We start from the raw sequence: 576,716 nt of genomic DNA, 5'->3' as shown, positions 1-576,716 counted from the left end.
ACTCATGATTTGGCTCTCTGTTTGTCTGTTATTGATGTATAAGAATGCTTGTGATTTTTGCACATTGATTTTGTATCCTGAGACTTTGCTGAAGTTGCTTATGAGTTTAAGGAGATTTTGGGCTGAGACACTGGGGTTTTCTAGATATACTATCATGTCATCTGCAAACAGGGACAATTTGACTTCCTCTTTTCCTAATTGAATACCCTTGATTTCCTTCTCCTGCCTAATTGCCCTGGCCAGAACTTCCAACACTATGTTGAATAGAAGTGGCGAGAGAGGGCATCCCTGTCTTGTGCCAGTTATCAAAGGGAATGCTTTCAGTTTTTGCCCATTCAGTATGATATTGGCTGTGGGTTTGTCATAAATAGCTCTTATTATTTTGAGATACGTCCCATCAATTCCTAATTTATTGAGAGTTTTTAGCATGAAGGGTTGTTGAATTTTGTCAAAGGCCTTTTCTGCATCTATTGAGATAATCATGTGGTTTTTGTCTTTGGTTCTGTTTATATGCTGGATTACATTTATTGATTTGCGTATATTGAACCAGCCTTGCATCCCAGGGATGAAGCCCACTTGATCATGGTGGATAAGCTTTTTGATGTGCTGCTGGATTCTGTTTGCCAGTATTTTATTGAGGATTTTTGCATCAATGTTCATCAAGGATATTGGTCTAAAATTCTCTTTTTTTGTTGTGTCTCTGCCAGGCTTTGGTATCAGGATGATGCTGGCCTCATAAAATGAGTTAGGGAGGATTCCCTCTTTTTCTATTGATTGGAATAGTTTCAGAAGGAATGGTACCAGCTCCTCCTTGTACCTCTGGTAGAATTCGGCTGTGAACCCATCTGGTCCTGGACTTTTTTTGGTTGGTAAGCTATTGATTATTGCCATAATTTCAGCTCCTGTTATTGGTCTATTCAGAGATTGAACTTCTTCTTGGTTTAGTCTTGGGAGGGTGTATGTGTTGAGGAATTTATCCATTTCTTCTAGATTTTCTAGTTTATTTGCATAGAGGTGTTTGTAATATTCTCTGATGGTAGTTTGTATTTCTGTGGGATCGGTGGTGATATCCCCTTTATCATTTTTTATTGCATCTATTTGATTCTTCTCTCTCTTTTTCTTTATTAATCTTGCTAGCGGTCTATCAATTTTGTTGATCCTTTCAAAAAGCCAGCTCCTGGATTCATTTATTTTTTGAAGGGTTTTTTGTGTCTCTATTTCCTTCAGTTCTGCTCTGATTTTAGTTATTTCTTGCCTTCTGCTAGCTTTTGAATGTGTTTGCTCTTGCTTTTCTAGTTCTTTTAATTGTGATGTTAGGGTGTCAATTTTGGATCTTTCCTGCTTTCTCTTGTGGGCATTTAGTGCTATAAATTTCCCTCTACACACTGCTTTGAATGCATCCCAGAGATTCTGGTATGTTGTGTCTTGGTTCTTGTTGGTTTCAAAGAACATCTTTATTTCTGCCTTCATTTCGTTATGTACCCAGTAGTCATTCAGGAGCAGGTTGTTCAGTTTCCACGTAGTTGAGCGGTTTTGAGTGAGATTCTTAATCCTGAGTTCTAGCTTGATTGCACTGTGATCTGAGAGACAGTTTGTTACAATTTCTGTTCTTTTACATTTATTGAGGAGAGCTTTACTTCCAAGGATATGGTCAATTTTGGAATAGGTGTGGTGTGGTGCTGAAAAAAATGTATATTCTGTTGATTTGGGGTGGAGAGTTCTGTAGATGTCTATTAGGTCTGCTTGGTGCAGAGCTGAGTTCAATTCCTGGGTATCCTTGTTGACTTTCTGTCTCGTTGATCTGTCTAATGTTGACAGTGGGGTGTTAAAGTCTCCCATTATTAATGTGTGGGAGTCTAAGTCTCTTTGTAGGTCACTCAGGACTTGCTTTATGAATCTGGGTGCTCCTGTATTGGGTGCATATATATTTAGGATAGTTAGCTCTTCTTGTTGAATTAATCCCTTTACCATTATGTAATGGCCTTCTTTGTCTCTTTTGATCTTTGTTGGTTTAAAGTCTGTTTTATCAGAGACTAGGATTGCAACCCCTGCCTTTTTTTGTTTTCCATTTGCTTGGTAGATCTTCCTCCATCCTTTTATTTTGAACCTATGTGTGTCTCTGCACGTGAGATGGGTTTCCTGAATACAGCACACTGATGGGTCTTGAGTCTTTATCCAATTTGCCAGTCTGTGTCTTTTAATTGGACCATTTAGTCCATTTACATTTAAAGTTAATATTGTTATGTGTGAATGTGATCCTGTCATTATGATGTTAGCTCGATGTTTTGCTCATTAGTTGATGCAGTCTCTTCCTAGTCTCAATGGTCTTTACATTTCGGTATGATTTTGCAGTGGCTGGTACCGGTTGTGCCTTTCCATGTTTAGCGCTTCCTTCAAGAGCTCTTTTAGGGCAGGCCTGGTGGTGACAAAATCTCTCAGCATTTGCTTGTCTGTAAAGTATTTTATTTCTCCTTCACTTATGAAGCTTAGTTTGGCAGGATATGAAATTCTGGGTTGAAAATTCTTTTCTTTAAGAATGTTGAATATTGGCCCCCACTCTCTTCTGGCTTGTAGGGTTTCTGCCGAGAGATCCGCTGTTAGTCTGATGGGCTTCCCTTTGATGGTAACCCGTCTTTTCTCTCTGGCTGCCCTTAACATTTTTTCCTTCATTTCAACTTTGGTGAATCTGACAATTATGTGTCTTGGAGTTGCTCTTCTCGAGGAGTATCTTTGTGGCGTTCTCTGTATTTCCTGAATCTGAATGTTGGCCTGCCTTGCTAGATTGGGGAAGTTCTCCTTCATAATATCCTGCAGAGTGTTTTCCAACTTGTTTCCATTCTCCCCATCACTTTCAGGTACACCAATCAGACGTAGATTTGGTCTTTTCACATAGTCCCACATTTCTTGGAGGCTTTGCTTGTTTCTTTTTATTCTTTTTTCTCTAAACTTCCCTTCTCACTTCATTTCATTCATTTCATCTTCCAGGGCTGATACCCTTTCTTCCATTTGATCGCATCGGCTCCTGAGGCTTCTGCATTCTTCACGTAGTTCTCGAGCCTTGGTTTTCAGCTCCATCAGCTCCTTTAAGCACTTCTCTGTATTGGTTATTCTAGTTATACATTCTTCTAAATTTTTTTCAAAGTTTTCAACTTCTTTGCCTTTGGATTGAATATCCTCCCGTAGCTCGGAGTAATTTGATCGTCTGAAGCCTTCTTCTCTCAGCTCGTCAAAGTCATTCTCCGTCCAGCTTTGTTCCGTTGCTGGTGAGGAACTGCGTTCCTTTGGAGGAGGAGAGGTACTCTGGTTTTTAGAGTTTCCAGTTTTTCTGCTCTGTTTTTTCCCCATCTTTGTGGTTTTATCTACTTTTGGTCTTTGATGATGGTGATGTACAGATGGGTTTTTGGTGTGGATGTCCTTTCTGTTAGTTTTCCTTCTAACAGACAGAACCCTCAGCTGCAGGTCTGTTGGAGTACCTGGCCGGCCTTGTGAGGTGTCAGTCTGCCCCTGCTGGGGGGTGCCTCCCAGTTAGGCTGCTCAGGGGTCAGGGGTCAGGGACCCACTTGAGGAGGCAGTCAGCCCGTTCTCAGATCTCCAGCTGCGTGCTGGGAGAACCACTGCTCTCCTCACAGCTGTCAGACAGGGACATTTAAGTCTGCAGAGGTTACTGCTGTCTTTTTGTTTGTCTGTGCCCTGCCCCCAGAGGTGGAGCCTACAGAGGCAGGCAGGCCTCCTTGAGCTGTGGTGGGCTCCACCCAGTTCAAGCTTCCAGGCTGCTTTGTTTACCTAAGTGAGCCTGGGCAATTGCGGGCGCCCCTCCCCCAGCCTCGCTGCCGAGTTGCTGTTTGATCTCAGACTGCTGTGCTAGCAATCAGCGAGACTCCGTGGGCATAGGACCCTCTGAGCCAGGTGCGGGCTATACTCTACTGGGGCACCGTTTCCTAAGCCCGTCGGAAAAGCACAGTATTCGGGTGGGAGTGGCCCGATTTTCCAGGTGCCGTCTGTCACCTCTGGAAGGGGAACTCCCTGACCCCTTGCGCTTCCCGAGTGAGGCAATGCCTCGCCCCTGCTTCGGCTGGCGCACGGTGCGCTCACCCACTGACCTGTGCCCACTGTCTGGCACTCCCTAGTGAGATGAACACGGTACCTCAGATGGAAATGCAGAAATCACCCGTCTTCTGCGTCGCTCGCGCTGGGAGCTGTAGACCGGAGCTGTTCCTATTCGGCCATCTTGGCTCCTCCCCCCTAATCCTGATATCTCTTTAAATAAACTTTCTACCCCTTTCTCTTTCTCTACCTCCTCTTTAAGGCCAATAACTCTTACCTTTGTCCTTTGCAGGATATTTTCTTCACCCTTTTTTATGCCTTTTTCTTTTGTCTCCATGTATTTTCAAATAGCCTGTCTTCTCAAATAGCTGGTGAAGCCAGGTAGGTTTGTGTGCTTCCCTTCAGAGCCATGTTTGTGCACTTCCCTTCAGAGCTGCATGTACCCCCAGGCCCCAAGTGTGTCCAGAGATACTCACTAATTATTTCTTTGCTTGACCAGTTCTGCTATTAAGAGATTCTGATGCATTCTTCAGTATGTCAATTGCATTTTTAACTCTAGAATTTCTGCTTGATTCTTTTTAATTATTTCCATATCATTGTTAAATTTATGTGATAGAATTCTGAATTCCTTCTCTGTGTTATTTTGAATTTCCTTGAGTTTCCTCAAAACAGCTATTTTGAATTCTCTGTCTGAAAGGTCACATATCTCTGTTTCTCTAGGATTGGTCTCTGGTGACTCATTTAATTTGCTTATTGAGGTCATGTTTTCCTGGATAGTCTTGATGCTTTTAGATATTTGTCAGTATTTGGGCATTGAAGAGTTAGGTATTTATTGTAGTCTTCAAAGTCCAGGCTTCTTTGTGCCCATCCCTCTTGGGAAGGCTTTCCAGGTACTCAAAGGGACTTGGGCCCCAAGTCCAATAGCAATGTGGTTTTGCAGACTCATAGAGGTACTGCTTTGGTGGTCCTGGATAAGTTGCAAAATTCTCTAAATTACCAAGCAGAGACTCTTGTCTTTTTCTTACTTTCTCCCAAAGGGAGTCTCTCCCTCTATGCTAAGTTGCCTGGAACTAGGAGTGTGGTGATGCAAGCACCCCTATGGCCAGCACCACTGGAACTGTGCTGGATCAGACCTGAAGCCAGCATAGAATTGTGTCTTGCCCAAGGCTCACTGTAATCACTACTTGGTTACTATCTATGTTCACTCAAGGACCTATGGCTCTATGATCAGCAGGAGGTGGTAAAGCCAGCCAGGTTTGTGTCCTTCCCTTTAGGGCTGTAAGTTCCCCCAGGTCACAGGTGGGTTCAGAGATCCTATCTGAGAGCCATAGATTGCAGTCAAAAACCTTAGAAATTTGCCTGACATTCTATTCTATTACAATTAAGCTGGTACTCAACCACAATACAAAGTCCTGCCTGCCCTTCCCATCCCTTTCCGCAGGCAGAGAAGACTCTCCCTGTGGCCTCCACCACCACTTGCCCATGGAGGGTTCTGCCAGGCCACCACTGATGTTCACTTTAAAGCCCAAGGGCTCTTCAGTCAGCTGTGGTGAATGTTATGAGGCCTGGGACTCACTCTTTAGGGTAGTGGACTCCCCTCTGCCCCAGGGCAGGTCCAAGAGCCTAGGCTTGGACTTGGGGACCCCAAGAGCCTGATTGTTGCTCTACCCCACTGTGGCCAAGCTGGTACCTAAGGTGCAAGACAAAGTCTCCTTTACTTTTCCCTCTGCTTTTCTCCAACAGAAAGAGTGTCTCCCTGTAGCCACAACAGCTGGGAATGTGCTGGTCACTCCCAAAGTCAGCATGTCTCAGAGCCCAAGGCCCACAGCATATTCCCTGGGTATTGCTGCTGGTTATTCAGGGACCAAGGACTCTTTAGTCAGCAGGTGATGAATCCTGCCAGAACTGGGTCTCTCCCTTCAAGGCAGCAAGTTTTCTTTTCATCCAGAGTGTGTCTAGAAATGTCATCCATGAGTGAGGGCCTGGAATGGGGACCTCAAAACTCTGCCCAGTGACCTATCCTACTGTGGCTAAGCTGGTGTCCAAGATGCAAGACAAAGTCCTCTTTAGTTTTCGCTCTGCCCTCCTTAAGCAGAAGGAAAGAGTTACTTTAGTTGCTGCAAGGTGTACTGCCTGGGTTGGGAGAGGGATGGCATAATCACTCCCTTAGTTGCCTTAGCTAGTATCCCTCTAGGTCACATGCCAGCCTAGTCCACTGGCTCGAAGCCCAGACTAGCACTAGGAGTTGCCTAGGAATTGCAGTCCTTGTGTCCTAGGCTGCCTTTCAAGTTTACCTAGGACCACAGAGTCCTTTGGCCTGTAGTGGCGAGGCTTGTGGAGAAACTCAAATTATGACCATTGGGATGAGCAATTCCCTTCTGGCTAGGGCTGGTCCAAGTGCTCTCTCTATGAGCAGGTGCTGGCTAAGCCCAGCATGGCTTTATTCTCCATTGTGACAAGGCAGCACTGAGTTCAATGTAAAATCCCCCAGTCATTGTTCTCTCCCTCTCCTAAGAGGATAGATTCTCTCTCTACAGAGTGCAGCCACTGCTGGGGGATAAGGAAGTAGCGTTGGTGATTCAAGACTCTCTCTCATACCTACGCTCTTCAATGTCTTTTTCAGTGACATGAAGTTAAAACCACATACTTTTGATTTCAGATGATTTCTCACCTGATTTTTGATTCTTGTGATAGTGCTTTTCTGTGTGCAGACAGTTATTAAAATGTGGTGTTCCTGTGGGGGAGACTAACAGTGCAGGCTTCTATTCTACCATCTTGATCCACTCCCAGAAATGTCTAATTTTAAATGTCTTAGTAGCCACATTTTTTCAAAGTAAAAAATACATGAAGCTAATAATAAAACTATATTTTGTTTGAACCAATGTATCAAAGGTATTATCCTTTCAACTGGTAAAAACTATTTGAGAAATTATTAATAGCATATTTTGCATTTTTTTACTAAGCTTTGAGTTCTATCGTGTGTGTGTGTATATCTATATATATGTGTATATATAGATATACACATACACATCTCATTTGCACCAGCCTTCTTCCAAATGCTCAATAGCCATATGTGGTTAGTAGCTACCATATTGGACAGCAAAGCAGTAGATTAGGTTGGCCTTTTAGGTCATTGTAAAGTTTGGAATTTAAATAGAATGAGAATCTATTGAGTGAGTTTCAGTTAAAGGTAATAATATATAAATTATCTACTGGTAATTTTATAGATTCTTTTTTATACATTTCAAGTACAAGAAAACTAGAAAATGTTTGGTATGATATATGAACCTAACATTTTTGCCCCTATATATAATCAATTATGCTGTACCACTGATTAGAAATAATAGAATATATGTGGAAACTAACCAATTGTCACCATCTCACCACTGGCATCCTGGTCGAATCTATCATCACCTCTAGTCTAAATCATAGATGTGCCTCACCACTGCCCTCTTACCCCTCTACAGTCTATTCTCAATACAGCAGTCAGAATGATGTTATTAAGATCTAAAAAGGATAATAAAAACCATCAATGGCTTCCCACCTACCTCTCTGTGTGTTCCACTAAGGTCCTACCTGTCCTGGCCTCCTGTTACATCCTTGACTTCAGCTCATACTGGCTGCACACTTGCTTATTCTTCCTCAGCCTTTCTGGTCTTGTTCTGAGAACACGCTCTGTATTCTTCTGTCTGAGAGCTTTGCCCTTGTTCTCTTCCCCTAGATACCCATGAGACTCTTGCCCTCACCTCGTTTTGTTCTTTGCTACAATGTCACATTTTTCAATGGTGCCTTGCTGACCACCTTATTTAAAATTGTACCCATATATCTCACCCCACTCCTGCTTTATTTTTCTGCATATAATTTATTATCATCTGAAATATTATATATTTTTAGTTTTTTATTTTGTTTAAGACTCTGTCCTCTCATAGGAATATAAACTCAGCCAGGGATATTTTCGAGTTCTTTATATCTATATAGAAATATTTAATAAATATTTTAATGAGGTATTATTTTATCAATGTCTCTCTTCCCCACTATGTTCTAAACCTCCATGAGGAAAGGGCCATGTACTGTTTTTGCTCACAAATGTATTTCCAAGGACTAGTGCTAAAAAAGTATGAGTTTATTTTGTGAAAACTCAATAAATATTTATTAAATAAATACACTCATCCCTCTGTAGTAGGTAACACAGAGAAAAGAATCAGTATTTTATGATAGTTGAAAAGATTGCACTATAAGAGCAATAGTATTATAAATGGGAATTAAAGAGGCTCTAGCACCTAAAAGGTGATGGTGGTTCATTTATGTCAGCTGTTCATTGCTTTGATTAGAAAGGAAGAGAAAGAATCTGAGAAATATTAAGTTGGATTTTCTATATTTTTCTACAATTTTGGAAGGCCTATTTCAAGCCTATGAAAATGAAGGTGGTATCATGGATCACCGTCATTCACTCAGATGAAAAGAATTTATTATGAAACAGAAAAAAGTGAATACCCCAGGTAAAAGTGCTCAGGTGACTAGTAACTATTCCTATCTAGATAAGTGAATGTTTTTCTTAAAACTGAGGGTATCATTATACTTTCTTTTCTATTTGTACCTAAATCTGTTGTATCTCCATGTTTAACTTGTTTAAAATGCAGTCAAAGTAATCTTCTAAGCAGATTCAAATTTATTTATGATTCATGACACTTTGTCACATAATGAATTTTTCAGGAGAACTAAAAACAATCAAAGATTTAATAATGTGCCCTGTTTCTCTGCCAGTGGTATTAGGACATACATATTGTGTAATTTTTTCCAAGTGTGGGAAGGGATTTGCACTTTTCCACTCACATTGCACTGTGCTTTCAGCTAATAATATGCATTAGTAAGGAGGTTGGCTGAGGTTAAGAGTGCAAGCATGACTAAATAATGTGGCCCACACAGGAACTGAATTCATGAACGTGATTTCATTCATATGGTGTGTGAATCACCCAAATTAAACAACCACAGTTAATTAAAGATCTACCTCTCTCTAACACTCAGGCACCTCTAACTTACAAATCAATCCATTCATTGTCTGTCTGCATCATTGAAACGTTTTTGATTATGGATAGGTTTAATTAAGAGACAATACCATAAAATAGACATAAAAATAATATCATGTAGTTTTTCAATTTACTCAGCAGAACAAAAGCACGCAAAGAAAAACAGTTGCCTTCCCAAACTGACAATTTCATGAATGACCAGAACAGCAAAATCAACACAAAGAGCAGCATGATCTGATTGGCTTGAAGAAGAAGCATAGTGTAATAGAAATGCAAACTGGGTTTCAGACCTTGAGGGTTCAACTCCTGGCTCTGCCTCTTACTGCCGTGTGACACCTGGGCCACTTGGCTTCTGTCAGCCATAATTTCCTTATCAAACAAAGTAAAGTAATGATCTTACCATGAGAATTAAATGGCCTTATCAATGTTAAGTGCCTGGTATATAGTAGTCACTCAATACATTTTATTATTATACACATATTACTCTGGTAGCTGTTTTAAATACAGATTTAAAAAGATCAAGAATGGAGGAAGAGGAACTAGTAAGTGGGTCATTGTAGTAATCCTGGTCTGAAAAGATGACATACCCCACACCCCCCAAAGAAAACAGATTTGAGAGACATTGAAGAGATAGAGTTGACTGGCATGTGGTGGTGGCAGGAGTGCTGGGGGTAGTGAAATGCAGGGAAAAACCTAAAGTGGCTTTCATGATGAGGATATTCTACAGATTTCTGGAAGATAAGGTGACAAAGCCAGTGAAGAGTACATAAAGTACTGTATTTCTTTTTTAAGTGTTAAATTTTTTTATTATTATTATGCTTTAAGTTTCAGGGTACATGTGCACAACGTGCAGGTTTGATACATAGGTATATATGTGCCATGTTGGTTTACTGCACCCATCAACTCATCATTTACATTAGGTATTTCTCCTAATGCTATCCCTCCCCCAGCCACCCACCCCCCAACAGGCCCTGGTGTGTGATGTTCCCCACCCTGTGTCCAAGTAATCTCATTGTTCAATTCCCACCTATGAGTGAGAACATGCAGTGTTTGGTTTTCTGTCCTTGTGATAGTTTGCTAAGAATGAGGGTTTCCAGCTTCATCCATGTTCCTGCAAAGGACATGAACTCATCCTTTTTTATGGCTGCATAGTATTCCATGGTGTAAATGTGCCACATTTTCTTAATCCAATCTCTCATTGATGGATATTTGGATTGGTTCCAAGTCTTTGCTATTGTGAATAGTGCCACAATAAACATACATGTACATTCATCTTTATATTAGCATGATTTATAATCCTTTGGGTATATACCCAGTAATGGGATTGCTAGGTCAAATGGTAATTCTAGTTCTAGATCCTTGAGGAATTGTCACACTGTCTTCCACAATGGTTGAATCAATTTACACTCCCACCAACAGTGTAAAAGCATTCCTATTTCTCCACATCCTCTCCAGCATCTGTTGTTTCCTGACTTTTTAATGATTGCCATTCTAACTGGCATGAGATGGTGTCTCATTGTGGTTTTGATTTGCATTTCTCTGATGACCAGTGATGAGGAGCATTTTTTCATGTGTCTGTTGGCTGCACAGATGTCTTCTTTAGAGAAGTGTCTGTTCATATCCTTTACCCACTTTTTGATGGGGTTGTTTGTTTTTTTCTTGTAAATTTCTTTAAGTTCTTTGTAGATTCTGGATATTAGCCCTTTGTCAGATGGGTGGCTTGCAAAAATTTTCTCCCATTCTGTAGGTTGCCTGTTCACTCTGATGATAGTTTATTTTGCTGTGCAGAAGCTCTTTAGTTTTATTAAATCCCATTTTTCTATTTTGGCTTTTGTTGCCATTGCTTTTGGTGTTTTAGTCATGAAGTCTGCCTATGCCTGTGTCCTGAATGGTATTGCCCAGGTTTTCTTCTAGGATTTTTATGGTCCTAGGTCTTACATTTAAGTTTTTGATCCATCTTAAATTGATTTTTGTATGAGGTGTAAGGAAGGAGTGCAGTTTCAATTTTCTGCAATTGCTACCCAGTTTTCCCAACAGCATTTATTAAATAGGGAATCTTTTTCCCATTGCTTGTGTGTGTCAGGTTTGTCAAAGATCAGATGGTTGTAGATGTGTAGTGTTATTTCTGAGGCTTCCATTCTGTTCCATTGGTCTATATATCTGTTTTGGTAGCAGTACCATGCTGTTTTGGTTACTGTAGCCTTGTAGTAAAGTCTGAAGTAAGGTAGTGTGATGCCTCCAGCTTTGTTCTTCTTGCCCAGGATTGTCTTAACTACATGGGCTATTTTTTGGTTCCATATGAAGTTTAAAGTAGTTTTTCCAATTCTGTGAAGAAAGTCAGTGGTAGCTTGATGGGGATAGCATTGAATCTATAAATTACTTTGGGCAGTAAGGCCATTTTCACGATATTGATTCTTCCTATCCATGAGCATGGAATGTTTATCCATTTGTTTGTGTCCTCTCTTATTTCCTTGAGCAGGGCTTTGTAATTCTCCTTGAAGAGATCCTTCACAAACCTTGTAAGTTGGATTCCTAGGTATTTTATTCTCTTTGTAGCAATTGTGAATGGGAATTCACTCATGATTTGGCTCTCTGTTTGTCTCTTATTGGTGTATAGGAATGCTTGTGATTTTTGCACGTTGATTTTGTATCCTGAGACTTTGCTGAAGTTGCTTGTCAGCTTAAGGAGATTTTGGCTGAGATGATGGGGTTTCCTAAATGTACAATCATGTCATCCTCAGAGACAATTTGACTTCCTCTTTTCCTAATTATATACCCTTTATTTCCTTCTCCTGCCTGATTGCTCTGGCAAGGACTTCCAATACTATGTTGAATAGGAGTGATGTGAGAGGGCATACTTGTGTTGTGCTGGTTCTCAAAGAGAATGCTTCCAGTTTTTGCCCATTCCGTATGATATTGGCTGTGGGTTTGTCATAAATAGCTCTTATTATATTGAGATACGTTCCATCGTTACCTAGTTTATTGAGAGTTTTTAGCATGAAGGGCTGTTGAATTTTGTCAAAGGCCTTTTCTGCTTCTGTTGAGATAATCGTGTGGTTTTTGTCATTGGTTCTGTTTATGTGATAGACTACGTTTATTGATTTGTGTATGTTGAACCAGCCTTGCATCGCAGGGATGAAGCCCACTTGATCATGGTGGAAAAGCTTTTTAATGTACTGCTGGATTCAGTTTGCCAGTATTTTATTGAGGATTTTTGCATCAATGTTCATCAGGGATATTGGCCTAGAATTTTCTTTTTTTGTTGTGTCTCTGCCAGGCTTTGGTATCAGGATGATACTGGCCTCATAAAATGAGTTAGGGAGGATTTCCTCTTTTTCTATTGATCGGAATAGTTTCAGAAGGAATAGTACCAACTCCTCTTTGTACCTCTGGTAGAATTCAGCTGTGTATCCGTCTGGTGCTGGACTTTTTTTGGTTGTTAGGCTATTAATTATTGTCTCAATTTCAGAACCTGTTTTTAATCTATTCGGAGATTCAACTTCTTCCTGGTTTAGTCTTGGGAGGGTGTATGTGTTGAGGAATTTATCCATTTCTTCTAGATTTTCTGGTTTATTTGCGTAGAGGTGTTTATGGTATTCTCTGATGGTAGTTCGTATTTCTGTGGGATTCGTGGTGATATCCCCTTTATCATTTTTTATTGCATCTATTTGATTCTCCTCTCTTTTCTTCTTTATTAGTCTTGCTAGTGGCCTATCAATTTTGTTGATCTTTTCAAAAAACCAGCTCCTGGATTCACGCATTTTTTGAAGGGTTTTTTATGGCTGTATCTCCTTCAGTTCTGCTCTGATTTTAGTTATTTCTGGCCTTCTGCTAGAATGTGTTTGCTCTTGCTTCTCTAGTTTTTTAATTGTGATGTTAGGGTGTCAATTTTAGATCTCTCCTATTTTCTCTTGTGGGAATTTAGTGCTATAAATTTCCCTCTACGCACTGCTTTAAATGTGTCCCAGAGATTCTGGTACATTGTGTCTTTGTTTTCATTGGTTTCAAAGAACATCTTTATTTCTGCCTTCATTTCTTTATTTACCCAGTAGTCATTCAGGAGCAGGTTGTTCAGTTTCCATGTAGTTGTGCAGTTTTGAGTGAGATTCTTAATCCTGAGTTCTAATTTGATTACACTGTGGTCTGAGAGACAGTTTGTTGTGATTTCTGTTCTTTTATATTTGCTGAGGAGTGCTTTACTTCCAATTATGTGGTCAATTTTAGAATAGGTGTGATGTGGTGCTGAGAAGAATGTATATTCTATTGATTTGGGGTGGAGAGTTCTATAAATATCTATTAGGTCTGCTTGGTCCAGAACTGAGTTCACTGAGGTGTCTCTCAGTTGGGTTACACGGGGTCAGGAACCCACTTGAGGAGGCAGTCTGTCCTTTATCAGAGTCCAAACGCCATGCTGGGAGAACCACAGCTCTCTTCAGAACTGTCAGGCAGGGATGTTTAAATCTGGAGATGCTGTCTGCTGCCTTTTGTTGATATGTGCCCTGCCCCCAGAGGTGGAATCTAGTGAGGCAGTAGATCTTGCTGAGCTGTGGTGGGCTCCACCTAGTTCAAGCTTCCCTGCTACTTTGTTTACACTGTGAGCATAGAACCACCTGCTCAAGCCTCAGCAGTGGCAGACGCCCCTCACCTGCTAAGCTCCCACATCCCAGGTCGATCTCAGACTGCTGCACTAGCAGTGAGCAAGGCTCCATGGGCATATGACCCACCGAGCCAGGCATGGGAGGGGATCTCCTGGTCTGGCAGTTGCAAAGACTGTGGGAAAAGCACAGTATTTGGGCAGGAGTGTACCACTCCTCCAGGTACAGTCACTCACAGCTTCCCTTGGCTAGGAAAGGGAAATCCCCTGACCCCTTGCGCTTCCCAGGTGAGGCAATGCCCCGCCCTCTGTGGGCTGGACCCACTGTCCAACCAGTCCCAATGAGATGAACCAGGTACCTCAGCTGGAAATGCAGAAATCACCCATCTTCTGTGTCAATCTCGCTGGCAGCTGTAGACTGGAGCTGTTCCTGGGGACTCTTCTGTTCCTCAACAGGCTCTGAAAGCTTCCTGGTCATTTTGAAGTTGGAAGACTCAATTTTGAACCACTCTCAGGCAGAAGAGAAGAGTCACTATCCATTGTGATCAAAAGAATACCTGCCGGCAGACAAGCCACATGCCTCAGCGGTCCAGACTTCCGTGGCGACCTCCACGGGCGAGCCTATGCACTGGGTGCCCAGCATGCCCTCAGGAGTGGCTGAGGCTACTGGCTGTCACAGGGCAGGGTGGTGGGAAGCCTGGAGCTGGCAGGAGGGGCACACCCAGGTGGGTCTGCACTGAGCCTGAGTGAGCACTACATGAAGTATTGTATTTATGTTAAAACCCACTGTTCTTAGACATTGGGCTCCAAGTCTCTCAGAAGTAGATTTATCCTAAGAGATATGTAAATCTATATGAACTCCAACCTATATTTTTAAATAAAATCAATATGATTTCCCTTGTATATTTTACTACTTTCTTTCTAATTTGTGTCAATGCTGCACTGATCAATAAATTACAAATTCTTACACAGAAATTTCTGAAATGTAGCCTTTTATTATTACTTATATTTTTAATTGCCAAGTATTCTAAGTCATGTTTTGGTACATGGGCTAGAATACAACCCTTTCTTTATATTTTCTTTAATTAATGTCCTTATTCTAGAAAATGATGATAATTAGTGCCTACCCAGTTCTTGACAACTACTTTCTAATTTCAGAAATTTTTCTAATTATTTGAGATTTAATAAATACAGCCATAATGGAGAATTGAGAGGGATGCCATGGAATATTCTGCTGCATCTAAACAATGTCATGTTTGTTTGGTAATTGTTTTTCTTTGTACCGATTATTTTAGTTGCTGTGGCTGTTCCCATAAATATTTGTACACAGCTGGACATAATTTTGCAGTGCTTATTTCCCTGCTAAAACCCCTACTCCGCCCAAAGAACTTCCAACAAGTACTTGAGTAGAGATTCTTCCAGGTAATTGCAATAGAATCTGTATTCCCCTGTGAAAGGACTTAGCTTGATGAGTTAAGAGGAAACTAACATTAATCTGGAAACAGAGAGAAATGCTAAATAGAGAGATGAGTTGTAAACACTGCCTGCATGCCATTTTGACACGCCCGAGACATTAGTCATTGGGTCTGCATTTTCAGTTAGGTTGTACATAGCAAAGCAAAGTTGGTATTATTCAAGTCAACAAGGACATGGGGAAATAATTGCTACTGGCTCATTTTTTACCACCAACTCATGTCACAGCCTATTTAATAACTCTTCAAAAAATAAATTAAGAAAAAATATTCAACAATTACTTTAATGGGATGACAGTTTTACTTTTGTTTTTTCCTGAAACCCCAAGACAATAATTTTTTTCTAGCCTAGGTAAGCCAAGTAGATTGTGCATTTCCCTTCCCCACCCACACCATCACCACCACCACCATCACCCTACACACACACACACACACACACACACACACACAGAGGCACCACACTCACTTTTTTACTTACAAATATATTGATGCAGTTTAATATTTTCAGGCATTTTTTCCACATGGTATACATTGTCAGCTCTATAGCTGTGCTTTTCAAAACCAAGGTCAATGTTTTCAATGCTGTGGCTTTGTGCTCTTGGTGAAAATAGTAGAGATGAAGTTGAGGCAAGGTCTGACTATTCCACCAGAGTCATAAGAAATAGCAGAAGCCCTAAGTATAGCAGAAATCTTAGAGGACTAAGAGTTATAAGGCCAGATTTAAATGCAACTATACCACAACTGCTGCCTAATCTGAGGCCAGTCATATTGGTAATCTGGGCCTCTGATTACTAACACAAAATGAATGAAAGGCTAACACTACATGATATCTATGGTCTCTTGCAGCTATTGAATTGATTGCATTTCTGAGCTGCCTGCCCATTCACTGAACGTCCTGCCCATTTGGTATTTTCCCAAACAGGAGACAGCTAGGCTCAGAACCATCCTGGTCCTAAGAAACTGCCTAGACCTTACTTTAAAAATACATGCTTAGGGTGGGCTCCAGGCAAAAGATAAAAATTTAAAAATAAAAAATAAAATAAAATAAAAATACATGTTTAGATCCTCTTGCATTTGCCTTACCATATGATGAGAACCTAATGCAAACATTTATTTTGGCAAACAAGTATGCTCAAAAAATGCATATAAAATTGTGAGTAGAATAAAGCTATATATGTATGCCATACCAAAAACCCTCATTGACTCAACAAAACCAGTGCAATACCTGAAATATTTATTGAGGGGAAAATTGGAATAAATTACTCATTAAGTCAAAAGTACTGGAGAGTTTAAACCAGGGCAGTTATCAAAGTGTTTTCCACAAGAGTTAAATGTGTTCCTGTGTCCCTGTTTGAAACAAAAGGGAAAGGGTAGTTATTTTGGTCAATTTAGTTTGGAAATGGATCAGTTAAATAAGTTAAGCAAAAATTTTTTGCTGCAGGGCCTCTGAGAACAAGGTATAAAGCCAAACTCACTCACCATGGAAATTTTCTTCCCCAGAATACTTTATGGGGATCACTGTTAAAAAAACAAACAAAAAAACCCTATACTGTTTACTGCCTGAGATAAATTAGAGAAATGAATATATTGAAAAAACATGTCAACTTGCTCTTTGATATGCACTAATAAATTGACATATCATCTTTAATAGCATATATATTCATAGCATTATTGTTATTTTCACTTATTGTAGCTACTGTTCCTTTATGTAACTCTCTTTTATTAATTGCCCACTAGACTTAGACTCTCCTTCTATAAGGTAGGGACTATTTAAGTTGCTTTTAGGTCAACATTATACTTATTGTCTAACTAATTATACGGTAAGGATCCCTTCAGTAAGTTAAAAGGATGGGTTTCATTTTTTGATTTCCAAGCCTAAAGCTTATCAGAGCATGTGGTAGTGGAAGTTGTCATAGTTTTAATGGTGAGAAAAGATGGCTGATGGAAATGAAAAGCACAAACTACCCAGGAAAAACAAACCAAAACCAAAACAAACAAACAAAAAAACCCAAAACAAACACAAAAACTAACATCAAGGCACCAAAACAACAAAAAGAGAACTCAAACAGGGATGTTGGGATAAAACCTCGAGCCATTTGTTTAAAAGAATAAACTGTATTATATCATTCAACTGTCCTCTCTTCATCCATTTCAGTGTATCACTATTTGTGGCAGATGAATAAACTATGAGGAGGAATAGTTGAGGCTTTTGTAAAAACTGCATTTTTTACAATGGTTGTAGTTGTGTGTACACACACATACACAGAGAGAGAGAGAGAGAGAGAAATAAATAATTGTTTTTTCAACCACTGTTGGGGAGGAAAAAAAAGTAACAAATGTACAATAACTATAACTAGTCTCTTTTTCAAAGATGAGACAAAGTCATATTATCCTTTAGAGGGGGATTTGAGCTGTTTCCTTTTGCATACAAACCTCAAATCTTTCCTAAACAATTAGTTTTGGTTGCACTCCACAGTGCTCAAACTAATTCAATAACATTCCCTCTGGATTTCATCCCTCAGCTACTGTTGGCATCATCATTTTTCCCCACAAAGACTTGCATTGGAAGACGATGTTAATTAGCAAAAGGATAATAAAGCCTCAGTGAAAAGATCATATTCAATTTGCTGTACTAAATGCCATGTTGGATCTTTCTTTTAAGAGAAACATAATTTACATTAGCACTAAAATTACAATCACAGCTTAACAAACATAGTGATGGCAATAAAAGTATAATGTTTTTAATAATTCCAAAATATGTAATTTTGTTTTTAATGGTAAAATCAACACCAGGGCACTCTCCTTGTGAATTTCTCTTATCTAAGATACAAATAAAAATCATCCTGGAAAAAGAAAAAAAAATAGATACAATCAAATGTGACATCTGCTTTAGATTTTATTCAGCCAATAATGAAATTTTTTTCAAAATGACATTTGTCAAATGTCTAAATGGCTCTCAAAATCCCTCCAATTATATTCCAACACAAATATGTTATGTGTACCTTTTGAAAGTGGGCTTTAATATTTATGAACTGATGAGGGGAATAGAAATGGAAGAAAATGATTTTTTTAAAGTGATCTATGTTTGTCTTCCATGGAACCTTTTTCCATCTTTTCAAAAAGAATTCCCTTGGCCAATTCTGGCATCTCTCAGGAAACTACAAGCCAGGGTAAAGCAGGAGCCTGCTGTAACACTTCATTCTTATGCATCATTTAAAAGGCATGCACTCTTTGTGTGATTCCAATAACACTGGACATACTGAGAATGGGGGTTATGTTAGGACCCCATAAATGATGCTTCATCTCATCATTTAGGCTTGATAAACAAAGGAACGCTGTGAAAGAGAGAAGTTATATTTTAGAATGAGGTATCCCAGTTTTTCAATAAGTTGAAGAAAACTTCAAGCCTACAATCAAAAAGACAAGAAAAAGTCTGTAAAATAACACCCTTACTTTAAAAAAATTGAGGTTCTTTTTGCAGAAGTGATATTTGGGAAGGCTGTCTATGATCTGTTAGTATATGAAGTACTTCTATAAAAATAAGAGAGCCCTCTAAGACCCCAACTAGAGGAAAAGCCTCGAAGTTATCATAATATAGATTTTATTAGGGGGTATTTTGGGGTATAGTATCTCAGTTTAAGCCTAAAGAACTACCTGTGATTGGTAGGGCTATAAGGTTTGCCTGCCTGGGAGTATTAGAGTAGAGACTGAAACTCCTCCTGGGTAAAACTACAGCAAAATTGAATTGAGACACACAGGTTTGGTTCAAGGACTACAAAATCAAAGGCAAGACAAAATTATTGGGCAGTACAATGTCAGTCACTCATATTCCCCTTACTTCAGAGCTTGCAGATTCATGGCCAAATACCAGAATGGTATTGACTAAATACCAGAATGGCATTGACTGAAGAACAAGTAAAACCAAGAGTGACCAGGACAGATATACAGAACACAAGACAACTACAGCGCTGGGGTTAATCTCAGCCCCCACAGCAGGAGATACTGGTGACTAATGCTAAGACTTCGTTGACACATTTGGCAGTCAGCACTAGCAGCCTGGGAACAGACACTGTTCCTTCTAGAATCATCTCCATAGGGTGGCATTAGCAGCAAAGCTGCTGTTTTTTATACCAGAAGGCAGGAGACATATTACACTGGCATATGATAAAAGAGAGAGAAAATCAAGCATAGGATGCTGCTGGGTAGTTAAAAGACTAAATTTTCTGATTGTAGATGACATACATCTTAAGAATGCTATAATTATTTAATAAAAATGTAAGGGTAATCCAGAGTTCTCACATGGTGAATAGGAGCATGGCCAGAGAAATACCAGTTTGCAGCAATCATAATGTTCTATTTTTATCCCCGTGCTGGTATGGCCTGAGAATCAAGAATTACATAAGAAAGGATTGCATAATATTGAAACTGCTTGTATTGGAATGAAGTGCTGGCTGGCATGGTAGTCTTTATAAACAATGGAAAATCTCTTTTAATCAAACTGGCTTAGGTTTGGTCCACTGTAAGAGGTTGTGAATTTGATAACCGGTCAAGGTCATCTCCCTAATCACCATGAATGGCCTCAAGAATACTGCATTATTTTCATCTGATTTCCAAAGATCAGGGCACTTTGGCTTATTCGTAGTTAAGATTTATTATTTCCAAGCTGTGTATTCTAGAGTATAATTTTAAAAATCATTCGAAACTACCATAATGATCATCTACTTGAGTATTTTTAATACCAACAAATAATTTTCATAAAGATAGTCCATATTTTTATAACATGCCAGGCTTTTTCAGTTTCTCCATTTGATTATGGGACCCTATAAGAAGAGCAGATGAGAAAAAATTTGCTGAACTGGCCAAGGATAAGCAATCACTGAATGATAAAGTTGGGTCTACACAACTGACATGTCTGGGCTGCTAATTCAAGCCAGCTCACTGAACCACACCACTCCACCTTCTCTTCAGCACTTTCTCCCAATCCATGAATCACTTCAACAAACTCAAACATTATCCATATTCACACAACCAAAAAATCTAAAACAATGGACTTCTTTAAACTGTATTACCAAGAAGCACCAGACAGTTAAATCTTCCTAAAGGTTTAATTCTTTTAAAATAAAAGGTGCTTTTAGACTTTGAGTTTTCAAACTTTACTTTTTTAGTGTCTTTCATGAAATGAATGCCAACATTGGTTTATTTGTTTCTCTTCTGGATGTTCTTACAAAACACTTGGTGGAGCGTTTTCTTCTCCAAGCTGTAATGCTGTTCTTTCCACAGCATAATCCAACCACCCAGCCAGAGGACAGAAAAGGTGTCCCACACAGAGTTCCAGTTACTCTGTGAATTTATGCCTCTGGCACAAGGAATAACCACATTATGCTAAAAATTTTCTACAGAGTAGAAATAGATAATAGAAGAAACGACTTTTATGACAGATAGAAAGATTGTTTCTTCCTAGGGAAGGCAAATATTATATTGTTGATCAGTCATACAGACACACACAATGTTTCCAATCTACTTCCTCATAAAATAATTTTAATAGTCTCAATCAAAGGACTCTTCATATGTTTTTAATGATCAATTGAAACAACTAAATCTAATATAATTCTACCTAATATTAGAAATTACAAGTGATGAGAATGCCCGCCATGCTATGATATCTGGAAATTCCCAGAGTTTGTGTTATATTTCATTAGTGTAACAATTCATACAACCCCAACACAAAAGAAACAAAATTGTCTTCTCTTTAAAAATGAAATATGCTATAAATGCTTCTTTTTCTTGATATCCTTTAGCAGAGGAATAAAATGATTCATATTAAACTCATAGTAGCTTTGCATCATCACATATTTTTGTTATTTTTTGCTTCTTTACTTCCCTTGTGGCAATACTTTAATATAACTTTATTGAATTTAGGGGACACTTTTGGAAACAAGATATGATACATCCAAGAAAATTTTATACTGAATTCATCTGAAGAATGCAAGAAATGACATTCTTAAAGCTTTGCAAAGGGTGCTGTAAATCATACATGAGTCTTTGGCAATCATCATGATTATATTTGACAAAATTGTCTAAGCCCAAATACCCAGGATAACGAGAAGCTCCTTTGACCTGTAATCTTTAAAAGACATTTCATATGAAAATATGAACACATATTATGTATAGTATATGTGTTAAATGTGTATACATAGATACTTGCATGTATATATATTTTTAAAACATTATTTTCAGAGTGACCATCTCTGTGATATTCCTTATCGTACAGAAAATATACATTGATTCTGAATGTAGTAAAAACTCCATTATAGCGTGAAAAATCTCTTGAAAGATTTCAGATAACACCAAACATAGCAGAAATTTATTAATATCATTTACCTAAGCAACAGTTAGAAAGCTAAATTTTTTATTCATTCAAAATCCCTTTGCCTTACTTCCTAAGCCACGTAGAAGCCTAGAATTTTAGTCCTAGATTTTAAACAGCAGATTTTAAGGTTTCCACTCAAAATTGGGGAAAGAAGTCCTGCAGGTAGAATCTTTTAGAACTGGTTTTACAGACACATGGTAATTATATGGCAGAATTTCTACCTTGAGATTAAAGGAATATATTTTTAAAATATAGCCTAGCTTTAGACAGCAACCATCAAGGAAGGTCCGCAAGCAGAAACAGAAAAACTTTAATATCTCTTTTGCTCCCTCTGCTGGTTGGTTTCATAGAATGAAGAGTGGGTGCTTTGAACTCTCCTTTTTGCCAGCCTCATTATCAGCCTCAAAAATGCCAATATATTTTAATTTTTCCCAGACTTTAAGGATTTGGGTATCAGGACTTGTCTAGTTGATTAATGCTGTAATTGAGTTGTTGGATCTCTACTTGTTTGAAGTATAAATGACTAGATAGGAGACCATGCATATGGAAGTTCCATTAGATTAACAGTACAGCAGTTATTGAGCATGACTCAAAAGGGATCATATGACATCCTAGTCTTAAAGTAATATGATCTCAAGGAAGAAAAAGACACATGTATATAATGTTACCCAACAATGAGGCAGTATATAATTGAGGACTAAATTGTATGGTATCAACTACATGTTCAAAGATTTGAAAAAGTTCATAAACAAGAGGCAGGAGTTGGGCTGAAACTCAAAAATGACTGTTATAGAACACAAACTCAAAAGCAATAGGAGTAGTTGCTGAAGGAGCAACATACAGTGTCATCAATAATATGCTGATTTAAAATACAGAATATTGTGTTTTAAAAAACCCTGTAATTAAACAAATAAAAAATAAAAAACACTGTAACTGCGGAGTGTAAATGACTTGTATCTTGAGCAGAAAGACTAAAAGATGAGCCAATCAAAAATAATAACTACAACAGCTTTTCAAGACCAGGGACAGCACAATCAGATGTAAATAGAAAGATCAAAAAGTTAAAAGGCAGATGGACAAAATTAAAGTGTGGCATTGTTATTAGTTTTGTCTTTGCTTTTTGTTAGTATGCTTGTTTCTTTATGCAATCAGTGTTAAGTTGTCATCAGTTTCAAATAATGGGTTATAAGATATTATTTTCAAGCCTCAGGATAATCTCAAATAAAAAACATACAACAGATACACACACAAAAAAAGCAAGAAATTAAAACATAACACCAGAGAAAACCACCTTCACTAAAAGGAAGACAGGAAGGAAAGAAAGAAGAAAGAGAAAGTCCACAAAACAACCAGGAAACAACAAATAACAAAAGTCCTGACTTACCAATAATAACATTGAAAGTAAATCAACTAAACTATCCAATAAAGAGATCAAGTGGCTAAATTGATTTTTTAACAAAGACCTAGTGATCTGTTGATTGCAAGAAACACACTTCACCTACAAATACAGACTGAAAATAAATGGATAGAAAAAGAGATTCCACTCCAATGAAAAGCAAAAAAGCATAGGAGTAGCTATGCTTATATCAGACAAAATTGATTTTAAGGCCAAAACTCCAAAAAAAGAAAACAAAGGTCATTATGTAATGATAAAGTGATCAATTCAGCAAGAGGATATAACAATTTTAAACATTTATTCACCCAACACTGGAGCACCCAGATATATAAGGCAAATGTTATAAAAGATAGAGTGAGAGATAGACCTAAATACAGTAATAGCTAGAGACTTCAACAGTCCTCTTTCAGCATTGGACAGACCTCCCAGACAGAAAATCACAAAGAAACGTGGGACTTAATCTGCACCTAGACCAAATGAACCTAATAGATATTTACAGAACATTTCATCCAACAGCTGCAGAATACATATTCATCTCCTCAGCACATGGGTCATTCTCAAGGATAGACCATAAGTTAGGTCACAAAATAAGTCTTAAATCATTCCAAAAAATTGAAATTACATCAAGTATCTTCTTTCCACAACGGAATAAAACTAGAAATGAGTAACAAGAGGAATTTTGGAAGCTACACAAACACATGGAAATTAAACAACATGCTCCTGAATGACCAGTGGGTCAATGAAGAAATTCAGAAGGAAGTTGAAAAATGTCTTGGAACAAATGAAAATAGGAACACGACATATTGAAACCTGTGAGATACAGCAGAAGGAGTACTAAGGGGGAGTTTATAGCTGTAAGCACCTTCATCAAAAAAGTAGAAAAATAGCAAATAACCTAATGATTCATGTTAACCAGAAAAGCAAGAACAAACTGAAGCCAAAATTAGTAAAAGAAAAGAAATAATAAAGATCACAGAATAAATAAATGATATTGAAATGAAGAAAACAATACAAACATAAAAGAAACAAAAAAATGTTTTTTGCAAAATTAAAGTCAACAAAACTTTCGTTAGACCAATGAAGAAAAAAGGGAGAATATCTGATGAAATCAGAGATGAATAAGGAAACATTACAAATGACACCACAGAAATTCAAAGGATCATTAGTGGCAACTATGAGCAACTATATCCCAATGAACTTGAAAGCTTAGCAGAAATAGACAAATTCCTAGACACATACAACCTGCCAAGACTGAACCATGAAGAAATCCCAAACCTGAAGAGATCAATAACAAGTAATGAGATTGAAGTCATAGTAAGAAGTATCCCAGCAGAGAAAAGCCCGGGACTCAAGGGTTTCACTGCTGAATTTTACCAAACATTTAAAAAAGAATTAATACCAGTACTACTGAAATTATTTCAAAAAATAGAAGAGGAGGGAATATTTTCAAACTCATTCTATGAGGCCAGTATTACCCTGATAGCAAAACCGACAAAGACAAATTTTAAAAAGACAACTACAGGCAAGTATTCTTGATAAATATTGAAGCAAAAATCCTCGACAAAATACTAGCAAACCTAATTTAACAACACATTTATAAGATGGTTCATTGTGATCAAGTAGGATTTATCTCAGGGATGCAAGGATGGTACACCATATGCAAGTCAATCAATGTGATACATTGTATCAACAGAATGAAGGACAAAACCCATATGATCATTTCAATTAATGCTGAAAAAGAATTTGATAAAGTTCAACATGGATTCATGATCAAAACCATCAAACAAGTGGGTATAAAAAAATATGCCTCAACACAATAGAAGCCATATTTAACAGGCCCAGTATCATACTGAATGGAAAAAAAAAAACTGAAAGCCTTTCCTCTAATATCTGGAACATGAAAAGAATGCCCATTTTCACCACTGTTATTCGACATAGTACTGGAAGCCCTAGCTTGAGCAATTAGACAAGAGAAAGAAACAAAAGACAATCAAGTTGAAAAGGAAGAAATCAAATTATCCTTATTTGCAGATGATATGATCTTATATTTGGAAAAACCTAAAGACTCCACCAAAAAAACTATTAGAACTAATAAACAAACTCAGTAAGTTGAAGGATACAAAATCAATATCTAAAAATCAGTAGCATTTCTATGTGATAACAGCAAACAATCTAAAAAAGAAATAAAAAAGTAATCCCAATTACAATAGCTACAAATAAAATAAAATATTAACGAATTAATTTAATTAAAGAAATAAAAGATTTCTATAATGAAAACTATAAAACACTGATGAAATAAATTGAAGACACACCAAAAAATGGAAAGATATTCATTCCATGTTCATGAATTGGAAGGATCAATATTGTTAAAATGTCCACACTACCTAAAACAATCCACAGATTATATACAATCTCTACCAAAATATCAATGACATTCTTCACAGAAATAGAAAAACAAATCTTAAATTTATATGGAGCCACAAAAGACCCACAATAACCAAAGCTCTCCTGAGCAGAAAAAAACAACACTGGGGGTATATTACCTGACTTCAAATTATACCACAGAGGTATAGTAACCAAAACAGCATGATACTCACATGAAAACAGACACATAAACCAATGGAACAAAATAGAGAACCCAGAAGCAAATCCATACATCTACAGTGAACTCATTTCCAACAAAGATGCCAAGAACATTGGGGAAAGGTCAGTGTCTTCAATAAATGGTGCCGATGGTGCTGGGAAAACTGGATATCCATATGCAGAATAATGAAACTGGACTCCTATCTCTTGTCATATACAAAGATCAAATCCAAATGGATTAAAGACATGTCTAACACCTTAGCCTATGAAACTCTCCAAAAAAAAAAAATTGGGGAAATTCTACAGGGCATTGGACTTGGCAAAGATTTCTTCAGACCCCACAAGGACAAGCAATCAAAGCAAAAATAGACAAATGGGATCACATCAAGTTAAAAACCTTCTTCACAGCAAAGGATACAATCAACTAAGTGAAGAGACAACCCACAGAATGGGAGAAAATATTTGCAAACTACCCATCTGACAGGGCTTAATAACCAGAATATATAAAGAGCTCAAATAACTGTTTAGGAAAATAATCTAATAATCTGATTAAAATGGGCAAAAGATTTGAACAGACATCTCTCAAAGAAGGCAGGCAAATAGTAAGAAGTTGTATGAAAATGTGCTCAGCATCTTTGGTCATCAGAGAAATGCACATCAAAACTACAATGTGACATCTCACCCCAGTTAAAATGACTTTTATCCAAAACACAGGTAACAACAAATCCTGGCAAGGATGTGGAGAAAAGAGAACCCTCTTACACTGTTTGTGGGACTATAAATTGGTACAACCACATGAAGAACAGTTTGAAGGTTCTTCAAAAAACTAAAAATAGAGCTACTATATAATTCAGCAATCTCACTGCTAGGTATATACCCAAAGAAGAGAAAACAGTATATCAAAATGATACCTGCACTCTTGTGTTAATTGCAGCACTATTCACAATTCCCAAGATTTAAAAGCAACTTAAGTGTCCATGAACAGGCGAATGGATAAATAAAATGTGGCACATTTACACAATGGAGTACTATTCAAACATAAAAAGAATGAGATCCTGTCATTTGCAACAACACGGGTGGAACTGGAGGTCTTTAAATTAAGTAAAATAAGCAAGGCACAGAAAGGCAAACTTTGCATGTTCTCACTCATGTGTGGGAACTGAAAATTAAAACAAGTGAACTTATGGAGACAGAGAGTAGAAGGATTGTTGCCAGAGGCTGGGAAGAGTCCTAGGGTAGTGGGGAAGGTAGGATGGTTAATGGGTACCGGAATATATTTAGCTAGAATGAATAAAATCTGGTATTTGATAGCACAACAGGGTGACTACAGTCAACAATAATTTATTGTACATTGTAAAATACTAAAAGAGTATAATTGTATTGTTCTTAACACAAATAAGGGATAAATGCTTGAGATGATTAATACCCATTTACTTTTATGTGATTATTACACACTGTATGCCTGTATCAAAATATCTCATGTACCTAATATATACTCCTACTATGTACTCACAAAAATTAAAAATAAATAAAAATAAAAGAGAAGTCAGCCAACTATTTTAAAATAAAATAAAGAATCTGCCTTTTGACTTCTCCCCACAACACCACCTTCTTCTCATACATATAACTTCAAAACAAAGCAATAGCAATGACAGCATACTCAAACTTGACATAATGAAATTATCTATATTCCAAATGAAAATGTATGCATCCTCTTCCTCAAAGTGAATATCCACATTCGGTCACCATAATTATCTCTGAGAGATATTCAGTCCTTTTATATTTAGTGCCATCACAAGCTAGTTTTGATATCCTGCTATTTATGGATTTCATAAAGTTAATAACCAGTAATACACACTCTCTAAAACACTAGAGGAAGACTAGAAGACAGACATACTAGAGATTACTATGGGGCCCGTCTCAGTGATGTAAATCTTTCCCTTTATTTAAGGAGCTCTGAGTCTATTATTTGATTAGGTCAGGCAGGCAAGTTGGGAGGGACCATGAATTTCCAATGTGGTGCATCACCCAAGTCACTGCCAAACCTAGAAAGTTTTTAAGTGGGACCTTAATGGGCTATTATCAGTTTCAGTTCTAGGATCCTCATGATCAGTTAGTCATTTCCAAAAGTTTTCTCAATGTCAAATTTTATTATCATCACTCTCACCCAGTTGATTATAATGAAAACCACATCACCTAGCTTGACAAATTAAGTGTTGCTGTGTGGCGTCAGTCAATATGGGATGCCACTGTATATGGTGGTATCATCCCAGCAAAGATATAACAAACACTGCAGTCTTTTTCAAGAATGTTGCACTCCCCTTCTCAATGAATTTCTTAATATCTAATGAAGAAAGTGTTTCCTTTTTATTTTTATTTTTTAAATTTTACTCTAAGTTCCAGGATATATATGCACAACATGCAAGTTTGTTACATAGGTAAATATGTGCAATGGTGGTTTGCTGCTCCTATCAACCCATCACCTAAGTATTAAGCCCTGCATGCATTAGCTATTTGTCCTGATGCTCTCCCTCCCCACCCACCGACAGGCCCCAGTGTGTGTTGTTCCCCTCCCTGTGTCCATGTATTCTCATTGTTCAGCTCCCACTCATGAGTGAGAACATGTGGTGTTTGGTTTTCTGTTCCTGTGTTAGTTTGCTGAGGATGATGGCTTCCAGCTTCACCATGTCCCTGCAAAGGACATTATCTCATTCCTTTTTATGGCTGCATAGTATTCCGTGGTGTATATGCACCACATTTTCCTTCTTCAGTCTATCACTGATGGGCATTTGGGTTGGTTCCATGTTTTTGCTATTGTGAATAGTACTTCAATAAACATACGTGTACATGTATCTTTATAATAGAATGATTTATATTCCTTATAATACCCAATAATGGGATTGCTGGGTAAAAGGTATTTCTAGTTCTAGATCCTTGAGTAATTGCCACACTGTCTTCCACAATAGTTGAACTAATTTACATTCCCACCAACAGTGTAAAAGTGTTCCTATTTCTCCACAGCCTCACCAGAATTTGTTGTTCTTGACTTTTTAATAATCTATTCTGACTGTCACGAGATAGCATCTTGTTGTGGTTTTCATTTGCATTTCTCTAATGATGAGTGATATTGAGCTTTTCTTCATGTTTTTTGGCCACATAAATGTCTTCTTTTGAGAAGAGTCTGTTCATATCCTTTGCACAGTTTTTGATGGGATTGCTTTTTTCTTAAACAGAACTTAAATTTTTTTAGGTTCCCTGTAAATTCTGGATACTAGACCTTTGTCAGATGGGTAGATTGCAAAAATTTTCTCTCATTCTTTAAGTTGCCTGTTTGCTCTGATGACAGTTTCTTTTGCTGTGCAGAAGCTCTTTAGTTTAATTAGATCTCATTTGTCAATTTTAGCTTTTGTTGTAATTGCTTTTGGCAATTTCAACCTAAAATCTTTGTCCATGCCTACGTCCTGAATGATATTGCTTATATTTTCTTCCAAGGTTTTTATGGTTTTGGGTTTTATGTTTAAGTCTTTAATCCATCTTGAGTTAATTTTTGTATAAAGTGTAAGGAAGGGGTCCAGTTTCAGTTTTCTTCATATGGTTAGCCAGTTTTCTCAGCACCATTTATTAAATAGTGAATCCTTTCCCCCTTGCTTGTTTTGGTCAGGTTTGTCAAAGATCACATGGTTGTAGATATGTGGTCTTATTTCTGAGGTCTCTATTCTGTTCCATTGTTCTATATGTCCATTTTGGTACCAGTACCATGCTGTTTTGGTTACTGTAGACTTGTAGAATATTTTTTATTTATTTATTTATTTTTTTATTATTATTATTATTATACTTTAGGTTTTATGGTAAGCCTTGTATAATATAACCACTGACCCCACAGGAATAGAAACTACCATTAGACAATACTATAAACATCTCTACACAAATAAACTAGAAAATCTAGAAGAAATTGATAAATTCCTGAACACATACACCCTCCCAAGACTAAACCAGGAAGAAGTCAAATCCTTGAATAGACCAATAACAAGTTCTGAAACTGAGGCAGAATAAATAGCCTACCAACCAAAAAAAAAAAAAAAAAAGCCCAAGACCAGACAGATTCACAGCCAAATTCTACCAGAGGTACAAAGAGGAACTGGTACCATTCCTTCTCAAACTATTCCAAATAATTAAAAAGGAGGAACTCCTCCCTAACTCACTTTATGAAGTGAGCATCGTCCTGACACCAAAACCTGGCACAGACAAAACAAAAAAAAGAAGAAAACTTCAGGCCAATAACCCTGATGAACATCCATGCAAAAATCCTCACTAAAATACTGGCAAACTGAATCCAGCAGCATATCAAAAAGCTTATCCACCACAATCAAATCTGTTTCATCCCTGGGATGCAGGGCTGGTTCAACATACACAAATCTATAAATGTAATCCGTCACATAAACAGAGCCAATGACAAAAACCACATGATTATCTCAGTAGATGCAGAAAAAGTCTTCAATAAAATTCAACATCTCTTCATGTTAAAAACTCTCAATAAACCACGTATTGATGGAACATATCTCAAAAATAATAGCTATTTATGACAAACCCACAGCCAATATCATACTGAATGGGCAAAAGCTGGAAGCATTCCCTTTTAAAACCAGCAAAAGACAAGGATGCCCTCTCTCACCACTCCTATTCAACATAGTATTGGAAGTTCTGCCCAGGGCAATCAGGCAAGAGAAAGACAGCAAGGGTATTCCAATAGGAAGAGAGGAAGTCAAATTGTCTCTGTTTGCAGATGACATGATCCTATATTTAGAAAACCCCAACATCTCAGTCCAAAAGTTCCTTAAGCTGATAAGTAACTTAGGCAAAGTCTCAGGATACAAAATCGATGTGCAAAAATCACAAGCATTCCTGTACACCAGAAATAGACAAGCAGAGAGCCAATCCATGAATGAACTCTCATTCACAATTGCTACAAACAGAATAAAATACCTACAGTAAAATAACTAGAAATACAGCTAAAAAGGTACATGAAGGATCTCTTCAAGGAGAACTGCAAACCACTGCTCAAGGAAATAAGAGAGGACACTAACAAATGGAAAAACATCCTATCCTCATGGATAGAAAGAATCAATATTGTGAAAATGGCCATACTAACCAAAGTAATTTATAGATTCAATGCTATTCCCATTCAAACTACCATTGACATTATTCACAGAATTAGAAAAAACTACTTTAAAATTCATATGGAACCATAAAGAGCCAATCAATAGCCACGTCAATCCTAAGCAAAATAATAAAATAATAAATAGCCGAGTCAATCCTAAGCAAAAAGAACAAAACTGGAGGCATCACGCTACCTGAAGGAAGTGTTTTCAGTATCCTCTTGAGGAATAAACTTAGAGGATACCCAGTCTCCCTAAATTCTTTAGATTTATCTTTCTACAAGATACAAATTTATTTCTGTTATTTCAACTTCATTTGATACATTCCACTGATGAGTGCAGGCTTCAGACAAACAACCAAATGATCAATTAGAACCACTTTCAGGTGCACAAGCTGATGCAGTGCATTGAATCTATTTATCTATTTCTGCAGATATTGATGCTTTTATGCATTCATTCAATGAGGATTTATTCAGCATTTGCAGGCTATCAGACAATATTGCAAGCATTAATAATGCAAACAAAACTTCTGACTTTATGAAGTTTACAGTTGATGGGAGAAGAGTGAAGAAAATAAAACAAATAAATTTTAAAATATGTAGTGCATTTGAAGGTAATTAGCACTCCAAAAGGAAACAGCATGACAAGGAAAGTTAGAAGCATTGGGGTGTGTAATTTTACATGGGGGGAGATCAGATTAGGCACTTTGAATAAAATGACATTAAGTAAGCAGATAAAAGAATAATTGTTAGTGCTGTGCTTTAGAAAACTCATAGCTTTAGAAATATCTCATTTTCCTCATTTACATCCTTTGTTAATAAAATTTGCTAAAACTTACCAACATTTTACATTAACAAATACTACATAGCAACCAGTTTTTCACTGGCCCTCTAAAGTTCATGGAATACAAAAATTCAAACATGTTCTTTCCATCTTAGTCAACTCATAACAAGCTTATTCATTGTCTGACAAAATTCTTCCTAATCACCACAAACTATGGTAGAATTATCACTGGGAGCTAGATGTGTATTATGAAATAGAAATATAATGTTAAGACTTTAGCACCCTGATGAAGGATAGTTGAGATTTCTTTTCAAATAAAGCATTAATCTTCAGAGAACACATGAAACAGCCTAGCAACACCTTCCAACTTGTCAGAAAATATAAATGTATTGGCTTTTCTATTTTAACTGGCATACTTTAAAGGAAACATCCAAGTCATAGCTTTTGAATGGGGGAATTAATTATTGATTTGCCTCTGAGCAAATAATTCAATTAAAGCTATATTCTTAGAGAATGGTTAGTTTAAGAAATTTAATATAGAAACTCATTTTTTTGTTTAAAATTTTTGTGGATCACCTCAAATACCAAAACAGGTAATTTTATGGAAACTATAAATAGGTTGTAATGTAGAATAAGCACACTAATAATAAGCAACTCCAATGAACCCTTTTTACATAGCAAATCCTTATTGCAACTGCCAGAGCCACAACCTCATGTTAATGAATGATATGACAGAGAAATGATTGTTTCAATAAAGTTATTCCTAAGGCAATTGACTTTTTCTAGGACTAATTATTTACCTATAAAGATTAAGTAAATCAAGATGGAGATGATATAACTTCTTATGGCCCACTTCAGTGGAAAAATTTATTTTCAATGTATTGGTTGAAACTAGTGTTTGTTTGCTACCTAACTGTCCCTTACATTGTGTTATTTTAAAACATAATCTGATGTCATCATCACAGAATTCCTATTGAGCAGGTATAATTACACCCCTTTTAAAGATGGGGAAACTACGGCTCCCAGGTAGATGGACCGCCCTGAGATCATATATACAAGTGATTAAGTGGCAGAACTAGAGCTAGAATTCAAACCCTTTGATCCCACTTTACCACACTCTACACTGCCCCGTGGTTCTCTGCCAGCCTGGCACTAGGACAATCCATTGTAATACCTTCTTTCTTTATGACCTGCCTACATTTACTACATTTTTTTTCAGTTTACTATTGATTAGGAAATCACATCCATAACAGAAAACTTACTTATCTGTCATGTTTCAAGCACCAAATTTGCCTATAGTATATTAAGGAAGTTAACAAACAAATAAAATAGCCACACTTTTTTAAAGAGTGAAACATTTTTCACAGTGGTGTTTGGTTTTAATAGAACACGAAATATACACTGATTCATAGAGAAATATGGGAAGAAGTATTTTGCTTCAAATACTGAATAAAATTTTTCTCTATATATGTTCAGATACAAAGTCTCATAAACAAAATATTAATGTCTTGGCCACAACAAATAAGAAATTCTATATAATTTTCTTGTGCTTATATGCCACCATATCATTAATTATATTGCAATTAGTGCTATTCCTGAAAAGAATATCAATTCCTTGGTCTCCAATACTGTAATTATGAAGTTCCCTAATAAAACTTACACACAACTTAGATATATTGCTTATGTTGTTTTTAGATGACTAAATCACTGCTAAATAACACTCATGGTGCTTAATTATTTTTAAAAGGCCCACCTTAATTAGCAAGTCCTTAACATATAATACCAATACATTATGTAATTTCAGACATCTCTAAATCTCAAAACTGTAATTTCACATAGTTCTATAATTTTCTCACGTGTTAAAAATGCCTGTTCTAGTAACATCGCCTCATTCCAGAGAAATTTCCTCACTAAACAATAAACTTTTTAAAAAGACAAACCACACAAAGAGAGTTCTATCAGCTTTGTATAAGAAAACCAGTTTCTCTCCAAAAACAAAATCAAATGGAAAACCCCTTTTTAGGTGAAAGATATTACATTTTGAAAAATTCAATTTGGTCAAGAATTTTAATTTTTAAACTAAATATTTTCCATTTCTTCTTTATTAAATGTTAAAGCATATCTCAGAGTAGAAATTGCATCCTGATACAATTATCATGTTTGAAATCCTCAAATTATCCTACGGAGGATATAAGAGGCCCAAAATTAAGGGTATGGCTCTTTGAGTTTCCTCATAGGAGTTTCTCCTTGAGCCCTGTCTGTAAAAGATTCAGGATAAAAAAATACCAGATTGATGAATAAGTAAAAAGTATCTGAGGGCCACTAAGTGTACATGAGCCAGGATTACACAGGTGTTAAAAAGCAAGTTCACAATTGTGCTCACAACAATGTCTCACATCTATCCACACTGCACAGGTTACCCCAGTTAAGCTCCCTAAGCAGCCTAAACATTAAGTAGAGCAAGTATTTTTATCCCCATTTCCCTGTTAGAAAACTGAGGCTCAGAAAGATTCAAACGATTTGACCGATGTTACTGGCAGTATCAAGGCTTGAATCTAGGTCTCTGATTCCTGGTAGATGTTATGCCACTGCACTGAGTCAGATTTTGAACTGAACATGTCTGATACCAAAGTATGTGCTTTTACCACTATATTGTATTTCATTACCAAAATATTAATAAACCCTTATAGATATTCTTAGTTCTAGCACTTATAATCTGTGATGTAAATTTAGAAGGCAATATTACAAATGATACCATTTCAGTAAAATCAAAGATCACAAATGATATCTGGGTTATATTAAACATCTATTTATATTACCTCTATAATATTACACTTTCATATTTTATAAAAACTATCCTCCTAAGACTTAAAACAGTTTGTCTCATTACTTATTTTTGTATTAATGTCTAACTTATGAAAGGAAATGTTATTTCCAATGATTTAGAGCCTTTATGAAGAAAACACATCCTAGTCATGAATTTTACATGAACATAGAAGATAAATAAAAAGACCAGAAAAAAATAGATTGTAGAGTCTAAACATCACTCACACCAAAAAAAAAAAAAAAATCCCTTAGGAAGTAAACCTTCACTATTAAATAAGACCAAGGACCAGTTTAGGCCAAGGACAGGCAGCTCAGGTAAGAAAAACCACTTTTTCTCTCATCTTTCACCTATATCCATACATGTATAATAATACACTTGCATCTCAATTCCCTTAGTTTTTTCATTCTCTCTTCTTGGTAACAATATTTCTTCAATCTAATGCTTTTGTCTTTCTTTCTATTCTTCATTTCAAGTTCATTATTTTTGCATGACTTTATTGTTTCCCAGGCCTTCTGAAGTCATCCTCACTCCTTGTTTAGACCCTTCATCTTTGAAATGTCCGTCAATCCTTGACCATGTTTGGAAATATGCTTTAAGATCAAACATGATTTAGTAACCACACACCCTTTGACACCTGTGCATGGGATCAAATAAACTGGAGAGAGAACGAAACAGATGTGTAGAAATCTGGGAGGAGGCACAACCCTTGGGAACATAAAATTTTTACATGTCAATCTGTTACTCATAGTGAGGTCTCAACAAAACCAGCAAAGTATTGTCAAATAATTTTACCTTATTTTCCTTGGAGATAACACTTTCTAAATTTTTCAGATGTGATTTATTTAGGGTAATCATAATTTTTATCTGAATTCAAGAAAAAAAGAATGAATTAGTCAAATCAGTCATTATCATTTCTTTTTATCAAAGTAAAAGTAGTTTCCTGGATAAGAGAATAAGAGATAGAAACAAAGTACCAGCCAGTATTAGCCTGACAATAGTGTAGGATAAAACAAGATAGCTTTACTACAAATAATGATAATTAAAATTTTTCTTTAAATCAATTATTAGCACCTTTTTTTTTCCTTTCAAAACAAACGGACTTCCTCAAAACTGACATTATAGATATCATACACTATCCATAGCAAAGATAACCAAGATGAGCAGTTGTACTTATATAAATTAATGGTTTACATCTGCGTGGGAGAAGATAAAAGGTGTTTGTACTCTATTTCAATATGGTAGTTATAAGTGCAGAGATAAGAAGCACATTACTCTAAAGTCCAGAGGTAGCATTTCTGACAACTCAGATGCATCTCTTCAGGGCAGGTGGTTAAAAGATGAGGACAGCCCTTCTATTAGATCTGGCAAGCGTGCTGTTAATTTAAGAGTGCAATCCAAGGTCTATAATTGCTTCTGAAAAGAACAGGTAGCAACAAAGTATAGTACATTAACTGTCAACAAACATCTGCTGAAGGAAACAGTTAACACACGAGGCCAATGAAACACAGAGTAGATGTTAAGATCAGCCATGTTGCAGCACAATAAATGCTTTGCTGGGACATTAGACCAACTTAGGCTTGTCTGAAAGTTTGCATAGTTAAACTCTGCTGTTTTAGAATCTAAATTGACTGCTTCATAAAAGTGTTAAGCGTCAAAAGTTCACACAATTTGGATGTTTCAAAAAACTGAGGTCATTGAATATTTGCCATCAAATACCAGATATCACATAATGCAAAAGTAATCAAGTAACAGAAAGGGAAAAATAACCAAACAGACAAAACAGCCATCACATAATCTATCTCCTAACGCCCTGAAGTTATCTTATAGAGGAAACAACTCAGCATCTGCTTACTATTATTTAAACACCCTTTCAACAGATTTGTAGAATATAGCTTCAGAGTCCACATGTGAAATTGGAGTTACACTCAGAACAGAAAAAAAAAAAAAGTCAGGTGGCAGACGATGACCAGTCAGAAATAAAGGAATGACAGAAAAGCCATAAAAATAACACAAAGAATACAAGCATGAGAGATGGAGTCCACTCGGTTCAAGCAGCAAACTAAACTATTTCATTAACCTTGACTTTCTTGTTCTTGTTGCAATTGTAACACATTGAATTACATTCACACTTACGTGTAGCTAGTAGCAATAGGATATTTTTAAGAGAGTAAGTTCAGAAAGGAAAAAGCCAGAAAAGCCAGGGACACACTATGCTTGAGGATCTCAAGAAAAGAGGGAGAAATGGGATGCTACAGAAGATAAAAATGGTTCATGATTTTTAGGTTGAAGTTATTGAAGGCAACTGTCCATTTTACTTTTTATACCTAGGACACCTTAATATTCAGATATAATAACAATCTTTGAAGGATCAATTTCTTCTCATCAAAAAAGTCTCAAGAAGGTTCTGTCTCATGGTCAACTGAATTTCCTATTAGACTATTTTCACATGTTCCTATACATCTGTGTGATTGAAGGTCTATAGAAAATATGTACATGAATTTGACAGATTAGAAATTGCCACACATTGACATGATGGTTAATTTATATATACTGCTTGAGTTTTTGAGCAATTATTTGTTGCTGTTCTTCTTTTGATAGAATGATATAGGTTGAAAATTAATGTATATCCAACATTATTGTTATTAGGGGAAATACAAATTGAAACCACAATAGCATACTACTTCATATCCTCCAGAATAACTATAATGATTACAAGATTTAAAAATAAAAAATAAATGTTGGTGAGATCATGAAGAAATTGGAACCCTCATACATTGCTAATGGGAATTTAAAATAGTGCAGCCACTGTGGAATTTAGCAGTTCCTCCAAAAGTTAAAAACAAGGTTTCCATATGATCCAGCAATTCCACTCCTAAGTATATACCCAAGAGAACAGAAAACATATGTTTACACAACAACCCATGCACTAATGTTCGTAGCAACATTTCTCATAATAGTAAAACGTGGCTGATACAGTTTGGCTCTGTGTCTCCACCCAAATCTCATCTCAAATTGTAATCCCCATGTGTCGAGGGAGAGGGATGGTGGGAGGTAATTGGATTATGGGGACAGATCCCCCATGCTGATCTTGTGGTAACGAGTGAGTTCTCATGAGATGTGATGATTTAAAAGTCTGTGGCTTCCTTCGCTCTTGCTCTCTCCTGCCACCATGTAAGATGTGCCTTGTTTCCCCTTTGCCTTCCACCATGATAAGTTCCCTGAGGCCTCCAGCCATGTGGAACTGTGAGTCAATTAAACCTCTTCTCTTTATAAATTATCCATTTTCAAGTAGTTCTTTATAGCAGTGTGAAAACAGACTAATACAGTGGCAATAACCCAAATGTCCATCAACTGATGAATGAGAAAACAAAATGTGATACATAAAATGAAATATTATTCAGCCATAAAAAAGAATGAAATATTGATACATGCTACAACATGGATAAACCTTAAAAATATTTTGCTAATTGAAAAAATCCAGACCAAAGGGCTGCTTATTATATTTTTTATTATTCCATTACCATATTTATATGAAATTTTCAGAGTAGGCACATGTATAGAGACAGAAAGTTGATTTGTGGTTGCCAGGAAATAGAGGATGAGAGAATTGGGTATAGAGTTTCTTTGGCGGGGGTGGTGATAGAACTGTTCTGGAATTAGTGGTAATGATTGCATAACATTGTGAACATAAGAAAGCCATGAAATGTACACTTTAAAATGGTTAAAATGGTGACTTTTATGTCATGTGAATTTTATCTTTATAAAAAAGAAGAAATCAGTATATGTGCATTTTGTTGCCATGCTTTATTTTATAAGTCTCCTGTGTAATGAATGCCCCCACAGATAATTAATTGCATTCAAAAAGTGAATAAATGTTCAACTGTTCAATCTGACCAACAGGATTTCTTCTGAATACTTGAAAATGCTTCAATTCCCAAATGAATACATTTTATTTGACACAACCTTATAAAGTATTTAAAGGAATTTTAGACTAAGTTGAACATTTTACTTACATGATAATATTCTTCCCCCATTGGTTTTTAGATTCTTTTTAGCAGAGAGAAAACTTTTCCTCTAATATTACATACTGTCTCAGAAAACAGAGATTAGAGAGGTGAAAAGTTACAGCCTAATTTTATATCGATCTAATATATTTGGTCACTATTGTCCCTATAGTTGAGTATTTTCTAAGTAGGACCCTCCAGTTTCCTCCTTTATTTTATTTTTATAAAGGACTCTTTTATTAAATTTTTCTTAATCTTACTAAGATAAAGAATTCAACATTAAAAGACATTATCTTATGGTCACTGTATATAGTATTTTAGTAAAACAATAATAGTGATTACTCAACAATTCAATAGTAAAGGCCAAAACATCCCTCTGGTTTACTTTTAATAGTTATAGATTAATAGAATTATTCATTTTTTTCTAATGAATAGAAATCCAGTGTTACAATTTTATTTACATGTCTGTAGCATTTCTTTGGTTTCTTCAGGATTATCGAGCTAAGTACAGCATTTTTTCCTCTCCTTTGAGCATCAGGCATCAGGCTAAAGAACCCCACCCCATCCCTTTTCTGGGCAAACTGATTCTCCCTTATTTCATGTGGTTCTGGTAGAGCTGTCAATAATAATAAGCAAGTTCTCACTCTATCAGTTCCTGTGAGATCTGATTGTTTCAAGAGCCTGGTACCTCTCTTGCTACTGTTCTCACCATGTGACACACCTGCTCCCCCTTCAACTTCTATCATGATTGTAAGCTTCCTGAGGCCTCCCCAGAAGTAGATGTTGGTGTCATGCCTGTACAGCCAACAGAGAGGATGCTTACATGGGCAGGAAGCAGCACCTAGAAATTTGTATCCCAATTTTCTGGGGTTGGAGTGCTTGCAGCTTTCCAGGTTTTATCTCTACTAGGGTTGATTTTTCCAAGCTTCCTTTAATTCTCTGGGCATCTCATTATATCTCTAGTGTATACCTTTTCCATTAGCTTAAGTTGGAGTCAGCTTCCTTTGCTTTGAGCCAAGAAACTCACTTGATGTGGCAGGGCTCACATTCAGAACATTTTGAGACCAGTATAACTTGTAAGAATAGCCTTGGACTTGGTCAGGGGATGGTATAAACTTCTTCCAATCTTGGTGTAACCCTGATTTTTTTACGCAGAATTAGACAATCAGAGCACCTCTCTGAGGCCAATATTTCAGAAGTATAAAATAAGAGGTTGAGCTCAGAGATGGTTTTTCTAACTCAAAAGTTCTACTGTTTTATGAATGAAAAGGAATTGAGTTGGAGAATAGGAGTGTAGTGTTTAGTAAAGACTTGTTTTGCCAATATAATTATCAGAGCTCTTGAAGGAACTTTTGTGAAAGAATTGGTAGGCACTTTGATCTATGGCCACTGAGAGGACTTGGCTATTAGCTGACCTGCTGAAAGCTGCTACCCAAAAGGGCTTTTATCCCCAGGACCAGCTGCCACAGTCCAAGTCCACATCTATGCTGGCTGAAGTGGCTTCCCAGAGGGACTCCTGCTTGGAACCTGTGCTGGATCCTGCTAACAACTGCTATTTCTAGAAAGGTGTTAGCCTATGGTGACCTTATGGCTCTGTGGCATCCAGATTTTGTCACCTTAATGTGAATTACTCTTAAACTCTGTGGAAGAAAACACATTGTCAGCTCTGGCAAATATTTTTTGAGGAAAATAAACAGAAATTTCCTGTGAGTAAACATGAGTTTCACTCCCAGGAGATATGTGCAGGGGAAAACAGATGAATTGGTGAAAATCTCTCTGGGATCCCAGGATGCTGTGCCCAGGTGTCACTGAGCTCTCTTCACAATGGGGGATCACTGGACAACCATGGCACAGTACTGCCAGACAAATCAGGGGTGGTAGAAGCTGTCATATTTCCTAAAGAAGGGCCTGGGGAAAAAAAGTAGGAGTTTCCCTTGCTTGTTCCAACAAATGGTATTAATTTCCGGGAGCTCTTTTTAACTTCTAGACAATATGTAACAGAATGAAAATAAATGGAGAAATGATTCAAGGCAACATCTTATGTTCTGCTGCTGACCTTGTGGTTGAAGAAACTCTGCAGAATGAAAAGATGTTCTTGAAACTAAGACTTCCCAAGATAATTGGTACCTCCAGAAAGTAGAAGCCCAAGGTCAGGATGTAGCTGAATTTTGGAAATTTCACCTGTGTGTTCCTTTTTGTCATTGATAAATTACATCAAAATGAGCTACTCCTCAAAGCCCCAACTAGGTGCCACTAATGAACAGAAGTCTCATTTACAAGCCAAATATAAAATGACAGCATTTGTTCTCAGAGTAAAGTGTGACATGTTACATGTGGGATTAAAATAGCCCTACTTGAAGCTGGCTAAAGACTATTGGATCAGGTGGAGAAGACCTAAACTGCACACAAATAGGCAAGAAACAGTTAAACAGCAACCTATAAAAAAGGATAAAGTGGACAGATCTTTATCTCCTCTTTATTCCAAACAACTGAAAATGGGTAGGAAAGAATTAAAGAAATGGGTATTTCTAAATGTAACCTACAAATCAGTGCTAAAGGGGGGAAAGCTTCTAGATGATACTCATCTTTGATGTAATTATTTTACCATCTAAATTCAAGTTATAGGAGCTCTTCCAAATTAAGGAAGGGCAAGAAAGTTTTTTTTATATAAGCAATAGCTAGAATGCATTCTGACTGAAGAATAGTGTGTTCTTCCATTTTTATACTACTAGGAAGAAATACCTGAGACTGGGTAATTTATACAGAAAAAGAGGATTAATGGGCTCACACTTTCACATGGCTGGGGAGCCCTCACAATCATGGCAGAAGGTGAAGGAGGAGCAAAGGCACATTTTACATGGTGGCAGGCAAAAGAGCATGAGCAAGGGAACTGCCCTTTATAAAACTGTCAGATCTCATGCGACATATTCACTATCACAAGAACAGCGTGGCAAAAACTCACTCTGTGATTCAATTACCTTCCACCAGAACTCACCTACAACACAAGGGGATTATGGGAGCTACAATTCAAGATGAGATTTGGGTAGGGACACAGCCAAACCATATCATTATGCCCCTGGCCCTTCCCAGATCTCATGTCCTCACATTTCAAAACCAAGCATGGCTTCTCAACAGTCCCCCAAAGTCTTAATTCATTCCAACATTAACTCAAAAGTCCATAGTTCAAAGTCTCATCTGAGACAAGGCAAGTCCCTTCCACCTAATACCCTGTAAAATCAAAAGCAAGTTAGTTACTTCCTTCATACAATGGGATTACAGGCATTGGAAAAATACACCTGTTCCAAATGGGAGAAATCAGCCAAAACGAGGGAGCTGCAGGCCCCATGCAAGTCTGAAATCCAGTGAGGCAGTCAAAACTTAAAGCTCCAATATAATCTCCTTTGGCTCCATGTCTCACATCCAGGTCACACTGATGCAAGAAGTGGGCTCCAATGGCCTTGGGCACCTCTACCTCTATGGCTTTGCAGAGTACAGATCACCTCCCAGCTGCTTTCACAGCCTAGCGTTGAGTGTCTGAGCTTTTCCTGGCCCACAGTGCAAATTGTCAGTGGATCTACCATTCTGGGGTCTGGAGGACAGTGGCCTTCTTCTCACAGCTCCTCTAGGCAGTGCCCAAGTGAGGACTCTGTGTGGAGGTTTCAACCCCACATTTCCCTTCCACACTGCCCTAGCAGAGTTTCTCTATGAGGGCCCTGCCCCTGCAACAAACTTCTGCCTGGACATCAGGCATTTCCCTGCATCCTCTGAAATCTAGGTGGAGGTTCTCAAACCTCAATTCTTAACTTCTATGCATCCTCAGATTCAACATCACAACAAAGCTGCCAAGACTTGGGGCTTTCACCCTCTGAGGCCACAGCCCAAGCTGTACCTTAGCCCCTTTTAGCCATGGCTGAAGCAGCTGGGATGCAGGGCACCAAGTCCCTAAGCTGCACACAGTACGGGGGCCCTGAGCCCAGCCCACATAACCATTTTTTCCTCCTAGGCCTCCAGGTCTGTGATGGCTGCTGTGAAGATCTCTGACATGCTCTGGAGACATTTTCCCCATTGTTTTAGTGATTAACATTTGGCTCCTTGTTACTTATACAAATTTCAGCAGTTGGCTTGAATTTCTCTCCAGAAAATTGGTTTTCCTGTTTTAATGCATCATCAGGCTGCAGAGTTTTGCGGTGAGCTGAGATTGTGCCATTGCACTCCAGCCTGGGCAACAAGAGTAAAACTCTGTCTCACAGAAAAAAAGAAAAATTCAAACTTTTATGCTCTGCCTCCTCTTGAATACTATGCTATTTAGAAATTTCTTCTGCCAGATACCCTAAATAATCTCTCTCAATTTCAAAGTTCCACAGATCTCTAGGGAAGAGACAAAATGCCTTCAGTCTCTTTGCATAGCAAGAGTGACCTTTACTCCATTTCCCAACAAGTTACTCATCTCTATCTGAGACCACCTCAGCCTGGATTTTATTGTCCATATCACATCAGCATTTTGGTCAAAGCAAATCAATAGGTCTCTAGGAAGTTCCAAACTTTCCCACATTTTTATATGTTCTTCTGAGCCCTCTAAACCCTTTCAACCTCTGCCTGTTACCCAGTTCCAAAGTGGCTTCCATATTTTGGGGCATCTTTTAGAGCAGCACCCCATTATTCTGGTACCAATTTACTTTATTAGTCCATTTTCATACTGCTATGAAGAAATACTTGAGACTGGGTAATTTATAGAGAAAAAGAGGTTTAAAGGACTCACATTCCACCTAGCTGGGGAGGCCTCACAGTCATGGCAGAAGGCAAAGGAGAAGGAAAGGCATGTCTTACATGGCAGCAGGCAAGAAAGCATGTGCAGGGAACTGCCCTTTATAAAACCAACCACTATCACAAGAACAGCACAGGAAAATCCCATCCCCATGATTCAACTATCACCCAGTGAGTCCCTCTCAGGACACATGAGAATTATGGGAGCTACAATTCAAGATGAGATTTGGGTGGGGACCCAGCCAAACCATATCACATAGTAAACCTCCTGCATTGAATGGACTTGAATAGTATCTGATAGAAACTGACATAACCAAAGTATGATTTCAAGAACTGTGTATCACATCAACTAGTTCATTCAGACACTTAGAGGTCTTTCATAAACAGCCCTTCCATAATCAAATAATTTGAAGATGTTCATTTCATGCAGCATTCATATCACTAGCATTGCAAAGGCTTTGGGAAGCCCTATATTCAAGTAGCCTGTTTACCTTTCTATAATCTGGTGTTCTTAAAAAATTATTTGACCATGGAACTACTTTTTCATATAAAAAGTATTAATACCTTTTGCAATAGTGCTCCAAGGAATATAATTTTAAAATCATATACCTAGAGAAATTAATGTTTACCTAAATTCTAAATATTTAACAGCTACAGACATTTTTCAATTTGCATGTGATACAAAGTACAAGAAAATTATAAGTTCATTCTGAGCTTTAGTGAATTAGTTTGAAATGAAATGTGGTATCATTTAAGAACAAAGTTCTAATTCTGTTTTAGCCACTCATTGGCTTTGAAATTGGAAAAGTTAATCTTGATGCATCTCAGTCTGTAAGACTGAGAAAATTATTAAGATTTGTGTCTTAACCATTTTACACTCTATCCAACACACAGTAAGTACTCAAAATAGTAACTGTTATGATAAGAAAACCAGTAGGTAACAAAGAATTGGGTCTACAGACAAAGAAAATGACCTAGATTGAATAAGGACAGACTTTCCCTTAAAAATTCCACTTCAAACTGTGGTACATATATGCCATGAAATACTATGCAGCCATAAAAAAAACACAACCATGTTCTTTGCAGCAACATGGATGTAGCTGGAAACCATTATCCTAAGTGAATTCATACTGAAAGCAGAAAACCAAATATTACATATTCTCACTTGTAAGTGGGAGCTAAACACTGGGTACACATGGATGAAAAGATAGGAACAATAAACACTGAAGATTCCTAAAGAGGAGAGAAAAGGGAGCAGGGAAATGGGTTGGAAAACCACCTATCAGGTACTATATTAATTACTCAGGCAACAGGATCTTTTAGAAGCCCAAACCTCAGCATCATGCAATTTATCCACGTAATAAACCTACACAAAAATCTCTTGAATCTAAAAAAAAACTTTAAAAAAAAATTCATTTCACCAGTGCCCTTATAATGAAGAACTGGTGTTTAACAACAGACCAACAGGCAAGCATACCTAAGTGTTGTTTATATATGCTCACTCATTTACATAACACTCCATTCAGCAAAGTTTTTGAAGTTACTATGTATTCCTGTGTGTTAAAAAGGCCAAGTTGTCTCTTGACTTCTGTCTTTGTCACTTCTCTTTGTTCCCGTGTTCCCTCACTTCCTTCAGAATATTTATCTGTGAGGAATCTCACCTATGAGCCCTTTTATGATCACCTTGTATAAAATAGCAACAGTCCTCACACACCCACCCACCCAAAACAGCATTCTCTGCTATTTTTTTTCACAAGCACCTAACATCACCTGACATACTGTGTATTTACTTGTCTGTTTATTGTCTGTTTCACCTACAGAATACAAGGTCTATGAAATCTTACCTGTTTTGTTCATTCCAATTTCTTCATTTCCTTGAACAGTTCCTGAATTAATTAATTCATTATTTATTATATTATTTTTATATATATTAATATTATTTTTATATATATTAATATTATTTTTATATATTTTACATATATTACTGCAATAGCTATTTTTATTAATAGAACATTTTTGTTTCTACATTAATCAAGTGTAGACTTTAATTTTTGCTGTAATTGTAGCAATGAACATTTATGCAGTGATATTCAGAGAAATTCTAGTGTTGGATCTAATTTTTTAAAATATTTATCCAGCACACATTATGTATATGTGAGATACAGCAAAACACCCATTTCTAGTACATGAAAATTTATGTTTATCCACATAACTGTGCAATTAAGAATTGTTATTGTTCTTTATGACAGTTTAGAAATGAATAGAGAACAGAGGCATGGGTATATGTGGCTCTAGTGATATTAAAAGATATTAGAAGTGTCCTGCTGTGGCAGAAAGGGGGACATTTATGTACAACAGGAAATTAAAGCACAATTATTGTAATTGACATAAATCTTTTTTTTTTTAGCTTTTTTATTTCTTTGAGAGATGAGTTTTTGCCATGTTGGCCAGGCTGCTCTCAAAATCCTGGCCTCAAGTGATTCGCCCACCTTGGCTTCACAAACTGCTAGGATTACAGGCGTTGGCCACTGCGCCTGGCCTGTAATTGATATGAATCCTTAGTTACCCATTCAATAGCCTAAACCTGCTCTTAGTTCAGGGAGTCTAGAAATAATAGAAATTTTTTTTCCAGCCATTTTTGTAGCTCAGGGGGCCATGAGACATAATTCTGGAAATTACTATGTAGAAAATATCTGATTGCTTCTGGAAAATATTCCAGCCTTAAAAAAAAGAGATATACATGTTGAGTGATCCCATTTAACCCCTGCTCTTTCTTTTTTCTCTAGATGCCATCACATTGGGACTAGTGTCAGGAGCTGCAGCAGTCCTCTATGACTGCACTTGAGCCAAAGGACAAGGCCAGCATCCTGACAGAGGCCGAAGATGTCTGGATTCTTTGCTGGCATCACCAAGCTAGTTAACTATTCCCATACAGCCTACTTCTGGGCTTCCTATTTATCAACTTAAACATCCTAATGGTTTCAGACATCCTTAGTTTTCTGTTACCTGTAGTCAAAGCAGTCTTTTTTATTTATTGAGCATCCATTTTCTGCATGGATCTCAAACACAAATCACTTTCCCGCTAAAGAAAATGAATTATAAACCCTACCTTCACATAGTGAACCAGAGAAAGTAGACAGCAGAAAATATGTTGACATAGATACATAGATAAAAAATTGTTCAGAGAGCTACCAGGTCAAGTAAACACACTAAAATGATTTATCAGGTTGAGCAGTCAGGATTTCTGTAGAGTATATAAGGGTGAAGCAAAGTGTTTGTATAAATTAATTGATAAAGACTATAATTTGATCAAGTGCATTAAAAAATTAGAATAAAGACCTGAAACTGAAAAGAGACAATTCCAAGATTTCCATGGGACTGCCAGGGAAAATAAAAAGGAAGAACTGTAATAACACAAAAAATGAGAGTCCCAACCGATCAGAAAAGCCTCCTTCTTGGCCCCTCTAGTCTTATCTCCAGTCCCTAGCAATATCATTAGTCCATGAAGAAGTATCTATTTTTTTAAAAATGTGTGTTTAAATTAATTTATAATGAAACTAACATAGGTATTAGTCTGTTTTAAGATTTAGGCATATTAAATAAATCACTTCATTAATCCCAAATTCAAAGACCGCTGTTTATTGTTTTACACTGGTGTATCTTGATGGATTGAATTCTACCTAATAAAAATTTCCCTAATTTTGTTGCATATAGTAAATATCTCCTCCCTCCCCAAATTCTGTATCTAGATAAAGCTATTTCTCTTATACATGTCCATTCACCATATCTCTACCTGGACCAAGAAGTAGATTTTGGGTCTTATGATAACTAGTTAGGCACTTCATGAAACATCTGTGAAATGAGGTGTGAGCTCTCAGCACATAAAACAATAATTCCAATTCTTTACCACTAGATTCAGAAAACATGGACTCATTTTTGAAACATTTCATGAGGTAGAGGAAGAACTCCTAACATGTGATATAGTATATCTAGCTCCTTGGTGTGCTGAAGCCAAGATAGATTTCAGAGTTTGTTAAACAAAAGTATAATAGCTGTACTGAGGTATCATCCTGTGTCCCAAACATTCTCTCACTTTCTTTCTCACTTTCTTTCTCACTGTATCTCAGAGCTTGAATTTTCACATGGCAAAATCAAGCACAGAGAATTATTGGATGCACAGTGGAGAACACTGGAGAAAGGGATGACTTCTTGTCTAAGAAGATGTATTATTGCTGTTTTCCTCACTACATCAAGACTATTCAATATCTTTTCCTGGGCATAAAAGGATCATTTACAACACATATCAGCCTGGACCACTAGTAGAGAAGAGAGAGTAATGACAAAATTTCATTATTTCAGAGGTCTCAATGATTTTTTTCATGCCAAATGCAAAATATCTCAAGTTCCAAGCATTTTGCATGATGTTTCTATTATTATATGCCCAATTTTAATATGTAATTTAGAAATCTGAAGCTAAAGCTAAGGTCTTTTGTTCTCAATCTTTTGTGTCCAAAGTAATTCTTGTTATTCACATCAAATTTTCCATAACGTGGTAAATTTTTCTACTGCTAAAGGGAACTTTATTTTTCCTATCTCTAGGATCTCTTGGACTACAATTAAGGCATTAAAAAAATAAAATATCAGTACTTTTACTAGAAAATCTGCTCAAATCTGAGTTCTGGATATGTAAAATCAAAAGTATGACATTCAATGACAAACCATTGTCCATGAAGCCTAAGAATATCGATAATAAATAGAATGTATTGTAAACTGACTGTGTGCCAGGCACTTGCCAAGCCATTTCACTTAGCAATGTAAATTAACACTTATACAAGGCCTTTATTTCCAAGTATTTCCACTAATACTCCATTGTATTTTCATGTGATAACTCAAAGGCAAGTATCATCTTTCTTTCTTTTATGTATGAAAAAGCTGTGACAAAGTCCATGCCTCTGTTTATGCAAAAATGAAAGCAACAGCTTAATGTTGGAAGGAAGTCAGGATGCAGAACAAAGTCTGATATCATTATATGCTTCTAATTTTTGCTTAATAAAATATTTTCTCTGAAATTACAATACATTATATATAACTGTGCATTAGCATTCTCAAAATGCATTTTCATACAGTATCACATTTGAACTTCACAATCACCCTTTAATGGATGTGTGTGCATATGTTTTTCAAATGGGACAATAATATTTTGGTCATTGTCCAAAAGTAAAAATAATCCAATTTTTAAGACAAAAGCAGATACTAAAAGATGTCAAAGTGACTTACCCAAGTTCACATAGCTTCACTTCTGGACTTCCGGTAGGTACCATGCTCTTCTCACCACAGCAAACCACAACAAAAATTTGGCTTTTCCCTTTTCTATAAAAACGTTAAAATATATTGCTTTCATTTCTTAAAATCACCAAGGAATTTTTACTAGACATCAATATATTTCTACTTCTCTCTCTTTATAAGTTAAAACACCATGAGATTGGCTTTCTAATCAGCATACCAGCTACCAATTCTAAAACTGTCCTTCAAAGCAGTCACCTTGAAAATCTTTAGTACCATTACAAGTATAACTGACTGATCAAAACATGTTTAAAATGTTTTAGGAGTTACTTTGAAAATCAGGTTACAAGCCACAAAAGAATATCACTTTCTTTACTTAATAGTTACACCTCATTTTTTAAAAAAATTAATAACGGTTTAATCACTCACTTTCTTTACCAGATGAGCCTCTGATTTCTTTGGACCTTTCCCAAATATAATATTTTTGCTCAAAGCATGAAAAATTTTTACTGTGAAATACAATTTTCAAAGTTTGCATGGTCTTGTGGGACAATTCCACAAGAGAAATTCCAACAATGAGTTGTCCAAAGGCAGCATCCCCGAAATAAGTATGAAGCCTGCCAAGTTGATGACTTTGATGGAACTAACTTTTCCTTAGTGTGTAAGTTTTTAAGTTTTATTTCAAAATAAGTTTTATTAAAAAATAATTTTGTCACACCTCATGTACTATATGACTTTTTATGCACACAGTGCCTAAGGGGAGATTTCACATAGATTTTGTCTAAAAAGAGGAAGCTATCCGCATGGCTGCCAAAATTAAGTCCTCTGGAGGGTGATTTTCTGAACTAGCAATGATTCAATTGCCAAATAACTTCTGTTTCTTACAATTTAGCAAGTTTCAATTCAATCTACCAATTTTCCCATTATGCCACTTTTAAGAGAGGAGATCGTTTTAACCCCAGTGGAGCATTTCAGTAAATTGCCCACTATAGAAATGCTAAGGATATGTTACAACACCTCTTTTCTTCCGCAGAAATAATACCTTTCTGACATTTTGACAAGTTAATGAAGCATTTCTCTCTCATCTGAAAAAATCAGTTGGCATTCCTTCATCAAGCTCCAAGTGTTTCTTCATTTGACCCTCAAAACACCTTTTAGCACTTTTCTTATGAGTGATGTCAACTGGCATGCAAGTCACTTGGTACATTCCCAGACCTTTTAAAAATAATTCCATCACATTGGCTAATCCTAGGGGGTCTCTCTAGAACTAAGTGCACTTGTAAAACTATTCATAAAAAGGTCTCCTATTTCTGTCTCTACTTCCTTTAACACCCTAGTTATATTTTACTTGGACCAAGAAACACATCAAATTGCAACGCTTAGAATATTGGTCCATTTTTTAACTGCTTCAAGGAGCCTGTTCCCTGAACCTTCATCCCTCTTACTAATAAATTTGATTAAGGTAAATCCTCTTTTGTGAAACCAGAAACCAAATTTTTCTGCTGTTCTCCCAATGCTTGCATTTGGCTTCAGTCTCCATTAATTAGCCACTTGGATCTTTAAAAGTCCTCACCTCTTTTTCCTTGTCTATGTATATACTCTTTAAAAGCCTGTCAGCAGTCAGTTGAAATGTTTAGTCTTGCTTGAAATTAATTTTCCACTTTTATTGTTCCAATTATTTGGCAGGTTATATGGCTTTATAATAATTCCCTGGAGCCCTTTGAACCTGTTATGCCTTTTATGTTTATGCTAGATGTGTTTCCTTAGCAACACATTGATTCTGCTGACTGTCTGTTACACGAGATGTAAGTAGCAAACATGTCCAAGCTGTGAAGATAATTGTCATAGATTGTGATGTTTTGAATCTCCAAAATAGTTTGTAAATTGTGGTTGCAATCAGAAGAAGATATTTCTTAATTCAACTTTTTATTTCTTCAACCAGTTTGCTTTCTCTGTATCTTTGATTCAGTTCTACTTCCTTTGCTAAAACAAGTTTGCAAGACTTGGTTAATTAATAAGGTCATGGAAATGTTGCAATAGGAAGATTTTATCAATTTCAGAAAAATAACAGTTTCTATAAATCCCACTACTTTGGTCCACATGCTTTTTAAACTGGTGAATTAACAACACTAAAACCTCATGATATTATAATTTGACTGCAGAAATATATCTATCCATTCAGTCATTTGACAAATATTAATGTAGCAGTGCTGTATATAGATTTGTGAAATTACAGCGTATACATTACTGCAAATTTTGCATGGTTTCTTATCGGCCTTTAGACTATACTAGTATGTGTGGCTCCGATAGAAGGGAGTCTCTACCTAAACTAACTGCAATTATGTTTAGTAGTTCTCTAGAACAAAAGCAGTTAACCAACAAACGGCATTCCCTTCTTTTCCAATCTCTTTGATGATTCAGGGAATGACTGTCACTTACGTTCACACCCAAATTCCAGTTCAAGTTTTTTTTATTTTATTTCAAGTCATTGTGTATTTTCGAGAGAAAGAATGTGATATGGTAGGAAGATCACAGACTCAACAACAAACAGATCTGGGTTCAAATCTCAGCTCTGCCCTTTCCTGTGTGACCTTGAGCAAGTACACAATCTCATTACAGCCCAGTTTCCTTATGTGCAATATAGGTTATTGTGTGAATTATATAACATATACAAAGTACTTGGTATGTAGTTGGTGGGTTTTTGAATAAACATTTTAATTAATACGCTTAAGGTGCCCATGTTGGAGTTAGAATTTTTTCTTCACAAAAACGGTGTTTATATTAATTGTTTAGATGTCATACATTAATTCCTTCTTATCCATCTGAGCTGAAGGCAAAAATAGAGATTAGTTTATCTAGGAAGGACCTGTAGAACTAATACAGATTTTGGTAATTGGTAGTAGGATGCTGCTGTATCAAACATCTAAAAATCTCATCCATGGGATTTAGATTCTTAAAAATTCCAATAGTTAATAGAATTGCTATTGAGGAGCCTAAAAGTTTCTAACAAAGAAAAGGATTCAGTTGTATCAGTTTTTCCTCAAGTATTTTGAAGCTGAGATGTTAGTTGTATAAACATTTAGAACTGTTTATATCCTCATAGTAGATTGATCCTATTATTAATATGTGATGTCTTTATTCCTGGTAATATTCTTTGTTCTAAAGTCCAGTTTGACACTAATATAGCATCTTCTGGCTTCTTTTGACTAGTGTTTGCTTAATATTGTGTTTTCCATTCTTTTACTTTAACTCACCTGTGACTTTATATTCAAAGTGGATCTCTTATAAACAGGACAAAGATGGGTCTCACTTTTCATTTAGTCTAACAATTTGCATTTTATGTGTAATATAATTGCCTATTTATGTATTTATCAACATATAATTATTAATATGGTATGGTTGAAAATCTGTCATCTTTCTAATAGTGCTCAATGCTCCATCTGTTCTTTGTACCTTGTTCCTCTTTTCCTGGCTAGTTTTGGATTAAGTAATTTTGTATCCCATTTTATCTTCACTATCGTCTTATTTGCCATACTTCTTTGTTTTACCTTTTTAGTGATTGCTCAGGGTTTACAACATACGTCTTTAACCTATCTCATGCTAACTTCAAGTGATATATCATTACACAAGCTATAAAAAAATTTACAACAGCACACCTCCATTTCCCCCTCCTATCCTTTATACTTATTGTCATGCATTTTACTTCTACACATGTTATAAACCCCACAATCAATTCTAATTATTTTGGCCTTAAGCAATGAAGTATCTTTTAAAGAAGTTTTTTAATTCTTTTAGTCAAAAGAATGAAGAGTGCCAGAAATGATAAAAGATTGGTAAAGGTAAGAAGGGTCTAAATTTTACCTGGTATCACTTCCCTTCTGCCTGAAGAACTCTCTTCTTTTAATGCAGTTCTGAAAGCAATGAATTCTCTTGGCATCTTTTGGCAGAAATTTTTCTTAATTTTTGGAATATAATTTCATTGGATAGACAAGTCTAAAGAATTAGACTCTAGTTAAAAATTCTCGTTATTTCAAATGTGGATTAAAATAATCTACCTTGATGAGAAAACCTTTTAACTAACAAAAAAATTCCAAGTCAAGTTTTCTGGATAATTTTCAAACTAAGAATTGACTTTCGATTTTTTTCCCATTCTCAAAAAAAAAAAAAAATTTTTTTTTTTTTTTTTTTTGCTATTTAGTCACTTTCAGAATCCATGTGGATTTTGTTTTATCAAATACTTTAACAAGAAGGCAGATTATTTTTCTTTTTTCTTTTTCTTTTTTTAGACAGAGTCTTGCTCTGTTACCCAGGCTGGAGTGCAGTGGCACAATCTCAGCTCACCTCACCGCGACCTCCGCCTCACAGGTTCAAGCAATTCTCTTGCCTCAGCCTCCCAAGTAGCTCCCAAGTAGCTGGGATTACAGGCACCTGCCACCATACCCAGTTAAATTTTTTTGTATTTTTAGTACAGACAGGGTTTTACCATGTTGGTCAGGCTAGTCTTGAACTCCTGACCTCAGGTAATCCACCCACCTCAGCCTCCGAAAGTGCTGGGATTATGGTCGTGAACCACTGCGCCTGGCCCAGATTATTTTTTCTAATAAAGGAATCTAAGCATTACTTATGGAAACATGCTTGGCTGGATTTCACAATTGCTTAGAACCAGTGACTTTTTTCCGTTCCTATCTTCTACTCTCCTTTGAACCAGAATGCCTATAACTATTATATTCTGAAGATATTCCAAGGCAAATGATATTAATGCAGAATTGCTCTGCCTATCATAGCACAGTCAAAAGTATGCTATGCTAATTATGCTATTAAATGAAATAAACACAGAAACCCCAGTATTTTCAACTATAAAGTGGAGTTAATAAAACAACATGTAAAATTGTCTAGCACAATGTTTGTCATATGGCAGCCTCTCAGTAAAAGTTATTTGAAAAAGTGCCAAATGAGGAAGGCATTAATTTACTATACTTTGAAGTTTTAATTATTATTAGCTTGAAATAGAATACATCAAAAATGAAAAACCCCAATTTTTATTGGAACTGTTAACTTTATCTGAATTATTACTCTGAAATAGAAAGAAAAGATAAATACTCTGTTATAGAACTCAATGACACCTGGTTTCGGAATAAAGAGGTTAACAAATGTGCATGTCATATTATTTGTTCTCTATTCTAACTAAGCATCACTTAGGAGCTATGCAAACTATCAAGAAGGAAAGTATAATATTGTGAGTTCAACAGATAGATACCCAAAAGAACTAGCTGGCTACTTCTTGTTTTTGTTTTTGTTTCTTTTTACTCTGGCTTTTTGAAACAGCTGTGTTGAGATACAATGTATATATAATAAAATTCACCTATTTAAAGTATGCAAATAAATCATTTTTAGTATATCTACAGAGTTGTATAACCATTACCACAATTTAATTTTAGAACATTTTCATCACTCCAAAAGGAAACCTTTCAACCATTAGTGGTAATTCTCCATTCCTCCCCTTCCAAAGCCGTAAGTAACCAATAATCTCTGTCTCCATGGATTTGCTATTCCAAACATTTTATATCAATGAAATTACATAACATGTAGCTTTTTGTAACTGGATTTTTTCTTAATTCTCATGTCACTAGCTCAAACTTATTTCCTAAAATGGAAGTTGATGGGGATGCATCATGAATTTAGAGTTAAAATTGTAACATTTTAGACATTTCTCCAAATAAGATATTAAAATGGCCAATATGCACTTGAAAACTGTTCAACATCATTAGCCATCAGGGAGATGCAAACAAAAACCATGACAAGATACCACTTTATCCCCATTAGAATGGCTATAATTAAAAAAAGACAGAGACTAACAAGTGTTGATGAGAATATGGAGAAATTGAAACCCTCATAGATTGCTGGTGAGAATGTAAAATGGTAAAACCACTTTGGAAAACAATCTGTAAGTTCCTTAAATGGTTAAATATTCAGTTACCATGCCATTCCATTTCTAGGTATATTCCATTCCTGGGTACTTAAACCCAAGAGAAATGGAAGCATACACCAAAAAATTGTGCATAAATATTCATAACAGCATTATTTATAATAACCAAAAAGTGTAAAAAACTCAAATGTCCATCAACCGATGGATAGGTAAATAAAATGTGGTATATTCATGCCATGGAATATTATTGGGCAATAAAATGAAATGAAGTACTGATACATGCTATCACACGGATGAACCTTGGACACATTATGCTAAAGGAAAGTGGCCAGTTACAAATGACCATAATGTATGATCCCATTTATATGAAATGTTCAGAACAGGCAAGTCTATAGAGACAGAAAATAGATTAGCGGTTGCCTAGGGTCAGGGAGATTCGACCTAAAGGAGATGACAGTTAAGAGGTATGGGGGCATGAGGTTCCTTTTGGAGTAATGAAAATCTTCTAAAATTGTGATGATGAATGTGCAACTCTGAGACTATACTAAAAGCCATTAAATTATACACTTTAAAAGGGTGAATTATATGACATATAAATTAAATCTCATGAAACTATTTTTTAAAAGAAAAAAAGACAACAGTAAAAAGTCAATTTGCCTTTCCTTCAATAAATATACAATACTGATGAACCAAAATTAAAATTATGACATTTGTATTCAGACTTATAATATGTTGAAATCTTATTGAATAATTGGATGTCCAATGTATGACAAGATATACATTAATCATTGCTTCAAAATTTCAGGATATTTCTAACCTTTAAAATAAAATCAGACTGAGACCAGAAGTATGCTCACTTCAGGTCTAAATTAGTTCAAAACAAGAGGACATATATTAGGGAATATTTGCTCAAATCTGGTAAAGTATTACAAAATCACTGGTTATTTTATTTCTAAAAGAACAACTGGAAGTAGGTTCCCTTTTATCTCCAAGTAAACACAATTATTTTGTCAGTTTCCACTGTTCAGGCAGCAATATTTTCCATAATTTCTGTTATTAAACTCATGTTTAGCTGATTGATAACTTTTTTCACTATCCTCATAAAGGGATATAGGTAAGTCTGACTTCCTATGTCCACCTTCATTTTTAAAGCTTAAAAAGTCAAAAGTAAAAGAAAAATCTTTTTGTTGTTTGATTAGCCAAACTATAAAATGGAAGTAGAGCTTTCTGGGTAAAAATATATACTGATCTGCCAAGCAAATTCACAAAATTGGCATATGCTGAGACATTGAGCAGAGATAATGTACACTATACATTCTCCACTTAAGTCCAGATATTATTTAAAGCATTCAGTGCCAATATTAATTTTGTTTTCCACCCAGAACTTACTGGGTATTTAAAAACAGCTTTATATAGATTTTGCTAAATAATCAATGGAAATAATAGTCACTGAATTATATCTGGTCAATTTCGGTAATGTTATAGTAGAAAATAAATTGGGGGTTGGGGTGAGGGAAATCAGTTGACAAGACCAGAAAAAGGGCACAATATTTCCAGGGCTTGATTCTACTGCAAAGATCAGTACATATGATAAGGCTAATGTTTTTCAGTCAACAGTTATTAACAGTGTTCTGGGTGCTGACACACTGGTGAACAAGACCGACAAAATCCCTGTCCTTAAGGAGATTTTAATTCTAATGTTTATAAAACACAAACACAAATCCATCTATCTTTGCAGTCTGAAAACATAAAATGGAATGTAACCAGGGTAACCATGTCCCAGTTTGAAATTTCATTGGGTGCCACTTAGGAATCTTGACAGCATGAAAATAGTAATAAATCACTTTAGACCAGTACTTAGATATGTAGACAAACTAGATGTACTCAACACGGTAACCACCTCTCTATACCAAGTGCAAATCATAGGCCTAATAACAGTGTAAGGGAAAATAGTAGCAAAGCTGTTTCCATCACTGACCGTTCAGGCGTAGGAACTGGTCTTAGAACCAATAAGAGTGTACATGTGTGTGTGGATATACTGGGGGGGTTGGTACACACACAGGTGGGCACTCAGTATTTTGATGTAGTGGAATGGAAATTTCATGGTACTGGGAATCAGAAGACCTGCCATATCTTGTGAAATTCTCAAATATTTGGGGATGCATTAAATTGTCCCTTTAAGAAAAAGATCTGAAATACAGTCAAACTTAGCTCTAAAACTGTGAGTCTATGATTTCCTATGCAAAACATAAGGCTTCAACTCCTGAACTTTATCTGCAGAGAGTCATAGAAGGCAGTCTTCCACACTACAGGAAGAAGTAAACAATTAGGTTTAAAAAATCAGTAATCTCAGATTTACTTTTCTTTCCACCTTTCAGTTCCTTCCCATAGCTTGTGTATTTTGAAAGTCAGATCAAAAAACAGGTGATAGGGAATAGAGTTCAACATTAGTATGTGCAGAGGATGAGGAAATTAATTAATGGGAGTGGGGAGTGGGCATGTCAAGGAATCCTTAGATCTTTCCTGAGGTAAAGGAAAGGCTGCAGGGTACAAAGGGGCAGTAGGGGAAGTGGAACTATGATAAAAAACAGACACAAGAAATGACATGAAATGAAAAGCTCCAATCGTGCCTTCCTCATCTCACTCTGTTCTCATTATTCTCCACTACGGGCCACTTGTTGAGAATCTGTAGGACCCTCTCAAGGATGTAAAGCACCCTCTTGATGCTGCCAGCTCCACAGGACTTCCTCCTGTGGCCATTCGCTTTTCCCTCTACCCACCTCCAACTACCATTAACCCTAATGCAAGCCCTTCCCTAGTATATCTACCTGAGAATAATCTAATTAATTAATTCTCACTAGGTATTACTGATTAGGTCGATCCTATGAGGCTGTGCAGTTTAACAGGCATGACCATCACCCAAAGGATTGTTAAACGTGGAAAGGGCCTTAAAAGTACCAGAAACCAAAGCCAGGCCCGTCCTCTGCCCTCTGAACCTCACTGGCCTGCTGTACCAGCCACACCAGCCCTGATGTTGTGTGCACTAGTTCTTCTCTGTACCATTCTTCCTCAAATGGAGGAGTTCCCAGAACCAGAAGAGATGTGTTATGAAGGCTTTTGAAGCAAAACAGCCTATCCAACACCCTTAAACATTCCCTATAGGCACTCCTCTTTTTGACACATGCATTAAACTTCCTGGAGAAAGTAAACAGTAATGTCTTTAGCCCTGGATTTAAACACCTGTGTGTAAAGTCAAGCAAGCTCACCATGGTTTTAAAAATGTTAAAAACTTTTTCAATAAAAGGTTTTGGTTAAATAATTCATCCTTGTGTTATCTATTATATTCTGAGTTTTAAAAGTGCTTCCCATTCACCAATCCTTTTTGTCTCTGAAGACAATCATGTGAGGTGGTTAGAGAGTTTATAATATTAGATTATCATTTAGAACATTAGATTACATAACATTGTCACTTTTGCATATTTAAAAAATAGCGGTTTAGAGTACAGTATCAGGACTAAACTGCCTAGGGATGAATCCTGCCTCTACCACTACTAGTGTGTGACTTTGAACAACTTACTTAACCTGTCTGTTCTTCAATCTACTTGTCTGTAAAAATGAGGGTAAGAATAAGACTTCCTTCTTAGAGTTATTTGATAACTAAATGAATTAATGCAAGAATGGTGCTGAGAACATTGCCTGACACCTGATAAGTACTCAAAAAGTGGTAGTTTGGGTTAGTATCTTCACCACAACCACCACCACTACCATCATCATCAACATTATCATCAGAAATGACTATTTACTCAGAACAAATTAATCCTTTGATTACCAGATCCTTACTTCACTTTGTGCCAATATAGACATGGTCTTGATGTTGCTGCTCACTGCTAACATCAACTCTTTGTCTTTGAAAATTGTTTTCCTCTACTTTTGCCACAGTTGATCTCAAGAAGCATGAAGTAGTTTAATGAAACTAAATGAATTCGATGAGTCATCTTTGTCTCCATTAAAAAGACGAAAGTAATATTTGAAATGGCAACATACTAAATAGATGTATGGAGAATCTCTCCATATCTGGAATGTAATATCAAAATATTTCAGGGCTCTGATTAGTGTTGTATTAGTAGAAGACCTGAAAGTTTTTAAATATCTTTACATGGCTTTCTGCTCCTTAGGCACTAAGCATATCAATAACTCACAATTAGCACAATAATAATTATGGCACTGATAGAAATTATATTCATTTAACAAAGTTAGCATTCAATAAATAAGGTTACCTCAACGAATGTTTTGCATCAGGGGTGAGAAGCTTTATAGGAATTGTTTGTTTGATTTTTAACACAATTCCAAAAGATACAGATAACAAAATCCATATCTCTCATGAAGGTAAAATTAGCAAATTTACGTTTGATAACTTGACCTAAAAAAATTTAGCAGCATAATCAAACTACAGGTGACAGCCCATAAACTAAATATCTACTATTTTCATCAAAGACAAATTTCAATTAGTCCCTTTATCCATTTTTAACTAACTACCTTTACTGTAACTTTACCTTTAATATAAATTCACATCCTCTCACTACGGAGGGGTGACCGTGACTAGACAACTGTCTTTCTCGACTGCATTCATTTTCACATAATAATATAAATTCAAAGCCAGTGCCTCTCACCTATTAACAAGAACATATCTGATACCTATTCTTCAAGTACTTTTCAGGAAGCCTAATCTTGAACCTAGTGGAAAGGCTTTACATGGCTATCAAAAAACAAATTAAGAAAAGCAACAGTTATACAATGTTGCCTGAAGGATTCCAGTAGTCAGTTCCACCACATACTCTAAAACCTGTCCTTGGATTAAGATAGACCAGTAGAAAATTGCCCACCTGGATTGAATTATTAATTTACACACATCCTCATTCTCCTTCATACCCTGGCTTGCACTGAGGAACATTCTGCAAAAAGAAAAACAGCCTCATGGGAAGTACTTTTTACCACCAGACTGTTGGGGAGGTCATTGTTTATTATATGACAAGAAGCTTTCATGGGTAAAGAGGGTGGGACATAGAATTTAAGACAAGCAGTTTAATAAGAACTAATCAAAATAAGCTCAAGAGGGCAACACTGCTTGATGTAGAAAGATTCATGTCCCCAAAGGTACCCATCTAGCCTCCCAGAGGGAGCATGGCATGTTCATCCCAAAGATTTCTTTTCTGGGATTGAGGTACTACCAGAGAGGTAACCCCCTTCCATTGAATTCATTCCTTAACTCGCCTCCAACATGTCCCCTGGGCTTCAGGTCATGCTGAAGAACAATCTGGAAGAAAGTTTTATGTTTTTATAAATCTCATCCTATTCTCAGCCTCACTTTCCAATCAGATCAAGCAATTTCTATCTTTGGGTGAAACTGGATTCCTTACCATATTATTATAAATTACATCTGACTCAAATCCCAGCAGCTATGGCACCAAGGCAAATACCACATTCCTAGACGTTGTGCTTCCCTGTATCTTATGCTATTTACTTTTTCCAACATAATGACTTTTTCTGGTTTACCATATTCTCACTTCTTCTTGATATCCCACAATAATAAGATTATTTTGGTGAAAATAAAATTGTGTGTGTGTGTGTGTGTGTGTGTGTGTGTAGAGAGAGAGAGAGAGAGAACGTAGCATTTTGGGGGTTACTATCTTTAGATGAGTCTGCTTGCAGAATTGGCCTTTGGCTGGCATCTGAGGACTTGGCTTACAGAATAGTCTCTATGTTAATAAGCCTGTTTTGTCTACATGAGTTACTGTACTGTTGTTGTACCAGCTTGCCTACACTGATTGTATAAGAAAATGTGGTTGATGGTGAATACTTGCTTCCCTTCTGGAAATTTGCTACGTGTGGCTGGCCATACCAGCAAAGGGTAGTTATATAACCAGCCCCAAATAAAAACTCTGGACTCTGAGTCTCAAACAAGTTTTCCTGGGCCAAAACACTGCGCATATATTGGGGCATTTCACTGGTGGAGAAGGAGCATTTCTGTGTGATCCCTCTTGAGAGAGAAAATGTTGGAAGTCTGTGCAGGGATTCCTCCAGACTACCTGATGTATCTTTTCCCATTGCTGATCACTAAAAAAATATAGTCAGGAATACTGCTGCTTCTGAGTCCTGTGAGTATTTCTAATGAATAACCAAATGTACGAATGGGCTTGGAATCTCTGAGTTATATATATAAAAATTTAAAAATAGGCAAAATAGTTCAACAAATACTTTATAAAAGAAGATACCTGCATGTCAAAGAAGCACAGGAAAAGTGTTTCAATGTCATTAAACATTAAGGAAGTATAAATTAAAATCACAATGAGATACCACTACATAGCTAAAACTAAAAAGACTTACCATACCAAGTGAGTGATTGTCAACAATATGGAGTAATTACAACTCTCATGCACTGCTTATAGAATGTAAAATGCCACAACCACTTTAGAAAACAGTTTGGCCATTTCTTAAGAAGTGAAACCTACACCTACTGTAAGATCCAGCCATTCCACTTTAAGGTATTTACAAAGGAAAATAAAAGCATATGTCCATATGATGACTTAATAGCAGCTTTATTAGTAAAAGCCACAAAATGGAAATAATTCCAATAACCACCAACAGATGAGTGGATAAACACATTGTCATATAGCCATACAATGGGGAAAAAGCAATGAAAAGAAATGAACTATCAATACATGCAACAAATCTCAAAATATTTATGCTCAATGAAAGAATTAAGATGAAAACTTCAGTACATACAGTACAATCCCATTTGTATTAAACCCTAGAAAATGTAATCTATAGTCACAGAAAACAGATCAGTTGTTGCGTGGGGATGAAAAGAGGGACAGGGAAAGGCAGGAAGGAGGTATTCCATGGCACAGGAAACTTTGGGACATAATGAATATGTTCATTATCTTCATTATAGTGATGGGTTCACAGGTATGTATCTATTGCAAAGCATATCAAATTGTACAGATTGTACACTTTAAATGTTTGCAGTTTATTATACGTCAAAAATACATAACCTTTTCTTAAAACTTTCCATAACAAGTCTTTTCAGGCTTAGGTTACAGCCTGTTAGAAACACCACCCATCCTAGGTTTCCTATAACATTGCATGCAAATTTATTAATAATAATTGAAAAGAAATAGGAAGTAATCTTTAGGAATTTCAGCAATGAGCATAATATAATACCTACCAAGAAAGAACGTATCTGAAAATCAACTCAGATAAAAGGAGATAAACGTAAGAAAGATAATGACTGGACATGTAACAAATTCCTAATAAAAATTATGCAGCACAATCATTAGTTACTTTAGGCTACATAAATCCAAAACAACCTTCTAAATCACTGAGGTCTCAGAGTGAAGAACTTGTCTAGACATAAACCTAGATCTATGATATGCATTATAGTGAACACAGGGAGTTCTGTGATTGGGTAAAACCACCCAAATCTTAGCCATACTCAGAACGTTGATGTCTCCAAAACCCTTGGAGAAATGGTTGATTACCAGGTATGTAAAAAAATACATCTGTAAGGGAAATCCTTACAAATTACTTGAGCCATACTTTTAGAGAAATAAAAGATTAAGTTCAACTGCCTTAAAAAGAAAAGCAAAAAAAAAAAAAGTATTTAATTCAAAAATGTAATTCAATGGTTCTCTCAATGGTCTTACAATTATGAAAAAAGTTAGGATGTCATAAAATCAGCTCCAAACACTCTCAATGCATTCACAGAATAGAATTTGCTCCCTTAAGTGAGCATTTCTAGAAACTGACAGGCAAAATCCTGAAGGTTTTTGTAATTGATATGTTGAACTTCTGCTATTGGTGATTTCTTACTTGAAACATAATTATTTTAAAATTTCCAATCAACTAATAGGTTACATACACATTTCTGAGCATATCAACATATGGTAATTAATTTTTCCTTATTAATCCATTAAAGGGACTTTATAAAATAGTTTACAATCCTATCTATGAAGCTGATCCTAGTATCAAATAAATGCTCCAAAATCATTTTATACATCCGCATAGGAAATAGAGCACATTTACTGAAATTACAGCAATCTTTGTCAGCACAATATTTTTAGCTGAGAAAAATCAGATGTGTAAAATAATATTTGTCTTTATAATTAAGCTTAGTTGCTGGATGGCAGAAACTTAATTAAGTCAATTCCACATATTTTTTTTTCTTCCTCAGCCACTTCAGAGTTTTTCGGTCAAGTGAGGCATAAACTCAGTTAGTTCTGAATTGGCCTTTTCCCTCCCCTAGGTTGTCTAGTCATGAGAAGTGGGTGGAGGTGACTGGTGTTAAGTTGGTGGTTGACCTCCGGCAGGACCATCCCTCCACTAGGGGTAACACAGGCAGACACTGTGTCCACCTGTTCTGCAGCCACTAGCCCAACCCACTTTCTAGCATCCCCTTATCACAATGGGGAGAACACTTCAGGGACAACTGGCTTCTAAATAAACTATTCTCCCTTTTGAGAGCCAAATATATTGGTGCCTTACAACGTGCTCAGGCACAGTGGTGCCTTACAATGTAGTCAGGCAGTATTCATACTCATTTTTTCAGGCCCTAGGAAAGAGACAAGTCCTCCAGGATCTCATGTTCCAAACGTCTCTTTATCTGGTAGGAGTGGAGCCAAAGTAGGGGTGGATTTTATTGTTCCCCTAAGATGCCTCGCTCACAAGAACTTCCAAGTCTTACCCTCTTGCGTTGATTGAAACTCCATCTTGGAACCCCCTCCTCTGGAACTAAGCCTTACCATCTAATCCATCAGCTATGGTTTATAACAAAAGTTATTTCCCTGATATCATCTGTAGGCAATGTATTCAATAAACAATACTTTCAAACAAAATGGAAACAGTTTGAATGATTTATACCATAATCAAAGTGCATTCAGTGTAAGTGCCTGATGCAGACTGCCATAAGCCTTGAAAACTGCTACGTAAATGGCGAATTGCCTTTATATTTTTCTAAAAGCAAAAGTTGTCACCTCTCAGTAAATTCCATCAATTTAACTTTCCAAGATAACATGTAAACACTATTTTTCTCTATTTTAGCACACAGTGCTTCATACATGGTAACTCTCTGATAGATGATTCCTAGACGAATACCTTTCTCTTGAAGAAATTTTTTCCAAATAATTTATCTTAGTGTTCTAATCAGAACCTGAACAACAACAACAACAACAACAAAATATATATATATATATATATATATATATATATACACATATATATCCATTTTTATAATTCTAGTTCAGGGTCCTATGAGATCCGAAACAGCCTGGTCTTCCAGATAAACAGTACCATTGGTGATTAGGTGTGTGCTCATTTTGTTTAGAACTAAAGCATCAAAATGAAAGACTAGGCATTTCCAAAAAATCCCAGGTGTTTCCAAAAGAGAGGAAACGGAAGAGTGAAGATTCTTTGTGATTCTAAAAATAGAAGATCTTTAAGAGGCACTTAAAAAAATTCACTACAATACAATCTATTTTGCCATGTTACTCACATAACCAGAAATTATAGGCACCATGAATTGGAATAAAGTGGGTGCCCAATGAGGTAATTATGCCCACTTTCCTATTCATGGTGGCCTTAGGAACTGCAATCCTTTCATTAATGGCCCTGGGAATATCCCAAGTCAATATTTTTATTTCCTGTTTTCACCTGCCAGTGGTGAGTACTTTTCTCCATTTTCTGAATATATGACTAAATTTAACATGGGAGTTATGACAAGACATGCAGGAAGCTGCCCAGGCCAAACGAACTGAAAAACTCAGAACAATCTTAAATATGATTTTTGTTTTGAAAGAAGACTTGAAGTTCTGCAGATCTTCATCATAGTTTAATTTTACGTTGATGCTACAATTAGATTTGAAAGAATTTACATACTCCTACAAAAAACTAAAGCATTTCAGTTCTATGAGAACAAGGTAAAACTTTTTATGAATTTATTTTGATAAATGAACTATAAAATATCGGTGATATCAACCACTTTTTACTTTAGCTTACTGAAACAAAAAGCAACATCTTTCAGCTAAACTTCAAATGAAATCTTTTTGAGTTTTACACTCCTTAAATATATTTTTATACAAATAATCTTTAAAATATTTGCAGTTCATTTTAGCATTTGTTTATAACCTAAACCCAATTAAACTCAGGAAGGAATATTAAGCCATCATATGTGTATTTTCTCAGTAAATCATTTTTAATCAATTCAACAATATGTAGCTTTTTTATCTGAAATGAAACTTTGGTAGCATACAGATATGAAGTGTATTGGTTTTCATAATCATTTTTGCATTTCTGTTTTTTCATTTTTTCAAACAAATAGATTTCGTAAGATACATGTAAAAATACAAGCCAGCAATCCGTTCCTTTTGTTTAATCTGTCAGAATATGAACCAGAAAATGTCCTGCTGTGGACTGAACAACCAAATGGTAGAATTGAGTCTATTGTAAGAGTAAATAGATCTTCCTTTTGGTGCTTTTTAAAATATGCATTATGTAAATGTGCTTAATGTCTCTGCCAGAGTAATCCAGAAAAGAATTAGAAATGAACAGCTGGGTCAAGGCGAGAAAAAGAGTTGGGAGGGATGATACATGGGGGTTCCTCCTGGGATAGACAAATACAATGGCAACAGAGAAAAAAATGTCAGTGTAAGTTGCCAATTGTATAGCAGATGATTTGCAGTCATGTGGCAAACAGACCTTCAATTTCCAGGCACACCTACAGCCAAGGGTTTCTAATAGTCCTGAGTTGTGATGGCCTTTCTTCAATTGCTGCATTCATCAAACTTAATTTCCATCTACTTCTATCATAAGGTGCCTGTGTGTATTTGTGCTTTTCTCAAACTTTAGTCACATTTATTTATTTATTTATTTATTTATTTATTTATTTATTTATTTATTTTTTGAGACAGAGTCTCACTCTGTCACCTAGGCTGGAATACAGTGGCACGAGAGGCTCACTGCAACCTCTGCCTCCTGGGTTCAAGCGATTCTCCTGCCTCAGCCTCCTGAGTAGCTGGGATTACAGATGCCTGCCACCACGCCCAGCTAATTTTGTGTATGTTTAGTAGAGATAGGGTTTCACTGTATTGGCCAGACTGGTCTCGAACTCTTTACCTCTGGTGATCCAACCCCCTTGGGCTCCCAAAGTGCTGGGATTACAGGCATGAGCCTCGTTTTAAAGAACAAGAACCTTTTCTACCCATTGGCATGGCCTCTGGTGCAGCAACATAGGCTCCTGTTCCTGCCGCAGCTCTCTCCTTCCTTCTCTGCCCATCAGAACCCAGAGTTGGCCCACCATGGCTTTACTCACTACTGTCACCCAGTTCTTGGGAACGAAGGACGTATCTTGTCTCGTTCTTGCTGCCTGGCATGCCAGTACCTCTTCCAGGAATTTGGAAGACATATCAGCTTACCTCATTCCCAAGGAGCAGGCCAGAATTAAGATCTTCCGACAGCAACGTGGCAAGAGGGTAGTGGGCCAAAACACTGTGGGCATGATGTGTGGTGACCTGAGAGGCAAGAAGGGACTGGTATATGAAACATCAGTTCTTGATCCTAATGAAAGCATCCATTTCTGAGGCTTTAGTGTCCCTGGGTGCCAAAAACCGCCACCTAAGGCTAAAGGTAAGAAAGAACCACTGCTGGAGGGTTTATTTCAGCTGCTGGTGGCTGAACAGATCCCAACAGAGGACAAAGGCATCTTGGCTTTCAAAAAAGTGGGCAAAAAGGACAGCTCTACCCTCCCTTGTGGTCATCATGCTGGACAACTTTCCCACCAATATACTTCCCATGTCTCAGCTCAGTGCAGCTTTTACAGCCCTCAACAGTGAAAGTAATACTGCCTGAGCATATGCAGAGGGTATCAAGTACCGGGAGCTGATTTATGAAGACTGTGTGGATCTGATCACAACGCTACCTGTGTTGCAGCAAAGATCTACCAATATCTCTACTAAAAGGGCAAAAATGTTGGGGGCATTGACTCCAAGCTGCACTGGCCCCACAATTTCACCAACATGTTAGGCTATACTGATGCTCAGCTCACTGAGCTCATGCATCTGTACCACACCATCCACAGTGACCATAAGAGCAGCAATGTAAGTGCCTATATCAGCAACTTGTTGGGCAGTGCCCCTTCGAGCCCTTATCTGTCCTTTGCAACAGCCATGAATGGATTGACAGGCCCTCTATGTGTACTAACAAATCAGGTGGTGCTTGTCTGGCTAACTTAACTACAGAAGGAAGTTGGCAAAGATGTGGCAGAAGAGAAGTTATGAGACTACACCTGGAACACACTCAACCCAAGATGAAGTTATTCCAGACTATGGCCATGTAGTGCTAAAGAAGATTGATCCACGAGGTACTTGCTGTGAGAGTTTGCTCTGAAACACCACATAATGACCGCATGTTAACTTGGTTGCTCAACTACACAAGATTGTGCCCAATATCCTCTTAGAGAATGGCAAGGCCAAGAATCCTTGGTCCAATGTAGATACACCCTGGGGTACTGCTCCAGTACTATGGCATGATGGAAATGAATTACTACACTGTTCTGTTCAGAGTGTCTCAGGCACTGGGTGTACTGGCACAACCCATCTGAAGTCATGCACCAGGATTCCCTCTAGAAAGGCCCAAGTCCAAGACATAGATGGTCTGATAAGTTTGTGGACTCTAAGTTGGGATAAAACGAGACTGGGGGAAAAGTGACTACCAGAAAGTGAGGACACTTAAAAAAAAAAAAAGTCTACTTTGGTTTTAAGGAGTCTTTAAAGACTTAAGATTAAATTGTATCTGAGGCACTGATAATAGATTTGAGGTTAAAATGTAAATTAAAAGTTTAAAAGATGAAAAACCTAACCAACTCCCTTCACTTGCCTGATATGAGTTGCCCATCAACTGCAGAATGACCATGACTAATGCATGTGTAATGGGTTAAGTTTGGCCCCCGCACCATCTCAGAGTGAGAATCTGGCTCCTCTTCCCCTGGGTCAAAGCTGGTTGCAGAGAATGTGCAGTCACTTCTGAGATTTTGCTTCTACTCTGCCAAGTGCACAATAAGCCAGCAAGCCAGGACTCGTCCCTTTCTGTTTCCATAGGAATGATGTTGGATAATCAGCTGTACCAAGTCCCTCAGCCCTCTCCTCTGCACACTAACACCTCCTAGCAAGACCTACTTGTTAGCTGGACATGCTTTGGCAATTTTTTATGCTACCAGGTGAGCATAAAGGAATGACATTTGTTGTAACTGGCACCCAGTGTTTGATTTGATTTCTCTTTTCAAAACCATCCCATTAAAATTAAGGTCTCAGAGTGTTCTATTTCCCATTACTTTAATACTCACCCCCATTCAGAATTTCTACACCTGTTGCACCTCAAGGTGAGGATGTTTGGGACCTCCCCATCTTGGTCCTCACCAGAGATCTCTTTCAACAGATCTGTCTGATCTGTGGTCCCAGTCATTAGGTTTTTATCAGTGCTTAATGTGAACTAAATATTTTACTTCCACAGAACACAAGCCACTACCCTCTGACCTTCCCCTGCCCTTCTAAGGTGCTGTGGGGCATAAACAGGGACTCAGGAACGATAGCATGATAGCTTCAGGGTCTGGTCCCAGGAGTATTAGCACCTCTTTTGGAACAAGAAAATGATTCAAGATTGGACATGGTCTCCTCTGATTATTGGCTCCTGGAGTTGAGAGGATTAAAAATAGTAAGCCTTCCTCTTCATCCTCTGCCTCAAGAAAATGCTCCCTTATTTATCAACATCGTTTTCCTGTCCTGCCTCAAGTGCTCACAGTACAGTGTTTGTCTTAGAAGCCCCATTTGCACAGGTTTTCAGAAACTCAGAATGCTCTACTGCCTTTTCTTTAAGAAAGGATTAAGATACATTCCTTTTGTGCCCCTTTCTTCCCTCCAAATTCCTGCCTGTGTTTCTGTGGATCTACCATCTCCAGAACTACACTGTTGTGATGAACACAGTGTAAGCCCCTGATAACTGTCAGGTCATGATGCAGACTTCAGGTTGCTCTGTGTAAAATGCAAAGTAAATGTTTTTAATAACAGTGAAAAAAAGAACAATACCAGACACTCTGATCTGGCTTTCCAAGTGGCCATATATATCTGAAATAACTTTCCGTTATAGTAGAAGACTGAGAAATTATCCAGATAATGCAATTGTTTAGGGCATTAAAAAGAGTTTCTATGTAATACACCTATAAATGTTATGCATGTATGTAATAAATACATACTCACAAAAGGGTTTCTCTGCTACTGAGAAAAGTATTTTCACCTACACAATAATAATTAGCTAGCGTTTCTTAAGCACTACAAGACGCCTGACATTGTTCTAAGTGTTCTACATATGTAGTCTCTTAATCCTAATAGGAGCCATCTTACTTTATCCTATTATTATGTCCACAGAGCACAGAAGACTGAAGCATATGTCCAAGGTCAGCCAGCATTCAATCCCAAGCAGTCTGACTCTGTAGTGTATAGTCTTACCACAACAAAATATAACATCTCATTTGACCTAGTTATATAGGTACTATTATATCCATTTGTCAGATGAGAAAATTGAGGCTCAGTGGGATTATATAACTTTCAAGCTTCCTCTGCTAACATATGGTAGATACCATGAATCAACACTAATCTTTCTGATTCCGAAGTCTGGCTTACAGCCAATTATAAGCTTATAAAACCACTACAGCCTCCTAAATGCAGGACCACTGTGTAAGATGTGAAAGTTATCATGACCCTTAAAAACAATACAAGCAAAAGGGAACAAATTATATTAGTGACCTGACCCACACCATCTCACTGAGGTGGCTCAGCCCTAGATAGGACCAGGATTTTTTTCAACACTAATCACAAGGCAATGGTCCTAGGCCCAACCTCCCATCTGGCTCAGAGCTACTATTGTCAACATGAAAGATGGCCTTTGTTTTCTGGTCTTTACAAATCCTTGTAGCAGTTTCTCTATCTGTCTCCAGGAGTGGTCACAAGGCTAGCCAGAAGGAAATTCAACCCAGACACCCAAACCTGGATTCAAAACAGAAACTGCTCGAAGGGTTGAGTCAGGAGTTGTGTCCCTACAGAGCTCTTTGATCCTGACAGAGGAAATCATTGGCACAAAGGAAAAGAGAAGCAGATTATAGATGAGAGGGCTTTTGTTGCTGAAGGTCTTTTCCTTCTAGATGAGCATTCTGGATTTCAGAGTGGTTGTTTCCTGCTGAGCTTCAATGGGCCAGGCCTCTGCCCCTGCACAAAAGAGTAGGAGAATTTTGAACTCAAACATAAAAGCAGAGCAGCAGGCCACAGCGTCTACAGCTCAGTCCTGCTGGGAGCTCCAGCCAGTTCAGACACCATATGTGTCTTGCTTATCCATCTGGTTCTTTGGACAAGGCCAAACAAAACAGTGGAAATAAATGGCAGAGTAAAGTCTTTTGCCCTGGCCCTGAAGCATATACTGACCTCACCTTGCAGAGTTTTTCTGTAAATCATTTGGATTATAAGTAGTTTGATTTAAAGTATAAGAGTCCAATCTATACAAAACTTTAAAAGGGGAGAAAAAAGTTCCAACATTACATCTGATTAGCAGGCTAATCACCTTATACCTATCCCTCCATTTACCAATATTTCTTTGTAAAGTAAAACCTGAAATCCAGCGAAACCATACAAACATGTAGCTTAACCACATGTGTATCCAAACCAAAACAACCACAGTTTATACAACCACTACAAAAGCTTCTGCATTATTAAACTATATTTTATGGAGAATTGGACTCACTTATTTAAGCAAAAGTCAACACAGTAAATTTTTATGTAATAAGAAGACTCTGTAATCTCTGAAAGATTATTCTACGTCTTAATTGTCTACGTAATTTCAACTTTGATTAACTTTAGACTATTCATGGAAGCTAACATATCTCTGTGGCTAATACTTTCAATGAACTTAGCTTGTATATATAGTTATGAGTTGCTTAATCACAAGGATACATTCTGAGAAATTTATCTTTAGGATAATTCTTTGTTGTGGGATCATGGGGTATACTTACACAAACCTGTCTGTGGTCCCCAAAATTTTGGGCACCAGGGACTGGTTTCGTGGAAGATAATTTTTCCACAAACCTGGAAGGGGAGGAACAGGGATAGTTTGGGGATGAAACTGTTCCACCTGCCTGATTCTCATAAGGAGCAGCAACCTAGATCCCTTGCATGCTCTGTTCACAATAGGGTTTGCGCTCCTATGAGAATCTAATGCTTCTGCTGATCTGACAGGAGGCAGAGCTCAGGCAGTAATGCTTGCTCGCTGGCCCACTGACCTCCTGTTTCCTGCTTTGTGGCCTGGTTCCTAACAGGCCACAGACCACTACTGGTCTTGACAGAATGGGGGCATGGAGGTCGGGGACCCCTACCCTACTACACACCTAGGCTACATGATAGAGCCTATTGTTTCTGGGCTACACACCTGTACAGCATGTTACTGTAGTGAATACTGCAGGCAACTGTAACAATGGTAAGTATTTGTGTATCTAAACATAGAAAAAGCAATGCATTGTGTTATGACTTCATGATGGCTTCATCACTAGGGGAGAGGAATTTTTTCAGCTCCATTATAATCTTATGGGACCACTGTTATTTATGTGGTCTATTGTTTACCAAAACGTCATTATGTGGTACACGGCTGTATTTCAGTTACTTTCAATAGACCAAACATTAGCCTTGTACTATACCCAGTTTCTCAGTCTCAGCACTATTGACATTTTAGACCAGATAAGTCTGTTGTGGGGGATTATCCTGTGCATTGCAGGACTTTTATCACCACACTCAGTCTCTCACTTAAATGCCACTAGCACTGCCCCTCATTTGTGAAAACACCAAAGGTCTCTATATATTGTCACATGTCCCTGAGGAGTGAGTAGTGAGTTGTGAGGATTATAATCACTGGATTATAGAGAATAACTTTTGAATGCTGATCTACTCCTTCTCATTTATACATAATCATTCAGTAACAGCTAATACTCAATATTAAAAGTACAAGACAATGACTAGACCCATTGGATTTTTTAATCTAAGTTATAAACTTATCTTCTGAACTCATAAAAATAATGTTATAATAGTTTCTGAATATCATGAAAATTCAATCATACACAAAAGTCTATGTATTATATAATGGTGGGGTTTATTCCAGGCCCACTGACAAGTCTGTCTTACTTCACTGAAGTTAACCCTCCATACACAGATATGACAGATGACTGGGCAGGTGGGAAAGATGGATGGGAAGAAAGAAAAAGCAGCAAGAATGTGGAGTCCTGATAAATAAGCAATAACAAGGAAGGGGACCCAGGTGGCGGAGGTCCCCAAGTGGGGAAGAACAATGAACAATTGTTTTGAGAGATGGCTAATCACAAATAACCTGAGGGCACAAGGACCTCATTCTGAGGGCACAACAACCTTGCATGTAGCCCTCCTCCAGCAGGACCTTATTAAACTTCCCTCCAGCCCTTGCCTCTTTGCAGGCAGCCTCTTCTCTGCTGTCCCACCTGTTGCAATCTTGCCACATATTTTCATACTTTCTCTAATAAATCTGCTCTTCTTTACCTACAACGGTCTTGGTAAATTCCTTTACTGTCTGCACCACTTGCCCCAGATAGTTACTACCCATGACAAAAAAGACTAGAGAGCAGTTTATGAACAGTACTGAAGGTGGCTTAAATCATATGAGTGACGTTCCTTAAGAAAACTAGAAAAATACGTTTTCATGCAAATGCAAACTATTTTATTAATGTACTTAGTTTGAAAATACTCTTTTCATAATTAAATATAATACATAAAATCCCCATTTAAATGTTCTAAACTTACTATTTTAACTTAGGACCATTTTTTAGTAAACCTCTTTTAATGTTGCTTCACTTAAATCATTTGTTTCTTTTTCTCCAGATGTTATGCTTCCTTTAAGTAATTGCAAAGATGTCATATTAAATTAGCTCCCTGTTTCAAACGTGAAAAGCTCCAGTGAGCAAAGACAAATGTTTATGGCAAATTGGTTAGTAAAATGCTGTCTCATGAGAACTGGACATTAAGCTGGAAATGTTTAACATCTCCTTGGTCAATCTCAATTCTTCCTTCAGTCACTGAAAATTATTTTTAGTTTAATCACAACTCATCGCACTGTACACATTGAGACTGCTACTTTACTCCTTTAATTAAAAGCAAAAACAAGTAAATATATTTGTATTTGGCTTTGCTAAAAGAAACTGGTTTAGTTCCATCACTGTGTATCAGAATTCTACTTCAATCTCAGTGATTATAGTTTCTTGTCATTTAATCAGACTGTAGTGATTCTCAACCATAGATTTCAAAAAAATGCTTATAAATTAATGTAAATAAAGTGCTTAAAATAGTGTCAGAAATAATGCCTTATATAGTAAGAGCTATATAAGTACTTACTATTATTACTGCAGACCCCCTGGGCTCCACTGAAGACTAACTAAATCCAAATCTATGTGATTGCAGTGAGCAATCAGCATTGAGAAACATTGATCATACCATGTGCCAATGAAGCAAATTTAATAGCTTAAATGTCAGAAAACCTGACCAGCATCAATCTATGTACCACTGATTTTAAAAAAAAAAAAAAACTACCATTTTCTAGGCACTGTGCATGTCAAAGACATTGAAAATGAGTAAGACAATCTTTACCCTCAAGCAAGTAGCAATCAGTTAGATTAAATAGACCATGGCCCAATAAATACAGAGTAATTCTTTAAGGGTAAGAATAGTGATATTAACTAAGGGTGTGGGCCAAAGAAAGCATCAGTCAATTCTACTTGATAAAGTAAGGAACGCTCCCAGGGAGAGAGAAATTTTAAGTGACCCTTAAAGGATTAATGAAGTTGTGTTGGGTGGAAAATGAAGGGAAAGACACAGAAAGAAAGGGAAATCACATAGTGTTTAAGAGTTATTAAGTAAAAGTTTAAGCAGAAGATGTGATGAGGGTGAAGCTGCATAGATTAGAAGGGCTTGAAAACCGGGCCAAGAAATTGTGACGTTTTTCTGTAGGCAAAGGGGAACCAAAGACACATTTTAAGAAGAGTAGTAATATGATCATATCTGCAACTTATATCTCTCTGTCTTCATGTATCAAGAGCAGCAATAAACACACCCATACAGACTTAGGCCCTCATACTATTGTGCTAGATAGACAGAACCTGGGTTTGAACCTCAGCCCATCTCATTTACATGACAGAGCTCTAGCCTAAAATATAAGAAAGCAAAGCAAGTCGGATGTTCTTAGTTTTGTGGAACTTGAAAATCTAGATCTTCCAGTCATTTAAGAAGAGGATGAACCAAAAAGCCTTCCAAGGACCCTTAACTGTCAACATTGGCTAAAAATTTCTCCTTTCTAAAGGGAAAATAATGAAAACTGTATTCTCCAGAAAATCATAGATCTCTTTATGCTGTGAGGAAAGTTTTAAAGACATAGCAAGCATAATATTGCCAGGAAAAAAATAATCTAGGATATTCTTGGATGTTGTCTCCAGATGTTGAGTTTTAATTCTACCCTGATTTAAACAGTGAACTATTAAAATACGGAAAATATGATTATAATTTATGTTCTTCCATCTAACGACTCAGGGGATTTCTTATTTTGTTATTAGAGGGGAGCAAAGCTATTGTTTTAAGTATGACAAAAGCCTACATCTGCTCTTGTGCAAGTTACTCCTGGCTGCATCAGGCTTTCTAAGCATTGACTGTGGATGTGCGTGCAGCCCCACCCTCTCCTGGAATTCCTATTGGTCTCCTCCTTGTCCTAAGCTGCTGCTCAGAAGCTCACCATAAAGGAAACTATGTTGCTGCCATTTGACATCAAAGCGAATTGATAACTGACTCAGTAATTGGCAACTACTCCTCTATCAATGTGTATGCACATGGAGACTTGGACTGTCAGATAAGGGTAAGTGGCTAAATTTTTTATCATAGCAATGTGCACTGCTAAAGATAATAGTGTTTACTGGCCCCCTAAAAGAGTAGTCTTGACTTGGAAAAGGAAAATGGTTGCATCTGATCTTAACATGTAAACACTCAGAATAAACCTCAGTAGAAATTCTCACTTTCAGAGTTTTAGACAAGGCTATTCCAAGGCCAAAGATTTATTTCTTCATACTGCAAAGGCCAATTTCCTGTTTCGTGCTCTATATACAGACATCCTCAACAAATAATACCTGATGGAGATCCCTGTCTGTTTCTGAGAAACAACGTGTTAAGGCTGACATGGGTCAGTGAAATCATTTTTTGCTCTAGATCATGCCCAAGAAGAAGAGGATATTAAGTCTCTCTTCCAGGATTTGAAATCTGTCCTGAATCCGTGGCCCATGCAGATGCTGGTATGCTGCTTGGTATTTGGGGATTTCTTGCTGATGAATATGATATTTGCTTGGCTGCAAAGAGAAACCAGAGAAAAATAAAGAAGTGCTTTTGTTGGTAACATATTGTGGGGTCAGAATGTTGTTTTAGTGACTCACTTGAAAAAAAATGTGGTAGGAAACTAAATTCAATCCCATGACAGAGTGCTATGGCTTTTGTTTAACAATAACTCCAGCCAACTCACTGATGAAGATGCTTTTTATATAGGCTGGTTTTACATGATTCCAAAATATCTAGTAAATTTAATTCTAAAATTTAGTTCAATAATCTGGCTATTTTGCTTGAGAAATGTTACACCTGAAGTAAACTGCTTTGGACAAATAATATATAAAACAAACATTCTGAGTAACAGACTAATTGATTAATGAATAGTGGCCTGAAATTTTGGGATGCTTTGGTGTTGTATTAGTCTGTTCTCACATTGCTGTGAAAAAATACTCAAAACTGGGTAATTTATAAAGGAAAGAAGTTTAATTGACTCACAGTTCTGCATTGCTGGGGAGGCCTCAGAAAACTTATAACCATGGCGGAAGGCAAAGAGAAAGCACCTTCTTCACAGGGAAGCAGGGCAGAGTGAGTGCAAGCAAGAGAAATGCCAGACGCTTATAAAACCATCAGATCTTATGAGACTCACTCACTATCACGAGAACAGCATGGGGGAAACTACCCCTATTATCTAATTACCTATGCCTCATCCTGCCCTTGACACACGAAGATTATGGGGAGTATAAGGATTACAATTCAAGATGAGATTTTGGGTGAGGACACAGCCAAACCATGTCAGGTTTTTTATAAACAGATTTATACAGCTCACGTTCCTGGAACCCACCATCTTATTATCATCTCTGCTTCTTGGCCTCTAGGTTAGACAATATATTTCTCAACCAGAATAGCCCCATTGTCACTGGAATGGAGGAGGAGCTGGGTAGGAGGGTATAAGTGACCATCTCAGAGCCATGTCCTCCCTCATTGAGGCATTCTGTCACTCACTTAGTTTGTTTTTGGTTTTGTTAAAATCCCTTTATTAGAGTCTTCATTATGGTCTGACTTTTTTCTTTATATTAATGCATCTTCCACAGACGCAATTCATGACATCTGCATTTCTATCTGCACACTTACCCACCTCTGTTACCTTCATCTGATAGAGCATTTTATTCTATCTTCATCTTTCAAACATTATTCAGATTTTAAGGTCAAGCTGAAAGCTATTTCTTCTATAAAGAAATGAATGCATTCCCTCTTGTTTCATACAATGGCTCCATTAAAACTATATTTATAGTTTTATTATAGCACATTCTGACTGTGTTATGATTCTTTGTGTCCATGTCTGTGCCACCACTAAATTGTTGGCTCCTTGAGCACTGCACTTCTGTTTACTCATAGGGACCCATTCCTCTTCAATTGCATATTTCTATACCAAGCTCAGTTATTCAGCTAGTAGGTGAGTAACACATTTTTTAATTTGATGATGCCCACATCCTTCAAATAAATGTATCAAATGACAAAATGGTGTGGGGGTAGTGGGAAAGAAAGAAGGAAATAAGGGAAAACAAAGAAAGAGACAATGTCAAATTGGAAATTCAACCTGATTTAACATCTAATACATAATTACTCATGTTGGCAAACACCACAAGGAAAAACTCAAACATGATCACTCCACATGTTTTCCTTTAATGTATTTATTCATGCACAAACAATATCAAGGTTTCCCATGATTAAAACATGGATGTTTCTACTTGGCTTCTTTTTGGACACACTGCTTCAGAACAAACCAATTCTGATTAATAAAGTAAATCTTCTCACTATGCCTTAACAATAACCCCCATCCCTTGTTTTAAAACAATAATTTGCTGTCTAAATACTATACTTCCCTCAAGGAAATGAAAGGAGAAGACAGAGCCAGTGCACACTAATATAAAACAGCACCACAAGTTAAAATACAATTCACATCAGCATGGAAATTACTGAGTGGGTGGTTACTGCTACAAAATAAAAGGACATAGTAATCAGAAATGAACTACCTATACCATAGGAGTGAAACTTTTTCATAATGAACCTATAAAAAAGGAGTGAGATTTTTGCCTAATACATTTACAGAGGTAGTATTCTACTAAATGCATTTTTTTTCCAATAAGATTCAGTATTCTTGGGGAATTGAGGAGCAGATTTGTTTCGGAGGCCATAACTGATCCACTGGGAATTTTATTTTCAATTTTGGGAATGTTCAGGATTTGTGTTTTACTATCTATATAGATAGTTGACCCTGCTTTTTTTTTTTCAAATGTATGACACTGGAGGTTTAAAGGTCTTGGCTTTTTAACAGAGATTTAACTGGCCTCATCATTTTGATTTGGTTTGACTATTAAAAATAGAATCTAAAGATTTTACACTATGCATCCCAAATTGTGAAACTTTGTTCTCCGCCAATACTATACTTAAGATTTCTAACACTTCGCAATTTTCTAACATTATGGTTGAGATCATCTTTGAAAGACCTACATTTATATTTTCCCCTTGTGGTGCAGAATCAATACTTTACTGGCTGAGAAAAAGTGAAACACTCCATTCATGTTAGACTGTTGAGTGAAAATGTAAATGAGCAGGCAGCAAATCTTGCATGTTATGCAAACACAGAAGCTAAAAAAAGTATTGCTGATCACTGACTCTCTTGTTGGAAATATTAAATTTGTCCAGGTTTCAGATTTTTTAAGTCTCAACTTTCTGCACTTTTTAAAAGAAGAGTTTCATAAAGAGCATGCATAATTACCAGAAGAAAACCTGTAGTAATCATGCAACACTTCATTTAAGAATTTCCATCTAACTTTCCACATGCTTTCTACAAAGCCAAGTCTTTCTTTTCTTCTTCTTCTTCTTCTTTTTTTTTTTTGAGGCCAATAAGACAATCAAATAATATCCACCATATATAGCCATGAAAATACACATGACATAATGGAAAATCAATTGAAACAACACTGCAAAGAGGACTAAAAGTAAAATGAAATCTCTAGATTTTAGGATTTTCTTGAAAAGTTACCCACAATGTCAAAACATTTAAATTTGATTTAGATGTGGAGAGAATTGGTTGGAATTTATAAAAGAGAGCTTGAAAATTTAATAATGGACATCAGTGTATTTGTTTTTTATAAAGGACAGCAGCACTCCTCACAAGACACTTTTGTTTACTTCTGCGGGAGCCTTTCTTGCTGCCTGTCACAGGATGCTACATTCTTAATGTTTCCTTTCAGAACAGGAATTCTCAAACATAAGCAAGCCTCCAAGTCCCCTGGCGGGCTGGGTTCCAGCTGCAGATTTCTGATTCAGTAGGTCTGGAGCTGGGTCTGGAAATTGCATGTCTAACAAGACTCCAGGATTACTGAGCTGCTGGCCTGGGGACTGCACTTTGGACTTCTCTGGTTTAAGAGGGAGCAGCGTGGAGAAGCTTGGAAGCATGAGGGAGAAGGAGTACAGGAGCCAGGAGAGAGATCTGTGGAAAGGTGCTGAGCCTGTGAGGCTGTAGAAACAAAGGGCTGCCTCCGTAGCTAATCTATGGAGAGTATGGTCTTGAAAATACTCCATGCGTTCAGATTGAACCAAGAGATATGAGAATGAAGGAGCCTACAGAATAAGAAAAAAGTGCCAGAAAAATTTAAAAGGGAAAGATAGATCACAGACCAAGCCCTTTAAAAAATGACAACAACTAAGACAGATAGATTACAAGGAAAAATCATCCTGCATCTCAAAATATGATCATTTCCCTCTACCCTAATGGAAAGTGGTAGAAGCTTCCCCTACAAGCTAGCAAAACAGGCGTAAATTTCATTCCACTGACTGTAGCGTACAGGAAGCACCATTCTCCTGATTATTCAGTACTTAACTTTATTGCTGAATCCAAGCGTTATCCCAGCTGGGAAAGTGCAACCTCAGTTATTTGAGAAGTGTCCGCCCTCCCCCAGGGTTGGGATATGGCTCAGAAATCTTAGACTAGTCCCAGGCACAGTGTGGAGTTCAATGTTCTGTGTTCATCAAGTGTCAATCCTCAACCCAATGGGTCATCCTCAGTATGACTTTGGGCTCTGTCCCTATCAGCTGCTTCCTCACACTGTTACTATGAGACTTTCTTATGAAGCATCTATGGCTCAGTCTGACTAAACGCACTGCAGAGCAACTCCCTGCTAGATTCTTCTGGGTTCTCCATCCCAGGAAGCAGAGTTGCCACTGCTCCAGCGCTCACCGACTATTTGCTCCTCTCCCCCTATAGGCTGGAGGGGAATCTCATTTCAGTTTGTGACTGGGGTTCCCCAAACTCCCCGGCTTCTACACATAATTCTCTGGGACTTAAAAATGTTTGTCTCACTTTTACCTATTTCACAGTTCCCCAATTTTTAGGATTTAGGCCCAAATCCTAAGAGTCTGACACTTACAGGAGCCATAGGAACAGAATAAATAGGAGAAGCAAGACAGTTGTAATAGAATAAAGACTGATAGAGAGTGCTGTACACTGGGAAGGGAAAGAACCTCAAAAAGCATTAATATTAAACATTTTTTAACTGTGGCAGCCAAACAACACACTTATTTGGGTCAATGGTACAGCAGGCTTCGCATTTGTGAGCATAGTTGAGGTTAATGGAAAACAAAGATGTTTTCTGCTTTCCTCTTGGCTATTCATGAGGAATTGAGTAGAGTGCATGCTCTATTTTCATGAAGACAAGAATTGTTTTGCTAGTCTTGTTCACTGTGGTATCCTTAGCAGGTAAAACAGTGCTTGGCACACTATAGATGCACTCAGTAAGTATCTGCTGAATGGCTGAATGAATAAATAACTGAATACATAACAGAAACAAGTACATTATTATCTTAAAATATTATCCAGCCCTACTATCTTTAGTCTGTGCAAATCACACTGATGATTAAATGCCACATTGCATAGAAGAGTAAATGGCACAGTGACCAAATATAAAGCTCTCACAAGTCTATATATATATCCATAAAGGCCCAGCCCTCTTCCTTGCTGATATGGTTTGACTCTATGTCCCCACCCAAATCTCATGTCGAATTGTAATCCCTAGTATTGGGGCAGGGATCTAGTGGGAGGTGATTGAATCATGGGGGAGGACTTGCCCCTTGCTGTTCCCATAATAGAGTTCTCAAGAGATCTGGTTGTTTAAAAGTGTGTGGCACCTTCCCCTTTATTCTCTCTCTTCCACCTGTTTCAGCCATGTAGAACATGCCAGCTTCTCCTTTGCCTTCCACCATGATTGTAAGTTTCCTGAGGCCTCCCAGCCATGCTTCCTGTATAGCCTGTGGAAACATGAGCCAATTAAACCTCTTTTCTTTATAAATTACTCAGCCTCAGGTAGTTCTTTATAGCAGTGTGTGAATTGACTAATACACTTGCACTACCCTCCATACCACTCCCTGGACACAGCAGTAAAATTGTAACTTCCTCATAAAATGTTGAATGTACTGGGCTGAGGCTAAATTAGACAAATATGTTTACATCTGAGTATAGCCTATGTGGTGGCTAAAATAAAACAGAAGCTTAGGGTATTATTACAGATTTCAGTGGTTTCAAAGAAAGTCAAGAAATAGCCTGAGGAACCCAAGCTTAGAAGCTGAGAACTTGATCTGAACTAATTTGTGCTGTGCTTCTCTCATTCACTAAAAAGCTGTCTAACTCCCTTGGGAAAAATTATCACTGTATTTCTACCACCTATTCGCCTGTCTTCTACAGTCAGGCTCAGGAGTTCATGGCTTTCTGCCTGCAGCTTCGTCTTTTATCTGAGGCTATTCTATGAGGTCCCAAACCACTGGAAAGAAAGAAAACTAATCTCTGATCTGCACGGTTGCTTCCACCCATGAATCGCTTCCCTTGGTGAAGCATTAAGCATTAAGCCAGGAGCACACGAGCTCTGATAAAACACTCTGGAGGAAGAGAGATTTGCTATTGCAGCTGTTCATTATTTGTGAACTTCTCCAGTGTTTGTCCTATTAATATTGTCCAGTTCCAGGAACATTTTGGTAAGAGAAAAGAATATTTTGAAGTCCATGTGTCCTTAAGCACGAATAGTCACTGCTCATTCCTACTTTGTAGCAAGGACCATCTCCAACTATTTGGGCCTCATGGCCTCCATTTCAATTTAGTGCACTTTGTAACCTTCCTTCTCATGTACCCACTAATCCAGGACTTTTTATCATTTGTACTGCTGCTGTTGGGAGACAATATACAAGAGGTGTGGCTTGCAGCATAGTGTGATAGAAATAGCATGAGATGTGAGGTTAGGAGATCTGGGTTGGACTTACATCTCTACCCGTTACTCACATGAATTTGTTTAGTTGCCAACCTTCTGAAATACATGCCTTCTGAAAACAGCAGGATGGCTGTGAGGTGCACATGAGATAAAAATTAAAATATGAGAAGGAACTTTGTAAGAAGTAAAGAACAATAAAAATGCTAGTCATTGCTGTTGATAGTATTAACACTATAAGTAGGAACAGAATGGGAGGCAAGAAGCAAGATGGTGAGTGGGAAATTAAGTGTGCTGGTAACAGAAAAGACAAAAGTGGGAGTCCCAGGACTCTTTGATACATGGTAGTTGGTTGGGGAGGATGTGGCATCAGGGAACAAGGGCTGACTAATTGTCATATGAGTAATCTGCTAGGTATTGCCCCAAAAGAAGAGAACAAACAACTTGGCCTGCAAAAGGGAGGGTGTGGAAAGGTGAGGCATGCAATTTCAGACTTTAACAATATGTGGTCTCTTTTCAACATAGCAGCCACCCTAACATTGCTGGAGGAGGAGGAAGAAATTTGAACATAATATAAGGAATATAATAAGAAAGCCTGAGATAAAATGATGACTGAGATCATGCTGGTCCTTCCTGTAGTTTATGGTTAATAACAGAAAATACTTTTTAATCCCTTCTGCTGTCAGCCCCGACTCACTGAGACCTAGGTTATGACAAAGATAGACAGTTGCCTACAGAAAGACCTGTTCTCTCTCATCCTTCTCAGTACCCTTATTTTTCCCTGGGTATATTGCCACCCAGAACAAAAGGCTACATACCCAGACACTCTTACACTTGGGAGTGGGGACAGGGCTAATTTCTTTTCATGACATATGGTGAAAATGTTTGTCAGACTTTAAGTAGGTCCCTTGGAATGGACTCAGCTGGGAGTGTTTCTTTCATGGCCTTCTGCCATTCTTCCTTTCTCTGGCCAGCTACATGGACATGATATCAGGGCATCCAATCCTCTACCACCACTGTGCTGTTTCTTATATCAGACATAGTTGAGCTCCCATCAATCAATCTACATTTGCTCAGACACCATCCCCAGAAAACAATGATGTGTTATTACGCTCTTCTTTTCTGGGGATGGTGTTTGAGCAAATGTAGACTGATTGATGGGAGCTCAACTATGTGTGAGCGTAATGACCATCACACCACTCCAAGCAAAACCAAGGCAAAGGGAAAAAGATCCTTGATGGCAGTATGTATCTTACAATTGTAGGTTCTTTCCAAAGTATGTATGTATCTCACATACTTTGTAAGTATGTATGTATCTTACATACTTTGTAAGTATGTATGTATCTTACATACTTTTCCAAAGTATGTGTCTTACAATTGTAGGTTCTTTCCAAAAAGATTCAGGTTGTGAGGATAAGAGAAGATGGAATCTACAGAAGATAATTACCCTAGTTAGGTGAAGGCTTTCTACAGTCTAGAGATTAAGATGTGTACCAGGTCCAGCAAACAACCTTATAGTCTTATAAAGCAATGCATGAGATAAGAAAGAAATAGAACTTTGAGTCTGTGATGGTTAATATTGAGTGTCAACTTGATTGGATTGAAGGATGCAAAGTATTGTTCCTGGGTATGTCAGTGAGGGTATTTCCAAAGGAGATTAACATTTGTGTCAGTGGACTGGGAGAGGCACGCCCACCCTCAATCTGGGTGGGCACCATCTAATCAGCTGCCAGAGCAGCTAGAATAAAGCAGGCAGAGGAAGGTGGTAGGAGCTGACTTGCTAAGTCTTCCAGACTTTCTCCCATGCAGGATGCTTCCTGCCCTTGAACATCAGCCTCCAAATTCTTCAGCTTTTGGACTCTTGAACTTACACTAGTGGTTTTCTGGGGCTCTCGGGCCTTTGGCCATATACTGAAGGCTGCACCTTTGGCTTCCCTGTTTTTGAGGTTTTAAGGATTTGGACTGGCTTCCTTGCTCCTCAACTTGCAGACAGCCTATTATGGGACTTCACTTCGTGACTGTGTAGGTCAATTCTCCTTAATAAAGTCCCATTCATATATACATCTATCCTATTAGTTCCAACACTCTAGAGAACCCTTATTAATACAGAGTCTGAAGACAGGAAAGAAAAGTTCACCTCTGACAACTACTTACTATAATGCACAGAAAAATATCTGAAAAATTAACCAAATTTTTTTCTTTCTTTGCTGGGTTTTTTGTTGTTGTGGGGGTTTTTTGTGTTAGTTTTATTGTTGTTGCTACTGTTGTTGTTTTTGTTCTTGTTGTGATACTATTGTTTTTCTGACTGTCATCCCCCAAAAGATACAAAGAAGGTAGTCTCTGACACAGGAGCAGAAAGCTATAAAAAGTGCAAAAGTTAAGCTGTAAAAACTTTAGAATGAGATTTAAAATAAATACAATATGAGAGTTTCAAAAAACTTTAAAACAGTAGGGTTCACAAAACTTTAAAAATAGTAGAAAACTGTCAGCCACATTGATAGTGGCAAATAGTAAAATATATGTTGGAAATTGAAAATAATGATATAATAATAATGTAATAATAACACATTTAAGAAGCACTCTTAATATGTAGAATATGAGGAAAAAAGAGGAAAATGATGGAGGAAAAAGAATTGATATGGCAGACAGAGACTATGGAACCAACATTCAAATAATTGTTACTCAGAGAAAAATAAATTGGACAAAAACAATAATCAAAGATATTATAAAAGAAAAGTTTCCTGAATTTAAAAAATGGGCCATCAAAAAGAGAGAATTAATGATATATCATACCTATTTTTATTTTTAAAAAAAGCAATGTATAAAAGTCTAGGTACAAAATATATATACATAATACACACAAGCACAAAAATGATACTTGCCTCAAATTTCCCCTCTAAAATACAAAAAGCTAAAAAACTATGGTGAAAATGTAGTTTTCTAAAGGCTATAAAGATATAATCAAATACAACATTTACCCAGCTAAAAATATGGGGAAAAGTATTCTGATATGCACTCATGGAAATCAAATAATAAAAAAGAAAATTACTATAAAGGAAATAGGTAATTACTGTGATGGAAATAAGATTACTACAGTGGAAAAACGGAAAAATCTAGGTTAAATATAAGATTATCTAAGACATTATCAAAATTATTTCAAGGAGCAAAAATATGCTAATAACCATGAAAAATAATGAAACAGTTATCAAAATATACCTCTGAAATAACCACTGAGACCAGTAAATTCAATATAAAATTTAATAAATAAATATCATGCTGTTTAAATATTTTCAGAATACATAAAGTTATTTCAACTTCCCACATCTTTATATAAAACTAGCATAACTCTGGTGGCAAAATTGTTATAAGTAGTTCAAATAGAAATTATAATATAATGTGTTATAAACATACTTATATAAACCTAAATGATATAAAATTTTAAAGGAGTTACACAAGTCTAAATAAATGATATAAAAACTATTTCAAGATAGATTAATGTTTTAAATTTTTAAACAATTTAACCAAAGCAGTATATATCCACAGTAGAAAAAAGTTTTAAACAAATAAACACGTATCTGCCTGTCTCATAAAAAAAGATAAAAAGAAAAACAAACAGAAAGATAGTTTAGACTTCCAAGGTGAGACAGTAGAGATAAGCCCGATAAGAGAATGTTCCTACCCCAACACTTGATGAAAGGAACAAGAAACACAAAACACAAATTTTGAAAAGAAGTGCCAAACAAATGAATAAAAATTGCTTTTTTGGTTCAGGAAGTTTTTAAACTTATCTGCATCTTTCAGAAGACATGATAGGAAAAGCAGATGATTAATTAACACCTCAAAAGTCTTAATGGTATTCCTAAAAATGAGGAGAAGCTGAAGAAGTAGGTTGTTGGAGAAAGAGTCAGGAAAACAGCTATGCAAGCACCTCTACCAAAGGTACTCAATAGAGGAAGAGAAAAATTTCAGTGAGTGTCATTCTACACTCTACTAGCAAGGGAGAGGAAAAGAAAGGGTTCTAAAAAACACCAGCAGTACAAAAGAGTAGATAAATAAGAACAAACAAACAAAAAACCTGTGAGCACCAAAAGCTGACAAATTAAACAGAAAGTGATGTCACCTCTACCCCAATTAACTGTAATGGGGGTAAACCCCATAGGAATCATTATCTTTTCCTGTTCTGACTGGGGAGTAAGGAGCATACACAAAAGGCTGCTGGAAGAATGTGTAAGTAAAACAAGGAAAATGAATAACCTAAACAAACTCTCCTTGCTGGAAGCATACGCTTCAGGGCATCACACACAAATCAGAAGATTGAACTGAAGTGAGTAGGAAGAGAACACATTCCTAGTTTGGTGGAGTTGATTGTAATACAGAAAATTTACTCAACTCAAAGAAGAAAAACTGGAGCTTAAGCTTTCTGCCTTCTTCACTCTCATGACTTGAGGCTAGAGAAAAATTGAGTAACAGCAACACTCAGGCATCAGAATACAGCTCTGAGACAGGCCAAACTGGAGAGACCTAGTGGCAAAAGTATCCTAGAGAATTCACTCAGACACACATTCAGAGCAAAGAGAGGGTTTGGGAGCTGCCCACGGTAAGCATGAGCAAGACTAAAAGAAATGGCATTGCAGTTATGCATAACTACAACAAAAATGCAGAGAGGAAAAGTGACATGGCATACAAAAGAGACAGCAAAATTCTAGATGGAAAGAAACCGTATTTAAGAGCAGAATAAACTCCTCGAACTTGCTTCACAGTGTGCAAGAACTTAGAATAGGAAGCCAAAAATATGAAAGCTCATAAAACAACAGGAGTAGATACAAAGGAAGATGACAGAGATAAATTGAGAGTCCAACAACATCATTAGACCCATTACATGTCTATTTGATAAATTAGAAATAGCTCAAAAAAAGACAAGCTGAATGTCATATTAATGGGATTGAGGAAAGGCCTGAGATAATATTAACAAATTAGAACTAAGCTTATAGAGGGCAAAGTAACAGGATATTTTATGTCCTTATCATTGTAACCCAAGAAAATGAAACAAGAAATAAAAATATTAAAAAGAAAAGTCTCTGAAATTAAAGAGAAGCACAGTAGAGGACGGACCTTGTCACCTAGGAAAAAAATATATACAGAAGGAAGCATCAACACTGCAGACTATCCTGATTAAGTTATTAAGATTCAAGGACAAGGAAATATTTTTTTCAGCCATCCAGACAGAAAGAACAAGTCAAATAAAAGGGAGGAAACCAGGTTGGTTGCTGACCTCCCCACAGCAAGAAATTAACCCAGAAAATAGTAGAACAAATATATAGAATATGTAGAAAGTAGAAAAGTTCCTCTTCAAAGCTCATCTTGGTTTAAAAATAAAATAATAGACACTAGAAAAAATAGCTTCTTACTCTAAAGCCTCCTATCAACTATTAGTTCTTACACTTTAGCCCAGTTAGTTGCTTTGCCTCACTCAGGAATGTCTGGACAGGCCCAGGCAAGTCCTAGCTCATAGCTTATGTCCCTTCCTTTTTTGGAAATGTTATTGCTTCCTTAAACCTTTCATAAGCAACTTCTTCTCCTTCCTTGTTCTCCCTTGCACTTACCTATTTAGGAAAGTTTTAGGTTATTAGAAAATTGGGTATCAGCTTAAGACTGTGAGGTCCAGCTCCAGCCAATGGATGCAGGACACAGCAGTAAGGATGACCCAAATGTGTAAGGGATACACATTTGTGTCCCTTTGTTGAAGTGTGCTCTTGCCATTGTTCAATCTGCGAGGAGCACACTTTCTGCAGAAAGTAAAAATGGCCTTGCTGAGAGATCCTTTGTCTCCATGCTGACTTTTCTTAACAGCACCAATTATCTATTTCTAACAGAATATACTGAAGGAAAAAAAAATTTTTCAAGACATATTGTAGCCAGACATATTAGTTTAGGAATAAGGGCAACACTCAGACATTCTGAAATATAAGAGAACTTAGGAAACATTATGCATGAGAACTTCCTGAGAGAAAAAAAAATGCAAACAAATAAAGCCCACCAAGAAATGACTGGAAAAGCCACAGTAAAATGACTAGTTCAGTACTCAGTGCCATGAAATGATAGTGCAATGTAAAAAAAATTCTAAGGCTGGAGTTGCCAACTCTAATGCCTATAAGGATGAGACAAGATATAAAAGTAATTGAAACAGGTTGGATTCAGTGAAGTGGAGAGCATACATGTGCTATCAAAACAAGGTAGCCACAGCCAATTTTCTGTTAAGAAAATGAAAAATGTAGTTAACAGGATGTCATATTACTACATCATTGATTTTTTCAAGAAAATTCAGAAATCCAAACTTTTGTATTAATTCTCCCAACTTTTGAATTCCAGCAACAAAATTAACTTTATTCAATTTTATTGAGGAAAAAATTTCTCTGTTGGCTGGACAAACTGGTAAGTAACCAGTTTGTCACCTGTGGAAAATAAAATAAGATCCCAAAATGGTACTCCCAGTCAGTCTAACTTTGGAGAGAGACAGTAGACCCATAGCCACCAATGTGAAATAATTCAAAAGATAGCAGTACTTATGGACCTGCCTTGAAAATTCTACTTGATGATAGAAAGTGGGCAATAAATGAAATGGAGAAACTATGATAAGACTGTTGGTGAGCACTAAATCAATCCAAATATAGAACTAAACTTAAATGACTATAGGAATTATACTTACTGCAAAACAACATAAATATTGACAGTGTAAAAGCAATATATATATATATATATATATATATATATATATATATACACACACATATATATGACTAACAGGTGGTAGGAAGAAGTGTAAGCATACAAGACTAATCTATAATTTTTAGAAAGATATTCCAACATCCTAATGTTTACACAATCACTTTTCCTTAACCCTTGAAAGAAACTCAAAGGTTAAGGAATTATAATATATTTTGGTAAAGAACCTGTTATGGGCTGAATTGTGTATCCTTCCCCTCCACCTAATCTCAGGATGTGACTGTTTTGATGGTAGGGTCTTTAGATAAGTAATTAAGTTACAATGGAGTCATTAGGGTAGGCCCCAGTACAGTATGACTGGTGTCCTTATAAGAAGAGAAGATTAGGGCACATAGAACACAGAGAGATGACCACGTGAGAACACAATAAGAAGGCAGCCATCTGCAAACCAAGGACAGAGGCCTCAGGAGAAACTAAAGCTGCCAACATTTTGAGCTTAGACTTCCAGCCTCCAGAACTGTGGGAAAGTAAATTAAATTTCTGTTGTTTAAGCCACCCAGTCCATGGATTTTTTCCTGGAAGTCCTAATGCAGAACCACAGTCTGATATTGAGCAATCCATTCAATTTTACTTAATTTATCATCATTTCTTAAATGCAAAGAACAAAGAAAATTAAATAGCATATAGAATATGATTAAAATTTTAAAGGTATTTCTACTCTCTTACTCTATTCCTGATACTATTACAGAACACTTCAGACTGAGTGATTTATAAACAAATTTATTGCTCCACAGTTGTGGAGGCTGGGAAGTCCAAGATCAAGCCACCAGCAAATTCAGTATCTGGTGAAGGAACAGTCTCTGCTTCCAAGGCAGCACCTTGAGCAAGGGGCCAAAAGCTTTGTCTTCACATGGTAGAAGGGATGGAAGGTGATAGGTGGCTCCCTCAAGCCTCTTTTATAAGGGCATTAATTCCATCCATGAGGCTCCACATAATCACCTCCCAGGGCCTCACCTCTTAATAATACAGCTTTGGAGATTAAGTTCCAATGTATGAATTTTGGAGGGACATATAAAATATAACCGTAGTATCTGCTAATATATCTTTCTAATTATATGTTTATTATACAGAAGAGATATATGGAATGATGTTAACTTATTGTTAGCAACATTCACTTCTAGGTTGAGATATTAGAAGAACTTCTCATATTGAGTATATGGAATTTTTAGCAAAAAATCTATAACATCATTTTTCTAAAAAATAATATGAAAACATAATATGATCTTTATTTATCTGGAGAAACCTCATGCTGTAGTTATAGCATAGATCTTTCCAAATGTATGTATACACATGCATACACACACACACAGACCCACTTATTCACACACAAATGTGTTCACAGACCTCGAACACTTACATACACACATACAAATGTGCTTTTAATGAGTTCATTCAATATTTACCACTCTTTTACCAAATAATATAAACATATTAGGAAATACAGCTTTATAACATCATTTTGTCTGCTTATTCTCCATTGGGGATATGTGCCTTAATTTATTTAAGTAATATCTAGTTTGGGACATTCAAATTGTTCATAAATCTTTGCTTTCATAAACACTTCTGCAATAAACAAACATTTTTGTAGCTACATCCTGCCTACATTATATTTAGGAGCTAGTTCAGCAGAATATTAAACAAATAAAAAACTAGGGCCAAAAAAGATTTATTAAGAAATGTAATAATGACTTAATATGAATATAATTTATCATATAATTTATCTTATATAATTTATCTTATATAATTTATCATATAAGAGATTTAAAGAATAATCATATTACAATTCTATAAGCTAAAAAAGCTTTGGTTAAGCTTAATATCCAAAAGCCCTTAACCAAAAGAATAATCTTTTCCTGGAATAATATCTCTTTTTTTTTTTTCTTTTTATTATTATTATTATTATTATTATTATTATTATACTTTAGGCTCTATGGTACATGTGTGCAACGTGCAGGTAAGTTACATATGTATACATGTGCCATGCTGGTGTGCTGCACCCACCAACTCGTCATCTAGCATTAGGTATATCTCCCAATGCTATCCCTCCCCCCTCCCCCCACCCCACAACAGTCCCCGAAGTGTGATGTTCCCCTTCCTGTGTCCATGTGTTCTCATTGTTCAATTCCCACCTATCAGTGAGAATATGCGGTGTTTGGTTTTTTGTTCTTGCGATAGTTTACTGAGAATGATGATTTCCAGTTTCATCCATGTCCCTACAAAGGACGTGAACTCATCATTTTTTATGGCTGCATAGTATTCCATGGTGTATATGTGCCACATTTTCTTAATCCAGTCTATCATTGTTGGACATTTGGGTTGGTTCCAAGTCCTTGCTATTGTGAATAATGCCGCAATAAGCATACATGTGCATGTGTCTTTATAGCAGCATGATTTATAGTCCTTTGGGTATATACCCAGTAATGGGATGGCTGGGTCAAATGGTATTTCTAGTTCTAGATCCCTGAGGAATCGCCACACTGACTTCCACAAGGGTTGAACTAGTTTACAGTCCCACCAACAGTGTAAAAGTGTTCCTATTTCTCCACATCCTCTCCAGCACCTGTTGTTTCCTGACTTTTTAATGATTGCCATTCTAACTGGTGTGAGATGGTATCTCCTTGTGGTTTTGATTTGCATTTCTCTGATGGCCAGTGATGGTGAGCATTTTTTCATGTGTTTTTTGGCTGCATAAATGTCTTCTTTTGAGAAGTGTCTGTTCATGTCCTTCACCCACTTTTTGATGGGGTTGTTTGTTTTTTTCTTGTAAATTTGTTGGAGTTCATTGTAGATTCTGGATATTAGCCCTTTGTCAGATGAGTAGGTTGCAAAAATTTTCTCCCATTTTGTAGGTGGCCTGTTCACTCTGATGGTAGTTTCCTTTGCTGTGCAGAAGCTCTTTAGTTTAATTAGATCCCATTTGTCAATTTTGGCTTTTGTTGCCATTGCTTTTGGTGTTTTAGACATGAAGTCCTTGCCCATGCCTATGTCCTGAATGGTATTGCCTAGGTTTTCTTCTAGGGTTTTTATGGTTTTAGGTCTAACATTTAAGTCTTTAATCCATCTTGAATTGATTTTTGTATAAGGTGTAAGGAAGGGATCCAGTTTCAGCTTTCTACATATGGCTAGCCAGTTTTCCCAGCACCATTTATTAAATAGGGAATCCTTTCCCCATTTCTTGTTTTTGTCAGGTTTGTCAAAGATCAGATAGTTGTACATATGTGGCATTATTTCTGATGGCTCTGTTCTGTTCCATTGATCTATATCTCTGTTTTGGTACCAGTACCATGCTGTTTTGGTTACTGTAGCCTTGTAGTATAGTTTGAAGTCAGGTAGCGTGATGCCTCCAGCTTTGTTCTTTCGGCTTAGGATTGACTTGGCAATGCGGGCTCTGTTTTGGTTCCATATGAACTTTAAAGTAGTTTTTTCCAATTCTGTGAAGAAAGTCAGTGGTAACTTGATGGGGATGGCATTGAATCTGTAAATTACCTTGGGAAGGATGGCCATTTTCATGATATTGATTCTTCCTACCCATGAGCATGGAATGTTCTTCCATTTGTTTGTATCCTCTTTTATTTCCTTGAGCAGTGGTTTGTAGTTCTCCTTAAAGAGGTCCTTCACATCCCTTGTAAGTTGGATTCCTAGGTATTTTATTCTCTTTGAAGCAATTGTGAATGGGAGTTCACTCATGATTTGGCTCTCTGTTTGTCTGTTATTGATGTATAAGAATGCTTGTGATTTTTGTACATTGATTTTGTATCCTGAGACTTTGCTGAAGTTGCTTATCAGCTTAAGGAGATTTTGGGCTGAGACAATGGGGTTTTCTAGATATACTATCATGTCGTCTGCAAACAGGGACAATTTGACTTCCTCTTTTCCTAATTGAATACCCTTGATTTCCTTCTCTTGCCTAATTGCCCTGGCCAGAACTTCCAACACTATGTTGAATAGAAGTGGTGAGAGAGGGCATCCCTGTCTTGTGCCAGTTTTCAAAGGGAATGCTTCCAGTTTTTGCCCATTCAGTATGATATTGGCTGTGGGTTTGTCATAAATAGCTCTTATTATTTTGAGATACGTCCCATCAATACCTAATTTATTGAGAGTTTTTAGCATGAAGGGTTGTTGAATTTTGTCAAAGGCCTTTTCTGCATCTATTGAGATAATCATGTGGTTTTTGACTTTGGTTCTGTTTATATGCTGGATTACATTTATTGATTTGCATACATTGAACCAGCCTTGCATCCCAGGGATGAAGCCTACTTGATCATGGTGGATAAGCTTTTTGATGTGCTGCTGGATTCTGTTTGCCAGTATTTTATTGAGGATTTTTGCATCAATGTTCATCAAGGATATTGGTCTAAAATTCTCTTTTTTGGTTGTGTCTCTGCCCGGCTTTGGTATCAGGATGATGCTGGCCTCATAAAATGAGTTAGGGAGGATTCCCTCTTTTTCTATTGATTGGAATAGTTTCAGAAGGAATGGTACCAGCTCCTCCTTGTACCTCTGGTAGAATTCGGCTGTGAACCCATCTGGTCCTGGACTTTTTTTGGTTGGTAAGCTATTAATTATTGCCACAATTTCAGCTCCTGTTATTGGTCTATTCAGAGATTCAACTTCTTCCTGGTTTAGTCTTGGGAGGGTGTATGTGTTGAGGAATTTATCCATTTCTTCTAGATTTTCTAGTTTATTTGCGTAGAGGTGTTTGTAATATTCTCTGATGGTAGTTTGTATTTCTGTGGGATCGGTGGTGATATCCCCTTTATCATTTTTTATTGCATCTATTTGATTCTTCTCTCTTTTTTTCTTTATTAATCTTGCTAGCGGTCTATCAATTTTGTTGATCCTTTCAAAAAACCAGCTCCTGGATTCATTTATTTTTTGAAGGGTTTTTTGTGTCTCTATTTCCTTCAGTTCTGCTCTGATTTTAGTTATTTCTTGCCTTCTGCTAGCTTTTGAATGTGTTTGCTCTTGCTTTTCTAGTTCTTTTAATTGTGATGTTAGGGTGTCAATTTTGGATCTTTCCTGCTTTCTCTTGTGGGCATTTAGTGCTATAAATTTCCCTCTACACACTGCTTTGAATGCATCCCAGAGATTCTGGTATGTTGTGTCTTGGTTCTCGTTGGTTTCAAAGAACATCTTTATTTCTGCCTTCATTTCGTTATGTACCCAGTAGTCATTCAGGAGCAGGTTGTTCAGTTTCCACGTAGTTGAGCGGTTTTGAGTGAGGTTCTTAATCCTGAGTTCTAGCTTGATTGCACTGTGATCTGAGAGATAGTTTGTTATAATTTCTGTTCTTTTACATTTATTGAGGAGAGCTTTACTTCCAAGTATATGGTCAATTTTGGAATAGGTGTGGTGTGGTGCTGAAAAAAATGTATATTCTGTTGATTTGGGGTGGAGAGTTCTGTAGATGTCTATTAGGTCTGCTTGGTGCAGAGCTGAGTTCAATTCCTGGGTATCCTTGTTGATTTTCTGTTTCGTTGATCTGTCTAATGTTGACAGTGGGGTGTTAAAGTCTCCCATTATTAATGTGTGGGAGTCTAAGTCTCTTTGTAGGTCACTCAGGACTTGCTTTATGAATCTGGGTGCTCCTGTATTGGGTGCATATATATTTAGGATAGTTAGCTCTTCTTGTTGAATTAATCCCTTTACCATTATGTAATGGCCTTCTTTGTCTCTTTTGATCTTTGTTGGTTTAAAGTCTGTTTTATCAGAGACTAGGATTGCAACCCCTGCCTTTTTTTGTTTTCCATTTGCTTGGTAGATCTTCCTCCATCCTTTTATTTTGAGCCTATGTGTGTCTCTGCACGTGAGATGGGTTTCCTGAATACAGCACACTGATGGGTCTTGAGTCTTTATCCAATTTGCCAGTCTGTGTCTTTTAATTGGAGCATTTAGTCCATTTACATTTAAAGTTAATATTGTTATGTGTGAATCTGATCCTGTCATTATGATGTTAGCTGGTTATTTTGCTCGTTAGTTGATGCAGTCTCTTCCTAGTCTCGATGGTCTTTACATTTTGGTATGATTTTGCAGTGGCTGGTACCGGTTGTGCCTTTCCATGTTTAGCACTTCCTTCAGGAGATCTTTTAGGGCAGGCCTGGTGGTGACAAAATCTCTCAGCATTTGCTTGTCTGTAAAGTATTTTATTTCTCCTTCACTTATGAAGCTTAGTTTGGCAGGATATGAAATTCTGGGTTGAAAATTCTTTTCTTTAAGAATGTTGAATATTGGCACTCTCTTCTGGCTTGTAGGGTTTCTGCCAAGAGATCCGCTGTTAGTCTGATGGGCTTCCCTTTGAGGGTAACCCGACCTTTCTCTCTGGCTGCCCTTAACATTTTTTCCTTCATTTCAACTTTGGTGAATCTGACAATTAGGTGTCTTGGAGTTGCTCTTCTCGAGGAGTATCTTTGTGGCGTTCTCTGTATTTCCTGAATCTGAATGTTGGCCTGCCTTGCTAGATTGGGGAAGTTCTCCTGGATAATATCCTGCAGAGTGTTTTCCAACTTGGTTCCATTCTCCCCGTCACTTTCAGCTACTCCAATCAGACGTAGATTTGGTCTTTTCACATAGTCCCACATTTCTTGGAGGCTTTGCTCGTTTCTTTTTATTCTTTTTTCTCTAAACTTCCCTTCTCGCTTCATTTCATTCATTTCATCTTCCAGGGCTGATACCCTTTCTTCCATTTGATCACATCGGCTCCTGAGGCTTCTGCATTCTTCACGTAGTTCTCGAGCCTTGGTTTTCAGCTCCATCAGCTCCTTTAGCACTTCTCTGTATTGGTTATTCTAATTATACATTCTTCTAAATTTTTTTCAAAGTTTTCAACTTCTTTGCCTTTGGTTTGAATATCCTCCTGTAGCTCGGAGTAATTTGATCGTCTGAAGCCTTCTTCTCTCAGCTCGTCAAAGTCATCCTCCGTCCAGCTTTGTTCTGTTGCTGGTGAGGAACTGCATTCCTTTGGAGGAGGAGAGGTACTCTGCTTTTTAGAGTTTCCAGTTTTTCTGCTCTGTTTTTTCCCCATCTTTGTGGTTTTATCTACTTTTGGTCTTTGATGATGGTGATGTACAGATGGGTTTTTGGTGTGGATGTCCTTTCTGTTAGTTTTCCTTCTAACAGACAGGACCCTCAGCTGCAGGTCTGTTGGAGTACCTGGCCGGCCTTGTGAGGTGTCAGTCTGCCCCTGCTGGGGGGTGCCTCCCAGTTAGGCTGCTCGGGGGTCAGGGGTCAGGGACCCACTTGAGGAGGCAGTCAGCCAGTTCTCAGATCTCCAGTTGCGTGCTGGGAGAACCACTGCTCTCCTCAAAGCTGTCAGACAGGGACATTTAAGTCTGCAGAGGTTACTGCTGTCTTTTTGTTTGTCTGTGCCCTGACCCCAGAGGTGGAGCCTACAGAGGCAGGCAGGCCTCCTTGAGCTGTGGTGGGCTCCACCCAGTTCAAGCTTCCCGGCTGCTTTGTTTACCTAAGCGAGCCTGGGCAATGGCGGGCGCCCCTCCCCCAGCCTCGCTGCCGACTTGCTGTTTGATCTCAGACTGCTGTGCTAGCAATCAGCAAGACTCCGTGGGCGTAGGACCCTCTGAGCCAGGTGCAGGCTATACTCTCCTGGGGCACCGTTTCCTAAGCCCGTCGGAAAAGCACAGTATTCGGGTGGGAGTGGCCCGATTTTCCAGGTGCCGTCTGTCACCCCTGGAAAGGGAACTCCCTGACCCCTTGTGCTTCCCGAGTGAGGCAATGCCTCGCCCCTGCTTTGGCTGGCACGCGGCGCACTCACCCACTGACCTGCACCCACTGTCTGGCACTCCCTAGTGAGATGAACACGGTACCTCAGATGGAAATGCAGAAATCACCCGTCTTCTGCATCGCTCGCGCCGGGAGCTGTAGACCGGAGCTGTTCCTATTCGGCCATCTTGGCTCTTCCCTCCGGAATAATATCTCTTAACTGAGTAACTATTACAGTTAACAAGTGAAAATAACTAATAGGTAACTACTAAGTAAATACACAAAATTAATAGTTTTTTATATGTCCTCAATGTTGATATAAAAAATTCAAGAGAAAAAAGATGTTTTTCACAATAGCAGCAAAATATAAAATAGCCAGAAAATTTTAATAAGAATGTGGAAAACATAAATAAATAAAACTATTAAACTTCCCTGAGAGATGTAAAGATTACTTAAGTCATAAAAAATGTAGCATGATGCCAAATAGCAAAATTCAGTGTAGCAAAAATAAAAATTATCCCAAATAAATGTATACAATGGGGTTATTTCGGAACCTAAGTAATATCAATCATTTTGTAGAATGTGGTTAAACAATAATTCTTATACACCACTGGTAAAAGTGTACATAGAAATAATCTTTTTGGAAGATGATAGTGAAATTTATATCAAAAGGCCTTTTTAAATGTCCATGTCTTTGCCCATCAATGATGGATAAATTTATATGTATGAAGAAAGATTTATTCAAAAAGCCTACTGTTGCATAGAATGCAAAAATAAGCATTTCACAGTAGCTATGCTCAAAAATCTCAGATCAATACTAGAAAAGGAGGTATATGCATAGTTAATTGATGTATATATGTATGTGTGTATGTATAGTCACACACTTAAGTATTATAAAGAAAGCAGTGTAAGTTAATTTCCTCTGTAAGACAGGTGCAAACAACATACTACGAAGGTCTTTATGGAGAAAAAAGACCACATCATTATAGAAAAGGGTGGGTCTGGGAGTAGAGAAGTGGATTTACTGTGAAGCTAATGAAACCAAAACCTCAGGGTTCCTCACACACACAGAGGATCCCTCCAAGGCCCTGGCAGGGGGGATTAACAGTGTGTTCACATAGTCATATTTTTTAATAAAATTTGCAAACATGGCATATTTTAACCTCAATTAGTAGGCCTTCTACCTCTTTCTGCTTACTTTCCCCGCTGGCTAACTTCCCCTCCTCATGGTAGTGGCCATGAGTATTTGTGGTTCAGTTCAGTTAAGAATTTGGGGGTGCATTTATTGGGTTTACTAGGCTATATTTATGTGATTCACAGTCACTTCTACATATTGTTAAGAATACTGGTCTCCTTTATAGCATAGAAATGGCTCCCCCAAATACTCCTCTCATCCATTGTACCAACTTAATTATTATTCTGACACAAACATGCAGGCTTATAGAATATAAGCATTCCCATGTCACACAACACAGGAATTATGTGAGTCATATAGGGAGAAGAAAGGCTTGAAATGTATAGACTCAGTCTGCAGTCAAAGATTATACCCAGTTCACTAAGGAGCAGGAATTCAAACCAAACACACACACACACACACACACACACACACACACATTTAACTAGTTATAGAATTATGAAGAGTCTCTCACTTATGGTTTCTGGTTTTGCTTTTTCTTTTTAATCCAGGCAGAACACCAACAACCAAGGCAAGAAGAATGTGAAAAAGGATTCAGTATGTTCAAGAACCCCAAGCCTGGTAACTTCCTTAATGTACACCATTATTTACATAAACATCAATAAATTCAGAAGATTAAAGATTTGAAGCAATAGTAAAAATGACCATTGTTAAATATGCCTATTAAATTAAAAATAGTTATAGCATTATTGAAGTTTTTACCTAAAAACATAACAGGAAGTCATTCTAGAACTTTCTAATATAGATACCATTGTAAAGCTCAGACATAAGATCGCTGCTTTAAATTTTCACTGAAAACTCAATACGTGAAAGCAGGTTGCAATTACTTTAATGTTTTCCAGGATTAAAAACTAATTATTAGTACAAAAAGACTACATGTGCTTATAAAATGTCAACATTTAATATTTCTTAATTATTTAAGACATCAGTAGCATGTAGGATTATGCAATGCCAGGATATAAATGGCTCAGCTACTCTTTGGTGTATTTTAAACCTATCTCCTATTGTTTGATTAAAAGACATGTTATTATCTAAAAGTCACATGTGGAGGTCTTAAATCATTGTATCTACAACTTCAAAGAATAAGATGTTTATAAGTGAAGAAGTCATTTAATTGTATACATCCCAAGACATGAAGTTTCCAGCTGGAGTTGTCTAGTCCATCACTCTGCTTCAAAGAGCACGGAAGCTCAATATCTAGTCGGGAATAGAGGAGGATGAACAGCAATGTGTTTGGCTAGATGCCACATCAGGAAGCTAGGGCAGTTTTGAAGTTACCTATATCCTTCAAACACCTTTCACTAAATAGTAACTGAGCATCTACTATATCCCAAAGACTGAAAGAAGCTGAAACTAAATATGTATATGGGGAATGTGAATTTTCAGTTAGTTGGGACTGGCTCTGTCACTTACAACCCTAGTGACCTCAGATAACTTAGCTTCTTGGGGACCTGATTTGCACTTCATAAACACTGTTAATAATACCTACTAAGGAGTGTTGTTTTAAGGGTGAAATTATTGATATAAGTATTATCAAAACAAACCCTCAAAAATGGTTTCATCTATTTAAAAACTGTGCTTGACTAGGAGCCTAACAAGAATCAGACTCAGCATTACATTTGAGTGCCCCCATGATTTCTCCAGAACAACACACTGAGTAAGACCCACACTAAAATTGTTTTCAGAATTGGAGATGAGAAAGTGACCACATCAAAATAGAGAGAAAAGTAAAAGGTGGGTGAGAGAGAGAAAGGCCAGACATTTTCTTGTGTTCTATCCTGTGCCATTTCAGAGCAGAATACTATGCCTCTAACTGTAGATTATTCTCATCTGTAAAATCTGGAAGGAGAAATGGCAGCCACCTTTCAAAGTCTATTCACGTGCTGTGGTAAGATATATGTATCTCTGTGGGACTGACTGCAGCCTTTATTAATGTGCTCAGATTTCTCCTTGGAGTAAATGTTTATTAATACATTAAAAACCTGTTGAAAGCTCATAATTATCCACATATATTGCACACACTTTCTAGACCATTCACAGAATATTCAGGCTGGCTTTGCTCCAGCAACTTACCACAAATATGGCTAACCAACAACTGGTGTGTTCTCAAGAAGCCCAGATTTCAATATCAGCATAAGGCAAAAGAAGCTAAAATGAGTTTTACAAAATCAAAGAAAAATGATTTGAGAATTATCCATTGATTGTATTTATCTATGCCAGTAAACTCTTCCCTTATTTCGACAATTAAGAGTTGTCATTGTTTTGCTTTGTTTTTTCTCTCTAACGTCGAATGCAGATAACAAAAATTACTTCAAAAACGGAAATTTAGAGATGGCCTATTTGGTTTTCTGATACCCTAATAGAGTTCTTTTCCCTTTTGGACCTCTTCAGATTGTATGTAAATATGTGTGTGCAAATGCCTGTCGGTGGGTGAGCCTATACAACATTTCAAAAGCTTTTCTTAGTCTCTAAGTTCATTATTTTAAAAATAATTAAAAACTACTACTTCTTATTTATCCCAAGGTTTTAGTGCCTTCTTTTTTGGTACTTGATTTCCAGGACGAATGTAATGAAGCTTTTTCATTTTGTTTTACTAGTTGTCCTCTAAGCCTATTGTATTTTCAAAACTTCATTTTAGAAAATATACAACAACAAAAATATCACTTAAATCAGACTCTTGCAGAAAGGATTTCCTGGCTACAGAAGAAATAAATGTAAATTTTGCTGTAAAACCTTGCTATCCTTGAGAAATCACTTGAGTTTGAAGCATACAAATTCATGCATCTTGTTCATAGAACCAGTGGCCCTCAAACTTTTGTTTAAGGAGTGAAAGTTTACTATCTGAATAGCACAAATTTGCAATAGCTACGGAGCATTCAGAGAAGTTGGTACCATTTCTAACCAAATATAATTAGAGGACACACCTGAAGTGATGGTGAAAATATCTTCACTTTTCTCAGAGTAAATTTTAGAGCTGGAAGGCTAGAAAGCGCATAAATTAGACATTGCAATGTTCACATTTAGTGAAAACTGAGGCCTCTAAAAGTTAAATGAATTTTCCCAAAGTTGCACTGTTTGTTAGTGTCAAAAAATCAGAACTATAACCCAATTTTCTTCCTTCTAGCCCAGTACTTATAATTTAAAATATTGGAATAAAACATAGTCAAAGATAATGTGAGCCATTATTAATGACAAAGATTAGTAATTGTTAAATTCACTTCTAATCAAGTTTTCCAAAATCTTTTTTTTGAAATTAAACTTGTAAGTACATATTCTTTTCCAAACCACCCAACTTCTTAGAAAATGTAATATCTGAACACCCATCTTAACTTTTTCTAAACCAAGAAACTTAAGCCTACTAGCTACTGATTCTGTTCTTGTGACCTACTCCATAGATTTTCTTTGGCAGCCCAGTAAAAACCTCACATGTTGAAATAATTTATTTCTGAACCTAATATCCCTCTGCAAATTCTTCCATTTGATTAACTTTTTTCTCTTTATCATTATCTCGTAGACATTCTAACAGAATAGGAAAATGGCTTTCTCCAATTATGAAAATAAATTAAATGAATGAATTTGAGAGAGAAATGGAGAATTAACTTATATAAATTTCTTGGATATTATACAAGTTTTAACTAATTTAAAGACAGCTTCTTGGGGTTTTCACTTGTAATCTAGTTACAATCTGTTTAAGAATAGGTGAGGTTCAAAATAGTTGTTTCTCAGCCATTTGGTTAAACTTTTAAAATAAACATCTATAAGCAGTCCCTAAAGCCCTTGGGCGGTGGGTGCTGGCAGAGTTGAGCCTTTGTGGTGTGCCGTAGGTATTTTTTATACCTGCAAAGTTTTCAGGTTAAACGTTTGTAAAAGAAACTTTTTTCTGAATGCAAACAAGGGACAGGGTACAAGGCTGATCTGGTGGTAATTAAGGGAAATTAACCAGGAAAAGATGTAGTCATCAGTTCTCCCCCTTGTCCCTGACTTTCAGAAGCACTTTTCCACCAAGACACTAGTGGGCAGTGCCTTGCACAGAAGTTGCTTGTTTATCTTACCTTCATTGTAGCCACTCTGGAACAAGAACGGAAAGGAAATCCCCTGCAAGCTCTGTCTCCCAATTCTCTAGCTCTCAACATCACTGGTAGGAATGGAATACTAAGAGAGGCATTACTGAAACCAAACTCAGTCGTTCTTGGCCCCTGGAGCACCATGGCAAGAACTGGCTACTTAGCACCAAATGACTTAGTTTTGAATGGAATGAACTGGCAGTACTGAAAAGGGAGATGGTTGTTTATAAATATTTGATGGAGTTAATGGAAAAAGTACTAAAGAGAAGCAAACAGTGTCACACAATGCACCTGGTAGACATGATGCACCACCTGAGGCATTTTCCAGTTAGCTTTGCCTTTTTGTACATTGGGTTCTAGGAATCAAGTAAGTTCTTTTCTGATTACTGTCGGTAGATTTGTTTCACTATTTACATTCCTATCACCAAACATGTTTGGTGGTGACTTTTTGTGAGAAACCAAGACCACGCATTTTCTGCAGCTGCTAAAAACCTCTCTGACCTAGGGTACATCTGCAGAGATTTTGAAATCTGTATTTACACATAAAGGTACGTACACTGTGTAGAGCAGTAACTAAGCAACTATCATGTAATCTGATCCTGGAAGAGAACAAATGATGACTGTTTACTCTCTCTCATCCCACTTACATTTTTGAAAGCCCAAATAGAAAGTACTTATAAAAACAGCATTGAACCTGAATAGATAGGCTATTGGTGGTAATGACTTATTCACGTGTTGCTCAAACTTAAGAAGACCTTAGAGTGTTTTAAAATGTTTCCTCTACACAAGTGAACTTTAACCTTGATAAAGCTCACAACAATTATTTTATATAATTCAACTGTCCAAATATATGCATAACTAGTATGTGGATGTGGAGTTTAGTATGAGTGACAAATCTAAAAACGCAGCATGCTATTTCATAGAGTGCATTCAAAAGTAAAGCCAAGGAGAACATTCTTCATGGGAGGCCTGTTCAGACATCAAAGTTCTGGATAATATTGACAAGGCTCATAAATTTGGAGGGGAAACCCAGTGTATTGCCTAAAAACTAAATCAAATATTGGGAAATAATTGAAAATTTGTACAACTATGATCGAATATCAAAAATTAATCAACAAAAGAAATAAGAAATTTAGCCAGAGTAAGTGAACTAACATGATTTGAAATTCAGACAATCCCATTTGACAAGGAAAATATAGAAAACAGATTTTAATTCAGGTCCAATCTCTGGGACTAACCTCCACTTTTGATTTATACATAGAAAGCTCTTCAACTGGAAAAAAGTAAGGACGAAGCAAAAGGTGAAACAGCAAGAAGAGTACTGAGGGAAGAGTCATTTATGGGTCTTCTATACAGTCATATATAATTTGGGTCCCAGAGAACCTAAAAATGGACAAGTTGTGACCAAAGCTTAGCCCTGATTCGTTTCAGCACCTTGCTGACACTTCTTGAAGAATAATTCCAACTGTGTTGCATAGGGTTTGCCAGATGAAAAATGTAAAATGTCTTCCACATTAAGATCACATGTGCTGTACAGAAGTCGTTGAGTTTACTGAAGCTTTTATTAAGCATATCTGATAGCCCAGAAATAATTTTCAGTTACCAGTGTCTTAAGGACTGTGGTTTTTTCTAAGCTATGATAACTGAAAAGGTCCAAGGACATTTAGACTTCTCTGGGAAAAGTTCTAAAGGGGAGAAATACAGGTAATTCAGTGCATTGTTGATGTTCTAGCTACAAGAGTTTCCAGATGAGAATGAAGGTATCTACATAGAAAATACTGGTAATTCTAATTCTAGTGTTCAATTTGAGTGATTTTTCCAGGCTCAGTGTCTTATCCCTATAATCCCAGCACTTTGGGAGGCAAAGGAGGGCAGATCACTTGAGGTCAGGAGTTCGAGACCAGCCTAGCCAATATGGCAAAATCCCCTCTCTACTAAAAACAACAAAATTAGCCAGGCATGGTGGCACACGCCTGTAGTCCCAGCTACTTGGGAGGCTGAGGCAGGAGAATCGCTTGAACCCAGGAGACAGAGGTTGCAGTGAGCCAAGGTGGTGCCACTGCACTCCAGCCTGGACAACAGAGTGAGACTCCATCTCAAAAAGAAAAAACAAAACAAGTTTGAGTGATTTCAGAGCAAACAATTAATTACTGAATAAATACAAATGTAATTATCTTCTTTTGTCATGAAGAGATACTGAAGTCATGAACACATGGGAAAAAATCTTTTTCCTGAGGATATGGCCAGCCATGCTCCTTACATGGGGGCATATTGGAACAATTGTCCTGCAAAAGCCCGTGCTCTGGTTTCCAGAATGTCAGAAGCCATTCTGTGGTAGCTTCAAAAAGAAGCTTTTTTTCTTGGAGAAAAGCCTCATGTGCCAGTGAACAGTTTTTAAAGAGATTTCTTCACCTTTCAGTTTTGATGAAAAAATTCATAGTGTTATAGCTGTGACACCAAGAATTTTCAAACATGCCAACATCCACTATTAGAAAAGCTATCATATCTGCTGCTTCTGCTCCATATCACTCTTTGGCATCTTTTCTGCTTTACATTCGTATGGCACATTTTTAAATCACTTAACATACTATGTACTTTTTACATATGTTTATCATCACAGCAAAGACTGTTTTATTCATGTTGAATAAAACATCTCTAGTGCTTAGATTATGGAAGAAACATAATTGCTCGATATGCCGTGCATATCAAATTCATATTCTCATTCCTATTTTATAAGAAAAAAAAAAAACCCTGAGGCTCAGAGAGATTAAGTAATCTACCCAAGGACATATAGATGTAGACAATGATGTGGCAGATTCACTCGCTTTTTCCAAAGTGTTGACAACTTCAGCTACTTGGAGAAAAAAGCTTTCAGCAAATTAATGCTTTATTTGGAAGAACACATAGTTTGGATATCTCATATTCACTGCATGTATTACATTTGCTGAGCATTTCCTAGCCCATAGATATATATGTATATATATATACACTATGCTTTTATATATATATTCTATGCATATATATATTCTATGCATATATATATATTCTATGCTTTTAAAAGAGAGATGCCTCAAAAGGGAAGATTTGCAGGAAAACTCTACAATGATTTTTAGACCTTCATTTTGTGTGCACATCATTTTGTGTGCACATATTCTCATTTATATTTTATACAGAAAAAAAAACCCTGAGGCTCAGAGAGATTAGGTAATCTACCCAAGGACATATAGATGTAGAATAGTAATCACTGGGTGTCAACATAGGTTAAATACCAACAGACCATGATGTGATCACTGTTTGGGGAGGATCACTCAATGATGATTATGATAATGACAACAAGAACAAACACTTGGGCAGTACCGACTATGGACTCAGTGCTTTCTAAGCATATACAGTTGTCACTAACTCATCTCATCCACACAGAAACCCTCCGAAGTGTAAACTATTATTATCCCCACTTTACCGATAAGAAAACTCACTGGAAGGAGAGTGACAGAGTGTTCAGAGAAGGGCAGCAAGGCTTCTCTTGAATCCTCCACCAGTGTTAATGCTCTTCTTTTCCTCTCTCCTCCTTCAGCCCCACTTCCTTTTCCTGTTTTAAGCTACAGCCTGTATCACGGTCTGTTGGCGAATTGCCACTTGCAATGGGTTTGCTGTAATTTAGAATCACTGATGACGGTAACCTTTCTGTTACCCTGCTCCCTACCAAATACTGAATAGTCCTCCTATACCCAGGTGGATAAAAATAAAAACAGCTAAGGCAAAGTATCTTTCTAATTCCCCCACCTTCTCATAATACCTTTAGAATCATTCTATCATAGTTACTTGGTAAACGGTGTTCTGCTCCCACGTCATTCACATTAATATTTAATGTTTGATCGATTTAAATGCATAGAGTTGCAAAGTGTACTCACAAATTCTTGGTAGTTTCCATTTGAAAATAGAAGGATGACTCACCAGGCTCTCCTTTTCTTGTAAACAAGCTTAGTGCAAAACACTTGAGCCCTGTGTGTTTTTAATGTCCCTAACTTCTAAATGTTCCTGCGTGATAGGGGCGGATTAACGGCTCAAGCCATATAACAATAGGTTGAGAACAAGCCTTCCAACTGCAAGCGGTGTTGTGTTTCCTGTAGACAGGTGGAAGCCTCCTCGGTTTCGGGCTCAGGGATGCGCCCTCTGCTGGCTCTGGGCCTTCTGCGCCTTTGTTCAAGGGCTTTGGCATCCACAGCTGGAGAGAAAGTGGCAAATACTAAGAGGAAGTAGCTAAAGAGTTCCGGAAATTCTGCCATTTCCTTAACAGAGGTCCGCATAAATAATAGAGCTCCTACACCCCACCACATCTGCCCTGTCCACCTGACCCTCCTGCGCCATAAAAGAAAACACACCCAAGACCCAATGTGGACCTCAGAGAAATTTGTTAGATCTGTTGTTTCATTGGGTTTGACATCGACTTGAGGGAGCGGGACATCTAAGCTGCCTTTAACAAATAACATCATTTATTAATGCCTCTCTGTGCCTGAAGCAGCTCATTTGTTACAGTGCCTGGGAACACGGCCGTTGAGCTCATTTTCAAAGAAAAAGGAAGGAGGACACTGGAAAATGTTTCCTCTCGGGCAGACATGCTGATGAAAAGTTGCTTGGTATACGTCCAGATTTCTGTCTCTTGCTGAATTTTTAATCTTGTTTCTCTTGGATGAGCCTCACCGCTCTGGTTTTGACCACTGATACATGTGTAGGGGTTATGCTATTCTGAAACTATAGATTTTGTTTGAGAGGGGCAGCACCTGGAAAAACTGGCTAGGGAAATAGTGGTATTGTTTTATTAACTCCCTTAGCACAGTCTCTGTTCTTTACAGCTTTCTTGAGAAATTGTGTTAATAATAAAGCACGTTTGCAGTGAGCAATTGTAGTTCATAGACTTTTCCTTGCTTTGCTGAAAAGGCATTACCTTCAAATGGATGCCAAATAGCAATGTTGTACATTCAAAGAGGATAAGGGGGTTATGTGTCTTAGAACTACCTAAATCACTCCCGTAATTTGCAATGAGGAAAAAGGAGTAAATGTCCTCATGTAAAATTCAAAAGAAATACTGGGACAATATCTCCCATAGCAACAGCTGCTTTAGAAGTTCCGGCATGATTAACAAGCGTCTGTTACATCTTTTTTTCCTTTGTTTAAAATCAGACCGCAGCCTGCTAAATCAGCAGGTCAAAATAGTACAAAGGCTTTCACAAAAGAAAAATGTGACTTCTATGGATTTGTTTTATTTTTCTGTTGAGATCAATTATTTGCCATATTGTTCATCTGCTTTTAATTAACCATTAGCTAACCATGATTAAGTGAACAAGCTGATTGTTTTAAAAAATCAAAAAATATTAGTAAAATACAAATTCTATATCTTCATTAATATTTACGTCGATTAACTGACCAGAATACATTTCAATGCAATAATAGCTGCTTGAATTTACTGTCAATACACGATGACATTTGACTTCTGAGTTAGTGGGCACATTCTAAGCTTGAGTTCTTCAGACAGCTCACTCTGAAATGGAGTGTTTATTTGAGAGAGCTCTTAGTATCAATACCTGTGGAAAGCAGAGGTAAGGAGCAGAGTTTAACAGTGGCCCTGAAATACTAACAACAGCAACAGCCTCAGCAGACCCCACAGGTTGCTCTGAAGCTAAAAAGCCCTTCAGAGACTGGCTAGGTCTTCCTACTCTACAGTGATCAATGTTTGAATGTGGGCTGCTTCAGATGGGGGATGTGATACCATCCCCAAAGAGGATTGATAGCTGATGACTTTCTTCCAGCAGCACTATCAGCAGCTAAAAGACTAATTCTTGTAATCCAGAAGACGGATGGGGGTGGTATGTCACTAGTCCACCATAGTATATATGTATAAAATCTAACACTCATCTTTTTAATAAAAGTCATAGAAATTAGGGAATATAACACAAAAACTAAACACAATCAATATTATTCAAAAATTATTAAACATTTTGGAGCTGGGAATAAAGCACTTGATCAGAGTTACAGTACCTATTAGTTCCTTAACATATCTGGAAAAAGAAGAAATTTCAACCCATTAAATTCTCATGAAAAATAAATGAAATAACCACTTCTGGGAAGAAAAGAATATTCCAATACAATTACTCAAAACATGAAAATTAAAAGATTTCCTGTGTTAGTTTCTAAAGTAAATTTCCATGCAGAGGTTATTATAATTATCCAGCATCTACATGTGCTATAAATGTGCTTAACTTGATAAATGTACCTTCTATAAATGTCTTGCATTAGTGCAATGTCAGTTATATTAATTATCATTTTAGAGTCTGCTTTTGATTAAACTGTGTATGCTTAAAATACAATTAGGATACACAAACATAATGTCTCACTTATAAATATTTATAGATGTCATTTTTAGCAATTATTTGTATCTTTATTTGATAGCAATAAAATGTAAGCATTCAAGAACACTAGGAGTTTCTATACAGATTTTTTCTGTAAATAGCATTTGATAAGGACTAAGCATAATATTTTCATTAACTGTATACTTGAATCATCATCATGTACGTGATATGATTAAGAATGCATTACATAGTATTGTATCAAACAGTCAATTACATGTAATTAATGTATAAATTGCATTGCAAGATAAAAAAAGACATGAAGAAAATGTGTGACTCTTTTGTAAGCTCCAGGAGGCCAGGGAAGCATCTGCATCTGTTTTGCTTACCACTGAATCGTTGGGTCTTAAAGCATATGGCATATAGCGGGCTCTCAGTTTTAAGCATTTGGTGAATATTGGAGGGATTATAAATTTCAGTTTTTAAAAAAGCAAGTTTTCTTCCATTTCCAAAAATGAAGGAATCTGGTTCATGGTTGTTTTCAAGTTTAGATAAAAAGTTAAGAATAAACATTTTAATGGCAAATTTGAACTTACATATTTAAGTTAATACATTCCTTTCTTTCTGTATTATTTCACAGATTGAAACAGATCCTCCTTTTACTTAAAACAAAAGATTTATTTTCATTGCAAGGTATCAAAATGAGACCCAATTCCAATTTTAATGTCATATTGCCTAGCAAACATACTAAACAGCAAGTGCTAAATGTTTTGGAGAAAGAGCTATTAAAATTTTGTCAGCAGGATAAATAAATAAATCCTTTTAACAGAAAGGATATTTTAAAGTTTTATATATTTGCTCTACACTTCCAAATTTCTCAAAATGTTCTTAGAACCCAATTGAGTTTCTCCAAGAATAAGTAGGAAAAAAATTAAAGAAAAAATATAGAATGTGTATATAAATGGAATTGCCAAAGCCAGCCATGTTATTACAAAACACCAAGATAAACTCAGAATGAAAATGACCCTAAAAAGTTGCAAATGAGTATGTTTTGCTGATTTGGAAATACCCAAATCCAACCACCCCCATGTCTTAAGTACTATAGTTTACTACACTTTTTTCTAGAAATAGAAACATAGCCACTCTATATTTATGTTCTATTAGTGGCTGAGTTTTGGCAGTCATGCCAAGAGGATTCCAGAAATGAAAAAAAAAAAAGATTTCGTATGAGTCATCTATTATGAGCCTCCATAAATCTACATCATTACCAAAATATGACCAAATTGCTATGTAAATACCCAAGAATTGGAACAGATGAGAGAAACAGGGTATTATGTTAGAATTCAATTAGTTCTAATATGGTAAGAAAGCTACATTCATCTTAGAGTCCATGAAAAATTTTTTGCTGTTTTGGGGGATCTTCTTTTTAATGATATGTTGACTTGAACAGAAGGCTGATGCAGGAGAAGATCTGTGGCACAGGCTTGTTACCCACTACTGTAACCACAGCAGCATGTGATGGCGTGCTCCATCCTCCCTGCATTTCAAGGCTCAACTTTAAATGGTCGATACTTACATAGAATACATGAAGACAAGACTGTAAATCATTTGGATCACAGTCCTCAAAAGAATGGCTTTCCATTATTTTCTAACATATGTTGGACTAATATTCCTCTAGGAGTTCTTTAACCAAATTATAGTCGCACTACAGTTTTGAATACAAATAAATATCTCATTTCCTTGAGCCTATGCCTAAAAGTCACTTAAAAAAAGACATATTTTACACTATTTTAATAATATTTTACTTCTAATTTTGTTTCAAAGATTTCACTGAAGAATCCTTTTAGAAAAAGCTATTCTAGAAATTCAAGTAATGATATTTCATGTCATTTCCATTAACTAGTTACACATTACATATTTCATCTACTAAGAACCTAATGCCATTCCCCCAAAACACACACATATGCACACACGCCAATCTGGAACCTAACAGGAGGTTAGTAAATGTTACATCAGAAGGTAGTGGCAATTCCTGCTAGTAGCTTGTATTAAAACCAATTGATACAGGCCTAAAAGTAGGAAAAAGAGTTATTTCTTTAACTGACCATCTGAAATGTATCACTCTAAAACAATTTTTTGAGAGACAAGCACTTAAACACAGTTCGCTAGCTCAGTTCTAAGACCAGAGCGATGTTCATGAAAATGTGACAGAACCACATATAAAGGGTGATTTTGGAATAGAGTATGATAAGACTAAATGCCTCATTAAGACAAAAAGTCCTGAGCACTTTACATGTTTTTTAAATTTTGCCATGACCTCCACTTTACAGATGGTAAATCAAAGCTTAGAAGAGTTAGGTAACTTACCCATAAATCCACTGCTTATAAATGGTGGCTTCAATCAAAGCTCAGGCCGTTTGACTCCAGTGCTCACATTTTCATACTGTGGCTATACAATGGAGAGAAAGACACACACACACACACACACACACACACACATTGTCAACCATTTCTATTCTGTGGTATTTTTATTATTCTAGGATTTTAAAAAATAACAGATGAAACTGCCTTTTCATTGGCACATGCAATTTTTTAGACAGAAGATACCACAAATATGTGGAACAGTTAAATAAAATATAAAGTACTATATAATTAATATCCATGGTAAATAGTATAGACTAAGAACAACATAGAGATAAGAAAATGGGGCAGTGATGTGGACTGAAATAGTTAGAAAAAGATTTTCCAGAGGCAGTAGACTTGAAATGGATTTTGACATTTGAGTGATAATTGGACAGTGGTATTTGAGAATGGAGACTATTCCCATCTGAAAGAAAACCACACAATTAGCTGTACAATAAATAAAAGTTAGAGTGGATCACCTAAGTTGTATAAAATGTAAAGAGCACATAAAGTTATACAGCATCATAATAAGATTATTAATACCCATTACACCTAAAGGTTATCTACTTTGAATAACACTAACAACTAAGTTAAAGAATAGTGTGTTTGAATACTTTGTGACTTATGAATATAAAATTCAAGAATAGGCAAATAATCAACTACTAAAATAGAAGTCAGGCCAGGCAGGGTGGCTCACACCTGTAAGCCCAGCACTTTGAGAGGCCCAGGCTGGCATATCACTTGAGGTCTGGAGTTTGAGACCAGCCTGGCCAATATGGTGAAACCCTGTCTCTACTAAAAATACAAAAATTAGCCAAGCGTGGTGGTACATGCCTGTAGTCCCAGCTACTCAGGAGGCTGAGGCAGGAGAATCGCTCGAATCTGGGAAGCAAATGTTGCAGTGAGTCGAGATCAACACTGCACGCCAGCCTGGGCAACAAAGCGAAACTCTGTCTCAAAAATAAATTAATTAATTAAATAAAATAGAAGTCAGACTAGGTGACTACTAGACAAGAGGGTATTGACTGGGAAGGGGTACAGGAAAACCTTCTGAGGTGCTAGAAATATTCTGCCTTGATTCGGGTGGTGATTAGAGAGATGCACGTAAAAATTCACTGAGCTCTCCATTTGAGATTTGTGCACTTACAATGACTTCCTCTTTCTGAGTTATACCTAATTAAATAAATCAATAAAGATTAGCGTCTTCAGCAGGAAACAGGGTTATTTAGTGTAATATACATTTAACATTGGAAAAATCTTTACTGACCATATGGACTACAGGGTAAAAAATGAAAATAAGAATTAAAAAAAATCTCTCAAGGTTACCAATTCCAACTCTGGCCTTCACAGATAAGAAAACTGGCACCAAATAGATGCAAAGAGTTGCCCTGGGTCACATGACATTCAAAGGCTAACATGGATTAACATTGTTGAAAGCTTTTCTATCCTTTGGTCATGCCTCCATAATATATTTCATGCACCACGTATTTCTAAAAAGAAGCCTGATACATTGTTGAATTCTTAGTAATATTTATTTTCCAGTTTCCATATTATCACTTGCTTTGGTCACACTTATTTTTCCTCCTTATTCTTGACCTGTCTAAACTGAATTATTTCAATCTTTCCTTGAAATTGAATTTTATTCATTTTATAGAAATTTGGCAACTGTATTTGTTCTGAGACTTCAAAAAAATTCCCTCCGTTACTGAGGAGACTTTCACCTGAGTCATTTTGTGCTTATCAACATTCTTTCATGTGCATAATCTTTGCTCCTTTGCTCTATAGGTAGAGAAAAAGGTGATGTCGATATTGATGCAGACAACATTGCTCCAGGTAGATGTGTTCTCCCAGATCCTTTTGCCTAATTTACCTACCGCTGATCTCCAGAATAGCTTTTCACAATGGCATTCCCTACCCTCCCCCCCGACAACCATCCTCCTGCTATTCTCAACTGCTTCTGAGACTTCAACAATGAAATTTGCCTATGAGAAAACTGCTAAGTGCTTTTTCTTTGTGTGTTTTTCATTCATGTAGCTCTCAACTCAAAACAGCATTCTCTAAATTTTATATGTGGGGCACAAGTGTCTTTTTTGTAGAGATCTTGACACTACTTATATATGTCAAGGTTTGTTGAAAAACTTTAGGCAAATTCATATGCCATGACATAATTGAATTACCTGCAGAGCAATCCCTTGGCATATTAACAAACAACTGTAAATGGCCCAAATACAAATATTCCTGAAATAACTAGATGCAATGCATGGGTATATTTGTTGTCATCATATTCCCAGATGAGTACAATCTAAGTTTCTTTTTTTTTTTTTTTTTTTTGCAAGTCTACTATTTTACCTATAATTAGAGACATAGCAATCTGGTGAGCTTTAAGCTATTCCAACAATCTTCAGAACAGTTTATAGTCAAAGGCAACAGATCCCAGAACTTTGTTATTCACTGCCAACCTTTCCATGGGCCAACTTGGTTCATATTCTTCTTTGTTGACATAAATATGACAATTCAGATGAAGGCAGATTCAGAGACCTCTGATCCATAACAGCCGAGAAAATTCTATCATCACTCTAGATGGGCTGTGCCAGATTTCTTCCATCTACCATTTCAGATCCACTTCCACCCTGATCCATCCTGCTCTGTGTTCCAGGAGGCTGATTTGAATCGACCTTTTCAAAGAGTCCCCTTGCCTCTGGCTTCCTGTTGTATTGGCCAGTGGAGAGCACCAGTAAGACATAGGAGGCAGCTCTTCATAGAAGGCAGCCTAACAGAAAAATGGTCTTCATTCATGGGATACAGCAAGCTGAGCATTTTTTCCCCTGGCTTCTTGGAGGGAGGATCACCTCAGCTTGCTCTATCCCATGAATGAAGATCATTTTTCTATTAGGCTGCCTTTTCCAGACATTCTGCTCTGTCTCTAGATTCTATCACCACTTCCTTCCCTTACTCCTTTGGGCCTAGGAATAACAGTCTCCACTAGTTCTGGGTTCTTGACTTCCCATATGGTTTTCCTTGCCCACATCTTTTCAACTGACCCCTTTATTATACTTTCTTCCAATTACTCAATTTGAGTGTATCTGTTTTGTGCAGGGACCTTAATGATAATTTAGCTCCAATAAGCCAGTGAAAATAACTTTGGAAATGTGGCCCATCTGGAAAAAAGAAATGTTTTGTTTGCTTTCTTTCCACCTCCAAGCACGCAGAGTAGTGGAGTATTAAGTGAGCACTAGACTACCACATCAACCTGATTGTCAGTCCCAACTTTCTGCCCAAAGTCTCCTGATAGTAACTGTCAGGTCTCTGAGCCCAAGCTAAGCCATCATATCCCCTGTGACCTGCACGTACATATCCAGATGGCCAGTTCTTGCCTTAACTGATGACATTCCACCACAAAAGAAGTGAAAATGGCCTGTTCCTGCCTTAACTGATGACATTATCTTGTGAAATTCCTTCTCCTGGCTCACCCTGGCTCAAAAGCTCCCCTACTGAGCGAGCACCTTGTGACCCCCCACACCTGCCCGCCAGAGAACAACCCCCTTTGACTGTAATTTTCCTTTACCTACCCAAATCCTATAAAATGGCCCCACCCCTATCTCCCTTCCCTGACTCTCTTTTCAGACTCAGCCCACCTGCACCCAGGTGAAATAAACAGCCTTTTTGCTCACACAAAGCCTGTTTGGTGGTCTCTTCACATGGACATGCATGAAATTTGGTGCCATGACTCAGATAGGGGGACCTCCCTTGGGAGATCAATCCCCTGTTCCCCTGCTCTTTGCTCCATGAGAAAGACCCACCTACAACCTCGGGTCCTCAGACCAACCAGCCCAGGGAACATCTCACCAATTTCAATTCGGTAAGCAGCCTCTATTTACTCTCTTCTCCAACCTCCCTCAGTATCCCTCAACCTCTTTCTCCTTTCAATCTTGGTGCCACACTTCAATCTCTCCCTTCTCTTAATTTCAATTCCTTTCATTTTCTGTTAGAGACAAAGGAGACACATTTTATCCATGGACCCAAAACTCAGGCGCCGGTCACAGACTCAGGAAGGCAGCCTTCCCTTGGTGTTTAATCATTGTGGGGACACCTCTCTGATTATTCACCCATGTTCCATTGGTGTCTGATCTCTGCGAGGACACCTGCCTTTATCATTCATCCATGTTCCCTTGGTGGCAAGTCAATTGCAGGGACACCAGCTTTGGCTGCTCACCCATGTTGCAGCCCAGGGCTGCTCCCCATCCCCTTCTCCGTGTGTCTACCCTTCTCTTTAAACTTGCCTCCTTCACTATGGGCAAACTTCCACCCTCCATTCCTCCTTCTTCTCCCTTAGCCTGTGTTCTTAAGAACTTAAAACCTCTTCAACTCTTGCCTGACCTAAAATCTAAGTGTCTTATTTTCTTCTGCAACACCGCTCGACCCCAATACAAACTTGACAGTGGTTCCAAATAGCCAGAAAATGGCACTTTCAAATTTTCCATCCTGCAAGATCTAAATAATTCTTGTCGTAAAATAGGCAAACGGTCTGAGGTGCCTGATGTCCAGGCATTCTTTTACACATCGGTCCCTCCCTAGTCTCTGTTCCCAATGGAACTCATCCCAAATCTTCCTTCTTTCCTGTCCACCTGTCCCCTCAGTCCCAACCCCAAGAGTCGCTGAGTCTTTCTAATCTTCCTTTTCTACAGACCCATCTGACTTCTCCCCTCCTCCCAAGGCTGCTCCTCGCCAGGGCAAGCTAGGTCCCAATTCATCCTCAGCCTCCACTCCTCTATCCTATAATCCTTTAATCACCTCCCCTCCTCACACCCAGTCTGGCTTACAGTTTCATTCCTCAACTAGCCCTACCCCACCTGCCCAGCAATTTCCTCTTTAAAAGATGGCTGGAGCTAAAGGCATAGTCAAGGTTAATGCTCCTTTTTCTTTATCCCAAATCAGACAGTGTGTAGGCTCTTTTTCATGAAATATAAAAACCAAGCCCGGTTCATGGCTCATTTAGCAGCAACCCTGAGATGCTTTACAGCCCTAGACCCTAAAAGGTCAAAAGGCCATCTTATTCTCAATATACATTTTATTACCCAATCTGCTCCCAACATTAAATAAAACTCCAAAAATTAAATTCCGGCTCTCAAACCCCACAACAGGACTTAATTAACCTCTCCTTCAAAGTGTACAATAATAGATTAGAGGCAGCCAAGTAGCAACATATTTCTAAGTTACAATTCCTTTCCTCCACTGTGAGACAAACCCCAGCCACATCTCCAGCACACAAGAACTTCCAAACACCTAAACCACAGTGGCCAGGCATTCCTCCAGGCCTGCCTCCCCCAGGAGCTTGCTACAAGTGCCAGAAATCTGGCCACTGGGCCAAGGAATGCCCGCAGCCCAGGATTCCTCCTAAGCCACATCCCATCTGTGCGGACCCCCCACTGAAAATCGGACTGTTCAACTCACCTGGCAGCCACTCTCAGAGCCCCTGGAACTCTGGCCCAAGGCTCTCTGACTGACTCCTTCCCAGATCTTCTTGGTTTAGCAGCTGAAGACTGGCACTGCCTGATTGTCTCAGAAGCCCCCTAGACCATCACGGATGCCGAGCTTCAGGTAACTCTCACAGTGGAAAGTAAGTCCATCCCCTTCTTAATCAATATGGAGGGTACCCACTCCACATTACCTTCTTTTCAAGGGCCTGTTTCCCTTGCCTCCATAACTGTTGTAGGTATTGACGGCCAGGCTTCTAAACCTCTTAAAAATCCCCAACTCTGGTGCCAACTTAGACAATACTTTTTTAAGCACTCCTTTTTAGTTATCCCCACCTGCCCAGTTCCCTTATTAGGCCAAGACACTTTAACTAAATTATCTGCTTCCCTGACTATTCCTGGGCTACAGCCACATCTCATTGCCACCCTTCTTCCCAATCCAAAGCCTTCTTTGCATCCTTCTCTTGTATTCCCCCACCTTAACCCACAAATATAGGACACCTCTACTCCCTCCTTGGTGACCGATCATGCACCCCTTACCATCTCATTAAAACCTAATCACCCTTCCCCCACTCAATGCCAATATCCCATCCTGCAGCATGCTTTAAAAAGATTAAAGCCTGTTGTCACTCGCCTGCTACAGCATGGCCTTTTAAAGCCTATAAACTCTCCTTACAATTCCCCCATTTTACTTGTCCTAAAACCAGACAAGCCTTACAAATTAGTTCAGGATCTGTGCCTTATCAACCAAATTGTTTTGCCTATCCACCCCATGGTGCCAAACCCCTATACTCTGCTATCCTCAATACCTCCCTCCACAATCCATTATTCTGTTCTGGATCTCAAACATGCTTTCTTTACTATTCCTTTGCACCCTTCATCCCAGCCACTCTACGCTTTCACTTGGACTGACCCTGACACCCATCAGGCTCAGCAAATTACGTAGGCTGTACTGCCACAAGGCTTCACAGATAGCCCCCATTACTTCAGTCAGGCCCAAATTTCATCCTCATCTGTTACCTATCTCGGCATAATTCTCATAAAAACACACATGCTCTCCCTGCTGATCGTGTCCGACTAATCTCCCAAACCTCAATCCCTTCTACAAAACAACAACTCCTTTCCTTCCTAGGCATGGTTAGTGCAGTCAGAGTTCTTACACAAGAGCCTAGACCCCACCCTGTAGCCTTTCTGTCCAAACAATTTGACCTTACTGTTTTAGCCTAGCCCTCATGTCTGTGTGCAGCAGCTGCCACTGCCTTAATACTTTTAGAGGCCCTCAAAATCACAAACTATGCTCAACTCACTCTCTATAGTTCTCGTAACTTCCAAAATCTATTTTCTTCCTCATACCTGATGCATATACTTTCTGCTTCCTGGCTCCTTCAGCTGTACTCACTCTTTGTTGAGTCTCCCACAATTACCATTGTTCCTGCCATGGACTTCAATCCAGCCTCCCACATTATTCTAGATACCACACCTGACCCTCATGACTGTATCTCTCTGATCCACCTGAGATTCACCCGATTTCCCCATACTTCCTTATTTCCTGTTCCTCAGCCTGATCACATTTAGTTTATCGATGGCAGTTCCACCAGGCCTAATCGCCACTCACCAGCAAAGGCAGGCTATGCTATAGTATCTTCCACATCTATCATTGAGGCTACCTCTCTGCCCCTCTCCACTACTTCTCATCAAGCTGAACCAGTTGCCTTAACTCAAGCCCTCACTCTTGCAAAAGGACTACGTGTCAATATTTATACTGACTCTAAGTATGCCTTTCATATTCTGGACCACATGCTGTTATATAGGCTGAAAGAGGTTTCCTCACTACGCAAAGGTCCTCCATCATTAATGCCTCTTTAATTAAAAACTCTGCTTAAGGCCACTTTACTTCCAAAGGAAGCTGGAATCATTTACTGCAAAGGCCGTCAAAAGGCATCAGATCCCATTGCTCTAGGCAACGCTTATGCTGATAAGGTGGCCAGACAAGCAGCTAACTTTCTTTTTTTTTTTTTTTTAACCATCTTAACGATTTTTTTTCTTTATTATTATTATTATTATACTTTAGACTCTATGGTACATGTGCGCAATGTGCAGGTAAGTTACATATGTATACATGTGCCATGTTGGTGCGCTGCACCCACCAACTCGTCATCTAGCATTAGGTATATCTCCCAGTGCTATCCCTCCCCACTACCCCCACCCCACAACAGTCCCCAAAGTGTGATGTTCCCCTTCCTGTGTCCATGTGTTCTCATTGTTCAATTCCCACCTATGAGTGAGAATATGCGGTGTTTGGTTTTTTGTTCTTGTGATAGTTTACTGAGAATGATGATTTCCAATTTCATCCATGTCCCTACAAAGGACATGAACTCATCATTTTTTATGGCTGCATAGTATTCCATGGTGTATATGTGCCACATTTTCTTAATCCAGTCTATCATTGTTGGACATTTGGGTTGGTTCCAAGTCTTTGCTATTGTGAATAATGCTGCAATAAACATACGTGTGCATGTGTCTTTATAGCAGCATGATTTATAGTCCTTTGGGTATATACCCAGTAATGGGATGGCTGGGTCAAATGGAATTTCTAGTTCTAGATCCCTGAGGAATCTACTTTCTAACTTCTGTCCATCACAGCCAGTTTTTCTCCTTTACATCGGTCACTCCCACCTACACCCCCGCTGAAACTTCCACCTATCAATCTCTTCCCACACAAGGCAAATGGTTCTTAGACCAAGGAAAAAATCTTCTAGCCTCGCATGCCCATTCTATTCTGTCATCATTTCTTAACTTCTTCCATGTAGGTTACAAGCTGCTAGCCCATTTCTTAGAACCTCTCATTTCCTTTCCATCCTAGAAATCTATCCTCAAGGAAATCACTTTTCAGTGCTCCATCTGCTATTATACTACCCCTCAAGGATTGTTCAGGCCTCCTCCCTTCCCTACACATCAAGCTTGGAGATTTGCCCCTGCCCAGGACTGGCAAATTGACTTTACTCACATGACCCGAGTCAGAAAACTAAAATACCTCTTAGTCTAGGTAGACATTTTCACTGGATAAGTACAGGCCTTTCCTACAAGGTCTAAGAAGGCCACCGTGGTCATTTCTTCCCTTCTGTCAGACATAATTCCTCAGTCTGGCCTTCCCACCTCTATACAGTCTGATGGCAGACAGGCCTTTATTAGTCAAATCACCCAAGCAGTTTTTCAGGCTCTTGGTATTCAGTGAAACCTTTATATCCCGTCCTCAGTGTTCAGGAAAGGTAGAATGGACTAATGGTCTTTTAAAAACACACCTTACCAAGCTCAGCCACCAACTTAAAAAGGACTAGACAATACTTTTACCACTTTCCCTTCATAGAATTCAGGCCTGTCCTCAGAATGCTACAAGGTACAGCCCATTTGAGCTCCTGTATAGACGCTCCTTTTTATTAGGCCCCAGTCTCATTCCAGACACCAGACCAACTTGGACTGTGCCACAAAAAACTTATCATCCCTACTGTCTTCTGTCTAGTCATACTCCTATTCACCATTCTCAACTACTCATACATGCCCTGCTTTTGTTTACACTGCCTGTTTACACTGTTTCTCCAAGCCATCACAGCTGATATCTCCTGGTGCTATCCCCAAACTGCCACTCTTAACTCTTAAAGTAAATAAATAATCTTTGCTGGCAGAACTATGCTGAATCTCCTTAGGCACTCTCTAATTAGATGTCCTAGGTCCTCCCAGTTCTTAGACCTTTAATACTTGTTTTTCTCCTTCTCTTATTCTGTTTAGTTTTTCAATTCATACAAAACCATATCCAGGCCCTCACCAATAATTCTAAATGACAAATGTTTCTTCTAACAACCCCACAATATCACCCCTTACCACAAAATCTTCCTTCAGCTTAATCTATCCCACTCTAGGTTCCCACGCCACCCCTAATCCCACTCAAGGCAGCCCTGAGAAACATCGCCCATTATCTCTCCATACCACCCCCCAAAATTTTTGCCGCTCCAACACTTTACCACTATTTCATTTTATTTTTCTTATTAATATAAGAAGACAGGAATGTGAGGCCTCTGAGCCCAAGCTAAGCCATCATATCCCCTGTGACCTGCACGTACACATCCAGATGGCCAGTTCCTGCCTTAACTGATGACATTCCACCACAAAAGAAGTGAAAATGGCCTGTTCCTGCCTTAACTGATGACATTATCTTGTGAAATTCCTTCTCCTGGCTAATCCTGGCTCAAAAGCTCCCCTACTGAGCACCTTGTGACCCCCACACCTGCCCATCAGAGAACAACCCCTTTGACTGTAATTTTCCTTTACCTACCCAAATCCTATAAAATGGCCCCACCCCTGTCTCCCTTCACTGACTCTCTTTTCAGACTCAGCCTGCCTGCACCCAGGTGAAATAAACAGCCTCGTTGCTCACACAAAGCCTGTTTGGTGGTCTCTTCACACGGATGTGCATGAAAGTAACCACCTAATATAAACTGGAGTGTTTTAGTACCCGATAAAGCAATTGTGACATATTACAAGCTTGTCTGAATTTCTGTTTGAGAGGAAATTGCTTTAAACCATAAACCCCCAAAGTTAAGTAATATGTTAGTTGTTTAATCTTCCCTATATAGTAGGATTTATGGACTAACTCATGATGGTGATGATTGATGAGAAAGTGAAAATAAACCTTGCTGATAATTAAACTGTGCTTCTCCTAATAGAATATTTTCAATTATACCTGAGCAAGGTCAATAGAAAACAATGTTTTCATTATAGCTCCAAGTCCACAAATGTTAGTCATTTTAATTATACCTGAGCAAGGTCAATAGAAAACAATGTTTTCATTTTAGCTCCAAGTCCACAAATGTTAGTCATTTTATAGCTACATCTTCTGAGTCAACTGTTGCTTTCTCACCAATGACATCTCAGCCCTACTGCATTCTTTTGACTCTCAAACAAAGCTCATTGAGGTATCCAATTGCTGAACTGCTGTTGCTCCTCAACAGCATCAATCGAAACCTGATGGCCACTTCCCTAAGCGCTCCTGAGAATCATTCAGCACAAGCCTGAACCCTATAAAAAGCCCCTTCCCATCCTCTCTTATTGAAATATCCCACAGTCCCTTTTGCAGTATGTGTTCCCAGGCTGTGATAAGCCAAATAAGCCTCACTTTTTTGATATGGCAATATTATGGAACCATCAAGAATTGAATCCAGGAACAGATGCTCCAGTCTTACTCCCTCGACCTCTTTACCATTATTGTGCAACTCTTGTGAAATGTGCTTTCACTCACACAAGCCAGTACACATTTGTATGTTTACACAAATGGCTGAGAATTTACATTGTACTGGAGGGTAGCCCTTAACAATAACTGCAGAAAGCAGAACTATAACTACTTCATCTCCTTCATGCCAATCAAGACAACTCTGAGGTGTGACCTACACTTTTTTCTTTTCAGAGCTTCCCTGTGAGACCGAGCCAAAGTTACCCTCTGTAGAATTTTGCTTGATAACACACTTTTATCTGTCTGCTTCCTTTTCCCTATTAGTCCAGCTTCCTCAGTTCTCAGTTGGTTTTTGCAGGGAATGCTTCTTAACACTTTTCCATGAATTCTCCTCTGATAGATTGCTTCTGAAGAACCCAAATTATGACAAATGATAACAGAACTTAAATGGCGAATCAATACAATGAAGGCTCCTGGGAAAGTGATCATCTCAACTAAGATTTTAAAAAGCTGTAGGATTTAGGTAGGTGGAGAGGTAATAAATGGCACAAAAGTCCAAGGAGATAACAACAACAAAAAACAATACAGAAAAGTAGTTTGCTGTGTGCAGAGGCCCAGAAGCTGCTGCACAAAACTGGAACACCCAGGAGGAACCATGAGTGTTCAGTCAGTAGCAGATCATGGAAGGCTTTTTGTGTCACCCTAAGGATTTGAACTTTACCTTATGGCTGAGAGAAACATAGTAAGATTTACATTTCAGATCCACCATTCTGGTGGCTGTGTGGAAAATGGATCTAGTTAGAAGGCTACTGAAAAAAAAAAAAAGGATAATGCGTGGAAGTTGGACATATACTAGAAGGCACAGATTCAAGAAATAAAAAGTAAAATTGTCAGGTCCTAATGGATGTGGAAGCTGAAGGGGAGGAGGGAGCCACAGATAATTCTAAGTTGAGGAATAGATGCACAGTGATAACACAGAATCTACAGAGATGGGAGTTTGCTGAGTTGGTACCATGAAGATTTTAATGTGACATGCACTGAGACTGAACAGCCCATGAAACTCATTGACAGAAATAATACAACCAGCAGTTGGAATGAAGAATGTGTGTGTCAGGGGAAATATCTGAAAGGGAGATATAGGTGGTAATGAAGATTCTGAGAGTAAATGAGATCATTCCAGATTGTGTTTAGTGAGAAGAGCAGTGGTGTAAGGAAGGAACCCTGGAAATCCCCATGTTTAATGTTCTGGGAGAGGAACAGGACTCTACAGGAGATGGGCCAGCAGAGTCAAAGAGGTCTGAGGAAAAAAACAGGGACACACCTTCTTTCCACTTTTCCAATCACCACACTGCCCTTTTGTCCTCCTGATACATTGCCCATACATTTATGGGACATTGGCTCAGAATAATGGCAAAGTTCCCTTAACATTTTTGTACCCTGATATTTTCTCATGGCCTGCAAACTCATTGTCCCCTAAATTGGACAAAATTCAGTCCTGTTCTCAAAGTCTACCTAGGTCAACAAACTGAGTGGACTGCTCAATTATTTCTATATAGGTGGATCCTATGCCCTGAGAGGATAGGCAGTGTCACTTACATACTAACATGCATGAACCAAAACTTATCCATCTCCTAACATTTTCATACCTGATTGTGAAGACCCAGCTTTCCCTTTATTGTCCCTTTAAAGCAAAGTGGGGACCAATTCTGCCAAAGACCCATGTGTCCTGGGAGGGCTCATAAACTGCCTTCCTCCCTAGTCATCAACAAATTAATTACTTGTCAAATTGCATCATGACAGAAATACATCAGAAGTCTGGAGAAATAGAGAAATAAAGAGAAAAGTAGGGCAATACTAGAGTGGTTCTGATTGCCATAGAATTTTAAAATATAAATTAGAACAATATCGCCACTGAACCAAGAAACTTGTATATGACAGAGTTATTCTTTATTGAGGGCTTGCTCAAAACAAATATTTTCACATTTAATATTCAAAATGATGCTTTGAATAGCAATTTATATAATCCCATTTTTAAAAAAATAAGCAACTGAGGCTAACTAGGAATTCAAAGCCAGACAATCCAGCAATTCCACGACTGATTCATAATAGTTTGTTTTTGCATTGCTATAAAGAAATATCTGAGACTGGTATTCCTTTTAAAACACAGGTCTAGTTGTATTTTTCATATTGCTAGAACAAACATATCCTTACATCTCAGCGTAGTTAATTCTGTGCTAGAACTTTTTAAAAGGCAAAAATTTTAAAAAAATGGATATGAAAACTGTGACTATATGATGAATACCAAGTCAAAACAAAAAAAATGGCTATTTCATTGAGAAGGCAGTGTGAGTTTATTTTAAAGTTAATATAGACCAGGAAATTTCAACCATAAGCTTCAATGGTATCATGACGAAAAATTTTTTTATAATGTCAACTGTACACAAAAAAGGCATTTAATAAAAGGTTATCAGAATAATAAAGAAGAAAATTAGTTAAATACATAAAAAGGTGATTGCATATTTTTTTAAGCAATTAGTCATGAACTTTGGATGAGCCAATGATGAAAGAAAAAGGTGCCAACACACTCACTGCCCCACCAGACCAAATGGGGGTTAAGTTATGCTATTTGTAGACTAAAGTTCTTGTTTTAATAGTGAGCTCTGTGCTTCCAGTGTCTATATGTAAACTACAAGCCTGCCTAAGGCAAGTGGAAACCTTGCATATAAAAGGCAATCACCCATTTATACTCCTGGAAGATCCATCTTGTGAGAACATATTCTACATTCTCGCCACTCTGGAGAGACTTTTGTTCCTGTAAAATTTGAGAATACATTTTTACAGCCTAGAGTCAAGTCTTCCTGTGAAGATGGCGACTTTTTAAGAAACACATCAGCAGTCTGTTGTTTGTCTCCTGCCAGTGCTGACCCTTCTTGGGTTTAGGATGACCATTTTCCGAGAATAGAAAATTTGGGCTAAATAAGAAATACTCTTTGAAATTGCTTTATTGCTATGTTGGTTTTTCTTTGTAATTATGGTTGAGTTATTCCAAAAATTTGCTGCTACAATAGTCTTATAATGGCAATACAGTCCAACCAATTTGTTTTTCACTGGAGTAGATGGTAAATGGGCCACGGAATATAAACTTGTTTTGCTGGAGATGCTGGTTAGGTTTTCCAGAAGCTGTTGGTTGGGTTTTCCATAAGAATTGGACTAGAAGCAAGGCTGAATTTGAGGTATCCTAGAAATAGCATGAGAAAAATGCCTTTTTAGCAATATTTCCATCTTAAATAATGAGCAGAATCATGCGTTGAAAGGGAAGAGTTTGTATTGGACTCAAGCAGTGAAGGAGGGAAAAAGAAAAAGAAGAAAACATGGAAAGACCAGAACAAAAGTAGGCAGAGTGCCTGGAAATAAATATGAATATACATATAATTTTAAAATCTTAAAACTATAGACTTGAAGAAATAGAACTCTCAAACTCTGAAGACAGGAGTCAACTGGCGTAATTTTGCTTTGCAAAGTGATATTGCAGAAAGTGTGGATCCATCAGTATTTAATTTGAATCAGAATTATAGTATATTAGAAATTTGGATCTGTCTATTTTTATAAAGGCTTTTATTTCATTCATAGACAATATTTTATCTATTGAAACTTAAAATTTGTTTTAGTTTGTTTGTTACAAACAATATTTTAATTTTGCCTGCATATTCATATCTTCCTCTATTCTAATTTCCCTCTGTCCTTATTAAAAGTGAGATAATAGGCTTAATAAAGTGTCTAGCTCAGGTAGGTCCTGAATAAATGTTAATTCACTTTCATTCTCCAAATTTCTTTTGCTTCAACCTCTGACATTTAAGTTCATAGTTATAAAGAGAGTGTGGTAATAATTGAACATATGACACAGGGCCAAGTGCCGCTGTGTCTAAAACAAGTAATAAAAATTTTACCCACACTGTCTCTGAAATTTATATCCTATTATTATAAAGGCTTTTATTCCATTCACAGTGTTTCACACATGAATGAAAAAGTAATAAAAATGCCAACTCAGGCATAAATATAGCACTTGCTGTAAATAATGGAGGAAATAATATGTAGACCAAAACTCCGCCTTCTGAAATAAAGCACGATCAAATGCAATATTAGAGATAATCCTAGATATCAAAGGAAGGATACCAGAAAACTGTAGGTACAAAAAAGACCTCCCTCTTGTTCTTTTTGACACATCATTTGAGTGATCTTGGGAAATCTATTTAACCCTCTGAGGCTCAGAGTCTACTTGTATAAAATGGGAATAATAATGTGCATTGATCACGGTTGTGATAAAGACTAAATAACTCATGAATGAGAAATCACTTTATTCAACACTAAAATTACATGTCAGTAGTGTTTGAAGTGAGATCTTGCACCAGCAGTTTCAGCAACATGTTATTAGAAATGCAACTTCTTAGGTCCCACCCCTAGACCTACTGAATCAGAAACTCTGAGGATGGGGCCCAGCAATCTGTTTGAAAAAGCCCTCCATGTGTAAGAACCATTGCTTTTCCAAAAATATATATCTTGTCATTTTTATTATAGTGAATCCATATGTGAGGAAACAATAATAGTTCAATTATAAAAACATAAAATATGTGTGGATTTTTATCATTTAATAAATGTAACAACTAATACATTGAATTTACCTGATTTTATACAATTTTTTAAAATCAATTTTAAAATTATATACACACACACGTAGAATTTACTCATTGATTTCACTTATACATTTGGAGATACAGACCTATTAAACAGTAGAAAATTCTTCAAAGGATCAGGTTGAAAACCCTTTAGCCAGTGTCAGAGCCTGCTGGGCGCTATGGTCACTTAGTGCCTATATATCACCTGGAAGACGAAGACCTGTCTAGCTGGCATTTTGTTGTGCTAGAGTTTCCAAATTCTAGATTCCTTCCTCTTTCAACAGTCTCAATTTCTTTCAACTAATATGATTTTCTCTTGTCCTTAATGATCTCTATGTTTTACTCTTTTTTAATAAAATAGATTTTATTTTTTAGAGCAGCTTTAGGTTTACAGAAAAATCAAGTAGAAAGTACAGAGTTCCCTCATACCCTATACTCCCACACATGCACAGCCTCCCCTGCTATCAACATCCTGCACCAGAGTGGTATATTTGTTATCACCAATAACCCTACATTAGCCCATCAGCACCCAAAGTCCATAGTGCTGTACATTCCATGAGTTTGCCAAATATACAGTTGACCCTTGAACATCAATGTGTTGTGGGCACGGGGCCCCTGCACAGTGAAGAATCTACGTGTAACTTTTGACTCCTCAAAAACCTAACTACTAATAGTCTACTGTTGACCCAAAACCTTACCAATAACATGAACAGTCAACCCATATTTTGAATACTATATGTATTATATGATGTATTCTTACAATAAAGTAAGCTAGGGAAAATAAAATATTGAGGAAAGTTATGAGAAAGAGAAAATACAGTTACTATTCATTTAGTGAAAGTGGATAATCATAAAGGTCTTCATCCTCATTACCTCTGCATTGAGTAGGCTGAGGAGGAGGTGGAGGACAAAGGAAGTGCAGGGGTAGAAGATGTGGAGGAGGTAAAAGGGGAGGCAGTAGAGGCAGGTACATCGTGTCACTTTATGAAAACATACAATTTCTCTCTGACATTTTTCTAAAAATGTTTCAGTATGGCACCAATCCTCTTACCATTTGCTTTAGATTTAGTTCCAGTGTCATAGAAGGGTCTGTGCTGTAAAAGATGTCAAAGGCAGTTTTGAATAATCAGAACCCTTCTGCTAGATTGTCTAATGTCAATTTGTTTTATAATGCTGCTTCTTTTTTTACATCTTCTTCCTCATCATTTGCACTGGTTTGGAAGTACTCATCTCTATCAGGGCATCATCTGTTTATTTTTCTGGTGTGGTGTCTATTCACTCTTGATTTTCTCCAAGATTCATATCTTGAAACTCTTCACCCCATCCCCCAACCTCTTTTGCTGTCTCCACAATCTCTTTCACGATTTCCTTTATTGGCTCTGTTATAAATCCTGTTAAGTCATGCACAACATCTGGACACAGTTTTTCCCAGCAGGAGTTTATTGTTTGGGGCTTGACGGCTTTTATGGATTTTTCTACAACAACAGCAATGGCAACTTCAGTGGTGTATCCTTTCAAACTTTCATTATATTCTCTCTCTCAGGGTTCTCCTCTATAGTGTTGGCAATCCTTTCCACAGAGGACCATGTGTAATGAGCTTCAGAGATCCTTATGACCCCCTGATTTAGAGGCTAAATTAGACACATTTGGGAGCAAGTAGACCACTTCGATGACTTCAGTATTAAGCTCATGTGGTTCTTAATGTTCAGGGACATTGTCCAATATCAAAAGAACTTTAACAAGCAGCCTCTTACTGGCAAGGTACTTTCTGACTTCAGGGACAGAATCAATTCATAAAAAGGGTTCTCACTGTCCAGGCCTTTTCAAGGTACAACCAAAAGACTGGAGGATGGTGTTTATCTTTTCCCTCTGAGGCTCATGATTTAGTAGCTTTATAGATAAGAGTAGCCCTGATTCTAAACACAACTGCATTTGCTTAAAAGAGTAGAGTTAGCCTATCCCAGACTGTCTTAAATTCTGGTGTTCGCTTCCCTTCCTTAGTAATAAATGTCCTTCTTGGCATTTATTTTTCCAGAATAGTGCAATGTTGTTTTTATTAAAAACCTGTTCAGGCAGATATCCTTTCTCCTCCATGATTTTCTTAATGGTGTGTGAAAACTCTGCTGCCTCTTAGTCAGAAGAAGCTGCTGCTTCTGTTGTCTTAACATTTTTAAAGCTGCCTTTTTCTAAAATTATCAAACCATCCTTCACTGGCATTAAATTCTCCAGCTTTAGATCCTTCACCTTTCTTTTGCTTTAAGTTGCCATACAATGACTTCATTTTTCATATCATATTAGGGTCTCTAGGTATGCCTTTCTTTCCTGCACCCACATAATAGCTGCATTTTGAATATGAGATAAAAAGGTATTTTGCAAAAAGTGCAAGGTTTTTATGCCCGATGGCACAGTGCAGCAAGGGCTTCACAAATTTTCTTTTCTTTTTTTACAATGGCCCTTAAGCTGGACTCATTTATCTTGAAACGGTGGGTAAACACAGTCACAGACCTCAATCTACAGTATGTATCAAGCAATTCAACTGTTTATTGTAATGTCACGGCTTTGCTTCTTGAGAGCACTTCCAGCATTACTACTGGCCCTTTCTATGGGTCCCATGGTGCTACTCAAGGTTTACAGTATTGCACTAAACATGATGAAAAATACATGAGAATGACTAGAAGGTACTTTTTACTACAATACACAATTTACTGGAGACACAAACTGCCCAAGTAAAGATGATTAGTGACAAACTGCATTTTTAAGTGGATTCTGTGAACACTTGAGCTCACCAAAATAGCAATAGTCGGTAGGTAATTTTTTTTTTTTTTTTTTTTTTTTTTTTTACAATGGGTCTCACTCCCATTGACCAGGCTGGAGTTTAGTGGAGTGATCACAGTTCACTGCAGCCTTAACTTCCTAGGCTCAGGTGATTTTCCCACTTCAGCCTCTCGAATAGCTAGGACTGCATGCATACCATCATGCCCAGCTAATTTTTTGTATTTTTAGTAGAGACAGGATTTCACTATGTTGCCCAAGCTGGTCTCAAACTCCTGTGCTCCAGCGATCCACCTGCCTCAGCCTCCTAAAGTGCTGGGATTACAAGTGTAAGTCATTCTGACTGGCCCCAAATTTTTATTTATTTATTTAGTATAAACTTGGGGATACAAGTGTAATTTTGTTACATGCATACATTGTGTTGTGGGGAAGTCAGCGTTTTTAGTATCTCCATCACTTGATTAATGTACATTATGCCCATTTTGTAATTACTCATCATCCACTCTCCCTCCTCTCCCTCATCCTTCAGAGTCTCTATTATCTGTCACTCCACACTCTACATCCATGTGTACACATTATTTAATCTCACTTATGAGTGAGAATATATGATATACATATATCTGTGTATATATGTATATAGGTGTGTATCTATACGTATATATACATATGCATATAAATCATGCATTTTCGTGATCTATACATGTATACATATACATACATATATATGTATATATGTATATATATAACATTTTCTTTATCTAATCATATGTTGATAGACACTTAGGTTGAATCCATATCTTTGCAATTGTGAATAGCACTATAATAAACATACAGGTTAAGATGTCTTTTTGATATAAGGATTTATTTTCCTTCGGGGATATAGCCAGTAGTAAGATTGCTGGCTATCTATGCTGGCTATGGTAGTTCTATTTTTAGTGCTTTGAGAAATCTTTATAGATTTTTCCATAGAGGTTGTACCAGTTTACATTCCCAACAATGACATGAGTTTCCTATTCTCCACATCCTTGCCAACGTCTTTTACTTTTTGTCTTTTTATTGATAGCCATTCTCACTGATACAAGTTGAGGCCTCATTGTGGTTTCAATTTGCATTTCTCTGATGATTAGTTTTCTGAGTATGCCTGTTGGCTATTTGTTTGTCTTCTTTTTAAAAATGTCTATTCATGTCATGTCTCCATTTTTAATGGGATTATTTGGTTTTTGTTGCTGTTCTTGAGTTCCTTTTAAATTCTGGATATTAGTCCCTTGTCAGATGCATAGTTTGCAAATATTTTATTTTATTCTGCAGGTTCTCTGTTTACTCTGTTGATCATTTCTTTTGTTGTGCAGATGCTTTTTCATTTAATTAACTCCTATTTGTCTATTTTTGTTCTTGTTGCCTGTGCTTTTGAGGTCTTAGTAATAAATTATTTGCTTAGACCAATGTTTACAAGAGTTTATTCTTAGTGTCCTTCTAGTATTTTCATAGTTCCATGTCTTACAATTAAATATGTAATCCACCTTGAGTTGATTCTTGTATATATGGGGAGAAATGTGGTTCTAGTTTCATTCTTTTGCATATGGTGATTCAATTTTTCTTTCCCCGCACTTTATTGAAAAAGGTGTCCTTTCTCCAGTGTATGTTTTTGTTGGCTTTGTCAAAGATTAGTTGGCTGTAAATGTGTGGTTTTATTTCTGGATTCTCTATTCTATTCCATTGATCTATGAGTCTGTTGTTATAGTATCATGTTGTTTTGATTACTATAGCCTTATAGTATAATTTGAACTCAGACAGTGTGAGTTCTCCAGCTTTTTTTTTTTAGCTTCCATATGAATTTTAGAATAGTTTTTTCTAATTCTGTGAAAAATGACATTGATATTTTGCTAGGAATTGCATTGAATCCATAGATTACTTTGGGAAGCATGGTCATTTTTATTATTTTTATTCTTCTAATCCATGAGCATGGAATGTTTTTTCATTTTTCTCTATCAACTACAATTTCTCTCATCAGTGTTTTGCAGTTTTCCTCGTACAGATTCACCTCCTTGGTTAAACATATTTCTAGGTATTTTAATTTTTTGTAGCTATTCTAAATGGGATTGGTTTCTTGATTTGGTTGTCAGCTAGATCATTATTAGTGTATAGAAATGCTAATGATTTTTGTACATTGATTTTATATTCTGGTATTGACTGAATTCATTTACCAAATCTAAGAGTTTTGTGGTGGAGTCTTTAGATTTTTCTAGTTATAAGATCATATCATCAGAGAACAGGAATAATTGGATTTTGAGAGTTTTCACCTGCTTGAAGAGCACCAGATTGCACATTCCTTTGAATGGAGTGCCTCTTATGATCCTTGAAGAGGAGAGGGAATTTAAAAAGCTGTTGTAGCTGGGTTCCCCTTCACCTGTGAAGATTCTGTCTCCACCATGAGAGTCCAATCCACTGTAGTCTCTTTCAAGCATTTCACCAACCCTGGATGTTGAATTAGCACCTGTTTACTATGACACAGATATTTAAATATTTTAGTTCTTTGTAGTTTGTGGTGTGTGTGTTTGTGTTAATAAAGCATTTCTTTAACAGACAAAAATAAAAACAATTAAAAGTTGGTGGGGATGTGGTGGTGTGCACCTGTAGTCCCAACTACTCAGGAGGCTGAAGCAGGAGAATCGCTTGAACCCGGGAGGCGGAGGTTTCAGTGAGTGGAGATTGTGCCACTGCACTCCAGCCTGGGTGACAGAGCAAGTCTGTCTCAAAAAAAAAAAAAAAAAAAAGTGAAAGGAAAGGATTTGGGGAGGGTCAGGGAAGGGAGGGAACTGGGGAAGTGTACACAACAGGCCCACACAGACACATGAACCCACACAGGCACAGAAGGAAAGGGTTGGCATAGGGATAGGGTGCACAGCAGGACAGAATAGGACCCCCATATCTTCTAAAACAGCCTCTCCTTCTCCCTTATATCCCCTTTCTCCTCTCCTTCTGCACACTAGAAACATAGTATGTTTATATTTTATGGCCAAACTATTTTGAATTTTGTTGTCCAGCCCTCAGTGCCTTATCCTTATCCTTACCAGGATCATGGTTCCATTTCTCTTGCCCCTGGACCTCTCTGATCTTCTCCATGTTTACTTAATGTAGTTGATTCTTTCCTCTGTAGTCTTCCCCTGACCCATTTCCAGCCTCATGGCCCCATCCCTCTCTTACTGTCTGTGGCAGTTTCATATTTTTTTAGATGAATTTGCTCATTAAACATTTTTTTTAAGTGTCATGCATGATATGCTCCCAGATACAGATAGGCGGCCACCCAACAAATGTCCTGTGCCTCATTAATATGGTGCTGCCTGAGGAGCTGCTGAACACTAAGGAGAATGAGGAGATCGTGGAAGCCATGCAAGACAAATGTAGCAAGTACAAAATTATTACAGTTAATTTTATGCAGTTATAATTTAATACTGCATCTTTACTTCTGTTATCTCAACTTAGAATGGCACCATGTATGGTCTATAAGTGTTTGTATGCATACGTTTTGATAAATTTTAACTTTTTATAATATATTTGTGTATATTTAATGATTGTAAATGATAAAATACACTGGTATCTACCAGTAATGAATGAGTGTTCCTGTTCTACATCCTCACCAGCATTTGATGCTGTTGGTGTTTTGAATTTCGGCCATTCTAATAAGTGTGTAGTTGTATCTTATTGTTTTCACTTGCAATGCCTTTAGGCATATGATATTGAGTATCTTTGCAAATGATTGTTTGACATCCCTATATATTCTTTGGTGAGGTGTTTATTCCAATCTTTTGCCCATTTTTTAATTAGGTTGTTTACTCATGTGTTTTATTTTTAATCTCTGTTTGAATGCCATTTAAACGAGACTATAGAATCACACTAAATGTTCCATATTTTAATACAGCTTGAATATTACTTCAAAAAAGCTTCAGGTAAAATAAATAACATCCATACTTCCTCAATGCTATAAATTTATCAAACTAAGTTTTCACTAAGCAAAGAGTTATTCATTGAATGCTAAATAGGTATTACCATATAATAACCGTTTCCATCCACTTTGTATCATTCTTTCTCAACGAGATATAAATGATTGTAAGGGCTTTTTAAAATATAATTCAGCAATCATAGCACAAACTTGAAAAATAATAATCTGGGTTCTAAATACAGAAATTGAAGTTACATAGAATTGAATTCTATCTCCAAAATCAGGCAAGAAACAGGAAGAAAGTATACAGCAAGAGAAAAATCAGAATCCAGACTCATTTTATGCTTTATTTTCTAATGTACTAATAAAAAGAACTTCCAAATTTCTATATATGAAAGTTGAGAAGGTGACAAAATAGAAGATGGATTCAGAATCACTGTAATATATCAAGATTTCTCAATCTCGGCACTATTGACATTTGAGACAGATAATTCTTTGTTAGATGGTCTGTCCTGTGCATTGTAGAATGCTTAGCAGCATCCCTATCCTCTACCCACTAGATGCCAGTAGCATTTCCTTTAGTTCTGACAACCAAAAATGTCTTCAGACACTGCCAGATGTCCTATTTTTGTGGTGGGGCTGGGAGAAAATTGCCACTTTATTATATTAAATAATTATTTCTTCTCCTAGAAAATAAAGGTCAAGAAGTTAAAGTTTAAAGAAAGGTAATAAAAAATATATACAACACTTTTCACCTTTTATTCTATATCAGGCAAACTGTATGAAATGCATAAGGAGCAATCCATTAAATATAAATCTGTCATTTGATTCAAATAACTGGTCACAACATGTGTGCATGAGAAATGTGGGTTTTGTGGGTTTTCTATGATTGGTGTCTCAGAAGCACAGCTGAGAGGCATAAATCACAGGATGGTGTCAATCACTGGTTTGGCAGTCCAAAGGAACAAGACTGATCTAATACCCAGACAAACATGACAATTTTCAAAAATATATCAGTTCCTTCCAGTTCTTTACATGTTTTAATTGTGATTAAACTTTTGGTTTCATCCTCCTCAATTGTTATTACTATATTTTACTAGCATAGCTCCAAGGATGTTTCCTGGGAGAGATTATTGGCATAAATGGAGGAAAGTGAATGGGCTTTCAGGAAAAATAAATCTAGCTTTGAATTCAAAGTTTATACTAGGTCCTTGGGTCTCTTCTTTTCTCTCATCGGTTTCTTTTTCCCTGTTTGAAAGAAAATAATACTAAAATCATGAGTGTATTAGTCAGGGTTCTTGAGAAACAGAAACAACATGAGAATTGGCTTATGGATTATGGAAGCCAAGAAATTCTCCGATCAGTTAAGCCAGAAAGGGAGAGACAGCAACACTGGTGTAAGTTCTGAAGTCAGATGGCCCAAGAACCAAGAGGTCCAATGTCCAAAGACAGGAGAAGATGAATATCCTAGCTTGAAAAAAGGGACAATTTGCCCTCCCTCTGCTTTTTGTTCCTTTCAGGCCTTCAATGGATTGGATGATGTCCAGCTGTTTAGGTGAGGGCATCTTCTTTACCCAGTCTACTAATTCAAATGCTAATTTCTTCCAGATATACCCTCACAGACACACCAGAAATAATGTTTAACTGGCTATCTGGGCATCTCTTAGTCCAGTCAAGTTGACACATTAATTGACGATCACAATGGACATAACCCAGGATTACTTTAAGGATTATATAAAGAACTATTAAATCCTCTTTCACTTAATAAAATTTTACTGAGAACCTATTAGGTACTAAGCACCGTTCTGCTCTTGTGTGACTTACAAAATAGTATCATGGAGACAAAAGTAAATAAGTAAATAAATCAATAAATGAGTTTTAAATTAAGGATATAGAACAAGGTCAAGTTCCAGAAAGGGAGTGTTCCAGTTGAGACATGCTTTAGATATCATGGTTAGGAAGACCTACCTCCCTGATGCCACTGACTGGCTACCTGACACCAGGTAAGCTCCTCTCTTTCTTGTGTTTCTATTTAAGTAACTGTAAGATGAAATAAACTTATAGAATTGTTGTTAGCACACAATAAGGGGCAAGTAGCCCACAATAAAGTATTGTCTATTATGATTACAGTATTAAATTTTATATAATTCTCAATGTAAAGTTTGGATATCATCACTCCCAACAACCTCTTCTGTGGGTTTCACAAAGTTCAAGTCTGAAAAATTCCTCTCTGGACTAAATCAATAATAATAATTCTATCTTTATATTTAACAAGACTGATTTCTTTTTCTTTCTCTTTTTTTTTTTTTTTTTTTTTTTTGAGACAGAGTCTTGCTCTGTCACCCAGGCTGGAGTGCAGTGGCGTGATCTCCACTCACTGCAGCCTCTGCCTCCTGGGTTCAAGTAATTCTCCTGCCTCAGCCTCCTGAGTAGCTAGGATTACAAGCATCCACCACCATGCCCAGCTAATGTTTCATATTTTTAGTAGAGACAGGGGTTTCACCATGTTAGTCAGGTTGGTCTGGAACTCTTGACCTCAGGTGATCCACCCACCTTAGCCTCCTAAAGTGCTGGGATTACAGGCATGAGCCACCATACCCAGCCAACAAGACTGATTTCTGACAATGTGTTAGATGCCACGGTAACATTTATCACAAGTTATTCAATGTGTGACAGCCCCCTTGGGGACAGTCCATAGGGTTTACAACTCATTTCTTGAACAGGTTGTTTTTTTTTTTTAATGTTGGTTGAATGAACAAAGAAGGAATCACTGACAAGAGAAATTTCCTGCCATATTTTCTTTAAGATCCACCTCCATTCCCCTCTAATTTTCTCTTTTTGTCTCTATTCTCTTCCTCCTTTGCTAGATCTTGCAGGTGAAATAGACTCTATTCCAAAGGAGACAAAATAATTGTAATATCTAATCTTTCCAAAAAAGCCTTCAGTAACAAAACACATATTTACTAAGAGTTTCCAGGTACTTCCAACTAAGGTGCAGTGTGATCATTAAAGGAAAGACATCAAAAAGTGTAAAAAATATTAGATAAATACAAATCAGGAGTAGAAGACTTAAAATTTTAATCCCATTTTTATCAAGAGTAATCCACTAGGTAAGGCATTCTATATATCTGTATATAAGATGAGGATAAATAATTGTAAGATGAACTAAATCTATAGAATTGTTATTAGAATTGTCTCATATTATAGACACCCAAGGACCTGCAGGACAGTTGGCCTGATTTTACACAGTGCAACAGCACAGTTGCATTCTGGCCATTTTGACCCTATGACTCTCAAATGATGCATTCTTCATCTTTATGGACTTGTGACAGGATAATAAGCTTGAATACCTACTGTAGTTAGATACAGGCTATATATATTCTTTTCTTGCACCAGTCAGCTGACCAAAGGGATAACCTAAACATCCTATCTATACTCTAGAAGAGGGATGTCCAATCTTATGGCTTCCCTCGGCCACATTGGAAGATGAATTGTCTTGGGCTCACATAGAATACACTAAACACTAACAATAGCTGATGAGCTAAAAAAAAAAAAAAAATTCAACAAAATCTCATAACGTTTTAAGGAAGTTTAGGAATTTGCATTGGGCTGCATTCAAAGCAGTCCTGGGCCGCATGTGGCCTGTAGGCCATGAGTTGGACAAACTTGCTCTAGAACAACCAGTTGTTCTCATCAGGATAAAGACTATCTAGATGCCCCCAGAATTGCCCTAAGTATAGCTGACTTGCAGTGTCAGCAAATTTCAGTATAGTTAGATACACAAGTACAGTGCCTGCATATTATTAAACCATTGTTCATGACACCGCCTCCTCTAATTCTGACTGTTAGAAGTTGTGTATTTGAAGGGGGTGCATCAATCAGTGCAATGTAAAAAAATCAAAACGCTTTTGTAAGAAGAAAATTTTTTTAAAGTCGTAAGTAGTACACAATAAAGTATAAGGTGTTATGATTGTAGTATTACATTTTACATAATTCTCAACGTAAAGTTTGAGTAGTATTACTCTCAACAACTCTTCTGTAGGGGGCTCACGCGTGTAATCCCAGCACTTTGGCAGGCCAAGGCAGGTGGATCACTTGAGGTCAAGAGTTCAAGACCAGCCTGGTCAATATGGCGAAACCCCATCTTTACTAAAAATACAAAAATTAGCTGGGTATAGTGACACGCACCTGTAATTCCAGCTACTTAGGAGGCTGAGGCACAAGAATCGCTTGAAACCAGGAGGCAGAGGTTACACCGAGCTGAGATCACACCACTGTGCTCCAGCCTGGGCCACAGAGCGAGATTCTGTCTCAAAAAAGAAAGAAAATAGCAACAACTCTTCTATAGATTTTATTAATTTCATTTAATTAATTAATTCACTTTTAATTCCTAGAGCATTCTAAGAAAATCCTAATTTTAATAATAATTTTGTATTGGACACATGTAACTTACCATGTACCAGGCAACTTTCTAAGTGCCTTATATTAATTAACCATCATGTGGAAACTATTGTTATCTTCATTGTATAACCAAGCAAACAGGCACAGAATGGTAAATAACTGGATCAAGTTCACATGCCTAGAAAGCAGTGAAAGGGAGATAGATTGAAATCTAAGTAATTTGGGTCCTGAGTCGATGAATCTAGCCCCTATACTATTCTGCCTTAAAAAAGCAAATTACTTCAATATCAACTTCAAGTCTTAGTGTTATACAAATCATAGGACTTTTACAACTGGTAGCAATATTGATATTTTGGTCCGAAAAAACTCCAAAGAAAACAGATATCAATTTATTACTTTCATGGACAATAAAGCAAGTATTTAAAAATAAATGCCTCTAGTCCTTCAAAAAGACCTTCACATGTGGCTTCAGTTTTGCTTTTTGTTTTCGTTTTAACGTGGCATAAGTGTAAAGAAATTACATAGTACCATAAATTCATTGCCTTGGGATAGTTTGGCAGAGTTTATTAAGAGCATCAAGTCACTATTTCAGTGTTTTTGTTAGCTGCTAGTATATAGGATAATTAGGTTAGAGAGGAAAAGAAAGAAGATGTGAAATTGAGAGGAATACAACAGAAGTGAAATGTGACATTTACCAGCAAAGTACAAAACCAGACACTTAAGGCATAAAAAGGAGAAAAACCTATTCTTGGCAAAAAATATTATTAGGGAAGAAATATAAACAGTTCACTGAAATAACAGAAACTGAGAAATTTTTTAAAGATACTCAGAAAATATTGAGGTTTTTTTTTGTTGTTGTTGCTGCAGAATTTGTTCTGTTTAGTCACATATGTCTTTAAGGCCCTATAGATCAACATAAAGGCTAAGCAGTGTCTGGTTTCCTCTGCCGCTGACCTCCACCCAATCGTTACCTTTTATGAACCTTTGGGATGTGAAGTCGGATTGGAATGACTGCATCATTTCAACAAATCCTTTGCAGTATTTCTGGGAAGAGCAGATACATTGGCATACTTCATTCAAATGATATATTTTTTGCATAAGTAGTTTAGAAAAAGGAATATAAACTAGTCCATTTGAAAAATATTTCTGCATAAAACAGCACATTTTTATGTTATATAAATATCATTGAAAAGGAAAGATTTCTGCTGAAAGTGGAGCAATCCCGAGGACTTTGGATGAAAGCACATTTTACCTTTGAGAAAGTTACTATGAAGTTAACTGTTGGGAATCTCACTGTTATTTGAGATGTTAGCCTCCAAACGGTTTGAAGAAATTGCAAGGTTGAAGGAAACTACAGTGAAAGTTCCAATTCAGTTAGAAGGAAAAACAATGAAGCATAGAGGGAAGAATATAGCAAATATTTCAAAAGAAGAACATTTTCTTCCAAGCTTGGTAGCCAAAGCTAACTTTGCTCCAAAGATCTCTGAGACATGTGACCTGTGGCCTGTGAAAGAATTATATTACTTACACTTTTGCAGGTTGTTTGAAAAAGTTTCAGTGCAATGTCAATCCTGGTCAGTATATAGATGTCTGGGTTTTCTTTTTATTAAATAAATCCCAAACTAATTTTGAGAGTACCAATCCCTACTCCTTTCTTCTATTTTTTCATTGTTATATGTTGTCTTATATGTGAAAAATAAAAAAATGTTAAAAACCAGACGAATATTCTACACCCCAGATATAATTAATATTAACTATTTCAATTATTGCTCAATGCATTTGTCCATGCATAATTGAGATCACACACCATGAAAACTGAAAAAGTATTTTCTGACATCATCTAATGACTGAATGATATCTCATGTTATTTTAATAGGAAATATTTGGTTATTTTCAATTTTTGACTGTAACATATAATACGATGGTGAACATATTTTCACATATATTATTTCCAGCATTGTGATTTGTTTTATTCAAATAGATGTATAAAGGGGAGAAAATGCTCATTGAGTTCATTCATCTTAAAATCCTGTATTGATGAGTTAGTGTACAGCTTCAAGTAATTTTTAAAGAGGGTATATAGTTTATACATTTTTTTGAACCTATGGGAAAATGATGTTTCTCTCTTGTCTTCATTCATAGATGACTATAGAGATTACTTCATAGTTTTCTGATATTTAGTGTCAGGGTGGTGAAGTTTGATGTCAGCCTGAGTTTTATACCAAGATGCTTGTAAAAGCCTTTTGTGAAATATAAAATAAAATAAACTCTGTAAATCCAAAATGTTACAGGATGAGATAAGGTCTATTTTCATTGATTTTTTTTTTTGAATTTAACTGGTCCTTTTGATTTGTATTTCTAGGTCTTTTTACCCTTAAAAAATTCCACCTCAAATATCTTTCTTTATCCTCTGTCTCAATTGTGAGTTCTTCAGAAGTATATGTGATTCTTTGGCTGGATCTCCATTATCTGACCTCTGCATCAGCAGGTCCTTTCATATTTTACCTTTTCGTTTTATAGTAGTAGTTTCAAGGGGTCCTCCACATCAGTGATTCAAATTTTTTAACACTATCGATTCTGTTGTTTCTTCCAATAAATGGGTTCATTCATATAATTAATTGTATTCTTGATTTTTAGTTTTTTAGAACTCTTCCTTAAGTCACAAATCTATAGTGGATAACTGCATAGGTTCCTGAATCCAGCTTTACTACTTCCTAGCTATGTAAACATAGGAAAAGTTTTTAGAGATAATATAAGTTTTCTCTAAACCTTCTTTGAAGAGAATAACAATAGTCCCTCCCTAAAAACTTTGTTGTGAGGATTACGTGAAATAATCTCTGAAAACGCTTAATATAGTGCCAGGCAGTTAATAAACAGCAAATACTACTTCTGATTATTGTAATCATCATTATTGTTATGTCATCGTATCTTCACATGTCAGTGTATTCTCTCTGTAAGGTTTTCTCCTCCCATTTCTGCTTGAGTTTAAATAATACAACCCAGTGATTCTATCCTGTTTCAATTTTTATTCTGTTTCAAGTCTATTTTGGTTGCAAAGTCCAAGAAGATAGGTTTGTAGCCTTTAAGCCTGAAGTGTCTACACCTCTCCATCTCAGTTTGCCAGACTTTGAGTAAAATGGAAGGTCACTTGATTTATTCGACATCTCAGGAATTCATTCTGGATGAAAAATAGTCTGTGGCCACCACCACAATTGCTATGTGAATACAAAGTTTCAAGCAAATTAAAATCACCCATTCTACCAAAATGTATTCAATAGAGTGACAAGGAATACATCTAATGTAAAAAAGAGTTTGCCCTGACACGTTTATTAAGAGTGGATAAAAGTATACAAAGTATGCTATTTATTTAATTCAATAATAAATTCAGCTAGTATTTATTAAGCACTTATCATTTGCCAACCTGTTAAAGGAGCTTCCTGACTTCATTAATGTTTTAAGAGACATGGTTTTCTTGTTCTCAATAATTCCTGGAATGTAAACTTCCTGGGAGGATTTAAAGCATGTGACTGACCACCACAATACTACTTGGGACACATGTTTTCCTAAATGTATCTTCTCCTGATCCAATCAGTGATATGCACTACTTGTTAGGGAGAGAAGAATATCACCATTCAGTTGATTTATTGATAGCACATCGAAGAAAAGCAATAACCAGAGACAACTAAAAAAAAAAATCCTGTACTTCTAAAGCTCAGCAAGTGTACATGTCTTTACTTTCAAATGACAGAAATACACTTGCAAAGTGGTGATGAGAAGTAGAAACAGACAAAGCAGAAAGATATAGTCTGCCTTATGGAATTTAAGAAGTTGACAAAGTGGAGACTACTTTAACAATGATAACAACTGGAATGAACCAGAAGATAATACTTATCTTCAAGGCCCTAAAAGCCTCAAATCTTTCTAAATTTAATGAATGTCTACGATCTAAAAATAGGTTAGGTCTGCATTAATTCTGGTTTAAACATCATGGGGAACAAGACAGAAAATCTCATAAGCACTGTATAAAATATTCTGAGGTTGTCCAATATAGCATCATTTTTTGCTGAGTCCAGACTTAAATTTGTAACTGTTCTCTCAATGAGAGAAGCCCTGTAACCAAAGTATATAAAGAAGATCCATTACTAACAAGAGCAAAGAAAATTCTTCATGAGAAATCTGCTGAATTAGGCAATGTGCTAACAATTTAAAACACTTCACAAAGGAATCAAAGCAAATATCATATATTCATGGGATATTAGAACCAAAAGTGACTTTGTAAAAAACATTTAGTCTAATCCTTTTATTTTGCAGGTGGAGTCCCTAAGTAGCAATTGTAATACAGTGCCTTGCTTAAGGTTCCTCTCATTTTGAGGGAACCAGGACACGTCACAAAGTTTCCAGGACTATGAAGTGTAGACCTCACCTGAAGCCACAACACAATTATATACTTGCTATCTGAGGGCATACTTACCCTAATATATCTAAATGGCTTGTGATTGAAGCCTTTGGCTAAATTATTATAACCAGTTCTTGAACAACTATAGGTTGGTAAAGAAAAACCTTCAGAATAAACTGGAATTATATTGCTGGTTAGAGTTTCAGTATCTTCTGCAAATAAATACCAAATGCTTAACAACAGAGGGCACTCTAATAAGTTTGTCTAAATATATTTATGTGCATTATCTCCAATTCAGGCTTCTCTTCTGTAACTCATATTTAGAAATTCAAATTCCTCATCAACAACTTCATGTGAAAACGTCCTCCCCTCTTTCAGATGGTAACTCAATGGACATCTCTCAGTAAAACCTTCTCTGACCCTCCTTTCAAAAATTGCAACATACTCCTAGAATCCCCACCCGCCTTCTCAAATTTATTTTCCTCCAAATCACTGATCACCATCTAACACATTTTATATTTTACTTACTTCTTTTATATATTGCCTTTCTCCCCACCTATATTCCTGCACCTAGTACAGGTTCTTTGTGAGCATGCAATAAATATGTTTTTGATAAATACATGAGTAAATTAATTAATTAATTTCCAAGAGTCATATGTCTACAAGTAAAGAGTATTTGATTCTACCGTTCTTCTAAAGATTCTTTGTGAATATTAGTTGATCTGATTATTTAAACGGAGTCATTTTTTCTAGATTGATGTCATTAAAGCAATATTACTCTGTAGATTGAGCTATAGTACATGACTATACTATGTAATTACATGATGATATTGAGCCCTTAAAGAAAAGAAAAAAATTATGCTCTTGATAGAAAATACATAACTAAAATGACAATTTTTCTAGTCCTTTTCTTATTTGATTTCAGTCTAGAGTTAATCTGTCTTCAAACTAAGATGCTATTGCCCAGCTTAGGATTTTACTCTTCATTTATATACTAAACCTAGAATTATCTTCAAAGTATCAAAATATCTTTGAAGAGATGGGATGTGAAGAAGCACTTATGCTCCATGACAGCACACAGGGTTTTCTTCATGTTTGCCCACTAAAATCCACAGTGAAATAACAGGAAGAAAAAAGCCACTTTCTAAAAATAACATAATTCAATCCAAATGTCCATTCATTTTCTTTATTCATGTTACAATTTATTTCAAAGCACACTTTTATTTTAGATTCACAGGAACTTCAATATGTTGGGACTTAGAAAATTAAAATTAACTTTTCTCATAATACTCCGCTCCTCGCTTCAAGGTTTTTTTTTTTTAATTCTGAAAAAAAAAATGTTTGTGACAAGATTTCTCTGAGTAATAAAAATAGCCAAGAGGGCACTAACTATAGATGAAATCTTTTTCCTCCACCAGAACTTATTATTTCTGTAGCTTTATTATAAAAAAGTGTTTTTTCTTTTATTTGAAGGAAAAATATCAATATTCCATTTCATGAAATCTGATTTGAAATTGAGAAGCTCTCAGATATACAGTTTCAAAAAATATGGAAAGCTTCAATGGGTGCATAGCTGAGATGCTGAGATCATGTGGAGAGGATCGAGCAAGGTATGAATGAAGGGCAATTAGAGTAAGTTGCATGTGAATATGTATGATGTATATATGCAGATATTTGGATGTGTGTGTGTTGTGCATTTGTGTATGTTTTTGCACTATAAAGAAAATGATCTGGCTGGGTGCAGTGGCTCATGCCTGTAATCGCAGTACTTTGGGAGGCCGAGGCAGGTGGATCACCTGAGGTCAGGAGTTCCCAACCAGCCTGACCAACATGGTGAAACTCCATCTGTACTAAAAATACAAAAATTTCCCAGATGTGGTGGCGCACACCTGTAATCCCAGCTACTCAGGAGGCTGAGGCAGGAGAAGAATTGCTTGAACTTGGGAGGCGGAGGTTGCAGTGAGCCAAGATTATGCCACTGCACTCCAGCCTGGGCAACAGAGCGAGACGCCGTCTCAAAACAAAAAACAAAAAACAAAAACAAAAACAAAAAGGAAAGACAAGGAAAAGAAAAGAAACGAAAAAGATCCAAGACCGTCACAGGGATGAGGTGTTTGAAAATCAAATTTTTTTAAAAATAACATATAGTGAGCACTTTTTCTGGACAGACAAAACAAAGTACTTTATATGTAATATATTATTTCATCTAATCCTCATATTAGCTCTTTTGAATGAATTGGTATTAATCATTTTACAAATGAGGTTTGCATTAGTTTCCATGGGCTGCTATAATGAAGTACCACAAACTTGCCTTAAAATAACAGAAATTTGTTTTTGTGGTTCTGGAGGCTACAAGTCTGAAATCAAAGTATCAGCAGAGTCATGTCTCTCTGAAGATTATTGGGGAGGATCTCTCCTAGCTTCTGGTAGTTGCCAGCAAGGTTTGGCATTCCTTGGTTTGTAGAAGAATACAATCTCTGCCTCCATTTTTACTCAGCATTCTCCTCACGTGTTTGTCTTCACAGCTTCTTCTCTGTGTGTGTTTCTCTTGTCTTCTTAGAAAGATAACAATCACTTTGTATTTATGGCCCACTCTACTTCAGTAGGACCTCATTTTGCGTTAATTAATTACATCTGCAAACACCTTATTGCCAAAAAAGATTATATTCTGAGGTTCCAGGAAGCACATGAATGTTGTGGGAATGGTGGAAATTTGTCATTTCAATACAAGGTTACTGAGACTCAGAATTTGATAATTCTGCTACCTTAGTACTCAGGTAACAGAATCACCTAAACACGTTTTATATGTTTAAAGAAACAAAATCTGAGATTTAATATATGGACTAGAGAAAAAGAGATTATTAAAAACAAGTCTTGAAAAATAAAAACATAAAACTTTGTAATTTTTAATTTTTTTTTTTTTGAGACAAAGTCTCACTCTGTTGCCCTGGCTGGAGTGAGTGCAGTGGCACGATCTCAGCTCACTGAAACCTTCACCTCCCAGGTTAAAGCGATTCTCTTGCGTCAGCCTCCTGAGCAGCTGGGACTACAGGTGTGCACCACCATGCCCAGCTAATTTTTGTATTTTTAGTAGAGATGGGTTTCACCATTTTGGCCAGACTGGTCTCGAACTCCTGACCTCATGATCCACCCACCTCAGACTCCCAAAGTGCTAGGATTACAGCCATGAGCCACCGCACCCAGCCTTATATTTTTTATTTCAATAGGTTTTTAGAGAACAGGTGGTGTTTGGTTACACAAATAAGTTCTTTAGTGGTGATTTCTAACACTTCGGTGCACCCGTCACCTGAACAGTGTACACCATACCCAGTGTGTTGTCTTTTATCCCTCATCCTCATCCTATCCTTTACCTGAAGTTCCCAAAGTCCATTGTATAATTATTATGCCTTTCAGTCCTCATAGGTTAGCTCCGACTTGTAAGTGAGAACATACAATGAAAAACATAAAACTTTAAAAACAACAACTATAACAACATGTAAAATACTCAATGAACAACACAGTTGCTATAGCTAAAAATAAAATTAACCAAATAATTATCTTAAATTTTCCATAATGTAGCACATCTATATATAAATAGAAAATATGATAAAGAGCTAATAGACATGGAAAATAAAGTAGGAAAGTTCAATATCCACTTAAATATTTGTAGAAAAAAGAGACAGAAAATTAAATGGAAGAAACATTTGAAGGGATCATGGGGAAAATACAAAACTAAAAACTGGTTAATAGTTACAGAAAGGGTAATGGATATCAAGCAAGATAAATGAAATGAAAAGCACATCTAGGCATGCCATAAAAAAATCTTATGACCAGCCAGAGAAGAAATACAGATCATCTTCAAATGAACTACAATTATGACAACTGATTCCTCAATAGCAGCAGTGGAAGTTAGAAGAAAATAAAATAGTGAACATTGGTGGTTTGCATCTTTCATGGAATTTGTCTATCTTTTATACATTGTCAAATGTATTAACGTTGCATAATTTTCCCTTATTTGTCTAATATCTATAGATCTGTATTGAGGTTCTCTTGCTTTATATTATTTTTGTCTTTCCTATATTTTTGATCAGTTTGAAGTTTGTCAGTTATACTGATCTTTTCAAATAACCAGTTTCATTTAACTTGCTAAGTATATTTTATTACAAGTGTGCAAAATAGTTTTTCAGCTCTATGCTTATTTGTGTAGCTTCCTGGATCTACAGAATTATAGTTTCAGCAAATATGGAAACAAATTATCCATTACTGCTACAAAAGAATAAGCTGGTTCAATTGTAGGAATCACTTTGTTTCCCTTTTCTTGAGTATCATAGTCCTGTGCCTTCTGTTGTTCAATAGCTGAAGACAATTGTTTCATATATTTTGCCTAGTTTTCTAGGAGTTGAATAAAAGAGAGTAAATTTTGTCTTTGTAAAAAAAAAAAAAAAAAAAAAAGAAAAGAAAATAACCACTGTTAATAAAAAATTAATGTCAAACTAGAATCATTAGTGTTTATGTGTTACATCTGTTTTAAATTCTTTCATCTTCAACCTTTTTGTGTATTCATATTTAAGGCATATCTTTTTAAAAACAGCCAATAATTGAATTCTGTTTTTCTCTACAGCATGATATTACTCATTTATTAGAATATTTAGTCCACTTAACATTTATGTAAACACTGACATATTTTATTTTAAATCTATCATATTACTATTTATTTTTATTTATTCTTCTTGTTTTGTCTTCCTCTTTTACTTCTTTCTTGCCTTCTTTGAGTTAAAAAAAATTTTCCACTTTCTTTCCTCTATTGTTTTTTGTGGCACATTTATTTACTATTCTTTTAATGAATACTGTAAAGTATATGATTTTCACAGCCCCAAACTGTGAGACTAACAAAAGCTTTGCTCAACTTCTCAGCTTTGTTTCATCAAATGCTTTGAGAAGAATAGTAGTGAGTAACGTTTGGCTCACCTCAATTCAATTCCCTTCTCTTCTGGATCTTGACCACTCACATTTTGGCTGCTTCAGTACCTCTTTAATGCCTTCAAACACATGTTTTATATTTTACCCAGCTTTTTTAGTTGCTCTCAGAGGGAAGATTGGGTTTATACAACCCAATCCATAATTCCTAGAAATAGAGACTTCAATATAGAATTTGATACCTAACAAGAATATACTTTTAAAACAATAATAAGATTAAGAAAGTTATAAACAAGCAAAGCCTGAGAGCATTTAATCTAAGAGAACTTCATTAAAGAAAATTCTAAAGAATGTGTTATAGGCAGAAGAAAGGTGCTATTTCTTCCAAACTCATAGAAAGTAAAAGAATATAAATAAAACAAAACTTTGATTTATCTATTTTTAAGGGTAGTAAAGGATTTTAGAAACTAAGAAAAAGATAAATACATGAAAAGAAAAACTAAGATGACATAAATAAATTCAAATTTAACTAAACCACAGTAAATATAAATAAATTTAACACCATTTAGACACAAATAGTTGACAGATTTTTAAAATATATCTATATGCTGAAGATACACACCTAAAAGATACAGAGTGGATGAAAGTTAAAGCACAGAAAAAAGATATATTTCAATACTAGCCAAAATAAAGTGGGAATAATTATATTTCAATCAAACAAAATAAACTATAAGGCAAAGACATTATTGGAAATATAAAGTCACTATACAATGAGAGGAGACTAGATTTACCAGGGAAATAAAATCATTCTAAACTTATATGCACCTAAAAATATAAAAAATAGAAATTGAAAATATTTGTAAGCACCAGAAATATAAGAAGAAATCTGCAAAATTTACTAACAGAGTGGAATATTTTAGCATTTTTTTAGTAATGTCTAGATTTAACAGATAAAATGTCACTGAGGACATAAAACACTTGAACACTGTATTAATCAGGCTATGGTAGGTTACAGTGTAGAAACAGTGCAGAAACAGGTAAATCTTGAAGCCTCAGTGACTTACAATAGAAGTTTGTTTCTCCTCATATTAGTCATCAAGAATTAAGAAATTGTGATTTCATTCATTTTATGGCACTGTCATCTTCTAGGCCCCATTGGAATTCTATTGAGCCTACTAGGTCCTCTGCATTAAACTGGCCAAAAAGACATGAGAAAGAAGGAAGAACTTTCATGACATTGTAAAGACAAACACAAAAGTGCCTTATGTTACTTCTGCCCATTATTCTCATGGACAGAATGCTGTCACAGAATCCTAACTTAATTGAAGGAAGACTTAGAACTTCAGTCTTCCTTTGTATCCAAGAAAAAGAGATAGGATTGTTGAACATTTAACCAGTCTTTGCTACAAACACAATTGATAAGTTTGATGTAATGGAAAAACACAGAACATTTCATCGAGGTAGAGAACACGCATTCTTTCAAGGACACATAAAGCATTTAGGAGATTTGATCTCATACTTGACCATAAAGTAAGTCAAAAAATTCCAAAACACAGTATCATATAGATTATACATTAAAACTTCAATTTAAATAAATTAGAATTAATAACAAAAACACAACTAAAACACTCCAAGCTTTTGAAACTAAGAAATGTAAATAACCTATAAGTTAAAATAACTCTAATGGAAACAAAAATATTTAGAATGAAACAGCAACCAAATATTAGTACAATACACACAATAATGTTTCTAGAAATAAATTTGTAGCCTTAAATACTTATAGTAAAAAAAAAATAATTTGAAAATGAACCAGTGAAGCATTAAGCATTATATATTAGAAAAAGGACAGAAATTTCCAAAAAGTGAAGGAAAGCATAAAGTATAGAAATTAATACATTAACAAATATATGTACCATGTAAAGATTTAACAAAGCCAAAAGTTGGCACTTCAAAAAGACTAATAAGACCAGTAAGTTTCTAACATGACTGATGAAGAAAGGAAAGACACAAAAAAGATATAGCCTGCCTGTGCTAACCAGAGAGCAACTCATACCAACTTATCTTGGGTTCCTGTCATAACACAAAGGGAAACTTTCACAATGTGTGAAGCGCTTGATGTTCTGTAGATGAAGGAGGAGAATGTTCTCAAATTTCTTACATCAGGAACTTACTTAGGTGGTATCAGCCTTGACTTGCAAATGGAACAGTACCTCTGCAAGAGGAAAAGTGATGGCATTTAAATTATAACTCTGAAGAGGACCTGGGAAGAGTTCTGCTGGTGGCTCATGCCATTGAAAACCCAGCTGATGTCAGTGTCAAATCTTCCAAGAATATCAGCCAGCAGCTGTGCTGAAGTGGGCTGCTGCCACTGGAGCCACTCCAATTGCTGGATGCTTCACTTCTGGAACCTTCACCAATCAGATCCAGGCAGCTTTCCTGGAGATACGTCTTCTGGTTAATGAGATAACTTTTCAATCAATGATGCTAATTTGATATGCAGTTAGGGGAAATAAAATTTAATCTCTGCTTCATACCATACACAAAAATAAATTCCAGGCGGATTAAAGATTTACGTGTGAAAGGCAATATTCTAATCGACAACATTTAGAAAACATGTTTCCGCCTCTATAGTAATGAAACCATATACAATTTAAAAATACTTTTTCAGGGCTGTAAGTGTATGTTTTAAAATTATAAAGTAAAGCTTAAAGATAACATACAGAAAATTTCAGATAGTGGTAATCATTGGGGCCTAGAGAGGAGAAGGCACTGGGGAACGACTAGAAACTGGTTTTTAAGTTACCAGCAATGTTCTATTTCTGAAGCTAGCTGGTTGGGTCTATAAGTTTCATAAGCAGGATTATTATTTGTATAGGATTTAATGAGATTATTGTTTTATACTATATACATATATATTTAGAAATGTGCCTATCTAATTATCTCCAACAAATATTAATTGTTTTTTATTTTTAAAAAAATAATTTTTTAAAAAATAAACTTTGTTGGCTGGGCGCGGTGGCTCACGCCTGTAATCCCAGCACTTTGGGAGTCTGAGGCAGGTGGATCATGAGGTCAGGAGTTGAAGACCAACTTGACCAACATGGTGAAATCCCGTCTCTACTAAAGATAAAAAAAATTAGTCAGGTGTGGTGGCGCATGCCTGTAATCTCAGCTACTCAGGAGGCTGAGGCAGGAGTATCACTTGAACCCAGGAGGTGGAGATTGCACTGAGCCAAGATCATGCCACTGCACTCCAGTCTGGGTGACAGAGCAAGACTCTGTCTCCAAAATAATAATAATAATAATAATAATAATGGTAATAATAATAAATAAACTTTGTTAATGCATACAGATATAAATATACATAAAATGCCAAACCAGTGAACTTCAAGACACTAATGATGACTAACTGGAGAGTACAATGAGATTTAGAATAATGTGTAAATGAGCCATACACATTTATTTTCATAATTGTAAGCATTCTTTACAACAATAATGTATTCAGAGTAAAAATGTATAATATAAGCACATAATGGAATCTTCATAGATATTAAAATTATGCTGTAGAAGATTAATTATATGGAAGAATATTCAAGATGTATTTTAAAATATGATAAAACAGGCTATAAAACTATTACAATGTGATGACATTTATTTTTTTAATAGGAAAAAATAAAGCATAATAAACTTCCAAAATTCAACAATATGGTGGTAGTTTTGTGTGAGGCCAGCGTTAAAAAGGGGAAAGTTATCCATACATTGCTGAATTTGTATATCCTTGACTCCTATTAATCTCAAGTAAACAAACTCATGCTGATCCTCAAATGAGACATTGGACAAAGCTGAGCAGGGTTTTTCAATTGCATCTGGCAGATTTCCAAAAGTCTAACTGGAAAATAAGAAAGAAATATTATACAAACCACCCCTCTTGCCTGACCCTGGGAAAATATTTACTCTCTGAATCTACTCTCTGAAGTTTGAGCTCTTAGAGAGAAAGCTGTAGGTCTGATACTCTGTTAAATATCAACCAACATTTGTGCTTCCCCTATCTAAGAAGGACTGTATGGTTCTATGGCACAAATAGATCTATTAGAGACATAGATGTTATCTAAAAAAACAGATAACATCACATTGACCTGAAGGAGGTGACAGTCTTGTTAGGCAGGCAATGTAGATGCAAATTTAATATTGCACAAGACATACCTTTAAATTAGGAAAATTGCAGGTCACTGTATTCTCATTGTTTAAATTATCTAGATAGTAAATTAGACAAGTGAAATAAACAGAATTGAAGGCAAGTTGAAAATGTAGCAAAAATATTGTCAGCTGCTGAGCAAAGTATCACATTTTAGATTCCCCCTTGGAACTTTGATAACGGAGACTAATTTGCTTCCTAAACGATGTGTCCAGTAAAAGGTAGATTTTTACCTTATTCAGTTCTCTGCAATAGGCTTCCAGAGTTTTTCGTCAAACCTCTGAACCAAAAATATAAGTCTGAGTATTTGGTAGTGAGTCTGTGGAAATTTTGTTCTGAAACATGGCCTAAAATGATTCACCCATAATGGCACCTTAGATTCTCCTGGGTGTTGATCTTCTCTCAGATTCCTTTCAACCTACACCACTGGCTTCAGTTTGCCACAACTCTGAGGAGCCTCTTTGGATCACCTGAGCTTAGAATCACATAGTTAGATAAGAATAGCATATGAGGGCCCTTCAGCTATGGCATTTTCTCTATTGAGGACAACCTTCCTTAGCATCTCTACATTTCCAATCCTGTCTTTCCTTCAAGTCCCAGAGCAAATGCTGTCTCCTTCACGAGGCCCTTACTAATCCCTTCTACATGCACAGAGCTACTGTATCCCAGGAACACCCACTACACATTTTGTGCTCTTCACTCACAGCCTATTAATATCAGGTATTATATTTAGCACTTGCAAAGATTTGTGCCATGTACCATTGTATCTCCAGAGCTGACCTCAGGAGACAAAACATGCTCAGAAAGTGTTTGTTGAATGAGTAGACAAACCATATACATGTCTTACCACTCTAGAGAGCAAAATCCATGGCACAGTTGTCTTTGTAGAGTTCATGGACTTGACCTAAGTGTTGAATAAACGAATTGAGTCTAATTACCCTCATTTTTATTCTGAAGAGACTACTTGGCTTACCCTGAAATGTCTGCATCAGATGCTGCAATGATTGTGCTCAGTTCTAACACTCATAATTTCCATACATTTTTTATTCCCCTTACTCCCCCTAATTTCACTAACAATGCTTGCATAAGTAACCAGTTAGGCATCTTGCTACAAAAGGAAAAAATTAAGGCATCAAGTCCACTCGATGACAGGTTCACTGGGAACATACATTTGGATGAGGTAATGCTCATGTCAACTACAGTTTCCCTGAGGGATCAGAAGCCTAACAACTTATTGGTAGAGAAAATTACATTTTAATGGGAAGTGAATATGTTACATAGAAAAATTATGAAACAAATCTGACTCTAAAATGCCCTAACCTTTAAAATTTGACCAAGACCCTTTTAAAACACAGCCAAAAGAAAAATTTTTTCTTGGTTCATTAGTTGATAAGTCAATTCGAAGCACATAAATAAACACATTTCTGAAGCTGACCCCAGATAGGGAATTCGAATTTCTATAGCTACACTGAGTTCATCAGGGAGATAAAAAGGCTTTTAGAGATGTTTCTGGCAAAATATCATTTCTGGAGTCTGATTTTTTCACCAAAGATAGTTTTCTATGAAGAAGCAATTTAATAATAAAATGAAGGAATGGCGACTCCTTTGGAGTAGGTCCGTGAGAAGTATATTTTGACAGTTGGAATGAAGTCTTGTTTTTTCCAGCTTTATTGGGGAATGGTTGACAAATAAAAATGGTATGTATTCAAAGCATACAATGTGATGTTTTGATATATGTCTATGTTGTGAAATGATTACCATAATCAAGCTAATTAACCTTAATCACCTAACATAGTTATATATATTGTGTGTGTGTGTATAGTGAGAAAATTTTAAATCTGGTCTCTTAGAAAACTTCAAATGTATAATATATTTTTATTAACTATAGGCAAGGTGTCAGCATTTACTTACCTCTTATGGAAATGTCTAAAAATCCCTAACTCCCAAATCTGACATGCTCTTTCTCGTAAAATTTCAAATGCCTACATGTCTTATTTCTACAATCTTCCAAAAAATTTTTGTTAATAATGTATGTAAATAAGAGAAATAGAAAGTGTAACATAAATATATGTGTAAGTATAATATAGGGAAATATGGGGTATACATATAATATACCTAAAGACGAGAAAAATACATGACTTCCTCCTGGAACTTCTCTCCTGCTTTGTGACAGAAAGCAGAAATTACCTGGTAGGAACTTAAGGCATTTTACAAGATGTTAGCACTGGACTCAAGGTCCAAGACATCAACTTAAGTACCTCTGAGATTCTTCTATCAAAAATAGATAATTATGACAAATTAATACATTTCATATCCTTTTAAAACTCTCCTTTGATGTTCTTCCTGGTTCTTTCCATTTTGCCAGCAGTTCCAACCACAGTGGCTTGTAATGTGAGGTCACATCACAGGAGGCAATGGAGACACAATGGAGACACAGGAGGCAATGGAGACACAAAGCATCTACCCTTCATAATCTCCCAGTGAAAGCTTCTGTGTCCATCCAATGTGTCTGGGTATTTGCAAAACTGTACTTGGTTTATTGTTTTCCTTATTTCCTCTCCTACTTCCCTATCGGCAAACAGCACTTTCCACACAAATGCAGCAGCAAACTGAAAAGCAAACAGATTTATTTATTTTATTCAAACTCTTGCTAAATGTGCAATTTGTGCCAGAGAGCATCCTCATCACTACTGAGAGATTGCTAATATGTTTACATGATGGGCTTTGCCTATGGGTGGAAGGAGGGATGGAATCAGAGATAACTCTGAAGTTCTGATGTTGCAACCTAAGTTAATACAAGCATTCATGTCTCCATGAAGAGAAATGACAAAAATCGGAGAAGGAAAAGGTTTTGACAGAACAGTATTTAGAAAATTTGATTTTAGACTTGTGCTGTGGTTGAGTTGCCAGCATATTTTCCTGGTATACAACATTCGGACATTTTGACCAGTTGTACTATAGTTTGGAAAGCTGTGAGATTTGTGACAGAAAATGGTGTAAAAAGAGAAATAAATCAGATGTACAAGGTGGAAGTGTGTCTGTACGGATTCATACGCCCCTTCTGAGTTTCTCAGGTTTACCTGTTTCAATTTTCAGCAGCTTACTTCACTTCCACTACCAATGCAGGGCTATGCAGTCAGCCTTTTAAAACCAACCACTTTAAGCCCACAGTCTCTGACTCCTCTCATCTCTTCTAGATTTGGGGAAATGCCACCACAGGGAGTGCATCTGGCTTCCCAGGAGGCTGCTAAAGGAGCTGAATGACCCAAACTGGAATGCAAGGTAGTTAACACTCTCTGGTGCCATCTTGGCCAAAGAGAGGCAGGGAAAAAACCTGGGCAGCTCAATTTCCTCTGTCTTACTTTCTCCAATCAGCCTGCATAAAGAAGTCCTGTATGACTGAGTGTAGGCACCTACCAAATAACAGTAGGTGCTCTTTGCCCTGCTTTGTGAAGAAGCCAACAGAAGGGTAATGTTTCACCTTTCTTGGCTGCACCACTTACCTTTTCTCTCGTTCTCACTCTCCTGGGATTTAACTCCCAATAAGGCACTAGCACTTAATTCTTGCCTGAGGCTCTATCTTCACTATCCTAGAATACAGAAACTAAGATGTACTGCAAATGTGGAAGAGTAGTATAATGAATATTGTGGCCTTTCTTCTGAGGTGAAATTTAATGGTTATGTTGGAAGAAGTGTGGGGAATAAGGGGCAAGCAGTCTCCTTTCAACTGTTCAGTGAATGGCCTCCATTGGGCAAGACTGAGGAGAGGAATTTTTATTGGATATTAAGGTTTTCTTTTCAGATAAGGCAATGGAGGAATTATTCATAGAAATTCTAAGGAAGTTACTAATTTAAAATTTTATTTCACAAATATTAATTAATAGAGCTAAGTGAATCACTAAAGATTTAAAGATGAGCCTGGGCACGGTGGCTCACACCTGCAATCCCAGCACTTTGGGAGGCCGAGGTGGGTGGATCACGAGCCAAGGAGTTCAACACCAGCCTGACCAATATGGTTAAACCCCATCTCTACTAAAAATACAAAAAAGTCAGCCAGGCGTGGTGGCACGTGCCTGTGGTCCCAGCTACTCGGGAGGCCGAGGCAGGAGAGTCACTTGAACCCAGGAGGCAGAGGTTGCAGTGAGCCAAGATCGCGCCACTGCACTCCAGCCTGGGTGACAGAGTGAGACTCCACTTCAAAATAATAATAATAATAATAAAGATTTAAAGATGAGAGAAACTCAATGTACTTGTAATCTGTGTTTGATACAGGCAGATTCGGTCTGGTAGAAAGTGGGAGGGCACCTAACTAAGACTGGAGTGGTGATGGAAAACTAGAGACTGTGCTTTGAAGGATATAGGAGTTATTCAGAGAAAGTAGGGAAGGTAGGAGGAATGAGCCTAACGGAATGCTGGGCACAAAATTTCAGACATAGGGAATAGCAGATGGACAAGTCCCAAAACTTACTAACTGCATGCCTTTGTGCACATCACTTTACCTGTCTGAGTTTCATTATTCCCATCTGTAAAGTGAGGAAGATAATACTGTAGTGTGACGAGGCTGTGAAAATTAAATGAGACAATATGTGTTCAATGTTATGGCATATAATAGATGCTTATGGGTGGTAGCTGTTTTTCTTTTAAGCCTCGAACATAGCCAAACCACTTTCTTTCTATTAGTTATGGATAGGAACTTTAAACAAACAACAAGGGCTAAGAAATCCCAGAATCTTTCAAATTTTGGGGGAAAAAAAGTATATTGAAAATCAAAATATTAGAAGCTCAAAACCTCAGAGCATCTAATCAAAGGCATTTCTCTATCTTTCAAACTCCTCACTTCTTTGCTTTGAGATAAATTTCACTCTCATCTGTTGGTTTCCTCCACAACTACCTTATAAGGACAACAGTTTGTGTGTGAGCCTGTTTGAAGTCTACCAAGTCATAAGAATCAAACATACTTTTCATTGCCAAAGAAAAATAAGTAGCCAAACCCTAACACAGCTTGAACTCACATGGAGTATCCTTTAAATTCTGAGAAATTTTTCAATTTGGCTAGAAAAACTAGTACCCTTTCAAAATGCAATACTTACCAAAAAGAAAAATCCAGCAAAGCAAGTCTCTTTTCACTTTGCACATAAGAATTAAACAGAATGGCTGTTTAATAACAAAACCACAATTCATAACAGATAATTTGAAATATGTTTGCACTTAATTAAAGCTTACAGATAAATCTAATTTAGGGAAATATGCAATTTTTAGTTCCTCACTTACTCATCCTTCTTTTTTGTTTTAATTGTGGGTAGGTGTCATTTCAAGCACTCTGAACAGTCCTGTGGAATTCAGAAATTTCAGCTCTGCTCCGTGTTTGACAAGCTCCATTTATCATGCAATGGCAGAAGACTGGAGACCTGAGAACATGGTCATGGTCGCTTGCGCCCAGTGCATCACAATCTGGAGAGGCCTCCAGCAGAACTATAGACAAATAATTTCAAGGTTCATTTGGAAGAAGAAAATCTATGGAAATATCAAGCCCTCTTGGCACTCCATAACCACTGACAACCTTGATTTGATTCCCACAAATTCATGGAGCATCAGGTCCAACATTCTGGATTCCACTTGAATTCCCAAAAGCCATGAATGTGGAGTTAAGTATTTCCCTGGCTTCAGAGATTATGGGGGCCATAATGCCTTCAAGAACAATAAAAGGTCTCTCTCATACTCCCTTAGAAGGGCACGGAGAAGACTCCTGAAACACTGGCTATGTGCTTTGAGGGCCCAGTTCGTGGCTACTGTAACCTAAAATTAATTGTCTAGTACCTCTCTATCATTCCCATCTCTGGATGTGAGCTGAAGGTACACCAGCTAAGAAAAGTTGCCCAGAAATCCTCATCTGATGCTTAGTGACTCTGAAATAATGCACGATATTTGAAGCATCTTCTTCTTCTTGGGTTATAATTCCACAATTAATTAGTTAATTCTAAAACATATCTGTTGAGTGCCTACCATGTACCGATTACTGAGAAAGACATTAGGGATATGATGTTGAAAAGATATAGCTCATGCCCTCAAATAACTCTTGAAGGAGAAAGATAAGTAAATAGGCATTGAAAATATTTGTTCATAAGTGTCATGAAATATAAATGCATCAGATCTCATAGAAGTAACAAGAAAGAACTCCTAACTTAGGCCTAGAATTGAAAAGAAACAATATGTGTTTAATGCTATTGTATATGCTTAAAGATAATAGTTGTTTTTCTTTTATGCCTTGAAAATAGTCAAACCACTTTCTATTTTTTATGGATAGGAACATGAAATAAACAGAAAGGGCTAGGAAAATCCAGCACCTTTATAAATTTGAAAAAAAAAAGTACATTGGTAATCAAAATATAAGAAGTTCAAAATCTCCAAGCATTTGATTAAAGGCAGTTCTTCTCTGTCTTTTAAACTTCTCATTTCTTTGCTTCATTTTCAGGTAAATTTTGCTGTCATCTGTTGGTTTTCTCCACATTTACATCATAAGGACAACTGTTTGTGTATAAGAAGCCAGACAAACAATGAGACCAACAAAGAGATTATTCCAGGAAGAGGGAAGGGCATAGGCAAAGACCCAGAGGAAAGACAGAAAATGGCTCATTGAACAACTTCAAGTATTTTAATATGGCCATAGGGTAGAGTACAAGAGGAAAGATGGAAAACGCTAAAGCTAGAGAGATTAAAAAATAAAAAGAAATCAGAGCATCCAGGACTTCTTTACTTGCTTACAAGTTTGACTTTATGATTAGGATGATAGCAAATTTGGGGAGAGTTTTCATCAGGTGAAAGAAATGATCAGATGTCTATTTTGTAACACTTTGTAAAACTCTGAAGCATAGAGAAAAGAGTCAGGGAAAACCAGTTAGGAGTCTAAGGCAGTGATCAAGAAACAGACAATGGGAGCCTGAACTGAGACACTGACAATGAATATGACCAGAGATGGATAAGATGAGAGAGGATTAGAATATAGACACAGTCTTGGATATTGATTATTTGTGGGAAAAAATGAAGGTGGACTCAAGAATGGTTTTTGAATGAGGCAACCAGGTGGTAGCATTTATGGAAACAGGAAGAATAGGAGAAGCAAGGCAGAACATAATGAGTTCAGTTTGGACACGTTAAATGTGGGATACCAGAAGAACATCCAAGTAAAAAAATCTCGTGAGGTGTTGGAAATAGAGATTTTGATCTCAGAATATAATTGATTTTTAAATTCTTTATCCCGTATGTAGTAGTTGATCTCATAAATAGATTACGTTACCAAGGGACTATGTGTTTATTGTTTAATTCTAACAAGATCACGACAAAATCTCAGCAAGACCAACTATTAAGAGATTGGTCAAGAGCCATCATAAGGTAGAGTGGAGGAATCTTTGAGAGTGAGGAATCTCAGATGCCAAGGAAGAGTTCAGCTCTGCTGAAGAGTTTCACAGAGAAGGAAGACTTTCACAGAGAAGAGTTCAGTCAGCAGTGTCAAAGTTTGCAGAGCAGTCAAGTAAGATAAGGTCTAAAAAGTGTCCACTTAACTCAGTGTAATTTCAAGCCAAGATCAGTCTTGTTCCAAAAGTATTAACTCAGCAGAGTTTTAAGTCACTGTGGGATACAGCTCATCAGGTTTTTACAATAGTAACAAATGCTTCATATCTCTTATTATTCATAACTGAAATATACCACTAAGTCAGCGAGCTCCAAGTCTCTTCAACTTCAATGTTTTGAGGATAAACCTAAAAACTGAACTTTTCCTGAACAAAAAGGGCTTCGGCTATTTTTGTTTTGCTTCCTCTATCAAGTTGTGAGCCAATGCTTGGGCATTCTTTACTCAGAGATGTAATAAATTTATTCACTGTTTAGGGTGGGGTATTCCAGACAGCTTTCCTGCTGTGCGTCCTTAAAGTGAAGGTCAAATAGAGTTCACTGAGAAATGTAAAGCAAGTGCCTCTGCATTAGTATTTGTTTTGTTCAGCAATATCCATTTATAATTAAGAAAAGTTTTCTCCACGTTTACTCCTAAAGGATATCATGGACAATTTTATTATTGTCTTAAATACATTATCTTTGATTTGGAGTTGTTCAAGACATGCTCAGTATTACTTGTGATATCTCAATTGGAAAAATAAAATTTGTTTTTTCCAGAAAGTTCAAAGGTTCTTGCTGTTAAATATTGCTTCATCATTTAGATATATCTTGAAGACTTAAAAATGTATATTTAGTAAGTATATTTCTTACATCTTTTCTAATATGGAAGCCATTGGGGTAAAATCAATACTCTCATAGCTCAATATGGAACAATCCTCAAAAACTATGGAAGTACATGAAAAACGTATCTTCTGCCAACCTTTTTTACGGAAATTCCAGTTCTATTGACAGTAGATGATCTTTATCTATTTGGGATGGCTTTGGAAATGGCTTATGGATCCAAGATGTCATAATGAATTGGAATTACTCAAATCATCGAGTAATTCCATGCAGTTACATAAGCTTGACATTCAACCTTTGGAAGAGTCAGTAAGAACCTCAGTTACATATTTGGAAATAAAAGTGATGGAACAATTCTATTTCCATAAAATTCTCAGGTTGCCAACTTTCCACAAGGTGAAGCATTAACTATAGGCCAATGAGAGTGTACCAAATACTTCTATTTAATTTTAATTTAAGGTTTTAAAAAATTATTAATGTGGTAAGAACATTTAATATAATATCTACCCTCAACACATTTTTAAGCATACAGTACATTGTTGATGATAGGTACAACATTGTACAGCAGATCTCTAGATTCATCTTGCTTGCCTGAAGCTTTATGCCTGATAATTAGTAATTCCCTATTTACCTCCACCACAGGTCCTTGGTAACCACCATTGCTTTCTTTGATTCTATGGATTTGACTATTTTAGATACTTCATATGAGTGGAATCATGCAGTCTTTGTATTTCGGCGGCTGGTTTATTTATTTTGCTAAATGTTCTAAAGGTTCATGCATATTATTGCATATTAAAGAATTTCCTTCTTGTTAAAGGCTGAATGGTATTACATTATGTGTATATACCACATTTTCTTTATCTATTCATTTGTCAGTAGACTTTTGGATAGTTTCCGCATCTTGGCTACTGTGAACGGTGCTGCAGTGAACACAGGAGTGCTAATATCTCTTTGAAATCCTAATTTCAATTCTTTTGGATAAATACCCAGAAGTGAGATCACTGGATCCTATGGTAGTTCTATTTTTTATTTTTTGAGAATCCTCCATACTGTTTTCTATAGTGGCTGCACCACTTTGCATTCCCATCAACATTGCACAAGGGTTCCAATTTCTCCACATCCTCCACAACACTTACTATATTTTGTGGGTTTTTTAAAATAATAGTCATCCTGACAAGTGTGACTAATATCTCATTATAATTATAATTTGCATTTTCCTGATGATTAGTGACATTGATATTTAGCTTAGTTTTGTTCATGATAGGTGATTTTTTTCTTTTTTTCTCACAGTGAAATACATAGAAATTCAGGTCAACATTAGAAACAAATTAATACATGAATATAAGTCTCAGTCGCCCCATCCCTCAATGTCCACACGTAATCAAACACTATTAGTAATAATAACTATCATTTATTGATTACTATAGTTACCTGGCTAAGCACTTGACATTAATTATCTCATTTAACTCTAACCACAACTCCATGAGGGATTTCTATTACACGCGCTTGATACATGAAGCACCTGAGGCTTAAAGAGGTTAAGTGGTGTCACATGTATTCACTCAGTTTGTATGTGGCCTAGACAGGAATCCATTTCGAATCTCTGACTTCAGAGTCCAAGATCTTAACCACCATACACACTGCCTGCCTTCACAGAGCTCTTGCTACTTCTTCCATCCACTAAACAATAACTGGAAAAATTAAGACATTCATACACATGGACAAATTCACATAAAATACCCAGCCTCTGTCATGTGCCCAGATTCCCACAAACACTTTTTCTTTAAAACTTGATTCTGGCTATTTGTTTGACCCATGAGGTGAAATTAGGTTACTGCAGACTGATTTATTATGCATTTCTTCTCTCCAAGAATAAGTGAAGCCTTCCTTTGATGTGCAGAAATTGTGTGGAAAAAATTAAAGATGACTGGCAAAATAGTCCTTCCTTCAACACTCCTGGCTTTTCTACGAGAGTTTGCCCCATTCAGTTTTTCAACAAGCCTTTCTAAGGCTGCACTGAACTCAACCTATAACTGGGTTCTGTGATAGACACAAAAGAGAATAGTTCCCTGCTTTTAATGAAGGTAGTAGCTTATATAGGAAGATAATTAACTTACTTGAAATCTATGTCTATATATAAGCTTCAGCTAATGCACTCCAAAATACACAAGTGCTGAGAATAGCAGAAAAAGGAGAAAAATTGCCCATATTTCCAGATATACAAACCCTTTGTTTCTCGTCTTAAGACACAGATGAAAGGGGAAACATTTGTCTTTGATTTCCTGGCCACTGGCACTTTTGAGTCTTTGCAATTTGTGAGGTTTCTATACACTGGGAAGCCATAAGAGGGCCACAAATAGGATGAGTATGTTAGCAACAAGTAAACCAAGGTAAGCATCTTTGTCTGACTTCCCGGTAGATGAGACAGGTCTCAGCCTTCAGCAGTTTTATGCTTTCCTGCAGGACTCTACACAATTGTACATCAGTTCAAGCAATTGCATTAGCACAGGAGTGCTGAGCTGTTCCAAAGAGAATGAGTGAGCCAATAGCTATAGCTGGCAGCCAATGAAGGGAAAATGTGCTCTGAACACTCAGTGACTCACCCAAACAGACAGGAGGGAGTGTGTGCCAATTTAGCCTGGACATGCTGCCAGAGCTCACACACTCAGCAGGGTCAGGATTTGCAGAGGAGGTGAGTTCTGCTGCAATCCAAGATAGTCAGGCAGTAGCTGCAGGGGATTAGAAGAGTGGCATTTTTCTGCTGGTGTCAGCATTAAATTCCCATACTTCAAGGGTCCAGGGACTTGCCTCTAAAGAAAGCATAAGTCTGAAAGGCAGCAGAGGTGGCTGACCATTGAAAGTTCTACTTATGTGTCCCAAGCTCACACCAGGTATGCCATGTTCAGTAGTTCTAGTTGCAAGTCACATTCCAGCTGAGGTTACTTCCTATTTCATTTTCTTATGTAATTTAAAATGCCACCAAATTTATCTGTATGCTTCTTGTTTACTTTCTAGCTACTTATCGGAAAAAGGGGTGTGTCACATAAGTTTACAATATAAGTGGTTGTGTTCAGAAATCTGTTTATGATGAATAAGTCTAATTGATTTATTCTTTTAAAAAAACAGCTTATTGTGGCCAACAAGAAAACAAAACAGAAATGTGTTTGGCTGTCAATACAGCATAATGAACTCATTTTCCTTCATGAGAAGGCAGAAGGATCAAGACAGAAGATGTACTAGTCCTAAGAAGGGAAGAATCCTTTTTTTCTCTGAAACACATGTATGAGAATGCATTTACACTATAGCTTTCATGCTTTTAAGCATAAGAATCCCTCAAGGAGCTTATTAAGAACACAGTAAGAATCCTCATAGATTGTGATCCAGTAAGATTCTGCATTTTTAACAAGTACCCAAAGTGATGCTGTCTTACAGTACATTAAGCCACTTAGCAAGTGGCATTTAAGGTACAACTGGCAGGACCTTCAGGCTAAATATTATCTTCAAACTTAAATACTTAGCTGCTTTACTTTGAATCTTGAAGGCTTTTTTGTTTTCTGGTAGGTGATGGAGAAGCGGAAAGGAGTGCTACACATGCTTTACACCTTTGTAAGATAAACTTTTACTGGGGATTAAGTGGCAACCAGCTAACAACAATAGACAAAAATCTGGGAGCTAGGAAAGGAAGTGGGAATGATGGGACAGGTGAGAGACATCCCCAAAGCTTTGTCAGAGACACAGCCTCTTACCTGAGCAGGGAAGTACCTTGGATTTTGTTGTTGCAATTGTTCTTTCATTCAACATATAGACAACCAATATCTACTTTGTGAAAAGCACTATGTGTTGTTGTTTTAGGGTTTTTGTTGGTGGTGGGTTTTTTTTTTTTTTTCTTTTTTTGAGACGGAGTTTCACTCTTGTTGCCCAGGCTGGAGTGCAGTGGTGCAATCTCGGCTCACGGCAACCTCCGCCTCCAGGGTTCAAGAGATTCTTCCACCTCAGCCTCCCGAGTAGCTGGGACTACAGGCACCCGCCGCCACCACCCCAGACTAATTTTTGTATTTTTAGTAGAGACGGGGTTTCACCATATTGGCTAGGCTGGTCTCAAACTCCTGATCCACCCACCTCAGCCTCCCAAAGTGCTGGGATTACAGGCGTGAGCCACCGCGCCCAGCAAAGGTTTGTTATTTAAAAGAGCAGTTACTGATTCCCACCTGCCCCTGAGGTAGTACTCAGCATGCCTGCTCTCCAATGTCAATGGTCTTCTTTTTAGCTTGCCTTCTTGACCTGCTACTTTGTTTGGGGTGTGAAAGACAAAACACCTAAAATGTGGCTGGAAATGTGATAAGAGACAGCTAAATGTTTGTTAAAAAATTAAGGATTTTAAGAATTGCAGAAGGGGAGATTTATGTGGGATTGAAGACATGCAGAGAGGCAAGGGATCCAGTCCTGTAGGGCATATCCCATTGCATAGGTGCATGTCTTGTGGAGTTAGCTAGTGAGAAATTTCTCCGTTGACGGGTACTGAAATAACAGTGAAAAAAAGAAATATCTAGTATGCTATTTTTACTGCATGGTATAAAGGAGTCTAAGCCCTACAACACTTCAGCATAGTCTGCTACTATGAATGCCTTACATAAGCCATATTATCAGGAAAATCCAAAAACAGTAGTAGTTTCCAAGTCAGGTAGGTTCAAAGCTGAGATAAGGTAAAGTCTTGAGGAGATGAGACATGTGTGAGATTCAGGACCAACAGGAAATAGTAATGAGAGTAACTATGAAAAGGAGGCTGTAAACCTTCCAGAATTTGTAGAAATCTTGGAGGGAGGCCCTGAATTTCCCAGAAGATGTGAGATTTTATTAATGTTTCAGTAGGTGTGGTAACCTAGGCTGACAACTTAAATACACAAAAGAATGTAAAATATCTTTACATCTCTACACTTCCTCTCTCACTTCCCACACATATGTCTTGGTCTTTCAGGATATTACTCATGGGAGCATGAGATACATTCACAATGTTAAATGCAGGATGCTTCTATATGCAGGAAATAAATGGGAGGGGAGGCCGGAATGGTCTCTGTGTAAAATAGGAAATATGAGGCAAGACATTTTCCAGCAGAAGTGATTAGACAGGATTCATAGACAACGTGAGGTCAAAGCTCAATTCTAAAGAATAATTAGAATCAGAATAGTGTGTTGAAATTGATAGGCAAATGTATGGGCAGGAAAGTTCAAACCACAATGGAGAGTCATTAAGAAGGACAAGTTGGGCATAAACAAGAAAGGACAAGCCAGGGCTAGACTGCAGAACGTAAAAGTCAACTTTGGAGGACCTGGTCTGACAGTGTAGGGAGGGGCTCCTGATTCTGTGTGGTCTGCCTACAAATTCATACACATATTTTTCAGATCTTCTGGGCCTTCATCTCCTTGGGACCCATCTGGAAAAATAGTTATAGCATCCAATGCCTTGCAAACAATACTCAGCTCTATCCAGGTCTCTATGGAAGATCAGAGGCCATGAGGTCTGCAGCTCTGACTATTTAAGAGATGTATCAAGACTCAGCTCATTACCTCCACAATATTTCATCCTGAGAATCCCACAGCTTCATTACTCAGAAAGTGTAGATCCTCAAGAGTGGAGTGGGTCATGCATACAAGCAGCAGCACTTTCCAGCTCAGCAAGTTCACATACCTCAGTAGTGTGTGGCCAATCTTCTGTCAAGCCACCAAGTGAAAAACAAGTGTGACTAATTGTGGTTGGAAAGAACAATGACCCAGAAACACCCTTTGTGGAAGAACCAGTGCTGATTGTGAAGTTTTGCTCTCAAGAGACAGTGTGTATTTCTAGTCGACTCATTGTGCCTATTTTTCTAGGGACCATGTGCTAATTACCTGTAGCTCTGCTTCTCAAAATTTCATCTGTGCCTGCAGAACTGGTCTTTCCCTTCTTATGTTGACAGTGTTGGCCTCTGGGACTCCCTCTGCATCCAATTCTGATTTCAAAGCCACCCTTCAAAAAGTTAAAGTGAAATTGGGTCAGGTAGAGTGTATGAGCTTATTCCTTTAAGAATCCATGCTATAGCCTGTGAGCCCAAATTCTCATGTCACAGGGCTCAACATTAAAAGAAGAAGAAATATAAGCAGAGCCTTTCTCAGGGTTCTGCTTGTGGAAAAACAAGGCAGCAGTGTGAAGCAGAGTGAAGAACCACTTATTCTAGGCAATATTAGAAGAAGAGAATGAAAATGGAGGGGAGAAGGAAATACAAGAAACTTGCCGAATACCTAACTCTCTAAATAAAGCAGGAAGAACAGGAAGAGATCAGGAAAATAATGCACTACAATCCTCAACACTTTGGGAACTTGCAACCTCCCCAGAGCTGAGGATGTTCACAGGATTTCCCCATCGCACACCCCACACTACTCCTTTTTATCTGTCATGCCCCATCAAACCTCACCAACACAGTGTCTCATTTCCTCAGGGCTTTATGCAAATATAATATCATAAACAGTCAAAATAGATACAGGAGACATAAGAATATCTCCTTGCTCAGAGCTAGGCAGGCTATCCAACAAAATTGTTCTATATTTTCAGGAGGCCCAGACACATAGGACCACACCGTGGTATGTGTATGAACTGTTTTTCACATTGTGGTCCTATATGTCTGGTCATTAATGCCATTCCCTAAATATCTCTAATTTTTCCCCTTGGGCATAAGGGAAATTGCATTTCCCTGTCCTTGAAAGGTCCTGTGTTTTTCCCTGCCCCTTGAAGTGGCTTTGTGATTTGCTTTGACTATGAAATGTGAGAAGTGACATGTAGCACTTCCAGGCAGGGGCTTTAAGTGCCTGTGGATAACTCACCATCTTCCCTTTGCTGCTTCAGTCACAGTAGAGCATTTCATTGGCCAGAGATTTCAATGGCTGGAGGCCGTAGGCAACTATAATGAGCAGAGCCCCCAGTTCCTGCTTAACCACGTTGGAAATGAAGCATGAAAAAGAAATAAACCTTTATTATTTTCATCCACCAAAATTGTGGGAGTTATTTGTTCCTACAGGATAACTTGGCCTGTCCATACTGATATATATTCATATGCATTATAATAGTGATTTTCTGAAAACAGCAACTAAATGCACGTGATTTTTATCTATGCATGTTTCTCTTGTGGAAAGGAATGTAATTTGTGGCAGACAAGAAGACAGGGCACTAACTGTGGAAGAAAAGATAGTTCGTTGCATGCTAAGAAGTATTAGGTTGTACAAAGTCATTTGTTCCTAAATCCTCGCAAATAGCTCTGGTTCCTGAGATTTTATTTATCCTTGATTTAGTTATTCTTAAGACTTCTTTTGCTGTTGACTCTGCCTCCTTCATTTTGTTACTGCTTGCCTCCAGTGTGCTCCATGCCCACCACAACCTACAACATTCTGCTTCTAATCTGCCTCTTAGAATTGTGAGTAAATTAAGAGCAATTAAATTTTGAATGAAGAACTAAAGAATGCCTCTGTGAGTACAAAAGTTAAAATGTCACACACACAGACTCTTTAAAATAATAATAAAATAAACATTTCATAATCCTTTCTGGTTTATTATGCATTTTTACATTAGTGATTTTTTTCTCCTTTAAGCTCTGTGGGACTTGATAGTGATTATTTTTTATTCTTATATCCCCTGCATCTACGTTGACTGTTTAGATATTATGTCTGCATAATGCTATACTCATGTCTCCATTTCTATTATGAAGGTTACCAGATAATAGCAATCAGTGATAGCTTGCATAATTTTTCTCAAGTATTTGTTCTTCCCTTCCCTGTAAGAAAACATTGATTCCCTGCCTTTGCCATGTGATTTGCAGGGCCTCCTATCGGAATATACATCTCTACCCCACTGAAATCGGGCTTGGTCCTATGACACACTATAGCCAATGGAACATGGACAGATGTGATGTAAACCATGTATACAAGATCTAAGTGACATCATCATATTCCACCTCTCTCTTGCTCTCTCCCCTCTGCCACCAGACTGTACCATATTGTGACTACTCCAGCAACCTGGGGTTCAGAAGAAGACACATGGAGCAGAACTGAAAAGGAGCCAGCAGTCATAGCCAATTCATAGCTAAAGACTGTAACATAAGAAAGGAATAGATGTTTGTTTCGATTCACTGAGATTTGGGGATTATTTGACATCACAGATATTGGTTATTTTACCAAGGCTTTGACTGGAATGTCATATTTTCAGATATGACCAGATTGAGGGATTGAGATTGACTGTGTAGAGCCAATGAAAAGCCCCTTGAAAAGACTGGCCCAGGACCTTATCTAAATGGTTTCCTTACAAGGTTTCTGACCTGTGATACTGTGATAAATAATGTCACTTTCTTTTTTTTTTTTTTTTTTTTTTTGAGACAGAGTCTCACTCTGTCACCCAGGCTGGAGTATAGTGGTGTGATCTCCGCTCATTGCAACCTCCGCTTCCCAGGTTGAAGCGATTCTCATGCCTCAGTAGCTGGGATTACAGGCACCTGCCACCATGCCCAACCAATTTTTTGTATTTTTTAGTAGAAATGGGTTTTGCCATGTTGGCCAGGCTGGTTTTGAATTCTTGGCCTCAAGTGGTCCACCCGCCTAGGCCTCCCAAAGTGCTGGGGTTACAGCCTCTGTGCCCAGCCAAGAATGTCACTTTCTAGTGGGCCCAGAAACCTCAAGATATTTTGGGACCTCAAAAAGAGCAAAATTTGTATAGATATTACAAGCACAGTCTAATGGCGAATGCTTGGCTTAGCTTCTGGCCTCAAGGCTTTTAAAAAGCTGAATTAGAAATTCCTTATAAAAGTTCTGGTAAAACCAATTTAAAAAGAGCCTATATAGCTGATCACCACTTTTTATATGCTTTATGCAAATAACCAGGCCAAATATAATGAGACCAAAATTTATTTTGCAAATAAATTGGTCCTACTATGATTTATTTATTCTTGGTAGAAATGAGGAAACTGGGGAAAGAAAACTTTAGATTCTAGCCCTGAGCATTGTTTTGAATTTTTGTTATTTGCCTACATTCTGGGCTAATCCTGAATTATTTCCTGGGTACAAGAAGTCTCTAAAAAATAACCAGGTTTGATTTTTCCTCATGACGCTTTTAGTTGACTTCTTATGGAATAGATTATTTTTATTACTGTTCTGGCATACAAATTCTCTTTTGACTGTAATATTTGTGTGCATTATATTTCTACTATTTAAATTATTAATGTTATGTATCTCATTGTTTTACTTTTTCTGAGAAAACGGAAGTCATGGTATTCTGAAGACTAGAGATGACTCAAAAGCCTGTGAATCCACCCCATTTGGAATCCCACTGGGCCTGTTGTTTTTCATTGCCAGTGTGTTACTGCTAAAGCTACAACATATGAAACACCATTCCTAAAAGCTCAGGGACCATCATGGAAGAGGAGGGTATATGAGATTGTAACAGCTGGATTAGAAGGGTGAAGTGTGAAGGCCAGAAAATTTCATCTTGGGCGCTAATCCGCCATATTGGCTTCCGATTAACCCAAATTACGGGAGTGCCTCTGAAATTTCTAGTTAATCTATTGTCCTTTGTGTAAGAGCACCTGTATACCAAAATTCCTGCCCTTAAAGGCAAATTCCTATCCCCTTCCTCTGAAGCACAAGTGCCCCTCCCCTAAAGTATATAATCTGGGGTCTGGTGGGTAATGGTGCTAGGATCCACGATCTTGTGTCACTACTGGCCAAGACACAGACAAAGCTTCTGTTCATAAACCCCCATTAAATGTTTCTTTCTAAGAAGAAAAGTAAAGAAAAGAAAAGCTGATTAATACACATTCAAAGCAGGATATCACTAAAAAGCAATATTCTTATTTTTGAAAGTACTTTTACTTTTACACCTCATTTTAGGAAGGGCTGGGAGTAATGGAAGCATGAGCTTTGGCATCAAGTAGACCTGTCTCTTTATGAGCTGCTTCATCTTGACAAACATAAAACACCCTCCCAATAGCACTTTTTCCTCTGCAGCTCTATCAGAGGCCATTTTTTCTTCATACTCCACTCAGAATCCTGTTAACCAGCTTGAGATCAAGAAGACTATTGACTGCAATTGTCTGAATATAATATCATATGAAAGTCCATGAGTTCATTATAATATTCCACAAAAAGGAAATCCAAAAATAAACTCATTAGTCACCATTGAGATTGCTCTGGCAGCAACTTCCTATTGGAAACTAATGGTAAAAAAAAAAGAAGAAGAAAAAAAGCTAAATGCTTAAATATTTCAATATGAACTCTATGAACTGTTTTTTAGTAAAAAAACAAATAGAACTCATTGATGACGGAACATTACTATCATATGATCATATGGATTAATGGCTAGTTATAAAAGGAGAAATACATCTTGACACTGGAAGATCAGGCTGTCCACATCACCATCTCTAAAAGTGGGACAACCAGACATGATGACCCTCGATATGATGTAATATGAAGTTCACACAACATCTATAAAGGATTTTTGTCAGAAAAGATTAACTTGAGTCTAATCAAGTCTTTAGATCTAACTTTAAATTTATAGGAAATACGGAGAATGGAGAACAAGTTAATGTCTCCTCGACATAACCTTGCCTCATTTTTATGTGTTAATTAATATTCTTATTTATTTTTACTTACTTTAGAATTTATTTTTATTATCCATGTTCTCTGTGGAATATAAGCTCCAACAGCACAAGGCCTTGTACTGATGAGCCAACACTCCTTTCTTACAGTCTATTATCACATTTGGAACATACTAGGTTTTCAACACAAATGTATTAAATGAACAAATGAATGAACAAGTTATTTTAACCTCACCAAACTGGTTTACAAGTTAGGAAGTAATCATCTGTCTTCAAAATTTAGGGCATTCTACAGCAAAATCAATTTCGTTTCTTCAACCAGCACACAGCATGGGAAAAAGAAAGAAAGGAGGAATCTGTTCTATATTATAAGAATCTGAAGCAACTTAACAGTCAAATGCAAAGTATTGATTATGGGATCCTGATTCAAGCAAACATTAGAAAGGCATTTTTCTGTGATAACTGGGGAAATCTGAGGATTAGGTACTAATTGATACAAGAAATTACTACTGATTTTGTTAGGAATAATAATCAGGTTGCAAGTATGAAAGAAAATGTTCTCATATTTTGTTTCCTAGTTTCCACTTTTATTTTAAATTCAGGGGGTACATGTGCAGGTTTGTTACATGGGTATTTTGCATGACATTGAAGTTTGGGGTACAAATGATCCCATCATGCAGGTAATGAGCATAGTACCCAATAGGTAGTTTTTCAGCCCTGTGTAGTGAGGTGTGAAATTTCATGTCATCAAGGATATCTCTTTAAAATACTTCAGCACAGACAGATGTGATAGGTGAAGCAAATACAGAAACATGTTGATAATTATTCAATATGATGAAAGATATTTGGGATTCATTTTATTTCTTCCACTTTTGGGTGTGTTGAAATTTTTATAGGATATAAATTTATTAATACAATAAAAAATTATCTGTGAATTATCCTTTTATCCCCCTTGTCCCACATGTGATTCTGTTGACCCTCACCTCCTACATGATTCCTGGATCCTTCCAATTTGCTCTATGTCTGTCGTTGCCATCCTGGCCCCAACCACCGTTAGCTCTCTCCTGATGTACTGAGCAACCTCCTGATTGGTCCCCTTGCTTTCTCTCCTCTTCCCTAAAATATATTCTTCACATAGCAACCAGAAACTTAATCAGACAATGTCACTTCCTTCTTAAAAATCTTTCAAAGGCTTCACTCAGTATAAGAAACCTAAAACCTATCTCTGGTTTATAAGATCTGGTCCCTGCCTTACTTCATCTTCCACCACTTTTCCTGTGTCCACATCATTCCAGCTACACTACCCTAAATTGCATTCCTCCAACATACCAAAGTCTTCCAGTCTCAGGGACGTTGCTATCATCCTTCCTTCCTGGCTTGATGCTGGCGTGTCTGTACCACTCAGTCATCTACTTAAAGGTATCTCTTCAGATATACCACCCAGTCACATAATCCCAGCACCTCCGTTTAACTCTCTGCATTGTACCTACCATAATATGATCCATTTTTGTCTTATTTTTATTAATTTTACTTCTATATTTATTTTTACTATCCATCTATTACCATGTTTGGCACATAGTAAGGGTTCAAAACAAATGTGTTAAATGAATAAATAAATGAACAAGTTATTTTGACTCACCAAACTTGTTTCCATGTCTGTAAAATGGCATGACAATACTTGCCTGAGAGGGTTATAAGGGTTAAATGAGGTATTGAACAGAGAGTGGCTAGTCCAGTTCTTGTTGCACTGAAGATGTTTAATAAATGGCATCTATTTATGGCTGAGCAAAAGAAGTCAGACTTCCCCCACTCCCAAAAAAGAATACATAGTGTATAATTCTATTTGCACAACTTCTAGAAAATGTAAGATAATCCAATGTGACAGAAAGTAATCCATGGATTCCTTGGGACGAAAGGGTTAGGTAGGAGAGCTAGGCATAAGAAATTTAGGGACATGATGAATATGCTCATTATCTTAATTGTGGTGATGCTTTGTTAACTATAATGTGTATATATCTACATTGTGGTTATATATATAAATGGTATATATAAACTGTATATATGTATATATATATAACTGTATATATTTGTCAAGAATTTCAAATTGTACACCTCTAACGTGCAGTTTATTGCATGCTTATCATGCATTATTGCATTTACTGCATGCTTATATACTCAAAGCTGTTTTTAAAAAGGCAAAATATAAAAAAAGGTAGCAAAAAATAAAATAAAATAAATGGTATCCACTTCTTTCGCATACATCATGCATCTGATCCTCACAGTAACAGTATATAATAGGGCAGGAATTATTGCCCTCGTTTGGCAGATAAGAAAATGGTGGCACAAAAAGGTCAGGAAGATGATTCTGGATTGGACTTTCAACTGTACTACACAGTTGATCATACCCAGAAAAAAAACTAGTTTTTATTATTTAGCACTTAAAATTATCCTCACCCAAGGTCCCAAGCTTCATCACTCTTGCTGACAGAGCAGGAGCATTGCCATCTTGGAAAAGCACTGCCATTTTAAACTTCACCTTGATTAAAAACTACCTAAAAACTGCCTAAATCCAAAGGGCATAAGCCTAATGTCTAAGGTCAGCTTGCCCGTGAAGCACAAATGACATCTCCAACCAGAAACATTCCAACCATAAGATAAACCCCTCCTCGACCAGAGACATTCCAACCATGCAATAAACTTCACTTCCACACAGAAACATTCCAAGCCTGTGATAAATTATCCCACCCAGATCCCCTAAATACTCTTAGTCTGTAAGAGAGAATGCTCCTGACCAAAAAAATAAATCATCCAGAAGCCCCTCTCAGGTTTATTCTCCAAAATAAACCTGTCTTTGACTGTTGAACCACTTTTCGTGTTTCTTTCCTCTTTCTTTAACTCTTACACCTGCCCCTTCCTCCCACTCTGTACCTGCTTATTCCTGGAGTAGGAGGTGATGGGCCTTCTGAGACTGGGCAGGCTGCCCCTCATTACCGAGTTCGTGCTCCATGCTCCAAGGGCCCAGCTGAGTCCTGACTATTGGACTGAGCAAGTCTCCTAAGTGGAGCAGGTCTGTTGTCTTTCTGCCAACATGCAGCTTTATAAACACGTGAAACCATGTAAAATGTGTTCTGTACCTTCTCAAGAAGGGATGTGCTGGAGCAGTCCAATTATTCCACTACATCAGACAATGCCCACGTGCCCGGCTGTAGAACTAACCACTCTCATGCATACACAGTTTCAAAGCTGAGCAGTTAAGTCAACTTCTCTGGCAATTGTATAAGTAATGATCCATCTAAACTGCTTTAATCTCTATGGATAGTGATCCTTTAACTTACACTGGATTTGACAATCACTTATCATGCCACTAATTCCGGAAATTATTTTCACTACTAGAGCACCTCAGCTTTTTGTTGTAATTACAGCCAATAAGGCCTGTAGCCAATGAAATTTTACATAATCCATTTTTCCAAACAAATCTCATCCCTTGGCTCTCTGTATACCTTACACATCAGCTGTGTTGTACTGCTCCCTGTTTCCTGAACATCCTCCTGAGCATTTGATTTTCCAGACCTTTGCTCCCTTGAATAATCCAGCACAGAGATGGCCTATGGTATTTATTTATTCACTTATGTGCACCTACTAGGTCCTAACAGTTAAACCTAACAGTTTAACATGGCAGGTTTGCTGGGGGAATAATAAAATGAATGTGTATAAAATTTTAAAGAGTATATTTTGTCAAAGGAAAATGAAATATTAATATGTTTCATTTTGTGGACCTCCTCTCAACATCTCTAAATGTTGCCAGGAGCAGGTAGGGGTAGGTTCAAGGCTGATTCTATAGTCTCTGCTATTAAGATGTGTCTGCTACAAGTCTCTGCATCTTATGATACTTTAGGTATATTCTCCTTAAAATCAGCCACACCAGGTTATGCATTCTATGGAGTGTTGAAATATCTTTAAAATAATTATATATACAGATATATTTACAGTTGTGATTAGTCCTCCTGACCTCTGCCTTGTAAGTTATTTTTCCTGGCTTCTTTCAATTGAGTCTCACTCAACTGTGGGAATCAGCACTCACCAACAGTCTTACCCTGGCTTGTAAGTGAATCCTTGTGGGTCTTTTCCTTTAGAAAAGAAAACTGATAGCAAAAACAAACCCAGATCTATTTGAAGCAATGGTTTGATACATTTTTTGATGACGTACAGGTAGTTAAATATTTAACTTTGCCACATAAAGGATAAAAAAAGAGTACAAAATTTCTTCAGTCCTGTATATTGAAAGCACAAGAGTTCCTTGTCCTACTAACTGCAAAGTCAATGGGCTGTGCCAGGCAAAGGGATGAACACTGTAGCCCAGTCAGAAAGATAGAGCCAAACAGGGTAAGAATCATTTTTAGTGCCAAGGTAGATATAAACAAGAGGCAAGGAAGTGTTTGCCTCATACTAAGGGTGGATAATACTTTCAAATGTACCTTACAGTTTAGAAGACTCAAAAATTGTTTTAGGCAATTCATTTCTATAGACAGCCACAACTTTGAGAATTTGAGGCCATCTCATTCTCTTAAAAAATTCTGTATCAGGAAGGAAAGAAAAATGTAGGTAGTGTTAATAATTGTTCATATTTGTTAGGTTACATTGCAACATAAGAATATGCACTAACATTTCTGAAACAAAAATTGAGACGTGATTTGACAAGTATAACTATGTTTATGTAAATAATAAACACAAAATTTGAAGATATTATTTACTCTCAGAAAAACTAGGTGTTATAGTGGCCATATCTATATGCAAGACATTTTAAAAATTGTTTGTAAATGCACATATGCAGTAGGCATTTAGTAATAAGTTGTTGAATTCAATTCAGCTCATCAGTCAGTAAGCAGTTATTATGCACCTGCTGGGATGAAGACACTGTATGCAATTTCACACGAATTTAACAGTTGTGTGGTTTTGACTAATATAAGAGACGAGTTATTAGAAAATACTTTGACTATATTAAAATCATTTTAAATAGACTTTAATCTTTACTTTTTGTCATCTGTGTCTGCTATTATTATGTTGATAATGTTAGACAAACCAGAACTACAGGTTAAATTCTTTTAATAAGTATCAAGAATTATATTCCTGGCATGGCGTAACATGTTTACATTAGCCTCTTAAAAGTTTTCATTTTTATCTTTCTATTTCTCTTCCGTTCTTCCTTCCCCATAGATTCCAAAGCAATTTTCTTAAATATTAATTTTATATTAATCTCCTATTTTAAACTCTTCTGTGACTTCCAAACATCTACAAGTCAAAGTCGGTTTTTAAATCCTGGCATACAAGTTTCTTCACAATCTGGCTGCCACTTAAACTTCCTGAAATCATTTTCCTCCATTTCAACTCCTCTCCCTACAGAAACACTATTTTCTAGCTAACTAAAAATTGTAGCTTTTAAAGATTTTGTAATTAGGTCACCAATTTATCCATATCATAATCTAGAGAGTAGTGAAATACATAATTTCTTTACTTTGACTTCTAATACTAGATAGAGGGGAAAAATAAGTTTTAAATTTTAAACTTGGTTCAATCAGTCTTATTAACTAAGTCTTGGCTTAGATGACTCCAGTAGGCACGTTCATCTTTCAGATATCTGGACATATGGGATCTTATACAACTATCTGTTACATGGACCCTCAATAAACTCACATTAACTATCACATGGACACTCAATGCAATTTGTGGTGAATAGCCTGTAATCCCAGCATTTTGGGAGGATGCGGCAGGAGGATTCCTTAAGCCGGGAGTTTGAAACTAGCCTGGGCAACATGATGAGACCCCATCCCTACAATTGAATAATATATAAATAAATAAATGAAATAAATTTGTGGTGAAAAAGTAAAAGGCTAAAGTATAGAAAACTTGCTTAGTGACCTAAACAAATAAGAGTTTGTTTTGCACTACCAAAAAAATCCAAAGATAAGCAGCTGTTACTGTTAACTTACCTGCTCAGTGATAACATGAATAAGAAGCTCTTCCCGCTTTTCACTTCACATCCTTAACATATTGGCTTTTCATCCTCATGTTTCTTGCTCCATGGACAATGGATGTATGCTTCACTCATGTGTTCACATTCAAGGAAAAAAGAGAGTCAGGGATGGTCCCAGCCATATTCCTACCTTATCAAGACACAAAATTATTACACAAAGGACCCCCACCTGCCACCCAGCAAATTCCACTTTATCTTATTGATCAATACTTAGCCAAATATCCATCCCACTCTATAAGGAAGATATATTAATAGAAAGAGAGTATCTGTTTTTTTTCAGCCTCCCTACTGGCAAAGAGAAGGAAATTGGCAGTGGATGTTGGTGTCTTTCTTGGTGCTCTTGAGGAGATGGGAAAAGGGATGCTTAGATCCACATGATGGCCTTGACAGTGCCCTTTGTCTGGCTGACTTTTGCTGACTTCATCAGCCTTTCTGGATGACTTAGGCTCATCGTGACCCTGAACAGGCTTCAGACCCCAACCGCACACTGATATCTGTGTCATCCACTGCCCAGATGGCACAGCCTAATGTCTTTACTGTGGAGTTGCTCATTCCCACTACAATAGCTGCTCATTTCCACATTACACAGAAGGAGGTGCTGAGATACACCTTCTGCCTAATCACACTCTGCTATCATGTTTATTTGTAATATGGATCTACCACTCAGTTGATCTGGAGACAGCCTGCAAGTTATGTCCTTTTAGAATAGGACAAAGGCTTCCTAGTTCTTGGAATTCCATATTTTGTCCAGTATCCCAAAGATACTCTCCCCTCACTAGCTTAGCCTTGATTGTGTTAATGGGGAGGGCAGTGAGGGGACTCTGATATCTTCTTTCCTCAACCTCTTTCTCTCTTCTCTATCCTCTCACTCTCAAATGCCCCTCTGTAACCATTTTCTTCTTTCCTCCAGGTCACATTCTTCATCTTCCAAATTCCATTCTCATGGCTAAGCTTAAGTACTGGTCAGATGGTCTCTTCTATACATGTGGTGTTTTAACTATACAGTTGCTATATATACATAACACATACACATATACAGGTATGTTCACAACTATACACATATTTTAGCAACTATTAAACAAAAAACCGATATGATAATTTAGTATACTGTTGTATAATTTGATTGTGAAATAGGATGGTCTACTATAATATCATATGATCTACATGTGAATAAAAGTGTTTCAGAAGTTTTGAACATGAAATTGTACTAAATATTCAAACTATATTAGCCAAGTATAATTTAACTGTGATGATATAAAAGACCCTGTAGGCTCTTTTCTCATCCAAGATTATCATTACGAATACTAACTGTCATTGTGTGGTATATCTGTGACTACATTGTTTAGTTGATGTTTTAGATTGACTGAATTGAAGATAAGTTAACTATACAGTTTTGCACACTTATTTTTGAGTAAATAAGTTTTAATATTAAGGTTAGCTGTCTTTTTCTCAGGGACATTTCCCTGACATAGCCAACTAAATTACATTTTTCATTTATATGCTCTTATTGCATGCTATATTTGTTCTTTGTATCATTAATCATATTGTATTTGAATAATTATTTATGTAACTCTTTAATATTAAGCTCTCCTAGTCCACTGAAAATGCCACAACTGTAGGGACTTTATGTGTCTACTTCAGCATTTATTCCTGTCATCTAAATGCAGTGCCTGGCACTTAGTAGCTATTTGGTATATATTCTTTGGCTGGATAAATAAGAGGTCAAATAGGTTAAGAACTGAGAAATGTCACTTGAATTTAATAACAAACATGATGACAGCAAGTTCAATGAATTGATGGGAAAGACATGAGACCACAGGTAGGTAAACACTGCAAAAAAGCACTGAGGAACCAGAAGGAAAACCAAAGCCAAAGTTACTAACTTTATCTAAAATGACAAAATATTTGTCGGTTTATTATATGTTATTTTAATTAAAAACTTAAATCTAAAGTGTCAGGCAAAAAATTACTAAATTATTTTTATTAAATTGACCATTAACATATCTCTGAGAATCAACACACAGAAGACCTTTATAAGTGGCAGGTTCTCTTGTGATATTAACCTCTTTCAGTTTTGCTTGCACACTTGTTTTGAGCTCTCCAGAGTTTCACAGCCAAGAGGACATACACATAATAGAATAAGGCAATATGTTCAGTTTGGTTACTATGAACAAATTGAAGATGTGCCATAGAAACAGTCATTTGGATATTTGAATAAAACTCTCATTTAAAATTGGGCGAAGATTTTTCTTTCAGGATCCTATATGCACATTTTATTTTCTTTCTGTCCTGACAGAAAGGACACTTCTTTGTATGTTTCTTCTCTGCCTTTAAAGGTGATTTTATTATTTTAAGTGTCTGTTTTAACCATCATGTGAAGTTAAAGACAAGAATGAAATGACCTTTAGTTTCAGAGCCATAAATATTTCAAAAGAAATAGACCTTTTGAGTTCAGGAAAGGTGTGTCAGATGAACAGGTGTCACTGTAGGTTAATGAGCTGGCTTTCACCACCAGCCACCTGGACTGTAATTTGGGTTGGGTCACACATGTGCATGAAGTTGGCCAATTTAATCCTGGCTCTCTTGGAACTGTCTCCATATTAGAAAGCCATCAAACAAACAGTCCACTCTGAACCTTATCATCAGTCTCCTAAAGAAAGATTGGGATTGAAATGGCAAGAAAATCAAAGCCCATGTCCTTTGGCAGGCAGTTGGCAGGAGCACAGTTTTCTCTCTATACAGTGCTTCTCATTAACCAGCTAATGAGTCCTTAGCGATGACTGAGTGACTCAACTGAAAGCAGAACAATGATAAGTGAAAGGGAGTTGTAGAGACACACATTCAGAAAAAAAAAAAAAAAAATGTACCAAGCTAAAAACAGAAGTAAATTACATCTTTACAAACATGGGCATGTTTGTAAATTACATCTTTACAAACATGGGCATGTTTGTAAATTACATCTTTAACAAACATGGGCATGTCAGGTGTTTATGAGCAGAGAAGAGACTGATCAGCGTAATCTAAGAAGGGCACAGGATTGAGGTATGAACAACTTCTCCAAAAAACCAACTGAATTTAAATCTATCAGGGATCTTGCAAAAGGCATATGGTAAAGAAGCTGTCCACCCATTTTCTTTCTGTGATTCTTTTTATGTGACATTCACTTATTATTTATGACTGTGCTTAAGGAAACCATCTGGTAAAGTTAGTTATAAACTACCTGCTCCTTTCTGTTTTTTTGTTGAGTACTTAGTCATTGTATTACCTTTTACACAGTCCTTGGCTCATGCACACATTCCACAGACTACCTTCTTTATGAGGTCAGAATGAAGTAGGCCACAGGCTGAAGTCCTGAAGTTACCTTTATTGGTATTTAATTGTGGGCTCCCATCTTGTCTAACATCCTGCTGCCAGGTGTGGTAGAGAGTGACAGCACCTCAGAAGCACATCTCTACCAGTAAATCTTGATCACATTTATGTATCTTATATTTCTGTCATTACTGTATTTCCAAAGTGTCTTTTTCACATGGCCATTTTATTGCTCCTTTTGAGTTGCCAAAGTTCTCTGACTTCAACTCTCAGTGCCAAAAAAGGCAGTATACTATTCTGTTGGTCTTATCATCTTCCAGAAAACAATAATGGCTTTGTTGTATGCCTTTAGTTAAATGTGTTCATTGTGCCAGCAAGACAGGAGTTAGGCATGTCTTCTAGTACAGACTTAAGTCTAACTAGAGAGGGTTGTGGCCTCCTCTTTTCTCTATCCTAGGCCCAGCTTTAGAATTGATTTCCCCTGCTGTAGAGCATACATTTGGTGAATTTTATTTCTAGACATTAAATTCTTCTTAGGCTTACTTGTGTATACTTTCAAAATGTTAAGTAGTTACAAATTTGTTTTTGTTCAGCCCTTTAAAAAGTGGCCCAGGATTAAAGTAATGAGATGAAACTAATACAAACTGAAGAAGGAGATATGACAATTTGAGGTATCTTGGGAACTTCGTTTTAAGTCATTGCAATATTTATAGAATAGTTCCACAGATAAGGAGAAATGCTTAGTTACTTCAGATGACTTAGGATGGACCAAATAGTTGTAAACACTTTAAAAAATATTATTGGAAGAAAATTTCTATGTAATTTAAAGCTCATATATATAAACATTGCCTTTTGAATATGTCAATTTCTATCTTCTCCTGGATTTGCCTTTATGAAATGCCATCTTTTTTATTTAGTTCAGTTATTTGAATATTACTATGACATTGGGGGCAGTAGTAAATGAGACTGAGTTCCACCAAAATCTGTTCTTCCCTTTTGCCATGAAAATAAAGTTGTGATTGAGTCGAAACCTCTGAACTAGGTTGTATTTCTCAGCCTCTCTAGCAGTTAGATGGACAAGTTCTGGTTAATAGAATGTGAGCAGAAGTGATGTGTCTGGGTCTGGAAATTAAAACATTAAGCAAAACTCATTAAGATGTTTTCTGTATGTGGCAGGGGTCCAGCTTCATTTGTATCCCAGAGGATGAGGGAGCAATTAGGTTGCAGGAATCTATCTCTGAATGACTGCATATAGCTGATCTGTCCCACCTGTGTGAGTTATTCAGATAGAATCTGTCTCTGAATGACTGCATATAGCTGACCTGTCCCACCCATCTGAGCTATTTACTTCCTCTCTGTTACACAAGAAAGACACTCATTTCTGTATTTGTTAAGCCACTGTATTTTGGATCCTTTTTGTTACAGGAGCTCATCCTCAAATATAACAAACATAGTTGTAATCCCATTTAATCAGAAAATGATATGTGTTTGTTATGTTAAAGTTCATGTGTGCTTTTAAATTTTCAGTAGCAAATAGGCTTTGAAAATGTTACTTCTCCAACTGGAGCTAGAAACATGAGTGTATATTTTAATTTTTTTATTTATATGTAATATAAATATTTCTCATTTACTATCAAGTGCTGATGAGGGTATGAGGAATCTTGGAATTTCATAGTGTGAAATGTAATTGTTATGGTCTTTTTGGAGTTATTTAGTGGTATCTATTGAAAACAAAAAATTGTATCACTTTTTGGTTCTACTTAGTGAAATCTGTCTTACAGAAATATTTGTACACATGTGAAAACATGCATGTAAAAAGACATGAATTTCAAATACATTTTTGTAATAGAAAAAATAGAAACAATGTAAACACCTACCAATACAGTGATGGCTACATAAATTATGAAAAATCTATGCTATGAGATCCTTGTTAAGAAAGATGAGAAATGTTCTGATATGAGAAGATAACTAGGATGTAGTAAGAACAAAAATACGTTGCAGAACAGTGTGCAAATTATGACATCATTTAAGTACAACTGCCTGTGTGTATGCATTGTGTTTCCTAGTGTGTATGTGATCTGAGGAAGAAACCGAGGCTGAGATAATAGTGCAATTTGCCTTTGTATTCCTTCATTTTCTTCAGTATCCAACAAATAATGGAAGCCAGATGTTGACCCAGATATAAAGAGTTTCATCCTTTCTATTATCCCGTGTGTAATAAGCGACATCCACATGAATAAATACATCTGCGAGATACAAAGGACAGGCATAGGAAGACAGTGCACCAAGGTTATTTCTGGCAAGGAAAAGGGGATTTGCGGCATAGATTGGAACATGCAGGAGAACTATCACTTTTCAATTCAATATACTTCTCTGTCATTTGGATTTTTAAACATATCCCATGACTCCTTGACTCAAATATAGCATAACATTAAGAACCACAAAATATTTAGAGTGTTTGATGAAAGTTTATGCACCATAGGAGCTTTTTAAGAGAGTCAGATGCTAATGTTGCTGTGGGATTTATCATCTGAAAACCATGAGCATCAAAGAAATTAGTCTTAATCTAAAAGGAAGGCTCTGGATCAGAAAGAAATTTAAATAAAAATGGAAAATATTACTTACACTCTTTAAGCAACTTTTGGACTTTTTTTGTGAGAACACTGCAGCTTCCCTGTTGGTAAACTTGGGAATAATGAAGAAAGCCTCATGGGATGAGTGAGAGCTTCTAGGATGAAAGCAGTAACTATGGCTGGGAGATTATTGTTCCAAAGAGAATTGAAGCCAACACAAGGTTAAAAAGCTGGCAAGCCCTCTAATTGTGACTTTTGAAAAATGAGGATCTTTGCAAAAAAAAGGCAGCGGATACATGTTAAGATGTTAGATTTTCAAAGAATGGATACATGAGTAATCTTTAGGATGAATGATAATGCTCTGAAGATTGTTTTCCAGAAATAAAAGTTAAAGTGTAATTATATCTTAAACTATTGTTTTAACCATGTAAGAATTTTTTTTTCTTTACTGAACTTTGTGGTGGTTTTGAAGATTTTATTCTGGGAAGTCTATAAGATGAACACTTCTGAGACAGCAGAATTCAAAAGTTTAGAAATTCATAATCAGTTATATTAAATTATATACTATTTTAAATAGTCTTAAACACTGAGTTAATTAAAATAATGCCTAAATCTTCTTTTTCTCATCTAATAATATTATGGGTGAGTATATTAAAACAATTCTAAAAAACTAAAATAAAGCTTTTACCTAGTGGTTATTCCACAGACTAATTTGGAAAATATCAGTGCTTGGCATGAATGATTCTGTTCTCCCAAAGCATTCAGTTGAGTAGTGACAATCAACCTGTAGTTTGGAATGTACCAGTACTTAAAAGGAAAACATATTCTTAGAAAAAGCAATCATGCTGTCAGGCATATATTCAAAATATAATCATGGATCTCTACATGGATTTACGGAAAGAAGTGAAAAAAACTGTAGATCTTCTTCAAAAGGGAAAGAGTATTAATCAAATATTTATAATATGAAAAGCACTATAAGTAATACTGTCAAAATGCCTTGGAATCACAAAGAAACGGCTTAAAAATTCCTCTAAATTTGCAGTGGTTTCATAGAGGAGGTGACACTTAAACAGAGTTTTTAGGAATGTCTAGGATGATTTCTAAACATGGAAAGGGACAGGTGAAGTAAAAACAACAGTACATGCATCTAGCATGCTTAAATACATGGGTAAATGCCATAGGGTAAAAACATGAGATTATAACAGGATAATATTTTGAAAATAAGAATTTTGACCGGGCCTAGTGGGAGGCCAAGGCGGGTGGATCACGAGGTCAGGAAATGGAGACTGTCCTGGCCAACACGGTGAAAACCCGTCTCTACTAAAAATACAAAAGCAAAATTAGCCAGGTGTGGTGGCGGGCGCCTGTAGTCCCAGCTACTCCGGAGGCTGAGATGGGAGAATGGCGTGAGGCTGAGATGGGAGAATGGCGTGAACCTGGGGGGCGGAGCTTGCAGTGAGCCAAGATCGCACTACTGCACTCCACTCCAACCTGGGCGACTGAGCGAGACTCCGCCAAAAAAAAAAAAAAAAAAAAAAAAGAAGAATTTTTCAGAAAGAATACAAACAAAGTTAATATTAGGTTTTGGGCATATAAAATAGGATCTTGCCAACAGACAATAGATTTGAAAGAATAAAGACTATAACTTCTTTTAATTTTCATTTAACATCAAGCGCTGGGCCTGACAGATGTTGTAGTTTTTTTTCACATTGTCAACTTCCACCTCCTGGGTTCAAGTGATTCTCCCGCCTCAGCCTCCTGAGCAGCTGGGATTATAGGCATGCGCCACTACACCCAGCTAATCTTTTGTATTTTTAGTAGAGACGGGTTTTTACCACGTTGGTCAGGCTGGTCTCGAACTCTGGACCTCGTGATCCGCCCACCTCGGCCTTCCAAAGTGCTGGGATTACAGGCATGAGCCACTGTGCCTGGCTGAAAAGTCTCTTAAGACCCAGGTTCAGAACTCACACACGTTTCACTTCAGCTACAGTATGTATACCAAAATGAGTCACAGGGTCAGCCTAGATTTAATGAGTGAAGAAATGAACTTTATGTCTTAATGGAAGAGGCTGCAAGCTTGCATTGCAAGATCATGAAAAAAAGTAGAATAATTTGTGGTAATTTTCACAATCTACCACAATGAAGTAGTGTTATTTCTCCCTATTTTATACGTGACAAACTAAGACTGGAATGTTGCACGGTGACTAGAACAAAGTAGACATTCAATAAACATTATAAAATAAAATAATAAAGTTATGAATTAATTGAATGATTTAATTAATACATATATAGATAGAGCTATGATTCGGTCCTGGATTGTCTGTCTCCGTGTCCTGATTCTTTCCCGTTACTTTACATTGGCTCCTAAATATAAATTTAAACAACAAATAAGAGTTAAAAAATAACATGACAAATTTCAGTAAAATCAAATTGTGCCCAGCTGTGGACTCCTGTTGCTGGCCATGATAGAGGTTCATGTGACACAATTGTTTTAAGACATTGGCTAACAGACAGCACAGGACCATGATCCCTAGGATAGCGACAGATAAATAAATGAGATAAACTCTACAATTGCTCCAGTTTGCTGCCTAGAAATAGTTTTCAGTCTACAAAGCTAATTGGGGAAATCCAAACAGAGCCTGGCAGTCTTCCTAAGTTCGAGATTAGAATTAAAGAAAGCCAAGATAGCAAGAATTTGCAGAAAAGAGTGCCGAAGAAGAGAAGCTGCACAAAGAAAAAAACTCCAAAGAGCTATAGAAAAATACCATTGAGTTTCTGGCTGATCACAGATCTATGACTGCATAAAAGGAAACTGCCCAAAGCCAGGGAAATAATCCCTGAAAAGCAGTAGGCTGAACAAGTCGTGGAGCTCAAATAGAGCTGGGCATGAACATATTTCCACCAGCCAGAGTAGAGAGATTTCATAATATATAGGAAATTGGGTAGAGTTCCCGAAGGTACTGCCTTAATAGCAGAATGAAATTAGCTCAACAAGCGGCTTCTGTTGAAAACAAAGCCCTAAGAAAGCTGAAAAAGAATTCTACAAAGGGATTAAACTGGTTTCAAGTAAATTAATTAGACATCAAAACACAATTTAACAATCTTTAATGAAATAAAAAACAGTATTTAATTTAAAAATTCACAATATCTAACATCCTATGAAAAATTGCCATCATGCAAAACCCAGGAAAATATTTAATTAATAAGCAAGAGAAAAATCAATAAAAAGAAATAGATCTACATAGGACAGAGGTGATAAAATTAGCAGACAGATACATTAAAACAGTATTATGAGCATTAATACTCTACAAAGTAGAGTATTATTTTAGTCTACTTTGTAGACTGAAAACTATTATTAAAATAATGCTCATAATCTGTTGTATGTTTTTAAGAAGCAGAAAAATATTAAATGATATAGAGAGAAATGGAAGATATAAAAAATCAAAATGGCTCAAATGAGATGAAGAAAAGCAATATTTGAAATTTAATAAAATATATCAAGTGTGATTATGTATGAATATAATGGCAGAATATAATGGCAGAAAAAAAAATTGTTAACCCAAAACAGTTGACATATATACATATATAAACTATCCAAAGTGAGCTCAAAAAAGTAAAACAATTAACTAACTAAAAAGATGCCTCCCAAATAAAGAGCAGAGTATCAGTGACCTGTAGAACAATATCAAGTGGTCAAGCATTTGTCCAACTGGAGTCGCAGAAGTGAAAAGTTAAGAGAAAGAGACAAAATATTTAAAGAAAGAATGGCCAAAAAATTTCCAAATATGATAAAGCCTACAAACCCAAAGATTCAAAAAACATAATGATTCCAAATCAAAACAAAGAGAAAGAAAATTGCACAACTGTGCATCACGCACAAAGTACTGAAAATCAGTGGTTTTTAAAAAATCTTAAAATCAGCCAGAGGACAGACATCGAACTAGCTTCAGGATTTCTTTTTTTTTCCATACACCAGTGACTCCTGGAATGCCAATGAGACAGAATCTTTCACTCCCCTGGAAAGGGGGCTGAAGCCAGGGAGCCAAGCAGTCTGATTCAATGGGTCCCACCTCCACGGAGCACAGCAAACTAAGATCCATTGGCTTGAAATTCTCGCTGCCAGCACAGCAGCAGTCTGAGATCGACCTGGGACACTTGAGCTTGGGGCGGGGAGGGGCGTCTGCCATTGCTGAGGCTTGAGTAGGCGGTTTTCCCGTTACAGTATAAACAAAGCCCCTTGGGAAGTTTGAACTGGGTGGAGCCAACAGCAGCTCAGCAAGGCCTCTGAGGCCAGACTGCCAGATTTCTCCTCTCTGGGCAGGGCATATCTGAAAAAAAGGCAGCAGCCCCAGTTGGGGACTTAAAGATAAAACCCCCATCTCCCTGGGACAGAGCACCTGGGGGAAGGGGTGGCTGTGGACACAGATTCAGCAGACTTATACATCCCTGCCTGACAGCTCTGAAAAGAACAGAAGACCTCCTAGCACAGTGTTCAAGCTCTGCTAAGGGTCAGACTGCCTCCTCAAGTAGGTCCCTGACCCCCTTGTATCCTGACTGGGAGGCATCTCCCAGTAGGGGCCAACAGACACCTCATACAGGAGAGCTCTGGCTGGCATCTGGCAGGTGCCCCTCTGGGACGAAGCTTCCAGAGGAAAGAACAGGAAGCAATCTTTGCTGTTCTGCAGCATCCACTGGTGATACCCAGGCAAACAGGGTCTGGAGTGGACCTCCAGCAAACTCCAGCAGACCTACAGCAGAGGGGCTAACTGTTAGAAGGAAAACTAACAAGCAGAAAGGAAGAGCACATCCACTCAGAGAGCTCATCCAAAGGTCACTAACATCAAAGATGAAAATTGATAAATCCACAAAGATGGGAAGAAACCAGAGCAAAATGGCTAAAAATTCCAAAAACCAGAACACCTCTTCTCTTCCAAAGGATCACAACTCCTCACCAGCAAGGAAACAAAACTGGACGGAGAATGAGTTTGACGAATTGACAGAAGTAGGCTTCAGAAGGTGGGTAATAACAAACTCCTCCAAGCTAAAGGAGCATGTTCTAACCCAATGCAAAGAAACGAAGAAACTTGAAAAAAGGTTAGACCAATTGTTAACTAGAATAACCAGTTTAGAGAAGAACATAAATGACCTGATGGAGCTGAAAAACACAGCACGAGAACTTCGTGAAGCATACCCAAGTATCAATAGCCAAATCGAACAAGTGGAAGAAAGGATATCAGTGATTGAAGACCAACTTAATGAAATAAAGCAAGAAGACAAGATTCGAGAAAAAAGAATGAAAAGGAATGAGCAAAGCCTCCAAGAAATACGGGACTATGTGAAAAGCCCAAATCTATGTTTGATTAGTGTACCTGAAATTGACAAGGAGAATGTAACCAAGTTGGAAACCATTCTTCAGGATATTATCCAGGAGAACTTCCCCAACCTAGCAAGGCAGGCCAACATTCAAATTCAGGAAATACAGAGAACACCACAAAGATACTCCTAAAGAAGAGCAACCCCAAGACACATAATCATCAGATTCACCAAGATTGAAATGAAGGAAAAAATGTTAAGGGCAGCCAGAGAGAAAGGTCAGGTTACCCACAAAGGGAAGCCCATCAGACTAACAGTGGATGTCTCTGCAGAAACCCTACAAGCCAGAAGAGCATGGGGGCCAACATTCAACATTCTTAAAGAATAGAATTTTCAACCCAGAATTTCATATCAAGCCAAACTAAGCTTCATAAGAGAAGGAGAAATAAAATCCTTTACAGACAAGCAAATGCTGAGAGATTTTATCACCATCAGTCCTGCCTTACAAGAGCTCCTGAAGGAAGCACTAACCATGGATAGGAACAACTGGTACCAGTGACCACAAAAACATACAAAATTGTAAAAAGCATTGACACTATGAAGAAACTGCATCAACTAATGGGCAAAATAACCAGCTAGCATCATAATGACAGGATCAAATTCACTCATAACAATATTAACCTTAAATGTAAATGGACAAAATGTCCCAATTAAAAGACACACACTGGCAGATTGGATAAAGAGTCAAGACCCATCAGTGTGCTGTATTCAAGAGACACATCTCACCTGCAAAGATGCACATAGGCTCAAAATAAAGGGATGGAGTAATATTTACCAAGCAAATGGAAAGCAGAAAAAAAGCAGGAATTGCAATCCTAATCTGTGATGAAACAGACTTTAAACCAACAAATATCAAAAGAGACAAAGAAGAGCATTACATAATGGTAAAAGGAGCAATTCAACAAGAAGAAGTAACTTTCCTAAATATATGAGGAAATACATATATGAGGAAATATCCAATACAGGAGCACCCAGATTCATAAAGCAAGTTCTTAGAGACCTACAAAGAGACTTAGACTCCCACACAATAATAGTTGGAGACTTTAACACCCCTCTGGCAATATTAGACAGATCAATGAGACAGAAAATTAACAAGGATATTCAGGATTTTGACTCAGCTCTGGACCAAGCAGGCCTAATAGACATCTACAGAACTCTCCACTCCAAATCAACAGAATATACATTCTTCTCAGCAACTCATCACACTTATTCTAAAATTTACCACATAATTGGAAGTAAAACACTCCTCAGCAAATGCAAAAGAACTGAAATAATAATAAACAGTCTCTCAGTCCACAGTGCAATCAAATTAGAACTCAGGATTAAGAAACTCCCTCAAAACCACACAACTATATGGAAACTGAACAACCTGCTCCTGAATGACTACTGGGTAAATAATGAAATGAAGGCAGAAATAAAGATGTTCTTTGAAACTAATGAGAACAAAGACACAACGGACCAGAATCTCTGGGCCTCATTTAAAGCAGAGTGTAGAGGGAAATTTATAGCACTAGAAGCCCACAAGAGAAAACAGGAAAGATATAAAATCTACACCCTAACACCAAAATTAAAAGAACTAGCAGAGCAAGAGCAAACAAATTCAAAAGCTAGCAGAAGACAAGCAATAACTAAGATCAGAGCCAAATTTAAGGAGATAGAGACACGAAAAACCCTTCAAATAATAAATGAATCTAGGAGATGGTTTTTGGAAAAGATCAACAAAATAGATAGACTGCTAGCCAGACTAATAAAGAAGAAAAGAGAGAAGAATCAAATAGATGCAATAAAAAATGATAAAGTGGATATTACTGCTGATCCCACAGCAATACAAACTACCATCACAGAATACAATAAACACCTCTACACAAATAAACTAGAAAATCTAGAAGAAATGGATAAATTCCTCGACACATACACCCTCCCAAGTCTAAACCAAGAAGAAGTTGAATCCCTGAATAGACCAATAACAAGTCCTGCAATTGAGGCAGCAATTAATAGCCCACCAACCAAAAAAAGTCCAGGACCAGAAGGATTCACAGCTGAATTCTACCAGAGGTACAAAGAGGAGTTGGTACCATTCCTTCTGAAACTATTCCAAACAGAAAAAAGGAAATCCTCCATAACTCATTTTATGAAGCCAGCATCATCCTGATACCAAAGCCTGGCAGACACACAACAAAAAAGAAAATTTTAGTCCAATATCCCTAATGAACATCGATGCAGAAATCCTCTATAAAATACTGGCAAACTGAATCCAGCAGCAGATCAAAAAGCTTATCCACCATGATCAAGTCAGCTTCATCCCTGGGATGCAAGGCTGGTTCAACATATGCAAATCAATAACCGTAATTATTGATTATCTCAACAGATGCAGAAAAGGCCTTCGACAAAATTCAACAGCCCTTCATGCTAAAAACTCTCAATAAACTAGGTATCGATAGAACGTATCTCAAAATAATAAGAGCTATTTATGACAAACCCACAGCCAATATCATACTGAATGGGTAAAAACTGGAAGCATTCCCTTTGAAAACTGGCAAGAGACAAGGATGCCCTCTCTCAACACTCCTATTCAACATAGTACTGGAAGTTCTGGCCAGGGCAATCAGGTAAGAGAAGGAAATAAAGGGTATTCAAATAGGAAAAGAGGAAGTCAAATTGTCTCTGTTTGTAGACGACATGATCATATATTTCCCCACCACTCAGCCCAAAATCTCCTTAAGCTGATAAGCAACTTCAGCAAAGTTTCAGGATACAAAATCAATGTGCAAAAATCACAAGCATTCCTATACACCAATAACAGACAGAGAGCCAAATCATGAGTGAGCTCCCATTCACAATTGCTGCTAAGAGAATAAAATACCTAGGAATCCAACTTACAAGGGATGTGAAGGACCTCTTCAAGGAGAACTACAAGCCACTGCTTAAGGAAATAAGAGAGGACACAAACAAATGGAAAACCATTCCATGCTCATGGATAGGAAGAATCAATATTGTGAAAATGGCCATACTGCCCAAAGTAGTGTATAGATTCAATGCTATTCCAATCAAGCTACCATTGACTTTCTTCACAGAATTGGAAAAAACTATTCTAAATTTCACATGGAACCAAAAAGCAGCTCACATAGCCAAGACAATCTTAAGCAAAAAGAACAAAGCTGGAGTCATCATGCTACCTGAATTCAAACTATACTACAAGTCTACAGTAACAAAAACAGCATGGTATTGGTACCAAAACAGATATATAGACCAACGGAACTGAACAGAGGCCTCAGAAATAACAACACACATCTACAACCATCTGATCTTTGACAAACCTGACACAAACAAGCAACGGGGAAAGGATTCCCTATTTAATAAGTGGTGTTGGGAAAACTGGCTAGCCATATTCAGAAAACCGAAACTCGACCCCTCCCTTACACCTTATACAAAAATTATCTCAAGATGGGTTAACTACTTAAATGTAAGATGTAAAACCATAAAAATCCTAGCAGAAAACCTAGGCAATACCATTCAGGACATAGGCATGGGCAAAGACTTCATGTCTAAAACACCAAAACCAATGGCAACAAAAGCCAAAATTGACAAATGGGATCTAATTGAACTAATGAGCTTCTGCACAGCAAAACAAACTATCATCAGAGTAAACAGGCAACCTACAGCATGGGAGAAAATTTGTGCAATCTATCCATCTGACAAAGGGCTAATATCCAGAATCTACAAAGAACTTAAACAAATTTACAAGAAAAAAAACAAACAACCCCATCAAAAAGTGGGCAGAAGATATGAATAGACACTTCTCAAAAGAAGACATTTATGCAGCCAACAAACATGTGAAAAAATGCTCATCATCACTGGTCATTAGAGAAATGCAAATTAAAACCACAGTGAGATACCATTTCACGCCACTTAGAATGGTGTTCATTAAAAAGTCAGGAAACAACAAATGCTGGAGAGGATGTGGAGAAATAGGAACACTTTTACACTGTTGGTGGGAGTGTAGATTAGTTCAGCCATTGTGGAAGACAGTGTGGCAACTCCTCAAGGATCAAGAACTAGAAATATCATTTGACCCAGTGATCCCATTACTAGGTATATACCCCAAGGATTATAAATCATGCTACTATAAGGACACATGCACACGTATGTTTATTGCAACACTATTCAGAATAGCAAGACTTGGAACCAACCCAAATGTCCATCAATGATAGACTGGATTAAGAAAATGTGGTACATATACACCACGGAATACTATGCAGCCATAGAAAAGGATGAATTCATGTCCTTTGCAGGGACATGGTTAAAGCTGGTAACCATCATTTTCAGCAAACTAACACAAGAACAGAAAACCAAACGCCGCATGTTCTCACTCATAAGTGGGAGTTGAAAAATGAGAACACATGGACACAGAGAGGGGAACGTCACACACCGAGGCCTGTGAGGGGGTGGGGGGTTAGGGGAGGGATAGCGTTAGAAGAAATATCTAATGTAGGTGATGGTGCAGCAAACCACCATGGCACATGTATACCTATGTAACAAAACTGCACATTCTGCACGGGTATCCCAGAACTTAAAGTATAATAAAAAATAAAAATAAATCAGCCAGAGGAAGGGGAAAACACATTATGTACAAAGGGAAAACAATATGAACAACTGCAGACTTTTTGTCAAGAAGTAGGCAAACAGAACACAGTGGTATAACATCTTCAAAGATTTGAAGAAAATTGTAAGCCTAGAATTCTATAGTATGTAAAATTATCTTAGCAAATGAAGATCTAATAAAGATATTTTCAGACCAAAAGAACAAAAATTAAAAGCTGAAAGGAATTTATTGTCATCAGTCAGGCACAAAAAAGAAATATTAAAGGAAATACTCAGGCAGAATGAAAATTAGAAACTAAAATCTATAGGAAAGAATGAAAAATGCTGCAAATAGTAAACATGTGGATAAATGTAAAGTCTTTTAAAATTATTTTTCTCATTGGCCAATTTCTTTAAAATATAATTGTTCAAGCAAAAATAATAGCAATGTATCTTGGGGTTTATAACACGTACAAGTAAAATGTATGACTATAACAGCAAAAAGGTTGCAATGGGGAAAATGAAAATATACTACTATAATATTCTTACACTGTATATGAAGTGTTACAGCATTATTGTTGGAAGATAGACTATAGTAAGTTGAATATGGGTACTCCAAACCTTTAAACAGCCATTAAAAAACAAAAAACAAATCCAAGAATTAGCACTAATAAACCTTAAAAGTGAAAGAACAAAGTAAAATATACCATTTAGGCCTAAGCAGAAGAAAGCCAAAATAGCTATATTAATTTCAGATGAAGGTGATTTTTAGAATGAATGAAAAATGTTATCGGGAATAAAGATGGACATTTTATAATCATAAAGGTATTTATTCGTCAAGAGAATGTAATCCTAAATGTTTGCGTATCTAATAAATATACAAATACATTAGAATTCTAAAGTATATGAAGCAAATACTAATGGAACTGAGAAAAGAAATACAAAAATCCAACATCATAGTTTAAGCATTTTAGAAGTTTTCTCTCAGCAACTGATGGTAGAACAATCATACAGAAAATCAATAGGTTGTACAAGATGTGGACAACACTATCAACCAACTTAATCTAACTGATATTTATAGTATACTCTCCCACACAACAGTAGAATACATAATTTTTCAGGTACACACTTAGCATTTACAAAATAAACTATATTCTGGACCATAAACATGTCTCAGTACATTTTTTAAAGATTAAATTTATATAAAGTGTGTTCTCTGACCACAAGATAATTAAACTGGAAATTAATAACAGAAAGATATTTTTTAATCCCCAAATCTTTAGAAATTTAAAAAGCTGCTTCCAAATAACCCATGGGTCAAAGAAGACATCACATGGAAAATTTACAAGCATTTTTAACTTAATGGAAATGAAAATACAAAATATTAACATTTATGGGAGGCAGCTAAAGCAATGCTTACAGGAAAATTTATAGCATTGTATGATTATATTAGAAAAGAAGTTCTGAATCAATGATCTAAGCTTCCACCTTAATATGCTAGAAGGAGAATAGCAAGTTAAACCCAAATAAAAGAGAAGAAGACAATAATAAAGGTAAGAGCAAAGGAAAACAGAAAAACAATAAAATAAATGAAGCTAAGTCCCAGTTTTTAGAAACAACTATTCCCAGCCCAAGATAGCCAAATGAATTCAACATCCTGTAGAGTGCAGTATCAAATCATCTTCATACGAGCATTATTATTAATTACAAAAACATCCTCAGTCATAGGGAGAAAACATTCTTACTAGAAAGCATTTTTCTTCCTGTTTACAGAAAACCTAGCAGATATAAGAAGACTCTCTCTACCTAGCCTGACAGCAAAGTGTGGTGGTTAGGCAAATGAAGCTGTATGTAGAACACTACTCTGCTAAGTATGAGTTGAGAGGAAAAGCTCAGTCTGCACCAGACCCATGTCAGCAATAAGTCTTTGCCAGTAAAATTTGAAATGAAACAGAAAAGTCAGTTTTGGTTTTTTATCTTAGACACAAAATTGAAAAAAAAATTACCCTCAGCCTCTGTGCAAAGAAAGCTTCTTGCTTTGAAAACAGCTTAGATAGATGTTACATTTGTCTCATTTATTTTTTAAAACTGAGAGAAAGTTTTCATTTCACAACATTATCCCCCTTTCCAAATACAAAACACAGCATGATAAACATTAAGAAAAGTATACTATCATGAGAACAACTGATGTTGTAGTTGTAAGAACCTTGCAGACGATCATGCTAAAGTGATCAGATGTCTTAGGTTTCATTGTCATCAGCTGCTGTGGTGACTAAGTGTTCAAAACTGTTGGTCCTCCTCTAGAACAAAATAACCTTTTTTCACACATGCTATTTTAGATCTTTCCATTAAATACTGCTTGTGAAATGACTTATTATCAGATACTCCAGATGTAATTCCTTTCCTGACCACACATAGTTTACTCAGAAAAATGCTGTAAAGAGCAAATTCATTGAATCTATATTTCTTCAGTTGACAAAACAAAGCTGTTACAATTTCTCAGTGATGTGTGGTGGTTGCATCTGTAACAGTTCATAACCAAAGGAAAATTTGGCAGCTCAGTGGTTGCACAATTCATACTTAACCATTGGATAAGTTAAGTATTTTAGTCTTGAATTCCAGTGTGGCCTAAGGAATGCTAGTTGTCTTTTTTTCCAAAACTGTGGTATACATACAACCTAGTTAAGTCCCTTACACAGGGCTTAGTCATTATCCCCTGTATATTTGGAGAATGTTTTGTGTGTGGCAAATTAGTGTAAAGTCATCTTTGTTTGGTTTCTTCCAAGCTGTAATTCATTAAATTCTCTATCAGTGAGCTGTTCCACTTCTTCAGTCTGGGAAAAGTCTTTTTCAGACAGTCATCTATAATTTTGGCCATTCCTCTTCTTTGCATTAGTACAATTTAATTAGTCATGAAACACCACAGAGGGGTACATCCACACTAAGCTGCTTCAAAGCCAGAAAGACTATGACAAGCTTTCCTTGAACTCTTTTCCACTCTCTATTCCAGATCCCGTGGCTTTCCATGCTAGGAACCTAGCAATGGCACCATTAACTCCTGAGAGGAAAAGTCCTCCTGTCAACCTGAGAAATCCCCCCAAAAATACCCTTTGCTAAAAAATTCTAATTGCTTTCTGTAGTCCAATACACAATTTGACATGCCAGGAAACCATGTTGCAATATCTTTTGAAGCTGAAAGAAGGAAACTCAATGAAAGAATTCTATATGAGGTGTCAATGTATCACTAATGAGAATAAATCAAATTAAATATTTTAAGAATGGGGGTCTTATGGTTAAAAATAGTATTAAAAATAAACACTAACACATGAAACATAAGCTTAGATTTTTAAAATTTTGAATGTTTATAAAATTGGAGGCAAACAGCCAAATTAATTATTAAATGAAATTATATAATATCAAATGATGTAGTTGCATTAATCTGGGTTATATTACCAAAAACTAGGAAGCAATTATAAGAATGAGAATTGGGTTAGGGAAAGAATAAAAATATGCAGTATTCTTTAAAACACTCCTTTCAGTCTTGACATCAGAAAGAACTTTAGAGATCTTTAACTTAAAAGCATGCTTTAAAGTTTAAAGGCATCACAAGAACAGTTTCAAATGCAATAAGAATTCTGGCTCAAGAGGACTCTGGGTAGTAACTCCAAAATCATCCTCTCAACTTCTCACTAAATAGCTTCTGAAAACAAAAATAAATAAAAATTCTCAATAACACTGAAAACAAAGGCTGAAAGACAGTCAGAATCTGGGAGGATTTAGTATTAGCTAAAAGACAGTTGGTAGAACTGTAGTTTCTGACACACTCTCACTTTATGCAACAAAATTTCTAAAAATTAATAGATGCTTCATGCCTCTATCACCATACATTCACATCTCAGCATTCCAGAACTGATAGCAACTGGGACACTGCAAGTATCTCTCCCTACCATTTAAAGATGCTTTCTAAACCAGAGTATACTTTGCCCAACTCCAGATACTGAAAACTCCTGGAAAACAATCAGGCATGAAACCAAAGAAAATTTCTGAATACAGCACATCTTCTGAGGCAAGCTGTACCCATACATAAAGAACTTGGGTAAAAAAGAATGGAGGTGCAATGGATCACTATAATATAATTTGTCAGACACTGTTATAAGTTCAGATGAACAAGAAACTAATTAGTAGGTGAAAGGATAAAGAAAAAGACTCAGCAAGAATAGAGCAGATACATATTCCACAAAATCAACCTATATAGTAATTGGTGACTAATTCAAGAGATGTGGAGATTAAATATGGCTTAAAGCTATAGATTTGAACAGTGGTGAGAATACAGTGGGATAACTATGTAACCCAAATGGTTCCACCAAGTTACACAATGGGTGGGGAAGGGGGAAGACTAAGAAGAAAGCAACATAGGATGTTAGCAAGATGGTGGAATAAGAGGTTCCAACCCATATTGCCTTCAAGAGAAACACCAAATTTCTCAACCAGTCACAGACTAGAATATCTTCGTTAGAGCCTGTATTAGTCTGTTTTCACACTGCTATAAAAATACTACCTGAGACTGGGTAATTTATAAATAAAAATTTATAAACAAAACAGGTTTAATTGACTCACAGTTTCACATGGCTGAGGAGGCCTCAGGAAACTTACAATCATGGTGGAAGGTAAAGGGAAAGTGAGGCACTTTCTTCTCAAGGTGGCAGGATAGAGAGAGAGAGCATAGGAAACACTACCACTTTTAAACCAGTAGATCTTGTGAGAACTCCTTTCTATCATGAGAAAAGATGATAGCATGGCGGAAACCACCCCCATGATACAATCATCACCCACCAGGTCTCTCCCTCAACATGTGGGGATTACAATTGGATTATAATTTTGGGTGGGGATGCAGAGCCAAACCATATTATTCCACCCCAACCCCTCAAACATTTCATGTCCCTTTCACATTTCAAAGTCAATCATGCCTTTCCAACAGTCCCCCAAAGTCTTAACTCATTTCAGCAGTAACTCAAATGTTGAAGTCCAAAGTCTCATCTGAGACAAGCCAAGTCCCTTCCACCTACGAGCCTGTAAAATCAAAGACAAGTTTTTTACTTCCCAGATACAATGGGGGTAGAGGCATTGAGTAAATGTTCCCATTCTAAATTGGAGAAATTGGCCAAAACAAAGAGGCCACCATCCCTATGCAAGTTCAAAACCTGGCAGGGCACTCATTAAATCTTAAAGTTTTAAAATAACCTCCCTTGACTCCATGTCTCACATCCATGGCACACTGATGCAAGAAGTGTACTCCTAAGGCCTTGGGCAGCTCCAATACTGTGTCTCTGCAGCCCCCACAGATGCTTTCACAGGCTGACATTGAGTGTCTGTGTTTTTTCCAGATGTACAGTGCAAGCTTTCAGTGTATCTACCTTTTTGGGGTCTGGAGGATGGTGGCCTTCTCACAGCTCAACTAGGCAGTGCCCCATTGGGGACTCTGTGTGGGTGCACCAACCCCACCTTTCCCCTCTGCATTGCCCTAGTTGAGGTTCTCCATGAGGGCACCACTCCTGCAACAGACTTCTGCCTGGACATCTAAGTGTTTCCATACATCCTCTAAAATCTAGGCAGAGATTCCCAAAGCTCAACTCTTGTCTTTTGCACACTGCAGACCCAACACCACATAGAAGCCAACAAGGCTTTGGGTTTGTACCCCCTGAAGCCATGGCTCCAGTGGTACCTTGGTCCCTTTTTGCCAGGACTGGAGATGGAGCAGCTGGGATGCAGGGTACCAGGTCCACAGGCTGAACAGAGCAGTGGGATCATAGGCCCAGCCCCAAAACCATTTTTTCCTCCTAGACTTCTAGACCTGTGATGGGAGGGGCTGCCACAAAGATCTCTGGCATGCTCTGGAGACATTTTTCTCATGATCTTGGCTACTAACATATTGCTCCTTGTTACTTAGGCAAATTTCTGCAGCAGGCTTCAATTTGTCCCAAGAAAATAGGTTTTTCTTTTCTACCTCATGGTCATGCTGCAGATTTTCTAAACATTTATGTTCTGCTTTCCTTTAAAATAAAAGTTCCAGTTTCAGGTATTCTCTTTGTGAATGCATATGACCAAACACTTTCAGAATCAGCCAGGTCACTTCTTGAACGCTTTGCTTTTTAGAAATTTCTTCCACCAGATACCCTAAATCATCTCTTTCAAGTTCAAATTTCCCCAGATCTCTAAGGCAGGAGCAAAATGCCACCAGTCTCTTTGTTAAAGCATAGTAAGAGTAACATTTGCTCCATTTCCCAATAAGTTCCATCTGAGACCACCTCAACCTTGACTTCATTGTCCATCCATGTCATTATCAGGGTTTTGATCAAAACCATTCAACAAGTCTTTAGGAAGTTCCAATCTTTCCCTCATCTTTCTGTCTTTTTCTGAGCCATCAAGATTGTTCCAACCTCTGCCTATTACCCAGTTTCAAAGTTGCTTCCACCTTTTCGGGTTATCTTTATAGCAGTGCCCCACTCCCAGTGCTAATTCTCTGTATTAGTCTGTTTCCACAATCCTATAAAAATACTACCAGAGACTGGGTAATTTATAAACAGAAGAGATTTAATTAACTCACAGTTCTGCATGGCTGGGGTGGCCTCAGGAAACATACAATCATAGTGGAAGGCAAAGGGGAAGTAGGCCCCTTTTTCAAAAGGCAGAAGGGGAGAGAGAGAGAACACAAGGGAAACTGCCACCTTTAAACCATCAGATCTCATGAGAACTCTCTATCATGAGAACAGAATGGGGGAAACCAACCCCATGATTCAATCACCTCCCACCAGGTCCCTCCCTCAACTTGTGGGGATTACAATTCAAGATGAAATTTGGGTGGAGACACAGAGCCAAACCATATCAGAGCCCCAGAGTTTAGCTGAGAGATTCCAGTATCCCAGTAAAACAAAAAATATGAGAGCAGACATGTTGAAAGAGGTGAGAAGAACAGTTTCACTCTACCCATGCCACTCATCCCCCAAGGAAGCCTAGCTTTATTCTAAGAGAGATCACTTTGGTTCATAATTGCTTCCACAGGGGAAAATGAAAATTAACTGAGCACTTGGCTCCTTAACCTTATGGGACACTGCCCCAAAGGCCCACTTAGGCCTCATCCCACCCAGAACACTGAGGGCATCGGCAGCACAGCTGAATAGTCTGCGACCACTGAAAGCAAGGAGAAGGGACAAGAGTACATAGCAACCTGCACAATGCTCAACAGCTGGCCATGAATCTTGCTAAGCAGCTCACAGACTTCACCATGTGGCATTCCTCTGTAGACAGCACCTCATGTGTTTCCACACACAACACACATGAGTTCCAGCAAACAGCACTTGGATCTCAACAGCAGGTACAGATCTTAGTAGCTGGCATGATTCTGCTGGTTTGAAAGAAGGTACAAACTTTAACATTTCAGGGCACTGCTCTAGGGAAGCTAAACAGGATGCTCTTAGCACCAGGCCTGGCTTTATAAGACTGGAAGAAGGCACACAATCCTAAAATTTTCCTTCTGAGAAAGAACAAAAGGAGTGAAGCAGGAAAATCCATAGAAAAAGTCTGTGTGTCTACCAGAGTATGTAGAAGGACTTTTTCTCCCAAAGCCAGTCAATAAAGACTGGAAGAGGTGAATACTTTTTCAAATGCAAATACAGCAATGCAGAGCTTCAAGGAACAAGAAGAATCAGGGAAATATGACAGGACCAACGGAACAAAATAAAGTTCCAGTGGGTAGTGGCTGACCTTAAAAAATTGGAGATCAAAAATTGTCTGCCAAAGAATACAAAGTAGTCACCTTAAAGAAGCTCAGTGAGCTACAAGAGAACACAAATAGACTATTAAACAACATCAGGAAAATAATACATGAATAAAATGAGAAATTCAACAAGCTTATAGAAGCTATAAAAAAGAACCAAATAGAAATACTGGAGCAGAAGAATACAATGTCTGAAATAAAAATTGTATTAGAGAGCTTTGATAGAAGACTTAATCAAGTAGAGGAAAGAATTAGCATATTCAAAGATAGATCATTTGAAATTATCCTTTCAAAGGAACAAAAAGAAAAAAATAATTAAAAGAGTAAAAAAGGAAAGCTGGGAACCGTTCATGGGACTACAGTGCACCAGAGCTCATTCCTGGCCATCAGTGGTTCTGGGGGAAGAGGTGAGTTGAACTGGTAAGGAGCAATCCTATCTCACCATGGACCTCTGGAATCAGCAGGAAGAGACCCCTCAACCACCACAGACACTTCAGTTGATGGGGTGGTTGAGGCTGCTTAAACAAATGGCAGGGGTAGCAAGCCAATTGATATGGAGCCCAGAGGGTTTGGTATAGGAGTGCCTGTAATAAAGCATGGCCAGAGAAAACCATCCCCCTAAGCTCAACTTGCTCCCATAGAAGACTTTAGCCACAGGAAAACTTCCAGACCTGAACTCTGTAGGGTGGCCTTGCCCATGAGAGAGGGTCAGTCTGACCCAAGCAGCTCTTGGTCTGACGGTCTCTCCTGGGGCCACAGCCTGGCCATCCCTGCTTGCAGATCAGTCTCAGGTGCTCTGGGATCCCACACCATAGCTTCTGTGCTGGTGAATTATGCTTGACCAGCAGAGAGCTACAGCATAGTGGCCCCTACAGCCATGCAACAGCCCACACATTCCTTCTTCATATTGCAGCTTCCCCCAGACCCATGGCAACTCCCCACATCACTTTGCTGGTGTGTATCTGCACCTGTGGGTTTTGCTTTCCTTGTCCTGTCAGCACATGAGAGTGCAGCCTGTCCCACCTCCTCCAAATGATCTCCATTGCAGATGGAGTCTTGGCAGGCACAGAGCCAGCCAGCCCTGCTGCCATGAGCACCTGCTCTGATACTAATTCTGCACAGAGAACAGCAGATTCTGCCCTGACCTGAGTGACCACTCTTGCTTGTGAGGCACAGAGAAGGCACTCGAACCTGCACCTGCCAGTGCCACACCCAACTGGAGCCAACATAGCCTCCAGCAAAACTGCGTACACAATCACCAGAAGAGGACCCCAAGCTGCATTGCCTCTGCTACCATGACGAACACCCACAGAGAGGCAGGAACCCCAGCACCCATTATCACTCTGCTGCAGTTGCCCTACCACTGCTGCTGACCCATGCAAACAAGGATGGATTCCACTGTCACCACACTATGAAGCACTTTGGTTAACACCACCTATCACAGTGTAGTGATCAGTGATCCAGAAGCACTTTGGGCCTTTCCCCAGCATAGTGGATTCCTAACCTCAAGGAGCCAGAAAAGAAAGGCGGGGCCCAATACAAGAACACCAAGTTAGAGCACACAGTTCAGGAGTTGGAAGCTGAGTGTTGGCTCCCTAAATTCTTCCAAAAACAAAGCCAGTTGGCCGAATCCACCTTTTACCATAATCAAACCCTCAAGGTCAAAAATAGGATAAAAGAAAAAAAGTCCATCCTAAGGTAAGCAACATAAAAGATTGAAGGTAGATAAACCCCCAAAGGTGAGAAAGAATCAGCACAAGAACTCTGACAACTCAAAAAGCCAGAGTGCCTTCTTACCTCCAAAAAACTGTATCACCTCTCTAGCAGGAGTTCTGAACCAGGCAGAGATAGCTGAAATGACAGAAATAGAATTTAGAATATAGTTAGGAACAAAGATCATTGAGCTACCGAAGTATGTTGAAACCAGATCCAAGGAAGCTAAAACAAACAACAGATAGAGGTGAAAAACACAATACAAGAATTTCATAATGCAATCACAAATATTAATAGCAGAATACATCAAGTGGAGAAAAGAATCTAAGAGCTTGAAGATGAGCTGTCTGAAACAAGACAGTGAGACAAAACAGAGAAAAATGAATGAAAAGAAAAAAAAAAAAACCTCCAAGATATATGGGCTTATGTAAAGAGATGGAATGTAAGACTCATTGGTGTCCCTGAAAGAGATGGGGAGAATGGAACCAACATGGAAAACATACTTCAGAATATTATCAAGGAGAACTTTCCCAACCTAGCTAGAGAGGCCAACATTCAAATTCAGAAAATACAGGGAAGCTCAGTAAGATACTCCAGAAGATTATCCTGAAGACATAATTTTCAGATTCCCCATGGTTGAAATGAAAGAAAAAATGTTAAAGACAACTAGAGAGAAATGTCAGGCCACCTACAAAAGGAAGATCATCAGACTAACAGCATACCTCTCAGCAGAAACCCTACAAACCAGAAGAGGTTGGGAGCCAATATTCAACATTCTTAAAGAAACTCCAACCCAGAATTTTATATCTGGCCAAACTAAACATCAAAAGTGAAGGAGAAATAAGATCTTTTTCAGACAAGCAAATGCTGAGGAAATTTGTTACCCCCAGACTTGCTTTACAAGAAGTCCTGAAGGAAACAATAAATATAGAAAGGAAAGACCATTACCAGCCACTACAAAAACATTGAGGTACACACTAACACTATAAAACAACCACATAAACAAGTGTGCAAAATAACCAGCTAACATCATGATGACAGAATCAAATCCACACATATCATACTAATCTTGAGGTAAATGGACTAAATTTCCCAATTAAAAGACACAGAGTAGCAAGCTAGATAAAGAACCAAGACCCATTGATATAATGTCTCTGAAAGACCCATCTCATATGCAGTGACACACATAGGCTCAAAATAAACAGATAGAGAAAAATCTACCCAGCAAATGGAAAACAGAAAAAAAGGAGTTGCTATCCTAATTTCAGACAAAACAGTCTTTACACCAACAACAATCAAAAAAGACAAAAAACAGCATTACATAATGGTCAAGAATTCAATTCAACAAAACCATCTAAGTATCTTAAATATATATGCACCCAACACAGGAGCACCCAGATTCATAAAGCAAGTTCTTAGAGACCTTCAAAGAGACTTAGACTCCTACACAATAACAGCGGGAGATTTTAACACCCCATTCACAATACTGGACAGATAATTGAGACAGAATATTTAGGGCTGGAACATAGTACAGCATCAAATAGACCTGATAGGCATTTACAGAACTCTCCACCAAACAAAAAATAAAAATTAAAATTAAAAAACCCAGAATACCTAAAACTTAAAGTATAATAATAATAAAATTTAAAAAAATAAAAATAAAAATAAAAAAACCCAGAATATACATTATTCTCACCACCACATGGGACAACTGTAAATTGATCACATAATCAGAAGTAAAATACTCCTCAGCAAATGAAAAGAACTGAAATCATAACAAACAATTTCTAGGACAATAGCACAATCAAATTAGAAATCAAGACTAAGAAATTTACTCAAAACCATACAATGACATGGAAGTTGAATAACCTGCTCTGGAATGACTTTTGGATAAATAATGAAATTAAAGCAGAAACAAGAAGCTCTTTGAAGCTAATGAGAACAAAGTTACAAAGTACCAGAATCTCTGGGATGCAGCTAAAGCAGTGTTGAGAGAGGAATTTATAATACTAAATGACCACACCAAAATGTTAGAAGGATCTCAAGTTATCAACCTAACATCACAGTAAAAATAACTAAAAAACCAAGAGCAAATAAGTCCCAAAGCTAGCAGGAGACAAGAAATAACCAAAATCAGAGCTGAACTGAAGAAGGTTGACATACCAAAAAAAAAAAAAAAAAACCTATTCAAAATATCAATAAATCCAGGGACTGGTTTTCTGGAAGAACTAATAAAATAGGTAGACCCCTAGCTAGACTAAGAAGAAAAGAGAGAAGACAAATACACACAATCAGAAATGACAAAGGGGATATTCCCACTGACCCCACAGAAATACAAATCATCTCAGAGAATATCATGAACACCTCTATGCAGATAAACTGTAAAATCTAGAAGAAATAAAAAAATTCCTGAAGAAATACACCCTCCCAAAACAGAACCAGGAAGAAACTGAATCTCTGAATAGATCAATAACAAGCTCTGAAATTGAGTCAAGAACAATTACACTACCCACCAAGAAAAGCCCAGGACCACATAGATTCACAGGTGAATTCTAAAACATTTACAGAGAAGAGCTGGTATCATTCCTATGGAAACTAGACCAAAAAATTGAGAAAGAAGGACTCCTACCCAACTCATTCTATGAGGTCAGAATTATCTGGATATCAAAACCTGGCAGAGACACAACAAAAAAGAAACATTCAGGCCAATACCTTTAGTGAACATTGACGCAAAAATCCTCAACCAAATACTGGCATGGAGAATCCAGAAACACACCAAAAAGCTTATCGGGCCTTATCAAGTAGGCTTTATCCCTGGGATGCAAGGTTGGTTCAACATACTCAAATTGATAAATGTGATTCATCACATGAATAGAACTAGAAACAAAAACCACATGACTATTTCAATAGATTCAGAAAAAGCTTTTGATAAAATTCAACACCCCTTCATGTTGAAAGCTCTCAATATACTAGGTATTCAACAAACATCTCAAAATAATAAGGGCCATCTATGACAAAACCACAGCCAACATCATACTCAATGGGCAAAATCTGGAAGCATTTCCCTTGAAAACTGGGAGTACATTCAAGGTAAGATAAGGATGCCCTCTCTCACTACTCCTATTCAACATAGTATTGGAAGTTCTGGCTAGGACAATCAGGCAAGAGGAAGAAATGAAGGTCATCCAAATAGTAAAAGAGGAAGTCAAACCATCCCTGTTTACAAACAACATGATCCGATATCTAGAAAACCCCATAGTCTTGGCCCAAAAGCGCCTTCAGCTGATAAACTTTGCTGAAGTTTCAGGATAAAAAAGCAATGTGCAAAAGTCACCAACATTTCTAAACAAACACAAGAGTCAAGCTGAGAGCCAAATGAGAAACGCAATTCTATTCACAATTGCCGCACACACACACACACAAATACCTAAGAACACAACTACTGATGGTGGTGAAAGATATCCACAAGGAGAACTACAAAACACTGTTCAAAGAAATCAGGAATGACACAAACCAATGAAAAAACATTCCACGCTCCTGAATAGGAAAATTCAATATTGTTGTAATGGCCATACAGCCCAAAGCAATTTAAAGGTTCAATGCTACTCCTATTAAACTACCATTAGCATTTTTTACAGAACAAGGAAAAAAACGATTTTAAAATTCATATGGAACCAAAAAGAGCCCCAATAGCCAAGTCAATCCTAATCAAAAAGAACACAGCTGGAAATCAAGTTACCTGACTTAAAATTGTACAACAAGGCTACAGTAAATAAAACAACATGGTGCTAGTATAAAAGCAGTCATGTAGACCAGTAGAACAGAATAGAGAACCCAGAAATATGGCTGCACCCTTACAACTATCTGATCTTTGACAAATACAAGCAATAGGCAAAAGATTCTGGGACAACAGCCTAACCATATGCAGAAGATTAAAACTGGACCTCTTCCTTATACCATATACAAAAATTAAGATAGATTAAAGACTTCAATGTAAAACTGAACACTATGAAAACCTTGGAAGGCAACCTAGGAAATACCATTCTGGAAATAGGAACTGACAAGTATTTCCTGAAGATATCAAAGCAATGGCAACAAAAGCCAAAATTGACAAATGGGATCTAATTAAACTAAAGAGCTTCTGCACAGCAAAGGAAACTATCAATAGAGTGAACAGACAACCTACAGAATGGGAGAAAACATTTTCAAAGCATCTGACAATCAGCTAATAACTAACATTAATGAGAAACTTAAACAAATTTATGAGAAGAAACAAATAACCCCATTAAAAAGTGGGCAAATATTATAAACAGATACTTTTTTTAAAAAAGACATACATGTGGCCAATGATCATATGAAGAAAAACTCAACATCACTGATTATTAGAGAAATGCAAATCAAACTACAATGAGATACCATCTCACATCAGTCAGAATGGCTGTTATTAAAAAGTCAAAAAGTAACAGATGCTGACAAGGTTGTGGAAAAAAATGAATGCCTATGCACCATTCTTGGGAATGTAAATTAGTTCAACCATTGTGGAAGACAGTGTTGCAATTTCTCAAAGACATAAAAACAGAAATTCTATATGACCCAGCAACCCCATTACTGGGTATATACCCTCAAGGAATATAAACTGTTCTACCATAGAGAAACATGCATGAATATGTTTATTGCAGCACCATTCACAATAGGAAAGATATGGAATCAATCTAAGTGCCAATCAATGGTAGACTGGATAAAGAAACTGTGGTATATATGCATCATGGAATACTATGCAGGCATAAAAAGAATGATATCATGGCCTTTGCAGAAACATGAATGTAGTTGGATGCCATTATCCTTAGCAAACTAATGCAGGTACACAAATCCAAATACCATATATTCTCACTTACAATGATAAAAACATATGGACACATAGAGGAGAACAACACACATTGGAGCCCATCAAAGAGTGGAGGGTGGGAAGAGGGAGAGGATTAAGAAAAATAACTAATGGGTACTGGACTTAATATGTGAATGATGAAATAATATGTAAAACAAACCTCCATGACTTGTTTACCTATGTAACAAACCTGCACATGTATGCCTGAACTTAATAGTTTAAAAAAGATGGTGAGAGTGGAATACATACTTACAGTGAGCTTAAATTTATTAACTTTTATTTGCTAAATGTTTGTGAGAGATTGATAAGTCTTTGATATACTATTTTTTTAAAAAGGAGTAAAGAAAGCCCTCAGGATTTATAGGGAACCATCAAGTAAATATATATCATTATAAGAGTTGCAGAGGAGCAGAGAAGGAAGATGGGGTAGAAAATTAATTTAAACAAATAATGACAGAAAATATCCAAAATCTGGGTAGGGAAATGAACATCCAGATGCATGAAGTCCAAAGAACTCCAAATAGGTTGAGAATAAAGAGGTCCTCACTGAGTCACATTATAATTAAACTGTCAAAAATCAAAAACAGAAAATTTTGAAAGCAGCAAGTAAAAAGCTATTTGCCACATACAAGGGAACCTTCATAACACTGTCAGCAGATTACCCTGCAGGTCAGGAGAAAGTTAGATTATATACTCAAAAAATTGAAAGAAAAAACTTGCCAACCAAAATAACTATACCTAGCAAACCTGTTGATCAGAAATTAAGAAGAAATAAAGACTTTGCCAGACAAAAGCTGAAGGAGTTGGTCACACCAGGCCTGCCATACAAAACAATATTAAAGGGAATTCTTCAAGTTAAAGCTAAAGAACATTAATTAGCAACATAAGAATATTTGAAGGTATACAACTCACAGATGAAGGTAAGTATATAGTCAAATTCAAAAAACTCTAATACTGTAATGATAGTATATAAATCACTTTTAACTCTAGAATAAAAGTTAAGACAAAAGTGTTGAAACTAATTATAACTATAATAATTTGTTAATAGATAAATAGTGTAAAAAATATAAACTGTAGCCTGGGTGTGATGGCTCACATCTGTAATCCTAGCACTTTGGGAGGCTGAGACAGGTGGATCATTTGAGGTCAGGAGTTCAAGACCAGCCTGGCCAACATGGTGAAACCCCATCTCTACTAAAAAATTACAAAAATTAGCCAGGTGTGGTGGCATGTGCCTGTAGTCCCAGCTACTCAAGAGGCTGAGGCAGTAGAATCACTTGAACCCAGGAGGCAGAGGTTGCAGTGAGCTGAGATTGTGCCATTGCACTCCAGCCTGGGTGACACAGTGAGATTCTGTCTAAAAAAAAAAAAAAAAAAGGTAAACTGTGACCAATAGCATAAAATGTGTTGGACATGGATTCTTGGTTGTTGCTTCCAAGATGGCTAAATAGGAAGAGCTCCGGTCTGCAGCTCCCAGTGAGACTGATGCAGAAGATGGGCGATTTCTGCACTTCCAACTGAGGTACCTGGTTCATCTCATTGGGACTGGTTGGACAGTGGGTGCAGCCCACAAAGGCTGAGCCGAAGCAGGGCAGGGCCTCACCTCACCCAGGAAGCGCAAGGGGTCGGGGGATTTCCCTTTCCTAACCAAGGAAGCTGTGACAGACTGCACCTGGAAAACTGGTACGCTTCTGCCTAAACACTGCACTTTTCAATGGTCTTAGCAACTGGCAAACCAGGAAATTCCCTCCCGTGCCTGGCTCAGTGGGTCACATGCCCACAGAGCCTTGCTCACTGCTAGTGCAGCAGTCTGAGATCAACCTGTGAGGCTGCAGCCTGATGGGGGAAGGGGCGGCCACCATTTCTGAGACTTGAGTAGGTAAACAAGGTGGCCAGGAAGCTCGAACTGGGCAGAGCCCACCACATCTCAGCAAGGCCTACTGCCTCTATAGACTCCACCTCTGTGGGCAGGGTATAGCTGAGCAAAAGCCAGCAGAAAACTTCTGCAGACTTAAACGTCCCTGTCTGACAGCTCTGAAGAGAGTAGTGGTTCTCCCAGCACAGCATTTGAGCTCTGAGAACAGACAGAATGCCTCCTCAAGTGGGTCCCTGACCCCCATGTAGTCTGACTGGGAGACACCTCCCAGTAGGGGCCAATAGACACCTCATACAGGTGGGTGCCCCTCTGGGATGAAGCTTCCAGAGGAAGGATCAGGCAGCAATATTTTCTGTGCTGCAATATTTTCTGTTCTGCAATATTTGCTGTTCTGCAGCCTCTGCTGGTGATACCTAGGCAAACAGGGTCTGGAGTGGACCTCCAGCAAACTCCAACAGACCTGCAGCTGAGGGGCCTGTTAGAAGGAAAACTAACAAACAGAAAGGACTAGCATCAACATCAACAAAAGGGACATCCACACAAAAACCCCATCTGTAGGTCACCAACATCAAAGACCAAAGGTAGATAAAACCACAAGGATGGGAAGAAACCATAGCAGAAAAGCAGAAAATTCCAAAAACCAGAGCATCTCTTCTCCTGCAAAGGATCACAACTCCTTACCAGCAATGGAACAAAACTGGATGGAGAATGACTGTGACAAGTTGACAGAAGTAGGCTTCAGGAGGTCAGTAATAATAAACTTCTCCGAGCTAAAGGAGCATGTTCTAAACCCCTTGCAAGGAAGGTAAAAACCTTGAAAAAAGGTTAGATGAATGGCTAACTAGAATAAACAGCATAGAGGAGAACTTAAATGACCTGATGGAGCTGAAAATCACAGCAAGAGAACTGCATGATGCATGCACAAGCTTCAATAGCTGATTCGATCAAGTGGAAGAAAGAATATCAGTGATTGAAGATCAAATTAACGAAATAAAATGAGAAGACAAGATTCGAGAAAAAAGAGTAAAAAGAAATGAACAAAGCCTCCAAGAAATATGGGACTATGTGAAAAGACCAAATCTACATTTGATTGGTGTACCTGAAAGTGACAGGGAGAATGGAACCAAGTTAGAAAACATTTTTCAGGATATTATCCAGGAGAACTTCTCCAAACTGCAGGGCAGGCCAACATTTAAATTCAGGAAATATAGAGAACACCACAAAGATACTCCTCGAGAACAGCAACTCCAACACACATAATCATCAAATTCACCAAGGTTGAAATGAAGGAAACAATGTTAAGGGAAGCCAGAGAGAAAGGTCGGGTTACCCACAAAGGAAAGCCCATCAGACTAACAGTGGATCTCTCAACAGAAACCCTATAAGGAAGAAGAATGTGGGGGCCAATATTCAACATTCTTAAAGAAAAGAATTTTCAAACCAGAATCTCATATCCAGCCAAACAAAGCTTCATAAGTGAAGGAGAAATAAAATCCTTTAGAGACAAGCAATTGCTGAGAGATTTTGTCACCACCAGGCCTGCCTTACAAGAGCTCCTAAAGGAAGCACTAAACATGGAAAAGAACAACCAGTACCAGCAACTGCAAAAACATGCCAAATTGTAAAGACCATTGATGCTAGGAAGAAACTGCATCAATTAATGGGCAAAATAACCAGCTAACATCATAATGAGAGGATCAAATTCACCCATAACATCATAATGAGAGGATCAAATTCACACATAGGATTAAATGTAAATGGGCTAAATGCCCCAATTAAAAGACACAGACTGGCAAATTGGATAAAGAACCAAGAACCATCAGTGTGCTGTATTCAGGAGACCCATTTCATGTGCAGAGACACACATAGGCTCAAAATAAAGGGATGGAGGAAAATCTATCAAGTAAATGGAAAGCAAAAAGCAGCAGGGGTTGCAATCCTAGTCTCTGATAAAACAGACTTTAAACCAACAAAGGTCAAAAGAGACAAAGAAGGCCATTACATAATGGTAAAGGAAGCAATTCAACAAGAAGAGCTAACTATCCTATATATATATGCACCCAATACAGGAGAACCCAGATTTATAAAGCAAGTACTTAGAGACCTACAAAGAGATTTAGACTCCCACAAAATAATGATGGGAGACTTCAACACCCCACTGTCAATATTAGACAGTTCAATGAGACAGAAGGTTAACAAAGATATCCAAGATTTGAACTCAGCTATGCACCAAGCGGACCTAATAGACATCTACAGAACTCTCCAGCCCAAATCAACAGAATATACATTCTTCTCAGCATGTCATCGAACTTATTCCAAAATTGACCACATAATTGGAAGTAAAACACTCCTCAGCAAATGTAACAGAATAGAAATCACGACAAACTGTCTCTCAGACCACAGTGCAATCAAACTAGAACTCAGGATTAAGAATCACACTCAAAACCACACAACTACAACTACATGGAAACTGAACTACCTGCTCCTGAATGACTACTGGGTAAATAATGAACTGAAAGCAGAAATAAAGATGTTCTTTGAAATCAATCAGAAGGAAGACACAACATAGCAGAATCTCTGGGACACATTTAAAGCAGTGTGTAGAGGGAAATTTATAACACTAAATGCCCGCAAAAGATAGCAAGAAAGATCTAAAATTGACACCCTAATATCACAATTAAAAGAACTGGAGAAGCAAGAGCAAACAAATTCAAACATTAGCAGGAGGCAAGAAACAACTAAGATCAGAGCAGCACTGAAGGAGATAGTTACACAAAAAACCATTCAAAAAAATCAGTGAATCCAGGAGCTGTTTTTTTTTTTTAAAAAGATCAACAAAATAGACCACTAGCAACACTAATAAAGAAGAAAAGAGAGAAGACTCAAATAGATGCAATAAAAAATGATAAGGGGAATATCACCATCAATCCCACAGAAATACAAACTACCATCAGAGAATACTATAAACACCTCTACACAAATAACCTAGAAAATCTAGAAGAAATGAATAAATTCTGGGACACGTGCAACCTCCCAAGACTAAACCAGGAAGGAGTTGAATCTCTGTATAGACCAATAACAGTTTCTGAAATTGAGGCAATAATTAATAGCCTAACAATAAAAAAAAAGTCCAGGACCAGACAGATTCACAGCCAAATTCTACCAGAAGTAAAAAGAGGAGATGGTAAAAAAAAAAAAAAAAAAAAAAAGAAATAACCATTTCTTCTGAAGCTATTCCAATCAAAAGAAAAACAAGGACTCCTTCCTTACTCATTTTATGAGGCCAGCATCATCCTTCTACCAAAGCCTGGCAGACACACAACAAAAAAAGAGAATTTTAGACCAATATCCCTAATGAACATTGATGCAAAAATCCTCAATAAAATACTGGCAAACCAAATCCAGCAACAGATCAAAAAGTTTATCCACCACAATCAACTCAGCTTCATACCTGGGATGCAAGGCTGGTTCAATATATGCAAATCAATAAAAGTAATCCATCACACATACAGAACAAACCACAAAAACCACATGACTATCTCAATAGATGCAGAAAAGGCCTTCAACAAAATTCAACACCCCTTCATGGTAAAAACTCTCAATAAACTAGGTATCGATGGAATGTAGCTCAAAATAATAAGTGCTATTTATGAGAAACCCATAGCCAATATCATACGGAATGGGAAAAACTGGAAGCATTCCCTTTGAAAACTGGCACGAGACAAGGATGCCCTCTCTCAACACTCCTATTCAACATAGTGTTGGAAGTTCCAGCCAGGGCAATCAGGCCAAAGAAAGAAATAAAGGTATTCAATTAGGAAAAGAGGAAGTCAAACTGTCCCTGTTTGCAGATGACATGACTGTATATTTAGAAAACCCCATCATCTCAGCCCAAAATCTCCTTAAGCTGATAAGCAACTTCAGCAAAGTCTCAGGATACAAAATCAATGTGCAAAAATCACAAGCATTCCTATACACCAATAACAGACAAACAGAGAGCCAAAGCATGAGTGAGCTCCCATTCACAATTGCTACAAAGGGAATAAAATACCCAGGAATCTAACTTACAAGAGTTGTGAAGGACATCTTCAGGGGGACTACAAACCACTGCTCAATGAAATAAAGGAAGACACAAACAAATGGAAGAACATTTCATGCTCATATATAGGAAGAATCAATATCATGAAAATGGCCATACTGCCCAAGGTAACTTATAGATTCAATGCCATCCCCATCAAGCTACCAACGACTTTTTTCCCAGAATTTGAAAAAAACTACTCTAAACTTCATATGGAACCAAAAAAGAGCCTGCATAGCAAGGACAATCATAAGCTAAAAGAACAAACCTGGAGGTATTATGCTACCTGACCTCAAACTATGCTAAAAACCTACAGTAACCAAAACAGCATGGTATTGTTATCTAAGCAGATATATAGACAAATGAAACAGAACAGAGGCCTCAGAAATAACACCACACATATACATCCATCTGATCTTTGACAAACCTGACAAAAACAAAAAATGGGAAAAGGATTCCCTATTTAATAAATGGTGCTGGGAAAACTGGCTAGCCATATGTAGAAAGCTAAAACTAGATCCCTTCCTTATACCTTACACAAAAATTAACTCAAGATTGATTAAAGACTTAAATGTAAGACCTAAAACCATAAAAACCCTAGAAGAAAACATAGGCAATACTATTCAGGACATAGGCATGGGCAAGGACTTCATGACTAAAACACCAAAAGCAATAGCAACAAAAGCCAAAATAGACAAATGGGATCTAATTAAACTAAAGAGCTTCTGTACAGCAAAAGAAACCATCATCAGAGTGAATGGGCAACCTACAGAATGGGAGAAAATTTTTGCAATCTACCCATTTGACAAATAGCTAATATCCATAATCTACAAAGAACTTAAACAAACATACAAGAAAAAATCAAACAACCCCATCAAAAACTAGGCAAAGGATATGAACAGACATTTCTCAAAAGAAGACATTTATGCAGCCAACAGACACATGAAAAAATGCTCATCATCACTGGTCATCAGAGAAATGCAAATCAAAACCACGGTGAGATACCATCTCACACCAGTTAGAATGGTGATCACTACAAAGTTAGAAAACAACAGATGCTGGAGAGGATGTGGAGAAATAGGAACACTTTTACACTGTTGGTGGGAGCATAAATTAGCTCAACCATTGTGGAAGACAGTGTGGTGATTCCTCAAGGATCTAGAACTAGAAATACCATTTGACCCAGCAATCCCATTACTGGGTATATACCCAAAGGACTATAAATCATGCTGCTATAAAGACACATGCACACGTATGTTTATTGCGGCGTTATTCATAATAGCAAAGACTTGGAACCAACCCAAATGTCTATCAATGATAGACTGGATTAAGAAAATGTGGCACATATACACAATGGAATACTATGCAGCCATAAAAAAGCATGAATTTATTTCCCTTGCAGGGACATGGATGAAGCTGGAAACCATCATTCTCAGCAAACTAACAAGAGGACAGAAAACAAAACACCACATGTTCTCATTCATAGGTGGGACTTGAACAATGAGAACACATGGACACTAGGCAGGGAACATCACACACTGGGGCCTGGTCAGGGGTGGAGGCCTGGAGGAGGGATAGCATTAGGAGAAATACCTAATGTAAGTGACAAGTTGATGGGTGCAGCAAGCCAACATGGCACACGTATACCTGTGTAACAAACCTGCTCGTTGTCCACACGTACCCTAGAAGTTAAAGTATAATAAAAAGAAATGTGGTGGACATGGAGAGCAAGGAAGTGTAGAGTTTTATGTTTTATATGCTATCAGTATTAAATTGTTATCAACCTAAAATAAGCTGCTGTAACTATAGAAGTTTTATGTAAACCTCCTAATAATCACAAAGAAAAAAGTTTTAGTAGACACACAAAAAATAAAGAGAAAGTAATCAAAGCATACCACTGCACTACAAAAAAGTATTAAATCATCAAGACAGCAAGAAAAGAAGAAATAAAACAAAGGAACTGCAAAATAGTCAGAAAAGAACAAAATGGCAATAGTAAGCCCTTACCTATGAATAATTAATTTAAATGTAAGTGTATTAAATTCTCCAATCAAAAGGCATAGCAACTGAATGAATAAAAACAAGATCCAATATATATAACCCATAAAAGACTCACTTTATATTTAAGGACATGCATAGACTGAAAGTGAAAAGATGAATAAAGATAGTAAATCAAATAGAAACCAAAAGAGAGCAGGGGTGACTATACTTACATAAGACAAAATAGACTTTAAGTGAAAACTGTCACAAGGAACAAAGAAAGTCATCATATAATGATAAAGCAATTTATCAAGAAGGCATAACAATTGTAAATAAATAGGCAGCCAGCATTGGAGCACCTAAATATATAAATATTGACCAAACTGAAGGGAGAGATAGACAGCAATACAATAATAGCAGGGGACTTAAATACCCCACTTTCAACAATAGGTAGATCATCCAGACAGAAAATCAATAAGAAAGCAGTAAACATGAGCAACACTATAGAGGAAATGGACCCAAAGAACATACACAGAACAGCCCATCCAACAGAAGAATACACATTCTTCCCAAGAACACATGGAACATTCTCTGGAATAGATCATATGGCAGGCCACAAAATCAGTCCTAACAAATTTAAGGTCAAAATTATACCAAGTATCTTTTCTGACCAGTGTTATGAAACTAGAAATCAATAACAGGAGACAAACTGGAAATTTTCACAAATATGTAGAAATTAAGCAACACTCTACTAAACAACCAGTGAAAGAAAAAATCAAAAAATATCTTGAGACAAATAAAAATGGCAACACACATACCAAAACTTATGGGATACAGCAAAAGCAGTTCTAAGAAGTTTATAGCAATAACAACATACATTAAGAAAAAAGAATGATCACAAATAAACAACCTGTTATACCTTATGGAGGTAGATAAAGAAGAACAAACTAAGCTCACAATTAGCAAAAAGAAGAAAATAATAAAGTTAAAAGCAGAAAGAAATGAGATAGAGGCTAGAAAAACAGAAATGATCAATGAAACTAATACTTTGTTTTTTGAAAAGGTGAGCAAAATAGACAAATTCTTAGCTAAACTAAGGGAAAAAAACAGAAGACTCAAATAAATAAAATTATAAATAAGAGAGGAGGTATTACAACCAATACCATAGAAACACAAAGGAATATAAGAGATTATAATTATACATCAAAAAGCTACATAATCTAGAAGAGATGGATCATTCTTAGAAACATCCAAGTTCCTAAGACTGAACTATGAAGAAATAGAAAACTTGAATGGACCAATAACAAGTAAGGAGACTAAATCAGTCATTTTAAAAAATTCACTTTGAAAAGAAAGACTAGGATCTGTTGGCTTCACAGTTGAGTTCTAACAACATTTAAAGACTTAGTGTCAATGCTGCTCAAACTCTTAAAAAAAATTAGAAGTGAGAAGACTTTCAAACTGATAACACAAGGCCAGCATTGCCCTGATACCAAACCCAGACAAGCACATTACAAGAAAAGAAAACTACAAGCCAATATCCCTGATGAGCATAGATGCAAAAATTCTCAAGTAACCACTAACAAACCAAATTCAATAGCACATTAAAAGGATCATACACCATGATCAGGTGGCATTTATCCCCCAGATGCAAAGATTATTCAACATACACAAATTAATAAATGTCATAGACTGCAACAACAGAATGAAGGATAAGAAACATATGATTATCTTAATATAGGCAGAAAAGGCATGCAACAAAATTCAACAACTTTCATGACAAAAACTCTCAACCAATTAGATATAGAAAGAATGTGCCTCAGTATAATAAAATTTATGTATGGGAAATCCACAGCTAACATTATACCCAATGGTGAAAAGTTGAAAGCTTTTCCTCTAAGTTCAAGAATAAGATAACGATGCCCAATCTCACCACTTCTATTCAACATGGTACTGGAAGTTTTAGTCAGAGCAAGTAGCCCAAAAAAGGAAACAAAAGCCACCAGCATTATAATAGAAGAAGTGAAACTCCCTCTGTTTGTAGATGACATGATCTTATATAAAGAAAACCCTAAAGAGTCCACCAAAAAACTATTTAAAATGAATGAATTTAGTAAACTTGCAGAATATAAAATCAACATACAAAAATCAGTTATGATTATATATGCTAATGAACTATCTGAAAAAGAAATTAAGAAAACAATTTTTTACAATGGTATAAAAATAAATTACTTAGGTATAAATTTAACAAAAGAAGTGCAAGATCTGTATACTGAAAAACTATAAAACACTGATGAAAGAAATTAAACAAAAATACATGGAAAGATATCCCAAGTTCATAGATTGGAAGAATTGATATTGTTAAAATTGCCACATGAAGTGATCTAGAGAGTCAATGCAATTCCTATCAAAATTCCAATGGCCTTTTTCACAGAAATAGTAAAAATAATGTTAAGCTTCATATGGAATCACAAAAGATACACAATAGCAAAAGCAGTGTCATCAAGAAAAAATGAAACTATAGGCACCTCACTTTCTGATTCCAAATTATGTTACAAAGCTATAATAATGAAAACAGTATGGTACTCTTATAAAAACATAGACATAGATGAATGAAACAGAATAGAGAGCCCAGACATAAACCTTCACAAATCTGATCAACTAATCTTTGACAAGGGCACTAAGAATATGCAATGGAGCAAGGATAATCTCTTCAGTAAATGATGCTGAGAAACCTGGTTATGTGCATGCAAAGCAATACAATTGAATGCGTATCTTACACCTTACACAAAAGTCAACTCAAAATGGATTAAAGACTTAATTTTAAGACATAAAATCATAAACTTCCAGAAGAATACATAGAAAAAACACTCCTTGACATTCCTAGCAATGATTTTCTGGATACAACACCAAAAGTACAGGCAATAAAAGCAAAAAATAAACAAATGTGATTACATCCATCTGAAAAGCTTCTTCACAGCAAAGGAATCAACAGAGTGAAGAGACAACCTACAGAATGGGATAAAATGTTCGCAAACCACACATCTGATGATGAGTTAATATTAAAAATATATATGGAAGTCATACAACCCAATAGCAAACATACCAAATAACCTGATTTTTAAATGAACAAAGAATCTGAATAGAAACTTATCTAAAGAAGACATGCAAAAGATCAACATCACTAGTTGCTTGACATCACTAATCATCAGAAAGATGCAATCAAAACCACAATAAGATATCACCTCACACCTATTAGATTGGTTATTATAAAAAGACAAAAGATAACAAGCATTGATGAGGATGTGGAAAAGGGAACCCTTGTACACTGTTGGTAGGAATGTAAATTGGTATAAGTATCATGCAAAAAATATGGAGTTCCTTAAAAAATTAAAAGTAGAACTACCATATGATCCAGTAATCTTACTTTCAGGTACTTATCCAAAAATAAAAATAAAATTACTATCTTGAAGAGAAATCTGCTCCCCCATGCTTATTGCAACATTATTCACAATAATCAAGATATGGAAACAGCTTAAATATCGATCAGTGGATAAATAGATAAAGACACTTTAGAATACACAATATACAATATGTAGACACAATATGCAATAGAATATTATTTAGCTTTTAAAAAGAAAAAGGAAATCCTGACTTTTGTGACATTTGTAAAAACATGAATAGACCTAGAGAACATTATGTTAAGTGAAATAAGCCAGACATAGAAAAACAATTACTGTACAATATAATTTATATGTGAAATCTAAAATATTCAAACTCACAGAAGTAGAGGGTAAAATGGTGGTTGCCAAAGATTTGGGGAAGGGGGCAATTGGGAGATGACAGCTAAAGGGTACAAAGTTTTAGTTATACAAGATAAATTCTGTAGCTCTAATATAAAGCTTAGTGCCTATAGCTAAGAATACCATATTGTATACTTAATGCATTAGTCCATTTTCACATTGCTATAAAGGACTACCTGAGACTGAGTACTTTATATACATAAAAAAGGAGGTTTAACTAGATCACACCCCACCAGGACCCTTCTCCAACATTGAGGATTACAATTTGACATGAGATTTCAGTGAGGACACAGAGCCGAACCATATAACTTAACATTTGCTAAGAGGGTGTATCTTATGTTAAATGTTCTAAACACAAAGAAAAAAATAATTTAAAAAGGGGTCGGGGGGATCTATGGAAGGTGATTAATATGTACCTGACTTTGATGGTGGTGAAAATTTCACAGATGTGGACTCATTGAGAGGCATATATTAAGTATGAACTGCTATTTATATGTTAATCATACCCCAATAAAGTTAATTTATTTATTTTTAATTTTTAAAAAACTTTTACATTGGTTTCAGGTGTACATGTGCAGGTTTGCTATATAGGTAAACTCATGTCACAGGGGTTAGTTTTACAGGGTATTTTGTCATCCAGGTACTAAATCTAGTATCCATTGACTATTTTTTCTTATCTTCTCCCTCTTCCCACCCTTCACCCTTCAATAGGCCCCACTGTCTGTTGTTCCCTTTTTGTGTCTATATGTTCTCCTAATTTAACTCCACTTTTAAATGAGAACATATGGTATGTGGATTTGTGTTCCTGCATTAGTTTGCTAAGGATAATGACCTCCAGCTCCATCCATGTTGCTGCCAGGAACATGATCTCATTCTTTCTTATGGCTTCATAGTATTCTGTGGTGTATATGTACTACATTTTCTTTATCCAGCCTACCATTGATGGGCACGTAGGTTGATTCCGTATGTTTGCCATTGTGAATAGTGCTGCAATCAACGTATGCATGCATGTGTCTTTATGGTAGAACAATTTATATTCCTTGGGGATATGTACCCAGTAATAGGATTGCTGGGTTGAATTGAAGTACTGTTTTTAGCTCTTTGAGGAACTGCCAAACTGCTTTCCACAATGGTTGAACTAGTTTAAACTCCCACCAACAGTATATGTGTTCCCTTTTCTGCGCAACCTCACCAGCATCTATTATTTTTTGACTTTTTACTAATAGCCATTCTGAAGAGAGTGATATGGATTCTCATTGTGGTTTTGATTTGCATTTTTCTAATGATTAGTGATGTTGAGCATTTTTTACATGATTTTTTGGCGGCATGTATGTCTTATTTTAAAAAGTGTCTGTTCATATCTGTTGCCCACTTTGTAATGGGGTTGTTTCGGAGTTTTTTGTGAATTTAAGTTTTTCATAGATGCTGGCTATTAAACCTTTGTCGGATGCATAGTATGCAAAAATTTTCTCCCATTCTGTAGGTTGTCTGTTTACTCTTCTTTTGCTGTGCAGAAGCTCTTCAGTTTGATTAGATCCCATTTGTGAATTTTGGCTTTTGTCACAATTGCTTTTCACATCTTCATAATGAATTTTTTGCCCATTCCTATTTTCAGAATCTTATTGCTTATGTTGTCTTCCAGGGTTTTTATTGTTTTAGGTTTTATTTTTAAGTCTTTATCTTGAGTTTATTTTTATTTATGGTATAAGGAAGGAGTGCAGTTTCAATCTTCTGCATGTGGCTAGCCAGTTATCCCAGCACCATTTATTGAATAAGGAATCTTTCCCTTTGCTTGTTTTTGTCAGGCTTGCTAAGGATCAAATAGTTGTAGGTATATGACTTTATTTATAGGCTCTCCATTCTATTCCATTGGTCAATATGTCTGGTTTTGTACCAATACCATGTTGTTTTGGTTACTGTAGCCCTGTAGAATAGTTGCATGATGCCTCCAGCTTTATTCTTTTTGCTAGGATTGCCTTAGCTATTGAGGCTAATTTTTGGTTCCATATGAATTTTAAAATAGTTTTTTCTGGTTCTGTGAAGACTGTCATTGGTAATTTTATAGAAATAGTGTTAAATATGTAAATTGTTTTGGGCAGTATTGCCATTATAATGATATTGATTCTTCCTGTTCATGAGCATGGAATGTTTTATCCTTTGCTGTGTCTTCTGTGATTTCTTTGAGCAATGTTTTGTAGTTCTCCTTGTAGAGATCTTTCACCACCATCAGCAGTTGTGCTCTTAGGTATTTTATTTTTTGTGGCAATTGTGAATAGGATTGCATTTCTGATTTGGCTTCCAGCTTGATTCTTGTGTTTATTTAGAAATGTTAGTTATTTATTCACATTGCTTTTGTATCCTGAAACTGCTGAAGTTTTTTATCAGCTAAAGGTGCTTTTGGGCCAAGACTGTGGGGTTTTCTAGATATACAATTATGTTGTTTGCAAACAGGGACAGTTTGACTTCCTCTCTTTCCATCTGAATGCTCTTTCTTTCTTTCTCTTGCCTGATTGCTCTGGTCAGGATTTCTAATACTATGTTAATAATAGTAGTGAAAGAAAGCATCATTTTCTTTTGCCAGTTTTCAAGGGAATGCTTCTAGCTTTTGTCCATTGAGTATGATGTTGGCTGTGGGTTTTCATAGATGGCCCTTATTATTTTCAGGTATGTTCCTTCAATATCTAGTTTATTTAGAGTTTTTAACAGGAAGAGGTGTTGAATTTTATCAAAAGCCTTTTCTGCCCTATTGAAATAATCATGTGGTTTTGCCTCTAGTTCTCTTTATGTGATGAATTACATTTATTGATTTATTGATTTGTGGATGTTGAACCAACCATGCATCCATCCCAGGGATAAAGCCTACTTGGTCATGGTGGATAAGCTTTTGGATGTGCTACTGGATTCATTTTGGAAGTATTTTGCTGAAGATTTTTGCATCAATGTTTATCAAGAATATTTGCCTGAAGTTTTTTTGTTGTTGTTTTTGTATCTCTGCTAGGTTTTGGTATCAAGATAATTCTGGCCTCATAGAATCAGTTGGGTCGGAGTCATCCCTCCCTATTTTTTTTTTTTTTCAAAAGTTTTAGTAGGAATAGTACCAGATGTTTGTACATCTGGTAGAATTTGACTGTTAATCTGTCTTTTCCTGAGCTGTCTTTGTTTGTAGGCTATTTATTGCTGATTCATTTTTGGAGCTCACTATTGGTCTGTTCATGGAATTAGTATCTTCCTGGTTCCATCTTGGGAGGTTGTATATGTCCAGCAATTTATCCATATCTTCTTGTTTTCTAGTTTGTCTGCACAGAGGTGCTCATAGTATTCTCTGATGGTTATTTGTATTTCTGTGCGGTCAGTGGTAACATTCACTTTGTAGTTTCTAATTGTATTTACTTGAATCTTCTCTCTTTTCTTCTTTAGTAGTCTAGCTAGCAGTCTATCTCTCTTATTATTTTTTTAATAAACCAATCTAGGATTCATTGTACTTTTGAGTGATTTTTTGTTTCTCAATCTCCTTCAGTTTAGCTCTGGTTTTGATATTTCCTGTCTTCTGTTATATTTGGGATTTGTTTGCTCTGGCTTCCCTAATTTTTTTTAGTTGTGATGTTAGATTGTTAATTTGAGATGTTTCTAACTTTCTGATGCAGGCATTTAGTGCTATAAAGTTTTCTCTTAACACTCTCTTAACTGTGTCCCAGAGCTACTGATATGATGATTCTTTGTTCTCAGTAGTATCAAATAACTTCTTGATTTCTGCATTAATTCTAATATTTACCCACAAGTAATCCAGAAGCAACTTGTTTAACTTCCATGTACTTGCATGGTTTTCAGTAAGGTTTATTTTGTTTGTTTGTTGTTTGTTGGTTTGTTTGTTTGTTTGTTTGTTTTTGAGACAGAGTCTTGCTCTGTCTCCAGGTTGGAGTGCAGTGGTGTGATCTTGGCTCACTGCAACCTCTGCCTCCCAGGTTCTCCTGCCTCAGCCTCCTGAGTAACTGGGACTAGGCACATGCTACCATGCCTGGCTAATTTTTGTATTTTTAGTAGAGATGGGGTTACACCATGTTGGACAAGCTGGTCTCAAACTCCTGACCTAAGTGATCTGCCTGTCTTGGCCTCCCAAAGTGCTGGTATTACAGGTGTGAACCTCCACACTCAGCCTTGAGTAAGCTTTTTAGTCTTGAAGTTAATTTTTTTAAAAAGCAGAAAGTAACAGCAAATAGCTTATGAAAAAGTGTTACGGAAATGAATAGACACATTTATGACTTTATGGTGGATTGAAAACATATTACCTCTGCTTTCTCTTGACATCTCTGTTAAATAATTTGAAGGATTTGAGAAACACACACACATACACACACACACAATTGACTTTAACTTAAATTCAAGGGTTCAAAGGAAACAAGAGTAGCGATATGAGTAAACAAAAGATATCAACAAAATTTCCAAAGCTAAAAAACAGAGCTGGTGGGTATAAAAGTGATTGTTACAAGAGAAATTATAAAAGCCTCCAAATACCCTTAAAAATTAAAATGAAGAGCAGTAATTCTGCTAAGTGTTTATAAAGGAAGCAGATAGACCACTATATTTCCTACTGAATTCTGAAGGCTGGCAAATACCCACCCCTATCTGACAGAAAACTCAGGTAAATTATAATATTTAAATTAGGTAAATCAAAAAATTCTAGAATCAGGACTTCTGGGCACAGGTAAGCAGGGGATGCAGTTCTGAAGTGTAAGAATTGGGAAGATTAAACTAGAGGATACAACATACACAACTAGGAGACTCAGGCCCCCTTTTCTTCTAACTTGGCTCTGAAATATGAGCAATCATAGGCAGTGTATTAGTCTTTTCTCACAATGCTATGAAGTAATACCCAAGACTGGGTGATTTATAATAAAAGAGGTTTAATTAATTTCCAGTTCTGCACAGCATAGTTCTCACAATGCTATGAGGAAATATCCAAGACTGGGTGATTTAAAATGAAAAGAGGTTTAATTGATTTACAGTTCCACATGGCTGGGAAGGCCTCAGGAAACTTACAATCATGACAAAAGGGTAAGCAAACACATCCTTCTTCACAAGGCAGCAGGAGAAAGAAATGCGAAGCAAAGAGGGAAAAACCCCTTATAAAACAATCAGATCTCTTGAGAATTCACTCACTATCACAAGAACAGCTGCATGGGTGTAATTGCCCCCATGATTCAATTATGTCCCACCAGGTCCCTCAGAAATGTGGGAATTATGGAAACTAAAATTCAAGGTGAGATTTGGGTGGGGACACAGCCAAACCACATTATTCCACCCCAACCCCTCCCAAATTTCATGTGCTCACATTTCAAAACACAATCATGCCTTCCCAACAGTCTCACAAAGTCTTAACTCACTCCCACATTAACCCAAAAGTCCAAGTCCAAAGTGTCATCTGGGACAAGGCAAGAAGTCTCTTCTGCCTATGAGCCTGTAAAATCAAAAGCAAGTTAGTTACTTTCTAGATATAATGAGGATACAGGTATTGGGTACATACACCCATTTTAAATGGGAGAAAGTGGCCAGCCCTGTGGCTTTGCAGGGAACAGCACCCCTCCTGGCTGCTTTCTTGGGCTGGCATTGAGTGTCTGTGGCTTTTCCAGGCACAAAGTGCAAGCTGTCAGTGGATCTACCATTCTAGGGATGGTGGCCCTCTTCTCACAGCTCCACTAGTCAATACCCCAGTGGGGACTCTGTGTGGGAGCTCCAACCACACATTTTCCATCTGCACTACCCTGGTAGAGGTTCTCCACGAGGGCTCTGCCTCTACAGCAAACCTGCCTAGATATCCAGGCATTTCCATACATCCTCTGAAATCTAGGAGGAGGTTCTCAAACCTCAGTTTTTGACTTCTTTGCACCCACAGGCCCTACACCACGTGTAAACCACCAAGGCTTCAGGTTTGTACTTTCTGAACCAATGGCCTGAGCTGTATGCTGGCCCCTTTTATCCAGGGCCGGAGCTGAAGTGGCTGGAATGCAGTGCACCATGTTCTAAGGCTGCATAGAGCGGGAGGGTCCTGAGCCTGGCCCATGAAACCATTTTTCCCTCCTAGGCCTCTAGGCATGTGATGATAGGGGCTGCAATGAGGTTCTCTGATATGCCCAGGAGATATTTTCCCCATTGTCTTGGTAATTAACATTCAGCTCCTTGTTACTTATGCAAATTTCTGCAGAAGACCTTGAATTTCTCCCCAGAAATGGGGTTTTCTTTCCTGTCAAATCTTCAGGCTACAAATTTTCCAAACTTTTATGCTCTGCTTCCTTTTGAATGCTTTGCCACTTAGAAATTTATTCCACCAGATACCCTAAATCATCTTTCTCAAATTCAAAGTTCCACACATCTCTCTGGTAGGGGCAAAATGCCAGTCTTTTTGCATAGCAGGATTTGTCTTTACTCCAGTTCCCAACAAGTTCTCTTCTCCATCTGACATCACCTCAGCCTGGACTTCATTGTCCATATTACTATCAGCATTTCAGTCAAAGCCATTCAAGAAGTCTCTAGCAAGTTCCAAACTTTCCCACATCTTCCTGTCTTCTGAGCCCTCCAAGTCTTTAGGAAGTTCCAAACTTTCCCACATTTTCTTGTCTTCTTCTGAGCCCTCCAAGCTGTTCCAAGCTCTGTTATCCAGTTCCAAACTCACTTCCACATTTTTGGGTATCTTTACAGCAGCACCCCACCCCTGGTGCCAATTTACTGTATTAGGCCATTCTCACCCTGCTATGAAGAAATATCTAAGATTGGGTAATTTAGAATGAAAAGTGGTTTAATTGAGTCACAGTTCCACGTGGCTGGGAGGGCCTCAGGAAACTTACAATCATGGCAAAAGTGGAAACAAACATGTCCTACTTCACAAGGCAGCAGGAGAGATATGCCAAGCAAACAGGGAAAAGCTCCTTATAAAACCATCAGATCACCTGAGAACTCACTCACTATCACAAGAACAGCAGCATAGGGTAACCAACCCCATAATTCAATTACCTCCCACTGGATCCCTCTCATGACACATGGGGATTATGGGAACTACAATTCAAGATGAGATTTTGGTGGGAATACAGCCAAACCATATCAGGCAAGGATTAGAGTACCCCCTCACTGAGGAAATACACTTGCCCAAAAGCAGACCTGTAGGTACTGACAGCTGGAAATCCTCCTAGTAAAAATGGTTTCTGTCCAATTAAACTTTAGTTAATGCTGTTACTTGACAAGCCTCTCCCAGACCACACACAGAGTTCTCAAGCAGTCTTAAGTGGCCTAGGATCATGAGAAGTTGATGAGAATCCTAAACATAAAAGAGACCAAAGCATACAAACAGAAACAATGGAGCACAAGAGATGCAGAGACAGCACAGGGAGCAGAAGTAAACTTGAAACAAAAAAATAATATACAATAACACAGATTGTCAAAAATGGTGAGATAAATTTTGCATCCAAAAGAACAAGAATAGAACTTTATTTTAATAGATATATTCAGAATATAAAGAAGCTTTTGGATATTAAAGATTTGATAAAATAAATTTAAAACTCAGTCAAAATGATGAAAGAGAAACTTGGGAAAATCTGCCAGAAAGTAGAACAAATAAAACAAAGAGATTGAAACAGTAGAGAAAACATCAGAAAATTAGAAATACAAATAAGGATGATAATGAACAGACACTTTCCAAGTTACTTGTTAGTGACATGCAAGAATCTTAGAGACAAGTATTCTAAAAAGCTTCCCAAGTTGGAGGAACAGAATCAGTTTACAGACAAAGTAAATGAATAAACGATTTCTCAAAAATAACACTGGATTCTATAAGTAAAAGGAGTGAGGATGTCAAATTATAAAAGAAAAATATTGTAAGCTATAATTCTATGTCCTTCAAAGAACAAACATGAGTGAAGGTAGAATTTTAAAAAATATGTTTTAGAAACTCAAGTTTTCAAAATTTTACTTCACTTACACCTTTTCTCAGGAAGCGCCTGGAAAATAAGTTCTACTAAAACAAACAAACCAAGAAAGAGGAATACATGAGGTCCAGGAAAGAAGGGGTTCAACGCAGGAAATAAATGAAATCTCAGGATGTTGACAAGAGGAAGTCAAGCATATTAGTGAATCAAAATCCAAGACGATAGCTGTGCTGCAGGTCCAATAAAGAATCAGTCCTGATCAGAGTATGTGGTTGAAGGGTTGCTGATGGGATGTTGCCATAGCCCATTTGGGCTGCTATAACAAAATAAGTTAGACTGGATAACTTATAAACAACTGTAAGATTTCTTGCTTATGGTTCTGGAGGCTGAGCAGTCCAAGATCAAGGCTCCAGCAGATTGAGTGTCTGGTGAAACATCTCTCTCTGCTTCATAGATGGTAACTTCTTGCTGTATGCTCACATGTGGAAAGGGCACACACGCTCTCTCAGACCTCTTTTACAAGGGTGCTAATCATTCCCAGGCCTCTACCCTCCTGAACTAGTTATCTCCTAAAGGCCCCACTTCCTAACACTGTAATAACACAGTGAGGATTATATTTAAATATACGAATTTTGGAGGGACACATTCATATCATAGTAGAGGTCACCAAAGAAAAGTGAAACTAATATATTGAGGAGAATTAATCTGTGGAAGAATTTGGATATGAATTAGTGATAGATATAGCAAAATAAATCAAATAATAAATAGGCAATTCATGGCTGCAAAGAAAGCAAAAGAGTTCTGTTTCTGAAAGACTACATAGCTCATGAGGGAACTCTAGCTAGTTATAATAATGTAAATATTAAATACTGATTGATGCAAAAATTATGAAAAAACTCTTTCAGGGTATTGGGGGAGACATGTATTAGAGAGACAATATTAGAGAGAAAATCTTCATATTCCAAAGCATAATCATAAATCAAAATTATAAAATCAAGAAATTGCATGTTATTTAAGCCAGCATAAGTATGTTATTTAGACTAAGTAGGTAATTAGCAAAAAAAAAAAAAAAAGTTAAAAAGGTTTGCCTTTGGAGAGTGGGAATTAGAATGACCCAGGTTAAGCTAAGATGAGGCAGAGGACTCCTATTCTTTGTTATAGGCTGTCACTTTAACTAGACTATTAAATATAATTTAATTTTAAAATGTAATTATATAAGAAAATACAGTTTTGGTGACAGAAAAAGTATATCTCTGAAAATGATTTGCTACAGAATCAAAAAAATTACAAGAAAATCAATTTATAAAAGGCAACATGAAATTAAAATGGACTGAAACAGCTAACAACATAATATAATAGAAAAATAAAAATAAACATTAAGAAGAATAAGGAGCATACAAACTGTTGCAGAAAATAGAAACAATATTATTGAGGACAAATTTAAACCATAATAAACTAGGAAAGGGACAAAGGGATGAAAATAATAGGAGAAAAAATAATAAAAATTGAGGTCAGAGAAGAGGACCATATACACATGCAGTGTTAATAAAGGAAAGTTCAAAATAAATAAAACAAAAATAATACTCACAGCCCTAATAGAACAAAATATTCTGAGCTGAAGAAAACAATCTCTATATGTTATTTAAAAATGCTCGCCCAGGCACAGTGACTCACTCCTATACTCCCAGCACTTTGGGAGGCCGAGGCGGGTGGATCACTTGAAGTCAGGAGTTAGAGACCAGCCTGTACAACATAGTGAAGCCCTGCCTCTACCAAAAATTACAAAAATTAGCTGGATGTGGTGGCATACACCTGTGGTCCCAGCTATTCAGGAGGCTGAGGCAGGATAATTGCTTGAACCTGGGAGGTGGAGGTTGCAGTGAGCTGAGATCATGCCACTGCACTCCAGCCTGGGCAACAGAGTGGGACTCCATCTCAATAATAATAATAATTATAATAAAAATAAAAGGTTCACTGTATTCCAGAAAGTGATCAATAAAGAGGGGTAAATCCTTGAAATAGTTTTTTAAAAAGGACATGATTAAAAAAAGGATCCTGCTATCAGGAAGAAAACGTATGTTCCCTTAAAAAGGGAATGGTTTGCAAGTAATAATCAATGCAACAATGTGCAGAGAATATTTAAGGAATAAAATTGTAAACCCAAAATTTTATGCCTTTCCAATTTGTAGTTTGTATATTAAGGTGGAGAAAAGCATTCTTATTCTTTCCTGCCAGGTTCATAAAGCACCACCTGTACTAGGTATCTAGGAATGCTGTAATAAATTACCATAACTTTGGAGGCTTACAACAGAAATGTGTTCTCTTGTAGTTAAAGGGACCATAAGTCCAAAATTAAGGTGTCAGCTTGGCTGCATTTCCCCTAGAGGCTCTAGGGAATAATCTATTCATTGCCTCTTCCTAGTTTCTGGTGACTATCGGCAATTCTCGGTGCTCCTTGGTTTATAGTTGCATCACTCCAATCTCTGCTGCTCTCTTCTCATCACCAGTTTCTCTTCATGGCTGTGCCCAAATTCCCTCTGCCTCTCTCTTGCGTGACTGCATTTAGGGTTCATCTGGAAAATCCAGTATTTGCTTCACCTCTCAAGATCCTCAATTGAATCACATCTTTTGCCATATAAGGAGAGAGTGACAGGTTCTGGGGATTATGATGTGGATATATCTTTGGAGACACCATTCAACCCACTACACCATCTGTATTAGTCAGGGCTCTCTAGAGGAACAGAACTAATAGGAGACACACACACACACATATATATATATGCGTTTATTAAGTATTAACTTACACAATCACAAGGTTCCAGAGGGAGGAATGCTGCCTGCAAGCTGGAGGCTGCTTGGCTGTTGGCAAACTTGAGGAGCAAGAAGTCAGTCTGAGTCTCAAAATTGAAGAACTTGGAGTCCGATGTTCAAGGGCAGGAAGCATCCAGTATGGGAGAAATCTGTGGGCTGGGAGGCTAGGCCACTCTCTCCTTTTCACGTTTTTCTGCCTGCTTTATATTTGCTGCCAGCTGATTGGATGGCGCCCACCAGATTAAGGGTGGGTCTACCTTTCCCAGTCCACTGACTCAAATGTTAATCTCCTTTGGCAACACCCTCATAGACACACCCAGGATTAATACTTTGTATCCTTTAATCCAATCACATTGACACTTAGTATTAACCCTCATAAGTCCACCCCTTTTCAACTTGAACCTATACACATCTCCCGAGATCATAACATAATCTTCAAATAAAGACAATAGTAAGGTCATAATTGTGCCTAACATAATACCACTATCCTCCATACAACCAGAAACGCACCAATCCCCAACCCAAATGCTATTACATAAAGTTAATACTCAAATGCTGAAATGAAGTCAATAAATCTTATGTCACATGATAAAGGAAAAAGGAAGTAAAATGTAGATATTTTCTTAGCACAAGTGTATACATGCACAAACATGTTTTTAACAAAAGAAGGAGGAAATACTCATGACAATTACGGTCCCTGTTTCTGCCATCTGGTCACATGGTCATAGCTGGTATTGATGACTACCTTTTGCTACTACCCATTCTGTATTCCCTTTGCCTTCAGCAAGCACCTCAGTAGGTCGAGTTTTTTTTCCTGGTGGAGTGACCCAAACCTTCATTCCTAAAGTATCTGGGCCATTTGTAGTCCTGCCTGGATTGGGCTGTTGTAGCTTCCCATTGACCTTAATCACAGGGCATGGTAATAGTAAGAGATGTCCTAATGGATCTCCTGTATTCCATGCATACTCTTCCTTACCTCTGTTGTGGAGTAATAGACTGATTTCATCTTGTTAGTCTGGGTCAATCACCCCAGCCAACACTGTAACTCCCTTGTTAGTCTGTTGACTTAAAAGTAAGAGGAGCCCAAAGTGCCCAGGTTGCAATCTTAACTTCCATTTTAATGGGATTGTTGTGTCTCCTGGTGGCAGCATTCCTCCCTCTGGAACTAAGACCTCTAGGCCAGCAGAACACAATGTCACGGGAACAGGAAGCAAAAATTTTGCTACTGGATCACTAGGGGTGATGGTGAGTGGTGCCACATCCACCCCTTGATTCCTGGACCTGTGAATCCTGGTTATAGGGGAAAGAGTACTATATATTGGTTGCTGATTCAGAACATACACGACCTTCTGGAGAACTCTGCCCCAGCCCTGCATAGTATTGTCACCTAGTTGGCATTGTAATTGTGACTTCAAAAGGCCATTCCACCATTCTACAAATCCAGCTGCTTTAGGATAATGGGGACATGGTAAAACCAGTGAATTCCATAAGCATAAGCCCACTGCTGCACTTCTTTAGCTGTAAAGTGAGTGCCTTGGTCAAAGGCAATACTGTATGGAACACCATGATGGTGGATAAAGCATTTCATGAGTCCACAGATGGTAGTCTTGGCAGAAGCACTGTATGCAGAATAGGCAAACCCATATCTGAAGTAAATTTCTATTCCAGGGAGGACAAACCTCTGCCCTTTCCATGATGGACAAGGTCCAAAACAATCAACTTGCCACCAGGTAGCTGACTGATCACCTCGAGGAATGGTGCCATATCAAGGGCTCAGTGTTGGTCTCTGCTGCTGGCAAATTGGGCACTCAGCAGTGGCCATAGCCAGGTCAGCCTTGGTGAGTGGAAGTCAATGTTGCTGAGCCCATGTGTAACCTCCATCCCTGCCACCATGGGCATTTTGTTCATGGGCCCATTAGGTGATAACAGGGGTGTCTGGGGAAAGAGCTGAGTGGTGTCCACAGAATGGGTCATCCTATCTACTTGATTACTAAAACCTTCCTCTACTGAGGTCACATTGGTGAGCACTCACATGGGATACAAATACCTTCACAGTTTTTGGCCACTCAGAGAGGTTTCCATCCACATATCACTTCCCCAAATTTCTTTGTCACCAATTTTCCAGTCATGCTTCTTCCAAGTCCCTGACCAGCCAGTGAAACCATTGGCTACAGCCCATGAATCAGTATATAATCACACATCTTGCCATTTCTCCTTCCATGCAAAGTCCACAACTGGGTTCACTGCTCAAAGTTCTGCCCACTGGGAAGATTTCTCTTCACTGCTGTCCTTCAGGGATGTCCTAAAAAGGGGCTGTAGTGCTGCAGCTGTCCACTTTCAGCTGGTGCCTGCATATCGTGCAGAATCATCTGTGAACCATGCCCTAGAATTCTATTCCTCTGTCAACTTATAGGAACTCCCCATGAGGTCATTAGGGCATGCTGAGAGAGAGAAGGCAGGGTGGCAGGAGAGGAAATCATGGGCATTTGAGCCACTTCCTCATGTAACTTACTAATGCCTTCAGGAGCTGCTCGATCTCAATCACGTATATACTACTTGCATTTGATAATGAAATCCTGCTGTGCATACCCCACTTTATGGCTAGAAGGGTCAGAAAGCACTCCGTTCATGATAGGCAGTTCAGGTCACATGGAGACTTGATGACCCATAGTCAAATGTTCAGTTTCCAAAAGCTCAGTAATAAGCCAGGAGCTGTCTCTCAAAAGGAGAGTAGTTATCTGCAGATAATGGCAGGGTCTAGGTCCAAAATCCTAGAGGTCTCCTCTGTGACCTATGGAGGCCTGCCAAAGGCCCCAAACAGCATCCATATCTGCCACTGACATCTCAAACATCACTGGATCCACTGGATCATATGGCCCAAGTGGCAGAGAAGCTTTCACAGCAGCCTGGACCTGTTTCAGAGCCTCCTCCAGTTCTGGACCCCACTCAAAACTGGCAGCCTTTCAGGTCACTCGATAAATGGGCCAGAGTAACACACTCAAATGAGAAATGTGTTGCCTCCCAAATCCAGATAGGCCCACTAGGCATTGTGCCTCTCTCTTTGTTGTAAGAGGGGCCTAATGCAGCAACTTATGCTTCACCTTAGAAGGAATATCTTGACAAACCCCACACCACTGGACCCCCTAGAAATTTTACTGAGGTAGAAGTCCCTGAATTTTAGTTGGATTTATTTCCCATCCTCTGGCATGCAAATGTCTCACCAATAAGTCCAGTGTGTTTGCTACTTCTTACTCACTGGATCCAGTCAGCACAATGTCTTCAATGTAATGGACCAGTATGATATCTTGCAGAAGTGAAAAGCGATCAAGGTCTCTCCAAATAAGATTACGACACAAAGTCGGACAGTTGATATACCCTTGAGGTAGGACAGTAATGGTATATTGCTGGCCTTGCCAGCTAAAGGCAAATTGCTCCTGGTGGGCCTAATGGACAGGAGTGGAGAAAAAGGCATTTGCCAAGTCAATGGCTGCATACCAGGTAACAGGGGATATGTTAATTTGCTCAAGCAATGAAACCACATCTGGTACAGCAGCTGCAATTGGAGTCACCACTTGGTTAAGCTTATGATAATCCACTATCATTCTCCAAAATCCATCTGTCTTATGCACAGGCCAAATGGGAGAGTAGAACAGGGATGTGGTGGGAATCACCAACCCTGCATCTTTCAAGTCCTTGATGGTGGCACTAATCTCTGCAATCCCTCCAGGGATGTGATATTGTTTTTGATTTGCTATTTTTTCTAGGTAGAGGCAACTCTAATGGTGTCTATTTAGCCTTTCCCACCATAATAACCCTCACTCTGCCAGTCAGGGAGCCAATGTGGAGGTTCTGCCAGCTGTTAAATATGTCTATGCCATTTATGCATTCTGACACTGGGGAAACGACCACAGGATGAGTCCAGGAACCCACTGGACCCACTGTAAGTCAGAGCTGAGCTAAAACCCCATTAATTACCTGACCTCCATAAGCCTCTACTTTAACTGGAGGACCACAATGAGGTTTTGGGTCCCCTGGAATCAATGTCAGCTCTGAGCATGTCCAGTAGTCTCTGAAATGTCTAATCATTTCCCTTTACCCAATGCACAGTTACCCTGGTAAAAGGCTGGATGTCTCCTTGGGGGAGGATGGGAGAAAGATTCACTGCATAAATTGTCGGTAATGTAGTGGGGTCCTTTAGTGGACCCCTCCTCCCATTCATTCAAGGGGTTCTGGGTCTGTAAACTGTCTCAAGTCTGGAAATTGATTGAGGAGCTGTGATTCTCTGTTTTTATAATTCAAATTAGTCTTTTGTCCATTCAACCTAGAAGTTTTCTGCTTGTATAAATTAAGAAGGAATGCAATAGGCTTCCTATCAATTTCACTTCTAGGAATACCATGATTAATTAGCCTGCCAGAGCTCTACAAAAGTCCTACTATTCTGATTGCCGCTTTGCCTCTGCTGTCAATCACAGTAGCTATGCCTACATTGCCTTTGATGGTTGAGTGCCACCACTTGGCCCCTGCCACATCAGGATTCAATTATTCCCATTGTATTTAAATTTTGTAGTTGAGTGACTACAGTTCCCACCATTAGATCTGACATCCAGAGAAGAGCAATTACAGGGCTCTTCAAAGGTGCAGGTGCTGCCCTCACAAATCTATTTTGCAAGGCATCAGTTGGCTAAGGATAAAGGCAACCAGCCCCATCTATATTCCTGCAAAGAACATGATCTCATTCTTTTTATACCTGTAGAGTATTCCATGATATATATGTACTACATTTTCTTTATCCAGTCTACCATTGATGGGCACTTAAGTTGATTTCATACCTTGCTATTGTAAATAGTGCTGCAACAAATATAGGCATGGATTTAAATTTTGTATTTAAGTGACTGCAGTTCCCACCATTAGATCTGACATCTAGAGAAAAGCAATTACAGGGCTTTTCAAAGGTGCAGGTGCTGCTCTCACAAATCTATTGCACAAGGCATTGGTCCCTTCCAGCTGGGATGAGTCTGTCTAAAGTGACTAATCCACTCCACCATCCCAATCCCCTTAAACCTTTGGATCCCTTCCTCTACATTAAACCAAGGGAGATCAGGCATTTCTAGCTTACTCACAGTGGGCCATCTTTTAATCCACATTTCAGCTAACTGAGCAAATAAACTATTAGAAACTTTTTTAATTCCCCAAGCTGCAACATTAAATGCAGATTCCCTACTTAGTGGGCCCAGATCAATAAATTCAGCCTGATCCAACTCTATGTTGCTTCCACCATTATCCCATACCCTTAATATCCATTCCCATGCCTGTTCTCCAGATTCCTGTTTATATAAATTCGAAAACTCAAATAGTTCTTTTCCAGTGTTGTGCACCTCCTCATGGGTCACACTATCAACCTCACTTCTAGAGGCCCACCAGGACTTTAGTCTAATTATAGGTCTAGAAGCAAATAGAGGTGTAGAGGGTGGCTCCCGAGGAGAACCAACATTATTTTGCCTGGCAACTGCCTCAGGAGAGGCCATCACTGTTACCTCAGGCAGTGCAGGGATTATCTCCTCAGACAAAGGTGGAAAGGCTGATGGAATCATGGGCTGGGGAGGGGATGTTGCTGCTACTGGGAATGGGGAAGCTGTTTCTTCTGGCAAAAAAGGTTCATTAGAGTTTACAAACTCAGTGTCCCCAGCTTCATCAGGGTCCTCCCACACATCTGCATTCCAAGTTGCAGGGTCCCATTATTTTCCAATCAGTGCTCTCACTCTAACAGTAGACACTTGGCGACGCTGTGCAAGCACTTTTAGTTGCAGGTCAGCCACTCACATGATAAGAGCTTGTGTCTGTTTTTTCACAATTTCAGCTCTTTCTCCATGGGAGATAAGACTCTCACTCAGGGCAATCTTAGCAGATTTGATATTCAGTATCTGCTTCTGAAGCTGGGAGACAGAATCCCTGAGTTCATCACTTTCTTTCATCACTTCGTCCATTGAACTTAGGAGCAACTATCCAGCTTCATTATGTCCTCGGTTCTCCTCACATGGTCAAAGATATTATGTATAAAATCACTGAACTCCTTGCCCCTCATGAGCAGTGAACCAGCAGTGTCAAATGCATTTATTTTGCATAACTCTCTAAACAAGGACTATCAGTTCCTTGTTCACAGCAAGGACTATCAGTGTTCTCCATACTATTAGAAGTATAGTCCTAAGCATTTTGGGGTCTAATCATATTAAGTAGCCAACTACAGAAATCCCAAAACCAACAAAAGAAGTTCATCCTTAATATTTTGTTCCTCTAGAACCACTCCTGGTAGCAAAATCTGTATTAGTCAGGGTTCTCCAGAGGGACAGAACTAATAAGATATATATAAAGAGGAATTTATTGAGTATTGACTTACATGATCACAAGGTCCCACAATAGGCTCTCTGCAAGCTTCAGGAGCAAGGAGAGCCAGTCCAAGTCTCAAAACTGAAGAACTGGGCCAGGCATGGTGGCTCACACCTGTAATCCCACCACTTTGGGAGGCCAAGGCGGGTGGATCACAAGGTCAGGAGTTCCAGAGCAGCCTGGCCAGCATGGTGAAACTCCATCTCTACTAAAAATACAAAAGTTAGCCAGGCGTTATGGCAGGGGCCTGTAGTCCCACCTACTCATGAGGCTGAGTCAGGAGAATTGCTTGAACCTGGGAGGTAGAGGTTGGAGTGTGCCGAGATCGCACCGTTGCACTCCAGCCTGGGTGACAGAGTGAAACTCCAACTCAGAAAACAACAACAACAACAAAACAAAAAAAAAAAAGGAGAAGAAGATCGGGAGTCTGACATTCGAGGGCAGGAAGCATCCAGCACGGGAGAAACCCGTGGGCTGGGAGGCTAGGCCAGTCTCTCCTTTTCATATTTTTTCCTGCTTTATATTCGCTGGCAGCTGATTAGATGGTACCCACCCAATTAAGGATGAGTCTGCCTTTCCCAGCCCACTGACTCAAATGTTAATCTCCTTTGACAACACCCTCACAGACACACCCAGGATTAATAGTTTGTATCCTTCAATCCAATCAAGCTGACACTCAGTATTAACCATCACTCCTTCTATGTTAACTTCTTGGGGGAAAAAAACTATGTGAAAATTTATTCTAACTAATTTGAGAGTAAAATTAAGAGCTCATGTGTAATGGTGGTTTAAAAGTATTGGCAGATAAAATATGATTTTCTCAATAATTGTTTAATATCTATTTTCTTATTCAACTAAACATAGAAAAATAATTATAAGATAGAATGTATATAAAAAACACAATTAACTGTATGTTAAACCCATATTGTATTTAGAAAAACTGGGAATGGGGAAGAGAATATGCCACAAGACTAGCTCCTTTTATTGTTACGTGATGTGGGTCAGAGTAGGAAAGATACTGCAATTTTATGCTTTTTGTATTTTGAACCATATGAATGTACTACTGATTAAAAAAACATTACTTTTCTAAAGAGACAAGAGATTGGATGTTTTGAAAAAAAAGAACTTGGATTTTTATCTCACACTATAAAGACGCATTTTAAATAAATTGAATATTTAAATGTAAAATTTGAAGCTAGGAAATATTCGAAAATTATTGGTAAGCTAACTGATTTGGTTATGCACAGGATCACTTAAACTATATAGTTATAGTCATTTGAAAAAGTCTTAAAATTTTATTTATGTAATTGGCTACATTAAAAATTGTTTTCTATGCATTTAAAAAATTATAAATTGAATGGCAAAAAAGACTAGAAAAATGTTTTTAAAAATTATAGAACGGTGCTAATATTCTTATATGTCAGTAACTCATAAATCAGTAAAATAAATATTTAACATTCTTTAGATAATATGGTAAAGAACAAGAAAAAAACAATTTACTACAGAAAAAAGAAAACAGAACATATGGGAAATAGTTGATCACATATTAAATCGAAGATATGCAACCCTAAGTAAAAAAGATGACATTTTTAGTATGTCAAGTTGGCTAAAACTTGCCTTTACATTGCTCTTTTCCCCCTGCCACAAGACCAAAATAGGAGCTTTTCCTTCAGCCTGATCCCAAAATGCAGAACACATGGAACCGAACCAAAGCTGGTCTTCAGCCAACATGTACATGAGAGAGAAATAAAGGCTGGTTATTACCGGCCACTGTGATTTCAGTGGTTATATATGTTCACAGTATGACTTAGCAAAAGCTTCCTAATGCAGTAACCATAAATGCAAAGATAACAAATGACTGAAATGAGTCATAATATTGAAGAAAAGAATTTGCTAACTGCTACAAATAAAAACAGGCAATATAAACTCATGAACAAAGAAAATGTAATAATGCAATTTTATTAGTAAGAATGCTTTGATTATATTTCATTTATTGGCACATTGGTTCTTTGGATTTCTTTTCAAGTGAAGGACTATTTCAAATGGAAATGAATATATATATATATTTCAAGACAGGGAAGACTTCCAGGGAAGTGTGGGAGAAAAGAGAGAATTGGGAATAACATAATCAGTCCCCTGCAGAGTGCAATGAACATTAGGGTAGTTATAGGAGGTGCAGGTTAGGGCACAAAGTTGAATGCTGAACTGAAGCAACTATGGAGGTCCAATGCAAACCCAAGGAATGAACATCTAACTGATGTCACATAACATGTTTTACACAGGGGTTTTCAGTAAAATTTATGAATAAATTAGATGTTAATAATGACAAGAAAGTATATCTAGAATCTAGTGAAGATAACCTTTGGCTCCATACAATTAGAATCATAGGCTCTCTGAATGAGAAGGGGCTTCAAATGTCATTTGTTATTTCAATGCTATTTTAGTAACTTTCTTACACAACTCTATCAGGACCAAAATTTATAAACAAAAATTTTTGTCTCACAATTTCCAAAACCATGGATATTACAAACTAATACTAGATCTTCCACATCTTATTAAACTGACTTGATGGTTGAGAGGAATGAAAAAGAGATATTGTTCAATCTGTAGTCCATAATTGTCAAAGACGGATGCATCAAGAATGATGGTAAACATTTTCAACATCTGCTTCCTCTTCCCAGAATATGTCATCATTATCATCAAAATCAAAGTATTGGCTATTAAATAGGCTTTTTACTACCTGGGTTCCAATTTACCAGAAATTACATTGTATTTAATAAAAATTTAACAAATGACATGTAGAAAACTTTCATATAACATGTTTACCTTGTTTAATCAGTTTTTAGGAATTTCTTCATGCCTCAGAGGATTACACTGAATATTCAGAACATCAAACACCCTTTTTAAGAACAGAGCTATTATATTTTAGGGTTGTTAATAAAGTAGATGCTATAGGAATTAACAGCTCACCAGTTTGCATCCCTGTGAAATAAAAAAGAAACATTGTGGCTGGTAGTTAGAAATGTCCTTCACAGAAAAGTAATGCAGAATTTATTTTAAAATATTGTGTTATAAAACATAACCACAAGAAGCATAATTTAATAAAATATCTTTTAAAAGTAACAAATATGCTACTGAAAAATGACACACGATGTCTCAATGCAGATAAAGGAAAACATTTTTGTTGGAAAACCTGCTGACCTCATCACCTGACTTTAATATTAAAATGTGATGGACTTGCAGAATAATGAAAAACAAAAACTGTGTCACTGTTAAATAACAGAAAGTGAGAAATAATGCAAGGTGTAAAATTTTCTTCTGCTTATGGCTTTATCGATTGGGTACAAAAGGCAAAATATATTTAATCTCCACACAGGGAGGAAGGAACTAAATATATTGAGACCCAGCATGATCCACATTTTGGGTCAGAAGTTTCAAAATATGTTAGCATATAGAACTTTTGGCAGTTCTATTCTCAGAGGTGTCATTGAGATTTATGGAATGAGGCCTATCTGGTATAGGAGGGTATACCTTTGTTCAAAAAAAAAAAATGTGAGAATAACAGTGAATATCACAAATGCAGGCATCTCTAAACAGGCCATACAAATAAGGTAAAAGGAGATTAGAAAGCATCTAAGAAAGGCAGCAAAATAATACCTGATCATTTTATATGTCTGAATTATATACCTACCTTCCAGACATAAGATATGAATACTGTTTCCCTGATACAGATGTGAAAGAAATAATTAAAATCCCCTCTCTTCACAGATGACATGATCTTCTATAGAGAATCCTAAGGAATCCACTAAAAAATTATTAGAACTAATAAATGTCTTCAGCAAGTTTGCAGGATACAAGATTAATATTTAAAAATTGTGTTTCTATATTCTTGCAACAAAAAATCTGAACATGAAATTAAGAAAAGAGTTCTTGGCTGTTTGTACTTCTTTGTTTGAGAAACATCTGTTCATCTCCTTTGCCCAGTTTTTAGTGGGGTTGTTTGTTTTTTCTTGTTGACTTGTTTGAGCTACTTGTAGATTCTGGATATAAGTCCTTTGTCAGAGGAATAATTTGCAAATATCTTCTCCCATTCTGTGGGTTGTCTGATTATTCTGTTGATTATGTCTTTTGCTGTGCAGGAGCATTTTAGTTTAATTAAGTCTCTTTGTTTATTTTTGCTTTTGTTGCTTGTGCTTTTGGGTTTCATCATAAATTCTTTCCTTAGAACAATATCCAGAAGAGTTTTTTCTAGATGTTCTTCTAGAATTTTTATAGTTTCTAGTCTTATGTTTAGGTCTTTAATCCATCTTGAGTTAATTTTTTTATATAGTAAGAGAGAGGAATCCAGCTTTGTCCTTCCACAGATAGCTAGCCAGTTTTTCCAACATCATTTATTGAAAAAGATGTCCTTTCCCCATTGTTTATTTTTGTAAACTTTATCAAAGATCCATTGGTTATGGGTATATGACTTTATTTCTCAGTTCTCTGTTTCATTTCACTGATCCATGTACCATTTTTGTGCCAGTACCATGCAGTTTTTATTAGTATGGCCTTGTAATATAATTTGAAGTTAGGCAATGTGATGCCTCCAGATTTCTTCTTTCTGCTTAGGAGTGCTTTGGCTATTTGGGCTTTTTGTTGTTGTTCCATATGAATTTTAGGGTTGTTTTTCTAATTCTGTGAAAAAAGACATTGGTAATTTGATAGGAACTGCATTGAATCTGTAGATTGCTTTGGGCAATATTGCCATTTTAATAATATTGATTCTTCTAATCCATGAGCATGGGGTATTTTTCTATTTTATTGGGCCAGCTACAATTTATTTCATCAGTGTTTTGTAGTTTCTATTGTACAGATCTTTGTTAAATGTATTCCTAAGCGTTTAACTTTTTTGTGTGACTACTGTAAATAGATTGAGTTCTTAATTTGGTTCTCACTTTGAACATTATTGGTGTATATAAATGCTACTAATTTTTGTAAATTGATTTTGTATCCTGAGACTTTACAGAAGTTGCTTATTAACTCTAGAAGTCTTCTGGAGGAGCCTTTACTGTTTTCTAAGTATATTGTTGTGTCATCAGCAAACAGAGATAATTGGACATCCTCTTTTCTAATTTGGATGTCTTTTATTTCTTTTCTTGCCTCATTGTTCTGGCTTGGGCTACCAGTACTATGTTGAATAAGAGTGATCAGAGTGGACAACCTTATCTTGTTCTAGACCTGAAGTGAAATGCTTTCAACTTTTCCTCATTCAGTATGATGTTGACTATGGGGTTGTCATATATGTCTCTTATTATTTTGAGATATGTTCCATTTATGCCTAGTTTGTTGAGGGTTTGTTAAAATCATGAAGTGATGTTATGTTGCATTTAATCAAATACTTATTTTACATCTACTGAGAAGATCATAAAGTTTTGGTTCTTTGTTCTGTTTATATGGTGAATCGTGTTTATTAATTTGCATATGTTGAATCATCCTTGCCTCCCTGAAATAAAGCCCACGTGATTTTGATGGATTTTTTTTTATGTTCTGTTGGATTCAGTTTGATAATATTTTGTTGAGGATATTTGCTTCTGCATTTTTCAGGAATATTGGCTTGTAGATTTCTTTTCTTTTTTATTTATTTATTTATTTATTATACTTTAGGTTTTAGGGTACATGTGTGCAATGTGCAGGTTAGTTACATATGTATACATGTGCCATGCTGGTGCGCTGCACCCACTAACTCGTCATCTAGCATTAGGTATATCTCCCAATGCTATCCCTTCCCCCTCCCCCCACCCCACAACAGTCCCCAGAGTGTGATGTTCCCCTTCCTGTCTCCATGTGTTCTCATTCTTCAGTTCCCACCTATGAGTGAGAATATGCGGTGTTTGGTTTTTGTTCTTGTGATAGTTTACTGAGAATGATGATTTCCAATTTCATCCATGTCCCTACAAAGGACATGAAGTCATCATTTTTTATGGCTGCATAGTATTCCATGGTGTATATGTGACACATTTTCTTAATCCAGTCTATCATTGTTGGACATTTGGGTTGGTTCCAAGTCTTTGCTATTATGAATAATGCCGCAATAAACATACGTGTGCATGTGTCTTTATAGCAGCATGATTTATAGTCCTTTGGGTATATACCCAGTAATGGGATGGCTAGGTCAAATGGTATTTCTAGTTCTAGATCCCTGAGGAATCGCCACACTGACTTCCACAATGGTTGAACTAGTTTACATTCCCACCAACAGTGTAAAAGTGTTCCTATTTCTCCACATCCTCTCCAGCACCTGTTGTTTCCTGACTTTTTAATGATTGCCATTCCAACTGGTGTGAGACGGTATCTCATTGTGGTTTTGATTTGCATTTCTCTGATGGCCAGTGATGGTGAGCATTTTTTCATGTGTTTTTTGGCTGCATAAATGTCTTCTTTTGAGAAGTGTCTGTTCATGTCCTTCGCCCACTTTTTGATGGGGTTGTTTGTTTTTTTCTTGTAAATTTGTTGGAGTTCATTGTAGATTCTGGATATTAGCCCTTTGTCAGATGAGTAGGTTGTGAAAATTTTCTCCCATTTTGTAGGTTGCCTGTTCACTCTGATGGTAGTTTCTTTTGCTGTGCAGAAGCTCTTTAGTTTAATGAGATCCCATTTGTCAATTTTGGCTTTAGTTGCCATTGCTTTTGGTGTTTTAGACATGAAGTCTTTGTCCATCCCTATGTCCTGAATGGTAATGCCTAGGTTTTCTTCTAGGGTTTTGATGGTTTTAGGTCTAACATTTAAGTCTTTAATCCATCTTGAATTAATTTTTGTATAAGGTGTAAGGAAGGGATCCAGTTTCGGCTTTCTACATATGGCTAGCCAGTTTTCCCAGCACCATTTATTAAATAGGGAATCCTTTCCCCATTGCTTGTTTTTGTCAGGTTTGTCAAAGATCAGATAGTTGTAGATATGTGGCATCATTTCTAAGGGCTCTGTTCTGTTCCATTGATCTATGTCGCTGTTTTGGTACCAGTACTATGCTGTTTTGGTTACTTTAGCCTTGTAGTATAGTTTGAAGTCAGGTAGTGTGATGCCTCCAGCTTTGTTCTTTTGGCTTAGGATTGACTTGGCAATGCGGGCTCTTTTTTGGTTCCATATGAACTTTAAAGTAGTTTTTTCCAATTCTGTGAAGAAAGTCAGTGGTAGTTTGATGGGGATGGCATTGAATCCGTAAATTACCTTGGGCAGTATGGCCATTTTCACGATATTGATTCTTCCTACCCATGAGCATGGAATGTTCTTCCATTTGTTTGTATCCTCTTTTCTTTCATTGAGCAGTGGTTTGTAGTTCTCCTTGAAGAGGTCCGTCACGTCCCTTGTATATTGGATTCCTAGGTATTTTATTCTCTTTGAAGCAATTGTGAATGGGAGTTCACTCATGATTTGGCTCTCTGTTTGTCTGTTGTTGGTGTGTAAGAACGCTTGTGATTTTTGTACATTGATTTTGTATCCTGAGACTTTGCTGAAGTTGCTTATCAGCTTAAGGAGATTTTGGGCTGAGACAATGGGGTTTTCTAGATATACAATCATGTCGTCTGCAAACAGGGACAATTTGACTTCCTTTTTTCCTAATTGAATACCCTTTATTTCCTTCTCCTGCCTAATTGCCCTGCCCAGAACTTCCAACACTATGTTGAATAGGAGTGGTGAGAGAGGGCATCCCTGTCCTGTGCCAGTTTTCAAAGGGAATGCTTCTAGTTTTTGCCCATTCAGTATGATATTGGCTGTGGGTTTGTCATAGATAGCTCTTATTATTTTGAGATACATCCCATCAATACCTAATTTATTGAGAGTTTTTAGCATGAAGGGTTATTGAATTTTGTCAAAGGCCTTTTCTGCATCTATTGAAATAATCATGTGGTTTTTGTCTTTGGTTCTGTTTATATGCTGGATTACATTTATTGGGTTGCATATATTGAACCAGCCTTGCATCCCAGGGATGAAGCCCACTTGATCAGGGTGGATAAGCTTTTTGATGTGCTGCTGGATTTGGTTTGCCAGTACTTTATTGAGGATTTTTGCATCAATGTTCATCAAGGATATTGGTCTAAAATTCTCTTTTTTGGTTTTGTCTCTGCCAGGCTTTGGTATCCGGATGATGCGGACCTCATAAAATGAGTTAGGGAGGATTCCTTCTTTTTCTATTGATTGGAATAGTTTCAGAAGGAATGGTACCAGTTCCTCCTTGTACCTCTGGTAGGATTCAGCTGTAAATCCATCTGGTCCTGGACTCTTTTTGGTTGGTAAGCTATTGATTATTGCCACAATTTCAGCTCCTGTTATTGATCTATTCAGAGATTCAACTTCTTCCTGGTTTAGTCTTGGGAGAGTGTATGTGTCGAGGAATTTATCCATTTCTTCTAGATTTTCTAGTTTATTTGTGTAGAGGTGTTTGTAGTATTCTCTGATGGTAGTTTGTATTTCTGTGGGATCAGTGGTGATATCCCCTTTGTCATTTTTTATTGCGTCTATTTGATTCTTCTCTCTCTTTTTCTTTATTAATCTTGCTAGCGGTCTATCAATTTTGTTGATCCTTTCAAAAAACCAGCTCCTAGATTCATTAATTTTTTTAAGGGTTTTTTGTGTCTCTATTTCCTTCAGTTCTGCTCTGATTTTAGTTATTTCTTGCCTTCTGCTAGCTTTTGAATGTGTTTGCTCTTGCTTTTCTAGTTCTTTTAATTGTGATGTTAGGGTGTCAATTTTAGATCTTTCCTGCTTTCTCTTGTGGGCATTTAGTGCTACAAATTTCCCTCTACACACTGCTTTGAATGTGTCCCAGAGATTCTGGTATGTTGTGTCTTTGCTCTCCTTGGTTTCAAAGAACATCTTTATTTCTGTCTTCATTTCGTTATGTACCCAGTAGTCATTCAGGAGCAGGTTGTTCAGTTTCCATGTAGTTGAGCGGTTTTGAGTGAGATTCTTAATCCTGAGTTCTAGCTTGATTGCACTGTGATCTGAGAGATAGTTTGTTATAATTTCTGTTCTTTTACATTTATTGAGGAGAGCTTTACTTCCAAGTAAGTGGTCAATTTTGGAATAGGTGTGGTGTGGTGCTGAAAAAAATGTATATTCTGTTGATTTGGGGTGGAGAGTTCTGTAGATATCTATCAGGTCCACTTGGTGCAGAGTTGAGTTCAATTCCTGGGTATCCTTGTTGACTTTCTGTCTTGTGGATCTGTCTAATGTTGACAGTGGGGTGTTAAAGTCTCCCATTATTAATGTGTGGGAGTCTAAGTCTCTTTGTAGGTCACTCAGGACTTGGTTTATGAATCTGGGTGCTCCTGTATTGGGTGCATATAGATTTAGGATAGTTAGCTCTTCTTGTTGAATTGATCCCTTTACAATTATGTAATGGCCTTCTTTGTCTCTTTTGATCTTTGTTGGTTTAAAGTCTGTTTTATCAGAGACTAGGATTGCAACCCCTGCCTTTTTTTGCTTTCCATTTCCTTGGTAGATCTTCCTCCATCCTTTTATTTTGAGCCTATGTGTGTCTCTGCATGTGAGATGGGTTTCCTGAATACAGCACACTGATGGGTCTTGACTCTTTATCCAATTTGCCAGTCTGTGTCTTTTGATTGGAGCATTTAGTCCATTTACATTTAAAGTTAATATTGTTATGTGTGAATTTGATCCTGTCATTATGATGTTAGCTGGTTATTTTGCTCACTAGTTGATGCAGTCTCGATGGTCTTTACATTTTGGCATGATTTTGCAGCGGCTGGTACCGGTTGTTCCTTTCCATGTTTAGCGCTTCCTTCAGGAGCTCTTTTAGGGCAGGCCTGGTGGTGACAAAATCTTTCAGCATTTGCTTGTCTGTAAAGGATTTTATTTCCCCTTCACTTATGAAGCTTAGTTTGGCTGGATATGAAATTCTGGGTTGAAAATTCTTTTCTTTAAGAATGTTGAATATTGGCCCCCACTCTCTTCTGGCTTGTAGAGTTTCTGCCGAGAGATCAGCTGTTAGTCTGATGGGCTTCCCTTTGAGGGTAACCCGACCTTTCTCTCTGGCTGCCCTTAACATTTTTTCCTTCATTTCAACTTTGATGAATCTGACAATTATGTGTCTTGGAGTTACTCTTCTCAAGGAGTATCTTTGTGGCATTCTCTGTATTTCCTGAATCTGAATGTTGGCCTGCCTTGCTAGATTGGGGAAATTCTCCTGGATAATATCCTGCAGAGTGTTTTCCAACTTGGTTCCATTCTCCCCGTCACTTTCAGGTACACCAATCAAACGTGGATTTGGTCTTTTCACATAGTCCCATATTTCTTGGAGGCTTTGCTCATTTCTTTTTATTCTTTTTTCTCTAAACTTCCCTTCTCACTTCATTTCATTCATTTCATCTTCCATCACTGATATGCTTTCTTCCAGTTGATTGCATCAGATCCTGAGGCTTCTGCATTCTTCACGTAGTTCTCGAGCCTTGGTTTTCAGCTCCTGATGGAAACCTTTCAGTACTTTAAATACTTCTCTGTATTGGTTATTCTAGTTATACATTCTTCTAAATTTTTTTCAAAGTTTTCAACTTCTTTGCCTTTGGTTTGAATATCCTCCCATAGCTTGGAGTAATTTGATCATCTGAAGCCTTCTCTCAGCTCGACAAAGTCATTCTCCATCCAGCTTTGTTCTGTTGCTGGTGAGGAACTACGTTCCTTTGGAGGAGGAGAGGCACTCTGCTTTTTAGAGTTTCCAGTTTTTTTGTTGTTTTTTCCCCATCTTTGTGGTTTTATCTACTTTTGGTCTTTGATGATGGTGATGTACAGATGGGTTTTTTATGTGGATGTCCTTTCTGTTTGTTAGTTTTCCTTCTAACAGACAGGACCCTCAGCTGCAGGTCTGTTGGAGTACCCAGCCGTGTGAGGTGTCAGTCTGCCCCTGCTGGCAGCTGCCTCCCAGTTAGGCTGCTCGGGGGTCAGGGGTCAGGAACCCACTTGAGGAGGCAGTCTGCTCGTTCTCAGATCTCCAGCTGCATGCTGGGAGAACCACTGCTCTCCTCAAAGCTGTCAGACTGGGACAGTTAAGTCTGCAGAGGTTACTGCTCCCTTTTTGCTTGTCTGTGCCCTGCCCCCAGAGGTGGAGCCTACAGAGGCAGGCAGGCCTTCTTGAGCTGTGGTGGGCTCCACCCAGTTCGAGCTTCCCAGCTGCTTTGTTTACCTAAGCAAGCCTGGGCAATGGTGGGCGCCCCTCCCCCAGCCTCGCTGCCACTTTGCAGTTTGATCTCAGACTGCTGTGCTAGCAATCAGTGAGACTCCGTGGGCATAGGACCCTCTGAGCCAGGTGCAGGATATAATTTCCTGGTGCGCCATTTTTTAAGCCCATCAGAAAAGCGCAGTATTCGTGTGGGAGTGACCCGATTTTCCAGGTGCCGTCTGTCACCCCTTTCTTTGACTAGGAGAGGGAACTCCCTGACCCCTTGCGCTTCCCGAGTGAGGCAATGCCTTGCCCTTCTTTGGCTCGCACACGGTGTGCGCACCCACTGACCTGTGCCCACTGTCTGGCACTCCCTAGTGAGATGAACCCGGTACCTCAGATGGAAATGCAGAAATCACCCAGTTTCTGCATCGCTCACGCTGGGAGCTGTAGACGAGAGCTGTTCCTATTCGGCCATCTTGGCTCCTCCCCCCAGATTTCTTTTCCTGTGTCCTTATCTGATTTTTTATATCAGGCTGACACTGGATTTATAGAATGAGTTAGGGAGACATCCCTACTCCTTAATTTTTTGGAATAGTTTCAGTAAGACTGGGAGTAGCTCTTTGCATGTCTGGTAAAATTTGGCCATGTATCTGTCTGGTCCTGGTCTACTTTGTTGTTGTTGGGGATTTTTTATTACTGATTTGATTTCATTACTAAGTATTCCAATAAACATATAAAATAAATCCTGAACATCACTAATCATCAGAGAAATGCAAATTAAAACCACAATGAGATATTATATCAGTCAGGGTGGCTATTATTACAAAGTTAAAAAACAACATATGTTACTGTGGATACAGAGTAAAGAGAAGGCTTATACACTGTTGGAGGGAATGTAAATTAGTTCAACCTCTATGGAAAACAGTATGGCAATATCCCAAAGAAGTAAAAATAGAACTACCATTTGATTCAGCAATCCCACTACTGGGTATCTACCTAAAGAAAAATAATCCATTATATACAAAATAACCTGCACTCATATGTACATCGCAGCACTATTCACAATAGCAAAGTCATGGAACCAACCTAAGTGTTCACCAAGGGTTGGTGGACACTTATCGCATTTTCTCTATACACATACCTACCACATTTTCTTTATATTATATATATATACACACACACATACATACACACAGTGGAATACTGTTCAGCCATAAAAAAGAATAAAATCATGTTCTTTGCAGCAACCTAGATGGAGCTGGAGGCCATTATCCTAAGTAAATTAACTCAAAAGTGGAAAATCAAATATCACGTGTTCTCATTTAGAAGAGGGAGCTAAACAATAAGTGCACATGGACATAAAGGTGGAGATAATAGACACTGGGGACTACAAAAGAAGGGAGCATGGGAGAAGGGTGAGGGTTGAAAAATGTTCAATATTTTGATGATGAGTATACTAGAAGCCTAATCTCAACCATTATGCACATAGTACCCATGTAACAAACAAGCACATGTATCCTCTGAATCTAAAATAAAAATGTAAAAAACAGTTTTATTTACAACAGTATCAAAAAGAAAAAATTTTGTAGTAAATTTATCAAAGGAGAAAACTTATACTCTGAAAACTGTAAAACATTGTTGAAAGAAATTAAAGAAAATCTAAACAAATGGAAAAATATCCCGTGTTCACAGAACTAAAGACTTAACATTGTAATGCTGGGAGTACTTTCCAAACTGATCTATAATCCCTCTCAGAATTGCAGCTGACTTCTTTGCAGAAATTCACAAGATGATTCTAAAAGTCACATTTATTACAAAGGACTTTTATGTTGTTTTAGTTGCAATCCTGATACAGAAAAATACAGTAGAAGAAATTACACTGCTGTATTTCAAAATTTACTGCAAAACAACAATATCAAAATATTATATTACTGGCATAAGAATACACATATAGACTAATGGAATAACTTTGAAAATTCAGAATTAAATCCATACCTCTATGGTCAACTCATTTCCAATGAGGGTGTCAGGCCATTCATTGGGGGAAAGAAATGGTGGTGAAATAACTGGATATTTGCATGCAAAAGAATGAAGTGGGACCCTTATTTCATACCATATAAGGAAATTAACTTAAAATGGGTCAAAGACCTAAATTTAAGAGCTAAAACTGTAAAACTCTTAGAAGAAAACATAGGGATAACATTTGCATGACCTCGGCTTTGGCAAAAAAAACTTACATATGACACTAAAAGGATGACCAACCAAAAAAATTAGATAAATTGGACTTCATAAAAATTAGGCCAGGTGTGGTGGCTCATGCCTGTAATCCCAGCACTTTGGGAGGCCGAGGAGGGCAGATCACTTGAATTTGGGAGTTCGAGACCAGCCTGGCCAATATGGTGAATCCTCGTCTCTACTAAAAATACAAAAAATTAGCTAGGCGTGGTGGCGGGCACCTGTAATCCCAGCTACTTGAAAGATTGAGGTGGGAGAATCACTTGAACCTGGGAGACAGAGGTTGCAGTGAGCCAAGATTGTACCACTAAACTCCAGCCTGGGCATAACAGAGTGAGACTTCATCAAAAAAAAAAAAAAAAAAAAATTAAAAGCTTGTATAATTCAAAGGACACTATTAAAAAAGTGAAAAGACAATCCACAGAATAAGAAAATACTTTCAGATCACATATCTGATAAGGGACTTGAATCTAGAATATACAAGGAACTACAACTCAATATTGAAAAAGACAAATAACACAATTAAAAATAGACAAAAGATCTGAATAGATATTTCTCATATTCCTCTGCCACTTCACTTCCTTTAAGAAATCATTTCTTCCTCTATCAAGACAAATTGCTCTTTCAAGTTCTTAAGTTTTATTATAATCTGCCCATACTCCAACTCTTCATTATTGAACACAGCCTAGTCTTTGTAAATGCTATGTTCTTTACAGCTAAACAAGTGAAAATTAGAAAATGGAGTTTGGGAAAAATGCCAGACAGGAGACAGGACTAACTTGCAACTCCCACTTAGACAGAGCAGTATGTAGAAATTCACATTGTGAACTTTTGCTCTAAGAACTACCACAAGAACATACCAGAAAAGCCAAGAGAATTCACAGACCCTTTGAAGGAGGTGGATTGCCATTGCAGGCTCCATGGGACAGCTGAGGAACTGTGAGTCCGCTTGCTTTCTCTGCTGGGATGCTTGTATGTAGCCTGGGCCAAGTTCTCAGCCCTGCTTACCAGTTGCCTGGAAATAAACTTGGTGCTGTTGGGGGAGCACAGTGGGAGTGAGACCAGCCTTTTGGGGTATGGGCTGTGTGGGAGCTGGGTAAGGCCTGTGTCTGCTGGCTTTCCCCCACTTCCCTGGCAACCTGTGCGATGCAGTAGAGGCAACCATGATCCTGCCAGGAACTTAACTCCATTGGCCTGGGAACCACACCCCCATCCCCCATAACAGCCACAGCAAGCCCCACCCAAGGACAGTCTGAGCTCAGACACACCTAGCCTTGCCCCACCATGATGGTCTTTCTCTTCCCACCTTGGTAGCTGAAGACAAAGGACATAATCTCTTTGGAGCTCTGTGGCCCTGCCTACCACCTGAGAAATCTGAAAACTTATCCAAAGGTAATCCTAGGGCAAGGTTGTATTCTCCCTACATTACCACAGCTGTTGCATTCTTGGAAGTGCCACCTCCTGGCTAGAGGCCAACCAACACAAAACCAACACACGTAATAAAAATACAACCAATTCTCAGGAAGCCCCATCTTTAGGGGAAGAAGGAGAGCACCACATCAAGCAAGCACCCCCATGGGAAAAAAGAATCTGAACAGCAGCCCATGAGTCCCAGATCTTCCCTCTGTCCTAGTCTATCCAAATGAGAAGGAACCAGAAAAATAATTCAGGCAATATGACCAAACAAGTTCTTTAACGCACCCAAAAGATCACACTAGCTCACCAGCAATAGATCCAAACCAAGAATAAATCCCTGAATTGCCAGAAAGAGAATTCAGAAGGTTGATTGTTAAGCTAATCAAGGAGGCACCAGAGAAAAGATAAGTCCAACTTAATGAAATAAAAAAAAAGATACAGGATATAAATGAAAAAATCTTCAGTGAAATACATAGCATAAATAAAAGGCAATCATAACTTCTGGAAATGAAGGACACATTTAGAGAAATGCAAAGTGAATTGGAAAGTATCAGCAATAGAATCGAACAAGTAGAAGAAAGGTTTTAAGAGCTCAAAGACAAGGCTTTCAAATTAACCCGATCTGACAAAGACAAAGAAAAAAAGAATTTTAAAAATGAACAAAGCCTCCAAGAAGTTTGGGTTATGTTAAACAACCAAACCTAAGAATAATTGGTGTTCCCAAGGAAGAAGAGAAATCTAAAAGTTTGGAAAACATATTGAAGGGAATAATCAAGAAAACTTCCCTGGCCTTGCTGGAGATCTAAACATCCAAATCCAAGAAGCTCAAAGAACACCTGGGAAATTCATCCCAAAAAGATCATCACCTAGACACATAGTCATCAGGTTATCTAAAGTAAAGATGAAGGAAGGCACTTTAAGAACTGTAAGGCAAAAGCATCAGGTAACCTATAAAGGGAAACCTATCAGATTAACAGCAGATTTCTCAGCAGAAACCCTACAAGCTAGAAGGGATTCAGGTTCTATCTTTAGCCTCCTTAAACAAAACAATTATCAGCCAAGAATTTTGAATCCAGTGAAACTAAGCTTCATAAATGAAGGAAAGATACAGTCTTTTCCAGACAAACAAATGCTGAGAGAATTCACCACTACCAAGCTAGTACTACAAGTACTGCTAAAAAAAAGTTCTAAATCTCAAAACAAATCTTTGAAATACACAAGATAAAATCTCCTTAAAGCGTACATCTCACAGGATCTATGAAACAATAACACAATGAAAAAACCTAGATATTCAGGTGACAAATAGCATGGTGAATAGAATAGTACCTCAAATCTCAATAACAACATTGAATGTAAATGGCCTAAATGCTCCACTTAAAAGATACAGAATAGCTCTTTCCCTAAGTAGCCTGAGGTAATCTGTGAAAATGGTTCCCTATACACTTGACCGGGAGAACCTCACAAAATCATACAAATCAAGAGGTTCCAATCTTCGTATTCACCTTAAGAACATTTGTGAAACTGCCCAGGCCATCAAGGGTATGCATATATGAAAAGCCACAAAATATCTGAAAGATGTCACTTTACAGAAACAGTGCATACCATTCCAATGTTACAATGGTGGAGTTGGCAGGTGTGCCCAGGCCAAGCAGTGGGGCTAGACACAAGGTTGGTGGCCCAAAAAGAGTGCTGAATTTTTGCTGCACATGCTTAAAAATGCAGAAGAGTAATGGTTAACTTAAGGGTTTAGATGTAGACTCTCTGGTCATTGAGCACATCCAAGTTAATAAAGCATCTAAGACGTGCTGCCAGACCTACAGAGCTCATAGTCGGATTAACCCATACATGAGCTCTCTCTGCCACATTGAGATGAGCCTTACTGAAAAGGAACAGATTGTTCCTAAACCAGAAGAAGAAGTTGCCCAGAAGAAAAAGATATTCCGGAAGAAACTGATGAAACAAAAACTTACGGCATGGGAGTAAATTCAGCATTAAAATAAATGCAATTAAAAGGAAAAAGAAAAGACACAGAATGGCAGAATGGTTGAGAATTCAGCAAACAAATATCTGCTGTTTCCAAGAGACTCACCTGACACATAAGGATTCACATAAACTTAAGGTAAAGGGGTAGAAAAATATATTCCATGCAAATGGACACCAAAAGCAAGCAGGAGTAGCTATTCTTGTATCAGACAAAACATACTTAAAAGCAACAGCAGTTAAAAAAGACAAAGAGGCACATTACATAATGATAAAAGGCCTAGTCCAACAGGTAAGTATCACAATCCCAAATATATATGCACCCAATACTGAAGCTCCCAAATTTATAAAAGCAATTATTATTAGACCTAAGAGATGAGATAGACAGCAATGCAATACTACTGGGGCACTTTTATCCACTGACATAGCGTTAAATGCCTACATCAAAAAGTCTGAAAGAGCACAAAGAGACAATCTAAGCTCATACCTCAAGGAACTAGAGAAACAAGAACAAACCAAACCCAGCAAAAGTAAAGAAATAACAAAGAGCCTAGAAGAACTAAATGAAATTTAAACAACAACAACAAAAAAGACAATACAGAAGGCAAATAAAACAAAAACTGGTTCTTTGAAAAGATAAAAACAAAACTGATAGACCATTAGCAAGATTAACCAAGAAAAGAAGAGAGAAGATCCAAATAGCTCAATTAGAAATGAAACAGGAGATATGTCAACCGAAACCACAGAAGTACAAAAGATAATTAAAGGTTACTATGAACACCTTTATGTGCACAAATAGAACACCTAGAGGAGATGGATAAATTCCTGGAAACATATAACCCTCCTAGATTAGACCAGAAATAAAGAGAGACTCTTAACAGACAAATAACAAGCAGTAAGATTGAAATGGTAATTTGAGTTACCAAACAAAAAAAATTCCAGGACCAGATGGATTCACAGATGAATTTTATCAGACATTCAAAGAAGAATTGGTACCAATCCTATTGACACTATTCCATAGATAGAGAAAGAAGGAATCCTCCCTAAATCATTCTATGAAGCCAGTATCACCTTAATACCAAAACCAGGAAAGAACATAACAGAAAAAGAAAAATACAGACAAAGATCCCTAATGAACATAGATACAAAAATCCTCAACAAAATACTAGCTAACTGAATCCAACATCAAATCAAAAAGAGAATCCACTATGATCAAGTTTGTTTCATACCAGAGATGCAGGGATTGTTTAACATACTCAAGTCAATAAATGTGATACACCACATAAACATAAACAGAATCAAAAACAAAAATCACATGATCATCTCAATAGAGGTAGAAAAAGCATTTGACAAAATCCAGCATCCCTTTATGATTAAAACCCTCAGCAAAATCAGCATAGAAGGGACACACATTGAGGTAATAAAAGCCATCTATGACAAACCCACAGCCAACATTATACAGAAAAGAGAAAAGTTGAAAGCATTCCCCCTGAGAACTGGAACAAGATAAGGATGCCCACTTTCACCATTTCTATTCAACATAGTACTGAAAGTCCTAGCCAGAGCAATCACATAAGAACAAGAAATAAAGGGCATCCAAATTGGTAAAGACAAGGTCAAACTGTTGCTGTTTGCTGCTGATGTGATCATATAAAGACTCATCCAAAAAGCTCCTAGAACTGGCAAATACATTCAGCAGTTTCAGGATACAAAATTAATGTACACAAATCAATAGCTGTGCTATACACCAACAGTGACCAAGCTGAGAATCAAATCAAGAACTCAACACCTTTCACAATAGCTAAAAAATACTTAGGAATATACCTAAACAAGGACCTCTACAAAAAATAAAAATAAAAAACCGTGCTTAAAAAAATCATAGACAACACAAACAAATGGAAACACATCCCATACTTATGGGTGGGTAGAATCATTATGGTGAAAATGACCATACTGCCAAAAGAAATCTACAAATTCAATGCAATTCCCATCAAAATACCATCATCAGTCTTCACACATCTAGGAAAAACAATCCAAAATTCATATGGAACCAAAAAAAGAGCCCACATAGCCAAAGCAAGACTAAGCAAAAAGAACAAATCTGGAGGCATCACATTACCTGACTTCAAACTATACTATAAGGTCATAGTCACCAAAACAGCATGGTACTGGTATAAAAATAGGTATATAGACCAATGGAACAGAATAAAGAATTAGAAATCCACCCAAATACTTACAGTTAACTTATCTTCAACAAAGCAAACAAAAACGTAAAGGGGGAAATGATACCCTATTTAACAATTGGTGCTGGGATAATTGACAAGCCACATGTAGAAGAATGAAACTGGATGCTTATCTCTCATCTTATACAAAAATCAACTTAAGATGGATTAAATATTTAAATCTAAGACCTGAAACCATAAAAATTCTAGAAGATAACATTGGAAAAACCCTTCTAGATTTGAGACGAAGACTTCATGATCAAGAACCCAAAAGCACATGTAACAAAAACAAAGATAAATAGATGGGACTTGATTAAACTAAAATGCTTCTGCACAGCAAAAGGAACAATCAACAGAGTAAACGGACCACCCACAGAGTGGGAGAAAATCTTCACAATCTATATGTCTGACAAAAGATTAATATCCTGACTCTACAAGGAACTCAAACAAATCAGCAAGAAAAAAACAAACAATTCCATCAAAAAGTGGGCTAAGGACATGAATAGACAGTTCTCAAGAAAGATATACACATGACCAACAAACATATGAAAAAATGCTCAACCTCACTAACGATCAGGTAAATGCATATCAAAATGACAATGTGATACCACCTTACTCCTGCAAGAATGGCCATAATCAAAAAATCAAAAAATAATAGAAGTTGGCATGGATGTGTTGAAAAGGGAACACTTTTACATTGTTGGTGGGAATGTAAACTAGTACAACCACTATGGAAAATAGCATGGGGATTCCTTAAAGAACTAAAAGTAGATCTACCATTTGATCCACAATCCCACTCCTGGGTATCTACCCAGAGGAAAAGAAGTCATTATATGAAAAAGATATTTGAGCATACATGTTTATAGCAGCACAATTTGCAATTGCAAAAATATGAAACCAGCCCAAATCCCCATCAATCAATGAGTGGATAAAGAAAATGTGATCTCTATATATACACACACACACACACACTATATACACACATCATGGAATACTACTCAGCCATAAAAAGGAATGAAATAATGACTTCACAGCAACCCGGAATGAATTGGAGACCATTATTCTAAGTGAAGTAACTCAGGAATGGAAAGCCAAACATTGTATGTTTTCACTCATAAATGGGAGCTAAGCTATGAGGATGCAAAGGAATAAGAATGATATAATGGACTTTGAGGACTCAGGGGAAAGGATGGCAGAGGTGAGGGATAAAAGAGTACACATTGGGTACAGTGTATGGTGCTCTGGTGATGGGTGCACCAAAATCTCATAAATCACCACTAGAGAACTTATTCATGTAACAAAAGACCACCTGTTCCCCAAAACCCTATTGAAACAAACATAAAATAAAATAAGCGAAAAATGGCATGCAGCATCTACCAATGTCTAAAGGCCCTTAGATAGTTTATTTTCACAAGTCTTCTGAATAGATGGATGCCCTCTCTTGTCCTCATTAATTTTCCAAAGAGAAAGGCAGTTTAAGCATCATTTTCTCCTCCACATAGAGATCTGGTCTTTTTCCTCTTCTAACCTCTTTTTTTAACTGGACTATGTACTATGTTATATTGTCCTCTAATTATTCATAGGCCTATATTATTATTGCCTCAAAAAGATTCATTTTCTGAAGGTAGGAATTATTCATTTACTTCTATTTTATGACCCACAGTGCTGTGTGCATCAAAAATTCAATGTCTTCATTGACTAATATGCTACTTTATTGGCTTTGATATTGCATAAGAAATGTCACAGAACTGTAAATGATGTTTAAAACAATAGTAAGAAAGAGAGTAACTCAAAATTAGAGGATTATTATAACGTATCATAAATAAAATATATCTTAGAACAGCCTAGAAGCAAGTCTCATTTAAAATATTATTTTTAAATTTCACAAATAACTAGAATTTTAATGTCCACCAGAATGCAGGTTTGAATGGAAAGGCTGATACTGGGTTCTAAGTTGGCTTTCCATTCCTTGGTCATAAAAGCTAACTGTACCACTCCTGAAAGCCACAGGTTATTTTGGCATTTCTTTGGATTTATAATACAAGCAGCACATTATTTCCAGTGTCTGGGCTGCCTGAAATAAGAAGTTCTACCTTGGTGTTGCAGGCAGTAAATGACTAGATGAACCCTAGTCAGGCAAGAAGGCAGTTTTAGTCTTTCCACATGCCAAACCTAAAGCAAAAGTGGCTAGAAATGGACCTAGAGAGTCTCATAAAAACACGAACTAACTTGAACCTCACTTAAATATAAACCAAACATCATCATGAGTTTGAAATAATCTAAACCCCCATCTTTCTTTGTTAGTTCTGTTTTTCTTTTTTGTTATTGCTGTCATTTTTAATACCCTTCAAACTCTTCTGGGTTACAGTCTAAACTGGAAGTGCCAGAATAACAACACAAATACTGCCATTATTTTCATGGCCTACCCAGAGTGGGAAACACTGGAAATATCAAGACACCATAATTAAAGTTCATCAAATTACAATTTCTGTAACAAAGAATACAAATAATAAGACAGTAGCCAATGTGACTTTGACAGGGACTAAGTCTAATGCCCACTGATGGAATTGTTTCTCTTTTCTTTTTTTTTTTTTTTTTTTTTTTTTGAGATGGAGTCTCACTCTGTCATCCAAGCTGCTGGAGTGCAGTGGCACAATCTTGGCTCACTGCAACCTCTGCCTTCTGGGTTCAAACGATTCTCCTGCCTCAGCCTCCCAAGTAGCTGGGACTACAGGCACGAGCCACCACGCCTGGCTAATTTTTGTAATTTTAGTAAAGACAAGGTTTTGCCATATTGGCCCAGGCTAGTCTCAAACTCCTTATCTCCAGCGATCCGCCCGTCTCGGCCTCCCAAAATGCTGGGATTACAGGTGTGAGCCACCATGCCCAGGGCTGGATTTTTTTTTTTAAGTTCATGTATATAGAAATCTGGAAATGGAAAAGAAATGAAACTGCTTATTTGGGAATAACTGAAAAGCAAAGTTGTGAGCATATGTAGATGAAATCTACTCTAAATCTTGGTATCCAGTTTAACTATTAATATCATCACGGTTCCTGTTAAAAGTTTTTAATTAATGTTAGGTAGAAGTGGATGGCTAAACTTTATTTTTATTTCCTGCCTCTGTCCAATGTCTTGAGGCTGTATTATAAGTATAATTTTAAAAAGAAATAAGGATATGGGAAATCTACAACCAAAACAACTGATCTCTGAATGATCTAGGCTGACTCTTACAAATTGTAACTGGAGGCAGATATTCAATTTGGTCAATAAACCAGCAGTGTATATTGAGCAACTACCACGTGATCAGCTTTGTACAGACTGCAGACCAAATGACTGAGATTTTTGGTTAACTGAACCAGGAATAACAGCTTTAGGGGAAAAATGGTGGGTTTTATTTTAGATGTGGTATGTGTTGAGATGTATTCAGCAGGCAGTTGGATATTCAGAGCCTGGGAAAAACTCAGAGCAAGACAGGGAGGTGTTAATTGAATTTATAAAGGTGAATGAAATGTACAAAGAGAAGATGATGACAGAACTATACATGACACTTATTAGATGGACTGGATGACACAGAAACCAGTGAGAGTCCAGGGCCAGTGACATGGGTATGTGGCCTATGCAATCTCACACAGCGTCACTCTCAGAAGGGCTCCAAGCTCAGTGTAATACTATTGCCACAGTCTTAAAATTTTTTTAAAAATGTATCTTTGAACTGTGTTTTGTAAGCAAAGTTGGATGGGGCAATGGAGCACATGCATGAGGAGAAGCACTATGTGCAATGTGCATGCCCACCGTTCCTGGCCTTCCCACTCATATATGATGTCTCATGAGCGCAGAATTCCAGTGGACTCACAATGCATGGGAGTTCAGCAAGACTCAATATGAGTACCAGGTACATGTTTCATCTTAGAGTAAGCATGTGCAGGGGAAGGCTGATAAGCCTTGAGAGGCCATGCTTTCTGTTCAAACCAGAACTTGTTGGTGTGAAAGAAATCAATGATGTTCTAATAAACCCCATCACATATTTTCTTACTTGTGTTAATTTCTTACTTGTGTTAATTAGTCAAGCACTTATACTGAAAATGATGACATACAAGTAAACTGACCATAGAGAGTGTTGATAGAATGTGTGCATATCAGTAAGTGAAATAAAAAAATAGTAGAGTTTGTTTTGTGCAGTGATTCCACTGTTCAGGTAAGAATGAAATACATATATATGTATGAGCTATAAAAATAATAGCTGTATAATTTTGGTGAGTACACATGTAAGTTAAATGCTTTTAAATTTGCATTTAAAATTGGCATTGTACAATACGAAGAAAAGTGGTAAAATTTATTCTAATAATTAAAAATTTTATTTTTCTTTACTTAGAATGACATTAAATAGCAAATAAAAAAATTCCATGACAAGTCAAGAGAGAAACTGCAAAAGAAACAGAATTATATTGAGTAACTTTAACAGTAATTTTTCTTGCTTTTCGAACAAGGGAACTCAAATTTTCATTTTGCTTTGGGCCCCACAGATTATGGAGCCAAGCCTGAGAGGATCAATAAATGGAAGGGGGAACCAGGATAATCTGAGTCATGAAAGTCACAGGATAAGTGTTTAAGAGAGAGTATTTTTGGTTATTTGTTTAAATGCAGTCCTGTTGCTGGGCTGGGGGTTAGCAGCAGGACTTTTCATGGCTGCCTTCCCAGCTGGCATAGAGCCAGGGCTCCAGGAACACGGCTCACCTCCTAATTCTGCCAGATGTCTGTTGAGAATAGACACTAAGCATGAAGGTTAAGTGGTTTCTGATAACCTTTGAGAGAGTAGTATGGGGAAAGTAGCTAGACTGTAGGCTAGATTCCAAAGGAGTAAGGAGTGAGAAAAGAATATTAATGCAGCAAGGATAAATTACACTCTCAGAAAGTGTGTTGGAAGTCTAGATGGATGAATGGATGGATAGAGGAACTGGCTTGTGTACCTCGTTTTCTACTCTCTGTACGTTGGGCACTACACTGTGAAATGAGAAAATGGGAGATTTTTATGGCATAATAAAAGTGAGAACAACACTGAAAATATTATGTAAATCACTTTATGCCTAACACATTATCACTTGTAGGGTCAACAGCACACTTGGGTTATAAGTTTAAATTGGATTCTTTAATCCTTCTTTTCTTTTTGGATTTTTTTCTCTCACCATTAAAGAGAAATGTTGCTGACTATGTCTACGAGCATGTGCTAGGGTTGTACTAGACAGTAAGCCATATTTGGTGTGTTTTTTTTTTTCCAGTTATAGTTGTGGCATACGGTATACTAAACATTCAAACTCTTTCCCCAAGATCAAATTGTGTCCCATGATAGGCATCTGGCTGATGTTGCTGAGAGATGGAAATTCAATCTGCGTCTTTGAAAGATATTCCTCTCAACATGAAGCCAACTGGCCCACATGGAACTCGACTCTACAACTTCTGCTTCATTAGCAGCTAATGAGTAGAGCTCAGTGCCAAACAACAGGAAAATTCCTGCTTTTATTATTCCAGGTTCAAGGCTATGGCATTGGTCTAAAGAGTAAAATTGGCCTGCAGAAAATTGAAACACACTCCACACTAATAAAAACACAAACTGCATATACTGTAAGACATTTTTGAGTGATTATACCTGGAAGACTAATATCTGTTGTACTGAGATCATTTGCTTTTCAAATATTTCCAAATGTGTTATATTATAGCCTCCTATTCAGGACTAATTCCTGGGCCCAACTGTTGCAGGAAATTAGAGACCCCAAATGGAGGGACCGGCTGGAGCCACAGCAGAGGAACATAAATTGTGAAGATTCATGGACATTTATCAGTTCCCAAATAATACTTTTATAATTTCTTATGCCTGTCTTTACTTTAATCTCTTAATCCTGTTATCTTCATAAACTAAGGATGTATGTCACCTCAGGACCACTGTGATAATTGTGTTAACTGTACAAATTGATTGTAAAACATGTGTCTGAACAATATGAAATCAGTGCACTTTGAAAAAGAATAGAATAACAGCAATTTTTAGGGAACCAGGGAAGACAACCATTAGGTCTGACTGCCTGAGGGGTCAGGCAAAAAGAGCCATATTTTTCTTCTTGCAGAGAGCCTATAAATGGACATGCAAGTAGGAGAGATATCACTAAATTCTTTTCCTAGTGAGGAATATTAATATTAATACCCTGGGAAAGGAATGCATTCCTGGGGGGAGATCTATAAACGGCCACTCTGGGAATGTCTGTCTTATGCAGTTGAGATAAGGACTGAGATACACCCTGGTCTCCTGCAGTACCCTCAGGCTTTACAAGGGTGGGGAAAAACTCTGCCCTGGTAAATTTGTCATCAGACCGGTTCTCTGCTCTCAAACCCTGTTTTCTGCTATTTAAGATGTTTATCAAGACAATACGTGCACCACTGAACATAGACCCTTATCAGTAGTTCTGCTCTTGCCCTTTGCCTTGTGATCTTTTTTGGACCCTTATCAGTAGTTCTGCTTTTGCCTTTTGTCCTGTTCCCTCAGAAACATGTGATCTTTGTTAGACCCTTATTAGTAGTTCTGCTTTTTGCCCTTTGAAGCATGTGATCTTGGTACCTACTCCCTGTTCTTATATCCCCTCCCCTTTTGAAACTCTTAATAAAAACTTACTGGTTTTGAGGCTCAGGCGGGCATCACGGGCCTACCGATATGTGATGTCACCCCCAGTGGCCCAGCTGTAAAATTCTTCTCTTTATACTGTCTCTCTTTATTTCTCAGCTGGCCTAGAATTATGGAAAATAGAAAGAACCTACATTGAAATATTGGGGGCGGGTTCCCCCAATACCCAACTTTGCTTTCAACAGGTTCACTGATTGTATGGGGAAAGCCAAAGTAGGAGCAAATCTGTGTTTCTATGAATTGCCAACATTTGTTCCTGTTATCATGAGTCTGTTTTTACAGTCTGAACAAGTTTTGATTTTAATCTCAACTGAAAGCCACTGAGTTTAAGGCTCCTGATAAATGAGTAGTTTTACTCTTTGGTGTCAGTGTCTACAACAAAGAGGCTTGAAGAAAAAAGTGAGTGTCTACTTATCTCTGAAATAGACTAATGAATACATTTTACTTATAGAGCAATACTTGTCTCAAAATTACTTCGAAACATCAGAAAGTAGGGCTGTCCTCTCACCAGTACTTTATGGCTCATGACCTCCCTGCCTGCATCAAGACACAAATAGACCTGGATCTCCTCCCTCTCCCTCCCGGACAAATGCCCTCTTCAGAGTCAATAGCAATGCCTGATTGAATGATTTGTGCCTCCCTGCAGGCCTCTTGGCTGCCAGTAACTCACTTCAGAGTCTTGGTCATTTGTGGTGTGTCTTGAGGATGCTCCCTAGCTGTTCTCTTCCTCAGTTGGTTCTATTCATTTCTGGTTTGGGGTAATTGCATGTTTGAGTTCACAGTAAAAATATAAATATGTAAGTGATACACACTGTAAATCTTATTGCACATGATTCATACACACATGAATTTAAAAAGAAAAAAACAGGCAGGATATCACTGTAGGAGTATTGTTAGTTATTTCAAACTTTATAAAGAAGAAAGTGTTGTGTGTTTGCTGGAAGTATTTGTGAATTGTTAGCAACTTTTACCCCACTGCCTTGCATATCTGCAAATCAATGGAGTAAATAACACTGATTTGGTTCTCCTTAGAAGTAGCCCGGGGTTCACTGCAATGCCATTAAGACTATAAGTAAGCATGGTGTTATACAAATGTCAGTCATCTACAAGTCACCTACATAATTTTTGCCATATTAACATATTCTTTGTACTCATAATCTCAACATTTTTATGTAGACCTCCTCAGACTTTTAGTGAGTTAAGTCTATTTTAAAAGAAAACTGTAAAACACTGCTGTACTCCTTGTGCTTCACTGGATTGCATATTCTGGGTAGCATGGACATTTCTTTTGTAATCTCCTTGGCCCACAGCCCTGTGCTATGCTCATAATAATAAAGTATGTATGACAGTGTTCATAGATTGAGATCATCTTTTCTAACTTCAATGAGCTTAGTACATGAAAAATTTTCTATACAAAAGCATAGAAAATTTGAAATACTGATTTTCTTGTGTGATAGAAAAGGAATGAGAAAAAAATTGCACCCAAAGACTCATAGGATTTCAGACTTTGACATTCTGATGATCTTTTATTTGAAAAGACAAGAAAATAAAATTTTCTAAAGATAAGCTCTTGAAAAAACAGTTTCTTGTAACCAGAAACATATTAACCCTTGGAATTGTATGGTAATCTCGGTCGTTTCAGAAATGCCAGTGCCAATATGCTCAATCAAATTCTCATCAATGAAAAGAATAGGGACATTGAAAAGGCAGAATAGCAGCAGAAATAAAAGTGACCTTTTGGAAATTACTTTTGCTTTCATTGTTTGTGTTCAGATTTGAAGAGTATTCACTATTTGTTTTGCTAAAAATCTTTCAAGTGTCATTAAACTGAGAACTTGGGGCATCTTGTCTGACTTTGGGTAGAGAATAATTACCATTTGCACCCTACAAATGTGGGTAAGCTTGCACTGAAATAAACCATCCAAATCCATGACGAACATCAAAATTGTAGACATAAGGAGAAGAGTGGAAAATTGTAGTATGACAAAATAGCTACATTTAATTATGTAAAATTACATAGAATTTTAGTCTTCTTTAGAGGTGCTTTATTTAAACTTACATCTAAAGGCACGTCTTTGGTTAATGCAACTTTCATTTCAAGTCCAGGAGTTGACAGAACATTTATTAAATTTAAAATTCAAGCAGATTGTAATACTTGCAACTTTGAAAGTTATAGGGCCACTTTTCTGAGAAAAAATATTATTTAAAACTGTGAGGTCCACTTGATCCCCTTTGTTCACATCAAATCTCTCATGTGCCCCTACCTATGAAGACTTTTCTGCTCTTTTGCAGAGACTAAATCTCATCTTAGGTAACACAGTGAGTCCACTCAAGACTTTCTCTTCCAGCCAGGCAGCATTCTAAGAAATGGTGTCCCTCTATACATGGCCTTTGCGGATCCTATGACCATTCTTGGTTGCCCTTATCTATGAGTCACCCCAGAGAAGCTACAAGAGTGACCCAGCACTATTCTCACAAGAAAAGACACTCTGGGTGGCTTGCTGTCTGGTTAGCAGGAGGACTGAAAAATCAATGCTGTCAACTTCTGACTACACTGAGCAGCTCATTAAGCATCATTATGCCCATTATTTCCCCTGGATCCTACAGTCCCTTTCTGAAGAAAGCATTGGTGTACACTCTGTAAAACAAGTTCTACTATCCTGGCTATAGGATATTCATTGAACCAGGAACTTGGGGCTCAACAGTGTCACTTTGAGTCAAAATGTGATCAGAGAAGAGAAAACCAAAGATACCATGAAAATAAGATCAAGTTGACCATAACAGAGAAGAAATAAGCAGCCGCTTTCCCAGGGCTGCCTCAAAGCCCAGACAGGCTTTCAGTTCTAGTCCATGTTTGTCCTTACAAGTAATCATTACTTCTTCCTTCCTCTAAAGCTCAGGTCAGAGTCTCATTTTGAAGCAACTCAGAGAAAGCCTCTGAGTTGGTATACACAGATGGTATATCTAAATAATAATACAATAAATAAATATAATGCTTTAATTATACAACTCCCAGGACCACTCTTTCTATATAAAATGTGGACTTTACTCTCTGGAGAAGCTCTCTAGCTCTCTCCCATGCATGTTCTTTCTCTCAGAATCTGCCTCCTCTCCTATTCTCATTTCAAGCCACAAAATGTGTCCTCTGTGTGCAAATCGGCATTTAGAGATCACAGAGATGGAAATGTGACAATCCCTCTTTCATGTGCGGCTTCCAAGCCTTGGTGTAACAGAGGCTCCATTTTTCCAAACTCTGCTTGCAACTGCTTTGTTAGCTACCAGTGTCAGAATGACCACTTGAAGAATTTTGCTGAAGCAGAGGAAAAGCACCAGTTCTAGAGGGGGTGAGTGCTCCTATTTGATCATAGTAAGAGCAGCGTCAGACAGGACAGTCTAAAAAGGACTTACCATTCCCAGCCCCAGGGGGCTTTCCTGCTACACTAAAGGAGAACACGTCCAACCACACTTCACCTTAACCTTCCTCTACTAAGTTCTGGATAAAATACCTTACTTATGAATAAATAATAACAACAATCATAACTCCTTTAGAGAGAGGGACCTGTCAAATGTACTCTAATAGAGATGCCATCTTTTCCCAGCCCTCCTGCACCTGTACACTCTGTCCCAATGGAAGAGCAGGAGTAGACACCTGACCCAAGCTGGGCCAATTTTTCTCTCTCCTGGGAACTTCGAATTAGAATGAACAAATATTGAGTTTGTTAATTATGTGACGCCAAGCTGGAAAGCCAGCAGGAAGAGGCTACCATTTTAAAGCAGCCCAGCACAAGGTGATAAGTAAATTAAGCAGCAGTCAGCAGAGAGAAAAGAATGAAGCTGGCATGCAGCATAGAGAGATACCAGGAGGCCCCTGGAAGACATGAAGGGAGAAATAAAGATGGGGAAATAAAATGAAAAGCTATATGATAACTTTCTAATTTTTTTTTTTCTTTTTTTTTTTTTTTTTGAGATGGAGTCTTGCTCTGTCACCCAGGCTGGAGTGCAGTGGTGGATCTCGGCTCACTGCAACCTCCGCCTCCCTGGTTAAAGCGATTCTCCTGCCTCAGCCTCCTGAGTAGCTGGGATTACAGGCATGTACCACCACACCCGGCAAATTTTTGTATTTTTAGTAGAGATGGGTTTCACCATATTGGCAAGGCTGGTCTCGAACTCCTGACCTCAAGTGAGCTGCCCACTGCGGCCTCCCAAAGTGCTGGGATTACAGGCATGAACCACTGCACCTGGCCAATAATTCTTATAAGTCCTAGAGTTCTTGCTGAAATTAGATTCCTTAAATAAATTCCAACTTGCTTAAACCAACGAGTAGATTTTGGGGTCCTCACAATGAAATATACATGTACCAGTCGATTTCTTCTAACAAAAAAATAGCATCACTAAGTAGCAATCTGTGAACATAAGGCTCTTAGTTTTAGTCATAGCTGACATTAAAGAGATTACATTCGTAGATCACTTTATACTTATCACTTATTTTCTTCCATCTAAATTATTATACTTATAACAGGAGTACCACAAATTCCACAATTATTCATTGAGCTACTTTTGTGCATGGTGATGAATAAGTCAGGATTCCTTCCTGTTGGGGGCTGGGAATCAATGATGTCAACGAATAATGACAATGATGTGTGAAAAGTCTGTCATAGAGGCATAGGCTGATGTTCTAGGGCTTTGGAGACACTACCTTATTTGATTTTTCACCTACTTCAAAGACAGTTACAAGAATCTACACTTGACAAAAACAATCACACAAGACAGGTAACCATTAGTTTAGTTTCAGTAATTTGTACTTGAAGCCTGAGGAAATAAAGTATTGTTCACTTGGCACATAATTGGCATTTAATAGATGTGAGCCTCCTCCCCAATGTCTTGTCATCTCTAACCACCTCCAATCACCATTTTAACAGTTAAAAATCAGGCATAAGAAAAGATTAGGCAATTTGTCAACTTGCCTGAGAACACAACTTAATTTAGAGCTGACAACTGAACAACATTCTTTTCACTCTGAGGTAAAATTTCCCAGCAAGATGTCAGAAGAAATATACAGTCTTCTATTTAAACACGTGTGTTGGCCGGGTGCAGTGACTCACACCTGTAATCCCAGCACTTCGGAGGCCAAGGTGGGCGGATCACAAGGTCAGGAGTTTGAGACCAGCCTGACCAACATGGTGAAACCCTCTCTACTAAAAATACAAAAATTAGCCGGGCGTGGTGGCACACGCCTGTAATCCCAGCTACTCAGGAGGCTGAGGCAAGAGAATCGCTTGAACCAGGGAGGCAGAGGTTGCAGTGAGCCCAGATAGCGCCACTGCACTCCAGCCTTGGCGACAGGGGGAGGACTCCATCTCAAAAAACAAACAAACAACAATAAAAAACAAGCGTATTAAGCCACAAACTGGCTTATCTCTTCTCCCTCCTGAGGTGGCATTAAAATGATAATAAAAGCTTTTTTAAAAGTATAAACCCCAGTGACAAAGAAAACAGGAGGACACAAACACAACATCAGAAGAATGATAGAAATGAGTTTCCAGGGAAGAAAGCCCCAGTTCACCACGGGAAGGGTGGTGCAGGGGAGGGCCAGCCAATGGGGAGAGTTGACTGGCTGTGCCAAGGCCTTTAGAGGTTTTTGGTGTGGCACACAGTAGGTGGAGGCAAGGGAAGAAAGCCTGAAGATTCCCTTCCTGCCCTCCCACGAGGAAAACAAGATCTCTACCTGCCCAGTGGGGGACCAGCGCTCTGCCTCCGGAGAGGCTGAGAGGGAGAGGCTTTGGGAACAGGAAACCAGGTTCAGAGCAAGAGCGGAATGATGCGCAAGGAACAAAACATGGGAACTAATGTCACGTGCAGGCCTCAGACCTATGAAGAACTTAGCGAACTGAGCTGCTGCCCGTTAGGGGAGAGATTCGAACTATTTTTGTGTGAAAAAGCCCCAGAGTAAATCCTCTCATGTACACACTAACAATGTTGGGGCCTTCTCAGAGTGATTGGTTTGCTGCCTAATTATTCAGAAACGAAGGCCACTGCTTGTCATGCCACACATCCACAGGTCTCCCAGCAGCTCTTTTAAAAAATCAATTTATTTTATGATAGTCACATAAAATTTACTATTTTAAAGTGAAGGATTCAGTGACATTTAGTAAACTTGTAATGTTTTGCAGCCACCAACTCTATTTAGTCCCCATCGCTACAAAGTAAAACTCTGTTTCCCTTTCCCATGACCCCTGGAAATCACCAATCTCCATTCTGTTTTCATGGATGTATCTATTCTAGATATTTCATATGAAAGGAATCATACAATATGTGACCTTTTGCGTTGACTTCTCTCAATTGGCATAATGTTTTGGAGGTTTATCCATGTTACCACATGTATCAGTACTTCATTCATTTTTATGATAGAATAATATTCCATTGTGTGAATACACTACAATCCAGATCGGCTTTTGATGCCTCAGTCGAATAAAAACAATCGACAATCACCATACATAAGGCAAAAGAGAGAAACCAAAATAAACAGAAAAATGAAAACTAGAGAAAACAATATAAATCAGAGAACACAGTAAAACTTTTAAAAAAGTAACAACTCATATCCTGAAAGATTAAAAAATGCACACCCATATGTGTATCTATTTGTGTATATACGTGTATATTTACTGTATACACATATCTACAGATATATGGCATCCTTAAAATAATAAGAAGATGCTGTGAGAAAAACAAAGGTTAAAAAGAAATAGTTGGCCAAAATAAAAATAATACATAGAAGGTTAGGAAGATAAGGAAATATCCCCAAAAGTCTGATCAAGAGAAATTTTGAGAGAAAAAAAAAATCACATATACAATTGTGAGAAGAAAATTAAGCAATGGCCTATTTTGAAAAACAAATGTTTCTTAGTCTAAAATTTTACACTCAGCCAAACTATTAGTCAAGGGTTAGAGTAAGGACATTTTCTGACATGAATGGTCTCAGAAAATTAGCTTCTCATGAATACTTTCTAAGGAATCTATTTGTGTGCTCCAACAAAGTGCGAGAAGAAAAAAGCATGGATACAGGACACAGGAGATGTAAGTTGGCAAACAGGATGAAAGAGCTCCAGCTCAACAACAGCTGGGTCACAGGCTGAGACATGACCAGTCCAGGATTGCGCAGAAAACTGAAGACTTTCAGAGCATCGTTGCAAATAAAGTACAGCGTATGGACACAGCCATAAATTTCCATCAGCAGAGTACACAGCCATCCAAACTCCAGGCCTGCCCAGGAAAACGTAGCACAATTAAAAATAATCTGCACTTTTCAGCAGCTTCAAGGTCAAAGTTTTGTATGTAGTTAAACAGATATTTACCTGTCTCCTATGATATGGAGAAGCTGGGCGCTGTGTACTGGTTATTCTCCATTCGCCCCTCCAAATTCATTCTCCACCCTTCTTTGCCTTCTCTATGTCAAGGGAGGCTGACTCCCAGGGACTGCATCAGCAGACTCCCTTGGCTTCCGTCTTGCAATTGGGTTTAGCCAGTGGGAAGCCCTGGCAGGCAATCAGAAGGCAGGAGAGACTAGGATATACTCCCCTCTCCATTCTGTTTCAACAGCTGTGCTTTTTCCTCTATGGCTGCATCTCTTGTCTGGCGGCTCCTCTCCCATCGCTGTAGCTCTCACTAGGTTCCAGGACAATTCCCTCCTCCTTGCTCCTTCAGGCAAGGGATGGTAATGACTTCCCACAGTTGCTAGTTCCTGGGTGCGTCACCCTTCCTTCCCAGTTCCCTTAATCCGCCCATACCTTTGCAAAGAGTCCATTATTAAACTGTATTCAGTGACAAACCTTTGAATATGACATCTTTTTTTCTGCTATGACCCTAAATAATAAACTTTTTAAAGCTTAATTTAAAAAGTCAAACTTTAAACAGGCACTAGTATATTATTGTAGGTGAATTATTTGTTTTTAATCTTCCCTTCTGAGTTTAAAAAATCATGTGTGTGTTGGGGGTGCTGGGGCGGGGGAGAGAGAGAGAGAGAGAGAGGGAAAAGGACAGGAAGAGGCAGAGGCAGAAGGAGTCGGGGGTGAGACAGAGACAGAGAGTTTGAGACGAAGAAAAAATACCATATTTTATTGATTCCAGGTTCTTGCAGTGATCAGACAGATAAAGATCCTTTAGTACTGGTGCTTGGACAGTGTTTTACAAAACAGAAAGATTATGCAATACTTAATATTTGGTAACAATTTTTAGCACATAGTAAATATTTTATTACTTTGTGTAATAAACATTCTGAAAAATAAATTCTTTCATTATGATATAACTTATGATCCTCACTCTAACATGGCTATGTTCTCTAATGACTCCTTTGTAAGTAAAATCATAAGTAATAACAGTTGTAATCACAAGTAATACTAGTTGTAATCATAATACGCATACAATTTTGAATCCTGATTTTTCTACTTAAAAGTACGTAATGACCATGTTACTATCTTGCTACATAATTTTCATAATCATCATTTGAAAATTGTACATTGTACCTAATCATATGGATATACCATAAATCACAAACCACACTATACCATATTATCCTAGGCAATGTTCCTATAATCTATTTGAACACTTTTATTGTTCAGAAAATAACATCAAATAAATCTGATGGACATGAGTTCTTCCCTTAGAAGAGTAAGCCAAGCTGGGACTTAAAGTGTGTTTGCTCTAGAATCTAGACTGGCCTGTAGGATTGACAGGCAAGTTGGCCAATGGTGTATGTGTACTGAGAAACAAAGCAGACCCTTCGAGAAGCCCATTCTCTAGGAAAAGTGAGCTTGGGACTCAGATAATGCCGGAGTCCTGGAGAGGGACAAAGGTTCTAAGTACAACAATCGGTCAGTTAATTCACTTGTCTGATGAACAGCTGTGAGGCCTGTTTCCCCAAATATTGATGAGATGTTGTGATCACCAGCCACACTAATTTGGGATCCCTGTATCTCAACAAGAGAAGAAGGATTTTTCTACCTCCAGAGAGAACAAGAGCACTGTCACCGCTCCAACGACCCAAAGAAGTATAGCTTCAATAGTGAGTGTCAGCTGCAGGCGGCACCTGTGGCAGTAGCAGCCCTTAGGTGCCTTCCATAGCTACTGGCAGCAGATATTTCTGCTGGGAGATGGAGCCAGAGCCAGAAAGAACCATGTACTCCATGTGGTTGTGCAAATTCCTTGGGTTTGAAAGCAACCCTCATGCAATTCCCCAAAATAATTAGGGAAACCCTTGTGGGCTGTCTAGTCTTTGGGACAGACTTTTTTAAAGAAATACTATTTGTTACTGTTAACATAGGGTCTAAATTACCCTCTGGGTTAGGGAAAACTAGGAAAAAATGAATTGAACTTTATAATTTTTATGCTAGGAGGGAGGGTACATAGACATTTACTATACTGTTCTCTGTTTGAAATATTTTGCTTAAAAGATAAAATCACGGTGCAAGTAAACATGCTCTAATAAGGAGTGTAAATATGGCAAATTTACACAAAGTATTTTCTTCCTTTTTTTTTTATTTGAGACAGAGTCTCACTCTGTTGCCCAGGCTGGAGTGCAGTGGCACAATCTCGGCTCACTGCAACTTCTGCCTCCCGGGTTCAAGCAATTCTCCCACCTCAGCTTCACAAGTAGCTGGAATTACAGGTGTATACCACCATGCCCAATTAATTTTTGTATTTTTAGTAGAGACGGGGTTTCACCATGTTGGCCAGGCTAGTCTCGAACTCCCAACCTCAGGTGATCTGCCTGCCTCATTGTAGATGACACAAACAAATGGAAAAACATCCCATAAATTGCAATAATTAATATCATTAATATAACCATACTGCTCAAAACAACCTACAGATTCAATGAAATCCCTATCAAGATACCAACATCATTTTTCACGGAATTAGAAAAAACAATTCTAAAACTCATATGGAACAAAAAAGAGTCCAAATAACCAAAGCAGTCCTAAGCAAAAGAACAAAGCTGGAGGCATCACATTGCCTGATTTCAAGTTATACTATAAGGCTATAGTAATCAAAACAGCACAGTACTGGTATAAAACCAGACACATAGATTAATGGAACAGAATAGATAACACAGACGTAAGATCACATATTTACAGCTAACTGATCTTTGACAAAGCCAATAAAAACATACACTGGGGAAAGGACACCCTTTTCCATACATGGTGCTGAGAAAGTAGATTACCTATATGCAAAAGAATGGAACTGAACTCCTATCACTGTATATAAAAATCAACTCAAGATGAATTAAAAATGTAAAAGTAAAACCTGAAACTATAAAAACACTAGAAGAAAACCCAGGGAAAACTCTTCTGCACATTGGTCTAGGCAAATTATTTGTGACTAAGACCTCAAAGTGTAAGCAATAACAACAAAAAAATAGGGCCAGGCGTGGTGGCTCACACCTGTAATCCTAGCACTTTGGGAGGCCAAGGCGGGTGGACTGTCTGAGCTCAGGAGTTCAAGACCAGCCTGGGCAACACAGTGAAACCCCATCTCTACTAAAATACAAAAAAATTAGCTGGGTATGATGGCATGTGCCTGTAATCCCAGTTACTTGGGAGGCTGAGGCAGGAGAATTGTTTGAACCCGGGAGGCAGAAGTTGTAGTGAGCTGAGATCACCCCATTGCACTCCAGCCTGGGTGACAGAGTGAGACTCTGTCTAAAAAAAAAAAAAAAAAAAAAAAAAAAGACAAATGGGATATAATTAAACTAAATTAAACTAAAAAACTTCTGCACAGTATAACAGATGATCAATAGGGTGAATAGAAAACCTGCATAATGAGAGAAATTTTTGCAAACTATTCATCCAACAGGAGACTAATATCCAGAATCTACAAGAAACTCAATTCAACAAATACAAAATAAAACAATCTCATTAAAAATGGGCAAAAAATATGAATAGACATTTCTCAAAAGAAGACATACAAATTTCCTACACGTGTATGAAAATTCTCAACATCACTAATCATCATAGAAATGCAAATTAAAATGAGATATCATCATACCTTAGTCAGAATGGCTACTACTATTATTTTACTTTTTATTTTTTTGAGACAGAGTCTCACTCTGTCGCCCAGGCTGGAGTGCAGTGGCGTGATCTCAGCTCACTGCAACCTCTGCCTCCCGGGTTCAAGCGATTCTCCTGCCTCAGCCTCCCAAGTTGCTGGGACTACAGGCACGTGTCACCACACCCAGCTAATTTTTGTATTTTTAGTAGAGATGGGGTTTCACCATGTTGGCCAGGATGGTCTCAATCTCTTGACCTTGTGATCCACCCACCTGAGCCTCCCAAAGTGCTGGGATTACAGGCGTGAGCCACTGTGCCTGGCCACAGAATAGCTATTATTAAAAGACAAAAAAAAACCCCACATTTTAGTGAGAATGAAGAGAAAAAAGAATCCTATACATGTTGATGGGAATATAAATTAGTACAGTCTCTAAGGAAAACATGGAAATTTCTCAAAGAATTAAAAATACAACTACCATTCAATCCAGTGATCGCACTACTGGATATCTACCCAAATGAAAAGAAACCAGTGTATCAAAAAGATACCTGCACTCATGTGTTTATCACAGCACTATATAGAGTCAACCAACGAATGATTCGATAAAGAAAAGAAGGTGATTATATACACAATTAAATACTATTTAGTGATTAAAAAGAGTAAAATCAGATTTTTTTCAGGAACATAGATGGAACTGGAGGTCATTATCTTAAGTAAAACAAGCCAGACACAGAAAGTCAAATATCACATGCTCTCACTCATAAGTAGGTACTAAAAAATGTGTACACATGGACACAGAGAGTGGAATAATAGAGAATGGAGACTCAGAGTGGAGAGGGAGTTGGAAGGAGTGAATGATGAGAAATCACTTAATGGGTACAATGTATGTTATCTGGGTGATGGAGACCCTAAAGTCTTGACTTGAAGACTATGCAAGCTATGCATGTAACAAAATTATACTTGTACCCCATAAATTTATAAAAATTAAAAACAAAATAAACTTCCATGGAGTATGGTTTCTAAAGGACAGCTGCTGTGGAACTACTCATTTTTCTGGCCTAAGGGAAGGCTGCCAGCATTCAACTTTCAGGCTGAGAGTCTGCATTCACTTATTTTGTGGTTAAAACACTTGACATTAACACAGGGTCTGTGGCTAATGTCATATATATGAAATATATGTCATATATTTTAAAAAATTGAGCACAATATATAAACTAATCCAAAGGTGGAGGGTTTTCCTAAAGTATACTTTATTAAAACATGTAGATTTTCCTCTTTCAAATATAATACACTGCAAACTATTAGAATGGTTGAATTAGAATGCTTTTGGTTGCAAGTAATAGAAACTTAACTTGATTACAGAAAATGGTGGTTCATTGGAAGGACCTTGGGCTGATTCCTTACAGAATGAGAGAAAGAATGGAACACTTCAGACTGCATGTGGCAGAAATGGAGCTAGCCTGGGGGTTGATTGACTCTCTAGAGGCAGGGACCTGGCAAGATTGACTCCATATTGCATTGCAGCATTCCTCAATATAGTGGTTTCACCCTTTTTCAGTTAAAGATGACCTCCTCTGTAGAGAAGGTGGCCATAAATCCCTCCAAAATAACAACTTTCAGCTGAGTGTGGTGGCTCACACCTGTAGTCCCAGCATTTTGGGAGGCAGAGGCAGGCAGATGGCTTGAGCCCAGGAGTTTGAGACCAGTCTAGGCAACATGGCCAAACCCTATCTCCAAAAAAAAAAAAGAAAAAAAAAAAAGAAAAGAAAAAGCCGGGCACAGTGGCTAACACCTGTAATCCCAGCACTTTGGGAGGCTGAGGCGGGCCGATCACCTGAGGTCGGGAGTTCGAGACCAGGCTGATTAACATGGAGAAAACCCGTCTCTACTAAAAATACAAAATTAGTCGGGCGTGGTGGCACATGCCTGTAATCCCAGCTACTTGGGAGGCAGAGGCAGGAGAATCGCTTGAACCCGGAAGGCAGAGGTTGCAGTGAGCTGAGATCGCGCCATTGCACTCCAGCTTGGGCAACAAGAGCAAAACTCCATCTCAAAAAAAAAAAAAAAGAAAGAAAGAAAGAAAAAATTAGCTGGGTGTGGTAGCACACGTTTGTAGTCCCAGTTACTGAGGAGGCTGAGGGGGGAGAATTGCTTGAGCCCATGAGGTCGAGGCTGAAGTGAGCCGAGATCATACCACTGCACTCCAGCCTGGGTGAGAGTGACACCCTGTCTCAAAAAAAAAAAAAAAAAATTCCAGATCTATTGATATGAAAAATCTTTAAGAAGGGCTCTGATTGGCCCAATTTTGGTCACCTATTCCTTCACCAGTCACAGTGGCCAAGGAGATGGTGTCCTATGACTGCTCAGTCTCAAGTCTGCAGACTTTAACCACTGAAAAAAGGGGACAATACAGACAGGGCCATGAGAAGAATTAACTTGGACCCAGGCCAACTCTCCATTTGTAACTATAAGAACAGAAAAGATGAAAGAAATGAAGAAAAGTTGCCCTCATCACCCTTAAATTGAGTTTTGAATGAGTATTCTACTTTGTCTATATATATACACACACACACAGACACCTTAATGCACAATATTGTCATAGAGCTACTTAACAAAGAGATGGTTTTGAAATCTATCTGAAGACTGTAGGCCTAAAAATACAGAAACAAAGCTTATCTATTGGGGATCCTTCGAATTTAGCCCTACATGAAGGACTGTTTCTGTTCCTGGAATTCTTTAAGAAATGAAGTACAACCCCATGAGTCTGATGTAATAAATAAGAACTAGTATACAAGGTTAAATGTACATAATATCATTTTAAATGTGCACATTAACCAAAGACGCCTCTAACAAAGTGTTTTTCAGGTACAAAGTATAACTCAGGGATAAGCCTTCGCTTCCTTTCTTCTGTCCATTCAGCAACATATTGAGAGCCTTCTGTAGACCAAGTGTTACTCTAGGTTCTGTGGAATTTGTTGTAAACAAAATGGACTAATGGTCCTTGTCCTGGAACCAATAAAACATTGAGGATGGAAGGCAAAAATAAATAAGTAAACAACAACAACAACAAAAACCCATGATAAATAAGTAGATAAATGTTCCAAATGATCAAGAAAACATTTCTGAAATAATTATTCTAATTCTTTATAGCCACTGAATCTTATGAGGGTTCATAGTAAATAAAATACAACAGCCAAATAGGGCTCAGCAAGAAACAAAAGGACTTTTAGCAAATCAAGACCCTGATAATTATTTTATATAAATGGTGGAATAAAATATCCTAATAATGAAGACTTGTTTATCAACACTGTGGGCCAACTATTAGGTTTTGCAAAATTATTTCTTCTCCCTCAAAAAAAAGGAGCTTGGCAGTATTAGCCAATGCAAACACAACCATACATGGCCTGTATTTGCAGATACCACGATTACATAAAAACATAGCTTAACCTTCATAGGATACAGACATATACAGTAAAATGGAAAAAAACCCACTATTTTTATTTAAAAAAACTTCAATTTTAGTTTTTTCTCATTTGAAACTCACTACTTTTATTTTTCGTTTTTCTTGCACTTTTCCTTCTTTGTTCTTGCATTCTTATATCTTCAGTTTTCTTCTTTAAAATATTTAATGTCTATGAATTTACCTCTGAGTAGAATGTTAGCTGAAGCACATCAGTGATCTCATATTCTAAATATTTTCTCATTGCTTTTACATTTCCTTCTTGGCTCCACAGTTTCTAAGTGGGGTACTTTTTTATTTCCATGCAGTTGGAATATTTACTATTGATCTAGGATGTGGTCAGAAAACATGGTGCTTTTAAAATATTCTTTTCCTTGGGAAATTTACTGTTATTTTTCTTTATTCATGATCAGTAGTTTTAACTACTTATGTATACTTTAAAAGGTGATATAGTTTCTGTTTGTGGAAATAAAAAATTTAAAACATATTTCTATTGATTCTATGCTACTGTGTATATAACCAAAATATCCTATATTCTTTTACTCTAGTCTACTTCATCTATCAAATTGCAAGTGATAAAGTCATCTTCTACCAGTGTTCTCTCCATATCTGTTGTAACTGTAAAGTTTTCACTTGTATTTCAATACTACACATTTGTAACATAAAGGATTTAACTGTCATACTTTCCTTCACTATGATGTATTCGTTTTGTCAATTTCGAATGCATATTTTCTTCTATTTTGTCTGATATGAATTATGCCATATTTCTTTTCTTCATTTTCATTTTTGCCTAACATATTTGTCCATTTTCAAATTTTCACCTTTCTAGGTCAATTTATTTCAAGATTTCCTGGTGAACAGCTTTTAATTGGATTTTGTTTTTTAACCCAATCTAAGTTCTTTCTTTTTAATTAGGGAATTCACCTGATTACATTTATGTCTTGTGTTTGACTTTGCTTTATACTATTTTTCTTTCTTTGCTGTCCCCCCACTACCCACCCCTCATTTGTGTTGCAGGGGCTATTTCTTAGTTAACTTTGTACCTAAGAATCTAGCCCAGTGCCTGGCCCATAACAGGCACTCACTAAATGTTTGTGAAATGAATTAATACATTTAGTATAGACCATTTGTGCAATGATACGGAAGACACATATGCTGCTTTTAGTTCTATTAGTGGTTAAGTTTTTGAAGCATTTAAAATCCATTATTAAACTTTCAAGGTTAACAGCAGAATAATGCAGTTATACTCTTCTTTCCTAAAGATGAAGAGTTTAGAAGTTTTCAACTCCTTTTGGCAAATCTACTACTCCAGTCTTTGTCAACTTAAGTCATATTTATTATCATCACTATTTTCTTATTTTTGCAATATGGAGCCATCACTTCACATAAAAGTGTATTTAAGACAATTATTTAGATATACACCTTTTTACTTGTTTCTATTTTCAGTTCCAGTCCTTCCAGTTATGATGTCCTCATTCTTGTTACTGTTTTATTTCCAACTTTTCTGGTAAATATCTCTAATTAGTACATTCAGAGAGATGCCAGGGTTTCTAAATCTTTGCCCATATATGAACATTTTCTATTGCTTTCCAAACCTGATGGCCCAGGTTTAAAGTATATCAGGATCTCTAAATCTCATGTTGCCCTGGAGGTTCCAATGTGACTTTTTTGGGGTCATGTTCCTCATCCATCAGGCCAAAGATTTCTGCTAAAAGTAACATAGTCTGTGTGCCTAGCTGGTTAGCAGCTATCAGTTGTAGCTTCAGGTGTACTTGGAGCAGGTGAAAATTTGAGACACAGTCTTTTAGACTGCAGTGTCATTGACAAGGCTGAGTCTAATACTTTTTGTTTCTGCATGGGTATCCTCACTTTCTATTCTGAGGTACCTGGCTGGGTCTGCATCAGGGCCATCTCTGTGGCTAACACTGCACAGTGTTGGGATTGGCAGCCTCTCCAAAACCACATGTGGTAGGGAGAGGGAGTTCTCTAAACAAACAGCAGTGCTGTTTCTAGAAGGTGGAGGCCGGGATGCTAGGCAGCCAGAAACCACATGTATCCACTCTAGGCAAGCTGATGAGAAACGGATTACATGAAACCAAATGTGGCCCTTCTAAGTGGGTCTTCTAAACATTTTGACCAAGAATTTTTAGATTATGAGATTTAAACCTAAGGTATTGAATTGAGGTAATTTTCTGAATCTTATTCCTCATTTTTTTTTTAAATGTACACAGGTCTTTTAGTTAGCTATGTAACACCTTGTTCAGGCAAGAGGGAAGAATGAGGGAAAACATTCTAGAAGTTCTGAATCTTATTTCTCATTTTTTTTTAAATGTACACAGGTCTTTTAGTTACCTATTCTATTAGTTGCATAGAATGCAGTTATTTATTTTTTCCTGAAAGAATTAGATATATTAAACCATGGAAAATTAAATTAGTTTATATATCCATGTTGTCACAAGAAGCAGACATTATTATGTGAGGCTGGGAGCAGTGGAGGATTTTGGACCTGGCATTCGTTTAAAATCTCTCAAGTGCCTTCTTGCCACTATTTTCTTTCTTTCACGTAAAAATGTATTTTTGGCAATAAATTAAATGTGTATGTATGTCTTACGCCATAGATTGAGTTTAGTGTTAACTGTAAAGGTTTATTGGAAGAGAAGGGAGTGCTTACTTGTGGGGACTGCAGGGCTAACTAGAGGTGAAAAGAGGCTCTCAAATACAGGCATTTAGTACATAGATCATCCTCATAGTTATTCTCACACTTGCTATTTCAAAAATAGAGTTAAAGAAAGTAAAATTAAAATAGCTAAGAGAAAATCCTTAAAATACCAAATGAATAGAAAATATAGCATTAGAAAGATACAACAGCCATAACAAATTAGTTCCACTAAAATCAATATGTTTAACTACAACCCACTGTAGGCCAAGGTGGCAGACCACCGTACATGTCCTGTTCTGCTGGACTGACCGTGTCAGTGCAGAGTTCCCTGTAGGATGCTTTGAGCCATTAGTGGAGAACAAAGACCAAAGCCAAAATCCATACTGAGTTTTGGCATCTTAAACTCAGAATGTTCTGTATGATAAGCCAACTGGACTCCCTAAATCTTTTCCAAACTTGTCGCTGACAAACTACATCTTTTCCCTTCCTATGCTGTACAAGTTTTTCTATTTTTAATCCAAGGACAGGGTTTTATTTTTACAAATGATTGGGTTCATTATTTCAGATCATAGCTATTCAGATTCTGTGATCAAGTGCTTTTACTTTGCCTCCAAGTTTCTGGTAATCTACAAAAGTGACCTTCTGTATCCTCCTTCAAATTGCTGGTAAAAATAGATAGGACACAACTTGTTAAATTACAGTTTTAAAGGGACACATACAATTGCAGTTATAGAAAAGTGTTCTTATTTTTTTCTTTTTGCTTTTTTCCAGTGTTTCTAGAGAAAGGAAAACATGACAACCCTCATTCTTTGCTTTATGGGGGTAGAGACCTTTTTCCTGGAACCCATGAGAGGAAACCTTCTGGAACTATGGGAGGGGAGGTGTGTCAGGGGTGAGGGGTTCTGCTGGAGGATTCGTTATTTAGACAGGCTAAGGCTTGTCTAAAATGTGGTGAAGGGCAGAAGAGGCAGAGTAAGAAACAAGAGGACTGGACAATATCCCCAATAAGGAGGTTTCCTCCTGTCAGAGTCATCTGTTGCTGCTACTGTTGTTTTTTCTTTTTATCCAAATAATAATATAAAGAACATGGGCAAAAATTGCTTTGCAACATCATGGCAAACACTACAGCTACAGCTAAAACTTGGCAGTTTTGTAATGGACAGGCTTAGGCTGTCCATCTCACAGAAGAGAGGCAGTAGGAAAAATTCTGCCCCACCACCCAGCACACACTGGAGAGGTGAGTACATTCATTATGACACCTTGTTCAGGCAAGAGGGAAGAATGAGGGAAAACATTCTAGAAGTTCTGTCAACATATAACCATCCTGGTCATAAAGAACTGTACCAAATACAATAAAGTTGAGAAGTCACCATTTCTATAGCGAATACTGTACTTTAATTCAGATTTAATTAACAAATTCACAAGCTATTACTCTGAAACAAAAACTTTTTACTAAAGGAAAAAAAAAGAACACATACAACCCAAAGACAATTTGATTTTACTTTATTGAATACTATCACACACATAATATTTACAGATGTAATTAAACAGAATTTATAAGATTACCATGTGGAATATTTTTCAAAGTTAATCTGAAACTCTTAATGAAAATCATCAATACATGTGTGTTACAATACAATAATAGAATGTAGAACTTTTCAGCCAATATCATGATTGTTCACTTAATAAAAACTCTCTTTTCAAAAAGAGGTAAGTCGGAGGAAATACAAAAAAAATTCAGAAAAAATATTTCCATATCTAGTCATAATCTTCCAGCTTTTCTGTAAAATAAATTATAGACATTCTCAATTGCATACGTGACTATTTTCTTTAATACCATATTTAACTTTTAGCATATTGGAGTTGTTTTTCTTTTATCGTATTTTCAGCATAGGTTTAAATGTTTTTCTTATGTTTCAAAAGGAATACATAATCTAAATTTAAAACCACATCTGAATATTACTTTAAAAATAGCAACGAGGCACGTGGCCACCATCATTACTTTGGCTCTTTATTACGGCTGGTCCACAGAAGGGAACCACGTGGACAACAAAAGTGAGGGAGTCCTCTAACCAGTTCTAAGTGTGACTTATTGTAGATGCCAGTTGCTTTCACAGACATTAAGAAGACATCAGAAATACAGCATCTACATCGGTATGTCTGAGAGAATACAGGCATCTGTGGGCTAATGGTCCTAACTTCCATTTATAACAATATTCTTAGACTAGAACAGACAGAAAATGTAGGGAATATGGTAGCACAGTGACATATGAGGGAGAGTTAACTTCTCTATCCGCACAAATGTAAAGGCGTTTCACTCTGATTTTTGGTGAGCTAGATTTACTACCCATACACAAAAGTCAAGAATTCTAGCATTTCTGATCTTTAAAAAGTAGAGAATGTGCTATTATATAGAGTTTATTTTCCTTTGGAAAAAGCATGGTTCTTCAAAAGATATTACTATCATTTTTGGAAAAACTAGATATTAAAAGGTAAAGGATCTAATCATATCTACTCATTTTGAAACATTTCAAAATCAGTGTGTCAGTGATAGTAACTTCTATATTAAAACTCTGAAAAGCTAACTTAATAATTTGTAATGTATTCATTTTGTTAGAATAACACCACTGAAGGGGCTGATAAGCATTACTTAGAAAATTATAATGAATAAATACCATTTATTATGCATTATGTAAAAATATTCACTTGCTAAAAAAGCTTCTGGAAATGGTAGTGGTGCTGGGTTTTGGGGTTTGTTTGTTTTCAAGTAAAATTTTCCCTTATATACAATAAACAGATCTTTTGCTCAAGAAATCCATTTTTCAGATAATATACAGGCAAGTTTCAGAATGTCATGAATTATCATGTAAATAACTGGAATGTAAATTAACGGTGTTGAGGGGCCATTTTTAAATACAGAAAGTACGCCTACTCATGAACAGTTTAAGTAGTTGAAAAAATATATACAAAAATAAAGGTTGAAGTTGAAACAATGGTATAAAGTACACTCGCAATCTAAACCATGGTAGAGAGCATCTTCATCTAGTGATTGACTATTCAATGTTAACATATGCATGCATCTATTTTTTAGAAATCACATATACAGGCCAGGCGCGGTGGCTCACGCCTGTAATTCCAGCACTTTGGGAGGCCAAGGCAGGTGGATCACAAGGTCAAGAGATCGAGATCATCCTGGCCAACATGGTGAAACCTCGTCTCTACTAAAAATATAAAAAATTAGCTGGGCATGTTGGTGCACACCTGTAGTCCCAGCTACTCGGGAGACTAAGGCAGGACAATCGCTTGAACCTGGGAGGCGGAGGTTGCCGTGAGCCAAGATCGCACCACTGCACTCCAGCCTGGTGACAGAGTGAGACTCCGTCTCAAAAACAGAAAAAAAAAAAATCACATATACATATGTTAGATATGTTTCTATTAAATGTAAATATAGCCAGGTACAGTGGCTCACACCTGTAATCCCAGCACTTTGGGAGGCTGAGGCAGGTGGATCACTTGAGGTCAGGAGTTTGAAATCAGCTGAGCCAACACAGTGAAACCCCACCTCCAATAAAAACACAAAAATTAGCTGGGCATGGTGGCGGGCGCCCGTAATCCCAACTACTCAGCAGGATGAGGCAGGAGAATCGCTTGAACTCGGGGGTGGGGGGAGGTTGCAGTGAGCTGAGATTGCACCACTTCAGTCTAGCCTGGGCGACAGAGTGAGACTCCATCTCGGAACAACAACAACAACAAAAATGTAAATATACTATTATAAATTTGGATTTTTTTTCTAAAGCACATTATTTTCTTCCAAAAGTTGCCTTTTACCAAAATACAAAACACTGATGATTGCTGTGTCTTGGTTAACAGTACGTTAATGTCAGGGGCACATAATAGCTTTCTCAAGATGCATACCTACCTATATGGTCAATAGTTGATCATTTTTCGAAGGGCATCATAACACTTCCATTTGTCTGGGATGTAGAATGGTTCAAAAATGTGAGGAAATGGTGTGTCATAACCACATACTCTTGATATAGGAGCCTCTAGGTTCAAGAAACATTCCTCCTGCGGACAGAATCAGGATGGTTAACTTCAAGAATTTTTTTTATTCACAGAAATGAAATAGTGCAACTTAAAATATTTCACTCACTCAAAATACAATTGCATCTAAGGACATTAAAAATATTTAAGTATAATGTAATATGAAAAAAGCAGGTAACAGCATGTTAGCATGATCTCAGTTTTATTGTGTGTTTTCATGTATGCATATGCATTTTATACCTGTATATATATCTATTGTCTAAGCCAAACTGGGATAATATCAAATATGCTGTTCTACGAATATAAATGGAAAGAATTATAAAAATGCAACAAATGTTCACAGTAGTTAACTCTGCAGCATGAAATTGGCAATAATATATACCTTCTCATTTTCTGTTTTTCTCACATTTTATACAATGAACATGTATTACTTTCATAATAAATGTTTGTAATTCCTCCATGCCCCAGCCAGACTGAACTTCTATCAGTTATTTAACTATGTTCTCATCTCTCTCATAGTCTGGCTTTTGCAGATGATGCTGGGTCTCTGGCCACTCACACCCCAAGTCCACAGCTCTTTGCCTGACTGATGTGTGTACAAATCTCAGGTTATTACCTCAGGAATCACTCCTGCTGGGAAGCCTTCCTTGACAGCACCTCCCCAGCCCTACAGGGCAGATGAGGGAGGGGCTTCTGCTCTGAGCTCCCAAAGCACTGAACTTGGCATAATCCATTGTAGTTGCCCAATTATCTGTCTTCCACGAGAGACTATGAGCCCCATGAGGCTAGAGATCTGGTTTAAACATGTAAAACCTCAACCACAGTAGAACACTGTAGAAAATTATTTTCAGGAGAAAAAAAATGTTACTCAAGTAAAATATTCAAATTTGAATTTATTTTGAAATAGGGTCTCACTCTCTCGCCCAGGCTAAAGTGCAGTGGTGCAAACACGGCTCACTGCAACCTCGACCTTCCAGACTCAAGCAATCCCACCTCAGACTACCAAGTAGCTGTGACCACTTGTGTGCATCACCGACGCTTTCCTTTGTTCCTTTTCTTTTCTTTTTTTTCTTCCCTTTCCTTCCTTTCCTTCCTTCCCTTCCTTCCCCTTTCTTCCCTTTCTTTCTTTTTTTTTTTTTTTTCAGAAATGGGGTCTTCTTATGTTGCCCAGGCTGGTCTCAAACTCCTGAGCTCAAGTGATCCCCCAGCCTCAGCCTCCCAAACTGCTAGGATTACAGGTGTGAGCCCCCAGGCCCAGACTGAAAATAAAATGTTTAAAAGCTTAAAAAATTTAAAAGGGATATGTGATTAAACTATTCTAAGGAAAATAATATTACTTTTAACATTCACAGCTATTACTTAAAGCAAAACCTTGGTATTTATTCATATGTTTACACATTGCCTTGTTTTATAAAGGATTTAAGGAGGTCCAATTTTGTTTACGTATTATGCTATGTTCACATTTTAATTTGAGCAATATTTTTACATGAAGGAATCATGATACCTCATGCTTTATCCCTACCCTCTGTGTGATCTCTTCCAGTGACAAGTGTATTGGGGCAGAAAGAAAATGCAAACAGCACAAATTAGCTCCAAAGAGAACCTACTGGACATCTACAGACCTCCCTTTGGCCCCAATAACTATCATGATTTACAATATCAAACACCAAATAAGTGTTGGTATTCCCTAGCAACTGGAAATCTCCACGAACAACTTTAGGACTTTTAATACACACGGTTTAAAGAGCCACCTAAGAGATTCCACTACTAATAAGCTGAAAAGAGATGACAGACTGGGTGGATTGTTTCTTGTTTGCAACAAGTAATTTTAAAGGGCTTTAAATTGTCAATTTGGGATTAAGTCGGTTTTATTACTTTAGCTGACACAGGGCTGTTTTTCCATCTTCCCTGAATACTGAACTCTTCATAAACAAGCTATCCATGGAAAATTAAGGGCAAAATATTTTACTAAACGTCTTTGATTTTATACCGGTTATAAAATGACTGTTCTCTTGAACTAGTAACTTGGAAAGCTGGCCTACCACAAGAAGATCTGTTGGTATTTGTTAAAATCACTCCTTTCAGCATAATGACTAATATCATCAAACTGGATTTTTATTTTTTCAAATAGCAATGCTCCTAATTCCTCAAGAATGCCAGCATCACTCTTTCCAGGAATACATCTATATGTTTGCACGAGCATAGAAAAACATCTGCTGTGAAGACACACTTGAACTGTAAACAGTGGTTACCCTTTGAGGCTGGGAATGACAAGGAGGTGAGAGAAGACTCCACGTTGTGCTTTATAATATATTGTTTTGGGTTTTTGAAAACAGTATTAATTTTGTAATAAATGATGCTGAAATAAAGGAAAACAGTAAAGTGAATAATGATTTTCTTATATGAATAAAAGTTCCTGTTTTATGTTACATAAATTTGTGATTTTACACATAGGGCCTCCTTAATTTGGAAACGATTACTGTAAATTATGTAGCATTAAGCTGTTATAATACACCATTATAAGTATATAAAATGTAAAAATCATGGAAGATAATTCAAGGATATATAAGAGAAGACTATGAATAGGGTATTCAGTTTTTTAAAGAATATATGCTAACTGACTGAAACAGCTTGAAATTCTCTTTACCAACAAAAGTATATTAAAGAGCCTTAAGTTATTTCTTCCACGAACTTCAGTTTACACTTATTTTTAAGCAGTTGGAAATAAGACCCTTAGGTCAATTAAGCAGCTGTACTTACTTCTCACTGAATTGGTTCACATATAAATAATTTATGTGTGAGTATGTTTCTCTGCACTACCACCAAAACAGAACACCTTGCTCAGCCTCAGTGTTTTCATGCAGAAGCTGTATACATGTACATACATACGTACACACACACACACACACACACACACACACAGAAAAAAAATACCGAATCCCATTGGCAAGTTTGTAGATTAATGACGACAAAGTATCTCTGCATTATAAATACATGACGCCATAACCATAGCAACCATGTGCCCTGAATTTTCATGACAATTCAGATTAATCATATTCTTCTGTTCCATATCTTAAAAACCATATTTGATGACTTTTCATTCAGAAAAAGTAAGCCACATAAATTGGGAATTAAGTAATGGCATAGCCTACACGGCTGTTGAGAGACTGACATGTATAATGCAGAATATGGGCTAGAAACGGGGAGTGTTCGTTTATGGTCTTTCTCCCTACAGAGCTGTGTATGTAAGCTGGCTCAGTTCACGTGGAACAATGACAGATGTGGCTGTGAGGCTCCAAAGCAGATTATAGTGTAACATGTAACCAGAGGCAACAGACAGGCACCTAGAGAAAATTTTCTCTAGCTACTTGGGGTCTAAAGTTGCACCCAGGATCCAGTAAGAAGGACTGAAAATGAACCCCAAAACAACGATTTAGTACCGCCTACTTATATTCTGTTGTCATATGTGCTTTCACATTGCCAGGTGCTTAAAGAAAAGTAGCTATTTCTTCCAAAAGATGCATATGAAATTTTAGAATATAGTATTTGAATTTACTTCTGAATATGCCTTTTTGCAACAGGAGAATTTTCATTCTAAATTATGTTAATAATAAACCAGGCATGGGCTAAATGAGTTACATTTTATCTCATTTAACCATTTTAAGAAATCCATGAAGTCAGTATTATACTCCATTTCACAGGTGAGGAAACCAAGATAAAGGAGGTTGCCCAAGATCAAATCACTATATACACAGCCAAGTAAGATTCAAACCTGACTACAAAGCCCATTTTCTTAGTCACTCTTCTGCAAATTTTAAGACCCTACTATTGAGAATAGCAATGATAAGGGAAAAAAATGAATTAGGAATAAAGAAGAATGGTAATGTGGAAGGCAGGCTTGGATTATCAAGGTTTGACAACATAGCCTTGAGGGGCATATGAGTTAAGTTCAGTCTTAGAAGCCTCTTTCACATATAAAGAAAGGTGGAGGCTAAGATATGTGAAGGAGCTGAAAACACAAACTTGATCATGAAGGTAATACACAGAGCAATGAACAGATGGTCCTGGGTACTGGGAACCTCCTAAGCCACACTAAATGATTCTAATAAGCATAACTCCAATTGTTTATATATTAGCCATCTGGATTGCTATGCACATTATAGCCAGAAAAGAAAGCAAACAATGTGAAATAACAATTCCAAATCATTAAAATCACAGACACAGGCAAAATATCTTCATTTGACTATTTTCTGTAGCAAAACAAAACAAATGTACCTTTTTGTTTTGTTTTATTTTTGTAAAACAAAGTATCTTGTTAAAATTAGGAAGGACAGATAATCTTTAAATTTTCTAGCAGGTAAGACAGCACAAGTACAAATTAAAAGAATAAGATCCATTATGGTTTTAAGTAAAATATATTTATGGGGCTTTTAAAAATTAAGAGTATGTCAATTTATTCCCATGTTTTGATGAATGTAATATGTTACATATTACGTGTACATAAATACACATATATTAAGGTTTTCACAGGTTTCCTTGGGATCTCTCAATAACCCTATTTCTCCATTCAAGTTTTAAGTATGTCAATCCCTAATTCTCCTCGTCACAATGTCACTGGAGTTACATCACTGAAATCTCTGTCTCAGGCATTACACATCGTGGCTTCACTCACCCTCAACAATTTTTTTTTTTTATGGCAAGGTTTCATAATATAATTGATACAGCATGGAATTTGGAATTCTATCCGAAGGGATCTTTGTTCCATTGTGATTTAACCTCCCCGAGGTTTATATTGTTTATTCAGCATCAAAATAGAAGTATTACAATTCCCCGTTATTGCAGTTTCCTATTGTTTTATGACGCTATTGTTATCTTGCCTCTATGTCTACTTAGATTCTGCAGTAGCATATAAAAAGTACCTGGTTTCATGCCTGACATGTCATAGTGCTCAATAATTGCTAGATTTTACAAGTTAAAAGAATCCCATATTTATAATAAACGCAAGGTATTTTAAATAATAGAACAAATTATCATTAAAGACAAAATTCAGGTACACAGAATGGTCAGACCTGAAAAGTAGCATCCGTATAGCACAATGCCTAAACAGCTAACATTTATTAAACACTTATTAAGCCTAAAATGTGTAAGAAAATACCAAAAATACATAAGGGCTGTATGAGGAAGACGGGTGGAGAGCACTGCTAGAAAGCCTTAATGCACTCAGGCCTCTAGGAAAGGCAGTGTCCGGTGCTGCCCCCTGGTGGGGAGCAGGACGCCCAAACGCTAATTGCTGGTTCCGGGGGGGGCTGGAAATCCCTCCGCGCACATAAGGCGCCTATTTTCCCACTATAGAATTCCCACTATAGAAAAGTGGCCTGTCAGTCAACTTCCGATAACTTAGAGTAAAAGAGCCCAATAGACAACTGGATGTAATGAACGTATACACACTTTAAAAAACAGAGTCAAGAATAAAGACCATCCAATATCATTTGGTGTGCTTTTAAAGCAATCATTTGCTTTTTGTTTTTTAATGCAAGACAATTCCAGGCTCAGATTTATTTCTAAGAACAATTTTGGAATAATTTTTACTCAATTCTTCTGACGGAAAGTTGGCTACAGCCCATTGTGCAAGACTATATACCATCTTGAGTTGGAAAACTGTGAAGAAAAGTTCAAAGTGAGATCGGAAAATTATAGGTCTTTTATATATGTTCCTACTTCTTATATAGCTGGTATAGACTGATAAATTTCCTTTCTTTTCCTGCAAAACTATTAACTAATTTTTCTAAACATTTAATGGAAAGCCAGAAAAGCAGGACATTGTACTAAGAAACATATCATAAGTCAAAACACGCATACGTTTCCTGTAGGATTATCTGATAAATCAGGATTTTATGTTGCTCCTTGGACCAATGAGAAACATCACTCCACAATTTAATTTCCAAGTAACAACTCAGAAAATTAACATTTAAACTACTTTGCAAACAACAGGTTATTTCATGTAATCATTATACTACCACAACACACTTAACTATGAGAATATATTTTATTTGGACAGGACTAAGTTATAAATATAATGGATAAATATATATATAATATAAATTATAAATATAATGAGTATTGAACAGAACACATAGCGATCATGGAGCTATCATTTCTTCTCTAGGAAAAAAACATTAAGAAATAGTTTTAAATGCTGTGTGAATGTGCTTACTTTTAAACCTACACTGGAACACCATTTAGTCCTTAATTATTAAATTAATAAAACAGCAGATATTTTGCTTCTAAATGCAATTACCTTCTAGAGGTCATAATTAGTAGTAGAAGAGTTAAACTCTAAGAATATGAGAAAAACAAAAGCAGTATTCTAAAATGATGTATAGTTGATACTTTTAAAGTCCGTGAACTCACAGATTTATATTTGTCCTAGTTATGTAAGGCTAGACATCACTCAGCTTCCAAATATTATCACAGAATATTTACTTTAAATTTGTTTTAGATCTGCCATGAACATTTGCCCATAGTCAAAACATGAGTTTTAGCAAATGAGAAAAAAATGATTCTGGTCTCTTGAATCACACTTTCTCAGCAAATGAGTCACAGAAACCTGTGAAGGCAGTATGCCAACAACTCCAAATTAATTTCATTACTGAATTAAATAAACAGAACTTTACGAATGTAAAATATTATTTTTCATTTAAGCTAATGCTTTAAACAATACATATCATGTTTGAAAAATAAAGTTTAAAAATATATTAGTATGTACCAATTTTTCAAGAGCATGGATCTATGAAATTAATTATTTGGAAAGCAGAGTCCCTAACCTACCCCCAAACTAATAGGATGCTCCCCCAAATGTTAGAGGTATGCTTATTTTATTTTGCTAACATCATGCACATGAGATGCACAGAACAAACACTCATTGATATAAGGTCTCTCACTTTTAAAACACAGTTGAACCAATGAGTAACACAGTAGATGATACAATTTCATCCAGATTTGTATAACACTTAAAACATTATCATCAAGCCTATTTCAACAGTGCTTCTATGTAAAATCATAATCTTGACTAAATTAAAATCTGAGATCTCTATTACTTAACTTCACTGAACTATCTTCAATGTCTCCTGACAAAAAAAAAATCCATTTCTTCCTCCTTAATGCAAATTACTGGCAATTTGGTAAATTTGTTTTTTTTGTTTTTTTTGTTTTTTGCTAAGATTTCTTTCCACTAGTTAAAGAATGGAACTGAATCCTAAAGTAGGATTTTTATTTAAATTCAGATTCCATTTTTAAAGCAGATGCTTATTTTTTGAAGTTAGAAAGAAATGTTATTTCTGATCTAAATGGGTTTCCCTGGATACAATCTAGCTACCTAAAACAAAGTTGGAGAATGGTATTAACAAATTCTTAGAAATAATTAGTGGTTCAAATTCAACAGCTGTGTCAGAATAAAATCATACATTAATATAAAATTGTCAGAACCTCAATATATTACCTGTAGAAACTGAACTAAATTTTAAAATCAAAATTTAACATTAAATCAATAATTTATGTATTAATTTAGAGATTATAATAATTATAAGAATATGAATTACTACTATTTTCTCAAAACTATAGCTTTATAAATTTTGCTATTTTAAAATCAGAAATAAGTAACAACAAGGAAGTGACAACTCATTTCTGTGATTTATAATCTTATATAAAGTCACTTTTTTAAAAAGTACACTGTGCTTATTGTGGTCCAGAGACCATACTTAAATATTTTAAAATATTAACTCATTTCAATTTTTATAAAATCTAAATTAGCAATCATAAAGGTAAGAACTAGCACCTCATCTAAACCACTTTGTTTTTCCAGGTAAAATCTGTAAAAGCTTGTTTCTGCTTTCAAATTCTCCCCTGCATAGTCTTGAACTATCACTCAAAGTTTCCTCACCATTTTCACCTGCAGAGCACTGTGAGAAACAATGGCAAAAAAAAATTTTCTTCACTAAATCTCTCTGCAAAACATTCTGTTTATTTGCTGTAGTCAGCCTCTAAAGATGTTTGAGGCTTTAAAAGTTCAAAGTCTAAAATTTAAATTCTTTATGAGATACACTATGTGCAAGTTTTGACATTTAAAATGTACTGGGCTACCGTGCTTTTGTTAAAACACTTTACAGTCAATAAAGAGGAAAAAAGGCAATGCTCTCAAATTTCCACAGACGCTGAAGCTTCTCAAATTTTATAGTTCAAATTCTTCCTATAGAAGAAAGCACTGACGGCAATGTTTGAAAGTGGAATTTCCTTAGAATGTGGAAGCATAATGATAAACATAAGCGACTTGCAGCACTGGGTCATCTCATGAACAAATCGCTCTCTGTAAGGTAGAATTTCTGATTTGCTTGGCACCAAGAAATGTAAAATACTCCTGAAAAGTGGCTTTTGATGATCATACAAAGCATTCAATTTTTCTTCTTGTTTTTTTTTTCCCCACTAAATTCTTCATCTAGCAGTCTAACACCACCAAATGGTGTTCTGAAGACAGAAATCAATCCTGGCTAAAGCAACCAGACAATTCCTTTGTCTCACGAAACAGAAAACATATTCTTTTAAAATTTGAAAGATTAGAGCTACATTAAGATTTCTCCTAAAACTTGTCACTGTCCCAATTTTGCAACCTGTTTTTAAGTTTGAAGACTAATTACAAAACGAAACTACTAGAATAAAGTGATTTCTCCCTCTCTGGCACCATCTTTCTAAAAAGTATGAGAAGCCAGATAGTTTTTGAAAGGATTAGACAAAATGAAAAGTATATATATACATATAAAAAATGATGACTGAAATATTTGCTATTTTACAAATTGTAATCTTTTGATAAAACACTGTTTTATTTTACTGCTTTTTCCCTTCTCTTTAAATATGCTAAATTTCTTTTAGTGTATGTTTAAAAGAATGCAAAGGACTTGCTAAACATAAAAAAGACAAGAAAAAGGGGAGGGGGAAATCTATTTTTATCTACACAATGCCAAAAGAGATGTACCAATGTTTTTGCTAAAATTAAACTTATTTTTTTTTTAACAGTTAATCTTGGGTGCCATAGCAACACAGCCTTTAAAGCTTGGTTTTGCTCAGTGAATAAATCAGACCAAGTCATTTTTCAGCAGTGTAATTCCAGTCACCAGATCACTGCAATTTTACTAATAAAGCACAGCAGAAATAAATGTTCTATACTATCATCAATTATTAGGGAAATATAATCAGAAATTTGTTAATTGAACCCCATTAGTAAATTTATCTTTGTACTCTCAAAGTTTAATAATTGAACAGATTAACAAAGCAAACAAGTTTCTGGCAGGAATATCTGACCTAAGTAAGAAAAAATTGCTTGAAATTGCTCTATTATTTATATACAGATGATTTTTGCTAGCATGATGAGTTCAAACTATTCATTAAAACACACCTAGCAATTGTAATTATTGTTTGTGTCCAATGGAAATAAAATTCAGAATTCAAAATATGCTTTTCTACTATATTTACCCTATGGTTCAACTTTAAATTTGGTTAGTATTTTATACAAAGAAGCTTTTCAGATTGAATGTCTTAATTTGCATGCACACATTTTCACATTCAAATTTTAAGAACTGGGAGACATTTCAGAATTAGGGGAAAAATACACATGCCTCCTTTTTTACTCCCATAATTTGGTAAATGGTATGCCGATAAGATAAGCCCAGTTTTATACCTATTTTCACAAAGTACATATTACATGCTCAGTATAGACAAATTTCTAATAAATCTGATAAAACCATTGATCCACTAATGAAGAGGTAGTTAGTGACTGGAATCTGGTTCTGGATACTTTCATAGTTAAGTATAAAATATAAAACTAAAAATGCTCAGAGATACTATTTATTAATAAACTTAGGTAAACTAAATGTATATATAGTTCATATAAAAAGCTATTAGTCACATATTTTGTTTAGATGAACCAGGGCATTTACTTAATAATTTGTATCTACTTACTTGGGTCTAAACTACATAAATTCAATCATGTCCCTCAATTAGGAATTATAGGCTACTAGAGATACAGGAGTTTGTGTATTTGTCATACACCAAAGATAATGACTTATATAAGCACCCATGGACACGCAAACCATTCTGTGCATAATTGGCATCCCATCCTGGCGGAAATCCAGAGAAACAACATGGAGGCATATAGAAAAAAATGCATTTGCCCATATGCCTGTTTTAAAAAACGAATATGTGCATGTGTACAAAGAACAAAAAAACCCAGCTATTTAGTTGCCCAGACTAAATAGTAACCACACAGATATTATTTCATTATAAATAAAAATAGCTATTTATATAGTCTCCTTTAATCCTTTCAACAACTTTATGTAGTAGTAAAGACAAACTGAAGCTGGGAGAGGTTAAGTGAGGTGACCACTATCACACAGGTGTACAACATTTGTTGGTATATGCACCAAGTCTCCTGGTTAATTTTAGGTGCACTGCACAAGACTTCAGATTTAAGTTTTCACAAGAGTCTTGCTTGGATACAAGAGGAATTCTGTACTTAGTGCTATTATTGTACCTATGAAAAAGAAACTAGTGGAATTATGTGCATGTTTATGTCAAGTCCAATAATGATTTTAAAAACATTTATAAAAAGCATAGCCGTTTAATTCCTTTTTGGGGGAGCTAGGGGGTCGGTCATTGGGGAATACAGGATCTCTTTAGTCAGAGTTACAGTAGGTTCTGCACAAATTTGTACACTTTTTTTTCTTTTTAGTGCTTGCTGGGAAGATGAGCAAATAAGAGGAAGGATGGACATGGGTGGAACTTTCTGATTAATTCCTAGCCGTTTGCCTGCATGCAGGGCATGAGCTGCCACTTGAGTTCTAAAACTGGTTTTGAATTCGGATTTGAACCTGATTCTGACTTGAGATTTGATGGTGAACCTATGGTAGGATGTTAAGTTTGAAGATTGTTTTTTTTTTCTTTAAGGGTAAAAAAAATCATCAGAGTGCTTCATCAATAAATTAAACTTGTTCCCTCATTTATTTCCTTATTTATGGCTAGAAAAATTTAGGTAACTAAGTAATTTGATTAAAATGTGACAACTTTTTGACAGATTAGAAAATATTTTACATAAACATAGTTTACAAGTTTTATCCTAGCCTTAACTTAAACTGGAATATAAAATTTAACCTCTCCTCTCAGTATTTTACAGCTATTCTCCACAGTTAATTCACTTTGTAGAACTCTAATACTAAAGAACAAACTTCAGGAGTATTTAAATAAATGTCTCCTGAGTATAAAATTAAATTCATCTTTTTTTTTTGCAATTAAAGCAACACATACCAGAACAAGCCATTGCAATTAAATTAACCTTAAAATGTAAATACAAGTGCAGTATAGGATCTCACTGTCTCAGACTGCACTCTCCAGCTTCAAGTGGTGGTTATTGGCACAGCCCTCACGGCTGGCACTGGAGTGTTTATTAAAGAGCTGTGGGCTCTCATGAGAGGTGTAAAGCTAGTTGTACACACATAAGCGCCATCAAGCAGACATGGGCACATGCAGATGGATCAATCCCCTTGCACAGGTCTCAGTTGTCTGAGACAAGCATTTCAGTCATCCCTGCGAAGCATAGCTTTTAAAAACGCTTTAAAAAATTGTATATGCATATAATACATCTGGGTTTATGGTGCATTAAATTTCATCATTTTCAATTCCTAGTCTCCCCCAAATGAGCATGCTTACAATTGACATAACAACCAACCCACAAGGATTTTCTTTAGGTTTCTTCAAATGCTAATTATGTAGCAAATCTAATTAAGCTCAAGTGAATCACTTCAGCAGTAGGTACTTCAGTTACTTCATAACTGCCAAAAGGGATGAGAAGTGTCTATTCTCCCTCCAAAGCAGTCATGCTGTGTGCCAAACTGATAACCATTAAACACAGCTGCAGAGCAAATGTGCAGTTTTGGTCCTGTAAATACAGTGTTCACACATCAACCTGTGCTGTGAGCGATGTAGAATTCAGAACAACTGACTGCAGATTGGCTCATGTTACATGAGTATTATAGATGAGTGCTGTTTCACCCAGCACAGCTTGAGCAGATTTTGATGGGCCATGAAAGTTCCCTCCACCTAAGAATATATACTGAAACTCTAAAAACCCCAAATATTGATAAATTTATTGGATCAAAATCTGGTCGAAGTGGTTTGCTTTTAAGCTCCATAGCTCACAAGAATAAAAGTTATAAAGGTCATTTTGTGTGTTTGAGAACACATTTATGGAATGGTTAACACAAAAATCTATTATTTAATGTCATCCCTGAAGAAATATATGCTGTCTTTATTATAAATGTTTTTCCTTTAATTACAGTAGGTAAAAGTGCAAAACAAACCTATAAGCAAATCTAAGCTAAAATAAACTCTTTTTAGGAAATTCAATTTCCATGGAAGGAAATCCTTTTCAGAGGGGCTCTCTCAACTGGGTGGGTTGCCGGATGCTTAAGGCCATGACTACATTCCCTCCAGAGGCTGTTAGATCACTATGGCAACTAACTTTTCCTATCAATAAGCAAGAGCTACAAACGCTAATATTCTGAAAAAGCCATTTCCTTTTCTGTGGCATTAACAATATAACCTAGTTTCAAGATAGAAATATACCTCTTTTTGTGCAAAACGATTAACTTTGCTGATAATTACTAGAATTCAGCTTTGCAAATAAATGCAAAAATAGCAAAATCAGCCATTGTACTTCAGTTTCAAAACAAGGTAAAATTTGTGACATAGTAATCTAAGGATGGTACAGCTAAGGTGGGTTGGGTGTGTAGGTCTGGGCAGAAAAAAAAATTGGGTATTTCAGGAGCAAATGGCATATGAGAAGGAAAACTGACAAGAAAACAACACATGCTTCCATGTAGCTCTTGGAGTTTCTTAAAAGAAGCATACATTTCAACAGTTATATTTCATACCTGTAGTTGTTTCTAGATATCTAATTCTTACTGTGTAGGGTAACAAATAAATTGACATTTTCCAAATTAAATACATATCCTTCCTATTTAGGGAGGTATTTGCCAGCTTTGTCTTCACTGGTTCGAGTATCAACAACTAAATCTCTTAAGTGGTGTCTCATTTTAGGTACGCAAAAACATCGCCAAGTATCACATACACAGACTTACAAGCCCAAATGGATCAGAGGTACAATGGCTGACATGGAGCAGGCATCAGTAAATATTTGTGAATGCATAAATATAGATTAAACAAACAATTCCAGTTTCTATTTCTATTCTGTTTCATCCTGGAGCATTAATGAGCTTTGTCACTGATGAGGCCAAATATATATATATGTCAGCAAGACAGGAAGTAGGGTGTGGATGCTTTTACTTCTTAGCAATTCCTGAACCTTCAACTCATCCACTAGATGCCACACTTGGTGCCATTTTGATCATGTCCCTTTGCTAGATAAAAGGTTTTCCTGGTTCCCCAAAGTTTATTCTTTATCTCTATTTTCTCCACAAAGCCCAGTAAAGACATGCACATGCCTACCTTCATACCAAAGCTTTTTTTTTTTTTATAAGATCAGCTTGACACAAGCCTCTCTCTTCTCAAACCCTTGTTTTCCTACACCCTGCTATCTTCACACATTCCACTTTTCAAAGTCAGCTCAAATGCCCTTCTCCAGGAGCCTTTAGGACGTTGGTACTGATCTTTTTAAAAATGCATTCATGTTTCAATCACTTATTAATATGTGAGTGTCCACTATGTCCCTATCCCCATAGAGTTTTATGTTTTAGTGGGGGGAAGGTGTTTGAAGAGTGCTAAAAAGGAAGTAAGGGGTCTGTGATAGAGACTAACAGGGAGCTCTGAGTTGCATAGTATGCTCAGGAAAGGGCTTTCTAAGGTGGTGTCATTTGAGAAGGAGAAACCAGATCTGCAAAGAACCCAGGAGATGCACTCCTGCCAGGTCACACAGCAAGTACAAAGCTAGGAATGCAGAAAGGAGGCTGGTGAGATCCAGTTATTGAGAGAAGGCCTATGAAAGGGCAGCACCAGCACAGGGAGGAGGGGGAGACACCTAAAGGGGGACAATGGAGGAGTAGGAAGAAGGGGACAAACAGATGCAACCAGAGTGTCTGATGGCCAGTTGACCAGCCCTGGCAGGAAGACAGTAACAGATGGTCTTGATACTTTACATGGCTATATTTTATAGAATATATACAGGAGTAGCTAGGGAGCATTACAAGACTCTCCAGGTAACCTCTCAGGGTTCATTGATAGGATACCCAGAAATATCATTAGATGTGAGTAATATTTTTGCTGGTAATCTAAGTGAGACACAATACAGTGAGTGGTAAGTCAAACACACTATCAATATGAGCAGATCCTATGTTTTCGTAATTTCATGAAAATTATTTTATTCAGTAAAAAAGTTTTTAAGGAGCAATACTAAAATGCCCATTTCTCAGAAACTTAGAAAAATTAAAATAGGGGATTTTAGAATTGAAAGTATTCACTGTAGTTTGTAAGTAATTGGAATCCTTTCTTGGCTACTATTCAAGTATTTTTTCTCTTCTAGTAATCTAATATATTTATTACCATATCTAGTGCCTTAAAGATATCAATTTCCCATTTACTCACACTACTGGTTTCCACTCCCTATTTCTTACCTCTTTCAGTATTTTTTAAATGATTATGTATTGTAAAGAAAAAGGCTCAAAATTGAGTACCCTAGCAACATGCACAAAGATTGTATTTTTATAAATGTTGTCTATTGTTCCTTTGGCAAGGAGTAGGAATCTACTGTGGAGAGAAACAGATTTTCATCTGCTTTATCTAGGGGCAGTAAAGGAAAACCTTTCTCCCTCATTGACATTCTCTCTGTGTTTTCAGTCACCAAGGCTGATTAAAATACAGCAAATTCTGAGCTAGTACCATAATAATTTTGCTACCTAGCAACTTGGGGTAATTGCAAGTTAGTCTAAAAATGAAGGCAAAATAAAATTAGAAAGTTTTCTGTATACCCAATTATACAACGTTCAGGAGGGTATATTTGTTTTCCCTTAAATTCTGATTTATGAGATTTCTGATTGTTTGAAACTTCTACTATGTCGCCTCTAGATATGCACTGATCTCTTATAAAGTATAAGTTAATTCCAATCAGCTATCTTTTTATGTTGTGAAAAATGTTCCCTTTGGGAAAAACTAAAGAATGGCAAAACATCTCAACTTCTTTGGGTTTAGGGCTAATATTGTATTAGACAGGAGATGAGAGTCCTTGTCCTGAATCTGTTATCGATTAGGTGAGTGACAAGACTGTGTGGCTCTCCCTTTTCCACTCAATCAGCCACACTGCCAGTGTACACTGATCAGCATGATAATAAAGAAAACCAAACTTCAGTAGCTAAAAGAGTAAATGCCCTTCCTGAATCCTTTTAATAGAATATATCGTAGCACACAATGTCTGGCACAAAGCAGGCATTCAACAAATCAAAGTTTACCTGCAAAATCTAGTTTTCCCTTAATATCTCTCAGGCTGGGAGAATGAGAAGGGCTTGAAAGTCCTTAGTCCCTCAATACCGGAAACAGAAACATAGTCTGAACAAAAAGAACTTCAGCCCTTAGTTCTTGACAAAGCTCAACTCAGATGGTTGTCAGGTGACCATTTTAACACTAAAAGACAGACAAAAAGAAAAGAACATACAGATGGTCACAGAGCAAAAATGAAAGGAAGGAAGGGAGGAAGGGAGGAAGGGAGGGAGGGAGGGGAGGGGAGAGAGGAAGGGAGGGAGGAAGGGAGGGAGGGAGGGGAGGGGAGCGGAGGGGAAAAGGGAGGGGAGAAGAGGGGAGGGGAAAAGGGGAGGGAAAAAAGAGAAAGGAAGACATTAAGAAACACCAGGACCTTATGAAATCATTAAACACTTTTTTAAGATGCATTATTCTGAATAAATTGCTGAAGGGGGCTAACTTCATAGTAGCGAGATCACAAAGTACATAAAAGCTGGCCATATTGGTATAATCTTACCACCATAAACAAAATGGGTGGGGAAAGACATCCTGAAAGAGAAGTGTGAGAATTCCTCAAATACGAGGTTCAGAGAGGGTAGAGAAAACACTATTTATTTTGTAATAAAAACCTAAAAAGTTGGACGAACTCTTTCATGGTGAAATGCAAAAGATTGTAAGTTTCCTGAGACCTTCCCAACCTTGTGGGATTGTGAGTCAATTAAACCTCTTTCCTTTATAAATTACCCAGTCTCAGATATGTTGTTATAACATTGTGAGAATGAACTAATACAGTCCCCAACTTAAGAAATGTTCGACTTAAAATTTTTTTGATTTTACAATGGTGCAAAAGCAAAATGTAGTCAGTAGAAACTGTACTTTACTCATACAACCATTCTGTTTTTCACTTCCAGTATTCAATAAATTACATGAAATATTCAACACTTCATTATAAAATAGGCTTTGTGTTAGATGATTTTGCCCAACTGTAGGCTAATGACCACATTTAAAGTATACAAGGCTAAGTTACAGGTTAGGTGTATTAAATGTATTTTTGACCTACGATACTTTCAATAATGAGTCTACTGGAAGGTAACCCCATCATAAGTTGGGGAGCATCTGTACTGTTTTTGCAACTTCCTGAAGGCTTACACTTATGTCAAACTTAAAAAAAATTTTTTTTTAAACATAGGCACAGGTTAAAAAGAGTATCTTGCTAATCTGAATCTTACCATAACAAAGAAGGCATATATATGAGAAGGTAGAAAGGCTGGAAATTGGAGTCAAGTAATAAACAAGGCTCTCATGCAGTCTGTCAGTAAGCATCTGTGTGACTCTGGGCAAGTTGCTTACTCTTCTTCTTTTTTTTCTTTTCTTTTGAGACTGAGTCTCGATCTGTTGCCCAAGCTGGAGTCCAGTGGTGCGATCTCAGCTCACGGCAACCTCTGCCTCCTGGGTTCAAGCGATTCTCTGGGATTACAGACACAAGCCACAATGCCCTGCTAACTTTTGTATTTTTAGTAGAGATGGAATTTCACCATATTGCCCAGGCTGGTCTCGAACTACTGACCTCAAGTGATCTACCTACCTCGGCCTCCCAAAGTGCTGGGATTACAGGTATGAGCCACTATGCCTGGCCAAGTAACTTACTCTTCTGAGTCTGTTTTCCTCTTTTGTAGAAAGGGTAGTCCTATCCTACAAGTTTCTAAAAATTGGATGTGTTAATTTTAGTGAAATCCAGTACATGTCTGGCATACACAGTGGATCTTCAAAGAAAAATCAGTTTTCTTGCTCCTATAACCTATAGTATACTATGGTGAAACAAAGTGAGAGACAGACAAAAAACAGAATTTCATAGGTCAACAATAAAGGTCTCAAATGCCAAATCTAAGTGATGCCTCAGCCTGGAGGACTACAGAGAAGATCTCCAAGAATACAGGACTTCTTTCATTCGTCAAACAGTAGCATTCAGGCTCTGCTATAGTAACCTTACGGCGGAGACTCTTTCCTGAAAAATGTATCCCCACATCTTTAAAAATAACTTTTTATTTTGAGGTATTTTAAAATTTAGATAAAAACTATGAAAATAGTACACAGTTTTCCCATATATCCCACAACTGGTTTCCACCATTGTTAATATTATTAACATCCTACACTAGTACAGTGTATTTGTCACAATTAATGAACCGGTATTGACACATTAACTAAAGCCCAACCTGTATTCAGATTTCCTCAGTTTTGCCCTAATGTCCTTTTTCCACTCTGGGATCCCATCCAGAATCCAAATTACAGTCAGTCCTCTTGTTTCGTTAGTATCCCTTGGCTGCGACAGTTTCTCAGACTTTTGTTGTTTTTTGATGACTTGGACAGTTTTGAGAAGTACTGGACATATATTCTGTAGAATATCCCTCAATTGAAATTTGTCTGGTGTTTCTCTCATGACTGAACTGGGGTTATGAGATTTTTGCTCATGTGTTTTTAATCTCAAACTTTAATCCCAAATTGAACAGAAGTAATTGAAGTTTGACAGTTTAAACTTCCAAAACTAGCAACAGGTTTTCTGCTCACTGTCTAGTTGAGAAACTGCTTTGAGATACCAAATCATTTCTTAAGAATGTGATCACCACCATCAAATAGATTAACTCAAACATGTGTCATTTACATTGTACACAAAACAGTCCTAAAGTCAATAGTTATGGGCTTTATCTTAAACAGTTTTTAGACTGTTAAATATTTTATTTCAACTGCTAATGTCATTTTGCAGGAGGCTTTGAGAGTCATTTAAAACTCTTACTGGCATTTGTTCCATTTTTCAGACAAATAGATTGCAGGGTCTTAAATGACATACCTAGCAATTACATTTTTCTATAAAATAGTAACCAGAAAAGGTAAAGCCACACATTTGCCTGATAATCTCCAGAAATGTAATTATAGAAGTCCTAGATTCTGCCACAACATCAACAATGTGAGTAATGATTTTTTCAAAAAAGGATCAGTCAGTAAGATGTGCTACAGATTGCTATATGCTATAGTGTTTAAGTTAATAAACCATGTTTGATCTAGTAAATTATTTGATGTTTATTATATTATATTCTAAAATACCACAGATTTTTTTCTCTAAATATTTGATGCTCAGAAGAATATCAGTACTATATAGTACTTTCTATATGTTATTCAAAACTGTCCCCATAGAAGACCACTCATAATTTGCACATGTTAAATAAATGCATTGAATCACTGTGACTTTTACATATATAGTGGGTAGTACTGGCTGTCTACCAGCATCCTTTCCCATCTTCCTATGTACTTTCTTGATTGACTTCACAAATGAGCATATTCCATTTCCCCAGCCTCAGTTACTAGTTGAAATACGACCTTAATGGTCTAATCAGGGTGAATTCAGAACTCTTGCTGAGAACTGCTGGAGCCATATGGCCACCATGAAGGAAGTCAACTTTGAGATGCTGTGTCACCCAGTTTAAGAAAGAAAAGGACAAGGTAACCACTGGCAGAGGGAGCAGGATAGCAGTATTGTAGACAGAGGCTGGGGAGAGAAGAGAGAAGGGAGGGTAGTAAGAAAGGGAAAGGTGTATCAAAATTAGGAAGTTTTGCCAAATACATGTTCATCTCTAGTTCCTAAATTGCTGATACACTGCCCTAGGGGAGTAGCTGAGACTCACTACTATATATGCTAATGTATATATGCTAGAGTGTTCTTTCTGATGTATGTTGTGTTTCCTGCTAATTCCTTAAGTTACAGTCCCATCTCTTTTCTGCCTTTCACTACCAAAACTTATCAAAATAAGTCTACATTTCCTGTCCTGATTTCTTCCTCTCCCTCTCATTCCTACCTAATCAGGCCATACAACACTGTCCTATAGTAGCTCTCATACTTAGCTGCCCATTAAGATCACCTGAAGGGCTTTAAAAACAGATGCCTAGGTCCCACCCACAGAAAGTCTGATTTAATTATTCTTGGGTATGGTCACGGTATCAGAATTTTAAATGCTGGGAAATTGTAATGGATAACCAGGACTGAGAACCAGCTCACTGCTGAATAGCTATTATAAACGACCTCTGAATGACTTAATTCAGTGATTTTTTTCTGAGCTGTCTCTACTGTAAGATGAAAGGGTAGGGGAAAGTCACCATATATAAAAAATAATTTTGGGCCGGGCGCGGTGGCTCACGCCTGTAATCCCAACACTTTGGGAGGCTGAGGCAGGTGGATCATGAGGTCAGGAGATCGAGACCACCCTGGCTAACATGGTGAAACCCCGTCTCTACTAAAAGTTCAAAAAATTAGCCGGCCGTAGTGGCGGGTGCCTGTAGTCCCAGCTACTGGGGGGCTGAGGTAGGAGAATGGCGTGAACCCGGGAGGTGGAACTTGCAGTGAGCCGAGATCACGCCACTGCACTCCAGCCTAGGCAACAGAGCGAGATTCCATCTCAAGTAATAATAATTTTGCTTTTTCTCACTAATAATTCCATAAGGTTGGAAAAATTGAAAAGGAGCAGCACAGTGTGAAGAAAAGAGCTCCAGGAATATGAAAGTGAGTTATGAGGGCAAAAGTGTGAGAATTCTAAAAGAAATACTGGATGAGAAAGTGTATGTTAGGGAAATACTGAAGGGGAAAGAGTTAGAAATCACTGTATGAAAAACTGGCCAACATACAGATTCCTCTCTACTGTAGAACAGTTTGAATTGGTCTATACGCTAGAATGTAAGCCCATTTACTAAACACTGATTAAGAAAAGATCTTTAAGGGGTTTTTAGTGTCTTAAAATTCATGTATGTTGGGAGGCGATATCTATGTATTAAAAGAAAATATAAGCTCACAATTTATCACTTTTCTGTGCAGTTACAGAAACAAAATTGATAATTAAAAAAACAAAAGTCAATTTGTACTATGTGTTCACAAACAACACAATACTTCAAAAGGCATTAACAGCAGAAAACAAATGAAGAAAGTGAGTTTGTGTAACCAAACACAAAACTATTATTACAAACAGACAGCTAACACCTATGGAGCATATAAGATGCTGGTATTAAGCATGTGACATTATCTCATTAATTGTCATGAGCCCTATGAGAGGGCTGAACCTTCATCATCCCCTTCGGAGATGAGGAAACTGAGGTTCAGAAAGGTAAGTGACTAGTCCAGTTATGCACTTTGCATATGGCAGAACAGTATTTGAAATCAGCTCTGTCCAATTCCATAGCATGAGCTCTTAACTGTTATGCTCCACTTTTATAAATTACAATTGATTCATCAAGATTAGTTAAAAATTTTTAAACCCACAGGCATTCTCTGTTGTATTCAAAAAAAAAAAAAGAAAAAAAAAGAAGAATCATTAGGAGAAGTAACAGAGAACATTTGGGATAATTATAAAACAGCAAGAACAGAATGCAAAAGTTAGTTTAACATAAGATGTAAAATCCAGAGTCAGTCACTCAGGGGATTCTCCATAAATGTTTATTGGTGATGATGGCGGAATTAAAATTTTAAACTATTCTTGATGCATGCTATTTTTGCAACTTTAAAGTCCTTCTTTTGTGAGTATACTTCCCATTAATTTTGCTTTTCATTTACACACAACTGTAGGTCACTAAGCCAAAGTCTCCTCTAAATAAAGATGGCTAAGGGGATCCCAATTTCTAATAAATCCACTTTAGAAAACACACATGTCTGCCGGGTGTGGGTGCTCATGCCTGTAATCCCAGCAATTTGGGAGGCCGAGGCGGGTGGTTCACAAGGTCAGGAGTTCGAGACCAGCCTGACCAACATGGTGAAACGCTGTCTCTACTAAAAATACAAAAATTAGCCAGGCATGGTGGTGCGCACCTGTAATCCCAGCTACTCGGGAGGCTGAGGCAGGAGAATCGCTTGAACCTGGGAGGCAGAGGTTGCAGTGAGCTGAGATTGTGCCATTGCACTCCAGCCTGGGCAACAGAGCAAGACTCTGTCTCAAAAAAAAAAAAGAAAAGAAAATGCATATGTCTAAGAGAGAATGTGTGAGAAGCTGGTTTCCATGGACCTGATGAATGGTACCATTACAGTAAAGAAAAGAGCAATGATGGCAGTATTCTGCATAAGTACATACCTTTTAGTTGTTAAGTAATATATATAAATGCTTTATACAGTGAAGACCCAAATAGGAGCATCCCTCCTCTTAAATGAATGCTCCTTGGAGCAAGTACCACATTTTATTAATCATTGCTTCTCTTGTGCTCAGAAAAGGCAGTAGATTCCACGTAAGTATCTTCTGAGCTTACTTAATATTAAATACTACAATACATATATGAAGTCAGAAAACACATTTGATTTCATGATGGTATTTTTCCATCAATTGTAGGTGCAATTGTTTACATTTTACAACATGTAATTGGAAGTACAGAATAACGGAAAGACAGAAAAGAATCATTTTATGTTTTGATTACTATTGAATATTTTATAGTTCCCAAGGATATTAGACATTACTTTCCTGTTTCATATTAGTTGGGATACACTTAAAACTATTTTTCATTTAAGGGATTTAAAAAATTCCTGTTTTAAACTTTAGGCAAAGTTCAAGTCTCTGGAAGTTTCAGTGGATTCACAAAAAATAAGTTATGGGCACGTTAATAAAAAATATAAACAGGTGTAGGTTTAAAAAGACCACTAAGAATTGAACATAGGGCCCTTATCAGCCTCACACATAAGGAATCCAACACCATCCTCATGACCACATGATGGCAATTTGTCAATGTCCACATGAATTACATTACCACAACCATTCCACAGGAGTCCTGTTCAGATAATCCACCTGGACGAGGGATAGGACTGCAGAAACGTGGTTTTCCACCACAGGTTATTCAGTAGAATTGAGGAAAGATCCCAAGTTATGAGTCAGGAGATATAAGATATTCTGTTCTCTAGATCTCTTCCCATCCACATACTTAAGGATGGAAAATGTGGACTGCTCTTAACCACTACTGATATTCTGCACCCAAGGCAGACATCACTAATTATAGCATCCTTCTCCATACACATTGTAGGAAGCACCTCCCAAGAGTGACAACAGCTGCATGGGGAGAAGCTATCGGCCCTAGATGAACTATATTGTCTAATTTATGATCTGTTAAAAAATAACACCACTTTCATAATATAAGCTTGTTTAGGTCAGGATAGAATCTATCCTGGGTGTTCTTGGTATTTTTTACTGGCTCTGTACTAATTTCATATTTTTTCAGGGGACGGGATATCAGAGGTATAGCAAGAAAATATCTCATTTTTATGAGATTATTGAAGGTTTAATTTACTCAGTGGTCAAAATAAAAATCGAAGAAAGCATTATACTTTCATTTACATTTCAGAAATATGGCCATTGTTGTACATGTATAAGTGACATAAGAAAATATTTGCTTTCACTGTGTTTCTTCACCATCACTACCATAACCAAATGTTGATAATTTTTATTAGAATGTCATTTACAAAAATCACATCATAATTGCCTATCAATTTAAAATTGTAAAACCAATATAACTTTTGCAATTTTACCACTATGCAAATATTAGGAGCACAAATTTCTCTGTTTTTGTAAAAATAGGACTGATTCTTCTACAGGCCTCTACCCTGGAAACGGTCGCTGAATTGTGAACTCTGGATACTTAAGTAGAGCCTGAAGTTGAGAGACTTAGATTTGGGTCCTATTAGTGAAGAACTAGAAATGAAGTTTTAGTAATGTTTTGCAAACTTGGAAAGATAGAAAATAGAAGCAAACATGAAAAACACTACAATATCGAGATGTAAGAAAAAAGAGAAAGGATACAAAAGGCTATTTAGATGATATAAATTCTTAACTTTTATGTCAGAAATAGACAATCATAAGGTAGAAGAAAGAACATACATTGCAACTGTAACCAACAGGTGAAATAAGAAATTATCAAAACCTGTTGCGTCTGTGGAACACAAAAATTTCTTTAAAAAGATATTTGTCTATGTACATTATAAAGCAAGAACCCAGAACTAAATAAGGACATATTTGCTACTACTCACAATATGACACTGTAACTAATAAAACTAAAATTTAAAACATGTAAACATATCCTATTTAACTTGGTAGGAAAAATTACTTATTTATAATGGTTTTATAAAAGCTGAATACATGCTTTCATTTTCATATAACTCAGATTTCCTTTTGCTTATTTGAGACTAAAGAGAAAATACTCAAATTTTAGTACATTTTAAATTTAGCAGTATTTACATTAGGTAACATTTATACAATGTTTCCTATTTCACTGAAGATTTCTAAGCAGATCTAACATGTGGCTGACAAACCAATCCCGAAAAGAACTGATTTTATGTTTTGTCTATTAATATTTTAAATGAAGCTACTTTGAACTTCACTTTTATTTCAGATTATAATTATACACCTTAATCAGAGAGAAAAATCAAAGTTTCTTTTAGATTTACAAATAACATGCATAATTTACAGAAGAGAACAATGTGAGATCTTCCTAATATAAATTAAGCATTATAAATTATCTTATTGGAAACTGACAACGCCTACACCTGAATACACATATTCCGACTCTGGAAGTTGTATACACCTGCCTTCAAAATGCAACCACTTTTGCAATACAACCAGAGGGCTACACGTTTCCTTAGGCATTAGAGGCAACTCCTAAACCGTAAGTAAGAGGCAGAAGCTGGCATGAATTAAAAAACTTGTTTCATATGGTGATGGCAGAAAAATGATGAGTAATTCAAGAGAGATAGTAATAAATGGTGACGGTGATACATTACAATAATATTGTTAAATGTTTCCTGGGTAATAGGTCCCATTCTAAAAGCTTAACCTTAATAATTCATTCAAACCTCACAATTCAGCAAGTTGGGTACTACTAATGGAAAAACTAAGGATTAAAGAGCTAAAAAATTTATATAAGCCCACATACCTAAAGAGTCAGCCAGTATTCTGATTCCTCCTGATTCCCTCTAAAAACAGTGAGAAGAGCAATGCAGATTGTTTCATGTAATTCTTTTCCACATAAAAAATTCCACAAGCATAGCTTATTCCACAAGGCCTGAGTGAAAGAAGACTTACCTGGTTAGTAGTGTCATGACATCTGCTGCTCAACCCCAGCTGCCTCTGGACAACTTTCCCTGAATCCCTGAGGGAGATTTAAGGGCTTATCTTTCCTGTGCTCCCATTATAACAGATACTAACACACATATATAAATATACATATGTCAACCCTTCGTATCCATAAACGATTGGCTTGAGAACCTTCCACAGATACCAAAATCCGAAGATGCTCTAGTCTCTTTTATAAAATAGTGTAATATTTGCATATAATCTATGTATATCCTCCCGTATACTTTAAGTCATCTCTAGATTATTTACAATACATAATATGATGTAAATAATTGTTACACTGTGTTGCCTAGGAAACAATGACAAGAAAAAAAGTCTGTACATGTTCAGTACAATTTTTTTTTTCCAATTTCTTTTTTTTTTTTTTAAGAGAGAGAGTCTCGCTCTGTCACCCAGGCTGGAGTGCAGTGGCACAATCTTGGCTCACTGCAACCTCCACCTCCCGGGTTCAAGCAATTCTGCTGCCTCAGCCTCCTGAGTAGCTAAGACTACAAGCACATGCTGCCATGCCCAGCTAACTTTTATATTTTTAGTAGATGGGGTTTCGCCATATTGGTCAGGCTGGTCTCGAACTCCTGACCTCAGGTGATCCACTTGCCTTGGCCTCCCAAAGTGCTAGGATTACAGACATGAGCCACCACACCCAGCCCCCAATTTTTTTGATCTGTGGTTGGTTGAACCCACAGATGAAGAACACAGGGATACATACAGAGGACCAACTATATACAGACATCCATCCCACATACAGCAATGCTTGTATATCATGTCCTTCTCCCTGTTTGACTATTAATTTCTTGAGGGCAGGAGCCATATCTCTATATCCAATTCTCCCCACATCTTGCACATTTGAATGATTAATTGAATAAATAAATTTCACATCTGGTTTTAGGAGCTCCAAACTTCTCTTTATAGAGAAAAGCTACAATGGGAAGGGTGTTGGGAGTGATAAGGTTGTGGATTATTGGGTCTGGAATTGGTGGGTTCTTGGTCTCACTGACTTCAAGAATGAAGCCGCAGACCCTCACTGTGAGTGTTACAGCTCTTAAGGTGGCACGTCTGGAGTTTGTTCCTTCTGATGTTCGGATGTGTTCGGAGTTTCTTCCTTCTGGTGGGTTCGTGGTCTCGCTGGCTCACGAGTGAAGCTGCAGACCTTCCCCGTGAGTGTTACAGCTCTTAAGGCGGCGCGTCTGGAGTTGTTCTTTCCTCAAGGTGGGTTCGTGGTCTTGCTGGCTTCAGGAGTGTCACAGCTCATGAAGGCAGTGTGGACCCAAAGAGTGAACAGCAGCAGGATTTATTGCAAAGGGCAAAAGAACAAAGCTTCCACAGTGTGGAAGGGGACCCAAGCGGGTTGCCACTGCTGGCTCGCTCAGCCTGCTTTTATTCTCTTATTTGGCCCCACCCACATCCTGCTGATTGGTAGAGCCAAGTGGTCTGTTTTGACAGGGTGCTGACTGGTGCTTTACAATCCCTAAGCTAGACACAAAGCTTCTCCAAGTCCCCACCAGAGTAGCTAGATACAGAGTGTCGATTGGTGCATTCACAAACCCTGAGCTAGACACACGGTGCTAATTGGTGTGTTTACAAACCTTGAGCTAGATACAGAGTGCCGATTGGTGTATTTACAATCCCTGAGCTAGACATAAAGGTTCTCCAAGGCCCCACCAGAGTAGCTAGATACAGAGTGTCGATTGGTGCATTCACAAACCCTGAGCTAGACACAGGGTGCTGATTGGTGTGTTTACAAACCTTGAGCTAGATACAGAGTGCCAATTGGTGTATTTACAATCCCTGAGCTAGACATAAAGGTTCTCCACATCCCCACCAGACTCAGGAGCCCAGCTGGCTTCACCCAGTGGATCCCGCACTGGGGCTGCAGGTGGAGCTGCCTGCCAGTCCCTCGCCGTGGGCCCGCACTCCTCAGCCCTTGGGTGGTCGATGGGACTGGGTGCCGTGGAGCAGGGGGCAGCGATCCTCAGAGAGGCTCCGGCCACACAGGAGCCCATGGAGGGGGTGGGAGGCTCAGGCATGGCGGGCTGGAGGTCCCCAGCCCTGCCCCGCGGGAAGGCAGCTAAGGCCCAGTGAGAAATCCAGCGTAGCGCCGGTGGGCCCGCACTGCTGGGGGACCCGGTACACCCTCCTTAGCCGCTGGCCTGGGTGCTAAGCCCCTCATTGCCCGGGGCTGGCATGGCCAGCCGGCTGCTCCGAGTGCGGGGCCACCAAGCCCACGCCCACCTGGAACTCCAGCTGGCCCACAAGCACCGCTGCAGCCCCGGTTCCCGCTCGCGCCTCTCCCTCCACACCTCCCTGCAAGCTGAGGGAGCCGGCTCCGGCCTTGACCAGCCCAGAAAGGGGCTGCCACAGTGCAGCGGTGAGCTGAAGGTCTCCTCAAGTGCCGCCAAAGTGGGAGCCCAAGCAGAGGAGGCGCCGAGAGCGAGCGAGGGCTGTGAGGACTGCCAGCACGCTGTCACCTGTCATTATTACCCAAAGACCCACAATTGTTGGGGTTCCACTGCCATTTTTATAGAGTACAGTGTATATCCTGACACACAGAGATAAAGTTATAGGAAGAACACTGGCAGACTGAGGACCACAGGAGGGAAAACATCTCAAAACAAGACCGAAGGCTGCTGGAGGAGAGTAGAGGGAGAGAGAGCCAAAATCCAGTCTGTTAAACCAATAGAAACAGTCAACTAAGAAGTCCTGACCTGGAGCCTGATACACTGGGTTTTATGTTTTTAAAATGACTATATCCTGGGCCCACTGTGGTGAGGTAGAAAAGAAATGGCTAGGTTCCTTCAAGTCACCAGACTAGTGTGGTCTACTAAGGAAAAGAGAAAGGGATTGTGGTAGGCAGAATAATTGTCCCCAAAATGTCCACGTCCTAATCTTTGGAACTACGAATATGTTACCTTACATGGCAAAAGGGACTTTGCAGGTGTAATTAAAAACCTTGAGATGGGAATAGTAGCCTGGATTACCCAGATGGGCCCAACCTAATCACATGTCCTTAAAATTGGTGAACTTCCCCTAGCTGTGGTCACTGAGCAGATGCTGTGACTATAGAAGAATTGTCAGCGAGATGCAATTTCTGTGGCTTTGAAGACAGAAGAAAAGCCATGAACCAAAAAATGTGAGAGGCCTCTAGAAGTTAGACGGGGCTAGGAAACAGATAGTCCCCTAGAGAATTCTCCAGAAAGGAATGCGGCTCTGCTGACACCTTGATTTTAGACCATTGATATGTGTGTTGGACTCTAAACCTACAGAACTGTAAGACATTAAATCTGTGTTGCTTTAAGTTGGGGGTGTACCCTTTAAGTTTTGGGTATTTTGGAACGGCAGCAATAGAAAACACAGATATCTTTGAATTTTAGTCAAGTCTGCCCCTTAAGGGTAAAGGAGAGAAACTGCAGAGGCCCGAAGTGTGTATCAGAAGCAAAATCAGAGAGAAAGGCCACATCTGATCCAGACAGCTCAACCAAAGATGAAAGGAACTGGAATACAAATGTTTTAAAGAATTAGAGCAAGCCCAGTGAGAGTACTAATTTATAAAAGGTTGACAGCATAAATCTTTCTGGAGAAATGCTGCTCTAATTCTAAACCCCACCCTAAGATTCTGTTCTGGGAAGCCTGGTTTGAGCCAACTAAGCACATTTAAAAACAATCAGAATAAAAGCCACACTGTTGGGTGCTTCTAAATAGCTTCTGCCCTCCACTGCGATCCAAGGTTGGCATAGTCTATGCATGAAACAAGAAGGCAGTCCACAAGGCTCTGTAACAAAACCCATGTTCAGGCTGCAGGGAAATAATAGCTAGTCACTGAGAGAGTAAAACAAATGAGATCAGTTTCCTCTCATTTCTTCCACTGCTTCTAGGCAAAGAAAACAGAAGTCACAAGACAAAAGTTATCGGTATAAAGCCCTTTAAGAATTCCTTGTGGGAAGTACCTTGATTTCATAATTTTCTCCATTTATTAAGAGTAAGGTTAAATAAAGAATGGATATCATAAACATATTTGCTAATATTGTTGCCCACCAAATAGTCATATGATATGAACTTAGTGGCTGTGGAAGAAAAGTTCTGATGAAAAGGAGTATATTTTATATTCTTTATTTGACTTTATTATGAAGAACTGAAATAAAGTCAATGCAAAAGGAAAAAAAAAGGCTTTGAAAAATAAAAAAAAAGTTTGAGTTTCACTGAATATTCTGTCTCATAATGATACAGAATTGGAATTACTTTTCATACACAAACAAAATCATTATGATTCAAGGAAATCTAAAACAAGCATGGCTTAAAATCTTAAGATAATTGGACTGTGAATTAAAAAATAACTCATTGAGGTTTATAAGTGTTTAAACATCTGTTTTATGATCTGTCAAAGTAAATTATCCTAAACTTGACACTGTACTGCCTAATGAAGCATACCAGTTATTTTCACTGTTTCGGAATCCTAAAATCACAGTATAGGAATGAAACCTTAGAAGTGACCCTAGTCCAACAACTTGCCTGATGGGAGGAAGATCCCTGAAAGATATTTTCACTTTTTAAAAGGCTCTAACTGATACAGCATTTTTCTTTACAGAATCTTTTACAGGCCAGTTAATACTCTAAATTGCAGTGTAAACAGGAAGAAAAGAGAAGGAATTGGTTATTTATTCTGTGCTTACTATATGCGCCAGATATTGTGGTAGGTGCTTTACATATTTTCCAAAATTTACTCCTTACATCATCCCAGTGAACTACTAAGAGCCTCATTTTCTAGATGAAGGAAACAGGCCAGGTGTGGTGGCTCATGCATGTAGTCCCAGGATTTTGGGAGGCCTAGGTGGAGGGATTCCTTGAGCCCAGGAGTTCGAAGATACAGTGAACTATGATTGTGCCACTGCATTCAAACCCGGGAGACATGGCAAGATCCTGTCTTTAAAAATAAATAACTTAAAAAAAAAAAAGGGATAGGGGGCCAAGATGGTGGAACAGAAGCAGCTGTAGTGCATGGCACTCACAGAGAGCAACAAAAGGGGTGAGTAAATACAGCTCCTTCTACTGAAATATCCAGGTACTTGCACTGGGACTGATCAGGAAAACAACTCAACCCAGGGAGAATGAAGAAAAGCATAGTGAGGCGATGGCCCAACTGGGAGTGACATGTAGTCAAGGGAACCCCCCACCCCCAGTTAAGGGAAGCGGTGAAGGAATGTACAACCCTAAGAAACCACGGATCTTTGCAACCCTCAGATCTGGAGATCCCCTCATGAGCCCATGCCACCAAGGCCTTGGGTCCAACACACAGAACTGTGTGGAGTCTCAACAGAGCGGTTGCTCAGGCATGCACAGAGACCCAGAGCTTTACCTACTCTGGCCCCAGGATCCCCGGCAAGGCAGGAGGTCCATACATACCCCTAGGAAGGCGGATAAATCTAGGGAGCTGAGCAATGTCAGTTCTACAGGCCCCACTTCCATGGCACCTCACAAGATAAGGCCCAGTGGCTTGGAATTCCAGCCAGCTGGAAACAGTGTGGAGGCTGCCTGAGAGGGGATGGAACCCCAGTGGGGAGAGGCGGGCCACCATCTCTGCTGTTTACACAACTCAGTCATTCCAGCCCATGGGCTTTGCAGAGTACAAACGGTCTGGATGAGGAGCGACTCCCGCGGCACAGCACAGCTGCTTTGCCAGAATGTGGCCAGACTACTTCCTTAAGTAGGACCCCGATCTATTCCTCCTCGCTAAGCGGGACCCCCCACCAAAGGCCTGTAGCTCCCTCTACCAGCCCATATTCTATGGACAGAGGTCTGGTCTCTCCCTCAGACAGAGTGCCTTGGGGACGGGGCAGGCCACCACCTTGGTTGTTTTGACGACTCAGCGGTTCCAGCCTGTGGGCTTTGAAGAGTCCAAGCTGACCAGCACAAAAGTGGTTCCACAGCATGGCACAGCTGTTTTGCTGAGGCGTTGCCAGACTGCTTCTTTAAATGAGACCCCCAAGTTACAAATCCCCCTCAAGGGTGGGTCCTCCCACTTGGGGTCTCCAGCCACCTCTCTCTGTGTACTACAGCTGACAATAGTTCTAATTTCTCTCTAAGACAGCGTGCATGGTGAGTGGAGCAGGCCACCACCTTTGCTATTTGGGTTTCTCAGCTGGTCCAGCCTGTGGACCTTGGACAGCCCAAATGGATCAGGGACTAAAGGGGTCCTCAATAAAGTATAGCTGCTCCACCAAAACACAGCCAGATTACTCCTTTAAGTGGGACCCTGATCCCAGTTCTCCTGACTGAGTGACAGCTCAAGTGGACCTGATAGGTATCTACAGAACTCTCTACCTAAATAGAAGAGAATATACATTCTTCTCATTGTCACACAGCATATACTCTAAAATAGATCACATAATCAGAAGCAAAACACTCCTCAGTAAATGCAAAAGTACTGAAATCATAATAAACAGTGCAATCAAATTAGAACTCAAGATTAAGAAAATCACTCAAAACCATACAACTAAATGGAAATTGAACAACCTGCTCTGAATGACTTTTGGGTAAATAATGAAATTAAGGCAGAAATCAAGAAGTTCTTTGAAACTAATGAGAACAAAGATACAAAGCACCACAATCTCTGGGATGCAGCTAAAGCAGTGTTGAGCAGGAAATTTATAGCACTAAATGCCCACATAAAAAAGCTAGAAAAGATCTCAAGCTAACAAGCTAACATCACAAGAACTAGAACATCAAAAGAACCAGAAAACCAAGAGAAAACAAACCCCAAAGCTAGGAGAAGACAAAAAATAACGAAGATCAGAGATGAACTGAAAAACACAGCGACATAAAAAATCCTTCAAAACATCAACAAATCTAGGATCTGGTTTTTTGAAAAAATTAATAAAATAGATTGGGCGCAGTGGCTCAGGCCAGGTGTGGTTGCTCACACCTGTAATTCCAGCACTTTGGGAGGCTGAGGTGGGCAGATCACCTGAGGTCAGGAGTTTGAGACCAGCCTGGCCAACAAGGTGAAACCGCATCTCTACTAAAAATACAAAAATTAGCCAGGCGTGGTGGCGGATGCCTGTAATCCCAGCTACTCGGGAGGCTGAGACAGGAGAATCACTTGAACCCAGGAGGCAGAGGTTGCGGTGAGCTGAGATCGCATCACTGCACTCCAGCCTGGGTGACAGAGCAAGACTCCATCTCAAAAAAAAAAAAAAAAAAGAACCACTAGCTACACTAATAAAGAAAAAAAGAGAGAAGATTCAAATAAACACAATCAGAAATATTGGGATAGTAAATAATCAGGATATTACCACTGATGCCAGAAATACAAACAACCATTAGAGAATACTATGAACACTTCTATGCACATTAACTAGAAAATACAGAAGAAATGGATAAATTTCTGGACACATACACCCTCCCAAGACTGAACCAGGAAGAAACTGAATCCCTGAATAGACTAATAACGAGTTCTGAAATTGAGGCAGTAATAAATAGCCTAACCACAAAAAAGCCCAGGACCAGATGGATTCACAGCTGATTTCTACCAGAGCTACAAAGAAGAGCTTGGTACTATTCCTACTGAAACTATTCCAAAAAATCGAAAAGGATGGACTCCTCTCTAACTCATTCTATGAGGCCAGCATCATCCTGATACCAAAACCTGGAAGAGATACAACAACAAAAAACTTCAGGCCAATATCCTTAATGAACATCAATGCAAACATCCTCAATAAAATACTGGCAAACCAAGTCCAGCAGCACATCACAAAGCTTATCGACCATGATCAAGTTGGCTTCACTCCTGGGATGCAAGGTTGGTTCAACATATGCAAATCAATATATGTGATTTGGCACATAAACAGAACTAACAACAAAAACCACATGATTATCTCAATAGATTCAGAAAAAGCCTTCAATAAAATTCAACATCCCTTCATGTTAAAAATGCTCAATAAACAAGGTACTGAAGGAACATACCTCTAGCTACTAAGAACCATATATGACAGACCCACAGCCAATATCATACTGAATGGGCAAAAGCTGGAAGCCTTCCCCTTGAAAACTGGCACAAGACAAGGTTGCCTTCTCTCACCACTCCTATTCAAAATAATCCTGGAAGTTCTGGCTAGGGCAATCAGGCAAGACAAAGAAATAAAGCATATTCAAATAAAGAGACAGGAAGTCAAACTATCTTTGTTTGCAGATGACATAACCTTATATTTAGAAAATCCATCATCTCGGCCCCAAAGATTCTTAAGCTGATAAGCAGCTTCATCAAAGTCTCAGGATACAGAATCAATGTGCAAAAATTACTAGCATTCCTATATACTAACAACAGGCAAGCCAAGAGCCAAATTATGAATGTGAATTCCCATTCACAATTGCCATAAAAAGAATAAAACACTTAGGAATACAGCTAATAAGGGAAGTGAAGGACCTCTTCAAGGAGAACTACAAACCACTGCTCAAAGAAATCCAGAGATGACACAAAGACATGGAAAACATTCCAGACTCATTAACAGGAAGAACTGATATCATTAAAATGGCCATACTGCCCAAAGCAATTTATAGATTCAATGCTATTCCCATTAACTTACTATTGACAATCTTCACAGAATTAGAAAATACTATTTTAAAATTCATATGAAACCTGAAAAGAGTCCAAATAGCCAAGACAATCCTGAACAAAAAGAACAAAGCTAGAGGCGTCATGTTACTCAACTTCAAACTATACTACAAGGCTACAGTAAACAACACAGCATGCTACTGGTAGAAGAACAGACACACAGAACAATGAAACACAATAGAGAACCCAGAAGTAGAACCACACACCTATAACCATTTGATCTTTGATGAACCTGACAAAAACAAGCAATGGAGAAAAGATTCCCTATTTTATATGGTGCTAGGAGAACTGGCTAATCATATGCAGAAAACTGAAGCTGGACCCCTTCTTTACACAATATACAAAAATCAACTCAAGATGGATTAAAGAGTTACACGTAAAACCCAAAAGTATAAAAACCCTAAAAGAAAACCTAGGCAATAGGACATAAGCACAGGCAAAGATTTCATGACGAAGATGCCAAAAGCAATTGCAACAAAAGCAAAAATTGACAAATGGATCTAATTAAACTCAAGAGCTTCTTTACAGCAAAAGAAACCATCAACAGAGTAAACAGGCAACCTATAGAATGGGAGAAAATTTTTGCGATCTATCCATCTGTATTAGTCCGTTTTCCCATTGCTCATAAAGGCATACCCGAGACTGGGCAATTTACAAAACAAAGAGGTTTAATGGACTTGCAGTTCCACGTGGTTGGAGAGGGCTCACAATCATGGGGGAAGGCAAGGAGGAGCAAGTCATCTTACATAGATGATGGCAGACAAAAAGAGAGAGCTTGTGTAGGGAAACTCTCTTTTTTAAAACCATCAGATCTCATGAGACTTATTCACTATCATGAGAACAGCACGGGAAAGATCTGCCCCCATGATTCAATTACCTCTCACTGGGTCCCACCCACAACATGAGATTGGGTGGGGTCACAGCCAGACCATATCACCATCTGAAAAAAGTCTAATATCCAGCATTTATAAGGAACTTAAACAAATTTACAAGAAAAAAAGAACGTCATTAAAAAGTGAGCAAAGGACATGAACAGAAGGACACATCTCAAAAGACATACATGTGGCCAACAAACATGAAAAAAGTGCAACATTACTGTTATCATTAGAGAAATGCAAATCAAAACCCCAATGAAATACCATCTGACTCCAGTCAGAATGGCTACTACTAAAACGTCAAAAAACAACAGATGCTGGTGAGGTTGTGGAGAAAAGGTAACACTTTTACATTGTTGGTGGGAGTGTAAATTCAACCACTGTGGAAGATGATATGGCAATTCCTTAAAGACCTAGACACAGAAATACCATTTGACCCAGCGATCCCATTACTGATTACATACCCAAAGGAATATAAATGGTTCTGTTATAAAGATACATGCACACATGTATTCAATGCAGTACTATTCACAATAGCAAACACATGGAATCAACCTAAATGCCTGTCAATGATAGACTGGACAAATAAAATGTGGTACATATAAACCATGGAATACTATGCAGCCATAAAACAGAACAAGATCATGTCCTTTGCAGGGACATGGATGGAGCTGGAGGCGATTATCCTTAGCAAACTAATGCAAGAAAACTAAATACCATGTTCTCACTTATAAGTGGGAGCTAAATGATGAGAACACATGGACACACTGGGGACAATGACACACACCTGCCTGATGCAGGGCTTTGGGTTGGAGGAGGAAGAGCATCAAGAAGAATAGCTAATAGATGCTGGGCTTAATACTTGGGTGATGGGATGATCTGTGTAGCAAACCACCAGGGCACATGTTTACCTATGTAACAAACCTGAACATTCTGCACATGTACCCTGAACTTAAAAGCTGGAAATTAAAAAAAAAGAAAATGTTGTATATATACACCATGCAATATCATGTAGTCATAAAAAGGAATGAGATCATGTCCTTGCATCAGCATGGATGGAGCTGGAGGTCATTAGCCTAAGCTAATTATTTCAGGAACAGAAAACTGAATACCACATGTTCTCACTTATAAATGGGAGTTAAACATTGAGTACACATGAACACAAAGAAGGCAGCAAACCACTGAGGCCTACTTGAGGGCTGAGGTTGGCAGGAGGGTGAAGATGGAAAAGCTACCTATCAGTTACTATGCTTATTACCTGTGTGGCCAATAATCTGTACACCAAATCCCTGTGACACACAACCTATATAACAAACCTGCACATGTACCCCGATCCTAAAATAAAAGTTTTAAAAAGTAAAATGGTAAAGAATAAAGCCATTTTAGTATGGAAGAGAAACATTTCACCAGATGGTTAAATAAAGATGGCAAGCCACAAGCTATTCAGCCAAAAAAAAAAAACACCCCACAGGCCAAAATACATGAATACTTACTCTTTTGTTAAAATAACAAAGTTATTATTACACAAGTAAATATTTGGAAGATAAATATTTTTATAAAATTAATGATGAGACTATAGAAAGTATGAGACAGAAAAAGTACACAGAATGCACTTTGAATAGCTCCCAATATTAAAATTTACTGTTGATAATCTATACTTTTGCCTGGGCATGGTGGCTCACTCCTGTAATCCCAATACTTTGGGAGGCCGAGGTGGGCAGATCACCTGAGGTCAGGAGTTCGAGACCAGCCTGGCCAACATGGTGAAACCCCTGTCTCTACTAAAAATACAAAAATTAGCCAGGTGTGGTGGCGAGTGCCAGTAATCCCAGCTACTTGGGAGGCTGAGGCAGGAGAATCACTTGAACCTGGGAGGCGGAGGTTGCAGTGAGCCGAGATCGTGCCACTGCACTCCAGCCTGGGTGACAAGAATGAGACTCCATCTAAAAAAAAAACAAAAAACAAAAAAAACTATACTTTTAATAGTAGACCGCTGCAAAACACAATAGGTTTATTATAAAGAAATACTTTATAGCAAATAATAACGAGTACACAATAAACTATAGCATTTGGGTACAATTATGAAAATCTATGTGTGGTAGGTATATACATGTGAATGGCAAGCCAAGTTAAGAAGAAAATCTATGGCTAGGCGCGGTGGCTGACGCCTGTAATCCCAGCTCTTTGGGAGGCCAAGGCGGGCGGATCACGAGGTCAGGAGATCAAGACCATGGTGAAATCCCGTCTCTACTGAAAATACAAAAAATCAGCTGGGCGTGGTGGCGGGCACCTGTAGTCCCAGCTACTCGGGAGGCTGAGGCAGGAGAATGGCGTGAACCTGGGAGGCAGAGCTTGCAGTGAGCCAGGATCACGCCACTGCACTCCAGCCTGGGCGACAGAGCGAGACTCCGTCTCAAAAAAAAAAAAAGAAGAAGAAGAAGAAAATCTACCTGTGTTGGTTTTTTTTTCCCCATTTAATCTGAGTAGTACTGTTTAATTATATCTACAAAATTATATACAATAATATAAGATCTGATAGTAACTTTGCTTAACGTACATAGTAGAAAACATGTTTGAACACACTTTACATTAATAATAAATGTTTAGGGATATTTTTGCTCTTTTATTTCTTCTGAGGCTTGTAGCAGTGAGTAAGCAATCTAAATGGTCAACAATAGAAGAATATTTAAATTACTATCATATGATGGAATACCTTATGGCCATTAAACATGACTTTTGAACATAGTTAAGAATATGAAACAATGTCCATGATATAATGAAAAATGAAAATAAGCTGGAATCAAAACACACAGCACAATCCCCAAATTGTAAAAATAATACAAATAAACACTTGTGTACATAGGGGGGAAATGAAAAAAAATAGCCACTGCTTAGTGGACCTTATAGCTTAGTCTTCCAATTTTGTTCATCTTATTTTATTTTATATTATAATTAATTCATATATTTTATTTCTCACTAGACTATCAGCTCTTCCAAGGTCAGTGACCATCCCCTTAGTTGTGATTGTAGAATTCTTTGCAGTATCTGGCATTCAAAATTTTTTGCTAGATTAAATTGAATAAAATGTAAAGTAGCCCATGATTTTACTTTTGGGAATAATTTTTATGTTTTTAATTTAATTATTTGAAGTTGCATTTGCAGTATTAAGTAGTCCAAAACACATATAGACACATTCCATTTGAATGGATTATCTACAACTTTGGTAAATTTTATACTCCATTATGAAGTGTGTGCTTCATCTTCTACTAAAATAAATCTGACAATATGGTCTAACAAAAGTCAATTTGGACATTTACACAGTGTTCTGTGTTAAAATAGGCCTAATGTGAATACAAATAAATTTTTTTACATTTTCTATAATGGCTATATTTTTTATGTTTGTCACTTTTTCTGTGAGGATCTTGTTATTTTTCACTAGAAGAATATTTTTAGTCATTCATGGACCCATCTGGAGACATTTAAGTTTTAATTTACTGAAAATTTAACAGAGGTTCTTTCATGGGAGTATGTCTGAAAAAAATGTAATAGAAAATCATTAGCACTGTGAAGCACAGAATATTGACAGAGGGGGTAGGTGGATTTAATATTGGATACAGTTCAATTTTAGAATATGGAAAAAAGAATATAAACAATTTATTACATTCCTATTCAATATCTGTCAATGCACAAGCCACTTTGTATATGTTAGCTCATGGAAACCCTATATGTTAGCTATAATCATCCTCAGTTTACAAATAAGGAATTGAGATTTATATTTATATATGAAAATAAGTTTCTTAAGAAAACACAGCTATTAATAAGTAGTAGGTTCCAACTGCAGTCTGTATGATTAAATAAAGCTGTTTCTCCAAGGCCATTATGCCTCTTGGGAAAGAAAAGATGGTAGTGAAGACAAGTTGAAGGACTAGGGAGCAAGTCTCAGACTTAGCTACTAGTTATGTAACTTAAATGATGAGAGAGGCTTGAGGACCCTGGCTCAAAATGAGGAACATATCTGGGATATGCTGGAGGTTGGCCCAATGAATACTTCTGGAAACTGACTCTGACCTCACTGTAACCACCATCTAGACTGTATTGTTCTTTACATGTACCAGTCACTTGCTTTCAGTTACCAGGTAGCCTCATAGCAAGTCTCCAGACAAAGAGCCTCCAGGAGGCATGAAGCCAACTTCCACAAGGAAGCTGGGGTCAGGATAAAGGAAATGAGAGTACTCAAGCCTGCTATGAATCCACAGCTGTAAGACTCCATGAAAAAATGAAAAGATATACCTCCATGTGACAGTATGCTGTGTCATCATCTGATTTATCTGTTTCCATAATTTTCTGTATCATTTGCCATTAAGGAAATGAAATTATTGATCTGATTTGTTGGTGTCTATCAACACACACTGTTGCCACACCTTGCAAAGGTTTTTAATTAACTGATTTCTGTGAATGGCTGGCTTATATGTTTATGTGTTCAGGACACTTACTCATTCATCAGTCTCAGAGAAAATCCTATATTCTTTATGAAGTCTTCTGGACTGATTTGCTTAGGTTCACTCAGGCACCCTTTTTTTATGTTTAGACTGTACTATTTACATATCCCCATTGTAGTGGATCTCGGTAATCACGCTGTTCATTGAAAAATATCTCCCTAATAAACTGATAGCTATTTAACCTCCTAGACACTTTAAACCTCAGCCTATACCAGGTGTTCACTATTCACATGTTAAATAAATACGTTATTGTCTTTATCACTTAAGGTATGTACTATTTGAATACAATTTAACATTAAATTAAACTTAATGCAAAGTATTGTCAAAGAGTAACACAAGGATGAAAGCATTTTGATGAAAAGAATAAAGGTGTAAAGAAAATGAAAACAATAGCTAATACTTGCTGAGCACTATGTGCCAGGTGATGTTCCAGTTTTATGTGTATTAACTCAGTTAATCTTCACGATAGCCATATGGAAGAAGTACTGCTATTTTTTCCATTTTCCAGATGAGAAAACTGAAGCAGAGAAAGATTAACCACCCAGCAAATAAGAAGTAGAGCTGGGATTTGAATTCAGGCAGGCTGGCTCTAGAGTCACTGCTGAATCACTGTCAATGTCCTCCCTGTATTAGACATTCTTATATTCCTTGTCATTTAATCCCCAAAAGCAGTTCAGTAAGATAGGAGGAACATCCTAGGAGGACAAGTCAAGTTAAATCAACCTCATCTGGTCCCATGGTAGGTGAGAGGCAGAACAGGTGCCATCAGTGCTGTGTGTCTTGGGGTCTTTTAAGGGACAGAGACAAATGAGGTCCACATCATCTACATGTGGGTGGCTCCTTTGCTTCAACATGTAGCAGAAATCAGCCCTCACTCAGTTCTTCTTTGGAGTGTCTTGGCTATTTTGGGTTCTTACTCGTCTACAACATTTTAGAATCAATTTGTCACATTTCAAGAAAAAAAGAGAGCTTGATTTTGTTATAACTTGGACAGACCCTAGAAAGCCATTAAATAACAACTTAAATTGCAATAAATATCTCTAGCTATGAACACAGTCTTTTAAAAAAAACATTTAAAATTGTTTTTTATTTCATCATAATTTTTCAAAAAAAAAACCCACTTGGTTTTCTTAGAAATTGGACTGACTCTAGAGATCCATTAAGCAACAACTTATATTGCAATGAATCTATCTGTGAACATAGTCTTTTTTTAAAAAAAAGTCTTTTAAAAATGTTAATTATTTTAAGTCATAATTTTTCCATAAAGGTCTCAAATGATTTTTTAAAGATTATCCCCAGATACCTATAGTCACTACCATACTGATGTTTTTTAAAGTTTTTATTTTCAATTTGTATTGACGTTTATCTATAGCAACATTGTTAAACTCCAATTAATTCTAATAAGCAGTATATATGGCCTAAATTAGATTTTCTATGTAGAAAATCATATTCTGTCAATGAACGGCATTTTTATTTCTTTTTTCTCCTGTCCTAGGACATCGAGTACAACAATAAATATAATTAGTTTCAGTGGGTTTCCTGGTTTCTGATATTAAAGCTAATGCTTCCAATATTTTACCATTAAATATAGTGGTTGTTACAGGTTTTTGGTAGATAACCTTTATCAGGTAAAGGAAGTTTCTAATTTCTTCTTTTAATGATAAGCTGGTACTTAATGTTACTGAATGCTCTTTCTGCATGCACTGAAATGATGATGTAATTTTTTTTCTTTTTAGTCAATTAATGTAATAAGTTATATTAATACAATGTCTAATATTAGGTCAATCTGCCATTCCTGGAATAAACCCAACTTCGTCTTGAAAACTTCTGGATTCAGTTTGCTATAAAAACTTTGCACCTATGTTTCTGAGTGAGATTGATTTACAGTTTTGTGTTCTTTAATTATCCTTGTCTGGTTTTGAAGTTACACAAAATTTATAAAATGAGATGGGCTAGGTTTTCTCATCAATCTTCTAGAACACTGTGTATAAAACATTGAGCTCCAGTAAAACTTACCAATAAAATCAATTGAGCCTAGTGCTATTGTTAAGGAAAAATAAGCTAATGGTTCAGTTTCTCTCATGCTATAGGAAGATTTGAGTTTACTTTTTCTTCTTGAGTCACCTTTAACAGTTTTCACTTTGCTAGGAAAGTCAGAAGTTTTAGGAAACATTAGAGAATAAAAATGTATTGCAAACTTCACCAGATTCAGAAATTCAAAATCCAAAATGTAGCAACGGCAAAAGGCATTAGCCAATCTCTACCCCACCCCAACTCTGCCTAGGATAACAATGACCCAGATCTGCCAAAAGCCTACTACAAGTGAAGAATCTTCCAACTGAAGAATGTACAAAAATACCACAGTATTGCTCACATGTCTACTTTCTTATACTGTGTTCAAATTTTCACAAGCATAAAGTATTTGATTTTATCAGGATGTAACTACTTCTGAATTAATCACTTACTACCATAGACTTATCTTCAGCAAATTATAGACTATTTCCTAAACCCTATTTCTTTCTAATATTCCTCTGTTCACAAAAATTCACATAAAATAATCTTTCATTTCATTCCATGTCTTACTTTTTCTCTATTAAATTACTAATAACTTAAAGGAATATGGGGATCAAATTTCCTAAAGCTATGACATTAAGTAAATTCATGCCTCACTCTGAATTGAAATGACTCATTTAAGGTAACAGACCACTTCTGTAGTGGTCTCCATTCTTTCAAAGGAGAGGGAGTTAACTAGAGGTGTCATAAAGTGATGCTTTGTAAATTTTTAACTCAAGTTCCTTAGGTCTATTTGCTGTGCCCTACCTCTCTTTTCAGAAATTTAAAGGAAGAAATGATGAGTTGCTGAAGCAGATCACACACACACACACACACACACACACACGCACGGATTTTATGTACTTATCTATGTTTAATTTCACACGGATTTATAATCTATTTCTGCTTGACATAGATGAACGCCAAATGCTCAATTTCAATTGTGTCAGTATCCTTTCTGGCTGTTATGCAGAAGCTTGTGTCCATCCATGTTTAGGTTGGTGTGGGCATGTTCCCAGGCATTTGAAGAAGTTGCAAGGAGATCAGGAGAGATCAAAGCAGAGGAGATGGGAAACTGTGTTGGATGTTCTCTAAAGTTCTATTTATTTTAAATTTTATATTCTGTGCCCTAATTTTAGTTTCTTTTGTCTGTCATCTATTTTTGCCAGACTTATTCAGTTACAATACGTAAGTGAACTTAACTAGTTAAATAAATAAAAAAACTTTCTTTCTCCATCTAGCCTGCAGGATTTATTAGAGTGGCTCCACCTCGATGCCAGTGGATACTGACATAAGATTATGCAAATCCGCTTCCTAGAACTTAAAGCATAATAAATATATATATATAAAGCATTTAATGCTAAATTAAAAAATAAAAGATTATGTAAATCCAACTAACTGAAGCCATATGATACAACAGAATTACCCTTTGAGTTCAGGTAACAGGTGAGGACTTTTCTTTATATGACTTGACTTTACTTCCTACTTTTAATAAAATCAAGTCTTATCAATATTTTTCTCTGTGCACACTGGAAATTCTGCTCTTTTTTTAAGCATCATTATCCCACTTAAGCTAACACTAACATTTGTGAATCTCAAACATGAGTGCTGCCACCTCCACAGATCTGAGTTTTCCAATAAAGCTGCTTCATTCCATATGTTCATATTGCAATGTTTGTTTTACAGCATAGCTCATATTTCATTTTATTCCAAAATTTTGTCTCAGCAAAACTTCATGGAATATTTTCTCTTTTTCCTTTAACAGTGTAATGGGACAAAACAACAAATCCAGAATATGGTTTAAAGCTAAACAAATGTGTAAGTGCAATCAATGATAGAAATAACTGGTTGTTGTGTTTAAAATTTGACCAGCTAGAAAACTCAAGCTCATTTGGTTTGCACTGAATATAACAAATAAGCACTGTGCTTGTTTTATTAGAAAACACTTTTATCACCTACTTGACAACATAGGTTTTGCCAGGAAAGTCAGCATTTTGAACATCCAGTCCTCTAACATGTCTCATGTTGATTATGTCATGATTACAGAACTAAACATTTTGCAAAAGGAAAAGGTATGTAATAAGCCTTTTGCAAAAAGAAAGCATCCTCACAAGATCATTGCAAAAATTTGTAAGAAAAAATCTAAAAGTTGTTTTAAAAATAATTTAGTATATATTTCAATTAGACATTACTGTATATAGAAATGCTACTGATTTTTATACATTGATTTTCTATCCTGAAACCTTGCTAAAATTGTTTATCAGTTCTAGTAGCCTTTTGGCAGAGTCTGTAGGGTTTTCTAAGTATAAAATCATATTTTTAATGAAGAGAGCCCATTTGATTTCTTCATTTCTTATTTGAATGCCTTTTATTTCTTTCTCTTGCCTGATTGCTCTGGCTAGGACTTCCAGTACTATCTTTGAATAGCATTGGTGAGAGTGGGCATCCTTGTCTTGTTCTGGTTCTCAAGTGGAATGATTCCAGCTTTTGCTCATTCAGTATGATGTTATCTGTGGGTTTGTCATAGACGGCTTTTATTGTTTTGAGGTATGTTCCTTCAATGCCTAGCCTATTAAGGGATATCATAAAGAGATATTAAATTTTATCAAAAGTTTTTTTTGCATCTACTGAGGTAATCAGTAGATTATCTCAGTAATTCTTTTAATTCTGTTTGTGTGGTGAATGACATTTATTGATTTGCTTATATTGAAACAGCCTTGTATCCCAGGAATAAAGCCTATTTGATCACAGTGTATTAACATTTTGATGTGCTACTGAATTCGGTTTGCTAGTATTTTGTTGAGGATTTTTGCATCTATGTTTATTGGCTTGAAGTGTTCTTTTGTTGTTGTGTCTCTGCGAGATTTTGGTATCAGGCTGATGCTGTCTTTGTAGAATTAGTTAGAGAGGAGCCCCTTCTCCTTGATTTTTAAGCAGTTTCAGTCGGATTGGTACCAGTTCTTTGTATGTCTGGTAGAATTTGACTGTGAATCTATCTGGTTCAGGGTGCTTAATGATTCAGTTTCCTAACTTGTTATTGGTCTGTTCCAAGTGTTCACTCTCTTCTTGGTTCAATCTTTGGAGGTTGTATGTTTCCAGGGATTTGACAATTTCCTGTAGATTTTCTAGTTTCTGTGCACAGAGTTGTCCACAGTATTCTGTGAGGATCTCTGTGGGATCAGCTGTTATGTCATCTTTGTAAACTCTAATTGTACTTATTTGGATCTTCTCTGCTTTTATTCTTTGTTAATCTAGCTAGTGTTCTGTCAATCTTATTATTTTTTTGAAGAACGACCTCTTGGTTTCATTGATCTTTTGTATGGATTTTTGCATCTCAATTTCATTAAGTTCTCCAATTTTTGTTATTTATTTTCTTCTGCTAGCTTTAGGGTTGTTCTTTTTTTTTTTTTTTTTTTTTTCTAGTTCCTTTAGGTGAAAAGTTAGATCATTAATTCGAAACCTTTCTAACTTCTTAATGAAAGCCTTTTAGGGCTATAAACTTTTCTCTTAACACTGCTTTGGCTGCATCCTAGAGTTTTGATAAATTGTGTCCCTATTTTCATTAATTTCCAATTTTTTTTTTATTTCGGACAATTTCTATGTTCACCTAGGAGTTATTCAGGAGCAAATTGTTTAATTTATTTTGTGTAGTTATTCAGGAGCAAATTGTTTAATTGTATTTGTGTAGCTTTGAGAGCTCTTCTTGATATTGATTTATATTTTTATTGCACTGTGGTCTGAGAATATGCTTGGTATGATTTCATTTCTTTTTAAATTTGTTAAGATTTGCCTTATGACTGAGCATGTGGTTGCTCTTAGAATCTATGTCCCACGTGCATATGAAAAGAATATACATTCTGCAGTAGTTGGATGGAGTGTTCTGTAGATGTCTATTAGGTCCAGTTGATCACATGTTGAGTTAACATCCAGAGTTTATTAGTTTTCTGCCTCAATGATTTGTCTAACACTGTCAGTGGGTTGTTCAAGTCTCCTACTATTACTGTGTGGTTGTCGAAGTCTTTTCGTAGGCCAAGAAGAAACTGTTTTATGAACCTGGGTGCTTCAATGTTGGGTATGTATATATTTAGGACAGTTAAGGCTTTTTATTGGATTGTACCGTTTATCATTATGTAATGCCCTTCATTGTCCTTCTTTTTATTGACTTAAAGTCTGTTTTACTGATATAAGAATAGTGGCTCCTGCCCAGGTATGGTAGTTCACATCTGTAATCCCAGCACTTTGAGAGGCTGAGGCGTGTGGATCGCTTGAGCCCAGGATTTCGAGACAAGCCTGGGCAACATGGTGAAGCCTGACTCTACTAAAAACAACTAAAATTAGCTGGGCATGGTGGCACGGCCTGTGGTCCCAGCTATTTGAGAGGCTGAGGTGGGAGGATCACCTGAGCTCTGGAAGTCAAGGATGCAGTGGGCTGAGATCGTGCCGCTATGCTCCAATCTGGGCAGTGGGAATATGATCCTGTCTTTTTTTTTAAAAAAAAAAGACTAGTGGCTCTTGTTCCTTTTTTGTTTTCTGTTTGCATGATAGGTCTTTCTCCATCCTTTTCTTTGAGTCTGTCTATGTCATTACATGCGATATGGGTCTATTGAAGACAACAGATGCTTGGGTCTTGTCTTTGTATCAGGCCTGCCACTGTGTCTCTTTTAAGTGTGGAATTTAGCCAATTTACATTCAAGGTTGGTATGTATTATTTTAACCCTTTCACCATGTTGTTAGCTATTTGTTATGTAAAATTGATTGTGTAGTTGACTTATAGTGGCTGTGGGTTATATACTTATATGTTTTCATTGTAGCAGGTTTTGTTTATTTTGATTCCATGTTTTGCACTCCTTAAGGAGACTGGTCTAGATGAAATGTATTCCCTCAGCAATTGCTTGTTTGAGGGAGATTTTGTTTCTCCTTCACTTATAAAGCTTAGTTTGGCAGGATATGAAATTCTTGGTTGGAATTTCTTTTCTATAAAGTTTACTTTCTTAATAAACTTGCTTTCACTTTATGGACTCACCTCAAATTCTTTCTTGCACGAGATCCAAGAACCCTCTCTTGGGGTCTGGATTGGGACCCCCTTCCAGTAACATCTTTCTGGTGACCCAGATGGAAAAATACTGAGGAAACCCCTGACCCAAAGGCTAACTTGAGGTAAGTGGTGGTGTCTGGTAACATCTTTCTGGCCAAACACAGAAGGGACCATACTGAGGAGACCCTCTGACCCAAAGGAAACTCATCTGCGCACACATACCAACTGGCTGACTTTTGGGTAAGTAGAATGCATTTGCCTGGGTAAAGAATGGGATTGGGTTAAAGACCCAATTTAGGGGAATTAAGAGTCTCTCCTAAGACAGAGTAGGTTAAAGTCCCCTCTTAATAAAAGACAAGGACGCTTGAGCAAACTTGGTTTGAGGCTCAACTTAGGAAGGTTAGAGTCCTTCCTAAAATTTAGGGAGTTAGAAGACCCTTTCAGTAAAGTACCTCTCAGCTAAGAATGGGTTTGGCACTATGGGATGTTAACTGGTATTCTCTTTGGATTAATCTGCCTTGCAATCTTTGTTGATGGCTGTGGGTGACAGAATTAGGCAGGCATATATGGGACCACAGGACATGAGGCGCTTTTTCTCTCCCTAAAGGGGGAAACTTAAGAGCTGATGGGACTGCCAGAAAAGATCCTTTCATGACCGACAAACAGCAGACTGAACTTCTGATTCAGCGTTGGCTGCAATGAGTGGGTCTTTCTTTGGCCTCACTGAACTCTTCATCTTCCCCACCCTGCCACAGGCAATGGTTTTCTCTCTCTCCTTTCCTTTTCCAATCTTCTCTGTTACTTAGGGTGACCATCTTGCCCAGAGACCACATGTTGAGAAATGTCCTTGGGAACATGAACTTGTAAACCATGTGGCGGTACTTTCTTTTGGTCTCCATCAACACAATGGTGACCTGGCTTAGGGAATGAGTCCTTTCTGATTTGATTTCTGTTTTACCTTTACCATTTGTTAATTCTCCTCTCCTCCACAAAACTTGAATTTTTCCATTCTCTGAGCACTTGGAGGTTACATTTGGTAAAGCCCAAAAGCCAGACATATTGGCCACTTGGTATGGCTAAAATCAGGTAATAAGAAATTTAAAAGGGGCAGGCATGGTGGCTAATGCCTGTAATCCCAGCATTTTGGGAGGCCGAGGCAAGTGGATCACTTAAGGCCAGGTGTGACCAGCCTGGCCAACATGGCAAAACCCTGTCTCTACCACAAATACAAAAGTTAGCCAAGCATGGTGGTACATGCCTGTAATCCCAGCTACTTGAGAGGCTGAGGTATGAGAATCACTTGAACACAGGAGGCAGAGGTTGCAGTGAGCAGAGATTGTGTCACTGCACTCCAGCCAGGGTGACAGAGTGAGACTCTGTCTAGGAAAAAAAAAAAAAAAGAAAGAAATTTAAAAGGGCATTTTTTAAAGAGCACTATGGTTAAACATCAGCTTAATTAAAAGCATATATTCAAGTTCTAACAGCCTGGGACTCCTTGAAAAAAACAGAGGAGGCAGCACAGACCCTATTTTGGGGGAAAAAAAAAATCCTCTGTTTTTCTCATAAAAGTCCAGGAATTGGAAGTGGATAAATCCCTCTCAAAATTTAAGGCTCTGTTCTGTTTTGCACTGCATTGTGTGACATTTTTGACATTGGGGGTATCAGAAATTACCTCACATTATGAGAGAGCTTTGGTATGTGATAACTAGGTAGGAAATATACTTTTGGGGCTAGCTAATGGCAGTTATGGGAGATACTCATCTCTGCAAGTATGGATCAGAGAAACATACTCTTGGCCACCTAGAAGTTATGGAAATGTCATCACTCTCCACTGAGAGGTAAGACTCCCATGGGAGGTTGGTTAATTCCATCTTTTTGAGATCCAGGATCTGGTATAAAAATGGGACCCTTAATTTTTGGAAATCAGTTTTGCTTTCCAGCTGTGTATGCTTATTAGATCCTGGAAAAGGCATGCTTCAAAGAGAAACTTAAAAACTGGAAATGAAAAATCTTACAACTACTGGACCTTCTGTCTCTCTATGTATTTGTACGTGGCATGTGTGTGTGTGTGATGTTTACATATGAAAAAACTTTGATTGGTTTAAAAATAGTAAGTGCTTAAATCAAATAGTTTGTCAGAAAAGTAAAATGTGTAATGTCATTTACTTCATATGACTTTAGTAATCTTTTGGAAATGAAGGCAGTTTTAAAAATTATTGACAAAATAAAGATGTCTTCAAAATTTAAACATTTGGTCCAAATTAGGCAGGTCAGATATTAGGTTTTCTAAATGGTTTAGGGTCATAAACTGCTTCTTTGACTCTGGAAAACTGTTCAATTTACCTACATTGGATCATTGTATATTAGATAAGACCTGGGACATGTGGAAAGCCATGCCCCCTAGCTATGCTGGAAACAGTCGCCCTTATCTGCACTTCTGTCTGTTGTCCTAGACTCCACACCTAGTACCTAATTAAAATCTCTTACCAAGGTTTTCATCAAAAGTAAAAGTCACTAAGAGTTAACACTGTAACACATAATTGAGACTACTAAAAACAGTTTTACATGCAAGGTGTGTAAAGAAAGTGAAATGTGTTTTTTGGTAAAAGATTATAAGAAGGCAGGGGAATGTGGATTTTTTTTCCCAAGATTAAAAGGTTAAATAATTGTTTTAAGTTAGATAAAATAAAGCTGAAGGTTTAAGCAAGTTGTGGAAGGTTTGTGAAAAATTAATTCTAAAAGAGATTCTGTGTGTGAACATATTGGCTAAAGTTAAAAGGGTATTATTCAGTTTTTCCATAAATTAAACATTGGAATAAAAGCACAACAGGTTTTTCATAGCACTGATCTGCTCATTAAAAAAAAATGTAAAGGATTATAAAAGGTTTATGAGACTATTACCTTATGGTCAAACTAATTAAGGTTAAACACATTTGTTTATAAGGTTTTATTAAAAATTTGGTTTATCAATAATAGCACACTAAAGGTAAAATTTGGCTTATTTGGTATATTAAAATCATACAGGAAGCAATGTTGTCTTTGGACTGTATTTGTATAAATATGTTTCATATGTGTTCCAAACTTATGGGAAACTCCTACAATTCTAATATGAATAACTGTATGTTATTAATAATTATAATTGCTACATAAAATCACTGTATGCCACAGAGGTAACCAAATTTCCTTGTCAATTGTGTTTTTGACTGTGGTTTTTTCCTAAGACATTTTATCATTCACAGACAATTGCTGTCTTGTTTTAATCCTCTTCAAAAGGTGGTTTATAATCAGCTATAGGACTTTGACAGGTGCACTTAAATGCAGGTTTCTGATAACTATGGTGATTGTGACATTAGAATAGAGGTAAAAAACTTTGAGGACTCTCATAGAAAGGTGAAATTTTCATAAATATCAAGCAGAACAGGAGTTAACTGCATGAACTGAACTAATAGAACACTAAAGTAATCTTTTTGACTTTGCTTCAAGCATTGCTGATCCTTTGTTTTGTTTTGCAGCGTCAAGGAAACTTTCGAGGTATTAATAGCTTTTAACAATTGAGTAAAGTATACTCCTGTACTTTACGTTACTGGTTTGGCTGTGCCCCCACTCAAATCTCATCTTGAACTGTAGGTTCAATAATTCCCAAGTGTCATGGGAGGGATCCAGTGGGAAGTAATTGAATCATGGGGGTGGGTCTTCCCCAGACCATTCACATGATAGTGAATAACTCTCACAAGATCTGATGGTTTTATAAAGAGGAGTTCCCCTGAACAAAATTTGGAGCATATTTGTTTCTACCTACTTTCTCCAAATTTGCAAACTAGTTGTGAGTATTCTTAACTTATGACAATATACTTACTAGTGTAAGTGCAATAAGAATCTTTTTTTTTTTTTTTTTTTCCTGGTAACAGGACACAATTGGAGAAACTGGTTATTTTACCAAGTAATACGATTTGGTTGTGTCACCACTCAAATCTCATCTTGAACTGTAGCTCCCATAATTCCCATATGTCATGGGAGAGACCCAGTGGGAGGTAAGTGAATCATGGGGGCATGTCTTTTCGATGCTGTTCTGTGGTAGTGAATAAGTATCATCAGATCTGATGGTTTTATAAAGGGGAGATCCCCTGCACACACTCTCTCTTGTCTGCCACCACGCGAGATGTGACTGTGCTCCTCCTTTGTCTTCTGCCATGATTGTGAGGCCTCCCCAGCCATGTGGAAGTATAAGTCCATTAAATCCTTTATCCTTATAAATTACCCAGTTTCAGGTATGTCTTTATCGGAAGTATGAGAACACACTAATACAGTAAATTGGTACCAGTATATCGAGGGAACCCACCCCCAATATATCAATGTAGTCCATAGGTTTTGGCCGGCGGAGAAATAAAAAGAGACAGTATAAAGAGAACAATTTTACAGCTGGGCTGCTGGGGGTGACACCACATATCAGTAGAACTGTGATGCCCACCCGAGCCTCAAACCAGCAAGTGTTTTATTAAGGGTTTCAAAAGGGGAGGGGGTGTAAAACTGGAAGTAGGTACAAAGATCACAGGCTTTAAAAGGCAAAAAGCAGAACAAAGATCACATGCTTCTGAGAGAACAGGACAAAAGGAAAAAGCAGAACCACCTATAAGGGTCCAACAAAGATCACAAGCCAAAGGGCAAAAGCAGAACTACTGATAAGGGTCTACGTTCAGCGATGCACGTATTGTCTTGATAAACATCTTAAACAACAGAAAACAGGGTTTGAGAGCAGAGAACCAGTCTGACCACAAATTTACCAGAGCGGAGTTTTTCCCCACCCTAATAAGTCTGAGGGTACTGCAGGAGACCAGGACATATCTCAGTCCTTATCTCAACCGCATAAGACAGACACTCCCAGAGTGGCTGTTTATAGACCTCCCCCAAGGAATGCATTCCTTTCCCAGGGCATTGATATAAATATTCCTTGCTAGGAAAATAATTTAGCGATATGTCTCCTACTTGCACATCCGTTTATAGGCTCTCTGCAAGAAGAAAAATATGGCTCTTTTTGTCCAACCCCACAGGCGGTCAGACCTAATGGTTGTCTTCCCTTGTTCCCTAAAAGTCACTGTTACTCTTTTCCTTTTTAAGGTGCACTGATTTCATATTGTTCAAACACACATGTTTTACAATCAATTTGTACAGTTAACACAATTATCACTAGGGTCCTGAGGTGAAGTATATCCTCAGCTTATGAAGATAACAGGATTAAGAGATTAAAGTAAAGATAGGCATAAGAAATTATAAAAGCATTATTTGGGAACTGATACATGTCCATGAAATCTTCACAATTTATGTTCCTCTGCCACGGCTCCAGCCAGTCCCTCCATTCGGGGTCCCTGACTTCCTGCAACACCAGTAGAGTGAGGTGCTATGTGAAAATGTGGAACTGACTTTGGAATTGGGTAATAGGCAGAGGTTGGAACAGTTTGAGGGCTCAGAAGAAGACAGGAAAATGTGGGAAAGTTTGAAACTTCCTAGAGACTTGTTGAATGGCTTTGACCAAAATGCAGATAGTGATATGGACAATAAGGTCCAGGCTGAGGTGGTCTCAGATACAGATGAAGAACTTGTTGGGAAATGGAGCAAAGGTTACTCTTGTTACACAAAGAGACTGGCAGCATTTTGCTCCTGCCCTAGAGATTTGTGGAGTTTTGAACATGAGGGAGATGATTTAGGGTATCTGGTGGAAGAAATTTCTAAGCAGCAAAGCATTCAAGAGGTGACTTGGGTGCTGTTAAAAAGCATTCAGTTTTAAAAGGGAAACAGAGCATAAAAGTTTGGAAAATTTGCAGACTGACAATGCAACAGAAAAGAAAAACCCATTTCCTGGGGAGAAATTCAAGCCAGCTGCAGAAATTTGAATAATAAGGAGCCCAATGTTAATCACCAAGACAATAGGGAAAATGTCTCCAGGGCATGTCAGAGACCTTCACGGTGGCCCCTTCCATCACAGGCCTAGAGGCCTAGGAGCAAAAAATGGTTTCCTGGGCCAGGCCCAGAGCACCCCTGCTGTGTGCAGTCTAGGGACTTGATGCTCTGCATTCTAGCCACTCCAGCCTTGGCTAAAAGGGGCCAAGGCACAGCTTGGGCTGTGGCTTTAGAGGGTGTAAGCCACAAGCTGTGGCAGCTTCCACGTGGTGTTAAGCCTGCGGGTGCACAAACATCAAGAATTGCAGTTTGGGAACCTAGGCTTAGATTTCAGAGGATGTGTGGAAATATCTGGATGTCCAGGCAGAGGTGTGCTGTAGAGGTAGAGCCTTCCTGGAGAACCTCTGCTAGGTCAGTGTGGAAGGAAAATGTAACATGGGAGTCCCCATACAGAGTCCCCACTGGGGTGCTGCCTAGTGGAGCCTGAGAAGAGGGCCACCATCCTTTAGACCCCAAAATGGTAGATATACTGACAGCTTCCACTGTGCACCTGGAAAAGCCACAGACACTCAATGCCAGCCCGAGAAAGTGGCCAGGAGTGACGCTGTACCCTGCAAAGCCACAGGGGCAGCTCTGCCCAAGACCATGGGAACCCACCTCTTGAATCAGCCTGACCTGGATGTGAGACATGGAGTCAAAGGAGATCATTTTGGAGCTTTAAGATTTGACTGCCTCGCTAGATTTCAGTCTTGTATGGGCATTTTAGCCCTTCTGTTTTGGCCAATTTCTTCTATTTGGAATGAGTGTATTTACTCAATCCCTGTAGCTCCACCGTATCTAGGAAGTAACTAACTTGCTTTTGATTTTACAGGCTCACAGGTGGAAGGGACTTGTCTTGTCTTGGATGAGACTTTGGACTGTGGACTTTTTAGTTAATGCTGAAATGAGTTAAGACTTTGGGGGGCTGCTGGGAAGGGATGATTGGTTTTGAAATGTGAGGACATGGTATTTGGGAGGGGCCGGGGTGGAATGATATGGTTTGGCTGTGCCCTCACTCAAATCTTATCTTGAATTGTAGGTTCCATAATTCCAACATGTCATGGGAGGGACCTGGTGGGAGGTAACTGAAACATGGGGGTGGGTCTTCTCCAGGCTGTTCACATGATAGTGAATAAGTCTCACGAGATCTGATGGTTTTATAAAGAGGAGTTCCCCTGCACATGTTCTCTTTTGCTTGCTGCCTTGTAAGACTTCACCTGCTCTTTCATCATGATTGTGAGGTCTCTCCAGCCATGTGGAACTGTGAGTCAATTAAACCTCTTTCCTTTATAAATTACCCAACATCAGGTATGTCTTTATCAGCAGTGTGAGAACAGACTAATACACCAAGGCTTTAACTGAAATGGTGTGCTTTCCTTTGAGGAATCAAACTTAACTTATAGAGCCAATAGAAGACCCTTGGGAAAACTGGCCTCATACCTTGTCTACACAGTTCCTGTACAGGGTTCCTGACCTGTGGTAACAAAATGTCACTGTATGACAGGCCCAGGAGCCCCAAGTTATCTTCAGACCACAAAAGGAGAGGAATTTACCCAACTCCTAGGTCCTTGAGGGTACAAACCCATGGCAGGGCTCAGCTTTTAAGAAGTCTTATCTAAGATTCCTTTCATGGAACAGAGTTCCATCAAAGCCAATTTAAAAACAGCTTATGTGAAAAAATAATTATTCTTGCTGCACTTTATACAAATAGGCCAAGTATAATAAAACAACTTGGTCTTACCATTATGTCTTAAGTAAAAATAGAAAACTGAAGAGAAGAAAAAAATTATCTTTCAAGAACTGTGGTACACCTGTTATTAAATTCTAGTCTCATCAGTTGTTTTTGAGGTTTTTCCTACAATTTAGACTAACTCTGCTTACTCCTGTGAACCAACCAGTGATCTCTGGCTGCTACTCAGAAAAAAAACAAAAGGGATGGATAATGTAGAAATTAGATCAATATTCTAATTCTGGACACATAGTGGAATCAGCTAGTAACCCCATATCAGCTTGGTTCCAGCAGTTGCCAAGTTCATGGAAAACCTTCTTATTTAGTTTACTTGGGATAATTTTGCTGATCTTGCTTTACCATTGTGGAATACATTGCTGTTGTACTCTTTGTGTAGGAATGCAGAATAGGCTTACTGAATGTTTTCTTAAATACTTATTAATATTCCAGATATCACATTCTGTCAGAACTCAAGAATTATAAATGGCCCTTGATATACCAATGATTTCTCACTGAGCTCCTCTGTACTCTGAATGCAAGACACCCTGACAATTAGGGAGGAATGTCATCGCTTCTATTCAACATCAAGTTACAGAAGATTGATCTTCATCCCTCTGTAACCCTTAAGATTAAGGGTTCTTTTAAGGGAGGGGGGAAATGTCAAAGGCGTTTGAACCAGAGCAACTCCATCTTGAATAAAGGCTAGGTAAAATAAGGCTGAGACCTACTGGACTGCATTCCCAGATGGTTAGGCATTCTAATTCACAGGATGAGATAGGAGGCTGGCACAAGGTACAGGTTATAAAGACCTTGCTGATTATACAGGCTGCAGTAAAGAAGCTGGCTAAGACCCACCAAAACCAAGATGGCAATGAGAGTGATCTCAGGTCATCCTGACTGCTACACTCTCACCAGCACCATGATAGTTTACAAGTGCCATACAATGTCAACAAGTTACCCCTATGTGTTCTAAAAAGGGGAGGCATAAATAATCCATCCCTTGTTTAGCATATAATCAAGAAATAACTATAAAAACAGGCAACCACCAGCCCTTGGGGCTGCTCTGTCTGTGGAGTAGCCATTCTTTTATTCCTTTACTTTCTTAATAAACTTGCTTTTTCAACTTATGGACTCATCTTGAATTCTTTCTTGCAAGAGATCCAAAAACCCTCTCTTGGGGTCTGAATTGGGACCACTTTCTGGTAACAAATTCTTGTGCTGGATTTCAAAGGAGCATATAGTAGTGGGATAAATTTTTGGTGCTGTAGTCTCAATGCAATCCATTAGATGGTGCTTAAGAGTAATGGCCATTAATTAGGTAAGTTAATACCCCACCATGAGGCTCTTTTGTTCTTCCTCATGTTCCCAGGCATGCCCGCAGTGGGCAGGGGAGAGACATGGCCCCCTCACCAGGTCTGCTCCTGGGCCTTGGGGGAGCCTCCTTCCAATCACTGATGCTGTGCTCGTGTTTCTTTTGTTAGGTGTTTCAGGCTCTGGGGCCTTCTTGATCAGGGGCTGCAGGAGAAGATATGCCTCACTCTCTCTGGATCAACTCTGTGGAGGTAGGCATACCCTGCTCCCCTCCCACCCCAGCCCAGTAACCTGAAGATCTTGCTCCCTTCTACCTGACTTGGGTGCTGGCCACAGATCTTCGCTACCTACTCCCAAAATGCTGCATGAAGCAGCCCTGGGGGCACTGGGACAGCCTGTGGATTAGGTTGGCATTCCAGCTGTACTGGGAGGATCCAATGTGCTTCCAAGTCACTGGGAAAGTACTCAGGTAGAGCAACATACTCAGGCTGTGCTGCAGGGGCTATGCTGTGCACCCACTCCTACAGGGTGGCTAAGCATGACCCTGGGTGGGGCCAGCAGGCAGGAAGCCTTGCAGAATAGATGTGCTCTAGTCCCACAGGGAAGCTGGTTTCACTCTCTCCTAGCTTGAAGGTCAGCTGGGGTCCACACCTCCCAGAAAGGGATGAAGAGCCCTCCCCACAGAGCAGCTCTATGGCTGCTCTCTGCTGGAGCTCCCCAGTGCACGAAAACTCTCGGGCTCCATGCTGTCCAACGGCCTGTCTCTGCCTGCTCCCCAGGGAGATGCCCCTGCCAGCTCACACATCCATGGGAGACACAGAGTTCTGTAAATAGGATCTAGGATCCCAGAGGCTGGTGGTGAGAGTGAGCCTTCCCTCAATTCCTCATTCACCCCTTTCCCAAGAGCCATTCGGGGCTGGGAACTAGCCCTGGTATTCGGGTACCCAGCACAGGGCTCCCAGCTTCCTCTCTCTTCAGCCTTCATTTTAGCATTGCCTCTCAACCCAATCTGAGCATTTTCTCTCCGAAGATCTGCCCAGATTATGGTGGTTTACTCTAAAATGTGGTCTCTCTCAGTGGTAGCTGCACTTCCTGGCTGTATCTAGTCAGCCATCTTAACCTTATGTCTCCTTTGATCTTTTTGCTATTAATCAGTGCAGTTTGATAATCACTTCATCTCCTGATATACTTGGCAGTCTCACTATTTCAAAGAAGGGAGAAATTCAATAATGTACTATGTATAATCCGTAAAGTACTCATGGAATCAATTTTAAAATGGCTATTTTTAGCTCGAATTTTACATTCTGCAATGAAATTTTATATGCAACCATACTGTCTAAAATGCCTTACCAGAACCATAAAAAGAACAATTAAAAGAACTACTCTTTCCTCACAAAAAGCGAGGAAATATATGAGTAAGTTCTAGATATACATGAATTGGCCATTCAATAATCCCTCAATGAGGGTTTAGCAAATCTGTGTTTTGAGAAAATAGCTCTGTGTTTACTAGAATTTTAAAATGTGACATCTATTTATATACACACAGATATGTTCTGTCCCCTTAAACAAAAGGACACTCACTTAACCATTAATGCTCCCTACCCCTCTATCCCTGCCCCTAAGCTTCCCAATACTATGTGTTACTTACTCAGCCATTCCATACATGAACAAAGACCAGGCAATGAAAATCAACCCTTAAGCCTCAGAGTAATATCTGAAAAGGCTGGGCATTTTCACAGTATTTAAGAAAAAAAAATACACATATATATGGTATATATTTATATATACATATATGTCTAACTTTTATTATATTACAAGTTAGTTTAAAAACCTTAAGACAAAGTACAGTCGGCTTAGGCAATCACATATTGCAGCATTATTTTATGAACAGAAGATCATTCAGGGGAGGGGTATCTACACAGTTGGCAAATACTCATTATTCCAGTTTCTTTAGGAAGTCATGTCCTTATTTTAAATATACATTTTAAGTATATTTAATATCATATTTATTTGCTTCTAAATCCCTGTTTTCTATGAGATCCTGATCTTGCCAAATGGGCTTTTCTCATCATATTTTTCAAAAACATAGACCCTAAGGTTGATGAACATGTCAGTATGCCATTAAACAAATTTTTATAGAATTTCAGGCCTTTAACAATATGATTTAACGAAAATAAAGTTTACTGAAATAATAAAATGAAATGCTTAACAATTCTCCCTAGATCCTTAACTCACTATTAAATAACAGTGTAATTTGCCCCTTTAGCAATTATTTGAAAACACCAAGCTTGTAAAACTTTAAAAGTTGTTATTAATAGAAAGGATCATTTTTTCACTTACTCAAGCAGCTAAAAAGTAAAAGGCATATTAAATCATATAATTATATTTTATCTTCATTTTGTGCATAATACTAACTACTAACACCCAATTTGGAAAAAAAAAAAGCTTTTAAGTTATTTAGGAATCATTGATATTATCAAACTACTGAGGATTATTTAATTTCCAACACAACAAATTGTAAGTCATTCAATGATTCTCAAGTAGTTTGTCACTAACTAAGAATAAATTATAGAAGTGAACAAGAAGCAGTAGCTACTGGCGAAGAAACTTCAAATTTTTCTTTGACATTGAAAGGAGTTAACCAGCTTGCTTTAGGCACAAAGTAAGGGAAGCGTCCCCGGCAAACCTCTGACCCATGTTTTGTGCAGATAAGGGAACGTGCACAGGGGGCTCGTCTAAACACGCCCTCAGCAGACTAAGTGCCCACATGCGTCCAGGGGGAATGGGGTGGAGCCACCAGGAATTCGCACCTTATACAAACAGGGAATCCAGCCCCATCAAGCTTTTATATAAAAGCCTTGTATTCAAAACTGGAAAGGAACAACCAGGAACCTGCTTTACAGGACCCATCTCTTTGCTGAGAACTTTCCTTTTGCTTAATAAATTCTATTCCACTCACTCTCTGGTGTCTGCATGCCTAATTTTTCCTGGTTGGGAGACAAGAACCTGGACCCTAGCTGAGCTAAAAGAGCAAAAATCCTGTATCAACATTACATTTAACAAAAAATCACTGAACCAAGGAATAGCATTTATGTTCTTGATCTTTTTTAAAGTTCTCAGACATTAAGAAGCCTAAATTTGATTTAGAAAAATTGCTATACAGTCCTAACTCCATTATCACTAATCTCTTAAATTTTAATTGCATACTATGGTGGCTGACATATTCCCATTAAGTAGCATGAAAACTATGTAAGAACATCCTGGTTTACATCAAACAACCTCACTTCATGTCTGTTGTCCCACTACAGAAGACAAAGTATATGGTCATCATTATTCCATTACCAGCTTGGGATCTCTCTGACTCTATGCAAGCTTCCTATTTAGGCAAGTAAATAAGAATTTAGGAGCTTGGTGGAAAAGAGAACAATGTTTTTAACAGTTGGATCAACAACAAGTGGGTCTAATTTACCCACTCCCTACCAGTTCACCTCCCTTTGGCCTGACATGGAAGCTGAAACTATGGTCACTTACTGTATATTTCTGGACATTTCTTCTTGAAAGAAAATTATTGTAATATAGATGCCAGCTCTACTTAATAGACAGATGACCAAAGACTGATGAACACCAATGCAAATGTAATAAAATCACACTTAAATGCTTGCCTTGTATATGTCATAAAAAGATAAATATAAGTAATCATACTCTACTTCTGTGACACCAAAAAATAAACTTTTACTAATGAAAACCTTTGCTAATAACAAAGGGCTTCAGACTCTATCTATGAAACATTTATCAATTTAAAAATGCTGTACTGCTGGTTTCATAGTTGAAAGGCAAAAAACTTTCAACGAACCAGTACCTGAGAAGCCCATCTATCCTCCTCATTAAATCAAAGCAATTATCCATATGTGTATAATAAGGAATTCTACCCTCTCAGAAGACATTAACTTAAGGCTAAGAGTTTGTCCCCAAGGAAAATAATTCAATAGCTGGTAGTCAGTAAGCCAAGCCTCTGGTTCTAAAGGAATCTTTTAACTTATATAATGTGAAGCTGATGTTAAAGATAATGCTGCTTTACATTATTAACTAAATGTCTTCATCAGTAAACAAAATATTTTGTCCCAATTTTGAGTAACAAGGCTAGTAAGAAAAGTCATACAAATGAATGTTTAAGTACTTAGCAAATCTCTTCAAATAGCATAACCAGCATTTCAAAATAAGACATTTGTTCCAAACAGAAAAATTAAAATTGGGTTTACTCTAAGGAGAAATTGTTTTTAAATGTTTTTTCTAATTCCCACTCATTTTTTTCCTTAGTTTATATTTGAAGAACATCTTTCTTAATTATGTATTGTACTGATCGCCCAAATATCCTCTAGTAGCATCAGTAAAGCTACAGTTAGCTATGATATCCTTGGAGAAAATTAACAGCATAAGCAGAAAATTCATATATCACACCTCATTTAATTACACTGTTGAAAAAAGTATCAATTTAAAAAGTTAATTCATATATTCTTTAGGTTGAAAAGTTAATGTAGGGAGAATCAACATCCCTTACTACACACACACATACATACACACACACAGAGACACACTTATCCCTTATACTGATAGAAGATCCACTTTACAAATGCTTTTCGAATGGTATTAAGCAATTTCATAGTATTTTTAATGAGTATCATCTTTGATCAACCCCACGGAAGGAAAAAAAGATTTGCCTACATCAAACCTCATTCCCTTACTTTCATCTAATATTACAGGATACTTCTATTTTAGTCTACTAGGATGGAGAAAGCTTTCATAAGCACAAACTACCCAAAATAATGCTTAGTTTACCCATGGTGACAAAAAATATTATAGTTTTGCTGCAAAGGTCCACATGCTCATAAGACTGGCATGGAGGACACTGTCTAGAAAGTTGTTTGTTTGTTTTTTAAAGGCAGAAAGGAAGAGCAGCAAGAGGGCAGGCAGAAAGGAGAAAAGATACTGTGGTTCTCTGAACAGATATAAGAGTATCCATGCTTACTACCAGAAGGATTTAGCCATGCTACTGTGGCTCCCATGACTCAGCACAGATATAGGTTAGTAAAGGTCCTATTTTTATAAAGTACGTGGGTTTTATTAAAATGGAAACTGCATTTAATTTATTAGGTAAATTGATAACAGAATACATAATTAGGCATTCCATCATATTAGAAGACTATTTTATCAACATTTATGCAGTACTTCATTATTTTAATGTACTTGAACTGTGTATTGGAACTGCCACAGAAAAGCTGGTTTTAATAAAATTTAGAATTGTGTGATGTTGGAATATTACTCACAAAATACACTCAAGTTGTTCAGCTATGCACACTTAGGTAGAAATCTATGCCCAGAAAAGTTCATGGTTAAAAAATAAGGCATAAATTTTGTGTCAGAGTGCAGAGGCAGGAGATTCTTCAGTAATGAGCTGAAAAGGCAAGATTAAGTTTCAATTTTTTTAACTGCTAATATAAATTTGAGTTAACCATTGCTATTAGAAAAAAGACTAGCAGAACAAGAAGAAAAATGCAACACTTAAAAATACAAGCCATCTCAGAGAAAACATTGTCTGAGTGGTTCTGAAAGCACCTAATAATACAGGCATGGTGACCATTTTATGCTATTGCTTTTTGAAGCCCAGAATTTAAATCAATCCAGAAAAGAAATGAAAATGTGTTACAATTAAGAGAGCAAACTAATCCTATCAAAAGACAGGAAATAATGAGGACTTGTTTTAAGCAATGGCACAATTACAAATGTGGATGATACAAATGTCACCTTAAGGCATTTTTAAAAACAAATATTTAGCTCCCCTTTAAAGAATAGTCATGAATTATATCTTTTTCAGCTGATAATTTTGATAAAGACAAATAGACTCTTTGTGCCATCTGAAATATAAACTGTCTTAAACAGCAAATGTCATTATCTGATCCTCTAAAGGATTAAAACAAAAAAGTTATGTCTCTTCAAATGAATCAAGAAGTAAAAATAAAGTCACTTCTTTAAGTTAACTTGAAAGAAAATGATCAAACATTCAAGATTTTCCAATCAAATGGAAATTTTCAGATATCTTGAAGACTCACATTAATACTGATAGATTTGAAAAATCAAAACAATGATCAACTAGATGATTTCTGCTTTTAACCTTCATTTTCAACTTCTTGTTTTTGCAGTAAGTGCTGATTTTAACTTGTCTTAATTTTCACAAGTGTTTAACTTCAAATTGAGGAGAAAATGCGTTAGCAGTAGTGAATCTCTATTTTAATGTCTATTTTAAACTCGACTATATTTTGGTGAACTGTGAACTCATTCATGAAAATAGATAATGGCCCTCATAACAAAACACAAACTGATTTGATCTGTAAGTTTAATTACCCTAAATTACCAAACCAAAATGAGCTATCAACATCACCAACATTATTGACTACAAAGGGCATGACAAAATGAGAAATTTAGTTCTGTCTCCAGGAGGCAGACCCATCCTGTTACTGATTGTGAATACAATGCTGACAAAACATGGCTAACATTTCTTGGCAAATTTAATATGTGTCTTCATTTTTGCCTAAAATGTTGTACAAGGTGGCCAAGAGAGTCAGCCAGGTTATGGATACATTATCTGCTGTCTTTCATGCAGAAAATTTTAAATAACCTTATTGTAGTTAGAAAATTTTGAAGATAAGGCTGTACATTTTAAAATATACATACTGAAATACAATCATTTCATACCAAATAAGACAATAAAATATTTTAAATCCACTATAATTTTCTTTGAGGATACAACCATATTTTCAAGGATCACTTCAATGAATGGAAACTACAACTTTTAAGGTACTAAAAAAACAATGAAAAGGGACCAAGTCATAGAAATCACCGTAACTTTTTAAATAAAGTAATGTTTTCCTTCAGAGAATCTATTTTACTAATTAATAGTCCATTCAGTCTACGAAACTTCATTGGTATATATGTAAATATAAATGTCTTCCTTAGCTTACTGGGGTGAGAAGAGAGAAAGAGTAGGGGAGCTTGGTAGGAATGCACCTTTGAATTCAAGGGGGACTACTTATGACTACAGAAATACCAAGAATTGCATGAGAGAAACTGGGGCACTTACTACTCAGGGAGATGAAATATGATCTTTTTTCTGACTGGCTTAAATCCAGAAAGACTTCAAAAAGAATGATGGCAACTCATGATAAATTTAATACCAAAAAGAGGGATGGGAAATAAGCAGTGAACCCAATGTTAGTATCAATTACATGCTAGTAATGTCAGTTTCAGTGCCATTAACTGATTAATACAGAAAAATTAAATAATCTGAATACCCCAATACAATGCTGCTTTCACTTCTGTAATAAGAGCAATGAATCAAAATATGCCATACCTGTAGAAGACAGACACTAACCTGCGGAAAAACCAAATCTTATGTGGTGAGCTGGCATTGGTTTTAAAATCATCCCACATCACAATTCTGAGTAAGTAACCACCATCACTATGAATGGTAAATCCCAAAACTCAAATGCATATGATAAAGGAATTATGTCAAAATAAGTAATATGAAATCTTTGCAAAACAACTTTATAAGCAAAATGGGTTTTTTTTATTTTAAACAACTAGGAAGATTTAAAAGAATAACCATGTCATTTGAGAGAAACATGTCCTTTGTACGGACATGGACGAAACTGGAAATCATCATTCTCAGTAAACTATCGCAAGGACAAAAAACCAAACACCGCATGTTCTCACTCATAGATGGGAATTGAACAATGAGAACACACGGACACAGGAAGGGGAACATCATACTCTGGGGACTGTTGTGGGGTGGGGGGAAGGGGGAGGGATAGCATTAAGAGATATACCTAATGCTAAATGGTGAGTTAATGGGTGCAGCACACCAGCATGGCACATGTATACATATGTAACTAACCTGCACATTGTGCACATGTACCCTAAAAGTATAATAATAAGAAGAAAAATAAAATAAAATAAAAAAATAAAGCTTTTAATTATTAAAAAAGTGATATGTATGTACATAAAAATGAAGAAACAATTAGAAAATACAAATCAATAAAAGACTTATAGTGCAAGTTTCTTTCCCTATGCCTAGATGTATGTATATATAAAGTTTTTTTTTTTCTTTTCACAACATTGAGCAAGTAAAGTACCTGTAGGTTTGCATACAGGTGAGTTTTCATTTACTATTTTATTCATACAAATATTACAATGTTATCAACTACTCTTTTAATGATTTTGATAAATCCATAACATTCATCAAGTGGATAAATCATAACTTATTAAAATATATTCCTGTTGTTGTCATTAAGAATGTGTCCGATATTTTCCTATCAAACGAACAACACTGAGAAGAATACATATTTTTGTGTTTAACTCCTAAGTGAGGATGCCTAGAATTCCTGAATCAAAGGAAATCTACACTTTGAAGAGTCTTGATACACATTCTCAATCTGATATCCTGGAAAAGTGAATCAATTTCTATTAATACATTCACATTCTACATCATCTCAGCAGAAAATAAAATTCATTTTTAAGCAGTCCCACTCTTATAAGTAACAAACAATATTTCATTTTTAAAATTAGCATTTTATCAATAGTAAGTGGCATATTTTTTCATGTTTGCTGGCTATAGTTATAAAACTAATCTGTTTCTGACCCTTTAAATAAAGGCCCTATTAATTTCCGTACTGACATTTAAGAATGCTTAATAGAGTACACGTTAGTTCTCTGTCATGTGTTACAACATATTCGCATTTGTCATTGTTTTTAAAATCATGCTTGTTTTTGCCATACAAAAATTTCCATTTTATGCAAATATATTTCTCTGTAACGGTATGATTGAGTATGCTGCATTTTAATTTTCTGATTAAAAATGTCTTACCCATCCCAATATAAGCTATTTTCTACCTTTTTCTTTTAGATTTAGTGGTTTTCTTTTTTTTTTCTAAGTTCATTTAGAGTTTATTAGGAAAAGGGAAAAAAGAGGTCAGGTTTGATAGATGTTTAAAAACTGACTGCTAGATGGTTTGGAGGGGAAGGGAGAGAATGAGGACAGGGAGAGGGGCAAGGAGGAGAGGGAGAAGACAAGGAGGCTGCCAGGGAGGACTGCAAATTGAGGAAATGGCATTCTATGCCAAGTGAATAGCATTAAGAGATCAAACCTAGCTCTAACTACTTCATTCCTCTCCTTTCCTTGAAAGTCAAGTTTCTTGAAATGGTAGTCTATATTCATTGGTTCAAGTCTTCACTACTTACTCACTCACCAGTCTAAATGTTGTCTGGCTTCCTGGCCACCCTTCTGTTTTCATCAGTCACCAGTGTCTTCCAGTTGCTACATGCAAGGTAGACCATTAGTCTTTAGCTGTCTTAAATTCTGGAAGCATTTAATATTCTTGGCCATATATGCTATTGTCAAACTCTTCCGCGCTTGTCTCCTGTAATGGCTCTCTCCTACTCCCTTCCTTTTCTGAAGCCACTCCCTCTCACTCTGCTTCATAACTTCCTTTCTTTCTCTTAAATGTTGGTGTGCCTTCTTCTTCAACCCAGGCAGCTTCTTCTTCAGAAACTTTCCCTTCTTAAGATTATCTCTTCCTATGTGACCCTATCTATACCCATGAACTCAGCCATCAGTATATCAGTATAAGAGAATGAATCCTTACCCATTTCCTACACCTTAGATTCTCTCCTGAGCTCCAGAAACACATTTTCATCCCCATTTCAGATACAAATCCAAAATGCACTCATTATCTTACACACACACACACACACACACGCATAAACCTGTTCTCCAATGATATTCTCCATCTCAGTGAAACTGCACCTCTATTCAAAAATCATCCAACCTAGAAACCAAGCTATGCTTTATTCTTGACTTCTGTATGCCTCTCCCTCATCCACCTCAATCCCCACCCCACTCCTGTCAGTCAGCAAGTCTTTCATTCAGATTCTCCCTCCTACTATCTGAAAAATTCACCTTTCTCTAACCTACTCCCATGTCCTTGGTTTAGAAGACCATCAAATCTCACCTAGTTTAATCACATACAGTAGTGAGTCACAAGGACAGGAATACATTCTGAGAAATGCATTAAGCAATTTTGTGGTTGTACAAACATCACAGACTATACTTTCACAAACCTAGATGATATGTATTTTTTTATTTATATACATATTTTTTCACATGGAAAACCAAATATCCCAGAACCAGCACTAAATATCAATCATTTCCCATACTTGATCTGCAATGCCCACATCAAGCACCATATTATCAGGTTTCTCTTTATGCTCCACTATGATCTCATGGGACCAACATCTTATATGTGGTCCATTGTAGACCAAAGTGTTGTTTTGCAGTCTGTGACTAGCTTTTTAGCAATTCTCCATCACTTCCTCTCTCACTCCTCCCCAGTGTATCCTCTACACAACTACCTAGGAGTTTTTCTAACTTTTAAATCTATATTAATCTCCTGCTTAAAATTCTTCACTTATATTCCTTTGCCTTAAATAATTATAGTAATATTTTCAGCTCCTACTACTTTCTATTTGCCAAGAGCTCCATAAAGTATATTTTATATATATTATATGAGAAAACTGGAAGTTACATTTATGTGAGCTGGCTTTACTCTGTCATATCTATTTCCTCCACATAAAAACAAATTCCTTAATATTTAACATTCTTTAGGATCTAATTCCTACCTACTGGTCAACCCTTATCTTATGCTACAGCCTCACATGCTAGTCATCAAACACACAAAACCACTTTAATCCCTTCAATAGCAAATCCTTTGCCTAATTCCTTATTCATATAGTTCATTCTGCCCGAAATACCCACCTACCTTCACTCCCAAGTTCATACTTATCCTTCACGAGTTAACTTGGCTGCCACATCTGGGTTAAATGAGCAAGTATTTTATAATCCTATAGTTCTCTGAATATTCCATTCTAACATGTACTATAATTACCTGTTTATCATCTACTTCTTCTAATAAACTCTAAGTGTCTCTAAAACAAGGACACCAATTCTTGGATGAAATGCCCATATTAAGGCTATCCCCAGAATACTGAATAAAGGATGGTTATAAGAAACAATTATCATTCAGGAAATAGCCAGTAGGCCAGTGTGATCTGCATACTGGAGTCAAAAAGGGATGTGAGAAATAACACTGGAAGACTGGTTTGAGTAGATCAGGATCTTGAATGCTGAGATAAATATTTTTTTGCTAGACCCAATGAGGATCCATTGGATGCTTTCAAACAGACAATGCACAAAATTTGATGTGTGTTTTAAGAAAATAATGAATAGTAATTAGATGAGAGGTGAACAGCTGGAGACAAAGATAAGGAGACAGTTTAGGATGGGTCTGGTGGCTCATGCCTGTAATCCCAGCACTTTGGGAGGAAGAGGCGGGAGGATCACTTGAGGTCAGGAGTTCGAGACCAGCCTGACCAACATGGTGAAACCCTGTCTCTACTAGAAATACAAAAAATTAGCTGGGTGTGGCGACAGGTACCTGTAATTACAGCCACTTGGGAGGCTGAGGCAGGAGAATCACTTGAACCCGGGAGGCAGAGGTTGCAGTGAGCCGAGATTGCACCACTGCACTCCAGCCTGGGTGATGGAGCCAGAGCAAGACTGTCTCAAAAAAACAAAACAAAACAAAAAACAAACAAACAAACAAAAAGGAGACAGTTTAAAAGGTCCAGAAAAAGTTGAAGAGAAATAGAGTTCATTTTTATACAAGCTGATTTCCATAAACTAGCAAATAACCATGTGCATATGCCTACCTTTTCTCATTGTTTCACATTCAAATTTTTTCAGATAAATCATTTTATTACACAAATGTTGTATCTCTACCAAAATAAGCATAATGTTGGAATTTTGGGTCTAAAGCTCAACAGGTCAAATCTTTAAAGTTTCAAATTTGAAGGTTTCAAGAGTAATCATGTAAATGGTTGAGACGTCCCAGGAAAGAATGGGGAAAGGCACTTTGGGAGGTCGAGGTGGGTGGATCACAAGGTCAGGAGTTGAAGACCAGCCTGACTAAGATGGTGAAACCCCGTGTCTACTAAAAATACAAAAATTAGCTGGACAGGGTGGCAGGTGCCTGTAATCCCAGCTACTCAGGAGGCTGAGGCAGGGAATTGCTTGAGCCCGGGAGGCGGAGGTTGCAGTGAGCCGAGATTGTGCCACTGCACTCCAGTCTGGGCGACAGAGCGAGACTCCATCTCAAAAAAAAGAATGGGGAAAGGGTTGAAGGTGGAAACTAAACAAGCAAAGGAGAAGATGACATGGAAGCAGACCAGGTGTGGTTAGGGCAAGGAGGAGAACCAACAGAGTATAACATGGATTTAACTACAAACAGTAATGAAGCAGCCCAATCCACAATATATCCCCAGAGTGATTTAGACTTTGGTTCCTATCTGTGGTCACAGAAGCTGTTTACAGAATACTAAACAGGCTTCAGGAAGAAACTACAGTTTTAAAATGCCATCCTATATCCAAACACTCCACATTAAACTGTTTTTCTGATGCTCTGGCTCCATCTTTTAGTATAGAAGTATACTTCTCCTGATTGTTTTATCTGTTGCTATTAGGAAAGGTTTTGCATCACTGGTAAATTTTTTGTTAATTGAGATTATAAAATTGCAGTAAACTACTCATCAAATTACTAATCTGATACTTTTCTCTGATGACAATTTATCAGCACGGAAATTTTAATTAAACATGTTTTCCAGAATGGTAAAAATTCAAGACCCTTTAGGACCTTTTCCCCTCTTTTCAGATTGATATCTTTAAACAAAGTGTTTGGAAATTCAGTAGTAATAAGTTTATAAGAAAAAAATCCTTCTCCATAAACTATACTAACATGAAACACTGAAAAAAGCAAAAATTCCTTTAACTTGAAAATTATTAAAAGTTTTCTTTTACATAATGACTTGTGTAGGCCCTATAAAAATCCTTTGAAACTATTAGAATCTGACAATCTTAAAAAATGTATGTTGGTATCCACAATTTCTGAGTTCTTATGCTAAGAAAAGAGACCGCACAGAAAGGACATAACAATGGTATGGAAACTTACCATCCTCTCCAATTGGACTCTTTATTGCAGACTTATTGCTTCCATATGAATTAAAAAAAAAAAAAAAAAAAACTCAAATCTTTAAGCCAACCACATCCCTAAAATTTTTGGCACTCTTTTTAAGCACTGAATCCAAAGCAGGAGAAAAAAACAATAACTTAAAAAAAAATTATCACACAATTCTTATCAGACTCGGGATTTGTTTTTTCATTATGGAGGTGTGTTGGAAATTAATAATAAAGGCTGATTCACAATCCTTAAAAAAATTTACTCTATTTAAACCAGCCAAAATACCATAAATTATTTGGTCTTAATATTTAAATAAATAATAGCTATGTTGAACGTTACATTCTAGAATATATAAATTAATTTGGGGGATATTAAAATAGATGAGGTTAACACTTTTGCACACTGAAGGCTTTCTTAAAAAAACCTGGGGTTACATAAAGCTGAAGAATACAAGCATCAAATAAAATTCATTCATATAATTTTCTGAAACAATAAAATCTTTGCTTAAAATACACAATAAAAAGAACACTGAATTATCTAAACTCTATAGTCATTGCACTTTTCCACAAATTACGGTGCACAATTCATGACTCCCTAAAAGAAGTATTTTAAGTTATAGTATGTGTCAAGTAAAAGAAAAGAACGAAAAAGTTCCCATACCCTAAAGTGAGAACAGATGGGAATGTAAGATAAGAAGAGACAGTGAAGCTTTAGATGACTGACCAAGAAATCTTCCCCAGAGTGGGGCCAAATATACCAGACCTCAGCTTGCTCTGCCTTCCAGTTAATTTCCAAATTAAATCCAATAGAAATATAAAGCACTTCGTAGATTAGATGCACTGTTTTTTATTTTTGTAATCATTTATTTCTCTCTATATATATGTTTTATGAAGAAACTTTAAATAAATAAGTTAAAAAATTATGTCTAATCAATATAAAGTAGTCTTCTAATCACTTGTGAGTTTACCATTATTTCAAACTAAGACTGTTAACAATAAATTTCTGTAAAATGGTAAAATAAATAGGCTTACAAAAAAAAAGTAGCAGGCATGAAACAAACCTAAGATGTGGGCACTGAATTCCTTGCACGATGAAAGAGCCATCTGCTATAAACTAGAGTTTTATAAATAATGACTCCATCTTATATTCATTCCTTTCATATTTGATCTGTACACTTAAATAAGCTTTAAATAGTAATGTCAACACTGCTTCTTATAAAAAATGTTCCTTTATTTGATATTTAATTTTATATAGCATAATATAATTTTTCTATCTAAAAATACCAATTATAAACTTAAAAGAATACTCTCCATAGTGCTGTATTCTCTTCAATATTTTTTATTTTAATATAGGTAGTAACTTGAACTTTTGAGTAAAACAGCATAGTTCATATTTTCAGGTGTTTTCAGATTTTTATGTATTTAAAAACAATAATTTTACTATTAATATTCATTCTCTTAAAATATTTTAAAAGCAATTTTGTAGGATTAACCACGAGCTTTTAAAAAGCTACCAGATATCTTCTATCAAAAATCGCCTGTGGAGCAAACTTTTTTTCATTTCCTTTGACATAAAACTTGCATTTGTTGAAACAACAATAACTTCATTATTTTAATGAAAAGTACCCAAATTTATACATCATTCTCATCCACGATTTAAAACATCTTTTCCAAGATAACAATGAAATAGTTGTCCATGTACATTTTCTCTGCTGTCCCAGAAAGTTGGCTTTCAATATCTTAACTCTGTTTTATCTTTTTTAACCTTACAAAATATACCCCAAAAAAGAAATAGAGAAATATGAATCATGCTAAGTGGTGAAAGCAGTTGTACCTCAAACTTAGATGATTTCAGTTTAAACAACCCAAGGCACTGGTAATTTGATACAGGTTTCACTTATAATATGGAACAAGGCTTTCCATAGAGAGGAAGCTCAATACAGCATATTGCATAGTTGAATATCTGCATGAAAGAGTTACTGAAAGGTATATTTTATTACTCAGATTACTCAAAATTATATGGGAAAATTATCGATGAAAAAAGTTTTTCAAGTGTCTAGCTTTTTTTCTAATCTTATCAGTAGATAAAAGCCATAACAGGCAAACATTTATGGATATCATGCTCATTAAATTTTACTAAAATTCATTTTCTATACTTTCTATTTGTGCAAATAAAATCTGAATTAAGCAAAAACACTGTGTACCTTTCAGATTTCTCATATTAATAAATCCAAACTCAAATTATCCAAAATATTAAATATAGTTCCTCCATCAAATATTACACTATTGTCTTAAGTCATTCTGTGGTTAGCTGGTGAATAATTTTGCCATGAACAACAGAACATTTTATAACGGGTCCAAAACTTCTATTATCTTCCTTGTGGAAGGCAGGGGATTTTGAATAAAGAGTGCATGTGCACACACTTAACATTTATTCAAGACTCCTGTCTAATCCCAGATATTCCACTGTCTTTATAAAATGGGTAAGTCACAAACACTCTGGATGACACTCATCTGTAAAAAGAATGCAGTTGGTTTAGATCAATATTTCTCAAACTATAGACTAGGGACACCTGAGGATCAATGAACACATTCCTGGGAGTCTGAGAGTGTTACAAGATGCTTTGTTTTGGTGTCTTCATATTATTATATAAATATGATTATATTCTGATACTCTCATTGACAATTTTTGCAACTGATAATTATCACATAATTTCAGGATCTTATTTTGATATTATGTTTATGATATTTTATGTTAGTTAGAGTGACTATGTTTAATTCTTAATACACTATTTCTCAAACTGGGATTCACTAATGTATTCTTGGGGCCTGAGAGACATTTTTCCATTAACATGAGACCACATATTATTTAAGACCAAGAGACACTAGATTAGATTATCATTCTAATTCCATTCCAGTCTAAAAAAATGTTGTATTCAATTGCAGTCTACCAATAACTTACAGAGATCAAACTTTAAAAGCACACTTAGAGAAAGCAAACTTCACAAGAGGAGTTATAGTATCTAATTCCAACTATGTTCTACTTGTTTTCCTTTTTTAATTATATGCAATTGAAACTTTTGAGATGTCAATAAGTAGTGAACAAAACACAACAAGGCTGTCAAAGTTTCAATTAGCAACAGCCACTATCCTTTCAAATGGTTTAGTAGACTATATATTAACTGTAAGTCAGAAAATCCAGTTTCTTTTTCCAGTTTTGCCTCTGGCTTGAAATGATTGCCCTAATCTTTGTATTATGCTACTCAATGTATAAAATACACAATAAATACTAGGTACTCATGTTATATAATAATAATCAGTATGTTTTAAATTTTAATTGATATAGTAACTAGGAAAACAACAAATCTACAAAACTCAAACATTTGCTTTTCTTACTATCAGTGACTATATATAAATTGTAAAAATAATTTCGTTTTTGACTATAATTATGGATTACTTTGATCTAGTTTTTAAAACATTTATGTTTAAGTTGGGTTCATCTAATTTACAAATATTTGTAATTTTGCAATTAGCACTTAAGATATTTCATTGGTAAAAATCATTGTTTACTGATTAAACATCTAAAAATAAAAACTTACCATTATCCATATATCACAATTCTATAACAATATAGTAAGCCATATACTCTTAAAGGAATTCCCTATTCATGTATCTTAATAATCAAAGCATCTTCACACCAGTAAAGAGAAGTAAAGTGTTTGCAGACTGCGAAGATATTCTGAATTTAAAAGACATGCACCTTCCATTTAAAATATGGCTACTTAATTTTCAATTTAAAAATTAGGAAGAATGAAACTACCTTAAATTATCTTATACATGTTTATGATATAAATTTGAATACAGGTTTTAGGTAAAACTTGCCAGAAAGAGGTGTATAAAATTTTTTCCTGATATGTGGCATCTTAATGAGCATTTTTTTAAAAAAACACAAGTTTTTAAACAATTTCTAAAGCACTTCCAATACCATAGCATAATTTGAATAACTAAAATAAATAATTTTTAAAATTACTTATTAAATTAAAATTATTGATTTTTGAGAGATTCATTTTTGGAACGTGAAGGCTGTGAAAATCTAAGATCAATTCCACAATCAACCAATTCCATAACAACCTCAAGTCATATAAACAGGGAATGGGAACAGATTCAAATTAAAAAGATTTTTCTTCTTCTGTTAACCTAGCAAATACAAAGTTAATTTAGTAGACTCATTCCAAACTTTCTTCCCATAAAAAATTTTTCAGCTTTTACTATTTTAAGATATCTGTTCTAGAAGATTAATTAGACCATTAACTAACAAACAGAAAGTGTGGTCAGAATAAAAAATGAAAAAAAATTTACTTATCACAGTATATGAAAGCATGCACTACATTTCCATAAAGTGTATGCTTTCACATATTGTGATAAGTAATTTATTTTCTTCTGGAATTGGCGTGTGCAATTGTACAAGCACTGAAATCAGTTCCAAAAGTTATACTACCTGAACTGTAGAGCTGATTTCCGATGCAAAGCCGCCTGTCAAGGGAGCCTCGTGACTGATTAGCAGTCGCCCTGTTTTGATCACAGACTGAAAGAGAAAAGGTAAACCTGATGTTAAAAAGAGTATCTATTTTATGTATATGATGGTAGTTTTAAATCAGTAATAAATGAAAATTATATACATTCAATAAATAGTGTAAAAATCAGTAATTCAATTGTATGCCAATAAGTTACAATTTGCTTTCGACAGGTCAGTCATCTGATTTTTGAACTGTAAAAATTTTTTCAATATGGTTTATAATCCCAGTAGAAAAGAAAAATGAGATTTGTAATTCTATATATGCAATTAAAAATGCATACCCATTATTGTAAGATACGTTTGTGTTATAAACTGAATTGCTGTATTTCATATTTCAATGTTAATATTTTTCTTCATGTTAAAGAGCGAAAGTTTTTTTTTATTCATTTGTTTGCACATAAATAACAACAGCCTTAAGAAATACTGTTTTATGGAAAAGGAAAACACAAAAACAGTATGTGAAAGCTATAGCAAAGGAAAAATTTGGCAGTAAGAAATCCCTGCAAAAGTAAACCCCCTTCGTTAATGTGCTCTAAAATCTGGTTGATGACCACTCTCTATTTTAAGGGTAAAATGTCACAATCAGTACGTATTCTCAATAGTTGTTCAATGTGGTTGTCCACACTGTGCATGATACACTCTGTAAAATATTAAATAAAAAAGTATAGCAATAATATCATAGCAGGATGCCAGCTGTGTTGGCAGGTAAAACTATTAAAATCAACAGCAGGTTATTACTTAACATATGTTGAAAAATTATCATAGTACCAAAGAGAAATGGCAGTTTTGTCTTTAGATTTCTAACAATTTAATATCACCTCTAATAAAATCTGCTACTATTTCATAAATATAAAATGAAATTTTCAAGCAAAAATATCTATTGAAATAAAAGATTTCATTCATTCTAGGCAATTATAGTTCAGAATTTAAAAAGTATGCAGCAGTTTCAGCTAGCATATGTTAAACCCCAAGATATGGCCAGTAGCCATGACAAAAATAAGTTACCATATCTACTAGGTAAATAGTGACTTTAGAACATAAAATTTTATGAACACCTTAATGAATACCACTCAAACCCCAGTGAAACGCTAACCTTAGGATATTTGTATTTGGCTTTCTATGACTGTGATTAATTATGCCATTTGTAAGAGTCACAAATTAAATTTCGATGTACCTGTACAAAAATATTCCACAATCACAAAACAACATATGTATTTTCAAAGGGTTTTCTAAAAGATGTCCTGACTTTAAGAATAAACAAAAAAAAAAAAAAGAAGATCTGACAATCAGATCATTCTTTTTTTGTTTTTTTTGAGATGGAGTCTCACTCGGTTGCTCAGGCTGGAGTGCAGTGGCACCATGTCGGCTCACTACAACCTCCGAATCAGACCTCTCTTATAGCTCTGAAACTCAGAACTTGGCCAACATAAAAGTATCTAAGGATAACAGCCAAAATCCATCCAAGCTATCTGGTGCATCTTAAATTTTGAGCAGGTAGAAATAAGAAACTTCTATAAAAATGCTGTTACCCTAAAACCCTACACAACCAAATTGGTCCTTTTTGTCTGAGCTCAGGCCTATCCAAAATCAAATGACAACCTTTAGAATAATCCCTGAAAGTAAACAAGCAACCATGGCAGGTGGCCTATGTATCCTATAGCCTATGCAGATGGTTACAGAGTGGATGGTGAAATCAAGCACAGATGACCAAGGACAAAAGCTTCCAACCTTTGAGGTTGATTCAACATGACTTGTAAGTAGATAAAATTTGGAGCCCTTCTGAGCACTCCTCAGCAGAGGAATGACTAAATAGACCAATATGCACCAACAAAGTAGAGTATTATGCAGCCATGAAAAAGACTAAGGACATGTAAAGACAGCCACGACAAATTAACTGGTAAAATGAGCAAGTTGCAGGATGATATAATCTTACATTTTGTGAAAAACAACCACCACGGCAGTGAGCACACCAAGCAACATATCTTTTCAACATGTACATCGAGCCAACATGTATAAACAGTCCAGAAACTTTCATTCCAAAATATCAAAAATTGTTTCTCCCGAGCAATGCAGTGAAAGAAGTGTAGGAAAGAGACTTTTACTTTTTGCTTTATGTATGTTTAGATCACTGAAAGTATTCTAGTAAGTCTAAAATAAATAAAAATAAAGGGAAAGCCCTTGAATTAGTGCCAAAGATTTAAAAATACATGTTATTTTGTAGTTATAATCTTCTCAAAAAACAATAATGTTTTTGTGATATATTAGGACTAGCTTCAGAAACAACGGAATCCTGAGATCCAAACTCCAGCAGCAAACAGGCACACTAACAACGCAGGAAGCCAGTCTTCCCATCCCACTCTGTGTGATCTGCTCCAGGTCAGGACCATATCCAGCTCATCACTTGGCCCTCAAAGCCGTTAGATACTCGACAAAATGAGCAATAAACTATTCTCATCAGACAAGTTCAAGTCCTTCAACACCTCTGTATGTGCATTACAAAAATTGTGTGTTCTCAGATGAGGAGTTATGCTGACAGATAGGGAAATAATTCCAGAAATTTCTAAAACACCAAGAACTAGAGGAAAAATACAATAAAAGTAATCACACTTTGAGTTTGTGGAAATTGCCATTTGTCTACAAACAAGTGGAACAAAAATAGCGCAGCAAGAAGAGAGGAGTCAGAAGTAACAATCACAATCATAAACAATGACTGTCACAAAAATTGCTATGTGCTAGGCTCTGAGCTGAGTATTTTACATTCAATTACTTCACTTAATTTGGAAAGCACATACGATTCATTTTTGCTTCTTAAAAATCATTGCCAATGTCTAAAAGTATTAAAATGTATTATGTCAAAATTCTGAAAATGCAAAAATTTAGAAGACTGATACTTTCAGTCACACTCAATTAGCATATATTGAACTGTCTGAAAACAGTTCAATCATATTGTGAGGTATAGTAGAAATTTGTTATATGCTTTTTATCATTCACAATTTTAACTCGATAAAATTCCTGAAGATTGCTTTTCTATACTACTTTGGAAATTATTAACAACGTTAGTATAGTGAAAATGAGATCATTATAAATCTACGAAACAAGTGAATGTTACTTCTATTCTTTCTATTTTAATTAGATATTCTGATTAAAGTACATATTTTTGTCCCCTTTAATAGGCTTTTAATGTTCACATATCTAGGCAAAATAATATGTAACTGTCAAGAAATTCCCCTAACCATATTTAGCATTTTGATGTACTTAGTAAAAATTAATACAGTATGTTTCAATGGAGATGGCCATTAACCTTTTTAAGATAAATAATTGTAGATACAATGCTAATAATCATTTAAAAAATATTTTCTTCCAAAGAAAATAAATTTTAAAGTTTTTAAATTTTCTTCTGAGATAAATTCATTTCATCACTTGAAACAAATTAAAAGTGTTTAAACAACTTTTCAGGATGAAAGCTGAACCTATCAAAGCCAGGAAAGATCACGTAAGGCTGGATTTGCAAGTATCTACTTCTCCAACTTTTCACCACTAAGTACTGTTCCTGGATTCTGGCCTATGGCAGATGGAGCACCAATGAGTTACGGGTGACAAATGGCATCAGGGAAAGCTAAGCCAATTGAAGATCAGGACTCTGAATAACTCCTCTACCATAAAACAAAAGGACTTTGTTCCCTGCAAAGGAACAAAAGATTTGTTCTAAAAGATTTGTCAAAAAAGCATTAAAAACAGTCCTGAAAGGCTCGCAGTTTTCTCACCACTTCAGTTAGTCATTCCGTCCAACAGAGCACTAGTGGCATACTATCACAATAGGAGCAATCAGAATCCCAACCCTGTACACACGGCATTGCCAAAGGCAGATATATCAAGGCATCCCTGTTCTGCTGGAACCCTGAACTTGTTTCTTGTTTGGCCACTCCATGACTTTTCCCCATTACCCATTTTTTTCTACCCAAACGTCTTTATGAATGACCATAAATTAACCTATGCAGAACGTCTAGCACCGTGCTCTGAACATTGTAGACACTCAAGAAAAGTTAACTAGATAAAAACTCCATTAAAACAAATTGTTTAACTTTATTATGCATGTCCTCTTTTAATTTATTTATGCTATTGCATTCTTAGCACAATCCATTTTTAAGGTAGTTTAGAAGTATATACTTGACCACACCCCAGAATGATTTAATTATGAAGTAGCAGGCTCCAAATTGATGATATTTTAATGTAGTTTTAACAATAAGATATTTGTGGTAATAAGAGAGCTGCTAAGTTATACTCTGTTAAAATGATTGCACAGACTTTGGCTCCCCAAACATTAGACATATGTTTTAGTGAATACAGCCTTTAAAGATTTTAACACAATCCAACCAGGAAAACTGTTAAGTTGTCATTCTAGGAGAATTGATACAGATAGGCAAACCATAAAGCTTCCATATGCTGAAAGTACAACATCGACATTTGAAAAGCAAAACATTGATCATCTATCTATATTTTTTATTTTATTTCTTCCTCAAAATCTATAGCAAGATTGTTCTCTTACAGACAACTGAACCTTACCTACACCAAGTACAGCAACTATTCTGTCTGCTGACAAGGTTAAAAAAAGCAGTATTTTGGATAGGCAATTTATAGCCCTTTTAATATTTTCTATCCGAATATAAAGCTAATAAAAAGCAAAAGAAACACCAAAGCTGGTCTGTATCAGTTCCTTCTGAAATCAAGAGAACCTCATATCTGTAATGCATACATATAAGTACAACTAATGGTAAAATCATAGCACATATACTTCATTAATCAAGAACATATTATTTATACAATTTAGAATCATTAAGGATAGGATTTTGATGAACTTCAAATATCAACGCAAATGAATTAGATACATTTTTTGAGATGTTTTCTTGTTTTGTAGCCAAGTGCACGTAACAAGTTAGCCAGAAAAACCTCACAATTAATCACAGGTTAACAAACATATTAATATATGCCTAGTAATTTGTTAATCAGCATGACCTCCTCCACACATGACTGGACCACTGGCTAGTATTCCGCTGGAGAAATGCCAATGCTAAACAACAACAAAAAAACAGTCCTGAGCTTCAAAGTCTTGAAAACTCCGTCTTGGCAAAGATGTTAGTGAGAGGGTTACACATATTTTAGTACTGTAGGAAAGTGTAAACCAAGAAAAACTAAACTGTAAGGGCTTTATCACCCGTGTGGAAAAAGTACAAAAGGGAACAAGCAGAGCACAAGGACAATTACATGAAGAGCTGAAAAATAAGCAAATAATGTTGACAAAGAAATAAAACATTTGGGAAATTTTTGTACATCCTCACTGGTTCATTTTTTCCTCAATGATTTGTATAATCAGAACTGAAATACTGAAGAACCTAAGAAAACTGCTTTTGCAAAATTAAAAGTGGACATCTTTCTGAAAGCTACTTCAAAATATTTCAGATAAACATGTTCCTGTCAGTTAATGGACCTTACCCTTCCAACTTGCTTTCTAATAGTCCCTCTATGCTCCAGGCATGTCAGTCCCCTTGCAACTCTGAATGTGATCGATGGTTTTCCGCCTCAGACTTCCTTCCCCACATTGGCAGACATTCTATCCCTCCCTCAAGACCCATCTCACACAACTCTTTCTCCCTGGTCCCCCCAACCAGCTGGGCTTTCCCTTATATTAAACCCCATGGTACCTTTCCTCCTTTTTCTTGTCAGATTGTCTACGTGCTAGTAACCATTTCCCAGTAGAATTTCAGGCAGCTGAAAATGCAAAATATTATATGAAACCTAAAACCAGGTTACAAGGGCAAGAATCAAGTACAGTAATAAGGTGAAGGCAGCACACGCTGCTTCAACTCTCTCTCTTAGGAAGACACACGATTTACCTCATAGTACTGCACTGTATAGAAATGTCTAATCCTCCAACCTCACTCTAAATTACAAGTTTGAAGACAGAAACTCTTACTTATAATGCCTACTGAAGAACACAGCACATGGCAAATAGATATTACATTGAGCAAATTATGCTCTTTGTATATTAGTAAAAGATAAACAGCTTAAAAAAGGACCTAAGTATCTTTGTTTCTTTGTTTGGAGGAATTTTTTTTCATGGGCCGGGGGTGGTGGTGGTCTCTATACTATCTCCTTCAGCACTCCAAATCATTCAAGAGCATGAAATTCAGAACTACCAAATATTCTGTACCTAACTAGAATACCTAATACATTGTGTATGTGGCCACTCAATAAATGTTGCTTATATTGATCCCCCCAAAAAGCACACAGACACAGTAATTTACATGAATAACTCTTCAAGACTGGAAGTTTCTGATGCCTTTCATATCTTAGAGGGGACTAGTAATGTTATTAGGATGCTGAAAGAGAAGTCCTAAAACCTAAGCTCTAATCGTTCTAATTGTAATAGAGGACTGCCCTGGGCCAACTTCTCCACCTATTTTTTCCTACTTGAGACTTGTTTTGGAATAAGGAGTTCGCAGTACAATACATGCTTATGTGTACCTTTTTAAACACGCATGATGGTAACAAATACACAAACACTGAGTTGGTACTGAACACAAGTTTCCCATTCCTATTGAAAAAAGGTCACAATGGTGGCAAAGGTATTGTACTGGACTAGAGGACATTTATTAGAGACGTAGTTAAACATGGGTAAATAGTAAATAAATGCTTTCAAAAGTTTTTTGCCCCATTTCCCTGTCAGCTTAAACATCAAACAAAGCATAACCACCTGTAGGCAGCAACATAATTATTTCTGCCAAAACAATATTTCAAAGATTGAAGTAGCTGCTTGTCAGGTTGTTTTTGTATCTTCACTCTTTTCTATCAGTTTTTAAAAACATTTTCATAAACTTATTCCTAATCTCTACCTCAACTCAATCTGTTTCTATGAAGAAAAGAAATTGTAACATGTGATTTGGCTATCAATACTGTCGACTTCCATGTCATAGAATTTTAGAAAACTGTTGAAAAGGTCTACTACAAAGCCAAGTTGTACTTTTGAAACACAATCAGGGTGCTGCATCTTCTACACCTTCTATCCTTAGAAGACTCTTCCTGGCTCTTCCAGGCTTTTTCTTTGGAGTTGGCAATGGCAGGAGGCATTTGGAAGTACCACACAACTAAAGCCTTACTGTAAATATGCTTATGCTCTTCTAATAAATAAAACAGTGAGAGTTCAAGAGCTACTGCACAGTATTTGGCAAATTTAGAACCTGAACCAACCATAAAGACCACTGTCAGTATCATTCTTCTATATTTATCATTCATTAATTCCAGCAGTTTACCTTCATTCAAGTGTTGTTACCATGGTGTTAATACGTATTATATTGTTCTAAGTTTAGCATTCAGGTTATAATTGTAAGCTGACTGAAAAATTCCATAAAAATCGTTTTGTTTTCCCATTTTAATCATTTTTAATTGTACAGTTCTGTGGCATTAAGTACATTCACGTGATTATACAACCATCACGACCATCCGTCTCTCGTCCTTATCCATCTTCCCTAGCAAAACTCTGTAGCCATTAAACAATAACTCCTCATTCCCTCTTCCTCCAAGCCCTTGGCGTCATTCTACTTTGTCTCTACGAATCCGACTGGTTTAGGAACCTTATATAAATGGGTTCATACAATATTTGTCATTTTGTGACTGCTTTATTTCACGTTGCATAATGTTTTCAAGGTTCATCTACGCTGTATCATGGGTCAAAATTTCCCTCCTTTGAAACTGAGTAATATCCCACTGTATGTATATATCACATTTTGTTTATACATTCATCTATCGATGGATGCTTAAGTTCCTTTTACCTTCTGGCTACTGTGAGTACTGCTGCTATGAGCATAGGTCTACAAATATCTGTTTGACTCCCTGCTTTCACTTCTTTTGTATATATACCCAGAAGTGGAATTGCTGGGTCATGCCATAATTGTTTAATATTTTCAGAAATCATCATAGTAATTTCCACAGAGACTACACCATTTTACATTCCCACCAACAGTGCACAAGAGATGCAATTTCTCCACATCTGTACCAACACTTATTTTCTGTAGTTTTGACAGTAACCACCCCAATGGGAACGAGGTGGTATCTCATTGTGATTGTGATTTGTATTTCCCTAAAAATTAGTGGTGTTGAGCAATTTTCAGGTGCTTAATGGCCACTGGCATATCTTTCTTGGAGAAATGTCTATTTGAGTCCTTTCTCCATTTTTTAATCCCCCTGTTTTATGTTTTGTTGTTGATATAGTGTTTCAAAGGTGCTTAATAGGTCTAATTTCTTAAACTGGTCCCTTTGAGGACTGGAAAGAAAATCTTTTCAGAATATGATATTCCGTATGGAAAAATATATAATCAAATCTCAATTGTTTACCATGTCCTCCTTCCTTAAAAAGCATCACGTTCTGGTTTCCTCACCATCCTCCATTCTGAAAGAGACACAGGGAAAAATTTTCCTGACATCATCAACGTCACACATCCTCTGCCAGACTGCTTAACCATGACAGCACTCCTCTCCTGAAAAATCTTCAATGGTAAATCAGCTAATCAGAATCTTAGAGAAAACTTATACATGGTAACAGCACCTATAATTCACTGCTACAGAAACAAAAGAGACGTTACACACTAGAAAACCTCTGAGCCTCATAGCTTTGCTCCATATTGTGCCAGTAATTTGGAGATAAATAATGCCAACTAAGAAAATTTGAACATTATATTAGTACAAACCAGAAAATCACTTTCATCATCTTATTTATTACATGCACTCTCTCAATTAACTTTTAATGTTGTATAAATTCCAAAGGTCATCAGTTCATTTAAAACAATTTCTTGAACCATATGTGCTAATACTGGGGAAGCAAAGACAAGTTAACTCAGGTCCCTAAAGGGTTGTACTATATATGTTGCCACAATGCCCTAGGGCAAAGCATACCCAAGAAAGAAAGAAATTAATTTAAAGATTATTTTAAGTGATAAGTAACAAGGAAAGGCATGATACTGGTATTAAAAATCAATTTATTTTTGTTAGAAACAAGTTTTTCTAGAATTTTAAATTTCAACTCCTTTGTTCTTTTCTAAAAAAATATTGAAAAATGAATTTTTCTCTTCTTAAAACAACAATTACTAATATCCTCTGCTTTTCAATTCGTAAGTCCCCACTTGGCAAATTTTTCTCAAGTGTTGACAACAGAGGGAAATACTATGTCTGGCCATCATAAGAGTTCTAAAGGGTAGAAACTGACATCATCCCTTGTACTCCCAGCATACCGTGAATAAGAAGAAAGCGACCCTAACCAAAACCAAGATTGTCAGCCAGTTACATTTTACACTGCTGTTTTAAGCACGTATCAAGGGTACAATTTTCCCTGAAGCCAGCTGGTTGTCTACCAAGGTCATGCTTCCCTAAGGAATGATCAAAAGTATAAACACTGCTACACTTCTGTATCACCATGGATAAATGGTCCTATTTTCTAAAACCTGGTCCAATTCTGTTGGAATAAATGAATTTTTGGCCCATTACGGAACAAAAATTATGTGTAGTTCATAATACATGGGCAAGGCTTAAAATCTTTTGGGTTTTTGGGTATGACTCAAAAAAGTGCTGGAGTAAAACTCAAAGGATATTTCAGCAAAAATTACACATATCTTTTTTAGTGTATATAACTAAGATGGCACAGAGAGAAACAAAATATATAACTTACGTGCTTTCATTAAAACCAAGATAACAGGGTTTTAATTATGTATTTAAGTTATTAATGTGACAAATGGATTCAGGAAAAGAATTCTTTAGCAGAAATAGTATTATTTTTCCATAACATATTCATTGATTATTTAATAGAGAAGGCAGGAATACAGAGGAGAAATTTATTGTGTTTCATTCATTTGTTTGTTTTAAGACAAGGTCTCGCCCTGTCACCCCCAATGGAGAGCAGTGGCACAACAGAGGCACAAAAATCTTAAGGTCAAAAATTATATTATTGCTAATAGGATATTAGTGAGAAGATACAATAATAATAGTTCTCCAGAAATACAATTTAATATTTAAAAATCAATTTTTATCTAGATTTAAATCCTTTTGTTCAGGGAAAGAGCTCAGTAATTTTCTTTTCCTCATAATGCACAAAAATATCAACAATCCATTCCTATTTGATGTACAATTCTTTATTCTGCAATGCTTTCATTGACAAGGACTATAACAGTAACATGTTTCTGTCTATTATACCAGAAGAAGTGAGATATACTTACAATAGCTTAGGTTGTGAATGACAGTATTTTATTTTTTTAAGGAGTGATCCAAGAAGATTTTGTGCTTGGCTCACTTTATCATAAAAAGTTGATCACTTTGCTATATTGTCTATGAATAAAACAGTTATTATAAAAGAGAAAATACCCCTACCAAACAAAGAAAATGTTCTATTGCTCTACTAATTTTTAAAAATAAGTTTAAAAGTAAGGACAAAGTGGCATTTCACCCATTAATGTCACAAAGTAATTTAAATGTAAATTCTGACAAAGGTATATAGTTAAAATCTTCCTTACATTGCCAAAGGCAATGTAAACTGCCATAAGTCTTCTGAGAAATATTTTGGGAATATATTTTCCAAAAGCTACTAAATGTTCAAATCCCTGAAATAAGGAATCTCAGTTCTGAGAGCTGACTCTCAGAGGACTCCAAAAGATGTAAAATACTGGACTTCTGGTTTAAAATAGTCATACGTGTGCACGTGTGTGTGTGCTACCAGGGTCAAAAAAATTCAGAAAAATTTAAGAAACACTGTTTTAGAGCCAGGGCATCATACTAAATACCCAAATACCATATTTGGTCATGGGCAAATTCCACTTAAAAGGACAAAGCACTTTAGAAACACTGCCTTTAAATCCCTTCCACAGCTATCATAGGTTGCATACTGCTTCACTAATTTTGTTTCATCTTTCTAATCTCTGCAGGCCCTTCAGTGTGTGACCCTAGCTCAGTGGCAGAAAAACAAGTGGAAAGCTGGCAGCACAGGAGAAGACCTTACCTGTACAGCAGAGCTTCTACACCAGAGATCAAGCTGGGAACTGCACGCTCTACCCTTTGGGTGGAAACCTGAGGAAATTCCCGCAGCAAACAAATTGAGAGCAGAATCAAAGCGAACTCCACACTCTGGTTATGGGCAAATGAGCCTGTACAAACTGATACCACCCTATTCGAAGATTAGTAGTAAAGGAAGCAAAACATAGACTAAAGCTAATAGAGCCTACTGAAAAAAATGCTGAAAATTATCCTGATCACTCAAAAGAAAAGCAGGTCTCTAAGAATAATCTACTTAACATCCAGAAGAAAGTGTTAAGCAACCACTGTGTACTCTCAACTGAAGAGCTAACCTTTAAGAAATAAGAATAATAATTCTAGGGAGATAATAAGGCTGGGTGAGAAAGGATACAGATGAAACGTGAGTCTCATAAGTAAGCTAAAACCACACTCGTGAAATGAAGACCCATGACAGTGGTGGATTCGTGTCTTCTCACGGTATCTTCCCCTACTGCCTACCACTCTCAGGGTATGATGCTCCACATTCAGCAGACCTCAAAACTATTTGCTGAATGAATGAGTAGGGATAAACTGGCCTCAGCTGCAAATGTCTGAAAAATAGAGGGACAAGAAGCAAGCAGACAGAAGGCAAGTTGAGTAACAAGTTTTCTTTCCCCCTCCTCCCCCGGCCACAGACTGGCAGTGAGGAGGCTTTCCCCGGTTGTCTCCATCCCTTCTGATGGCCAAGGACCACTACTGGACAGCGTGGACGCGCTTTCCTCCTATCCTTCCATTTGTCCTTTCCCAAAGTCCACTTGAGGCCTGCTATTGCCCGAATTGGAAATGAAGCCAAGAGTAACAAGAAGAAAGAGGAAGAAAAGGAGGTTCATCTTCCCAGTGTGACAACAACTTAAAGGATGAGGTATACAAATCACAAACTGCAAACAGCTTTCATTTAGCAAGAGTCACGAAACAAATATCTCATGACCTCAAGAAGTAATGGGAATAACTAAGGCAATAAGCAGTGGAAGGTAGTGTGGACAACCAGAGAACACAGTGTCTGACTTAGGGGGCCAAACTCATTTCCTTTTTATTCTTTTTGAATACTGTGAAAGCCAAGCAAAACATGTCTCCCCAGGCCAGATTCTGTCTAAGAGTTTGCAACCTATACTTTAAGGAAACATCTTTGGCAAAACGATCTTTTTTTCCCAAATATCAAGATGTACTTTCTGTTATGTTATCTTTGCCCACAAAATTATACACCGAATCAGGCAGACTTCCATTCCGGCCTTCCCAAATATTTTGTGGATATTTACCAGTATAAACATCTATTTTGTTGTAAAGTTACATTTAGCAAAGCAGACCCAGTGGTTCAAAAGAAATTTGAGCCACATCTTCACCACGTGTTTCTAAAACCCAGAAAAACAATGAACTAGTCAAGATAATGTGTAAATTTAAGCATTCAGTAGTCTTGCTATATGTTCCAAAATGACATCGTAAGTGGGCAATTATGGCATTTGGAATTTTAAATATGCAGGAAAAAGGATTCTATGGCTCTGAAGCTCTTCCCCATATTGTACTTGGTGATGTACTGTACTTCTGAAGCACTCCTAGGGCCCTTACCAGGAGCCCTCCAGTGTGTTTATATACTACTGGAAGAGTGAGAGTCTGTTTTCAGTTTCAAGAGACCCAATAATTTTTAGTCCCTCATAGGAGAACTCTTGTACCAAGAACATCCTCAATAGATGAGATGCAGTTTTATTGACAAAAAGAAGTTTTAGTAAGTTACCCAAAATACAGTTTTCTCAAAACATTACATAAAAGATAAATGGTAAGATTGTATTTTATTACCACACACACACACACACACACACACACCATTACCACCAGTTTTTACTAAATTGCTTATTTTGGCCATCAGTATTGGCAGTTGGGCCAGGCAACTAGCGGTGGGAGTGGTGTCTAGAACCAGTATATCAACAGGTATGAAGAGGAAGTAAAAAAGCCACAACCATTGTTTTAAAGCAAAGGAAGAAAATAAAGGTGATACCATGAAAGTAACCAGGTTTAATTCGGGACCAATACAAAATAGGGGCTGGAAAATCCAAAGACCTAAATGATGAGGATAAGACTAGGAAGTTCTTTTCATAGAGTCATGGTGTGGGGTTGGAATTGTAGATATTTATCTCCTTATCATCACTACTGTCATGGTCCCAGAGGTTACATACATCTCCACCTTCACTTGGTGCATGTTAACTACATTCAAAAATAAAATTCAGAATTGGGTTTTCGGCTCTACTCATCATAAATTAATTTCTATTAAGCATATAAATTGGTGTTTTTGAATCTACTTTACAGTATTCCTTTAGTTCTGATGATGACTAATGTCATCATTATTTCCAATAAATTAAAATAAACATGTTAGGGTATCATTATTCTTTTGGCTACCTAAAATCCCAAATAACTTAAGAAATCATTTATAAATCTGTCTCAAAGAAAAATGACCATTTCTCACATCTACTATAAAATTGTATGACCTATAAATATGTGTGGTTGTATTTATAAATGCACCCTTTTCACACATTTTACCTATACTATGTGAAGTTCATGTATTTTAAACCATAGCCTCAAATGTAACCAGGAAACCTCCACGAGGGTGGAATCTTGACATAGCTTTCAATGTTATTGCTCCCCGGTCCTACAAGTTTATGATGCCAAAGCATATCACTTTACCCTGGGACAGCCAACCGTAATTCTGAAATCGGAACACAACTGACTGCATCAGTGACACTGAAACCATAATATTGTAGCTGGCCTGGAGCAGCAGCAAGCTGCTGATCAGTGAGCAAGACAGTGGGGAGGGAGGAATGGCTGAAGAAAGGCATTCAAGACGTAAATCTCCAAATTCTCAATAAGCTGCAACCATCAAAGAGTCCAATAACTAATCTGGAAAATGTCAAAGGTCAGGTTTTTTAACAAAATTAAGTGGGGAGATTAATAATATTAAGTAATCTACACTGCCTTCAATACTGAACAGTTTCAGGACCACTTTTAGAAATGACAATATGATACCACTCCCCATGCCAGGACATCTCACAGCAATGGCCTCATATTGATGAAAAAACATTTGCAAATAAAGTAGCAAACAGTAACTTGAGGCATAAGACCTACATTCTAACTACAGCTTGAAAGAAAGAACTGGGGAGGAGTCTGGAAGGAAATTATAACCCCAAGAGTTATAGTGTAAAGGTGAAAAATATAATTTATGTCTTCATGTTGTTAACTTGAGCATCAGTGATAGAATGCATGAGTGCTGCTAAAATGGATGCTTTTTTTTTTACTAACTCTCATCAAATAATACATCAAGGAATACATGTACACACCTTGCATTGTCTACTCCCCTCATCAGGATCACTGCTTAGATACTAGCCCCCAGATCAGCAACCTGAGGCTGGGAAAAGGCAGGTACTCACTCTCCTGGTGCCTGGGGGTGCCTCAGAGCCATCTGGGCATCCTGCCCCCTTGGGCTGCTCCCCTGATCCTTACCTTTAATCCCAACGCATCAGACCCAGTGTTTGCTGCTTTAGAACATTTTACTCAACAGAACTACAGGCCAGTGATGAAAAGATGTTTATAAGGTTGATGCTTTTTAAGGAAGAATAACAAAATTTTGTTGAATATTTCCTCTGGTACCTTCTAAACAGAAAAGGGAGTGTCTCAACCCATTGCCCCTTCAAACCCCTGAAAATGTGAATCTCTGACTCAGCTTGATGACCGTTTCTCCTCAGGCACCTGAACCATGAAAAGCTGACGAGGAACAGGTAAAAACAGAACCTGTCAGTGATCTTTGAATGCTTCTGAACTTTTCAGCAGAAACAGTGCCTTGTCAATCACTGTTTTGTTTTGTTTTGTTTTGAACAACACAGAAGCAAAATTCTATGATAAAAATTAATACGGCAGACATAATACAGAACCAGAACATTAAGTGGGAAACTTAGGATACATAGTACAGCATATTTAAAGGCAGAATTAAAATTCTTATACTATGTATTATTCTTATATATAAACAATTCATGTCCTGATTTATAGATTTGATAATAAATAAATAAATAAACATATATATTTGAGGTGTCAAATAGTTAAGTTGAGGTGTTAACTTGAAGATCTGTCCTTATTGCAGTCAGGCACCATCCAATCTGCTGGAAGTCCGAAGGAAAAAAGGAGAAAAGGTAAATGTGCCCCTCTATTTGCTGGGCTGGGATATATCCTTCCTCTCCAATCCTTGGGCAACAACTCTAGGCTCCGGCCCTTTGGACTCCGGGACTTACACCAGCACCGCCTCCCTACGCCCTCGCCCTGGGTTCTCAGAGTAACACTATTGTCTTCTCTGGTTCTAAGGCCTTTAGACTTAGTCTGAGCCTCTCTACCAGCATCCCAGAATCTCTAGCTTACAGACAGCCTGTCACAGGACTTCTCAGCCTCGATAAGCACATAAAATGAACCCCTTAATAAATCCCCTCTCATCTATCTATCTCCTTTTGATTCTGTCTCTCTGAAGAAGCCTAACACATAATATGTATTATCCCAAAGATACTTATACTGTTCCATTATTTATTCATATATATATTCATGAATATACATTCATATATATATCTTTAAGGAATATATATGAATTATATACCTTTAATTAAAAATATATATGTATATATACACATACACAATATATGTATAAGTGTACGTGTGTGTGTGTATATATATATATACACATTGCGTGTGTGTATTCACAGAGAAAGAAAGATGAAAAGAGACAGACAGACAGACATTAAAGACAAGAGAAACTAGGATTTTAAACCAAAAGTGGTGAATCAGCCCAATATCAGACTAGAAGCCCTATGACAGGACAGACTGTTTTTTCACTGCTGTGCTTCAGGGCATCAGTGCTTAGCAGCTACTCAATAGACTAACTTGTTGAAAGACTAAACATTATTATTTCTTCCCTTTTTAAAGAAGTCTCACATAAATAATATTAAAGAAGCTGTAACTCCAGTGAGCAAATTTATTCTTAATAATGTGGATATGGTATGTGTAATTAATGACAGAAAACTATAAAACTGCATCAGGAAACTACTAGATTTTAGAGTACAACCATAAGTATACAAATTTGAAAACATCCTTTCCTGTTGCTCAATAATTGTCTAATTAGGAGTCTCTGTTTTGAACCATATGTTGCCATTTTTTAAAATACGTACTGTGAGACAACTTCATTTATTACGGCTAAATATTATTAACAATTATATCTCCTGACTAAACAGCTAAGTCAACATAAGATGTCAACCACAGTATATTTAGCTTAGCCTAATAAGGAGTTACTAGATTTCACCAGCACAGAGAGAAGTGCTATGCAATTGAACCAAAGAAGAGCTACCATAAGACTGCTTACTTTCCAAATAAAAAAATGAAAGTATAAAAAAGCTTTATAAAAATGGATGATTTTATGAATTTGGATCAAATTTTCCTTAGTCAAACAACTTTATATATATGTGTATATATACAGTCATGCCCATAACTAAATTTTGGTCAGCAATGGACCACATGTACCACAGTAGCCTCATAAGATTATAAACCGTATTTTGACTGTACCTTTTCTATGTTTAGACATGTTTTGATACACAAATACTTACCATTGTGTTATAACTGCCTACAATATTCAGTACAGTAACATGCTGCACAGATTTATAGTCTAGGAGCAGTAGGCTATACCATATAGCCTAGGTGTATAGTAGGCTATCTAGGTTCTAGATTCATGTAAGTACACTCTGTAATATTTGCACAACAAAATTGCCTAACAACATGTTTCTCAGAATGTACTCCTGTCGTTAAGTGATGCATTACTGTATATATACAAAGAAACACGCAAATACGTATAAATGCGACATTAAGAGAGGAAGTTAAATAACATGGATCATTTTCTTTCTAACTCTGCATTTTATTGACTTAAGTTTATTATTTGCAGCTACTTTGACATCCAAAAGGAAATGAACAGTTTCTCAATTCAGAGACAAGCATATTGTAGAACTTTCAGCCTTTGGGGGGAAATAACCAAAGGTAAATAGCCTCAGGGCATAAATCACTTCGCTAATGGCACAGTCAGGCCACCAGGAACCAGTAGTCAAATTTCTATTGCTGGTTTTTTGTCTTATCAGTTGTTTAAAAAGAACTTTAGTGACTAGGATAATACATCTGACATCTTTATAACCTTCACATTTTCTCTAATAACAAAATAAGAAACATTAAACACATTTTATATTAGGCATATTCTTTATGCTCAGGAGGCTAAGATATAGTCCAGAGGAAATTCCAATTTGGGAAACTAAATTTCCACTGTTCTCTAAACACATGGACCCAAATCCATGGCTTGCATCCCTGTATGTTGTAAGACAGTGGTAAAATCCTTCTGGTTGTACGATCCCTATAACACGGAAAACTGATTGTTTTCTCCACATTTAGTTTCTCCCACTGCATGCTGTTCAATAAGAGCAGGTTCCTTAGTCATCAGCTGTTAGTGGTGATCTGAACTTTTTTCTTTTGTTTCCCCTTCTTTTCACAGGTGTTGATGAATTTTTGTCCTTTTATTTTTTGTAAATGGAAGTATTTGAGAATTTAATACCAAAACGGTCTTAAACAGAGAAAAACAGAAGCCGCTATCAATGGAAACAAAGGAATGAATTATGAAAAGTCTTTCATGGATGACTCATTTTTGAAAAACAGTAGAAACATTCCTACATCTAATAGGTTTTGAAAATATTAACACCAATCTGTATATTACAGTCCTCATAAACAATTATGGTACTTATCTCTTTTCCATATTATAGTTTATGGAGGTGCAATGTACTGTTAGCAAAAGTACAATAAGGTATAAAACCAATACAACTAAGACTTCAGCTCTGTCTTCAAGGAGTATACAATCCAGAAGATATTTTTTAAAGTACATAGAAAAAGCAGATATAACATATGGTGACAATGTAATCAGACTCATTTTAAACAATGAACATTCTTCTTCAAAACACCCAAAGAAAGCGTTTTCTAACAATGAAGCTGTTGTTTCACACATTTTGGGAAATTTGAGGGGGAATGATCTTTTTGTTACAGAGAGATAATTTTATCTGTCTGTCTGTCTATCTGGCTGAAGATAACAGAAATGTGTTCTCTCACAGTTCAGGAGGCCAAAATTCCAAAATCAAGCTGTCAACAGAGTTATCTCCTTATCAGAGACTCTGAGAGGGAAATCATCTATGCCTCTCTCAGTTTCTGGGGATTTCTGGCATTCCTTAGCCTTCTTTGTCTTGTAGTTTTTTGTTTTGTTTTGTTGTGTTGTGTTTTTTCAAGAGACAGGATTTTACTCTGTCAGTCTGCCTGGAGTGCAGTGGTGTGAACACAGCTCATTGTAACCTCAAACTCCTGGGCTCAAGTAATTTTCCAGCCTCAACCTACAGAGTAGATGGGACCAAAGGTGGACATCATCAAGCTGGTTAATTTTTTTATTTTTATTTTTGTAGAGATGGGGGTCTCGCTATGTTGCCTGGGCTGGTCTTGAACTCCAGGGCTCAAGCAATCCTCCTGCTTCGGCCTCTCAAAGTGCTAGGATTACAGGCATGAGCCATCACACCCAGGCTGCTGGAATTATCTTTAAAAATTAGTGTAGAGACAACTTTAAAAATCACTCACATTACAATCACACTTCATAATATAGAATTTAGAGGGAAAACATTTAAATTCTCAAAAAGAATCTTATTAAAAAACTATGACATGTGAAAAAAGAAGAATATGTACCTTAAGAAAGATGGGGATACAATCAGGATAAAATAGAAATAAAGTAAATAATAATAAAATAATAAAGTAAATAAATTAATAATATATTAGGATACCAGGAAGCCAGAGGGTAAATTTTCACCTTTTGGGAGTTGATTATGAAAAGGGAAACGGTGATTCGATGCCCATCCTTGATGACACCTGAGGCACATTGCACATACTTCAATAAAACATAAACACTAATACTGATACAACATCCTAGTTATTTTGTAATAAAGTAATGATCACAATTATTTCAGCACAGAATTTATTATGAAATTTTGCCTAAAGACAACTTAATCAACTTAATTCAAGTTCTGTAGATTTTTTAAATTTCTATTTTAATAATAACTTATTTAAAATACAAAAGCCATGAAAAAATTAGTGGCCTATAAAAGCTAAAACTTATTATCTTCTCCTATAGGATTAAAAACAAGTTATGGTTAAAAAATCTTCTTTTACCAAGATTCATTAAAAAAAAACTATATAATATTCAGAAAAATACTATAAATATAGCTATGACTTTGGGGGCAAAAGATCTCCTGTGACTACTATATCAAAGGAAAAATATTTTTATTTATGATTTCTATGCATGGTAAAGTGATATGACATGATATGTTGCTTTTTTCCCTATCATCCATGTCTTCTCCTTTAGGTAATTTTTCCTTTGGAAGTTTATGCTTTTCTAATAAGATAAAATGTTATCTTATCAATCAAAGAGTCAATCAAAGAGTACCATATTCCCTTGACCAAGGAATGGATACATAGCCCAAGAAGTATAAATAAAACTCTCTCCAGAAAGCCCGACGCATGATTAAACAGCATGTGTGCACAAGGTCCAAAAACTCATTTGCCTAAATGGTGAAACCTGAAAAGACCATTACTGCTTTCTGCAACCTTCCTCTCTAGATCTGCTGTTTCCTCCTCTTCTAAGGTACTTCCCAGATGTTTGTAGGTCTTAGCACACACAAAAATTTACATTTGCATGGCACGCTGGTGTTACAGGACTAGACTGGTCTCTGCCCCAGAGCTCAACCAACTGACCTTAGCCCTAAGTGATGAATGTCTGCTGATATCTGTTCCCAATCTTAAGCCTAGCAGCCTGTCTTGGCATAGCTCTACAAGGCCTCATTCTTCAGGTTGTCCTCAAACTAAAAACTACAAGATATCTTTCTAAATAAACTGCTCCTTAATTTCTGTTGCTTACAATTAAATTACTGATGCAGATGTCTTGAGGAAAACAATGTAAAAGATAGCCATGATGATTATGATGACAGTGGTGATGGGGGTGATGATAATCATTATGATGCTGAGAGGAGGAGGGGGTGAAGAAAGAGAAGGAAGAAGAAAGAAATCTAGACTATAAAGAACTTTACAAACAACCTATTTAACTGACTTTTGTTTAAACCGTGTGAGAGTAGGTTGTAATAGTCCAATTAAATCTTTTATCCTTAATATTTATGTTACTCATTTAGTATCTCTTGTAGTAAGATACTATCAGGTTTATATATAACTATACTTTGTAAAAATGTCAATGTTAAGAAATTAGGTTTAGATTATTTTAAATATTATTTTAAACATTATCCTTTCAAGGATAAGTAACCATCTTAGATGGTGGCCATATGTATGCAAAGTAAATAGCTTTACTTAGGTTTTACTTCACTCAATGCTTTTAAACATAATCTAAGTTTTTCTCAGCATTTTATTAACTTCAGAAAATTAAGTTTGGAAAAGCCATTAAAATAACTTATGACAAATAACCTTGTCAAAATGTGGTTTTACAACTAAGACACCAGTGAATGGAGAATTAAGTTACCTTCCTCTAATTCTTTTATAAATATGTTCAGTTCAAGACACAGTCTTATTCATTAAATGTTAATGTTGAAAATGATCTGAATGATCTGAGCGATAACATTGTTTGGGCCTGAATTTCTCCAGAAATCTCTCAATTTGCCACATCATTTGATAGACAGAAAAAAAAATAAGTCCAGTGTTGTATGAAGGAAATTTCTGTTACTTTAAAATGCAACTTCAGCATAGACTTTGCAATTAGGTGGCTTGGATTCAACCCCTAGCACTTCTGCTCACTAGTTGTGTGAACATGGGCAACTTACTTAACCTGTCTGAGACAGTTTCTTCACCTATAAAAATGATGAATAACACCCAACCAAGTAGTAAACTTGGGATGCTTAAATGAAATAATGCACACAAAGCTCTTAACGTAATGCCTACAGTAAGCATGCTATAGTGCTAGCTATTACTTTGGCATAAAATTGAGCCTTTCTTCTGTGTCGACTCATATTCTCCATGTGTTTATATTAGCTTTTAAATTTATATGATAAAGTCCCCACAGCAGCAGCAATGTCCAATAGGTTAACAACTCAATAAAAAATTTGTACACAGCTCATGTTCAAAGTATTTTTGTGTGTTAGATTTGATTCTTAATAACTTAAATCCCTACCATTACCTTGAAAAATGAGGGAACAAACCAGCTGTTGATGTTGGTTGCTGCAAATACCATACACAAACAGAAATACCTAAAAGAAAACGATGGTCTTTCAGACCCTAAGAATAATTTTTTATGAGAGCAGAGTACGAATAATATTTGAAGTTTAGGCCGGGAGTAGCAGTTGTCTCTTGATAATACATGATCTTCTTGGTTTATACAATAAACATATGGCAAAAGGGATGAATTCTAAGCCCGGAACAGACACATGATTCACACACCCTTCAGGGACAGACTGCTTGGAAATGAAGGGCACTTGCTTACAAATAATATCTTAATACAATTTTGCCTTTTTCCCATATCCCTGTGACAGACTGTGTTCACTAGACATTTTAAATAAGTTTATACTGTCCTCCAACCTTGAACAGGATGCTTTAATACCTAATTGTAAAATGTCAATTAAGTAATTTGCTCCATTTGCATGTATTTATCTGAAAAATCATAGCATTATTTGTGAAAAGCTTCACATTCCCACAGCTATTTAGATCTAGCAGATGAGTCAGAACTCAAATTAGTTAATAGAGGTATTGTTAACAACAAGATGCCTAGGTTTTTAAACAGCAAAATAAAATAGAATTCCCAAGCTTACCAAATGAAAGATCCTCAACTTCAACAGTTGTGAATAAAAGGAATCCAGGGTCTACAAAGTTAAATGACTTAACTATTAATACTATCTAGTCAGTAGTGAAGCCAAACAAAAATCCTAATCTCCCAGGACAAGAAGAAGTACAATTCTTAAATAGTTATCACATAATTCCTGAGCCAATAAACAATCTGTTCATTCACCATTTAAACCATAGCAATTGCTTCTACAACTACTAAGCACTTTATATCATAATTACATTAAATCTTCATAACCCTAAGTGGGCTTCACAGATGAGGGGTTAGGACTAGAGAGGTTAAGTGACTTGCCCAAGTACATACATGGAACCAGTAATTAAGCTTAGATAAGCATGCTGTATATCCACTGTACCATGGACTCTCATGAGACGGATTCATACTTACCACAGGATAGTCACTCCATCTTCCCCCTATGTTGTATAAGCCTGGATGATCCCAAACCCAATTCTGCATTCAGTGATAAAATGCAGTTTCTGGTTTCAAAATGGCCTTAGTCATTCCAATCGAGTGACAACAGAAGTACACAGAGGAGGCCTCCCACCTTCCTCAGCTCTCCAGATATGATTCTTCCTGTCTTCAAGATGAAAAACCTCTTCTCTTCTCTCCCTCTCCCTTTTCCCTCCCATTTCTGTCCATCAAGGGCTATGATCACGGTTTGCGAAGGTAGGAATTGGCCTCTGAGTGTGGACTGAATACATTTTGCAAAAGCTAGAATTCATCTTTTTTTTTTCTTCCTTCATTTGATAGAAGATTGAGACAGAGGCTGGGACTTTACAGTCACAATTCTAGGAGTCATATAAAATATTTAATACCACAATTTTTTGAGAGTTAGGAGTAAATGCCAGAAGTCAAGATTCTTCTGTGAGAAGTGATACCACCCTGATCTAAACTCCTAGGCTTCAGTTATCTCCTCAACCAGAATATCAAGAATATTGGCTGTGAGGTAGTGGCAGTGGCTGTTGGGGAGGCCGGCAGACGTCAGAGAAGAAGGAGAGCCAACTAAAACAAGACACTAACTACTCTCTGAGGCTGCAACCCAGCCCACACTCTACACCACTGTGTACTGTAACATGAACGAAGTGTGGGAAGTAGAGAAAGAAAAGTGAAGAAAATGGGCAAAACCCTTCCCCTCACAGAATCTACATTCTAATAGAATAAATAATAGCATGATTTCAGAGCAACACACATACAGACAGGTGCTTAGAACAATGCCACAACCTACCTTATAAATGATTCTTTAAAATCTGAGTTATTTTAAGAGGAGGTTTTCAAGGTGTAAGTTAATTTAGCTTCCATGGCAGGTGATTAAGTTACTTTTATATTCTTTTGCTTTAAGGAATTTATAAATGAAGTTTAAAAATATTAAGCACTAGCTCTTTTAAAACTTTTTACATTCAAATCACTATTACAAAATTCATGTTCACCTCACTTGGACTCCACTCTCTTACCTCCACCCCAAGAGTACTCTTTGGGATGGTCTGCCTTAAAATGTATTTGACACATAAAGAAGCGACAGCAATTCCTTTGAAATGACTGAGTCATAACTACAGGCTATTTCACTATTTGGAGTACATGTCCTGGTCACCCCTTTTCATTTATATATCATATACACATAATGTAAAACAAAATTTAATTTGCATCTAGCAGCTATCTGTACTTTCATGTGCAGCAAATGATTTTTTTTTAATCATAAAATTACTCAATTGATCCTCCAGGATGGAGGAGTAAGCTGCTTCCTAAGTATCAGTCAGGATAATTGCAGACATGAATGTGTTTTTCAAGCATTCTGGAACATAAAAGTTAATGTGGCTCCTCCCAAAATGCTGTACATAAATTCAGAGAACTTACTCAGGTGGCATTATCTAACCCAAGGAACATTTAGCAATGTTTAAAGACATTTTTGGTCGCCACAACTGGGGATGAGGATTGGGTGGGCAGAGCTTATTAGAACCTAGTAGGTAGAAATCAGGAATGCTGCTAAACATCCTACAATGCACAGAACAGCCCCACAATAAACAAACTATAAATTCATGTTAACATGGTTAAGAAGTTCTAGCCTATGGTTGTCAATCATTTTTAAAACTGTAGTTTCCAGGAAGCCTACCAAATACACTGAAGACATACATACCTCCACATCACTATAGCTATTCTGGGATGCACACACACAATACACATACACACACACACACATACACACACACACAAACTTCCAACCAGGGTATCTATCTATAGAAAAACATGGCAAGTCTGGTGATCATTCAACAGAGAATTCATCTCCATTCTCTTTCATTCACTCCCTTGGCTTCAATCACTGTATTTATACTAATGATACCTAGATCTGCCACTTGGAGTGAGAGCCTCTCTAAGGTATCACACCAGCCACTGGATACCTCAAACTTTCCCACATGCAAAGCTAACAGCAACTGTCCATCATCCACTCATTCTGCCCCAACTCTCCCTTCCACTTCAGCTCTACCTCCAGCAGTCCCAGCCTTGGTGAATGACAGCACCACTGATCCTGTAGTCAAGCCAAAAGCCTGGGCATTCTGGGCTCATACCATATCCCAGCAATACCACTGTATTTTACACATAATTGTCACTTGATTCAAATGTTGAACACTGAGTGAATTAATCTTTTTTTCAAACCAATTTATAAATGATAAAAATAAACCCTAAGCTCAAAAAATACTAGAGAAAAGCAAAGCAAAACAAAACCAAGCAACGCAGAACGTAGTTCAGTATAAAAAAGCAGTGTATCTGGAAATATATCCCATGTTCAGAAAACAGAAACAATCACAGATCCAAAAAGAACCAAAGAAGCCTTAAGACACAGATTAAACAGTGGAAAAGATGTTAAGACAACAGATGACCTTGGACACTGGGGTGCTGACTCTGAGAAAAATTTGCTTCATTTAAAAATCAAGCTTTATGAACATGAATTTCCCAAAGCATTGAAAAGAGAGAAGGAGAACTAGATGAGGGAGAAAAAGAGTACAGTAAGAGAGTTAGTAAAAATTAATAATAACCACCTAACATTCAAATAGAGTTGAAGTTTGCAACAATCACATGTATTATTTTGTTCTTTCAAAAACTCTGAGGCAAGCAGGTCTTTTAATTACCAGGCAATAATAATTGGAATTCCCACTGGCAAAACACTGTAGATTTTTAATAGTAACTAAGCTTCAGCTATGGATCATTCTGAATGTTAAGTAGCAGAAAGAATCAAAACCACCCCAATGTTAAAGTGGTCCTCACCACAACATAAGACTTCCACTAACGTGGCCATTAGCCGCAATTCACAGTGGTGATTACCTAAAGAGCTGCTATTTCTGGACTGAACAGGGGTCACCTCAAGAACCATTTCCATTCACTATAAGTCTCTAATAATGAATTTAGTTGGCTGCTGACATCCTTCCAGAGAGCATCCAAAAATACAGACAATATGCTGCATTGTCATAGTGAATTGTTATGCCTGTTTTAGAAATAAGATTTTGGAAAGTTTAAATGTTGTAAAGACATCCAAGTGAACCAGAGGAATCAGAATTTAAACTTTGATCAACAGTTTCCCTTCTACATCCAACGTTAGCTCACCTGTAACATATCTTTGAAAAACTAATAATTCCAGTTATAAATATGTGTGGAAATCAGTCTGATTTGTTATGACAACCTTAAGGATGTAGCTGATTGAGTATTCTTCTTGTGTGAAATAACTCAAGTCTAGTTAATAAGATTTAACAGGATAATATTTTTGAAATATTATGTGATTTATTTTTATTCTTACTAATATTGTTGCTTACCCAGTAAAGCTGAAAGCTAGGGCTTTGAGAGACAGGCAGATACAGCCAAGGACAAAGGTATTATTCTTCAGTTATAATCTTCCAAATAGCAATTTAAAAACTAGCTCTGCAGAAGCAATTGTTTTGCAACCCACACTCTCTAAGAGCTTGAGAGAGAAATGGTTTTGTTTTGATGGTCCAAAAGGACTTTGCTTGGACCATGCAGAACTATAGAATTGAGAGCTTATATGAAAGTTACTCATAGACACGGCAAAAGCAGAATATTAAAGCAGTTTCCTTGGCTCAAAGAAAAGAAATCTAAGTTTGATTGCCTTCTAGGATGAGATAAGGACCAAAGTGTCTAACTAGAGATTAAACATTGTCTGGGCCCTTGAAAGTGTGTCTGTATGTGGGGGGAGAGGGGTGGGTGAATGTGCGTGAGCTTGTCTATGTATGTGTGTATGTATGTGTGCAAGTGTGTACAAGTGTGTGTCAGCATGGGGCTGGACAGAAGATGGGGTGGTAAGATGGTAAAACATTCAGAAAGACTAAGGGGGTGTCTCCACAAACATTAGGAGCTTCTGCCCAGCTTCTGAAGCCCTCTGGGAGAGCCATTTTGGATTCTGTAAGCCAGTGTCGGGTAGACAGCATACAGCTGCAATGGTGAAGAAGTCTGACAGGTTAGAATAAGCTGAAAGCTTTGCACTGCCCTGTCTTTCCCTGATTTCAGTAGAATGTCAATGAGATCAAAAAACATTCTCATGTCTCCTCCCACAAAAGGAGGTCTGGAGGGCTTTTGTAGTAGCAATGGCAGGAAGGGGGCTAGTAAGCATGGAGAACTGCAGGGCCAGCCAATGCAACAGCAAGGAGTAACCATGGTTTTATTTTACCTTAAAACGTCAACCACAGGATGCCTCAATTGTTGTATAGCAATGGATAACATGAAGACAAAGGTCAAAACCCAAGCAAGATGAGACACATAGGGGAGGCGAGGGAGGACCAGGGGACCACAGACTGGATGGACACCTTCCTTCTCCCAATGCTTCCCATGCACTGAGAAACGCACATTTCTGCATATCCACAAATGTATTTTCTCTTTATTGCTTAACAATTTACAATCTTCACAGGTTAGAGAATCATAAATTATTACAATATCAAGGTTATCCTAAAGTGTGATTCTTACATATTGGTTTAAAATGTCTTTCTCTCATTCATTCATTTATTTATTTAGTGAGATAGGGTCTCACTCTGTCACACACATTGGAGTGCAGGGGAGTCATCTCAGATTACTGCAACTTCCCCCTTCCAGGCTCAAGTGATCCTCCCACAGCAGCCTCCCGAGTAGCTGGGACCACAGGCACATACCACCATGTTTGGCTAATTTTTCTATTTTTTGTAGTGATGGTGTTTCATCATGTTGCCCAGGCTGGTCTCGCACTCCTAAGCTTAAGTGATCCACCTGCCTCGGCCTCCCAACGTGCTGGGATTGCAGACATGAGCCACCGTGCCCGGCCCTCTCTTTTATTTCTAACTGGGTAATACTTGCCTCTCTTCTGCTTCATTCAAATTGACAGAGAGTAGAAAACAAGGGCCATGACATAAAAGTGCTGCTCCTCCAAGCTGGTACCATTCCTTCTGAAACTATTCCAATCAATAGAAAAAGAGGGAATCCTCCCTAACTCATTTTATGAGGCCAGCATCATCCTGATACTAAAGCCTGGCAGAGACACAACAAAAAAAGAGAATTTTAGACCAATATCCTTGATGAACATTGATGCAAAAATCCTCAATAAAATACTGGCAAACAGAATCCAGCAGCACATCAAAAAGCTTATCCACTATGATCAAGTGGGCTTCATCCCTGGGATGCAAGGCTGGTTCAATATACGCAAATCAATAAATGTAATCCAGCATATAAAGAGAACCAAAGACAAAAACCACATGATTATCTCAATAGATGCAGAAAAGGCCTTTGACAAAATTCAACAACCCTTCATGCTAAAAACTCTCAATAAATTAGGAATTGATGGGACGTATCTCAAAATAATAAGAGCTATTTATGACAAACCCACAGCCAATATCATACTGAATGGGCAAAAACTGGCAGCATTCCCTTTGAAAACTGGCACAATACAGGGATGCCCTCTCTCGCCACTTCTATTCAACATAGTGTTGGAAGTTCTGGCCAGGGCAATTAGGCAGGAGAAGGAAATCAAGGGTATTCAATTAGGAAAAGAGGAAGTCAAATTGTCCCTGTTTGCAGATGACATGATAGTATATCTAGAAAACCCCATTGTCTCAGCCCAAAATCTCCTTAAGCTGATAAGCAACTTCAGCAAAGTCTCAGGATACAAAATCAATGTGCAAAAATCACAAGCATTCTTATACATCAATAACAGACAAACAGAGAGCCAAATCATGAGTGAACTCCCATTCACAATTGCTTCAAAGAGAATAAAATACCTAGGAATCCAACTTACAAGGGATGTGAAAGACCTCTTCAAGGAGAACTACAAACCACTGCTCAAGGAAATAAAAGAGGATACAAACAAATGGAAGAACATTCCATGCTCGTGGGTAGGAAGAATCAATATCATGAAAATGGCCATCCTTCCCAAGGTAATTTACAGATTCAATGCCATCCCCATCAAGCTACCAATGACTTTCTTCACAGAATTGGAAAAAACTACTTTAAAGTTCATATGGAACCAAAAAAGAGCCCGCATCGCCAAGTCAATCCTAAGCCAAAAGAACAAAGCTGGAGGCATCACGCTACCTGACTTCAAACTATACTACAAGGCTACAGTAACCAAAACAGCATGGTACTGGTACCAAAACAGAGATATAGATCAATGGAACAGAACAGAGCCCTCAGAAATAATGCCACATATCTACAACCATCTGATCTTTGACAAACCTGAGAAAAACAAGAAATGGGGAAAGGATTCCCTATTTAATAAATGGTGCTGGGAAAACTGGCTAGCCATATGTAGAAAGCTGAAACTGGATCCCTTCCTTACACCTTATACAAAAATCAATTCAAGATGGATTAAAGACTTAAATATTAGACCTAAAACCATAAAAACCCTAGAAGAAAACCTAGGCAATACCATTCAGGACATAGGCATGGGCAAGGACTTCATGTCTAAAACACCAAAAGCAATGGCAACAAAAGCCAAAATTGACAAATGGGATCTAATTAAACTAAAGAGCTTCTGCACAGCAAAGGAAACTACCATCAGAGTGAACAGGCAACCTACAAAATGGGAGAAAATTTTCGCAACCTACTCATCTGACAAAGGGCTAATATCCAGAATCTACAATGAACTCAAACAAATTTACAAGAAAAAAACAAACAACCCCATCAAAAAGTGGGCGAAGGACATGAACAGACACTTCTCAAAAGAAGACATTTATGCAGCCAAAAAACACATGAAAAAATGCTCACCATCACTGGCCATCAGAGAAATGCAAATCAAAACCACAGTGAGATACCATCTCACACCAGTTAGAATGGCGATCATTAAAAAGTCAGGAAACAACAGGTGCTGGAGAGGATGTGGAGAAATAGGAACACTTTTACACTGTTGGTGGGACTGTAAACTAGTTCAACCCTTGTGGAAGTCAGTGTGGCGATTCCTCAGGGATCTAGAACTAGAAATTCCATTTGACCCAGCCATCCCATTATTGGGTATATACCCAAAGGACTATAAATCATGCTGCTATAAAGACACATGCACACGTATGTTTATTGCGGCATTATTCACAATAGCAAAGACTTGGAACCAACCCAAATGTCCAACAATGATAGACTGGATTAAGAAAATGTGGCACATATACACCATGGAATACTATGCAGCCATAAAAAATGATGAGTTCATGTCCTTTGTAGGGACATGGATGAAATTGGAAATCATCATTCTCAGTAAACTATCGCAAGAACAAAAAACCAAACACCGCATATTCTCACTCATAGGTGGGAATTGAACAATGAGAACACATGGACACAGGAAGGGGAACATCACACTTCCGGGACTGTTGTGGGGTGGGGGGAAGGGGGAGGGATAGCATTGGGAGATATACCTAATGCTAGATGACGAGTTGGTGGGTGCAGCGCACCAGCATGGCACATGTATACATATGTAACTTACCTGCACATTGGGCACATGTACCATAAAACCTAAAGTATAATAATAATAATAATAATAATAATAATAATAAAAGAAAAAGAAAAAAAAAAAGAAAGTAATTTTATCCCCCAAAAAAAAAAAAAATTCAGATTGTATAAATTAAGTCAATTCCTTAAATAAAATAACATAACAATTTTTCTTACTTAAAACAAAACAAAAAAAAAAAGTGCTGCTCCTCCATGGTGTTCTAACTCAACCCAGGAGTCAATACGTTGTCTAACGGCACAGAACACTACACTTTGGAATAGTAGTTTGCTATTCTGGTTATTCTAATTCCATTAGTCTCAACTAGACACTGTGACTGAGAATACACATGAAAATAGTATCAGAACTTAAAACGATCTCTATTGTGTTTTTACCAAGTATCTAAAAGGTGACCAGATGCAGTGTTAGGTCCAGCAAGGAAGGAAGCTCAAAAAGCTACAAATGAATATGTCCCAGTCTCTCACTTTGTCTACTTTTTGTTTCCTGAGCTTTTGGGGGATTTTTTTTTTTCCTATTGAAAGCCTTTTTTGAATTTTATTCCAGAAAACTATTCCCCTAAGGTTGTTATTTCTTCAATCCCTGGGTTCCCATAGCAACCTTTTGATAAACATGTTATTGGTATTATCAGAAAATACTACTGAAATTGTTGGGTTTCTTATCTGTCTCTCCCACTAAGACAGTATAAGCACCTTTCAGTTTCCAGTCTCTAATTCAGTTGACTTTCTGTGTGTGCAAAAGTGGCAAACAGTGTTCTAAGTACTTTACATACATTAAAATTCTGTTTATCCTAAAAAAAATCAGAGGATAAAGACTACTATTATCATCTCTGTTTTATATATGAAGAAACTGATAGAGAGGTAGAATAGTAGAACCAAGAACCACACTCAGGCCATCTGGCTCCAGAGTAGGTGCTCAACAAAAGTTTGTTGAATTGAATTGAATCCAAGCTGGGAGAACTATGATTCAGAAATCCTAAGTTCCTGTCTTCCAGATACTGCCTTTGGTCAGCATATTTTAAGCCAATATTCTATGAGAATCCAATTAAAGAAACAGTGTATCTTTTGTTCAAATAATTTGTTTTGTTACAGTCATCTTTCATCTGCTGCCATACTGCTTTACTTTTTCCAAGCTATCATTACTTTATTGAGCCAAAAATCATTATGACTTTTGTCAGCTTCCACAAGGCTAGCATTTTGCTCGAAAAGAAACTGATTTCTTCCATGAGCTATTAGAAGACATTATCTGTTACTATTATAATAGATGCACACATACATAAAGTACAAACCACATGAGCAAAATGCCTGTTATCCATTTTTCCCTCAGGGCAACAACAGTTCTGTTCTTTATTTAAATAACAACAAAACAAAAAAATTATGCTAATTATTTTAAGGGTAATTTTAACTTTTTTTTTCTTATAATTAAGTTGGAGCTCCTCACAATTTGATTTATGAGCAACCTCTTTTAGAATCTCTATGGAATATTACCTCAAAAGGAAACTTAATTTTCTAACATGTTTTTGAAACCATTCATTGCCTAGTTATTACTTCTACAACAACATACACTTCTAGTCATGTGCTGTGGTTTAAGACATCCACCTACACATGCACGCTTGTACACACATACATGCACACACACACACAGTCTCCAGACTGTGCCCTTCCATCTCCTGCTTCACCAGCCTTTCTTCATTTTCATCTGTCATCAAACACCTCACTCTTTCCTACACATCAATACCTAACATGTTTCCCCATCAGTTTCCTAACATAAAAACCCAGTGGCTTCTGCTCTCATTTTATAGACACGGGATTATAGATCAGCCCTCAAGAAATAGTGTATTTTGTCTTAGGTACTTTGAGAGCTTGCGGCTTCTTCTTTTCAGTTTACTGAAATAAAAAGGTAAGTGAGCTGTTGATTCATCTTTAGATAAATTATTTATTGAAATAGACAAACACAAATATAGCCTTCACAATTCTAAGTCTCTACACTTACACAGAAACACTGTTAAAGTGAGATTTTTTTAAATGTAGATACTTGGCCAGGCACAGTGGCTCATATCTATAATCCCAGCACTTTGGGAGGCTGAAGAGGGAAAATCACTTGAGCTCAGGAGTTCAAGACCAGTTTGGGCAACACCATGAGACACCATCCCTACAAAAAAGTAAACAAAAATTAGCTGGGCACAGTAGTGCACACCCATGGTCCCAGTTACTCGGGAGGCTGAGGTGGGAAGACTGCTTGAGCTCTGGAGGTCAAGGCTGCAGTGCACTGAGATCACACCACTGCACTCCAGCCTGGGTGACAGAGTGATACCCTCACTCAAAAAATATAGAGAGAGAGATATCTGAGGACTTTTCTCATTAATTCTTAGCTGTTGTCAAACAATACTTAATTTAATATAGTTTTATCCAGACATTAGTTTAAGATATTTTTTTCTTTCTTTCTATCTACATTGAATCTTCTTATATCATCTATATACTGGTTCAGCTTTCTATGACCTCATCAGGGAGCAAAGTGTGTCAGGAACCACAGGGCTCCCCACTCCTTCCCTCTTCCCCGATTGGGACTCTCCTACCTTTGGGTTTATCTCCACTGATATTCCAGCCTTTGTGCTGGTGCTGAAGAATGAAACATAATAAGCCTTTGCCTGGGAATGAGTTGGCTCAGTAGCATTCTCTTAATATCCCTATACTTCTAGTCTCAGTGCTGGGTGGTACTCCCTTTTACTTTGTCTCTTTGTACCTTGTTTTATCCTATTGTCCAGTCTTTCAGTGACTAGATTCTGGCCATACTGTCCAGTTAGTCTGTGGCTGGGATATGACTATAGAGTCCTGATGCTCTATGCCTGAGTCGTTTCCCCATTAACCCCAATTGAGAGATAGAATCATTTGCCCGATCGAGAGATGTCAACCTTCTCTGTCTGCCAAACCATCCTACTGATGGCAATCTGAACACTCAAACTACAGATTTGCCTTTAACCCAAACAGATTTGGGTCTCTGGAAACCTACCCAATTTTTATACTTTATCTGTTCTCATCCATTTAGCCTGATGCTCCAGTACCAGTGGACTATTATACCCCAGATGTAGCAAAGATGTTAGCCAATAGTCCCCACCCTGGTTAACAGCCAGCACCACACTCCTCCCTATGATGCAAAGATTAATTAAAAACACAGGAAGGCTTGAATAAATAAAGACAATCCAATATTCACGGAAAGGAATAATCAATATTGCCATGATGTCACATTCCTCAAATTATCTATAAATTAAATGCAGTTCCCATCAAAATTTGAACAGTGTGTGTGTGTGTATGTGTGTATGTGTATGTGTGTGGGTCACTTAACAATTAATCTTCAAATTCCTAAAGAAAATAAAAGGACTAAAAATATCACCTCTCCTCCCTGCCCCCACCCCACCAAAAAAAACTGAAGAAGAGCAAGTTGGGGATATTTGCCCTATCAGATATTCAGATTTATTATAAAGCTATATTGTTAAGATAGAGAGGTATTGTAAGGCTCTAAAAAGACACAAAGAAACATAAAATGGACAGCCCATGAACAAATCCACGTGTACATGAATGGTGGATACTGTTAAAAGATGCACAGTGTAGGGTCAAAAATCAAACAGAGCTCTTACCTTAAATCACCCTAAAAATATCAAGTATGATTACAGGTGATTAGAGACCTAAGTTTGAAAGGTAAAACTTTAAAACTACTCAAAATATTTTAAAATATCTTCATGATCTTGTGATAAGGAAGGATTTAAGTGAGACAGAGAAAGTAGAATCCATAAATGAAAAGATGAATAAATTTGACCACAGAAAAATTTAAAACTTCCGTGCATCAAAAGACAACATTAAAAGGGTGAAAACACAAGCCACAGACTGAGAAAGGATACTTGCAATATATATATAACTCATAAAGGTTTCTTAGCCAAATAATATAAAGAAATCCACAAATCAGTAAGAAAAATTTTCCCCCAATAGAAAAATGCAAGCAAATTTACAGAGAAGATGTTCAACCTCATTAGCAATTACAGAAAGGCAAATTTAAACCCAGTAGGATACCATTTCACACAATCAGATTGATCGCAACAGGACATCTCACATACTGCTGGTGAGCGTGTAAATGGTACAACTACTGTAAAATCATTTGACAATACCTACTAAAGTTCAAAACGCTGATAATGTAGGAATGAGAATTTTCATTCCCAGGAATTTACCAGAAATATTGCATATATACATAAGGAAATATGTACAAAAATTTGCTGTTCTGCAATATTTGCTGCTCTGCACCCTCCACTGGTGATACCCAGGCAAACAGGGTCTGGAGTAGACCTCCAGCAAACTCCAACAGACCTGCATCTGAGGGTCCTGACTGTTAGAAGGAAAACCAACAAGCAGAAAGGAATAGTAACAACATCAACAAAAAGGACACTCATACCAAAACTCCATCTGTAGGTCACCATCATGAAAGATGAAAGGTAGATAAAACCACAAAGATGGGGAGAAACCAGAGTAGAAGAGCTGAAAACTCTAAAAATCAGAGTGCCTCTTCTCCTTCAAAGGATCGCAGCTCCTCACCAGCAACGGAACAAAGCTGGATGGAGAATGACTTTGATGAGTTGACAGAAGTAGGCTTCAGAAGATCGGTAATAACAAACTTCTCCAAGCTAAAGGAGGATGTTGGAATCCATCCCAAGGAAGCTAAAATCTTGAAAAAAGATTAGACAAATGGCTAACTAAAATAAACAGCATAGAGAAGACCTTAAATGATCTGATGGAGCTGAAAACCATGACATGAGAACAACGTGACACATGCACAAGCTTCAGTGGCCAATTCGATCAAGTGGAAGAACAGTATCAGTGACTGAAGGTCAGATGAATGAAGTGAAGCGAGAAGAGAAGTTTAGAGAAAAAAGAGTAAAAAGAAACGAAAAAAGCCTCTAAGAAACATGGGACTATGTGAAAAGACCAAATCTATGTCTGATTGGTGTACCTGAAAGTGACGGGGAGAAAGGAATCAAGCTGGAAAACACTCTTCAGGATATTATCCAGGAGAACTTCCCCAACCTAGCAAGACAGGCCAATATCATACTAAATGGACAAAAACTGGAAGTATTCCCTTTAAAAACTGGCACAAGACAGGGATGCCCTCTCTCACCACTGCTATTCAACACAGTGTTGGAAGTTCTGGCCAGGGCAATCAGGCGGGAGAAAGAAATAAAGGGTATTCAATTAGGAAAGGAGGAAGTCAAATTGTCCCTGTTTGCAGATGACATGATTGTATATTTAGAAAACCCCATCGTCTCAGCCCAAAATCTCCTTAAGCTGATAAGCAACTTCAGTAAAGTCTGATACAAAAATCAATGTGCAAAAATCACAAGCATTCCTATACACCAATAACAGACAAACAGAGAGCCAAATCATGAGTGAACCCCCATTCACAATTGCTTCAAAGAGAATGAAATACCTAGGAATCCAACTTACAAGGCATGTGAAGGACCTCTTCAAGGAGAACTACAAACCACTGCTCAACGAAATAAAAGAGTACACAAACAAATGGAAGAACATTCCATGCTCATGGATAGGCAGAATCAATATCGTGACAATGGCCATACTGCCCAAGGTAATTTATAGATTCAATGCCATCACCATCAAGCTACCAATGACTTTCTTCATAGCACTGGAAAAAATCTACTTTAAACTTCATATGGAACCAAAAAAGAGCCCACATTGCCAAGACAATTCTAAGCAAAAAGAACAAAGCTGGAGGCATCACGCTACCTGACTTCGAACTATACTACAAGGCTACAGTAACCAAAACAGCACGGTACTGGTACCAAAACAGAGATATAGACCAATGGAACAGAACACAGCCCTAAGAAATAATACCACACATCTACAACTATTTGATCTTTGACAAACCTGACAAAAACAAGAAATGGGGAAAGGATTCCCTATTTAATAAATGGTGCTGGGAAAACTGGCTAGCCATATGTAGAAAGCTGAAACTGGATCCCTTCCTTACACCTTACACAAAAATTAATTCAAGATGAATTAAAGACTTAAATGTTAGACCTAAAACCATAAAAACCCTAGAAGAAAACCTAGGCAATACCATTCAGGACATAGGGATGGGCAAGGACTTCATGACTAAAACACCAAAAGCAATGGTAACAAAAGCCAAAATTGACAAATGGGATCTAATTAAACTAAAGAGCTTCTGCATAGCAAAAGAGACTACCATCAGAGTGAATAGGCAACCTACAGAATGGGAGAAAAATTTTGCAATCTACTCATCTGACAAAGGGCTAATATCCAGAATCTACAAAGAACTTAAACAAATTTACAATAAAAAATCAAACAACCCCATCAAAAAGTGGGCAAAGGATATGAACAGACATTTCTCAAAAGAAGACATTTATGCAATTAACAGACACATGAAAAAATGCTCTTCATCACTGGCCATCAGAGAAATGCAAATCAAAACCACATTGAGATACCATCTCATACCAGTTAGAATGGTGATCATTAAAAAGTCTGGAAACAACAGGTGCTGGAGAGGATGTGGAGAAATGGGAACACTTTTACACTGTTGGTGGGAGTGTAAACTAGTTCAACCATTGTGGAAGACAGTGTGGTGATTCCTCAAAGATCTAGAACTAGAAATACCATTTGACCTAGCAATCCCATTACTGGGTATATATCCAAAGGATTATAAATCATTCTACTATAAAGACACATGCACACATATGTTCACTGCAGCATTATTCACAATAGCAAAGACTTGGAACCAACCCAAATGTCTATCAATGATAGAATGGATTAAGAAAATGTAGCACATATACACCATGGAATACTATGCAGCCATAAAAATGGATGAGTTCATGTCCTTTGTAGGGACATGGATGAAGATGGAAACCATCATTCTGAGCAAACTATCACAAGGACAGAAAACTAAACACCACATGTTCTCACTCATAGGTGGGAATTGAACAATGAGAATACTTGGACACAGGTTGGGGAACATCACACACTGGGGCCTGTCATGGGGTGGGGGAAGCGGGGAGGGATAGCATTAGGAGATATACCTAATGTAAATGACGAGTTAATGGGTGCAGCACACCAACGTGGCACATGTATACATATGTAACAAACTTGCATGTTGTGCACATGTACCCTAGAACTTAAAGTATAATAAAAAATAAAAAATATGTAAATAAATAAAAATAAAATAAAAAGACTGAAAAAACAAAATCTTCCACCACTTGGCTGCGCTACAGTCTCTGAACCTACTCTGGTTTCCGAGGCTGCCGGATTCGCGAGTTGTTATTTGCTCAATTGAACTCTATTAAACTTAATGTGGCTAAGATTTTTCTTTTGACAGTTGTTTACTGAATAATTTAAAGATAAGGCTAGGCACGATGGCTCATGCCTGTAGTCCCAGCACTTTGGGAGGCCAAGGCCGGCAGATGACCTGAGGTCAGGAGTTCAAGACAAGCCTGGCCAACATGGCAAAACCCAGTCTATACTAAAAAATACAAAAACTAGCCAGGTGTGGTGGCATGTGCCTGTAGTCCCAGCTACTCAGGAGGCTGAGGCAGGAGAATTGCTTGAACCCAGGAGGCGGAGGTTGCTGTGAGCCAAGATCGCGCCATTGCACTCCAGCCTGGGTGACAGAGCGAGACTCTCAAAAAATAAAATAAAAATTTTAAAAAGATTAAAATCTCCTCAATACTCTTTGGAAGGAAGGAAGGGAAGGAGGGAGGAAGGAATTTTGCTTTATAAATTTACGCCACCCAAAACAGAACTTTAAAACACACATTTAAGTTTTTTAACACATTTCAACTAGACATGAAATAGTTCCTACACAACATCCTTGCTCCCTTTCCTTTCCCTCATTCTTCTATTTCATTCTTCCTTTATTTATAGCCGTCTGCTCCAGCTGATAGGGATGGCCTGAACCTTTTCTACTTATGTAAATAACAAAAGTATCATATTCTGAGAACCTTGCCATGTTAATTACCTTGATTTTCAATTTCTGATCTGAACTAGAAAGTTGAAAGGTTGTGCAGTAGTTAAGCGTATAGGTTTTGGAGTCAGAAAGCCTCGGGTTCAAGCTCTGGCCATGCCAACTTACTGGTTAATGTGAACATGGGCACATCTGAACCTCTCATCTAGAAGACAATAATGGTTCTCACTCCAGAAGTTTACTGTGAAGAGTAAAAAGGTAATAAACGATAAGGTGCTTAACAAGGTATCTGACACATAATAAACACTAAGTACGATGAGTGAATTTCCATGAGCTTATTATGAATAATTCTGTAACAGGCATTATTTTTTCACAACCACTGGTATTAATGATCATAAGTTTCACTAGAAATCATCTACATAGTAAATTAATAAAATAGAATCCCTTCAAAGTTATTAGAATCTTTAAATTGCAGGTTTAGAAGGTAACTTAAATGTGATCACCTAGTTCAGTTACTCAACCAGCCAAATGCTTGATTATCCTCAGTGACATCCTTGTTTTCAGCCTCTATCTAAGCATCCTGATAGAAAAATGCTCATTATTTCCTAAGGCCACCTTCCAAGCAAAAATTTCCTCCTTAAACGGTGTAAAATCCTATTGCTCTAAAGCATCTACCAAAGACTTTAATTTTGTCCACCAAAACTATAAAGAACAAAGCCAAACTCTCTCAATTTCTACCTTCAAATATCTGAAAAACATTTTCAATTCCCTTATACAAGGCTATCAAAATGAAATGTTTACAATGTCTTCTACAATAGCATGATTTATGTTTCCTTATTCTTCTGTTGGTCTTTTTCCAAACCCATTCCACTGCATCTAAATGTCTCTCAAAGTATATCTACATGAAAATTTTTTAAAATTATTTTACTCGATGTTGAAAGTTGACCTTAGAAAACTACACATTCCTCTGCAAAATTCTGTATTTTTCCAAGAAGTGATAATAACATTCACTACAAAATATAAGATAAAGTCTCTTTCAATCTCTCTGTACATATTGACTTACATACATACACATAACAGATAAATGAGGCTGCATAGAATATTGGTTAAGAGCACAGACTCTGGAATTGGACTGCCTGGGTTCAAATCCCAGCTCAACCCTTGTTAGTATGTGTCTTGGGGCCAGTTACTCAACCTCTCAATGACTCAGTATTTTCAATGTAACTACCTCTGCTACTGTAAGGAATAAATGAGTAAATATATGTAAAATGTTTGAAATAGCTGTACAGTGAGGGCTTTAGCTTTTTACCCATGTAAACAATAGAGAGCCTCAGAAACCTAAACTTACATTTATTTTCTTAAATAAAATTTTCACTTTTCCAGCTAAACTGTAGGTTGAGTTAAATTTAAGTAAATGAATTTTACATTATGAACAACAGAGCCAAACAGTGGACTTTCATTTTACAGTTCAAATCAGTTCAACATTGACTGATCACCTAAAAGTCTATTTCCTGATAAATACAAAATTGTATAAAACAGCCCTGCCTTTGAACAGTCCTTGGTTAAGCTGGGAATATGCATGTAATCAAATAACCATAATATATGTAATGCATTCATTGTATGGATAAAGTACTTTGGGAACACAGCAACACAAAGTTAAAGAGAAGAGGCAATAATTCACAGTCTGATATTTTATTAAAGAATAACAGCATACCAAAATGGCTAAAGAACAATTGTTTTTAATAGAATTTTGAATAAACTTGAGATTGAAAAATTAATTTTACATTTTACAACCAAACTTAAAAGGCTGCAAAAGCAGCCTTTCCACATGGAGCACAGGTTAAGTTGCCTGGTTGACCAGCATTGACTGATCTTACTGGCAATTAGTCATTAATATCTGAGTTTCAAAGCTAATGAGAGCCATTCCCGTCTGAATGATATGACTGACCAGTTGTTCCCAATGCCGGTGCTCACTGAAAAAAGTTTCACTGCTCAGTCAGACTGACTGACCACTGTTCTGTTGCCATCTGCTGTTCATAAAACTCAAAGATGACAAAATAAGATTGTTCAAGAACCAGGCTATGATTTTAAATTATCCTATCCAGTACACAAGCAACTACAAAGAGAATTGGTGGAACACAATTTTTATTCCACACAAATATTTCTATAGAACCTAAGTGCCACTGGCCTTTGGATATAATTAATGTGGCAATCAAGTGAGAAGAAATATACCTCAAAGATCAAGAACATGGGTTTAATATCAGATTAACCTAGATTTTTAGTCCCAGCTCAGACACTAATTCAAAAATAATCTCTTCTACTTTGTAGAAGATATTATTCTGGGAGCTGGCTTTTATATGTTTTCAGTGATTATCCATAGGTTAGTTACTTAACTTGTCTAAATACATGTTTCCTCAAAAGTAAAATGGAAATGATTAATAGCAACTATCCCTTTAGGTTATGAGGTTATAAAAAGGAGCAAATATATTTGTTTGACCAATGCCTGATATTAGAAGAAATAGCTATTTTTGTTTGTTTTTTATTGACACATAACAGTTGTACCTATTTATGGGGCACATATGCTATTTGGATACATGCATACAGTGCATACTGATCAAATCAGGGTAACTGAGACATCTATCATCTCAAACACTGATCATTTCCTTGTGTTAGGAACATTGCAGATCTTCTAGCTATTTTGAAATATACAATAAATTCTTGTTAACTAGAGTCACCCTGCTGTGTTACCGGACACTAGAACTTATTTCTTCTAACTGTACTTTGATACCCATTAACCAACCTCTCTTCATTCTCCACTCCCCCTACTATTTGCTGTCTCTGGTTACCACTGTTCTACTCACTACCTCCATAAGATCATTTTTCCAGCTCTCACATATGAATGAGAACATGTATTTGTCTTCCTTTGCCTGACTTTCCATCCATGTTACTGCAAATGACAGGATTTCATTCTTTTCTATGGCTGAATAATATTCTATTTTATATATACATAAATAAAACATTTTCTTCATTCATTCATTCATCCATTGAGGAGCCCTTAGGTTGATTCCATATCTTGGCTATTATGAATTGTGCTGCAACACACATGGGAGCGGAGATATCTCTTCCATAAGTTGATTTCTTTTTTTTAGTATGCATAGCCAGCAGTGGGATTGTTGGGTCACATGGCAGTTCTATTTTTAGTTTTCTGGGAGTCTCCATACTGCTTTCCATAATAGCTGTACTAATTTATGTTCCCACCAACAATGTAAGAGCATTCCTCTTTCTCCGCATTCTTCTCAGCATAGCTGTTGTTACTGCTGTTAGTATAATCTGCTCTGAAAACTAAAACATATAAGTTTAAGACACCATTTATTATTAAGTTCAAAACCTTTATCCCAATCTGTATTTATATACAAATATAAACTCCCACCCCTCCAGCTGAGCACATAAACATTCCTATTCTATCTGTGATAATAGCCAAAAAAAAGTTAAGTCTCTACCTAGCACATTGTTCTAAACTAAATAGCCGCAATCTTCTTTTAAAACTGTTTTCTTAGTTTCTTCATGGAATAATAAGGCAGGAGACTGTGGTGACTGATACGACATCCATTATACCAGGGGTTCCCAACCCCCAGGCCATGGACCAGTATGGTCCCTGCCCTGTTAGGAACCTGGCCACTCAGCATGAGGTGAGCAGCAGGCAAGGGAGCATTACTGCCTGAGCTCTGCCTCCTGTCAAAGCAGCAGCAGTGGCATTAGATTCTCATAGAAGTGCAAACACTATTGTAAACTGTGCACGCGAGGGATCTAGGTTGCACACTCCTTATGAGAATCTAATGCCTGGTGATCTGAGGTAGAACAGTTTCATCCAGAAACCATTTCCCACCCCTCCAGTCTGTGGAAAAATTGTCTTCTATGAAACCAGTCCCTGGTGCCAAAAAGGTTGGGAAGTGCTGCTCTATACAACTGTTTTTATTTATGTTCTGTTTGGCTTATTGGGGTGTGGAATTTCAGAAACTAAAAATCATAGCTCCTTTTAGAAGTCTCTGAATAAAACCTGATGTATATAGATGATCATGAAAGAGTACTCAGTCTAACAAATTGAGTCCCTACAGTAGAGCTCCATTTCATTGAACATTTGACACACAAAGTAGATAAAATGCAAAGATTAAGAACTACAAATAGGTGTGACCTTTACCTAAAGAAATTCTAAATAATCTTCAGAGCCAGGGAGGCCTAATTAAGATTAATAAGGTTCAGAGAAATAAGAAGCACTTGATTCTGAAAACCAGCAGGAAACTATCGATCCAGAGAGAAAGAATTTAGAGGCAGATAAGAGCAATGATGTGAACTTTGCCAACATATAAAAGAATGTGAATGTTTAGATATGTCACTAATTTTGATTCTTAGTTGGGAATGATCTCAAGAAGGTTTCATAGTATATTTACAGCATTCATTTTGTAAAGTTATACTAAAATGATTTGAGAAAGGCCACTGCCCTAGAGACAACTAGGGTAATAAAAATCATTAGCCACTTTAAGAAATGGATTAAGGTGGAAAACCAAACCTCTGAATATAAAATGGAATGGAATTTTTATCTGTTCCTGGAATTAGGACATTTTAGGCTTACTATGATAATGAGATAAGGACAAAAATGGTGCCAAAATGGAAACAATGATTAAGTCCAAAAAAGTCTTTCGTACCTGAGAATATAAAAACAAGCTCATTAAGCATGAGTATTGGATGTGTCAGTTGTGCACAGGGAGTACTGAGAGAAAGGAAGAAACAACTTTAAAAACAAAAGACAGCAGAAAAGCATTAAATGAAAATATAAAGTATTAAAATCTACTCATGATATTCCTATATATTACTATGCAAATTATGCATTCACATGGTGACATGAATGAAAATGAAGATAATGGCTTAATTAAGACTCAAGCAATTTTTGTCTTGGATTTCTGTTATTTTTTTAATAGGCTTGCCATTAAGAAAGAGAACACACAAACACACATACACACACACTCTCATACATATATAACACAGATATAGATATGTTATATCTATAACATATATCATATATCTATATATAAAACATACATATCTCTTTAATATAATATTAAATATATTAAATATTTACATTTATAAATATTTATATTTATAAAATAATTTTATTTACAGGTGATTTACATAGCAACCATATCATAAGGAGAATTTAATACATGTAGTATATGTATGGTATATATATACACATACATATACAAATGTATATGTACTATAGAGAGAATATAAACATGTATGTATATAACTGAAAAGGGGGATTCTATTATTCAAAGGAGCCCCACAGTAAATTTCTCTGAAAAAAGAAGAGATGTCTGGAAAAATACTGATACATATTTAGATTTATAAAATAGATCTACTACAAAATCATAATTAGTTTATTAATTGTAAGAAATGCCTACTTTCCTCTCTCTGTTAACAGTTCTATGGTTGATCTTGATCGACTTTAGCTCTCTGGTTTCCCAATCAGAAGTAAAGATTAAAAAAAAAAAAGGGTTAAAGAAAGTGCTATAGTGCATTAGACTAAACAGCCAGCACAGGGAAGTGACAGGTGACAGTCTACCAGTAAAGGAGAAAAGAGCCACTATAATAAGCAGGTAGGATATATCCAAAATCCAGGGATGCTGTAGGAAACATCCCTATACTTTAATTCTCTGAATGCATTTTGGTATTATAACCTACACCAAAAGACTATGCTGTAATAACACTAAGTTGAAAAAACAATAAATTTTAAAAGGTTTATTGGAAAAGGCAGTGAACTACATGTACTCTGTTTTTAGAAAGTTTGCAGCAGTATAGTGATTTTGTTGTTGTTGTTCTTGAAGACAGACTCTCGACCTGTTGCCCTGGTTGGAGTGCAGTGGCGCAATCTCGGCTCATTGCAACCTCTGCCCCCTGGGTTCAAGCAATTCTCCTGCCTCAGCCTCCCAAGTAGCTGGGACTATAGGTGCACGCCACCAGGCCCAGCTAATTTTTGTATCTTTAGTAGAGACGGGGTTTCACCATGTTGGTCAGGCTGGTCTCAAACTTCTGACCTCGTGATCCACCTGCTTCAGCCTCCCAAAGTGTTGGGATTACAGGCATAAGCCACTGCCCCTGGCCCCAACCACTTTCTTATACTTTATTTGTATGATTTGATTTAATCCTTCCAACAGCACTAAGAGGTGGGTACTATTACTATCCCCTGTTTTACAAAAGGTTACAGCTTCTATGATACTGAGCATCTTTTCCTACAGTCATTGCCTATTTGGCTTTTCTTTTCAGAAACTGTTCTTTGCCCTGTTTTTACTAGGTCATTTCTAGAGGCACACTGGATGTTAAAGATAATAGCCCTTTTTTCTGTTATATGTGTTGCAAATATTTTTCACAGAATACCATTTTTATTTTTGTTTATAAATGTTTATAATACATAATAAAATTCCTTTTTTATGTAGCCAAATATCTATGCTTTCTTTATAGCTTCTATATTTTCTGCCTTGTTTAAAAACTTTCCTTCAACACTAGGTTATAACAAGATTCTCTTAAATTTTTTTCTATTGTTTTACTATTTGGTTTTTATACTTAAAGCATCATACATTAAGTATGTATACTTAAGTAGAATTTGCATAAACTGTCAGCACCATTTATTCAGTAAACTATCCTTCCCAAGTGACTTGAAATAGCACTCTTGCCATATATTATCTATTTCTGAGCACTATTTTGTTTTAAGATCTACATCATGAATTGGCCAACCACTGGCAATGAAGAGATCCAGTCACATCCACTGATTTATTTATTATTTACAACTGCTTCTGCGCTTACAATGGTTTGAATGTGTCCTCTGGAGTTCATGTGTTGGAAACTTAATTCCCAGTGCAGTAGTGTTTGGTGGGACTGTTAAGAGGTTATTAGACAAAGCCCTCATGAATGAGGCTCTCATGACAGAGTTCTCATGTCACTTCAGAATTACTTTATCATGAGTGGGTTCTTGAAAAAGGAGGAATTTGGCCCCCTTCCTTCTCTCTCTTGCACATGCTCTCTTGTCCTTCATCATGGAACAGCAAGAAGGTCCTTGCCAGACGCAGGCACCTCAACCTTAGACATCCTAGCCTCCAGAACCATAAGAAATAAATCTCATGCTTTATAAACTACCCAGTGTGTGGCATTCTGTTACAGCAATACAAAATGGACTAAAACATTGCTTTAAGGGCAGAGTTGAATAATTAAGAGAGACCATATCGCCCACAAAGTTGAAAATATTTACTATCTAGCCCTTTATAGAAAAAAATTGTAACCCCCTGTTGCATATGTCAAATCCCAGCCATAGCTTATTTACATGGCATTGCAGTAAATTTTAATTTCAGGCAACAGAAAATCTTCTTCACTCTTTTTTTCTTGGCTATTTGGGGCATATATTCTTTTATATATAGTTTTAAATATTTTTAGGTAGTTTAAAAAAAAACCTAGAAACTCCTTTGGAATTCAAATTGGGGTTGTATTAAATGGTGTTATGTGCTACTGTTTAAGAATACCTAAGAATACAGTATCTTTTAGTCTGATTTTAACACCCTTCCCAAGATTTTATTCTTTTCTTTATGCATCCACTGTCTTTCTTGGAAAATTTATTCTAAAGTATTTTATAGTTTCAATTATAAATAGGATATCTTTGTCATTTTCCATTTCTGGCTATTTCTTACTAATAATATGAGGAAAACCTATAGATTTTATAAATAGTCATTGTATTTCAAGCTTCTTTTCTCAATTATTTCATTGATTCTAAATTATTTAGTGAAAGTCTTCTGGATTTCAAAAGCATAAACTCATGTTCACTAAAATACAAATAATTTTACTTTTTTTTTTATAACAACTCTTTAATTTTCTAGTCTAATTATTTAGACTCTCCAGCATAACGCTGATTACTAATGGTAAGAACGGACATCCCTACTTTGTTCCACTGGTTACTTCCATGACTTCATCTCTTACAATCTTTGCTTACTCTACTACAACCACACCAAGCTTATTGCTGTTCCTCCAATAGGACAAACATATTCCTGCCTCAGGCCTTTTGCACATGCTATCATGCTGCCATCTCTTCTTCTCAGATACCAAGTGTCTGCTCAAAAGGCACCACCTGAGAGCAGTGGTTAGTGACAACTATCATCTAACCATCTATCATAGCCCTTCCCTTCACTCTGCTATTTGTGTAAGCTGCTTCATTTTTCTTCATAAAATTTATTGGGATCTGACTTAAATATGTATTAGTATATCTGTTTACTGATTGCCTCCTGCAATAGTATCTAAGCTCCAAGAGGGCAAAATATTTTCTACTCTGTTTACTTTGTCCTCCATTTCTAGAACACATGGTCCTAGAAGGTGCTCACTGAGTATCTGTTAAATGAAAAAAACAATGGAAGGAATACACAGTTTTAACGAGAATGCCCTCAGGAGATGCTAGTTTGGCAGGATGTCTTCTGTTGTGTTTCAGTGGCCAGTCCTTGCTATAGACTACTGGGCATGTTCAGGCATACCTGAGGAGTTCGTAGTCTCCCAAGCCCAGCTCTCCCTGGAAGGTTGGAAGTCCAGGCCCTCACACTAGATCTCGCCACTGCTATACTTTTTAACTCCCATCAAGCAGAGAGAAGAACAAACTTCGGAAACCTTCTGAGAACCCAGGCTGGTGACAAGTTGGGTCAGTACACCTCAAGTCTCTACACACATGCCTGCACATGTGGCTCAGGTATGGTTTGAGAGCAGTAGAAGCACCAAAGGCTGGCTATCACAAAACCCCCCACCCCAAGCCCACCTAAATAAACATAAAACCCATCTCAAAGCACTATCTGTGAAAAAAAAAAATGCCATTTCAAGACAAGTTCTCTAGCTATCTCCCACTTCAACACCCACATTCATCCTCATAGAAATTCTGAAGCTGCTGTTTTAGGCACCTGAGAGGAAGCTCAGAAACTAAAGGTGATTTAGATTGCCACCTTTCAAGAATCCCCAGGAACTGTTGCTCTCTCTATTAGATGTAAAGTACAATTCAATTTACAAAAATTAGATCTGTTACTACACACTCAGGCAGATGTCCCCACACTTATCTGAGTACCATCTGCTTAAATGTTTTTGAATATTGGAAGCAAAAATGCAAAGCAAGGTTCAAACAGTTCAAATAGACTTTTAGTTCACTGGAGTTTTTTGGTTTTATCCATGCATTTTCTAAGAAATCCCAGAAATCACAAAAACAAAATTTAAATGAACCATCATATATTCTCACCTGAAAGAAGGAAAGGAGTTTGCTTATTTCTAACAGCATGACTGCCTTCTTGGTCCATCCAGGCATTTCCCAAATTTTCCTGTAGGAAGTCACTTTAAATTTATTCCTCTACTATTGAAGATTACATCTGGCTGGGGGAAACGTCTTACATACTTTATTTATTATAAGTTATTTGGAAGACTATTGCTGTTTGCTCAGTGTGTACCCCAATGTCATTCCAAAAGGCCTAATCACCACATATGGTGGTTGGAAAAAGCAACCACTCTCTCATCCCACAATCATAAGAAAGAATATTTCTAACCCCCTACAGTGGGTTCTTTCTATGGCTCACAGGAATAAAAAGCAAGGGAACTAAAATGAGTCACAGAATTACTCTTATTAGAAAACATCTCTACCATTAGTAGATTATTATAATTTTTAAACCCTCACATCAGACGTTAGCCCCACTGTTACCTCAAGCTCAACACTTTCAGATTCATAAACATAGGACTCCCTGTAAGGAGTTTTATGGTCACATACCTAAGAACAGATTGTATTATTAACTTCAGACTGCAGCTCAGGTTACTCAAGTATACAGATTTATAGGGCACTCAAATATGAGAACTGGAGTGTTAATGAGCCACCTGAATTTTAAAGACATAGCATACTTCCGGGACGCAAAACTGGAATTAAATTTATGTAAACTGGAACCCAAATACTTTTCAGAGTGAGCATAATTCATCCACTAGTCTTTTTAAAACATAGCAAAATTAAATTGAAAAGTAAAAAAGCCCTAAAGAGATGAAATAATCCCAATGCAATTTTAAAATTTGCGAAACGAGATAATTTGGAGGGTCCACATGAATCAACTGGACTCCCTAAAGGGAGTTTAAGGGTTTAAGTGACTAAACACTTCTTCAGTGTCCCCAGAAGTTCTCTAATGCTGTAATACAACTTACAAGGACAACATAAATAACTACATTGCTTTCCTCCAAAAGAGACTGAAATAACTTCTACAAATTAGACACGACTTACATCTTTTATTTAATATAGACAATCTGTAATACATGTTAAATGTGTTAGAGTATTTTGTTTAATTTACTTTAGTAATCCAAGAAGTAATCCTATCTATATTAACTAAAGTATCTAGAGAGGTGTTAACTCACTCAAGAAACTCTTGTTTACCCTTTATATTTAATGGTTGCAAACTTTTTTTTAAGACTAGAGAAAAAAAGAAAGTCTCAATTTTACAAAGTGGAAAGAAGATAAAGAAGAGTTGACTCACTTGCCCAAGGTCATCCAGTAACCAGTGGAAAAGCCAGGGCCAGAGATCCGTCTCCAAGCCTTAGAGCTCAGTGCAGTAACCAGACTACGGAGTCCGCCTTATAGCCTGGGGGCCTGCCTACAAAAGGCAGCATAATATGCTTAATGGTAGCAAAAGAAGAAAAGAATGTATCGTGTTATCCTCAAAAACGCTGAAGGCAGGCACCTGCTGCAGAAAAAACCTGACAGCTACAGCTGGAAACCTTTTTCACACATTCGCTAAAACAAGTTAAGTAATCCAAGAAAATTCAGCTTCTTACTGTATATTTCTGGTGAGTGACTTTAGGGACACAATTGGTAAAATCAAGAAATGGGAAATATTCATGACTGTCACTCAACACTTACTTGTCAAACAACCTAATTTATTGTCCATCCACTCCTACCATCTTCATTTTCACCAGTGGGCCAAAAAGGGATGCAAAGTTTGCTACTTTTGTAGCTCTGGCTTGATAAGATGGCTAGAGGCTTCAGTCCAACAAGACCATGCATGCTGTCTCTCAAGATTAATAGTCATGGAAGTTTCAATGCGCCGCCCTTCCCCAGGGATGGAATTGTTACAGACCACAATTTACTTGAGAGATTCTGGTTTTTTAACATCCTTTCCTTGTAACACAAGAATCTTCTCGTTGAATGCCCCTATATGGAATGTATTACTGGACTAAATATCTCTCAATAGCCCTGTAGTTTTAAAAATCACCTCATGGAAAAACAAAATAAGACTCTACATAATCCTGTGAAATGTTAACATAGTCACTGAAGAATTACTTGACATAAAATAGATACCATCAAAACTCTCACTGCCATAATTTGGCGAAATCTATCAGTTATACAGCCTTAAATCTACAGTAAGGTCAATAGACATTCCAAAAACTTGATTTTAGGATTAAGAGTAAACAATATTCCATTTACAAAAATGTCATTGGTAAATATCTGAGAGCATCTAATAAAGCACAGTTAACATTATCCTGGGAAAGGAAACGGGTGAATGGTTGGTAATGGACAAAACAATGCTAATAACAATACTGAGTAAGGGTTTTTAAAAAGTTTCTAACAATATAGTTGTATTGCACCAAATGTTAATTCTATATAGAACAAGTAAACACTGCCTCAAAGGAAGGAGCAGAATGAAGAAAAGTAGGGAAAAAAATAAGTAAACAATGTGGCCAAACATGGAGAAAATTAAAGCACTATCATGTTGCTGTGAAGGGAAAATGTTGATGGAATTTTTGTGAAATTGAAAGTTTTTGACAAAGGATGCAATCTTTCACAGATACAAAGTACTCTAACAAGTTTATTGAGGAATTGTTCAAAAAACAAAAGCATCTAAGTGACCTTGTAAGAAAAGAATATTCACTCAGACATCATTACCAACATTATATACTGTAATATGCCCTATATTTTATAGTAGATATTTCATAATAATGCTGTTAAAAATTAACAGCCATTTAAATTTATTCTTGTAAGGACACCACCCTCCCAACATACTTTTTATTCACTTTTTGTCTACAACATCCCCAACATATGTGCATCCGCTTAACATATCCAATGCCAAGAAACTATCTTTTCAGGTATTCCAAAACAGAAGTATAGAAAGAATATATCTCCTTCTAGGAAAACAGCTCTACTAGGCATATCTAAAGGATAGCCATATCTAAAGCTACTCAAGCCATATCTAAAGGACCATTTTAATGCCATTTTAAGTTAAAGGCCATCAGAGATACAGACTATGTCCAAAAAATGGTAGTCAGAATAGTGGTGAATCTGCAAACCAGGAGATTTAAGTAACACCTGAAAGGAATGGATTGAATACTTAACCTAGATATAAGAGCACTATGAGGAGGCTGCCTTCGAATATTCAAAGGCAAGTTACATACAAGAGGGAAGACTAAGAATCAATAGGTGGAAGTTAGAGAAAGGCAAATTTCAGTTCAACAATGGAAAACTGTTAACAGCTAGAACTGCACAACAAAAGAACTGGTTGCCTCACTTTATGGGAAAAATCCAGTGGGTGCTCAGCAACCATCTGTCAGGGTGTCACCTTGAAGTGTACAGGGAGATGAACTGGGTGGCTTCCAAAGTCTGTGCACTTTTGGCTACTTCACTATTTTCCTGCAGGATCTTGGGCAAAACTGACTCTCAGTTGTAAAACTGTGTCAATACAGTAGCATTATACTTTTATGGTGGTATAAAAGAGGAAGAAAATATCTTTTTTGGGGTCAGGCACAGTGGCTCACTCCTGTAATCCCAGCACTTAACTTGGGAGGCTGAGGTGGGCAGATTGCTTGAGCTCAGGAGTTCAAGTCCAGCCTAGGCAACATGGCGAAAGCCCATCTCTACAACAGAAAAATACAAAATTAGCTGGATGTGGTGGTGTGCACCTATAGTCCCAGCTACTCAGAAGGCTGAAGTGGGGGGATCACTCGAGCCTGGGAGGCAGAGGTTGCAGTGTGCTGAGGTTGTGCCATTGTACTGCGGTCTGTGCAACACAGTGAGACCTTGTTTTAAAAAAAAAAAAGGAAAGAAAAAAATCTCTTTTATAGATAATGAAATGCTTGTAGACATATGTCTGTGGTAAACATCAACCAACCTGATTAAAATGCATAAATATGAGATGAAATATGGTTATTTCATCAGGTTATTATACATGATAGAAGAATAAACCTCATGGGAGCCTTCTGGGCCATTGGGAAGGAAGGAGCATTAGAGTCCCATGAACAGCACCCTAAACGGAGCCACTGAGACCTGAAAGTGGAAATATGAGTTACCCTGTATCTCACTCCCAAAGAACAGCTTAGCCACTGGAAAATCTGGCTCTAACTCATAATTGTGAAACATTTTTCAGCTGCCAAACATTTTCAATCACATGGAAACTGAGGTTGTCAGGCTTCCTTAAAATTCCATTCTTCAAAATAAGCCTCTCATCCCTAGAGGGACTAATTAAAAACAAAAGTCCACATTTCCAACCATCCATTCTTCTGGTCAGAAATACTAATGAGAAACTAGACTCACAGATAAAAGGCTATTTAACAGATTAGTCAACCCCCCTCCACCCTTTGGCACCACCAGCCCAAGCTCCCCTGGAAGAGTTTAACCACACGGAGAGACATACAAAACATGTCTCAAATGATTCACACCAAGATTAATAGTTCCAAGCCCCAGCACAGGGACTCGCAGTACTGTTACTACATATCGTATCTGTCACACCTCAAAATCTCAATCTACAGAAATGGAGGATTAATCGCCGCCTTTTTCCCTGCCCACCAATCCAGCTAATGTCTAGAAAATATCACAAAGAGTTAATGCAAAATAGTATCAGAATTAATGGTATACTAAGGCTTCTACCAATAAAATTCAAAAGTAGTTCCATGATTAAAATAATTAAAGAAAAAATAGTAAGAGCCAAGAGAAAGGGGTCATTTTATTTTCCAAAACTGACATAAGAAATTAGAAATTTATAGAAAAATGCCCTAACAGAAGATGACTTAATGACATTATTAGTAATGTGAATGTAACCAAAGGAAAATTAATGATTAGAAGCAAAGCACCAGTACCCTGCAGCTTTTAGAAAGAAACCAACAAGAACTCATTTATCTAGCACTGTAGGGGGCTGAGTTATTCAACACATTTGAGAGTTCACCCCACTCATACCTTAAGCAATAATATTGTATTTCAAACACAGCATATAGAACAGAAATTAATCTCTTCACAATGATAGATATAATTTGGAACATCAATTATAATACTATGCTATCAAGGTAGATGTTTACCTTGTTTCTATATTAAATGAATATGAATGGCTGTGATTTTTAAAACTATATTCTTTTGTACTTTTAACAGATTTTTCTTTTCCCATCAGTTATCTTATTTTTCAGGCTATCAATATATCATCTTTAGATCTTGCCAACATCCCTGCCTTCATCAACATAACTTTTCCCCATCTTCTAAATTGTTGCTTCCAATCTAATGTGGGCTACGAACTAAGTAAAAAGTTTGTTAGAATTCTATGTAAAGGAACAGTTGATGGGATATGATTAAGGGCCTAGTAGCCACTCTTATAGACTAAATGTATGTGCTTTTATACATGGGTTTATGGTAGCACCTCAAGCTGCTTAGAAGTCTTCTTCTACCTACTTCAAGATTCTTAGCCACATCCTAAAACACTGAGATTCCAAGAAACCCAATCTCTTAAAGAGAAATAGATAAGGATATTAAAAACTACAACACTAAGGGATATCTACTCTGAAACAGATGGATGGAAAATGCCATGGGAACACTAAGAAGACAACTCCAAGGCAGACTTAAAAGACAATGGGAAAAAAAAGATCAGGAACAGCTCCATGAAGGAAAAATCCTGTAAACTCAGTGTTGAAAGACTTATCAGATCTTAGACCCTTCCAGGGAAAGAAGGGACAGAGGAAAAAGCAATGAGTCTGTTTTTGCAATGAGTCTTTGTTTAGCTGTCAATCAGGAGGGGCATATTTTTCAAACGCAGGTATCTTTCTAGTAATTGTTGTTTCACTGGATCTTTATTGGCTTTAGAGTTGAAGATTCATAGCTGCCAATTAAATGACTTGTTTTTAATTGACTTATTGCAATAATATTAATCATGTTGCCTAATAATGATTTGCCAGCTTTGTCACATAAAATTAGGTAAACTTTAAGTGAACTAACTCAGTAACAGAAAATCAAATACTGGATGTTCTGACTTAGAAGTAGGAGCTAAACAATAGGTATACATAGACACAAAGATGGAAATAATAGACACTGGGGACTCCGAAAGGAGGGAACCTGAGAGTGGGGAAAGGGTTGAAAAATTACCCACTGGGTACAATGTTCAGTATTTGGGTAATGGGTACATACACTAAAAGCCCAATCCCCAACAGTACACAATGTACCCAGGTAACACACATGCATGTGTACCTCCTGAATCTAAAATAAAATAAAACTTTTTTAAAAAAATAATAAAATTAGGAAATGCCATTGGAAGGATACACTGTTTTAGGAAGCCCAATTCTGAATTGTGGCTATTGGAAAAAGAAACATATAAGATATTCGGTATTTGGCTGTAAGTGCCAAATTCTTTTACTCAAAAACATTAATTATGCAGAAAATTTCTGATACGTTTCTCAGTAAGCCAGAAATCTATATAATGAAGTGGATACTTTCAATTTTCTACTTAATAATTCAATAAGTTCAAATTGGGCCTTATAAATATCACATTTAATGTCTGCTATCATTTTTTTCATTCATCATTCATTCTAGACAAATGAGAAAAAATATGAATATAGATTAGAAAAGAAGAGATGAAAATAGGTTTTACTTACAGAATATGATTACCCACCTAGAAAATCTCAGAAAACCAATAAAGAAACTATTAGAATAAATAAGATTTTGGTGAAATGACAGTAAACAGACTAAGATACACAAATTATGCTGCCTATTAAAAAATAAGAAAATGTAATAGAGAAAACTTTCCAGTTCAAGATGACAGACTGAATATATGCTTTCATGTCCCTTTTCTCTCAAGACAGGACATGAATACAAAAGGAAAAACCTGTAACGGCAAAAACAACAAAGTCAGGAAGGGGTAGTGATTATTAGACAAAAGAGACTGAACAAGTCTTTTGTTGAGTGTGTGATGAAAACATAAACAAAGAGTAGAGGAAGCTAATGCTGAGATAAACGGAGGTACAGTGGAAGAAACAGCTAATCTCCCAGAGAGAAGATGAGCTCATGAGCAGGTAGAGAGGTGAGTATAAGAACTGAGAATAAAAACAACAGAATTAAATAACACAGTTGTATCAATTGCTCCACTTCCCCCAAATAAAACCCAAATAAAAAGGATGATGCCAGAGATAATCAGGCAAATAGCCAGGTGCGGTGGCTCACACCTGTAATCCCAGCACTTTGGGAGGCCAAGGCGGGTGGATCACAAGGTGAGGAGTTCGAGACCATCCTGACCAACATGGTGAAACCCTGTCTCTACTAAAAATACAAAAATTAGCCAGGCATGGTGGTGGGCACCTATAATCCCAGCTACTTGGGAGGCTGAGGCAGGAGAATTGCTTGAACCCAGGAGGTGGAGGTTGCAGTGAGTGGAGATTGTGCCACTGCACTCCAGCCTGAGTGACAAGAGCAAAACTCCATCTCAAAAAAAGAAAAGAAAAAAAAGCTAGTCTCTGATAAAAATCATTCAAATTGCCTACCAAGACAGGCTTATCCTATGAGCATTGATGTCCAAGAATCAAGAGTATCCCATTTGCTAACCTAGTGGCAACCCCTTCTGCCTAAGGATGAACTTCTCATTCATTTACCCTAAAGCAATGTCTCATCCATGTGCACAGATCTATGCAACTTTTTCCATAGTGGAAAAGCCTAGAGAAGAAAGAGACATAAAGGAAAGCTTCACCAGTAAGGTATCCAAAATAATCAACAATCACAAATGAAGAAAAGAACTATGACAAAAAAAAAAAAAAAACAACACTACTAAAGAAACAGAGATAATCTATAGGCTATAACTTGAAAACAATGTATATACCCGTAACAATTGAAAGAAAATACATGACCAAAAAAAAAAAAAAAAACAAAACAAATAGCATGATACAAAAATAACTGAGTACAAGGGGGACATTTGGATTGATGAGATTCAAATATTCAAAAAAAATTAAATGATACAATAAAGAAAATATGCAAAACACTGTAAAAACACAACACCACAAAAACTAGGAGAGAAAAAATGAGAAACAGAATCAACCTAGCAGGTCTATCACATAACTGCTAAGAGTTTTATGAAAAGAAAATATACAAAAAAGAAAGAATATAATTATCCTTAAATATGTAGGCCATTCCCAGAGGAAAGTCATGAGAAGCAAAACAAGATGAGTCAAACAGACTCACATTTAGATTCACACCTGTAATATTTCAGTATAAAACGTATCAAAAAATCACAAAAGCTTCCAGAAAAACAAACACACAGAGAGATCATGTATGAAAGAATAAGAATCAGGGTGGCATCAAAATTTTCTACCCCAATGTGACACTAGTATATAATGAAGCATTAAGTAAAAGTTACTGTGAACCTAGAATACTATACGCAGCCAAATATCAAGCAAATGTGAGTCCAAATAAAAACATTTTACCTAACACAAGTGTCAGAAAACCTCCTGCACTCAATATGCCCTTTGCTTTAAAAAGTTAATTATGAATGTACTCCAACAAAATGAGAAAGACAACCAAGAAAGAGCAAATCACAGGACCCAGGAAATGGTGCCTTTAAGAGTGAAGTGGAGAAACATCCCTGGCGATTGCTGTGCAACAGGTGTAGAGAAGGGTAGTCAAGACTGGAAAAGGAAATTAGAGAACTAGGAGTAGCCTGGGTGCGGTGGCTCATGCCTGTAATCCCAGCACTTTAGGAGGCCGAGGTGTGTGGATCACCCGAAGTCAGGAGTTTGAGATCAGACTGACCAACATGATGAAACCTCGTCTCTACTAAAAAATACAAAATTAGTGGGGCATGGTGGTGCATGCCTGTAATCCCAGATACTTGGGAGTCTGAGGCAGGAGAATAGCTTGAACCCAGGAGGCAGAGGTTGCAGTGAGCTGAGATAATAACATGCACTCCAGCCTGGGTGACAAGAGCGAGACCCTGTCTCAAAAAAAAAAAGTAAATTCCAAAAAAGAATATGAGTGATCTTCAAGATATTTTAAAGCCTTGTCTTGATTTTTCAAAGAGAAAATGAAAGGTAATTAAAACTAAAAAATCCAAAAGAATCTAAAAGAATGCCATGGCCCAAATATGAAACATTCAGAATGTGGCAGGACATTGAACAGTTAATGCACTATTAAAAAGGCAAACCATTTGATCTAGATGCCAAGAGAATCTCCTTTTAGGGTCCCAAAGACGAAGCACTGGACCTCAAGTGAAAAAATAAAATAAAATCTTACCCCCAACAGTGGTAAAAAATATTTGTTATCATAATAATATTAACAGTGTATACTGCTTTTCAACTTTTAAAATCAGGGGTTTAATTATTTCATTTCGGTTATAAAACAGAATGTAATGTTCTCAGTCTTGGCAATGTAAAAATAATCAGCTGACAGAAAATGGGAATTGGAAGAGAGGAAAGAGTAGTGGATATAGGAGTAGAGGGCATTAACATCATCTTCTTACATAGTGAGAGGTCAAAAGATTCTAAGAAAAGTTAATGGAGTAAGATATAGAAATTGAAATAAATTACAATAAAGAGGTAATCAGTAGAAAAAATAAAATACAGGTAATATCATAACTCATAACTGAGGAAATGTGAGATGAAGACAGCAGGGAATGCAAGCCCACTAAACTGTTATGTGTCATAGTGGTGAATAAATTATGTTAAAATTTATAAATCAAAAGTTACGGACATTGATACACACACATACATGTGCGTGTATACACCTATAATCATGTGTGTGCATGAGTGCATGTGTGTGTGGTAGGCTTCTGATTCCTGAAAAATCTAAAAGTTTTTAACATATTCTCCACATTTTGATAGTTCTCCTAATTATGAATTCCACTTTTCCAAGGTAGAATATAAAAAAACTATGTTTTCTAGCCTCCATTACGGCTAAGATAAAGATGTGACCCAGGCTCCACCGACAAAACCTAACTCAGCAGTGAAACACATGAGGGAACGGACTGAGCAAGGAAAAGTCCATTTTCCTGGCACAAGTATGAAATGTGTTTCCAGTGAGAAGTGGCGGCAACCACCCTAGTCGTGTTGGCATATGTACAATCTGCCCCAGCACATTGTTTTATGCCACTTAGGAACAAAGCAAAACGCAAAGCAGAGCCACAGTGCTGACTCAAGCCTCAGAGAAATATAGTACCATGCACTATGTCTCTTGGCTCAGGCTGGCCCATCTGCTCTGATTTAGAAGTGTTTATTACATCTTTCTCCCCAACTTTGATGCATTTGCCCTGAACTCCATAACTCAACAGGCTCAATCCTTCCTGACTCTGGTTAAAAACCCTTCTTCGCTCTAGTTACCAAGCTGTTTTAAGTGGTTTGCTACACGCACTTTTTTTTTCCATAAACCCTGTTATTTTTAGTGAGCATGCATGGAGAATCCAATTTACTCTGCAGAAATGTATATACTCCATTATAGCAGAAATATCTGTGCAATGTATTGCTAGAGATATGGAAGTGGCCTTCAGAAGAATAAAATACAGAAATGGTTAAAAGTGGCTATGTTTAGGGAGTAGGGACAGGGAGGGAAGATGATACTTCGCATTATAAGCTCCATGGTACTGTGTGTTTTAGTGCTATGTTAATGGATTGCTTGAATTTTTAAATCTCTTCTGCCACATTCGAAAAAGAAAAAGGAAAGGGAAATACAGAAAAAACTGTAATGATACGATCACAACGCCAAATATAGAATATTAAAAAATAAACTTGAGTTGTGAAATAGTTATGTAAGAAACTATATAACTTAATTAAACACATAAAAGAAAATATAAACATGTAAAGAAACAAACCAAGTTCCTAGAAGAAAAAAAATAAAAGCACAGAAAGTATATGTGTTTGGAAAGATTGACTATTCATGACTGGTAAGAGTAGCCCCAGTTTTGTTTTGTTTTTTTCTTTTTTCTTACTCTTTTTTTTTTTTTTTTGAGATGGAGTTTCACTCTTGCTGCCCAGGCTGGAGTACAATGGCACAATCTCGGCTCACTGCAACCTCTGCCTCCCGGGTTCAAGCATTTGTCTGCCTCAGCCTCCTGAGTAGCTGGGATTATAGGCGCCAGCCACCATGCCCAGCAATTTTTGTATTTTTAGTAGAGGTGGGGTTTCACCATGTTGGTCAGGCTGGTCTCGAACTCCTGACCTCAGGTGATCCACCCGCCTCAGGCTCAGTGCTGGGATTACAGGAGTGAGCCACCATAGCTGGCCCCAGTTTTGGAATAAACTAGAAAAGTAATATCCTTTTGTTAAACCTTTGTACATCACAGTTTCAATAAATTTTTAAGTTAAATTATCACAGCTCAGCACTGCAAAGCCAGGGTGTTATAATAGAAAAGATAAGAAATTCTTAACGATTACAGAATAAATACAATTTCATTAAAAAAGTACCAGTTTAATGGGAGAGAGTTAAACGCCATCAAAGAAAAGAACAGAAAGTCAACACATTTAGATTTCTTATATTACACCTAAAATGTTAAACTAAGAACATAATGTACCTATAATCTTTTTTCATTATGAAATGAGGTAATGGATTTCTTTCTTTTCACTGCTATTCGTAACAGTGAAAGCAAACAGTTTAAACAAAATGAAAACTTGAGTCAAACTCAAATAATTTAAGTGTATAAGAGGACACCAAAAACACATCAGGTGGGATGTGAAATAGAACAATATAATTATATAATTTAATCTTGCTTTCTCCAGTTCCATGTGGAAGGAAAAAAATGCTAAATGAAAGAAAATATGGTAGTGTGATTTACAAGGTGTATACAGGTCACATTTGCCCACCTGTAAAACACATATCTTTATATTATAAAGGTGGGCAAATATGAAAGAAAATTCCTGACATGTGATAAAATATGTTATAAGCTGACATTTAGAAGCATTTAATCAGCAAAACTCTCAAGTGACAATTTTTATTATCCAGCAACCTGGGTTGAAGCCAGTGCTGTCCCCCACTGGCTGTAAACTGCTCCACCTTCCCCACACCTCAGTTTTCTTCCCTATAAAATAATGACACTGATGTCTAATTAGAAGAACTGTTTGAATACAAAAGGAAACATGCATAACATATGTAGTTTTAACTTTTTTAATTTACCATTTACCAGGAACTAAGTCCTATTATGTAAGATATATTGGCCGGGCGCGGTGGCTCACGCCTGTAATCCCAGCACTTTGGGAGGCCGAGGTAGGTGGATCACGAGGTCAGGAGATCGAGACCATCCTGGCCAACATGGTGAAACCTTGTCTATACTAAAACACAAAAAATTAGCCAGGCATGGTGGTGCGCGCCTGTAGTTCCAACTACTCAGGAGGCTGAGGCAGGAGAATCGCTTGAACCCGGGAGGCGGAGACTGCAGTGAGTCAAGATCGTGCCACTGCACTCCAGACTGGTGACAGAGTGAGACTCGGCCTCAAAAAAAAAAAAAAATATATATATATATATATATATATATATTAAAAAAATATAACATTAGGTCAGAACCCATAGTTATTATTTTAATCTTCTTTAAAATGTACCTAAAATGTAAATCATAATAAAAATAGACCCCATGGCATGACTGATAATCTCAGTGTATTTTCTTTCTAGAGGATTTACCAGTTTCTTCTTTAATTTCTTTCACTGAAAAACCAAATGCCACATGTTATTTTTTAGATGGTTCAACAAATATTTACTGAGCATCTACTATATTCTAAACTCTTCAAGACTCTAGCGGATATAGCAATGAACACAATACACAAAATTCCCTGCCCTCATAGGACTTAAAGGAAGTGGTCAAGGGCTGTCAGGCAGGACAATCAATGTAGTAGCCACATCCCAATATAGCATCCAACAGCCCAGAGCTTGTTCCAATTAGTACAACTAACTAGTTGTGATCATGACAAAGAAAATCCTACAGGAAGAATGACTTGGCAAGAGGGACCAACTTTCAAATTGTCAGCCATCCTGTTTTGGAACAGAAAAACAAACTATTCTCATCTGAGAGGAGGGCACCGCCCTACCTGCTTTCTCTGCAAGGTCAAACCATATCCGAAATAATTCCAAACTCAAAATGAGACCATTTTTCCCTACGCCTAAGGAAAAGCATTTAAGTCTAACAGATTTTTGAATCATTTCTTAGTTTTTTTTATATTAGAGGCTTATTATAAGCATGAAAGAAATACACACAATTTTTAACATATGACTTAAAACGACTTGATTACAGTCTACCATCAGAAATATAAACTACTCGCAACAATTAAACACAACATGTAACAAGAATAATTTTAAACCCACATATCCTTGTACTGTCAAGAAGACATATAATTTTACCTAGCAATAGTCTTTGATTACATTTTTAACTAAAGGTTTAGAGAAAAAGAAGAGAGAAAATAATTCTAATTTGTTGTTTTCAATTCACGAGATCATCAGTTATTCTGATATATAAGCTAAACCATTTAGGTTACATTATAATAATGCCCTAGAATAAAACTACTGTCATATTATTTATTCAGAATTATAACATAAGTTTAATTTACAATGGCAGAGCCAGGCCCCGCTGTGGAAACCTAGTGGTATTAACCATGAAACTTGGCCTAAGAGAGGCCTCTAGTGGTTATAGGTAGTTACTAGCTCCCTTTCCATCCCAACCCCTCAACTGTTTGAGAATGTTCTTGATTAGCTCACTCTCTGTCCCACTCTGCTCCCCTCAAACTGACATAGCCTCAAGCAAAATAACTAGTATTCAGTCATGGAATTATTCACATAAGTTCAAGTAACCAATTTTTAAAATGTATATTTTAACTGGCAATACTTAAATATTAGAGATTCCTTACAGACAAATTCTTCAACTTCTCAATAAAACCAGTTTAAAGCTATTCAGTCTAACAAATTAGAATTAAATTTCTAATTTAATCTATGGGTCTTCAGAACATCTTTTGCACCATTCACAAATACTTACTGATTAACACCCAGGTGCAAATGCAAAGAGTAAACAAACTTGGTCCTTCATCCAATTACTGAGGTTTGATTCCTTCCCCATTCCAGTTCTACTTCCCCTTTCCTTTTTTGCTGAAGACCTCTGCTCCCTGATCCTCCCCATTCCCACTAACTCTGCCAGCCTTAGTGCCTGTCTTGCTATTATCCAGTTCCCCCAATGAAGTTTTCTATAGCAAGAATGGAAATAACTGGGGTGAAAGGATGGGAGGAAAGAATGCTAAGTCCAAGGACACTGAGCCTTCCCTCCCAGCTACAGTCACTCCCTCATGCCACAGCTGAATTACTTCTAGCTCCTTTCCCCTAACGCCTTGTCCTGCTCCTATGATAGACTACCCCTAAAATATCTTGAGACTAGACATGCCCAATATGTACCCAAAGAACAACTATTCATTTCTATGAGTATGTCTTCATCTTCTACTACATAACCTATGTTTAAAAGAGAAAAGAAATGGAAAGCAGGAAAAAGAGCTGGAGAGAAAAACGGAGGGAACAGAAATGAAGATCTTTTCTCTATCATTTCCTAATTTTGTTAAAATTAAAAAAAAAAAAAACCACTTCCCAAGAACTTCAAAAAGGTAGGAGATTGCTTTGAGCAGAGAGTGAGGGGGAGGGAAGACTGGGAGACAGTATCTTGTAACAGGGTGTATTTGAACAAGGAACCCTCATCTAAAGCAGTGCACAGTGGCTGTGATGGCTACGAAATTCAGCAGGACAGACCCAGTTTTAAAAGCTGCTATACAAATAGTTAACTCCCATCTATTCAGAAAATGTAATTATCCATAAAACTCATTTCTTAGAAATTAAGCATAACTGAAGTTTACTGTACAGTCAATTTCACTTTGCCTTTCAAAGTAGATAAACTGTTCCTATTCTAATAAGAATTCAAATAAGTAATTTCTATATGCCACTATGAAACATAGACAACCATTAAGAAAAATCAAATGCAAGGTCAAAGCAAAACCTAAAACTTTTAAATAAATATTTCAATTTAGAATAAACTAATGTATTTATTCATAGAATACTGTTCTAAAGTTACTTTTTAAACTTTTTTATGAGCACCAAGAATAAGAAAAAGCACCAAATTGAAAACATTTTAATATTACAACAGTTTTCATAGCATTGTTAAACTTTCTCTTGCTAATATTTATTATTTTTCAGCAAGTATTTATTGAGCACCAATCCTATCACAGTCATTGTTGCAGGTACTGGGAATTTTTGAACCAAAAGACAAAAATTTCTGCTGTCATAGAACTTGGAAGAAAGATCAACAATGTAAATAACAAGAGTACATAACATTTTAGCTCATGCTAATCGCTACGGAGAAGGGGAAAGAAGGAAAAGGTGAAAGAAAGTCTTGATAGGATTCAGTATCAAATAAGCTGGTCAAGGAAGGCCTTAATGGTATTTGTGTAGTGCCTAACAGAATGATGTTGCAGGAAGTCAGGGACCCCGAATGGAGGGGCCAGCTGTAGCTGTAGCATAGGAACATAAATTGTGAAGATTTCATGGACATTTATCAGTTCCCAAATAATACTTTTATAACTTCTTAGGCCTGTCTTTACTTTAATCTCTTAATCCTGTTACCTTTGTAAACTGAGGATATATGTCACCTCAGGACCACTGTGATAACTGCATTAAGTGTACAAATTGATTGTAAAACATGTGTGTTTGAACAATATGAAATCAGGGCACCAGAAAAGGAACAGAATAACAGCGATTTTTAGGGAACCAGGGAAGACAACCATAATGTCTGACCACCTGCAGGGTCAGGCAAAAAGAGCCACATTTTTCTTCTTGCAGAGAGCCTATAAACGGACATGCAAGTAGGAGAGATATCGCTAAATTCTTTTCCTAGCAAGGAATATTAATATTAATACCCTGGGAAAGGAATGCATTCCTGGGGGTAGGTCTATAAACGGCCACTCTGGGAATGTCTGTCTTATGCAGTTGAGATAAGGACTGAGATACGCCCTGGTCTCCTGCAGTACCCTCAGGCTTATTAGGGTGAGGAAAAACTCCGCCCTGGTAAACTTTTGGTCAGACTGGTTCTCTGCTCTCGAACCCTGTTTTCTGTTGTTTAAGATGCTTATCAAGACAATACGTGCACCGCTGAACATAGACCCTTATCAGTAGTTCTGCTTTTGCCCTTTGCCTTGTGATCTTTGTTGGACCCTTATCGGTAGTTCTGCTTTTTCCCTTTGTCCTGTTCCCTCAGAAGCATGTGCTCTTTGTTAGACCCTTATTAGTAGTTCTGCTTTTTGCCTTTTGAAGCATGTGATCTTTGTACCTACTCCCTGTTTTACACCCCCTCCCTTTTTGAAACCCTTAATAAATAAAAAACTTGCTGATTTGAGGCTCAGGTGGATATCACAGTTCTACTGATACGTGATGTCACCCCCGGCGGCCCAGCTGTAAAATTCCTCTCTTTGTACTCTTTCTCTTTATTTCTCAGCTGGCCAACACTTATGGAAAATAGAAAGAATCTATGTTGAAATATTGGGGGCAGGTTCCCCCGATAGAATAACAGAGTGAATGAAGGGGCTTTCTGGAGAAAGAACATTTTCTAAAGGGTGGATGGGTGGTGGGAGGTGGAAAGCGATGAAATCAGGTAAATTCTTGTAGGCCATGGTAAGGAATTTGACTTCTCTCTCAATGGGAAATCACTGAGGCCTTTTGAGACTAGAAGGAACATGATATGACTCAGATTAAAAGTATCAACTCTGCCTATGGCAAGGAAAGGTCAGAAGCGCAAGACAGTTGTTAGGTGGCTATGGCCAAAACCCAGGTGAGAAATGCTAGTAGTCTGGAGCAGGATCAAGCAGTGGTCAGATTTTGGACATATTATGTAGGCAAAGCCAGCAGGATATGCTTTGGAATTTAATCTGGGAGGCAGGACACACCAGAAAAAGATAAATTAAAAAGACTGTATGGTATAAAGGCAAATTCTTATACATTTTAATAATTAGCATAATTTAATCTTCAGGTAAAGTTTAAACATGTCAGAATTATAAGTGTCAGTTTTTTCTTCTCTATAGATATGAGAAAATCACCTAGACCTTGTAAATGATTGTGCTTCAGTTCTTTTTTTGCAGTGTTGTTATGTAGTTGATTCTAGGTTAAATGACAATGATGCTTGAGAATCTGAGTTTCTTTCAAAGCATTTTGTTTATTCTCCTGCCAAAATCAAGTTCTTATTTTTGAAGGCAGCTTCTCTGAATTTCTCCTTATTTAAGAAAAATCTTCCTTTCAAGCTTGACAGCACCTCAAAAGCTATTCGGCCTGGCCACTGCTTTGTTAACAGTGCAGCTCACTTTTTAACTCATTTTGAATGTGGTCTGCATGTCAGCAGGAAAGTCCATTAAAGCCCATAACCTTAACCACTGTTCTTACTCCTGGGAAGGCTTGGGAGAGAACAGCCCTACTTATGAGCTCCTGTTTCACATCAGCATGACAGCTGAGCTGAGTTGCTGGGAGAAACTGAACATAGGGTGTGGACAGAGCTGCATGATAAAAGGAAACTCTTCCTGGCTAAGGACACCAAGGCTCTCCCTGAGTCCATAAAAGGGCTCACTACAATGTGAAGTAAAAGAAAAAAATTAAACAGAAGATAGTGCTTCTTTTTATTTCTTTTTTAAAAATTTTGTTCAAGTTTAACATATACACAAAAAAGGTGCACCAAGTGAGTGTTCTGCTCAATTTTCAAAAATTTAACCTGAATAATCAGCAATCAGAACAAGAAACTGTTACCAGCAACTCAGCCCTTACACACTCTTCCAATTATTAACCACTCTCATGATAATCACTAGCCTGACTTCTAACACCATTAATTAGTTTTGTCTATTTTTTACCTTTATATAAATCATTCAGTATATACTTACTTGAGTCTGGCTTCTTTGTGTTTATGAGATGAATACACATTATTTCATTACATTTTTAGTTCATTTATTCTCATCGCTGAACAATATTATACTTACTTATTATTGATCCATTCTCTAGTTGATGAGTACTTCGGCAGTTTACAGTATGGGGCTACTAGAAGTAATGTTCCTATGAATACTTCTGTATTTTTTTTTTGTATATTTCTTCATATATACACATACAGGATTGGAATTGCTAGGTTACAGGGTTCAGGTAGATACTGCCAAACAATTTTCCAAAATGGTTGTACAAATTTATATTACCAACAATAGTCTACGAGAGTTGAATTGCTCCACATTCTTGCCAACACTTAGTGTACCTTTTCAAGACTTTTACCCATATTTTTATTGGATATTGGTCTTTTCTTTTTGATTGTATAAGTACTTTATATTTCCAGATATAAGTTTCCTTGAGTTTCTCCAAATCTGTAGATTACCTATTTCCTCTCTTATTGGCGCCCTTTTGATGAATAAATTTTCTTAAATGTAATGAAGCACAATGTTATCAGCCCTTTTTTAATGTTAGTGTTTTATTAGTGCACAAGATCACATGAACATATTCACCTATGCTTTCTCCCAAGAGCATTATTTTTTCCTTTCACAATTAGATCTGCAACTCAGCTGTAATTGAGGCTTGTGTGGTAAGAGTTAATATAATTATTTTTCATAGTACCCAAATGAATCAATATCCTCTATTGAGAAAACTACCTTTTCCTCTCAAAATTGCAAAGTCACCTTTGTCCTGAATCAGATAACCAGCAGGTCTGTTTCTAGACTCTTATTTTATTCCACTGGTCTATTTGTGTATTTTTATACCTATATAATGTTATAATTACTCAGCACTAATAACACATCTCAACATTTGATAATTAAGTCTTCCAGTTTTGTTCTTCTTCAAGATTGCTCTGGCTCTTCTTGGCCTTACAATCCACTAACATGCTATATGCTTCAGTTTATGGGCCTTTAATTTTCCTGAATAATATTTTGTGATTTTCTGTGTAAAGTTCTGACATATGTATCACTAAATTTTTCCCTAGATAGTCCTAATATCAAGAGGAAAGCTGTCAAAATTTCACTAGGAATTATAATTTTTGCTGCAGGCATTTTGCAACTACTCTTCACCAGAGTAAGATAATTACTTCCATTTCTAGGTTGCTATGAAATTTTAATCATGAATAAATATTGAATTTTAATAAATACTTCTCTTGCATTATCAAGGTAGTCAGGTCTTTTTTCCTGTTTTCTATTAATATGAGGAATTGTATCAACTGCTTTGTGAATATTTATGAACATTATGTGATCTACATTTATTTTAAAAGCTGTCTATAATTTTCCTTTCTTATACTGTCCTAAATACGTTTGATATTAAGATTATGCTGGCCTTATAAAAAGAATTTGAAAGTTTTCTCTTTGATTCCACTCTCCATAAGGGTTTGCATAAGGACTATATTTTAGAGAATTCACCAATAAAGCCATTTAGGCCGGGGGTTTTCTCTGTATGAGAGTTAATAACATTAAATTTAATTTTTTAATAGATCATGACTATTCAGATTTTCTAATTCCTCTTGTATCAATGTTGAATGACTTATATTTTTCCAGGAAATTGTCAACTTTACTCAAAACTTATTTGTAAAATTATTCATAACATCCTCTTTGTCTTACCATTGTCTGTGGGCTCTTCATCATACAAACAAATATTTGTCATTTGTTTTTACCCTATTTTTTCCATTAGTTAAAAGTTTATCAATTACATTAATCTCTTCAAAGATCTAAATTTTACTTTATTAAATTTCTCTACTCTACAGATTCAATTTCAGTAATTTCTGCTCTTGATTACTTCATTTCTTCTACTTTCTCTAGGTTTGATTTTCTTTCTGGAGATGGAAATTCAGATCATTAATTTTTTTAATTCTAATTCCTATTTCCTAAATTTATACATTTACAGCTATAAAGTTTCCTCTGAGCATGGCTTAAGCTGGTTCTTGAAACTTTTGATATATTGTATCTTCATTAACATTCAGTTCAATCTCTTTTCTAATTTTTGAGTTTCTTCTGTAATCCACGGTTATTTAGAGTAAGGTACTTAATTTGTAGGAAGTTGAGGCTTTTCTAGTTGTCCTTTTCTTTCACTTGATTTCTAACTGAATTCCACTATTGTTAGAGAACATAATCTCAATGACTCCAAGCTTTTGGAATTTTTTAAGGTTATATTTATGCCCCAGCATTTGGCCAATTTTGACAAATGCTACATATTCTATTGATAGTTTGGTGCACAATTAGGACAACTTTACAAATTGCTTTGTTCAGATCTTCTGTACACTTAACAAGATTTTGTCTGCTTGATTAAGCAAGATTTAAGAGGGATGTCCTTTTTTTTTTTTTTTTTGGAGATGGAGTCTTGCTCTGTTGCCCAGGCTGGAGTGCAATGGCACGATCTCGGCTCACTGCAACCTCCACCTCCTGGGTTCATGCCATTCTCCTGCCTCAGCCTCCCGAGTAGCTGGGACTACAGGTGCCCGCCACCACGCCCAGCTAATTTTTTTTATATTTTTAGTAGAGACGGGGTTCCACCATGTTAGCCAGGATGGTCTCGATCTCCTGACCTCGTGATCCACCTGCCTCGGCCTCCCAAAGTGCTGGGATTGCAGGCTTGAGCCACCGCACCCGGCCAAGAGGGATGTCTTAAAGTCTCCTGCTGTAACTATGAATATGTTCATACCTCTTCTGAGTTCTGTGTTTTGTTTAGTTTATGGCTTTATTTATTTTCAAACTATGTTATTAAGGACGAAATAGACTTAGGATTATGGTATCTTTACAGTGGACTGGTCCCTTTGGCATTATGAAATGCTCCTCTTCACTTCTAGTAGTCCTTTTTGCCTTAATGCTTTATTTGAAATTAGTATGTCTACACCAGCTTTCTTTTCCCATCCTTTCATTTTCAACATTTTGATGTCTTTATATTTAAAGTATGCCTTTTTTAAGCTACATGTGGTGGTGGTAGTTGTTTTTCATGAAGTCTGAGGATCTTAGACTTTTACTACATTTATTTAATCTTTTTGTATTTAATTTAATTACTTCTATATTTGGGTTTATATCATCTTATCATCTGTTATCTATTGACCAATCCATTTTTCATACTTATTTCTTTATTTTGGATTAACCAAATATTTTTATTAATTTATAGTTATCTTATTAACTTTCTAGATATGCATTCTTTCCCTGTTATTTCAGTTGTTACACTGGAGATTATAACTTGTTTCCTTGATTATAACCTAATCAGAACATTACACTTCATAATAATCCTAGAACAACAGAACATTTTAACTCCATGTAAGACCCCTAGCTTTTGTGTTTTTATTGTCTTACATTTCAATTCCATATATTTAACTTAAACTTCACTAAACTTAAACTTTCACAGAAAATTATGACTACTGTTTTGGATAATCAATACTAAGCTATAGTGTATGCTCTCCTCCATATTTTCTTTTAGAATCATTTTCCTTCTGCCGAAGGGAGCTCCCTTGCAGTACCTTCTTTTAGTGAGAGCCTGCTAGCGATAAATTCTCTCAGTTTCTGTTTGCCTAAACTATTTTTATTTCATCTTAATTTTAAAAAGATATTTTCACTGAGTATAGAATTGTAGGCTAGCACAGTCAGCAATTTAAGCATGTTATGCCATTGTGCATACAGGTGTGGTTTTCCTTGAATATAATCTTCTTAAAAGTTAACAAAGCTTGTGTAATGATGTTCTGAAATCTTCATGAGAATTTTTTTTTAGATATTGTTAGTGATTTTCTCTCTCTTCTTTTTCTGGAATTCAAATTGTATATAAGACAGATCTTTTGACCAGATCCCAAATGTGTTTTATCCTCTTTTCTGACTTGTGCTTCAATCTGGACATTTTCTATTAACTAGACTTCCGGTTCATTATTGCTATCATCTACTGAGTCCAATATGTTATAAGCCTATTCATTGAGTTCTTATTGTCGGATATATTTTTTTGATGGCTCCACAAAGTTTACTTGATCCATATACATATATGTAGATACACACACACACACACACACACACACAACTTTCTAGGGTAATTCTCCCCCCTTTACCTCTTTTGTTCCTTATTTTCTCTATGTTCCTAAGCATAACTATCAAGATGTCCCTGTCTGCTAACTCCAATATCTGGATCAGCTGTGCTTCTGCCTTTTATTGTTTCTTTCCCCTTTGTTATTGATCAAATACTCCTGTCTCTTCATCTACTTAGTTTTTTATTGAATGCTGGTTTATAGAAGTTCCAGATAATGAGAGGATTGACTCCTTGCTCTGCTGGGCAGATAGAGTAAAAGTACATAATTCAATAAAAACTCAAAGGGGTAGAGGCTGTGTTGTGGGTTTGAGATGACCTGGTCTACATCTGGTTTGCCTCTAATTGTAAGATCTAACTCTCCATGGCTTTCAATTGAGAGTATGATTGGTCTTTGTTACTTCATTATCAAGTGATAGCTTCACTTTCCAGATATTTTCTACTTACCTTTCACCAGTCACACCTTTAGAATTTGGCAAATAAAAGGTCAAGTATGTGTTTAAATCCCCTCACAATTTCAATTTTGTCACTACAGCCCCACAAAATATGAGCTCTATACACCTGGATTCTACACACCTGGTTGAGACCAAATAGCAAGTGTAGCCAACTAAAAAGCAGCTATAAGTCAACGTGCCACTCATTTCAGGGCTTTGAACTCACACAGCTGATTCTCTTAAGCCAATCCACTTACACACACACACACACACACACACACACACACCCATGGCACAGGGTAGGTCTCTGTCTCTTAAGCACTTCAAAACTCAAGAATTTTCTACTATGCTTTTCAGAAGTCTCCAGCTTAGCTTTTTAATATCAAGTTCAGAATTGGGTGGAAAAACTAGCTGTGGTTTCTAGGACCATTTAAGTCTCCAATTTTTTAACTCCCTTGAGCAACATTCAAAGACTCTGCTCCTTTCTCTATCCCCGAGCAACTATTTATTTTGGTTTATAACTTCCAAACCATGTATCAAGGATTAAGCAAGAAGTATGAATTCCTCAAGTGTCCCAGAGGCATTTTAGTGTATAGAGTATGATAATGTGTGTTCAACAAATCATTTTCGCCTTTAATATGCTTTCTTTTCTTGATCAGGCATTCCAAAAGATATATATTGGGGTTTAGTTGACACATAATGAATAAAACTCAGGGCTATAATGAGTCATAAGACAAAAACAACTGATAAAACACAGCTAATTAAAAGAGATTATAATATAAATTTTGGTTATTATAGAATTCATCAAGATGAATTAAAAAAGCTTCACTCTGGGGGGAAAAAAACCCTGATTTTCCTTATACATATTTGGTTTTAGGGCCCTCTTCTTTAAAATCATCTCTAAATCCTAGGAGGAAAAAGCTAAGTATCAAAACTTTACCTCTTTTGATACATCAAAAGAAAACAGGAGAGGTACCATCATCAGCAATAAAGAGAGTCTCAAATAGACCCAAAGCAATCAAGAAGCTGGCTTTCACTGTCACAACCGGATGAAAGCATCCCAAAACAAAACAAAATAATGACACTAATAAGTCAGAGGTCTGATGCATCACTTTCTCATTCAGTAGAGATCGCTTGTCTCCTCTTTCATCTTTCCCAGTAGGATAGAGCCCTAAGGAAAATGGATCTGCATTCTAGGATCAGACTAAGATGCAACCAGTAGATTTAATACAGTGATGCAAAAGCAAACTGATATCGATGTAAATATAAACAACTTCATCCTTCTTTCTGCCCCTAACTCTCCTCTCTTTGCTTCCACGGTTGCCAAAATGAAGTATTAGTATACTTGTGCTTTACCATAAGCTGCTACAAATGTTTTTTGAATGTTTAAGGTATTATTTATATATATAGATAGATACATAAATAAAGTTCTAAAAGTGCTTGCCCTGACCATATATATGTGAATGCCCTCTGCACTGCGCCATGACAAAACATCATATCCCTATACAAAAGCACCATCTACACTAAAAATACAAACCCCAGGATAAGTGGTGGATACATGTTGCAAACAAGAAGCCAACTCTAGTTTAACTATAATTTGGAACATTTGGCTATTTGAAAGAAAACCCAGTGTCTGACTTGATTTGAAAATGCCTGCAAAAAGCATTAAATTATTTTCATGAAGCTATGAATAACTCAATCTGAAATATAGCTCTTAATTACAGCAACTACAAATAGAATGGCTCAGGATCATTTTTAAGTATGTCAAGTGTTTAGATGGTGTCAAGTGAGTCTTCAGAAACATTTACTATAACAAATCTTACATCTTCTACTAAATTATAAAACACTCTTCACCTAAAAACATCCTAGGCTACACTTTTACAGCAGTAGTATCTGCAGGTTATTTTCATGTAACTAACCCAAGAAATAGCCTGTAAAAGCTATGAGAATGCCAAAGCTCTTAAAAGTGGTAAATATAAAATGCCCTACGTCTTAGGACTATAGAGTGTATCAAGAAAAAATAATAGATGTCATTGTTTCCTACAATTTTACATGTAATTGTACATGTATCTATTAATCGTACATATATCTATTGTACTTATCTATTAAGACTAGGTACCTATAATTTACAATACACGTAGCTAGACTTACTTGATAAGACTACTACAAACAGAGTGCTTAACCTTCTTTGTATCAATATGAAAATAGATGCTTCTTAAATTATCTTGACATTGGTGTGAAAGATACTGGATATAAAGAAGTAAATGAGAGCTAAGCTATATTCTTAAGAGGGAACTGGCTATGTAAATCTTAAGAGTAAAAACAAGACCAATGTAATCAGGCCAAAGGTCATGAGGCTACTTAGATAGAAACTGTAAATTAGAGCAGCCAGAATCTCCACGTAACCCTTAGACTGTAATCCACAGTATTAAGACTATATACAGAGTTATGTTTTTTAAAAATCCATCCCCATTACTTTTGGAGAGAAGATAAATGAAAATTCAGCCAAATCACTTAATTTACCTGACTAAATTAAACCTAGCTTACTGAACCATAACTAATAAGAAGTCAAAAACACAGGTGCCTTCAGCATCCTTGATATGCTCTATGACTCACATAACTCAACTCAAGGTGACTGCATAAAGGATCCCGTTTTGTAATATTTTAAACAAAGGAAACTACAGGAGGAAAAATAAATTCTATAGTGATTTGTTTCCTTGAGCATGAAGCTGTTTATACAACTTTCTTTCATGCTGCAAATTTAAAAGTTTTAAGTCAAATGAAAATGCTCACGTAGCTCACAATTTCAAAAGAATTATTTGCAAATATACAACATATTTGGCCAAAGGTTTCAGAGAAATGACATTCTATCACCATTATATTCATACCTTACAAATTGTGTCCACATCCCAAGGTATTATAGTCCTCAGATCAATGACTTCACAAGACACTTCAAGCTTTTCTTTTGCCATGGAAGCTACCTCTCGGATCACATGAACCTGAAATAAAGAGAAAAATATGCAGAGAATGACTACAAAGGTTCTAGCCTCAAAAACTAGTTGAATTCTGACATTACTATTAGAGATAGTATTTAAAGTCTCAGGAATTGATCTGCATGGAGAATTCAAAAATTTGTTTTAAATATGTTGAATCCCATATTCTGCGAAAATAACAAGTATAGATGTCTAGAAAACAGATGGAAAGAGGTGCTTAGAGAGAGAAGTCAGTACCACAAATACTGATTACAAAGATGGCATGCAGAAGGTAAATGAAGTCACACGAATAGGTAGAAAGCATGTAGAGGGAGAAGTAAAGGGTAAAAATCACCAACATTTAAGGAAAAAATGGACCACGAGGAGAGGAAGGAAGAAAGAGAGGGAGGGTGGGAGGGAAAAACGGAGGGAAGGAAAGAAAAAAAGGAGATAAAAAGGACAGTTAAAGAGCTAGAAAGAAAACCAGGAGACAGTGTATTGCAGAAACTTAAGAGGAAAAGATTTCATAGGGATAGCAGCCAGTATCACATACCATAGCAGGAATAAGAGCTGAATTTAAACAACTAGAAGATCAGTAATGTTGACAAAAACAGTAAATTAGTGGGAATAGAACTCACAGCTACAAAAATATAATGAATTTAAGAAATTAAATATAGACACCAGAAAACAGTTGTTCAAGTTCAGTGTTAAAAGGAGGGAGATGTAATGGTATTTAAGGAGAAAGGAATTCTTTAAATAGTGAAGAGAGACATACTTTTTAAATAAGAGCAACAAGAAATGGAAAACTGAAGATGCAGGAGAGAGAGGGACTAGCTAATATACAGTCCTGGAGAAGGTAAAATGGAACGCCGTCTGAAACTGATTTGCAGAGGTTGGTATGTAAACCAGACACCTCTTCTTCAAAGACAAAGGGAAGAAGGAAAGAATTAGAAGCAAGAGGAAGAACAAGTTATGTGAATTAATATCTAATATACCCTTACTTCCCTATTAAAAAGAGAAGTAAGGTCATGAGCTGACGGTAACAGAGATGTGGATTAAAAAGTGGACAGAAGGACAGCAAAAAGGTTTGCCACACCCACCAAGGTCACTATCAATGGGATACAACTCGCCAAGCAGCAGAGTTACCCCACGGAAGGTGAGAAACCATGAGGACTCTAGCTCTCCATGCCAAAAATCAAAAGGAAAGGAGAGTAGGAGCTTATGATATTGAAAACTATTTTTGTTATCTTCTTTATATTGTGTTGCCCTAAATTTCCTAAAATAAGGATTTCCTTTATACAGAAAAATAAAAACTGACCATATCTTTAAAAGAAGGAGAGAGAAAAGTAGAAGAGATAGGAGTTCGTGGCCAGAGAAAAAGCTGGGAGGTAGAGCAAAGTGACAACAAGCCTGGGGGAAAATGAAGTGGATCAGTAGAGAGGGTCACTGGAAAAAAAGAAAGATATGGAATTTTGAGGCTGGACCAGTGGATGGGTCAACATGATCAGCAAAGTAATCATGAGAGACGGCAGGAAATGTGATGAAAAAGATTATAGCCACTTGCAGCAAAAGTAACGTGGGTATACATGTATTCCAAAAGAAATGTGTTTCTAATCAATACATTGTTGTAATATATTTATGGCCACCACATGCGTATACATTTTAATATATATAGACACCTCACCTTCACTCAGAAACCAGTACCACAGACTTTCAGTTATAAGATGAGGAAGTTCTCAGGATCTAATATACAGCAGTGACTAGGGAAAATAATAGATTTGAAGTGTCCTCGCCCCCACCCCCACACACAAAATAGTAACTATGTGTGGTGATGGATCCATTAATTAATTTGATTATGGTAATCATTTCACAATGTATGCATATATCAAATCATCACATATATACCTTGAATATATATAATTTCATTTGTCAATTACACACCAATAAAGTTGAGGGAAAAAAGAAATTAGCATCAGTAGCACCAGACTTAATCTGAGATATAAAGAAAACATTGTTTTCAATTTTTCATGTATCAGGATTTAAAATGAGAGCTTCCAAGCACAACGTAGGTTTTAACAGTTGGGATCAATGCTACTCACCTGAGTGCCCCAGGCAACTAGCGTAACATCACTCCCTTCCTGTATGACTTCGGCCTGGGACAGTGGAATGTTGTATGGTTCTATAGGGACCTCTTCCGCTAAATACAGAACAGGAAAAAAAAAAAGGTCATTTTTTCTGAGGTGACACTTGAGCATAAAATAATTTAAGAAGCTCATTGTAGCAAAGCTTTATATTTTGTTTCTCTAAATTCTATATTACTTAAAACAGAAATAGCATTTATGATATGGCTCCATGACATTACTGCACAGACGAATAAATGCAATATAAATGTATAAAATATATCAGCTATCTTGGAACAAAAAAATAAACTTTAGAAACTAAAGAAATCTTAATAAAGAAGGAACATTAGTCATGAGAATGTATCAATATTGGTTTATTAACTATAATAATTGTATCCTACACGTATGTAAGATGTTAATAATAAGGCAAACCCGGTGTGTGGTATCTAAGAACTCTGTACTATGTTCATACTTTTTCTGTAAATCTAAAATTGTTCTTAAAAATTGTTATTACATGTGATAAAACTTTATTAAACTGAATTAAGTTCTCAGATCAATTTTCTAGAAAGTAGCAAATTTATGGGGGTTTGGAAAAAACAGTAGGGCCAAATTTTAAAGTAGATTATATTTTTTCACCTTAGATCTATGAACACTTCATCAATCAGAGTCACTGACAACACCTTAATTTTCAAAGCTGAATACTGTAGACCTCAAAAAGATAAACTAAATCAGCTCTACCAAGCCAAAAGGAAGCCACTGGTATCTGAGAGAAAACCATTTTATGAACTTCTCTGCCCAATCAAGTTATATAGATATGACTGAATCTGGGAGAAAATTATAAACTGAATTTCAAAATAAAATTGAGTACAAAGTTGATAAAACTGCCCAGTTATGCTGAGAAGCCTTCTTTAGTTCTTTTTTTTTGAGACAGAGTCTCACTCTGTCACCCAGGCCGGAGTGCGGTGGTGTGATCTGCAACCTCCGCCTCCCAGGCTCAAATGATTCTCCTGCCTCAGCCTCCCGAGTAGCTGGGATTACAGGTGCACACCACTACCGCCAGGCTAAATTTTGTATTTTTAGTAGAGTTTGTATTTTTAGTAGAGAGTTTCACCATGTTGGCGAGGCTATCTTGAACTCCTGACCTCAAATGATCCACCCACCTCGGCCTCCCAAAATGCTGGGATTACAGGCATGTGCCTGGCCTTTTTTTTTTTTGAGACAGAGTCTCACTCTGTCACCCAGGCTGGAGTGGAGTGGCACAATCTTAGCTCACTGCAACCTCTGCCTCCTGGGTTCAAGTGATTCTCAGACTCCCAAGTAGCTGGGATTACAGGCACGCACCACCACACTCTGCTAATTTTTGTATTTTTGGTAGAGACAGGGTTTCAACATGTTGTCCAGGCTGATCTCGAACTCCTGACCTCAGGTGATCCACCCCGCAAGGCTCCCAAAGTGCTGGGATTACAGGCGTGAGCCATCACGCCTAGCCATTCTTGAGTTCTTATGTGAAAATATTATCAGTGGAAATGCTGGAAAAAACTGTTGTTCCCTTTTGTTCATTTTCCCCATGGACTTTTTTATTATATATGTATACTCAAAAAGGACAGAAGAGTAAAATTAAAGTAAAAGCCTCCCTCTGGAAGGCTCCCAGTTAGCCCTTCCAACTCCACCGTCCAGAAGTAACTAATGCTAACAATTTCCCAGGTGTCTGCTGTAGACAGCTCTCATTCTTTCTGGCATCCAAGATTCTGAATCCTCTTCCTACATTTGGTAAATCCCCTGCCTTAGGAGGCAGGGCCCTTTGTCCACTACAGAAGTGAGTTCCACATGCTTCCCCACTAAGGTTCCTCTGCAGCCAGGGCACAAAACTTGGGCTCTGGCAATCCAATGCACCCACAGCAGACTCTGAATTGGAAGCTGATGACACAGAAGAGCAGTAACTGTCTACAATTCATTCTGGAATACTGCTAACAGTGGAGGCAAATCCGGCATCTAGGCTTAGTAGTATCAAGGATTCAGACTGACAGTTGCCAGGGCCTCTTTGCAGAACCAGTTATTTGGGGGGTATTGCTTCTAGATACATGGCCTCTAAACCTGATTCTCAGGGACTCCAGAAATCTGTGAGTAATTTATTATCCTTCAATAAATTTCTTCTGCTTATATTGGAGAGTTGATTTCATTTGCTTGAAAACTAAGAACTGATTCCATATCTATTCAGATATTTACCATATGTTAGTGTATGCATATATAATATTTTTTCTTTTTACAAATAGAATCACATTGTACACACTGCTCAGAACTCTTCTACAATCTGCATTTTTTTCACTCATCAATATATCTTGACCATATTTCCATGTCAAAGTAGTTTTTAAAATCATGTTTATAAGTAAAAACTATTAAATGTAATGGGTGCTTTACGGGTGATACAGTGGTGAATTTTATTCCTTGTTTTTTTGTAGATTTCCAATCCAATGACATTTATATAATCAGTGTCAGTGAGAGCTGAATATCATTTAAATGATTAATATGTTTAAATAAAAAAGAAAACAGTAAAATCTATAAAATTACTTTTTTAGATAAATCCCAAAATACACAATAATTAAGCTAACAAACCTGGAAAATAAAGCAGTGTTAGAAAACTTATAAGCATTAATACACTTCTTTAAAAGTTTTTGTGTAGCTCCCAAACTAAGTTGAGTCAGATACTTCCACTGTCTAAATGAGGGGTGGGCTAACTATAGCTGCAAGTTCATTTTTTTGTAAACAGCATTTCATTGGCTCACAACCATGCCATTGATTTACACAGTGTCTATGGCTGTTTCTACCCTACAACAGCAGATCTGACTAGTTCCAACAGAGACAGTATGGTCCGCAAACCTAAAATATTTACCATCTGTTCGTTTACAGAAAAAGATTGCCAGCCCCAATTGTAAACAATGCTTTCAGAGGTTAATTCTAGTCCATTCATTGATGGCTTAACCCCAGTATTCATTGCATGGATGGATGCATAGATGGATGGATGGATGGATGGATGGATGGATGGATAGATGGACAGATGGATAGATGAATGGACAGGCAGGTGGACAAATAAACAGGGAGGCACACATATATCACTGAAGTGGTATATTCTACTTAGCAGGTCTTAATTGTTAAACCAAAGTGAGGGTCAAGAACAATGCTGATGACATCGGACAAACGCACCAAAGATAGCACATAGGCTCTTTGCCATCATCAAGTCTTTCCCCTGGCAGCAACATCTGAATGCCAGCAGACAAGGCTTAAAGCCAGTACACATTCCATCTTACTTGTAAGTGGCCATGATTCAAGAGTCCTCCTGTCTTTCCCGCCTTGTAAATCAGTTACCAGCTGGTGATTAGCAAATCCCTGGGACACACAACTCTAAGGGCTGGCAGACCACAAGAAATGGGTTGGCATCTTGGCCCATTTCCTTTGTCAGGTTGCCAATGAGCAATTAATTGCTCTATTGTCTTAAATAAATCACCCCAAATAATAAGGCCTCATTATTTTAACAATTAACTAAGGAACAACAAAGCAAACAAAGTTGTATTCTCTATTTTAAAAACACCATACTTAGAATAAAAAAAAAAAAAAAACCTCTTCTTAGATTTGCTTAAACGTTATCCTGAGAACAGGAGAATAAGAATTAATTTTAATATGTCCATTTATTTAAATTTGGCAAACAAGTCACCTGGAAAGCAAGCTAGAATTCATAGGTACTTCTTAGCTAAATTTAATTTAAAACATATTTATTCCAGGAAAAGGCTATTATTCCAAGTTAGCTTTCTTGCATTCCTACCCCACGGCTATGTGCTTTCTAAAAGAGAGCAGGTGACATGAGTTAGAGCACGAATCTTCAGAAGCTAAAGAGCACCATACACAGTCATATTACACATTCCTATTTTCACAGAAGTGGGACTAACTGACGCCGCTCCATTTCACCACACGCTGATTACATTAGAATCTTAGCACTAATAAGCATTCCTCAGAGAAACACTTCAGCATCAGATAAATAGTGACAAAATGAACAACTCAGAAAAATAAGAAATCTTTTCAAGGCCAAAATTGTAAAAATGCAAATATCAAACAGATTTTTTTAATGTATATTGTAAGTTTCCACATATACACTTCCGTGTACATGCAAATGCACTCATTCATACTATACATTCACTTAGAGATTCATGCTGTGAATTTGCTCATCCTTGGCCCCATTCTATTTCCCATCCTCCTCCTTTTTTCTTCCAGTTTTCTTCTAATTTGCTATATTCCTTATAATCCATCTTAAACACATTTTTGGAAGAGGTGAGGTGTGTAAATAATATATATATACATACCAAGTTTAATATACATTTTTCACTTAATAGTTGCTGCATACTCAATATATGCAGGCATTATGCAAGATGCTGGAATATGAATTGAAAAACTGAATTGCCATTGAGAAGCACATGCTCAACTGTGAGTTACAAAGATGGAAATAGATTCATAAGCCAACAAATAAAAACATAATATAGCAATGGGAACAAATTGCTCTGGGAATCTAAAGGGAAGCAACAACTTGGTTACAGGGATAGAAGGTTTCATCACGGAGGATACAACTGCTGTGGGTCTTAGAGACAGAGGTACTTGACACAAGAAAAATAGATAGGATATTCCATAAAGAAAGAAAAGGTATACACAAACGTGAAACCATGTTTATGCTTGTGTATACATCTACAAAATCAGATTTACATGATATTTCAAGTAAAGGTGAATACTGAAACTTATAAATTATATTCCTAAGTCCCTAGATAGCACTTTCCAATCTTTCTGATTCAATATATTAATAACTTGCGCAGAAAGCATCTGCAACAAAATAACAACTCACTCTTAACAACACAAGTTTCCCTGTGATGCACACTATTACCATTACAGAGATAATAAGGTCATTTTTCTGCCCTGTCACTAATCTGCAGTAATGCTAGTTTCCCCACAAACATGAAACTCGGATAGGGCTTTATTCATATTGCATTACACATGAAATAGTGAGAAAACATAAATGTTCTCTATTTAAAATGAAGTCAAGTATATTTCTAAAATATGTTAGCTCATGCTGTCTGATTACAGCAGCATATTTGAAGTCTCCATACCTGAGAAAGCCTATCTGGTTTGTTAAAATTCAGTCTAATGGGGAAAGGTAGGAGGTGGGTAAATCTACCCAACCAGAAACCCAATTCTGGCTTTGTCTCTGCATCTAATGAGTTTGGTCATCTCTGACAAAATATTGTGTTATTTTTGTGTCCCAGTATTCCACCTGTAATCTTGGGACCATTATTGGAACAAAGTGTGAACACATTAAATTAATCAGCTCTTAGGAAGAAAATATCATCACAATTTGAAGTAATTCAATGACAGAGTCATTAAGGCTAAAAAAAGAGTTATCACTATTATTTTCTGTATAAAACTGATAATCAACTATAAACTAATATTGGATTTCTATATTACAACTGTCATTTTCTGAATTAGTAATCTCCTTTCAGCTTTGAGGTTATTAATCAGTCTTTTTTTGGACAATTTTCACTTCTATGCCAACTGTTACTTTTGGCACTGATGCTAGAGATAAGAAAGAATATATGAACAAGAAAACTAAGTGCACTTTCTTCTAGTAATCACTTTTAAATTATTCCCTAAACACAGTTGTACCCAATCTTTTCCTCCTCTCTTCACCTTAAATTATCAAAAAATCTAAAGATTAACAGTCGATATTAGAAAGACTAAATCAAGATACTATTAAAAATATTTGTTTCTCTCTCCAAGTAATCAAAAAAAAAATCTGTAGAATTGTCCTCGCTGGCAAGAAGATACCATCTAATTAGAAGATAAAATTAACTTTCAATAAATAAGATAATAATTAAGTGCCAACCTTTGGTAGTACTTAACCCACAGTGATTATTGAGAGCATGTTTGGACAAAATAAATTGGTATAATAAGTCTCAGTGTCCCAAGGGAATAAACCAGAGAGGACTCCTGGGAGCAACAGTGGGTGAGGCTCCCACAACATAATATAGACTTTCAAGGCATAAGCATGACAAGGTTTTACTGAGAATTATGGCAAAAGGAAGGCAAAGAAGTGACAGATCAAATGAAGTGCAGCAAATAAAGAAAACCATTTTAAAAAGGCAAATCTTGAAAAATAAATATAACTAGATGCACAAAGGCTAAAAGCTGGCATTCTCAGCAGTGGGGTACATATTCATAACAGAAGAGTAAAAACAAGTAAACATCATCTCATATGATGCACTAAAATGGACACTCTGTCACTTCTATCACTTCCATAATATTCTTGCCAAAAAGACATAACTTGAGTTTAATCCTGAGGAAACATCAGACAAACCCAATTTGAGGAGCAGTCTACAAAAGAGCTGACCAAATGTGGTGACCATGACAGACAAAAAAGACAAAGGAACTGTCTTCCCCAGAATAAAGGAGACTAAGGAGAAAGAACAATAGACTCTGGATAGAATCTCAGTCCAAAGAAAGGACATTAGTGGGGCAATTAATGAAATTGGAATTAAGTGAATAGAACAGTTAATAGTATTATATCCATGCTAATGTCCTGGTGTTGATCAATATTACCGTGGTTATGTATGAGGTTAATATGGGGGAATGCTGAGTGAAAGGTACATATGTATTCTTCATACTATTTTTGCAATCTTTTTGTTTGAACTATTTCAAAATAAAAATTTTAACAAAATTTTTAATATTAAAGTCAAAAACAAAAATGAGGTTGACCCACCTTAACAAGTCTCCCTTAGATGGCTGGGAAAATAAGTTGTGATATAATAGGAAGTACACCAAATTAGAAATGTCACTGAAAACCGACTATGAGAAACTGGGCTTAATGCAAGGCCTGACAGAGACACTATACATTGATACTTCCTTGTGAAACAAATTCTGTTTGGAAATGCTAGTACAAATGAAGAAAGTGAGGATATTAACAAAGCTCTCTAACTATAAAAGAAGCAAAACCACATTTGGTATTCATTTATGACCTCCTTATCTTCCTGGATAAATTTAACTGAGTTCTGAATATTGAGAGACATGAATATGTGAAGATGTAAATTCAGTGTCTGCATATGCCAGTCAGCATTTTGCTAGACACTCTTGACCACTAAATGAAAACCAAGGACCAATCAACAGTCTAAATATAATTATATCAAGTCATAATCAGCTAATATCTTGCATGTAACCAGGAGACTTCTTTTTTTTTTTTCTTTCTTTTTTTTTTTTTTTTTTTTTTTTGAGACAGAATCTCGCTCTGTTGCCCAGGCTGGACTGCGGTGGCACAGTCCCAGCTCACTGCAACCTCCACCTCCTGGGTTCATGCAATTCTCCTGTCTCAGCCTCCTGAGTAGCTGGGATTACAGGTGCCCACCACCACACCCAGCTAGTTTTGTTTTTTTTTTAGTAGAGACAGGGTTTTGCCATGTTGGCCAGGCTGGCCTTGAACTCCTGACCTCAGGTGATCCGTCAGCCTCGGCCTCCCAAAGTGCTGGGATTACAGGCGTGAGCCACCACGCCTGGCCAGGAGACTTCTTAAACTGAGATACCTGTACATATAAAACATGATTTTAAGGTCGTAAAAGTTTTATACTCTTATTGTTTCAGAGGATAATGTTTTCTTATTATCACTGAGTAACACTGAAAAATAAAAAAAAAAAACACCCGTTATTTTTAAATGAACAGCAATATTAACTTGAAACAGAAAGTCTTGGACCCATTTAAACTCAAATGCAGTCTAATTTTTTTCTTCAATAATTAATTAACTGGTAAGTCTCACATTTCCAGTTCTTTTGCATAACGAGATAAATTAGGAATCTTTTCAAAATAGTTGCCAAATATTTGCTGGGTGCAGTGGCTCATGTCTGTAATCCTAGCACTTTTGGAGACCAAGATAGGCAGATCACCTTGGGGTCAGGAGTTTGAGACCAGCCTGGGCAATATGGTGAAATCCAATCTCTACTAAAAATACAAAAAAATTAGCCAGGAATGGTGGCACGTGCCTGTAATCTCAGCTACTCAGGAGGCTGAGACATAAGAATCGCTTGAAACTGAGAGATGGAGGTTGCAGTGAGCTGAGATCACACCACTGCACTCCAGCCTGGGCAACAGAGCGAGATTCCATTTCAAAAAAAAAAAAAAGTTGGCAAACGTAAATCACAAAAGTAATGATATGATAAGTCACCTTCATATTTCTTACAAAATTTCCAAATTAACTTCATTACATTTCCCTGTCTCATTTAATGTAAACAAAAAAAGAAGCTTTGATGAGACTGATATTCCATAATATGCATCAGTATATTTAATACACAACACATTAAAATTTGGCCACATTTATAACAAAACTTGTTCAATCTTTGCAATTACCCTTAGGGTTTTTTGTTTGTTTACTGTACTCTCTAGTATGCAGCATTTAATAGTGTAGCAAAAGTTCTCCTATCACCAGTTTTACTGGCAATTGTTTGTCTTTCATGTTTAATATATTTGAATTCCTTTGGCAAATATTTTCCAATGCATTTTCTATAGCAAGGAGCTACACATATAGAATAAACTTTGTTCATAGGGTGTAAATTTTACAAGGTAAATTGGAGAACTGGCAAAAAAAAAATTGAACACTGAATAAAAGGGCGATATTTTAAAGCCATTCTACATCAGCACATAAGAGTTTAAAAGGGAAAAAATATTACCTAACAAAAAGAATTATACAGAAATAGAAAAAATATTTCAATAAAGTGCATCATTATTGTATGAACCATTAGGAAAAAAACTGCTAATTAAACTGATACACTTTTTAGAATTTTTATTTTATTCTTATTGAAAGAAAAAATTGTAGACTTAACTAGATATGGGTTTTTATTATCTATCACACTGACACAGACATAAAAACAAAACATAAGCAAAATAAGTTGGTTTAATCAATTTCTAAAATTCATGAAGAAATCCAAATGTAATTCTTCTCCAACCCTCTTTGACATATATCAGTGTCCACATTTCTCCAGAGAATCTCATTTTCTGTGTCACCAAGCACATCAGTGATGCAGCGCTTTTCTAAATGAATTCATTAAAAAATTAAAAGATTGATGCTAGGCTCTCAAGGTAGCTCAGTAATTAGGCATAGCCTACTTTAGACTCCTGCTTGCAAGGGTTGTCAAACTACTGTGATTTCCCACCTCTCCACCCTTTTACCTCACCACAACCATTTAGCATCTCCTTGTCAAAAGAGTCTTCAACTTGTCAGAAGAGACACCTTCTCTGGTGTCTCTGGAATTTTATTCTAAGCTGTATTATGATTTTTATATTGGCACATAAGCAGATAACAGCAACTACTGGCCACTGGATGAGATAACTGCAACATGCTATTGTTTTTAACTCACAATCCAATATCAGAGATATTAAAATATGAGGGGGAGAAGGGGTAGCTTAGAATCAATGAAATATAGTGGCTTCTATTGGGTAGATGACTTTAAATCATTGAAATATTAGTATATATTTAATATATTTTTCACATCATGCTTTTGGTAATGTAAGTCCCTCAGTTTTCATAAATCCAATATTACCCATGAGGAGCAACAATTCCCCCTAGACACCAAGCACTAGCTGTGTCCACTGACTTCCTAAATGCAGAGGAGACAGAAAAAGTCACTGGGACACACTGACAAAAGACAATTATTTTCAGGTAAGAAGGATATACGGGGAATACATGCTATATTTATTAGACTGCAAAATTCCTTATTCCATATCTAACATTAAATGACAGCTGCTGATTTTATTGATGAACCCCCTCTTCTCGAGGGCAACCTCTCCAGAAAATTTTGATTTAATTCAGGGAATCTGTTACAAAGATGTTGGAAGGGCTAGAGTAACAAATGGTGAAACAATGCAAACCAAGGATCAGAAAGCTGCTACCACCTCTGAGCTGGACCCAACAGCCCACAGGAGCCACTGTCAGTGCTGGAACCACCATTGGCTGCTGCTGAGCAGACCCATCCCTATTAAATGCCCTGCCACCAACATCGCTGCCATCTACACTGTGGAACAACGGTCACTGCAGCACAGCAAAGTCTCCTCAACTGCCACTACCAAAGGTGCCTCAAAAACCTCAGTGGCTTCCTTTCTACCTTCCTCCCACCCTCTAATGAAACTCAGCTAGCAAAGGGGTGAGGAAAATACAGTTTACTTGTTTCCAGCCCATGAATTACAGAAGAAAACACAGAAGGGCAAGTGTGAGGATGACAGACAACTAACAAAGACCTAACAGATATTTAAATTATAAATAGCACTTAGATGAAAAGGTCACCTTTGATGAGAAATAAAGAAAACTCCAATATATTAATAAGAATAAGAAAAGCTAATATTTAGTGAGCCCTTTCAACATATTAGGCACGTTTAAGCACCTTTAAAGTATCACCTTTTATCCTTACAACTCAATGTGACTGATACTGGATTTACCCCAATGCTACAGATGAGAAAACAGGCAAAGACATATTAAAGAACTCGGTTATAGATAGTGTGGCCACTGTGTGGTCCAAGCTCATAACCACTGTTATAGCAGATAGAAATCTGCCCAAAATGGGTTTCAGAAATATTAAATATAAACATATATCTAGCTTGGTCCTTTCCCTAAGTCTTGAGAAATTGCAAAAATTGTGTATTTTAAAAAGGGAGGTGTTATGCTTGCCATTTTTGTTTAAAAATAGAAAATATAACCTAAGATTATATAATGGCTGTTTTTCCTGAGACTAATCAAAGTGTTAAATCTAGAATTCTCTCACAGACTCCCAGCAATTCCCTACCATTTTCTCAAATTAATTTTTTACAGACGAATCAAGCTTTACATTCCATAAAGCAGGTGGGATCTATACATACTTATCATCCACCATCTGCCTCAGTGCATTGCTGTATATCACTCCTCCATTAGAAATCTGTATTTTTCTTGAACATAAATTCCTTCATATTAAATCATGGATTAATACTACAAAAAATGAAGAACTCCAAGTTTACTTACATAGCCAGAAACTACTATTTGTAGTCCAATATTAATCACTTCATACCCTAGCTATATTCAGTGCCAGAGATATATAAATTAGCTAGAATTCATAAATTCAAGTTCAACACTGAGAGATGCTGAAAGGGTATTAATAAAATTAATAATTGTTCTAAATTATGTATTACTAAGAAAATTTTCTCAACTGTAATTTTTACAAGCCTACAACTTTATTTCTAGCTTTAAAAAGTAAATATACATGAAAATTACTAAATACCTAATGGCCTTAAGAGTTTAGTGTTTTCTACCTATCTGCCTCTAAGTATGGGCAGACCTAAATTTTCATATTTTCAACTTATGCTCAACACACACTTATACATATAGTGTAGATGAAAACTCCTAAAGGGCTTATTATATGGCTTTTATTCTAAATTTGAAATTCTGAAGATAAGCTACCTATAAGAATGGAAGCTCAACACCCTTTCTGCTAGTCAACTGTTCAGTTTGGGCATTGTTAATGTCACTGCCTGTATAGCAATGTTTCTATACTATTAGAATTCTTATTTGCCCTTAATACTTTATAAGTAAAAAACAGAAAAGTGAAAACACTCTTATCACCAAAGAGAATAAGTAAGGGTCAAGTAAGAAATTATTTGCTATGTTGCACACAGTAAATTTTTAACTTCAGCTGGATGCTCAGTGCATTTAAGTCACTTGAATTGATCAATTAAAAAAAAATTAAAGGTATATGTAAAATGCTGGAAACTACATCACTGACAACCGTGTATAAAACGTGAAGTTTAAATAGAATCTTATTTTAGCTCTCTTGGTAAAGAAATCTATTTATTAAATGTAAGTAAATATTTGACTTCCAGATATTTGACTTCGCACACATTCTGAGAAACACATTAGGAATGGCCTGTAGTCAAAAAGTGGAAGATTATGGCTTGATTTAAAGTGATAAAATACACTCCCAAATATGTTAGAATATGTTGTAAATAACTCTAAATAATCTGTAAGAGTCCCAGAAAGACTAAAAATGTACCACAGTGGCCCTCATATGACCATAGACCCAGCTACTGTTTCTATCCACCTCTCTTGCTAAATCTGAACCACCCCATCAATGGCTACTAAACTGCAAAAACAATTCCTCTCTTTTCAGAAAACCTTTTTTTATTTTTATTTTTATTTTATGTTCAAGGGTACATGTGCAGGTTTGCCATATAGGTAAATTGCATGTCAGGGGGGCTTGGTACACAAATTATTTCATCACCCAGGTAATAAGCATGGTAAGCGATTGGTAGTTTGTTTTTTGGGTTTTGGGGTTTTGGAGGGTTTTTTAAGACAGGGTGTCACCCTGTCGCCCAGGCTGGAGTGCAGTGGTGCAATCTCGGCTCACTTGCAACCTCCACCTCCCAGGCTCAAGTGATCTTCCCATCTCAACCTCACAAGAATCTGGCACTACGGGAGTACACCACCACGCCAGGCTAATTTTTGTATTTTTTTGTAGAGACGGGGGTCTCACCATATTGCCCAGGCTGGTCTCAAACTCTTGGCTCAAGTGATCCACCAACCTCAGTGATAGGTATTATTCTGATCCTCACCCTCCTTCCACCCTCCACCCTCAAGTAGACCCCAGTGTCTGTTGTTCTCTTTTCTGTGTGTACTCAATGTTTACCTTCCACTTATAAGCGAGAACATGTGGTATTTGGTTTTGTGTTCATGCGTTAGTTTGCTAAGGATAATGGTCTCCAGCTCCATCCATGTTCCTGAAAAGGACATGATCTCACTCTTTTTTATGGCTGTAGAGTTTTCCATGGTATATATATACTACATTTTCTTTACCCAGTCTATCAATGATGGGCATTTAGGCTGATTTCATGTCTTTGCCATTGTGAATAGTGCCGCAATGAACATAAACGTGCATGTGTCTTTATGGTAGAATGATTTATATTCCTTTGGGTATATATTCAATAATGGGATTGCTGGGTTGAATGGTAATTCTTTTTTAAGTTCTTTGAGAAAACACAAAACTGCTTTCCGCAATGGATGAACCAGTTGCCATTTCCACCAGCAGTGTATAAATGTTCCCTTTTCTCCACAACTTTGCCAGCATCTCTTAATTTCTGACTTTTTAATAATAGCTATTCTGATTGGTGTGAGATGGTATCTCATTGTGGTTTTGATTTGCATTTCTCTAATGATGGGTGATGTTGAGCATTTTCTCGTATGCTTGTTGGCTACATGATTGTCTTTCTTCTGAAAAGTGTCTGTTCATGTCCTTTGCCCACTTTTTTGCTTGGGGTTGCTTTTGGCTTGTAAGTTTGTTCAAGTTCCTCAGATTCTGGATATTAGACCTTTGTTAGGTGCATAGTTTGCAAATATTTTCTCTCCTTCTGTAGGCTGCCTGTTTACTCTGTTGGTAGTTCTAGACTAACCCTAAAACTGGCTAAGTATCAGCTGACCCCGCTTGCTAATGTTTTATAGACCCTTACCCCATCCTCTCTACTGAGTTAGAATACTTCTTCTAATTAGTTCTCATGCCCCAACATTCTAAATAAAAGCTTAGGTTTAACAGTTAATATTAAAATAAACCATTGGAGATTTTTATATGATAATAATAGCAACAACTTTTAATAACACCATTAAAATTTATTAAGCATTTACTGTGTGTCAGGCATGATTCTAAATACATGTATTAACACATTTAATCAAATGATACTGCAAAGAAAATTTTATACTACTAAAATTTTAAAAGCTGGAGGAAATACAAAGATCTAAATTACCAACATGGAGAAAATGGTAGATACAAGACAGGACAGAATAGTGTGTGGAGATTCACACTGTAAACTCTTCCTCAAAGAACCACCACAGGAACCTACCAGGAAAACCAAAAGAATTCACAGGCCCTTTGAAAGAAGTAGCCTGACACTGCAAACTCCATGAGACAGCTGAAAAACTGTAAGTTCCCAAAGTGTGAGTGGGGGAAAAGTCTGCCTCTGAACAGACATCCCCACTGGGGAACCTAAAAATCCAGATCACAGGAGAAGAATTTAACCTCATCTGAAGTTAAAATGGATTTAGGCAGCCAAGTGAAATATCAAAGTAGAAGGAGTGGGAAGCGCCCTGTAGGCACTCCCAGTCCCCGGCTCAAACCAGAGAAAGCCATCCCTGACTTATCTCACAGGGGTCCTTGGGGAAGGCAGCCAGTGGAATTAGGGAGGGGCCATAGGATGAAAGAAGCTTCTAGCTGAACTTCATAATACTTTCAACTGAGTACAAATTTTCCTGAGCAGAGTCCAGGGGGCAAACGGGAAATGCAGATATAACTTGCAGATACAAGCACAGAAGCCACAGCTGATGGTGCAGGCAGACGGAAAAGGGCAAGGCCTGAGAGCCCTGCTTGTTTTCTCAGCAGGAAGGCTTGTAGTCTGGGGCAAGATCTATCCACTTTCCCCAGCTGCCTGAATATAAATGTGTGTTGTTGGTGGGGCATGGCAGGAGTGAGATTGGCCTTGCTGGCTGCATGGGAGCTAGGTGAGGCCTGTCACCGCCGGCTTTCCCCCCTTCCCTGGCGACCAGTATGACACAGCAGAGGCAGCCATAATGCCCCTGGAACATAAATCTATTGGCCTGAGAACCACACCCCATCACCCACAGTGGCCTCGGCAAGCCCTGCTCAAGGAGAGTCTGAGCTCAGACCTACCTGGGCCTGCCCCCACCTCATGGTTTTTCACTACCCACCCTGGTAGCCTGAGCCAAAATACATAAACCCTTGAGAACTCTAGGGCCCCATCCATTGCCTGAAGAACCCAAGTACTCATCCTGACCAGTGAAGAACAAACTTGTATCCCCCTTCTACTACCACAGCTGGTACTCTTTTAAAAGCACCACCTCCTGGCTAGAGGCCAACCAACTCAAGACATAACAGAATAACCCTGCTCCAAAAAAGGAGAAAACAGCTAATTCTACCATCTACAACATCCTGACTAACCAGAGGTTCTAAGTCTGTCCACATAACAATTTCACTGCTGGCATAACCAGCATTCGAAAAAACCAGCACACTAAACAAAACGACAACCAAGGACTGTCATAGAGTACACTTAACTCCCTTGCCACCTATACTGGAGCAGGTGCTGGCATCCACAGCTAGGTGATATGAAGACATATCACCTTACAGGACTCTTTGCAGACATTCCCCAGCATCAGCCCAGAGCCCAGCAGCCCCGCTGAGTGGCTAAAGCAAGAAAGACAATAACAATCACTGCAGTCCAGCTCTCTCAGGAAGCCCCATCTCCAGGTGAAGGGGAGAACATCACATCAAGGGATCAGCCCACAGGACAAAAGAATCTGAACAGCAGCCCTTGAGTTCCAGATCTTTCCACTGAAACAGTCTACCAAAATGAGAAGGAACCAGAAAATTATGGTAATATGGCAAAACAAGGTTCTGTAACACCCCCAAAAGATCACACTTGCTCTCCAACAATAGATCCAAACGAAGAAAAAAAATCCCTGATTGCCAGATAAGGAATTCAGAAGGTTGATTATTAAGGTACTCAAGGAGGTACCAGAAAAGGTAAAAAAACAACTTAAAGAAAATTTAAAAAAAAAACAGTGCAGGATATGGATGAAAAGGTATACAGAGAAATAAATATCATAAAGAAAAAACAGTCACAAGTTCTGGAAATGAAAGACACACTTAAAGAAATAAAAAATACACTGCAAAGTTTCAACAACAGACTAGAACAAATAGAAGAAAGAACTTCAGAGCTCAAAGACAAGGCTTACAAATTAACCAAAAGACAAAGAAAAATGAACAAAGCCTCCAAGAAATTTGGGATTATGTTAAATGACCAAACCTAAGAATAATTGGTGTTCCTAAGGAAGAAGAAAAATCAAAAAGTTCAGAAAACTTATTAGAGGGGATAATAGAGAAAAACTTCCCTGTCCTTGCTAGAGATCTAGACATTCAAATACAAAAAGCTCAAAGAACACCTGGGAAATTCACTGCAAAAAGATCATCTCCTAGGCACGTGGTCATCAAGTTATCTAAAGTCAAGACAAAGGAAAGAATCTTCAGAATTGTGAGGCAAAAGCATCAGGTAACCTATAAAGGAAAACATCTCAGATTAACAGTGGATTTCTCAGCAGAAACCCTACAAGCCAAGAGTGATTAGGGTCCTATCTTTAGCCTCCTTAAACAAAATAATTATCAGCCAAGAATTTTGTATGCAGCAAAACTAACCTTCATAAATAGAGAAGAGATAAAGTCTTTTTCAGATAAACAAATGCTGAAAGAATTCTCCACTACCAAGCTAGCACTACAAGAACTTCTAAAAGGAGTTCTAAATCTTGAAACAAAACCTTGAAATATACCAAAATAGAACCTCCCTAAATTATAAATCTCACAAGGCCTATAAAAAAAAGAAAACTTTTAAAAAAAGGTATTCAGGCAACAACATGATGAATAAAACAGTACCTCACATCTCAATGCTAATGTTAAATGTATATGGCTTAAATGCTCCACTTAAAAGATAGAGAATAAATAAAAATCTACCAACCAAGTACCTACTGTCTGTCTTCAAGAGACTCACTTAACACATAAGGACTCACATAAACTTCAGGTAAAGGGATGGAGAAAGATGTTTCATGCAAATGGAAACCAAAGCAAGCAGGAGTAGGTATTCTCAGACAAAACAGACTTTAAAGCAACAACAATTTAAAAAGTCAAAGAGGGATATTACATAATGATAAAAGGACTACCCCAACAGGAAAATATCACAATCCTAAATAATATGCACCTAACACTGGAGCTCCCAAATTTATAAAACAATTACTACTAGATAAATAAGTTGAAACTTATTTGCACACAAAAACCTGCACGTGGATGTTTATAGCAACTTTATTCATAACTGTCAAAACTTAGAAGCAACCAAGATACCTTTCTGCAGGTGAATGAATAAATAAACTGTGTTACTTCCAAACAATGGAGTATTATTCAGCATTAAATAGAAATGAGTTATCAAGCCATGAAAAGACATGGAGGAACCTTAAATACATATTACTAAGTGAAGGAAGCCAATCTGAAAAGGTTTCATACTGTATGATTCCAATTATATGACATTCTGGAAAAGATAAAACTATGGATACAATAAAGCTATCAGTGGTTGCCAGGGGTTGAAGTGAGGGGAGACAAACAGATGAAGCACAGAAAATTTCTAGGACAGTGGAAATACTCTGCAAGACATTATAGTGGTAAATACATGTCATTATACAACCCACAGAAGGTACAACACTAAGAGTGAACACTGATGTAAACCATGGACTTTGAGTGATGACAATGTGTTAACATAGGTCATCAACTGTAAAAAATGTACAACTCTGATGGGGATGTTGACAACGGGGAAGGCTATGCTTGTTTGAGGTCAGTGGGTATGTGGAAAATCTCCGTGTCTATCCCTCAATTTTGCTGTGAACCTAAAACTGCTCTTAAAAAAATAACTTTTAATTTAAAAAATGGCAAATTCTGATACACAAGTGAATAAAAACACAAGGTTTTCACTCTTACAATTGCCAAGTTAAATGTCTGACAAATATTTCCTGTTTTCATTTTTAGATTTCAGTAACAGTTACTTTATTGAGTCTTGCCTCCCCACAATACCTGTGGCAATGATTCCCTATCCTTCCATAGTTTTTCATTAACGGCTATTTAGACACACAGCATCTGGCTTCGTCAATCATGCATTACTCAGGGCTAAATTGAATATATGGGGCTTAGAGAAAGCAAGAAAGGGATTAAGAGACACAGGTTGTAGAGTTTTTACAATAAAGAACAAAGGCGTAATTTTCTTCTTCTACATACACATATATATACAAGCAGAGATGTTTTCTTCAATATTGTTTAAAATAACCAGAATTTAGAAACAACTTGTTGTTCCATAATAGGGAAAGGATACATGTGAAGGTACATGTGAAAAAATTTTATGACTATAAAATGAATATGGTTTTATGAATATAAAAACGAGCTAAGCCTATGTGAATAGATACAGAAATATATCAAAAATATATTGGTAAGAAAAGCAAGTTATACAATATTTGTAACATGCTCTTATTTGTATTATTTGTGCGTGTACATTTTATACACTCACATACTTGACTAAATGGATAGAAAATAATTTGCAAAGCAAGTTACAAAACAATGTTTATAATACAATATTTTTATGTTACACACACAAAATCTGTTTACACGGAAGTAAATGTATTCTATATATTCACATATGTAAATATAAAAGCACAGAAAAAGGCTTAAGGAAAGGAGTTCAAAGTGAGCCAGTAGGGAAAGGGAACTTTCACTGTATTATGCTATATAGTTCCGTGATGCTGGAACTTCTTACAAAGAAAACACATGACTCATGTTATTAAACTTTTATTCAGGAACAAAAATAAATCACTCTACCATATAGCTTAAGCTTAGTCATTGAGAATGTAAATACCTTAAAGCTAATGATCAAAAATAGATATCTGCTTATGATCAAACTTAGCCTGAAAAGTGAATAATATTAAAAATATACCATAGTATAAGAAAATCCCACTGGGTTCTATTCCATGAATAGTTCAGTTTATTAACTCAGTCACAGAAGATATCCAAACAAATTCAAAGGCAATTGCACTGTCAGTTGACTGAACACCTTTTGATTCTTCTTGCTACTCAATACTAAGTCAGGGCCTTCTCATCACAAAATAGAATAATTGCGTATTAGCTGAAGTCCTGCTTGCTTTAGATATCTGGAACTGTAGATTTACAATAAATGCTACCATGAAATTTTAAGAACGAAATAGAAATCTACTTGACCACTTCATAAAAGAATAAATATGAAATAAACAAACATGACTTGTAATCAAATGGGAACTGAAATAAATTAATAATATATGCTTAAAAGTATAGATAAGTCTTACAGTATATACAACAAAAAGTCAACAGTAGTTAGAGGATAGACTTATGAGTTCCTTTTATCTTTGTTTGTACTTTTCAGTACAAACATATATAAAAGATTAAACAATAGATACAATCCAAATCTCCCTGTATTCACACCCTTCTGCAATATGAGTATGCATCTTTTCCCATTAAGAGATGATGTCTATTTGTCCTTCTCTTCAAGTTGGGCTGACTTTGTGACTTATTTTGGCCAAATACTATAGCAGAAGTGACAGTATGTCAACTCCAAGCCTATGCTTCAAGGGCCTTACAACCTCTGCTTCCATCAGGTGAACAAGCTTGAGCTAGCCTGCAGGGTGATAAAGGGACAGATAGACCAAAGCCTACCAGCCATAACTGGTGAAATAGCCCAACTAAAATCAGCAAATCCAACCCACACCTGACCTGCAACTGACTATAGACCTATGCAACTGACCTGCAACTGAATATAGACTATCTATGACTATAGAGGGAGCCTAGACAAGACCAGAATTGCTGAGCTGTGACCGGCCTAAATGCTGACCTGCAGATCAGCTATATAAAGAACGTTGTTGACTTAGCCACTAAGTTTTAGGAGTGGCCTGTTAAGCATCGATGGCTGACAGACAGAGTATGTGTTACCTTTATAATGAGAAAAATAAATATTTTTAAGAAAATAAGGTAAGCCATTGTAAACCAATGCCTTAATTATAACATTGTGTACAACAAAATAAAATTATCTGATTTTCAGCAGTTGTATACATTTTTAATTTAAAAAGAAGAAATTAAATAAACTCAAGAGGGTATCAGAACTACTTCACTGTAGTTAAGGATCCAGCTGACATTTAGCAAACCTAATTGTCTTAGTCCACTTTGTTTTGCTAGGACAGAATGCCTGAGACTACATGATTTATAAATAAAATGCATTTCTTAAAGTCTGGAGTTCAACTCTTTCAACTAAAAGAGTTGAAAGTTGTTGCCTGTGGGGAAAGATGCTTGGATTTGGTGAAGGGTAAGGTAAGGAACTGCTATTTTTTATTAGAAGCCATCATTTGACTTTTTAAATTATGTATAAGTATTATTTCAATTTAGAAACTAATTTAAAAATCTAACAAATGAATTCAATTTCTCCCACTAATGGATCCAACTTACTCCTGTGAGTGTACCTAGTATTAAATATACTAACTCACACAAATTAATCTGCTTAATGTAAAATACAAAATATTAATTTCTCTCTTTATGTACACTGATACTTGGCAAAAATATTTTAAGTCTTCTACCATTAAAAAGCTACTTTAAATAATGTTCATCTCTTCAAAATATATGAATTCATATACAATTAGTACATCTGCTAAAAAAGTTCCTCAATATCATTATGTCCTATTTTTACCTATTTTTGGATTATCCAGAAATCCTAGAAACAAGACAAACAATACAAGGATTTTAGTCTTTTAGTCTGTCTTGATTTCCCACTAGAAGAATCACAGATGAAAATCATATTTAATTCAATATCACTGATGTGATGTGTCATTCAATTTCAACTAAGTAAAACCAAAAGACATTAAAGAATATCTTCTTCACAAGATGCCTATATGTGATAATGTCACACTGACTCACTTTCTTTTTGAATCATCACTATTTTGTACATTTTTTACACCAGCTAGATTTTTCTGCCTTATCTACCTTTTCTAAACGTCCTTCTTCCATTTCTAAAAAGATTCATTGCACTCAAATGTCATAATTACAATAAATAATCAGGAAATCAAAAATATTATTAGGTTACTTTCTCCTTCTATGTTCAGGAAACCTAAAGTTTTATATATATTGATTGCATATGCAAAATAAGGAGAAATAAAATTCAAGAAAATTGCTGCATAAAGAATATATGACTTATTTTCATTTTCATCTGTACAATTTATGAAGTTAATGGCTGAATTGAAAGAAATCATTTCTAAAGGCTGGACACATGGGAGAGTCACCACAGCCCAGAGGTTTGCACAGAGAGCAGTTTATGAGCACAGGCCCAGAAATGATGGAGTCAGAGAGATCAGGCCCAGAAATGATGGAGTCAGAGAGATCAACAGGAGCTGTGACTGGCACAAGCTGCACAGGCGCCAAACGACCTCTCTTCTCGCCCAAATGCAGGAAGACTACATTTCCCAGCTGCCTTTGCCTCTATCTGGGGACATATGACTAGGTCCCTTAATGACTGATTACAAGGTGCAAAGGTTCCCAAACCCCCTACCTGTAACCAGACCAGACTGTGACAGGTAGTTTTTATAACTTTCAAAGAAGAAAATTAATCCTATGACAATGGAGAAATTAATGCAATATATATATTCAAACTTTGGACTATATACTACATAGGGATGTACTACCTTAAGTCATGACTATGAATACTGCAGTCATCCCTTGGTATGCCTGGGGGTTTGGTTCAGGACTTCTTGAAGATACAAAAATCCACAGATGCTCAGATCCCTGATCTAAATGGCATAGGATTTGCATAGAACCTATGCACAACCTCCCTTATCCTTAAAATCACATCTAGATTACTTATAATGCCTAATACAATGTAAATTCTATGTAAATGGCTGCTATACTGTATTGTTTAGATAATAATGACAAGAAAAAAGGCCTGTACATGTTCAGTGTAATTATTTTTTCAAATATTTTCAATCTATGGTTGGTTAAACTTATGGCTCTGGAACCCACAGATAAAGAGCGCCAACTGTATATATTTCCATTCAGTTAAAAAGTAGATCATTTTATCAGCCTGGGCAACATGGAGAAACTCAAAAATTGAGTTTCTCAAAAACTCAAAAAAATTGAGAAATACGAAAATTAGCAAGGCATGTGGCACATGCCCGTGGTCCCAGCTGCTTCAAAGGCTGAGGTGGGAGAATCACCTGAGCCCAGGAGGTTGAGGATGCCATGAGCTGTGATCACACCACTGCACTCCATCCTGGGCAACAGAGGGAGACCCTGTCTCGAAAAAATAAAAAATAAGATCATTTTAATTATGTGGGAAACTTTTAAAAACTAGACAGCTATTTCCTGACATGAAACTAGGACACTGGAGGAAGTTATATTTCATTTATGTCCTCCATTCAATAATAATTAGGTGGGATGCAAAATAGGGTAGTATTAGAAAGACGGCAGCCTCTGGTGTCAAAATGTCTTGGTTTAAAACTTAAATCCATCGCTCATTATTTCTGTGAGCTTGAGCAAGTTTCTTAAAGTCACTATCTGTGCCAAATATGCCCAATCCTGGTTGTGTGACTTTGGGCAACTTGTCTAATTTCCCTAATCCTTAGGTTCCTCATCTATAAAATGGTGATAATGACAGAATTTACCTGATATGCTGGTTGTGAGGATTAAATGACATAGTCCCCATGTCTACACAAGATAGCCCAGTGTCTAGCACATAAGTGTTCTAATGGCACTTAAAGAGTAGGCAGGTACACACACGGATAATCTCACTTAAATCCTCTCAGCAACCTTATGAAATATGATTATGAGTAAATAGAGGGGGTTCCTACTTCACCTATTAAGACAAAAGAAGTATCTATGTTAAATCATGACAGCTGCAGTTTATTGTGCTATTAACGAAGGATATTTTCATCTTAAAAGAGGCATCTCTTCTCTAGCCAAGATTATGTATTCATCAAAATTACCTATTATATTAGTAAAATCTACAGGAGACTGAAACTCAAAATACATTAAACTTAAAATGAGATTAAATGGAGAGATGTGAAAGAAGCTTACTAATCAAAGGAAGATTAAAGGAGTAAGAGTAATTTGGAGCCCCAGTCTCCCATCATCCCAGGCAAACCACCCATAGAAAGTTAAACTCTGACTCCACATAGAAAATCCCAGAAAAGAAATCAGAATGGCTGAGATTGAGGCACATGGCCATGTCCTGAGATCATGGAGGTCAGATGAGATGACTGTCAGCCCCTTCAGAACCACATTGGGTAAGATAAGGGCAGTAAGCATGGAAAGAGTATGTTCTACAAGGAAAAGAAGAAACCCAGAGGTGCCCAGGTTAACCAGTAAGTGAGAGCTCTGCACTGCAACCATAAGCAAAAGCCTTGCATTTACCTCTGTAAGTGAATCATTCTTAAACAGGATTTAGTAATATAAATGATATGGATACAGATTAAAATTATACACTACAGGTAAATTATTTTTAAAGTTGACAAGTTAACTTGTTGATGCCTACCTTTAGCTTCCTAAGGAACCCTTTACCTAGTATCCTTTACCTACTTTATTTTAGAGCTTATATATGGACTACTACTCCAGACTTGAGTAAATAACATCTCTACCTTGATAGTACTACAGGAGGGAAAAGCAGGCAGCAGCTGATGCTTCCCTGAAATATTTCCTACTGCACTGGTTTAGTTCTGATGAGGCAAAATGGCAAAAATATGCCAGGGAATCACTTTTTTGTCAGCAAAATTTTGCTGATGAATATTATTAGGAAACACACTCATGTTTGCTTCCTTAGATATATTTAGACCTTCTCAGTATCCCTCTACATTCAACCTCTCCTTCCTTTCTCGTTCTCTCTCTAGATTATATTCTGGTTATTGCTTTGGTTTTATCTTCCAGTTTATCAATTCTCCCGTCATCTGTTTATAAATTTCTGGGCTTAAACCATCGGAGATTTTTATTATATTTTTCTTTTTAAACCTTCTGTTGTTTTTCTTCAACTATGCTTGTCACCTTCTTGTATTCTCAAGTGTCTCCTTTTTTTTAATATGAAACCCATGTTTTCCTTTTTTTTTTTTTTTTTTTGAGACAAGGTCTCACTGACATCCAGGCTGGAGTGCAGTGGTCCCACCATGGCTCACTGCAGCCTCAGCCTCCTCAGGCGCAGGTGATCCTCCCACCTCAGCTTCCCAAGTAGCTAGGACTACAGGCGCATGCCATGACACCTGGCTACATTATGCATTTTTTGTGTAGAGACAGGGTTTTACCATATTGCCCAGGCTGGTCTCAAACTCCCGGGCTCAAGTGATCCTCCCACCTCAGCCTCCCAAAGTGCTAGGATCACAGGCATGAGCTACCACGCGTGGCCTACATTTTGCATTTCCTATAAAATAGTTTTCATATCTAAAGTCTACATGGGTTTATAGCTGCCTTTTCTTTTTTCTGCTCAAAGGGATTCTATCTTTTACTTGGAACTTTATCTGCGGGAGTATTTGGGTTGTTGCTAACCTAAGTTGAAGTGACTCCAGAGAGGATTTTGTTTCCTTCCACAGTTTTCATGGACACCATCCACACAGAATCACTTTTAATTATCTGCTTAAGTGGTTTCAGACCGCACTACTAGCACATATTCAAATTATAATCCTGTATAAAATTCATCTTGTGATAAAAACTCTCAGAAGAGATTTTTTTTTTCTTCTCCAAGAGGATAGAGCAAGACAGGTAAGTTTCCATCCTGCCACCTTTGCACCTCACACTGTGGATGGGTCCCACAGGCTTTAATCAAGGGCTCCTAGCAAAGTCTCTACCTAAAGTGAGCTCTGTACTTTATCTCCTGTCCTCAGTGCCCCCATGGAATCATCAAAGAAAAGTTAAATGTGTCCAGGACCTGGAAGATGACTATAAGGAAAAAGCCAGCTTCGGCATTCACTTACCTCCCAGAATTCTGAGCTCCACTTTGCTTTTGAACTCTGCAGAGTTCTAATTTTCATGCCTGCTCAGTATATATTTAAAATCAGCACACACACAATCACACACCATTTATTTCAGGGTATCTAATCTACTATTCCTCCATTAATACCAGAAAAGAAAATCTTATTCTACACTTACTCTTAACACCTCCTTCTCCTTTCCCCTCCTTAAATTCATTTAGACACCAAATATTTCATATAATCTAAAAAAATTTCTAACCCATTTCCTTCTGCTAATCCAGGCCTTCTCCATGACATCACATAAACAGGCTATTCAAACAGCCGCCTACCCGGTCTCCTAGCAGCCAACGTTTTTCCTACACTAAGGCTTGGAGGTGGTGAGAGATGGACCTAAGTTCCAATCCACTGTATTGAGTTCTATTTTGTTCTTGTTACCCCTACTTTATTTCCATCTTCCCTTCCTCACAGTCTTCCCCATGGACTTCAGGTTATAGCATCAAACACAGAAGCAACAATCTTTCTTAGACTGTTTAACCAGTTTTTACAGCTGCAAATGGTCAGATGCTTAGAATATATTTCTTATATCTTTCAGTTTTGCTTCTTCTAGTTTTGGTCTCCAATCAAACCCTGACTGTTACCACAATATAAAGAGATCTGTCTCCTTCCTTTAAACAATGCAGTGTAACCCATCAGATGGATGGAGCTTAGCTTATTCAACCAACCTAAAATCCTCTAGTGATGGGCAAATGTGTTGTTTCCAGTTCTTGTTCGTTTAAAGGGCACTGCAATGACCAGTAACATTTTCTTCAAATTTTTGCCAATGTATCTCCAAAACGGATTCCTAGAAGTGGACTATGAGTCAAAGGGTAAACAGCTGAATTATTTCAAACAGATCTCTTCCCTCCTTAAAATTTATAGCTTCTTTTGGAAACCATGCAAGCAATTGTGGTAGAGACTGGTAGTTGTCCCTCAATATCCATTTCCTGTCATTGAGTAATAATAAAATTTTTAGTTAGGCACTTAAGCCAAAGACTAGCTTTCTCAGCCTCTTCTGTGGTTAGGTGCAGTCATGGCCATATGATTAGATGTGACCTGTGGGAAGTGAAATTTAATGCGTGCAATCTTCAAGTTATTCTTTAAAGAGAAGGAGAATACCTTTTCCTTTCCTTCTCCTCCCTTCCTGGTAGCTGAAATACATATGTGATATTGGGAGCTGGTGCAACTACCTAGGACCAGGAACTGAAAACTACATGTTGAAGACAGCACAGCAACCAGAGAAAAGAGGCCCGGTACCCTGATGACTGAGGAACTATCACACTAGCCCTGGACTGCCAACTTAGACATTTATATTAGAGAGAAATAAATTTCCATATTACTTAAGGCCTTATATTAGCATAACTAACATATCTAACTTTATGGAATTATATAATTCATAAATGTATTTATGTGTTTAAGATACCATTCCATAAATAAAATGCAAGGTCTTAAATGCATAGATTTTGTAAATATTACCTTAGACTATTCCAAAGTTTGCACCTCACACAGCAGATGTGGTCCCACAGGCTTTAATCAAGGGCTCCTAGCAAAGTCTCTACCTAAAGTGAGCTCTGTACTTTATCTCCCATCCTCAGTGCCCTATAGAATCATCAAAGCAGAAGATCAATGTGTCCAGGACCTGGAAGATAACTTTAGGGAAAAAGCCCAGCTTTGGCATTCATTTACCTCTTTTTGTATCCTTACTTATACTTGACTATGTTCCATTTGGTTAAGATTATAGTTGATCTTTGAACAACACAGTTTGAACTGGAGGGGTCCACTTATACGCAAATTTTTTTCAACTAAATGTGGGTGGAAAATATACTATTGATGGCCTATGAAATGCACATATATGGAGGGCCAACTTTTTGTACATGCACGTTCCACAGGCCAGCCATGGGACTTGAGTATGCTCTGGATTTTGGTATTGGGGTAGAGGGGCTGGAACAAATCCCCTGAGTATACTGAGGGACGACAGTACTGCATAATTAACCTAATGGACCATTATGTAAAAACATAGCTCCCAATTAACTCCCAATTATTTTTATATAAATGTCAGCCAGTATTTATAATAATTCTACATCCATATTTATTAGTCCATCCATGAACAATTATGAGTCCCAATATGAACTCTTTTAAAAAACTTTAAATGTAAAATTTTGTGTTTTCATCCACTCAATTTTAACTATTCCCAAATGTACATAAGAAATTTAAAAAGAAGGGATGTAGGGGAAAAAAATCAATCTATTAAATTTTTACTTATGGATACTGCAAGTATAATTTCTAAGTATAACTTAGAAATTATCAGGTTGCTCTGGTCTTTGAAATGAATATAAAGCACCTTCTTTTAACTGTCTCTTTGATTCCTTCAATACAGAATGTCTTCCAGAGGCCTCCTCAATCAAATGCTGAATCACAATGCACCATTCCTTTTATATCATTCCAAACAACTGTATGTTTGGAGTTTACACCACCAGTGTAAAGTACATCTGAGACACAGGGCTAGAAAAGGGTGGGCTAAATTACAGAATCAGGGTCAGAAGATCCAAAAAAAAAGGAAAAGTAGAAACCAAAATATGGTCATAGTGATATTGAACCAGAGGTCAAGTCTAAGAAAACCATAGGTCAAAAGCATCCTCTCTATATAAGAACTAAGAATAAAATAAGATAAATGGACATAGACAACATCAGTTATTGTTTCAGAACTGACCTCAGGCAGTGTTTCACAAACTTGAGCATGGATCAGAATAATCTATAGGGCTACTAACACAAAGAGAGCTGGGCTCTGCTCCCAGAGGTTCTAATGCCACAAGTCTTGGATAAAAACTGACAATTTTCATTTCTAATAAGCTAGCAGTGATGATTATTCTGCTGGCCCAGAGAACAACTTAGACAACCACCTAGAGAAGACTAATATGAAGACTTTGGTGGTTAGCCCTTTTTTCCTATCCTAATTTCTTCTGCAGAGAAGCTTTCTAGCTATGAAAGAGCCAATATCACTGTGACCTCTATTGAGCCACTGGGAGTCAAGAAGGGATTCAGAGTTAGAATCCTTGAAATGATACATGATCAAGCATGGGGAAATTTCTGGAAACCTTTTGAATGCTGAACCTCATCAGGGTCTTTCATAATCTCTCCCAGGGCCAAGCCTAGGACAAATTTGTCAAGTGCATTCTCTTAGCTAGAATCCTGTAAATTTATTTGCTTGACCAATTCTGGTTTCAAAATTTGCAGCAAAGTAAATATTAGTTTTTCAAATCTTTCTTACTTAGTCGCCATTTATTAAATACTGCAAAATTTCTTTACTGATTGGCTATAACAGCTGGCTGGCATTACAACTATAATAGCCACAGGATATCCAAAGTATTAGAAATCCTTTTCATCAAAAAGCTATTCACAATATATCATTGCTATTTTCCTATTCACTTCAAAATTTTAAATTCTTACATTCATTTTTATTACATAATGGGATACAGACTATAATAGAGTCCATATAAATCTAGAGTCAATTTAAAATCTGTTTTTAAACTTAAGAGCAACAGGAACCCTGAAAAATCTCCAATGAAAGTGTAAAATGACACATCCGCTTTGAAAAACTCATCACAGAGGAAGGATACATTGAAATAGAAGCCCAGTTGCATGGGCCATGAATTAATTGTGATCTATTCATACAATGAAATGCTACTTATTAAACAATACTGTACATGCCTCAGATTTTTGGGTGTTCTTTTCCCCACAGCCAAGAAGAATTTATTGGCAGGCTGGCTCCAGAAACATAGTTGTAATATGCTAATGCTATTCACAAAAAATTAGCTTGATGAAGAGGGCCACGCTACTTTCCTTCGTAACTAGAATACTTAGAAAAATAAGAATAACAAGAAAAATTATTATTACTTAGTAGTAATAATACTATCAATGAACAATGAACATTCATATGATGTAATGACAATGTTCATTATTCAGTAGTAATGTTCTAATATTGTACAGTTGTAAGATATTATTGTAATAGGAATGAACACTGAATATTCATCCAATATAATGACCATGTTCCTTACTAAGTAGAAATGTTCTAATATTGTACAAAATTGTAATATTATTGTAATAGAAGTGAACAATAGATATTCATACAATGGACTACTACTCAGCAAAGAAAAGTGAATAAACTACTGATACAAGCAACAACATGAATGAATCTCAAAAGCATTAGGTTGAGTAAAAGAAAGCAAACACAAAAGAACATATGCAGTGTGCATGGATTTATATGAAGCCCAAACACATGTACACCTAATCTGATGGCAATCAGAAAGTGGCTGATTTTGGCATAGGAAGAATGGATCCATTGTGAAGAGTGAGGAAGAAGCTTCCAGGAGTGATTAAAATGCTTTAGACAGAAAAAGTCGTTTGCTATTTAAAATTTCCATTACAGTGAAGAAATTAGCAGTCACAAATGTATGTTTATAAAATCAGGATTTTGAGCTAAAAAGAGGATGACCAAACATCTCAGTTTGCTTTACACAGTCATCCCAGCATAGACCTGACAGCACAGCATAATGGTTAACAGCACCTCCTTCACAATCAAAGGTATCCTGATTTAAATGAAGGAAGACCTTTATGGTCACTTTAGTTAAAAGGAAACATATACTATTTAGTAAAATGAGCTCATTTACTTTTCTGTTCAATCCATATTTACTAAGTACCTACTATGTGGTTAAACATAGTCCCTTTATTGTTGCTACCACTTCACATTTCCTCTTTGTTTCCACAATCAAAATATAAAATGGCTAGATGAATTTTTCCCAAACATAAAATTTACACTTGAGGACAAACTAAATGCCAAAAAAGAAATCAAGATTCTTTCTACAAGGAAAATATAAACCAACCATATGGAAAAAAAAGATAGAATTTTAGAGCTGTAAAAAAACAAAGTATATAAAGATATTCACAAATATAAAATAAAGAAAACCTTTACCTGCTGCCCTGTAAAGTATTTTAGGTTCAAAAAATATACAAGGATTTTTATCCTCTATGCATGACAAAAGAAGTCCTTTGGCCTGGAAAGGGCTTCTGGGTATAACCACCTGCAAAAACAGATTTTTTTAAGACAATTTTAGTAAAAATATATCCCAGTAAACTCGCTTCTAAGAAGGGCTGATATTTAAATAACCAATTGTTACTAATTAAAAATAGATATTGGCTATTTATTTTAAGCCTAATTATCACTTATTAAGTTTACATATTATACAAAAATAAAAATGCCTCTTATTCAACAGATATTTATCAGATGCCTACCATGTTCTGTTAACTAAGATACTACTCTTAAGAAGCTAAACTTGCCTATATAAAAAAAAAAGAATATGCAAAGATCATTCATCAAAGCAAAAAACTGTAATATTGTTAATATCTACCTGTGTTTATCTATGAAGAAATCTCTTCTACTAATAATCTGTTTCTACTTTCAAAGTACATGCAACTCTCTTCTCCAGTTTTAACATGTCAAAAATCTTCTTTTCCCATGAAAAAAAATATGGTCTTCATTTCATAAGTAAAAAATTAGTCCACTGAGTTTTATGATCCAGGCACCATAGTGTCCAGTTATATAGCAAAGCAAAAACAAAAGTGTGGATAGTCCACACTTCCACTCACAGGCTCCAGCACCTTCTCGAGAATGAGGGTGGTGATAACCAAGATGATAATGGCAGTAGGAAGTACAAGTGTAAACTTGGCCAAGCACTCTGTGAGTTAATTCATCTGTTCATAGCAACCCCACTAGGTAGCTATTATAATTTTCCTCATTTTAGAAATAGACACTGAGGTTTAGAGAGAACAAGTAGCTTGCCTAAGGTCACACGACTTGCTTGATCAAAGAGTCTCACCCAATTCCCACTGATACCAAAGCTCAAGCTCTTAACTTCTATCTCATGTTGACTTAAATCACAAACTTGGTCTAATTTTAAATGATTATAAAATAATTGTTTAAAGACAAATATTATATAGGAAGAGTTATTAAAATAAACCTGAACTTATCACAAAGACTTAAGATTCCCTGAGGCAATTTTATGCCATTTTTATTGAAGGGTTTTATTTTAAAAATAAAAGAGCAGCAAAAATGTCACTATTTTCTGTAAAAAAATTTTATTTTCTGTTCTGGACCTCTGAACACATTAATAACCATATCACACAATGTCTTTATCTTATGTTCCTTCATCTGCTTTCTTATGTCCCTTCATCTTTCTTATGTCCCTTCATCTGCTTTCTTCATATTAGCCTTTTGTACTTTAAGTATATTTTCATTTCAGCTGAAAAAAAAGGAAAAAGGAAGAGGAAGAAAGAAAATGAAGGAGGAAAAGAGAAGGTAGGGGACAGACAGAAAAGATCTATTCTTAAAAACAATATAATGTTATAAATATTAAATGTGAATTAATGTTTAGCTCAAGCACAAAAATAACTTGCCTCGCACATGGCTTCTTTCCCAGTCTACAACTTCTAGCTCACATTCAAAAATCAGGCAACATCTACTCAACTAAGATAAGCTTATAACTTTGATCTGGTAGAAAAAACAAATAAGAAAAAAAGAATAAAACATAGACACATGCTCACAGTCAATTCATGTGGTCAAAAAACAAATATACATCTCTGGATTCACACATCTATGGGTTTCTACAATGATCCCCTGAAAAGCTTATTCAGTAAACAGAAACAGAAAAGATAATACAAAAAATTAAGACATAAAATACTCAAAATATTTTTACCATCAAAAGACCTAAGCTTTTGTGAAAGACAGGCTATAAAAAGGAGATGCTTCAAAATTAATTGGTTGAGCAAGTATTACCTAACTTTAAACAGAAAAAAAAAAGCTAGGTAACAGTCTTCTCTCAGTCTTCTTAACAAGCAAGAAACAGATTAAAAGCAAAAGTCTTATCCCTGTGACTTTGAGGTAAATACAGACTAAACAGAAGATTTATTAAAATCACCCTATCATCAGTTAAGTGAGAAAGACTTAAGTCAGAAAGAAATATAAAGCTTTGAAAGAGAGGGGAGGTAAACCAACTATGTTCTTGGTCTTATTCTTTGAAGTCTATAAAATTAATCAATGCCAGAGTTTATAAAACCAGTCCTCCTTCAAAAAGAACTTTCTGTAAAACTGGGCATTGGATAGCATACTTAAAAGAACTGCTAACCTCCCTTTCTTAAATACAGTTAAGTTCACATAAATTCCAAGAATCCTGTTTGTTTTCTTTCCTCTAGATAAGCATAGATATTAAATAGAATGAACCAAAATGGAAACATCAAATAGAAATCAAATAAAGTACATAAATGAACATACCTTGATTCCTGGGCAATGGGCAAAAAATGCTTCAGGACTCTGAGAATGATAGAGAGCCCCATGACCAACACAGCCCCAAGGGGACCGGATAGTGAGGCTTCCACAGTTAAAAAGATCCCCAGAGCGATAGCGATACTTGGCAGCTTCATTAACAATCTGAGGGGCAGAAAGAAAGACGGGGCATGGCACAATGAGTCCTTCCCTTCCAATCTCCTTCCTTTCTTCCTCCCTCCTTCCCCCGCTCCCTTCCTTCCTTCCTTCCCTTCCCAAGGCACAATGAGTCTTTCCCTCCCTCGCTGCCTCCCTCCCCCTCCTCCTTCCTTCCTGCCTGCCTGCCTTTCTTTCCCATAGCACAATAAGTCTTTCCCTCCCTTCCTTTCTTTCTTAAGACAGGGTCTCGTCCCTCCCTCCCTCCCTCCCTTCCTTCCTTCTCTCCTTCCCTCCCTCCCTCCTTCCTTCCTTTCTTCCTTCCTTTCCCATGGCACAATGAGTCTTTCCCTTCCTTCCTTCCTCCCTCCCTCCCTTCCTGCCTTCCTTTCTTTCCCATAGCACAATGAGCTTTTCCCTCCCTCCTTTCCTTTCTTTCTTGAGACAGGATCTCGTCCCTCCCTCCCTCCCTTCCTTCCTTCCTTCCCTCCCTCCCTCCTTCCTTCCTTCCTTTCTTTTTGAGACAGGGTCTTGTCTTTCCATTCCTTCCTTCCCTTCTTTCTTTTTGAGACAGGGTCTTGTCTTTCCCTTCCTCTCTTCTCTCCTCTCTCCCCTCTCCCTTCGTCCCTCTCCCCTCTCTCTCTCTCTGTCTTTCTCTCTTCCTTTCTTTTTGAGAAAGGGTCTCGTTCTGTCACGCAGGGAGTGCAGTGCCGCGATCACAGTTCAATGTAGCCTCGGACTCCTGGTTTAAGTTATCCTCCCGCCTCAGCCTCCAGAGTAACTGGGATGACAGGTATGTGCCACCACACTGGGCTAATTTTTGTAGTTTTTGTAGCTATGGGTTCTCATTATCATTATGTTGCCCAGGATGGTGTTGAACTCTTGGCCTCAAGTGATCCTCCCACCCTGGCCTCCCAAAGTGAAGTGAGCCACTTCACCCAACCCCAGTCTATCTGCTTAAACTATTCTATTAGATCTTAAATATATGCTCATAACAAAATTATAATTGTAATACATTAGTAAAAGGATAATAAAATGTTTAGAATGCAGGTAAGGGTAGGTGGAAAGGTAGCAGCAATACTTTAATATTTCAAAGACTGAACAACCTTAGAAATATTCATTCACTTACCTGATCAAATGCAGGGAAAATATAATCTGCAAACTGAATTTCCGCAATGGCAGTAGCTCCAGTGACCGCAATTCCGATTCCAAATCCAACGATTCCTTGTTCACACAATGGGGTATTAAAAACTCTATCTTTTCCTTAAAATAGAAAAGAAAAAAAGGTTAATGTGGCAAATGAGAGTAATGTCATGCATAATACATTTGAAAATCCAGTAAACTAATAATGGGATGGAGAAGTATAGAACAGGTAGAGGAAAAAGAAAATAAAGAGTATGGCTAGCCACGGTGGCTCACACCTGTAATCCTAGCAGTTTGGGAGGCCAAAGCAAGAGGATTACTTGAGACCAGGAGTTCAACACCAACCTGGCCAACATAGTGAAACCCTGTCTCTATTAAAAAAAAAATAGTAAGGTGAATTATTTAAATCCAATTAATAATTGTATTAATTGTAAGTAATCTAATGTTTCAGTGAAAATAAAAACTGTCACACTAGTATAAAAGAAAGGAAAACCCAACTATTTGAAAGGAAACAGAAACTCTAAAGACAGAGAAAGGTTGTTAAAAAAAAGAAAAAAGAAAGAAAAAACTGACAATAAAAAACCTAACCAAAAGAAAGTTGATGTCACTATATTAATAGCAGGCAAAGTAGACTTTCAGGAAAAAAACATACCAGAGATAAAGAGGGAAAATGCATACTGTTAAAGGGTTCAACTCACAAGAAATAAATAATTCTAAATCTATACTTATCTAACAATGGGCTCCAAATAAATGGAAAAAAGCAACACAACTAAAAGGACAAATGGACAAATTCACCACATAGTGGGAGATGATTTTTTAATGTACTAGTCTTAATAACTGACAAAAAAGGCATACCAAAAAAAAAGGAGGGAGTGTAAAAAATAGAGATGATTTAAACATGTTCAACAAACATGGCCTAACTGACATACAAAGGACACTGCACCCAGAAGCAAAGAATACAAATCCTTTTCAAGTAAACGGAAAACACTAACATCAATTGACCATATACTGGACTACAAATCCAATCTCAACAAATTTTAAAAGATTAAAATTACATATATTCTCTGACCATAGGGTAATTAAGTTAGAAATCAATAAAAAGATCATTCAAAAAATTCTTATGTTAGAATTTTTTTTTTTTTTTGAGATGGAGTTTTGCTCTTGTCACCCAGGCTAGAGTGCAATGGTGTAATCTCAGCTCACTGCAACCTCTGACTCCTGAGTTCAAGCCATTCTCCTGCCTCAGCCACCCGAGTAGCTGGGATTATAGGCGCCCACCACTACGCCCAGTTAATTTTTGTATTTTTAGGAGAGACAGGGTTTCACCATGTTGGCCAGGCTGGTCTCGAACTCCTGACCTCAGGTGATCCACCCGCCTTGGCCTCCCACAGTGCTGGGATTACAGGCGTGAGCTACCGGGCCTGGCTGGAAATTTTTTTTTAACATATAGCTAAATAACTCACAGCTCAAAGAAGAAACTATAATGAAAATTAGAAAGTGGTATTTTAAATTGAATAATAATGAAAAAACTATACAAAATAACTTATTGAGGTTCTGAACGTAACGTCAGAGTTGCCTTTTTCAGACTATCCTTTCCACATTTAATGATTACAAACTCTGGGCAAAATAAAACAAACAACTACTTAAAGGCATTGAAGGGCCAAAAGTAGGCATAAACTGGAGTCTTGACTCTTGAAAGAAATTAAGCCCAGTGGACAACCATGACGTTCATAAGGCTTGTCCTGCAAAAGGACTCCCCAGTCTATGAGTCGGAACAGCTAAAATTCAAACAAATAGACTCAGTCTGGTTGATCTGAGGTGTCAGAAAATAGTCTGGGGCTACCAGTGGTTGAAAATTGAGAGACTAAATCCCTAAAAGAAGGGCACAGCATGGGGGAGCCCCAAAATCTGTGCATAAACTGATCAAATCCTTGCCAACACCTGTGCCCGCAGGACACTCCAAAAGCCCAGCAGCAAATCATCTCTGCCAGTTAAAAGAGCTGTGCCCACTGACAAGGAGGCAGATTTTGGAATTTGAGACTCTTCAAATTAGACAAGTTTGATAAACCCTTTAGACGATCCATTCAAACCACTAGGTACAATTTTATTAGTGTATAATTCAATTCTCACTTGACGTTTCACCACCTCTCAGCTCATGCCAGAATTTCATTAGAAATTATAATTTCAGGATTCTGCGTGGACAAAGACAATAGCCACAGTCTGACCAGGTAACCAAATGTTTTGGGAGAAACCTGGTATTCATATTTCACTTCCATAATCCAAGGATACCAGTTCTTTTTCATATATAGAATTCACTTTTAGCTTAATAATTTCCTTTGAATATGAACGAAACTTGGGGCAGGTGTTGGGAAATGCCGACCAGACACATCCTGTAGTTTGCCAGGCTATAAGCAGCTGCAAACACTGAAAGCATGATTCATACTCATCATGATCTGTGACTATCTTCTGAAATTGTGACCTCTATTCCTCATCAATTCCCTATTTGACTGTGAGTAGCTTGATAATCTTTGAAAATCTATGATTCCATTGAACCAACAACTCAGTGGTAGAAAATGAACGTAAATTCCAGCTGTCTCCCATGGAATTCACAGCCCTGGAATACCTGAACCACCTTAACCAAACTAGCAGCATTCTTATTTGATTCCTTGCTAGTTCATAGGATTTAGATATTTTTCATCTCGGTAAGAAATATAGCCTTGTTGCCAATAGAAAGCAGAAAAAAATGAGTTTCTCAGAACTCTCTTACCCCAAAACATGTTTGGTTTGAGGAAACAGTTTAACAAGTCTCTCTGACAAGTTTCTATGATGTAGCAAAAAGTGCTTCAACATGAACTGTTAAAAATCGGTTTCAATTTTCTCCCAGATACTGATTGAGGAGAAGAGAACAAATAAGACACACAATATTGATGACTTCCTCTATGTTATAATGCAATTCATCCAATGTAAAACTCCTGTAGTACCCTGTAAGTGTCCTGATAGATGAAAAAATACACGAAGTGACTGTGCTATGAGCCAAGACAGACCTGGGTTTAAGTGTTATCTTCACGGATTACTAAACACTCTAAGGCTCCATTTCTTATGTGTAATAGAAAAATTATACACTGAAAAGACTATAATAATTCATACATTTATTCAACAAATGTTTTTAAAGTACTTAATATTATACAGACACTTTCCTAACAGCAGCAAACAAAACAAAAACATTCACATCCTCATGAAGCTTACATTCTAGTCACAAGAAATGCAATAAAAACAAAATAAATGAAGGAAATATTTAGTTTGTCAGATGATGAACCAGGGGAGTAGGTGATGGAGAGAGGGAAACTACTATGATTTTTAAGGACACTGGGAAGACCCCACTGAGAGGTGACAGTTAAGCAAAGGGTTTAAATAAATGAGGATGTGTACCATGCATGTATCTGAGAGAATAAATATTCTGGGCAAAGCGACCATCAAGTACAAAAACCATGGGGTAGGAAAATGTTTAATATAACAGAGGAAGGGCAAGGAGTCCAGTTGCCTGGTCTAGAGTAAAAGAAAGACTAGTAGGAGATAAAGTCAAGGAGTTACAGGATGGAATGGGTAGATGACAGAGATCAAGCAGGGCCCTGGAGGACATTGTAAACCCTCTTTTACTGTGACAGGGAGTCAGAGAGCAGGTGAGTGAGAAAAACAGGAAGTTATTGAGTAAGGTCATGCCATTCTCTGAGCTGCATTTCAACAGGATCCCTCTGACTCATATTTGGTGACTAGCCTGTCAATAGCAAGGGTGGACACAGCAAGATTGATTATCTGATACTGCAATAATCCCAGTAAGAGATAACAATGCATAATAGCAGAGAAGGTGGAGAAATGGTGTGAGACTCTGGATATATTCTAAAGATAGAGCTAAAAGGATTTGCTGATGAAATGGATGTGCAGTATGAGTCAGAGCAATACTAAGGATGATTCAAAGTCTTTTGGCCTGGGTAACCTGAAGGACAGAGTTCCCAGTAACTGAGAAAGGGAAAACTGTGAAGAAGCATGTTGGGTGAGAGATCAGCAGCTCAGGTTTGGAGATGTTTACTTTGAGATGCCCTCAGATATTCAGGTAGAGCTATCAGTTAGACTGTTGGATATAAGTTGGAAGTCTTCAGCATAAAGACAGCATTTAATAACAAGGGATGGGATAAGATTACCTAGTAAATTTAAATGGAGAGAAAAGAAGAGATCTAAGATTGTAGCCTGGATACTCCAACGTTAACAAGACAAGCAGGTGAGACATAATCAGCCAAGTTGAGAAGGAAAACAAGCCAGAGTTTGGAGGAAAACCAGGAGGAGAATGTGCTGTCCCAAAAGGAAGTGTTTCCAAGAAAAGAGTGATTAACTTGTGTCTATACTGCTATTAAAAAGTGAGATGAGGGCTGAGGATTTTATCATTGGTGACCTTAACATGACCGTTTCTGCAAAGTAGGAGAGAGAAGAGAAAAAAAAAAAGCTTAATTGCAGTGACTTCAAGTGAGAAGAGAACACAAGCAGAGAAATTGAAGACAATGAGTAGTGACAATTATATGGAGAAACGGTGCTATAAAGGAGAGAAGAAGCCAGGCGCTATGGCTCACACCTGTAATCCCACCACTTTCGGAGAATCACTTGAGCCCAGGAGTTCAAGACCCTATGGCAAAACCCCATCTCTACAAAAAATACAATAAAAAAATTAGCTGGGTGTGATGGCACGTGCCTGTAGTCCCAGCTACTCAGGAGGCTAAGGTGGGAGGATGATTTGAACCCAGGAAGTCAAGGCTGCAGTGAGCTGAGATGGCACCACTGCACTCCACCCTGGGCAACAGAGTGAAATTCTGTCTTAAAAAAAAAAGAGAGAGAGAGAACAGAAGAGAAAGGGAGCAGTCACTAGAGGGGAATATGGGGTCAAGAGAGTTTTGTTTTTTTTGTTTTGAGACGGAGTCTCACTCTGTCATCTGGCTGGAATGCAGTGGCACAATCTCCACTCACTGCAACCTCTACCTCCTGGGTTCAAGTGATTCTCCTTCCTCAGCCTCCCGAGTAGCTGGGATTACAGGCGCCCACAACCACGCCCAGCTAATTTTGTATTGTTAGTAGAGATGGGGTTTCACCATGTTGGCCACGCTTGTCTCGAACTCCTGACCTCAGGTGATCCACCCGCCTCAGCCTCCCACAGTGCTGGGATTACAGGCATGAGCCACTGCGCCCGGCAAGAGAGGTTTTTAAGATGGAAAAAATAACAGCATATTTGCAGGCTGATGGGAATGATCAGTAGAGAAGAGAAGATTGATTATTTTGAGAAAATTAATAAAATGGAGAGAAGGAATAATAACTGGAACCGTGTCTTTGAAAAGGCGACAAGAGAAGAAGGGATCTAGTGTGGAGGGGTTAATAGGAACCCTTACATTCTTTCAGAGTGCAGGAGGAAAGAAGGCATATGGGCATTGATGGTGGTACATGGATATATGCAGTGTTAAGAGCTTATCCAAGTTCTTATTAGTGGCATCTATCCTTTCAGTCAAATGCAAAACTAAATTATTACCTAAGAATAAGAATGGGAGAAGCTGTTTTGAGGAGGGGGAAAAAAGTATGAAATAGTCATCTGGGAGAATGGAAGACCGAATGGACCTGGAACATGCGGCATGATGGCAGGCAACATGAGTGCCCCGGAACTTCCCAGCCTGGAACTTAAAGACCAGTTGCATCATGGCATGTTTTGCTCCAGTGACATTCAGCTCAGGATTCACACAGAGAGATGGATTTAACTAGAATTAGATTTTGCAAAGCAAATATTGACATGAAATTTAAACTGGATGTAAAAGAAAGAAAGGTAATCAGGGAAATGAAAGACAGCAACAAGGTGGTAAAATCCATGGCTTTTAAGAATCAATAAGGTCAAAAGATTGTTGAAATGGAGGTACTAGAAGCAGTGAGCTAGAGTGAGATTTAAAATGCTAATCAGAGTTGAGCATGCTTCAAACTGAGATTGTGGAGAGACCACTGTTATTGCTAATGACAAGAGAATGGCTGTAAGAATGAAAAGCTGATGTAGGATGGAGGATAAGATCACCAGAGAAGAAAAGGATAAGAAGCTGAGATGCCAGAATATTGAAAAGACCATCCATGTGGACACTGACAGGAATGCTGGAGAGAGTGACAGTGAGCCAGGCTGGGAACAAAGAGGATCAGCCTGCGGTCCATAAGGACAAGGAGGGGGAATGTCAGGGCTTAGCACTTACTTACCCGGCACACTGACAGTATTTAACATATTTTTAGTTTGAAAGGATAAATTAGATAAGGGTAGCTAGTTTCTTTGGATTTAGAAATCACATTTTTTTTTCTGCCCCATTCTCAGCAACTGGATTGTCTTTTTCTACTTTCTACTCAGCTATTTGATATTTGGAACCAACTTTCTCAAATTCAATATATTGAATAGTGTATATGTCATAAGATAATAATTTCAAACAGTTTAGCTCAGGTAGTATAAAAAATGAATATTCCTAAAATATATAATAATTTAAGTCATTCATCCAAATGATAACTAAATTGTAGGATGTTGAAATTCCTATCTTTTAAAGGCAGTTGGGGTCTATAATGACACAGTAAGTTTTGGAGGCTCAAAGAAGTTGCAAGAAGGAATCTACATCAATCAAACTGCTGCAAACCAAGCTCAGCAAATGTTTAATTCAGTGGTTAGTGGCTTTGACCTCATGTGAAGGAAAAAACTATGCCTACTCTGAAACAGTTCCTCAATGCCTAGCAGCTTTGATTGGGCAAAAAAAAGTAAATACCATCTGAATTACTTCTTTCTAAACTCAGATAGCTGAATAAAATGAAAATTTCTGATAAACTTGTTGCTGATCAATAGTATAGATAACTAAAATAAAAGAAATAAATATTTCTATAACATGCCATTTTCTTATATTGTGCTACTCCTGCTTTGTATAACTCCATGATCTCCCAAGTCAATGAAAACGTGTGGAATGCCAGATGGCTGACTGTATATTTGACTTATCAATTTCTCACTTGTTGAAGATCAAGCATAAAATCATACCATTGCTTTCTAATAATGTTCTTCTTTTGTAAAGGGAGCATGATTAAGATGTTCTACATCACTGGCAGTACACCATCTGTTAAAGATATTGTCTATTACATAATACTAAGCTTCATATTAAAATCAGCAGGTGACTCCTCTTGCTAAGCAATTAGAAATGGGTAAAATTGAGTCTACCAGTGAACCCTGTTCCCTATCTAACATTCAGCCAAAACTACAGACCAGAAAAATAGTGAAAAGAGGGCAGAGAAACAATTAAGAAAAAGAAGCCAGTGTGATGGTTCAGGCCTGTAATCCCAGCACTTCGAGAGGCTGAGGTGGGCGGATCACTTGAGGCCAGGAGTTCGAAACCAGCCTGGCCAACATGGCAAAACCCCATCTCTACTAAAAATACAAAAAATTTGCCAGGTGTGGTGGAGCATGCCTGTAAACCCAGCTACTTGGGAGGCTGAGGCAGGAGAATCGCTTGAACCCAGGAGGCAGAGGCTGCAGTGAGCCGAGATCACACCATTGCATTCCAGCCTGGGAGACAGAATGACAAAAAAAAAAAAAGAAAACGAAAAGGCATGACTTAAGGTGGCAGCCTATTACCTCCTGGTAGGTTAAAGGAATCACTAAGAATTTCAGTTTCTTCTGTCCCTAGACATTTTTCAGAAGCTTTAATTAGTTTTAGAGTTTAGCTGTGAACAAAGTAGATCTGCAAGTTATTAAATCTATCTGGGATAAAATTAAATTTCTTCTTTCCATTATGGATTTCTGTAAAAGATTTCTGTAAAAGCAGATTTAAAACTGTCTATTTCTAAGCAAGTTGTGTTTCCTCAGGACCTAGATTTGAATAAGTCGGAATATCCTTCTGGAAAATGATCGACTCCATCAGGGAAACAGCTCAGGTCCCAGAGTCTCTGAGCAGAAAGATAAATCAGAACATAAATATTTGTGACTAAGCTACAAAATAAACCAGGGAAATAAAAGTCATTATAGACACAATTGTAACAGTGCGAGACAGAAATAAATAATATATCCAGTAATTTCAGTCATAGTATACTTGATAGAATATGTTGCAATTTCACAATATATTAAAGCTTGATGATGAAAAATTTGATAAAGATAAAACGCATTTGTTTTAGGGTCAACTAAAGCAAAAATACAAAGCTAATCCAGAAGACCATTTCTGCCTCTTAAAAAATGGAAAACAGAACATTCTATTCATTAGACAGTCCAGAAAAATGCTTAAAGAATAAATATGCACGCAAATTCAAAAAATTACTAAGTAGAATGACAATACACTTTATCTTGTATTGGGAAACAAACTGGGATACTTCTGAGACTGTGAGGAGTTACTAAAAATAATTAACAGATGTTAGATGCTAACTGATTTTTTTTTAATCTAGTCCCTGTACTAGTTGAGAAGACAGTTTTTTTGTTGTTTTTTGGGTTTTTTTATACTTTAAGTTCTAGGGTACATGTGCACAACGTGCAGGTTTGTTACATACGTATACATGTGCCATGTTGGTGTTCTGCACCCATTAACTCATCATTTACATTAGGTATTCCTCCTAAGCTAACTGATTTTCAACAGGCTTAAACTGGGTATTTCTAGGCAAACAGGACTAACCTGGGTAAACCAAGGGTTATAGTCACCTTATTATTAGAGTTACCAAATATTAACACGTAAGTTGAAAGCAGTAAGGGGAAAATGGTGTTCCCGTTACTCATACCTACTCCACCACATATTAGCATCCTAAATTAGGCTACTCATGATCCAGAGGTAGAAAATGAAAAAGAACACTGAATAAGCAATCCTGTCATCAAGGTAATTGTCACAGTTTACTGCCTAGGGTGAACACTATGATGCATGCAGCCCAGATCACGCATTTGTGAAGATCACGCAACATGTTGCCTTGGTTACTAAGAATTCTGTTGGCTGACAGATATCAGCACTTCAACTATCACACCCTTTAGGGTCTGTTTTATCTGCAGTGAACTTCCTAGACCGAGGTCATACTTGGCATCTCCCATCCACTGATTGATCAATGTGAGAGTACAAAGGCCTGGTCATTTCAGCCCAACTAGGGACAACTAGTTGGCAAAAGAGTCATTCTGATTGCACAGATCCCACAGGGTTGGCCAAGGCTGTCATTGGTCTTGCATCTCTTCTGGACATCTCCCTCTATCTAATTCTGATATCGCTTTAAAGCAGCACTATTTCTATGGTTCTAGAATATGACAGGTTCCAAGGTTTCCAGATTTAGGAAGTTTACCTATAATTATAATTATCCTATAACAATATTCTTCAAATTGTTACCTCCAAGAAGCATTGTTTAGAAATAGCTGTTTGTGAACCTTGTCCTACAGATTCTACCCTATTATTCTGAACACTCCAAGGCAAGGCATCTGGGTAATCATAATGGCTAAGAGACAAATTAAAGAAGATAAAAATCAACCAGGAACAAATGTATGTGCTTAGTAAATGCTTACTGAATGAATGTTTATTAAATGCAAAAGCCCCTCTGTAATCAATGAGTCTGCAATTCTGGGTATAGATACAACAATGTCAACATACAGCAAAGCCCAAATTAGTTTCAAGGATTCAGTGACTAGATTAAAATTTCTAAGCTCCTCTGCTAAGAACACAGACTGTCTCATTCATTTCATCAGTAGTCCAATAGTGCCTACTACAAACAACCTCTTGAATTTACCAGTCTTTCAGTAATATCGTTTGAATGAACAAGCTTAAAAGACCCATCATTTTGGACTAAAGAGACATTTATGTCTGTGGCAATCATGATATGGTAACACCAAGTACTAAGATGTCTAGATATGTCAGCCAGACAGATTTAGTTTAGTTGAAATAGATATGTACTATGTAATATAAACACGACATTTTTCATTTAAACAATTAGAAAATCTGACAGTGAAGAGAGACTAAGGCCCACCCAAATATAAAGATTCTCGGCCGGGCACAGTGGCTCACGCCTGTAATCCCAGCACTTTGGGAGGCCGAGATGGGCAGATCACCTGAGGTCAGGAGTTCGAGACCAGCCTGACCAACATGGAGAAACCCTGTCTCTATTTAAAAAAAAAAATACAAAAAAAATTAGCCAGGCGTGGTGGCGCATGCCTGTAATCCCAGCTACTTGGGAGGCTGAGGCAGGAGAACTGCTTGAACCTGGGAGGCGGAGGTTGCGGTGAGCCAAGATCGCGCCATTGCACTCCAGCCTGGGCATCAAGAGCAAAACTCCATCTCAAAAAAAAAAAAAAAAAATTCTCACCCAAATAATCTCCAGTGCCTAGAACAATCCCTTGTACATAGTGGAATTTTAAAAACGTTTGTTCAATGTATGAATTAATGAAAAATGAACCCAAAATAGTAATATTAAAATAGAAATGACAGTCAAAAATCACAGAAACTAAAAATCAGGCCAGATAACAATAATTTGAATACGCAACTACTCACACACAGATCAATGGATTATGTCATGATTTTAGGTAGCCATGTATTAGAGAAATTAATTTTTTTAATGACAGAAAAGGAGAAAAGTCACAATTTTAAGCAACCCATGGAAAATGAAATAGAAAACATCTAGTTGAAGGTTAGCTATCATGATTATGATACAATAATGTTCAGTATCACAGACTGAGGTTTCTCAAACCAAGTACTAGATAAACAACTTTTAAGGGAAAAATGTGTTCTTACACTCCTAATGCCAACTTAAACCACTTTTAATATGTTATTTTAATACATACAAAACAAAACTTAGCATTTATTATCCTGATAAAAAGACAAAGCCAAAACAAATTTATAAATTAAATACAAAAATAACTACATAACCAATTAAATTCAAATTAACAGTAAAAAATATGGCATAATGAACAATGGTTTTCTGCTGAAATGTCAACACCAACAAAGCTTTGAGTTTGATAATATATTTAATCTCTTTCTGTTTTTGTTTTTACTTTAATCATTCTAATGAAAAGAATACCTATTCACCTAAATGCATTGTACAAAACAGTACTGATAACCTCATGGCTTCCTTAACCAGTTAAGGATAATCAGACCTTGTACCAAACAAAACCACTAACAAGCAGTCCTTGAACACTAATTTAAGGAAGTCACTTAAAGATATGGTTGGTATCACAACCATATTGAATTCTGCATTATATGTGTGCCTTATTCAATTATCACTAGAAGCAGCTATAGAAAATTATTTTTCTACTTACTGATATACTTACTTCTAATGATTGTTACAAGTTGCTCTATTAAAAAATGGAATCTGTCATCTGCCTACAACTTGAATGTTATCTCTATAATGCAGGTTCTTTTGGGTGTGGCAAGCAGGGATGCTGCTAGCACTGTTATTTGAATCTCAGTGAAAGCTTCATACACTTCAGATAATATGAAGTAGTTGGCCTTCACATTACCATGAACACAATAATAAACACCAACACTAATTTTACCATGTGGTAGTATCTAGTTACATGGCAAATGATTCAGATGACCCAGAAAAAGCTTATATTACCTTCTCAAGATTACCGTTGACAGTAAAACCCCAAATTCTAAATCTCATAGAAAATGTGAGAACTCTCAGAATACATTCATGGACACATACGGTTAGTAACACCAGTTAAAGAAACAATACCCCAGGCAGGGAGAAAGTGGACAAATAAAATAATCGACTCCACTGTTCAATTTTAGAAGAAAAATTCTACTTAAGACTAAGTTGGGGGGGAAAAAGTATTTTTTAAAACAAACTACCCATGGAGCTGTGGCAAATGTTTAAAAGCACTACTTTAGAAACCTCTCAGGCATCCCACCAAAAAAACAACTAAGCGCCAAACAACCAAGCACTCAAAAAAAGAAAACCTAAAAAAAAAAACAAAAAACAAAAAACAAAAAAAAAAACTTTGCATTATTATGGGGTTAATTAATCTTTTATTTTAAAATGAATTTCTAAATTAAGGAGAATATAAATACATTCCTACATTGTATCTACTGGGGAAAAAAAGAAATTCAAGGTTATATTTACCAGTAATCCCACAAGGGGTAAAAATGTGTTCTTTAAGTAAATTAAGAACAAAAGAATTAATGTGATAGAATCAATGTGATAATTTAATGATCTGTAAAAACTATGGTTGGGTATGAAAAGAGCACATAGAAAAACTAATTACAAAATGACAAAATCCTAGTGCTATTGAAAACCTTCCCACTAACCCCATAGTCTTCAAATAAGGAAATCGAATTGTTACTTAAGTGGTTAGCCCAAAGTCAATAGCCAGTAACTGGCAGCTTGACACCCAAATCAACAATTGCTTCACTTTCTTTCTGCTAGAGAAATTTCTTCCCTACATTGTCTCTTGCAAACTACTCAACTCACAAATGCTACAATATATTAAATTAGACCTTGTTATCTGGCACCACAGCCACAAATACAAAATAGTTTTAAATAGCTAATCTGAATGTAGTAAGTCTTTGAGGACAATGTCCTAAAATTCCATCATATTCTCCAAAAACCTATGCAAATAAGATAGCTACTATAAAACTGTCACAGTGCGTGACCTAGCTACCAACAATGAAATAAAATAAAAAGCATGTTAAGAAAACAGGAATAAAAATGATCAGGAAAACTTCCTTAATCAGGAATATGTTTTTAAAGGCCTTTTAAAAAGGGCTACTTCAAACTTTGATTTAATAATAAATTGCATAGCAAGACAGCACTGTTAACACTGTTCCACTATTACTCTGTGGAAATTTATACATGTTTCTATCTCAAAAAGGTAGTGTAAAATCTCCAAACTTGTGGATAAAACTAAGATGTTACTGGTAACAAGGTGTCAAGCTGTTTTTACGTAATCCACTTATTAAAGAAATGGGTATGGGGAAGGGAAACAATTAAATGGATAAAAGCCCTCGAATCAGTTCAGATTCAAGTGAAATTTCAAACTTACTATATCAATCTCATAGTTCAACAAATTATCTTAATTATCATAGTTATCAAAAAAATTAAAATGCTCCTGAAGTTGGACATAAATTTTTAAAAGTACTTTTACTTTTTAATACATTATAAAACAAATCTTAAAGTATAAAATAAAAATAATTTTGATACCTAAAATTTAGGTCTTCTTTTGTTTGCCAAGAAATTCAATTACTATTATCAATTACTAGATTAGAGACTACTAAAAATATGGAACATTGGAATGAAATTATCTTAAGATGAACAAAGTGCTGTTTGTCACAACTTAGATAAGATCTTTAATGAATTAGTTGTGTCCTAGGAGGGGGAGCAAACTGAAGATATAGTCTCTCAAATATACCTTCCTAATCTTATAAGATAGATGTTGTAAGAGACAGTATCAAGCTCTCCCAAATCACGTCTTGCCACCATCAGAGGCTCTGATTCTGACCCAGTAAAAAATATCACTTGATATAATTTGTTTTATATGTACTTGACCATGTACAAAGCACTGTAGTTAGTTGCCACAAATGATAAAGGGAAAAATAAAACACCATCCTGTCCTCACGCAACTTACAATGCGATAAGTCAAATATAATTATGATGTAAGAAAATGACATACAAATAAAATGCTATTAGAGGAGAGGGGAATTCTTTTGGGCTTGGAGGACTCATACGAAGTTTTATGAAAAAGAAGACACTGAATTAGGCACTGAAGAATGGGCAGAATTTCGACAGGCACAGGTAGAAGGAACAGTGTGACCAAAGGCAGGAAATAAGGGCAAACTCTGAGTTGGGAAGCAAACCAAGAAGGCTGAAGTATAAGAGGATTAAAAACAGTAGTTGGAGATAAAAATAGAAAGTTTGGTGTATATAAGCAACTTGCTACAGTGCTTAAAAGCATGGGCTCTGGCATCACAATACATGGGTTTAAATGTGGCTCCACCATTTACCAGTTGAGTGGTCTTGGATTGTGCTTCAGTTTCCTCATCCACAAAATCAGGATAAAAATAACTAACTTGGCTATCAATCAGAGCTGATCTGAGGATCAAATAAGATAAAGCACATTCAAGTGCTCTGCAAACCATAAAGCATTTTATAAGATGTATAATGCTATTATCAGGATAGTGATGAGGAAAATAAGAAGGAGAAAGAATTTGAGAAACACTATAGAACCAACAGGACTTAATAGTTGTTAGCTGAGAGGCACGTGGCAGCCGAAAATCCTGACAATTGGCACTGAGAAGTACTGAGGATGTTGCATGGTCTTTAAGGATCCCAGACCATCAGCTGGAAGATCTCACTAGGCATGTACTGTGCTCATCCTCAAACTCTATCCACTATCATCAAACTCTGTCCACTCCAGCTGGAAGATGTCTACGGTACCTTGAATCACTCAACAATAAGCATTATCTCTCTATCTGGGATGAAGGGTGGGGTGGGGAAGGAAGTTCAGCCATGACAGCGGGGCTGTGACAGGAAATTCTAAACTATGAACCCAAATCCTGTTCCATTAGCAAGACCATGAATGGGCACCAAGGAGGCACACATCCAAAGATCTTCATCCAAAAATCCTGAGTTTTACCACTGGACAGAGAGAGGCTATAAACAGGAAGCCTGGCCACTGCTCACCTTCTGCAAAAAAGAGACCCCAAGAGTGAGAATGAAGGGCTGAAGATCAAAGGCAACTCCTGGATTAAAAAACAACGTTACTGCTGCAGCTGTGTATCTACAGCAACTTAACAGATTACACAGGTCAAGGATTGAACCCAACCAAGGGGGCCCAAAGCCCTCCAAGCACTGCTTGGAAATGAGGGGCAACTGATCCTAAGAGATCACAGTTCTTTTCAAGCAAGCCTCCACTTAAAAGCCCTGACTCTACACTAGTCCCCTCAAGGGTCCCTGAGCTATATGCTGTGTGCTGTTTGCCATAACATTTGAGTAAGGTCCATATGACAGACATGATGATCCACAAAGGTACCAGCACGAACCTAGAAGTACAGGACCAACTCAGCATGCCAAGAGCCCCAGATATCTTCAGGAATTGTCGGTGCTAGTTTTGATAAGGCTATGGGCCCATAGAAGATATATTACAACTAATAATAAATCAACTACTAGTGTTTCTTAACTTTATGTAAGCTGAAATTTGCTTCTGTGCATACTCAATGTGATTCTAAGAGATAAAATTTCTGTACTTTGGAAATCACCCTGTCATGAATGAAACAAATGATTATGACTTGAATGTTTGGGTGTCAGGGAATATGACTACATAACTAGTTAAGCTTAAATTAGAGTCTCCTTTAAGTGACTATTTAAGCTTGTTAGCCTCTCCTTTAAGTGACACTTGAAGAGAAAAACACAAAAATCATTTCAGGCAAACTGATATTTACTATGTCCTTAAAAAAGAAAGAATAACAGTCTTGTCATGTAAGAAGGAAAAACTATTTCAGTGTTCTATCTTTTATTAAAATCAAGTTTATTTATGTACCTGTACAAATTTCTTAAATGGAGCAATCTAAAACCTAAGAGATTAAAGTTGGAGTTTGGAGGAATACACAATAAAAATGCAGTTTTGCAAATTAATGTACACATAGCTGATGCTGAATAAACAGATTCAAAAAAAAAAAGAATACAAAAATATCTCTGAATAAACCTGTAACGACTCCACAGTGCTTGAATACAACCAAAGCTGTTTTTCCAGAAAATCAAAAGAAGTATTTTCATCATCCTTGTGATACCAGCTTCAATTTAAGGGCAAGCCATCTAAATTTTTCTTTTTAATCTTCCTTCATTTATATGGAAATGAGATGTTTCCTAAAACATATCTGTACCCAGTACCTACGTCAACACCAGAGCTCAAAGCACACAAATTCCTCCAGCTGATTCCTGACTATAAGTGAAAACAGCATGCCAACATCATCTAAAACCCTTGTGCGTCATTCACCAAGGAGGACATTACCAAGCTGTCAATTTCAATTAACCTGCCTAGCTTTATAAATAGCCTAAACTTCTCTATCTAAATAGACTGGTGCCCTTTTCTCAGAAGCAAAGGGAACAATATGACAAAGCATGAAAAATAAATGAGCTTTCCCCTTTGTAAACAAGAGAAGGTTGACATTAAATGAATTCTAAGTCCAAACTGAGGAACTATTAATAAAATAAAGCTCAAGAGAATGAAGAATCAGTTTTAACCAGAAAATAAGCAATATTCACTAACTATATCTGATATTGTTCTTTCAAAATATCTGAGTCTCACTGCTACTGGAACTAACTCAAGGCCCACACACAGGCAGTCCCAATGCAATACAGTTTAAAAGCCCCAAATGATTAATGTTTGGCCAAAAACAAAAAAACAAAAAAAAAGTTAGTTTTAAAAATTAAATAATATCATTATATTCTAAATCTGAAATGTTTTCTAATTTTCATAACTTACAACATCATCATTTCTTATGCTAGCTCTAAATGTTTCTTCATCTAAAATCAATTATAACAAATCTTACACATCCCTTCTACAATCTAATTACTTGTGTACAGCATTTTTCTAGTTCACACTCCAATGAGTAAAAAATAGAATCAGAAAACACATCAATGAGACGTATCAAAAAAATTAACTGGTACAGATCATTAATCAGGCTAGTGAATCCATTAGTCCACCTAATAATATTCCATTGTATAGAAAACACAGTTGGCCCATATTAACCTTAAGTAAAATATATGTGAATTCATGTGTGAATAAGTACACATGTATGCACATGTATCATCCAAGTGATGCTTAACAAGCTTGTCAAAAATGGCATAATATAACAGTGACATTTCACATATATTAAGGACAGTATTCAGCTCACTGAAATATCTAGGACTCAATTAAAAGCTAAGAAGTTAAATAAAAAAGATTTCTGAACAATCAAAAAAGATGAGGCTGGGTGTGGTGGCTCACGCCTGTAATCCTAGCACTTTGGGAGGCCAAGGCAGGCTGGTCACCTAAGGTCAGGAGTTCAAGACCAGCCTGGCCAACATGGTGAAACTCCATCTCTACTAAAAATACAACAATTAGCTGTGTGTGGTGGTGCATGCCTGTAATCCCAGCTACTTGGGAGGCTGAGGCAGGAGAATCGCTTGAACCCGGAAAGCAGAGGTTGTAGTGAGCCAAGATCGTACCACTGCACTCCAGCCTGGGTGACAGAGCAAGGCCCCATCTCAAAAAAAAAAAAAAAAGGATGACAAACTTGATTGACTATACTTAAAAGAGGTTCCTACTGTCACTCATATTAGCTTTAGAAAATTCCATTAGACATCATTCACTGATATGCAATATATTTACTGTATCAGTTAAATGAATCATCATTTTATTTCCTTTATTTGCACTATATCATAACTGGTTTCCCATTCTTCATTCATTCAACCAATCTTTGTGTTTGGCACTATTATGGGCATCATGGGAGACAAGAAGGTGAATATTATATATAAGAAAATACATGGTTGAAAACAAGTATACTGAGTTACAGGTACAGTACTAGATGGAAATAGACAATAGTTAAAAGGAATTCTAGATAGCAAAGGCTATAAGAAGATGAGCAGGGTCCAGAATAGAGGTTGGATTTGAAGTGGAAAGAGAGGGCCTTCTGAGGGACAGAGCAGCATAAGAAAGGCAGACAGGCAGAGAAGACTGGGGACAACTGGTGGGTAGTGTGGGTACAGCCAAGAATATGGGGGAAAAAACTTGAAGCTAGAAACAAAAGTCTTATACTAAGCTATGAAAACTGGACTTTACTATTACACATTGAGAAGATTTTAAGCAAAGAAGTGTTATGATCAGAGCTTTACTTTGGAAAATCAATCTCACAGTTATTTTTAAATTAAATAAGACTAGGAAGGAGAGTGAGAACAAAGACTCATGATAATTACTATAATCATTCAGATCAAAAGTACTGAGAGCATGAACTATGATAGTGGCAATGGGAACAACAGTGAAAGAAACCCCAAAGTAAAACCAGCAGAGCTTGATAGCTCTGACGTCTTAAATCTGAGCTGTTTTGAGGACCCAAAAGCAGGATCTAAGAGAAAGAGCTCAAAAGTCACCATACAGAAGAAAATGCAAGCAAAAACGTTTCTACACTGATCTGAAACTAATAAGCATATACGCAGAAGGATGACTTTCACTTGAAATAAAGTAGATATGGACACTTCTTAAAAATGTCAGGACCATTTTTAAGCAAAAGGTGAGTGGAAAGCCAGAAAGTATCATGAAGACAATGGAAGCATTAGTTTGGTCAGTATCAGATGGCCTGCTAAAATAAGCTGGGATACAGAGTATAATCAAGTATTTCAGAACTAAAGAAATCTAAATGTATTCTACAATATATTACAGGATTTAACCTATCTCCTCAAAACCTCAGTTTTCTAATCTATGTCTGACCCTACTTTTCCATGAAAATTGCTTTTATTGAGGTCAGCAAGTACCAATGGCCTCCTAATTGCAACATCCAACAGGAACTTCATTCAGTGTGTAACCCCTCACCACTGCTCTGGATCCTTGCCTGTCCATTCACCTCAACTTCAAAGAATCACAATCCTGTCAATTCTCCCTGACTGACACCTCATCACCTACCCCTCCCCTCCACTACCACAATTTAGACTCTCATTACCTCTCAGATAGGTGCTGCGGTTCTCAGACCTGCAGCAGCTGCTGCTTCTGGAAACTTCCTAGCAGTAAAGATTGTTGGGCCCCATCTCAAACCTACTAAATGAGAAATCTTGAGGGTGAAATCCAGCATTCTATGATCGAAGAAGCATTCCAGGGGCCTCTGATGCACACCGAAGGTCACAACCCCTGGACTCAGGCATCACCTCACCCCCGTCTCCCTGCTTTTAGTCTCAGCTTCTCTACGCTGTGGCCAGAGTTATGTTTTAAATTACAATTTAATCACTCAAGTTACCACCTTCTGTGATAGTCTTCAAAATGTATGAACCTCTTTTAAACATAAAAAGTTAACAGACATCAAAGGTTAAATTATTTGTAATCTAACACAACTTGAATTTGTACAAACATATAATAATTTTATAAAAATAGCAATAACTCCTTATATTTATTAAGCACATATATCACTACTATTTTCTTCAAAGAGAACACAAAACCAATACAATGAACAACATTAATTAGCAATCAGTTTCTTCAAACTTAATCATAATGTCAGGTTTAATCACAGAAAGATGAGGTCTCAGGCCTGGTTTCAGTTGTGAAACTTGGGGAAGTTATTTTACCTCTTTGTACATTAGTTTCTGTATCTGCAAAGTGGGATAAGAATAGAACTAACTTTACAGGATTGTTGAGAATTAGGTGAGTTAATATATGTAAAGTTCTAAGAACAGTGCTGGGCATGTAAAAAGTACTCTAAAACTTTGCTGCTACTATTATCACCATCAATATCATTATCAATATTATTATATTAATGTAGCAAGTATGTGTGTATGTAAGCATAGTGCCAACTGCTAATTGTCCCCCAATATTCATTCTCCCCTTCTCCCGCAGTAACAGAACCCCAGAGCTTTAGCTGAGCACATGTCCACACAGAACAAAGACTACATTTCCCAGCCTTCCTTCCCTCTAGATGTATTTTATTAATACATTCTCCTTGGAGAATTAACCTCCAGATTCTTCCAGGTGGTAGAGGGAAGCTAGAGATCTGAGGGGCTCTTAAAAAGATTTTCAACCAATTCTCCCTATTCTAAAGCCCCACTCCATTCATCCCTATTCCCAGAAGTACTTGATGTTGCCAATTCCTAAGCCTTTGGGCAATTCTTTAATGTAAACCAGGCTGGTTCTTGGCTGCCCCACTGCTCACTCCAGATTCTGTTTTTCCAAGCCTCCTAAGTCCTTTACCTTCCAGCTTCCAACATTTTCTTCAGGTTGTCTCCAGTCCCATTCTCCCCATCCCTGCGGATTTAGGCCTTGACAAAAGAAGATCCCTTGATATTTTAGTGGGGTTTTGGGAGGAACAAAAGTAGATGCCTATGTTCAATTGCTTCTTTTTCCAGAAGTCTCAGCTGCCATTTTCTATCAAAACTCTCAATGCACAATTTAATTCTGCCATTTAAATTCTAGCCTAAATAAAAGAAATGAAGTTACTAGGCATTATTTTTATCATTTTATATTGTTATTTCATTCTTACGCTGTTATTTTACTTCCATGTAATTTTGCTTTGGCCTATGTATACTGTGATTTCCTTAAAGGCAGGGACCACATCTTTAAAATTTTAGTACCTTCCAGAGCAGTAGTTCTCAAACTTGGCTGCACTTTTGAATCACATGGGGACCTTTTAAAACTCCAACACCCTGGCCACATTCCATACCAGTAACTCCTAATCTCTGGGGTGAGACTGGCATGTCAGTATTGCAGCATATGGGCAAGGTAGGGAAGCAGTGCTGTGAAGCAAACAGTGTTGTAGCTGTCTGAAACCCATTTCAAATATTTATTCCACATATATACACACATACACACAACTGGAAGGCATCTACCTTCCTAAGATGGCATCTCCAACAAGCTCTTAGAGGTAATAAATTGGTCTCTGTAACTAGGAAAATAACCCAAGTGATCCCAGGGCATACTAAAAAAGTGCCTTAGCCTAGACAAAGCCTGGTGGTGTTTATTACACTTTAACAGTAACTACCTACTTCCTGTACCCACTGGTCAATGTGGTAATGGTATCAGTCAACACCAGCCTTTCTCTACTGAGCATATTTCAGCCCATTACTGTCTTATAATCTCTTCACAACTTGTGAACAGTTGGTCCAGCAATCACATCACATGTGTGAGTGGAACCAGGGCTATTTTAAATGGCCAGCTTCCAGTTCTGCAGAAACTATAAAACTGACCCAACCAAATAAAACTGACAGAGTTGCCAGGCAGCAGAAGCTCAAAAATATCTATATAAGAGGAGCTTAAAGAACCATTCTAGTTGGAAACAAAAGCCAGTGGGCTTGGGCTTGTGTTAAACTTACATGTTCATAGCAAGCCCATTGTTTTTACTTAGATTTGATGTATGGATGAGGTGGTTTGGGGCAAAGTCCCCTCAAGCACTCCTGATACCACAATGTTAGCAAAGGCAATGACCACTGATGCATATGTTACCGCACCATCGACACAGGCTTTTGTGTGTATGCTCCAGAGGATGGACAACAGTCCACTCATGGCTGTGCACAATAAAGAAGAGGACAGGCAAGGCAAGACCCTGCCCAACTAACTGCTAAAGCCTCCACAAGAGAGATTCACAACAGAAAGATAGACTCCTTGTGGTCTGGAAGGGAGAAAACACATCAAATGCTAACAGTTGGATCAAATCCCTTAGCAGTTGGGCAGAAATTAGAAACCAAAACAGACACAAACAATAGCAGAAGGGGATCTACAAAAATAAAACTGAACAAGAAAATCCTGATATGTTATGTAACTATGTACAACTCTCAGAAAGAATGCTGCCTATTCTCTGATCCTGTACTTCCCTGGAACATGGAGATATTCTAGGGAAAATGAAAGGTGGGATGGAAATAACAACAGCAGTGGCACTATACTGCTACAAGAAAATTTAAACAGTGAAAGACTATGCAGTAACTTGGCCGTTGCTCCCTTAGTAAAATGAATACTGTGCAGCTTAGGATCACTCAGACTGGTAAAATTGGGAACAAATTTTACTGGAATTTTACTTTACTGAAATCTTTAAATGTAATGGGAGTTTAAGCTGGGTCACCAACTACCTTCTACTTCTTGCTTTAAGAAAGAAAGAGGGTGAGCTAGAAATGAGGGCAAATTAAGTTAATCTGGCCAGAAATGAATGAAGGGAATGCTTCATTGAGACTATTTGGCTCAAATTCTGCTTACAAGTGTCTAAGAGAAATCAGAAGAGGCTGGGTAGGTTGGAAGTTCCCAAGATCCAGGTTCCCCTCCCGATTCACCTTCAGCAAACTGCAGGATGAATTCAGTCATTACAGAGAACACAACTAGTGCATTAAATGTATGTCAAGATATCAAACTTTCTATTTTCATATAAAGAGTTATGCATTGTAATCAGAGTTGTAACTTTCTCTGACATATTGTATACTATAAAAGCTAAATAGTTCTTGGACAGAAACTTTGCAGAATCTTTATTTGACAAAAGAAAAAGTGCCTTCTTCATGCAAATAACTAAGTTGCCTTACTGGACTTATGAATTTGTTGAGAACACGATAAGTTTTCCTTTTCAGGTCCATCCAATCAGTGCTTAATTTAGATCTAAATAAATCCAGTGGGCTTATGCCATTTAATATGCTGTATTTCTGCCTTTGAATACAGAATTAAGATGTTCCTAAAGTGATTTCGAGTTTCCTTTTGAGTTTTGAGGAACCTCCACTTTTTTAAAGAAAGAAATGCTCAAATTCATTGTCTATAGGATATTGATTAAGGATTTACTACTAGGCTTGTGTGTTTCCTTTTGGCTTAGAAACAAGTTTCTTTGTTTCTGCTAGACTCCAAGCTGGCAAAGACCAGAAAACAGAAAAGATGGGTTAAATGAACGGTGTGCCCAGAAACTGAGAAGAAATTCCTTATTACTAAAGATATTAGAGTTTCCAAGAGCCAGTATTACAGAATAAGAATCCTCTGACTAATGTGTGATTGGCTAGATGCCACCACTTCTGGCTGGTGGCCAGAGGATCTAGAGGGGAGGGATGGCAGGATGCCACAAGAGAAGGTCAAGCATTTCACTGCTAAAGCTGCCTTTGGGTGTAGCTGCTTACCAGGAAACTGAAAACTTTTTGTGCAACAAGCTTCACAAGTGATTTCTTAGCACATGACATTTGCCAACCCTTACCTAACTGATCCTTCATCAACTCTGCCAATCAAAGCAACCGAGAAATCTCATCTATGTTAAATGGGAACAGAAAACAAAGCGCTGTGCTCTAATTCTCTATGACTTTTGCATAGGCAGTCTCACTCAACAAATATCTAGCAAATGACATTAATACTGTCCTCCACGTAGAGCTGTTTTTATTGGCTCCTCCTAGTCTGACTGGAAAATAATTTTTCCTAGTGAACTTTATGATTATGTGACTTTATAACTGCATTAAAGGCAATAACAGTGGATTTCCAAGACAGAATTAGAGGCACAGAATGTATTGCTGTGTAATAACCTACACATTTAGATTCAAACTTCCTGAGACAGTTAAGTGACTTCAGGTAAGTGACAATATCAACTCAATGTCTGAGCACAGTGTCAATGTGAAGTTGCCATACAGCTGCTATGGCTATCACACATGCAACTCCTAGAAAGAGGAGCAGTTGAAATTTAACAGACTTTGTGATCTGTTTTAATATGAACAAAACAGGATGGGAGAATCCAAGCATCCCCAGATACTGACCAATCTGAACTGCTCCATAAAATTGTTATACTGATCCTTTTTCAGCCCTGATAATTTTAGGAATCTAAATTGTCTGTATTTATTGATACTCTTCACTGGATTTCTTTTTAATTTTGAGAAATTTGGTAGAAATGTTACACTGATAATCTCCCAGACTTCTGAGAAATTGAAATCAAGGAATATGCGGCACTGTTTGAAAGAGAAAAAATTTTTTTCATAACTGGACTGATCTAAGCTACTCTAAGAATCTCCAAAATAGCAGTGGCAGCAGGCCCATTTTTAATTCCTTCACCGCATGTGGTTTTTCTTTAAAAAAGAAAAATGACTCTGACAAAAGATAAATAAACTTAATAGTCTTAAAGTTAGGTCAAAGAAACACAAAAGCAAAATTTTTTTCAATACTCCTCCTCCCCCAACACAGCCAATATTGCAGCATGGTAATCAAAAGCATGAATACAGAGATTCAGGGTAAGCACTACTACATTTTTCAAATTTGTAAAAATCCCCAACTTTGTATTATTTTTATATGTTTTTATTCCCATTCCTGTGTCCCAAAGGGACTCCTATGGCCTTCTAAAAGGTATTATTAGATCTGAAAGAAAAGTGCTAAATATATAGCTATAGTACTTAATAGTTCTATGTTCTACTCTACCTTTACGTATGGGTCAGCTATACCTAGGAATGGCAGCAAGTCACACATTACCTGACATTCAACCTGAGCAATAATAGATAGACAGTATTTATAACTCATATTAGGATTAACATAATTCATCTTTTTAGTGGATAACATTTTATGTTAAACTCTCTTAAAATTTCAATATATATTTGTATTTTATTTGATTTTATAATCTAACATTTATTACTCAGTAAAATAAATTTCAACTATGTACACAGATTCTCCCATGATCTATGGTTGAAATGGGAAGTTTAAAGCAAAAAGAAAAGGCTTGTAATCCAAAAATTATATCTGAATCAAAAAATAAGCAATTCCAAATACGTAAGAAAAGAAAATTCACTGGCTTCGATGTGCAAAAATTAGAAAGTGAGCTGTCAAAAATAAAAAAATTAAAATATCTAGGATGTACTCAATCAAGAAATTCTAAATACTGAAGGGAAAAAAATGTCTGGGTTCCTCCCCCTGTTAAAGGCACCAGTCTAGAAAAGAATTTTCAGAAGACTAAGAATCGAGTTTGGGAAACTAATTTAGCAACATCTTTCATATTACGTGGATGTGTGGCTTGAGGATGTGGATGTCATATTTGATAATGAAAATATAAAACAAAGATCTTTTACTTTTCTAATACATATTGTTCTTAATAAAATACACATGGTCTCATTTTCTAATTCTTGCGAAGCTTAAAAGATGCATGAATCAATTTTATACTTTCTGACAATAATTACCTATAATCCCATTTTTCCTTGTTCACTTTAATCCAAGCCTATCTTCCAAGCCCCTATTGGTGCTCACATTTGAACATTTTTAAAAGCATGCCATTGTCAAATAAGATTGAGAAAAACTGGCTTAAGGTCATTACATTCTGACTGATGCTTAAAATGTCAAACAGAACACCTGTTGGCAGCTCTAACATTTATTGTGTAATCAATTAAGTTGAAAACAATGGTTAGAGCAGTAGCTCCAACCCCAGAATAACCTAATGCACTCAGAAAATCTCGTTCACAAGAGAATCACAAAAATAGATTTTTTTCAAATTTTTTAATATAGGTTTCTGATCGCTAGCCTCTTATTTCATGACTAATCAAAACCCATGACCTTTGTTTCACTAGAATTCCTTACTTTTATGTTTTTACATAAATTAACTGCTCATTTATAAATGAGGGAAAAATATATAGTACAAAAAGCCTAGAACCGGGTTTTAGGAAGCGTGAGCTCTAGACCACTTGCCACTGAGCAACTCCACCTCTCAGAATTTCGGTGTCCACGTTACATGGAAATAGATCAGAGTTTCTCAGCCTCGCTGCACTGTTTTTTTTAGAGTCTGGGTCTCCTTCTATCACCCAGGCTAGAATGCAGTGGTATGATCACAGCTCACTGCAGCCTCAAACTCCTGGGCTCTCCTGCTTCAGCCTCCAAAGCAGTTGGACTACAGCTGTGTGCCACCTTGCTCAGCTTTTTTTTTTTTTAATTTTTTGTAGGGGTGGGGTCATCTTGCTATGTTTCCCAGGCTGGTCTCAAACTCTTCGCCTCAAACAATCCTCCCAACTTGGCCTCCCACAGCACTAGGATTATAACTGTAAGCCATCATGCCCAGCCAGCTTCAACAGTATTGACATTTTGATACAGTTATTTGGTGGGGTGCCCTGTGCATGTTTAGCAGCATTCTAGGTCTCCATCCACCAGATGCTAGTGGTACCCCCCAAGGTATGACAACCAAAAATATCTCTAGACATTGCCAAAATCACCAGCAGTTGAAAACCACTAGACTAGATATACCCTCCATTTCTCCCCAGCTCTTATATCCTACAAAATATATTAAATATCTTATTTTCTTAAATGGTATTTGTTAAAACACTGGTCAACAGGCCAACAGTGAGAATACTGTGAGAGGCGGAAGGATTGCTTGAGCCCAAGAGTTCAAGGCTGCAGTGAAGTGTGATTGTACCACTGCACTCCAGTCTAGGCAATAGAGCAAGACCCTGACTCTTAAACAAATAAATAGAGAAATAAATAAATAGTGCTGACAGGCTGAGAAATTCTTATCTAGTCTATATCCACGTCATATAGAACTAAAGTTCTGAGAGGTCAGTGTTATAAATTAAAGTAAGTAAAATACAGTGACCATTTGTACCCATTCTAATTTTAGTAGTGTCTAAAATCTTTATTTGGAAAATCACAAAAGGTCGTCAAAGCAATAAATAAGAAAAACTAAAGTAAATGAAGCATGCATCAATATTTCCATTCCATTTTCTATGCTAACTCACTCAGCTGGATTTTTAAAATGAGATAAAAAGCAAGGCATATTGCTGCATCATATGGAAATTCTAATTTTTTGAGGAACTACCGTACTGTTTTCCACTGTGGCTGCCATCACTTTACATTCTCACCAACAATGCACAATGATTCCAATTTCATCCTCAGCAACACTTATTATTTCCTGTTTTCTTGATAACAGCCATCCTAATGAGTATGAAGTGGTATTCCACTGTGATACTGACTTGCATTTCCTAATAATTAGTGATGTTGAGCATCTTTTCATTGGTAATTTATATATAAATTATCACTTTGGGAGAAATGTCTATGCAAGTCCTTTGCTTATTTTTTTAATTGATTGAGGTTTTTCTGTAGAGTTTTAGAAGTTCTCCATATATTCTGGATATTAATCTCTTATCTGATACATGATTTGCAAGTATTTTCTCCCGTTCTGTGAACTGCCTTTTTCCCTGTTAATAGTGTCCTTCAAAGTACATGTTTTTAATTTTGATGCAGTCCAATTTATCTATTTTTATTGTTGCCTATACCCTTAGAGTCATATTTAAAAAGTCATTATCAAATCCAATTTCATGAAGCTTTTCCCCTACATTTTCTTCTAAGAGTTTTATAGTTTTACATTTAAGTCTTTGATCTATTTTGAGTTAATTTTTGTATATGGTGTTAAATAAAGGTCCAAATTCATTCTTTTGCATGTGAATATCCAGTTTTCCCAGCATCATTTGTTGAAAAGACTGTCCTTTCCCCTGTTGAATGGTATTGGCATCAGTGTCAAAAATTAATGCCCAGATATTCAAGGGTTTATTTCTGGGTTCTCTATTCTATTCCATTCGTCAATGTTTGTCTTTTTGCCATTGTCACACCGTTTTGATAACTATAGCGTTGCAGTAAGTTTTGAAAAAAGGAACTGTGAGTCCTCCAACTTTGTTCTTCTGAATTAATAAAGCAGTGACACTACCAAATATTTGCACATCAGTATTTATAGCAGTCTTAGGACACAATAGGCAAAAGGCAGAAGCAACCCAAACATCCATCAACAAATGAATGGATAAACAAAATGTGGTATATGCATACAACAAAATACTATGCAGCCTTAAAAAGGGAGGAAACTTTGACACATGCTGAAACATCGATAAACCTTGAGGACATTATTATAAATGAAATAAGGCAGTCACAAAAGGACAAATACTATATGATTCTACTCACATAGGAGTAGTCAAATTCACAGAGATAGAAAGTAGAATAGGTTCTTGCCAGGGACTGTTGGAGAGAAAATGGAGAGTTATTGTTTGATGGTTATAGTGTTTCAGTTTTGTAAGATGAAAAAAGTTCTGGTGATGAATGGTGGTAATAATTGCACCACAACGTGAATGTACTTAATAACACTGAACTGTAAAAATGGTTAAAACAGTAAATGTTATGTATATTTGACCATAATTTTTAGAAATAAATTAATGTTTGTGAAAAAAAAGCACTGTGGGGAAAAAAAGGCATATTAAACATGTTCATCTAGTTCTGCCAACATGTGCACCTTTGGAAAACAAAAGAACTTTGTAATATCAAGAGCAATTTAAAGCTACTAACAATCCTTTAAAAATATTTTTAATAAATATATTAGAAAATCAGATTTACACCAACTTATTAATACCTGTTTTCACTCCAAATTCCTCCATTAGACATCTCACAATCTATATCTGGTATTCAATCTGCTTGTATGTCATAAATATATATACTTCAATAGGGGAAATAAATCCTCTACATATTCAATTTCCCTAAGGAATTTTCCTGAATTTTATCGTTTTTTTCTTCCGTAAAATTAGTTTCAACAACCCAGAGACCAAACCCCCATCTCACAGACTGCCATTCTACAATGGAACCCTGACACTAAATCCAAGAGTATGAGTATCACCCAAATAACCCTTTCTTTGCAACAAGAACATATAATGGAAGATCACTGTCTCTGTTAAAGACATTAATTTCATAATTCACAAAAAATATATAAGAGAGCAAAGATTTTGCTAACACCCCTAAATTTAAAACTTATACTGGAAAAGCAGCCAAGTGCAGTGGCTCACACCTGTAATCCCAGAACTTTGGGAGGCCAAGGCTGGCGGATCATTTGAGGTCAGGAGGTCGAGACCAGCCTGGCCAACATGGTGAAACCCCATCTCTACTAAAAATACAAAAATCAGCCAGGCATAGTGGTGTATGCCTATTATCCCAGCTACTCAGAGGCTGAGGCACGAGAATCACTTGAACCCGGGGAATGGAAGTTGCAGTGAGCTGAGATCTCGCCACTGCACTCCAGCCTGGGTGACAGAGTGAGACTCCAACTCAAATAAATAAATAAATAAATAAATAAATAAATAAAACGCTGGAAAAGAGACATCTTAAGAAAAAATTAAATTAAATGCCTAAGGTACCCCATGGTTCCAAAATGCTATAACAACTATATTCAAAAAAACCTCTAAATGTAAAGGGAATCAAAGCATGAAAAAACTGTGTTCCTCTTTTTAAAAACAAATAAAACCATAAAGATTACCTAAATGTATGCTCTGGAAGAATCCCGGAGGACCACCTGGTCCTTTCCCTTCAATTTACTGATGAGGATACTGAGGCCTAAAGTCAACTCCCAAATATTGGTATATTATAGACAAAAACTTGCCTTCACCGCATGCCTGTCCTAGTTTTCCAACCTGACTTCAGTGTATTAAAGTATCTGGTTATACAATTTCAGTGATGTTTACATAAGAAAACAAGTAAGTGGTTATATTAGTTTTCCCAAGCTGCTATGACAGGCCACACTTGTGGTGTAAAGGAATGGATACTGTAATGGAAAAACATCAGGTCCCATGAAAAGGCACATGTTTAGGCCTGTAGACTAATTCAGGAGGTCCTCAGCTATTCCTTTCCTCACCTAAATTTCCTCCAATAAGTGGGCCAAATATACACTAAGAACCACAACCAGGCAAGTTATATCAGTATAGAATAATGTTACAAACATACCTTAAACCTGACACACCAAAGTCTTATTTTAATAACACACACGCACACATACACTCTTTCTCTTTCTCTCTCTCTCTGAGAATGACAATAAGTATGGATTTTGTATATGCCATGAGGTATCTGTCTCATTACTTATATGAATGAAAGCATGTGTGACACCAGGCACAGCGGCTCACGCCTGTAATCCCAGCACTTTGGGAGGCCAAGGGAGGCAGATCACCTGAGGTCAGGAGTTCAAAACAAGCCTAGCCAACTTGATGAAACCCCGTCTCTACTAAAAAATACGAAAATTAGCCAGGTGTGGTGGTGGGCACCTGTAGTCCCAGCTACTCAGGAGGCTGAGGCAGGAGAATTGCTTGAACCTGGGAAAGAGAGGTTACAGTGAGCCGTGATTGCATTACTGCACTCCAGCCTGGGTGACAGAGCAAGACTCCGTTTTAAAAAAAAAGAAAGAAAAAAAGCATGTGTGGCATTCAACATAAAATCACATATACCCTACAAATCAACTACCTTTAACTGCCCTCTCCCATTCCCTGCTTCCCCAGATGTCCAGCTGTTGCTCCTGATCAATACATCTCATTACTTACAGTGGTTAAAGCTGCCATTTGGAATGCAATGTTGATGAGGACATACTATTTTATTTCTTTTAATTTTCAAAGCACTCATACTATTTTGTTCTATCAAAGGACAAGGAAGAGAAGCAGTTTGGTGGTACTAAATCCACACTCATCTGGATCGTCTGGAATACAAAATGCTCTATGTCTCTCTTCCTTTTCTTATAGCATTGCCTCTAATTATGCAATTCCTTCTTTGTCATATCAAGTAGTATTCAGCTTTACAACATATGTCAGTAACCCACAATCCTTCAAATTCCGCCTTCTGATGGAATATAAAATGCTTTGCAGCAGTTCAAGTGCTGGCACAATGCCAACAGGGATGTTCTCATTTCAAAGGGTAGGCTGCCACCTACTGACTTGATCCTTTCCCACTCAACATTCAGCACTCCCCAGAAAGCGAACTGATCTGGCACAAGGGTTTTCTTTGCTACGTCATTTAATGCAGTGTGACTTGATTGTTACATTGAACTGTATCAACATAATCTTTTAGTTATTTTAAATACAAATTATCCTTTAAAAATCCTAAGCAGTTATGCTTCTGTATAGCTAAAAATTCCTGCCCTATATTCAAAAGGGCAGATAATTTTTTAAGTATGTGTTACTTTTTAAATATGCAAGAAAAATGTATTTTAATATATTTCTCTTCACCCTTTCCTTTATTCTTCACTTCTGAAAACAGAAGCTCACTTACTCTCATTAGAAAGTATCAGCGATTTAATTTTTCATCTTGATCAACAGCCTCAACCTGAAATTAATAAAGTGTAACTTCACTGCCCTAAAACTATTGTAAAAATTCACAGCAGCTGCTGACAATAAAGCTAAAAGAGTTACTTAGCCATTAGTTAGCTCAGGCTCCTGCCATGACAGGAAACATCAATTTGCAGGTGCCCTCTAAGAGCACTGGACTTTTTCAAGTTAAGAGTTAGTTTCTCCCCATTTTAACCTATTTTTTTAAGGAAAATAAAATCAGACCAACCTAAATAATTGATGTGAAGAGAGGGAAATCCCCTTCCTGAGATAGTAGGACACTGTCTAAGTGAGAGCAAAGGGTAAATTCACTCAACAGCATGCACTTCATAAATACTGCCTGATACAATATTAGGTCCTAGGGATCCATTCTATGGAACAGCTTAAAGATCTGCTGCCTTTGACAACTTTCTGGTATGGAGTTATGGATTATAGTACAACTTTCAAGATTTAAAAGGTGCAGCGTGAATAGTAATAAAGAACTGCCTGAGTCTGCTTGGAGGGTCTGGAAGAGTTTCACAGGGGAATCTTCTGAAAAAGAAATAGGAGTCAACCAGGTAATCAGACAGGGGAGAGAGACCCAGATAACAAGTGCAAAGGAAGAGAGAAGAAAAAACAACAGGGGGCTTAAGAGAAACAGCCAGTAATTCAACATTAGTTTTAATAAAAATTTTTAAAAGCTCAAGTTCCTAGGTCTGTAGAGTAAAAAATAAAAGCAGATGAGGTCAGGTAGCTACATAGGTAGTTCTCAAAGTCTTTGGTAGCCAGGCGCAGTGGCTCACGCCTGTAATCCCAGCACTTAGTGAGGCCGAGGCAGGTGGATCACAAGGTTAGGAGTTTGAGACCAGCCTGACCAACACAGTGAAACTCCATCTCTACTAAAAATACAAAAATTAGCAGGGCATGGTGGCATGCGGCTGTAGTCCCAGCTACTCGGGAGGCTGAGGCAGGAAAATCACTTGAACCCAGGAGGCAGAGGCTGCAGTGAGCCGAGATCGCACCACTGCACTCCAGCCTGGGTGATAGAGTGAGATTCCATCTCAAAAAAAAAAAAAAAAAGTATTTTGTATGTCCTAAGAAATATGCATGTTAAAATCATCATACTGGCAACAAGATAGGGAATGGATTGGAGGGAGGGTAAGACTAAAGGAGCGGTGACTGCTAAGAAAAGAAATAAAACTGCAGGCAGAGAAAAATTAAAGATCTGAAGTATCAGGGCAGTAAGAATGGAAAGGAGGGGCCAGATTAGATATAATTGTACAACTTCACTGAATGTGGGGAACTAGAAAGAAGGAAGACACTTAGAATTTCCCCAGTGTCTGGCTTAGGTAACTAAATGGATGGTGATATATTCACCAAAATAGGAAATGCACTAGGAGGCATACATTTGCTGGGTGCATGTAGCAATCTTAGGAGTAGAAATGCTGAGTTTGAAGTGACTGTGGAACACTGAGGTGAAGATGTGCAGCAGAAACTGAATACACAGATCTGAAGCTCAGAACAGAAGTCTGAACTAGAGACAGAAATTCAGGAGTCACCAGTGTATGAGCAGCAGATGGCATCGATAAAATGCCCCAGACAGAAGGGGTAAGCAGAGTGTTATGGATGAGAACCTGGGCAGACAGCCAACAGAGGACTCAATAGCCTACACAAACCACTAAATGGATTTTTTGGGAGGAATAAATGAAGCAGTACATGTAATACACTCAGAACAGTACCTGACGCAGTGAGTGCCTAATATTAGCTCTTCAGAAAGCACATGGCATGCTACTACACTGAATCAGGCAAGATGGAATCGTGAGGTCTAGACACTGCTCCACAGCATAGTTATACCGGATGCAGAAAAGACTCAGTTACCGAAGTGTAATTCTGTGTTTGAAATATTAGTTAATATATACAAACATATTCAAATACAGTCTAGAAGTATATATACCAAGACGTGTACAGTAGTTATCTCCAAGTTATCTCTGAAAACATGAGCAATTTTTATTTTATGCTTTTCTATATTTTCCAAATTTTCTACAATGTATATGCATTACTTCTGAAATCAAATGTGTAAATACTTTTAACTGTTTATTAAAGATCTAAAAGTTTGTAGCAGGAGTCTTAATGATCAGGACAAATAATCTTTTGCCCAACTACCTCAAGCTCTAAGCAGGTATTGGAAGTAGGAGAAAGCAGAGGGACTGGATCCAGAAACTCAAATGCTATAAATGGAAGAGAAAAGACTAAGCTGGAAGTTCCCAATAAGTGAGATGGAACATGTATGGGTTCTTGGATTTAAGTATAACATAACCTCAGAAACAGTGGAACAGAAAAAGAGACAACAATTAAAAAAAAATCTTAAAGACCCTCACTCCTCTTGCCCTGTATGAACACACAAGCAATATAGAGCAACGCCAAAGGAAAGAAGAGAGGGAGGTATCAGCTCCTCTCAGCCCTCACGTGAACTGCTTTGCTGAATTCTAAATCAGATAAGACTAAGAGAAAAAATAAAATGTCAAAAGCACTTCAAAGGTATCCCTCACAATAGGAGGTCAAAACACATTCCTTACACAGCAAGTCAGAAGAGTGGGAATTCAAAGATGGACCAAAATGCATTCTGATTATTTTAACTGAGTCAAATGAAATTAATAAAAGCAATGGAGAGAAATCAATCACATGCCAATTAAAGACATCAGCTGGGATAAAACATGTAAGAAGGATAATGTGATCGTTCATTGTATGTCAACTTGACCAGGCTATGGCACCCAGTTATTAATATTTGGTCAAACACAGGTGTAGAAGTTGTTGTGAGGGTATTTTTTAGATGTGATTAGCGTTTAAATCAGTAGACTTTGAATAAAGCAGATTACCTTTTATAATGTGTGTAGGCTTCATGCAATCAATTTAAGGCCTTAAGAGAAAAGACTGCAGGTTCCCAAGCAAAAAGAAATTCAGCCTCAAGACTAAAACAGAAACCCTGCCTGAGTTTCAAGTCAGCCAGTTTGCCCTGTGGACTTGCCAGCCCCACAATCACATGAGCCAGTTCCTTAAAAACTAAACCCCTCTCTCTCTCTCTCTCTCTCTCTCTTCCCGAAAAGATAAAATTTGCTAATAAAGACCCAACAGGCAGAATCTTGAACTGGAGGCAATGGAATTGAAATTGGCTAAGGCAGGTAGCAATAAAACACCAAAGGTTCTTGGACAGAAGAATGACACAATAAATAATACATTTAATGACAATTATTTTGGAATCAATTACACTGTATGTGTAATATGAACTAGATCAGAGGGATATTAGAAGACATTTGAGGAAACATAGGCCAAAGGATTCTGCAGGTGGCATTGGAAATGAAAAGGAATTCATCCATAAAATGAGGATATGACAAAAAATTTAGTAGGCATATTTTGTATTTTTAAGATCTTTTAGTAAAAGTTCTATCAGAAAACTATTCATATAGGTATTTACTTACCATATTTGTCTCGCAAGCCAACAGTGCATCTAAAGACTCCACCAAAGGCAACATCTTCACCAAATATTACTGAAAAACAGTATTTAAATAATACATTTTATTTAATAATCCCTAAATAATACTAACAATGAGAAATAAGTAATTTAAATGTTTACATTTTAAATCACAAAAGATAAATGGACCATAGATCTATATCAAGGTTTCTCAACTTCTACATTATTGACATTTTAGACTAGATGATTCTTTTGTTGTGAGGGCCTGTCCTGTGCACTGTAGATACATGGCAGCATCCCTGGTCTCTACCCACTGGATGACAGTTACTACACACACACACACACACACACACAGTTGAGACAACAAAAAGTGTCTTCACTTACATTGTTAAATGTAAAGAGAGTTGTGGGAGTGGGGACTAAGATCATCCCCAGTTGAGAAAGAACCACTGATCTAGAATCTCATTTGTTTTATCGATGAAGAAAACAAGACCAGAGAAGTAGTAAATTGACTGGCCACATCAGAAAGCTAGAGGCAGAACTATGACTCATGCTCCAGACTTCCAGGCCTGTGGTTTTTCCTGAGACACAGTATACAGTAAGTAAGCCATCAGAAGAGCATTCCAAGCTAAGGGAACAGTCACAAATAGGAAAGGGATTTAGACTGTGTGAAGCAGAAAGGAGGCAAGTATGACGGACACAGTAAGCAAGGCAAAGATTGGTGTAGGTGGAAATTGGCAGGAGCTTTAAAATAGGGGGTATTCATAGAGCTGAATGCTAGTCTCATAAATGCACCTAACCAGTTTTTTTGACCCCAAGAAAAAACTCACCCTTCTCTATGTTTGAATTTACTTCGCTAGTTCAATCATTCACAAGTAGCATTCAAAACAAATCAAGATCTAATCATCCCTTAGTCCAGCTCCCACTTCTCCCTAAAAAATAACTTGTTTTTCATCTAACCTTAAAACTACAGATTATCAGGTGGAAGCCCAATGTATAGTAAACATATATGCACACGCACATATATAAACTGTATATATAGATATATGTTAAATATATATGTATATACATATATGAAGTAAAGCCAATCAAATTTGAAAACATACAGTGGAAGAACAATTGGTTTTGTATCAATGAATTAATAAGATGAAGATTAAGATACTTATAAAATTATATATAAATATTACAATTATTTCCAAAACATATTACAAGTTGAATGACAATGTATTCCAAAGGGAAGCATAAAATCAAGTCTTCATTTTATAAATAAATAGCTGAATGAAAAGGTATTTGTTTTTTTCTATATGCCAAAGAAACAGGAGTACACAATAGGTTTTAATCCAGAAGTTATTAATATAGTGTCAGGACCACACACACTGTAAGAGAAAGCTGACTTTATGTTAAATATACATGAGAACTAACTGGTAATAAGTGGACTAATATTGCAATTTGATTATTTAGCCCCAATCATACCTTTGAAAATTTCAGGTAGATACAATGTTAACCATTGAGCTCCACATAAATATCTTAAGCAAATCTTCAATTCTGGAATTAACACAGCTACCACAATTCAGGCACATATCAGGGTTACCTGCAGTAGGATCTTTGGCCAATGAGTTATCCAAGGCACTTGATACTGACTGGAAAAGATTCATTTTCTGAGTTTGCCCTGTGAAAATCAAAAAAAAAAAAATCATTTCAGATGTTGTAAAATATGTAAAAACAACCAGTTTCTTAACAGTTAATTACAACTTGACTAAAATCAAGGTACAAAGAAAGGTATTATGCAAATTGCTGAATTATTTACAACAATGCTATAAGATACAAAAGCAATACAGACCTGGAGAAGCTTGTTAATGGGGCAAAATTTACCCATATTAAACAATTTTTTGTAAAAGTATGAAAAAGGAAGAAGGAATATAACCAAGTCACTAAATGTTGTGTAGACAATAAGACCTATGGAAAATCAGAAAAGGAGACCAGTCAAAGTGAGTGGTCTGGGAAGAAGCATAGACAGGTGTTAGGAACCTAAGCCATAAGGAATGTGCATGATCAGTGGCATGTGTTAAATACGTCAACAGCAAATGGTCATGGACCATAAAACAATAAGGAAGGGTGAAGATAAACTTTAGTACCCAGAACTGCTGGAGTTTGGAACATACCATAATCTTATGCCTAACCACATCATATTTAGCCCTTCTTATTGTCTTATTACTTAAATAGAGTATCTGTGAGCCAGTGTCCATTCCCTAAACAGATTTTTTAGGAGGAATAAATGAAGCAGTATATGTAATACACTCAGAAGAGTACCTGATGCAGTGAGTGCTGAATAAATATTAGCTATTCATTGTCAGATTCTGGACTCTGTCCATGTCCTTCCATCTTCACCTTAGTACTCTTCTGAATGGTATAGGAAAGCTTCATTTGATAATGTTCTAAATGTTAGAATTCAGAAACATCATGACATTGGAGCTTTGATTCAAGCCTAGGTGCCCACAGTCATCCCAAAACTTTAAGTCAACTCCTCTGCAAAATTACAATTCAGAGCACAGAAAGGCTTCAGCCTAAATCTCCCCTGATCGAGAGGCCCACTCTTCATCCTAGTGCCTGATCTACACGCTGGTGGTCGCCTTAACCCACAGCATGCTGATAACAAATCTTTTCAATACCTGTTGCTTACCCTGATCACGGCCCACCTAACCTCCATGCTATTCATTAGCCTAGTGTGTCCCAACAGTCAAGGTCTAATTCCCAGTGTGGGTCACAACAGCTACTGCTGTTGCCTTCAACTGTCTGACCATGGGACATTGGTCACTTGTCCTTTTCCTGGAGACCCATTTTCTTCCCTAGCCTGGCATTGCTCCACAGCAGGTTCTGACATATGACATCTTTCCTCCTTCCATTATCCACCGATACTCCAGACTTCTGATGTTCTGCCTACTCTGGCATCTAATGTCTCTCTGATCCTTTCAACAGTACTGAACGCCCAGGCTTCAGGTCTTGGCAATCCCCAGTCAGATACGTCCTCTGCCCTCTGTGCCCACAATCATAGCCTGTTTCTACTCTTATATTTGGTGGAGATAACAGAAATTTATTCAAAAATTATTTTATATCACTTATGGCAAAAGATATACAATCATACCACATGTCCATGATTACTTAAAAATTTATTTTTCTTCAGGCTAGGGCTATATCACTTAATAGATACAGGCATACCTTGTCTTATTGTGCTTCACTTTATTTTGCCCTACAGATGCTGCAATTTTTACAAACGGAAACTTTGTAGCAACCCTGTATCAAGTAAGTCTATCAGCATCAGAATCACATTTTGGTAATTCTCACAATATTTCAAACTTTTTCATTACTATTACATCTGTTATCATGATCTCTGATCAATGATATTTGAGGTTACTAGTGTCTTGGGGTGCCACAGCCTTCTGACATTCTGCCATGGCACCCCAAGACAATTACATTAGTAACCTCAATAAATGTTGTGTGTGTTCTCACTGATGCACTGACCAGTCATTCCCCTTTATCTCTCCCTTTCTTCAGGCTTCCCTATTCCTTGAGACATAATAATATGAAAATTAGGCCAATTAATAATCCTACAGTGACCTCTAAGTTTTCAAGTTAAAGGAGGAGCTGCATATCTCTCACTTTAAATCATAAGTTAGAAATGACTAAGCTAAGTACAGAAGGCATGCTGAAAGTCCAGAGAGTCTGAAAGTTAGGCTTCTTGCACCAAATAGCCTAGTTGTGAATGCAAAGGAAACGTTCTTGAAGAAAATGTAAAGTGCTATTCCAGTGAGCACACAAATGATAAGAAAGCAAAATAGCCTTATTGCTGATATGAAGAAAATTTTAGTGGTCTGAATAGAAAATAAAATCAGACACGATATTCCCTTAAGTCAGAGCCTAATCCAGGGCAAGTCCGTAACTCTTTTCAATTCTATGAAAGCTGACAGAGGTGAGGAAGCTGCCGAAGAAAAATCTGAAGCTAGCAGAGCTTGGTTCATGAGGTTTAAGAAGACAAGTCATCTCAGTACATAAAACAGCAAAGGGAAGCATAAAGTGCTGATGGAGCAGCTGCAGTAAATTATCCAGAAGATCTCACTAAGATCATTGACGAAGGTGGCTATACTAAACAAAAGATTTTTCAATTGAGACAAAACATCTTCCATTGGAAGATGCTATCATGGATTTTCATAGCTAAAGAGGAGAAGTCAATGCCTGGCTTCAAAGGACAGGTGGACTCTTTTGTAAGGGGCTAATGTAGCTGGTGATTTGAAGTTGAAGCCAATGTTCATTCACCATTCTGAAAGTCCTAGCACCCTTGAGAATTATGCTAAATCCACTCTGCCTGTTCTCTTTCAATGAAACAACAAACCCTGAGTGATAGCACATTTATTTATATCAGGGTTTCCTGAATATTTTAAGCCCACTGTTGAAAACTACTGCTCAGGAAAAAAAAGATTCCTTTCAAAATATTACTGCTCATTGACAATGCACCCGGTCACCCAAGAGCTCTGACGGAGATGTGTAAGATTAACGTTGTTTTCCACAGATCAAAAGAGACAAAGAAGGCCATTACATAATGGTAAAGGCCATTACATAATTCAAAAAGAAGAGCTAACTATCCTAAATATATGCACCCAATACAGGAGCACCCAGATTCATAAAGCAAGTCCTTAGAGACCTACAAAGAGACTTGGACTCCCAAACAATAATAATGGGAGACTTTAACACCCCAATGTCAATATTAGACAGATCAACGAGACACAAAGTTAACAAGGATATCCAGGACGTGAACTCAGCTCTGCACCAAGCAGACCTAATAGACATCTACAGGACTCTCCACCCCAAATCAACAGAATATACATTCTTCTCAGCACTACATCACACTTATTCTAAAACTGACCACATAATCGGAAGTAAAACACTCCTCAGCAAATGCAAAAGAATAGAAATAAGAAGAAACTGTCTCTCAGACCACAGTGCAATAAAATTAGAACTCAGGATTAAGAAACTCACTCAAAACCACACAACTACATGGAAACTGAACAACCTGCTCCTGAATGACTACTGGGTAAATAAGCAAAAGAAGGCAGAAATAAAGAAGTTCTTTGAAACCAATGAGAGCAAAGACACAATGTACCAGAATCTCTGGGACACATTTAAAGCAGTGTGCAGAGGGAAATTTATAGCACTAAATGCCCACAAGAGAAAACAGGAAAGATCTAAAATTGACACCCTAACATCACAATTAAAAGAACTAGAGAAGCAAGAGCAAACACATTCAAAAGCTAGCAGAAGGCAAGAAATAACTAAGATCAGAGCAGAACTGAAAGAGATAGAGACACAAAAAACCCTTCAAAAAATCAATGAATCCAGGAGCTGGTTTTTTGAAAAGATCAACAAAATTGATAGACCACTAGAAAGACTAATAAAGAAGAAGAGAGAGAAGAATCAAATAGATGCAATAAAAAATGATAAAGGGGATATCACCACTGATTCCACAGAAATACAAACTACCATCAGAGAATACTATAAACACCTCTATGCAAATAAACTAGAAAATCTAGAAGAAATGGATAAATTCCTGGACACATACACCCTCCTAAGACTAAACCATGGAGAAGTTGAATCTCTGAATAGACCAATAACTGGCTCTGAAATTGAGGCAATAATTAATAGCCTACCACCTAAAAAAAGTCCAGGACCAGACGGATTCACAGCTGAATTCTACCAGAGATACAAAGAGGAGCTGGTACCATTCCTTCTTGTTGCGGGAAGTCAGGGATCCCCAATGGAGGCACCGGCAGGAGCCATGACAGAGGAACATAAATTGTGAAAATTTCATGGACATTTAACAGTTCCCAAATAATACTTTTATAATTTCTTACACCTGTTTTACTTTAATCTCTTAATTCCATTATCTTCGTAAGCTGAGGATGTATGTCACCTCAGGACCACCGTGATAATTGTGTTAACTGTAAAAGTTGATTGTAAAACATGTGTGTTTGAACAATATGAAATCAGTGCACCTTGAAAAAGAACAGAATAACAGTGATTTTTAGGGAACAAGGGAAGACAACCATAAGGTCTGACTGCCTGCGGGGTCAGGCAAAAAGAGCCGTATTTTTCTTCTTGCAGAGAGCCTATAAACAGACATGCAAGTAGGAGAGATATTGCTAAATTCTTTTCCTAGCAAGGAATATTAATATTAATACCCTGGGAAAGGAATGCATTCCTGGGTGGGGGGTGGGGGAAGGCCTATAAAGGTCTGCTCTAGGAGTGTCTGTCTTATGTCGTTGAGATAAGGACTGAGATACGCCCTGGTCTCCTGCACTACCCTCAGGCTTATTAGGGTGGGGAAAAACTCCATGCTGGTAAATTTGTGGTCACACCTGTTCTCTGCTCTCAAACCCTGTTCTCTGTTGTTTAAGATGTTTATCAAGACAATATGTGCAAAGCTGAACTTAGAACCTTATCAGTAGTTCTGTTTTGCCTTTTGTCCTGTTACCTCAGAAGCATGTGATCTTTGTTCTGCTTTTTGCCCTTTGAAGCATGTGATCTTTGTACCTACTCCCTGTTTTAAACCCCCTCCAATTTTGAAACCCTTAATAAAAAAACTTGTTGGTTTGAGCCTCAGGTGGGCATCACGGTCCTACCAATATGGGATGTCATCCCTGGCGGCCCAGCTGTAAAATTCCTCTCTTTGTACTCTTTCTCTTTATTTATCAGCCAGCCAACACTTACGGAAAATAGAAAGAACCTACATTAAAATATTGGGGGTGGGTTCCCTCGACACCTTTAGGAACGATTCCAATCAATAGAAAAAGAAGGAATCCTCTCTAACTCATTTTATGAGGCTAACATTATCCTCATACCAAAGCCTGGCAGAGACACAACAAAAAAAGAGAATTTTAGACTAATATCCCTGATGAACATCAATGCAAAAATTCTCAATAAAATACTGGCAAACCAAATCCAGCAGCACAAAAAAAAGCTTATCCACCATGATCAAGTGGGCTTCATCCCTGGGATGCAAGGCTGGTTCAACATACGCAAATCAATAAACGTAATCCATCACATAAACAGAACCAATGACAAAAACCCCATGATTATCTCAATAGATGCAGAAAAGGCCTTCAACAAAATGTAACAACCTTCATGCTAAAAACTCTCAATAAACTAGGTATTGATGGAACATATCTCAAAATAATAAGAGCTATTTATGACAAACCCACAGCCAATATCATACTAAATGGGCAAAAACTGGAAGCATTCCCTTTGAAAACTGGCACAAAACAAGGATGCCCTCTCTCACCACTCCTATTCAACATGGTGCTGGAAGTTCTAGCCGCAATCAGGCAAGAGAAAGAAATAAAGGGCATTCAATTAGGAAAAGAGGAAGTAAAATTGTTCCTGTTTGCAGATGACATGATTGTATATTTAGAAAACCCCATCGTCTCAGCCAAAAATCTCCTTAAGCTGATAAGCAACTTCAGCAAAGTTTCAAGATACAAAATCAATGTGCAAAAATCACAAGCATTCCTATACACCATCAACAGACAAACAGAGAGCCAAATCATGAGTGAACTCCCATTCACAATTGCTACAAACAAAATAAAATACCTAGGAATCCAATTTACAAGGAATGTGAAGGACCTCTTCAAGGAGAACTACAAACCACTGCTCAATGAAATAAAAGAGGACACAAACAAATGGAAGAATATTCCATGCTCATGGATAAGAAGAATCTGTTCGTGAAAATGGCCATACTGTCCAAAGTAATTTATAGATTCAGTGCCATCCCCATCAAGCTACCAATGACTTTCTTCACAGAATTGGAAAAAACTACTTTAAAGTTCATATGGAACCAAAAAAGAGCGCACATAGCCAAGATAATCCTAAACAAAAAGAACAAAGCTAAAGGTATCACACTACCTGACTTCAAACTATACTACAAGGCTACAGTAACCAAAACAGCATGGTACTGGTACCAAAACAGAGATCTAGACCAATGGAACACCAACAGAGGCCTCAGAAATAATGCCACACATCTACAACCATCTGATCTTTAATAAACCTGACAAAAATAAGGAATGGGGAAAGAAGTCCCTATTTAATAAATGATGCAGGGAAAACTGGCTAGCCATATGTAGAAAGCTGAAACTGGATCCCTTCCTTACACCTTACACAAAAATTAACTCAAGATGGATTAAAGACTTAAATGTTAGACCTAAAACCATAAAATCCCTAGAAGAAAACCTAGGCAATACCATTCAGGACATAGGTATAGGCAAGGATTTCATAACTAAAACATCAAAAGCAATGGCAACAAAAGCCAAAATAGACAAATGTGATCTAATTAAACTAAAGAGCTTCTGCACGGCAAAAGAAACTACCATCAGAGTGAACAGGCAACCTACAGAATGGGAGAAAACTTTTGCAATCTACCCATCTGAAAAAGGGCTAATATCCAGAATCTACAAAGAACTCAAACAAATTTACAAGAAAAAAACAAACAGCCCCATCAAAAATTGGGCAAAGAATATGAACAGATACTTCTCAAAAGAAGACATCTATGCAGCCAACAGACACATGAAAAAATGCTCATCATCACTGGTCATCAGAGAAATGCAAATCAAAACCACAATGAGATAACATCTCACGCCAGTGAGAATGGCAATCACTAAAAAGTCAAGAAACAACAGATGCTGGAGAGGATGTGGAGAAATAGGAACACTTTTACACTGTTGGTGGGAGTGTAAATTGGTTCAACCATTGTGCAAAACAGTGTGGAGATTCCTCAAGGATCTAGAACTAGAATTACCATTTGACCCAGCAATCCCATTACTGGGTATATATCCAAAGGATTATAAATCATGCTACTATAAAGACACATGCACATGTATGTTTATTGTGGCACTATTCACAATAGCAAAGACTTGGAACCAACCCAAATGTCTATCAATGATAGACTAGATTAAGAAAATGTGGCACATATACACCATGGAATACTATGCAGCCATACAAAATGATGAGTTCTTGTCCTTTGCACGGACATGGATGAAGCTGGAAACTATCATTCTCAGCAAACTATCACAAGGACAGAAAACCAAACACCACATGTTCTCACTCGTAAGCAGCAACTGAACAATGAGATCACTTGGACACAGGGTGGGGAACATCACACACCAGGGCCTGTGGGGGATTGGGAAGCTGGGGGAGGGATAGCAGTAGGAGAAATACCTAATGTAAATGATGAGTCGATGGGTGCAGCAAACCAACATGGCACATACCTATGTATCAAACCTGCACGTTGTGCACATGTACCCTAGAACTTAAAGTATAATAAAAAAAATTGGAAAAAAACATAGGAAAAAAAGATTAACATTGTTTTCATGCCTGCTAATACATCAATTCTGTGGCTCACAGATCAAAGAGTAATTTCTACTTTCAAGTCTTATTATTTAAGAAATACATTTTGTAAAGCTATGTCTGCCATAAATAATGATTCCTCTGATGGATCTGGGCAAAGTAAATTGAAAATCTTCTGGGAAGGACTGACTATTCTAGATGCCATTTAGAATGTTCATGGTTCATGAAATTTCAAAATGTCAACATTGGCCAGGCGTGATGGCTCACACTTGAAATCCCAGCACTCTGTGAGGCCACAGGGGAGCGGATCACTTGAGGCCAGGAATTCAAGACCAGCCTGGCCAACATGGCGAAACCCCATCCTCTACCAAAAATACAAAAAATTAGCCCGGTATGGTGCTGCACACCTGCAGTCCCAGCTACTCAGGAGGCTGAGGCACAAGAATCACTTGAACCCAGGAGGTAGAGGTTGCAGTGAGCCGAGATTACACCACTGCACTCCAGCCTGGGTGATAGAGTGAGACTCTGTCTCAAAAAACAGTAAAAAAGAAGTCAACATTTATAGGAGTTTGAAATAAATTGATTTCAACCCTCATGGATGACTTTATTTATTCATTCATTCATTCGTTTTATTTATTTTTATTTTTTGCAACCTCCACCTCCCAGGTTCAACCAATTCTCACACCACAGCCACCCCAGGGATTACAGGCATGCGCTAGCATGCCTGCTAATTTTTTTGTATTTTTAGTAGAGCCCAGGTCTCACATGTTGCCCAGGCTGGTCTCAAACTCCTTAGCTCAGATGATCAGCCAGGCTTGGCCTCCCAAAATGGTAGGATTACAGGCATGAGCCACCATGCCCAGCTTCATGGATGACTTTGAGCGATTCAAAACTTCAGAGGAGAACGTAACTGCAGACATGGTAGAAATAGCAAGAGAACTAGAAGTGCAGCCTGAAGATGTGACTAAATTGCTACAATCTCATGATAAAACTTTAATGGATGAGGAGTTGCTCTTTACGGATGCAACCTGAAGAACTCAAAGAAAGTGGAGTCTTGAGATGGAATCTATTACTTTCTATGAATTCAAAAAAAAGTGGATCCTTGAGATGAAATCTATTGCTGATGAAGATGCCATGAACACTGTGAAATGACAACAAAGGACTTACAATATTACATAAACTTAGCTGATAAAGACGTGGCAGGGTTTGGGAGAATTGATTTCAATTCTGAAAAAAGTTCTACTGTGGTAAAATGCTATCAAACAGCATCTCATGCTACAGAGAAATTTGTCATGAAAGGAAGATTCTATCAATGCAGCAAACTTCATTGTTGTCTTTTTTTTTTTTTAATGAAGTTGCCACAGCCACCACAACCTTCAGCAACCACTACCCTGATCAGTCAGTAGCTATCAACATCAAGGCAAGACCCTCCACCAGCAAAAAGATTATGACTTGCCAAAGTTTCAGATGATTGTTGGCAATTTTTATCAATAAAGTATTTCTTAATGAAAGTGTGTACATTGATCTTTTAGATATAATGTTTTGAACACTTTCTAGACTACAGTACAATGTAAACATGTTTATATGCACTGGGAAACCAATACATTTGTGTGACTCACTTTATTGTAATATTCACTATATTGCAATATTCATTTTATTGTAGTGGTCTGGAACCAAACCCACAATATGTCCGAGGTAGGCCTGTACTTTCCTTAAATCCTTCTCGATTTTATAAATATTCTTCAAGTATTTATTGGTGCCCAGCTTCAGAAGATAATAGTTTTGGGTAAACATTTTTCCCAATCACAGTGACATCCCACTGACTCTCCTATTGCATACATTTCATAAAGTAAGATCTTGACTTGTCTATGAGGATTTCCATAGCTAAGAACCTAGCCAGAATAAAAATGTGCTGAGACCAGCTTGGTTGGGGAGACCCTAACCCAGCGGTGCTAGAGGAATTAAAGACACACACACAGAAATATAGAGTTGTGGAGTGGGAAATCAGGGGTCTCACAGCCTTCAGAGCCGAGAGCCTCCTCGAACAGAGATTTACCCACATATTTATTGACAGCAAGCCAGTGATAAGGATTGTTTCTATAGATTATAGATTAATTAAAAGTATTCCTTACAGGAAACAAAGGGATGGGTTGGACTAGTTATCTGCAGCAAGAGCATGTCCTTAAGGCACAGATCGCTCATGCTATTGTTTGTGGTTTAAGAATGCCTTTAAGCAGTTTTCTGCCCTGGGTAGGCCAGGTGTTCCTTGCCCTCATTCCGGTAAAACCACAACTTTGCAGCCTGGGTGTCATGGTCATCACGAACATGTCACAGTGCTGCAGAGATTTTGTTTATGGCCAGTTTTGGGGCCAGTTTATGGCCAGATTTGGGGGCCTATTCCCAACAAAATGTCTAAATATCTAAGTTGCTATTTAAGTCTGCTGAACATTCAGATTAATACTGAATGACATGACATCTTATTGCACTGATGCTCAGCAAGTTATTAGTAGGGAGGAAGCAAAGACTTTAATAATAAAAATCATACAAAGTAAACATTTCAATTATTGCTTGATAACCACAAAGAATCTATTCATCTCGTATAAAATAATTTACCATTAAGGGTATTTAAAGGTAATTATTTCCATGTGAATACCTAAACTTTCACTCCTGAATAGTTTTTCAAATAGATTCAAAATTTTAGGGTTTTGAATTAATTGCTATTCTACCAGATACTTTTCTAAGTTTTAAATGACAAATTTTAATGGAGCAGCATTTACTTTTCAATTCTTTTTTAAAGTTACAGCATGACTTGTGGACAAGGCAAGAAGAAATCCCAAGTTATTCACAGGTAATATCTTTTTAATATATATTTTCTTTAGAGTTATTTATTCTCCTAGAGGTTACATCAAAGACTATTCATAGACTATGCTTATGTCTGCCATAGTAAGATAACCTACTTATAGCATGTGCTAACCAAAGCTGTACTGCTGGTAAGACTGTTAAAAAATAATCTATATACATCACTAAAAATTTATTAAGCACAGTTACCACATTATGCAATCACACAGTACTAATAAATGACTGCTACATTTTAAAACCAGACTGGTAATTCTTTTTCAAGATAAAAAGATATAGCAAAACAAAAAACAACAAAATACAGCAGCACACTTTCTCCTATATCAAGGATGCAAGTTAATGGTTGCCTATTGTTAAAACAGGGCTCTGTGGCTGGCATCGAGTTGTTTACTTGAAATTGTACTAAGCAAAGAATCATGAATATGCAGGTCATCAGCATTGCTGAAAAAATGAGGTGACATATAGGCAGAATGTAAAGACCATAATGGAACATAAGCTCCAAGAGGACTGGTATCCTTAAATGCTTTTGATCAGAGCTGTGTCTTCAGTGCTCACAACAGGGCCTGACATGTAATAGGTGCTAAATAAATATTTGTTGAATGAATGAATGAACAAACACATGCAAACACTGTTTCAATAAAGGTTTAAGGAAACTAAAAGAAAAATGTTAACGAACAACTTAAAGAGAAAGAAATGTGTAAGAAAAAAGACCTACCAATGTCACATTCAAAGACAAACTGCAGAAGGAGGGGGGCAAATGAGAGGTGTTATTGCATCAACAGTCTGATGGGGTAGGTATTTAACAACTATGCAGTATGCAGTAGTGTTAAAGGGAAAGAGAAGCCTCCCACAGGGATAGAGCATCTGAGGAAAAGGGCAAATGTCAGCCATCTCCAGAAATAAATAAGGCCAAGAGCAGAGCACATGGTCAGTGAGTGGATTTATAGCTTAGACCCAAACACACAAAAATATACAGCTATGATACAGAAAATTAGGGACTACTTGCAGAAAGTGAAGGTTGTGCCAATACATTCAGCACTGGCTTTCCTCTGTGCTGCCTAGTTATTGATATAGACCTGTGTGTTACAGCACATCCTCTCACATTCCTCTTAGAAACACCAGCATTGGGAGGCCAAGGTGGGCAGATCACGAGGTCAGGAGATTGAGACCATCCTTGCTAACATGGTGAAACTCCGTCTCTACTAAAAATACAAAAAATTAGCCAGGCGTGCTGGCAGGTGCCTGTAGTTCCTGCTACTTGGGAGGCTGAGGCAGGAGAATGGCGAAAACCTGGGAGGCAGAGCCTGCAGTGGGCCAAGATTGCGCCACTGCACTCCAGCCTGGGTGACAGAGCAAGACTCTGTCTCAAAAAAAAAAAAAACCCCAGCATTTATCACAGTGCCTAACACACAAGTGACAATCAGTATATGCCTGGTGAAGCATGATGAATGATGTCAATGAAACAATCTGGCACTAATTCACATCATGAAACAACACGATACTAAGAAACTACCTGTTTTCCCCAACAAAACCTCTACCCTCCCTCCACATACCCTATTCTCCAGGAATCCCTTTCTATTGACCAGGTATGTATCTCTATCTTATTCTAAACTCTACTGAAGAGTTAGCCAGCATCTACTTCAAAAAATGAGACTGAAGGAGAACCCAAATGTCAGGGACAGAACATTTTGTATTAAAATGTAAATGGGCCAGGCACAGTAGTATGTGACTATAGTCCCAACTACTCAGGAGGCTGAGGCAGGAGGATCTCTTGAGCCCAGGAGAGTTCAGGGTTGTAGTACATGATGGTTGTGGCTGTGAACAGCCACTGCACTTCAACCTGGGCAACATAGCAAGACCCCTTCTCTTAAAAAAAATGAAATGAAAGATCCATAAAGGCAATTGCCTTTGTAAGGTGCCAGTGTATATCACATATCCATAATAAGAAAGGAAGTAAATGGTATTGGCAGAGGATAAGGAAGGGTCAACTAAAGACAACAAAAGTGAGACGAACAAAAGTGTAAAGTTGAAGAGACTGGGTCTAGAGTCCCTGGGTTGCCCCATCTCAGGGCATCTGGTAACTTCTGTCAGGAAACAATGGTGCTTCCCTTCCTTTAAGCTGGTTCCTCTACTCAATCTCCAAGTGATTTTAAAACCCCCTTTATATGTTGGTGACTCCCATATGGTTATCTCCAACCCAGCCAGGCCTCTCCTCCGAACTCCTGAATTTTATATCCAATAGTCATCCGTTCTCCACTTGAGTTTCTTGAGCTTTTCAACAAGCACAAACTGAACTCTTGTGTCAGCTCCCAAAACTAATCTTTTCCATCTTAGCAAACAGCACTACCCTCCACCCAGGTTCCCGTGCCACAAACCAGTGAGGTATCTTCAATATCTTCCTTTTTTTCATCCTTCACATCCAACCTATCAAATCCTACTTCCAAAATACAGCTCAAATCTAGCAGCACTAGCCAGGCGTGGTGGCTCATGCCTTTTATCTCAGCACTTTGGGAGGCCAAAGCAAGAGGACTGCTTGAGCCCAGGAGTTCAAAACCAGCCTGGGCAACATGGTGAAACCCTGTCTCTACAAAAACTACAAAAAATTAGCCAGGCATGGTGGTGCATGCCTGTAGTCCCAGCTACCCTGGAGGCTGAGTATGAGGATCACCTGAGCCTGGAAAGTAGAGACTGCAGTGAGCCATGATTGAGCCACTGCACTTCAGCCTAGACAAGAGAGTGAGACCCTGTATTTAAAAAAAAAAAAAAAATCTAGCACTACTATATTCTATTTCAGAGCTTGCCATTTCTTTCCTTTGAGGCAGAATAGGGTCTAGAGACAGGGAACCTAAGGCCAACTCATGCTGACTTCCTAGAACTAAATCAAAAGGAAAACCCCAACCCCAACTTCCCATGCCCAAGTAACAAAAGGACCAGAGGCCACTCCCTTTGCAATCCTCCTGCCCCTTTTCTGCGTGGCAGATGAAAAAATTCGAAGTACCTTTGATTGATCCCCTCCCACAACCAATCAGGCTAGTCATGGGCCAAGTCTTCATTTGCATAGGAGTATAACTTTGTAACTTCACTTCAGCCTCTGAATGGTTGCTTTCTGCGACCAATTAGACATTTGCATAGGGTATAAATTTGTAACTTCACTTCAGCTTCTGATTGGTTGCGGAAAGTGACCAACCCCAGAAAATTCTGTAACCTGCAATCTTCAGCCACTTGCTCCAGCTGGCTCCCACCCTGTGGAGTGCACTTTTCGTTTTCAATAAATCTCTGCTTTTGTTGCTTCATTTTTTCCTTGCTTTCTTTGTGCCTTTTGTCCAATTCTTTGTTCAAAATGCCAAGAACCTGGACATCCTCCACCAGTAATGTATTTTGGAAAGCCGGCCGGGAGGTAAGCCCAAAATTGGAGATTTATTTTTCTTCTCCTTTTCCTCTCTGCTCCATACAGGGGAATGCTTTTTTCTCTTTTCCCTTTCCAACTTGGGCCCTTCAGCACACAATGCCTAAGCACAGAGGCAACTGCAGGTTTCTGGCCGGGGCCACTCTCCAGTGAAACCAAGAGTTTTCTACGTGGAAGCACCTGACCACCACCGCCCAGTTTGGGTGAGAGGCCTGAGTCCTTTCCCTTTTTTCTTTTTCAGTCTTTCAGTGGCCATTTCCTAGTAGCTCCCTGATAATTGTGGGCAACTGACCGGGGCCACTTTCCAGTGTTACCTGAAGGCCAAGGGGGATAGCTGCCCATACCAGGAAGGGGAAGGAGAGGACTCTTTTCTATCTTTTCCAGCTATAGTCCATGATCCTTATGTGTTGCAGTTGGCCACAGCAGCTCATCCAGGGTGAATTCACACGTTTCAGGTGACTTAAACTTTGTTTTCTTATGCTAAATTCTCCTACAGGGTTCTTATGCCAAATTATCCTATAGAGTTAACCAGTAATGGCAAACAATAATGTCTCTTGGGAGTTTTGACCTTTCTCCTATTCTATCTGACTTGCTAAGGACAAAAGAAATGCACCCACCTCCAGTTCCTATCATTAAAGTTCATGGCTAACACTCTAGTGGAACGGGAAGCAAGGGAAAGCATGGTCTTATCAAACCGTAAGTATGCTAGAAGTTGAGGCTTTCATCCAGGGACAAAACAAATTTCATAGTAGGCCATCACCTCTGGAGGGAAAACATACAAAGCAGCACCCATGCCCAACTAAGGTCACAGACGTCTGACACTCTAAGATTGGATCCCAAAGGGGAACACCCCGGGGAATCCAACTCCAGACCTGAACCTCTCCAAAGGGGACACCCTCGGCAGAGGTTCTGAGGTCTAGCACAAAGGCCTCCTTGGAATTTTCTCTCGCAGGTGACAACGGGACAGTTTGGACACTCTTGGGGCTTGTTTGTTGCTGCAGCAGTTGGACTGTGCTCCAGTCATTGTTTGTGTGTGTTTGATATAGTCATGGGAAATAAGGATTCAGTAAACTTGATATTCTTTTGCAATACTGTTTGGCCCAGTATTGCTTGGAATTCTGGAGTTTGCTGTTGAATGGGAAGGTGGGATGGAGGTGCACATATCCAGCTTTTGTGCTGCTGTTCTAAGTAGGGTTGGCCTGGTTAGCATGTGGTGTTCTCCTTTGGTGCTGTTCGGCCCCAGTATTTGGAGTCTGGGGAGGTTTGGCCTTTAAAAATCAAACTACCATGGAAACTGCTTGACCTGAAATTTTGGTTCACAGCCTTCACTGGATTACCCATTGGGTCAAACAGAAAAACCAGTGGGCTTATATTGCTATCTCATGGCTAGAGTTCCAAGGTAAAAGCTATTGGATCTTCATTTGTGTTTGTGTATACATGTCTAGATGTGTTTATTTGTTATGTACACTTATTGTTATATGTTGTGTCTACCAGATTGGCTTATAATTAAAGGAGCGCTCATAAATTAAGTAAATTAAGCAATTTTCAAGTTCACATGACTGAAGTATAACTTTACTAAACAAGCTGGCACTGGAGTACTTACTGGTCATGTGCCTACAGTGAATTTCTTCATTGCACAGTATGTATGGTGATACTGGTGGAATTAAGGATATTGAATTGTGTATCAGGAATAAAATATTCATTATGTGGATTTCTGGGGGGCTCTGGGTAACACTGTAGCCCCCACGGTAGACTTAATAGGAAAAATTTAGAGATGGTTTCCTGTCTATTTGTTTTTGCTTCTAATTTTCATTTGTTTGCTATTTGTTCTCCTTTGGGTTTTACTTGTGTATGCATATATATAAAACCATAGACATTTTTTAATTTCTAGTGGAAGGCTTTTATTTGGTTCTGAGAATAGTTATTTTGTTTCCTGCGAATTTCCAGCAAGTCATCATGTGTTCTATTTATTTGGAATTCCTAGGCTACCTATTTCAGGCCTGCAGGAATTGATGGAGCACACCAGCCACTTGGAATTTGGTTGATTTGGCTTGCCTCTGATAATCTGGACAGCAAAGACTCTTGCTTCAAATGCAAGAAAAACAAGAATTGGATAAAGAACTGTATTAAGCCCCTGCCAGTCCCCTGCCAAAAATGCGAGGGCATCAGTTACGACCCCTGGCACTGAAGATTGACTGGCCCTGCTCCCACCAAGGGGTTCAATAAGGCAAAACTCTAGCAGTGCAAAAGAGAAATTAGATGAAGACTGAAGCAACCCGGGGTCTTCCTCACTGCCCCTGTTCAGGAACATTGTAATTACTACTGAGGAGCCCCCAGGTAACTCTGGACGTCATGGGCACCCAAATTCAGTTTCTTTTCAATACAAATTCAGTTTCTTTCCTTACTACTTATGTAGGAAAACTTTCCTCCCAGTCCACGACCATTATGGGAATGGAAGGAAAGCCACAAATAAGATCCTTTACTCCTCCTTTGATTTGTCAATTTGAGAAACAAATCTTCCAACAGTAATTTCTAGTAGTATCAAGCTGCCTAGGCCCCCTGTTAAAAAGAGATATTATGGTTAAAATAGGGGCACTACTACAATTTAAGCATCATCTGGTGAAATTGCTAATAGTCGAAAATACAGACACTGTCCCAGACCACAATAATAAACAGGTTAACACACTGGCATGGTATACTGGAAAACCAAGGAAGGCTAAAACAGCAGTGCCAGCCAAAATACAGCTTTTAAGCTGTATTTTGTAAGACCCCTAGCTATTTATTTTCCCAATCAACAACAATACCCTATTAAGCTGGAAGCAAGGAAAGGCCAAGCATCCACAGCTGAGGTATTACTTACCCATGGGCTCTTAAGACCCACTAGTAGGTCCACCCATTGGTGGCAGATCCATATACCCTCCTGGCTCAGGTGCCAAGGGATGCTAAATGGTTCTCAGTCCTAGACCTAAAAGATGCTTCCTTTTCCATTCCTCTGGCCCCAGAATCCCAATACCTTTTTGCCTTTAAATGGGAAAATCCTAATACCAGAGAAAAACAACAATACACTTGGACAGTTCTCCCTCAGCGTTTTCAGGATAGCCCCCATTGCTTTGCCTGGGCCTTAGAGAGGGATCTGAGGGGTCTGCAATTAAGAAATGGGAGTATACTCCAGTATATGGATGATCTCCTTGTGTATAGCCCAATCCTGGATGAAAATACTACAAAAAGTTCGAATTTCCTGACAGATAGGGGATACAAAGTGTCCAAAAAGAAGGTTCAGATTACCCTCCGACAGGTCCATGATCACATCCTTAGCAGCTAGCAGAGAGTCTGGCATCCAGGAGAAAATAAAAATGCAGAGAATGACTGAATAAACAAACTCACATCCATACAATGCTCAAGAATCAGGGGCATGGAGAAGCCAGGATGAACTGTTCTCAGAGAATAACACAGTGTAATAAAGGCAGCAAACATGCCAGCATAAAGCAGCATAAGTGTCACCAACTCAGAGTCTAATCTGACTACCTCCTATTTAAGCAGTACCTTTTATAGTCAAAACAACCAAAATAAAAGAGTGAAAAGTATTTGCAGGACATGTGAAAAGCAGAAAGTTAGTATGTTCTTCAATATTTTTTAATAGACAAAATCTTAGTATATAAGTAGTGTGGGAGGCTTTGGAGTCAGACACATCAGGATTCATACTCTGGCTCTGCTACTTACCAGACTTGGGTAAGTACTAACATTTCTGAGCCTCAATTTTCTCATCTTTAAAATGAGCATAATATTGTCTAGTTCACAAGGTTACTGTGAAGATTATAAACTGATGTCTAACACAACACCTGGAAAAGAGCAGCTATGCAATAATGGTGATAGTATTGATAGGAAAAAAACTGAGTATACTTTTAAAAATATGTAAATACATCTAATATTCAATTCTTAAGTAAAAATAAATCAATTTAACAAAAACTTGGGAAAATATTCCTCAACGGAAATGAAACAAATAACAATTAAAACAAAGTACAATTAGCACAAAATATCCAAGAGTGTACATGAACACACCTAATTTTAGCATTAATATCCAATACTCACACTATTATACATATTATGGGGTATAAACTGGGGTATAAATTTGAACTACGCACTTAAAATCCATTAAAGTATTCAGGACTCTATCCTAAAGAAATAATCTCAGATACATAAAACCCATATGCATGAAATGCTTGTATCTGCATTATTTATAAAATTGCAAAATTTTAACAACAAAAACATAATGGTAATTATTTAAAGGTTCCACTTATTGACTGAATGCTTGATTCTCAGTAGTCAAACAGTGTTAAGTATATTATAGACATTGTTTTATGTAGCCCTCATAACAACCTTCTGAAGTAGGTATTATTATTAACCCCTTACATATAAAGAAACTGAGGCTTATAGAGGATAAGTAGTAACTCCAAAGTTATAGACAGCCAAGACAAGATCAAACTTAGGACAATCTGATTCCAGGGTCAAGAATTGAACTTGTAAAAGACTTGTAGCATCTCTACTCCATGGAACATTTCTTCTAAATTCTCAAGAAGGTTATAAAAACTCCAGTGAATTGTAGGATAATCCTTCCGACTAAATAAGTTGTATTTGTATTAAAACTAAAAGTATGGAAAATACTAAACTAAAAGGAAATACCTGTAAGGATACACCCAAATGTTAGCAATATTTACTGCAGTGGGTGGTGATTTTTGTTTGTGTTTTTTTTGTTTTTTCTATTTTTTTTGAGACAGAGTCTTGCTCTGTCGCCAGGCTGGAGTGCAGTGGCACACTATCAGCTCACTGCAACCTCTGCCTCCCGGGTTCAAGCGATTCTCCTCCCTCAGCCTCCCGAGTAGCTGGGACTACAGGCACGCGCTGCCACGCCCAGCTAATTTTTGTATTTTTAGTAGAGATGGGGTTTCACCATGTTGGCCAGGATGGTCTCAATCTCTTGACCTGGTGATCCGCCTGCCTCCGCCTTCCAAAGTGCTGGGATTACAGACGTGAGCCACTGCGCCCGGCAGAATTTTTTTTTTTTTTTTTTTTTTTTTTTTACTTTTTATCCATTATCCAAATTATCTGTTAATATGTTTGTATTATTTTTAAAATAAGAACAAGTTTATATATATCATGATATATATCATGATAACATAATATCATTTTACTTAGATTTTAGAAAGTTTACAACTATGGAAAGGTGGACTATTTCTCAAGTATTAGGCCAAAATTTCTTTGCTTTGAAGACAGAATTGAGGGCTCATCTTGGTGGTGGAAAAAAAAAAAAAAAAACACCTACTATTAACCTTTATGGTACCTACTGTTTCACAATACTGGGACACCCTCCAAGTAAATTATATCTACACGCATCTTAGTACATTGTTTAGAATGGAAGCTCTGGAATCTGATCAATTAGATTCCAAAGCTGGAGCTTTGGAGCTACCACTAACTTATCTGTGTAATCCTGGACAAACTGTCTCAAGACTTCCATTAACCTAACTGCAAAATGGGAATAAAAACTTTACAAACCTTTTAAGGTTGTCCTAATCCTTAAATGAGATGATGAAACATACACACAGTGCCTGACCCTGGTAAGCACTCAATAACTGTTCATTCGTATCCACAAGAAAAGACACACTTCCAAAAACGTCAGCTCTAGCATGCACGTGAGAAGTTATCAGACAAGGAAGCAATACATGTTTCCCTACAGTTTCCTGATATTCTGATGAGAGACACTGGATCTGATATTCTGATAAGAGACATTACGTGAAACTTGCAGAAATGGTAAAAATCATGCAATAGTCATACTATGAGGAGTTTGCTACATGCCCTTCCCATGGCTTCCTCTTCCCATCACCTTCACCTCCTTGGCTAAGTGGCAGCACAGCCCAGGACAAGCTCAGTACTAAGCTCAAGTAGACAGTCTGAATTCTTTCTCATCTCTAGAAAGGACCTGTTCTGTGACCTTGGGAAAATCAATTCAATTACTCAGAATTCTGTAGGTAAGAAGAAACCAAGGGACATATATATATATATATATATACACACACACACACATATTTCTGTAGGTAAGAAGAAACCAAGGGACTAAGTAACCGAATTGATTTTATATATATTTATATATATATCTTTATATATAATATATAAAAAACATATATAAAGATATATATAATATATATATTTAAAAGATATATATAAAGCTATATATATCTCTCTCTCTTAAATGCCTCTACCTAAGCTAGTGGCCCAGTCCCGGGCAGGCTGGAACAACACCTAAGGCCTGGGTTGAGAAAGCAAGGGCGGAGGACAGAGAAAGGGGACGCGTTCCCTGGGCACCACCCCTCCACCCTCAGGCTCTTCCAGGTGGCAGTATGCCCTCTCACACATCTCAAAGTTGCGGGGGAGGGGGGACTGCGTCTCGAGGGCGGAACAGTCACAAAAATAGAGCAAGAAGCGAATCACAGTTAGACCCTGGGGCAAGGAGGTTCCAGAGAGTCAGGCAGTTAATAAGCTGGGATGCAAGGATTGCAGCCTGCCGGCCCCTGCCCCTCGCGGGCGCCTGCGAGCCTGGGAGTCCGGGCTGCAGCGGGACCGAGTGGGCAGTCAGTCCCTGGCTCACCGTACTCCCGGGGCTCCGGATCTGGCTGAAAAGTAAAATGAGCCACCTGCCGCCTCTGGGCCGCATCCTCGACAGTCGCGGCGGGGTGCAGAAAGCCCCGCGCCAGCCCCGCGCCACGGAGCCGACGCCAGTGCCCCTCAGCCCCTGCCGCCCTGAGCCTGAGTAGCCAGCCGGCAGCCGCCGCCACAAGCGCCATCCCCGCTCACCACCAGGGTTCTCAGGCTATGCAGCTGCACGCCGCCTGCAGGGAGGGCGAAGCACCCGAGGAGGCTTCCACATTGGTCGAGCCAGAGGGGCGGTCCCATGAAACGGACCAATCGGAACTGGAAATTTAGGGGCGGGGAAGGCGACGTGACGAGCTGGCCGGCTTCTTCTCCTTGTGCGCATGCGGAAGAGGGGAAGCGTGGGGCAGAGGGGACGCCAATGAAATAGTTTCTGGGGTGGAGCCTCCCCGAGGTCAGCCATGCGGGTCTCGGGTGAGGACCAGAGTCTGCAAAGTTCCACGCGGTGCCAGGAGGCGATCTTTTCCAGTGTCATTTACAGTGCCATTTCCAATGTTTTTTTTTTTTTTTTTCATTTTAACATCCATACTTTTTTTAAATGTAACCCTTTTTTATCTTCTCTTGTCTCTATTATTGTGTGAGAAGTGAAGAGAGCTACTGATTGGCATTGGTTATTGTTTGGACTTTAGAAAAACTGCTGTAGTCACTGCTCAAAGCTTTCGCTCCTTATTCACACCCTCCTTAAAATGCTTAATAAGCATATATAGATTTTTATTGATTTCGTTTTTCCGCATTTAAATGAGAGATGAAAGAGGTAAACTTAGATTTCATCCTGCAAATCCACTGAATAGGAATTCAGATACATTTTGCCCAGAAGTAGCAAAAACTACCTGATTGGCTTAGTCTAAGTAGCTTAGAAACCTGGAGAATTTGAGTCACTAATTTTCATTTATAGTAATCAACTATGTAAATTTGTTTTAATCTAAGTGTTTACCAGGATACATTCTCTGTCCATGAATTTACTAAAAAAAAAAAAAGCACGTAAAACATGAAATATCATAAAATCAAATATGACAAGAGACAACAGAGACAGTGTGTCCATCAGATGAAAATGGGAGGATGGGGAAGGATGGTCCCAAAACATAATTTGAAGAAGAAAGTGGGAGAGAATGAAGCAGGAGTGGAGGAAAAGAACGTTCCTCTTCCATTTTGCCTTGCCTCTCAACCCATCTTTGGTTTTGCACAGGAGCAAGGGAGGAGAGTAGAAATGGGGCGAAAGGAGAGGCAGAGAGATGTGTTTTCTGACTGAGACTGAGAAACAGTAATTGAAAGCTGCCAAAGGGAGAACCAGAATTATGTCTCCATTTTTCCTACTCTCACACTAAGTCCAAAAATTCAACATTGGGGAAATTTTTTATCTTGGCTTTTGTTAGTGTTCATTTCTGCTGTTTTAATAGTGTGGGGTAGAGTGTTTTGCATGTGCATGAAGGGTATTTTTGTTTTAATGAAGGAAAGGGGTAACAAAATGAAATTACATTTACATAGTCAAATTTGGGTTTAAACTAAAGAGAGTAAAGAACAAGGATAAAAATGAATAGAGCTTTTTTTCTATTTGTTGATAGTTTAGGGAGCTGGGGGTACTGAGATTATTCAGGTCGGGGAGAAAAAGAGAAAAATAATAACTGATGAGAATTTTATTGAACCTCTGCTACGTACAACCCAATGACAAGCCACCATTGAGACAAATAAGATCAAGGCACAGTTTTACTTCTAAAATGTCCAGGTTGGTAGAGAAAAGAGACAGATTAGGCAACTACAATCCAATGTGATAGGGGTCCTAGAATAGTGCAAACAAAATGAAACACAAAAAGAGCAATAAACTCTTATGTGAAAGTCAAGTGTTTCCAGATATAACTCTGAGCTAGACCTAAAAGATGACTAGAAGTTACCAGGCAGACTAGGGAGAAAATGGCATTCCAAACTAAGAAGAAACCTGTATAAAGGCTGATAGGCATGAAGAGCACAGTGCATTCCAGGAAGAGAAAGTAGGTTGGTGCTTCTAGATTCAGAGTGTAGGGAATGATACAGGGTTAACAGAAAAAGTAGGAAAAACAGATTAAAGGGAGATTTTGAAGGTCTAAGAGGTTTGAACTTTCAACTACATGCAGCCAGGAAAAACAAAGAGAGCACCTGCCAGATTCACCTGTTTTGCAAATTAATTTTTTAAATTTTCCCCATCTCTACCACACCATTTGCCTGGTAACCATGAAAATGTCTATGTTATTACAGTGGGATTTGCCTCCATTCCCCTTGCCCTGGCCACATTTACTCAATTTGGGAAACTGTCCTTTTCTGGGAATTTTGGAAGTGTAGTTTAGAAAGAAAGATCAGATTATCTTTAAATGCCACTAGGAACTGCAAAAAATGAGAGTTTTCAGTAATTTTGTGAACCAGAAAAGGTGAAGAGTGTGATTATATTTGAGTTCCTGATTCCATTTATTCCCAAGGCCTAACGGCTTTCTGGTCCTGCGGTTCTGTAAGACATCACCATATCCTTAAAATGTATTCCCCTCTTTGCTTAAGCTACTTCCAATTGCAGAACCTATGACTATGGAGTTGGAATACAAAGCAAAGTTGCTGTTCACTCTTCAGAATGACTCTTGCATCACTTGCTCTCACTGAACTTCACTACCTGTGCAACTTGTACCTGTTTAGTCTCAGCTTGCTTTTAGACAACCATTTTATATAGCAAGATGATAGTTTTGCAGTATTATATCCTGGCGTCTGCCTCCTTTCAAACTCAAACAGAGGTATCGTGGAGGCAGAAAAAAAAGAAATCAAATTCTCGCTTTTGAATTTTAAAATAGATTTTAAACTTGATAGCAGAGACAATAATTTGAGAGAAAAGTTTGAATTCTACAGACTGGTTTCTGAGTATTAAACCTCAAAAACCTGAATGAGTTAGGACACAAAGCTTAGGGCTAAAAGAAAAGATTGTAAATCACATACCAGTGTAAGAGATGGTTTGTCTCACCTTCCATGGAGGTAGAGCCATAGATTAGAAAGACCTGTAGGTATCCTTCTTTGTAGATGAACCTAGAAAAGTATCACTAAATCCTCAGGCTTCCCAGCATGTCATGGCATTTGAAACAGCAGGATGCTTCTCCCATGTGGCCAAGAGAGATGCAGCTATGGCAACAAGATCCAGGGAACTTGAGGAGACCCAGCAATCAGAATGATAAGGGACTTGTGTCTAGAATATACTTATTAAAAGTCTTAAATGCAACAATAGAAAAGAAAAATTACCCAATTAGAAAATGGGCAAAGAATTCTCATTCCTTGATGGAGGCAATGCAAAATGGTATAGCCACTTTGCAACACAGTTTAGTTTTTTATAAAACTAACATATTCTCACCATGTAATCCAGCAGTAGTGCTGCTTGGTATTTGCCCAAATAAGCTGAACATGTATGTCCACATTAAAACCCGTGCAGAATATTTATAGCAGCTTTATTCATAATTGCCCAAATTTGGAAGCAACCAAATAAACTTAATGGAATATTATTCAGCACTAAAAAGAAATATTAAGCTGGGTGTGGTGGCTCATGCCTGTAATCCCAGCACTTTGGGAGGCCAAGGCGGGCAGATCACCTGAGGTCAGGAATTTGAGACTAGCCTGGTCAACATGGTGAAACCCCGTCTCTACTAAAAATACAAAAATTAGCTGGGCGTGGTGGTGTGCACCTGTAGTCCCAGCTATTCAGGAGGCTGAAGCAGGAGAATCGCTTGAACCCAGAAGGCGGAGGTTGCAGTGGGTTGAGATCACACAACTGCGCTCCAGCCTGGGCAACAGAGTGAGACTCTGTCTCGAAAAAAAAAGAAAAAAGAAAAAAAAGAAAAAAATATTTAACCACGAGAAGACATGGAAGAAGTTTAAATTTATATGACTAAGTGAAAGAAGCCAATCTAAAAAGGCTACATACTATATGAATCCATCTATATGACATTCTGGAAAAGGCAAAATTATGGAGAGAATAAAAGAGATGAGGAGTTGCAAGGGTTGGGAGCAGGAAGGGATAAATGGAAAATCACAGAGGATTCTTAGGGTAGGAAAAATATTCTGTATGATATTATAATGGTGGACATATAAATATGTCATTATACATTCATCCAAATGCATAGAATGTACACCACCAAGAGTGAACCCTAATGTAAACTATGGGCTTTGGTTGACAACTATGTGTTAATGTAGGTTCCCTGATGGTGACAAATGTGCCATTGCAGTGCAAATGTTGATGATTAAAGAAGCTCTGTATTTGGGGGAAAGTATATGGAAATTCTCTGCACCATCCTCTCAAATTTTTTGTGAACCTAACACTGCTCTAAAAAAAATAGTCTATTTAAAGAAATGGACAAAGGATTTGAATGACATTTCTCTAAAGAAGATATGCAAGTGGCCAATGAACATAAGAAAAGATTCTCAACATCAATAGTCATTAAAGAAATACAAATCAAAACCACAATGAGATACCACTTCATATCCACTAGGATGATTAAAATAGAAAGAAATCTATAACATGTGTTGGTGAGGCTGTATAGCAACTGGAACCATTGTGCATTGCTGGTGGGACTGTAAAATGGAAAACAGTCCCTCAAAATGTTAAACACAGTTATCTTTTTAATTTTGTTCTTCTATTTCTCTTCCTTGTTTTTTTAAACATAGTTATCTTATGACCCAGCAATTCCACTCCTAAGTATATAACAAAGAAAAATGAAAAGGTGTATACACCAAAGCTGGTACACAAATATTCGTAGCAGCACTATTCATAATAGCAAAAAAATGGAAACAATCCAAATACTCATGAAATGATGAATGGTTAAACAAAAGTGATATATCTGTAAATAGAATATTATCTGTCAATAAAGAGTAATGAAGTAGTGTTACATGGATGAACTTTGAAAACATTATGCTAAGTGAAAGAAGCCAGTTTAAAATACTATATATTATACAATTCAATTTATAAAAAGTCCAGAATAGACAAATTAACAGAGACAGGAGGTGGGGAATGACTGCTAATGGATATAAAGTTTATTTTTTGGGTGATGAAAATGTTCTAAAATTAAATAATGTTGATGGTTGCACAACTTCGTTCATATGCTAAAAACCAGTGAATTGGACATTAAAAGGATGAATTTCATGATATGTAAATTATAGATCAGCAGCACAATTATTTAAAAATTAAATTACAGAAAAATAAAGTTATATTTGCACATCTAAATATGTTGATTAAGAGATTCATTCCCCCTACAGCATGTTTAACATCAAGTGTATTAGTTCACAGACTCTGTTTATATGAAATCGGTTTCAACTAAGGACTTGGGATAATGGAAAAACTCCCTGATTTTCCTTACTTCACTGAATTACTACGTGGAATGATCCTGTTGGAATCAAAAGAAAGTCCAGAATATACTCAAAGCCAGTGTATTTGTTTCCTAGGGATGCTGTCACAAAGTAGCACAAACTGGTTGCAGAAATGTATTGTCTGTGATTCTGATCAAGTCCAAGATCAAGGTGTCAGTGGGACCATGTGCCCTCTGAAACCTGTAGAGAAATTCTTCCTTTCCCTTCTGTTGGTTCCCTGGAATTCTTTGGCATCCCTTGGCTTGCAATTGCATAAATCCAGTATGTGCCTTTGTTACCACATGTCATCTCCACATCTTTGCATAGCTATCTTTTTATAAGGACACCAGTCATATTGGATTAGAAGCCCACACTGCTCCAATCTAACCTCATCTTAACTTAATTAATTACATCTGCCATAACCCTATTTCCAAATAAGCTTAAATTCTGAGGACCAGGGGTTAGGTACTGGGTTTGGGGGTAGGGGAGTGTCAAGCTCAACATATCTTTCGGGGGACAGGGGCATAACAGTCAGAGACTTGGTTGCAAGAACAGAAGCTAACTAGATGAATGCTTTTGATAAACTATGGATGCTTTTGATAAACTATTAGGAGGATGTTTACATGGTTAAAGAGTTTTTATAAAGTGTTTTGTGGATTTCTTCAAATATGACCTAAAGTCATTTGGAGAAGGGTTAAAAATCTAGAGATATTTGGTCTAGATAAGATTTTAAAAGTGATGTATTAATTCTCCCTCAAAGTTTGATGGGCTCCCTTGTAGAGGGGTTAAATTTACTATTTAGCTCCAGAGGGAAGAATAAGAAACAGGAAGAAGCAAATTCTAGTGTAATATAAAGAACTTCTTATTAAGTAGACTGTCATGGGAAGTAATGAATTCTCTATCACTGAAATAGTCAAGCACAAAATGGATGAACACTATTGAGGGAGCCTCTTGGGAGGATTTATGCTTCATTTACAGGTGGTTTAGGGTACTTCTAATTTTAAGAATTCTGATTCTACTATTCACTAGTGTGTGCTGAGGGCCTTGCGTGTGCCAGAGACAGTGTTTTAATCAACATTATTTTAAGCCAACTCCTGGTCTAAGCCAGCTGTCCCATCCAGCATGTGAGTTATTCCTTTTTCCCCTTCCTCGGCATCTTGGCAACTTCTCTCTGGCTTCTTATCTCCTGCAGGGGCTTGAGATGCACTGTGATCAGTCTTTAAAGCACTTTGAACAATGCTATGTAGACAGAAGCCGTGTAAGCCAGTCACTGAAGAAAGGGCATCAAAAAGTGACATTATTGGAAGTTTGGGCTCAGCCCAGGGGAAGGATTTAGATACAATCAATGGCTCAGAAAACGGCTACAAATATTAATATCTGCCTGTATGTATAACAGTGTTTTAGAGAGAGCTACTCATCTGTAAAAATACATACCAGCCCAACAGTAGTGATTTTTTAAAACCTCCCAGGTAATTTATGAGTACTGCCAGGTTTCTCAAAGCTTAATTAAAACTATGGCTTACATAATTGTGAATATTGGGACAAAAGAAATTTGAGACCCATATCTTACCTTACCTCCATCACAAACTTTATTGGGAACACCAGGTGGTAACCAGTGTGGAAAAAGAGAGAAGAGCACAGGGGCAGACAGGCAGTGGTCACCACCAACGACCCTTGACAATTTGATTTCCTCACCATGCAAAGCCACTCCTAAACACAGGTAAAATAGAAGTCAGCCTATGTCACACAATGCACACATTTAACCTACCCAAATTCACATGAGACTTTAAGTAGAGCAATTGATTCTTTCCTTTTTTCAAACAGTATAAGCCCTGGACCAGTGGTGCTCCACCTTAACCTCACGTTAGGATCACCTAGGGAGCTTTCAAACATACTAATATCCAGACCCCATGTGGAAAACAGTGTTGATACAAATGTTTCTATTCCCTCTGCTTTCAGGAACTCAGGTAGATTGAACTTCCCTAGCCACCTGAAATCAGGCATAGCAATGTGTCTTGCTTTGCCAGTCAATGAATTTGACCACAAGTATAGACAGGCATTCTTGGGTGGAAGAATTTAACACCTGGTAGCCATTTCTCTAGTTCTCTTCCTGTGCCTCATCAGGTAGTAACATTTCAGAAACTAGAGCATCCATAAGCTGTTACTGGAATGACACTACATAGAGAATCACCTGTCCTTCTTCCATACTTGTTTGACCTGGAGCATGACTGAGAAACAATTTAACAATGTATATTTTTATCTTTTAAAAATAGAACATGGCTTCTAATCACAAACCTACTTTACATGTTGTTCAGCTATTCTAACATATCGTAACTCTTCAGGAAACATTCTCAGTAATATAGTTACTAAAAGTGCATTTTTCTACAACATGATGCATAAATGTAGCTACACATTATTATTGTGGATTTAAACTGTTGTCAACTGTAATTTTAGCTAGTCACAAGTTTTATCTTGCACTTAGGTTTTGGAATCTAAACACCTAAAACTGATGCTACTCTCCTCTACTGAGGAAACACCAAAATCTTTTCTATGCACATTTTAATCTCTTAAAACAACTTGATGACAAGGTCTTGCTACAGTCACTTTACAGATGAGAAAACAGGATCAAAGAGATTAAACTGACTAAGCTGAGTTTAAGCAGTTTAAAGTTTTCCAGTCTGTATTTTTCATATTTCAAAATGTGTGGCCTTATGCTGTGTTTCTCAAATTTATTTCTCAGAGTAATCCCTGAGAAACTTGTTCAAATTTTAGATTCTCTAGACCCCACGCCGAGAAATTCTTATTCAGTAGGCCTAGGGCAGACTATCTGCATTTCTAATAAGCTTTCCCCCATCCAGTGTCTTTGATACAAATAGTCCACATATCATACAAACAAACCCTATAAACAACAAACAGCCTTTATATACACTGTGTTTTCTGTCCGGAAAAGAACAGCTACCACCTTTCCCCACTCGCTCTTTTATCAAATAGGGTTATTAGGTTACAACTACTGAAATCACTTCTTGCTAACTTACACAGAATTATGATTACTTTTCAAAATACAGGATGGCCCACAAAAATTGAAGGAAAAAACAGCCTCAGAAAGAACAGAAACCAGGATGGCCCCAGAGATTGAGATAACAGGAGTTAATTTAGAGATGTGTGAGAATATGAAAACTCATAGGATGAATTGGCTCCAATGTCTTTATGTGATTCTGCTCAAGATTCAGTTTTTAGGAGAGAGAATCTGACTAGCCTAGATTAGTTCATTACCATCCCTTGACTAAGGAACAGTAGGGTATTCTACTGACCAAGACTATATACAAAGTAAAAAAGATTTCCCAGATATAACTCAAGGGGCTGCTACCAACCAAAGGGAGAATTGATGCTTGGAATCCAAAAAAAGACCTAATGACTATATAGTTATCCTGCCCAGGAAGTACCCGTGTGGTCCCTCTAGTCATTAAAAAAAAGAAAAGAAAAAAACTCACTATGAAAGTACTTCCTCTGAAGCACTATGAAAGTACTTTCCAGTCTTCAACATAGACTGGAAAATTGCCATTAGAAGACTACTTAAATATACTTAGGAATTTCTGTAGAAAATGGTGGCTTCGTAAATTCGAATATTGTTACATCCTCTCTTTTAAAAAGAAAGAGTAAAGGGGAGCAAATTAAACACACACATTTTACATATACAGCATAGTTAGGACAGAGACATCTACAAACTAAAAATTTATGGGAAAATGAAAAATAAACAGACAACATTCAGCTCACACAGGCAGAGGGAGTCTAGAGAAAGCTTTATTTGGAGCAGAAAGATCATCTGAATAGTCCTAAATCTACAAAAGAAGCTAAATTTATACCTTAAAACGTCCCAACAAACAAAACTTCAAGCCCAGATTGCTTCGTTGGTGAATTCTGTCAAACATTTAAGTAAGAAATAATGCCAATTATATAAAAAATCTTCCAATATATAGAAGAGAGGGTAATATTTTCCAACTCATTTTATGATAATATTAACCTAATATTAAAATCAGATAAAGACACTATAAGAAAAGAAAACTACAAATATTTCTTATAAGGATAGACGCAAAAATCTTTAAAAAAGCAAATATAATAAAGCAACATATAAAAATAACAGTAAAACAAGGCCAAATGGACATAATTCATAGGAATGTAAGGTTGATTTAACATTTGAAAATCAAGCAATGCAATTCACCATATCAACAGACTGAAAAAGGAAAAAGTAATCATTTTAACAGAGGTAAATGGAAAAAGTAATCATTTTAACAGAGGTTAAAAAAAGAATATAGACAATAAAAAGCAGAGATTGTTAGACTGGATGAAAAATCAAGATCCAAATAAATGCTGTCTACAGAAGACACACTTTAGATTCAAATACTTAAACGTAAAAGAATAAAAAGATATATCTTGCAAGCACCAGCCATGAGAAAGGTAGAGAGGCTATACTAATATTAGAACAAAATAGACTTTAAAACAAAAATACAGTTTCTACAGATAAAGAAGCATATTTTTATAAAGACAAAAGGGTCAATTCATCAGGAAAATATAAGCAATTATAAACATATATGCACCTAACAACAGAGTACCAGCATACACGGAGCAAAAACTGACAGAAATGATGGGAGAAATGGACAATTCTACAACAATGGTTGGAACTTCAATAACTCACTTTAATAGGTGGGTAGAACAATGAGGCAGAAAATCAGCAAGGAAATGAAAGACTTAAACACACTGTAAACCAATGAGACCTAACAGGTATTTATAGAACACTCCACCTAAAAACACCAGACTATACATTTTTCTCAGGTGTATACAGAACCTTCTCCAAGACACAGTATGTGTTAGGCCATAAAGTAAACCTCAATACATTTAAAATAATAGAAAGAGTTGGGCATGGTGGTGTCCACCTATACCCTTAGCTACTCAAGAGGCTGAGACAGGAGAATCACTTGAGCCCAGGATTTCAGGCTATAGTACACTATGATTACACCTGTAAATAGCCACTGTACTCCAGCCTGTGCAACACAGTGAGACCCCATCTCTAAAACAAAAAGGAAAAAGAGAATAGAAATAATGCAAAGTATGTCCTCTGACTACAATGGAATGAAGAACTAAATTAAAAATCAAATGGGTCAAAAAATAAATCAAAGGGAAATGATATGGTTTGGGTCTGTGTCACAGCCCAAATCTCTTGTAAAATTGTAATCCCAAATATTGGAGGTGGGGCCTGGTGGGAGGTGATTGGATCAGGGGGCAGATTTCCCCTTTGGTGCTGTTCTTTCACGACAGTGAGTTATCACAAGATCTGGTTGTTTAAAAAGTGTGTAGCACCTCCCCCCATCTCTCTTCCTCCTGCTCTAGCCATGTAAGATGTGCTAGCTTCCCTTCACCTTCTGCCATGATTGCAAGTTTCTTGAGGCCTCCCCAGCCATGCTTCCTGTACAGCCCGCAGAACTGTGAGCCAATTAAACCTCTTTTCTTTATGAATTACCCAGTCTCAGGTATTTCTTTATAAGAGTGTGACAACAGACTGATACAAGAAATTAGAAAATACTTACAGATGGATAAAAATGAAGATACAACATATTAAAACATATGTAACTAAAGTAGTACTTAGAGGAAAATTTGCAGCTGTAAATGCCTGATTTAAAAAGAAGTAAGATCTCAAACCAATAACCCAAATTCCTGGCCTAAGACACTGGGGGGAAAAAAGAATAAACTAAGTCTAAAGCAAACAGAAGGAAGGAAATAATAGAGATTACAGTAGATATTAATGAAATAAAGAATAGAAAAAAAGAGTAAATTATGAAACCAAAAGCTAGGTTTTTTGAAAACATCAAAAAAAATCGACAAACTTTAAGCTAGATTGACCAAGAAAAAAAGAGAAGAACCAAATTACCAGATCAGAAATGAAAGAAAGGAAATGATTTTTAGATGAAAGGAGTGAAAAGGATCAAAAGCCATAAGTAGGTGAGGAAATATAAAAGGTATCATCTTTTTTCATGTCTTAATTCCATTAAAAGACAAATGAGTATTTAAAGTAAAAACTATAGGTGGGCGTGGTGGTTCACTCTTATAATCCTAGTGCTTTGGGAGACTGAGCTAGAAGGATTGCTTAAGCCCAGGAGTTCGAGACCAGCCTGGGCAACATAGCAAGACCCCATCTTTAAAAAAATAAAAAAAATAAATAAATAAAGTAAAAATTATAACACTGTGTTGTGGGGTTTGTAACGTATTTAGATGTAAAATATAAGACAATAATAGGATAAAGGATGAAGTATAAATGGAATTATACTCTCCAAGGTTCTTACAGTTTGCATGAAGTAATATGATATTAAATCTAAGTAGAAGTGATATGTTAAGAATGAGATCCCTAGAGCAATAATTCCTTACAGTTCCTAGAGCAACCACTAAAAAGTCTTTCAAAGAGATATAACTAAAAGATAAAACTTAAAAGAGAAATTAAAATGGAATAAACATTCAGCCCCAAAGAAAGCAACTCTATTAAAGATTCTTGATAGGGTTGCTATATTCAAAGGATCATCTGGTAAAAGAAAACTGGCTGTAGAAATAAGTTAGCGTAAATTAACTGTTATATGCTATAATAGACACAGTGAGATAAGTAATTGGTTTAGATACCAGTTCTGTTTCTAGCTGAATGACCTTGAGTGTATCATTTAACCCGTCAAGTCTCATGGAGAGAACATTAAAACTACCTAGAAGGATGTCATGATGACAAAATCACATGATACATACAAGTTACTTGTACATACCAATCACTCAATAAGTATTTGTTGAATTAATTTACATGTGTAAACACATGTAAAAGATGTATATGTGCCAGTTGCAGAAAAAAAGTCTAGTAATATTAACTAGGATTGTTTTTATTAAAAATTCATAATTATGGAAGATGCCTTATCTCTCTGGAAAACAGAAGAAAACAAACCCCACCACCCACCCAAAAAAGTCACAATTACAGATTGTACTAACTTGGTCAAGACACCAGGTGGCATGAGATAATAAAAATTATTACCACTTGATAGTACTCTTCAGAATACAATTGTACAATGATTTGCATACTACATATTTAAGAAAGGTTGCAATTTAAATTTTCTAAATCAATGTACAGATTTCAAGGTGCCTTTTGATTAGTTCACTTTCCAATAGCAATTCCGTTTCAGCCTTTCAGTGTATCTGCCTTTGCATCTGCTAAATAATAACAGGCCAAGCCCCATACATTGCAACATTATTTTATTTTATCTTCAGTCTCCTAAGAAGCAGGTATTAACTCCAGTTTATAGATAAGAAAGCTGAAGCTCAGGGCAGAAAATGGGGTTCGAAACAAGACTTGACAGAAATTTCTTTTAAAATTATGTTACCTGGTTTCCCATGGTCCTTAATTTCTCTAAAGAAGTATGATCAAGGAAATAGCTAGAATAGCCATTTTCAAACAAAATGCAAGAAGCAATCATCAAATTTAGTATTCTTTATAAACTTGGATGTGGATTTACAGTATTGAATTTAGCAGACATAACTGAATTGTAAGTAAAAGCTTATTGATGATGCAAAATGTTTATGAAATTTACATAGCCAAGAGGCTTAAAATACCTTATGGTTTTTTTAAAAAGTAAAATATATAGTAGACAAGCAACACAAGTTTCCATTTACAAAAAAAGAACAGAGCACATGTGGGGATAAGTCATTTAATCAAAGTCACTCCCTCCAAACCCATCTTGGAATTGGCTTTAGAGTACTCATGTGCTTGTTTTCCCAGATCAAAGTAGCATATATTTACTCTCTTTTTCATTCAACAGAAATGTGTTGAATACTATGTGAAGACTAATACAAACCAGACACAAATCCTGCCCTCAAAAGTCTTAGTCTCCAAGGTAAAAAAGTTATATAGAATTGTTTCTGGACTGGCTCACCCAAACTCAATTCCACTGACACAATTACACTTACACAATTCCACTGACACTACAGCAGGATTTTCCTTCCTGTTCAGATGATTACGTGACCATCTTTGTGGCTCAAGTCATCACCAATGTCTGTCACGCTGAGCAAGAGGCATTCTTGTACCTGTTAAGGTCCTGCCCTGGAGCCATAGCTGGGAGGAGAGGAAGATGGATAATTAATGCTGCTTCCCTCTTTGGATGTGGTTCACCAACCAACATAGAGCCCCTTTCCAACTTTACAACCCTTGGTGCACAGAAATGTCAATTCATCAGAAACAAGTGTAAGCTAGGACAGATACAGGCAAGTTGTTCCAGAGACCATTCTGCAAAACATGTAGTCTGTAATACAAAGTAGAAAGAAATAACTCCCTTAAAGAATACAAAAATGGGTCAGGCATGGTTACTCAGGTTTGTAATCCCAGCACTTTGGGAGGCCAAGGCAAGAAGATAACTTGAAGACCAGGAGTTCTAGACCAGTCTGTGCAATATAGCAAACTCCATCTCTACAAAATAAAAATAAAATAACTTAGATGGGTGTGGTGGCATGTGCATGTAGTCTTATCTACTCAGAAGTCTGCAGCAGGAGAAATATCTTGAGCCCAGGAGTTCAAGGCTGCAGTGAACTATGAAACTATGATCATGCCAGTGCACTCCAGCCAGCCTGGGTAACAAAGTGAGACCCATTTCTTAAAAAAAAAAAAAAAAAATTAAATACAAAAATGTTTCTCAGTGCAGTCCCTTACTACTGCATCATTATTAGCTAGAATGCAGGTTAAAATACAAAGTCCTAGACTCTAGACCACTGGAGGGATAAGGCCTGAGAATTCCCATTACACTTTTTTTTTCTTTTTTTTGAGACGGAGTCTTGCTCTATTGCCCAGGCTAGAGTGCAGTAGCCAGATCTCGGCTCACTGCAACCTCTGCATCCCAGGTTCCGTGCCTCAGCCTCCTCAGTAGCTGGGACTACATGCATGTGCCACGATTCCTGGATAATTTTTTTGTGTGTGTATTTTTTTTTTTTTTTTTTTGTATTTTTAGTAGAGATGGGGTTTCACCACATTGGCCAGGCTGGTCTCGAAAGACTGAAAATGAAACATTGAATATTTCTTTTAGCCAAGAAAAGGAGGGCCATGTGAAAAGAGTGGCATTGGACCAGGGCCTTGAATATAGGGAGCTAACATTCCACATAGGTAAACAGTAGCTTGAGCAAAGGCAGAGCAGTGTGTAAGAACAGGTTCCTTTGGAATGGGGCAAAAGATACATAACAAACAGTGACAGGGAATGAAGTTGAGACAGCCCTTAGGCTCAGATCATGAGGGTTATAAATGTCATCTTAGGAAACCTGGGCTTTGCTTTATTGGGTTGGGGGATGAGTTGTAGCAGTGGTCCTGAAGACTCTCAAGTTGGTGATGGCTGATGTTGAATTGACTTTGGTTTCTCACAAACAGCCATAACATATAGATACACATAAGGTCAGTTAAAATAAACAGGCCAATAAGAAAAAGAAAATGGAGTTAACCATGATGACACTTTCCTGGCTTCAGCCCAGGCATAACCCTGAAAATGTCATCTTAAAGGAAGTAAAAGGTGACACTCTAAACACTAGCCTCTTCTCAGCATTCATCTCTCTGGACTGATGCAAGACATTTGACACTATTGACTAATCTTTTTTTTCCCCCTTCTTTAGCCTGCCACTTCTTTTTCCCCTCTTCTAACATTCCATTATTTCTTTCAGATTCCTCTGCCTCCCTCTACCCTTCTAAATAAAGTATCCTTCAAAGCACTGTTCTTGGGCTTCCTCTTCTCTCTGTCCCTCACAAAGCTCATCTCTTTCCCCATCATTCAGAAGCCAATGATAATGGTAGCTCTTCTCTTTGTGCAGGAAAGAGTAGCAAGCACTTTATATGTATTTTCTCCGGTCTTCAGAGCAATTCTGTCAGTTAGGAGTAATTCTTATTACTCCTCAGATGAATAAACTGAGGCTCAAAGAGGGTCCATTCACTTAGTTATGGACATACCTCTATAAGTGATATAGCCTGGATTCAAACCCACGTAAGTTGGAATCCAACGCCTGACCTTTTCCCATGCTGGCTATGATGATTTTCATGTGAAGTCCAATACTGCCTACAATAGAGTGGAATTGTCAAAGATGCAGCCAGACAAATTGATGGACAAAAAGGGCAGTTCAGAAATAGTCCCAGGCATATATGAGGTGGTATATGATACAGCTAGCACTTTAAATCTTGAGAAAAGGATGGGTTTTCCAGTAAATAATATTTTGATATGAATATTTAAACACCTAATTCAAACCATATACCAAAATTCCAGTTAGATTAAAATCTTTATTAAAAAATTAAGCCATAAGTATTTATCTATATTTTCTATGCATGCCATATATGTTTACTTGCATTCTCTATATTTACTTGTATTTTCTCAGTACATGTTTACGTGACATGGAGAAGGGGAAGGACTTTCAATACATGCCATTAAAGGTGGAAAGCATAAATGAATTAGCGAGACATTTGGTTACCAAAACAGAAAAATTTTCTGAAGAAAACTAAATCTCTTAAACAATTTAATAGCTCCGGGCTGACATTTCCATTTTCCTGCTGCTCATGCTGCTAGTTTCTTATTTCTATTTATAGTTTGTTCTTTTCCCACTACCATCTAATCCATAATCTAGTAGGAGAAAGATCTCTGAGGTAGATTCAACAGTTAAATGCAGGTATGTCAAACTTTCTGGAACTCAGTTCCTCTTTGTTTAAATAGAAGGTGTTGACTTGGATGATTTCTGAGGTTTTGTTTTGTTTTTTTTCATTTTAAAATTCTATAATTCTCTTTTAACAGCCTCTATTCCTTTTAGTGCTATTTGAAGGGGATAATAAATAACCACTCTCTCTTTTCCTGAGTTCAGAGTCAACTGAGAAATAAGACTCATGAAAGACACATATGGTAACTAGGTAATAGCTTTCTTACTGACAATGGTGAGTTTAAAAATGTGGCTTGTTTTATGGCCACATGAGCATGCTAACTAACACTCTTCTCCCTGACACAGAATCAAACTCATCCACGCAGTCAAAGCTAAGTTTGACCACCACAGTCCCTCCTCAGTGCACAGCAGAGGAGGAAAATAAGGAGAGATAATGTGATGTGAAGCTACACATGTTCATTTTTTCCTCCCAATCTCATCAGAGGTAGGAGTATAATTTAGATGAATTCCTTGTATATGGAATTATGAAGGAATGAGAAAGGACTCTCTAACACCAATCACATAATTATCTGTTTCTCTTAATAACTGATCTAATTCAGAGTCCTTCCTCCTTCATTTAGAAAAAAGGATATCCTCTAAATTGGGCCCCCCATTTCTGGCCTCCCCACCATGGTATCCATGCTGTGCACCACTTCCAGATTAATCTTCCCAAATCATGGGGTAGCTGGACAAATCTGAATTTAGAATCAGAAAATGGACGTTAAACTTGGTTCTTTTACTAATTAGCTATATGGCTGTGGGCAAGTCTCTTTACTTTCCTAGGTTTGGGGAACCCTTATCCATAGCATGGCATGGTTAGACTATCCCTTCCTATTCCATAGTATCAGCTCAAGTCTCAAACACTTTCAGTAAGTTTGTCCATAGTATAAACCCCTTAGCATGATATGTGTGACTCTACAAACTGACTAACAAAGATTATCAGTCTTTATTCACAGAACTTCCGAAAGGGCCTGTCCTTTTTAGCAAAATAAATCTCTAAAACATTTAGTCCTTTATTATTTCTGTGCTCTTCCTTTATCTGCAGGGTAACTCATCACTTCCAGCACTGCTTCTCTAGAGACTGTTCAATCTAGATCCCACAAAAACAATTCTTCTTTCCCAGTCCGGGCGAGGTGGCTCACGCCTGTAATCCCAGCACTTTGGGAGGCCAAGGAGGGCAGATCACTTGAGGTCAGGAGTTCGAGACCAGCCTGGCCAACATGGTGAAACCCCGTCTCTATTAAAAATACAAAAATTAGCCGGGTATGGTGGCAGGCGCCTGTAATCCCAGCTACTCGGAAGGCTGAGATAGGAGAATCACTTGAACCCAGGAGGTGGAGGTTGCACTGAGCCAAGATCATGCCACTGTACTCCAGCCTGGGTGACAGATCAAGACTCCATTTCAAAAAAAAAACAATACTTCTTTCCCAAGCCTTTTTGGATCTTCCCAGCCAGAAGTGATAGCAGATTCAGATCTAGGGTGGGGCTACATTTGTCATATACCCACCTGTGGCAGAGACACTTACTGCTCACTGAATAGCCGTGGGCAAATACGTAAAAGGAATACATCCTACTTCGGGACAAATGACCCTCCAGTTCTCTCCTCCTCTGCAGTGGCAACCTGAAACATACTTGTTTTGATGTCTATTTCACAAGCTCTTGTAACATGAAAGACATAGAGCTTGAGTAAGCAAGCGAGATTTGTTACCACAGCATAACCCAGCCTAATCTGACTTAATACATCACCTGAAAGAAGGCTGGGGATCACAAGGCCTACTGCTGCTTCCTTAATTGTACACAGAGCTATCAACATGATGGTGGGATGTCAATATTTATTACATGTTTTTATACTGAAAATTATAATAACCTACAGGATTATCATCAATATTTATAATATTCTGTTAAAATAATTTTTGTTGTTGTATACTCTTATGTATCATGTCATTATTTATTATTATATCACTTATAATAAACACCAAAGTGTTTCTTATACCTATTTTTAGTTGTTCTTTTTTACATAAACATCTGCTTTTTATTTAATGCTTAAACAACTACTTTAACTTCTACTCTAAGCAACAGGACAGAGACCCAAATAAAGAGTTCCAATCTTTTAGAAATTACACTCCTTCTCATTGTTTGTTGGATTTCATGACCTATTTACCACTTCCTAAAAATATAGGTGACTGTAAAACAAGTGATGAACAAAACTGAGACTCAGAGAGTAAGTTCACATTTCTATTATAAAGAATAAAATAAACATACTCAAAAAAGTAGAAACTGGAGAGCCTTGGAAATGACTCTGTTGCCTTCTCTACACATCTTCTTCCAGGCTCACAGTTTCACATTTTCTTTTAAATTAATATTATGAAAAATGTCAAAAATATAGACAAAAGTAGAACCAACAGTAAAATTAACCCCAATTTATCCAACAACCAGAGTCAGTGATTATCAAGATTTTTTCCTACTTGCTTTGTCTGGTTTTTTGGTTGTTATTGTTGCTAGGGTATGCTAAAGCTAATATAACATTTCATCCATACACATTTCAATATACATCTCTTTAAAAACTTATATTTTCTTAAATAACCACATTGCCATTATCATACCACAACATCCTCAATCCCTACATTTACTTTTAAAAATTAAAATAGACAAAAAATAAGTTTGTTGAGAAAATTATTTTGAAATGCAATACAGTACTCCCTTGTGAAATGTGGATATACCCTTGATCCAACAAAGATGTTCCAACTGTTTGGCATCCTTGACAGCTTCCAAGGCTTGCAAGTTCCATATTAGGTCAAAGGGGACATGGAGCAGTCAGCCAGCCAACTCCTCCACCAAACAAAAGCACCCACTCTTGGGATAAAAGGTTATTCTGCTCCTCTCTACCAAAACACAGCGCCTGCCCTTAGCCACATGGCAGGATGCTTTTTCTTCCAAAGAAAACCTTAGATGAGTGAGACTGTCATGGGAGAAAGTGTGAATTTGGAAGAAGGGGCTGCTGAGGCTCAAAGTTAGACTTTCCCTAAATCTTTGGGGTGTGGAGGAGCTGGTATTGGCATCATTTATTGTATAAGAGGTGTGTGTGTGTGTGTGTGTGTGTGTAAAAGGTGTGTGTGTGTGTGTGTATTGTTATAAGTTTTGATCTGTGTGAAAAAGGGAATTTGAAAACAGCGTTGGATGATTGGAAAGGCTTTCCTTGTAGACCTTGTTCAGTGAGCATAAGAGTGCTCCTGTTATATTACCTGTAATCTTTGATAAATAAATGAAGCAAAAATAAGCTAGATAAGAACAAGCTGAGAATTACAAGCTGTATATTCCAAGGCAAATTATTTATCCCTAAGCTTTCATTCCCTTACCTAGAAAATGAGGATACTGATGCTTACCTGACATTAGTATTAATATTGTAAGGATTAAAGAAAATGTGCAAAAGGGGAATTAGTAGGAATCCATCTAAGAGAAATAAGGTTGTAGCAGGTGGAATATGCTTGTAGAGACTTCACCAGCTTTCCTCAACTTACTTCTGTGAGCTATTTTAGAATAGATGTAAATTCTACCCACTTCTTTTCTATCACTGGTCATAAAATTTCAAGAGGGCAGAAACTCAGCACCAGGTCACCCACCAAGCCTAACCAGGAGGAAAGAGAACTCTGAGTTTCCTGAGGAGGGAGCATGTGCAGGAGCGGTGGGAGCTCCATTATTACTCAAAAGAGCTTTTCCTTGAGCTCAGTGCCTATGGCAGGCCTAAGTACCAGGCCTCAGACCTCAGTGAAGAAATTGCCAGTGCAAACTAAAAGCAAAAAGTCATGTAAAAGGGGAAAAATTGCACATTGCCCTGCTTCTTTTAAAAGAAATTTGTTATTTTTAAATTATGTGAGATTAGAAATTGTTGAAGCTATTTACTTAATCCAGACAAATCACAGATCTGTTTGGTTCCCAGAAAGAATCTGCACCAAGTTTAAAAGGTCTGGGCTAGAGGAAAAAAGAAAATTAGAATGAATTCCTCTTTGCTGTCTGTCTGCTAGAGGAAGTGGGAGAGGAACACAAGAATGGATTACAGAGAAGTCTGTGGGTAACCAGGTGTACTTGAAGCTGAAATTCTTCCCCACTCCAGAATCTCCATGTTGCTCAGTTGCCTGAAGTAGGCACACCTTGATATGTGTCTCAAACAGTACCTCTTTGGTCCTTACAAAGACACTAGCTGACAATCTGGGAGTTTCATTACAACAAAATCAAGCACAATAATAGTATCAATGAGAGCAACTGATAATAGAAAATGTTTACCATGAGCCAGTCAGGTAAAGTTCTGCTCCTGCATATTTCTGCATATTTCTGTGAGCTAATTTTAGAACAGATGTGAATTCTACCCACTTCTTTTCTATCCTCCTGCATATACGTATATATATATGTATGTGTGTGTATATATACGTGTGTGTATATATATATGTGTATATATATGTATGTGTATTTATATACATTGTGTATATATGTGTGCGTGTGTGTGTGTGTGTGTGTGTGTGTGTGTATAGCTCCTGACAAGCAATATCTCCTGACCAAGAGTGTCAACTCCTTCTTTATTTGAAATGCAGAGAGAATGTCTTCTATATCTGGGTAAAAGTCAAAATCAATTACTGAGCCATAGATTGAAGCTTGTTCTGTAACTGGGGGATTAGTGTAATTTTCCTCACTATTCAGGGAGCAATTCAGATTGAGGTAACTAATCATTCATAGCTCAAGTACACTTTGTTAACACAGTTTCAGCCCAATTACCTGTGTAATATAATCTTATAAGGGACAAAAATTGTGTTTTTTTTCTGTTTTAGGTTTTTTCCTAAACATTTATTTCAAAATAATTTTATACTTACACAAAATTACAAAAACTGTACAAACAATTCCCATATACTCTTCATCCAGGTTCTAAAAATGTTAAATTCTTTTTTTTTCTTTTTTTTTTGTTTTTGTTTTTGAGATAGAGTCTCGCTGTTGCCCAGGCTGGAGTGCAGTGTCAGGCTCTTGGCTCACTGCAAGCTCCGCCTCCCGGGTTCACACCATTCTCCTGCCTCAGCCTCCCGAGTAGCTGGGACTACAGGTGCCCGCGACCACGCCTGGCTAATTTTTTGTATTTTTAGTAGAGATGGGGTTTCACCATGTTAGCCAGGATGGTCTCAATCTCCTGACCTTGTGATCCACCCGCCTCGGCCTCCCAAAGTGCTGGGATTACCAGCGTGAGCCACCACGCCCGGCTGAAATGTTAATTTCTTATATAATCATAGTATGATGACCAAAACCAGAAAAGTAATACTGATAAAATTTATTATTTAGTCTACAGACCTTATTCAAATTTTGACAATTGTCTCATTAAATATCCTTTTTTCTTATATAGGTTCTAATTCAAGACAGGATCACACATACATTGTCATGTTGCTTAGTTAATCTAGATTATAGAACACAGTTCAGCACACTTGTTCTATAAAGGGCCAGATAGTAAATTTTTTTTGTGTTCTTTAGGGCAGACAGTCTCTATGAGAACTACCCAACTTGGCCAAAAGTAGCCATAGAGTATACATAAACGGGCGTGGCTATGTTCCAGTACAATCCCATTTAGAAAAACAATTGACAGGTTGAATGTAGCTGATGGGCCATAGCTTGCACATTCTAGAACACTGGTTCTCAAAGAGGGGGTTCCCCAGCTCATCAGCATGTGTTGTCACCTAGGAACTTGTTAGATATGCAGATTTTCAGACCCCATCTCAGACCTACTAATTAGAAACTCTAAGTGGGGATTGGGGGGTCAGCAATCTGTGTTTTGTTTTGTTTGTTTTGTCTTTTGAGACAGGGTTTGGCACTGTTGTCCAGTCTGGAATGCAGGAGTAGGATCTTAGCTCACTGCAGTCTCAAACTCCTGGGCTCAAGGATCCTCCACCTTCAGCTTCCTGAGTAGCTAGGACTATAGGCTCACATCCCCACACCCTGCTAACTAAAAAAAAAATTTTTTTTCAGAGACGGGATCTCACTATGTTGTGTTACCCAGGCTGGTCTAGAACTCCTGGACTCAAGCAGTCTTCCCACCTCAGCCTCTCAAAGTGCCAGGATTATAGGTGTGAGCCATCACGCCCAGCCAGCAATCTGTGTTTTTAACAAGCTGTCCCAGGTGTTTATGATATATGCTAAAGTTCTAAAGCACTGATCCAGAAAATTTCTGTGTCTTCCTTTGCTTTTCAAGACCTTGACATTTATGAGGAGTACAGGCCTGTTGTTTTGTAGGATATCCCTCAGCTTGGGCTTGTTGATGTTTGCTTACGATTAAATTCAGGTTATGCATTTTTTAGCAAGAATACAACAGAAATGATTTTGTGTCCTCCTCCTTGGGGCTTATTAGAAGACACATGGTATCAATGTGTTTCTTCAGCTTTGAGACTGATCATTTGGTTAAAGTGGTATCTGCCTGGTTTCTCTACTGTAAAGTTACTATTTTTCTCCTTGTAACTAATAATTGTCTTGCAGGAAGATTCTTTGACACTACGTAAATACTTTCAGGAACTAATTTTATCACCCATTGATGAATCTTGATCTTAAAACAATTATTACTGTGGTTTTTGCCAAATAATTATTTTTCTATTTCCATCAATCTGTGCATGTTACTAAGAATTCTACTTTCAAAAATGGCTTTTCATAATCCTTCATTTATGTTTTTGTTCAATGATTTATTTATATCAGCATGGATTCTTATTTTATTCATGGATTATAACTATCGTCATTCATTTTTTTGTTCCAATTATCCCAGATTTAGTCAATGGGAGCCCCTTCAAGTTGGCTCTTTTGTCTTTTTGGCATGTCCCATCATATTTGGAGTCTTAAGAATTTACATCTTGATTATCTGCTTTCGGCATTCCACTCTCCTAGCGACGGCTTCAATGAGTATGAACCACTTTTAGCTATATAATTTTTTTTTTTTTCTGAGACACAGTCTCACTTTGCTGCCCAGGCTGGAGTGCTGTGGAACAATCTTGGCCCACTGCAATCTCCGCCTTCCGGGTTCAAGCAATTCTCATGTCTCAGCCTCCCCAGCAGCTGGGATTACAGGCATGCACCACCACGCCTGGCTAATTTTTGTATTTGTGGTAGAGACAGAGTTTCGCCATGTCACCCAGGCTGTTCTTGAACTCCTGACCTCAAGCAATCCTCTGGCCTCAGCCTGCAAAAGTGCTGAGATTACAAGCCTAAATTATTTTTTAATAAAAGAAAGATAAACATATTTTTGAAAAGGTATAGGGCTGGGTGTGGTGGCTCATACCTGTAATCCAAGCACTTTGAGAGGCTGAAATGAAAGGATCACTTGAGGCCTGGAGTTCAAGATTAGCCTGGGCAACATAGCAAAACATTGTCTCTCTCTCTACACACACAAAACACACACACACACACACACACACACACACACACACCATTTAAAAAAAAAAAGATTTTTTAAAATCAGCACAAGAGAACAAGGTGAACTTGGCTTTCTAAGAATGACTATGGAAGCCCATCTTCCCAATGTTTTGAATTAATGATTCATCTGTAACCGAATATAAACATTTCTATTTGACCTAGTCTCCCAAATGTGTCAGAAAAGATGGCCCAAGGACTACCAAGAAGTTATCATTGCTAATGCCAGATTATATAATTCCATACCATCTAAGCAACAGACTAGAGTCTTCTTTCAAAATTTTCATTATAGAATAGTTTTCACACAGTATACTGGCTGTAGATAAAAATGCATTTACATTTTTCTATGTTTGGAATTACACATTGCATATTCTTCCCAAACGAGTAACAGTATTATTCAGAGAGGTTGGTAAAAGAGAGATTGTATTCAGAAAAGAGGCAATGTCTTCTGTACATCTTTGTCACTTAGTCTTGACATTCCTGGGGACAGAATTACCAGCCAAAGCCTGCAGGTGTTAAGTAGGGTATGTGCTTTAAGTCCACAATGATGCAAGACACGGTCCCAGCTGCTTTGCATTGCTACAGAAGGCTTAGGCTGGCCCTGTTGGACACCTACCTGTACGATTTGTAACATAGGTGAAAGTTTAGGAAGTGTAAGTGACAAAATGCAGAACAAGTAGGAAGGATCACACAGTCTGAACCTCTTTCACTCAGGCAATCAGAATTGATGGCAATAACTGATTGAGTTAGTTACATATTTATTTACTGTATATTTATTGAACACCTGCTAGGTTCAAGGCCCTGAGATAGGTCTTCATGGAAACCAGGTTATGTGAGACATCGCAAAAGAGTCATTCCTACAGATTTAAATAAATTTTTTCTCTTAAAGAAAAAGAAAATATGTTTAAAAGTCTAAATAATTAAACACATGCACATTTGAGTGTACATATATGCACACTCAAATAAGAAATTGCTAGGCAATTAAGAGGTGCTTTTCCATTGGTTGCTGCTCTTTTGTAATTCAGTGAGCAAAAAATTTCATTAGAAAAATTTCAGGGAAAAGCTCCAACCATTAAGAATAGAATTAAATTACATAATTTTATTTTTAATAAAACATAGTATGATTCTATTTATATGACATTCAAAAGTAGGCAAATTTAATCATAAGGAAAAAATCAGAACAGAGATAAGCAGGGGTTTAGTAGTATCTGTAGTTACATAACAAACACCCCAAATTTAACAGCTTGAAATAACAAGAATTTATTATCAAATAATATCTGTGGGTCAGAAATTTCGGACTGGTATAGCCCAGTGGTTCTGGTTCATGATCTCTCAGAAGACTGAGGTCAGTACATTGGCCAGGGCTGCGCTCATCTCAAGGTTCGACTTGACTTGGGCTGGTTTATTCACTTCCAAGATGGCTGTTGGCAAAAAGTCTTGGTTCCCTGCTAACTGTTGACAGCAGGCCTCAGTTTCTTGCCACATGGGTCTTTCCATAAAGCTGCTTGAGTGCCCTCACAATTTGGCAGCTGGCTTCCCCTAGAGAAATTTGCAATGGTGGCCAGGCACAGTGGCTTGTGCCTGTAATCCCAGCACTTTGGGAGGCTGAGGCAGGCGGATCACCTGAGGTAAGGAGTTTGAGACCAGCCCTGTCAACATGGCGAAACCCTGTCTCTACCACAGACACAAAAATTAGCCGGGTGTGGTTGCACATGCCTGTAATCCCAGCTACTCGGTAGGCTGAGGCAGGAGAATAGCTTGAACCTGGGAGTCAGAGGTTGCAGTGAGCCAAGATCATGCCACTGCACCCCAGCCTGGGCAATGGAGCAAAAAAAAAAAAACCAGAAATCTGCAATGTCTTTATAAACCAACCACAAAAGAGAAACTCCATCATTCCACAGTATCTTATTGTTACCCTGGTCAACATTATTTAATGTGGAAAGACATTACACAGGGGCATAATATTAACAGGTGGTAATCATTGCAGGCCATCTTAGAGGCTGACTACAAGAGATGGAGGAAATAACACAAAGGAACTTTCTGGTGAAATCTTCTATATTATAATAAGTATGTGGGGCTGGGCACGGTGGCTCAGGCCTGTAATCCCAGCACTTTGGGAGGCCTAGGCAGGCGGAACACTTGAGGTCAGGAGTTCGAAACCAGCCTGGGCAACATGGTGAAACCCTGTCTCTACTAAAAAAACAAAACTTAGCCGGGTGTGGTGGTGCATGCCTGTAGTCCCAGCTACTTAGGAGGCTGAGGCACGAGAATCCCTTGAACCCAGGAGGCACAGGCTTCAGTGAGCTGAGATCATGCCACTGCACTCCAGCCTGGACGACAGAGTGAGACCCTGTCTCAAAAAAAAAAAAAGTATGTGGATTTCATGTGTATACGCATTAGTCAAAACTGTGCTGCTAAGATTTGCACATTTCTATCAGTGTGTGTGTGTGTGTGTGTGTGTGTATATATATGTATATATTTCATTCAATGTATCTATACAATGTATATAAGAAAAACTATAAATAATAATAATCAAGGAGGGGTAGAGAGGGGATAGAGGTACAGATGATGAAAGAATAGTAGACAATAGTTTTTGAAGTTGAATAGATTGGTGCAGGTGAATTTATTAGACTAAAATATTTTATATTATGCTTTACAAACATTCAGTTCAGAGGGTCACATAGAAACAATCAGGAATTTCACATTCGTGATGTTTACCCAAAGATGCATTAAAACATCAATTTCTTTGACTTGATATTAATGGAAATATTTTAAAGTAGATCACATACATCTTTGATGTCTTAACTTGTATAAATGTGTACATATTCGTGTGTGTGTTTGTTTATATGTGTGTGGGGGAAGGTTCTTGTTGAGTCAGGGTCATTAGTATGCATGGTTATTACTGTTTTATTTTGTGATAAAGTGTTTTTGGACTAAAGGCAGCTAAAGAATAACTTGGATTGACTTACCTAATGGGATTTCAAGCCTTTTCTCTTGGAAACAGCTTTGTAAATATTAAATAACACCCAAAATTTCCCAGTAGTAATTAACTCTTTCTACAGAAGAGAAATGTACAAAAATTGATTCTAGAATACTTTGATTGTTTTGAAATCTATTGGCTTTTATTACATTACTTTTGTCTCCTTTCTTTCTGTTGAGCCACCCTGATGTTCAGTTCTAGAGCAACCCATTTCCTACCTCCAAGTGCTGATTCTACCTCATTGAGGACAAAGGAACCAGATACTTGGTTCAACCCAGAGACACTTCAACCTTACAGCAGTGCAAAGATACCAGAGACAAGCTGCCTGGGTTCAAATACTCTTTTCACCACCATTAACTCCCTGTTTTGCTTTGTCTATGTAATTTAACCTCTTTATGCCTCATTTTCTTAGGTATAAAATGGGCTTAACAGTACAACAGAAGATTGTTGTTGTAAGGACTAAATCAGCTAATACTTATATAATGTTCAGAACAATGACCAGCATTACAGATATATTACTTCTGTGTTTAAATAAGTTCTGAGGAATTTCTGGTATGCTTCTTCATTTGGTGAGTAAAGAGCCATGTTACATGAATAATAAATTACATAGAGCATGCACAAATAGGATTTCCTGTTGAAATCACACACAAAAAAACACAGGTTAACTTGATACATGGAAGCATTATTATGCTGCATAGCCATATACCATTATTTCTAAAACTGTAAGCAGCTCACATAAATGATTTTCTGATTTTGTAAGCAACTCGCAAAAACAGTTAGGGTTAAGGTTAGGGTAAATAGACTAACCCTAAAGGTAATTAGAATTCCTTTATATGCTTAACCTTATTAACAGTCTTGCTCGTTTAATTTTACTAATTTCCAATATCTGAAATAAACATCAATAATGTTTTTCTAATATCCCATATTTATCATTATCCATCACAAACACCTATTTTAAATGCCAAACAGCCTGCACTCCAGTAGCTAGGATTCACAAGCTTTTGACACTTACCCCACCTTCTTCTTAGTTTAGGCTCCCCTGAATTTATTTCTGCATTTCTATCTTGTCAGTCTCTTTGGTCACACTCTCTTTGGGATTTTGGGACATTTGTCCTCAGTTCTTGCCTTCTCCTGTGTACTACTAGTTCTGAGAATAGGAGGGTTGGAGATAACTAAGGTTTTAAAGGCACTCAGCAATAGAAACATATACGTGTGTGTGTCTGTGTGTGTGTGTGTGTGTGTATACATATGCCTGGATCAGGCAAGAGACTCTTTTATTCTTCTCGTTCAAGAGTAAATTAATCTCTGCCTATTTAATTTTACCTTGTTGCTTACATTATTGTGAGGAGAAAGAGGATTTGGTTTGAATCCTTGGAGTATCAGGTGCTCCTACAGTGTGATTTTATGCCTAAGAAAAAGGCATGCCTACTCTTACAAAATTACCTACCATGCCTGCCCTAATTTTCTGAAATGTCTTTAAGAATTGAAAATAAAAGGTCACCCTGCAGGGTCTGTTGGTGGCCTCCTGGAGTTCTGCCTCCAGCCAAAGGGCAGATGGCTGGCAAGTCCCAGTGTGAGCAGAAGGTGCCAGAGGTAGAAGCCAAGAAACAAAACTCTCCGGGGCTCCCTCTGGGACTGCTATCTGGGCTGTTCATTTGGCCACCCCCTCCTAGCAAAGGCAATGGCTTCCAGACTCCTGTGCAGTCATCCTCTGGCTGCTTGCCTAGGGCAAGGGCACCTTGTGCAAGAGGACTGTCCAGAACTTAGGCCTCCGACATTTCTCTAGTAGCCACTGCTTGTGGGAGAACATCAAGGCCAACACCGGAGTTGGTGACATGGCCAAGCAGTACATAGAGAAAGGACTTTTGGTTCCAGACCTGTGATCACATGCCTAATGATGTTGGAGTTGGAGAACAGATGTGGCAGCACTGCCTCCTAGATGGCTTTCCTAGGACATTAGGGCAAGCTAATGTCTTGGACAAAATCTGTGAAGTGAATCTAGTGATCAGGTTAAACATTCCATTTGAAACACTTAAAGATCCTCTCCTAGCAGAAGGGTATATAACCTGGAATTTAATCCACCTCGTGTATGTGGAATTGATGACATCGCTGGTGAGCCATTAGTCCAGCGTGAGGATGATAAACCCAAAGCAGTTGCTGCAAGGCTAAGACAGACAGTACAAGGATGTGGCAAAGCCAGTCACTGAATTATACAAAAGCCAAGGAGTGATCCACCAATTTCCTGGGATAGAGACTAACAAAATCAAGCCCTGTGTTTACATGCTTTTTTTGAACAAGGTCACAGCTATTTAGTCGGACACATATTGACCCTGTGCAGTGGAAGAATCAGGAAGATTTAGTCATTCATTCAATTGTGTCTGTAGTATCGGTATTGTGTCCAAATAAGAAGCTAGCAGAGATAGCCTGCAGCTTCTTTTCTAGTTTTAATGGTGAAGTGATAGGAAAACTAATGAGTGGAAAGAGTTCATGAAGAGTTCCTCTTCTGCCTTTCAAAAGAGTCACCTTCACATGTTTAAGGTGTCTCTGCACTTCTCAAGCCCTTCACAAGAAAGCAAGTGGATTCAAATAGGTACACGGTGGATTTCAAATGGTGTACAACCTAAACTCTAGCTGATTTTTGCAGCCTTGTTGTTGCTATAGTATCCTTTTTACACATGATGGTGGTGGTCTCTGGTTCTCTCCATCCCCTCAAAGACTGTTGAACCACAGCACCAGTAAGCCTAAGAATGCTAAAGGCTCTATCCCAGGCTTTGTCCCAGGTTCTCAGGTATGTGCCTTCCTGGTGACAATGAAATTGATGCTAATTGCTCTTAGTGGTTGTTTCTCTGGCCTTGAGTGATTGTGTCCAGAGTTTATTTTTTCTCATAGGCATAACTCCTTCTTTTCTGCATCCACGCTCCATAGAATCTCTCCTTTTCAGACATCCTAGGATGAAAGGAATTGGCTTCTGTTTTTTTAACATCTATTTTTTTGACATCTATTTTCTCTGTTCTTAGGCTATGAAATAATACAGGTAGTTATTGCTCTTATTCCTCTCAAATTCTTCTAAGAACTGAGAGCAAGAAGGCTAATTGAATCTCTTCATGCACCAGAAACTGCGCTATGAAGAGGGTCTTACGTAAACTGCTGGTCTGACTCTCACAGACTGACACTGCTCCTTTCTTTTATTGTGAAAAAATTAAACACTTGAAATTATTTTGGGAACTTCCTGAAGTCTTTTGGGAATCCTCAAAAAACATGGGAAATATTCACCTACGTGAATGTTGAGAGCTCATATCTTGTGTACAGAAGTAAATAAGACTGTATGAGATAACTGAAATAACAGCATAACTTTTAAGATAACAAAATGCATTTTGAAAATGTTGCTAACTACTGATGTTGACAGTGTCTTTCTCCTGTGAGTGACCCAAGTGTATTACAAGTAGTAAAGGGAATGGAGCCTGTGGGGTTGAAGAAAATGTTGCACTAGCTGTGCCTAGACTAAGACGACAGTTTTACAATTATGAGAAAACAAAATCTTTATTTTTCTTCTATTCCAACGATTCATTCTAGAATCTAATTCTCAATGTCTAGAATTAGATACAAATATTTTGTCACTCTTTGTAATGTAATATTAACAAATCATTCGCTGAAATATAAAAAGGGATTAAACCTAGGAGAATTAATATGCTAATATAAATGAGTTTTAAAATGTAAATGATGATCTCAGATCTTTGAATTGAGAGAGAGCCTTAGAAAATGAGGAAGAGTTAAGGAAGCTGAGGGAAAAGGGAGAGTTTGACAGTGAAGAGGACTAAACATAACACAATGGTTACAGACAAATACTTCATAGTATTTCACCAGGACTTGACTCATCTTCATCAGTTAGAGATGAAGACGATCCCAGGAACACCCATCAACACCTTGGACACCTACAGACCTTGGTCCCCTACAGTCCTCACCGGTACTAAGTCCAGCTGAGGGAGCTTCCTGGGGTCTATATACCTATGCTGTCTCCAGAGAAGGAGCTAACACTGTCCCTGCCCCCTGTGGCCAGTGGTTCCTGTGCTGTGCCATCTTGGAACTGGAACTACTACAGAAGTGTGTCTTTCTCCAAAGACAAATAGCCATGGCTTCTTCTCACCCCTGAGACTAAGCTACCACCGAACCACCCTAGGCCAGTGGCCTGACATCCCCATGTCAAGCTGTGAGCAGCTGTTACACTTTTCCTGTGAGACCAAGCAGATGTGGAGCTGCTCCATCTGCTCCTTCCTCCTCCTTGAGCTGTAGCCAAAGCGGAACTCTTTCTCCTGGGAAAGCAGTACCTTGGCCACTCAAAGGAGCCCCACCTACCCAGTGCCTAAGTTGTTGCAGCTCCTTGCATCCCAAGAAACAGTGTCTTGGCCACCCACAGCAGTCACACACTCCAGTATCTAAGCTAAAGCAGTGCCACGCATCTCAGGGAAGTGGTGCTTGGGCTGCCCAAAACAGTCACACCACCTGGGCCTGATCTGAAACAGCACATCGCCCCCTGGGGAAGTGGTGCCTTGCCAAGCTGTTAGCAGCTGCACATCTCAGGGCTGAGCTGACATAGCACACACCACATCCCAGGGAAACAGAGCAGTGGGTGAACTCAGAAACCTTGCCCAAACTCTAGGACCCTGCTTCCCTGGAGCATAATTAGTTCTCTAGTGTCTGAGCTGCTGAAACACTGTTCTCCTTGGGAAGAAGAATCATTGCTGTGCTATTTCTTCCCTATACCCCAGGGCCCAAATGATAGCTGTGCTCCCCCATTTTAGGGTACCTGCTGCCACTGCATGTAGCCTTATAGAGTCAGGATACTGCTGAGCCCCACCATTCCAGAGTCTAGAGTCACTATATGGTGCCTCATCCCCTGGGACCCAAGTTGACACACTGAGCCTTATTGGGTCAGACACCCAAATTGCAGCCATACCCTGCTCCAAAGGCCCAATCATCCACAGCACCCCTTCTTCCCTGGAGGTGGGCCAGTGCTGTGCCCTGCCCCCAAAAGATAGGAATTGTAGCTACAATCCAGTTCCATGAACAGTGCTAGGTTGTGCCTCAGAGTCATGATTCTGGTCCTGTAGGCTACCTGGTCTTCCAACCCTGCTAGAGAGAATGAACCTGCACCCCAAGACCCAGGTATCACAATAGGTTTGTGAGACTCTGAACCTAAGATCCTGGCCCCACAGCTGCCTCAAGCACCTGCACCTGGAATCCAATGCCACTGCAGCTGCTATTAATAGTAAGCTATGTCACACTTGATATCAAGAAGGATTCCCTCCTCTAAGTCTCTTCATTGTAGGGAAAACAAGGACTTCAAAAGCCCTTGACACTGAGGAGCTATTAACAACCTACACTGCCACTGCCATCCCACAAACTTCTACAGCTTATGCTACTGAGGTGCTCACAGTTATTGTTGACTTTGAACAGCTGCAGAAGCTATTGAAGGGCAGCTTTGCTGGATACAGTGTTCTTGACTGCACTGTACCTGTCTGAAAATAGAATCACTACATCCTTCCAAACTGGCACACCAAAACCCAACTGCAGATGAAAGTTTTTCTCTACAAAATCCACTCTAGAAGTTTTGGAAGAGGTGATTTTTCCACCAGATGCACAGACATCAACATAGGAGCACACACACACACAACATTAAAAAGCAAGAAAAATCTGATACCACCAAAAAATATAATAACTATCTGGTTATAGACCCAATGAAAGTGAAATAAACAACCTGCTGGAAAAAAATTCAAAATAGTGATCTTAAGAAAACTCAATGAGATACAAGGAAATACAGACAGGCAATTCAACAAAATCAGAAAACAATTTATGATACAAATGATAAATTCAACAAAGAGATAAAAATCATTGAAAAAGCCAAGAGAAATACTGCAGCTAATGATTTCTAATAATTGAAGAAATAATAGAGAGCTTCAACAGCAGCCTTGATCAAGCCAATAAAAGAATCTCTGAACTAGGCCTAATGCAGTGGCTTACGCCTGTAATCCCAGCACTTTGGGAGGCTGAGGTGGATGGATCACGAGGTCAGGAGTTCAAGACCATCCTGGCCAATATAGTGAAACCCTGTCTCTACTAAAAATACAAAAATTAGGTGGGCATGGTGGCATGTGCCTGTAGTCCCAACTGCTCGGGGGGCTGAGGCAGGAGAATCGCTTGAACCCAGGAGGCAGAGGTTGCAGTGAGCTGAGATCGTGCCACTGCACTCCAGCCTGGGCAACAGAGCAAGATTCCGTCTCAAAAAAAAAAAAAAAAAAATCTGAAGTTGAAGAAAGGTTATTTGAAATTACCCAGCCAGAAAAAATAAAGTAAATAAGAATGAAAAACAGTAAAGAAAGGCTACAAGACTTATAGGACCCCCCATTAAGTGAACAAATATTCTCATTTATGGGAGTTCCAGATGGAAAAGAGAAGGAAAATGGTGTAGAAAAACCTATTTAATAAAATAATAGCTAAAATCATTCCAAGCTGGGGAGAGATATGGATATCCAGATCTAGGAGTTCAAAGGTCTCCAAAAAGATTCAGTCTAAAAATCTACTCCCTGTGGCACTTTATAGTCAAACTGTCAAAAGTGAAAGACAAAGAGAATTCTAAAAACATCAAGATAAAAGCATTGAGTAACACATAAAGGAATCCCCATTAGACTAACGCATATTTCCTTGCAGTATCCTTACAGACTAGAAGAAAATGGGATGAATTATTTGAAGTGCTGAAAGGAGAAAAACCTGCCAGTCAAGCACACTATACTCAGCAAAGCTGCCTTTCAGACATGAGAGAAATAAAGCCTTTTCTAGACAAGCAAAAACTGAGGGAATTTATCACCACTATCCTAGTCTTGCAAAAATCCTTAAGTGAGTCCTACTTCTTAAAGTGAAAAGATGGCTATCATGAAACCACACAAAAGTATAAAACTCACTGGTAGAGCAGATACACAGAGAAAGAGAAAAGAATGAAACCCTATCACTACAGAAAACCACTAAACCACAATGATAAACAATGAAGGAAGAAAGGAAAAAAAGATATGCAAGACAACTAGAAAACAATTAACATAGTGACATGAATCTTCACCTATCAATAACAATCTTGAATGTAAATTAATTACATCCCCCACCTTAAAGATATAAAACAACTCAACTGTGTGCTGCCTACAAGAAATTCACTTCATCTGGAAAGACACATATAAACTGAATATGAAAGAGATGGAAAAGGATAGCCTATGCAAACAGAAACCAAAAACAAGCAAGAGTACCTATATTTATTTCAGATAAAATAATTTTAAGTCAAAAACTCTAAAAAGAGACAATGAAGTTTAAAAGATGATAAAAGGATAAATTCAGCAAGAGAATATAACAATTGTAAATATATATGCACCCAACATCAGAGCACCTAGATACATAAAGCAAATATTATCAGATCTAAAGAGAGAGATAGACCCCAAAACAATAACAGTTGGGGACTTCAACACCTTTTTACTCTTTATTAGGAGGTCATTATTCTCTACATTTTAGCATAATGGTTAAGAGTTCAGGATCCGGTATTATATTATACTAGCTTGAACTATCTACTTGCAGATGGCCTTGGGTAAGCTTGTGATTCAGTTTTCCCATCTTCAAAATGAGTAGTATAGTAGTCATTAACTCCATGACTTGTGAAGATTAATTGAGAATATTTAGAATAGGACCTGGCATATAGTAGGGGCTCAATACATTTTAGCCATTACTATCTTTTTTTGTATTGGCCATTCATATGCCATTTATACACTTATTCAACTTGGATTTTTTGTATAACCTACATTTGCAAAATGCTTGACTGGCAAAGATTTAAATCATTAAGTTTGTGTGTCGGGGGGAGGAGGGCAGTGAGGAATTCTGTTACTTCTAACTAACCAGTTGCACTTTCAGTAGTTTGGTACGTTACCAGACCCAGTGATCACCGTATTGATAGTAACCAGCATAGACACCAGCATAGCACACTGAAATTCAGAAGAGTTGGACTCAAGCCATTTTTCAGCCTCAACTTCTGACTTCAACAACATATTTGTGTCCAAGAATATAAAGGCAAAACACATAGCCTGACTAAAGAAACGTGATACACTCTCTTACAGTCAAATTAAGTGTAGTTTAAAGTGTTATTTTCAGGAACTTGACTTTTAAATAATGATGATAAGTGACAGTATTTCTACTTTCACACATAACTACTTATGTGAGGTAGTTATTTTTACATATGAACTCTTATTTCATTTTGGTCTTCTGTGTTCCCTTTTCCCATAAATGTCACTCCTACAATGCCCAGCAAGAAACCAGTAACTGCCCTAGGCATTTCCCTTTTCCATCTTCTTCACTTACAGTGACCATTCTTTTACTTATTTTATTACTTAATTACTTATTTACTTAATTTTATTTCCTTATTTTACTTATTTACTTAATCTATCCTTTCCTCTCCATCCCTTATCCACTGCCATAGTTTAAGCTCTCACTATCTCCCTCCTGGCCTTTTGCAATAATCTACTGGTTTATATCTCCACTATTCCATTTTTCTCAAAGAATTAGAACATTTAAAAGTACAAATAGAGACAAGATCTTGTGTCTATCCTGCTTCAAAGGATTTAAAAATTCCCCACTGGTGACAGGGAAAGAACCATCTCCTTAGCATGATATACACAGTCCTTCATGTCTGGACTCTGCACCCAACTCTACCATCAGCTCCTGCTGTGCTCCCATTAGCTTTCTGGACATAGATATTGTCTGTCTTATTTTTGTATCACAGCATTTATTCTACTTCTGGAGTCAATAAATGTTTGCATAATGAAGGGATGCACACATGCATAATAACAAGCATGACTTTTTAAAAACTGGTATTTATCTCTAGGTTTTCTGTAAAGGATTTGAATTTATTTCATATTAAGAGAGTGAAACTTAAAGGTTCAGCTAAAGCTCAATTTTGACACTTAAGAGCTTATCATAGAAATCATATTGTATAATAAAAATACACACACATATATACATATACATCTATATCAGTATACTGTGTGTATATATTATACATATATGTATTATATATTATATATGTATACATATATGTATTATATATTATATATGTATATGTACATATATGTATTATGTTATATATAATACATATATATGTAAATATACACACACATATATAATACATATATATGTATAATCATTCCTTGGTATCCATGAGAGATTGGTTCCAGGACTTCCACAAATAAAATCTGCAGATGCTCAAGTCCCTTATATGAAATGGCATCGTATTTGCATATAACCTATGCATATCCTCCCACATACTTTAAATCATGTCTAGATTACTTTTCATACCTAATACAATGTAAGAACTATGTAAGTCATTACTATATTGTATTCAAAATTTTGTATTTTTATTGTATTGTGATTTTTTATAAGTTTATTTTTTCAAATTTTTTCAATATGTGGTTGGTTGAATCCATGATGTGGAACCCATAAATATAGAAGGCCAGTCGTACGTACTTTCAGACATATTTCATAGAATATAGATGTTTATATATCCTAAAAACCTGTATATCCTTTAACATGATTATCAGGTTGACCTCTGCATCTTTTGCCAGATAAAATACGAGATGCTTTTATTAAATAGTGGCAATCAAAAAATAACTCTTAAAGCAAGCAGCTAGGCTTTGAGATTAAAAATAATCTTAATCATTACGAAAATAAAAAATAAAGGTGGGAGGCTGAGGTAAGAGCATCACTTGAGGTTACAAGTTCGAGACCATCCTGGCCAACATGGTGAAACCCTGTCTCTATGAAAAATACAAAAATTAGCACAGCAATGAAGAGCACCTGTAGTCTCAGCTACTCAGGAGGCTGAGGCAGAAGAATCGCTTGAACCCAGGAATTGGAGGTTGCAGTGAGCCAGGATCACGCCACTGCACCCTAACCTAGGTGACAGAGCCAGACTCTGTCTCAAAAAATAAAAATTAAAAAATTAAAACAGGGACCAAAGTAAGGCCAAAAACAACAGGCAGTAAGTTGTTATAATTGGGAGCCCAGGGAGTAGAGATCAAACCAAAAGAAAGCATTCCTGAACAGCATGTGACTGTGACCTGGTGAAATGTCTTGTTGACCTGTGCATGTGGCAACTCATTGGACATCTTTTCAACCAGCTGTGTTTGCTCATTGTGAAAGATAAACTGGGTATCTCCTGTGAGCCAAGCACTATAATAGGCCACATCAGGGCCTAGATGACCAAATAATAGCCAAAAACTTAAGGAGTTCACAATCTATCAGGTGAGATAAATAAGCCAATAATAATGGTGGCATTTTCAAAATCTTATGAAGCATAGAGAAGACGGCTTCTGATTGAGTAATCTGATCAATAAGGAGCTGAAATCAAAGAAAGTTTCTTAAGAGAGATGACATGAACTGGGCCTGTAAGGGGAAGTAGTGAAAGGGAATCCATCAGAGGACTCAGTGTGGGTATTAGCTAGGAAGTTTGTGAATCTGTGGAATGTCAGATGCCAGATGGGAAGTGGCAGAAGAGGGATGAAGCTGGACAGGTGGGTCGAGGACACATGATCCAATATGAAGGGCAATCCATATAACGAATGGAGGACAGAAGTCACAAACTCAGTATCTTAATTTCATGCTCAAAAACCAGGCCACTCCAGAGTAGTTGATTTCACTGGATGGCTGTTCTTTACCTGTAACACAATAAAGCATACTGAACTAGGGTCATTTTGATTTGCTAAGTCTTAAAATCTAAAATCATCCTTTTTACTCAATGGGGTTCTAGAGATTTGTCCTCTCATTAATCATAGTTGTCCAAATACTAATTAAATCATATATAATCTAAACACAGAGATTTTCTAAATGTAGCCAGGCTCATTAGAGCTAATTATCTGATCTTCTTCCCAAGAAGCAATGCTTTATTTTAGTGTTGTGAGGATTTTTTTTCCTTTTCTTTACATTCATGCGTTTATCTATACTCCTGTCTCTTCTACAAATTGTCCAGTGTAGCCTATAGTGGCTCTAGAATAATATAAGAGTAGAAATAAATAATTATGACCAGGAAAAACAGAAAAAAGTAAAAGTTTAAGACCAATGCAAAAAGGACACAAATATGCAGATGGTAAGAAGTTGTAATTCTTTCACAAGAGCTTCAAATCTGGCTCTGAACTTTCTGGAAATAAAGCAAAAAGAGACATGACCCAGTTAGCTGTATATTCTCATGAGGAGAGAGAAAAGAAACATACCAGTTCCTCCAGAGACATGGGTTTTAGACCAGATCTACTAACTTGTATGACACTGGGACAATCACTGAGCTGTGCTGTGTTTCATAGTCTTTATCTGTGAAGTGTATAATAATATCTGACTCAGCCAACTTCAGGAGAATCAAAGGGGATTGTAAATAAAGTGCTTTGAATAATATAAAGTGTACAAATGTAAGGTGTTACTCCCCATAGAATGCTGAAAACATTAATTTAGACAAACATTTGATATCTATGTACAATGATGCAAACTGCATGGCCCTCAGCAATACCTGCCAGGATGACAATCATGTTGATATTTACATCTATTTGCCAGATAAGAAGGTTGTTACTGGCTGTAGGAGATGTCACTTATCTGACTTTAGATAAGTCAATTCTTGGGATGCATCAAGTCTGCCCCTTTATGGAAACAGCATTTCTGATTCAAACCAGCCTAGTCAGAAACATCTCTCAACTACCCCATTTAGAGAATTCCCCTTAATAAAGGTATTCATATCTTTATTTGAAACCTCAAGTACAGAGAGTTGAGTTCATCCATACTCATCACATTATTATCACATTAATGGAGCATTATTATTGCTGACACATGCAAATGCCTTCTCTTTATTTTTACATCAATTTATTCCTGTCTCCGCTACCATTGCCTTCCCCTTAAATATACACGCATTTTAATTTTTGACATATATCATTTTATTTGCGTGTCTCTGAAAAACACATATTTTCTTGTGTGCATTTATTTTAATTTACTTAAGTCTTATTGTGCTATAGAGCTCTCTGTTTCTTACTTCCTTAGCACTATCTTTAAGATCTATGCATGGCCATACATGAACATCTAGACCATTGTTGATAGCATTCCCCACGTTACTTTCCCATTTCCACCATGACAGATACCAAGATTACCTCCAAGTCCTAGCCTATAAATGTGTTGTCATATTCTTGAATGTGTCCCTTCATGAAACTGGATGATCATTTCTCTGTGAATATTTGTTTAGTCTCACATAAGCCAACCTTAACAATTCTACTTACCATTATTGAAAAGCAATTTAAACAAAAATATTTCACTGTAATAAAATAGTTGAAATATGACCTCTATAATCTAATGTAAGACAGGAAGAAGGAAGCAAAGAAAAAATTTAAGTAAAAGAATTTAAATGGTTGAGTTTAGAAAGAAAAAATATATATTTCAAGTAAGGAAGATAACAGAACAATGTTCAGTATGTATGTGAGCCTGGAGAGTACAAGACAGGAAAGAGTATGGAGACAAGAGGCTGAATTACAGGAATGCCCAATTCCCTTGATTTTTAGTCTTTCTGGGATGTGCATAGTGGGAAGGAAGGAAGATGAGGATTGGCAAGATTCCTGGCTGACTCCTGGAGTTGATTTTGTAACTTAAGCATGAATATTGTCTCCTGCCATCATGTATTTGGCTCACCTACATAATCATGTACTGTGATTTACTCTCGCAACAGCCACCCCATGACTAGGTATGTCAGCTGCCGAGACTCCTGTACTTCTCTTCTGGGGACCCAAGACCTACTTGGGCTTCTTTCCCTTCTCTGCCTTAGCAGTGATTGGTCTCAGGACATAATGTTTATGTCATGGCTTCTGAGTTTAGGAATATATTCTGTCTCCTAACACAGGCACACCTGCTGTACTGAATACACAGGCAAATGAACACAAAGTCTAATCACTGTTTTATCTACAAATCCTACTAATCCTGGATCACATACACAAAAAAAGACTGAGTATTCTTTTGAGTAAATTTCAGTAGTGTCATGAGTTGGAGCAAGTCAAGGTCCTGTGGGGTGTTTGACTTAAAGTAAATTTAATGGTGACCAAAGCTTTGAACATTCTTCTTTTCCTTGTTTCTACTCTTCTTCTTTCATTTATTGTGACTTTTCAAATAATGGAGAAAATATCACTTAGATCACAAAGTCATGTATGGATGAAGAACACAACACTAAATGAATTTCTGAGATTATAACATCTATGAAAGTATCAAAATTAGAATGGAGATTATCCCCATCACTCCTTATTCTTTGCGTTGGTTAATAGTTCACATTCCCAAGTTTCACGTTGTATCTCTTGGGAAGAATGATGTGATTTTTTTCAAATCTCCCTGACAAGTACTCTCTTACCTAATTCCACTTGGCCTGGTCTTGAAAGTGTTTCTATTGACACTTCTCTCTTTGCCAACTGACCCAAGTTCTAATGTTGGTAGAAAAACAAAGTTTCAAAGTAGATATATCTTAATCATCAGAATCATCACATGTTCTGGGAAAAGAAGCTAATTTGTATACATAAAAATATAGCAAGGAGAAGTAGGACTTTGGACAAATCTTAGAAAACTTCTGAGTTTCTGTTTCCTCATCCATACAATGGGAATATTAAGGAAATGGTGTCTAAATATCTTCCAGATCTGATCAGACCCTCCACTTCTTCCACTGCCCACTGCTCACTGTCCTCTTTGCATATATTTTCTTCTTCAGCAACCATAAATAAATTAAGAAAAATTTGTGTATATAGATACACATGGGTAATTATTACATATGATGTTACTGAGTGTCCATTATATCCTAGGCATTTTACTTGTGTTGCCCCATTTAATCCTTATTTAATGCTGCAATGTATTATTAACCATATTTTATATATGAGAAATCATCTGTAAAGGTTAAGCAAGTTACATGAAACCCAAAGTTAGTAAATGAGAAGCCTGGAGTCAAACTCTGGTTTATAAACTCCAAAATCTACACTCTTTACATTAAAATATATTGCCAATCACACAAATGAGTACAAACCGATGTGCAGACTAGAAAGACCAAAATTGTTCTCCTTCCAACGTTAGTACTATAGAAGATATGTTAAAGTGTTTGTGCTTTTTGGGTGGCATGCTTGTAAATTGTAAATACCAAAAAGATCTAATCTAGGGTCTTAACATTTACAGGATGAAAAAGAGAGGTGGGGAGAGTGGAGAGAGAGAAAGAGAGGGAGGGAAGGAAATGCCAAACTAAGTCAATAAAGGAGTTCAGCGGAGAGGAAAATTATTCTAAACTGGGACTTTTCTGGGTTGCTTCACAAACATGGTAGAACTTGCAGTTCTAGAGACCTAGAGAAGAAATGCCTTCGTCAGTGCGGAACAAGGGTTTGTATGTTATTTAGGGTACTTGTAACTACAAATAACAGATAACATACAATTCAACTTGGCATAAATAATAAGGAAAATTTATTATCCTATCTAACAAGAACTCTCAAGGTAAGATGGCTTCAGGATTGGATCACTTCATGCTTTACATCACCAGGGATCCATATATATATATATATTTTGCATCCTTTTGCTTTGCCCTCCTACTCTTAGTTCTCCTCATAGTTGCAGGAAAGCTACCACAGTTCATGATATCAAATGCAGGCATAATTACATCGAGTAGGGACTACTTCCCACGAATTTATTTTTAAGAATAAGGATCTATTTCCTATAGTCCCCTGGCATACTATTCTTCATCTTTCATTGGCTAGAATTAAGATATACGCCCGTGCCTAAACCAATCACTGGCAGGACAATGAGGCCACCATGATGTATTTAAGCCAATCAGGACTGACTGCTTGAACTGGGAATAGAGCCAGCCTTGTCTGAATCCCACAGGGAAGTGATGGATACTCCTGCAGAAGCAGATCTCTGCCCCTGGACAGATGGGGAAAGGCTACTGGGAAGGCAGTTAGTGTCTGCTGCAGTGCACACAAAAATGGGAAGCGGTACGTGCAATGCTCTGGAAAGATGATTGCAGCAAGAGCTTCACCTAAAGGACCAGTGAAGACAGGATTGTATCAGTAGGTAAGTAGACCAGAATGAGAATTTCTAGAGCTAACTATGGAAAATCCAGAAGAAAGAAAGGAAGGATAAAAGAATTTATCTCTGGGCTAGTAGAAAGATGCTACATTACTTTCTTCTCATGTTAGGAAAAGGGGACTAGTTTCAAGGGATTTTAGCACAGTTTCTAGTCTTCTAGATCATTATTAACTCTTTTTTTGATAGTTTCTACTATTTTCTCTGTGTTTTTTTTTTAATTTTCAAAATTGCTCTAAACTAATAGATTGCCAGTGTTCTTCCTGTTCGCTTCCTGTTGGCCATTTCTCTTATGCCTAATTGTTTATTTTCTGACCATTGAGCAAAGGGTCTTCCAACCTTAAGAGGCAGAAATGCAGAGATGAATGACAAACTTAAAAGTGTCCTAGAAATAGACTGACAAAAAGAAAAGAGTGTTCTCAGTTTAGTCTTGCCAAGAGGAAGAGATAATCTCTTCAGTTAGAAAATCTGAAGGCCAGTAAGTGCATAGAAAGAGATAATTAATGAAAACAAATATTATTGAATAATTATGTTGTGTCAGGCACTGAGCTAAGCACTTTTTATATACTAACTTATTCACTTTCCACAATGACCCCATGAGTTAGGTACAAGGTCTTCATCTGTAAAATAGAGGTAATAACTGAGGCATGGAGCAGTTAAATAACATTTCCGGGATCCCACAAGTATTAAGTGGTGGTTCTAAGATTCAGTCAGGTAGTTGGCTCAGGTATCACTCTTTCCATTATTTCCTCTTTATAAGAAGGTACTCATCAGACTAAAGTGTTGCTGAAAATCAATAATACAGTAATTCATTAATTGAGTACGTACTAAATGTCTGACGTTGCGCTTAGCATTTTCCAAGCATCACTAAACTACGTTTAATCTTCAGGGCAATCATGCAAGGCATTATTATTACCACTTTGAGGCAAAGAAATCTAGGCTTAGAGAGATAAATCCATAACTATGAACATATTTATTAAGTATTAATATTAGATATTAAATAATTATGAACAAAATTACACAGTGTGTAACAGGACCGGGATTCAAACTCTAATCTGAATAACTCTAAAGCCAATGAATGCGCTTTAATTATTAAAACAATGAAAATGAATGAACTTTCAGGTTAGGGTCTGAATTCATAATTCAAAGACCAGGAGAATAGACAGATATTAATGCCAAGTATACTCCAGTCACTGTGATAGTTGCTTTTACATCATTAGTTCCATTTATCTCAGTTATTAACACTTTTTAAAAAAAAATTAGATACCACTTCTTAAAGTTTGGGATCAAGTTATGTATTATTCTTGTCTTTACATAAAATATTCATAAAACATGACTTTTTAAAAAGTAATATACTTGTTTTTAAAATCTATATATTATATATATATATAATTTATATACACATACACATATATATATTTTTTTCCTTTGGGACGGAGTCTCGCTCTGTCACCCAGCCTGGAGTGCGATGGTGCGATCTCGGCTCACTGCAACCTTGACCTCCCGGGTTCAGGCGATTCTCCTGCCTCAGCTTCCCGAGTAGCTGGGACTACAGGCGTGTGCCACCATGCCCAGCTACTTTTTTGTATTTTTAGTAGAGACGGGGTTTCACCATGTTAGCCAGGATGGTCTCGATCTCCTGACCTCATGATCTGCCTGCCTCAGCCTCCCAAAGTGCTGGGATTATAGGCGTGAGCCAACGCGCCCAGCCTATATATATATATATATATATATATATATATATATATATATATATATATAATATTGATAATATATATAATAAAATATATATATATATTTTAAGAGGCACAGAATGTTGAGTCAGATTTATACTCATCTCTGACAATAAACGGCAATCTATTCTTGGTAAAATTGTTAAACTTTCTGGGCTCAGTTTCTTTATCTACCAAATGACACCAGTTGGTCTGAATGATACCATTTTAAAAACAAGACTGCCCTCTTAGGGAATTCTGCAATGTAGGATTCAGGGAGAAAATTCCCTAGCTCTTAGTGATTCATGAATGTCAAAATCTCTCAGCTCACAGAGTCAGACAGGATAAAAAAGATTTTCATTCTAGATTCCCCATAAAGATTATATGCTTCTTGATGTTTTATAACATTAAATCTCTTTGTATTACACTCACAATACCTGATTACTTCTTTATACCCTATATCAGTGTTTCCAAAACTGGCCTGATAATAAGAATACCTGGTGCGTTTGTGGAAAATATAGATTCCCAAAGCCCTACCATAGGCCTTCTAAATTTGGAATCGTCAGTGGAGGGCTCTGAGAATCCACGGTTTGGTCAAGTACCTAAGTATTCCTATTACCAGGCATGTTTGGGAAACATCTTTGTAAACAGTAAATGCTTAAACATGTGGATTTTTAAAAAATGGCGACATTTTGATTAAAAGAAACAAACAAAAGGGAAAGAATATCTGTCAGACACCCAATTCCTATGGGGAATCTAGATCCATAGACATAAAATAATGATTTTCATTGCAAGGTAAAGTGAATAGGTGCTAAATGATGCATTAGACCATATAAATGCATAAGACAATAATAAGTTCAGAAGAAGAAGAAAACTCTGGGCTGGGCTTGGAAGTAAGGCTTGGCTTATGCTGCTGCAGATGTATAGTATATGAGTAAGTATGAAGAGCATGGGAGGAGGTGTCCTGGGAGGGCAGGAACCTTAGAGAAGAAGGAATCTGACTGGAGCAAAGGAAATGCAGAAGAACAAAAGCTAATACAGTTCTGGGGGGCCTTGAAAATTCCAGCCAGGTCCAGGATTATGTTTGAACTTAATCCTGTAGAGAATGGGGAGCCCTTCAAGATTTCTGAGCCAGGTGTAGTGGCTCATGCCTGTAATTCCAGCACTTTGGGAAGCGAGGCAGGAGGAGTGCTTGAACCCAGCAGTTCAATACCAGCCTGGGCAACAAAGCGAACCCTTATCTCTACAAAAAAATTTAAAAATTAGTCAGGCATGGTGGCGTGCACCTGTAGTCCCAGCTATTCAGGAGGGAGGCGGGAAGGTCACTTGAGCCCAAGGGTCTCAGGCTACAGTGAGCAATGATCACGCCACTCTAGCCCGAGTGACAGAGGGAGACCCTGTCTCCAAAAAAAAAAAAAATATATATATATATATTTAGCAGATGAATCTGCTTATAATATTCCTCAGTGGTTAAGAGGCTTCTCCTCAGAGGGCTTGTTAAAATATAAATTGCTAGGTGGAGCCAAGATGGCCGAATAGGAACAACTCCAGTCTACAGCTCCCAGCGTAAGTGACGCAGAAGACGGGTGATTTCTGCATTTCAAACTGAGGTACCAGGTTCATCTCACCGGGGAGTGCCGGACAGTGGGTGCAGGACAGTGGGTGCAGTGCACCATGTGTGAGCCGAAGCAGGGCGAGGCATCACCTCACCCGGGAAGCACAGGGGATCAGAGAATTCCCTTTCCTAGTCAAAGAAAGGGGTGACAGACGGCACCTGGAAAATCAGGTCACTCTCACCCTAATACTGAACTTTTCCAATGGGCTTAATAAATGACACACCAGGAGATTATATCCCGCACCTGGCTCAGAGGGTCCTACACCCACGGAGCCTCACTCATTGCTAGCACAGCAGTCTGAGATCAAACTGCAAGGCAGCAGCGAGGCTTAGGGAGGGGAGCCTGCCATTGCTTAGGCTTGAGTAGGTAAACAAAGTGGCCGGGAAGCTCAAACTGGGTGGAGCCCACCACAGCTCAAGGAGGCCTGCCTGCCTCTGTAGACTCCACCTCTGGGGGCAGGGCACAGACAAACAACAGACAGCAGTAACCTCTGCAGACTTAAATGTCCCCGTCTGACAGCTTTGAAGAGAGTAGTGGTTCTCCCAGCACACAGCTTGAGATCTGAGAATGGGCAGACTGCCTCCTCAAGTGGGTCCCTGACCACCAAGTAGCCTAACTGGGAGGCACCCCGCAGTAGGGGCAGACTGACACCTCACACGACCGGGTACTCCTCTGAGACAAAACTTCCAGAGGAACGATCAGGCAGCAGCATTTGCGGTTCACCAATATCCGCTGTTCTGCAGCCACCACTGCTGATACCCAGGCAAACAGGGTCTGGAGTGGACCTCCAGTAAACTCCAACAGACCTGCAGCTGAGGGTCCTGACTGTTAGAAGGAAAACTAACAAACAGAAAGGACATCCACACCAAAAATCCATCTGTACATCACCATCATCAAAGACCAAAGGTAGATAAAACCACAAAGATGGGGAAAAAACAGAGCAGAAAAACTGGAAACTCTAAAAATCAGAGCACCTCCCTTCCTCCAAAGGAATGCAGCTCCTCATCAGCAAAGAAACAAAGCTGGATGGAGAATGACTTTGACGAGTTGAGAGAGGAAGGCTTCAGAAGATCAAACTACTCCGAGCTAAAGGAGGAAGTTCGAACCAATGGCAAAGAAGTTAAAAACTTTGAAAAAAAATTAGACGAATGGATAACTAGAATAACCAATGGAGAGAAGTCCTTAAAGGACCTGATGGAGCTGAAAACCACGGCACAAGAACTACATGACGAATGCACAAGCCTCAGTAACCGATGAGATCAACTGGAAGAAAGGGTATCAGTGATGGAAGACAAAATGAATGAAATGAATCGTGAAGAGAAGTTTACAGAAAAAAGAATAAAAAGAAACGAACAAAGCCTCCAAGAAATATGGGACTATGTGAAAAGACCAAATCTACGTTTGACTGGTGTACCTGAAAGTGATGGGGAGAACAGAACCAAGTTGGAAAACCCTCTTCAGGACATTATTCAGGACAACTTCCCCAATCTAGCAAGACAGGCCAACATTCAAATTCAGGAAATACAGAGAACACCACAAAGATACTCCTCGAGAAGAGCAACTCTAAGACACATAATTGTCAGATTCACCAAAGTTGAAATGAAGGAAAAAATGTTAAAGGCAGCCAGAGAGAAAGGTTGCGATACCCAAAAAGGGAAGCCCATCAGACTAACAGCTGATCTCTTGGCAGAAAATCTACAAGCCAGAAGAGAGTAGGGGCCAATATTCAACATTCTTCAAGAAAAGAATTTTCAACCCAGAATTTCATATCCAGCCAAACTAAGCTTCATAAGTGAAGGAGAAATAAAAACCTTTACAGACAAGCAAATGCTGAGAGATTTTGTCACCACCAGGCCTGCCCTAAAAGAGTTCCTGAAGGAAGCACTAAACATGGAAAGGAACAACCAGTACCAGCCACTGCAAAAACATGCCAAATTCTAAAGACCATCAAGGCTAGGAAGAAACTGCATCAACTGACGAGCAAAATAACCAGCTAACATCATAATGACAGAATCAAATTCACACACAACAATACTAACCTTAAATGTAAATGGCCTAAATGCTCCAATTAAAAGGCAAAGACTGTCAAATTGGATAAAGAGTCAAGACCCATCAGTGTGCTGTATTCAGGAAACCCATCTCACATGCAGAGACACACATAGGCTCAAAATAAAGGGATGGAGGAAGATCTACCAAGCAAATGGAAAACAAAAAAAGTCTCTGATAAAACAGACTTTAAACCAACAAAGATCAAAAGAGACAAAGAAGGCCATTACATAATGGTAAAGGGAACAATTCAACAAGAAGAGCTAACTATCCTAAATATATATGCACCCAATATGGGAGCACTCAGATTGAGAAAGCAAGTCCTCAGAGACCTACAAAGAGACTTCGACTCCCACACAATAATAATGGGAGACTTTAACACCCCACTATCAACATTAGACAGATCAATGAGACAGAAAGTTAACAAGGATATCCAGGAATTGAACTCAGCTCTGCACCAAGCAGACCTAATAAACATCTACAGAACTCTCCACCCCAAATCAACAGAATATACATTCTTCTCAGCACCACACCACACCTATTCCAAAACTGACCACATAGTTGGAAGTAAAGCACTCCTCAGCAAATGTAAAAGAACAGAAATTATAACAAACTGTCTCTTAGACCACAGTGCAATCAAACTAGAACTCAGGATTAAGAAACTGACTCAAAACCGCTCAATCACATGGAAACTGAACAACCTGCTCCTGAATGACTACTGGGTTCATAACGAAATGAAGGCAGAAATAAAGATGTTCTTTGAAACCAACAAGAGCAAAGACACAATATACCAGAATCTCTGGGACACATTGAAAGCACTGTGTAGAGGGAAATTTATAGCACTAAATGTCCACAAGAGAAAGCAGGAAAGATCTAAAATTGACACTCTAACATCACAATTAAAAGAACCAGAGAAGCAAGAGCAAACACATTCGAAAGCTAGCAGAAGGCAAGAAATAACTAAAATCAGAGCAGAACTGAAGGAAATAGAGACACAAAAAACCCTTCAAAAAAATCAATGAATCCAGGGGCTGGTTTTTTGAAAAGATCAACAAAATTGATAGACCACTAGCAAGACTAATAAAGAAGAAAAGAGAGAAGAATCAAATAGACGCAATAAAAAATGACAAAGGGGATATCACCACCGATCCCACAGAAATACAAACTACCATCAGAGAATACTATAAACACCTCTACGCAAATAAACTAGATAATCTAGAAGAAATGGATAAATTCCTCCACACATACACTCTCCCAAGACTAAACCAGGAAGAAGTTGAATCTCTGAATAGACCAATAACAGGCTCTGAAATTGAAGCAATAATTAACAGCTTACCAACAAAAAAAGTCTAGGACCAGATGGATTCAAAGCCGAATTCTAACAGAGGTACAAGGAGGAGCTGGTACCATTCCTTCTGAAACTATTCCAATCAACAGAAAAAGAGGGAATCCTCCCTAACTCATTTTATGAGGCCAGCATCATCCTGATACCAAAGCCTGGCAGAGACACAACAAAAAAAGAGAATTTTAGACCAATATCCTTGATGCACATTGATGCAAAAATCCTCAATAAAATACTGGCAAACAGAATCCAGCAGCACATCAAAAAGCTTATCCACCATGATCAAGTGGGCTTCATCCCTGGGATGAAAGGCTGGTTCCACATATGCAAATCAATAAACGTAATCCAGCACATAAACAGAACCAAAGACAAAAACCACATGATTATCTCAATAGATGCAGAAAAGGCCTTTGACAAAATTCAACAACCTTCATGCTAAAAACTCTCAATAAATTAGGTATTGATGGGATGTATCTCAAAATAAAAGAACTGTCTATGACAAACCCACAGCCAATATCATACTGAATGGACAAAAACTGGAAGCATTCCCTTTGAAAGCTGGCACAAGACAGGGATGCCCTCTCTCACCACTCCTATTCAACATAGTGTTGGAAGTTATGGCCAGGGGAATCAGGCAGGAGAAGGAAATAAAGGGCATTCAATTAGGAAAAGAGGAAGTCAAATTGTCCCTGTTTGCAGATGACATGATTGTATATCTAGAAAACCCCATTGTCTCAACCCAAAATCTCCTTAAGCTGATAAGCAACTTCAGCAAAGTCTCAGGATACAAAATCAATGTGCAAAAATCACAAGCATTCTTATATACCAATAACAGACAGCCAAATCATGAGTGAACTCCCATTCACAATTGCTTCAAAGACAATAAAATACCTAGGAATTCAACTTACAAGGGATGTGAAGGACCTCTTCAAGGAGAACTACAAACCACTGCTCAATCACATAAAACAGGATACAAACAAATGGAAGAACATTCCATGCTCATGGGTAGGAAGAATCAATATCGTGAAAATGGCCATACTGCCCAAGGTAATTTATAGATTCAATGCCATCCCCACCAAGCTACCAATGACTTTCTTCACAGAATTGGAAAAAACTACTTTAAAGTTCATATGGAACCAAAAAAGAGCCCACATTGCCAAGTCAATCCTAAGCCAAAAGAACAAAGCTGGAGGTATCACACTACCTGACTTCAAACTATACTACAAGGCTACAGTAACCAAAACAGCATGGTACTGGTACCAAAACAGAGATATACACCAATGGAACAGAACAGAGCCCTAAGAAATAATACCACACATCAACAACTATCTGATCTTTGACAAACCTGACAAAAATAAGAAATGGGGAAAGGATTCCCTATTTAATAAATGGTGCTGGGAAAACTGGCTAGCCATGTGTAGAAAGCTGAAACTGGATCCCTTCCTTACACCTTATACAAAAATTACTTCAAAATGGATTAAAGACTTAAATGTTAGACCTAAAACCATTAAAAACCCTAGAAGAAAACCTAGGCAATACCATTCAGGACATAGGCATGGGCAAGGACCTCATGTCTAAAACACCAAAAGCAATGGCAACAAAAGCCAAAATTGACAAATGGGATCTAATTAAACTAAAGAGCTTCTGCACAGCAAAAGAAACTACCATCAGAGTGAACAGGCAACCTACAGAATGGGAGAAAATTTTCACAACCTACTCATCTGACAAAGGGCTAATATCCAGAATCTACAAAGAACTTAAACAAATTTACAAGAGAAAAACAAACAACCCCATCAAAAAGTGGGCAAAAGATATGAACAGACACTTCTCAAAAGAAGACATTTATGCAGCCAAAAAACATATGAAAAAATGCTCACCATCACTGGCCATCAGAGAAATGCAAATCAAAACCACAATGAGATACCATCTCACACCAGTTAGAATGGAGATCATTAAAAAGTCAGGAAACAACAGGTGCTGGAGAGGATGTGGAGAAATAGGAACACTTTTACACTGTTGGTGGGACTGTAAACTAGTTCAACCATTGTGGAAGTTGGTGTGGCGATTCCTCAGGGATCTAGAGCTAGAAATACCATTTGACCCAACCATCCCATTGCTGGGTATATACCCAAAGGTTTATAAATCATGCTGCTATAAAGACACATGCACACGTATGTTTATTGCGGCACTATTCACAATAGCAAAGACTTGGAACCAACCCAAATGTCCAACAATGATAGACTGGATTAAGAAAATGTGGCACATATACACCATGGAATACTATGCAGCCATAAAAATTGATGAGTTCATGTCCTTTGTAGGGAAATGGATGAAGCTGGAAACCATCATGCTCAGCAAACTATCGCAAGGACAAAAAACCAAACACTGCATGTTCTCACTCATAGGTGGGAATTGAACAAAGAGAACACATGGACACAGGAAGGGGAACATCACACACTGTGGCCTGTTGTGGGGTGGGGGGAGGGGGGAGGGATAGCATTAGGAGATATACCTAATGCTAAATGACGAATTAATGGGTGCAGCACACCAACATGGCACATGTATACATATGTAACAAACCTGCACGTTGTGCACATGTACCCTAAAACTTAAAGTATAATAAAAAAAATATATACAAATTGCTTGGATTCAGGAGGTCTGGGAAGAAGGCTGAGAGTCTCCATTTCTAGCAAGGTCCCAAGTGATGCTGACGCTGCTGGCCCAGGGATCACATCGTGAGAGCTAGAGTTGTACATGATGGATTGAACACCACTTCAAAGAGTGAGGTGGGATGGCTGTGTGCCAGGACAAGGATGGTGGTTTGAAAAATGGAAGTGAAGGAATAGGAAAGAATCATTGAAAGAAACTAGTGGGCAGTTGCAATGGGTGTAGGAGAAGTACGGAAAGAAGAAGACAACAGTTTTAGAATCCAAATCTGTGGATTAAAATGGCAAGAATAAAAAGGAGAAGACTGGATGCAGAGCCATCTTAATTATAAGAGGAAGATGAAAAAAATTATATCTTTATCATAATGAATTGCTGTTTGAATTACATCCTTTCCACCTTGTTATACATTGCTCCTGGTCACAGAAAATTAAGTGACAAGGAACAGTTAGTGAGGACAAAATGATAGGAGAGATTGGCAAGATTGCAAAGAGTGTGTTCTGGGCACTCACAGGGTAGATTGTGCAACTTGTGATTGACACTGTCCTCCACACTGACCTGACCCACTTAGCATGCCTGTCATAGTCTGAGCCTTACAGCATGGTTTCAAATCAGTCTTTTACACAGACTCAACCCAAACCAGAAATTCCTGCTTAGGATCTAAACCACAGCTGTTGTCACTGCCACTCCACACCCACCATGGGGGCTGGAAGCCGTGAACTCTGACTCACTAGGCCACTGGATGGGATTCCAGATTTCTGTGATGGGTAGCACTCTCAGTACCTCTGGCCCTTACAACAAGGGGGCTTTTTCCAGCCCTATGAGGAACTTGAACAAGCCTAAGATTGCCTAGGGGAACCCCAGGTTGGGGTGGAGAGAATATCTGGTTATTACAAAGAGCCCTTGGCAAGTCCCCACCAGAGAGAAGAGCCAGGGATTTTCCTCAGAGATGGCAACAGGGTGGAGAGGGAGGACAGCACTGCTTGCATCCCACCCTCAGTGGCTTCCCAGAGCTGTGAGCACACATCAGTACACTACTTGCCCCTTGGTGTCTTGTTAACATTTCCACAAATGTGCTCTATTATGGTATGAGCAAGACCAGAGAGTCAATGCCAGGACATCTGGACTATAGCCACAAACGAACAAAGTTGCTTCCCTTCATAACACAGGAAGAGGAGAAACACAGAAATAAGCATGTGGGGCCGGGCGCACTGGCTCATGCCTGTAATCCCAGCACTTTGGGAGGCCAAAGCGGGCAGATCACCTGAGGTCTGGAGTTCGAGACCAGCCTGGCCAACATGGTGAAAACCCATCTCTACTAAAAATACAAAAAATTAGCCAGGTGTGGTGGCAGGCGCCTGTAGTCCCAGCTACTTGGGAGGTTGAGGCAGGAGAATTGCTTGAACCTGGGAGGCAGAGGTTGCAGTGAGCCGAGATCATGCCACTACACTTCAGCCTGGGTGACAGAGGAAGCCTCCATGTCAAGAAAAAAGAAAGAATGAAAGGAAGGAAGGGAGGGAGGGAGGGGTGGGAATTTCAGTTTACTTAATTCATTTGAACATGGAAATACTTCAGTTAGAACCATGGTTCATGTGATGCCTCTGTAGAAAGCCAGACCCCTAATGCTGTATGTTATCCACCCTGTCAGCCAAGGGCATTTCTAGAGAAAGCGTCTGCCCCTGGGAACATCCTTCATTCCTAATATCCCAGTGTTACAAACTAGGTCACTCAGAAAGGGTGGTACCCATAAAGGATGTCTCTTCTTGTCTAGCACTTTACAGGATACATCAGTCTGTTGAGGTACCCATGATTTGCTAATAAGGCTAATAATGCTTCTCCATTTTTAAAACATTATAATTTGTTCTTTCCTTCCAAAAAGAAAGAGTTTTTATTCACATATTTAAACAATATGTATAAGTGTCAACTCTGGACCAGGCATTGCATTAGTCACTGCGAATACAGAACTGAACAAAACGAATATAAAATTTGCAAGCTGGGTGCTGTGGCTCATGCCTGCAATACTCTCAAGCACTTTAGGAGGCCGAAGTGGGAGGATCACTTGAGGCCAGGAGTTCAAGATCAGCTTGGGCAACATAGTAAGACCGCCCTCTGTACAATAAATAAATAAATAAGTTGTGCATTCTGGGAACTGGCATTGGGGAACTGGTATTACAATGAGGGAAGACAAAAAAGTAAATTAAATAATTCATGTATAGAGAATGTTAGAAGGATATTATAAAAAGTAGTAATGCAAGGAAGGAGGTTATGAAGTATAGGGAGTAGGGAAATTGTATTACGTGTGCTATTTAAAGAAGGCCTCACTAAGAAAATGACATTTGATACACACAAGGAGGTGAGGGAATAGGCCTACAGACTATTAGGGAAAAGGAATTTTAGGAAGAGGGAACAGCAAGCCCAAGGCACGTAAGGTAGGAATGTGCCTGACACGTTCATACAGCTTCTTAGAGCAGGGGAGACGTATTCTATACAAACTTGGGCGCTTACTCTATATCAGAGGACACTCAGTTGGAGCATATTGAGCAAAGGAGCAACATGATCTGACTCATGTTTGAACAATTCCCTCTGGGTGCCCTGGGAAGAATTAAGTCCAGAAGAACAAGAGTAGAAGCGTGAAGAAGAGTTAAGAAGTTACTGCAACGATTCGAACTGATAGGGGTGGAGGTGGTGAGAACTGGTAGAATTCTGGATATCACTTGAAAATGAAACCAACAGGATGTTCTAGTTGGATAGCCTTTTTCTCATCTTTAAAATATCATTTAATTACATTTACTGACAATGGTATTGGGCTGGCCACCACACACAAGGAATGGCTTTAAGGGACAACTTAAAGTAAAACCAAATCTCAGTTTCCAAAGCTAATATCAAAATGCAGTAAGTTTTAAAAAATCCATTATGGTGTCATGGTTTTTATTTGTGGATTTATGTTATTACTTATGTTTTAGGATAAACATTAACTTCCATTCTCCAAAAATGGAAAAAGGTAACAACTTTTAAAAGTGGAAACTTATTCTAAATTATTTTACACAAAACTGAAAAACAGAGAAATATTCTGGTACATTCTTATGATAGAATATTTCATAGATATCAAAATGATATTTATGAAGGAAAATACATATGAGAAAGTTAGGTGGAAAATAAGAATATAAAATTGTACATTATTTCAATTGTATAAATATGCCAAATGTTAAGCTATTAACTCACAATTATGGGATTAAAAGTTATTAATGCTTATTTCTACTATACTTTTCCAGTAGAGTAAAATAAACTGTTTTCCTTTTATACTAGCACTTTAAAAAATCCATTAACAAGAGATTCAAAACCAAAGCCTCCACCTATGGTTACTTTCCATTTATCCAAGACGGAGGAGGCAATTCACTAGGTTTATCTGGGCTGGTTGGAGTCCTACCAAAGGGAAGAGAAACAGGCAGCATGCTCAAGATTTTCCCAATATGCAGTCACAGTGTGTCTATTTGATATACAACTGTAGCCCTTCTATAAATACTTACTTTTTAAAATCTCTTTTCAACAACCCCACCCCTCTTCCACCACCACCATCTCCACCTCCATCACCACTCCCTCCTCCACCGCCACCTCTACTACTACCATCTCTACCTCCACCACTATCACCTCCACAACCACTATCTCCACCACCACCAACACACCTCCACCACCACCACCATCTCCATCTCCACCACCAACAGCCTCCCTCCTCCACCACCTGTACCACCACCATCTCCACCTCCACCATCAACACCCCCTCCTCACCACCACCTGTACCACCACCATCTCCACCTCCACCATCAACACCCACTCCTCACCACCACCTGTACTACCACCATCTCCACCTCCACCACCACCATCTCCATCTCCACCACCAACTGCCTCCCTCCTCCACCACCAACTGCCTCCCTCCTCCACCACCTGTACCACCACCATCTCCACCTCCACGGTCAACAACCCCTCCTCCACCACCACCCGTACCACCACCATCTCCACCTCCACCACCACCATCTCCACCTCCACCATCCTCACTTCCACCACCAAATTCCCATCAGATTTTTCTCCAGAATAGAGATAGCTAGCTAGTCCACTTGTTGCTCTGTGACTAATTATTCTTTTCATCACTTGCATATGCCTTTTTTCTTTATTATATCCTTAAACTAAGTGGAGACTTTGTAACTGGGGCCAGTAGAGTTTGAGCTAATCCACTGCTCCACTTGGTCGAATGCCAACTGTGTCCTTGACAATCATTCTTGTAACAAAAATTTAAACAGCTGTCCACAGTCACCTCTTCCTTCCTCACCTGTGTGTACAGGGACCTTTCTGACCTTATTCTCTCAAATGTGCTAGTTTAGGATATTTCTAATATCATGGCATACAAATATGTTTCATGCAATCTTACATTTTAACATAATAAATTTTATTTATTATTTTAAATATTTAATAAAAATTAATGTAATTAGTAATACATTTTCCTGTTGCAATAAAATACACTTTCTGGGGTTGAAAGTGGAGGAAAGAGAAGAGAGGAAAAAAAGAAGAGGATGGTGGAAGAATCACGGAGAGCAACGCAAAGTTATTTGTAACTACTCTGCGAAAGTAGCATCAAATAAAAATCTCCCAAAATGATATGGCAAGAAAAATAGAATATCTTTATTGTCCATATCTTAATATCTAACAGCCCCAGGAGACAACAAATCATAGATTAGGAACCCCTGATTGAAGCATAGTAAGAAAGACTATTTATGAATATTAATTTGTGCTCTTCATCAAATATTTTTAGCTGTTCTCTTTCTAGACAAATGATCACTGCATGAAGCCATGTAATCACTTTGGCCAGTGAATCACAGGCAGACATTCAGGGTGTCACTTTCAAGTGATAATCTGAAGAGGCACTGCTTGATTTGTTGTGCCTTCTCTTTCTGTCTGACATACCAACCAGCAGTGGGGTACTAGAAGCCTAGCACAAGAGTGATGGCAGCATAGCACAGTGTTCACCTCTTCTGTAGACATTAAGGAGAAATAGTCTAAAGCTACTAATAATTTTTGAGATTTTTGGTTACCATGGCAAAACCTAAATAAACTGGATTGATACTGATACTGGCTTCAGTTAATAGCAAATCCTAGTTCCCTCTGGGATTTCCAATAATTGAGAGCAAGCAAATAGGAGATCACAAAAATCAACAAATTCACTAGAAAGTAAGTGTGTAGAAAAGAGTTAACACAGTAGGCCTGAGACTGCCATCCTGAAAAAGACCTGCTTGCAAGGTTGACCCTTGGCTTGTGTCTGGGAACTTAACAATTTCAAAAGACTTCCCGCAATTATCTGAATGCTGAGTGGCCCACTGTGCCTAAACAATATGATTTATGCTAAATGCCTGCGTCCCTTCTGGAAGTCTGGAATTTTGGTACATGCTAGGCAAATGGTACCTGCATGATTAGTTCCCAATAAACAAATCCAGAATGCTAAGTCTCTAATGAGCTTCCCTTGTAGACAACATTTCACAGGTATTGTCACAACTTATTGTTGGGGGAATTAAGCACATCCTATGTGAACTGGGAGAGGACTCTGAAGTTTGTGCCTCGTTTCCTGCAGACTTTGCCCCATGCACCCTTTCCCTTTGCTAATTTTGCTTTGCATCCTTTCACTATAATAAATCATAACTATATTCTGAAACCTGTGTATTCTAGTAAATCATCAAACCTACGCTGATAAGAAACTATGAGCCAGAGTTACAAGAAAAAAGAAAATAACAGATTTCAACTCAAAAACTTTAAAAATACTGGAATTGTCAGATATAGAATTTTTAAATTGTTCAGTAGGAAATTGTGAAAGAAATAAATGATGGAAGCACACATTAGAGAAAAAAGCAAGAAACCATAAAGGAAGAACAGACAGATTTTAAAAAGAATCAAATGGAATTTCTAAAAATAAAAAAGTTCAAAGAGAAAATGGCTGAGAATTTTTCAGAATCAGGAAGATATGTGACTCCATAGACTTGAAAACAAAATATATTACAAATAGGATTAAAAATTTGAAAATCAGTGATTAGCCACATTGCACTGAAACTTCAGATCACAAAGGATAAATAGAAGATCTAAAAATCAGTCAGGTGGTTGCTTAGAAAACTAAACATACTCTAACCACACGATCTAGCGATCATACTCCTTTTTCAACAAAAGGGAGCTAAAAGCTTACGTCTACATAAACATCTTCACATGTACTTTTATAGCAGCTTATCCAGAATTGCCAAAACTTGGAAGTAACTAAGATATACTTCAGCAGGTGAACAGATTAATTAACTATCCAGACAACGGAATATTATTCAGTGCTAAAAAGAAATGAGCCATAAAAAGACATGGAAGAAATGTAAATGTGTAATACTAACTGAAAGAAGCCAACCTGAAAAGGCTACACACTGTATGGTTCCAACTATATGACACTGCAAAAAAGACAAAACTATGGAGAGATAGTAAAAGAATCAGTGGTTGCCACGAGTTAGAGAGAGGGATGAATAGGCAGAGCAGAGGGAATTTTTAGGGCAGTGAAACTACTTTGTGTGATACTATAATGGTGGATACATATCATTATACATTTGTCCAAACCCATAGAATAGACAATACCAAGAACTCTAATGTCAACTATAAACTGGGGGATTACGACACGTCAATATGGCTTCATCAATTGCAACAACAAATATACCACTCTGGCAAGGGATGTTGATAAAGGGAGAGGCCATATGTGTGCGGGCAGGGAATATATGAGTTATTGCCACAACTTCCTCTCAAATTTTCTGTGAACCCAAACTGCTCTAAAAAAATAAAGTCTTTTCAAAAAGTAGCCAGAGAAAAAAAGATCACCTACATGGGAATAATAACCAGATGAATAGATGACATCCTAATAGCAATAATAGAAACAAGAAGTCAGTGCAATAATATCCTTAAAGTGCAAAGAGAAAATAACTGTCAGTCCGATATTGAGAACCTGAAGAAAAGAATCTTTCTAAAAACAAGGATGAATTTAAACAAAAATGGGTAATTTACTTTCAACAGATTATTGCTAAAGAAATTTCTAAAGAGAGTACTTAAAAAGAGGAAATTGTCCCAAAAGAATAGACTGAGATACAAGGAGTACATAAAATAGAAATATTTATGTGAATTAAATAAATATTGTACGTACAAAATGATAATAATCTGTGGGATTACAATAAGATAAAACTAAAACACTAATATCATGCGAGTTACGCTAATGCAGTTAAGATACATTAATTAAAGTCTTTGTATTGTTTGGTAGGGAGGCTAAGATAGCTGTTTAGGTCTTTGTCAGGTTATAAGCATGGTAAGTTTTAAGATTAATCACTAAAAACAAATAGCCTCTAAATCTTCCAAACCAGTAGAGGTGAAAATATGGAATAGGAAAACAAAAGACTAAACAAACAAAAAACAAAAGGCAAGCAAAGAACAAGGAAAGAGAAAAGTGGATTAGTAGAAATAAAATATATGAGGGTAGAAACAAATTTACAGCAAGACAAATATTATTTATATGTGTTGCAGAGAAAATTGTGTTTAAAGACAAATGTATAATTTTGACAGCTTATTTTAGAAAGGAAAAAAGGCTGAAAATTAATTAGCTAAGCATCCAAATTAAGAGGCTAGGAAAAATAACAAAATAATCCCAAAGGAAGGAAGAAAATAATCCGGAAGGAAGGAAGGGGAGAGGGAGGGGAGGGGAGGGGGGAAGAGGGAGGGGAGGGGAGGGGGGGAGAGGGAGGGGAGGGGAGGAAAGGGGAGGGGAGGGGAGGAGGGGAGGGGAGGGGAGGGGAGGGGAAGGGAAGGGAAGGAAAGGGAAGGGAAGGGAAAAGTAAGGAAGAAAGGAAGGAAAAAAGGAAGGGAAAGGAAAAGGAAAAGGAAAGAAAAAGAAAGAGGGGAAATAACTATATATAGCAGAGAGGTTAAAAAGTTAATTTGAGTTTCTATTCCAAGATGGCCGAACAGGAACAGCTCTGGTCTGCAGTTCCCAGTGTGATCGATGCAGAAGACGGTTGATTTCGGCATTTCCAACTGAGGTACCTGGTTCATTTCATTGGGACTGGTTGGACAGTGGGTGTAGCCCATGGAGAAAGAGCTGAAGCAGGGTAGGGCATCACCTCACCCAGGAAGTGCAAGGGGTTGGGGGATTTCCCTTTCCTAGCCAAAGGAAGCCGTGACAGACTGTGTACTTGGAAAAACAGGACACTCTCGCCCAAATACTGTGCTTTTCCCATGGTCTTAGCAACTGGCAGACCAGGCGATCCTCTCTTGTGCCTAACTCGCTGGGTCCCACGCCCACAGAGACTTGTTGACTGCTAGCGCAGCAGTCTGAGATCGACCAGCAAGGCTGAAGCCTGGCAGGGGGAGGAGCATCCACCATTCCTGAGGCTTGAGTAGGTAAATAAAGTGGCCAGGAAGCTCAAACCAGGTGGAGCCCACTGCAGCTCAAATAGGCCTACTGCCTCTATAGATTTGACCTCTGTG

General features: G+C 37.3%; 1 protein-coding gene, 1 long non-coding RNA gene and 3 pseudogenes across 7 annotated transcripts; 3 read left to right on the top strand and 2 right to left on the bottom strand.

Annotated features, from left to right (window-relative positions):
* The first annotated feature begins 65,775 nt into the window (after positions 1 to 65,775).
* Positions 65,776 to 66,614, top strand: LOC129039074 (citrate synthase, mitochondrial-like; annotated as a pseudogene).
* Positions 66,615 to 154,716: 88,102 nt separating this feature from the next.
* Positions 154,717 to 174,407, bottom strand: LOC134739738 (uncharacterized). Its single transcript, XR_010126737.1, has 4 exons — positions 174,272 to 174,407; positions 164,530 to 164,634; positions 163,561 to 163,678; positions 154,717 to 154,917 (listed from the first exon to the last, which is right to left on the bottom strand). It is a non-coding gene; the product is annotated as an uncharacterized LOC134739738 (long non-coding RNA).
* Positions 174,408 to 249,604: 75,197 nt separating this feature from the next.
* On the top strand, positions 249,605 to 250,160 carry LOC129038652 (large ribosomal subunit protein uL22-like; annotated as a pseudogene).
* A 14,958-nt stretch (positions 250,161 to 265,118) lies between these two features.
* On the bottom strand, positions 265,119 to 517,409 carry BCKDHB (branched chain keto acid dehydrogenase E1 subunit beta). Of its 6 annotated transcripts, none has more exons than XM_054490938.2 (11): positions 517,126 to 517,383; positions 496,428 to 496,505; positions 494,844 to 494,912; positions 460,643 to 460,776; positions 459,367 to 459,522; positions 457,012 to 457,120; positions 427,352 to 427,449; positions 425,169 to 425,279; positions 352,550 to 352,636; positions 280,123 to 280,271; positions 277,690 to 277,984 (listed from the first exon to the last, which is right to left on the bottom strand). In XM_054490938.2, the coding sequence occupies exons 1-10, from the start codon at positions 517,319 to 517,321 to the stop codon at positions 280,131 to 280,133; spliced, it is 1,179 nt and encodes a 392-aa protein (XP_054346913.1). In that variant the 5' UTR covers positions 517,322 to 517,383; the 3' UTR covers positions 277,690 to 277,984; positions 280,123 to 280,130. The 6 variants fall into 6 exon arrangements, with proteins under 6 accessions (XP_063522420.1, XP_054346913.1, XP_054346911.1 ...); XM_054490936.2 differs by having other exon boundaries at positions 277,690 to 279,934; positions 517,126 to 517,379; XM_063666350.1 differs by lacking the exons at positions 277,690 to 277,984; positions 280,123 to 280,271 and adding an exon at positions 265,119 to 269,734 and having other exon boundaries at positions 517,126 to 517,374.
* A 27,929-nt stretch (positions 517,410 to 545,338) lies between these two features.
* LOC129039073 (adenylate kinase 4, mitochondrial-like) lies at positions 545,339 to 545,970 on the top strand (annotated as a pseudogene).
* Positions 545,971 to 576,716: the final 30,746 nt, after the last annotated feature.

Source organism: Pongo pygmaeus, chromosome 5, assembly GCF_028885625.2.
Source record: "Pongo pygmaeus isolate AG05252 chromosome 5, NHGRI_mPonPyg2-v2.0_pri, whole genome shotgun sequence".
Taxonomy (NCBI): Eukaryota; Metazoa; Chordata; class Mammalia; order Primates; family Hominidae; genus Pongo; species Pongo pygmaeus.
The sequence above is the reverse complement of the archived record's forward strand: the minus strand, read 5'-3'. Positions and strand labels throughout refer to the sequence as shown.

What these genes read in the sequence shown, in the direction of transcription:
- BCKDHB (XM_063666350.1), bottom strand. Translation starts at nt 517,321, where the DNA reads ATGGCGCTTGTGGCGGCGGCTGCCGGCTGGCTACTCAGGCTCAGGGCG. An exon ending in GGCCAAAGATCCTACTGCAG is followed by an intron (nt 494,913 to 496,427) that starts GTAACCCTGATA and finishes ACTGTTTTTCAG; the next exon opens with TAATATTTGGTGAAGATGTT. An exon ending in CCCATTGCCCAGGAATCAAG is followed by an intron (nt 457,121 to 459,366) that starts GTATGTTCATTT and finishes CTGTTTTTGCAG; the next exon opens with GTGGTTATACCCAGAAGCCC.